This window comes from Anabrus simplex, chromosome 7 (assembly GCF_040414725.1).
Source record: "Anabrus simplex isolate iqAnaSimp1 chromosome 7, ASM4041472v1, whole genome shotgun sequence".
NCBI lineage: Eukaryota > Metazoa > Arthropoda > Insecta > Orthoptera > Tettigoniidae > Anabrus > Anabrus simplex.
Genome location: NC_090271.1, coordinates 72,890,026 through 73,443,265, shown reverse-complemented (window position 1 = coordinate 73,443,265; position 553,240 = coordinate 72,890,026). Strand labels below are relative to the sequence as shown.

Genomic DNA, 553,240 nt, shown 5'->3' with positions numbered 1-553,240 from the left:
TCAGTAGAATCCAAGCAACTGAAATGAGATTCATTAGAACCATGAACCAAACTACCAGAAAAGACAAGATCAGAAATGAAGTGAATAGGAAAGTAGCTGGTATTGAGGTTCCTATTACCAGTGTCATAAAGAAATGCAGACTTCAGTGGTATGGGCACAGAATGAGAATGAACAGGGAAAGACCTGTCAGAAAATATTTTGACCTAATCTCGTAGGAAGAAGACAACAGGGAAGACCAAGAAAACGTTGGATGAGACTGTAAGATAAGATGTGGAGGAGAGAGGATACAAATGGAAGGATGTACTGGAACAGAAGATGTATGAAGCCAGAAGGAGATGGCGAGCATTTGTGCACCACATCCGGGAAACTGAAGTTGGGAAATGATGATGATGATGACTACTTTTTTGCAAACTCATCGCTTCTATGTATCTTGCGCTACTCTCTTTGACCTCTAGTGTTTTCAATTCCTTCCAAGTTTTCTTCTTTTCCATTACTTCATCTTGTACTCTTGCATTCCACCATGTAGTTTCTCTCTTACCTATCGTGATCCTGGCTCAGACGGTTGAGGTGCTGGCCTTCTGGCCCCAGCTTGGCAGATTCGATCCTGAGTTTGAATTTAGACATTGCCCAATAGAAGTGGAAATGATACGTCAATTCGTCAGCAGTTGTCTCCTCAGACGCGGTACAGCGCTAGCCTTCGAAGCGGAAGCTGACGGATCCATCAGAATCAGTCTGATAGGGTCACATAACATAAGAGGCGTATGCACAAATGATGGTATGACATTAACACAAGTCTGGAATGAAATATCTGGCGTTGAGGAACGTATGAATTTGGAAAACACCGAAACGAAATAACAATAGTGAAGGGAGAGGGAAGGGAACTACTTACGTAAAACCTTAATGGCTGGCAACTAGGTATTACTTAATTGATAGCCAGTGTCCCTGTTGAAATAGTTAGGATTTCTATGTATATCCACAGCTCCCCGTATAATTCTGGACCTGTAGTGTCTTGTGTGAGTAAGAACTCGAGCATATTGAAAGATGACATCATGACCAGATGATAGAGTGTGCTCAGCTATTGCTGATTTGTCTGGATGCTTGAGACGAATATTACGTTCATGTTCCATGATACGAGTACCAATGGACTGGCGTTTTTTGGCAAATGAATACCTTACCACAAGTACAGGGAATTTCGTATAGTCCAGGATGTAAAAGTAGCTAAAATTTGTCCTTGGTTTTACCCAGATTGTGAGTAATTTTAGTGACGGTGCCAAACACAGTTTTCATATTGTGTTTGCGGAGGACCTTGGCAATTCGATCTGTGGTGTTATGAATGTAAGGCAGGCAGTTCCCTTCACTTCTTCCTTCTGTGAGCTTTGTTTGGTCGTTTCTCTGGGATGGAGGGCTCTATGAATCTGCAGATCGCTGTAACCATTACCCTTGAACGCGACTTTGAGTGTGTCCATCTCCACCTGGATGTTTGATGGTTCACAAATTCGTCTCGCCCTCTTGGTGAGTGTCGTGAGAATACCTTGTTTTTGTGCTGGATGCTGGTGAGAATCTGCATGAAGATAACGATTTGTGAGGGTAGGCTTACGATAGACGGCATGTCCCAAAGAGCCATCCAGTTTCTTTCCTTATTAGAACATCCAAAAAAGGAAGGCATCCGTCCGACTCTATCTCCATAGTGAATTTAATTGAAGGGTGTTGATGATTTAGGTGGTTTAGAAATAGAAGTTTCTCAGGACCTTCTTGCCATACCACAAATGTATCATCAACACACCTCCACCATATCATAGGTTTGACGGGCGCCGAAGCAATAGCCTCCTCCTCAAAATGCTCCATAAAGATATTAGTTACAACGGGCGAAAGTAGACTTCCCATAGTCACTCCGTCCGTCTGTTCGTAAAAATTCCCACCCGGCAAGAAATAGCTGGAAGTCGTGCAGTGGTAAAATAGCTTAGTAATATCCTCAGGGAACAGGTATTCAATGAGAGACATGACCGAGTCAATCGGCACTTTAGTGAACAAGGACTCCACATCGAAATTTACCAAAAATGCAAAAGGTTGAAGGGTTATGGTTGACAGATTGTTGATGAAATACTGAGAGTCACTGACGTATGATTCAGTGCGTTCTATGTGTGGCTGAAGCAATTTGCTTTGGTATTTAGCCAGACCATACGTAAGAGAACCTATCGCACTAACAATAGGTCTGAGGGGAACATCTTTTTTATAGATCTTAGGAAGTCCATATACTCTAGGTGGCACAGCGTCCCCCGGGGACAGATGTTTAGCCTCCTCTTTTGGAATTGAAGATTGCCTTAAGAGTTTCACGGTGGCGTTGAACACACGAGTGGTAGGGTCACGTGAGCTCAGTCTGTAAACAGACTCTGACACTATAGCTGAGATCTTATTCTTAAACTCGTCAGTGTCCATAATCACTATCACATTACCCTTATCAGCTGAGAGAATGGTCAGTTCAGAATCATCTTTAAGTTCCTTCAGAGCTCTCCTCTCTCCTCTTATTAAATTGGGCACGGGAACAACAGCAGAACTTATGAGTCTCGTACATTTCTATCTTAACTCCTCAGACTCATCCATAGGTAGTTCGTGGATGGCTGCCTTAACGGAAAGTAATTAACTCCTCAGTGGAAATTTTAGAGGGAGTGCCAGCAAAATTAAGACCCCTAGCTAGAATTGCTGTTTGGTTCTCATCCAAGGATTTCTTGGAAAGATTGACGACAGTTTTACTAGCATTCGGGTTCATGCGAGAGACCGCCTGTTTCTTAGCTAGTCGGAGGAACTTAGATAGGTCTTATGGCTACGATGGGATAGGAAAGGCCTAAGAGTGGGAAGGAAGCGGCCATAGCCTTAATTAAGGTACAGCCCCAGCATTCCAGGTGTCAAAATTGTGTATGTACTCTGCTCTTGTCATACTACCAGTATGTTTCCTGCAGTGTAGCGTAGCGGATGTGATTGGGCGTTCGCTTAGCAATAGACGGAATGTGCCAGCGGCGGTTGGAATATTGCATCGTTCAAATATTTTTGCATAGGTATAATGTTTGAATACGTAATCACAGGCCCGTGTTTGCCACATTCAGAGAGTATAATGACGCTGTTATTCATCTTGTGCCCTGCACATACTCCACTGGTTAGGGCCTGAATGTACTGCAGTCATTCAGCATGTTTTCCACAGAGGAATACATTGACATGTTCCTCATTTATGGGTAAGTAAAACAAAACGCGTGCACCGAGCACGATAGCTGCAGTCGCTTAAGTGCGGCCAGTATTCGGGAGATAGTGGGTTCGAATCCCACTGTCGGCACCCCTGAAGATGTTTTCCGTGGTTTCCCATTTTCAAACCAAGCGAATGCTGAGGTTGTACCTTAATTAAGGCCACGGCCGATTACTTCCCAGTCCTAGACCTTTCCTGTCCCATTGTCGCCATAAGACCTGTCTGTGTCGGAGCGACGTAAAACAACTTGTACAAAACGCGTGCGAGCCACTACGTCTGTACCAGGAACGGTATCCCGACAGGCGACACCCGGCTACTATGACACTCCGCCGTGTTGAAAGACGCCTAAGGATAACACGTGCAATTTCCAACCAGCCACCAATCCGCGATAGGCCCGTTACATCGGGTGAAACAGAAGAGACCGTTCTGGAGGCAGCTCGTAATAATCCACACATCAGTACAAGGACGAATGCACAGCAGATGAACAGGATCCAGCCGTCCGTCTGGCGAATACTGCATGAATATAAATTTCACCCATACCATCTTGAGCTACACCAAGAACTCCATGGGCGGGATTTCGAAGCTCGAATGGAATTCTCTCGGTGGCTATTAGGCGAGCTGGACAATGATACAGCATTCGTATCGCATGTCTTGTTCTCGAACGAATCGCGCTTCCACAATAATGGGAATGTCAATTGCCACAACATGCACTATTGGAGTCCGGACAATCCTCACTGGGTGCGACAGGCAGCCCATCAAGTACGATGGGGATTGAATGTTTGGTAAGGTATCTTGGGGGATCGCCTGATTGGACCTTATTTTTAAGGGCCATTGGGCAGGCCCACGCTACCTGCACGTTTTGCGTCATGAAATCCCACTGCTGCTGGAGGATATGTCCTTGCACGATCGTTTGACGATGTGTTTGCACCAGGATGGAGCTCCACCACATTCGACTTTGCCCGTTCCTAACCATCTGAACGAGGAATTGCCAGGGAAATGGATAGGACGAAGAGGCCTTATTTCTTGGCCCGCCAGTTCACCGGATTTAACGTCGTTAGACTTCTTCTTGTGGGGACATTGGAGAACGGTGTTTACACTCAAGCGCCGGAAAACCCCGACTGGCAACTCATCACGGACGCCAGCCGAGCAATTACACCTGGAATGCTTCAGCACGGAAGACGAATTTGTGGGACACCTGGCCCGAATGTGCATAAACAAAAACGGTCATCACATCGACCATTTGCTGCGATAAGAGATTATCAGGGCGGTTGTGTTCCTATTATTTACGGTGTGTATATATACGGCATGCTACCTAATCGGCACTTCTTAGAGCCACAAACACATTCATTCGCACAACATTTGCATGAAAGCGAGTATTGAACTTACAGTACATTGCGCTTGCATTGTCTTCGCTCCGGACTCGAACCTCCCATCTGTTATGCAAGCTCGCTCCGCCACGCCTTACCAACTGCACTGCGGTTCCATACGGCACACTTGGCAGCTTATAGTAAGTTATTTACTGCGGTCACAATACGAATTTGGTGTTTCGCCGGCGTGTCATGTTCATATTAACTACAGGGCCCACGAGAGTTGAAGTCTGACGTTTAGCGCCATCGGCGAGAAAAGTTGACTAACGCTGCTCGAAAATGGTCTGTTGCTATGGCAACGATAACATAGTTGCAACATTTAAGGACGCGATCACCACGTGGGTTGGCTTGCTCTCAGTCGCTTTTGTGATGTTATTCCGAATGGTACTGTTTTAGCTGTGCTAGTTGTTGCTGCCTAATGTGTTTGATTTCAGAATATTACAGTATGTTAGGTGTTAGTTTATTTCTTTAAGTTTATCAGTGGCTAGTTGTTCAGTTTTCCTAGTTTGTTTGTCTGTAGATGTTAGCGGTCTTGTAGTGTGACTATATGACTATAGTGTTAGTGTGAAGTAGGTACTCCATTATTCGTTAAGAATCCGTGCAGTTTTATTTGATCTGTTCTTTTGAGTGTTTTAACAATGACTTTCAAGTCAAAATAAACGCCAAAAAAAGTACAACTGGCCGAGATGTGACTGTTCGAAGCCAGGGAAGAGAAATGATTGTGTCAGTGCGGGATTTCTTTGAAAGGGAAGCAGACAGTATTAAGGAAACAGGACCTCCGCTAATACCTTTCAACAAAGTTCAGGAACGCAGAGCCATGGGAATGAGCAAAAGTACTGTTTGGAGGGTCTCGAAGGAGAAATTCACTTCCCCAGAAGAGAAATTAACAACTCCAGGTAAAAATAGGCCTAGGTGCGCAAATATTACGAGCATTGATTAATTCCAGGAGGATGCTATTCGTCGCCATATGTATGATTATTATATTAAGCGGCATCCCACTGTTAAGAAATTACTGTCCTCTCTGAAACAGAGTAAGTTATTTCGTGGAGAAAGGACGTCTCTGCAGATATTATTACACAAAATCAGTTTTGAGTACAGGCGAATTAATGGAAGGATTCTTTTACTCGAAAGACGTGACATTGTTTCCAAAAGATGTGATTTTTTTAAGAAAATTCGGGGAAAACTTTTTAGGGATATCGTATGGCTTGACGAAACTTGGGTGAATGCTGGGCACACGTAGTCAAAGGGATGGACTGACGGCACGTTGCAAGGGACAATGGCTGGTGCTACCGGGAAGGGAGGAAGATTTATAATCGTGCATGCTGGGACGTGTGACGGTTTTATAACCAACGCTCTCCAACTATTTAAATCGAAAATAACTGGAGATTAGCATGAAGAGATGGACCACGATATGTTTTTAAAGTGGTTCGAACAACAGTTACTGCCAAACATAAAGCCCAACAGTGTCATTATAATGGACAATGCACCATATCACTCTGTTCAGATAGACAAGGCACCTACAATGTCGTGCTGAAAGGATGAAATGATCGAGTGGATCGTTAGGCATGGCATTGAAGTAGACCGCACTATAACGAAGGGACTTCTTTTGAGTGTCATTGATAACGTTAAGCCCAGGATTCCTCGGTATTATGTAAGATGATCTTGCTAGGAAACATGGCCACGAAGTCATTAGGCTACCACCTTACCACTGCCACTTCAATCCCATAGAACTCATATGGGCTCAAGTAAAAGATTATGTTGCCACAACAACAAACCATTCACCATGGCAGAGGTCGCAAAACTTGTCTTTGAGTGCATTGGTCAGGTAACCCGGGAAAACTGGGAGGATGCCGTAGGACATGTGGAGGGGGCAATAGAAAAGGCGCAGAAACGGGAAGGATGTATTGACAGTGGAGTGGACGATTTAATTATTCACGTAGGCAGTTCTTCAAGCTCCAGTGAAAATGAAAGTGACAGTGACAGTGACAACGAACAGGATAGTATAGGAGAGGATATGGATGAGATAGAGCCCCTTCTAGATGACTGATTGCTGTCGGCAGAGCAGTGAGTACTTTTTTTTTTCCAAATATTTCCGTTCATTGCTTTGTGTACATTACATGTATGTACATTTTATTGCTACTTTCTGAGCAATTACGGGGAAAAGTCTAAATGTCTCCTTAATTCCATTAATGTCATTCATATTCTGACTGCTTTCTTTTCTCGATGAAGTATCGTCTTCCTATTTTGTTTATTATACCGTAGTTTATTCCCGAATTGTACAGGTACCGTTAACAATCGGCGTTAATTAATAAAAAACTATCAATGTGATATTGTTGTTCTATACTGTAATTAACATGTGCATTTTTTGAGGTTATTGTCAGAAACTGATGTTTTTGATAGTGATTATGACATTTTATATATATAATGTCGTGTTCTATCTTAAATGCTGGAATTATTAACACGAGCTTAGGAACCGGTCAAGGGTAAATGAATTGCATTAGGCCTAGGCCTACATGTTTTATTAAACACTCAGCCTGTCTGAAAGGGTGGTAGCCCGCAAATGGAGGTAACGATGACAACGCAGCGTACTTCGTATTTACAGCTTTCGCCGCTCACCTGTCAGACGTCAACTCTCGTGGCCCCTACTATAAAAGGCACACGCATGTCTTCCAGTTTTTAATACGAGTAAAACATTACGGCGTCCTATCATGGTGAAGCGGTAAATACCAAGATATCCGGTTGTGTTGTTTGAGCATACCGGCAAGGTGGATATATTCAGGACGGAATGAATATTGTGGGTTGGATAAAATTACATTGGATGAGGCGACTGAATCACGCTGTATGTCAGTTTAGAACTGACAAAGACTTCATCCAATATCAATGTCACAACTTTATCATTGTGTTGGAGAAGTTTAGCCTTCTCCTTCAAAAATGCTTTTTGAAAAGGCGTAACACCAATGATATCTGGACCTAATTTTATAAAAAAAAAAAAAAAAGGGTCTTGAATAGACAGAATGTGATAAAGTCATCATCACATGTGTATTCCTAAACATGCGATAGCCCTAGGAAAAGTATAGTGAAAAGTTGCTGCCCATATTAGCAACTCAGGAGAATATCTCACTTGCTTCAGTAAACAAAGTTCCAACTGCTCTACTTCAAAATTAATTTGATTGTGTTTCAGTTTTTCTTTTTCACAATCTAAAACAATGGCTTTTCTCATAAAGTTCACGAAAATAAGTACCCTTTCACTCAGTTCAATACTATTTTCTTCGTAATTACCGAGATGACTTAACAACCCAGTTTCGAATTTGCTCCATCTGTCACACTTCGGACCATCGTGTCCTTCACATCCTAATATAAACCATAATTTTTCTGCAGGCAAAGGGATGCTTTTAAAATGTACTTTCACTTCTAGGTCACTCATCACTTTAAAGGTACCACCATTGATGGAATTTCTTACTTCTGAAGTTTTAAAAATAGAACACTATCATCATTTACAATCACATTGAATGTGCTTACATTCCTTTTCTTCACTTCTGTCGTGAATGCCTGAAAATTATCTATCTTGCCCTTTACACAAACGTTTAAACGCCTCTTCATCTCTCTGTAGCAATTGCCGTTTACGCCCTTCAGGGCCCCTTCTTTCTTCAGGAAAACTTATGTATTATATGAAGGCTGATTGTCAAATATGGTTGGATAGACATCGGGTGCTAGTAGTGGAGCAAGGAGAGTTCCAGCACATTCTTATCTACGCTACTGCCACCTCTAATAGTGTAACTATGCGGTTTCTGACCCAAGGCCATTGACCCCTTGTATGGTAGAGTGACTGTGCCGTTTCGTGAATTTGCATGAGAGAGCGACCTTAACCTCACAGCCGCTATCCTGGAGGGCCTAACCTCAGTTTTTCGGCTAAATGCCTTTCCCGATGTGGATTTTGCCTAAGAGAGCAAGCCTAACCTTACAGCCGCTATCTTGGAGGGGCCTAACCGCAGTTTTACGGCTATTTGCCCTTCCCAACGTGGATTCTGCATAAGACAGCAAGCCTAATCTCACAGTCGTTATCTTGGAGGGGGTTAACCTCAATTTTACATAAGATGCCCTTCCCGGCGTGGAAAGTCGCTACCTTGTAGGGGCCTAACCTCAGTTTTACGACAGATGCCCTTCCCGACGTTAACAACCGCTGTTTTGGAGGGGCTTAACCTCATCTTAACGGCTAGATGTCCTTCCTGACTCCATCTTGAGTAGTAGGACAAAGGGGATTCTCGCGACGCATTCTTAAGTAGTAGGGCAACGGGTATTCGCATAACACAGCAAACCTAACCACATGGAGGGGGCTAACTACATAGGACGCTAGTTTTACGGCCAGATGCCCTTCCCGACGTGAATTGCACAAGATGGCTGCTATACAAGGCTCTTATGAGACTAACTCCTGGAACCTGTGTAAGGGGTTACTGTGCAAGATGACGGCTATACATAGACCCTTAGGAGGCAGTCTAGAGGCGATTCCGCAAGATGGTGGCTACACAGGGGTCTTATGAAGAAAGCTGGCCCAGGGGCTACTGCGCAAGGTGGAGGCTATACATAGGAACTTATGGAGAAAGATGGCTCAGGGCAGACATAGGACTTAATGATACGGCTGAGGGGTGCTTGCTCAAGATAGCGGCTATACACAGGCTCTTATGGCGAAAGCTAGCCCCAGGAGCTACTGCGCAAGATGGCGGCTATACATAGGCTCTTATGGAGAAAGATGACTCAGGGGAGACATAGGACTTAAGAAGACGGCTTAGGGGCACTTGAGCATGATGGCGGCTATCCACAGGCTCTTATGGAGAAAGCAGTCCCAGGGACTACTGAGCAAGATGATGTTACACATGAAGAAAGCTGGTGTAGAGGAGACATAGGATTTAAGGAGACGGCCTAAGGGTGCTTGCGCAAGATAGCGGCTATACACAGGCGCTAATGGAGAAAGAAAGCCTAGAGGCTAATGCGCAATATGGCGGCTATACTTTACATAGGCTCTTTTAGAGAAAGGTGGCTCAGAGGAGACGTAGGACTTAAGGAGACTGCCTAGGGCGCTTGCGCAAGATGGCGGCTATACATAGGCTCTTTTGCCCTATCATGCTCCTCTGACGGGGCACAGCCGCGTTCCTCCTTCAACCGGGCGTAAGAATTCAGCTCATGGCTTTATGTCTCTATCCGACAAGTCTAAACATGCATGTCTATGACGACGCGATCTTATGCTTAAGGCATAGGAGTGAGCACGTGCTATTATTCTGTTTTAACGTTCGGCGATGACGTTATCATGGTTATGCATGTTTAGATGCCTTTGCTGGCAGGATCTAGGGTTTACAGTGCACAATGTTTCTGGTATGGGCTAGAGCAATTTTGTTACTTTCATCGATCTGTCTCTGTCTTGTCCTTGGTTTTGACAATATGAAAGTGACTGAGGTATGAGCGATGCTAGTATTGCCATTCCTTGTACAGCCAGTTCCTGCTATGAATGGTATGAAAATGTTGCTCATAGGGTCGGTCGGTGCATGCAATTCAGTGAGATTGGCAAACTGATATGTAATAGCAACTTCTGGCTTGGTGAGGAAAGCAATGGGAAACTGCTTCACTCCTCATTCCCCTAGTACGCCTCTTCAGTGATGCCTAGGCTGTCTATGACAGCTGATGGCAGAGATGTTGGGGATCCAACCAACCTTAGGTATGAAGACTGAGCATGCATACATGCATGTTTCGACATGTTCGTTATCAAGGTTACTCTCTGAGCTCCTGTACTAAATCCTCGATACGCTTTACAACCTTGTAGTAGATGTGATCTCTCAACAAAGTCTCACCGTACGGCAAAAGTGCAAAAGGGCTCCTCGTCCTCATCCGTTTCGCAGAAGGGCAAAACGGTTCCTCCTCCTCATCCGTTTGGCAAAAGGGCTCCTCCTCCTCATCCGCACAGCAAAAGGGCTTCTCCTCCTCATCCGTTTGGCAAGAGGGCAAAAGGGCTCCTCCTCATCCGTATAGCGAAAGGGCAACTCCTCCTCCTCTTCCTTACAATTACTGAGGTTAGCTCAATTCCTCCTCTTACGGACAGATACCTTCCTGCGCAAATAGAATTGAACGTAACATCACAAAAATATAGTACAGATATACTTACGTTAATAAACTGGTGTAGCGTTGTCCTCTTGTTCTCGTCGCATACGTTTTTACCCTTTTCGATTGTAGAGGAAGCGACAGGAAGAGGAGGAGGATGCTCTAAGGAGGTTATATTTTCTTTTTTGCACGCACGCAAAAATATAGAATTGAATGTAGGAGAAGCGAATGCTGTATGTCTCTATCCGACAAGACAAAACATGTTCAATTCAGTTACAGTATGCAATTAGCAAAAATATAGAATTGACCAACTAATGCTGTATGTCTCCGTCGGACAAAACAAAACATGTTGACTATTAGACATTTCCTATCATGTTCTAAACAGAAACACTTATAACGCAAACACACAATGGTTACTGTGCTGTATGTCTCCATCGGACAAGACAAAACATGTTCAATCCTGTTACAAAGAGCACAGACACAAAAATATCGAATTGACAAGCTAATGCTGTATGTTTTCATCCGACAAGGCAAAACATGTTGACTCTTAGTGTTCAGAACAGAAAACTTATAATGCAAAAAAAAGGAGTTACTGTGCTGTATGTCTCCATTCGAGAAGACAAGTTCAATCCTGTTACATTTGGCACATACAAAAAATAGATTCGACAAACTGATGCTGTATGTCTTCATTCAACAAGCCCAAATATGTTGACTATTAGTGTTCAGAACAGAAAAACTTATAACGCAAAACATTATGAGATTCGAACTCTGTTCCCTTCCTCTAATAAGTGCACTATAGGATTTACCTCTTGCGCTTCTATGCAATCAGCGCGCACACATGGAATAGGGAACATGCATGATCCGGGGTTTTAATTAAAAATGTGCTAGTCTGATTCAAAATTTCATGCAGAATTCAAAAATGTGATCAGAATGTACAAATAATAACTCCAAACACGATAAAAATCCAAATTAAAGTACGAAAATGTGACGTAACGCAAGCACGCGATCTCATTGGTCTGACGTCATCGTACAGGTTGACGGTATTAGCAGACGAAATAACACATAGTGAGCTGTAAGAAACAGGATACTCTAACGCTTTTCTACTTTATGTTAGTGTCTGCTATAATAAAATTCAATATATGTACATTGTGAAATAATCTAAGTGTTATTTTCTGGACTTGAAATGAATCCTGCCCAGACAGTTAAGCAGAAAACTTACAAATGGTGCATAGTTCCGATGTGCACTAATACGTCGCATACCACGCCAAACAAATTGTTTGTAAATGTGCCAAAGGACCCTAAAACTAGGAAAAAATGGATTTTGGCGAGCCATAGAAATGCCAGTGATATATCGGACAAGTCTACTGTTTATTGCTGTGAAGATCATTTTAACGTAAGTTGAATTTCTTTGAAGTTTCAATCACTTTTCCATGTCAGCTGTTCTGGTGGAATAATGTAAATTTTAATGTATGATGCCTTAATTAAATGCTTCAATCACGTCTTAAAATATGAAAGTAATAAACAGTGCATCAATTTAATGCTGATTATCAAAGTATTCTCTAAACCTAACCCAAGTTTTTGGTAGGCCGTGTCAAAGTAATAAATCAAAGGTTTTATGAACCAAATTGACAACCCTAATTATACCAATATATTTTGGCATGCAACATTTATTTATATACAGTATTTATCAAATATCTTACATTTGCAAACAAATTTAGGCTACAAGTAAATTTTCTATAATATAACATAAAGTAGGCATGTAGGCCTACATTATGAAAGAAAAATGTATAGGCTTATCTCTACAAAACCAATGCTTGTCGGTTGGGGTGCTCTCAGTCTTTGAAATTAACTATGCTCAGTTTTAATAATTAACATAATATTAATGAAATAAGTAGCACAATTGCACACTGCAGTGAAAATGCATTACTGGTACTACTTACCGGTGTTTAAAATATTGTTTTAGGTTATACATGCCAGATCAATGCCGGTAAACCAAAGGGTAAAAATCACAGCACTCAAATACATTCCTATACTGAGTGACAAAAATGTCACTAGAATGTTCTTGCTTGATATGCTCAGCTTGTGAAAAACTAGATGAAGTCATATTTATCTTCAGAAAAGTAGCAAATGGTCAGCAAAGCTCATAAGTTATCATTTATTAATTAAAATGTTCTTAATATTCTTAAATTTTGCTTAATCTGTAATTTTTCAGCTGGAAAATGATATGGAGAACTGGGTTAAATTCAGAATAATGGGAGGTCCAATTAAAATGAAGTCTGGAGTCATCCCCCACATATTTGAATGCCAGTCAGACAGGAAGAGGACAATGATTCATTCACCGAGGCCTGCTGCTGCCAAACGTTTGCGAGCTGAGTTGATTGAACAAGTGCTTAGGCCAAAAGAAATACAAGATACCCTACCACAGGAAGTAGCTAAAGATAGTGACGTTGAGGGGGCAGAAGTAAACACCTTGTCCTCACAAGAAATTGAAAGGTCTGCACCTAATACCAGCACATCAGATGTTGGAATTCAAGTAGTTCCTCATTTTCGAAGTAAGGCCATTCAAACTAAACTCCCTGTGACAAATACTGCCTCATCTCCAATTAAATTCAACCATCTGGTTCCATCCCCAATAAAAACAGAGAGTGCCAGACAGAGCTGTAGTTCTGAATGTGAGAGTAGCGACTCTAATTATGAAGTTGAAGATGGTGTCAGTGACGAAGAACTAGACGAGGTACTTGCAAGTGAAATTGAATTGTTAAACAAAAATAAAATAGTTAAGAGTAGGCTAGAACTAATAATTAAATGTAAGCCTAAGCTGTATCTTGGATTGCCAGAGCAATGTTTACATGTACTGGACTTGCTTGTTAAGCAAACTAACCTTGAAATGAACCACATTTTACTAACACTAAAAAAAATTAGGCTCGCTGAACCATTTAATATTCTAGCAGATGACTTTGGAATTTCGGCCAGTTGTGCTAGTCGCATTTTTTGTAAAACTGTCCCTTTATTAGCTCAGTGTCTGAAGGAATTAATATTTTGGCCTGAAAGAAGCAAAATTGTACAGTTTTTGCCCATGCCATTCAGGGCAAGATACAGTAATGTTCAGTCTATTATTGACTGTCTAGAAATAGAAATTGAGAAACCATCCAATTCAGTGCACCAAGCACTTACTTGGTCAGAATATAAACACTGCAATACTGTCAAGTATCTTATATCTTCCACACCAGATGGTTTCATCAATTTCATTTCTGAAGGGTATGGTGGTCGCATAAGTGACTCCCTGTTGTTTGAAAAATGTGACTTCCTCAAAAAGTTACCTTCTGACTGTGCAGTTATGGCTGACAGAAGGTTCAAACATGTGGAACCACTTCTGATAAAAAAGGGATGCACACTGGTTCGACCACTTAGTGTACCTACTGGAGGAAAAATATCAAAGGAAGATGTAATGCAGACCAAGAGAATAGCCAGCTTAAGAATTCATATAGAGCGTTTAATCAGAAGACTCAGAGAATTCAGTATGTTGAAACCTCATGCATGTGTTGACCATAATTTAATAGCTGTGTGTGATGAAGTTATATTAATAGCTAGTGCACTGATTAATTTACAAGCACCACTGGTAAGGTATTAAGGCTATTAATAGAGTCAGCAATTAACAATAAATATATATATACTGTATATATGTAATCAACAAATGAAACCATTTGCATAGAAGCAGTCTGTTCACACACATATATATGTAGGCCTACATATATATATGTGTGTACTGGTATATATATTTACATTTTGAAATGAATTAGGCCTACCTACTTTACTTTGCATATTGCTGATAATCACACAATTGTATTTTATTTTTATGATATATATATATATATATAAGGTGCCTTTTACACCCCCATCCCACACTCAACCCCATCCACCATCATCACCACACACATTCATACCTGTCACACATGAAGAGCAGCTTTTTATTACTATTGTTATATCAGTCCATGTTAGCATTTCGGGTTATTTTTTGGAGTACATATGGGTAAATATAGTAGGCCTATTTTTCCTGCAAAAGAATCTTAAAAATACAAATCAAACTCTATAAACAAAGGCCAGCCTACTTAATACTTATGGGACTAACACTTCTCATAAGTACTGGAAATATGCAGTCTTTCCAGAATTTCTCTCCTTCAGTAATGGCTTTAATAGCCAATTCCCTATCATAGTCCACCCAATAAACTGAAATACTGTTTGTAACTTCATAATTTGGATCTGCAACACAAAAAACACCCTTTTTCATTTTAGAAAAATGCATCTGTATTTGAATCTGCAGTAGGAACTTGTCCTTAATTTTGCCATTGTTGACATAATTTCCTACTGTAGCTTCTCGAGCTGGACACTTCACTTTAACAACAAAGTCCTTTCCAACACCATCTGGTGAAGCTCCCGTCACAGGATGTGATGCAGAAAGCAGGAGACCACATTTTTGTATTTTGATGCCAAGTTGTGTTTGTAATGTGGCTATGACATCCGTTTCGAGTGTACATCCCCTTTTCATTGTCTTAGTCTGCTTTGTTTTCACAGCACCGATCACTCGTTCCACAAATGTCCCATTTGTTGTTTTGCACCTAGTTGCTTCATAGAGCTTGGATGCTGTGATTCTCATATATCTGAGTTCATGCCAAGCTGGATCATCATTTTGTTTCAAAGTTTGCCTTTCTGCTAACTTAATAGAATCAAATGGCATGTTCTCTTGAGCAAACTTGAAAAAAGAATCACTATCTCCACCTCTTCCTGCAAATTTAATTGCAAGATAGTGCAATGACAGCTTTTTGATGCAGCTGCTTTCTGTGAAATACCTGCACAGTTGATTTTTGATTTTGAGCTCTTTGCCCATAACAACTACAGCATTTAAGAAGCTGCCATTAGAGACACTGCTGTTAGTTGTTACCCCAGTACCTTGCTTTTTTTTGCCCAAGTCTTTTGCAGTGATAATTTTTTTTGATGTCCCAAGGGCAGATAGCTCTGATTTTTTCCAGTAGCTCTTCACAGATGTCGTAGCTTTCTCCTCACTTCGACGGTGCATCCACATCAGAAATGCTACTGCATGTTTGCAACCACCTGTATTGAAAGAAATCAAAATTATGTCACCTGTGGGTTTTCTGATACGGTAGCCTAAGGGGGAAAGGAAGGGAAAAATCATAGGCTGTGGTTGTATAGGCCTGTTAAAAATGTATAAAATAAACAAATGAATGAACAAATAATAAATTATAATAATAGTATGACAGAATGTTATACTTTCCCCTCTGCTGGCTTTAAGTAGGCCTATATACTGTACTTTATTAAATTTGTTTTTACTGTTTATATTATAAAATTGTCTAGTTTTATTGTTATGTATATACCCTACTTTGTAAGTTGTTGTGTTTCTGTCTCCACCATACACATTTAAGACTTCACAGTACATATCTGTCTTTATATGAATGGAAATTTTTTCCCTCTAAAAAAGGTGTAATCATTAGCAAAAGACTTTAAAAATTTTTAGGCCTAAGTTTATTTACTCACCAGATGATGCAGCACAGTCATGACATTCTACACTGTCTATGCAGCACTGTTCCTCATCCACAATTAGTGTGACTGTATAGTTTTTAGATCTGACCTTGTGCTCAGGACATATTTTGCATTTTACTATGCATTTACCACTTTGTCTCTTTACTTGAACACAACCTACAGCACTGTCACCATAATTTTCTCTGCCAGCACTGTAACATGAATATAGTTTCTTGTTCAGTACAGGTGTAGAAAAATGAACTAAAGATATTTAATATTTCTCTTTCCTGGGTGTAGGAAGTGGAAGGCCAGTTGCCCCAACCATAAATATATACATATTTCAGGAATAACAGGTTAGAGAACTACAGTACTATAATGCTACCTGTATTTTAAATGTTAGTGCTTAAGTCCAATTTGTTACTTTAGTTATGGCGAAAGCCCGAAAATGTAAAGTTATTCTCTAATATGGGAATCAATCTAGAAATAAATGGCAAAGGTGATTTAAGCGATTTCTATCCACGTTCATTGTTACCTCAATACTATGAGTTACAGTACATTGTACGTATATAAAAGATATCACTTACCAATTTGCTTTCGAGCCGCGAATTTCTGCAGCCACAAAACAGTCGCTATTTTTCAAGAATGATGCCACCATTATGGCATCCACACATGGTAGATTGTCTGACTGTGCTTTCTTGAAACCTTCCTCAGTCATTTTCAATTTATTCACGATCACAAATATAGAATATTCAGCTTGTAGTAACAGCTGATGGACAATGGCTGGGAGAGCTGCATGCGCTACTGGATCGTGACGTCACAGCCCGTCGCTTACGTCAGAGGCCGTTTTACTCGCCTTCCAGAAAGAGACTTTTAAATATTTTTTAATGGTAGAAAACAAGGCAACTTATCACAATGTAATATGTTTATGTACTATTTCATTGATGAACTTTTCAAAAAAAATATTTTTGAAAATTACGCATGTTCCCAATTGATTGTAGAACATACAAATGCTGTATGTCGCCATCCGACGTACAGTTGTACTTCACCTTAATCACTACCACTGTGCAGATAAAATGATTTTACTACATAGCAGGGGATCCGATGAAAAATCTTTGTCTTAAGGAGATGGATTTTGCGAGATTCGAACACATGCAACAGAGAAAAATCTGTATAGAGTTCGATCTCTGATTTACTTACCGTAACATAATAAAAAAGCCATACCAGTGTGCAGATGAAATGATATTTCTACTTAGCAGGGGATACCATGAAAAATATTTTTCTACATCATATTGTGTTAAGGAGAAAAATCTTGGATTCAAACCCTGTTCTAAAACAATAGTTAGAATTAAAAATCATGGGATTTAAACTTTTTTTACGAGGGAGAGGAATATAAGTGCTTTAATCTAGTCTGTCATACTGGGTTTTAAAGACGTTGGTTACGAGGCTGATCCTCTGTTGTTTTGTACAATCAAAATTGTTGGGCAGATTTGGCAGTCAATACTATTTCGCCCTTATAGAATTTAATTTGTATATGGCCAAACGCTTCTAAAATTGTTAATATTCGAGAATTCTGATACTCGAGTGACAACGTATTCGAGAAACCCCCACTCATGTTATGAAGATAATAGTGGAGATTTTGAATAGTGTCGGGGTAGGGCCCCGTTTGTAAGGAATGTTTGTTCTTGTTGGAACCCATTACATTAATAAATATCTAGCATAACGGATGGCCTCAGTTTGCGCTAACTGTTCTATCGAACTTATTGCATGACTAGTAAATGGCTCCGAGCTTAAAGCCCGCACCTTCATTACTTCCGCTTCCTATTCTTGGTGCAGCATTCTGGTAGCAGAGCGTTTATTTGAGCTCCTACCAGTGTTTTCGGGCAATTTTGAGCGTGGAAGGTCTCTGTCGGTTACGGTGTTCCTCATTCTGCTCGGTGGCCGGAGAAATTTGCACTATGGCTACTCGAGACGTGGCCTACCCTGTATCTCTTCGAAAAGAGGAGCTCTTATACGAATTATTAATTCGTAACTTAAAGTAAAGGGACAGTAAAAGTGAATGAGCTATTATTACGAACAAATTTAGACAAAGTCATCGTAGTGCCCAACCTCTCCTACAGTGAGGTTGCGAGTTCGGCGTTCCATATCCAAGCCAATTTAACTGACATATCATCAGTTGTGTATTTTATAGAAAACGATGTAGCGTCCTTTCTTCAGTTAAAACGAGTACAATGGCGTCTAACCCATTACGTTCATCGGACGGAAGATTTACTTTCCTTAGAATTAAAGGAGGAATTATTAAGTCAAGTTGGAGCTTTAAAGGATAAGGCTGTCCAACTTTTAGGAAAGGTTGAGGCTTGGTTGGCCGCACTCTCCATTAAATCGAAGCCTGTTATTCCTTCTGTCAATCGGGTCGAAGAGGAATCGAATAAGGGTATTTGTAATCTTGAGTCTGATGAGCAGCAAGGCTTGCTGGAATCGCAGCAATGTTCCTTAAGTAGGGTTGTCCCCCAGGTTAAATCCTCAATTCCACAATCAATCTTACCCTCTTTGAACCTGCCCTTTTCTAGTATCCCTCACCCATTAAATAGTGTGTTGAAAACCGTTCCTCGTTATTCGGTAAATTCCGTGGATGATATAGTACCCGTCTTGCGATTTTTTAGTTTCAAGATCATGCCCTAGTATTCGGTCTAACTCATGTTCAAATATTGCAAATTCTTTATTCATATACCGTACTACAGGAGTGGTTTCAAACAAAATAGTCAATGCTATTTCTGATCAGTTGTCACATCAGAAATTTCATGCCCATTTGCTCACCCAATGTATTAGGGCTAGGGCTATCAACTCTTTAGTGCTGAAATTCTATTTCAGGGTTCAACGCTCGAACGAATTTATTTCTGCTGTAAAATTTTGCGCCAGAGTGTTTGCGCTATATTATACTGAGGAGGAGATCGTTCTTACGATCGTAGAGGGCATTACCCCGTCATACCCCTCCTGTCTCTGCTTTGCTACTCAACCTCATAATTTCGCGGAGTTGGAAGCAATGGTGGTATCTGCCGAAGGTGTTCGCCATGCGGACTCGCTTCGTATTACAAGGTTCAGTCACAAGCGAGACATCGGGAAGTGCGGACGTGTGAGTGAGCTGAGGTGTGCAATATGGGAATAAGCGACAGCAGTACAGGTTAAGAATTGAAAGATGGCATGGTGCAAGGTGGTGTAGGAAGGAAGATGGAGCTGAGAGGGAGAGAAATGAGTGGTCATAGAGGACTGTTGGAGATTATGTTGTGTGCGACGGTTATTGCGACGCTGCTGGTGGTAGGAGGTATAGAAATGAACGCGGGTCCAAACCAGGGACCGTTCGGTTGGGAGGAGCTTGAAGAGATCAAGAGAGTGGTGAAGGAAGCGAGCAAAGTAGAATAAATAAAGGAAATGATGCAGGAACACCGGGCAACCCAAATGAAGGATATGAAGGACTTAAACATTTTTATAAAAGAAGAAATTGGAGGGGTAAATGACAAGTTAGCGGAGACAGAAGATGAGGTAGAGAGCTTGAAAACGAAGGTTTTGATACTGGAAGAGGAATTGACAACAATGAAGAGAGAAGTGAGGTTAGCGAGGAACGAATCAGCAAGAAAAAATGTGTTTGTGTATGGTGTACCTGAGGAAGGAACAGAATCAAAAGTGGAGTTAGTATTGGAAGTGGAGGACATAGTGTCGAGTAAAATGAAGATAAACTTCTTTGGAGTGAATATAGATATATAGAGTAGGAAGGTACAAAGGACATAGGCCGGTGAAGTTGAGATTAATTTCAACCCTGATGACCGATATAATTCTGAGGAATGCTGGAAATTTGAAAGGATGGACCATTTATTTGAAGGCGGAGACGGAGAAAGAAGAGAGGATGCGGATGGATGCCTATAAGCGGCATATGTGGCGGGCTAGAGCTCAGAGCCAAGATAGTGGGGAGGTGTCTGGTGACTTCAGGCAGAAATTGGTCGCGATCGTGGGCACAGCAGGAACTGCTGAGAATGGAAAAATGTGAGGAGGAAATGAGTTGCAGAAATCGAGAGTAGGGAGATATCAGCGCGGAGAAGAAAGAGAGAAGACGGGACTGCGGTGTCAGCAGTCAGGTGGCGGAGACAGCAGAGATCTTGGTGAGTCAGAACAACCCAGGAAGGAGTGAATCAACAAGTAGGACACTAGACCGAAATGAAGTGAGTGTAGGTAGTGAAGAGGCGATGGGAGGGGAAAGGAGTCAGGGTAGTGACTCAGCCTCCCCGAATGGGAGAAATTAATAAAGAAACCTGGAGAGAAATCAGGCGTTAAATAAGGGGAGATCGTTACGTTAAAAAGATCTATGGGGAGGGAATAAAAGGCTCTGGCACGAAAAAGGGGAGGATGGTGGGTGAAGAAAGGAAGGGATGGGGAGGAGCCAAAAGGAAGAATTACGAGAAGTAAGGGGGAAGTGGTGAAACTCAGAAGAATAGAGAGGGAATGGGGAAGAAATAAATAACTAGAGATGGTGATAGGGGTGCTGAATATTGAGGGGTTGATGGGGAAGCTAGGGAATATGGAAACTGTGGATTTAGTGAAAGATTTTGAGATAATTGCTCTAGTGGAGACGTGGTTAGGTAAAAGGGTTGAAATTACATGGGACGGTTAATGAGTAGTAAACATGTTAAAAAAATAGGGAAGAGGGGCCGAAACCCAGGGGGCATAGTAGTTTTAATAAGAAATGAGGTAGCTGAATAGGTGGAGACGTTACAGACTAGGGTAGAAGGGGGTAGTGTGGCTGAGTAAATGGGAAGGGAGCAGCGGAAGCAATTTGTCTGGCCCTGCTTTATAACCATCTAAGCGATTCAGTTTATGCAAATAAACATTTTTTGACGAACTGATTGAAGAAATAAACACAATTAAATGAATGTATATAGAAGATGGGATGATTTTATTGGGGGAATGGAATGCGAGAGTGAGCAATAGGGCACCAGTGTACGGGAAAGAAATGAAAGTAGACGGGAAACTGCAAAGAAAGAGTGAGGATAATTGTTTAAATAGTTATGAAGAAAGGTTACTAGAGTTATGTGCTATAGAACTTTTTAAATGGGTGGATAAAGGGGGATAGTGTGGGAGATATGACGTATATTACAACAAATGGAGGGAGTGTAGTGGATATAGGAATAAGCTCAGAGATAGCGTTAAGGAGAATAATAAGCTTTGAGGTGTTAGAATGTGGGTTAACGGAACATATGCCTATGAAAATAAAATTGAGATTTTTGGCTGTTGATGAGAAGGGAAAGATGGAGGAAAGTAGGGAGAGATATAGGAATGTAGGATGGAAGTATGTATGGGATGATAATACTAAAGAGAAATTGAGAAGGCATTTGAAATAGGAGGAAGATATATTAGGGATAGGAATTTAAAGGGCGGCAGAAGGGATTGATATAGATAGCGTGCTGAAATTAATAGAAGACCCTGTATTGAGTGTGGGGAAGAAAGTGAGGAGAAGGGTAGAGGGAAAAAAGAACAAAATGAATGGATGGTTTGATGAAGACTGCAGGAGAAAACGTGAGGTTGTAATGAGAGTCTTACCGGAGTTTAGGAAAGAGTTGGAGCAAGAAAAAAGGAAGGAATATCGTAAATTGAGAAGGGAATATAAGGAGGTATTGAATTAGAAGAAAAGAGGATGGAAGGAGGCGGATGGTGAAAAAATAAATATATATTGTAGAGAGAAGATATTTGAGAGGATATGGGAGTCAATAAAGAAGATTAGAAGAACGAAACCGGTGGGGAAGGGGGATAAAACAGGAGAAAACGAGTGGTTTAGGCATTTTAAACGGCTTTTAAAAGGGGAGGGGAAATTGGGTAGAGAAATAGACAATTCATATATAGGAAGGGAATTGGAAGTAGTAATTCCAATTTTGGATGGAGAGATAACAAGGCAGGAGGTAATTAGAGTATTAAAAATGCTACACCTAAGGCTGCAGGAGATGTGAACGGTATTTCCAATAATGTATGGAAGGAGGTGGGGGCAAATGAAGCTATCTTGAGGGTTATTGTGAAATTCTTTAATAGGTTGCTGGAAACGGGGAAATTCCCGAGGGAATGGAGCAATGAGGTATTATGCCCTATTTATAAAAATAAAGGAGCTCGTAGCGATCCTAACAACTATAGAGGAATTATACTCCTAGACGCGTTGTCGAAGGTATACAAAGGGGTTTTGGCGAATAGTATAACAAATTGGGCGGAACAGTACGGTAGGATATCTGAGATCCATAATGTATTTAGGAAAGGAAAGAACACAGTCGATAATGTTTGAATTCTGGACAGTGATTACAAAGTATGTGAGGAAAGCAGGGCGTAAATTATATGTTGCAGCGATCGATTTAGAATAAGCCTTCAATACGGTCAGCAGAGATGCGCTATTTTTAGATTAAGGGAGGTTGGAATGTCGAATAAAATGAGGGTGGAAATAGAAACAATTTATGAGGAAGTGTTTGTGATGATTAAATTGCAAGATGGAAGGATGAGTAAGTGTTCTGAATCGAAGAGCTGGGTGAGAAAGGGGTGTAAGCTATCCCCGATATTATTTATATTATTTATAAATGATATTTTATAGGGTCGTGGAGGAGAGGCATGGCAATGCACTTGGATAGGGAAAATGGAGGTTCCGGGGTTGCTATTTGCCGATGACCTATTTATATTGGCTTTGACGGCAATGGGTTGCAAAAAGGGCTGGACAAGGTACTTGAGTATACTAGGAAGTGGTCTCTCAGAGTAAATGTAAGAAAGACTCAGATAATGGTGTGTAGGAAAAGAGGTGGGAGAAAGAATAAGGAAGTCTGGAGGCTAGATCAGGAAGAAATTAAACCAGGGGAAAAATTGAGTATCTAGGGGTAATAATTAGTAAGAATGATTCTTGGAAAAATCAGTGTAAGAGGGAACAATTTAAAGGAAGAAGAGCGCCTGCTGCAGTGGGGGTATTGGAAAAGAAATTTCCAGATGTTAAATATAGAATCCAGAAAACGGTGTTTAAATAACTGATAATGGACAAATTGCTATTTGGGGTGGAAGTATGGGGAATGGAGGAGGGAAAGGGTGAACTAAATCAGATGGTGGCTAAATTTAGTAAGATTATGATGGGCCTCCCAAACTTTACAGCCAATGCCGGTGTCAGATTAGTCTGTAAAGAATCGATGGAGGTTGAAATAGCTAAGAGGGTGCTCAAGTATTCGAATAGACTGGAGGAAGGGAAGGGTGGGGGCATTAGTACAAGAAACATTTAGTTTTCAGAAAGGTATGTCGAATGAAGGTTACTGGGTGAATAAGTGCAAAAAATGGTTACAGCAGATTGGATTGGGGGTATATGGAGCGGTCTGGGGGGGGGGGAGTTAGGAATAAATGGGTATGAGAAAGTAAAAAGGGAAGACTGCCAGATATTGAAAGACAGTGCTTAATATGGGAATGTAGAGAGAGAGTCTCTTTATCAGTATTAAATAAATTGGTGGAAGTAATAAACCCGGAAACGGAGTTTGAGGGTAGAAGGGATAAAAGAGGTTTGTATTGGTGGGTATTGGGAGTTCCGGGGAACAGGAGATGGGTAGGTAGTGAGAATAGTGAGAGATGTGTGCTATGTGGTGGGAAGTGGGAGGACCTACATATTTTCAATCAATACCGAGCTTTGGAGGAGATATAGATTAAACTACTAAGTAAGAAGGAACTGGATATGGTAGGGGAAAGCTATAAGATGACTTCTTGGTTATGTAGAGAGTGGGAGAAAGGAACGAATATAGCGAAATTCTTAAATGTTGCCAGAGCTAGATTTATAAAGAAACTGAGGGAATAACAGGGGTTGTGCAGATAATGTGGTTCATGCCGAAGGAGGAAAGCATTTTGCTCAGAGGAATGGATATCCACCCTCAGCAGATACGAGAAGGGTATCAGGGTGACCATGAAATCAGAAGAGGGGGCTGTAGTGTTACGGGAAGTGGTGAGAGCACCTTGCCTTGTGGAATGGTGATCCGCCCGGGGCAAGTTGTGGGGAAGTAGATCCAGGTTTTGTAGGATGGGAGGATTGTTGATGAGAGGAGTTGGTAATAAGGGAAATCATAAAAAATAGGTTGGAGTTGAGAAAAGGGGAGGTTGAGTAGGCTCTGAGGGTAGTGTAAATTTAGGAAGCTGGTATATTGTTTAAGTTTATTGTGGATGGTTGAAATGACGCTTAGGTGGAAGCAAAAATAGACGTGAGAAGACTGAGGGAACTAATGGACTTGGAATGGAGAACTGTCTGTTTGTGTGTAAGTGAGCTGTGAAAAAAAATTGATTGTTCAAGTGTATTTGTGTGAGGAGGAAGGATAAAGAAGGTGTATGTAATAGTAATTTAGGTACATTAAGTGGGACTGTAGTTAAGGAGAAAATGTTGGCAGTATAGAAATTATGAAGTAAATCATATTTTAAAAAAATTGAATTGTTGTAGATGCCTTGATGAGGGTTGTAAAATGTTGTATTCTCGATGTTTATGTCCTAAGTTCAATAAGATGGAAGAAGTGGGATAAGTCTAACGGATTGATGTGTGTAAGTGTGGTGCTGTAGATTGAGAAGACTGAGTGAACTATCGGACTTGGAATGGAAACTGTTTGTCTGTGTGTAAGTGAGGTGTGGAAAAAAATGTGTTAAATTGTTTTAGGTGCTCTATTGAGGGATACTAAATGGTTGTTAGTTGATGTTTAAGTCTTAAGTTTAATAAGGTGAGATGTAGTGAGTGGGAGTAGTGCGAAGGAGGAGAGGATGGCGTATCAAGGGAAGAGGGAGGGACTTGAGGACTTGACCCATCCCAAAGAAGTTAGGATTGAGCATGTCTGCACGGGAAGAAAAAGGAGAGAGAAGGTAGTGAGCTGACAATGGATCAGTGTTTGTGTGACGTACATAGCGGGAGTGTGTGGCAGGCCATGTGTTGGGTCTGGTTTCCGCCAAGCTATCTTGTCATACATGGTAGAGAAGGAATACAGTGTCAGCAAGTATAGGTGAGATATGAGATCAGTTCTCACGTGGCGAGGCTGGTGGCTGTTGTCAACGGGATGGTGTGCATGGATTCCATACCAGGGCTGACGCAGCGAGCAATCTACTAATTTTTTTAGGTGGTAGGTAGGAGTAGGGGATTAGTGTAGTTTGTAGTGCAGTGGCTTCCTGCACGTATGCAGGCTATCAGCGTACGTGTGGGAGGACACTGAGTAGATGTAGAGGTAGATAACTTAGTTAAGTAGTTTTAGTAGAGATGTAGTGCCTATTGCTGGTTTTTTTGTTTCGCTCTGTCTGTCTTTATTACCGATGGTGTACACTAGGGTGAGTAATAAAGGTATGTATGTATGTTACAAGGTTGCCCCCTGTTGATTCTAATGTGCGGGAGTCTTCGGTTGTTCGTAAGCCTATTTTATTAAGAAAGTGTTATAGCTGCGTTGCCTCCGATAATTTGAGCAATAAATACCCCTCTCGATCTCGTTACAGTCAGGGTGTTAGCGCGGGTTCTAGGGTAGAGGTAATGTCTAGAACTAGTAATATTATATGTTTTCGGTGTGGAGTCGCCGGTGATCTCGCGCGGCATTATGTGACCACTCCAAATAGTTCCTGACTACAGCGGGAGGTGGTTCAGCACAATGATATCGAATTACCTTCCCCTGTTGACCATCATCAATCTTTATCGTTAGGTGAACCTTCTTCCATTTGCCCTGCGTGCTGTTTAGGGATATCCACGGAAGTTAAAAGCTTGACTCCCTTGGTTGAGGTGGAAGAAAATAATGAGCCAGTCTCGGCCCTTCTTGTTTCTGGCAGTGTAGCGTCATTTATTAGTGAACTATGGTTTGCCTTGCATAAATATGTCTGTAAACTTTCCGATTTGTCTCCGATTTCGCTTTCATTTTTGTCAGCTAATTCTTCCAGAATTGAGGTTCTGGGAGTGGTAAATTCTAAAATGCGTGTTTCCCAGTTCACTTGGAAATTTCCTTTGTTCGTTGCGAGTAAGTTAGCGTATTCTGTCATCCTTGGTTCGAATTTTTTCGATTATTCTGGTTTGATGTTAGATATACAGGAATGATCATGTTGGTTCAAGTTTTCTTAAATGACTATACTTCCTTTACATATTGGTATTTCGGCTTCAGTGTTGTCAGCATCGCCACCTCAGGACGAAGTGTTGTCGGATCTTAGCCATTTGAATGAGGGTCGGGCGCAGCAAACTAAGGAGTTGTGCGAGGCATACCCAGATTTGTTTACTGATAAACTGGGGATGAAGAATATCTCAAAGTATAAGATAGAGGTTACGAATTTGTTTCCCGTAAGGTTTCCGCCTTATCTCTAATCTCCTCCTAAAATGCAGGCGTTAAAGAAGATTGTTAACAAAATGCTTGAGGAAGGGATAATCCGGCCCTCCACCGTGGCTTACTCTTCCCCATTTTCCTCGTGCCCAAGCCCAAGGGAGGTTACTGACCCGTGCTTGATTACAGGGTTCTCAATCGGCAGGTGGTCTTGCAGTCGGTCCCGCTTCTGGATATACATACGTGTTTCTCGTGGTTTAGGAGATCTAGCTACTTGACCGTGTTAGATCTCAATCAAGCTTATTACCAGATTCCGCTCGCGGAAGAGTCTCGTCATCTAACGGTATTCGCGACGGCCTGGAAACTTTATGAGTTTTTTCGTCTCCCTTTCGGCATATCGACGGGCACTGCCTTCATCACTAGGCTCCTTGATCAGTTGTTTTTTGATATAAAATTTTACTATCCTTATCACTATCTTGATGACGTGGTCGTCTATTCTGAGACGTTCGAGGATCATCTCCAGCACCTGAATTAAGTATTGTCGCGCCTGAGGAGAGCTGGCTAGACAGTCGAACCATTCAAGGTGTCGTTTGCCAAACCCCAGATGTCCTTTTTAGGGCATAGTGTATCTTTGAGTGGTGTCTCGGTCAATCAGTCCCGGAATCAGGTCATTCAGGATTTTCCTCCTCCACAGGACGTGAAAGGCGTTGCCCACTTTTGTCGGAATGGTTAACTTCTTCCGAAAATTCGTGCTAAATTTTGCCAGTCGCGCGGAGCCTCTTAACGCACTCTGGCGTAAGGGAGTAATTTCTCAGTGGGGAGCTTCTCAGCAGGATGCTTTCGACGACCTCAAGCTACCCATTTCCAACGCCCCGATTTTGGCTATGCCGAATTTTACAAAGATCTTCATTTTTCAAACCAACTCTTCTTCGTCAGGTGTTGCTGCCTCCGTGTTCCAGGATTCTGAGTTAGGGAGACGCCCTATTGATTATGCTTCGCGCGCTCTTACTGCTCTCGATGGTAAATACTCCGTGTTCGAGCTTGAGGGCTTGGCTGTCCTTTTTGCTCTAGAACGATTTCGTATGTACCTAGAGCACGTTAAGTTAGAGCTTGAGACCGACCACCTGTCGTTAAGTTGGGTGCTTTGGAAACCACGGAAACGTGGTCGTTTGACCCGTTGGTCTATAAGGATTTCCGCCTTTCAATTTAAAGTACGTCTTATTCAAGATTCCGTAGCTGATTCCCTCAGCCGTATGTTTTCTAATCAACCCACTCTTGAGGAGGACCCTGTCTCTCTGAGTCCCCACCCTCATTACGTTTGGTGGGAGCTATCTTATCTGATACCCCTCCCTTTTATCATGACATAGGTAAATTTCATTTAGAAGATCCGGTCCTGGCATCTTTCATACGAGACTTGAAAGATGGGAAAATCGTTTATCCATATGTATTGTGGAACGGAGTTCCTTGTTGTCCCTACCGTCATCATCGTAAGATGAACGTGGTAATTCCATCAGTGTTGGTACCTAAGATCTTTAAGTACTTCCATGAAACTCCCCTCGCATGTCATCAGGGGGTATATAAAACCAGAGAAAATATCAGAGAAAATTTTATTTGGAAGGGATTGGACGGAGAAGTTCGAGAACTTGTCAAGGCGTGTAATATTTGCAGGATTAGTAAGCCATCTATTAATTCCCAAGTTGTGTTGTTATTTTCCACGCAAGCTACCCGTCCGATTGAACGTCTGTATATCGATTTTGTAGGAGCCCTCCCGAGATCGAAGGCTGGATCGAATAGGTTTATTTTGGTATGCGTTGATGGTTTCACTCATTTTCGTGGTTATTTCCAACGAGGATGGCCAACGCTGAGACAACTATTAGGTGTTTGAAGACTATATTTTCATCATTTGTTCCTTGTCAGTATTTGGTTTCGGACAAGCTTTCACGTCTAATCTGTTCAAGAAGTTCTGTTTTAGCCTTTCGATTTCTCACGTCACGACATCCCCTTATTATCCTCAGCCTTCGTAAGCTGAGAGAACAGACATTTACGCTCTGTCTTCATGGCCTTCCATCATCACCATGTTCGGAGGTGGGACATTTCCTTGCCGTGGATCGCTTATGCATTCAACTCTGCTGTGCATGATGCGCAACAGTTTTGCATTTTCCCTCGCGTTTTCGTTCGTTCCGAAATCTCCGCTTTGTAATTTGTGCCATAAAGTGACTTGTTGCCCAAAAGGGTGGATCCCCTTAACATCCGGGCTCATTGGAAGAAAGCTAAGGAGGACCTTAAGGCTTCTTATCAAAGGAAAAGAAGAGCGCTATTATAAGGGACGTCGACCTACCAGCCTGGCTGTCGGAAGTAATGTATTCATTAAGAATTTCGTTCCCTCTGGGAAGCTGGCTCCTCGGTTTCGTAGTCATTTCCAGGTTCTTGGCTTCCTTACTCCACTCACCCTGCGGGTGGGGGACCCCGCGACGGAGGGGGTTTTTCGCGTTCACCATTCGCAGGTTCAATCTGCTCAGTGAGTTTCCTCTACCTTTTATTCCTAGGCGAGGACCTGTGCTGTCTGTTATGTTAGTTTCTGCTGGGGTGTGTTTTCCATATTGGTATACTCACTCGTGTATTTAGGGGTATTTAGTTTGTAAGTTTTTTATTTGTAATGTGAGCCCTCCTGGAGCCCTACTTTGCCATCCTCCTCCACACTCGATGCGCTGGCCTGGGTCGTTCTTTTACCATCTCGACCTGTTGACCTTATCAGCTTGTGAGACAAAACTGCTGGCGTTAAATGTTTGTGTTCAGGCATTACAGAATTTCCACCTCCGCCCGTCGCTCCGAGCTATGGGCCCCTCAAGTGGTCGTGCCTTGTCGTGCGCTGACTCCGTCAGCCGTCCTGCTTGGCCATTCTTCTTCATGCACAGGAGTTCGTCCGTGTGTGTCGTACGGTGCGGATCGTTCTTTGGTCGCAGTCTGGTGTTTGCCTGCGGTGACAAGTAGTGTGTGAACGTTTGGCGAGTGTGTGTCTGTGTAAGCTTTGGCGATGGATACTGATAGTGGAGGAGATGCGGCACCGCATCCCTCATCCAATGCCAATGTTGGTCGTGAAGAAACTGTGCCGATGCAAACCGATTTGATTAATCTCACTTCAAATATGAATTCATTACAGCAGTCTTTACAATCTCAACAGTCTCATGACGCTCAGCCACCTCCCCACCTCCTGAAGAGTTGGAGGTTTATCAACAGGCTCATTTTGGTCCATTTATTGTCTTTGTTGAATCAACTAAGTCGCAAAATTTGGTGGGCTACATCCCATGGCGCTTAGGTGATTGTTTTACGATAATGATATTTTTGTGAAAGGTATAACGCCCAAAGGACGAAATAGATTATTGGTGGAATTTAGTTCAGCGATCCAAGCTAATTCCTTTCTACGTCATTCAATACTTGCAACTCACTCTTTGAAAGCATATATTCCCAGTTCCAATATCTTTCGTGTTGGACTTATACGCGGTGTGGAAAAGAATGTTTCTGATTCTGACATTTTTAAATACCTCAAATCTGATGTTCGGGTCAAATCGGTCAAGCGGCTTAACCGTAAGGTTGTGGAGCCCAGTGGAGTGACCTACGTTCCTACTGGAACAGTTAAGATTGTTTTTCGCTCTCAGACTCTTCCTCAATACGTCTCTTTCTTTCAAGTGCATTTAGAGGTTCACCCTTTCATATTCTCTCCGATTATATGTTCAAAATGTCAGCGATATGGACACACGATCAAAAACTGTCAGGCTAAGTCACCCCGATGTGGGTATTGTGCGTTACATCACCTCACATCTGAGTGTCAGGAAAATATTCGCCGATGTGTTCATGGTCATCAGGAACATTATACTGGCTCATCAAACTGCCCTACTCATCAAGAGCAAACTGCGCTTAAAAAGCTTATTTGTACAGAAAAATCTATCCTTTTCCGAGGCGTCTGCTAGAATACCCTCGACCCAATTTGACATGTCCAATAATACCCATCATTTTCCACCTCTTCCTTCTACTAGTTCCTCTTCACCTGTGGAAACCCCCAGGAAAAGTAAATTTACTCAGGTAGTTATGAAAGAGTCCCGTCCCATTCCAACACCTGCTTTTGATAAGTCTGGGTATCTTAATCTCATCAGACCCACTCCAGTGTCTTCACATACCTCGGTCTTTCCGTCCACTTCATCTTCATCCTCCCCGTCCCCGATTCCGTCTACGTCCCGTACTTCTCAGTGTTTACCTTCAGCTCCTTCTCGGTCATCTAGTTCCCCTGTGCTGCACCAAAAGACGTATCTCCAAAGTGGTATTCATCAACTATTTCTACAACTTATTCAATTATTAGTGGACCAGCCACATGTTGCACATACATTTTATAAGCTTCGTGACTGTATGCACACTATGTTCTCTGTAGATGCTACGTATCCTGCAGTGGAATGCTAAGAGTATTCCTTCAAAACGGTATGAGTTACAATTTTGATCAACGAAATTTCCCCTTTCATTATAGCATTACAGGAGACTTGGTTTTCCCCACCCTCTGTGTTTTATTTAAATGGCTTTAATGTTGAGCGTTGTGATGGTGTTGGTTACAGTGGTGTTGCTTTATTTATTCACCATAGTTTATCCTATCAACGTCTTCATATCTCGTATTGTCTACCCCATACGTTTGTTATCGGTATCTCATATAATCGCCTTTCCATTATTAACCTTTACTGCTCTCCAGATATTTCTATTTCTCATATTCAATGGTGTCGATTCTTGCAGCAATTTTCTTCTCATAACGAGCTTCTCCTCTTAGGAGACTTCAGTCTTCATGATTCTATGTGGGGAATTGGTAGTGATACTTCCCTGGGTTCTTATTTTCTCACTGCTTCCCAATCGCACGACTTTGTCATTTTAAACGATGGTTCTCCCACGCGCCTCACTGCCCCCGGCTTTCCCCCAGTGCTGTAGATTTATCATTATGTCGTCCTACAATGGCTTCGTTTGTAACATGGCATCGTCTTTCTGATACACATTCTAGCGACCATTTCCCTATTCTTAGGTATGGTCTTGGTAGGTTTCCTAGTTCTTCTTCCACTCCTACATGTATCAGTAATGTTCGCTCCCTCCGTCACTTTGATAGAGTATCTTTTATTTCTTATGTTACCCATCGTATTGAGCTTATCTCGGATACTATTTTGTCCTTTTCTACTCTCTTTCAAATTTATACAAGATTATCTCGATCGTTACCATCCCTATATACCTATTTCTTCTCACTCTGCTCGTCCCTCTTCCTTTTTACGATGGTGGGACTCAGAGTGCCATAATCTGTTTCTTAAACGACGCCGTTTCTTCCGGATATATAGGAAAACATTAGCCCCTCATCATTATTTCCGTCTTAAACAACATATTGCTTACGCTAGACGAGTTTTTCTTTCTAAACGCCGTGCTGCATGGCGATACTTTATTTCCTCCCTAAACGCTCGTACTTCGTCTTCTCTATAATGGAGTGCAATTCGCTCACTTACCCGAGCTTCTCAATACATTCCACCCTCTGTCACCCCTCCACAGATTCTATCTGTCTTTCTCAACTCACTCACTCCTGATTATGTCGTGCCCGACTTTACTATCCCCCTGTCTCCATGCTCTTCCCGCTTTTCTGTATTACTCCAACCTATACGCCTTTCTGAACTTGAGGCCACCTTGTGTAACGCAAAGAGTTCGTCTCCAGGCCCTGATTATATATCATATGATATGCTCCGGATCCTCCCTCTACGTGCTAAACAAGCTTTATTAGCTCTCTATAATAATATACTTCTCACTACTTCTGTTCCTACCTCTTGGAATTTTTTTTTTTGGTGCCTATCCCCAAACCTGGTCAACTTCACACTGACGTTAACAGCTTTTGAGGGATTGTCCTTGGTTCGTGTATCCGCAAAACGTTTTTAAAAATTCTCCTTCAACGAATCCTGTGGTCTCTTGAATATTATAATTTGGTTCCCAAATATCAATTCGCCTACTTTAAAGGTCGTTGTGCTCAAGATGCTATTAACATTTTAAGTATAGATATCTTATTAGCACAAATTCGTAAGGATTGTCTTATTGCTACTTTTTGGACATTCGAGGAGCTTTTGACTCCATGCCACTTCATCTTCTCTGGACTAATCTCGCACAGAAAGGTTTTCCTGCTCATTTTCTCCACATCTTGCGTAATTTGTTTACATATCGGAAACTTTCACTTAAATCCGCTTATTCTTCTCTTCCTTGTCGTCTGTCATCTGTCGATGTTCCTCAGGGAGACATTTTAAGTGGTCTGCTGTTCGCCCTGTATATGAGTAATCTTGAACAATTGGTTACACAAAAAGCTCGCATTCTTTTTTATGCTGATGATATAGTTCTTTATTATTCTCATAGAAATGTCGATGTGTGTCGTCACCATATATATCACCTAATGGAGCAAGTTATTACATGGCTTACTTTCCATGGTCTTCAACTTTCCACCTCCAAATGCTGTGCAATGTTTTTCACCTCTAAGCGTAGGTTTAACACTGAGCCACTTGTTTTCGATTCTCATGCCATTCCTTTTCGTTCCTCCCATAAATACCTTGGTGTCACGCTAGACCACTCGTTATCTTGGACATATCATATTACTCAGTTACGTAATTCTTCTGATACGCATATTAAAATTATCCAAGCGGTTACTAGACGATCATAGGGCGCTGACCCTGGCACAGCTCAGTTGTTATATTCCGCTACTATTCGCTCTAGACTTGACTACTGTGCGCATGTTATAGATACTGTGCCGGATTCTTTTCTTAACCACTTAAATACTTTACAGTTTAAAGCCCTGAGAACTTGTGTTTGAGCATTGTTGTCTACCCCTACTAATGATCTCCTTGTCGAGACCGGTGAGCTCCCTCTTCCAATTTGCCGTAAAATGATAACATCTAAATATTTACTTAGAAGATTTGCCCTGACTCAACAACCATTGCTTCCTAAATTGCAGTTATTAGATGAATACTCTCTTCTTTCACAGGCCCGCCGTCGTAAGATGCCTGCTTTGTTGTATGCATATCAATTTCTTCTCTCCTATAAAAATACGCACTGCTTCTCCTCCCTTTTATTCAGTACATTTTGACTGTTTAATTTTTGTCCTTTCTATCTTTATCTCCCCTACATCTTCTTTTTCCTCTTCTATTCCTGGTTCTTCGTTGAATGGCCCTCCTTTTAAAAAGCTACGTTTTGCTCTAAGTGATTCTGGCGTCAACATATATACAGACGGCTCAAGAAAACTCTTCTGGCGTTGGAGCAGCGTTCTATATTGTCAATACCAATGTTGCTGAACTCTATCGTTTACCCAGTGACTTTTCTATCTACACTGCGGAAATTTTTGCTATTCGTCAAGCTCTCATGTACATTAAACATCATTCTATAACTAAAGCAGCTATTTATACGGATTCTCTCAGTGCCGTTCAGTCGCTCATGTCCTCTCATCTTTCATTTAACTGGTATTTGTATCATGTTAAAAGTCTCATTTATACCTTGTATCAATCTGGGGTGGTTCTCACTTTTGTCTGGATCCCCAGTCGTATAGGTATCTATGGGAATGAACAGGCGGATTTATTCGCTAAGCGAGCTGCTCGTGATGGAATATCCCTACTTAAACTTGCAGTTCCTCTACCCGATTTTTACCCTGTTCTTAAACATTCCGCTTATCGTCAGTGGCAAAAAGATTGGACTCGATCAGCTTCTTATAAAGGTCGCTATTATTACAATATCCAGCCTTGTATTCCTCCCTATCCTTGGTATTTGAAGGGTAACTATTCTCGCCGTCACATCACCAACATTATTCGTCTTCGCTTTAATCATGCCCTCACTCCTCTGTATGAACATCGTTTTAACCTCTCCCCCCACTCCTCTTGTCTATGTGGTACTGCGAGTGCTGATGTAAATCATTTATTATTCCAATGCCCTGTGTATGATTCTTTTCGTCCGTCTTTTATTTCTCGTCTCTTCAGTCTTCAGAAAGCTCTCCCCACCAATGTCTCCTGTTTGCTTACCGATATGTCTCCTGCTATAATACATGCTATCAATAAATATTTGGATGACTCTCATATTCATTTGTAAATTACTGTCTTTTTATTGTTCGCACTGTTACACACTCCTGCTTCCACTGTTTTTTGCTTCTACACACTTCCATTGTTATGTTACGCGCTACTTAAGATGTGTACATAGACATGCTGCTCAACTCTGTTCATGTGATCTTCGTAGTGAAACTTATTGCGTGTGATTTCGCATTATAAGTGAAATGTCACGATAATAAATGTAGTGGCTGGGTGAAATAATACCGCCCATAACCTCTCCAACAACAACAACAACAACAACAACAACTTCTTCATGCACTGTGTGGGCCAGCATCCGCTGCCAGCTTTTGGACGCATTTTCTACCTGGCTTTCTGCGTGTTGGTATGGCAATTTGCCGCGCGCTCAGCATTATCACTGACTTTGAGCCATACTTTGTTCGGCCTTGGAAGCCGATAGCTCGCCCGGCGATAGTATTGGAACGCCTTCTAATCTTGCAAATTGAGACCATCTATCCCGGGATGTTGATTCTTATAGACCCTGTTTATTCGCTTATTCGCCAAGCAACAGTATATGTGTACTAACCTTATTCACTGTTAAGCAAGTTGATGTTTGTTTATTGCAAGGAAGGGCTCTTTCTGCAAGAGATTCCAACTGTGAAGCAAACCGATATTTATCTATAGCAAGAATGAACCTTTTCATCAAGAGCTTTCATGTGCGAGATAAATCTTCCAAGCCTGGTTAGTGATTTAGGGAGGGAGGGCTGTACCATGAATTACTCTCCCTCGCCGTTCATTTTCTTTTTTCAACTTGTCTATTAGGCCAGATCGATCTGAGTGTATTCTTATATTAGTCGTGCATGTGTTATTTTTCTCTGTTCTTTAATAAATTGTATTTTGCCACTTCCCTCTTATGACCCCAGGGAAAAGGAAGTAACATCCGCCCTGGTGGATTTCCCCATCTTTATTTATGTTGGCGAGCGTTCTTCTCGTCTTCACGCTCGTCTCGTCGCTCCCCGCCTCGCCCTGCATCTCCCGAGAGGGGGCGTGGCGCGTATAGACCGAAGTCAGTGCCTCTTATGAGGAGTTCCTCAGATCGCTCCATGCGAGCAACTTGTCTGGCCGAAAACAGCGGCTCACTCCGTTCGCTTCATCTACGGATGTGGAAGTAGGAAGAATGCTCTTCAACTTTCTATCGGGCTAAGTGTGTGAGTGTCTTTAATCTTGAAAATGTAATATTCTTGGTAATTGTTCTAGGAGAGGCTACGGGCCTCGTAGGCTGGAAAAAATAATGTTCTTGAAGGACATGTTTTTACGAGTGTTAGGGCAAAGGCATGGCAACTATTTTTTTCTTGAAGATACCAGTCCGGTTGGAAAATGTGACATATACAGACGAAAGGACAACGTGTTAACTACATGTGTGGACAATGAATACCAATGAAATATCGTAACACCCTAATTTATTACGGTAGTATACAGGGCAATATGGACTTCCCGGTGCAAAAGAATGACAACACAGTACACATAAAGTTGACATGACAAATCTGGGCATATAGACCCTCAAAGTAGTCCCCTGCTACTGGTACCACACGCTACCAACGATGTGGGAGGCGCTGATTACCATCAGCCTCAGCATTTGCCGCACCATGTGTGAATCGGGTCACCTGTTGGCGCACAGCATTATCAATGTCCTCTCGTGTTGCAAACCGCCTACCACGTAACAGTCCATAAACTTTCGAATGAGATCAAAGTCACGGGGCGAAATGTCGGGCGAGTACGTTGGGTGCTGAAATTCTTCCCATCCCCCACGGCGCAGTAGCTGCCCTACACACTGTGCTTTATGTGGGTTTTGCATTGTCGTGCAGGATTGTTGCACTGTCTACAAGAGGATCCGGACGTTTGTCCCGAACGCCATGTCGTACCTGTCGCACCAGGAAGTCCCTGTAGTACTGTTCGGTCACTTGACTGTCATGTGGAACAAAGTGGCATACAATGACACCCCTGACGTCATATGCGACGATCATCATCAATTTGACTGGGGAAGGATTCTGACGGACCTTCTGCCTCCTTGGTGATCCAGCATGTCGGCACTCCGCGGACTGACGTTTCTGTTCTGCTTCGTATACCCTGGCCAAAAATTCATCGATGGCGATTATTCATGAGAAGAATTGATCTCCCGCTGTTGCCAGCGTGCAAGGTGGTCGGAGCATATTTCATAGCGCACCCACCTTTGAACTTCTGTCAGTGCATGCGGTGCCTATCGCGATGCGATTTTGCGCAGTTGCAGCTCATTACACAATGTCTTGTGGACGGTGTGTTTCTCGATGCCAGTTGCCCTCTCTAAGTCGAATAGCGTCCATCGTCTGTCTACATCCAGGAGCTGCTCGATGACACGTGTCACGTCTGTCCGCACACTGACAGGTTGTCCCGAACGTTGCTCATCACTGGTTGACACATGTCCCTGCTGAAACTATCCTACCCACCGTGCTACTGTACGGTATGGTAGGGCATTACTCCCAATGGCTTCCACTAATTCACTGTGACATTCCACAGCATTTCTCCCTCGGAGAACGGCTATTTTGATGTAGGCACGCTGCTCAACACGGGTTATGTCCATCTCACACGACACTCACCTGCTGACTGATTTCACAACCCTCGCTGCGCTACTACCAGCTCTCACAGAGCCATCTGTTGTTCTGCATACACACTATGTCTGCAGAACTTCAACACGGCATATATACGTTTGTGATCCGTTCACATATCTACAAGAAGAAAATAGTTGCCATGACTTTTGCCTCAATCCTCATATATGAGATCTGTTTTTAATCTAGTCTGACATGCCGGGTTCTAATGACATTGGTTGCGAGGCTGAGCCTCTGTTGTTTTGTATAATCAAAATTGTTAGTTAGATTTGGCAGTCAGTACTCTTTCGCCCTTATAGAAGATAATTTGTATTTGGCCAAAAGCCTCTAAAATGGTTAAATATTCGGGAATTGTTTTGTGATACTCGAGTGAGAATGTATTCTAGAAACCCCTCACTCATGTTATGAAGGCAATAGTGGAGATTTTGAATAGTGTACGGGCAGGGCCCTGTTTGTAAGCAATGTTTGTTCTTGTTTGAATACATTATATTAAATACCCAGCATAACAGATGGCCTCGGTTTGCGCTAACTTTTCTATCGACCTTATTGCATGACTGGTAAATGGATCTGATCTTAAAGCCCACACCTTCTTTAATTCCACTTCCGTTGTCTATTCTTGGTGCAGAGCCGTTTTGCCTCTTTGCCAAAGGGATGAGGAGGAGGAGCCCTTTTGCAGTACGGTGAGACTTTGTTGAGATATCACATCTACTACAAGATTGTAAAGCGTATTGCGGATTTAGTACAGGATCTCAGAGAGTAAACTTGATAACGAACAAGTCTAAGCATGCATAAACATGATAACGATATCACTGTATGATAAAAACCGACTAATAGCATATGCTCACTCCTTTGATGCGTAAAGCCATAATCATAAGATCGCGTCGTCATAGTTATGCATGTTTAGACTTGTCGGATAGAGACATAAAGCCATAAGCTGATCTCTTACGCCCCGTCGGATGAGGAACGCGGCTGTACCCCGTCAGAGGAGCAGGATGGGGCAAAAGAGCCCATGTATAGCCACCATCTTGTGCAGTAGCCCCTAGGCTAGCTTTCTCCATAAGAGCCTGTGTATAAGCGCCATCTTGTGCAAGCGCCCTAGGCCGTCTCCTTAAGTCCTCTCTCTCCCCTGAGCCATCTTTCTCCATAAGAGACTATGTACTGTGTCAATTTTTACTTTTGCAACCATACTGGGCATCTATTGTTTCTTCCACTTAGCCTACGTTGCCGTTCAAGAAAATCCGCAGGTAACGTCGGAGAACATCTCAGGGATTATGTTATACACAACGTGACTTCGACTGAGAATTACCCGTCATCTCTCCTTCATTCGCGATATCTTAATTTAACGGACCATTGAGTTATAAAGAACCAACTGCAAATTAATTTACTTATTATCAATTACGAGTTTATCTTACATAAATTCTATAATCTATAAATAATAATAATAATAATAATAATAATAATAATGAATTAAAATCTTAATTATAAATTTGTATTCAAAATATTATAGTATCTCTCTTAAAACATTCTTTGTAATCCTAAAGAATTTTATTAACCTAAAGAATTGTATTTTATTCTTATTGTATAATTTCTATAATTTCAAGCATGTTAATTGAAATACTGTAAACATAATATTTCATTGACGTACGCATCTTTCCCTATACTTGGATGTGTTTAAATATTTCGGAAGACTACCTATAACCTGCCATAAAACATCACTATTAAAACAGTCGCGTTGAAACTACATATTTATTTAGAAGACTATTCGGATTGAAATTACTTAACGAAAATTATCATGACCTCTCATAAATTACAATTCATATCTCGTTTGCCTCTTATTGAAGGATTAAAATTCAAAAATTCTTATATGTTGACATTTTAAAAAAAGAATTCAATTAACATGCTTGAAATTATAGAAATTATACAATAAGAATAAAATACAGTTCTTTAGGTTAATAAAATTCTTTAGGATTACCAAGAATGTTTTAAGAGAGATTATTTTATTCGTCTTTTTTGACGTATACGATTGAATTATTTGATTAAGCATACGCAGAATAAGATCTGTTTCATTTCTGTAGCTTGCAAAGCCTACCTAAAATAATAAAAAATATTATAGAATATGACTGGATATACTCAAAATATTTCCTCAGAAATAGGTAAACTTTTCCTAGATAGCTTCAACAAGTTTTTTTAAGAGGTTGTATTTAAGTCATATCACTTAACAAAATTCAATCATATGATTGCAAGTCGACAAGGGATACCATGGACGAAACTTACTAATTCTTTAATAGTCATAGGCTAACATAATGAAAACATTAAGATCATATCTGCCATCACTGATCTGCTATTTCAGCTTAAATTAGTTTAAACCTTAAATAAAATATGAAATTCTCTTTGAAGTTGCCATCAGAGTCTGAATTATAGGTTACTTGAAATTGTTTTTGATGACTATATTCTAGTATTGACATGTAAGTCCATTATCAATTTGCCACAGACACATATTATAGGTTATTCCAAATTTCACATCATTGCTAGCATCTAGAAATAACCTTGATCCATATTTGCATAACTTAATCCTTCATTAATTAAACTTATATAAATTATTTCCTCATACGTCGTTATATTTACCATAATTCCTCAACTACATTATCCAAGAATATATATATTATTCATTGATCTCACATTCCTTACCTCATATTTTAAACATATCTTTCTATCGCCGCATGTGCAAATATTATTTAATCAATTCCATGTAACGCTCAACTCACATAACTTCTCACCGTTCAAAAATTAATATTTTATGGATCAAGCACTACCATATTCCTAGCAATATGCACTTTACTTGTCAAAACATAACCATATTTAACATATATTGACTTACATTGGCAATCAGTTTTCGATATTTATGACCTCCGTAACCTGCAACTTGACATGCACCAATATCGTACTTCATATTCATCAAAACACACTATCATTGGTATAGCTCCTTGAGAATAAACTGAAATACTGTTAGCATAACATTTCATTGACGTACGCATCTTTCCCTACACTTGGATGTGTTTAAATAAAATGCTCCTTTAGCATTTGCAAGGAAACAGTTCCAGGTTCTTATTCTTGTACCATACTAAACCCTTGGTGACCGTTTAAATATCCGTCCCCTGTCCTAGGACGGCGCCTTCATATATTTCCCCTTTGATCTGATTTAATATAATTTTGTGTGTGTGTTTTTTTGATGAGCCTTAAAGTTAATGATTAGAGTGTCCCGTTCAACACTGCAGTACTGATTGGATGGCACCCATACATGTATTTGGAGATGATGACGTAGGAGCCCCAAACCGAATATAAGGAGAGCTCACTTTACCCAGATCAGACAGTCATAGATGGGTGTTCAGCCTGACTCTCTACGCTGCAGTGTTCGTCGTAGTGCTGACAGAGTCTCTCTTCGAATATTTTAAGTCTTCATGTGGGACTTAAACTCTGACAGTCGTGTTGAACTTATAAATTGTGCGCGTGAGAACTCTAATGTATAACAAAGTCTTTATAATGGACATTGAGTCTATCAATCAAGTTGAACTTATAATCTATGCGCGTATTGGAACTCTGAATATGACAAGTCGTGTATTGGACTCAGGTGACAACAGTTAAGTCGGACTTATATTCTGTGCGCATGTAGAAACTTCTCGATGCAACTTACTTTTGTCCTTGTAGAACTGAGTTTATTACCACGTTGCCTGTGTGAAACTTAGCATCTGAACAAACATAATTAATTTCTATGTGTCTCTACTACGTTATACTATTAACTGTGACATTTTTTCTTCAAATCTCAGTCAGCATAATTTCCTTAATAGACACGAGTATTTATGAAAGTGTTCGAACTTTCCCATGAATGCTACTGCAAATGATTACCATGATAAAAGTATAATCGTGTACTGCGACACAAGTGTTTCACTGTGAATTCAATCTGTGTTTTTTAATCCAATTCAAACAGAACTGTGTATTATTTCTTCTGAACAGTGTGTAAATTATCTGTGTGTGACTGACAGCAGTGTCTTAGACAAAACCGTCGAACAGTCGCCTATTTTATTTAATGTCAAGCGCGCCTAACAACGAACTGTACTTTTCATTACAACCTTATTTCTTCGTCAAAGTGTTTAGTGTTGTTTCATGACTGACAGCAGTGTCTTTGATAAACTCTAGAGCAGTCATACACTTATTTCAATGTCAAGTGCTACATTATTTAGTGGAAAATCGCCACGAACTGTGCCAAGTGAGTGAACAATTTTCAGTTTCATTGTTTCTATTCATGAACTGTGCTTTATTTTCTTACAATCTCGATGCTACTCGCATCTACATCTTTAGTGAACTTTTAAATTCTATCTACAAGATTAAGAGTGAATTCGACGTCATATCCCAACCATATTAAATGAAACAGTGCTGTTAAACCAAAGTGTCGGGGGACTGTGTAAATTTGGACACTCGTGTAAAGTTATGTGACGAGTGATTACCCCGCAACATCTTCGGAGATCGTCGGAGACCGTCCACAACGTCGAAACTTCGAGACTGAAACCCATATGAAACCAACCTGGGTGTTCCGGCTTTATCTCAACGAAATATTGGTGACTTCCAGAACGTGTTCCTGCCCCGTTCAGCCCGGTGAACTTGTAGCACGGGTCATTAAAAGGCGATGTTGAAGACAGCGACTATCAACAGTAAGGTGACGTGCAATTTGAAATGCATTTTCTGAATAAAACTATTATTCAATCAATTTAAAAATGATCTTGTAGACAGGACCCTGCCTCCTGTACCAAACCCTAGCTAGAAACCACCCAGAATTGCCCTGAGACCTACTTCGTGCTAACTTTAATATTAATTCATAAAGTCGGGCTATTTTACTGGTACAATACGAAGTCTCAACGCTGTGCATCTCAAATATACGAGATCTCAAGTGAAATATACAGAAGGTGATAAAATATAATTGAGTACATACTAGGATTGCAATGAAGATTAACGAGAGTTTCTTAGGAAAGGCTTAAAGGAAATGCAAAGATTTAAAGCGTGTTGACGTTAAATAAGACGGTTTAAGCTACCATTAATATTATTGAAACTACCGTAGCAGATCTTTTGACGTCATATTCTATGTTTCAAAAAGTAGTAATAGTACAAGAAGGCTTAGTAATTAAGAAGATGATGAAATTAACAATGTCTTTGGATATGTTTTATACATATGTCTGAAAACGTCATGATGGCCTACTAAACTGGGGATGGGGTTGACTTCTGACGGTTTCCGTCCAACTCATCCCGTCAATGCAAATCCAACTGCCGAGACTCGAAGATGACAGAGCCGCAGTCCAGAGATGAACGTTTCCGAGGAAGTACGAAGCAACAACTATCCCAGCCCATAAACACACGCAGAATAAGATAAACTTTACGGATTATATTTAAAATTAATTATGTTATTACTGTCTTGTAGTTAGTTGTCGATTGTGATGTTTATAAGTAATAGGTCGTTATATCTTCGAGAATTGCTTTAAATATGTAGTTTCAACGCAAGTGTATTAATTGTGATATTTTATGGCAGGTTATAGGTAGTCTTCCAAAATATGTAAGTTGAAAAATTTTACACAAAACAAAATTCGTTGACCCTTAATTTGCCAGTTATTTGGCAAATCCTTCCTGAAAATTTCACATGATATTTTACACTTTTGACTACCCATCCACTTGGGTGGTGGAACCGTTGATTTCTGAGGGTTTCAATTCGACCCTCGTGAACAAAATGACCATTTATGGTCATGGATCAATTACCTGTTGGCCACTTGGGCGCGATCACATGAATCATGTCATCGCCTCCACTTTTATTGAGATGAGACCAACCCGGGATACTATAAACACTCCCCGGGTTCCTAACCAAGATATGCTAATCAAATGCAATTGAGACAATACGCGACACTGAGCGAGATATCGAGGGACAGCTATTGGAGCTCTCTCTAGCGAGTAGACCTGAAAACTACTAATTCTGTCATAAGAGCACGTGTATATGTGTGTGAAGTTTTTGGTGTTATTTATACGTTTTCAGTGAGTTGACATAATTAAATAGTAGCGTGTGTCATTCTTTGATATCTCCTCTCAACATGCGGGGAAAGGTATGTGCTGTGTTTGGCTGCAGTAACTATGAAGTAGAGAAGAATGCGCTGTCTTACTTTCGCTACCCTCGTGACAAGAAAATGTAAGTAATATTGTGTTTGCATATATATTCTTCCAGTGGCAAAGAGATTTTTATAGTACTTCATAATCTTCTGGCCTTCTCGACACATATTTTAACTGGCTTAAAATATAATACGCATATTTTATTGTATAGTGCAGCAGTTAACCTTCAATACCGATGTGTTGTTGTAGGTGTGATCCGTAGGTTTTAAAAAATGTCACAGAAGTGATTTGGATAAGGTGTACGAGAAAGAAGGGACGTTACACTTATATAAGAATTGTAAGATCTGTTCAGATCATATCCAGGCTAGGGACTTTAAAATTCCTCGATTATACAGCCAAGGGTATGTTACATTTTTACTCTAATTGTCCGGAAATATTCCTCAAAACATCACTATCGACAACATTTTCATACTTTTCTTCCTTTTATCCCTCTTCTCAGATTAAAGCCGGGATTTTATAGATTTTCTTTCTGTTAGTAGGCTTCATGTTAAGAGGAAAATTGTCCAGCTTTTAAATGTTAATTCATTGCATCATGTGTGTAAGGAAGGTGCCGATATTTTTATTGACAAGTGCCTTAATGTGATGATACAATGTTTCTTAAATTAGAAAAAAGACAAATCTAGCCGTAAAAGTTCAGGCATGAATGCTAAAGCAAAAAAAAGTAATGCACAAATGAAAGATCAACCAATTTCACAGCAGTCCATTTCACATCTTGTTTATATGTCTAATTTCAGTCTTTAAATAAAAACCTTTTGAATAATTCTTCATTCATTTATCCAGAATTGCTTTCTTTCTAGACGTAATTTATTTATCCATTTTCGTATATGCATTTCCATTGATATTTGAATTTAGCGCAACTTTTCAGGTCAAGTCACTAGGAGCGCCACCGTCGAATTATCTCCCATTTTATCAAGGCTAAATCGGTAAGTGTCGCGTATTGTCTCTACTGTATTTGTGTTAATCGTCAACTGAAGGAAGCGACAAAGAGACTCTAACCTGATGGTCCAGATGTAGGGATTTACCATCACTTTACATATAACAAACGTAACTTGTTATTTACAACAACTTGACATTATTATGTTATTTTCCAGCTGACTTCCCTAGTATCAATCAACATCATCATCCGGAGAAAATATTTTAATTTTTTAATTATTATTATTATTATTATTATTATTATTATTATTATTATTATTATTATTATTATTATTATTATTGGAGGTCATGATTATCGTAACACGTAGTCATCATTGCTGTAATATTTCAATTTCAATTGTTCACTATGAGTATTATTCTCAGAAATAATACTAAATTATTCTTCTCATTCTCCTTCAAATAAAAATAATAATTATTATTAGTTCGAAAGTTTTAAATTTTAATTTCAATTCCCACCATTATTATTATTATTATTATTATTATTATTATTATTATTATTATTATCAGAAGTAATATAATAAATTATTATTCTTCTTCTTCAAATTATTTTATTATTAGAAATTAATTCCACTTGTTACACGGCAGTTAACTCTTATTATGTATCACAGATATTTTCATTTAAGAAATATTTTCATTTTATATTTAAGAAATTGTGTTACGAGAAACTTCTATTACGCTCTCTCACAAGACTCTAACAGACACTTGAAGTACGCCTGCGCTGTGAGTGAGTTTCTACATTGGTTGTTCCCCCTCCTGTCCCTACCCTTCCCTTCTCAAACGTAGTCGTGGTGGCTGGTTGCATCCAGCATTAGACTCTCACTAATTATTTGTCGCTCTCTTGAGCAACTACTGGGAGGTTCCTTTCGAACCCAAGGCTTCTGGGCTGCGAACATCGGAGCGTAATTCGTGAGTGAATGTTGTATGTGTGTGTATTGAGTGAGAGGTTAATGCTTGTGGCCGCGAATGTGTGTGTAAGTGGATTTGAGTTGTGCTTCTGTGTGTGCTGTGCTGTTTGGATGGGCCGGGTTCGTAGTCCAGGGGCCTATGGCCAGCTGAAGGCCGTTTCTTTTTCTTTAATGTTAACGTTTAATATTACTTTCTAGTACTACTTGTTTCCATTATATTTTCTGGAGATAATAGATCTCCTGTTCTTTCTTGTACGTAAGAGGCCAATAGGAGTTTATTGGTTTACTTTTGAAAGAGTGCTTCAGTTATAATGTTGTACATATGTTGTTGTCAGTGAATAAAAGACAGATGGATTTACAGATGGAAAGCTCCCTCACCTCGGTCCACCTAGCTTCCTCTCTGGGAATGTTCCTATTTTCCTAGGCCCTTATGTTAGCACCTTCTCATATGTTTAATGTATAACCCTTTACAGTCATGGTCTAGTTTGGCACTTAATCAATTAGGATATGATTTATTTGTATTATTATTATTATTATTGTTATTATTATTATTATTAGAGAATGAGCCCATTAGGACTACGCAAAGTACTTAGAGACAGGCATTTGCCTTTCTTTGTGCCCACACTTCCTTCATTCGTTTGCTGTGTGCTTCTTTTCTCTCTTGAGACCATGTTGTTCTGGTCTTCTATCTTGGTTCCTCCTCTTGGTCAACTTGCCACTTATGAACTTTGGCTCTGAAGATAACCCGGCTTTGGATGTCTTCAGGTGTAATTCCTGCCAGTTTGAGATCTGTTTTAATTTCGGCAATCCATTTTATTGTGTCCGTTTTGGCTTTACTTCGGTTTTCATAAAATTCAACTATTTGCTTGGTAAGTTTATCTGGGTTCATCCATTTTATATGTCCAAAGAATCTTAATCTGCGTTTTCTGATGTCGCTGTGAATGAGAAAATTGTTTGATTTCCTGTTTCCCTCTAAGGCGGTACTGTTCATCTACGAGTTTTGGGCCTAAAATTTTTCTAATGATCTTGCGTTCCTTTTTCTGAATATTTTCTAGATCAGTTTTCCTGTACAAAATTAGTGTCTCTGATCCATAGAGGCATTTTGGTTTTATTACTGTATTATAGTGTCTTAGTTTTGCATGCTTGGAGAGACACTTTTTGTTACAGATATTTTGGGTGAATCTATATGCAGTTTCCATTTTTTGGCATCTAACTTCGTTGGCTTTTGTTTGTATTCCATTCTCCTGAATTATTTCACCGAGATATTTGAATTGCTGGACCCGATTTATTTTGCCATATTTTGTCTCCATGAATTTAGGGGCTTCTTTGCTGCAGGTCATGTATTCAGTTATTTCAAACGATATTTGGAGGCCGACTTTTTCCGCTGTTTCTTTCAGGAGTTCGATCTGGTTTATGGCTGTTGAAACGTCACGAGTTAAGATTGCCAGATCGTCCGCAAATGCCAAGCAGTCTACTGCTAATTTGCCCCTACCAAGAGTGATTGGTTGGTCAATCTTGAGGACAGACTTCTGTTTGCGCCATTCCTGTATTACCTTTTCAAGGACGCAGTTGAAGTGTAGTGGAGAGAGCCCATCTCCCTGTCTTACTCCTGTTTTGATCGGAAAAGGGTCTGAGATTTCCCCCATGAATTTAACCTTAGATTTTGTATCTGTCAATGTCTCTTTTACAATTGCGAGTGTTTTCCGGTCTAGACCCTGTTCTTTTAATATCTGAAACAGTGATTGACCATCAACTGAATCATAGGCCGTTTTGAAATCAACAAAAGTACAAACTACATTTTTGCTACAAATTCTCTGATGCCTTAGGATTAACTTTAGGTTCAAAATTTGCTCTGGACATGAACGGCCTGGTCTGAAACCTGCTTGATATTCTCCAATTTTTGGTTCTAATTGCTGTTGGGCTCTATCTAGAAGACACTGAGATAAAATTTTGTAGACAACAGATACCAATGAGATTCCTCTGTAGTTATTTATGTCTGTTCTGTCTCCTTTCTTATGTAAAGGATGAATTAGTGAACTTTTCCAATCTTCTGGAATTTGTTCTGTTTCCCAAATCTCTTGGATGATTCCGGGGAATTCTTTTATAGTGTTTGGGCCTGCTGATTTGAGAATTTCTGCTATGATCTCATCCTCACCTGCAGGTTTATTAATTTTAAGTCGTTTTATCTGTCTGGTAATTTCTTCTTCATCCGGTGGTACTGAATTTGGGTTTGTGAAGTCAGGTTCCTGCGGTGGAAATATTAGTGTTGGCTCTGGGCAGTTAAGCAGTTCTTCAAAATACCTTGCAAGTTCGGTGCAGTTTTCTTGATTGTTCAGTGCAAATTGCCCATATACTTTCTTAAAGCAAATGTTTTGTGGCTGATACCCTGTTAGCTTTGTTTTGAAGTTAATGTAGAAATTTCGTGTGTGTTTTTTTCGAAGTCCTTTTCAATTTCTAGTAGTTGATCTTTCTCGAATTTCCTTTTGGTCTGTCGGATTAATTTCGCTGCCTCTTTCCTGATTGCCAAAAACATTTTGTGATTCTTATCGGTCTTTTTGCTGTTCCACTTATTGTATGCATTCTGCCGGGATTGGATGGCTTGTTCACAGTCTGCGTTCCACCAAGTGTGTTTTTTCTTTTCTGCAGAGAAATCAGTGTTTGTGCTGTTTCAATTAGTTTGGTCTTGAGTTGCTGCCAATTGTTGGACTGTTTTTTCTCTAATTCTTCGGTGAGAGATGGCTGTATCCGACTAGTATCAAATTTCGGAATTATTTGCTTCCTTCTTCTGAACCTTTGGGGTATCAACTGTAGTTTGACTCTTGTCAGATAGTGGTCTGAGTCTATGCTTGCACCCTTCCTTACTTGGACATTCATAATTTTTATGTGGTTTGGGTATGAAATTGCCACGTGGTCAATTTGAAACTCACCCAAGAGGGAGTTGGGTGATCTCCATGTCATTTGTTTAGAAGGTTTCTTCCTGAAGTGAGTCGACATCACTTTAAGGTTGAATTCCTGCAGAATTCGACTAATCTCCGTCCATTTTGGTTTGTCCATTTATGTGCTGGGAATTTTCCAACAGTTTTCCTGTATTTCCTTTCCTTGCTTAGCTGAGCGTTGAAATCTCCTAACAGAATTTTGACGTGGTTTTGAGGAATTTTTGATGCCGATTCTTCTATTATTTCCCAGGATTTGTCTACCTTCTCGCGATCTGTTTTATTGTCTTCATTGACCGGCATATGTGCATTGATCAGTGTGCATGATTTGTTTGCACACTTTAGGGTGATTGTCATTAGCTTATTGTTTACACATTTCACACCTGTTACTGAGTTAAGTATGCTCTTCTTGACTGCAAAAGCAACTCCTAAATGGGGTGTGTTTTTGAGAATCTGTTTGTCTGTTTTACGTTTGAAGAGTCTGTATTTCCCGAAATCCATTGCGTGTTCGTCAGTCAGCCTCGTTTCTTGGAGTGCCAGTATTTCCATTTTTGATCATTTAGGGTTTGCTGTAGTTTGTACAACTTCCCTGCCCGCAAGAGAGAATTTATGTTCAGTGTTCCGAAAATTGTTTTGCTGTTTGGGTGAAGTTGGCCAGAGGTCTCCGACTCCCTCTGTTTGCGTGTCCAGCCAGACTACCCAGAATCCGATAGTCTGGATGTGCTGCTAATGTCAGCAGTGGATTGGTTACCACCTGGGGTACAAAAATTTGTTTCCTACCACGCCTCATGGTACTTGATTATCCAAATATTGGACCGTAGTCCAGTTTCATAAGACTGGAGTGGATAGTTCCAGAACATACATTTCCAGCCGCACCTCTGGTGAACAGACGCTGACCACTTTGCCGCTTGCTGCAAGTCAGACGCGAAGTGGATTTCAGTCAGTTCTTCCGCCCTCTCCGCCATCGGAATGAATCCTCTTCTGCCGTCGAGGCCGTTGACCATTTTCCTTGTTCCCTCAGCTGATCCGCGGGTGCTTATTTGTCTACGCCTTATTCGCACCTGTCCTGCATATCTACAGGAACTTTCCCTATCAGCCATTGGGACGCACCGTGTCGGGGTTGAAGGCCCCATCCCAGTGTCTTACATAGAGTTATGCCTAACTCCTACTCAGTTCAGAGCTACACCCCACGCAAGCTAACCGGGCACGGATTATTATTATTATTATTATTATTATTATTATTATTATTATTATTATTATTATTATTATTATTATTATTGTACCGGGGGTACACCTCCACGTCGCTAATTCAAACTTCGCGCCAGTTGAAACTCCCCTACTGGAGGAAGTCTGAACTGTATCTAATGTGTTAATTTTCAAGTTTCTCAGAAGATGTCACTACTTGGAAATTTTGAAGTTTCTGAACTGGGTCGTTTTCGATGTATTTTTGTTTTGTCTGTAGTAAGAAGTGTGAACATTCTCTTCTAGAGGACACTACTGCACCACTCCCGCGTCCAGGTGGGAATACACGAGTTCCAGACTAGCTCTTAATAACAATTTCATCTGCCAAATATAGCTGGGTTGTGAGTTCCGCGTGAGAAAGAACACCGATGGCCTACGGTAAACCCCAACCTACGTAGATGAACGTCTTCAACACGCTATCAGTCGGTTACCGTATTTGTATGATTCCGCATTTTATCGTAAAAATCAGATTATCATGGCTTGTCAAGGATTTCGTACAAGTCATCATCATAATCGCAATCAGAAATATTCATTGTAAGCTTATATCTAATACTTATTCTAAAGAGACATTGAAAGAATTATAATGTTTCCACTACTCAGCTTTTATTAATAAATTGGTCTAAGTATGAGTTGAAATTAGGATAGAATGTCTTGAAAAATTATTTATACACTGTGGCTGATTCCCTACGCAATCAGCATCTCTAAATGACGTAATTATGTTGCCTTGAAGAAAATAGGTTTAGAAAAACCTCTAATAAATAAATGAAATTAGGCCTCATTCATCTGTATCCTAGTCCTGGCCTGTCAAAGAATTGTATCATAACTAAGTAGTATCCAAGGGAATTAAATGAAAGGAAAATAAATAAATTATATAATCAAGTAAAATTATTCAACATAATTGTAAAAGTTGGATGCATCCAAAAGATTTAAGTAAAATAAGCTATATTCCCTACTATATACAATGTTCAAATTGGGTTTCAATTGAAAATGTGAAAACGCAAAGAAGGTGGCCAATAATTAATCAATTAATTAATTGATTAATTAAGATCTGGAATCTTTCCATATTAAGCTAGGTTGCTTCTCAAAATTACCAAAATTCAATCGTCTGAACCTAAATTCACATGCAATAAAAGAAATGCATATCTCTCGGCTGAACACTTCACATCAAGGTCCACGCACAGTAGAAAAAATCGTGTGAGAAGATTAATGTCTGTCCATTAGGGATTTTCTCTATTTGAAGTTCCAAATTATTTTATGTTTCATATTTCATCCTAGTTGACCTCCATATAAGCAAATCTAAGTCCACTTTAAGTCGTAAGTAATCTCAAATTAATTCCTTCGTAAGGCTTATGTGGCTAAATCATTCAATTATTATTTTAATTTATGGTAAAAATTCAGTTAAAGTGCGTATATGACTTAATATAACATTACCAAGTGTATTTAATTAATCTCCCAACGAATAATACCGTAGGTGGAAAAATTGACACATAGGAAGACTCTATCTTCATCTAAAATCCACATATGAAAGACTAAGTTACCAGTGATGTATTAAACTGCTCCCATAAAATCATAAGTTAAATTGCCGTAAGTGAGAATACATGAAAACAATCGTAGATATGTCAGTGAAGGCCTAAATATTGACGTAAGTGACCTCTCGGCTCTTCTGATGATCCTACTTACTCAATTAATTCTATAGTGATGGCATTGAGATCGTATCCTAATCTGTATTATATATATATTAGGGAATAAAATAGCGATCGGAAACAGTACGTTTCAATACATATACCTTAGCATGTGCAACCTACACATACTACCATCTCTCGAAGAAATACTATGACCAACTTCCTAAATAACAATAACTATCACCATCAAAATATACCATCAACTCATATGCTAATTACATTCACCATTTAACACTTCAATTATCGCGTAGCATTTATATTCAAAGCACTCGTTTCATCAAAATACGTAACATATGTGCCATAACCTACACACATATAAATCATTATCATTACTGTCATAGTATCAAAGAACAGCACATCGTAACCTTAAAATTGTGCCACTATATTTTATTGTAACATTCCCTAAATACGATCTTTACGCATGTTATTTTGTTAAAGCCATCACGCATATAAATATTAGCTTCCTCTTAATACTCTAACACTTCACTGACAACGAATTAAGAAAAATATCACTCACTTCTCCAATACCATATTGACAAACTTACGAACGGCATTCACTGGTATTTTACACCTATGTCTGGGATTTACAGTAACTTCAGATGAATACCTATTTCCTTGTAAGTACACTCGTATATTAACTACGCACACACAATGTCATAATGCACATTATATATTAACCAAAAGAATAAGGTTTTCTACTTACGACACGACTCAAATGGGGACTTAACTTTGCTTATTGGGTATTGACTTCCATCTCGCTGTTGATCGTCATGGGATGGTAGGCCTCGCTCCATGGTTCGGCTTAGGTAATCGGGTCCATCTCGTCATCACAGCTGATTACTGCCCTCCTGGATCATCCATCTCGTGAAGCGTCACCATAGCCAGAGTAGTCTTTGCCTCAGCTTCTTAGAACATCATGGTGGTCTTCATTGCGTCAAGGGCAGAATAACACAAGGCATTAGTTGATTTATATATGCTGTAATCTGCTTAGTAATGCTAATGCGAAAAATATATTTGTTTTCTGGTCCGTCTAATTTGCTTATAAGACTCTAAATATCGTCTTATTTCAACTGCCTTACTCGCCGAAACGGAGTGAATTTTACGTGCTTTTAGAATTGCACTCTGTTTTCCCTTTAATTCAGCTCTCTTAACGTTATGCAGTATCTGGCAAATACAATGTTCCGAGCCCAATCGTGACGTAGTACAGATCCAACTTGACGTTTCTTAACAGCTGGTCTCTAATCTCACGTATATGTGTCAACCACAGCTGAAGTTAAGCGTGTTATCGCAGATTTGATCTTATCTCCAATAATTGATTAAAGAATCCAATAAGTAGCTGGTTTCTTTACTCGATTCCGTCTTTTCTTCGATGCAGTGCTGAATTGAGATTTGTTCTAAAAGAAGATTTTTTTTTCAATAATCGGTTGAAATAATCCGCTCTCGTCATTCTTTCGCACCGCCTTCTAAAAGAGGTTCTTTTCGTGATTGCCGGTTGAATTTATTGTCTCTTCAGCTCGTACCGCTGCTAATTGCTTTTATACTGATCCGTTAATAGCCGGAGCGCCATTTTTGTTCCTAATACAACAACTATAGAACGGTGAAATGGCACACTACTGAAGAACTACAATGGTGCACCCTAGTGCGAAGTGAAAGAACTGTTTTTTGGAGAAATTTTTATTTCAAAAGTTTGTTCCTTGTTAAATTTCTTTCTGTTATTGTTTAAGTTGGCTGTATAACCCTTTCTTTCCCCTTGTTTTGAATTTAGCCAATCCCGAATTTCTTTAATTAATTTATGACCAATCAGGTGTATCTTCCTCAAAGGGGATATGTTGCTTAACCCTAGCCAATAAAATTCTTGTGGGAGGGTGTTCTCATTCCTGAAACGCCTCGAACTTTCCGCGAGAGTATATAAACTGCTGATTTTCGGGTCTCCGCGCCACTTCAGTAACATCTTTCAGTGTGTAAAGTACGTAGCAGGGGGCGGGAAGCGCCTCTTTCTTCGGGCAGCAGTTCAACCACAAGGTAATGGCCTTTTAATAACTTCTTTTCTCGCTAGCTCAGCAGTTTAACTCTCGGGGCAAGTTCGAAGCCTTTTACCATGTAACTTTCCCTTAAAATGTAAAGACACTCGGTGTCAATTCTTTCTGTTTTAACTACATATTGGGATAGAGAGTGCTTAACCCTCTCGAGCTCCCACTCATATTGCATTGAGGTGAACTTATTTTTCACAACCGTTTCTTCCTTAACGTAATGTAAATTGTTTCCTTCTAAAAGTCACCTTTTTAGTATGGGATTAGCCCTTGCAGTAACGGCCTAGTGCCGAGTAGGTTTTATATAAAATTTATTAGGAGTGCGGATCGCCTCCTCTCAAGTTGGTATTTTAGAGGCCATGTAATTAACCTTTCCTCACTTAATAGGTATTTTTACCCCTGTGTTTATGTCCTTAGAGGACAACTTGAAGGTGGAGTTTGGTGTGGCCTTTTATAGGCTTGAACGTTGAGAGCGGTTTGCTCTTTTTGAAATTTGGTTCTGCGTGCCTCGAGGAGGTTTTACTGTGTAATTTGGAGCAAGTGCTCCTGGGCATGAATGGGTTTTATGCCCCTCTGTTGAAACTTGTTTTGGGGTAAAACTGGGCTAATTGCTCAAGAATTGTGAGTTCGGAGCTCGAAGCCCAAATCCTGTAAATACTGTAATTGTACTTTTGTTGCCTTGCTACTCTGTACCTGCCATGCTTGTTATTTCTTGATTTTGAAAAGAAAATATAACCTTGTTAAATTTTATCTTAACTTTTATTTCGTATTTTGAGGCCCGTTTTCCCCCGCATCTTCTTTCACCTCTGCTGTTCCACAGATACCTCGGAACAAGTGGTAGCAGAGCGTGGTTGAATGGGTCTCAATTTAGCCCCTTTTGGCGGCTAAACATTGTTTTGATCCGAACTCTAACAATTTTCTCTGTTGCTAGAAATTTTTTATTTTTCTTTTTTCAAAATTGTTCTGTCATCATGCCCGGCCCTCGCGATGTTCTCCATCTCAACTATTTGCGCAAGGAGGAGTTGATCTATGAAGTAACTATTAGAAATGTGCAATCTGGAGGCACGGTTGCGATAGACATAAATAAGCTTAGAGAGTCCCTTGATTTGCCCATTTCCATCCCCACTTTGGGAGAGAAAGAAATTGACGACTCTCTTTCCACGATCACTGACAATACTACTGAGCTAGCATCTGTAGTTAGTTTTTTGAAGAAAATGATCCTTCTCCTAATCAAATTAAACGTGTGCAAGCCAGGTTATTTCATTTTTCTAATAGAGTTAACGATCTGTTGTCTCTGAAGTTGAATGACGTTCAGAGGAAGGAATCTAGTATGGTTCTTGAAAATCTTTCTGAATTGTCCAGTAAGGTTACCCAATTGTTAACTGGGAAAGTTCCTCCCAAAACTGATCAACCCACCACGGTGAATGTAGGTAGCGAGGAAGAGCCTCTTAAGGGAGAAGTCAATAGGAAAACCGTTGGAGCTCAAACAACCTCTGCCCCATTGGACAACGAGTCTGAACGCCGTACCTCGTTGAATAATGTACGTTCTGAATTAACATCTTTGCCACTTAAACCTTTACCTACTATGTCACCTGGGTTCAGCAGCTTGCCTCATCCATTAGCAATGTTGCTCAGAGGTATCTCTAAGTTTTCTGTTAACACTACCAGTGAAGTTATTTCTTTCTTAAGGTTTTTAGTTGAATTTCAGGATCATGCCCTTGTTTTTTCTCTTTCTCCATGTCAGATTTTGCAAATCATCTATCCCTATGCAATTGGTATTCTCTCAGACAAAATAGTAAGAGCCATTGCCGAGCAATCATCTATTGAGGACTTCCACGCCCACTTGCTAGCTAACTTCATCCCGGCTAGGGCAAGGTCCTCCCTTATTCAGAAGTACTATTATCGTGTACAGCGCTTGGATGAAAACTTGGCAGATTTCATCCAAGATATTAAGTTCTATACTAGGGTGTTTGCTCTTCACTTCCCTGAGGATCAGATTGTACAAGCTATTGTGGAAGGTATCTCACCATCCTATAGGTCATATTTGTGTTTCGCGGCGTGCCCGCAAACCTTCTCTGAACTTGAAGCATTGGCCGTCTCCGCGGAAGGAGTTAGATACGCCGATTCTTTGCGTGACGCGAAAGAACCCCTCCTTCTTTTGGTAAGCACGAATAACGAGAAGCAAGGCCCTGGTAGCATCAGATATACCTATGAACAAATAACTAGACTGGGTAGTGGGATTAATCAACATAGAGGGTATATTAAGTAAACTGGGAAATGATGAATTTATAGATTTAATGAGAGAGAGTGAGATTATTGGGATAGTAGAGACATGGTTGCCGCCTAGCAAAAATGTGAAAATACCGGGATTTAAGGTCTGGAGTAAAACAAAATACAAAAGGAGTCCGAAAAGGCGTCACCCAGGAGGGATAACAGTTATCGTAAAAGACGAAATTTGCAAGCAAGTGGAGATATGGGAATCAGGATGTGAGGAAATGATTTGGGGCAAAACTAAAAAAGGAAATCAAAAGGGGAGAGATATGTTTATTGGCTTTGGTTACAATCACCCATCAGGGTCCCCGTTTGAGAAGAAAAACTAATTTGAAGAGCTCGTTGATGCAGTAAATCAGATAAAATTAGTAAATGAAGAAGCAGGAATAATTATAATGGGTGATTTCAACGCAAGTGTTGGCTTAAATAATCCATTATATGATAAAGAAATCGGGGAAATATTAATAGAAAGAAGGAGAAGCAAAGACAAAGTGTGTAATAAAAACGGAGAGAAATTATTAGAAATATGTGCGATAGAGGAATTGTACATCTTAAATGGGGGATGGCCGGGAGATGAATCAGGCAACCTAACATATATAGTGGAGTCAGGAGGGAGTGTTATAGACCTAGTGTTGGCATCTAGAGAGGCTTTAACTCTTATTAAAGAAATCCAGGTAAAAAATTGGACAGCGTCCCATCATTTCCCAGTTGTTATTCGGCTACTGAGAGAGGAAGATAGTAAAGTAGACAAACAATTCTTTACCTATGAACAGAGAAAATTAGTAAGATACAGGTGGAGTGAGGAAAAGAGAGAACAATTTAGAGATTACTATAGGGGTAAAACCTTTGAAATTCTGAGAATAGGCATTGAGTATATGATAGAGGAAAACAACTTAGATGAAGCAATAAGAATGCTTGAAAGATCAATAGAAGTAGCTGGTAAAAAATGATTGTGAGTAAGAGTAGACAATATAAAAGAAATGTATGGTATACAGAGGAGTGTAAGGAGAAGAATAATCAAGTGATCAAGGCTTTAAAAATGTATAGAAATGAGGTATCTCAGGTTTTACGAGAAGATTTTTGTAAACAGAGGAAGGAATACAAAGATTTAATAAGCGACAGGAAAAGGAAATGGCAGGACAAAGAGTCAAAAATATTACTTAAGTACTGTAAAAAAATGAAACAAAGAAAGTATGGAACAAAATTGGCACAATATGTAAAGGTTATAAATGCTGTGATCAAGTAAACATATCCAATGAGGAATGGTTAACGTATTTTAAGGGGTTATTAGGGGGTAATGACACATGGGAAGAGAACAAAAACGAAATTGGTATACTGAGACATGTAGAGTTTACGCTGCCTATACTAGACGACATAATAACCACAGACGAAGTACTAGATGTAATGAAAAAAGGGAAGGGCGGAAAATCAGGTGCTGCTAATGGAATTACGTATGAATTCTGGAAAGAGATAGGTAATAACGGTCATATGCTTGAAATAATAACTAAAATATTCAACAAAATATTTGAGGGAAGAAAAATTCCAAGAACTTGGCAGGAAGGAGTAATTTGCCCGATCTACAAAAGAAAGGGAGAAAGATCGAATACAAACAACTATAGGGGGATTACATTGTTGGACTCACTAAGTAAGATCTACACTGGGATTTTAGCTAAAAGAATTATGAAATGGGCAGAAGATTACTCTATTCTCTCGGTATACCAATCAGAATTCATGAAAAGAATGAGAACTACAGACAATATATTTATAATCAAAACATTAATGGACAAGTACATAAGAAAGAAAGGTGGTAGATTATACATTGCAGCAATAGACCTACAAAAAGCTTTTGATTCAGTTAGCAGACGGGCGGTCGTTGTGAAGCTGGCTGGAATAGGAATGTCAATTAAAATGATTTAAGCCATAGAAGAATTATATGCCGAAGTGATATGTTCAATTAAAGTTAAGGGGACTTGCGACACATTTTTTTCGGTAAATGGATGAAATTGTCGGAATTTAAATTCTGGCATAAATAAATTATATTAACCTTGCTCTACATAACTAAAGTGGTTTTGTGCCGCTGTGACTATTTTTGACGTAGTTACGGCCGTTTTTAAGTGGCTCTGCACGGTCATTTGATTCTCCACTACGCCTCCTTTTCTCTGTATGCTCGGCTATCCGTGTCCCTTTTGTTACCATTAATTCCCTCTTTTCAGTAGCATTGAGATGACACATTTTTTGAATATTGGAATATATACTGCCATCTGTTGGCTATGTTATGAACTACTTTAACCTATAATTTAGTCAACATAAAACTTTATATTTTAGAACATGTTTATAATTATATCCATTCTAGTGACATGTTTGACTTGAAAAATTCTATGTGTTTATAGAAGTAGTATTTTAATATGTTTGAGAGTTGTAACCAAATGCATATATTTAATAAATTAGTGGACAGCCGGACATCAGCCTATACACTTCCTTGTTTACTATTGGGTTTGTTTTGGTCAGTTTCGTGAATTGCAAGCCAGGTTGCGGGAAATTGTTAGTGAATATTATATCAAATCATGAGGAAGTAGATCCATCCAATGTAGGTAAACAAGTGCTTGACATTGCTGTATCATTTGATGGAACATGGCACAAGCGTGGCCATACATCTCTCTATGGCATTGGCATAGTGATTGACATTCTGAGTGGATTAGTTACAGATTACCATGTGTTATCTAAATATTGTCACATGTGTGTTGTAACTGCTCATGAACTGGGTGATGATTCTCCAGAATATAATGTATGGCTGGAAGGTCATAAAGCATGTGGGGAAATGCTCCAGGAATTATGAGGGATCATCTGTAGCAGTGAAAGTATTTGCAGCTGATATTTTATGGAAAAGATCAGTGGAAGAATGTGGCATGCGCTACACAACTGTGCTTTTTGATGGGGATGCCAAAACATTTCTCCACCTTTCAAATGAAGCAGTATATTGACCAGATGTACAATTGAAGAAAGAAGAGTGCATTAACCTTGTTGCAAAAAGGATGGGGACTGGTTTGAGGAATTTGGTGAAAGAGTAGAAAGTAAAAGGAACTACACTTGGTGGAAGGGGTCCTGGAAGTTTGAAAGAAGCAACTATTGTGAAGCTCACAAATTATTATAGGCAGGCAATATGTCCAAATATTCCCTCAGTAGATAATATGAAATCTGCAATATATGCCTCACTATACCATTACTCCTCCACAGATGAAGATCCTAAGCATAAGAAATGCCTCTTAGGACCTGAATCATGGTGCTTCTATAACAAGAGTATTGCAACAGGACAAACCCCTCAAAACCCACAAAAAATGTCAGTTTAAATCACAACTGCAATGCTGCTGAAAATTGTGCCTGTATACCAAAGGCTGGCATCAACAGAACTTCTGTCTAGATGTTGTAGAGGGGCTACTCAAAATTCCAATGAAAGTCTTCATGCATGTATATGGAAAAAGTGCCCAAAAGAGACCTTTGTGTCCTCAAAAAGACTTGGAATAGCTGTTTCTAATGCAGTTTCAGAATACAACATGTGATGCAGTGCAACACAAGAAATGAAAATGGCTGTAAGGAATTATAAACTTTCACCAGTATCCACCAAACTTGCCACACAGAGATGAAAGAAGAAAATTTGACAGTCAGCGGTCAGTCACCCAACAAAAGAAAACAGCCAAGAAAAGACTGAAAATCCTTAAGGTGCACAGGGAGGAAGCCAAGAAGAAACAGGAGGGTAGGAGGTATAGTGCTAGTGAAGTTTAAGAGATTTGGAAAGGCCATTATGAAAATTTTTAATGGTTTTAGAAGTAAAATTCATTTAACTCAAAACACCATTTTTTGTAACCTGCAGTGTTCCATGCGGGTCAAATCTAAACCTATATTTACCAAAGTTTGTGTGTAGCTTCTATGTGACCTAACAAAGAAACTGTAGGATGGATTTTGCATTCTTCTTCAATATACTCATTTTATGAGGCAAAATGTACAGAAAATTAGTGGAAAATTACATGAAATAAAATTAAAAATTTGAAACAGGAGTTAATTGATCAACATAGGGTGAATCAAAAATTCCATCCTAGAGTTTTTTTATGTTATAAGGAAGAATCATTTCACAAGTTTTCAAACTCTCAGGTAAAAATCCATCCCGCAGGGAACTTTTTGAAAGTTGCCTGTTTTGCGAGTGTCATAAACACAAAGTACACCATATCTCATAAACTAATATGGATATTCAGCTGAAATTAAGATATATTCTTTCCATTGTAGTCCTACATATTCCATAAAAATTTCATTGTGATTGCTCAAAAATTGTGGAAAATAAGAAAATGTGTCCGAAGTTCCTTTAAAGAAGATTTAAAGATAGGCAAGATCCACTCGAACATTGGACTTAAGCAGGGATGTAAACTATCACCAATACTGTTTTTGCTTTTTATTAATGATGTAATAGAATGCCTAGGGAAGGAGGATAGGACTAGCCCTTGCTTATATAATAAAGAGATCCCCGGCCTAGTCTTTGCAGACGACATCCTGCTGCTCTCATTAACAACAGTCGGTATGCAAAGTAACCTTTAAAAAAATGGTAGAATACTGTAGTACATGGAATTTGAAAATTAATACCAAGAAAACAAAAGTAATGGTTTGTAAAAGAGGAAATAAATTAAAAAGAAATGAAAGGCGATGGTGGTTAGAGTGTGTTGAATTAGAAGTTGTAAATAAATTAGAATATCTAGGAATGATACTAACAGCGAATGGGTTGTGGAAGGAACAGATACACCTTGCAAAAATAAAAGGTTTGCCCGCCCTATCAAGTATAAAGGCTTTAGAAAAGAAGATGCATAATTTAGAATACAAGCTACATAAAAATGTTTTTAATGCTCTTGTGGTATCAAAAGCACTGTATGGTTTTGAAATATGGGGTATAGAAGTTGACAAAAAAGAACTAGATGTCATAAGTAACAAATTCTGTAAAATAATAATGGGTCTACCAGAATGTTCAGCAAATAGTGGAGTGAGAACTATATGTGTAGATATCAGCATCCAAGCAGACATAAGTAAGAAAATAGTAAAATATTTGTTAAGATTAAAAAGGGGAGAGGGGAGGGAAATATTAAACCTTGCTTACCAGCACCAGATGAGACACTTGGATGAAGATTAATGGTTATCGAAAGTAAAAAGTATGCTAGACAAAATAGGAATGGGGCTATATTGGGATATGGAGATGAACGTTAAAGAAAACAGCTTCGTTAAAAAATTAACGATAGACATAGAGAGACAGATGATTAGGGCAGAATGTGAATCTAAAAGAACACTAGTAGAATTTTGTGGAATTATCCAAAACATGTCAATAAGAAAAAAAGAATCTCAAATAGGGAACTAAGAGGTGTGTTGTGGTGGCTTTTGGGTTTACACAAAAATAAGGGACTAAGAGAGAACCATAACGTAAATCATTGTTTATTTTGTGACGACATAACGGGAGAAGCCCATTTACTGTGAACATGTAAGGGAACGGATGCACTGAGAACCAAATACCTTGGAGATGAATATAAATTAAAAGTAGAAAGAGAGAAAGAATTTTATACAATAACCAAATTGTTAAATAAAGAATGGATCACCCCAGGAAAACTAGGTAAATTTTTCTGTATTCTAAGAAACATGTGGAAGAAAGAAATTAAAATGAGATTAGCAATAACTGAAAGTAATACCAGTGTTAGTAAATGATAGTAAATGTAATGTAGATGAGCATGAGGATTGACAAGTAATTTGTAACTATAAGTATTATTAGAGGAATGAGAGGTAGCATGGAAATGGAAAAATGTAATAAGCAAAACATGATGACAATGTAAGTTACAAGCGCAGCAGAGAGGTAATATGATGAGTGTACAACAAGAGATCTCAGAAATAGCAGATATGTATGAGTTAATAAGAACGATATTTTGTAACCATATAAGTATATAATACAACTTTATAGAACATTATACCGGGCGAGTTAGCCGTGCGCGTAGAGGCGCGCGGCTGTGAGCTTGCATCCGGGAGATAGTAGGTTCGAATCCCACTATCGGCAGCCCTGAAAATGGTTTTCCGTGGTTTCCCATTTTCACACCAAGCAAATGCTGGGGCTGTATCTTAATTAAGGCCACGGCCGCTTCCTTCCAACTCCTAGGCCTTTAGTATCCCATCGTCGCCATAAGACCTATCTGTGTCGGTGCGACGTAAAGCCCCTAGCAAAAAAATAGAACATTATAGAGTTTAAGTCGCTAAGAAGTAAGGGTGACAATAGTTATAAGCTTAGCATTATGTTTCTCTTATAGTTGTTCAGTGATCCTTCATACATTAGGTATTGTATATTTCTAATTAGTAGATTTAGTTCATTAATATGTTAGCAGTAATGTGTTCCTTACAATGAGGTTGTTTGCTGTTTGTTAGCCTGTTTTATTTTGCTTTGGGATTGTTAGTTAGTTTGTTTTCGCTGCTGTAGTACAGTAGAGTTGGGAGAGGGGGAGGTAGGGCTAACCTATCTCAAAGCCTAGTGTTGACTCAGTACTTCTGCACGTGTAGATTAGAGTAAGGTGTGAACAGTATTAAACCAGAGGAAACAAATTGTCAAACAGTCAGCGAAATATGAGCCGGGTTATGGATTCCGTCTCGGCAGTGGAATACAGGCGAGACAGCCTACATGTTGAGCTAGGTCATCCGCACACATATGGGCTGTCACACGAAGGAGTGGTGAGGAAACAATATTGACAACTTAAGGGGTCTTTGAGGTTTCGATTTCGGAGCTCCATGAGACGGGTCTGGTCGTGACATCCCTGGGAAAGGTGGTAGGAGTTCCTCACCAGGGGGGATGTCGCGACCAGACAGATTTAGGTTAGATGTAGTATATATTTAATGTAAATTTGTCATTTTGATTCTAACATTTCTTTTAATGTTATAACGTAATAAATAAAAATGCGTTCAATTAGTAAGATAAGGTAGGGAAGATACATGTTGTCCTAGACTATATAATATTGTTAATGTCTAGGACAAAATAATTCATATTCAGTATAGTAACAGCCAATAATTGTAAGAGGGTATTGTAAGCCACGTATCATTATTCAAGGAATTGCAATAAACGAATGCTCTCTCCCCAGCTCCAGGCTATCCGGAATTGGGGGAGAGTATTCTATTCTATTCTATTCTATTCTATTCTATTCTATTCTATTCTATTCTATTCTATTCTATTCTATTCTATTCTGTACCCAGAAATCTTATCCATTCCAGCCGCTTTTCTAATTTTCAACTTTTGTATCTTATTGTAAATGCCATTGTTATTATATGTACATTTTAATACTTCTTCCATTTTTGACTGAAATTTGTATGACTGCCAATTATGCTTGCCATCATGTTATCCTTAGCTGCCTTCTTTGCTAGATTCAATTTCCTAGTTAGTTCCTTCAATTTCTCCTTACTTCCACAGTTATTTCTAACTCTATTTCTTTTCAATCTGCACCTCCTTCTTAGTCTCTTTATTTCTCTATTATAATAACGTGGGTCTTTACCATTCCTTACCACCTTTAAAGGTACAAACCTGTTTTCACATTCCTAAACAATTTCCTTAAACCCATCCCAAAGTCTGTTTACATTCTTATTTACCGTTTCCCACCGATCATAATTACTTTTTTAAACTGCCTCATGCCTCCTCTGCGAACCATGTGACCTTGCCGCGGTGGGGAGGCTTGCGTGTCCCAATGATGCAGATAGCCGAACCGCAGGTGCAACCATATCGGATGGGTGTCTGTTGAGAAACCAGACTAACGAATGGTTCATCGAAAGGGGGGTAGCAGCCCTTCGGTAGTTGCAAGGGCGGCAGTCTAGATGATTGACTGATACAGTCTTGTAATAATACTCAACATGCGTTAGCTGTGTTGATACTGCTACACGGCTGAAAGCAACGGGAAACTACAGCCGTAACTAACTCCTGAGGACATGCAAACCTCTGTATGAATGATGTACTGATGATGGCTTCCTCCCGGGTAAAATATTCCGGAGGTAAACTAGCCCCCCATTTGGATTTCCGGGTGCGGACTACACGAGAGGGGGCGATCATCAGGAAGATGGATACTGACATTCTGCGAGTCGGAGCGTGGAATGTTAGAAGTTTGAATCGCTGTGGTAGGTTAGAAAATCTGAAAAGGGAGATGGATAGGCTAAAGTTAGATGTAGTTGGTATAAGTGAAGTACGTTGGCAGGAAGAACAAGATTTTTGGTCAGGCGACTACCGAATTATCAACACAAAATCAAACAGGGGAAGTGCAGGAGTTGGTTTAATAATGAATAAGAAAATAGGGCAGCGGGTAAGCTTCTACGACCAGCTTAGTGAAAGAATTATTGTCGTCAAGATAGACACTAAACCAATGCCCACCACAATAGTGCAGGTCTATATGCCTACTAGTTCAGCGGATGACGAAGAAATCGAAAGAATATATGAGGAGATAGAAGATTTATTACAATATGTAAAAGGTGACGAGATTCTAATTGTGATGGGAGACTGGAATGCAGTGGTAGGCCAAGGAAGAGAAGGTAGTACAGTAGGAGAATTTGGATTGGGACAAAGGAACGAAAGAGGAAGTCGGCTGGTTGAATTCTGCACTGATCATAATTTAGTCCTTGCCAATATTTGGTTCAAACACCACAAACGATGGCTGTATACGTGGACGAGACCTGGAGACACTGGAAGGTATCAAATAGACTTCATTATGATTAGGCAGAGATTCAGAAACCAGGTGTTGGATTGCAAAACTTTCCCAGGAGCAGATGTGGACTCTGACCACAACTTGTTGATCATGAAATGCCATCTGAAGTTGAAGAAATTGAAGAAAGGAAAGAATGCAAAAGGATGGGATCTAGACAAGTTGAAAGAAAAGAGTGTGAGGGATTGTTTCAAGGAACATGTTGCACAAGGACTAAATGAAAAGGCTGAAGGAAACACTATAGAGGAAGAGTGGAGAGTCATGAAAAATGAAGTCAGTACAGCTGCTGAAGAAATGTTAGGAAGGAAGAAAAGATCAACTAAGAATCAGTGGATAACTCAGGAGATACTAGACCTGATTAATGAACGACGAAAATACAAGAATGCTAGAAATGAAGAGGGCAGAAAAGAATACGGGCGATTAAGGAATGAAGTGGACAGGAAGTGCAAGGTAGCTAAGGAAGAATGGCTGAAGGAGAAGTGCAAGGATGTCGAAGGTTGTATGGTCCTGGGAAATGTAGGTGCTGCATACAGGAAAATCAAGGAAACCTTTGGAGAAAGGAAATCTAGGTGTATGAATATTAAGAGCTCAGATGGAAAGCCACTTCTAGGGAAAGAAGACAAAGCAGAAAGATGGCAGGAGCATATCCAACAGTTGTAAGAAGGTAAAGACGTAGATAATTTGGTTCTGGAACATGAAGAGGCTGTTAATGCTGATGAAAAGGGGGACCCAATTTTATGGTCAGAGTTTGACAGAGCTGTGAGTGACCTCAATAGGAACAAGGCACCTGGAATTGATGACATTCCCTCTGAATTACTGACTGCCTTAGGAGAAACGAGCATGGCAAAGTTATTCCATTTAGTGTGGAAGATGTATGAGACAGTAGAAGTCCCATCCGATTTTCGGCAGAATGTGGTTATACCTATTCCCAAGAAAGCCGGTGCGGACAGGTGTGAAAACTACCGCACCATTAGTTTAGTATCTCATGCCTGCAAAATTTTAACACGTATTATTTACAGAAGAATGGAAAAACAAGTTGAAGCTGAGCTGGGAGAAGATCAATTTGGCTTCAGAAGAAATGTAGGAACACGTGAAGCAATCCTGACTTTACGTCTGATCTTAGAGGATCGAATCAAGAAGGACAAGCCCACGTACATGGCATTTGTAGATCTAGAAAAGGCATTCGATAATGTTGATTGGACCAAGCTATTTATGATTCTGAAGATGTTAGGGATCAGATACCGAGAACGAAGAATTATCTACAATCTGTATAAAAATCAGTCTGCAGTGATAAGAATCGAGGGCTTTGAAAAAGAAGCAGCAATCCAGAAAGGAGTGAGGCAAGGCTCCAGTTTGTCCCCTCTCCTTTTCAATGTTTACATAGAACAGGCAGTAAAGGAAATCAAAGAGAAATTTGGAAAGGGAATCACAGTCCAAGGAGAGGAAATCAAAACCTTGAGATTTGCCGATGATATTGTTATTTTATCTGAGACTGCAGAAGATCTCGAGAAGTTGCTGAGTGGTATGGATGAAGTCTTGGGTAAGGAGTATAAGATGAAAATAAATAAGTCCAAAACAAAAGTAATGGAGTGCAGTCGAACGAAGGCAGGTGATGCAGGAAATATTAGATTAGGAAATGAAGTCTTAAAGGAAGTAGATGAATATTGTTACTTGGGTAGTAAAATAACTAACGATGGCAGAAGTAAGGAGGACATAAAGTGCAGACTAGCGCAAGCAAGGAAGAGCTTTCTTAAGAAAAGAAATTTGCTCACTTCAAACATTGATATCGGAATTAGAAAGATGTTTTTGAAGACTTATGTGTGGAGCGTGGCATTGTACGGAAGTGAAACATGGACGATAACTAGCTCAGAAAGAAAGATAATAGAAGGTTTTGAAATGTGGTGTTACAGAAGAATGCTGAAGGTGAGATGGATAGATCGAATTACGAATGAAGGGATACAGAATCGAATTGGTGAGAGGAGATCGATTTGGCTAAATTTGACAAGAAGAAATAGAATGATATCACACATCTTAAGACACCCAGGACTTGTTCAGTTGTTTTTGAAGGACGTTTAGGTGGTAAGAACGGTAGGGGTAGACCAAGGTATGAATATGACAAGCAGATTAGAGCAGATGTAGGATGCAATAGTTACGTAGAAATGAAAAGTTTAGCACAGGATAGGGTGGCATGGAGAGCTGCATCAAACCAGTCTATGGACTGATGACTCAAACAACAATGGTACTGCCTTATAGTGCTACTTTTAAAACCTTCCTTTCTATCACTTTTATTTTGAAATACGACGAAAACAGCTTCGTGATCACAAATACTATTTATTACTACAGTTTCTCAATAGAGCTCATCTGGTTTTATTAGCACCACATCCAGTATATTTTTCCCTCAAGTTGGTTCCGTCACTTTCTGATTCAGCTGTCCTTCCCATATTAAATTATTTGCCATTTGTTGGTCATGCTTCCTATCGTTCGCATTACCTTCCCAATTGACATTTGGTAAATTCAGATCCCCGGCTACAATCACATTCCTTTCCATGTCGTTTCCCACATAGCTGATTATCTTATCAAATAATTCTGAATCCATGTCAGCGCTACCCTTTCCCGGTCTGTACACTCCAAAGACATCAAGTTGCCTATTATCTTTAGAAATGAGTCTTACACCTAGAATTGCATGTTTCTCATCTTTAACTTTTTCGTAACTTACAAATTCTTCTTTCACCAGAATTAATTCTCCCTCTTCCTATCTTACATCTACGATACGCACTCCAGTTCCGTGAGAAAATTTCTGCATCCATTATATTATTTCTCAGCCATGATTAAACTCCTACTATAATACATGGTGAAATATATATCTATTAAATTACTTAATTCTATTCCTTTCTTTACAATACTTCTACAGTTCAAGACTAACCTGTTTATGTCATCCCTATTTGACTTCCAGATCTGTGTACCCTTATCACCGCTCCCTAGACAACCCCGTTTCCCTGAATGTATCTCCATATTACCTTTCTAAACAAATTTCCTAAATTATACGTACCACTCCGTTTTAAGCGAAGGCCATCCATCTCCTACCCACCCATTAGGATCTAGAAATTTCACTCCCAGTTTCCCACATACCCACTCCATAGTCTCATTTAAATCCCCAATCACCCTCCAGTCAGTATCCCTCCTACACAGTATTCCACTGATTAAAATCTCCGTTTCCTTAAACCTCACCCGTGCTTCATTTACCAGATCCCACACATCCCCACCTATGTTGGTACTTACACCAGCTTGCCTTGCGTTATTGGTACCAAAATGAAACACTGCCACCTTCTCCTGTTCCTCTTCCTTCTTTTCTACTTTCCTCAACATCTGTCTCAACCTGATTCCTGGATTACACTCTACCCTGATTCCCTTTCCTCCACACGCTTTCCCCACTTATCTGACGATGGAACCCCCCATACCAGAACTTCAACCCTACCTACCTCCTCATATCCCCTCCCCTTCTGGCCAGCCCTATCTTTCCTGATAGCAGCATAAGCTACTTCCTCCCCCTTTTTCTCCCTCCCGTGACCCTGTTCCACACGACTTTTCCTATCCTCTACTCTACATTTCCCTTTCCTACCTTTTCCCTTCCTCCAACTTCCACACATATCAGCAACAGTTCCCTGTTCCTCATCTTCCCTCCGTTGCTCTACCTGGAGTGGCTCGTACCGATTTCTCACAGACACCTGTCCTGAATTTTGATCCTGTATAGAGCCCGTAGCCTGCAATCTCCTTCCCCTTAGAACATTAGACCACCTGTCTTCTACAGTTCCCCTATTTCCTTTCCATTCCTCTTATACGCCTGTTGTAACCTGTACATTGTTTGAGGGAGGCCTACCTTCCTTCCTGTCTTCTGTAAGAAATCTAATTATCTCCCTCAAACTCTCCAACTCCTCTCTCATACCCCTCATTGCCTCGCCACACCCATAGTTCCTACACTTGCACTCTGTAGCCATTCTTTACGTAAAAATGGAAAGAAAATATAAAATAACTTTTTGTGTACAAAAAATGAACAGAAAGATATATTGTCTAGGATAGTACCTACTCAAGGATCACACGACAAAAGGTAATTAATATACTACTACACTAAAATACTACTTAGTCGTGTTCTATTTTTATCCTACAGCACCCTAACAAATAAAAACTGCTGTTAATTACTGAATGCCGAAAGGAATACACACGAATTACACAATTCTATGCTGCAGTCGAACCTATCCTAATTACAACAACAAAATTTTGTAAGAGATTTTCTACAGATAACTACTAATATACCACACAAATATTTTACAATAATAAAATAAACGCGCTAAATTATAATAAGATACTACTCGTATACTACTGTACAGTACACTACAATAATTTTTAAACTACGTTCAAACGTATCCTAATTACAATACCGTTGTACAGCGAAAGTCCAAGAATGCTCTTGTAGTGCGCACTAGACTCTGTGTTCTCATTGGTGTTTATTTTCAACCTTACGCCAGTTCAACGGATATTATTGATGAAATTAGCCGCTGTTTGCAAGTGACAAAAAGAGAGGATACAGTAGTCCTGGCGGGAGATCTTAACTGCCGTATAGACATTCCACTTCAGAAAACAAAAGAGGTCAGTAGTTACTTAGAGGAGGAGGGTTTTCATCTACTCAATAATAAGGATCAGAGGACATATATTTGCTACAATGGCATGAGTACGATAGACCTTGTATTCATTAACTCAAAATTAACTCTAATCAGTCAAGTAGTCAGAGCAGAAACAGAGAAAAAACATTTACCAGTTGAGACGAGATTGAAACTAGTTAACTTTTACTCGTGCCCAGAAGTAGTACCAACTCAAGTGAGCAGGCGGATTGATTTGTCCTTAATTGGTGACTCAGAAAATAGGATAATTATTGAAAAACTACAAAGTGGCACTCTGTCAGAGGCAGCAACAAAACTAGAAAAGATCATTAAAAAGGCTGTCATCTCCAACGACATCCGCCAAAGAAAAGCGAAGCCTTGGTTTACTATGGCGTGTTTCAATGCAAGGAAAATTGCTTTACAAGCCTTACAGGATGCAAAAGTGCAACGGACAAAGGAACGGTTAGCAGTTTACGCTAGGTTAAGAAGAGATTATAAAGTCATTGTCGCAGAAGCTAAGAAACAGTTCAGAGAGAAGGAAGAGAGACTACTAATTGAGGAAGCGAAACAGAATCCATATAAAGCCCTTCGCCCAAGGCAACCATCATTCCCAAAGAATATACCAATGAGTGTATGGGAGACACATCTAACTGCAATCCTACAGGAGAGAGATACGCGGCCGGTTAACTTTCATTTAGCCCACACGGAGGCTAGCGTCCATTACGAGGAATTCACACTTGATGAAATATCAGATACCATCTATAACCTGAAAGACAAGAAAGCATGTGGCCCTGATCTCTTATTCAATGAACATTTGAAAGCTACTTTCCCAGTATTACAGAACTCGATATCACTACTACTAAACGAATGTATGCGTCAAGGTAGAGTACCAGAAAGTTGGAAACGATCGACAATTAAGATGTTATATAAAGGGAAAGGTGATACAGCAGATCCCAATTCTTATAGAGGTATCGCACTGGAGTGTATTCTCTTAAAGACCTTGACTGCTTTAGTTCATAAACGCATCACAGAGTTCATTGCGGACAAACTCCCAGATTCTCAATTTGGTTTCAGGAGTGGTAGGTCAACACTTCAGGCAGTTCAGTGCCTTCAACGGGACATAGAGGAAGCCTTGGATCAACCTAGAGGAAAACTTCATGCCATCTTCATTGATTATTCAAAGGCTTTTGACACGATTGACAGAACTATTCTATTAGAGAAGTTACAAAATATCACCGACCATAGTTTCTATCTTCTTCCACTAATCAAAGATCTGCTCACCAGCAATTGGATAGAAATCAGTGATGGCATTACCAAATCAGGTCCCATTTTACAAACTATTGGTGTACTCCAAGGTGACCCGTTGAGCCCTTTGCTCTTCATTATTGCAACGGCAGACATTACAAAATCGATAACGTCTAGTAATGTCAAATTACTCATGTATGCAGATGACATGGCCTTATCGTCCATCTCAGAGTCTGACCTGCAAAGTAATTTTAACAAAGTGAGTAAATGGGCAGAAGATACTAAGCTGAGACTGAATGAGGATAAGACCGTCTCGATGACTTTTAGGAGAGGAGGCAAGAATGGAACATTTTACTACGGAGACCGGCAGTTAAGATCAGTATCAAGTTTCCGGTACTTGGGATTAACATTTCAATCGGCTGGAAAACAATTTTCCCTTCATGTCAAAGAAAGACTAAACGCGGCCATTAAAGCAATGGGTGACATCAAACTTCTCAGCAGCTTGTCACTGACGACGGCCATAGAGTTGTTTCATCTCAAAGTCAGTCCAGTTGCGTCCTACGGAATAGAAAACATATGGGTGCATCTTACCAAGGCACAATTGCAAAGTTTAGAGAATGTAAAATCAGCATTTCTTAAAAGAGTACTTTGTCTATCCAAGTACACTCCTTCGCGCCTCGTTTACGTACTGACAAGAGAACTGTTCTATGTAGAAGAGCTGCGTCTGAAGTTCCTGCTTCCCACCACCGCGGCGTATAAGGCACTACTGCAGGAACTTCTTCAAAAGAGGAACAACATATCGGACGATTTTTACCTCAGTGACGCAATGATTAATTTAGAGTGGATGCAAGGAGGTTATAAATTAAGACATATATCAACAAGGCTCGCCGTGCATGGATTTCACCATAAACTGTGTGAATCCATGCAATTTCATGACCCCTGCCATGACTGTAAGTGCAGAAGATGTGGTGAACTCTGTGAGAGATACCATGTACTAAGGTGCAAATTGAGAACAGAATCTCTGAGACACTTTTGTGAATCAGTGTAATACTTGTATTCATGCACATTGTGCGCAATTAAATATTTATTAATACCGGTACTGTATGTCACTACTAAGCACAAACAGAAAATGAAATGGCATGTTTGAAATTTGCACGAACTACTGTACTCAAAGATTACCAACAAAGCTAAATGCTTTGACAGATTATTATTAGTACTATGCTCTAATAGATACACACACAAATATACACACGAATATAGCAGGTAAGATACTGTACTATCTGCACTGCAATTCAAAACTGAAATGTGGTTATATGAACTTTATTGCTGGTGGATTACTATTATTTTCCCTACTCTGCGGGATGGAGAATATATTTAATATGAATTTTAAACAGTAGAGACAATACGCGACACTTACGGATTTAGCCTTGTTAAAATGGGAGACAATTCGACCGTGGTGCTCCTAGTGACCCCTTTGGGCAAGTCCATTCTGTTGTAATAAATATCTCCATAATTATAGCATTGTTCATGCATAAAATAGGTTTGGAAACCTCAAAATAATGTGAACTAAAAATTGTAATTCACTAATTGCCCCAAAATTGACTGAAATATGTGCATTAGTTTTCTTGCTCTCCTGAAAAAAAATACGTTGATGGACTTGGCCATGTTTAAAAATAGGCACCTCAAATACGGTAGAGACAATACGCGACACTTATGGATTTACCCTTGTTAAAATGGGAGACAATTCGACCGTGGTGCTCCTAGTGACTTGACCTGAAAGTCGCGCTAAATTCAAATATCAATAGAAAAGCATATACGAAAATGGATAAATAAATTACGTTTAGAAAGAAAGTATTATTGAGATATTAATTTCGAAGTTGCTAAAGCAATTCTGGATAAATGAATGAAGAATGATTTAAAGACTGAAATTAGACACATAAACAATATGTGAAGTGAACAGCTGTGAAATGGGTTGATCTTTCATTTATGCATTACTTTTTTGCTTTAGCATTTCTGCCTAAACTTTTGCGGTTAGATTTTTCTTTTTTCTCGTTTAAAAACATTGTATCATCATATTAAGATTCTTGTCAATAAAAATATCGGCACATACCTTACACACATGATGCAATGAATTAACATTTAAAAGCTGGACAATTTTCCTCTTAACATGAAACCTACTAACAGAAAGAAAATCTACAAAATCCCGGCTTAATCTGAGAAGAGGGTTAAAAGAGAATAAGTATGAAAATGTTGTCGATAGTGATGTTTTGAGGAATATTTACGTGCAATTAGAGTAAAAATGTAATAGTCGAGGATTTTTATAGTCGCTGGCCTGGAAATGATCTGAACAGATCTTATTATTTTTATATGATCGTAACGTCCCTTCTTTCTTGTACATCTTATCCAATTCACTTCTGTGACATTTCAAAATCCACATATCACACCTACAACAACACATCGGTATTGAAGGTTAACTGCTGCACTGTACAATAAAATATGCGTATTGTATTTTATGCCAGTTAAAATATGGGTCGAGCAGGTCAGAAGTTATGAAGTACTATAAAAATCTCTTTTTTACTGGAAGGATATATATTCAAACACAATATTACTTACATTTTCTTGTCACGAGGGTAGCGAAAGAAAGACCGGGCATTCTTCTCTACTTCATAGTTACCTCAGCCAAATACAGCACATACCTTTCCCCTCATGTTGAGAGGAGATAGCAAGGAATGACACACGCTATTGTTTAATTATGTCAGCTCACTGAAAACGCACAAGTAACACAAAAAACTTCACACACAAATACACGTGCTCTTATGACAGAATCGAAAATCAACAGAAGTTTTGGACTTCTTACAAGAGGAAGGTCTTCGATTGGTGAATGCCTCTGACATGAATACCTACATGTCTCATAATTGTGCTAGCACAATAGATCTGGTGTTTATAAACTCCAAGTTTGTGCCGATCAAGCAGGAGGTTATTCTCGAGGCGCAACGGAAACACCTACCAGTTGCAACTTCCTTACTGCTGGAGAATAGGCCTAGGACGCTTGATACAGTTAAAGAACGTACAAAAATAAGTAGAAAAAGTATTCTGTCTCTTATCTGTGGTGAAGATAATCAAACAATACTTATCCTATTACGAGAGGGTAATCTTAATGAGGCTGCATTATATCTAGAAGTGCTGCTCCAGAATGCTACTCTAGCATCAATACCTGTGGTCAGGAAATCTCAACCCTGGTTCTCTAAGGAATGCTATAAATGTCGCAGAGATGTACTGGAAGCATTACATACAGCCAGACGAGAGAAAAGCTAAGAATTTCTTGAAATGTATGCCAGTAAAAGGAGAGCATACAAACTACTACTAAAAGAAGCCAAAAATCGTTATAGAGAGGAAGAAGAAAGAAGCTTATAGAACGTGTCAGTCTAGATTCTTACCTCGCCCTGAAGCCTAGACAACCGAAGTTCTCCAGGAACTTACCAATGGAAGTTTGGAAAAAGCACTTGAGTGCAGTGCTTCAAGAGAGAGACACACGACCTACTAATTTCGTGCCACTTTTTCAAATAATCCCTGAAATTGACGAATTTTCAATTAATGAGGTTGTATCAACTATTACAGCATCTAAAGATAACAAGGCATGTGGCCCAGATCACATTTTCAATGAACATCTTAAAGTTGCTCTCCCCAAATTGTGTGAATCCATCACTCACCTAATGAATGAATGCTTGCGGCAAGGTAGGACACCAGACAACTGGAGAAAATCTACTATTAAAATGATATATAAAGGAAAAGGTGACTCCGCATATCCCAACTCATATAGAGGAATAGCACTAGAATGTACTCTATTAAAGACTTTAACTTCACTAGTTGGTAAACGTCTCACTAAACTGGTGGAAAATGACCTACAGGAATCGCTTTTTGGAGTTAGAAAAGGAAAATCAACGACTTTAGCTATCCGCTGTCTCCAGATTGACATAGAAGAAGCCTTAAAGAAACCAGGCGGTAAACTGCATGCCATCTTTATAGATTATTCGAAAGCTTTTGACACCATAAGCAGAACTATACTGTTAGAAAAATTGGAGAGTATCATTGGTAGTACGAATTACCTTATACCGCTGATTAGGAACCTACTGCTCAACAATTCAATAGAAGTAGATGATGGTATTACCAAATCCATAATTTTGGAACAAACAACCGGGGTATTACAGGGAGACCCATTAAGTCCACTACTGTTCATCATTGCGACAGGAGACATAGTGATTTGGTAAACCAGGAAAGCGTCAAACTATTAATGTACGCTGATGATATGGTCTTAACATCAACGTCAGAGAAGGAACTCCAGGGATCATTCAACCAAATAGTAGGTTGGATAAATAAAAATGAGCTCAAACTGAATGTAGAAAAGCAGTGTCCATGACGTTTAGAAGAGGGGAGCCTCATGGAACCTCCTTTTAAATACTTGGGTGTAAATTTTCAAACCCAAGGTAATGTTTTCACCCTCCATCTCATGGACCGTCTAAATACATCTATGAAAGCAATATCTGACATTAAGCATCTGAGTAACTTGTCTTTAGAAACAGCCATAAAACTCTTTCATCTAAAAATCAGCCCTATAGCAACATATGGCTTGGACAACATTTGGGAATATTTGAGTATGAAACAGTTAGATAACATCGAGAAGTTGAAGGCAAAGTACTCGAAACGAGCTCTGTGCCTCTCCAAAAATCTCCTTCCCGACTCGTGTATGAGCTATGCAGAGAGGGATGTTATGTGGAAGGGCTAAGTCTACAGTTGTTGTTTCCAGCAGCAACACCCTATATACATCTGCTTCGAGACCTACGATCGAAGAAGGCTGCCACCTGGGAAGATTTCTACTCTACCGATGCCATGCTTAATCGCGAGTGTGTTCAAGGTGGATATGATCTGCGACACTTGCTGACAAGGTTCCCCGTTCATGGGTTCCATTATAAACTATGTAATATAAAGCATTATCATGAACCAGGTTTGAACTGTGTATGTTCAAAATGTGGTGCACACTGTACTAGGTACAATGTTTTAAGTTGTAAAAAGCGATCGAAATCACTGGTGAAATTTTGTAACGAAGATTACTATTTTGTATATCAATTCTTTGCACATTGTGCGCATTAAATACTTTATTATGACATAATCAGTAGTTCTCAGGTCTACCTGCTAGAGAGAACTCTAATGGTTGTCCCTCGATATCATGCTGAGTGTCGCGTATTGTCTCTACTGTATTTGATAAAAGAGTCCTTTCAGTCCATATTAACTTAGATTGTCAGTCACGCAGTGACCGTTGTACGGTACACTACCTCAGTTGTGCGAGTCAGTGGTGCGCGGTAGTGGTAATCACTTGTGTTTTGCTTAAGTGTGGTGAAAGAGTGAGAAGTCATGGAGACCGACAGTGGCGGAACGTTGAAAGTAGCCGGGCATAATCTACGAGTGGAGCGTGAGATTATCGTCCCCATGGATGAGGAATCCATAACTGATTCTCATAGTCATACGACACAACAGCAAGGTTCTCAGTCATCTGATACTACTGAACAGAGGCGTAGTACGGAAGTGGCAGACCGTTCTAATCCAGAACAACTTAACAATCTATCCGAGGTGTCCCCAGTAACTTCTCCCCCGGAATATTATAATCGCTTTCATCATGGACCCTTCATTGTATTCGTTGAATCCATTAACGATCAAAACATAGGCAGTTTACACCCTATGGCACTTGGTCGCCGATTCTATGAAACTAAGCTCAACGTCATATCTATCCAATGTAAGGGACGCAATAGATTACAAGTCACTTTCCATACGGCCTCTCAAGCCAATGCCTTTTTTGAGTAACCCTATGCTTGAAACCCTCAAAATTAAAGCTTATATTCCATCTTCACAAGTGTTACGAGTAGGAATTATTCGTGGATTTGAAAAAGGCCTATCGAATGATGAAATTTTACAGTATCTGGAATCTAAGGCACCGGTTAAAAGCGTGCAACGTCTTAATCGTCGTGCAATTCAAGATGGAGAAACCCAATACCTTCCTACAGGTTCTATAAAAATAGTTTTCAGGGCTCAAACGCTTCCAACCCATGTAGTCTTATATAAGGTGTATATGGCAGTTGAACCTTACATCTTTTCACCTATTCGCTGTCGTAAATGCCAGCGCTATGGACATACAATTCGGCAATGTCAAGCCAAAAACGCCCGTTGTGGGAAATGTTCGCAGCAACATGAAACCCAGGCTTGTACTGAGCAATTCACGCAATGCGCCTACTGTAAGAAAAATCATGTTACGGGTTCCTCAAATTGTCCTGAACACAAGTATCAAGTTAACATTAAAAGGTTAATGAGTACTGAATACCTGTCTTTTCCCGAGGCTAAAGCTCGAATTGCCCTTCCAATTTACCATTCCGAACAACAAGAACATCAGTTCCCTCCACTACCATCGAATCCCTCATCTCTTCCGACACCAAACCCCCGTAAACGTAAGTTTACTCAAGTCATCATGCAATCTCCCCCTCCTACACCCGAGCCAGGCTTTGATCGGCAAGGATACATGGCCATCCTGCGAAATGAACCTTCGGTTCCAGTAAATCCATTCCCGTCAAGGAGTGCCATGCAACAACCTCTGCACTTATCATACCCATCAAGTTCGTCACCATCTAATGGGCAGCAACCTTCCGCAGCCCCCCAAGACATAAGCTATCCTCCTACCAAGGAACGACTTCAACAAGAAAACCAGCAATTGCTGGTAATGTTAATACAAAGTATGAGCCACGAGCCTCAGATTCACCATGTATTATATAAACTACGAGATTCTATCATGAACATTCTTGCATGATTACAATACTCCAATGGAATTGTCGAAGTGCCACCTCTAAACGACATGAATTACAAATATTACTAAACGAAACGCAAGCTAATATTATTTGCTTACAAGAAACGTGGTTTCAACCACATTTCATTTTCAGATTAAGAGGTTATCAAGTATTCCGATACGATGGTAACGGTTTTGATGGAGTCGCCTCATGTGTACAAACTTCACTATCCTTTACACAATTCCCTTAGCAATATTTCATTCCACACACTTATGCAGTAGGGATAGAACACCTTAATACTTGTTTTATAAATATCTATTGCCCCCCCCCCCACATTTACATTACTCAGAATCAATGGACGCAATTTTTCCAACAATTTGCAACATTCCAACACCTTTTCATTCTCAGTGATTTCAATTGCCATCACACTGAATGGGGGTGTATCATAGATACAATAAAAGGCTCCAATTTACTTGCTACCTCAAATCATCAGAATCTGTTTATTTTAAACGATGGTTCCCCGACCCGTTTAACTCCGCCTGGATCTCCACCCAGTGCCGTTGACCTTACATTATGTCGTCCAACCATGGTCCCTGTCACCACCTGGCACACATTATCTGATACCTACACCAGTGACCACTTCCCCATCATCATAACATATGGTAATCGCCCAATAATTTCTCAGTTTAAGACACCTTCATGCATACGTAATGTCCGATCTTATAAAAATGTCAATATTTCAAACTATCAATCAATCTCAATCATATCTTGCAGCAGGAACACGAGTCACCTATTACCTTTCCAACCTTACTCCCTTATTTAACCCAATATTTAAATATGTTTCATCCGTGTCGACCGCTTAACGTGACGACCCACCCACAGAAATACGAAATAAAATGGTGGGATAAAGAATGTCACGATCTCATTCAACAGCGAAAAAATTTATTTAAACAATACCGCCAATCAATGACTCAGCAGCATTATTTCCAATTGCGAAATCATATTGCAAAAACAAAGCTTGTCTTTAATACAAAAAAACGAAAAGCTTGGCAGTCTTTTATTTCTACATTAACTCCTCAATTACCAGCAGCGAAATTTTGGAACGTGATCCGCATGATAACGCGAACATTCCAATACCAAACTTATTATTCCTATCCGCGACAAGTTTTAGAAGACTTTTTATATACCCTCACCCCAGTATCAGTAAACCCGCCATTTCTACCCACCTCACAGGACAATTCTCGATCTTTTACTTCGTTATTAAAGCCAATTACATATAACGAACTACAATCTGTATTATGTACCGTTAATAGCTCGTCCCCAGGACCTGATGCAATTACTTATCTCATGCTCAGGGCCCTACCCCCTCACGCCCAAATTTATTTACTACAACATTATAATAGTATTCTTGAGACATTACACGTACCAACAACATGGAACGATTTTTTCATAACTCCTCTATTGAAACCAACAAAACGACCTACCGAACCTGAACATTTTCGTGGCATAGTTTTGGGATCATGTATACGGAAAGTCTTCTGTAAAATCCTCATGAAACGAATGGCGTGGTTATTGGAATATCACTCGCTATTACCTAAGTATCAGTTCGCTTTTAGACGTGGTAATAGTACACAGGAACCTATCATTATTTTCCTACTCGACATCTTATTGGAAAAATGGCGGAAACAATCTACCGTGGCAGTCTTTTTGGATATTAAAGGTGTCTATGATGCTGTGTTATTGCATATTCTCTGGGAGAAATTATTTATTTCTGGATTTCTCATCAAATTCCTTTCTATTTTAAATCAACTATTTACCAATCGCCGGTTAACCATTAAATCAACTCAACACACAATTGAAAGCCGCTATACATCAAAAAGATTACCACAGGGTTCGATACTAAGTGGAATTTTGTTTGCCCTTTATATTAAAGATCTCGAATCTATTGTGACTCCACACGCTCGAATTCTAGCTTACGCGGATGATTATGTTATTTATTGTTCTCACTCCAACATTGATCATTGTAGAACCACAATATCTCGCGTTTTAAGTTTAGTCCTTCGGTGGCTAACAACCCATGGAGTTTCACTTTCAATCGCTCAATGTGCAGCGATTATCTTTACAAATAAACGAACCTTTGATAAAAGCCCTATTAACTTTGATACCTATAGCATCCCCTTTGTCCCACAACACTTATATTTAGGCATATATATCGACCAAAGATTTACATGGCAACCCCAAATACAGTATTTAATTCGGAAATCTGATCGTTATATTACTATCTTACGAACGGTAACGAAACGTGCATGCGGTGCTGACCCCTTGTCAGCATTACAACTATATCGTGCAACCATTCGGTCCATACTTGATTATAGCGCCCATATTATTGATTTAACCGCTAAACAGAGTTTACTAGCTTTGGATAGTCTTCAATTTTCAGCACTACGTATCGGTGTGGGTGCCGTCCGAACAACATTAACTAACGCTTTACTAGTAGAAACTACAGAAGAACCACTGTATATTCGCAGGATAAAAATTTCAAAAAAATTCCTACTTAAACATATTAGCAGATCGAACTCCCTTATCGTACCTAAATTAAAATTATTATATGAATATTATCAACAGCGTCCTCCACCTCATCATCAGTACCCCGCCATATATATGGCGTATGCTGAACTCCACCATCTTACTGAAACTATACTTCGCACACCACGCGTAAATTTGTATTCATATGACTATGATATTCAAACATTCTGTCCTTCTATTATCATTGCCCCTTCTGATTCATTAAAACAATCAATGTGTTCACCTCATCCCAAATTATACGCTTTTAACAAATTTAAAAGTTCAATAACCTCACCCGATTATCACCTTTTTACTGATGGGTCAAAATCGACTACTGGAGTCGGAGCAGCATTTTATGATCCACAAACACAAACTATCTTTAAATATCCGTTGCCTAATAATTTAACTATCTTTACCGCAGAATTATATGCCATATATCAAGCTCTTTTATATGTCCAACATTTACAATCCAAAAAAAGAAATATATTCAGCGATTCTCAAAGTGTATTACAAGATCTCCAATCCTTCGCCCATAGTCAAAATACATATGTCTACGAAGTTAAACACCTTATTTTACAACTCGAAACATCCGGTTTTGTTATAACGTTAATATGGGTTAAAGGGCATAACCGACACGCAGGCAACGATATGGCCGATATAGCAGCAAAAGAAGCCAGTGCAGATACCGCGAACTTATTACAAATCAAAATCCCGATTTCTGACTTCTTTCCATATATCAAAAATGAAGCCAAACACACATGGTGCACAAAATGGCGTTTATCAGCTAGTACGAAAGGCCATTATTACTATCAAATTCAACCGAATATTCCCACACTTCCGTGGTTTGCAAATGGTACGTATACACGACCTCACATTACTAACATCATCAGGCTACGTTTTAATCATGCCTTAACTCCGGTATATTTATCTCGATTTCAAATTACGAACGATCCAACTTGTTCCTGTGGAGAACCTCAGGGCGATAGTGACCATTTGTTTTTTCATTGCCCCCAATATGCACGCCAACAGGCCATTTTAATGCAGAAATTAATTAATGTCCACGTACCTTTCCCTACACGACTTTCAACTTTGTTGTATCAACCTTCGCCTAAGATCATTGCTATCTTAAACGAATACCTTTATAACACTCACATCAAACTGTAATTACGATCTAGATTTTCAGTTGTTTTTTCCGACATGTTGGTGAATTGGCATTTCTATATGTTCCGGGTGAGTGGATCTCGCACCAAGAATTTTATTACTCTCCCATCTTGTACAGTGCAACACGTTTCTATTGCTCAAGATTAATAGGTTATCTGTGTATTCGACCAGTGCAGATAGTTTAATACTTTTATGACCCTACATATACACGATATCATAGTGCTTCTTTCAGTGAATCTATCTAAGTGTAATCGTGATAAAACTGGTTATTAATGATGTAAACCTGTGCTGTTGTGATACAAGTGAAAAATTTCATTGGGCTCGTGACTGGGAAAGAATATATTGGTTCCCAAATAAATATCCGCAAGACAAGATAACTTAGATTGTGTTGTATTGTTTCCTTGAGTGATAAAGATTGGAAGTTTCCCGTATGAAAACAGTCTGCTCTAGCACACTAGGGTTGTTATGTGATATAGTGAAGTTCAGTGTTTTGTGTTTTTCTACTTGCAAGCTCCAGCATCAATTATTGAACTGAAGTTTTTCATTTATACTAGTGGTTTACATGATTAAGCGAGTATTGACTGGGTGAAATGTCGTAGACACAGCCCATAAGCATCAGCAATCTAGCCAAGTCCTTGAGTGATCTATCAAGACCGACTAAAATATATCAGACCTTAATGTTACTATCGATTAGGAGGAAAATGGCGACTTCGTGGGCGAACGTTTGAGACATGTGGTTGGTTCATATCTGTGTTTACATTCTGTTAAAGAGTGTTATTTTGATCGAGTTATTAAAGTATAACGTATATGTTTGGTAAAATAGTAATCTATAACGGTTTATCAGTATGGTGTTTTGTTAGAAATTTATATGATGGTATTTTTGATGTATAAGTGTTTATATTGTCGTGCTGTAACATAGCACAAAATGCGTTCCTGTTGCGTTCGTTGTTGTAGATCTAATTATACCGTTGCTGAAGCTTATACATTCTACAGGAGAAGTGGATAAGGAATATTCACCGGGAAAATTTGGAAGTCAAAGACCAAACTATCGTAGGCTATGTGTGTAACCAAAATTTGTGGTTAGGGAAGATCTCTTTCCAACCGATAACGGTGAGCCTATTCGTTTTAGTTTTCTCATTCAGTTGGAGTAATTTCATGTAAGTTGACGATAAGTATTAGTTTCTATGTAGAATATAAGCGTGTGAGTGTATTTATATGGGTCACTGGTCACTAGGATCTGGAATTATACGCAGTCATGTGAGAATATGTTAGTTTTTATCGTGTTGTGATCCGGATTTAAATCGAACTATTGCAATGTCTCTCATACATCTATTCTTAAGTTCTCTAAGGAATAAAACATTAAGAGAGAAGTGGATTAGGAACATATATCGTGAATATTTCTACAAAACAGTAGTGTGCATGTGTCATCTGTGAGTAAGTCTGAGATTATGGAAGACTATTTTTTCTAATTCTAAATGGTTGACCCATTCGTATTCCTCGAAAAAACAATTCATTTAGATAGTGATAATTGATATGGTGATGTTCCTTCAGTGTCTATGTGCTTCAAAGTGTCGTGTGATTTAGATGTAATTATATTTTGAAAGAATCTGTGCTTGCCTGCGGGAACATTTGGCTAGATCTTGGTGTATGACAAAACTTAGTGTGACAGATGGAGCAATCTGAACACTGTTACACAGAAGAAATAGTGACTTGCAGGGATGGTGGTGGTGGTGATTATTGTTTTAAGAGGAAATACAATTAGGCAACCATCCTCTATATAACACTAATCACAGATAAAGAATGGAAGGGGCCCGACAATTCGAGAAATGAAGGTATCGGCCGAAAGACTCCCTAGGCATCCATACGTAATACCATCGGAGTCTGAAAAGAACAAGTGTTGGCCAAGGGAGCTCGGATATGATAGATGAAAGTGAGGAGCATGGCACAAGTAAGTGGAAGCAATGCCAGGACTCAGCTGAGAGCCCCGTGGTCGCTCCAAAGTTCAGAGCCCCTGGGGCCCCTTTTAGTCGCCTCTTACGACAGGCAGGGGATACAGTGGGGGTTATTCTAACGCCCCCACCCACAAGGGGGATTTGCAGGGATTAGCTTTGTTTGTAACTCAGGGGTTTTATTGTACCAATACCTTCCGATTCACGCTGTGGGTATCTGTTATCAAGCAGTCTACACCAAATTGTAGCTCGTCCATGTAGGTTAAAGACATCATTGTTTAGAGTCAATAGGGTTGTTTTACTCATGTTCTTCAATGGGAAAATCTATTATTATATTTAGTGTCTGAACGCTTCATTGCTAAGTTTACCACCATGGTTGGAAGTGCTACTATATCATACGTCAACATATGATGTAAGAGTTTCCAGTAACGAAGGCTTAACATCACCGGTGCTGTTCATTGGGCTGGCATAATAATTTCGGGTGTACTTCATTGGCATCGAGTGCTGAACATTAGAAATTGTCCACCACTTCGAAACTAAGACAACACGTTATGTTTCATAGTTCTTATGAGAGTGAATAAATTGAGGAATTTCGCACCTTAAATTATTTTTAAACATTCAAAATGATGTTATAAATATCATTTTAACAGTTTTATAGTGTATTTCCACCTATCCAGCGAAGTGTAATCTAAGAGAAAACGTTATTTGACTATCAGTATTGATTGATTGATAAGTGAAATTTCGAAATAATCAGCTTGTTGTTCTCTTTTCCTGTGGGGCTGACCATCTATTCTAGCAGAATATGCGTGATTCTAGTTGATTATATGTGATGAGTAGTTGTTCGCGAAGCGTTTTCTTAGGTGCAACAGTAATTTTCCTTATGGTGTTACATTTATCATGTTAAATTACCTACCACCGTTTGCAAAATATGTTCGTGATCTTTCCTTAATTTCTGGCGGATTGAACCAGATATTGTGTAGCTCTTTCAGTGGTAACACAAGCAATTTAATGTGACGCCGGGCTAAGTGGCTCAGGCGGTTGAAGCTCTGGCCTTCTGACCCCAATTTGGCGGAATTGATTCCGGCTCAGTCCGGTAGTATTTGAAGGTGTTCAAATAAGTCAGCCTCGTGTCGGTAAATTTACTGGCAGGTAAAAGAACTCCTTTGGGACTAAATTCTGACATCTCCGAAAATCGTGAGTTGGTTTATCGTTGAAATGAAGTTATTGCGTGCTACCCTAACCTTCATCAGTCGGCAGCTACTGCGCCCACGACGTCCACCATCTTGGTTTTGATATTACGGTCTGATATATTGTAGTCGGTCTTGGATCTATCTGGTCAAGGAGTCCGGTCATGTTGGCTGCATTGCTACATGACAGCTCACGAATTCACGATTGAAAACAAAACACACGCCATTTTGTACTCGGTGTGTGTGTGTTTGGTGCTTAAGCTTGTCGTAGGGTGTTGTGTAAATCGATTGAAGTTTTTTAGGTACGGTGCAATCGGTGGTTTGAATTACTGGCCCAGTTCATTGTTTGACTTGTGACTGATATAATTATTGCTGTGAGACTGATTTTGATATAAATTGAGTGAATTTGATGTTGGACTAAGTTACTTCGCCGTCGGCGTCAGTTCAGCTTTTGTTCTCTGCTTGTTATAAGGGTGAGTATTTTTTATTTTCTGTTGGCTGTTTGTCTTAAGTTACCTTTGAAATGTTATGATTCTTACCACGTCCATAACGAATTATTTATTGGAACGATATGTTGATAAGTTTTTGTCCATAAGGAGGAGGTTTGCGATGACTTTTAGGTTGCGTATTGTGAAATGATTAGTGAACAATTATCTATGTGTAATAAAAAAGAAGTTCTGCCTATAGCAATGTTATAGATAACGATGGATGGCAAATGAACTCATTTATTATTATTATTATTATTTTAGACGGGTAGGATCGATCATGTGTTGTAGGACATACAAAACAGGTTGTTTTGTGTTGGTATGAGTATCGTTCCTAAAATACACTGAAAGAAGGCCAGTTTAGAATACATATTTCTACGTTGTAGAAGCAGTTTTTGTATCTCCTTTATGATAATACCCATGAGACTTAGTGCAGTCTGTTTGGGTTTTGTGTATATAGGTCTATTTGATTGTTCTAGTCCATAATACAAGTGAAGTGTGTTTATAAATTGTTATATTTTGTAATATCAAGGTTATTGTAATTATTTTCAGGTAGTCATCTTCAAAGGAAAATTCTGATTGCTATAGTATCTGGCTGCTGTCTTTTCTTGATGGATACAGTACTTTTGCATCCATCTCTTGGCACAGGCCAGAGTAAAGTGTAGCTTCCACATACTTGGCTGTGACACTATGGAAGTTGCTGGGGTATGGGTAGTGCTGAGTAATGACATTCAGAACATGACTAGTGCATCTGAGTGTTATGAAAGGCGCTGCTCATAGGGTCAGTCGTACTGCAATAGTACTTTCTGATCCAGTGAGGAAGGCAATGTCTAAATTCCTCACTCCTCATCTTGCCTAGTACGCCTCATTTTGGTGCTGCCTTTGGTTTTTTTGGGGTTTCCTTATAACCGCATAACCTTTGGTGGTGTTATTTGAGGATCCAACCAGCCTCTGGGCTGATGACCTAACAGACAGATAGTAGAATGCCAGAATATCCAAAGCGTATGAAACTGAAAAAAAATTGTTGTTGGTGCAACCTCCTGATGAACCATGATAATTATTATTAATTTAGCCCGGCGATCAAGATTTCCTGCACACCCGCGCAACGACTGTCGTTTGACTTTTACACCCGCGAAACGATTGTCGTTTGTTTACACGCTCTCGACCTTCTTGGGAAGGATGTCGATCGTTACTTCTCGTAGCCCAGTACTCGCTACATTCAGCTGCGCGTGGAACGACTGTGGTTTATTTACACGCTTGCGGCCTTCTTGGAAAGGATGTTGTGAAATGGTGCTCAGAGCTACCAACCTCTGTACTGAGGAACTAATGAGTAAAGTGCTTCAATAGCTGGTGGTGGTGTTTATTGTTACACATTGGCCTGGACTGTTTCTTGCCATGCGGACGGTTAGGATAGGATCTGGACAAGACCATTGGTTTGTGCGATTAGAAGCCGCGAAGCTGCCCTAGGCCCCTAGTTTCGTGAGGAAACACAATTGGTCTGGACGGTTAGGATTTTTGCCATGGACAAGACTATTGGTCTGGACGATTAGGATTCTTGCCGTGGACAAGACGATTGATCTGGACGGTTAGAATTCGTGTCGTGGACAAGACCATTGGTCTGGACGGTTAGAAGCCACGAAGCGGCCCTAGGCCCCTAGTTTTGTGTGGAAACACGATTGGTCTGGACTGGTTCTTGCCGTGCGGACGGTTAGGGTAGGATCTGGAGAAGACCCTTGGTCGTGGCGGTTACAAGCTGCATTGTTATTTTACATGGTATTTTTTGTTTGTGCTTTTATCCAGCCGTGGTTGGTAACGCAATGTATTTATCAGCATTGTTGGCAATGACGTCACGTTCCGTTCACGTTGACCAATGAGAATGCAAGAAGCTACTTTAGCCATGGACGATGGCAGCTGCTGCTCTTTATTAGGTTATAAAAGTAAATGCCCTTCTGGGGGCGGGACGGTGGGTTCCTAGACATCGCAATGAACACATCTCTCCTCTAAAAGGAATTCCAAGTAAGATTTGCATTATTTTCACTTCCGTATAATGTTATAAACGTTGGGCTGCGGGATGTAAAGTTATGATATACTAACAATTTGTTGGTTGTTTTGATCCACCTGTTCAATACGAATTACAGTTTGTGTTGCTAAGTTGTAATGTTACAACACTAATTTACCGGGACATGTTTCGCTTTTATTCACAAGCATCATCAGCCTATACCAATTGCCTCAAGGTTTGTCATATTTGGATTGTTGTTACAAATTTCATTACATTGAATGTAAATCTAATTTCATTGATAACAATATTTAAAACATAAGAATAATATACACATTAAAAATTATGACAATATGATTTGCAATGTTAAAATGGAGTAACTCTTAATTCTGAAACACATTGACGTCCAAAATACAGTTTTTACAATTTGAAAATTTGGCTAAAAATTGTTTGCAATGTTAAAATAAAATTGATTCAACTATAATTTGGCATTAAAATTTGAGTCATAAATATAAATATTGGATGTTAATATATAGGAGCCATAGTTTCTGAAGTGTGTTGGTTTCTAGAATACAGTGACATTTCAGTATTGAGAATTTTAGTTAAGAATTGTGCTCTCTAAATAATGTTATTTAAAAAGACTGTAATTTTGCATCATGCGTGATTAGAGTCATGATGATAATCTAGAATTGAAGTCTTGGGCTCGTTGGAAATTGGCTTCTAGATTTGATGAGGCTTGCTGCTGCAGTTTGGCAATTTGATCAGAGGAAGTATTGACATATTTAATTCTTGTTTGTAGCGACCAGACTCTCCGTTGGAAGTTGATTGTTTTGATGTACGTTATGGTTAGAAGGGGCTTCAATCCAAATTTTGAGTATCTGATTATGTTTCTTTCGATTTATAGAATGGAAGAAGCATCCTTTTGTCTGCTGCTACAGAATCTTGTGGACTTTATTGCGTTGCTGTGACTATTGTCTGTTGTGGTTCTACTCCTTCCAAATTGTAAAAATTGTGTTTTGGGCGTCAATGTGTTTTAGAATTAAGAGTTACTCCATTTTAATATTGCAAATCTTATTGTCATAATTTTTAATGTGTATATTATTCTTATGTTTTAAATATTGTTATCACTGAAATTAGATTTACATTTAATGTAATGAAATTTGTAACAACAATCCAAATATGACAAACCTTGAGGCAATTGTATAGGCTGATGATGCTTGTGAATAAAAGCGAAACATGTCCCGGTAAATTAGTGTTGTAACATTACAACTTAGCAACACAAACTGTGATTCGTATTGAAAAGGTGGATCAAAACAACCAACAAATTGTTAGTATATCATAGCATAGTTCAATACGGGTCTAATAATGAGATTAGTTACATGTAATGTAAAGTTATACCGGATGTTGTCAAACGGTGCTCATTGCTGACAACCTCTGTACTTAGGAACTAATGACTTGAGTGGTGCTTCAGTAGTTGGAGGGACAAGCAAAAGGGGGTCTGGGAGCGTAGCGAAGCGGCCAACAGCCTCTAGCATCCCTTACGAAAGCAATTGTGATTCACCGAAAACCACTTTTATTTGCTAGTTGCTTTATGTCGCACCGGTACAGATAAGTAGGACAGGAAAGGCCTAGGAATGGGAAGGAAGTGGCCGTGGCCTTAATTAAGGTACAGCCCCAGCATTTGCCTGGTGTGAAAACGGGAAACCATGAAAAAATATTTTCAGGACTGCCGACAGTGGGGTTCGAACCCACTATCTTCCGGATGCGAGCTCACAGCTGTACGCTCCTAACCACACAGCCAACTCCCCCGGTCCGAAAACCACTGATAGTGACAGGTTAGGTTGTGATCCACCGAAAACCACTGACAGTAACAGTTAGGTTGCGATCCACCGAAAACCCCTAATAGTGACAGGTTAGGTTGTGATCCACCAAAAACCACTGGTAGTGACACGTAGGTGCGATAGCATTACTAATTTAGCGGGGTGATCCACCGAAAACCACTGATGGTGTCAGGTTAGTTTGTGATCTCCGGAAAACCACTGATAGTGACAGGTTAGATTGTGATCCACCGAAAACCACTGATAGTGACACGTTAGGTTAGGTTTGGTTTGGTTAGGTGAAGTATAGGCGGGGGCTGAAAGAAAGTGAAGGGAGAGGAAATACAAGGTAAAAGTTCTTCAGTATCTTTTAAGTTCTCCCCACCCGAAACCTCTCCTACCCAGGAGGTCCCGTAAGTATGCCATCATAGCTGTGCCGGCGAATTCTGGCCTTCTTCCCACGATTGGTCTAGACCGGTTCTTGCTGTGCAGACAGTTAGGATAAGACCTGGACAAGACCATTGGTCTGGAGTGGTTCTTGCCGTGCGGATGGTTAGGGTAGGATCTGGACAAGACCTTTGATGTAGGGACAAGCAAAGGGGGTCTGGAGGCTTGAGCCCCCAGGTTAGAAACTGCGAAGCGGCCGTAGGTCTCTACTTTTGTGTGGAAAGACAATTTGTCTGCACTGCTTCTTGCTGTGCGGACGGTTAGGATAGGGCCTTGACAAGACCATTGGTCTGGGTTGGTAACGGATTATGATTAACATTATTGACAGGAACGAGATCACGTGCCACTTCACATTGGTCGATAGGAATGCAAGTAGCTTCTTCAGAATTGAAAATGGTGTGTAACAGTCTTCGTTGGGTTATAAAAGTAAATGTACTCCTCGGCTGGGATGGTTAGATCCTGGACACAGCTCTCCTCTGAAATGCTCTCCAAGTAAGATTTCATTAATTTCCACTTAATATAACATTACAAATAAGATGACAGCCGGGCTGAAAAATGCTGACAGTGAGAGGTTAGGCTTTGGTCCATAGGACACTAACCACTGTTGGTTAAGTTTCACTGCCACTTTAATATGCCTCACTGTTGGTTTTAAAAATAGAACTACCGTTTGCTTAGGTTCTGGTAGACTGCTTTAGAAAAGTCTGTATAGAGTATGTATCATATTTTTGTAGTTGTTATAGTGGAAGATATTTATTTTCAGTTTCCTAGCTTGTTTAGCATTTTTAGGAAAGAGAAAATCTTGCAGTAATAATGTGAAAATACCTTAAGTATATAAGAGGAGCGATGTTATTAAGCAAAAACTTTAAATGTATATTTTCAAATTATAAAATGAATAAAACCTATTAAGTTAGTCTTTCGCTTAATGACATAGTAAGTGCAAGTGAACAGTTTAGACAGTTCAGACACAAAAGAAATATTTTTTTTTTTTTTTTGCTAGGGGCTTTACGTCGCGCCGACACAGATAGGTCTTATGGCGACGATAAGAAATATTTTAACAATTTCAAGATTTATATATAATTTGTTTTGTTGATGACTGTATTGTACAAATGTATCAGGTCCAAGGATTTAGTTTGATGTTCTGGTACCACTGAAGAAGTGAGCAGTAGGTCTCGAAACATGTACGGTAGATAATTATAATAAAACGTATAGTTTTGACAATGCGGAAGAGTGTTTCACAGAAATTAAATATGTCAATACAGACAAGATTGAACCAACATGTTTGAAATAATCAGTTATGAAGTGAAATCCCGTGGTAACAATACACGTAAGTAAATATGTTACATGTACAGTGTTATTCAAAAAAGAAGGAACAGATTTCAAACATTTATTTCTTTGAAACTACAGAAGATACAAACACTATTCCAACGTTCCTGGAAAGAGAAAGAGTTCAGTTTTCATTTTTGTAAGGGTTCAGTATGAGCACCATGTGTAACATGACAAATATCAAAACGGTGGCTCATTTCTTGCCACACACAAATCAGATGGTCTCTTGTTATCGAATTCACAGTTTCAACAATTCGATGTCGCAAACTTTCAAGAGTGGCAGGCATAGGGTGATAAACACATGGTCTTTTACGTAACTCCACAGATAAAAATAACACGGAGTGAGGTCTGCAGACCTGGGAGGCCACAGGCGATGAAGGTTATCTTCTGCTCCTCCTCTTCCAATCCAACTGCCTGGAATGGTGTTATTTAGGTAACGTCCAATGTGCTGAGAATGTGGCGGGGCACCATCTTGCATGAAGATGAAGTCATCGGAATTGTCTTCCATTTGAGGAAGTAACCAGTTTTGAAGCATGTCTAGATAGGTTAGTCCTGTCACAGTTTCTCCACGAAGAAGAAACGTCCATAAACTTTCTTTACAGATATGGCACAGAAGACGTTCACCCTCGGTGAATCTCTTTCATGTTCAATAATTGCCATAGGATTTTCACGTGCACAAATTCGAACGTTATGCTGATTAATTTTACCGGAAAGATGAAAAGTGCATTCATCTTTAAAAAAATTATAGTTCAGAAAAAGTGTCTTCTGCCATATGATCTAGCATGCTAATGCAAAAGTCGTACCTTTTGTTGTAGTCGTCTGGATGAAATTTCTGCAATAACTGCAGCCTTCAGGTGCAGACTTTATTTCAGAACTCGCCATACTGTTGGTTGAGGAATGTTAAGTTCTTTGCTTCCTCGTGTTGTGGATTTCTTTGGACTCCTTTCGTATACTGCACGAATATGCTCGACATTTTCATTCGATGTGCGTGGACGTCCCGTGCCTTTTCCCTTTGCAGATGCAACCATCTACGAACTTTCAGTGCCACTGCTAAATCTGCTTATGCTGAGGCGGTTGTTTATTAAACTGACGACACAATAATGGATTCTAGTTTTGCTAATTGCAGCATACAGAATGCGAATGCTTTGCCATTTGCTTACACTTCTACTGACAAGCACCAATGCGCCGCGCGCATTGCGACGGGGCATGACAAGCACCAGCGGCAATGGGGCTGGGATTAGAACTTGCAACAGCTGCACTTCTACAGGGATTGTTGAAATTTTAAACCTTTGTCTGTCCAGGAACATTGGAATTGTGGTTCTACCTTGTGTAGTTTGGAAGAAATAAAGGTTTGAAATCTGGTGCTTCTTTTTGAATAACCCAGTATATGTGCTGTAAGTAAAAAAAAATACACAAAAGCTAAGTCTGTGAACCGTACCCAAGTTGTCACAAGACAAAGTTAGGTTAGGTTCGTTTGATAACATAATTTCCTTCCATTTCAACTGAATTGATCTTTATAGACGAGGTAACGTTCCTTTCTTTACTGGAGGTGTTCTTGCAGATTTTTATTGCTTCATATATATCTTCACTGAATTCTTTACACACAAATTGGATGAAATAAGACCACATTAATAAAATTCTGTATTCGTCATGTCACACCAACTACGTAATTAAATGTATTATTTGAACACGGCACAATTCTACATACCTGGTATTACCCATTTACAATCCTACAGAAAAGAAAATATCCTTTACGTATACTCGCAAATGTGACTAGTGATTTTCACTATAGGGCTACGGTAGTAAAGTATGTATAATCTCGAATGTCACAAAGAAATCATGACTAAAATGTGCCATCATGCAAGATTAACACTAACTGTAAGACATATCGGCAAGTAGGGTCCCTAAACTGTATGGTTAGGAACAACTGTATCAAACCCAACAGTTAGAAAATAACTATAAAACAGTAGCCTACCTTCAGTATTAATAGGGGAGAAAGAGTAAGCTTCCCTTAGTGTATGTGCTTACATGGCAGGGACTATAATATAGAAACATTAAAAACGATAATCTGTCTTATGCTGCCATTTCCTGTGTTGCTATTGGCTGGTCGGCAGTTCCTATTGCCTCTGATGGAGCTTGCATCGTGTCTTGTTCTTTGCTACCACCTTACTTGAAAATAATGAAGCTGTGCTGTTCAGAAGTGATGTGTCGCGGTGTATGACAGATGTAGTTACACTGTACATGAGGTAATTATTTTAACTGAAGCAGTTCAATTTATTACTGTTTAGTAGATCGTAAGGTAATTAACTGATTAACCTCTTAACTGGTTACTGAGTTCTCCACATGTGTAACCTGCCCTGTGTACATTTGCCCCCACTTTATGATATTTAAATATTTCCTGCAAAAATTCTTACACAATTAGTTTAATGTAATATGACAGTGATTATTATATATATTATATATACTATCGTTCCGTTTCTAGGAGTTTCGACTTGACAGTTAACCGGGAAGTCAGAATATGGTGCCAAATTTTTATGATTACAAACACCTTATTCACGACACACAACACGAACGGAAATGTATGTACTCGAATATAAGTCCAGAATCAATTATTCTTTGCAGCAACATGCAGAACTCACATACATAAGATTAACAATAACACAACATATTTAGGATAATGCTATAAGATAAAAATAGATTATTATTATTATTATTATTATTATTATTATTATTATTATTATTATTAAAGCGTCTTTATTGTGGCGAAGTTAGGGCTCCCGGCCCTTTCTTACACTAACCACTTCATGTATATACAATGTATATTTTACATAAAATTTAAACATGAAATCTTTACAACCTAAAGTATAACTAAAGCAACTAAAGTATCACTAACTAAACTAAGGTGAGTAAAGTATAACTAAATTATATACAGGAACACATTGCAATAAACAACCATATCCACTCTCATTCATGCATCCCATTCACACTCAAGAAAGACTGGAAGTGCTTAAAAGATGACGCTGGCAAAGGATTTTAAATTTTGTCTTAGATTTAGCTTCCCTGATGTCATTGGGGAGTTCATTCCACCAGCTCGTGGCAGTGATAGTGAACGATCTGTTGTAGGTTGCGGTTCGATGCACAGGAATTTCTAGCGTACATCCTGACCGGGTATTGAACAGGTGCAGGGAACTAAGGTAGCGAAATCTGGTGGATAGGTAAGGAGGAGTGTTTTCAGAAAGCACTTGATACACCAAAGTAGTTGCGTGGAGTCTACGTCTGTCATTCAGTCGTAACCAAGATAATTGTGTATAGAATGGGGATACATGGGTGTATGGTTGTGTGTCGAATGCATACCTGATGCATGCATTTTGGGCACGTTGCAGTCTCATGCTTTGCTCGTTATTGATATCAATAAAAACTGTATCACAGTATTCGAGAATTGGAAACAAGAGTGATTGAATGAGCTTTATTTTCAAGGACCGAGGAAATATATTTTTAAACCGCTTCAGAGGATGCAGGCTTTGATATACCTTTTGACACACTTTCATCACATGTTGCGACCAATTCAATGTTTCGCTTATAGCCACACCAAGATTCATAACTGTTTCACAAAATGGAATAATGGTATTGTTTAGTGCTACAGGAGGAATTTCGTACTGTTTTAAGACGTGTAAGTTTTTTGAAGTACCAATGATTATTGCTTGCGTTTTAAGAGGATTAATTTTGAGATTGTTACTCAATGCAAAATTACTTATGAGACTTAAATCATCATTAACTTTTTCTACAGCACTCTGAATTTTATCAGTTCTTGAGTGGTAGTAGATCTGCAGATCATCAGCATAAAGATGATACTTGCAGTGTGTAATCGATTTGGCAACATCGTGTAAGTAAATTGCAAACAGCAATGGTCCAAGTACAGACCCTTGGGGGACACCGAGGGGGTTTGTTAAGCCACTCAGATCTGCTATTATTTACTTTGACACACTGACGGCGATTTTTGAGGTACGAACTGAAAAGGTTTATTGCCGTCTTGCTGAAATTTAATGAATCCAATTTTGAAAGTAGCAGTTGAGGAACAACAGTATCAAAAGCACTAGAAAAATCAAGTAGAACCAGTACAGTCACTTGTCGATGTCCATTGCCTGTTGGATATCATCAGTTACTTTCAGTAGGGCAGTCGTGCTGTGTCCTTTCTTGAAACCAGATTGGTAAGGGTCAAGCAGTGAGAAGTTAGTCAAGTAAGTGAGGACTTGTTCGTGTACCAAGCGTTCTAGTACTTTGGAAAGGGGTGGGAGAATGGATATAGGGCGATAATCTGATGGTAAACTAGGAGAATACTTCTTAGGAATAGGAATAGATCAATGCTCGAACAGATAAAACGCGAGAGAATGAAATGAAATTTCCATTCACCATCTGGAAGAGCTCGCGTTGCTAATCGATTAAATTCTCGTAAGGAAGGAAAAATCGTACGAAGGGAATACACCACTCATTTCTGAGTCACTATCTCATTGTCATCGTTGCTTTCCGTAACGAGATAACGTCTTGAACATAATCATCTGTGATACTTTCCCTCCCCCAAGCTTCACTTATCTCAGATTGTCTCTTACAACCTTGCTCCAGTTTTTCGCACTTACACGGCCTACTGCTTCCCAAAGAAGTCTTTCTACTTCTGAAGCTGTGAAGAGTCGGTTATTCGCAGCTACATATTCCTTCACCAGGCGAGTTGGCTGTGCGGTTAGAGGTGCGCGGCTGTGAGCTTGCGCCCGGGAGTTATTGGGTTCAAATCCCACTGTCGGCAGCCGTGAAGATGGTTTTCCGTGATTTCCCATTTTCACACCAAGCAAATGCTGGGGCTGTACCTTATTTAACCCATTAGTGCATAAAAAAATAATTATGTGGTATTTATGCATGGTTTTAAGCCTATGATACTTTCTTGTGCTTCAGAAAGGCTGTAGCTAACAAGAACCAAGGATATATCATTCTTTATGTTTACCATACATTGTTGAATCACACATTAATAGCGAGCATGGCGGCAAGATAGTACAGAGTTTTGTGCAACAGTCGAGATTTTTATTTATGAATTAACAAATATTTCCAATAATTGTAAACTTTGGGGACCATATTGTTGACACTCCTATGAATGTACTGACACACAAAGGTGTCAGTTATGTCCTATTATTGATGCGACAGAGGCTTGTAAATATAGCTGTCCTGAAAATCGGATGGTATGCACAGGGAGTCCTATTGTCTCAGACATTTGCATTCCCTTACTAGTTTGATGGTGAGTGGAATATTGGACATTTTGGAGGGGAAAAAATGACATTTGAAGAGGAGTAGCACATTAAACCTGATGACGGATGTGAAACGGTTGATGATAATAACAGATGAGCACGAGAATGATCTGAATTACGTTGGTAGAAACCTACTTCTGAGTAAATATGAAGGGCAAATTGCTTGAAAAAAAATATGAAGAAGACTAGGTACAGTGGTAGTCAAAATATTACTGAAAATTTACAGATGAAACTGAAAAACCAGAAAACCGTGCAAAAGGAATCTGTCATACGAAAATAGTCTACGTAAGATCGTGCCAGTATCCCTGTTTCCGATATCCCTGGCAGAAAATTCAAAAGCGTAGGTCAAATTGTAACACAAAAGAAGCAACTCCAAAGTGGACAAGATCACAATCTACATCACATTTAGTAACTGACTGTTTTCCTGTCTCCCCCCACAATAAGATGATGTGAAAAATTGTGAAATTCTGTTAGACTTCTTTCTCTGCCAGTGGCCATAGGATAACTTTCCAACTTGCTGTATACAGCCATGTAAAATGAAAAGCTGAAATAATTTGGAGTTGGAGGAATTGAAGTCCAACCTCTCGTTGATGCAGGTGGAACTGAATCAAACATGGGGCATACAATGTTCTTTAATAATAATAATAATAATAATAATAATGTTATTTGCTTTACGTCCCACTAACTACTTTTACGGTCTTTGGAGACGCTGATGTGCCTGAATTTAGTCCTGCAGGAATTCTTTTACGTGCCAGTAAATTACCGACACGAGGCTGTCGTATTTGAGCACCTTCAAATACCACCGGATTGAGCCAGGATTGAACCTGCCAAGTTGGGGTCAGAAGGCCAGCGCCTCAACCGTCTGAGCCACTCAGCCCGGCACACACAACAACAATATTCTTTGACAACTTCTTTACATTTTTGAAATTGGTAAGACATCTGGCTTCAAAGGGAATAATTGGGAACATGCATCATTTTCAAAAATATTTTTTTTGAAAAGTACACCAATGAAATAGTATGTAAACGTATTGCATTGTGGTATGTTGCCTTGTTTTCTACCATTAAAAAAATATTTAATAGTGCCTTTCCGCAAGGCGAGTGAAACGGCCTCTGACGTAAGCGGCGCGCTGTGACGTCACGATCCAGTACCGCATGGAGCTCTACCAGCCGTTGTGCATCAGCCGTTGCTAAAAGCCGATTGTTTGTTATTCATGATCGCGAATAACTTCGAAATGACAGAAGAAAGGTTCAAAACAGCACAATCAGACAATCTACCATGTCTAGATGTCATCATTCTTGAAAAATGTGACTTTTGTGGCCACAGAAATTCGCGGATAACAAGCAAGTTTGTAAGTGGCGTCTTTTATATACGTGCAATGTATTGTAACTCATAGTATTAGGATAACAACAAACCTGGATAGAAATAACATCACTTTCAAAATTTCCTTCTAGACTGATTCCCATATTAAAGAATAACATTACATTTTCGGGCTTTCAGCATTAGTAAAGTAAGAAATCGGATTTCAGCACTAACATAAACATATAGGTAGCATTATAGTACTAGTCCGCTTCTGTGGTGTAGTGGTTAATGTGTGCCACTCCCGGAGGCCCGGTTTCGATTCCCGGCTCTGCCATGAAAGTTGAAAACAAATAGTACGAGGGCTGGAACGGGGTCTACTCAGCCTAGGGAGGTCAACTGATTAGAAGGGTTTCGAATCCCACCTCAGTCATCCTCGAAGTGGTTTTTCGTATTTTCCTACTTCTCCTCCAGGCACCTAAGGCCACGGTCGTTTCCTTCCCTCTTCCTTGTCTATCCCTTCCGATCCTCCCATCCTCCAACAAGGCCCCTGTTGAGCATAACAGGTGAGGCCGCCTGGGCGAGGTAATGGCCCCCCTCACCAGTTTCATCACCATACTCAAAGTCTCACGTTCCAGGACACTGCCCTTGAAGTGGTAGAGGTGAAATCCCTCGCTGAGTCCGAGAGAAAACCAACCCTGAAGGATAAACTGATTAAGAAAGAAGGAAAGAAAGAAAGATCATAGTACTATCATTCCCAAAAAAATATATATTTATGGTTGGGACAACTGGCCTACCCACTTCCGGGGCCCATGAAAGAGAATTAAATATCTTTGTGGAGGGAAAAAGTTAAACATGATAAAGATAAATATGACTTCATCTAGTTTTCACAAGTCGGGCTGAGTGGTTCAGACTGTTGAGGTGCTGGCCTTCTGACCCCAACTTGGCAGGTTCGATCCTGGTTCAGTCCGGTGGTAGTTGAAGGTGCTCAAATACGTCAGCCTCGTGTCGGTAGATTTACTGGCACGTAAAAGAACTCCTGCAGGACTAAATTCCTGCACATCGGCGTCTCCGAAAATCGTAGAAGTAGTTAGCGGGGCGTGAAGCCAATAACATTAATTACATTTGGCTTTTAACAAGCTGTGCATATCAGGAAAGAAAAGTGTCCTGGTGACATTTTAGTCGCTCAATACAGGAATGTCTTTGGGTGCAGTGACTTTTACATTTTTTTTTTGCTGTTTGCTTTACGTCACACCGTCACATATAGGTCTTACGGCGACGATGGGACAGGAAAGGCCTAGGAATGGGAACAAAGCGGCCGTGGCCTTAGGTACAGCCTCAGTATTTGTCTGGTGTGAAAATGGGAAACCACGGAAAACCATCTTCAGGGCTGCCGGCAGTGGGGTTCAAAACCCACTGTCTTCCGGATGCGAGCTCACAGCTGCGCGCTCCTAACCGCACGGCCAACTCGCGCGGTATTTTTACCCTTCGGTTTATTGACTTGGCTTGTATAACCTAAAACTTAGGCGAAGTTGGATAATATTTTAAACACCTACATCACTATTTTCACCTGTGTGCAATTATGTTATTTATTTCATTAATATTATGATAATTATTATAATTGAGCATAGTTAACTTATAAGACCCCAACAGACAAGCATTGGTTTTGTGTAGAGTTATACATTTGTTAAATTCACATTGTTTCCTTTCATGATGTACAGGCCTATTCTTTGTTACATTATAGAGTATTTAGATATAGCCTAAATTTCTTTACCAATTAAGCTCTTCAATAAAGACATACATAACTGTCCCATGCCAAGATATATTGGTAGAATTAGAGCTGTCAAAATGGTTCATAACCCCTTTGATTTATTATCTTGACATGGATCACCCAAAACATAGGTTAGGTTTGGAGAAAACTTTAATAATCAGCATTATTTAATGCACTGTTTATTACTTTCATATTCCAAGATGTAATTGAAGCATTTAAATAAAGCATCATACATTAAAATTTAAAGTTTTACCACTAGAACAGCTGACATGGAAAAGTGATTTGAAAATTCAAACAAATTCATCTTACGTTAAAATCTTCAAAAAAATAAACTGTAGACTTTTCCGATATATCACCAGCATTTCTCCGGCTCGCCAAAATCCATTTCTCCCTAGTTTTAGCGTCTTTGGAACATTTATAAACAATTTGTTTGGTACGGTATGCGATGTGCTATTGCACATCGGAACTCTACACCATTTATAAGTTTTCTGCCTCACTGTCTGCGCAGGATTCATTTTAAGTCTAAAATATACCACTCAGATTATTATCCAATGTATAGACCTCGAATTTAACCATACTAGACACTAACGTAAAGTAGAAATACGCAAAATGTATCCTGCTTCTCACGGCACACTATGTGTTATTTCGTCTGCTAATTCAGTCAACCTGTACGATGACGTCAGACCAATGAGATCGCGTACTTGCGTGACGTGACATTTTCGTAGATTTTTATCATGTTTGGAGTTATTATTTGTACATTCTGATCACATTTTTGAATTCTGCATGAAATTTTGAATCAGATTAGCATATTTTTAATTAAAACCCCGGATCATGCATGTTCCCTATTGCAACAGGGACATTTCAAGAAAACCAGACAGAGAATTGCCCCCTTCAAAGAAGGGCAGACTGGAAAAAGAAAGAGATCATACGACTGCAGGAGTTTTGGTGGTGTGTTGCTGGTGCACTGGAATGACAACAGTCTTGCCACTGCTGGCACGAACTACAAGGAGATGGAGATAAGCGGCGCATCAAGGTGGTCCAGCATTTAAAAAAAAATGCAAAGTGTCTATACCGCAATGAAAGCTGTTCAAGTCCTATAGTGGCATCCGAATTGTGGATCAGCGTGACCAGTTTGGTCTTCACCTTAAATGCTTCTGTGGATATCATAATTGGTAAATGGATAACCCTGAATAGCGTATACAGTATTGTGATAAGTCTTTAGTGAAAATAGTAGATCTACCTTACAGTGTAAATTGGATAAAATAATAATCCAACTCTCTAACACTACCTAGCTTGCAACATTATTGTACAATATAATGCTGAGTAACTTGTGTTGTTGTACTGACCTGAGTGCATAGCGACCGATGTATCGGATGGCCTGTGTAAATAAAACTATTACTTGTATGAGTTTTCTGATTGTTGGAACGTGTTTCTGCAATTATTAAGAGTGGAAATATGTAGATAAATTGAAAAAAAAATAAAAATAATAATTTATGCACTAATGGGTTACGGCCACGGCTGCTTCTTTCCAACTCTTAGGCCTTTCCTATCCCATTGTCACCATAAGACCTATCTGCGTCGGTGTGACGTAAAGCCAATAACAAAAAAAATAACATATTCCTTCACTTAGGCTCAAATCAGTTCTATGGCATTAAAATGGCAATGATATGGTGGAAGGCGAACAACTTTATGTCCTTGCCTCCTGTCTATTTCATCCACCATGTAAACTTGGTACTGAGGCTTGTTTTGTTTCACAAGATGCATGAGATTCCCCCTTGTTCATGTCATCGCAGACCGAAATATAGTGCTCCTTCAACCACTCAATCAACTCATTGGGCCGATTGCAGAAACGGTATTTAGACAATGTCTATGGTTAAACAGTGTATAAGTATGGCTGCCGCATTGCAGAGACGTTATTTATCACTTAGACAGTGTCTAAAACTGATGTTAAACCGCTCATGTTTGAGCACTGTGTAACCTCAAATAAGAGGAGTGAATCACAATCAGATGTTATGTACCATGAAACATGTAATTTGTATTATCATGTTGAGACTATTCAGGGAAGAATGGTTAGTCCGATGGCCTCTCTGTGGGTCGCCCGCTGCTAAATCACAGTTATACATTTGACATGTACGGGGAGATAGATCTTAAAATAAGGTTTCGCTTTTCAAGAGACTTGTTTCTTGAAAGTGACGAATGGTCCGGTAACTGTCAACTTGAATACAATTCTTGGCAACCGATATATTTTATTATATACATGGGGTAATTTCCATGGAATTTGTTGTGATCCTAAGGACTCGGCAGGCAGAGGATTATGGGTTCGGATTTTCGGGAGCTTGATCTTAAAATAACAAGATTACCTTTTCACACTCACACTCTTCCCTTCACCTGTATTGAATAGAAAGACGTACATACATATACACAATTAAGAAACATAAAACCCTTTTACAAATACACGTTTAACTCTTGGTTAGATAGTTCTTTTTAAGTCTTTGATTAACCAGTTACATTGCATTCCCTAATACAATAAGATCGTACCATACAAGCTTGGTAGTTACTTAGCTTTTGGATTGAAGATTTCTTCAATCTTCGGCGTTGTCTTTTCTCTTGAATTCTTCTCTGCACCCACGATTCCGTAGTCGCGTTGCACCATCCTGAGGGGGTTTCTTTCTTGCACCATATTGGGCGACCTATCAATTGCTCCGGCTATTTTCCCCTCAACAATCCATCACTTCTACAGATCATTAAATGGATCAATGCATTTAATAAAAATGATGCTAAGTGTCGGTAGCTATGCTCGCTTCTAATATTCATTGTATCAACAGTTACCGCATCATAAAATTTAAGCGATATCGTAATCTTCATTTTTCTTATCACATTTATTGATATGATAATCCTTAAATTGCCACGCGACACCTCTCAGGGATAATTAAATTGCATCTGTGAATCGTATAATTTTTTACGTGAGATCAACTGGGACACCACATTTCCTTTTTAATAAATTACCATCGATACCATTCGTCCTCCAGAATCAATATCAAGTTTTCCAAGTCCAATCATTCGAAGAAAAGAAAATAAAATATTTTTTTAAAAATGAATTAATTCAAAATCATTTTTATCATAATGATATTAGCCTATCTCCTAAAATAATAACATCTAAATTGGATAATCTATAATTTATTTCATGATTCTAGAATCATCAAAGAAAATCTGATATTTATCGACATCAATTATCTTCCTCCTCTCTATAAAAAAAATTTAAATTTTATTCTATCTTCGATCTGACTCAACTATTCCTCTTGCATCAATTATGCGCATCACAAAAAATAAAGGATAAATTCTCTTAATTATATAAATCGAAAGTACATATTCTATCTGTTGAAGACGTAGTATAACATTTTTGGGTTAAAAAATAAATCTAAGTCCCTAAGCCTTTGTAAACTTCATAATAAATATGCTTAATCTGAGTCCATCAGTTCTTGTTTCTTTCTTTAAAAAAAATGCTTATTTTCATCATTATCAAATTGATATTCTGTCATTATCACACGCGTTTCTTCCGATGTTATAACGTTAGCAATCGCAAGTAAGTTCCAAACATATATCAGCTCAAAATGGCTATTTCAAATATATATCGTTCATTAAATGAGAAATATTGGTCACCTTGACCATGTCATTTGGTTAAAATATTCACATAACATCTTAAAATTAAATGTAGGTATCGTGTAAAGATCAATTATTACCGTAGTTCAAATAGAAATTATACCTAACATGATTCATGGTTTCACCAATATCCAGTCAAATATTAAAAATTCCGTAGGAATGCATTTGGTAACCTATTTTATTTAATTGTGGTAGAGATTTAAATTATGAAATTGTTCTACGAATTAAATACATTCTCGACACCAAACTTCAGATAATATTCAGTACAACGTTGACATATTCTCTATGAAGACAACAAGTTTCCCTTCTTTTATTTCTTATTTGGATATTTAATATGAAGACAGTTTACGGTAACCCACATACGAAATCTACGATGTATTTCATTGTATTCGTGTACCACTAACCCAATATATCTCGCATTACCATATTAATATCTTGCCGCATATGTCAAACATCACCATTGGTCAGTAATACGCCGTATTTACCGCCAAAATTATCCGTAAGCATATCTATCTCTCCATTTACCAATATTAATTACCATAATATATCATTATTCATTCCCACAAATATATCTCAGCGAATAATTATTCGTAAATCCACATCAACATGCCACTCAAATCCTAACTTCCCTACGTAAACATTTATCATTTCCTACACGGCGGCAAATCATCTTAACATATCATTAAAGTACTGCAACGGTACACTTTTGGGTTAGATTTCATATATAATACACATAAACACGTAATCCTGAAAATGAAACACATATATAAACTAAACAAGTTAATATTTACTCACATGCCATCGCGTCGTAACAGCAACCAGATATTAGTTACTCAGAAATCAACTATCTTCTTAAAAAATATTAAATTTGGGATACGTCTCTTTGTATACATTGTTTCAATCCCATAATGGTTGAAAATCACACTCTAAATCTCTCCTTGTTCAATTATAAACATTCCTATATTATGACATTGATTGTAAACTCTGGAAGAAATACCTACTCCCATAATAATAAATCAACTAGGACAATCTCATTGCAAAGATGGCATCGACTGAGATTTCATCACGAAGAACTACGTAAAAACAACATACCAATGTTCACTACAAATATATGAATACATCTACGACACATTAATTTCAAGATAATAAAGTAATTCTTAGGAACTTAACTTGCGGCTTGCTGACGTTTGATGACTGGGCCAGGCTTCGATGTTGTCATCTTAGGACTGCGTAGATCGTCTCCAACATCCGTTACGTCACCATCAGGTTGTAGTTTTGGGACCCGGGATAGTAGAAATAGCTGGGCGGTCTACGTCGGAACGTCGGCTCCATCTCCGATTTAGCCTCTCATGTTGTAGCCGTTAGTCATATGTGAAAGAAACATTTCCAAAATGGCAATTAATATCACGTCCATACTCTTGAGAATAAGAATCTAGATTATATCTCTGATTCAGGTTATTAAGACAGTAATTCAATGTTAATTCCTTGTGACAGATTTTAACAGGTAAAAATGATCAAATTAGCTTTTAAAATTTTTTTATATCCAGCTAATCAACCTATAATGCGTTAAACTTGACTTAATATCTCGTAACGGCCTTCAGTCTATATTACGACTACTGTTCGGATACTATTCAACTTGCTCTGATTTTCCGTCACGATATTTGTTCAAATATAGGTGTAATTCAAATATTTCTTCACTGAGCAGGTTCTTCAGCTCTTAATAACTGAAATATCTCCCTTCTTCTTTCTGCGAGGATTTTTTTTCTCGTGGATAAATTTACGTAGTTTTGCGTACCAGATTTTTTTAATTGTTCACCTACTTCTTTTTTTTAACAATTTTAAAAACTTTCTATTTTTTTTATCACGGCCGCATGGATCCTTTATAACTTTCCGTCTCACTCCGTGACCTAAGCATACTTAATTCGCCAAATAAACATCTTTGCCGTCACGTGCATGGCCTCCTTGATTTTATACGTTCGTATTATATATATATTCTGAAATCACGGCCTATTTCACTTAATATATGCGTTCTTTTTAGATGTATGGCCCAATTCCGTAATCTTCGCGATCTCATTACTGTGCATGGCAAACTTTTAATGTCGTATGACAACCTTTATTCCGTTATCAGGACGATGAAAACAGTACAGCGTTGAATGATGTTTGGCTCACGCGGACGCGTAGCTCCAGGATTCGAATACAACACTCTCAAACTCCGTCGTTGACCAGGTTAGTCTTTCTCCCAAACAGTTCTGACCACTAGGTTAGGATTACTGATAGGTAAGGCTCGCCATGACACTCGTCCTTCCTGTCAAACAGTTCGATGTTTGTGTTATTGCAATTAATAAGCAACCTGCTAATTATACTGTACACAGTGTTCCCCTCACTGCTTCGCGTAACTCATTACAGTTTCTAGACTGTTTGCTAAGCCACATTTAACTGATCCTCCAGCTTACTGCTACGTACATAACCTACATGTTCTGAACTATTCTGTTGCTCAACCACACACAATACTTGTATGAAGCTAGGTGGTTTATCTCCCTTATGGCGCTCAGCCGCTCACACACGTTGCTTTCACGGCGGTCAAACAGATTCTCCTCCTTTGTCGAAATGTCCTTCCTTACATCTTACGTTCCGATGTTTCTCGAATCTTTTCTCTCTCTACTCCCGTAGAATAAGATGTCTTTAAGTCTAATTGGTTCACAAGCTTCTCCTACTAACCGAAGGGGAGTGTCATAGAATTCACTCGAACAATTTTGCTTGTTGCTGCGTAAACAATCTATGCGATATTTCCTTCGATTTGTTTCTAGAAACACTTACAGAACTTCTTTTGCGTTCTCTGATTTACACTGACGCCGTGTAGCTGACTATTGCACAATGTTACACACTTGTGTTACACCAGCTTGCCAAGTAAAACTTGTATGAAGTCTTATGCTTTGAATACCTGTAACTCTCTTCCACTTAATAAAATTATTATTTAATATTGAAAACACTATAACTCCTTGCCAGTGTTACATGATCATATTAACCTTATATCAGTACTCAATATCCTTAGTCTTGGAGGTCGCGGATTGGAGACTCGCTCGATTACATTCGTTCGGCACTGATACATGAAAGGGGCGCGTCGCGACACACGGTTGTAACGCCTCCCTCGCCAGGGAAGAAATGTTTGTGTCCACTTGATGCAAACATTTCTGTCCACTCTCCTCAACCATTTCTCTTATCATTTTATTACCCTGTGTGGTAACACTTGCTCACTGTGTGGAGTACCTTTTAATTTATAGTCTCATTTTCTCGTGTGGTTTCGTACAACGGGTTGTGTGCGCTGTATCACTAGTGACCATCCCTAAAGAATCATCTGAGATTTCTCTTTCATGAACAATAGCTTGACTCTCAGCTGGTAGAGGTCTCTCAAAATGTACTACCAAATCATCATCTGATGACTTTGCCTTTAAATGACTTTCATTTACTATCTTAACACAAATCTTCGTGCAACATCCAGTAGTATGATCCCAATATCTTTTATGATATGCCCCAGCTAAACATGGGCAACATTTGCAACAGATTAACATGATTAAAATGGCTACTATAGTTACTATTGTCCAAATAACTACCTTATACACACTGAGACTTGAATTGACATCATCTTTCATCTTTTGCTCTTTATCTCTGATTAAGGTCTCCACTTCCTCTACATTTCTACCAGGATGTTTTAAATCATCAACATGTATTAAGAGATTATGTAGCACATTTTCTTTTACATTTAAATCTTGTAATTTGATTTTAGAATTTGGATATTCACCACAGTCATAGTGAAGAGGTGTACTGGGAACTATATCCTTCCCGTAAGTAGTGTTAACATTATTAATAGTTTTAATCTTGTTGTTCAACCCATAAACTGTACAAGGCTCATATAATATCACTATACCTGTACCATTTAATAATATGTCACTATTGTCTTTACATATAGGTGTTACCTTTGCTGGTTTGGGAGCTAAATACAAATACTTATTTGTGTCTATAGGTAACCATATTAACTCTGGTATGTGCATTACATTCTTTTCACAACTTTTGGGTATTGAACTAACACCTTTTAACAACATAATTACATTCTTATGTTCCATGAACCATTAATATTATGAATTCTGATTTACACACCCTAGATATTTTAGTTACAAGTTTACACAATTGTTTATTTGGTTTCTGCTTGAATAAGCATAAAATTGTTGTTCAGAGTCTATGAGCACGAAGTCTTTTTCTATTTGCACACTTATAAATTGATCATTTTGATTTAGAACTGTAGTAGGAAAAGGAAATATTTCATATACCGGTAACTTAAAGGTTTTCTTATCACTGAGCGGCATTAACACAATGTACACCAGCATATCTTTGCTAACAAATGCTGTAAAATCCACAATCTTATAAATCAATTGTGCTTGAGTAGTACCCAGCTCAAATGGTAGGGTCATCCCTAATGGAAACTGTTCTTGTGACTTCTTATATGCCTTTATTATCTCAACAGGACTCAAAATTTGCATATGTATTATTCCTACTTGAGCATACATAATTCCTGTAGCAATCACTTGATACTGTTCATATAGTTGCAATACCAGATTCTCTATCTCTATGACTTTCATTTACTATCTTAACACAAATCTTCGTGCAACATCCAGTAGTATGATCCCAATATCTTTTATGATATGTGTCTGTTAATGGCTATCTCAATTTCTAACAGTGTAAGTGACTGTGTTAACTGCCTTGTTCCATTCTGAAGAAAATTTTGAATGTACTCTAAATTCTGTTCCAATTTTAATTTATTGGCTGTTACATCGTAAAAAGTACTATTTATAGATTGCAACGTAGTCCTGACCACTGTCATCTGTTCTTTAGCTGTCGTTAGCATGGACATCTGTTCTCTTTCTAACTCTGATATTTTCCCTAGATACAAATCTATGTCACCCTCATCTAAAATACTGAATATAGATTTTGATACAGTGCCAATGAAGTTAGATATCCCATGTTTCTTACGTTTCTCAGTACTCTGAGTGAACTGCTCAATTACATCTTTTAATTGATGTACCTTTTGTAAATGATTAACCTCTAACTGTATGTCGTGTTGACATGTGTGGTGTAATTTTTGTGGCAATTGATTACACAGCGTTTTTGTTTTCTGTATGTTCTGTTTAACAACTTGAAATGCATCGTTTAATTTACTTACATTCACATAAGTAACTACTCTCCAATCTACCGTGGATATAGCCACATCTCACTGATCTTTAAAATATATATCTGTGGTTTTCTCATATGGTAACACTTGAAAATCTAATGCTACTCCCATGATAATTCCGTACATCATTAGGTGAATAACTTTTGTGATTGAAACTACTTTCCATGCGAAAGTCTCCAACTCGCACCTTCAAGGAAGTGACCTGCAATTGAAAACAAAATTCCTGCTATACTTTGGGAATTTGTGTTCCCATTTCAATATTCTATTACAGAAGTTCTAATTTTAATATCAATCAGTTATTCAGCAGAACTATCTTCAAAGGGTCTAGGGTCTACTTAGGGTAATTAGGGTAAAAAGTGAAGCTCCCACCGAAGGGTAGTAGTGGAGCTCGTGCTCCTTTCGACTTGGGGCAAATAGGGTTTGCCAGCATTGTGGGTAATGCAGTCAGTGGTATTAGTATAGTATAGGTTCTTGCCAAAGGTTGGTAGTGAAGCACACACTCATTTGGACTGAGGGTGGATAAGGTTTGCCAACCTTGTGGCTACTGCAATCAACAGTTCTGCACCTTTCAACTAATCGACTGAGCCACACATGCTCTTTTGGAAACGGAAAGAGTAAGAAGAAGATATAGTATATCTAGAACAAGATGGAAAAGAAAGAATTCTTTTCTCGCCTGCTACGAGAGACAGGATTAGCCGTGGCACTATTCTGTATGTGTATTTGTCCTTCGCTCTACTTCTCCAAGTGTATGTGTTGTTTGTGCCTGCCCGATGCCACACAGGCAAGTAGAATTAGCTCCTGTCTACCATTAACATAAAGAATGGGCTCATTCATCGAAGCATCTAACCATAGGGGAATGGGTGTATTCCACTATCTGGACTGAACGTACTCGGGTGAACGGTATTCACTCCCAATTTCTCCAGTCTACTTCTTTGCCAACAAACATTCGTAAGCTTTCACTATTGCTTATTCATAACATGTGTTCATTCATAACCCTTTCAATTATTTAAAAATCTGGAAATAATGTACTGTAGTGACACGTTTCATATTTGAATTGTAGCTTTAACTATGTAAATGACAATTAATCTCTCTCCCAAACTTCTAGTTCTTTTCGTATATAGACAGGAAAATATTGGGGATCAACTGTGATCTCCTAGAATTTGCGAGGTTACATTTGGACTGCGGCCTCGCCTCACACAGTCCCTTATGGTGCGTACATACAGATACGCGCATTGTGCACTGCGTACTAAAATCCTTAGGCTCTAGTTGAAATAAGGTTAAAATTTATATTCTCCCCTAAATTTGGTTACGTGGTTTGGCTGGGCAAACTAACCCTACCAGCAACCATCGGTAGTTCCAAACAGTCATAGGAGTGGACAGGGGTGTGAAATCCATTGCGATTGAAATAAGAGCTAAATGTATAATTTCAATCTATTTTTATGTACTTTAATTACCTTCCCTTTTTTATTAATTCTCAAAAGACAGTTCACGCCTTCTACCTTTTCTACCACATATGGACCTCTATATGGCTGGGAAAATTTAGAACTACGTCCTCGCCGTAATGTCTCATCTCTAAGTAGTACCTGATTGCCTACTCGAAAAGTTACTTCATGCTGCATTTTGTCATACTGCTGTTTCTGTTTTTCTTTACTTTGGATTAAGGTTTTCTGTGCAACCTCACAATTTTCTTGTAACTTACGGGTTAAGTCTTCTACCACATTTTGGTACTCGTAGGTTACCTCGGGTCTTTTCTGCAATATTCCCAGTATATTCGCCTTCCACCCGAATATTAACTCATACGGAGTGAAACCTGTGTTAGTGTGATGTGATGTATTATACACAAAAGTGGCGATGGGTAAATATTCGTCCCAGTCATCCTGATCCTTACATATGTAATGTCTCAAATATTCAGTGAGCGTTCTATGCTTCCATTAAACTGTGGCCTAATAGCTGTCATATGAACTTTTTCTATCCTCAAAATTTTACACAATCTTTTAAAAGTTTGACTCATAAAGTTACTACCCATATCAGTCAGAATAACGCTCGGAATTCCAAATGTGCTGACCACGTTCATTACTAAAGTCCTTGCTATGGTATCGGCTTCTTGATTAACCATTGGACTTGCTATTATATATTTAGGCAACTGATCCTGACAGGTAAGTATATATCTGTGTCTCCTTTCAGTTACAGGAGGAGGTCCTGTCACGTCTAACGCTACCTTCTCAAATACTGTACTGGGTATATCAGTAACAACCATCGGCGCTGTAGTTTCTGGACCTACAATTTTATTCTTTTGACATGAAGGACATGAGCGTACAATAGCTTCTACGTCCTCCTTCATGTTTGGCCACTGGTAAACATCTTTGATTTGCGCTAATGGTGACCACCAACAAGAGAATTATGCGCTTCCTGCAAGATAGCTAACTTCTCTTCTTTAGTTAACTCTTTCAGTACAATCCTAGGTGAGCCCTTTTCCTGATCGGGCTCAACTTCCTCTGATTCCGCATCCTCGGAATTAGAGTCCTGGGCTAAATGCTCATTTCCTAACCTCTCTGCTCTTGTGTCCTCAAGATCATTCCGTCTATCAATCATTCCTTGCTTACCTATCTCTTGGTGGGATTCTATCCCTTACTGTCTTCTCAGGTGTGGTGGAGATCCTACTTAATGCATCTGTTCTTATTCGTTTTCCCCGTCTTGTATACTGTGATGAAATCATACTCAACTAGTTTGATTCTAAATTTCATTAACCTGGAAGAAGGGTACTGTACATTGAATACCCATTTTAAAGTTTTATGGTCTGTGACCACAGTGAAGTGCTTTCCAAACAAATACAGTCTATAATACTTCACGCTCCATACGATAGCAAGCAATTCCTTCTCGGTAACTGAATAATTTCACTCTGCTTTGTTTAAAGTTCTACTAGCATATGCTATTGGCAAGACCTTGCCCAATTTGCCCTTTGAAAGAACAGCTCCTAAGGCTTCCCCACTAGCATCGGTAGTTAAGATAAATGGTCTCTCAAAATCCGGATACTGTAGAATGGGTTTCTCTGTCAACTTCTGTTTCAGAGTACAGAAAGCTGTCTCCTGCTTATCTGTGCACACATATGGGGCATTATTTTTTAGAAGTTCATACAGAAGTTTTGCTATTTTACTATATTCTGGGATGAACTTATGATAATACCCACTCAAACCTAAGAAACCCTTCAACTCTTTAGTGGTTGTAGGCCTAGGAAATTTTCTCACTGCCTCAACCTTTCGCTCATCTGGCTGTACCCCGTTAGCAGTAATAATGTGACCTAGAAATGCTACTTCTGTTCTAAGGAATTCACATTTATCTGGCTGCAACTTGGGCCGACATTCCCTCAATCTCTGGAACACTTCTCTAAGTCTCTGATTATGTTCTTCAATAGAATTAGCATATAATAAAATGTCGTCAAGATGAATCACACATTTTTCACCAATTAACCCTGGCATGGCTACATTCATTAACCTCACGAAGGTACTAGGGGAATTTTTCAAACTCATCGGCATTCTTAAGTACTCGTAATGCTTACCTAAGGTGGAGAATGTCGTCTTCTCTCGGTCTTCAGGCCTCAGTAATACTTGATGGTAGCCTGATGCTAAATCCATTGTTGAAAAGTAACGGGCATTCCCTAGCGCATCTAACAACTCCGAAATTAACGGCATTGGGTAAACAGAACCTATGGAAACAGAGTTCAAAGCTCTATAGTCTATACACATACAATACTTCTGTTTCCCTGAAGCATCCCATTCGCTTTGGTACGAGCAGCACTGGGGTGCTCCAAGGTGAGGTACTAAGAGTAATTATCTCATCTTCCAGCATTTTATCTGAGATTCGAGTATCCTATAAGGTCTTACATTAATCGGAGGCTGATTTTCCCTAATTCGAATTTCATGCTGCACTAAATCTGTGTGCGTTAACTAATCGCCCTCTAAATGAAATATATCATTGTATGCAGCACATACAGCATTCAATTGTTCCTTGTCCTTGGGTACTAAATGATTTACTCTTAACTGTATCATTATATACCTACTCTTAACTGTTCTATCGCTCTGTTCTCAGGGTTTTTCACCTTTTCGCACCTGCATCACCCGATTTACTTCCTTTGAATGCATCCTTTCAGAGGATTTAATGGATTTGAATTCTTGAATACTAAACAACAGGCTGTCAAAGTTAACTTCAGTCTCTCTTGTATTTAGCATACTCGCTAAAGCCTTATGATTATATAAGCTTTACAACTCAATATGTACACCCCTGGCAGAATTTCTTGCTTTTCAATCACACCTTCTGCCTCTTCTTTGTCTGTTCTTGTACGATCGTTTCTGTCCTGGGTTTGAGACTGATCGTATGCACTCTAGCACTATTTTCCGTCATGTAGTATCGAGTTCCCTTTACAATGGCATAGTCTTCCTTAAAGTTCATTATACTATCCTTTAGTATATTCTTACCAATAATCCCATCAATGTTAAGATGTACATCCTCGCCAACTATATAAAAATCAGCATTTGATTCTCCCACTGGAAGTCTTACTCTCCCTTCGAGTCTGATTTCTTCTGAATGTACACCCGTTGACTGTGAGACAGTCTCCCTGACGACAATTGACTCACGTGGCACACACTGCCGTTTTATGAGGGATACTTCGCTTCTTGTATCCAATACAAATTAAAGTAAATTCTCCTGACTCGGTACACCAATTTCTATTCTGCTCTCTACAATGATTGAAATTTTACTATGGGGTACGGTTATCCTACATACTTCTCGAACACTCATGCCCAATGAGAATATTTTTCCAAAAATATCTACATAACCATCACAGTAATTTATAACACTTTCCTGTAACAGGTCTCTCCCTATCAGTCCATCGACAGACAATCAAAACTCGTCCCCTACAACATAAAATTCGGGAGAGGAGTCTCCTATTTTCAAAATATAACACTTACTGTAGTACAAGACGTTCGGCCAGTCACACCATGCAACTCTATCGTTTGGCTTATGGTATTTTATTTCTCGTATGAGACTCACATCAGCTCCTGTATCCACAAGAAAACGATAAGGCCTTTTTCGTCCCCTAATACAGATCTCAATGGAACCAGTCCGGTCGTGTTCCCTGCAGGAATGTTCTAAATTACTCGCTATCTGAGTGCTCTCGGTACAACTCTCACTTTTACCTCTATTACACCTTTCAAAGGCATTGCCCTGATTTTGGGGTGGGATACGCAACTTCCCTTTCACTGGAATAGCTGCACCCCTCCACGGGCCTCCTATTTCTTGGGACTCACTCTTCGGACCAACCTGGCGGTCCCTATTTCGTTTAACCCTTTGTCACTAGGCTTCTCCCTTTTTGCTCCCCCGTACTTTTATAAGTTTGGGAGGACGGCCTCTTCTCTTCCGAATGGTTACCCTGTCTACTTCGAAAGAAGCAGGAATTACGCTGCAAGTGGCCCGTGCGACCACAGGTAAAACATTTTCTTTCACCTGTCATCCTCTGCAATCCCCAGCATTCGGATTGTTTGTGACCCATTTTGTTGCAATTGTAGCAGCGAATTATAGCACAAACTTTAACTTCATGTAACCCGTCTTTTCCTTTTTCTCGGCACCTATTCCTATACTCTTTCTGTGTATGGCCTGCCCTGTTGCAGTTTCTGCACAAGGTAGGCTTCTTTTCTCAGACTTTCAAAGCCTTACAGTCTCGTGCTATATGCCCTTCCTTGTCACAATTATTACAGATACTCGCACTTTAGCCCTTCCGTGTGAAATTTCTGGTTACTAGACCTATGCGGTGGTTGCTGCACCTGAGGTCTCCGTTTCGGTAGAATTCCTAACGGTACAGCTGGTCTTCTGGCTTGGCCTATCATTTGCTGTTTAGCCCTACTAGATAATATGGCCGTTTCTTCTTCACGCGCAACGTCTATAGCCTGCTCAAGGGTTTGTGCATTTCGGCTTTTAATCAAGCTCTGAATTTGATCATCGCGCAAGACTTGCACAAAACTGGCTTTCGTGAGTTTTCGGATTAAACGTGCCTGGTGTTCTTTGGCTACGGGTATTTCCCCATGTACTGCGGTGTTTCTTAAATCTGTTCCCATCTGATCTATTCTATGCGCCCATTGGGCTACCGATTCACCTAGCCCTTGCCTAGCAGCGAACAACTGACAAGCATAAAGATCTACAGTCCGTCTCACGCTATAATATTCTTCCAAGTCTTCTTTTATATCTTGCCAAGTACGTACGTTAAGTCGCACTAATAACTTACTACAGGCTTCCTTAGTGATTTTAGTTAAAATCAATTTATAGAATAAATCGTAGTTATTTGGCCGAACCAGCTGCAAAGCAGTTTCCACATTCTCACAAAACTCGCATAATATTTCTGGTTGCGTACCATCAAACTCTGTGCCTATAAGTTTAAGAGCCTCGGTTACAGATAAATGAAGACCTTCACGCACTACTTCAGCATGCTCTTCTACATTGCTGGGGGCAGGGCTGTTTGATCTAGTAGACCCATCAATAATGAACTGTTCAAATCACCCTACAATTCCAAATGGATATTTTTCCACCAATAGAGCATATCAAAATCAGATCAAAATTAGATGTATGGCTTTTCAGGCGTTTGCTCTATTAACCGGCATTTCGTCTTAGGTCTGACACTAATTCCCTCCATGGGAACTTAGAATTTCCATTTGGAAATGCTAGGCGGGCATTAATTCCATTGTGGAGTCTTATCTCCCGTATGCAGTTATCAGACTGTGCCTCATAAAAGGCTTCTGATAAGTTCACCTGCATACACCCCAGCATCAGTGGGTAGGGTCTGACACATCCCACTCTGAAGAGTCTAGTGTCAGACCTAAGATGAAATGCTGGTTAATAGAGCAAACGCCTGAAAAGCCATACATCTAATTTTTGATCTGACTTCTCCCACTAACCAAAGTGGAGTGTCATTGAATTTACTCAAACAATTTTCCTTGTTGCTGCGTATACAATCTATGCGATATTTGCTTCGATTTGTTTCTAGAAACACTTACAGATCTTCTTTTGTGTTCTCTGATTTACACTGACGCTGTGTAGCTGACTATTGCACAATGTTACACACTTGTTACACCAGCTTACTAAGTAAAACTTGTATGAAGTCTTATGCTTTGAATACCTATAACTCTCTTCCACTTAATAAAATTATTATTTAATATTGAAAACACTATAACTCCTTGCCAGTGTTACATGATCATATTAACCTTATATCCGTACTCAATATCTTTAGTCTTGGAGGTCGCGGATTGGAGACTAACTCGATTCCGTTCACTCGGCAGTGAGACATGAAAGGGGCGGGTTGCGACACGCAGTCGTGACAAATTATAGGTCACTTCAACTACATGCATGTCAGAATTACTTGTCCCATACGTCAGAGGGGTGTCACATACATCAACCGGGAGGAATTCCCTTATATTTAGTGCCAAGTAAACACACATAATAGTGAAAACTAAAAAGTAGATTGAATGTGGTTTTTATGTATATAATCGTATAAGGTTTTGGCAGCTATCACATAGGAAAAGGCAAGTGATGGTGGTGATTATTGTTTAAAGAGGAGGGCTGGGGAAGAAGAGCCATGGTCATATTAACACCCCTAGTATTTGCCTGATGTAAAAATAGGGAAACTACGGAAAGCAATCTTCAGGACTGCTGATGATGCGTTTCGAACCTACGATCTCCAGAATGCAAGCTACATCTACATGGCCCGTTCAACACACTCGGTTACACATTACTATTGCTTCATCTTCCCTTCATCGAAGATTACACTTACTGTGACAAAGCTGTAATCAAAGCTACACTACCCCGTACGGTGGAGTGTCGCTTTAGTGTCGATAATAATATGAGATTTAATTTCCACTGAATGCGATACTCTTATCTGTTGGCAAGTCATGCTCATGTCTAGCCATATTTGAGTAATGAGTAGGAAGACAAACAGCTGGTTGGCGTTTGGCACACGAACCGATGAATTTCATTGGTTGCGACAAGCAAAGCGTTGCATGAAAGATACTTCTATCTTCATTTTCGAACTAATATTGAAACTTTAAACTATGTCTAGATAAACATCGGCTGAACATTGTTTATGCAATAGAAGATCATGCTCGTTTTAGACGTTGTTTAGGTAGACGTTGTCTAAGGCTTAAAACTAGTCATCGTTTCTACAATCGGCCCATTATTTCTAGCCGTCATTGTTGGTGCTTAGTCAAGAATGATTGAGTGAACTGTCAAATACCTCAGAAAGAATTGAGCACAATACAACACACAGCTGATGGTACGTTGTTATAGTAAACAACAGATCAACACTACTGGTATCCAGAACTAGAGTCTAATGCGTTCTGTCGAAGCGATCGGCTGCCTATGATCAGCTGTTTATTAATTCATGTAGTCTCCACCAATAGGCAGCACTCAAATGTCAAGTCGAAACTCATAAGAACTGAACAATAACATTATTATTAATAATCTTGACCACGATGGTCGGGATCGGATCCGTATTGACTTAGTAACAGTAAATATGTTGGAAGATGGTCCGCCTAGTCAATACTATTTATTTATTTATTTACCTTTCACCTTAACATCTAGTACATGTTTCGAGAATATTATGCATTCTCTTCCTCAGCTAGTGGATTAAAATTCAGTATACAATAAGACCTGACTAAAATAGGGGGGCCCACATTAAAAATTCAAAACAATGAGTATTACAATGAAACACTTAAAATTTGAATAGTACAAACGTAGAATTAAAATCCCATTTTGTCAAGTACAAATTAAAAACACAATATAGTAATGTCTAATTAAATACAACGTCTTGTGATGATATGCATTCACAGTGTCCTTGAAGTTGCCTTGCGTAGTTCAAAAAAGTTGAGTTAGGAATGAATGAAATTGCATTAAAATTTGAAGTCCTGCCCATATCCACCGTTAATGGGTGTTAAAATGATGTCTTTTTAAATTAAAATATTGGACACAGCGTCGTATAATGATGTGAATTTACGGTGTCCTAGGAATTGTAATACTATCTTGCGTAGTTCAATTGGATTTGTACAAGAATAAATGAAGTTGCGTTAAAACTTGGAGTCCTGCCATTATCTTCGGTTGATAGACGTATTATGCAGCCAGGTTGAAAATAGGTTAAAATGGTCTATAAAAAGGAAATGAAATTAACAAAAATGCTCCAACATGAACAAATGAGAATACAACCGAATCAACCGAAGATAATGGCAGGACTCCAAGTTTTAACGCAACTTCATTTATTCTTGTACAAATCCAATTGAACTACGCATGATAGTATTACAATTCCCAGGACACCGTAAATTCACATCATTATACGACGCTGTGTCCAATATTTTAATTTAAATAGACATCATTTTAACACCCATTAACGGAGGATATTGGCAGGACTTCAAATTTTAATGCAATTTCATTCATTCCTAACTCAACTTTTTTGAACTACGCAAGGCAACTTCAAGGACACTGTGAATGCATATCATCACAAGACGTTGTATTTAATTAGACATTACTATATTGTGTTTTTAATTTGTACTTGACAAAATGGGATTTTAATTCTACGTTTGTACTATTCAAATTTTTAAGTGTTTCATTGTAATACTCATTGTTTTGAATTTTTAATGGGGGCCCCCCCCTATTTTAGTCAGGTCTTATTGTATACTGAATTTTAATCCACTAGCTGAGGAAGAGAATGCATAATATTCTCGAAACATGTACTAGATGTTAAGGTGAAAGGTAAATAAATAAATAAATAGTATTGACTAGGCGGACCATCTTCCAACATATTTACTGTTACTAAGTCAATACGGATCCGATCCCGACCATCATGGTCAAGATTATTAATAATGATTATGCCAGCCAGGCTAGAAAAATGATAAACGAATTTTAGAACACCAAGGTTAAAATTCTTAGTATTTCAAAAGACCTGAACTTTCTTAAGAAATGTATTAAAAGTAACGTTATACCTAAACATTTGAATTCTGTACAAAAGAGAGGTAGATTGCTGCGTCATGAAATGCATGCTTTCTCTTTTGTGTATTAAGGAAGATGTGCTTTGCCTGTACAACATGTTGGTTCAAAGCACTAACTTCCACGGCCCACACACTGCCTACCAAATTCACTTTGAGCCCAGCACTGCATGTGTAGCAACCCTTCTGAAACTAGAACCCTAATTGTGTTTATACACTTGCCCATGTAACGTGCTAAATCTGAAAGTATAGAAACTACATTCTGGTACTGAATTTCAAGTTCGTGAATTACACTCATAATTGCTTGTGAACATTCTGTAGCATTAGCATTTGCAATAACTTTCACTCCCCCTACAAGTAACTTCAGAACTTTACTATTGCTACAATTAAGCACTTTTATCAGAACCATAAACACACATTGCCCTTTTTAATCAGTCGTTTCATCACAGAGAATTGAAACTCTCATCTTTCACAGTTTCTTTTAATCTTTCTTCCTCTTCTTTATGATTCGACGTACAGGACCTTCCCGCAGTCTTCCAGCTGTGGGCAAGTCTCCAGCACCTTAAGAAAATCATTAAGCCTAATATTAGAGGGCTATTTAACATCATTTGAATCAATTCAGTGATTTATAATTGTAATCAAATGAGGGATCCAGCGTGCATTATCTAGGCCTAAATGTCATTAAACGAAAAAACTGGCATAACTGCACAAAGTTATTAGAAAAACATAACCTCACATCTTTTCCTCGTAGGGCCGATGACCTTCGATGTTAGGCCCCTTTAAACAACAAGCAAGCTTTTCCTCGTAAAAATTGTATAGTAGTATTATACAAACCTGGTATATATTTCTCCATCCACTCTCTCAGCTTCGGATGATCAACTTTTTCCAATGGAATATTTGCCTCCTTAAAAGCTCGAGTTGTAGATAAAATGAATGCGTCTTTATATCGTATTTCGCTCATTTTGCCATTGAACTAGTGTCTGTCAGACTAGCTTGTCTTCAGGTGCCCATCGTCGTTAGCGCCTTTTCCTTGTTCTTCTTATGTGAAGCACTGTTATTAGTATGTTTCAGGCATGTGTCCTTTCTCTGCCACTCAATTCGCACATTGCAGTATTTGCACATAAGTACTGAAACGGTAACACCCTACGAGCATTCACGTTTCATTCTTTTATTAAGAGAAGCTCGCTAACACCCGGCCGTAAGCCTTTAAAACTTGCGCCGAGCGCACAGGCATAATGGGAACTGCGAGCAAGTTCGCGACGTTCCAGAACACCGGCCAAGGACAAGCGACGTCACGCAGAAGGTTCCTTCGTGTTCCATTGCTGCATGAACGAAATATAAGCGAGTCGCCAGCCTGGGGTAAGGCAGAATGTAAGCAGAGAGCCTGCAGTAAAGCAGAGAGAGTGTGCGGTATGCGACGGCAGTGTGCTGAAGGCAGAGAGTGGAGTGAGTCGGCAGTAAGCCGTGAGTCAGCGAGTGTGTGCAAGTAAGCACGTCGCGACATAATTCGTCTCTCGGTCCGGCTGTATATTTGAATTCGTTTAAAGACTGTGTTCTTGCATTAACTGTGCCAGCATTGATTTCGTTCAAAGACTGTGTGAAAGCAGCGGTAGTATTTCTAGCCAGCCTCAATTTCATTTAAAGACTATGTCTATCCGTAGAACTGTGTTGCATTATGATCTTAAGTGCCAGTGTTAATCTGAAAATCACGACGTACGGGAATTTGGACTGTCATTTATTTCAACAAATGTATTATGCTGGTGGAGTACAGTGCAGAGACTGTACTCGATAAATTTAATTTTCTTTATGAAGTGCTTGATCACCGTACCTCGGAAGGTTCTAGATTGTTTCATTTGCGTATTATTCCAAATACGAACTGTGACTCTAACTTTATCCTTGCTGCTGTGGGAACTATTTCGGCGTGCTTCACCATAGGGAAGTGTCACACCAGTACCCCATGACGTCAAATGTGGAAGCTCCACATTTCCCCGTTCCTGCCTCTGGTTCGAGTCATCAACACTAATACAAACACCAACGACGGAAGACAACGCCGACGCCGACCGCAAGACGACGCAGCCGCCGCGGGACAACGTCCTCTTCACGCCCTCAGGGACAAATCTACAATTCAGCTATAAAAGGTGACATAATTATTTGCCTATTTATTGAATAAACTGAAGGATCCACTTAATCATGAATTTTTCTTTCACTACCCTTCTCTCTTACTCTCTTAGCATGGGCCGTACACGCCTTGTCGTTCCTCATGCTCTCCGATAAACTGAAGTACGGGCGTTCCTGTTACAGTACCTTTCTAGTTTTGTCAAGGATGTAAATCCTTCCGTTGCAAATTCTTTTTCTCGATCAAAAACCGTCACAACCATTTTAGTATTCTGAGCATGAAATAAGAAATTAAAGGCACCGATCAGCAGTGATTTTCAACAGGCAAGAGGAAATACACTGTCACGTAATTAAGAATACAATAAATTTCTCGCTTCACAGGAAGTTAATTTAGCGATAATCGCTATAGGTCTACTATACACTAGCGTCAGAAAGTTTAGACTCACCCGTGAATTTTCACTTACCATGAAAGATAGGGGCTATTTGTTGAAAATCAACATGGAAATACCTATATTTTTAGAACTACCTAGTTTTATTACACATTTCACTAGATTTTCCTTTACACTGGTCATTCACAGGGAGCTAGAAACACAGTCATCATCTTAAGCAATCACACTGCCTGTTCATCAACGTGTCCACCCTTTGCTTTGAGTATTGCTTTACAGATGCGTGGCATTCTAGCTGTTAATTTTTCCAAAGTCTCGGTATTTATACATCCGCAGGTTTCTAACAGACATTGCCACAACCCATCCACTCTGCCTGGCACCTTTTGTTTCACTTTCCTGTCAAGTTCTTCCCACGAAAGTTGTTATTCACTGGTGACTTGAAATAAGCGAAGATTTCACTGTTGAAGTCTGTCGTTAGCAGATGCTGTGGTTAGATTGTGTAAGAGATCTAAAATGCTTAAGGTGATTGATAAGAGAATTATAAGGCATAAGAGAGTTTGTTGCTGCTATTATTGAGTTAGAGCAGCTAACGACACATTGAATAGGTATTGATATTGAATTGATATCGGTATTGAATAGGAGGACCTTTCTCTACCCTTTGATAGTGATCAATTGTCAGTATGGACCATAATGAAATTCATAACTTGTGATGCTATATTCAAATGGGGATTTCATTCATAACCAAGGTGTATTGACCATTCACACTTAACAGTCATGAAGTACATTTCATATTATGTGTTGCAAGAAAAAATGAAAAAATCTCCATACTTTGGTGCATACACCTCTGCTATTCTAAGTGCTTCATATATGCTCTTATAATGGCTACTAACAGAAAAGGTACTGGTATGGGAGAGGAAGAGTACTTACCAGAAGTCGCATAGTAACAAAACCAAAACCAAAGAGAACAGAGAAGAATATGTTTGAGGAAGATTTGCAGCAAAGAAAGCTGCTGCTGAGACTAAAAATATACATTATAAAGTTCTGTTTGCAGAGTTAGACACTAAGGGTAGTGAGAAATTTACAAAGGCGGGATATAATGCACAGGAGTCACTAAATACTTCATGACCAAGCGAGTTGACCGTGCGGTTAGGGGCGCATAGCTGTGAGCTGCATTCGGGAGTTCGTGGGTTTGAACCTCATTGGCAGCAGCCCTGAAAATAGTTTTCCATGGTTTCCCATTTTCACACCAGGTGATTGCTGGGACTGTGCCTTAATTAAGGCTACAGCCGCTTCCTTCCCACTCCTAGCCCTTTTCTATCCCATCATTGCCAAAAGACCTGTCTGTGTCAGTGCGACATAAAGCTACTTGTAAAAAAAAATGAACACTTCATGTACACTCGCTCAAAAGAAAAGAAGCACGTACAGCTTGTTATGCAATGAATGCAGTGCATAATAATTTGTGGGCAGAATAATTAGTACAGGTTTATGGCCAGCTCGCTCTCCCGATTTAATGACTTGTGATTTCTACAATGCTTGTCTTCAAGTTGAAGGAGAGCATATCCAACACTTACTGGGATAAGTTTTTTTGTTTTGCTGTTTGATTTTCAGTTTAATTATCCATTCATTGAAGTAGGGTTTTATATGGGCATACGGGAATGGCGTGACAGCGACTACACGCTCATTTACTGACATATGGCATGCAGGAAGGACTGCAACCCTCAGGGGACTTGCCTAGGTACAAATTAAACATCAGTTTGGAAGGACAGCAACTGGAGTTCACCCCTGCTGTCAAGTATCTTGGAGTTCAGCTTGATCGGTCTCTTACTTTTAAAGCACATTGTTGTTCTGAAGGCTAGAGCACATCCCACAAACTGCAGCCTGGGCACTTTCTTTCTCTACAGCCTAGTATTGCTGTCCTGAGTGGGTTAATCTGCCCATTGCAAGAAAGTGGATTCAGCTTTGACATTGTGTTGACATTTGACTGAGCTCTTCATAGTGCGCCAAGGCGCATGCTGGAACGGGGGGACGTGGGAGCTCCTGGATAACACAATATAACAAAACAGTTGCAAGATAATAGAGCAGTTACCACAATTTAAATTTAGTGAATAGTCATCCATGGTTTCCCATTTTCACACCAGGCAAATGCCGGGACTGTACCTTGATTAAGGCCACGGCCGCTTCCTTCCCACTCCTAGCCCTTTCCTGTCCGATCTGTGCCATAAGACCTATCTGTGTTGTTGCGACGTAAAGCAAATTGCAAGAAGATGTAAATTTGGTACAGCGTTCAACAAGATATTAAGACTGTAGTATCATACAAACTCAGATCAGAAACATTGTACCTAAAAATATTATTTTAATGGAATATTGCATTTTACATTTAATCACCAAACAAGTGGATTTTAATCGCCACACTTTTTATTATACATTCTCATTCCACATCATTCGCTTACATGTACATACAGTTTTCAGTTTTAGTATTTCTGGAATGTATGTTAGTCAATTTTTTATATATCTAACCAGCTGAAGATGATTCCAGTTAATTGAAACATGTTCTGATAAAATATAAATAAGTAATAGTAATGTTATTGGCTTTACGTCCCATTAACTACTTTTAGAGTTTTTGGAGAATCTGAGGTGCTGGAATTTAGTCCCACGTGAGTTCTTTTACGTGCCGGTAAATCTATTGACTTGAGGCTGACATATTTGAGTACCTTCAAATACCACCGGACACTGGTTCAGTGAGCAGTGCTGGCAGCCGCAGTCGCTGCGACAGTTGATATAAGTATCTGTTGTGTAGTAGTTAATTATTGACTTTGGGTGCGATGTCGAAGGAACGAAAAGTCGAGCGAATGTACAGTCACTGGCATGATATAGCTCTTTGCCACTTAGTTTCCAAACATAAATTTGTGTACGATTTAAAGCAATTGACTATTGCTCAACATCTCCTCCGCAAGCTTTCTCCTCTGTCAATCAAGGGCCGCTAAAAGCCGAGTCACGCAGAGATGTAAACAGTCATGATATCTTGTCAAGCTTATGGGTCGTAATTTATAGAAATGAATGTACAGTGTAATATTTACTTTTATATAAAATGTAAATCCCACACTGCATTATCATTTTTATGCAATTTTATTGATTCCTTCATTCCCTAGATTGAGTAGTAGTATGCTAGACAGTTTTGCAACTGCATAAATTAAATTATACTTGCTTCCACGAAATTACACCAATGGAATGGCATCTCTAAGTATGTAAATAATTGACATATTAGTGCAATTAAGGTTGTGCCAGTCAATTAAGTTGCAGGTGAGTTAAACTTGAAGTTTACTGGGCGAGTTGGGCCGTGCTGTTAAGGGTGCGCAGCTGTGAGCTTGCATCCGGGAGGTAGTGGGTTCGAATCCCATTGTCGGCAGCCCTGAAGATGGTTTTCCGTGGTTTCCCATGTTCACACCAGGCAAATGCTGGGGCTGTACCTTAGTTGAGGCCACGGCCGCTTCCTTCCAACTCCTAGGCCTTTCCTATGCCATCATCGCCATAAAACACCTATCTGTTTCGGTGCGACGTAAAGCCACTAGCAAAAAAAAACAACTTGAAGTTTCATGCCTATTGTGACCATAGATTTACTGATTGTTATGTCTTACTGTAAAAACATTTATTTAACACTCTTAAAATAAGATTTAAATGCCTGTACCTGAGAGTGAGTGCAAATTTCTCAGCTGGGCTGATGGGCTTCTAATACCGATTGCACAGGGTTTTGAAAATTTCACTTTTTATAAGTTCGAGAATATAACTAAACCGACTAACACTCAGTCTGAAATACTTCCTGAACTTTGTCTCATCGCTTAAAAGATGTCTGTCAATTAAAATGTTTTAGCCTCCTTCCTCATAGTGCGTTGCAAATATACTGTTGACTGTCCTTCTTTCCGTGCCGAGATACCACATTAACAATACTGTATTTCATCGTCTTCTTCCATTAAACTGTCAAGGAAAGCCCTGCCACTAACGAAATCCCCCGTGCTCTCGTCCATTTCTGACGGACTGAACGGCGCAACTGGCGGCTGGAATCGTGTCTAAGAAAACACCTCAGTGCCCATTGCTTGCGGTTGCTGTCGCCAACGTATGTGGCACCTTGGAAAATGCACATTTAGAGGTACATGTAAATCAATATAGAACTATGATGAACTTTATTGTGTGTAAAGCATGTTCCAGGAAAGTTTTATATTGCCACTCAAAAAAAAGGTGAGTCAAGAAACTGTGGAAACTACAGTCAGTAAACTCCTCATGCAATATACTCTAAAGATTTGGGAACAAGTGCTCACAAATCATGTGAGAAAGTTCGTTCAGCAAAGGTATTTGCTAACCAGTGTGAATTTGTACCAGGAAAGTCCACTGTAGATGCAATCCAAGCTATGTGATTTCTTGTTGAAAAAACAGAGAGATGCCAAGAAGTCCTGCACATGTAGTGCAGTAGAAATAGTGTTAGAGGTGGAACTAACTGCAAAAACAATGATTATTATTGTAAATGGTAGGCAACATGCTCCTAATCAACATACTAAAAATATACATCCGTACTATTGTGCAAAACACGTTTTTTGGCTGCCATATTGAAAAACATACAACATTTAAAAAAAATTATTTGTGGTATCAAATTACAGGAAATCTCATGCTGAAAAAGAATATGATATTAGTTTTTAAAAGTAAAATGTTTGCAAGGATAAAGTAGGGGCAAAAATGTTTTAAAAAGTATACCTACATGACCCTGAGCGATCAGGATTTTTTTTTGTTTTTTTTGCAAGTTCAGGTCATACTAATTATGCTAAATGTACAAGAATACACCTTCAACAAATGCTTAAAATAAAAACAACAAATCCAGAACTCTACAAAATGCTCAATGAAGAAAGGGCAGGACGTGGACTGGTACGTACATCGAGCAATTGCGTCGTTCTGGTATAACTCATGGAGGGGGATTGACTGAAAGTCATTCCGCAACTTGGAATTTGAACCATTCTAAAAACAGTGAGGTTACATGTGCAGAGAGTTTGCTGACTGGTGTTTCACTTATTGGTAGTGAACAACATACTGCAAGGCTGGCCAAAGATATGAGAAAGGTAATGCAATTTTTATAGATCACAATCCATTTACTGCTTCTTCAAGTGATTTATAAAATATTTTAAATGGAATTACAGATAGTGAAATCAAAGTTCCTGCAGCAAATGCTGGGCATTATTGGAAGAAACCTCCAAGATAAAATTACCGGCAAACATTTTGAAGATGAAACTTGATTTAAATCAGACTAAGCAGTAACCATGAAAGTATTGAGGAAAGGGATTGTTATTGCTGATGAGACTCGCCATGTAGATTCGTGTCTTTTTACACAGAGTATCCTTGCTTATATTTCCTTGGATAATCATGTTCAAGATAAAAGGGATTTTTTCAGTTACGTGTTATCCACTCTACCAACTTTATTATTTTATCATGGTATCCTGCATGTGAGAAAAACTGATAAAATCATCATTGGCAAACTCATTAAATAGCATGAATGTCTCATTCCCAGCTATGTGCTTCCTATGTTCTTGATGGAGGTTTGTTAATTCGTCGGTTACTATGTATTCTACGATCCCCACGAAAGAAACTCTAAATATAATTAAGAGGAAACTTAGTAACCATGAAATAGAAGAATTTATGTTACTCCTAGAATTTACACATATCAATAATTACTTTTTCTTCAGTAACACAGTATATCAACAAAGTGGTCTCCCTATGGGATCTCCAGGGTCAGGTATCCTTGCTGAAATATACATGGATCACTTAGAAAAACAAAAATTTTTAAATGACGGAAAAGGTATCATTATCTGGCTAAGATTTGTCAATGACATCTTTGCAATTATAGATGAACAAATCAATAGTAGCACTAATTTATTAGACCAAATCGGTTAGACCCTTTTATAAAATTTACGTTAGAAACCGAGAACAATGAAAAACTCAATTTCCTTGATTTAACAGTCGAAAGGAAAGAAGAAAATTTGTCCTTTACAATCTTTAAAAAACCGACTCAAACTATAAATACCATACAAAAAGATTCGTACCATCCCGAGGCACATAAAAGGAGAGCCTTTAACATTCCCTTGTCCACACACGATCTCCAAAAAGAAATTCATCTCATTTTCAAAATAGCGATAAGTAATGGATAACCAAAACACTACATAGATAGATAATGAATAAAATGAATAAACCTCAAACGCAGCTGGTAAAAGAACATAAAAAGAAAAACTTCGCCACTTTTACTTATAATAATGGGAATATTTACCAGATTACTAATATTTTTAAGAAACTCAATTTTAAAATAGCTTTTCGCACCAATAACAACAATCAACGTTTAATTTTCAATCATCAAAGCATTTCAAGTAATAACAAGTTTTTAAATTCGGGGATATATAGACTTAAATGCTCAAATTGTGCCAATTCTTATATCGGACAAACAGGCCGTAATTTCTTAGTAAGATATCAAGAACATATTAATGCTGAAAAACATAGGAACGAAATCCCAGCCAGAATATTAACAAAATCACGGAAAATATCAATATATTATTGGAAGAGGCTACCAAATTAGACTCATCTAGAAAAACCATCAAAAAGGATCCCAAAAAACAACCAACACACCTCCTTCCGATTAGCTCCACCCTACACAATATTGCCCCTACTTTTCCTTCCGTTTTCCCTAGCCTATCACAGCGCCACTCCTCAGTTAGCTCCACCCTACACAACATTTCACCCGCTTTCCTCACGTCACCTACCTCTCCTTCTGATATTCCCCGCCCACCACAAGTGCCTCGCATATGTACACAGGACTCAGTCAGTTAACAACATGTCGTAAAGGAGAACGTCAAATACGACACGATCGACTATAAGGTAATCAACGTCATTATCCTTTATTCTCGCGAACAAACATTTTTACAAGGTTTTCTCCTTAAAATATCCTCCTTTTTACTCATACTTTTCTCGTTTCACACTCATTTTAATAGTCCAACCGCAACTCAACTTCAACTAGGTTTGTTTTATCAAGAGTTCCCCCGATAAATATAAGTTAAGAAAATATTGTTTATCTCTAATTTTATCTTCAAGATTAACATATGTACACGTCTCCAACATAAAGATGAACCTTATCGCCGATTTTACTTCGTCACTTGGACACTGACTTGTTGAAATTTTTAACTAACATGAATGAACATTTTATTTTATCATCATAACTATCATATGTGTTTTAATTTTCATGCCATTTTGTCACATCTTTTAGCTATTGTATCATCATAACTATCAATGTGTTTTAATTGTCTTGCCATTTGTCAAATCTTTTAGCTGAAGATGTTCCATAATCAGAACGAAACATGTCCTAGAGATTAAGCTGGTTTATATTATATAATTATTAAAACTATTATATAGAAATTGATAAGTATTGGAAGGTGGGAACCTACTTATAACTTAACCTTAGTTAGTAAAGTTTAAACACACAAAAATGACCCTCATAATTAAAACTGTCTATAACAAGTTAAAATACAAAGCATAATAATACTAAATATCCAGGTTTGAATACACAATATGTACAAGTTTGACAACTTTTTAGTCACAAATAAAAAACTGAAGCTGAGGAGCCTCGCAGAAAAACAAGTTCAAAGTCTTTGACACTCTTAAAGATTTTTATACTCTAGTGTCCAAATGTTAAGCATATGTTACGAGTAAGCATGGCAACAGGAAATAGACTGCAAATCGCACGATGTATGCACCTACCAACGTTACGTGTTCACTCTGTATAGGAAAGGAGTGTTCCCTCCTTTGACTAGCGGCGTAACTGCAAGGTAAACACGGCCAGTGCCTGCGCCTCATATTCCCTCAGTACTTTTGCCCTGTTATTGTGTGTGGAGTGTAGCCTTGTGGTGAACGTGACAACATAATGACACAACGATGCCATTTGGATCCCGTTTTGCAGGGTATAATACTTGGCCTCCTGGAAGCTAGGTACTTAAGATGATTCCCAAATGGAACTTTCACGCCATCAAGGCAGTAATTAAAACTAAGAGGACTTTTCCTATTTGTAAAACTCACAACCTGACTTTTAACCCCGTTTATCGTCATACATTGCCTTCTGTCCATCTCACAACATTGTCAAGGTCATTTTGCAGTTGCTCACAATCTTGTAACTTATTTATTACTCTGTACAGAATAACATCATCTGCAAAAAGCCTTATTTCTGATTCCCCTTCTTTACACATATATCTGATATGTACAGTATAAGAAAACATAAAGGTCCAATAATATTGCCTTGAGGAATTCCCCTCTTAATTATTACAGAAACAGATAAAGATTCGCCTACTCTAATTCTCTAAGTTCTATTTTCTAGAAGTATAGCCACCCATTCAGTCACTCTTTGGTCTAGTCCAATTACACTAATTTTTGCCAGTAGTCTCCCATGATCTACCCTATCAAATGCCTTAGATAAGTCAATCGCGGTACAGTCCATTTGACCTCCTGAATCCAGAATGTCTGCTGTATTTTGCTGGAATCCTACAAGTGGGGCTTCAGTGGAATAACCTTTCCTAAACCCGAACTTCCTTCTATCGAACCAGTTATTAATTTACAAGTATTAAACTTCATTCTGGTTCCGTATTGACTTCGAATATCTGAGATGAAATTCTAAAAGAATTCAATTATGTTAGGTCCACCTATTCAACACATTTCTGCCATTTATTAAATGGTCTGTTTAACAGTTACATAGTTGTTTAAAATACCTTGGACATGTTTTGACCTGGGTTAGAGGTCATTGTCAGCAAAATAACAAAGAAGAAAGATATACGACAAAAACAGTGATACATAAATATCCAAGCCAAAACAGTCAACAAATGCAATGGGAGTTTACGTTAAAATGTACATAGCTTCAATATTAAAAATATATTCAACTATTACAATGGAAAACTGTTAAAAATATACATTAATTCAGCCTTGGACAACAAAATAATTTGATAGTGTGGGTTCAAGCGTATTTAGCGCAGTATTACTTGGCTGGAGGGAATACTTAAAAAACCTAGTGAAGATAATGTTGTTTTAATGTCATATTTCTGGAAAACAGAGCGAAGTTTATAAAGGATCCATTGTACTGCATCACAGAGAACACAAATATAGCCAGGATGTCCTCTTTCCTCCAGCCCTATGCTTGTGTAGATCAGGTGTTGAGGTCAACACCGACCCACTGAGGTGTGGAGTTCAACACTGACCCAACCTGATGTACACAAGCATAGAGCTGGTGGAAAGAGTACATCCTGGCTATACTTGTGTTCTCTGTAATGCAATACAATGGTTCTTTATAAACTTCACTCTGTTTTCCAGAAATATGACAGATTAGAGCAACGTCTATCTATCTTCACTAGTTAAAAAAAATTTTTTTTTAAGTATTTCCTCCAGCCAAGTAATATTGTACTAAATATGCTTGAACCCACACTATCAACTTATTCTGTCCAAGTTTACATTTTTAACAGTTTTTCATTATACTTGTTGAATATATTTTTAATATTGTAGCTATGTACATTTTATTATATACTCCCATTGCTTTTGTTAACTGTGTTTTATGTCGGATTTTTATGTATCGCTGTTTTTGTCGCATGTCTTTCTTCTTTGTTATTTTGCTGATAATGACCTCTAAGCCAGGTCAAAACATGTCCAAGGTATTTTAAACAACTATGTAGCATTTAAACAGACAGTTTAATAAATGACAGACATGTACTGAATAGGTGGACTCATATAATTGAATTCTTTTAGAATTTCATCTTAGTTATTAATTTTGCAAACACGTCTAATATACACATACCATGATATATAGGAATGCAGGATTGAAAACTGCACGGTCACAATGTACATGTCTTCTGCAATACTTCTGAGTGGACTTGCAGTGCAGCCATTTGTTTGCATTCTACATGGCAGGAAGATACCATCATTCATCTTCGATGCAGCAGAAGTATATTAGCATCCATTAGAAGTACTGTATATTAGCATCCATTAAAAAAGGTCATATTTTTACATATAAACTTGTAGACTGCTCTGGTTAGAACAAGTCTTTTTCATTACACACGTCAAGATATTGACTTTCAGACAACTCAAGCATATTCGTTGGGAGATTCCACAATTTCACTTGGGTGGATTCGCAGTCACCCAAGTCACGGGTACACATTGCTATACATTCGTGTCACTGAAATACAGCAGCACACTTCACCCTCTCAGTAGCACTACTGAAAATTTGGCAGACTTTTTATCCGGATTCCCAAAAGCAGATGACATTGTCACTACTGGCAAACAATGGCAAGGACCTACCTGTCTTTGTAGACGTCCAGATTGCTGGCCCACTGATGTGATCACCAAACTACCTGATACATGAAAAATAGATTTATAAGCTTTGATGGTCATCATTTGTGAGGTACTCATCCAAGTCGTGAGATACAGCTCATATTATAAATTTCCGAGTGTAATTATTATTTTTTTGATTTGTTATGCCCAACTAAGGAGCGCATTTGAATGTACTAGTACTTTTTGTTTTTTCTTCCTCTCTCACCAGTATCTCTTCATCCGCTCGCTGAGTTCCTTTGTACTGAACCCTTTGTGGCCTCCGATACGAAGCCACCATGAAAGCAAAGTTCAAGTATCCTAGGCAACAGATGTGGCAATGCCCAAGGCCTGTACAGAATTCAAACGCACACTTCTCCCCGCACCTGAGATCTTGACTACTGGATCTCCTGGGGTGGTGTTTGTCCGAATCTAGAAATTTATATCTAGCTTGCAGGCTTAAGGGTGTGGAGGAAAACTCAGAATGCTCTATACTGCGGCAAATGAAATTGGAAGAATTGACATTTAATGTCCTTGGCAAAAATGAAAATAAAAACTCTAAAATGAAATCATATACTTGTTTACATAGGTCTTTATACTGCGGAGTACATGAAACTCCGAAATACATAAAATTAACCCAAAAAAATTATAATTCAAGATGATATCTAGAAATATTCATTCAGATAGATGCATCACCATTGTAAGATCTAATAAACTACTGTAATTACGAATGCATCAGCGAATCCTAAATGACATTCCCTTCAACACTGGGAACCAAGTTACAACTAAACAAGAAAAACACTTGAAACTGGTTGAGTGGTCCATGACCCGCCTTTACCATTAATACACTAAAACAGTGAAATGAAATTACATACATAATAGAATGGTCCACTACTTGGGACAGAGAAATACAAACCTAGAATCATTATGTGAGAAAAGACAGAATTTACTCAGAACAATGAAATCACTTGCAGTAGCAGTCAAGAAACACAAAGAAAAACAATTAAATATACAAAATCCAATCACTGGCTGTATGTACATATCTGTTCAGGTAAAAAAAAACCCAGGCGAATTCACGTTGGTTGTGCCGGGATTTGAATCATGGATCTTCTGCTATCGTAGCGGGTTGCTGAAAGGAAATCTCTATCTGTCTTATTTGCAAAAATGGTTCCTATCACCTTCTTCTTCTTCTTCTTCTTCTTCACAGTACCATATCAGGTCCCCCTGACGTTGGCGATCACTGTGCCGAATGCAGTGGAAAAGTCTTTCAACACTGTGAATTCCAGTCCATCCTTTGATGTTTCTGAGCCATGATTGTTCGCCTCCTCCCGACACCTCTTCGACCCTGTATTTTGCCTTGTGCAATCCGCTGTAAGATGAGGTAATTGTCATTTCTAAGGATGTGGCCAAGGTAGGAGATCTTCCGGTGTTTTGGTGTTTGAACGAGTTCCTGATTTGCTCTTGCTCTTCTAGGCACTTCTTGGTTCGTTAGTCGTGCAACCCACAAAATCCTGAGCATCCTATGGTAGATCCACATTTCCAAGGCTTCGAAACGTTTCACTGATATGTTCTTGAGAGTCCATGTTTCCGCACCATATAGCAAGGCTGACCATATAAAGCATTTGACCATCCTCTGTCTAAGTTTTAAATTTAAGCAGTCTTTGCAAAAGAAAGATTTCATTTTTGTAAATATTCTTCGTGCTATTGTTATCCTCTCTTTCACTTCTTTCGCAGGATCAAGTTGTTCAGTGACAATGGCACCCAGATATTAAAAAGTGGTTACTCTCTCAATCTATCGGTTGTTTAATTGTAAGATTGCCTCAGCATTGGCATGTCTGCTGAAGATCATGAACTTGGTCTTGTTTACATTTATTTTTAGTCCCATTTCCTCACTTACTGCACTAATATTATTGAGCAGGAGTTGGAGACCTTCAAAATTGTCACACAAGATGACTGTATCATCCGCATCTCTTATGTTGTTAATTATGCCATCATTTACTTTTATTCCGTATTGGTGATTTTCTAAAGCTGTTTTGAAAATTTTATCTGAGTAAAGGTTGAATAACAATGGAGATAAAACACAACTAACTCCTCTTTGGATGGCTATCTCGTTTGTAGTTTGATTTCCTCCCATTATCTACATTCATTAATTACCTGCCCCTATGGCCAGACAAGCATAAAACTCTTACATCTCCCTTTTGACATTAAAATATGATCTTGGTCAAGAGGCTGTCTTTTACCGTAGCACTGTTCTCCCCTCAACCATACATTTCAAAGTGACAGCCAGAACAGATGGGAAGCAACGTCCCACCTGTCCTCTTTCGTTCACGAGTCCCTTTTTAAAATCTCAACTCTGCATGACCTCACACAGTACTCTAAACTTGTCATTGAAAACAAATCACATATGCTTTAAAACTTCTCCTGTTAATGACCGTAGCAATACCCTTTTGTAAGACAGCAAATCACAACTTTAAATAACTAGATCGTTAAAAAGGGACCTCTTCTGCTATAAAATTCATAATGACACAGACTCAAGAAATACAGACCAGGGTTTGTGACCTGAGCACGCCGAAGAATAACAAAGAAACAACACTCTTAAACTCAATGACCAGTCATATAGCGTCTGTACTCCAGAGGAGCGGCTACAAAAGGCGTCTCTTTCCATGTTAGGGGCGGCCTAATTTTGAACCTGGCAGTAGGTATAAAATGCCTTTGGGTGTGGCGAGCCCATCATAACAATAGCCTATATGAACAAAGCAGATATGGTGCCTTGGAAAAGGTGAAAAATGGGCAACCAGCACCAAACTACATCAAAATTGCAACAGTTAATGTACTGACACTGACGGGAAAGACAGAAGAACTGGTTGACTTCATGATAGAAAAAGATATAGCCATACTTGGACTGTGCGAGACCAAGAAGAGGGGTACAGGGGAGATCCCTCTGAGAGAAGGATACAAGCTGTATTACAGCGGAGGACCTGAAGCAAAAAATGGAGTGGCCATCATACTTAGAAGAGAAATCCAAGAATATCTGGAATATACAAAGTACGTCAGTGATAGAAATATATATACTTCTTTAAAATGCAGGGGAGTAGAGGAATTGGTATAAAATGCTTCCTTGCGGAAAACTATCAATTGGAGGTCGTGGATTTGAATCCTAGCGTCGTTCATAATAAACCTACAGTACAGCAAATCTTCAGCCGTGGACCTTACGCTACAAAACTAGTACTAATTTGACATTTAAAAGAATATGTATTGCATGCATTCCTACTTAAAAAATCCATGCAATAATTATGCTCTATTTACATGCAATGATTATAGGCCCAATGATGATGATGAGACTCCAGTTTGAAAATGGCGTGAAAGATCTATTTCAGTTGTATGCCCCACAAACTGGTTGCATAGATGAACATCTAGAGGACTTCTTAGAGGAAGTGGAGAGACAGATAGAAGATAAGGAAGTACTATTGATGAGAGATCTAAATGCACGAGGTGGAATGGAAAGACAAGGAAAGGAAGATGTAGGGCCCTTTGGATATGGAAATGTAAATCCAGAAGGCGAGTTTTTGGTGGATTTTTGCATGAGGAATCAAATGATTGTTGGAAACACCTGGTTTAGGAAGAAGAACAGTCAGAAGATTACAAGGTATGGCTGGGGAGACAGATGAACAAAGACCATGATTGATTATATAATCATAGAGAAAGAATACCGGAAGAACCTTGTAGATGTAACAGCCATGCCTGAAGAAGCCTTTGGTGGAGATCATAGAGTTGTGATAGGAAAATTGAAAGTTGGAAAGATTGAAAAACCCCAATTAAGAAGAGAGAAAAGAATTAAAGTATGGAAGTTGAAGGAGAAAAGCATACAAGAAGAATTTCAAAGGGAAATAATACCCTTGGTATCCAGGACAGAGGTGGGGAATGTTGAAGAGGAATGGAAAAGATTTAAGGAAGCACTGGTTGGATGTGCAGAAAAGGTGTGTGGTAGAACATCAGGAAATGTGAAAGACAAAGAAACACACTGGTGGAATGATAGGGTAAAGATTAAAGTGAAGGAAAAGAAAATGCCATGGAAAGCATGGAAAACATCTAAGACTGAAGAAAGTAGAAGAAAATATGTGGAGGCAAAGTATTTGGCCAAGAAAGTAGTGGAGGAAGAAAAGAGGAAAAGCTGGGCCTTATTCACACAGAAATTGAGGGATGATACGCAGGGCAGCAAGAAATTACTGTATGGTATCTTAAGAAACAAAAGAGAGATCAAGTAAACACCAGATTTGTGAAGGATGAAGGTGGCATAATTTTAACAAAGCCAGAAGAAATAAGAAATAGATGGAGAGAGTATTTTCAGAAGCTGCTGAACATAAGAACGGATGACAGTCATTCAATGGACAACCAGGAAAGGCAATTAGTTGACGAAGAAATGGATAAAGAAATTACAATGAATGAAATTGAAATGGCAGTAAGAAAGATGAAGAATGGAAACACTGCTGGAATAGATGAAATTTCAGTGGAGATGATAAAGGCAGCTGGAGCTGTAGGCCTGCAGTGGACATATCGGGTTCTCAGGAATGTCTGGGAGAATAAGGAGGTCCCTGAGGATTGGCAAAAAGGATTAATCATCCCAATTTTCAAGAAAGGTGATAAGAAAGTTTTGAAGAATTACAGGGGGATCACTTTTTTTTTTTTTTTTTTTTGCTAGTTGTTTTACGTCGCACCGACACAGATATGTCTTATGGCGACGGTGGGATTGGAAAGGCCTAGGAATGGGAAGGAAGCGGCCGTGGCCTTAATTAAGGTACAGCACCAGCATTTGCCTGGTAAACCACGGAAAACCAGCTTCAGGGCTGCCGACAGTGGGGTTCGAACCTACTATCTCCCGATTACTGGATACTGACCGCACTTAAGCGACTGCAGCTATCGAGCTCGGTGGGAATTACTCTAATATCCCATGTTGCTAAGAAAATGGAAAGGATACTGGAAAGTAGAATAAGGTTGAGAAGCAGATACAGGAAAATCAGTTTGGTTTCAGAAGTGGAAGGTCAATAATAGAGCCCATTTTCATTATGAGATAACAAATGGAAAAGCATTGGGAGTACGGAAATGATATGGTGATGACATTCATTGATATTGAAAAGGCATATGACAGTGTCCGTAGGACGAAAGTTTGGGACAGTCTGGTGCAAAAAGGAATTGAACAGGGATTAATAAAAATGATCATGGCATTGTATAAGGAATGTTGTAGTTGCGTGCAAACACAAGTTGGCAGGACAAGTTGGTTCAAAATAACTAGTGGGCTGAGACAGGGAAGTGTTCTGTCACCAATCCTGTTTACAATAGTAATGGATGACATCATGAGAACAGCAAAAGCAGCATATGGAGGAAGAGAAATGAACATGATGTTATTTGCAGATGATATTGTGATTTGGGGAGAAGACGACAGGAAGGTTCAAGAACAGTTGAATGTGGTGAATGGGAAGATTGAAGAATGTGGATTTAAAATAAGTGTAGAAAAGAGTAAAACTCTTGTTATGACTAGCGGAGAGAAAGAAGGGAAAGGTCAGATTAGACTTGCAGACAAGCCCCTGGAAGTAGTGGAAACGTTTGAATACCTGGGGAGTGAATTAATGGAGAATGCTCGACTGGACGCTGAGATTAGTAAAAGGATTCAAGCTGGAAGTTGTTTCTATCATAGTGTAAGGAATATGTTATGGGACAAAGATGTGCCAATGGAAGCAAAGGATACTATGTACAAGTTGTATTACGTACCCATAACAACTTACGGAGCAGAAACTTTGGACAATGACAAAGAAGGATGAGAGTCGAATACAGGAAGCCGAAATGAAATTCTTGAGGAGTATGATACAGAAGTGTAGACGAGACAAAATAAGGAATGAGAAAATCCGGGAAGAAATATGAGTGGAAAAAATGAATGATAGAATAGAGAAGAGCCGACTAATATGGTTTGGGCACATAAAGCGAATGAGCGACGAAAGAATGCCAAAAAAAGTGATGGAAATGCACATCCAAGGAAGGAGAGGCCGTAGACGACCACGATTGAGATGGAAGGATACCATCCAACGCAGCATTATAGAAAGAAACCTGAACAGGGACACTGTTGGAGGAGGAGTGGTGGAAAGACCGAAGAAAGTGGAGAGGAACCATATTTGCCTCTACCCGGCTACAGCTGGATAAAGGGAAATGATGATGATGATTATAGGCCCACTATTAAATTCCATCATCCCAATCTTTAACCTAATGCACTCACAAAATAAATTTAAAGATGCCTATTCTGAAACTGTACATCTGATCCGTCCCAAAAATGAATTATGCGATCAGTGTTAACCAATGATTTATGTGGATTAATTACAATGATCCCCTCATGGTTTCTTGCAAATTAACTATATTAACTCACTCAAACAGCTTCCTACGTTAAACCCTTAAATATGATAAAAACTACATCCTAATCTACTATTGAACTATTTACAAGCTGCACATTCATAATTACTAATAATGGGATTATGCACTTATCTGAAGACTTCCATGGTGCCTTCCGTTCGAGTCTCGGGCAGGCCCATATCATCGACGATCATCATTGGTATACCAGGGGTCCAGAACTGGGTAGCTGTTTCTTGGAACATGGTTGATATCTCGTTCTTCACTGAAGAAACTGTTACACCAACACAGAATATTAACCACTCGTTCACTTAATGTTACAATCACACTCTATGGTGATTTCAGGGCTACCGTCACGCACAGAAGTTACACCCTATTGTCTTTTAAATAATAATCACAAACCGTTTTAAATGTTACAGAAATTATTCTATATTTGTTCGCTCTAAAACACATACATTAGTGAATTGCTTTCTGAATACGAGCTTATATATCTCAAATCATCCCCGCATAATAAACTGTTTCTGGTGACGAGTGACGTGGAGCAAGTTCCGATACTATTTCCCGACTGACTTGGGGTGCGCGTTTGGATGGACTATTTGTTTAACTCTTTGGCACTCAGCCTATATGCAGGGGTTTGCTCAAAGACACTCAAACTAATTTCTGTGGTTTTCCAAACCAAATTTCTAAAACCACGTAAATAGTTTAACACACATTAAAATAAAATAAATCACACTAATATAGGTAACTATGAGTATTTCCGAAATGAATATACCTAGGACGTATTGTTATTGGTAAAGCCAAAATAAAAATTATTAAATTTTGAAAGTAAATTTAAAAAAAATAATTATGGTTTTCAATGACAGAAAAATCAGACATTATTTCATCTGCCTTCCTTACTCTTAGACGTTAAAGAAAGAACATTTAATTCTGAATAATTTGATATTAATATGATGTGTGTGCTGCAATTCACTCATGAAGCATGGCAAAAAAGTTATTCACTGTACATGTAACGGTAATCAATGACAGGTCCTCGCGGTCCGATATTCCTACGGTGAGCAGCTGTGACTGTCATTTCCCACATAATGGGAATCGATTTGGCAAAAGAAGGTCATTATTACTGTCTAAATCATCTGAAAATTCAAGGATATCAGCCTCATTCGGCCTTGAATATGGCCTAGCCATTACGATAAAAAGATGACGCAAGCACATGCAACAGCGGAGTTATCAAAAGGAGTAAAATTATAGTTTGCGAAATACAGCAAACACACGATATACCAAAGAAATGAAATAAACTCTTAACTGAACTCTCAGCAAGATCAAATTGCTGTATTCATAAACCAACCAAAACAGATCCATGCAATAACAACTTCCAATAACCACAACATAAACATTCACGGTTAACAGATTACATTTGTTGAAAATGAAAATATTTTGTATGGCTAGTGGATATATCTGTAGAGTAAAATGCAAATTCAACCATCAAATGTTACGATTTAACAGCCACGCAAATGACCAAAATCCGTAAATAGGACAGAGCGGATGTATCGGGGCCGTGAGCTTTCTCGCCATAACCTCTCGCGCTGAGTGCAGAAGGGTTAAGACTGGCACAAGATAGCTGACCCTAGACTCCTTCCAGAGAGAATATCAATCTATTCCATTGATATTAAGAATATCAGTGAAGCAGTGTGCTCGAGAGGTAGCTAAAATAATTCCATGAATCTTGATTCTATGCGGAAACGAATCCGACCGTAAACTTTCTTGCAGTTATCCAAAGCATTATCCCTGCCTTTGAAGCAATGGCGGGAATCCCCATGCAGGCCATGTGTTCTGTGTATCGCAGGTGCTTTCTTTATGTGATAGAGTCACAACTGTGTAATTTAAATTCCTCTGGATATTTAGCATGCCCCTTCCGGTCATCTTTCTTCATAATTACGAAGAGTCATGTGGTGTCATTTGTTCTCCTAATCATAGTGTAAATCGAGGTGCAAATTTAATCTCACTCCACCTTTTCGTCCTGTTAGGCTGGCTCCCCACATAAAATTTCTGTGCAGAATGTTGTCTATCCGCGATTTTCGTCCCCACTAGTGATGGGTCGAACTAGCTCTTTTGAGGGAGCTAGCTCATTCGCTCCCGCTCCTAACTGAGAGTCGTTCAAAAGAGTCGACTCTTGGGAGCGGAAAGGTAGGAGCGAGCCAGGAAGTCAGAGGCCGCTCTCCGCTCCAGGTTCGTTCGTTCATTCGTTCATCCGGTTTAGGGCAGACCAAATACAGTAGAGACAATACACGACACTTACGGATTTCGCCTTGTTAAAATGGGAGACAATTCGACGGTGGCGCTCCTAGTGACTTGACCTGAACAAATCGCGCTAAATTCAAATATCAATGGAAATGTATATACGGAAATGGATAAATAAATTACGTCTAGAAAGAAAGTGGTATTGAGATATTAACTTCGAAGTTGCTAAAGCAATTCTGGATAAATGAATGAAGAATTATTTAAAAGGTTATTATTCAAAGACTGAAATTAGACATATAAACAAGGTGTGAAATGGACTGCTGTGAAATGGCTTGATCTTCCATTTATGCATTACTTTTTTAGCTTTAGCATACCTGCCTGAAATCTTACGGTTGGATTTTTCTTTTTTCCTCATTAAGACATTTGTCAATAAAAATATCGGCACATTCCTTACACATATGATGCAATGAGTTAACATTTAATAGCTGGACAATTTTCCTCTTAACATGAAGCCTACTAACAGAAAGAAAATCTATAAAATCTCGGCTTTAATCTGAGAAGAGGGATAAAAGAAAGAAAAGTTTGAAAATGTTGTCGATAGTGATGCTTTGAGGAATATTTACGTACAATTAGAGTAAAAATGTAACATACCCTTGGCTGTATAGTCGAGGATTTCTTGTACACTTTATCCAAATCGCTTCTGTGACATTTCAAAACCCACAGATCACACCTACAACAACACATCGGTATTGAAGGTTCACTACACAATAAAATATGCGTATTATATTTTAAGCCCGTTAAAATATGGGTCGAGCAGGTCAGAAGATTATGAAGTACTATAAAAATCACTGTCACTGGAAGAATATATATGCAAACACAATATTACTTACATGTTCTTGTCACGAGGGAACCTGAAGAACGACCGCGCATTTTTCTCTACTTCGTAATTACTGCAGCCAAACACAGCACATACCTTTCCCCTCATGTTGAGAGGAGATATCAAGGAATGACACACGCTACTATTTAATTATGCCAACTCACTGAAAACGCATAAATAACACCAAAAACTTCACACAAAAATACACGTGCTCTTATGACAGAATCAGTACCGTTCAGGTCTATCCGCTAGAGTGAGCTACAATAGCTGTCCCTCGATATCTCGCTCAGTGTCGTGTATTGTCTCTACTGTATTTGGGCAGACGGCTCTTTATGACTTCCGGTCGCTCTTCATGACTTCCGGTCGCTCTGTATGACTTCCGGGAACGAACGATATAGCGCAAATAGTTTATATTTTCCACAACAGATGGCAGCACAACGTCTAGTTCAGAAAGCTTCTCTTGAAATAAAACAAATAAACAAATGCACTCCTGGCAACATTGGCAAATAATCTAACTATAAAGCTTCATATACAGTAACGAAGAAATGATTAACAAATATGCAGTATTAATGGATAACATCTAATATTACTTTGCCCATGTTCCTTTCTTCTTAAAATGATGCTTTTCAAGACTGAATGCACCGTGACGAGACGTATGTTCATGATATTGGCAATACTTACACGTTAATAAATAATTGTTTAAGAATGTAATGGGATGTAAGTTACTATAGTATACACTAAGCCATGAGTTTTTTATTCAGAAACGCCCAAAATAGCGTGATTTTACATCTTCTAGATTAATCATGACTCCCGTTTTTATTTGAAGGAGCGAGATGGTGCGAGATAGTTCATCTTTTACACAACAGATGGCAACACAATGTACAGTTTGGTACGCTACTCTTGGAATAAAACAAATGTACATCGCTGCCAACATTCGCAATTAATCCAATGATAAAGTTTTATACACAGTAACGGAGAAACGTGTCGCAAATATACAGTGTTGATTGATAACATCTAATATTACTTTGCCTAAGTTCCATTCTCCTTAAAATGATGTCTTTCAAGATTGAATGCACCGTACGGGACGTATGTTCGAGATATTGGCAATACTTCCGTTCGAACCCGGCAATCCAGATAAGCATAAGAAGAATATTCCTGTGCACGTAGTTTACATTTCACTCAAAAGATGTCATCAGAATATCCTCTTTCGACTGGAGCTGCAGAAAGTTTCTCACTTAAAACACTCCGCGTTGGGACAACAGATTCTTTCATTCATTAATGCAGCGTAGGAAACATAACTAATTAAACGCGATCTCTAACGAAAATAATGGAAACTACTATCAGCACAAATGTACATATAACCAAGTATACTACAGTACGCATAGCATTTTGCCTATTTTTCGTGTACAGTATGGTCACACTCTCTTCTATTTTTTTTTTTTTTTCAAGAACGATTAAACCGTATGACTCGTATATGTTCGATATATTGGCATTCCTTACACTATCTAAACTTACTTCTTCTTCTTCTTCTTCCGCTTCGACCACTTTTCCCACACTTGTGGGTTCGCGGGTGCGAACTGTTCCGCAAATGTGGATTTGGCCCTGTTTTTTAATAAGTAATAATGTTACTGGCTTTACGTCCCACCAACTACATTTACGGTTTTCGGAGACGCCGAGGTGCCAGAATTTAGCCCCGCAGGGGTTCTTTTACGTGACAGTAAATCTACCGACACAAGGCTGACGTATTGGAGCACCTTCAAATACCACCGGACTGAGCCAGGATCGAACCTGCCAAGTTGGTGTCAGTAGGCCAGCGCCTCAACCGTTTGAGTCACTCAGCCCGGCTGGCCCTGTTTTATGACCGGATGTCCTTCCTGACGCTAACCTTATGCGGGGGGATGTAATCAATATTGCGTGTTTCTATGGTGGTTGGTATTGTGGTGTGTTGTCTGAATATGAAGAGGAAAGTGTTGGGACAAACACAAACACCCAGTTCCCGAGCCAGAAGAATTACATTCCCGACTTGGCCGAGAATCGAATCCGGGACCCTCTGCAGCGAGGGTCTCAATGCTGACCATCCAGCTAAGGAGTCGGACTTCTTACATGTCAATAAATAATTATTTGAAAATGTACTGCGGTATACACGTTGGTATGAGTTATTTAGCCTATATTTTAAAGCCAAAACTAGTGTTATTTTCTATTTGCCTTAATTCGATTTAAAACTACGGTATATTATTTTATCCACTGTACCGTAAAACCGAAAGATTTTGGCAATATGTTAATTCATAACTACGAACTCATTTAAGAAACAGATGAGGATTTGTCAGCGTATTTCTTAATTATTTCAGACAGAATAAAACTACGCCGTTTCCACTTGCCGAGTGGTATATTCAGTATTCTGGATAGCGACTGTTTGTTCGTGCTTAGTTGAGGTTAGTTAACCCGAACTTCGTGTCGTTTATTTGCTCCTAACCTACTGGATCTAAACTAGGCCCTACATCCTTCATAGATTATGAGTGCATACAGGAAGTGAACAGGTAAGTATTGCTCAATAACATGTTGTTTATTTCATTTCATTGTTTCGTTACGTTGCAAGTTGCCAGAACTATGGCACAAAAACGTACCTAACAAACAGACCAGAACCACTGCACTCAGAGCACTGACTGAATGCGGGAAGAGGCTAGACTGGGCAGCCTTTAAAAAAGAAAGCGGCTTCAGTACGTCACGTGATTATCTGAGGCATGGCATTGGCTAGAAATGAACGAGAGTCGATGTGACGAGCTAGCTCTTTCTTGGAGTCGCTGCTGATAAAAGAGTCGGCTCGTGCTAGCTCTCAGGGAGCAAGGAGGGAGCTAGCTCATGCAAGAGCCGACTCGTAATTGAACGACTAGCTGTTGATAAAAGAGTCGGCTCGTGCTAGCTCTCAAGGAGCAAGGAGGGAGCTAGCTCTTACAAGAGTCGACTCTCATTGAGAGAGCTAGCTCTGAGCTAGCTCTCTCCAATGAGTCGTTCAAAAGAGTCAGTTCGTTCATGAACGACCCATCACTAGTCCCCACAGTATTATCACGTGGTACGCGATCGAGACCTGCCCTCTTCTTTTTCCGTTGCACAGTAGTGATGAGCGATACCGTGATTTGTGAGTCACAGAGTGATTTGATATCGTGATTTTCTGATATCAGTGATTTTTAGTCGTGACGTGATCACAATCACCGCATCGTCCGTGCTGCTTGGTGCTTGTTATTTGTAGCTTGTGATCAAGAGAATGCCTTGTTATTGTGACTAGGCTATCTCTGTGTAAACATTTATAAGAAAATCAGCAACCTAAGGGTTTGCATTTAATAAACAAGCCTACATTTTGGTTGCATTACAGACACGGTCGTTGCCAATTTACTTCTAGGCGTACAAACATAATCATTTTATTATTTACATTCGTTTTTTGTAGACATGCCGAAGTTCAACCAATATGTCAAGGAAAAAATAGGATCAACATTGGTAACAGTCGTGTTTTATACTGTAACCGATTATTTGGTATGTGCTAGGAAATGAAATTCTACACATTTATCTGGCATAAGTGAAAAATATAATGATGAATGACTATTCCCAGCCACCTAATGTAAGGTTAACGATACCAGTGCACCTTTCCCTAGATACCAGTACCGGCAGTAATTTAGAAAAATATATGGTATGGAAAGGCGTTGACCCAGCTGCGTGAGGGCAATTGGGAAGCTACAATGAGGAGCGGTCTAAAAGGCACGGCAATACACTTGAGGGATGTGACGTGCTGACCACACGGCTATCTAATATCTGCAAGCCTAGAGCTGCGCAGCAGCTGTAAATGAAAGCCAAGACCTTTCGAGGCCTGGAGTGTTCTTGTTCTTAATTAACTTTAGAGTAGTAGTGGTTTAAATGAAATAATTCAAAATTACAAATTTTAATCATTAGCTATTCCTTATCTTAGTCTAATTTTCATCACATTATTGTGTTTTAGATTTCACAAGAGCATGCTGATAGTGCTAGTCACAAAGCAAAATCAACCATGAAAAGTAACACTGGACAGACTCTGCTCACACAAAGTATACCTCCCACAATCCACAGTAGTTTCTATGCTCATATGTTTAGAGCCCTAGTTGCTGAAAATATCCCCTGGAATTCTGTGCATAGTCATGTTTTCAGAGATTTGTTTACAGAAATACACCAACAACACATACTTTCAACATCTACATTAAAGAAAAACTACTTGGATATAGGAGGTAATTTTGCCAGTCACAGAGGATATTTGGGAGTCCTGACATAGGGTTGTATGTGGACAAAACCAGCAACTCTGTGGGCAGGTACATTGCTAATCTTGTAGTAGGAAAACTGGAACCCAATTGGCATTTACTGCTCTCCTTTGTTCTCAGCAGCTTCAGAAAATAGAGCAAAGCATTGTGTACATCATCAACAAGGGGTTCCAGTTGTTGTATCCTGGGAGTGTTGATGATTATAAAGACCTTCTCCTTGTCTCCAATGCTGCTTCCTACATGATTGCTACTCTACCTCTCGTTAAAACTTTCTACCCTTCTTTAATGTCCATGTTACTTGCATGGCCCATGCCTTGCACAGACTCACAGAAATAGTTAGGGCCAAGTTGCCTGCAGTAAATAATCTGATTTCAACAACGAAGAGAGTGTTCTGTAAGCTTCCATCAAGAATAGCCATCTTCTGAGAGAAATTCCCCTCTATTCTTTTCCACCACAGCCAATCATCAGCTGTTGGGGTTCCTCAATGGAAGCTGCCCTGTATTATATCGAACATCTGTGATAGACAATATGCCTTTAACAGACAACTCTGCATGTGTGTCGTATGGGCAAAGATCTGCTAAAGGATTATTCCAGTGTTCAGAGAGACATTGCATATATTCAGGCAAATTTTTCATTTCTTCCAGTCAATTATTACAAAAATAGGAAAAAAAGTAGAGCCTCAAACAGATATATTTTGTAATTGAGGAAGCTGAGAATATTATACAAAGTACTAGGGGTAAAGTAAGGGATAAAATAAAAGACAGGTGGGCTAGTGTATTGCAGAAGAATCTAGGTAATTCAGTGCAGGAAAGGATATATCAGGTAATGGATGGGGAAAAGTAGACCTACCTAGTGAAATTGAACTGAAAAATGTAGGTAAATTTTGCTATGCCCCTCCAACATCTGTGAGTGTAGAGCACATTTTTTCTGTTTTAAAAATTGTTTTAACAGACAAAAGACGCAGCCTGACTGTGGAAAATTTGGAGAAGATTATTGTTATGTGCTGTAAAGCAAACTATGACTGAAAAGTACAGTAGGAATGTTCCTCACAAATAAATACGCATACCAGTACTACGCATTTAATTTAATTTTAGTACAGTACTGATGAAAATTTTTTGTTTCCTAATCCATAGCTGTTTGTAATAAACACCTGTTTAATTATGCCTTCATTTTGCAACTATTCCTATTTAGAAAGCGTAGCCTATACCACATTACTGTACTTAACGTAAAAAAAATATCACATTACAGTGTAGGTCTATATTGTCATATTTTAAAGTCGATTTTCTGCCTATTTTTAAAGCATATTTGAAGTGCCTATATTCTCTTTTAAAAACCTATTTACTTGTTTAAAAGGCCATTTTAGGTGCCTAAAACATTTTTTTAGAGTCTAAAATCCCAGGTCTGTATCATCAGATACATGCCGATTGTTGACTACTGCTTTCTGGCAAAGCAAGTGAGAGGTGCTTGTATTCCAAATGATTATTCAGATTTGAAGTACTTCTTTTTTAAGACAATTTCTGTTTGCTCATATTACATATTGTGAAATTTTCATCCACTTCTTTAAAGGACTGCTACAGGTCACTGTTCTTCCTTTTTCTAGAAAACGTCATTTCAGTCAACTTGCCTCCTAATACTTCAGTGACAATATGCCCCCGGGCATTCCAAAATACAGGAGAAATACATGTTTGTTATTATTCTAGGAGAGTCCCGTGTACCACGATTTTTTTGAACGCGCGCTTAAAAATAATACCACACTGCGAGTCAACTAACAAATTCCTGAAACTGATATTGCAAGCGATGCCGAGGATTATAAGTGTTTCAGTTGTTAATATATTCGGGAGGAATGTGCTCAATTCCTACAAATACATTACATACTGAACGATATGTTGACGTCCTTAAAAAATTAAATCAACAAATGTCCAGACTGTTGGTAATCATGGCGATGCTGCTTCCTTGAACGCATCGCTTCGCATGGATACCGTTGCGGCAGCACATGTCGTGATATCACGACTGATCACAACATCGATCACAGTCACAGTTTAGGTAGCAACATTCTAGTTCTGTATATGAAGTTAAGAGGGCGCACGATGATCACTTGAAGTGAAATCACGACTGATCACAGTGATAGCGTAGACAGTAACAGTCGTTACTTGTGATTTCTTGATATCAGTGAAAAAATCACAGTTCGTGAAATATCGCCCATCACTATTGCACAGTTATCTCTGTCACACTCGCTCCTTGGATGGAACTTTCCATGGGTTCATTGCTCACATGTTCCCCTCTCAGATCCGCGTGTGCCAAATACAGAACTTGTTTAATAAAATTTTGAATATATATGCCTGGATCATTGATTCCTGGCTCTGGTATGGCACAGTGCGTTGTTCAATCCATCCTGTATTTAGTCGGGTGGGATTTACAGAAAATTTGTGTTTGTTGTGAATTAAGGTTCTGATATTTATTCTGCCTTTTATGGTTTCTTCATTAATGCCGATTTCATTTAGGGCTGGTTTACACGGGTAGAGTAGCGAGGCGAGTAGAGTAGTTAGTAGAGTAGCCACGTTACTCTACTCTACCGCTGTCTGGTAGAGTTGACACTCGTATCGTTCATACGGGAGTAGAGTCATACAGTAGAGTAGAGTACAGTAGTAGCACCATGTCAAGATGTAAGCACATCGTAAGGAAGTGTTTAAAGACATTAACAAACATATTACTGCAAGAGGTTAGTGAAGCGTTAGAAGAAGAAGTAAATGAGGAAAAAAGGGAATGGGTAAGAGGCTGGCTTAGTAGGAGAGATACACTCGGGGCATCGGCATTAATTCTGAGAGAACTTGGCAATTTGGAGAAATATGGGGGGACCAACTCGACACAGTTGGCCAAGAACATGAGGGATCGTCTCAGGAATCATTTTGTTAATGAAGGAGCAGTTCCCTGGCAGTACAAGCATGTATTTTAACCCAGGAACACAAACGATTGAATTGTTATGACTTTATTCATTATTGTACAGAAAGTAACGACAGTGTAATCATCCCCTCAGGATTTTACTAGCCTTCGTCTGTAAATACTGTAGTGGTGATTTCTAAGATAAAACTATATGAACGAGCTCCAGTCTAATTATAGATCATAATTCTGGCGAAGGTTTTTGTTCCACGGTGAAGGGGTGAGTTACTCCTTTCCCCAGTTAGACTGTAGCGATGTTTCTTTTTTTTCCAGCCAACCTAAATCTTATGCGAATGAAATTTTACAGAATTCATTTCAAAAGTTATAGAAAGAATACCCATTGGCCATCAGTGTGTCGTCTCAGAACCCACGAGTCTCAAAACTCACGAGTATCAAAATTCACGAATTCTAAGAAGAGGATTAGCAAGAATAGGTTTCTCTATCTGGGCCAGTCTCAAACCTCACGAGCAGGACCAGTTCTTCTTTGAATGGATATGTGCCCACCCTAGTAGTGATGATATAATCGGATATTTTTTAAAAATCAAATAGCTTCCATCCGGTTATTTAAATAATGGAATAAACAATCAAATGAATTTCAAATATCATTCAGTTATATCGCGTAGAATAATCGGTTGCGTCATGAATACATTTTTCGGTGTAAGTGTGTCGGATGGATAATCGATTGAATTATGTGAATAGATGAAAAATAGAAATACGCCTCTTTTTTTGCAATCCATGAAGTCCAATGCTGAAGACGGCACAAACACTCCGTTCCGAGCCATAGGAATTAACCAATGAAAGTGAAAATCCCGGCCAGGAGTCGAACCTGGGACTCCCTGGACCCATTGGACCACAGACCAGCATGCTAACCATGTATCCATGCAGCCGGACGACATAAAATTAAAGTAGGTATATTGTCTGCTGCTAGTTAAAATAAATTTTCAGTTGGTAGTAATTACCGGGGCTTAGTTCTATTATGAGGCCAGAAGACGGCATTTACTTATATAAGAAACTTTATTTTACCGATATTAAATATTACGATTGTTAATTCACTCATTTAGTTTCATTAGAGATTAATTTGGTCATGAATCTCATCGCAGGGAAATTAAATTACTTATCTTCATTCCCTTCAGAAAGTGGGCGAGTATGATGAACGGTCTCTGATACGCTTTCCGAAAATAATATGAACTCATGCTCCACACGTATGACTGAGTCATGTACTCCCAGATGCCTTACTTAGCATAGATTAATATATTACATCACGCCCCCACGCGATTACACGATACGCAATGTTATATACTTGTAGTATTGACTATTTGGCTCACCAAATTTATAAAATCATAAATTAAAATGTGTCAGAATTTTATCTGAAATATAGCGAAGTAGCCAATCGCTATCTTTGACGTTCTGTTGCTATATGACTTAAAAAAGACTCCACAGCGCTGATGTTGATGATATTTTATGATGGTGGTTCTTTCCCCAGCCAAGAAAATGTGGAAAGGTTCATTAAAAATCAATAAGTGTTGAAAACAATGAAGGAAAAGGTGGTGGTGGTGATTACTGTTTTAAGAGGGAGTGCAACTTGGCAACCATCCTCTATTAATACTAATCAGAGGGAAAAAATGGAAGGTGGCCCATACTTCGAGAAAATGAAGGTTTCGGGCAAAGAAAGACAAGGGCCTTTTCTAAAAAATGTAAGTACCCCTGGGGCCCCTTTTAGTCAGCTCTTACGATAGGCAGAGGATACTGTGGATGTTACTCTGCCACCCCAACACACAGGGGAAAATAATGGTCGGTGAATGACACAGAGGTGTATTATTATTATTATTATTATTATTATTATCATCATCAAAACATTTTTCTGTGGTCTTAAAGGTAATATAACGTATTTTTCCTTTTGATATAAATTTAATGTTAATGGTATTGTGGCCTCAGGAGAGGCCTGTGGTCAGTGAGTCACCGCTCACCTCACCCCTCCTGCCGTCATCGCAGGCACCTGCTATCCGGAGTCGTGGATTTTGAGACTCATTGGAATATTAATTTAGCTATTAGTTTGCAGTCGTGAGTTTTGATACCATTTGCTACTAATTTTTGCACGTGAGTTTTGAGACGTAACCGGCCATACGTACACTGTAAATTACGCTGGCGTAGGCGTAATTTGCAGTAGCTTCTTCGCCATAAATATCCCGATTACTGATTTTTTTTTTTTTTTTTTTTGTACGGCCCAGGTGTAGAGCTTAAGCTTCTAGATCTGACACTGTACTGTAAACAATAATTATTTTGGATATTCCAAACAACATATGGAACTATTCAATTTGTTGGGGAAATTACTGTTATTGCTGAAAAGTAACGGCAGTGGCAAGTGATATGTAGAAGATCCCTATGTATGTTATTAATATGATTAATGTACACAGTCCTGCACCATTGTATTGCCTAACTTAAACATCAAGAAGTAAGTATAAATAACCACCTAATCGATACTTTATTAATGCCTCAGGCAAAATTGAATAAAATTAAAACTTACAGGACATGTTTCGACCACTTAATGGTCCTCTTCAGCTGTATAAATAAAGAACTGAAAAGAAAAACATTGACAATAAGCAATAAGTGTAAGAGAGCCTGGAGCCATAGATTCGCCATCTAACAATAATAAAGTCAGTATAATGTTATTTTAGATAGGGGTTTGAGAAATTGTAATCCTATTTCTCTTTCCTCCTGGTTTGGTGATATTAGGATATTCGAGTCCTAGGCTTTTTTGTTTTTTGCTAGTGGCATTACGTCGCACCGATACAGACAGGTCTTATGGCGACGAACCTAGGCTTTCAACCCCCACTCTTGAAGACAATAAAAATCCAAACTCGTGAATATCTCAATTATTATAGTTTGTATGGTAAAAATTTGAGACATAACTGATTCACAGTTGAAATAACTTTTTAGATACAAGTAATATTTCCAGAGATATCTGAAAGTTGGTGAAAATAGTGTTCACAAATATCTTTCTTGTCATTCTCGTTCAGTAAAAATACACAAACCATGAAATATCAGGAATTAAATATTGCACAAATTTTATTATATACAATATTTCAATACAATGAATATTATGGAAAAAATTGACATTTCCTGCTGTGTGCTAACGAATGAATACCTGTAATGTACACCTCAGTTATCCATGTACTAAGTTTCAAGAAATTCTATTCAGCCATTTTCCTGTGATATCACCAGGCAGAAATTGAACCAAGCATGTCTTTTACGTATACGTAACTCAAGCTGTAGATGAAGTGAGAGGCAAAAATTTGAAGTGTAGAAACAAAATTAAAATTTTATTTACATAGGTATGGATCATTGCTGCATTTTTTAACAGATGTGCAGATTCCAAATATCTCGGTCTGTTAAAATTCTAGTGATAATTTTCTTGTAAAATGTCCATGGAGAATAATGTTAACTGTTTTCTGGCATTCTTTCCAAAATACATTAGCCAAATATTTACAGAAAATTAGCTCTTTCTGGAGTTAATTATATCCTACTTGTGTTTCTTAGATCTGGAGGAAGCATGTGATACATGACCAAATGAAAAGATTATTACTGGAGGGATATGGGAAAGAAGTTTAAGTTCTTACAAGCCCAAACGACATTCATGTTAATAATCATGCTGCACTAAGAGTTAATGTTAGAAAGTGTTCTTTGTTTGGATTGGTTACACAAGTTCAGATTTCATCTTCATTGTCTGCCAAGTGTTTTGAAAGGGCCAATTCCAGCCGTCACATCTTTAGATTTTGTACATATGTTTTTGACATATATGTGAAACTTACCATCTAAACAAATTTGATTTGTGCATAAAAACGTCTAGATGATACTTAACAACCTCCACAAATTTCATTGTTGTAAACCTGATGCATGCGATTTTATAAAATTTTAAACATAGCGATCGGAACGTGCTTTTGACTTTATTACATACCTTTACGTTTTTTCTAAATTCTGCGAATTGTGGCAACTTTTATTGATAATTTCAAGGTATTGTTTACAACAAGGACAAAGGTACATTTTGCAAAAAGTAAACAAATGTGTAAGTTGCGTAATGTCTGCGTAATGTAGGTAGAGGTGATCGTCGCGTGTTTACTTGACAGCGTCGTGGGATTACACACGCGAATGTGCTATGGTGACCTGGCATGAGGGGCTAATAAATCTTAAACTCTGCATCAAATACGATCACTGAATGATAAATGTATATTTAATATTGCAGTACGCAATAATAAAGAATTGGTGTGATGGCGCAGCGGACTGGGTTTGACTCCCGATTAATGCACTTGTGATTTTTGTGGTGTAAGTTGCGTCTGGTGGTTCGAATTTTGCGTAAAAAATGAGATCCCGTGGCTTATGATTATAGGTCACATAAAACTAGCTTCATTCCTCATAATAATAATAATAATAATAATAATAATAATAATAATAATAATAATAATAATAATAATAAGGTATATAACTACTGGTACTGACATGTGGCCTACTTAATAAAGTGTTTTTTATGAATTGTCACACATTTATTTAACACTAATAACAGTGAATGTAAAATGAACTAAAATATTTTAAAATAACTGAACATTCAACGCTTAGGTAGCCTATAGTTTGAATGAAAGCTTGATCAGAAAAATATTACTAAAATGAAAAAAGAATTCTTGTTCATTCTGTTTCTGGTATAGGCTCGAAAAATACCATTTCCCACGAGTAAAATGAGTCACCGGTAATTCTCTTTCGATTTCACTTACATTTAAAAAGCACTCATCTTTCGTCGAAGGTTCACAAATAGGGAATTCTAATCCTGGGATTTCGGGATTACACTTGGTCAGTCTCGGGATGCCGGGATTATCCCAGGATTGAAGGTTACAAATAAAAAATAAGATAATCTTGCAGAAATCAGCTGTTTATTCATCAAATAAAAATGTAGACAAAATCAACATATTTTATGGTATACACCTAGTTAATCTAATCACTCTTAACTAATCAGACTTTGAGTCAGACTAACCAGATTTAAAATCTCTCAGTCTCTGTGTTAAAATTATTCTTTTCCATGAACCAATGAGATCTCTTTAAAGTTACATAAATTAAAAAAAAAAAACCTTTTGTAACAAACTATGCAAATAAAATTTGGAAATTAACAACAATCTCTCTGAACATAGACTAAATAGACGACTTTCATGTAACAACATAATAAATAGGTAGAAAATTTCTTAGCAAAAAGTATTTAAAAATAACATTAATCAGTCACATTTCTCATAAATATAAAGAAAACTAATTTAATAGGAACATTTTAATTTGAATTGTGAAAATATGATCTGAGAAATAACAACGCATCCAGTGTCTCGTCAGCAAGCCTGCTTCTCAGTTTGTTGCACATATATGCAGCTGCTGAGAAAGCGTGTTCAGGTTCGATAGAAGTTGGAGGAATCGTTACTAAATACTTATAAGCCTGCTCTAGTTTACAGCTCCAAGTAGAATTTGAAGACTCATATAGGTTTATTTCCTTTTTAACAATTCTGGAAAATTAATTTTCATTTGATGCTTCAGGAGACATAATTTTCATGCTGTTTTCTATTTCCAATTGAAGCTTTTCTTTGAGGCTCAAATCCCTTTTTTCTGTATTTGTAGGTTCGACTTGCATATTTTGTTCTTCCTCTTCGTCATTCTCTTTTTTTTTTTTACCATTTAATCTTTCAATTAAAGAAACTAATCTGGTTTGTTATCAGGACTTTGCTCGGACTTGAAAATGTACGCTTTATTTCATCATCGAAAGCCAGCTCCATATTGTTGCTATGAGGATTTTGTAGGTATCATAATACGCCACTCGACTCATTTCTTCGGTGATCTTTCATGCGCTTTTGCACATGTATCTTGAATTTAGAAGCCAACTCGGAACTATTGTCATTTAACTGCTTAAAAAGAAACTTAAGGCCAGTATCAGCTGTGCATAAATTCACATCATTGCGACAGAGTGCTTCTACAGTTAATTTGACTGGACCCAAGACTTAAATGATTTCATCGATGAGCTCGAAATCAGACTCTTCCAACTGCACTGGTTCAAACGTCCTGAGAGTTTCGCTTCACATAATCTGTTTTGGAAATTTTGTAAATGATGTCAATCCTGAAAATCCCAGGATCTGAAAAACTTAATCCCAAAAACTATGGGATTGAAAAGCGGCCGGGATCCCGGGATCAAATCCTCTATTCACAAAACAGTTCAGCTTCATTGTTGCACTTGCAAAAATTTGTTACAAAATAAATATCACCATTACTTTCAGTTGTGGTACAAACATAATATTTTGAATGTTTCTTTCCACTGTATTTTCCAAGTGCGAAGTCACCCACTATAAAACCCGTATCACGGGGGTGGATGTTTGTCATCTACTTCAATCTTATAGTCTGGATGTAGAGAGTGTGTGGTAGTAGTTTCAGAATAATATTTTCTTGCGTAAACTATATATTTTTGAATGGCTCCACATCATGAAAATCATCTGTTCCTGGTAGTGCACAGAAATGTACTTTGCTCGAAGTCTACAAAATGAAGACCGACCGATTGCGTGATGTGGGTATTCTTGTTTAAAAACTTAGAATGTGTCTTGCGTTGTGACGCACATGACTCGTTTGTTTTTTAAATTTTTCTCCAGAACTGTCCTTTACGGAGATGAAGTCTATTGCTCGAGGAGATGGCCAACTGATATCATCCGGATTGAGAAATACAAGAACTTCTTGATTTGGAAGTGAAGACTTCCTACGCTTGCCGGAGGTAGATGAACTTACACCAAATTTTACACTGAGCGGAGAAACAACTTGCTGTTTCTTCCACGGACTCACTGGTAAAGCCTGCGCCGAATGCTTTGCAACTTTCCCCGATGTTTGTTTGCATTTATAATCAGACGTTGGCGTACTCGGTTCTGGTGTTGTTGGACTTGTAGAACAGGAAGTAACTGTTGATAAGCCCTGAAGTTTTTTCTGAGTTTTGTGTTTCTTCCCCGATTCTCGTACCTTTTGGCGGCGTACGTGTAACTGGGCAGGTGTTATTTTTCTTCTCGCGATACCGTTTACAACGTTCCTTGTGAGTGAAAAATGAAAACCTACAACCTATTTTCCAGTCAGTGACCAGGTCAGGAATGGAATGAATGAAGCCCCCATCTTGCGGCGAGAATAGGAATTGTGCCAGCTGCCGAAGGCTGTCACACTCCTCTGGGGCTCTGATTAATAACTGACAGATGAAATGAAATGATAGTGGAGAGTGTTGCTGGAATGAAAGTTGACAGGGAAAACCGGAGTACCCGGAGATATCCCTGTCCCGCCTCCGCTTTGTCCAGCACAAATATCACATGGAGTGACCGGGATTTGAAACACGGAACGCAGCAGTAAGAGGCTGCCGCCTGAGCCACGGAGTCTCAACGTTCCTTGTGAGTAAGCGGCATTATTAAATATCACCTCAGTGTGAACACTGATTGCTATTCTAAAATACGCCCTTTATAAGTCAGTGTGACGCATTAACTGAATCCTGTCGTCAGCATGTTGCGGCAGCGGGGAACTTCCTGGTCGCCTGTTCACAAGAACGCCGTAAACACGCGGCGTATTTTACTACCAGCTTCGTACTAATCTATTGAAATTTTACACAAATTTTATAGCAGCTTGAAAGGGTGTGCAGTATTAGCTTTGCATACTAAGTTTTATTCAAATTGAGCCACGCACTTTTCATTTAGAGAAACTTTTATACATTTTTTGCCGCGTGTTTACATGGCCTGCAGCAATAAATTTGTTGCTTTATTACACCTTAAATAAACTGTTAATAACCTAAATAAGTACTTTACTGCGAAGAAAGAGCATTAGAATTAACATTTACTATAATTATTTTCATAACTTTTCATCATAACAAACAGGAATTATTAAAAGTATTGAGAAATATCAAATGAATTTAGCCTCTACATAAAGGTTCAATTAACCACACAATTAGAAACTGAAAGACATTAATAAATTAAAACATACCATAAAAGTAATAAAATGTCATGTTTTACCTATCATAAAAACAAATTGTTGAGTTTTATTTTAAAAGTTACTTTTCCCTACTTAGGTGGACTATTCTCTGAAAACAGACAAAGGTATAAAATGACAAAGTTGAATTCAGTGGGGTAAATAGGTGAGTATGTGTGCTGATGACTTGTTATTAATGCAGAAACTGTTGAAAACCTTCAGTCTACCTGGCGAATTGGTCGTGCAGTAGGGGCACGCAGCTGTGAGGTTGCATCCGGGAGATAATGAGTTTGAACCCCACTGTCGGGAGCCTTGACGATGTTTTTCCGTGGTGTTCCATTTTCACACCCGGCAAATGCCGGGGCTGTACCTTGACTAAGGTCACGGCCACTTTCTGTCCACCTCTAGCCCTTATCGTTGCCATAACACCTATCTGTGTTAGTGTGATGTACAATAAATTGAAAAAAAAAAAAAAAACTTTTCATTTTAATATCTTGGAACATGAAAAGAAATCAGTAAGTAGGCCTACATGTGCCAAATAAATGGTACCATACTGAAACTTGATGTAATAAGAAAGTCTTTGTCAAATTTAGTGAGCAAGGGCTACCAACTACTGTATACTCACCTGTGCAGCAATAAAAACAGTGGAAGGTTGTAACACATAACCTAAGCTGAAATAAACAGCAAGAGGAGTGGACCTAAAGCGAATTTAAAAAAAATCTAAACTTTGCTTTAAATAATTGTTGAAGTAATAAAACGGTTTAAAATCAAACAGGAAAAAAATTAATAACATGTAAGGTTTAACTCTGCTGTGGTATTAAGTGGATCATACAGCCATCAACTCAGTGCCAAGTGTTGGGCGGTGACAAATAACCTGTCACTACTGAGAGAGCCAATGCCTTCGGGCAGATGAGCTCTCTTAGGAAGGTGATGGACCCTCAGTGGAGGAATTGCCTTTGATTTCTATCAGGCAGTGCATGTTCTCCAGATTAGGATGGCTGCCAGAGGGGTCTGAGAGGTTGTCGGGATAAGCAAACAAATCAGTCCTAGATTGACGCAGGCCATTCTCTTGGCCTTAGGATAAGAAATCTTCCTTGAAGGCATAGGAACTTAATCAACCAGTCAACGGCATAGAATCAGACATAGAAAGGGAAACCACCTGATTATCTTGTTCCCATGTGTGCATGTCTGGAGAGGAAGCAATAATGGATTGATGTTGCCAAGCACCCGAGCTGGCAACCGGCGCTGTTCCACGTCTGAGTCGGACAGAGAGAAATGGGCTACCGAGTGGGTTAGTGTAGGCAACCAAGCCCAACATGCAAAATATGTAATTGGAGAGACATTTCAAGCCTGGAAAAAAAGAAAGTTAAAAAAAAGAAAAAAAGGGACTTGGAATGTAAGAGACCTACTACTCCACATCTTGGAGTGAGAACTGATTTGGGAGAACATCAACATATGTGGCATAGCTGAGACATACTGGAAGGACCAAGGACACTTCACTGCTGAGAACCACATGGTGTTATCTGAAGAGGGAAGAACACATACAATAACGGAATGGCGGTCTTAGTGAGCAACAGACTGGCAAAGTACGTTCTGACATATGAGCCCGTCAGTGACAGAATAGTAGATGGTGAAAGCGAAACCGGAAAACTTCATGTGCTGCAGATCTGCATGGCTGCTTTGGATGCTTCGGATGATGATGTAGAACAGGTGTATTTCAAGATTGGAGAGAAGGTTGAGAAATTTCTGATGAAGGAACCTGTGTACATTTAGGGAACTACAACGTGAAAGTAGGCTGCACAGAGGATGACCTTCAACTTCGACATGTTGTAGGTCAATTTAGACCTGGTCTACTGTCTACTACAGTTTGCCACAGACCATAATCTGGAGATTGCAAACACTCTGTTCCAACAGCACCCAAGCCGACTATTTATTTGGCCTAGTCCCAACAAAAAGCTTAAGAGCCAGATCAACTTTGTGTTGGTGAGAGGGATGTGGAGAATATCTTTCATGAATGTCAAGGCCAAACCAGGGGTGGACTGTGGCTCAGATCACCAACTTCTCATCACTACCTTCACGCTCAGACTCCACGCCACCAGGAGGATGAAACGTTTAGCAGTGATCTACATCTCCAAAGTGTGGCAGTACCTTACACAACTGAAGACAGCAAGGAGTCTTGAAAGTAGGTCAAAAGGTGGATCAAAGAGGTAGCTGAGAAAGTAAATCGATTACAGTTACGAAGAGAAAGCACTGGCGAATTATATACTGAAACTGGTTGAAGAAAGAAGGATGCTCAGGTTTGAATGGGAAGCCCATGAAGACAACGAAGCTAAGTTGAGGGAACTAAACAGAAGAATTGAGGTAGGGTCTGAGAAAGACAAGAATACCCAGAAACATCTGTCAAGACTTGGAGCACCATACTGACCAACATGAAATCAGGGAGCTCTACAGAAAAGTTAAATACTTGGTCCAGGTGGATCAAGGTGATAACCCAAGTCATCTTTGATGCAAATGGGGAGAAGGAAACAGATTCCAAAAGCATAGCCAAAGTGTGGAGATAATACTGCGAGAAACTATGTAACGATGATACAACGCGAGGCACAAGAAACCAAAATACCCCAGCGGAAGAGAGAGAAAGCCAGCAATCATGATATCAGAGGTGGAAATGAAGTAAGACATCTTTGGTGGAACAAGTCACCTGAAGTGGATGGCATCACGGCAGAAACCCCTAAAGCAGTGGAAGAATTTGTACCTGTGGTGGGAGGTCTGGGAGATGGGAAAGTGGCCATGCGAATGGTGCCAGTCATCTTCATCCCCATCTACAAGAAGGGAGCACCCATTGATTGCAGCAACATGCCTTGATACCACATACCAGCAGGGTCCTCCTCCACATCGTCAGTGAACTGCTCAAGAATTTCCTGCTGCCAGTGATTGCAGAGGAACAGCGAGGCTTCGTCCCTGGGAAGGACATGAAAACAGATCATGGATATTTATCAGGTTATTAAAAAGGCCAAGGAATTCAATGTCACAGTGTTTCTGGGCTTCTTTGACTTCATGAAAACCTTTGAAAAAGTGAGATGGGGTGTACTCTGGGATATACTGCACGATATGGGAAATCCAGAAAGTTCATAAATCTAGTAAAGGCACTTAACGGTAACAACAGGTCCCATTTTCATGTTAACAATATTCTCTCGGGACCATTCAAGACCCAGGCTGGCATCGGACAAGGGTGCATTCTGTCGCCTCTGCTGAATAATATTTGCTGAGAACACATTGTGAGGAAGGTGTTAGAAGTCTGGGAAGGAGGCATTCGAGTAGGAAGAAAGGCAATCTGCACCTTCAGATATGTAGATGATTCCCTCATCATAGCATTGAGCGCCAGGGAGATATAAGATTGTCATGGGCCGGTTCACAAGAGCCAGCGGGGAGTGTGGAATGGAGGTCATTTTTGGCAAGACAAGGGTCATGATCGTGAACTGGGCAAACAACAATGTGCCATACCTGAGATAAATTGGAGGCTTTTATTTGGTGAGCAGATTTGTTTATTTCATTGCCCTGATAACAAACAGGGGCTGCTCAGATGAGATCAGGAGACATTTGCAATGGCACACAATGTGACGACAAAGATGACCGTGATCTGGAAAGACAGAGTCATCAGTAACAACACCAAACTCGGGTGGTTTTCCCCATTGCCGCATATGCATTTGAAACTTGTTTAATTAACTCTTCTGAGCGGGAGCATTTAAAAATCTAGCCTTCGCTGGATGCGGGAGGAGCTTTCACTGGGCATTTTAAGACTAGCATGCTTGTGCACCAAACTGTTTTATGATACACCCGCCCCTTGCATTTAAAACTAGCGCCTTGTGGAAGGCCATCTTTAATGTAAACTTTGAAACTGCTAGTGGAAGAAGTTCCAACGTTTTTCGACAAATGTCTACTATCATCTTAGATACACCCTCTGGTGCGAGAATGAACAATTAATGTTTGAAGTAATTTTGTGTGTCAAGGTTTCCTAAACTGAATTATTTATTGATTATTTTTGGTGTTCAAAGTTATCAAAAATAAAAATCTAGCATTCACTGGATGCTGGAGGAGCTTTCACTGGGCATTTAAAAAGCTAGCATACTTTTGCACCAAACTGTTTTATGATACCATATCTGTTAATTTCCAACCAATTTTGATTATATTGGAAATAGCTTTTCGGTCCACCAAATATAATGTGTTTAGTCTCATTGTCATTCAAGTGAGGTAGTTTGCATATGGATTGAAGTTTGTCTAAAGATGTGAATCAAATAGGGGCATGACAATGGTATGATTTTTCGAGAAGTAAGACCTGAAATTTAGTTTTATGCTATTTCCATCAACATGAAGTGGGCGAAGGTAACATACATATGATTTTTCATTGACTGAAATGAATTCCCTTAACCTAGGTCGAAATGGAAATAACATTCCTCAGAACTTGTAAAACTAAGTGTAGAGATTTGTCTCTGTTACACTCAGCTGGACGAGTTCAAGTTGGAGACTTTACTTGCACGACATTTAGAGCTAAACCTTGGGGTGAAAAGATCTTACAAAATGTTTATTTCGTACATATTTACCTGTGTCATCCCAGTAAAAAGTATACTAACACATCTAGCACGAATAGTGTTGGAGACAACAGTCTCTTCTGTATCATTTCATTCTCATCACGTCTAATTCAGCAATATCAACATCACTGTATCAGAATCATCGCTAAAATTATAACTACTATCCCCATAAACACCAAAACACTTGTTTAACATGCCTTGTATAGCATCGCTAGAGAAATTATCCTTGTTTACCGACGCTATTGCGAGAAAAGTACACGAGCGTGTAATCAATGAATTTTACACATCATAACTTGGCAAAAAATCGTTAAAATAGATCGACAGATACATGACATGAAAGAATGTAGCTTTATCTAAATGGTTGTGAAGAGACCTCGAACATACTTCCAAGAAAATTTACGAGATGGAGCGACAATGCAGATGCAGTGCAATGCGTGTCAGACACATCACTCCACAGCAGCAGATGGCTACTGCACGACGTGCTACATGTCGCTCCGCGCTACACGTCGCTCCGCGCTGTTGGGTTAAAGCCGATAGGAGGAAGATTAAAGTGATGGAAATGTTGATGTATTGCTGTGGATGTGTTCTAAGAGTATCCTGGACCGAGCACCGGACAAATGCTTGTGTCCTAAAATAGCTTAACATGAAGGACAGGCTCATGAAGATGATTTGCCAGGCCTGTTTGAGATAATTTGGCCACATATAATTGAGGACTGGAGCTATGGAAAGCTAATCTTAGAGCGCAAAGTGCAGTTAACAAGAACCCGAGGAAGAGTTCCAGCACGATGGTTTGACCAGATAGTTTGGTTGGGAGGTCTCTACATCAGGCGACACCTTTAGCGCAGGATAGAAGAGCCCTGTGATAGCTCTTCAGCCACACGTGTCGTGCCACCACACCCTGTGAAGTGTACATGGATAGGATTGAGAGAGAATTACAATTAACAGGATGTCTTTCAAAGATAAAAACCTTCAGGTAAAGGTAGAGTGTCTTTAACACTATTAAACATTGTTGACAGACAATAAATTAATTCTGTATGGTTAAATTGAAATTAATTAAGGATTAACATTTATTCTAGGAAATAAATAAGTGATCAGTCACATTTAAAACTCAAAATAACATCACACTTAGATGGATAACGAAAATTGAAGTAGCAGTTGAACTTCTGTATAAGGGTATCCCAAGAAAATAGAAAATCTATCACATCGGAAAAAGAAAATACTTCTTATAGTAGGGGAATAAGTTCAGCAGATAGTACAACAAATTCCAGCTATTTCCCAAAATTAATCTTAATGAATCTGGCACATCAAACATCAATCTTTCAACGTGGCACATGGGTGTAGAGGGAAACGAGTTAGCAGATAAGGCTGCCAAGGAGGCAGTTACATTGCCCTTGTTGCCTTACAAGGTTCCAGCAAGTTGTATTCGCTCTCAGCTAAGATATTTGGTTATGTCCCATTGGGAGATGGAGTGGCAGGCCAATTCACTTCCAGATAAGCTAAGAGCGATAAAAGGTACAGCGAAGGTATGGAGGACTTCCCTTCGGGCTTCTCGGAGGGAAGCAGTGGTATTATGTTGTCTTCGGATCGGCCACGGTATAGTAACGCACTCCTATTTACTGAAAGGAGAACCCCCTCCGGTGTGTACCTGCAGCGATCATATTACCTTGGCACACATCCGTACCGAGTGTGTGGTCCTGGTCGATCTGCGCCGTAGTCTAAAACTCCCGAGTACCATCTCCCTCATCCTGCAAGATGACAAGCAATCAGCAGTCAGCAGACCTCACCATCCGTTTTATGAGGGATAGTGGTCTTTTCTATCGTGTAATATTGTCCTGTGTCTTAGTGTATTTGTGTTAACTGCGCTTTTATCCCATTGACTCTATTTTAGTTTGTGTTTGCGTATTTTAATGTTTTATTTTAACTCCTAACTTGAATTATCTCTGTACTCCCAGGCAATGTCTTATTCCATTGTCATCTGTATTTTTCTATAATTTTATTAGAAAATACGCCATTGCGAATTAGATCTACTGATTGTTTTAATTTCATAATCATTTTTCACCATTTATTTTAAACTCTAGTCAGTGGATGCATTTTAAAATTTTAATTATCATCTCATGTCTTCCATCTCGTACCATTAGGGGCCGATGACCTTAGGCCTCTTTAAACAACAAGCATCATCATCATAATCATCTTTCAAATAAGAACAGAGATGCCGTGCAATAATGGAAATGAACTAATCAGGAAGATTACATAATCAGCCTTAAACTGAAGGAAAGATATTTTTAAATTAAGGGAAATAACAGCATGATAAATAAATAATAAATTAATGCTGAATATTAAAAGGCATCTAGATATAGTAATACCTTAATCAAATAGGATAGTAAAATTTACACAATAGATTTCCAGAAATATCTTCAAATAGTTCAATTTGTTAGATAAATTGAAGTAGCATGAAAATAATCTAAAAATACACTTGCTTCTGATCACTCAGGAGTACATTACTGTGTCAGTACAAAAACATGAACATATTTATAAATAAAAACTTACTTGAGAATCTGAAGCAAAGTGTTGACTCATTGTTAACCCACTCAACTCTTTTGATGTGTCGTTCACGTGATCATTGGCCAAGCCTGTATTGGCCAAGGACGAGACATTCACGCACGGTGCCAAAATGTATGCTCCTAGCGTATATTTTGCCCAAGCCTGCAAGGGTTTTCCTTGTGTGAACTTCTATGAATAGAACATTAATGTGGTTTGTTGACAGCTCTCGTAAGAAATCCTACATTAATTTATTGCCCAATTGTAGCCAGTGGAAGCACGAAACATTTTCATCATTTGTCAGTTGGTCTCCTAGCTATGGCTCTGGGTGTAGTAAAGTCCATTGACAGCAATGCTGTTGCTGTGTTAATTGAAAGTGTTCTAGGCAGCGATTATGATTACACTGAAGAAGAGATTTTGAGTGAAAATGACAGTTCATCTCATATGCCTGCCTGTGAACTCGTATATAAAGCTAGACATGCGAAAGCAAAACATAGTGACTGGGTGTGGGTTAGTAATAGTGATAACCAACCAGTTATTCACCATTTTGCATGCTCTCCAGGGATGTCAGGAGAACTGAGAGACAAATATTTAGCTAATTCTATTTTGGAATTGCCTGTATTTTTGGAGTTTATGGACCCGTTGTTTCCCACATTGCACAGGAAAAAAATATTTATGCTACGGAATAATTATCGGAACCAAATAGAAAAGAATGAAGAGATAATTTCTGATAGAAGTAATGAATTCCCATTTTCTTTGAATGGATCAGACTAACACTTGTACCACCACTTTCTAGTCACTTATTTTGTGTTACAGTATCCTCATGTACCATATTGAATAGTGTTCAATTGGGATATTTCTTGCAGTTGCTGCTGGCCCTGCAGAAGTGTTGACACTAATGAGGATGAAATTAAAGCCTACATTTCCCTCTGCATTCTGATATCCCAGGTTCATAAGCCTCACATCCAATTATTTTGGACCAAAGTTATTGAGACCCCAGAAAATGTTAACTGCCTCTACATTTACCCGAATGTTTTGATGCATACCACACAAAAAGTAATCTGACATCATAATTGGAGAATACAATAATTTTAGATGCTTCACTGAAAACTGTGCCACTAGAAAATTCTGGTTGCTGTTCCGTTTATGGCATTTATTTCAGAGCGATGCTCAGTAGTATTGACCGGTTGGTTTACTTGTGTTGAGGGCAATTTAAATCTGATTTCTAAGCTAGTGCACGGAACCATTAAACTTGAAGCGATTGGGGTTAATCCCTTGCAGATTACTTACAATATAAATAATTTTCCTAGTACTTTCATACGCTGTCTAGGAACGGGGGACTGTCCCAGGTCAAAGACGGTGATCCTCCTTACTTTCTTTGTTGTAAAATTACTTTCGTAGCCTGGTATCACAACCTCCATTCCCTCTGGGAGCTAACTCATAACTGAAATGTGACTTGTAGCTTCACTTTCCATATGCTATGGGCAAGCTGTGAACTGCACAGATATTATCCAGCATGGCACATGCACCAGTAATTAGCTCACAGAGCATGTTTCAAATATTTAATAATGAAGACAATTCCACAAATACTTCAATCAAAGTTTGAAATTGAATCATGGGGAAGTAAGTTCTTTAATGTAACTCCTTGGAATTGGGTAAATGTACCCCAAAATACCAATTTCTCTATCATGAGTGATTCAGTCCAAAATATGAATTTAAAAGTCTGCTTTCTACCAGCACACTTTTATTACACGAGAAAAGAATAAACAGTACAGGCTTATGGAAGCCAGTCTTGATGTTTTCTAGGATACAGTACATTTTTTGTTTTTCAAATGATTCCTGTTGCTTTTCAGGCACTACTTGCAGTCCTCATGGAGATTCTCAAACCTGTCTCTAAAGAAGGGTTGCTCAATATCTCTTACAAACATCACATTGTTTTTCCACAGTTGTTGCAGAATAATGCTTCTTTCAGCAGATCAGACAAATGGGAAGGAAATTCAGTAGTCTGTATAATTTTAAATACCAAACAATTTGATTTTATTATACAAAATTAAGGAGAGGAATATTATGGGGTGAGAATGGATGATTTTTCAAGTTGATGATTCTTTCCCACATTATTTTTTCTTGAAGTTCACTATTATTTCTTGCTACATTTTCATGCAGTCTTTGAAAGGAGAGACAGTAACTTCTTAAGAATAGTGATAACATTTTATCTTAATTTCAGAAAGAAGATGGGAACCAGTCAGCAGTTCTCTCTTCGCTGGAACAATTATCTTAGTCACATTATTGGTGCATTTGACTCTTTAAGAAGTGATGAAGACTTGGTGGATGTAACTTTGAGTTGCGAGGGGAAGAGGATTCGTGCTCATAAAATGTTGCTCTCGGCCTGCAGCACCTACTTCAGAGACTTGTTTAAGGTAAGTTTAATCTATAGCAATGGAATATATTGATATTCAGGTAGGGGTATGATGCTCAAAGGTATCACCGAGATATCACTATAAAATTTGTCACAAATGGAACATAACAATTGCTTTTACACATATCAAGTGAAAAATTCCTGGCACATTAAGAAATACCGTCGTTATTTGAGAAATATGAAAACATACTTAAGGCTTGTAGACAGGACTGGTTTATGTCGTATTCCGCTGCTGATGCCGTCTTTTGTTCTTTTCTTGAGGTCCAGGGCTAGCACCGAGGAATGCGAGTGCTATGTCTGTGGATTCTCATTATCTTTGTCCATTATGAGTAGAGCGGCTAGTTCAAAAAGCAAAATGGAGGTGAACAGTATTCATTTTTCGATGAGGCAAATGAACAGGTTATTGTTAAATTACAAGACCTTAAGCTATTGCCGAAGTAGCATGATCCCTGGACCAATAAATAACTTAATGAATCAGTTAGGGCACAAGTCCACAACTCGTCGTGATCAAAGAACTTCAGCGAACAAAGACATTACACACGAAATTGTTCAACGTGTGAGACAAAAGACATACGTGTGTCACTGTGAGCGTAACACCAAATGTACTTGTAAAGTGGTAAAGTACGCATACATAATGTACTCCAAAAATGAAATATTTCTTAATTTGCCAGGAATTTTTCACTTGATATGTGTAAAAGCAATTGCTAGGTTCCATTTGTGACAAATTTTATAGTGATATCTTGGTGATACCTTTGCGCATCGTACCCTTCAGGTAGAAGTACTTCTACTAGACATGGTAAATAGTAAGTGAATAGCACTTGGCAATTTGACAATTCATTTTGTAAGGAAATATGATAACTTACCCCCCTCCCCCATTTTTATGTCTTCCTCCCTCATAGCATAAGATGTTGACCGAAAGCATAGGTGCGGTGAAAATGTGGTTGTGGAGAAGACGTACAAGTGCTGGCTGCATAGGAAGAAAAACCAATGAGAAAGTTTTAAAGGAATTGAAGGATTGAAGAAACATTATAGTTAATAATCAGAGGGAAACAAATAACTTTTTGACGACTTGTTCCAACACAAAACCTGCATGTTTGAAGGGAATGTTTTCAGTGCCATAGTTGACTCTAGCTCCGTTCCCAGTGATTGGGTTACAAGCATCACTGTGTTCATCTTTAACACTTTGAGGTCTTGCTCACTTTCATATATTTTAATCCTCCGGACTGGCCATTTTTCACTAATGTTGGATTTTAAAATTAAATTCTAGTTTTGAACGTAGGTAATTTTTTATTTCACTTATTTGAGATCATACTTTCTACTTCATATATGTATAAACTGTAATACAGTTGATAGACCCCTTACTATGGAAATATTGGATTGAAATTAACAGGTTTTTAATTTCCTTACTATGGAAATATTGGATTGAAATTAACAGGTTTTTAATTTTGTTTTAAGGTCAGCATATAACTTCAGGTAATAAAATATGGCTATGTCATGTTTATTTGGATTTTTAGGCCGTTCAGAATGTTTATATAAGAAATAAATCTACGAAGTAATTAGTACATAAATATTATTATTGGCTTGTTTGGTCTGTTCAGTTGGTATAAATCGCTATTGTTCAGTCTATGTTCGCAGGTGGCCAATATTACGTGCACACTGCTGTGGAGTCGGCACAGCTCTGACACTGTTTGAAAGAAAGAATATGATGCGAAGAACTCTAGTTTGCTGCCATCATTTTTTTTTATTTTTTCTTCATAATAACAACAATGAAAACCATAGAATGTATGTCATGCAGGCTTCATTCTCCACAATAAGTGACGCAGCCCATACAGCGTACAGACTTCGACCTCAATGTGTTCAGCAAAATGGTGATCCAGCAGAATGTGCATATTACTGCCCAATTTCTGTCGCACACAATGAAGATCTTTGAGAGAATTCTTGATCAAGTGTATGAAATCATCAGCATTTATACTAACCACTGTGGCTTCATCAATAATAATGCATCAATTCTACACAACACAAACTCAGTTAATAATAATAATAATAATAATAATAATAATAATAATAATAATAATAATAATAATAATAATAATGAATTCTATAGATTAGGTGTTTATATGCTTAAAGCTAGTAGTGTCCATCCACCAGTATGAGCCAAACAGGTAGAAACTTTGACACGAGGTACTTTGAACATGTAAATCTAAAAGATTTTCAGCTATGGAAGAACATGAATACGGATCAAGATCTAAAAATCTTAAAAATGCCTGATAAGGGCTTTCTGCTTAATATCTTTGAGAATTGTTTCATCCAGCTGGATCAATTCTTTAATCCCAGTTTCAACCTTAATGAAATAATCTGAAAAAACAAACCCTTTATTTGATCTATTAATTCCTATTTTCAATAAAAAGAAATTAAGTATTCTAAACCCCCTTCTACCGGGCGAGTTGGCCATGTGGTTAGGGGCGCGCAGCTGTGAGCTTGCATCCGAGAGATAGTGGGTTCGAACCCCACTGTTGGCAGCCCTGAAGATGGTTTTCCATTTTCACACCAGGCAAATGCTGGGAGTGTGCCTTAAGTAAGCCACAGCTACTTTCTTCCCATTCCTAGCCCTTTCCTGTCCCATCGTCGCCATAAGACCTATCTATGTCGGTGCGACGTTAAGAAAAAAAATCCTTCTTTCCCTCCAACAATCACCCACCATTCCACATCCCTCAGCCCCACCTTAGGCAGAGAAGAGAAAAAAACTTTTTTCCCCCACATGTTGGAAACAAATTAACATCTCAACACTTTCCCATCATCATCATCATCATCATCATCATCATCATCATTCTGTTCACACTTGTTTCAGCTGAGCTGAGTTCTAGAAGATTCCTCAAGTGCTGATATTTTAATTGTTTCACCTGGTCTTCTGTGAGGTGCATTGTTCAAATTGGAGGAAGGCTGAGAGCTTGCACAGGACGTATGATTGTTAGGAGTGTTTTTCAAATCTTTACTTATCCTGTATTGAATTTCATGCTTGCTTCATAAATTTGATCTTTATTTATGTCTTGCCTTAACTTTGATTTTGACTGATGATGGTCTCTAGTAAGACCGAAACTAGTTTCAACGAATATATGTAACTTCTTTTTAAAGGTTACAACAAATAGTATTGAATAAGTTGAAACCTTTGGCTTTTGTTTTACACTATATTGCTCTTCAATGTAGATTAATATGAAATTTATTACGTATGAGTCAGTGAAGATTTATGAGCTTCAGACTATCATCTACGGAACAGCATCTGCAACATTTCTAGCCACTAAATGTCTTCAACAGCTTGCCGAGGATGAAGGTTGTGGATATGCACATTCAGCAATGGTCCTCCGAAGGGATTTTTATGTCGACAATGTGCTTTGTGGATGCACTACAATTGAGGAGGTGCTAAGCTAAAGCTTCAATCCGAGTTGATCAAGTTGCTAAACTGTGGTGGATTTCCATTATGCAAATGGTGTGCGAATTACAGTGATTTACTAGAGACAGTTACTGCAGAACACAGAGAGACTCAGTTACCACTGCAAAATTGACAACGCTGGTGGTGGTAAAGCCTTAGGGCTTCTTTAGCATCCAACTACAGATACATTTTTTTTTATAACAACCCAGGTCGATGTAAAGGTGTCTCAGAAGCGAAGGGCAGCATATCTAAGCGCATTGTATCTTCCATTGTTGCATAAATTTTTTACCTACGGGCACTTATTAACCCTATTAAGATAGTATAAAAAATATTTTTGCAGCAAATCTGGCTTCATAAGTTGTCATGGGATGAGCAGACTTAACGAAGGAATGGCAAATCATATACAATTGCTTACCTATACTGACCTCCCCAGAGATTGATAGATAGGTATTATGCCAGGGTGAGCCAGTAGACATCCAGATGCATGGGTTTTATGATGCTTCGGAGAAGGCATACAGTGTATGTCTGTACATGATAACAATAAAGAAACAGGGAGAAACTATGGTGCGACTTTTGTGTCAAGAGTAGCTCCAGTGAAAACGGTAACCTTACCTCTATTAGAATTGTATGGAGCGATCCTGCTCGCACAATTTGTGCAGAAAACCTTACCGATGTTAGATCTGGATGTTAGAAATATCTATTTATGGACAGATTCATCAATAGTATTGTCTTGGATTGCATCACCTGCCACTAGATGGAAGACATTTGTTGCTAATAGTTTTGTAACAACAATTCAAGAGGCCAACACATAGTGCCAAATGGAACCATGTTTCTTCCAATCAGAATGCAGCACATCTCATATCAAGGGGAACCACTTCATTGGAACTACTAAGTTCACAACTTTGGTGGACTGGTCCAGAGTGGTTGCAAAGGGACACCGATTCATGGCCATCGACTACACCAACATTACAAGTGACCGAAGAACGGAGAAGGACTTAAGTAATGTTAGCAGTGCCGAACTTCACAGGAGAGTTCATGGAACAGTATTCTATGCTGTCACGCTTAGTGAGAATTAACAGCATCGGATTCATTTGCAATCCAAGGAACGCAAATTTTAAAACAGTAAGGGGCATTAACAAGTAATGACCTACATGCAGCATTAGACAGATGCATCAAGTTTGGACAACATGTGCTCTACGCCCAGGAAATACACGAAATGAAGGGAGGTAAACAATTGTCAAAGCAAAGGAAGTTGATCAGCCTGCACCCATTCCTGGATGGTCATGAAATGGTTCGGGTTGGTGGAGGATTTGACAATTCAAACTTAACATTTGATTCCAAGCATCACCTGATTCTTCCTTCAAATCATTGCCTGACAAAACTCATAGTATTGTCAGAACATCTACGGTTATTGCATGCTGGACCATACCTTTTACCTGCAACAACACTTTGAGAACATTATTGGATTCCTACAGCTGTGACTCGCCCCTTTTAGGAGAACAATAATTGAACGAGAAATGCTACTATGCAAGCTAAGGGGGCCAATCTTTAAGTTGATGACTTAAAGACAAAAATTTATAATAAAGCTTGGACGGACTCTCATCACAGGGATGGGGTGATAGTGCACTAATCATTAAGCAGGAGAATTAGAAATCAAAAGGCTAATTAAGGCAGATTGATTAAAGTGAACTAGGAAAATACTATTTATTATATTGAATATAAATGACGACGGTTTAACGAGAACTGAATTTAAAATAGGAAATGAATTTAACAAAAAAATTGAATGACTCTACTTCGCGAAAACTTGCAATATTTTTAACTCGCTTGCTCACCATGTAGTCTTGTTCTGCTGGTCCTTGGAAAGCTTCCATCCTTGTAGCTGGAACATCACCGGTCGTCTTTGAGATATCTTCATCTGCAGCTAAGTACCATTCCTGCCTTGCAAATTGCATCAACCACTAATTGGATGATGGCTTTGAAACTATCACACTAGTCCACTATGGTACAACAAACATAAGACAAGTTATCAGACCTAAAGCGAAATACAAGATAGAAGAAGAATCATGATGCCAAGAGCTCCAACACGCCCTTTTATAACCTTCTCTCGCTCTAATTACAGGTCGCTACACGTGGTCCAATCAGTTGACACGTCTCTCCCCACTCCAGATATTAAAGTTGATGGGTCCCAACCATGATATCAACTGTTCTTCTATTAGCCCTTTCACTCAGTATCCATGGCAACATGACGCTCCTTTGAAAATATAGGCGGTGATCAGTTTGAATTATTCTGGTCGAAATACAGTAGCTATCGTTACAACACTTGAACACGTGCTCGCTTTTCCCAGAATTTGATGTCTAAATTTGTCCTTCCTTCTTCCTCGGTGATGTGGCAAGATAGAGGAAAATCTACTGCAAGTTAAATTTAAACGAATGTCGCAAGAATCTAAGTTAATATTAGGATATTCAGCCCTCGTTTACAAGTCGTAGTTACAAAGTAATGAAATGATAGTGAGCAAATGATCAAACATGAATTATAATAAAATTACATACCAAGATAAATATCATGACGTTAAATTCCTGAATTAATTACACATAATAAAATTAACGTAATTACACTGTGACGTCTGGAACGTTACACAGCCAAATCAGTGATCAAGTCTGTCTTGCATAAATGCCTTAGATGTTTTAGGCTGAAGGCTAGAGTTTCTCAGCAACTAATCCGAAATTTGCATTACTTAAGGTCCAACCATCTCGACCATTTCTCAGTGCTGGTGTGGACTATGGAGGCCCAGCATAAATCAAGTGTGGAAATACGTGGAGCAAAACAACACTGAAATGCCATATTGCCATATTAATCTGCCTGTCAACAAAGGCATTCCATCTAGAAGTGGTTAGCAATCTGTATTCAGAAGCCCATATAGGTGGCCTCAAAAGTTTTACAGCAAGAAGAGTTTAGAGTTGGCATATACACAGTGACATTGGAACCAATTTTGTTGATGCAAACTGGGAACTACAGGATCTGAGAAAATAGTTCCTGTCAGAATCATTCATTCTACGACTTTATGAGCATGCAGCAGCAGGGCAGATAATCTGGCAGTTCATACCTCCAAGCTCACCTCACTTCGGCGGTCTATGGGAAGCAGTTGTGAAATCCATGCAATACCATTTTAAACGTGTAGTAGGCAATAATATATTCACATTTGAGGAATTAAGTACACTAACTGCTTTAACCCCCGTTCTTTTAGCAATTCCGTCATAAGATCCCATGGACCCAAGTTATTTATCTCGTGGTCATTTTCTAACCGTTGCACCTCTCACCTGCCTACGTGAGCCTTATTTAACTGACCTGCCCTTGTTTAAATTGACAGCGAGTGCATGCTATGCTATGCAACAGCAGTTGTGGAGAAGGTGGTCATCTGATGATGATGATGATGATAATAATAATAGTTATAATCGTATGGCCTCAGTACCTCATTTCATTGCAGCAGAGATGAAAGTAGGCAACTTCCAAGGACAATCTGCTGCCCGGAGCAGTGGTGCTTATTCTTGAGGACAATCTACTTCCTTTACAGTTGCATATGGGAGTCAGCATCAAAATTCACCCAGGCAAGGATGGGGTGGTGAGAGTGATAACATTGCAAACCAAGGCAGGCACACTCAGGCATCCTATTCACAAGTTGATCTTACTGCCTACACAATAGGAAGTCTAAGACAAAGGAACAGTGTATTAAAAAAAATAAAAAATACATAGGAGGACTTTAATCAGTCATATATATTAAAGTCTAATAGTATTAAATAGCTTCTTCATCCACTCCCAAAACTTCTTCATCCTGTTGGATTTGCTTGCCCTTTGGTTGTCAGTGATGGTGTAGTTCCTTCGTTCAAAAATTATGGGTTTGAATCATAAGTGTTTATTCCTTAGAATCATCTTCTCTTCTCTGCCTTCAGTTTGGAGCATTGATAAATTTAATTCTTCTAGATCATTCATGATCTCTGTGAACCAAGTGTTCTTTGTGCTTCACTAGCCTGGTTTCTGGCAGTCTGATTACATGACACAAAAAAAAGAAGCAATTTTCCTTTTCCGCATTGTATCTATTACTGATTCGCTTTTACGATGTACCACTTCATTAGGTAATAATCTCCATTGGCCATCAACTTGGTGTTTCTTATTGATGATTGTCCTGATGATTCTTCTATCTACTTTCTGCAGTTTATCGATTGTTGATTTAGTGTTCGACTTGAGGAGTGTTTCGCTAGCATAAGTCGCTTCGGATTTTACAACTGTATTGTAATGTCAAATTTTAGAATTCATTTTTGTTTATAAGTTGGCCAGGTGATTCGCTGTGTTGTTTTCAGTTTAGATGTTCTGCTGTCGATGGATGTTTCCTCTTTTGTGTTCCAGACATTTGAAATCATTCAGTCTTATATTGTTTGCCCTTATCGAGGTGAATGGCTGGTGTTTTCAATTCTGAAGTTCGGCATCATTTCAGTCATTTCAAACGAGTTTTGCAGTCCGATTTTTGCAGCAATTTTCTTGAGTTCTTCAATTTGAAATTTAGCTTCTTCCACACTACTTGCTAGTAATGCAAGATCGTCTCCAAATGCTAGGCAATTGAGTTTAATATTTCTGCCTATCTTGATGTTTGAATGACTGTGTATAATAATAAATTTACTGACAATGGAACAGTGTTCATAATACTGTAATATACTTGTATTATTGTTGAATCTGGTATATTCAAGGATGGTTGGGGAGGGGGGGGGGGTATGTTTGAGTCATGTTTGGTTTATTGTACAAGTTATATTTGGTTTAGTTTTAGGTTATGATTATTTTAAACTATTGTACTGTAGGTTTTGGTGTATTGGCAACAGTGTGTTGGTAGAGAGCTGGCACAACATGGCGACGGTATAGGTCCATTTTCCAATTACAGTAGTTTCAGTCGTGCTAAAGGAACAGTCAACAGGTCATGCAGTGTAAAATAATGTATAAATGTAGAATTGTGTTATAAATGTGCAAGTTATTAAGCCCAACTAAGAAGAAAAAGATTATGTTTGAAGGGAAAGTTCTTGGTTAGAGACAAAAAGGGAGACAGTATAAAAAAGATGATTGAGTGTACTGGAGGACACTAGATGCCAATTGCTAATACAGAAGACAGCAGGAAGAAGAGAGGACTGGTTATACCCCAAGGCAAAACCCAAAGAGAGGAATATGATAAGACACGAGACCATGCTCTCTGATATAGAATATGGATATCGTAGAATGATGCAAATGTTCATTCATTGTTAGTGTTTTTATGTGGCGATAGAATGTTTGTGTGTTTCAGTATAACAGTATAAAATTATAGACACGATACTGTGTAGGCTTTTGGGCTTATGCCGTGTCAAGAAAATAATGTGAAATTCTTTACGTTTCGCAGAGAACTCGGCATAAGCCCAAAAGCCTATACAGTATCATGTCTATAACTACGGACCATGAAAGCATAAATAGCAGTATAAAATTATATTATATTGGTTTGGTTTTCTAGTCCTTTGTGAAAGGAAAATATATTTTATGAAAGAGTATAATGTATATTGTCTATTGTTCTAGAATGTTCTAGATAATTTTTTCCCAACATTCAGACAATTTCATTTTGTCATTCTTACAGAAGTTCACATCCTTACTATCAAAAATCCTTTTAAAGATTAATTTCGGTATTGTCGAAAGATATTTTTTCATAGCAAATTTTGGAAGGTTAGATACAGATATTAGTCGCATGGTTCGTGGTCTGGGGTTTAAGAAGGACAGAGCTGAATATTTCCTGAAATGTCCACTACTGTACAGTGGTGTTAGATGTGTACGACCTTGGATTATCATTTTGGAAGGTCACTCACTATCCATTGATCAATGCAGGTGCTTCTGGGAAAGAGCTTCCCTCAAACTGTTGAGTTGTTCACAGTACTTGATCCAACTGGTTGTCTGCTATGCATCAGCTCATAATATATCACACCATGGCATTCTCTGCCAATGCATAACATCACACTCTTGCGATGGTTAGTGTTTGAGGATGATGGGAAGAACTTCCCTATTTACACCTTGGTCTCTGGTTCATATTGTTATTGTAAACAATCCACGTTTCATGTACAATAACCATGTTCTTGAGAAAGAATTGTTCTTCTTTTAGAGAGTGATCACACACAAGTATATGCAACACTCATTGCCACTTGTTGCGATTGTATGATCCCCACGCATAGGCACTATTGATATATCTCTTGATGTAGAAATGTCTTAGGACAGTTATGCCATACCAGTACTCCAGTACTAGAAATAAGTAATGGCCCTGGCTCTTCCCCAGAGTAGTCACAAAAGTTAAAGTTTACGGAAGTTTGTGGATTGAATCTGCTCTGATGCTAGGGGCAATTTTGGTATACACACTGTAAAATTACATGAAGAATTTGTATTACATGCTACACAAGGCGTTGGGGTTAATATTAACACATTGGAGACACCGCCCATAGTTTTTACAGGCGTGTTATTTCATTGCTGCTGATGGAGCTTGGGGAATCTACGGGTGCATGATTTCACTGGAGTTAAAAATAGTGGCTGCCCTTTCATTGAGATGTGACTTTACCGAAATACTGCTGGATATTTCTATAAGCATAAAATGTACTGGTTATGAGCATAAGTCGAGAGATCTTCTTTCAAGGTATTGATACAGCCATGTTCCTACATAACATGAAGCTGCGTCATCCTTCACTCGCAGCTGTGAAATGAGCAGGAAAGTATGTGTGCACAGACAGGAAGAGAGTGTGTTTGAGAGGCAGGCTTGTTTGTGTCATTTTTTGAATATTTTGCATGTCTAATTCAAGTGTACGATATTTAGACGATGAATCCATACTGGATGTTCTTATGGAAGACTCAGGTTTTGAAATTGAGGATAACAATTATGTAACCCGTTCTGTATTACATAATAATAAGTCACGGCATAAAGGAGAATAATAATAATTTTCAAACCAGATTAAATAACTTCGAACACATATGCATGATTAATGCATAAAACAGCAGAATGTAATTATCAGATTAGGCAACATGACAACTAAAGGAGCGGACCCGGCCGCGCTATCGGCTTCCATGCTTGTTCCCCTGACACAGAGCAAGCCAAAAAATGACCCTGTATATATTAAAGTCATTTCAAACAATAGTATTCTTGTATCGTTATGAAACTGAAAGAAAAAAGACAATCAGCGAACAGAATATAATTATTATTATTATTATTATTATTATTATTATTATTATTATTATTATTACAACAGTAACACAAAATACTGAGCAAGTTGGCTAAGTAGCATACTATAAGCAATATGTTTTTGTAATTTTATGGTAACTCATTGAGGATGACTATAGAATAGAAACATATATGGGGGAAGACTACATCTTATTAGATGGTACCTTGTATCGAATAGGAGGATTGCAATAAATTATCTTGTTGTAAGAGTTCTATTCTCAATATGGAATGAATTTCATAATCTGTAACAGGTCTGTTTCATCAGAAAGCTTAATGTACCATTCTGACATCACTACTGATTGAGCAAAAGATGTGACATGCCATACTATGTCCCTTATTTCCTTGCTTTCCACTGTATAATTTACTAGCAATTCTTGGCAAGCAAGTTTTGCTTCTGACAATACCATACACCAAGAAATAGGCAACCGGTTACAAGCTGCATCAAAATTCTACCACTTCATTTGTGAACTACTTTGGGATGGCACATTTCTTCAAGCTTTGAAGATTACACTCTACAAAACACATATTGTACCAATTGTAACGTATTGATTGGAAGCAGCATCTTTGACTGGACCTGCAAAACAATGTCTACACTGACAGACCATCCTATAGGGAGTCTTCTCACTGTCCCTCACAAAAACAGTACAGGGACCACCAGACTTAAGAAGGTTTCAGGCACACAGCCAGAAAATGAAAGCTTGCTGGGTACTTTGTAGGGAAATTCCTAAGCTGTGGACTTGTTAATTTATATAAAGGAATATCACAAGAAAGAAAAGTTTTGCATAAATCTTGAGTTAGAGGTAAAAAGTGGTGGTGGCCTCTGTTTATTTATTTGGTTGACAGTGTCATCGTAAAATTTTGGAAAATGCATAGACTAGTAAACGAGGAAAAAATCTGTCACCTGCAATTTAGATATTATATAGCTCTGGCGTGATGAAATCTGAAGGTGATGACACTAAAGATTATGTATATGGTGATGATGGGGAAGGCAATAAAGAAACTGGCATAGAAGGAAGAGAAAATTCTAATTACGGATGACCGTTAAAGGCAGCTTTACCCACGGAAGTGTGTTGTGATCAAATAGTACAGTTCATAATCCAAGAAGAAAACAAAACTAGAAGAAGATGCTGACTGTGCAAGAGCACAACAATTTACAAGTGTCAAAAATGCAATATTCATCTTCTTTCAAACCGTTTCCAACAATTTCGCTCTTGCTAATTGAAGATGCCTACTAGGCCCAAAGTTGTGTAAAGGCAACATTAGGCTGAACCTAAACTATTTATAAATAGTTTTGTTCCCACATTTTCTGGTCTTTATGATCTAATTTCAAGTGAAATATACAATAATATTCCAAAAAAAAAAAAAAAATGTTTTTTTCAGTGCTTGGTCCTTAATGGGTTAAACTACACAGGACTACACATAACTTTCGCTCATACAAACACTTACACAGTTTGCACGCTCTCTCTCTCTCTCTCTCTCTCTCTCTCTCTCTCTCTCTCTTAGTTTCTCACTTGTTCTCACACTACACAGTTTTACATTCACACACAAGGTACACAGTCACACGGTCACACATTCTCTCCTTCGCCACCAGTCCGCACTGTAGCACGCTAGTCCGACAATCACAGCAGCCACACACTACACAGTACTGGCAATCACTCGTTGACTGAGCTCAAGACTGAACTTAATTTCAGCAAGACATTGTCAGAAGGCGAAAGAAATAGGCAATCACCTTCTCCTGGCCATCCTGCGCTTGTGACAGCACCCCACCAGTTCCCGCATCGTTGGCGTTGGTTTCGATGATGAACTTCTCCCCAGGCTTGGGGTATCTAAGGATTTTTGCCGTACGCAGGGACTCCTTCACCTTATGGAATGCAGCTTCCACCTCACTTCACCATTGGAAAGGCCTCTTCTCCTCGGTGAGCCGTGTAAGAGGCTTTGAGATGTCTGTGTAGCCAGCTATACATCTGCGGTAGTACGTGCAAAAGCCAAGGAAACTCCTCAGTTCTCGCTTGTCCTTCAGCACCAGCCAGTTCCTGACAGCATCTAACTTCTCCGGATCCGTGGCTACTCCCTCCGATGACACGATGTGGCCCAGGTAGTGCACCTCCGTCTGGAACAGCTGGCATTATCTTGGATTTAACTTTAGGTGAGCTCAACATAGCCTCTGGAACACTCTCGACAGGTTTTCAATGTGCTCTCTGAAGGTACGTCCCACAATAATTATATCATCCAGATACACGAGGTAGGCGTCCTGAGTTAGCCCCCCTCAGTACAGCCTCCATCAGTCGCTCGAAAGTCGCCGGCGCGTTGCAGAGGCCGTTGGCATCACGGTGAACTGGTAGAGCCCTTCGCCGATTGAAAACGCCGTCTCCTCTTTGTCTTCCGGATGGAGTGCCACTTGCCAGTACCAAGTCTTCGGGCCCAAAGTAGAAAACCACTGGGCTCCAGATAACATGTCCAGGGTATCAAATCAATCAATACTGATCTGCATTTAGGGCAGTCGCCCAGGTGGCAGATTCCCTATTTGTTGTTTTCCTAGCCTTTTCCTAAATTATTTCAAAGAAATTGCAAATTTATTGAACATCTCTCTTGGTAAGTTATTCCAATCCCTAACTCCCCTTCCTATAAATGAATATTTGCCCCAGTTTGTCCTCTTGAATTCCAACTTTATCTTCATATTGTGATCTTTCCTACTTTTATAAACGCCATTCAGACTTATTCGTCTACTAATGTCATTCCACGCCATCTCTCCGCTGACAGCCCGGAACATACCATTTAGTCGAGCAGCTCTTCTTCTTTCTCTCAGTTCTTCCCAACCCAAACATTGCAACATTTTTGTAACGCTACTCTTTTGTCGGAAATCGCCCAGAACAAATCGAGCTGCTTTTCTTTGGATTTTTTCCAGTTCTTGAATCAGGTAATCCTGGTGAGGGTCCCATACACTGGAACCATACTCTAGTTGGGGTCTTACCAGAGACTTATATGCCCTCTCCTTTACATCCTTACTACAACCCCTAAACACCCTCATAACCATGTGCAGAGATCTGTACCCTTTATTTACAATCCCATTTATGTGATTACCCCAATGAAGATCTTTCCTTATATTAACACCTAGATACTTACAATGATCCCCAAAAGGAACTTTCACCCCATCAACACAGTAATTAAAACTGAGAGGACTTTTCCTACTTGTAAAACTCACAACCTGACTTTTAACCCCGTTTATCAACATACCATTGCCTGCTGTCCATCTCACAACATTTTCGAGGTCACGTTGCAGTTGCTCACAATCTTGTAACTTATTTATCACTCTATAGAGAATAACATCATCCGCAAAAAGCCTTACCTCCGATTCCACTCCTTTACTCATATCATTTATATATATATAAGAAAACATAAAGGTCCGATGATACTGCCTTGAGGAATTCCCCTCTTAATTATTACAGGGTCGGATAAAGCTTCACCTACTCTAATTCTCTGAGATCTATTTTCTAGAAATATAGCAACCCATTCAGTCACTCTTTTGTCTAGTCCAATTGCACTCATTTTTGCCAGTAGTCTCCCATGATCCACCCTATCAAATGCTTTAGACAGGTCAATCGCGATACAGTCCATTTGACCTCCTGAATCCAAGGTATCTGCTATATCTTGCTGGAATCCTACAAGTTGAGCTTCAGTGGAATAACCTTTCCTAAAACCAAATTGCCTTCTATCGAACCAGTTATTAATTTCACAAACATGTCTAATATAATCAGAAAGAATGCCTTCCCAAAGCTTACATACAATGCATGTCAAACTTACTGGCCTGTAATTTTCAGCTTTATGTCTATCACCCTTTCCTTTATACACAGGGGCAACTATAGCAACTCTCCATTCATCTGGTATAGCTCCTCCGACCAAACAATAATCAAATAAGTACTTCAGATATGGTACTATATCCCAACCCATTGTCTTTAGTATATCCCCAGAAATCTGATCAATTCCAGTCGCTTTTCTAGTTTTTAACTTTTGTATCTTATTGTAAATGTCATTGTTATCATATGTAAATTTTATTACTTCTTTGGCCTTAGTCTCCTCCTCTATCTCGACATTATCCTTGTAACCAACAATCTTTACATACTGCTGACTGAATACTTCTGCCTTTTGAAGATCCTCACATACACACTCCCCTTGTTCATTAATTATTCCTGGAATGTCCTTCTTGGAACCTGTTTCTGCCTTAAAATACCTATACATACCCTTCCATTTTTCACTAAAATTCGTATGACTGCCAAATATGCTTGCCATCATATTATCCTTAGCTGCCTTCTTTGCTAGATTCAATTTTCTAGTAAGTTCCTTCAATTTCTCCTTACTTCCACAGCCATTTCTAACTCTATTTCTTTCCAGTCTGCACCTCCTTCTTAGTCTCTTTATTTCTCTATTATAATAAGGTGGGTCTTTACCATTCCAGGATGCTAAAGGGTTTATTGTGTCACCTATTCAATACATTATAAATTTTTAAACACTTAGGAATTTATTATTAATTCCATTTGAGACATGTTTCACCCTTCATTCCATCTATTCCAGGTAACGGGAAACAGTCCTTCTTTGTGATGTTGTTCAACTTGCGGTAATCGATGCAGAAGCAGAGCTCACCGTTCTTTTTCTTCACCAGGACCACTGGTGATGACCACGGGCTGTTCTACTCCTTGATGACTCCCCGCTGCTTCATGTCATCTAGCATCTGGTCTATTTCCACCTTCTTTGTCAGGGGTACCCTACGAGAAGGCTGTCGGATTGGAGTGGTGTCTCCGGTGTTAATGCGATGGTACACTATCCGTCTTTCCGTAGTCGCCTCCAGTAGCAGTGAAGATGTCCCGAAACTCGTGGATTAGTTCCTTAAGCTCCCTGAGCTGTCTCGCCTCCAAATGTTTCCGGGCGTGGGATATTATCTTACGGAGCTTATCCAATCCTTCGTTTGATTCCAGGGCCTGTGCATCTTCGTCATCCAATGGCATGACGCACGTGACTGGTTCACAAGTCCCAAGCTTGGTCCCGCTGGGTATCCTCTGCCCTCGAGACGTTGAATTCAGTATTCGTACCGGCACGCACCTTTGTAGGATGCTAAAGGGTTTATTGTGTCACCTATTCAATACATTATAAATTTTTAAACACTTAGGAATTTATTATTAATTCCATTTGAGACATGTTTCACCCTTCATTGAGGGCATCATCAGTCATAGTACCTCCTCAAGTCATAAATCAGGTACCTGATTAGTAATTGAATTGTAAACATTAAGATACATGTCGACTGAATATAAAAACCGAGCTAAGTGCCAAAACAATCACATTCCATTCTATTGCTAAAACGTGGGCTATGTGCCTATACCTGTCCAGTAAAAACCGGGCTATATGATATTCAGTCTGCAAGTAGTTCAAACATTAGTCACAAGAATTCACCTTGGGCTAAGTGCCACCTACCATGTATCATAACCCGGGCTATGTGCCAAGCCCCATGTGACTGGTTTTGTACTGCAGTTCAGTACCAGTTTTACTTAGAAACAGTGAGAAAATACTTTCCAAACCCAAGATTTCAGAAACTGAGAAAAGACACGTGTATTACTTGTGATTTGTTGCACAGCAAAATACAAAATGACCAGAGGATCAACAGACTACACCAGACCTCACTGGAAATTCACCACAGGAAAGCAGAGAGAGAGCCAGAGAAATGATGAAACTAGTTCACAAAGAATCAGCTGTTCCCGTAAGTGATACCTGTACAATTTCAGTCGACTTCCAGCAAGTGTTTTCTTTACCAACACTAACCCACTGCCAAATGTATTACTTACGACAATTGTCTTGTTTTAATCAGGGTTTGCACTTGGCTGATAACAATCAGGGATTTATGTTTGTTTGGCGTGAGGTTTTAAGTGGCCGGGGAGGCAATGAAATTGCCATTTGCATATTCAGAGGCATTAATAGTAACATAACAAACAAGAAAAAAGTGATCGAATGGAGCGACAACTGTGGGGGCCAAAATAAGAATAAGATGCTATTGTTTCTTTGGATATATTAGGTTTCTGACAACTTTTTTTTGCTTTACGTCGCACCGACACAGATAGGTCTTATGGCGACGATGGGACAGGGAAGGGCTAGGAGTAGGAAGGAAGCGGCCGTGGCCTTAATTAAGGTACAGCCCCAGCACTTGCCTGGTGTGAAAATGGGAAACCACAGAAAACCATCTTCAGGGCTGCCGACAGTGGGGTTCGAACCTACTATCTCCCGAATACTGGATACTGGCCGCACTTAAACGACTTCAGCCATCTAGCTCGGTAACAACTATGTTGATGAGGTTCAACATAATTATATTGTCCCAGGCCACTCCTACTTAAGCTGCGACTGCAACGTTGGTCTCGTAGAAAAAAATAAAGAGTTGAGAAATGTGAGATTCCCTTGGATGTTGTCAGACTTCTCTGTACAGCCTGCACACACACACACAAAAAAAAAAAAAAAAAAAAAAAACACCCCACCAACCAACTTTGATGGATGAAGATTTTTATGACTTCAGCGCAGCAGCTAAAAGTTGCCTTAGTACGACAACTTTAGAAATTTCTAAGGTTGTTTGGGTCGAAAGGCGGGATTCCACTGAGGCAACATTTGGGCAACATGGAGCATGCGACAGTGAAGCAGTTGCAGTCGACTTTCAATTGAAGAAACATGGCATGACATGTAGCGTGTGGCTGTGTGGCATGAGACATATTGCCATCTGTCAAACACTCTCTGGTGCCGCATGCCTCAAAAATATGCTTGTCGAACAGTGTCGCCCGGGATCCAACAGTGTGTGGATCGGTGCTACAATTTCCGTGCGACAAGATGAAGTGGGCTATTGAAAACACTGCGAATTTAATTGGGGATTATCACAATGCTCTGGAATTGCGGAATGTAACATTGAGTGATTGTGAAAAAACAGTAGAAAAGGAAGCATACGTTAAAATGGCCCCCAGAAAAATATGACTGCAGTGTCCACAAACTGAAGAAAATTAAAATGCGTTCAGCTTTCCACCGAGAGCACAAAAAATTCAGAAAATGAAAACTGGTGTTGCTTCTCCATTGACAGGAAATCTGTGGTTTGCATATAATCTACTTACCTTTCTTCTTGAAATCGATGCTCCAAACATCAGGTGACAATGAGGAACGTGAGGTGAATTGATTTTATGCTACTGTTTTGCTCTAATAAATGAAATAATTTAACTGCTTATGAACTGTTGTAAATAAAATTGTGATTTATTCAATGCCCACCGGGCTGAGTGGCTCAGACGGTTGAGGCGCTGGTCTTTTGACCCCAACTTGGCAGGTTCGATCCTGGCTCAGTCCGGTGGTATTTGAAGGTGCTCAGATATGTCAGCCTCGTGTCGGTGGCACTTAAAGGAATTTTTGCAGGCCTAAATTGCGGCACCTCGGTGTCTTCGAAAACCGTAAAAGTAGATAGTGTGACGTAAAGCCATTATTATTATTGTTATTATTATTATTATTATTATTATTATTATTATTATTATTATTATTATTATTATTATTATTATTATTATTACTATTCAGTTCCTGGTTTCATCCTCATTAGTACTGGCAATAGTTTGCACTAGAAATAAATAAATTAGAGGTAACTATTAAAATAGAATTTAATGACATCATAGTACTAACTACAACAACAACAATAATAAACTTGGCAATAATAAACTCAGTCCGGTGGTATTTGAAGGTCTTCTAGTAGACCTACGTCAGCTTCGTGTCGGTAGATTTACTGGCACGTAAAATAACGCCTGCTGAAACTAAATTCCGGCACATCGGCAAATCAGAAAACTGTAAAAGTAGTTAGTGGGACTTGAAGCCAATAACATTATTGTATAGTAATAACAAAGAACAATAATAATAATAGCAATCATAAATTCTACATATCAGTATATTATGGCATTTTCATGCCTATGGATTTCTCGTAAATACGTCACTTAATAGCATAACAACAAATGGTTCTCTTTTCTACACTGTTAACAGACAACAATTAATCTACTTTTTATTCGGATATCCTTCGCCGCTACTCTAATTACGCAGTCTTCCAACACTGTTTCATCATAGTCTTTTTCTTCCTCACCATGTATACTTATTGCCGGGCCCGTGGTGTAGGGGTAGCGTGCCTGCCTCTTACCTGGAGGCCCCGGGCTCGATTCCCGGCCAGGTGAGGGATTTTTACTTGGGCCTGAGGGCTGGTTCGAGGTCCACTCAGCCTACGTGATTAGAATTGAGGAGCTATCTGACGGTGAGATAGCGGCCCCAGTCTAGAAATCCAAGAATAATGACCAAGAGGATTTGTCGTGCTGACCACACGACACCTCGTAATCTGCAGGGCTTCGGGCTGAGCAGCGGTCACTTGGTAGGCCAAGGCCCTTCAAGGGCTGTAGTCTACTTATTGTCATAGTTGCTGCCAGTTATCTTTCATTCTCCTAGTATAAGTATTAGAAATGTGAACTATATGGGGGTAAAATGATCAGAATAGGGTCAGGATATTCTGCTTAAAACTAATACATTTTAATTTTTAAAAATATCATTAAATTCCAGTGAACAAGAAGTTTCTAATCTTCCTGTACCTCTAGGCATACAGATTCTGTCATGGTACATGACCTTCATCTGACAAAGTACTCCAAAAAAATCATCACTAATGGCTTTCGCCTCTTGAAAATTCCGACGTGGTTTGTTTGCCAAATGCTCCATGCCTTATCGAGCTTGGATCACTCTGCGCCATGCACTTTTCTGGGATGATTCGTGAGATGATAGGTTGAGAAATTCGAAACAAGGAAGTATAGCTGTCACCAGCCGGTCAAAGTCGAGTGAGGAACTGTTGTCTTGGTTGCCTTGATGGAATAACGTTTGTAGTTGGCAACAAGTCTCCACAAGTAACGCATGCTACACCCGGCAACACATGTAGCATTCCACATATTTTGTGCCCGACTGACAACAAGCCGCATGCTACAAGGAGCAACATTTGTTGCCAGCCACATGCTCCATGCCGCCCGAATGTTGCCTGAGTGGAATCCTGCCTAAAGTCACCAAGAAATATCCAGGAACCGTATATATATATATATAGCACACACACACACACACTCTCTCTCTCTCTCTCTCTCTCTCTCTCTCTCTCTCTCTCTCTCTCTCTCTCTCTTTCAGTGATTTTGAACTCTGGGCAAAAACAAACATGTTTAAAAAAGGGGTAACGAATGAAACTATAAAAAACTTTGAATTGCCACGGTTGGGAATGATATCAAGATTGAAGCCTGCAAAGTAGGAAGATCTGAAAAAGATGATTCCGTACCTGATGGGAGAAAACAAACCTTTTTACACTGAACTAACACAGTAGCCATGGTTTCAAGAACATGGTTTACGTATTAAAACTTTTAATATTTGTATAACAATTATAATAGTCTAAAGGAAACTACTTGTACACTACATTGTTTTCAAAGTATCAATTTTTTTCTACAAAAAAGTTTTCAGGAATACTACTTTTTAGTTAGGGCCTACTATTATTATGACTTGAGTACTTAGTTTTTTGTTTTATGAATAAAATTCATTTAAAAAAGATTTTCTCCTTTCTTTATCGAAATGTTATCCATACCTGTCGTTTGCTCACTCTGCTCTTGTATATTTTGCCTTTCATTATTGTGATACTTTAACGGCACTTAGCCCGGTTTTAATGGAACAGGGGTTGGCACATATCTCATTTCGTAAAATGTTCAGACAAAACCGGTAATTACAGTAATATTCCTTAGTTAACATTAAGCTTTCATGAGTGTTTATATTATAAGTGCTTCTGACTTTTTTTTACGCTTTTTTGGAAGAAAAATAAAAAACTGTGAAAATGACTTATGTTTTTTCTGTTTATCTCAGAACTTAGATTTTGGCACTTAGCCCGGTTTTTATATTCGGTCGACACATTACAATGGGAAAGTTAATATATTTTAATGTTTACAATTTAATAACTAATCAGGTACCTCATTTATGCCTTGAGGAGGTACTATGACTGATGATGCCCTCAATGAAGTGCGAAACATGTCTCAAATGGAATTAATAATAAATTCCAAAGTGTTTAAAAATGTATAATGTATTGAATAGGTGACACAATAAACCCTTTAGCATCCTACATTCAGTATCTTCAATACGGATTAACAATGATATTTATCACCTGCAACGCAGCTTTGTGCCGGAACGAGTGTGCTGGCCAGGTAGAGTCCATGATCGGCGGTTGGCAGTCTGGGTTCCACGAGCACGCTGTCCCCTTGTATGGGTTTCTCTATCTGTGCTGTAACCATCATCTTGCTGTTGGCTGCTATCACTTCGTTGCTGGCCATCGTTAATCACGCTACTCGAGGTTGCGTCCCTGGGCATTGGAGCATTACCTCTTGTTTGCCGAGCCACAACACACGTCCCACATCGACAGTCGCCTCCTGTTCCTGTAGCGCGTCTACTCCCAGGATGACCTCATCCGTGATGGTGGCTACGAAGGGCCAGAACTCGTAGGCGTCGTCCCAGCGTCAGTTGATGTAGCGCCTCCTTCAGGACAGGGATGGTGTCTCCTGAGGCCGTTTCCAGCATGTAAGGGGGGTTGGGTTCCCTCCCTGTCCGGCCTGGTGATGGTCAATCCCGCCCCCGTGTCTATCATGACCCGGCACGACCTTTCTCCGAGCCACACGTCGGCGACTCGGTGACCACATTTAGCGTGAGACGAGGGGACGGTAGTGACGGTGCCGACGAGCCCTTCTCCTTGTCGGCCCGTACTTGTTTCCCTGATGAGGGGTTGCCTCCATATGGCAGTTCCTTTGCAGGTGGCCACGCTCGCCACAGTTCCAACAGGTGATCTTGTTGGTGCGTCGGCGTTTCAGCGGTGGCATGTGTCGTTCTGTAACGGCGCAGGTCTCCGGCGCGTCCTCGCTTCTCACGGCTCGTATTCTTGGTGATGGTGCTGCTGTTCCCTTTACTGCCTCCATCCTCAGGGCTGAAGTCAGGGCCTCCCTGAGGTTATGTTGCTCACTGAGCATCAGCTTTTGACATATCTCAGTGGCACGCAGCCCATCAATGAATGTATAGGCTGCCTCCCGCTGAATGTGGTACTGAGGCAGTCCATCCAGAGCCTTGTGGGATAGCTGCTCCACATCTAGCACGAATTCCTGCAGTGTCTCATTAGCACGCTGGGTCCTCTTCCTTCCTCAGCTGGACTCGGTAGGCGGCTGCCAGCTGGTGGTCACCGCATCGGCTGTTGAGTTCTCTATCTCGTCGTAGAAGGTACCCGGCTGGAGGCTGTGTAGTACTTCCGCTGCTGGTCCTTGCAGTCCAGTGATTAGGTGCATGGCCCTCATCTGCGATGTCCAACTGTGCCCGCATACGGTCTCGAATTGGACCCGGAAGGTTGGCCAAAATGTTTTCCCGCTGAAGCACGGGCGTTTTACCTTTCTGGCGCTGGAACCGCTGTCGCTGCAGGGGGTCCTTGCACGGGTCTTCATGGCTGTCACTCTCAAATGTGGGGCACTTCTTCTTTCAGGTCTCGAACCCCTGACTCCACAACCTGCGGTATTTCTTTCACTTGTTTTTCAACCAGTTCCTGTACGTCCTGCATAATGTCACTCTTTAATTTTCTTTGAAGAGAGCGCATTTCCTGTTCTAATTTACCTTGTCCACCCTTGACTTCACTTGACTTGATTCCTGTTGTTCCTTGTGGAACATAGGGCATCAACAAAGCATCTCCATCTTTCCTGTTGCCAGCCAACCTCTTCACCTCTCTCCAGGTCTCCCCTTCTTCCATTGCCTCCATGTGTACAGATCTTCGCCACGTTTGTTTGTGCCTTCCTCTCCTCCTGTGGGTGGGGGTGGTAGAATTAACACCCACGGTATCCCCTGCCTGTCGTAAGAGGTGACGGAAAGGGGCCCCAGGGGCTCTGAACTTTGGAGCGTGGGCTGGCGACCATGGGGCCCTCAGTTGAGTCCTGGCATTGCTTCCACTTACTTGTGCCAGGCTATTCATTTGCATCTATCCTATACGACCTCTCTTGGTCAACTCTTGTTCTTTTCCAACCCTGACACTATTAGGTTTGCGAGGGCTAGGGAGTCTTATCATTTTCACACCCTTCGTGGCCCTTGTCTTCCTTTGGCCAATATCTTCATTTTTCAAAGTGTCGGATCCCTTCCATTTTTTCCCTCTCATTAGTGTTATATAGAGGATGGTTGCCTAGTTGTACTTCCTCTTAAAACAATAACCACCACCTCCTCCTTTTACCCTGCGGGTTCCAATCCAGTGCCTCTCTCTCAATGGCTTCATTCCCATTCCTCAATGCATGCACTATCCATTTCCATTTCCGCTGCTTTATCTGTAGGGTCATCTTGGTTTCACCCGTCCATCTCCATAGTTCATGACTGGAGATTACTTCTGGCCAGTAGATGTTTAGAATCTTCCTTAAAGCAGTTGACAAAAGTCTGCAACTTGGAGGTAATCACTTTAGTCACTTTCCAGGTCTCGGACCCATATAGTAGAACAGCCTTGACATTACTTCGAAAATGCGAAGTTTGTTCCTGATAGATATTTTGTTGTTCTTCCATACCAGATAGAGCCAAACAAAGGCACCATTTGCTTTTTGTATACGTTGAGAGACATCCTGTACTGCTCCTCTATCTTTGGTAACTACACTGCCCAAATAGGTGAAACTATCCACATCCTCTATATGTTCACCACTGAAGACAAATGGGTCTAGTTTGTTGATGTTCATCCATAGGGTCGTGTTCTTCTTTGAGTTGATAGTTAGTCCCACCTTTTTTCCTTCTTTTACCAAGTCTTCAATCTTCGATTGCATTTCACTGTGTGCCTCAGACAGTAGACGTGCCATATCAGCAAAGTCTAGCTCTTTTAACCTATTTGCCAATCCCCACTGGATACCACGTTTCACATTTCGCGTTACATTCCATAATACCACATCAGTCACCACCAGGAACATGGTTGGCGAGAGGATACAACCTTGACTTACTCCTGAATGTACAGATATAGGCTCAGATACATGGCCCTCATTAATGACTCTGCATGTATAATCACGGTATGTTTCTTGAATGAGGTTGGTTATTTGCGATGGCACTCCATACCGCTTCACTTCCACATAGCTTCTCTGTTGATCGAATCACAAGCTTTTTCGAAGGCGAGATGACCGCTCAGTACACTGCTCCAGAATTATCCTTAAGGTGTTTATTTGGTCTACACACGAGCGATTCGATCAAAAGCCTGCCTGTTCCCGTCGGAGCCTCAGGTTGATATACTCCTTAATTATGTTCATCAAAACCCTGGTAATTGAAAGAAGCGTAATGCCCCTCCAGTTGTTACAGTTTGACGTATCGCCTTCCTTTGTCAACACCAGCATCTGTCGGCATTTCTCCATTAACCCATATCTTCTCAAATAGCGGCTGCAACATATTTTCTGTGGTATCCATATCAACCTTCATGAATTCTGCTGGAATATTGTCAACTCCTGCTGCCTTACCAATATGCAACTCTCTCAATGCCCGCTTGATTTCCTCCACTGTTGGAATGCAGACCACTTAGGGTGGGTTTCTTCTTCTTCTTCATCGCATTCTCTCACATCTATTTACTCCTCCAAGGAGTGGTTTAACACTGCAGAGGAATGTTCCTGCCATAGCTTCAGTGATCCTCAGAGTTTGTTAGGAGGACACCATCTTTGTTTCTGACTGGATGTTTTTTCGCATCTGCTTCCTTGCCAAAACTCTAGTGATGGTATAGAGTTCTGTAAGATTTCCCTTTCTGGCTGCCTCCTCTGCTTGTTCAGATAGGTCATCCATCCATTTCCTTTGATCTCTCCTCACACTTCTTTTTACTTCCTTATCCTTCGCAGCATATTTCGATTGCAGTTCTGCTTTCCTTGCTCGTATCCCACATTTGTTCATTACTTCCTTTATCTCTTTCCTTTGTCTAATAATTTCCCATGTCTGGTCAGTCATCCAGTCTTTTTTCCTCCTGTCCTTAAAACCCAGGATATTTTCACTTACTTCAGTAAATACAGATCTAGTCTTCATCCATTTTTCCTGAATAGTTTCATCCTCCACCTCATTGAGTGCTTGGAATCTATCCTGAAGGCTTCTTTCACATTTCTGTCATCCCTTAGATTTCCAACATCATATTGCTTCCTTGTCTGCTCTATCCTTCACTTTTGAGCCTGGATCTTCATTCTAAAGGTAGCCACAACAAGATGGTGATCACTACCAATGTCTGCACATCTCTTGTTCCTCACATCCAACAACGAACTCCTCCCCATTCGTCCAATAGCCACATGATCTATCTGGTTTTCTGTCCTATGATCTGGTGATGCCCATGTCACCTTATGGCAGTCTTTATGTGGAAATATAGTACCACCAATAACCAAATCGTGGCTTGCACAGAAGTCCACAAACAGCTGTCCATTCTCCTTTTGTTCTCCTAAACCATGCCTCCCAATAATATGTTCAAGTCCTTCGTTGTCCTGTCCCACTTTTGCATTGAAATCTCCTCCAACTAGGATGATCCTTCCTTTTCTGTTTCTTAACCATTCTATTAAGATGTCCATAGAACGCTTGTTTGTCTTCCTCCTCCGCCGACTCCGTAGGCGCATAGCATACTATCAACACAACGTTTCTAATATTGGTCTTAAAACGTGCCACTATTATCATTTCCGTCACTGGGTACCACTTTACAAGGCTCCTCTTGGCCTCCTTATCGATTAATATACCTGCACCTCCATATCTTGCTCCGTCGCCCTCAGGTCTTCCAGGTTATACAAATGTAGCTCCATCATGGGTTGCCAATTCCCCAAACTCACTCCATCTCACCTCACTCAAACCTAGGATGTTCAGGCCATAACTCCTCATACATGCCTCTGCCTGTCGTAGCCTTCCACTTTCCCGCAGAGTCCTCACATTCCATAGCCCAATTTTCGTTAGCCTTTTTAAGCCAAAGGTTGTCATCTTTGGATCAGTCCGGTTTCTCATTGTTGATGTTTCTGTAATAAGGTAATTTAAGGTTGTGCGAGTTATTGGCCCACAGCACCCGACCTTGGTGATGGGGCTGCCACCTGCGCCTCCAAGCCTGCTGTTTTCTGTTGGGGGTAGTCTCCCTTAGCCTTTGAAGATCCCTCTTCACCACAAGGCAGTGGTTTTCCTCTTTATTTTACCCCAAGAGGAAGGGTTGTCTCCTCTGCCAACTTTGCCGTACCAAAGGTCAGTTTTTCCGCCTCAGTTGCTGTTAAGGATTTCACCAGAGCCCCGTTAGCTATTACTTTTCAGGGTTCCTGTAAAGCCTTCACAGCTACCGTAGCAATCTTGGGGCACACAAGGTCCCCTGCTGTACTTCACCCTTACAGGCTATCCCCTGCTTCGTACCGTTGCCCGTTCCCCACGACGTGGATGAGGGGTTCGACTTATGGGGGACTTGTCCACCCTTAAGTTCAGTTAATTCCAGTTTCAGTTCACTCTTGATTTCATCCTGTTTGTATGAGAGTTCAGTGAACTTATTGAGGAGAGCCTACTATTCACTAGAAATTCCTAGTTACGAAATTACTGATACCAATCGATCCCGATTCTGACACCAGTTGTGACGAGTTGGCGGGGTAGTAGGATAAATTAACTCTATAGACTGGTAGCTTCTATACTAAGATTTATTAACTAAGCATTAAACTACACAGAACTACATAACTTTCGCTCATACACACGGTTCGCACGCTCTCTACCTCTTCGTTTCTCACTTGTTCTCACACTACACAGTTTTACATTTACACACAAGGTAAACAGTCGCACGGCCACACGTTTTCTCCTTCACCGTCCGTCCGCAGTGTAGTATGCTAGTCCGACAATCACTGCAGCCACTCTCTGACAACTGATCTACACCAACCCCAGGCCAGTCACTCCTCCCTTATATACCCGCACCAGTCCTTCCAGAACAGTCCAGATGCTAGATGTATCCAGGCACTTCGTGAGCTGGAAGACTCCAGATTAATCGTAGAGTAATTTCCATAGTACTCTGCTGCGCTACCACCGACGGAAGCGAGAGGGGGCCAGTCTAGCACTTAAGTCTTGTTCGAGATTGGCGCGGTCGAAGCGTAAGCAGGTCGGCCGATACGGTGAGGCTCCCAGCCCGTAGCAAGTTGGCAGATGCTATAACCATTACAATATTTTCCGTTTTACTGAGGTGTAACATGATACATGTTACAGTTCTCGAATTCTCTGGCTAACCATGATATAGTCTGTTGGATATTATCCTGATTCCTAGATCATGTTCACGTATACTATAGTTGTTTGTGTTTTTTCTACCAAGAATTAGCATGGGCTAAAATGATCAGTGCAGAATTCTGTCAGCAGATTTCCTCTTTTGTTCCTTTCTTAGTTCCTATTTTCCTGCTACCTTACCTTCTTATCATTGACCTCCCACTGCATTCCAAACTCCCATCACTATCAATTTTTCATCTTCTGAACACTTCTAAATAGAATGACAAGTAATTAGATAGCTGACACTCTACTGTATCTGCAAATTACCAGCTTGACTGTTTAAATACACAACCTGTGTCTGAAAAGTTTGGTGAATGGTCTCATGAAATAAAGACAACGTAAGTTACACACAAAACTCCTGTACTGGCCTCCAAACTAATCTCCGTTAGTTACAACACACTTTTGACATCGACTGTAAAGCTGTTGGAAGCTGGCAGCGAATGCTTCTTTTGGAATCTCTCAGAGAACCCTTGTCACGCGTTGTTGGATATACCTGCTACACTGTCGAACCGGTGCCCTTTCAGGGCTAATTTAAGACGGGGGGACGAAAAAATCTGCCGGGGCCAAATCCGGAGAATACAGAGGGTGTGGAAGAACAGTCACCTGGCGTTCAGCGAGAAACTGGGTCACGCGGATCACGGTGTGCAGACGGGCATTGTCGTGGAGGAGCTTCCACTGTCCACTCTGGTGCAATTCAGGTCAAACCCGTCTGATGCATTGTAGCCATTTCAAAACTCCCTTGTAGAATCCCGTGGTAACAGGTGTACCCAGTGGTACAAATTCATGATGAATGACACCATTGCTGTCGAAAAAGGCGATTAACAATGTCTTAATCTTGGACTTTGTGCACCGACTTTTGTTGGGAGGCGGAGAAGATGCTGAATATCACGCCATCGACTGTCTCTTGGTCTCCAGATAATACTGGTCGCACCACGACTCGTCTCCTGTAATGATGTTTTTCAACACCTCCGAATTTTGGTCACAAACGTCAATGAAATATTCCGACGTTTCCGTCCGAGTTTGCTTCTGCTCGCCTGCCAGGTTGTGCGGTACAAACCGGGCACAAATCTTCCACTTTTTCAAATGTTTGTGAACAGTGGTCCTTGCGCTGTCCTTGCCTACACCCACTTCATCTGCTATCATTTTTAAGGACAGTCGCCGATCATTCGCAAGCATCTGTCGCACTCGTTCGATGTTGTCTCGAGATGTGCTTGTGGTTGGTCGACCTGAACGCGCCTCGTCCTCAACACCTTCCTTTCCATATCGAAAGTGTTTAAACCAGTCAAAAATGCACTTTTTACTCACTGCTTAAGCGTGGTAAACTTGCACTAACATTGCGTGTGTTTCCGTTGCCGTTTTGCCTAGGTGGAAGCAAAACTTCATGTTAATGCATTGCTCCACTTTGCACTCCATTGTGCAATGACACGAGTCCTCACACTGACTCCGTGCGATGTGTTGCAGCGTTCAACTCAGTTTAACTGTGTTGAGTTGACTGACAGGGGGCACTTGGTGTCATGTCTTGCAAAGCGTATGCGCGAGCGCATCGTCCGAACTAGCATGGTGTACAAACTAGGCGACCATTCACCGAACTTTTCAGACACAGGTTGTACTTAACCTCGTAGAATCTCATTATCTATTGTATCCGTATCCATTATTGTTGTTAAGGTACTCTTTGTCCTTTGGCAACCTGTAGCTGTTGTAGGAAGATTGTATAATAATAATAATAATAATAATAATAATAATAATAATAATAATAATAATAATAATAATCTTGTATATACTCGTATATTCCTTGAATTTCATCATCTGCTGAGCTAGCAAGCATATGGTTTGGTGTCTGTCTTTAAAACAGCAGCAACCATTTCACTTTTTGGTCTTGGTACCTTTCCCATGTCCTATTTCCTTACATATTTTAAAACCAACTACATTTCCCCTGCTTAGTCTTATGTTAATAATTCTTTATCGCCTAACCAGTAATTCTGCTCTTCCTCCCAGCACACCGTACTATTACATACTACATCTAACTTTCAGACTTAACATTTCACCCTCAGACTAGCAGAATGCTACTTTTTCACCTTTTTAATGCCTCCCTCTCTACCTTTTGTGTTGTCCCTACCTCAAGATCTGAGTGGGGAGGAAACCATCACTGATACATCATACAAATCATAGACAGTGAGCTGCATATCTATCATCAGGGAACATGGCTCTATTTACTGTTGGATTACCTAAATGCAACATTATCAACTTCACTAAGCCATTTTGAGTAAAATTACAAGACCACTTCTGTCAATCATCTAGATTGGCACTTTTGTTACATCAAAAAGGCTGCTGTCTAATTTCCTTAGGCCAATCATTAGTCTGATCTCTCGATAGATAGCCATCTGATATTACACCCGTGACTTGTCTGCTTCCTTTGTAACAACACACAAAGCTGCCTCATCACTGCAAGGTTTATACTGTTCAAGGGTGGACGTGGGGGAATACTCCAATAGCATTTAAAATTAAATTGCACATTGGTATGAGTACTGAATGGTATACAAGTATTTGAAAATAAGTTTTAAATCGCCCCCAATTATACACTGAATTTGAAAGAAGTCACTAAATTGATTATGTCCCTGAAGAAATCATTACATACCATTTTATTCCTAACAAGACACATTTATATATTCCTTAAAGTAAGCCTCCAAGATCTCTGCAAGAGAATATGCTTGAAGGGTTTCACTTGAATTATAAAGGCAGATGCTGTATGGAATCAAAACAGGAGCACACAATTTGTGCTGAGTGATGGAACAATTCTCCTGGAAATATTAAGCCCAAAGCTCTGTGTATGTTCATTCCTCAGCCGTAAGGTTGAAAATAACTCCCAACTTCAGAACCAGAACTAGCTACCGGCTTATGGGAAACAAATGTATCAGGTCAACAACAGGGAAAGACTTCCATGTATTCAGTCAGTCACTGCTGATCTGCATTTAAGGCATTCGCCCAGGTGGCAGATTCCCTATCTGTTGTTTTCCTAGCCTTTTCTTAAATGATTTAAAATTAAATTTCACATTAGTATGAGTGCTGAATGGTATACATAATTTGAAAATAAGTTTTAAATCGTCCCCAATTATACACTGAATTTGAAAGAAGTCACTAAATAGATTATGTCCCAGAAGAAATCATTACATACCATTCCTTTGTAGCAACACACAAAGCTGCCCCATCACTGCAAGGTTTATGCTGCTCAAGGGTGGACGTGGGGGAGTACTCCAATAGCATTTAAAATTAAATTGCACATTAGTATGTGTACTGAATGGTAATTTATTGGAAATTTATTGAACATCTCCCTTGGTAAGTTATTCCAATCCCTAATTCCCCTTCCTATAAACGAATATTTGCCACAATTGGTCCTCTTCAATTCCAACTTTATCTTCATATTGTGATATTTCCTACTTTTAAAGACACCACTCAAACTTATTTGTTTACTCCATCTCTCCACCGACAGCTCGGAACATACCACTTAATACCAATATAAATGGTCTGTTATTGGACATTATAAATTTTCCAGCTAACTCATTCCTGGTTGCCAGCGTTCGCCCCCATGTGCTAGGTTGGGCTCATCAGTTGGTACCTGGCACACCTACCAAAATGCATGGCTAGTGCATACCGTGGAGGCCACTGCATAGGCTATTTGGAACCACCAGCAGTGCCAATGCAATATGAGAGCCTTTGTCCCATCACCAAAAATTGATGCCTGCTTGGCCATCAGATGGTATAGATGTTGATTCCCATCTCTCTCTCTCTCTCTTAGTCCAACCCTTCGTAAGGGTGTAGTGGCATCACGTGACAATCCTTTTGGTGATCTTCCCCCTTGTGCTAGGTTGGGCTCATCAGTTGTTACCTAGCACACCTACCAAGACGCATGGCTAGTGCATACCATAGAGGCCACTGCGTAGGCTATTTGGAGCCACTGGCAGTGCCAATGCGAAACGCTGGCAACCGGGAATGAGTTATCTGGAAAATTTATAATGTCCAATAATGGACCATTTATATTGGTATTATAAATTTACTCATTCGGGACAAATATTTCAGATTCCCCATGCGAATCAACATCTATATCATAACATACCACTTGGTCGAGCAGCTTGTCTCCTTTCTTCCAAGTCTTCCCAGCCCAAACTTTGCAACATTTTTGTAACGCTACTCTTTTTGTCGGAAATCTCCCAGAACAAATCGAGCTGCTTTTCTTTGGATTTTTTCCAGTTCCTGAATCAAGTAATCCTGGTGAGAGTCCCATACACTGGAACCATACTCTAGTTGGGGTCTCACCAAAGACAAATATGCTCTCTCCTTTACATCCTTACTACAACCCCTAAATACACTCATAACTATGTGTAGAGATTTGTACCCTTTATTTACAATCATATTTTTGTGATTACCTCAATGAAGATCTTTTCTTATATTAATACCTAGGTATTTACAATGATCCCCAAAGGGAACTTTCACCCCATCAACACAGTAATTAAAACCGAGAAGACTTTTCCTATTTGTGAAATTCACAACCTGACATTTATCCCCATTTATCATCATACCATTGCCTACTGTCCATCTCACAACATTATCGAGGTCATTTTGCAGTTGCTCACAATCTTGTAACTTATTTATTACTCTGTACAGAATAACATCATCTGCATAAAGCCTTATCTCTGATTACTTCTTTACACATATCATTGATATATATAAGAAAACATAAAGGTCCGGTAATACTGCCTTGAGGAATTCCCCTCTTAATTATTACAGGAACAGATAAAGCTTCACCAACTCTAATTCTCTGAGTTCTTTTTTCTAGAAACAGAGCCACCCATTCAGTCACTCTTTTGTCAAGTCCAATTGCACTCATTTTTGCCAGTAGTCTCCCATGATCTACCCTATCAAATGCCTTAGACAGGTCAGTCGCGATACAGTCCAATTGACCTCCTGAATCCAGGATATCTGCTATATCTTGCTGGAATCCTACAAGTTGGGCTTGAGTGGAATAACCTTTCCTAAACCCAAACTGCCTTCTATCATACCAGTTATTAATTTTGCAATCATGTCTTATATAATCAGAAATAATGCTTTCCCAAAGCTTATATGCAATGCATGTCAAACTGATTGGCCTGTCATTTTCAGCTTTATGCCTATCACTCTTTCCTTTATATACAGGGGCTACTATAGCAACTCTCCATTCATTTGGTAAAGTTCCTTCTTGCAAGCAGTAATCAAACAAGTACTTCAGATATGGTACTATATCCCAACCCCATTGTCTTTAGTATATCCCCCGAAACCTTATCAATTCCACCTGCTATTCTAGTTTTCAACTTTTGTATCTTACTGTAAATGTCATTGTTATTATATGCAAATTTTAATACTTCTTTAGTATTATTAGTCACCTCCTCTATCTGGATATTATCCTTGTAACCACCAATCTCTACATACTGCTGACTTGAATACTTCTGCCTTTTGAAGATCCTTGCATACACACTCCCCTTATTCATTAATGATTCCTAGAATGCCCTTCTTGGAACCTGTTTCTGCCCTAAAGTACCTATACATACTCTTCCATTTTTCACTAAAATTTGTATGGCCACCAATTATGCTTGCCATCATGTTATCCTTAGCTGACTTATTTGCTAGATTCAATTTCCTAGTAAGTTCCTTCAATTTCTCCTTACTTCCACAGCCATTTCTAACTCTATTTTTTTCCAACCTGCACCTCCTTAGTCTCTTTACTTCCCTGTTATAATATAGTGGATCTTTACCAGTACTTACCACCTCTAAAGGTACAAACCTATTTTTACATACCTCAACAATTGCTTTAAATCCATCCCAGAGTCTGTTTACATTTTTATTTACTGTTTTCCACCTATCATAGTTACTTATTACAAACTGCCTTATGCTGTTTTATCAGCCGTATGGTACTGGCTAATAGTCCTAATTTTAATATCTTCCTTTCTTTCACATTTATTTTTAATTACCACAAAAACAGCTTCATGATCACTAATACCATCTATTACTTTGGTTTCTCTATAGAGCTCACCTGGCTTTACCAGCACCACATCCAGAATATTCTTCCCTCTAGTTGGTTCCATCACTTTCTGAATTAGGTGCCCTTCCCATATTAACTTATTTGCCATTTGTTGGTCATGCTTCCTGTTGTTCGCATTACCTTCCTGATTGACATTTGGTAAATTGAGATCACCCACTACAATCACGTTCCCTTCTTTATCGTTTCCCACATAGCTGATTATCTTATAAAATAATTCTGAATCAGTATCTGCGCTACCCTTTCCTGGTCTGTACACCCCAAAAACATGAAGTTGCCTATTATCTTTAGAGATGAGCCTTACTCCTAGAATTTCGTGTTTGTCATCTTTAACTTTTTCATAGCTTACAAATTCTTTTTTTACCAGAATGAATACTCCTCCTCCTACCATTCCTATCATATCTCTACGATACACACTCCAGTTCTATGAGAATATTTCTGCATCCATTATGTATCGTTTCCCAGCCATGATTCTACTCCTAATACAATATCTGGTAAGTATATATTTATTAAATTACTTAATTCTATTCCTTTCTTTACAATACTTCTACAGTTGAGCACTAACATTTTTATGTCATCCCTACTTGATTTCCAGTTCCCTGTTCCCTTAAGACTGCTCCCTAGGCCACCCTGTTTCCCTTAATGTATCTCCCTATAACCCTTCTAAACAAATTTCCTAACTTACATGTACCACTGCGGTTTAAGTGAAGGCCACCTGAGCGCAGTTCCCTATCTCCTACACGTGTCAAATGAACAATAAAGGGTATAACTTAAGATCAAACACTGTAATGTCTATTTCAGGAATAACTCTAAATTGTGATTAAATAGAAAGCATCATGTTACAAAGTTCCAGTGGCATCACTTTTTCCCCACAATTTTCTTTCATTTGTAGTATGTTCTTTCTGATCCCGCATGGGGACCAGAGTGAGAAAAGTCACCTTGTTTTTGTTTCACATCTGCACATAATCTAGCACTGTACAGCTTGGAGAGCCATTAATAGAACAGTCAATAACTTAGGAATATAGGTGATAGTGAAATTGAGAATCAAAATGGACTGGAATAAAGCTGGGCATGAGTATCAAGGATTGCCAAATATGTTTGTGTGAATTTGTAAATTCATAGTTGATTGAAGAATTGAATAGACACATTTACAGGCAGTATATGCATAATTTTATGGTAAACATATTTGTATTTTTCACATTCTTTGTATTTCTTTTCTGTTACAGGAGAATCCCTGTCAGCACCCTGTTGTTATTTTCCGTAATGTAAAGTTTGAAGACTTAGTGGCTCTAGTAGACTTCATGTACCAGGGTGAGGTAAATGTTGTTCAGGAACAATTGGGCTCCTTTCTCACTACAGCTGAATTGTTGGCTGTACAGGGATTGTCAGAAGGCAGTGCCAAGGATTCACAAACTGATAACAATAAAGAGGTTAGTTCATTTCAAAGTCCAGTGTTACAAATATTAACTGCCTTTATTACAATTAATCCTAACACTGAACTCTTGGAAAGCATGCAATGTGTGTTCTTATCTTTGTCTTCAACTCTGTTAAAAATTTACTCATTTAGTTCCAGAAACTTTTTTATCATGTTCTACAAACCTTGTGTGAAACTACCATCATTAAAATACAAGGTCCTACTGCACTACTTGAAATGTTGTTAATCTTCTCTTATTGATCTTTGGGATTTATTCACTTTACCTATCCAGGTCATGAAATTACTAAAGTATGAACATGAATATATATTAAAATTAACTAGATAATAAAATTCATGAAGCTGAATGATAAGGGTAGACACAGTAACAATGTATAATTAACATACATTATATACATTATTATTATAGACTGTTACGCCTTTCAGCGTTCAGTCTGAAAGCCTCTATGAATTTACTAAACTTGGCCACAATCCTCTATTTGCCACTGGTGCTGTGGCCTCATTTAGTTCCATACCTCTCATCTTTAAATCGTTAGAAACTGAGCCTAACCATCGTCGTCTTGGTCTACCTCTGCTTCTCTTACCCTCTATAACAGAGTCCATTATTCTCCTAGGTAACCTATCTTCCTCCATTCGTCTCACATGACCCCACCACCGAAGCCGGTTTATGCATACAGCTTCATCCATCGAGTTCATTCCTAAATTAACCTTTATCTCCTCATTCCGAGTACCCTCCTGCCATTGTTCCCATCGGTCGGTACCAGCAATCATTCTCGCTACTTTCATGTCTGTTACTTCTAACTTATGAATAATATATCCTGAGTCCACCCAGCTTTCGCTCTTGTAAAGCAAAGTTGGTCTGAAAACAGACCGATGTAAAGATAGTTTTGTCTGGGAGCTGACTTCCTTCGTACAGAATACTGGTGATCGCAACTGCGATTTCACCGCATTAGCTTTACTACACCTTGATTCAATCTCACTATATTACTATCCTGGGAGAACACAGACCCTAAATACTTGAAATTATCGACCTGTTCCAGCTTTGTGTCACCTATCTGACATTCAGTTCTGTTGATTTCTTACCTACTGACATCAATTTAGTCTTCGAAAGGCTAATTTTCATACCGTACTCACTGCACCTTTTGTCAAGTTCCAAGATATTAGACTGCAGGCACCGGGCAAGTTGGCCGTGTGGTTAGGGGCACATGGCTGTGAGCATGCATCTGGGAGATAGTGGGTTCAAATCCCACTGTCGGCAGCCCTGAAGATGGTTTTCCGCTGTTTCCCATTTTCACACCAGGCAAATGCTGGGGCTGTACCTTAATTAAGGCCACTTCCAGTTCCTTCCAACTCCTAGGCTTTTTCAATCCCATCGTCGCCATGAGACCTATCTGTGTCGGTGCGACGTTAAAAAAAAAAAAAAAAAGACTGCAGGCTTTCGGCACAATCTTATATTAAGACCAAGTCGTCAGCATAGGCCAGACTGCTTACTACATTTCCACCTAACTAAATCCCTCCCTGCCATTTTATACCTTTCAGCAGATGATCCACGTAAACTACTAACAACAAAGGTGAAAGATTACAGTCTTGTCTAATCCCTGTAAGTATCCTGAACCAAGAACTCATTCTAACATCAGTTCTCACTGAAGCCCAATTGTCAACATGAATACCTTTCATTGATTTTGATAATCTTCCATAGTCCCCCAGTTTGGCGAACATTTTTTCCCTGCGGACCCGTGTCATATGTTTTATCTAGATCTACGAAACATAAACACAACTGCCCATTCCTCTCGTAGCATTTTTCAATTACCTGGCACATACTGAAAATCTGATCCTGACAGCCTCTCTGTGGTCTGAAACCACACTAGTTTTCATCCAACTTCCTCTCAACGACTGATCACACCTTACCTTCCAAGATGCCAGTGTAAACTTTGCCTGGTATACTAATCAATGAGATACCTCAATAGTTGGTGCAATCCTTCCTGTTTCCTTGCTTATAGATAGGTGCAATTACTGCTTTTGTCCAATCTGAAGGTACCTTACCAACACTCCACACTAATTTTACTACTCTATGAAGCCATTTCATACCTGCCTTCCCACTATACTTCACCATTTCAGGTCTAATTTCATCTATTCATGCTGCATTATGAAAATGGAATTTATTTACCATCCTTTCCATTTCCTCAAGTGTAATTTCACCAACATCATTTTCCTCCTCCCCATGCGCTTGGCTGTTCTCAACACCACCAGGAAGATTTCCTTTTACGTGGAGAAGATTTTCAAAATATTCCCTCCACCTCTCCAGTGATTCCCTGGGATCTATTATGAGTTCACCTGAATTACTCAAAACACTGTTCATTTCCTTTTTCCCTCCCTTCCTAAGATTCTTTATTACTGTCCAGGAAGGTTTCCCTGCTCTTGACTTAGCCTTTCCAGGTTATTACCAAAATCTTCCCATGACTTTCTTTTTGAATTGAACAACTATTTGTTTTGCTCTGTTTCTTTCATCTACATACAAATCCCTGTCTGCCTCGGCCCTTGTTTGGAGCCATTTCTTATAAGCCTCCTTTTTACGCTTACAAGCTGCTCTCAGTTCGTCATTCCACCAAGATGTTCACCTTGTCCCATCTTTACACACAGTTGTTCCTAGGGATTCCCTCGCTGTTTCTACTACAGCATTGCTGTATGCCACCCATTCTTTTTCTATGTCCCAAACCTGCTTAATGTCTACTGTTCGAAACTTCTCACTAGTCGTATCCATGAACTTCTGTCTAATTTCCTTGTCCTGGAGATTTTCTACCCTTATTTGTTTGCAGACAGATTTCACTTTCGCTACCCTAGGCCTAGAGATACTTAGTTCACTACAGATCAGATAGTGGTCTGTATCATCGGAAAATCCCAGGAAAACTCGTACATTCTTAACAGATTTCCTGAATTCGAAGTCGGTTAAGATAGAGTCTATTATGGATCTGGTACCCCTAGCCTTCTATGTGTAGCGGTGAATAGCCTTATGCTTGAAGAATTTATTCATAACTGGTAAACCCATACTAGCACAGAAGTCTAGCAAACGCTTCCCATTCCCATTAACTTCCATATCTTCCCCATAATTACCATCACCCTTTCGTATCCTTCAGTTCTGTTTCCAACTCTCACATTGAAATCGCCCATTAGCATTATTCTATCCTTGGTGTTGACCCTGACCATTATGTCACTCATTGCTTCATAAAACTTGTGAACTTCATCCTCGTCTGCACCCTCACATGGTGACTACACTGAGACAATTCTTGTCCTAATTCCTCCAACTGACAAATCTACCCACATCATTCGCTCATTTACATGCCTATTAGAAACAATGTTGTGTGCAGTGGTATTCCTGATAAACAGCCCATCCCCATACTCTGCCCTTTCCTTTCGAATACCCATCAAGTACACTTTATAATCTTGTATCTCTTCCTCATTATCTCCTCTTACCCAAATATCATTTACTCCTAGCACATCCAGATGCATCATCTTAGCTGACTCAGCCAGTTCTACTTACTTTCTTCGATAAGCCCCATTAATATTGATAGCAGCTCCCCATCGAATTCCATTTTGTTCGCCAAGTTGTTTCCAAGAACTCCCTCGCCTGTCAAATGGGAGTGGGACTCCCCCATTACTCCCATAGGTCTGAGGCTTGCTTAAAATGTTCTGAGCTCGGTAAATTCATGAAGCAGGATGCTACCCTACTTGCACATAGTCCAAGTGAGGATCTCGTCTCTAACGGGTTATGGACCACCGGTGGATTGTATAGTCCTAGTCGCCTGAGCACAAGGAGGGCCATGACTCAGAATATGTCCGAGACGCCCACTCCCATTCCATAGCAACTGGTATCCCGAGTCTTAGGACCATTTACTAGGCCACTCAGCCGTTGCCCATGGTTCACGAACTAGGACGTGACTACAGTAACCCACACCATGTACCATGTGTTACAAAACCCAGAATTCAGCAGTCTGGATAGCTTTGTCAGTTTCTGTTAATGGGTAATCTAGCTCTTCACAAATCAAAAATTGTTCTGTATCCTGCAGGTTTCCACAAACGTAGAGTTCATATGTAGTTATTTAGCCCCACCTTTTAAGTTTGATTTTACATTGAGAGGTACAAATTCTGAGTCTGCAGAACCTTCCACCTGGTAAATGGTAGGTTATAACCATCAGCATGTTCCTCTTTGACATTCCTCCCGTGACCTTGTGCGGAATTATGCCACAGGTCTACTGGGTGAATTCCAGGTGACGACCGAATTTGCTGTGTCGTCCGCAAAATGCTTTTGCTCAATCTTGGCCTCGAGGGTTGAGGTATCTGGATATGGGATGACAAGGGTAGTTTTTCTTCTTCTTCCTCTTCTTCTTCTTCTTCTTCTTCTTGTTCTTGTTCTTGTTCTGATGCTGCTGCCGCCGCCGCCGTTTTCTGTATAACGTTGGGAGTTGCTATGCCCATCATGTGGTAAAGTTTATTGACATGAGTTGGTCTGAAGCAGTCTGTTACAGTATGCCCTGTTTCTTTTAGAACAATATCAAATTGTCTTGCACGAGCAGAATTTCACCAGACTGGTGCAGAGTATTCAGCAGTGGAGAAACGTAAAGCAAGAGCAGATGTGCGGAGAACATTTGTAGTACCAGTAATTTTCTGTATGATGATGTTCCGGGCAGGGTCTTGTGTATTCGCAGTGGGTTTTGAATGAGAGGGTGCAATCCAGGTTTACTTCCAGGTATTTTGGAGTATTTCAGTGGGGTAGAAGTTTACCTCCCCAGGTTATGCTCGGCTTTCTCCAGGCACCTCTGTTTCTCAGGTAGAACGCACAGACTTGAGTTTTTCTTGGGTTAGGCTGTGGATAGTTTGTATCGTAATGCACAGTTAGATCTTCAAGCACTGCTGACAATTTTTGTTTCTACCTCCTCAAAGATTTCGGCTTGAACAGCAGTGACTGTATTGTCTGCATAAACAAACACCTTTGTATCAGACCTAATCAGCTAGTTGCTCGTACAACAATGGAACCAGTAGGCTGTCTTCAGGAAGGCCATTTTTCTGAGTTCTCTAATGTCTCGTCCTGTTGTCCAAAGTGACAAGGAACCATCAGTTCAGCAATAAATTCTGAGCGAGTTGCATAAAGCGGTAATTTTTTGTGTTGATGTATATATTTATAATCAGTTTCCTATTTATTGACAGTATCACAGGCCACAGTAAGGTTTTTAAATGCTAAACCTGTGATTTGCCGAGTTTCATAACCATCTTTGTTCTGTTAGGTTGAATATTTGGACGCAGCACATTCTTCCTGGACGGAAGCCTGACTCTTGGTTGACGAGTGTTTGGTTGATGGACTCTTGATATTTGATTGAAAACCATTCTCTCCAACACTTTGTAGAGATGTCAGAGTAGTGGCAGTGGGTGGAAGTTTTTGGGTATGTAAGTTCTTGTTGTGCCATATCTTTGGTATCTGCAGTCTTGGAACACAAGCGTTCATTAAATTTAAAATCCTCTCCATCGTGTGAGGCTCAAACATTTTTTGGGATCAAGATATTAGATACAACCAATTTCTTCAGAAACCGGGTCTAGGTTAACAACATTACTTAACGATGGCTAACGCTAATAATTCGGAATGTTTGGAATTCTAAAATTTTCTAGCCACTTACCTAGAGGGCATTATTAACAAATTGTTTAATAACTTATACATTATAGGTCACTCCAAGTTTATTCATTTATGATAGTGCTTATCTGTCTTAGGTAATAGAAACTCATCCATTACTTTAATGCATTAGCATCGTGATCACAATGATTGAGTATGGTTAGTGATAAGGATCATGCAACTTCGAAGTTTGCATTGGAGAGATGATGGGTTCAAAACCCTCCGTGAGTAGCTCTGATGATGGTTTTCCATAGTTTTTCATTTTCTTATCAGACAAATGTACCTTAATTGAGTTCACGGCTACTACTTTCTTAGACCTATCATAACTGTAAACCTACTTTTGTTAGTATGACATGAAATAGTGAAAAAAAAAAAAAAAAAAGTATTTTTTGACTACTTTATGTTCTATTTTTGTTCTAGCCGGAATGTCCAGATTCTCCTGTTGCTCCGCCTGAGCCTGAAGTTCAAATGAGTAATAATACTCATGGTCAGAAACAGAAATCAACTAGCTCTCCAGTATCTTTCTTCCCAGTAGATACCTCAGATTCTCCTAGTGTGAAACGCCGCAAGTGGAGCAGTTTGAGTGCGACAGTTCCAAAAAGTAGTGCAGTTAGTGTTAAAAAAGACAGTGACGGTGATAGACGATCCCAGCCTAGTCCTGATCCTGTGGAAATAATACCAGTTGTTCAGAACTTAAAGATGGAACTGCCTGACTACGGGGATCAAGAGCAAGATGCGTCCTCATGTAGTTACAGTGATTCTAATCAAGGTGGACCTCCCCTATCACAAATGTTGCCTCTCTCTAGTGCATCTACTTCGGCAGATGGAGGAAAGCAAGAACCACCAGACCTTTACAGTTCCAGTTCAAGAGATGCCACCATGCCTCCATCTGCAGAGAGTCTGGCTGCATCGGACCTCAGTGAGTAATTATCATTTGCCTCAGTGAAGATTCTAATTAACCCTGGAGAGGGCATGTCGTGGTTGTTTTTGTTTATAGTTTTTAACGTAGCGGGCCGCTAGCTTCAGTCTCCTCAGTACCTTAGATTGGACCCGTCCACTATCAGTATGGGTAAATAATTCACCCCTCATGCCCCTCAGTTTCAGCCTAAGTGCATTGCTTGAGGTACCCGGTCTAAAACTTCTGGCGTGCCCCATGACGTATGCATGTTTATGAATTAAGTTTTACTTTATTTTTTCAATTAATATAGGAATAATGTGTCAGTTTTGTTTTATTTTTGTGTAAAATAGTGCCTTCGTATATAGTGAAGTCCAACGCATCATCGATAGAAACAGGGAAAGGGAAATCAAAAGACTTATAAAAAACGTTATTCAGTTTCACGCACAAGCAACTGTTGGCCAATGACCACTTTTTATACTATCTTGAACTTTACTTGAATTAATTCGTATATTATGTACAAGCATGTGAAAGGTAACTTTAACATTCAAAGGCGTAATTATTTGAAAGAACTAAACCAACAGCTATGCGTAAGATATTTACAAGAACGGTATTCAAACTCTCTCAACGGGCTAAAAAAAGGAACATTTGCTAAATGTTAGGATTGTCTGAAGAAGAGCAGCCCTCTGCAGCTCTACTAGAACTAGAAGGGCCTGCAACAGGAAAAAAAACCCCACACAAACAGAGAAACCAAGACTAGGTGCCGTGTATGCCAGTGACATATCTACAAAGAACACTCGGCGTTGACATGTGTTTGGTGCAGTGCGGAAAATCAAGAATCTAATGATGAGGCAGAACGAATGTCAATTGTTTAACATCCGATTTTTGTATTGTCAAAATACCTTTGAACATTACAAGTTCGTGCAAAATTATTTACTAGTCCTGTAACATTAAAAATAGTTTTTGCTTAATTTGTGCTATTATTTCATGACCCGGTCTAAAACACTGTACGCGCCTCCTCACAGGATTATTTTTATGAGCCCTTTCCAGGGTTAAAATTATAAACATTGTTTTTTGTTGTCAGCAATTTTGTAAATTTGTGATATATTTTTGTTTGTTTGGAGGTTTGACTTCAGATTTGTTAAATGGCTGTGTATTCTCATTAGGTGGATAATAGCGTAGAATATTTATAGTTCTTCTATCTCATGTGCCATTCGTAGTCCACCAGATGCCGTCATTTATGCAAATATTCTTCATTCTTATGCCAGGTGAAAAAGCTGTTTTGGCTTTGTGGATGTCTATACATTCCTCAATATTATTTAACAAGACATCCTCTTGCATCCAACTCCATGACAACCCTTGATTTTCTCTTGTAATATAAGGTGTCAAATATGGTATTTATTCCTTCACATAATGTGACTAAATTATTCCAGTTTCTGATATTTTTTCCTATTTTTGTAACTCTTATCCCGTTACTCTTTGTAATAATTCAAAATCTGAGAGATAGGAGCCACATTTTGAAAGCTTCAAGCTACCTTCATCATCATTTTTTTATTTCTTTAGTTATTTAATTAATTATTAGATACAGCCTATGGAGGGCCATTGTGCACTAATTATTTATTTACAGAGTTTACGCCCACATTGGAGCACTTAAATCAGACTACAACAAATTTGTCTTCCTTTTCTTCTCCCAAAAAGTCTTGAGTCTGGTTGACCTGGTTGCCCTCTCCGCATCCGTTATAACATATTGTTTCCTCTGTACAGTGGTCAGAGGAAGCCTGATGCATTTATTCTTCAAAATACTTTTCTCGCCTCTGTTTTCTGTGGTTTGCATGTTAATATTCAACTCCTCCAAATCACTTTGAACTTCTTTAAACCAATTGTTTTTTGATTTACTATTCCAAAAGTAATTAAATAATTGTTTTAAAACTCTGTTATCATAATACCAATATAATGGTCCGTTATTGGACATTATAAATTTTCCAGCTAACTCATTGTTGGTTGCCTGCGTTTCGCCCTCGTGTGCTAAGTTAGGCTCGTCAGTTGGGACTTAGCACACTACCCAAGACGCAAGGCTAGTGCATACCTTGGAGGCCACCAAAGACTTTAATATTACTTATCTAGACTCACAGAGCGCGCTGATGCTATGCGGAATATTGAACACTTTCGCGCATCGCCATGTTGCGGGCGCTTCAGCTTCGAATGCATGGCTAGCACGTGGTAAAGTTACAGACCCTTGCATGTTTTCAATTTGAATCATGCCTGCCAGTGGATCTGTTTTAATATTATATGTGACGGAGTGATAATATATTGTCAAATATTTTCAAGGAATGTGGGAGCTGATACATTAAGTTACAGTACAGTAGTTTCGGCAATATTAGGCCTAAAGTTAGGCCTTACCTGTGGAATGGAAAGATATTCACGAAGGTGAATTCGTGTGCAGCCTTCATTTGTACAGGTTGCTATCGGGAGGGATCTGGTATTTCTTTTCACATGTGAGTAGAAATTGAACAGTCATAAAATAACTTTCATTTACCAACTAAACAGGTTATAGGGTGGTTGATTCAGAGAACGCATGGACATGAAATTTACAATATTTAGGCTTCTTTTTTGTTTGCCTTTTTCCAATTCATCGGAGATGATTGTTTAGAACTAAACAGCTGTTCTGAAAAAGGGTATATATTTTTCACACAAACTGTGAAATGAAATGTCGTATGGCTTTTAGTGCCGGGATATCAAAGGACGGGTTCGGCTCGCCAGGTGCAGGTCTTTCTAATTGACTCCTTTAGGCTACCTGCGCGTCGTGATGAGGATGAAATTATGATGAAGACAACACATACACCCAGCCCCCGAGCCATTGGAATCAACCAATTAAGGTTAAAATCCCCGACCTGGCGGGAATCGAACCCAGGACCCTCTGAACCGAAGGCCAGTACGCTGACCGTTCAGCCAACGAGTCGGACCACACAAACTGTGTTGCGGTATTGCAAATTTGATCAACCTGGGCCTAGAATCTGTAAGATATGATTGATACAACTTGATAAAACCTTTTAATATTAGGGTAAGGTACTGCATCAAATTATCAATTATCCTAAAAAAATGATTTATTAGTATCGTATGTCTTAATTTCTCCAATTTTTCACACTTGCTTTATAATAAAAGAATACAATTGTTAATATGCTATTTCAGAAAAATCTGACAATATAAAGTCTAAAAGCTCATTAAAATCTTGTCAATCCTAGTCTGCAGTAGAAAACGCTAATCGAAATAACTGTTCACTATGATATTAATCGTTTTGTTTGCAAGTACTTTACTTTCAGTTTAATCTATTTTCTTTCTGGTGTAATCATGGTGCTCATATTAGAGAAAAATTAGAACGCACTTTCACTTTTTATGTGCTCAGATAATGTTAGTTCAGAATGAGTTTGTAAAAGAAGTAATATTTAAGAAAATATTATGAGGAGGGTTTTACATCTTAAATGATAACGTTCTTACTTAAACCTAACCGGGCGAGTTGGACGTGCGGTTAGGACCACGAAGCTGTGAGCTTGCATCCGAGATATAGTGGGTTCGAACCCCACTGTCGGCAGTCCTGAAGATAGCTTTCCGTGGTTTCCCATTTTCACGCCAGGCAAATGCTGGGGCTGACTTTAATTGCTTGTTGTTTAAAGGGGCCTAACATCGAAGGTCATCGGCCACGGGCTCTTCCTTCTCATTCCTGGCCTTTCCTATCCCATCGTCACAATAAGACCTATCTGTGTCGGTACGACGTAAAGCAAATTGGTAAAAATAAAACTTAAGCCTAAACCATGCAGAGATATTCATTTCATTTTAAGAAATACGCAATAGAAGACCAGCACTAGTGTAACAAATGTCAGGCAGCATTTACCTATATCCAAATCACACAATAATGATAACTTAACTTCTGCTCATCCAGTTCTGTTATTTTATATCCAAATCAAACAAAATCCCATGGCACAACAGGCCCGAAAGGCCATGGCCTAACAAGGGACCGATGCTCAGCCTGAAGGCCTGCAGATTACGAGGTGTCATGTGGTCAGCACGGCAAATCCTTTCGGCCGTTATCTCACCGTCAGATAGCTCCGCAATTGTAATCACGTAGGCTGAGCGGACCTCGAACCAGCACTCAGATCCAGGTACAAATCTCTGAGCTGGCTGGGAATTGAACCCGGGGCCTCCGTGTAAGAAATAGACACGCTACCTCTACACTGCGGAGCCGGCATTTCATATTCAGAAAAATGATAAAAACATGTATCTGATTGTTTTAGAAGGATCTCTGCAATCATGTACTTTTTAAACAATGTATTCAGAGAATTGAGTAAAATTTGCTGTAGACCTAATGACTTATCAGAGAGGAATCGTAAGCTGTGTACCTTTCATAGAAAGATTTTATTTCACACCTTTACTTTTTTGTTGATATTGAAGATAATTGTTATCAGTACAGGAGTTTGTAAATATTTATGTGTTCTCCAGTCTGCTGAGAAGCAGGCAATTTTTATCTCACGATATGCAATCATACTTAAGTTGTAGACTGCTCTTTGAACATGTCTTCTTATTTTCTTTTCCTTTTCTTTTTTTTCCCTTTTTTTTTTGTTTTTTGTTTTTTTTGTTTTTGTTTTTGCTATTTGCTTTACGTCGCACCGACACAGATAGGTCTTATGGCGACGATGGGATAGGAAAGGCCTAGGAAGTGGAAGGAAGCGACCATGGCCTTAATTAAGGTACAGCCCCGACATTTGCCTGATGTGAAAATGAGAAACCACGGAAAACCATCTTCAGGGCTGCCGACAGTGGGGCTCGAACCCACTACCTCCCGATTACTGGATACTGGCCGCACTTAAGCCACTTCAGCTTTCGAGCTCGGTCTTCTTATTTTCAATAAAGCTAAATTGTAGAATCTAGGTTGCTCAAGAGACAGATCGTCACGTGATCCTCGTCCTTTGAGTTCAAACACATTAGTTACAAACTTGGCTCTTATATTAAAGTGGGCGACATGATAATTTTCGAGGTACCGGTAGTGTATTTTTGTAGTAGTGTATTTTTCAGTCTTCTTATTCAGTCTGCTAAAGGTTTCTTTTTTAGGTACGCCATCTATGGGCTATCCAAAGGATTTTTGTAGTTTGTTCAGTTTTTATACAGAAATATATTTTAATATTACCACAGTCTTCATATACGGTATGTATATTCTATATTTATTGCGTGTGTACACGGTAGTCTGTGTAGGCTATCATTAATTTTGTAGGGTGGATGTTTTCATGTGTGCGAAATTTAAGTTAAAGCACGAATTCCATACGATATCCGCGTCAAGCTGAGGAGCGCCCGCAACATGGCGGTACGCGCATGGACATGTCTTCCCCAGTCACACGCTACTGCGCAGCCAGCGGTGTGGGGCCTTGGAGGCCACTGCATAGGCTACTTGAAGCCACCAGCAGTGCCAATGCACTATGAGAGTTATGTCTCATTTTCAACATCTACATCATTTGATGGCCAGGCAGGCATCATTTTTTGAAAATGAGACATAGCTCTCATAGTGCATTGGCACTGCTGGTGGCTTCAAGTAGCCTATGCAGTGGCCTCCACGGTATGCACTGGCCTTGCGTCTTGGGTGGTGTGCTAAGTCCCAACTGACGAGCCTAACTTAGCACACGAGGGCGAAACGCAGGCAACCAAGTATGAGTTAGCAGGAAAATTTATAATGTCCAATAACGGACCATTATATTGGTATTATAAATTTACTCATTCGGGACAAATAATTTAGGTTCCTCATGGGAATCAACATCTACATCACTCTGTTATCACTTAGTCGAAATATATGACAAAAAAAAGGCAATTCTTCTTTTTCTCATCGTGTCTTTGATGGACTCACTTTCCCGATAGATAACCTTATTCGGCAACAATCTCCACTGTCCATCCACCTGATGTTTCTTGTTTATGATCGTCCATTGTGCACTAATAATAATAATAAGTTTAAATACGTATAAAAGATAACAAAGGTATAAACAACAATATTAAGTAACAACAATAAATTAACAATTTTAACAGTAACAATGTAACAACAATGACAACGGTAACTGGCAAGTGTCGGTTACTGAAATTAGGAAGAGGAAAGGTCGAGGGTTGGAGGGACGGAAGAAAGTGAAAACCTGGGGAGGACTTAGAGCAATCTTCTAATTTTTTTGTGTGTTTTAAATGTTTTTGTTTGAAGGATGCGAAAGGTGTGAATATGTCAATATCAGGTAGTGAGTTACCAAGAGTAGGGAGACGGTGGAAGATAGAGCATTGCTGTAAAGTTAGACGCGGATGGGACACATGATGAGTGCGCCGGTTGCGTGTAGGGCGGGGAGGAACGTGTATAGGGAAGTACGCCGGAAGAGTATTACATTTGGTGTAGCCATTGATTATTTTGTGAAGGTAACATAGATCAGAGAACTGTAAACGGCTTCTCAGGTCAAGTATACCCAGATAGTTCATAATGTAAGATTTAGTTTTGTTCTTAAAAACAGGATTGCGAGTCTTAACAATGAAAGTTAAAAAGTTAAAAATACTATTTAGTTGAGATATGTTTGTGATAGCAGATGAGGACCAAATAGGGGAACAAAAGTTGATAATGGGGAGAACATACAAGACAAAGTATAAATTTAAGGTGTTAATATCATTAATTTCAGTAAACCTGTAAAGAATGCCTAGAGTACGCATAGCACGGGATTTTATAGAGTGAATGTGAGCAGAGAAGGTTAGTTTACAGTCTATTATAACGCCTAGGTCTCTTACCTGAGAAGCCGATTGAAACGTATTTCCCTGGATGGTATATGCAGTGTTCATTCTTTGCTTTAGCAATGAAAAGGAGATTGTAGTGCACTTCTTAACATTGGGAGAAAGATTCCATTTCTTAAACCAGTCACCACACGAATTGAGAACAGTCTGTAATTCATCAGTCATCAAGCGTAGACACTTCTCATAGGATTTTCAGGTCATCAGCGTACAAGAGGAGGGAACACTGACTGTTTTGGGTGCAAAGAATTATGTCGTCGATATAGAGAACAAAGAGTAGGGGTCCCAGAATACTGCCCTGAGATACACCCTGATAGATAACACAGATAACCATGATGAGGCAGATTCAGGGAGTACCACTCTTTGTTTTCTGCCGGAGAGGAAACTTATCAATGACAAGACGGAGCCATGGATATTAAATCTGGTAGCGAGCTTATGAAGAAGAATTGCATGATCCACTGAGTCGAATGCCTTGGCCAGATCTATATAGATTACATCTAACTGAGATTTATTTTCCATTGCTGTATTGATGTGGTGATTGAGAACAGTGGGGTTAGTGAGGCATGATTTTCCGGGAGTGAATCCGTGTTGTTCTTCAGAGAGGTACAGCTGTGTGAAAAAGAGGAGTCGGCGGTGGATTATTCTTTCAAGGACAGAGGATAGTATTGGAACGATAGATATTGGGTGGTATGATGAGATGATATGTTTGTTGCCAGATTTGAAAATAGGTGTGATATCAGCTTGTTTCCAGCTGTCGGGGAATGTACCAGTAGCCATACATTTTGTAGATAACGGTGCACAGAGAGATGCAGAAGTATTTTTGAGGAATATAGGGCTAATATCATTGGGCCTGGTGGAGCGGTTTGTTGGGAGACTACCGAGAATATTTTGAACTTCGTTAGGGGTCGTTGATATTTGTGACAGAGAGTAACTGCAAACACTATTGATCTGTGGTAGTTCTGTGAGAGGTGCAGGAGGGGTAAAGGTGGAGTGAGTTTTTGAGACCTTAATTCAGTTGGGACATCATCACTAAGTATTTCAAGATTCAGTGGTATCCGGGGTGACTTTCTACGTGATGAAATGAGGGTCCAGAATTTTTTAGTGTCCCACTCCAGTCGCCCGGGTGTGGTTATCAAGCTTCCTTCACTCTTTTCTGTCCTTGCACTTTTCTTGCTCCTTTACTTCCGCCACATCCAATCCAGCTTCTCTAATGTCCTTCCAAATGTGATCCATCCACCTTCTTCCCGGTCTTCCTACTGGTCTCTTTCCCTTCTCTTTACAATTCCCTTCTTGCTATCCGTTCCTTTCCCATTCTTTTTACATGTCCGAACCATCTCAGTCTTGCTTTCTGTATTTTCTGTTCTAACGGTTCTATATTTAGCTCTTCTCTGATTTTAATATTTTGAATTCTATCTCTTCTTGTCTTTTTAACCGATGTTCTTAAAGATTTCATTTCTACTGCTTGGATCTTACTATCTTGTCTCTTATTAGTTACCAGCGTTTCTAGTCCGTATGTTACAGTTGGTATGAAATACTGTTTATATAATGTTAATTTCGTTCTCTTAATTTCTATTAATTTCAGGGTTGATATCATTACTTCCATGCTACCCAGATATGTAAACTGTTCTACGTTCTCTAACCGTTCTCCGTCTATGTTCTCTTTTTCTCTTTTCCACAGTGCATGACTACAGTATTCTTTATACCAATTACCATTCCAAACTCCTTCAGATTTTCCTTCCAAATGTCCAGTCTCATTTGTAATTCCTTTTCACCCTTTCCGCAAATCACCACATCATCTGCAAATACCAAAGCATTCACTTCATCACATTTTATGATTTTATCCATCAATGGTGACAATGCACTTCCTTGCTTGTGACTTTTTTTAAATAAAATGTTTCAGTCACCACTCCCCAGTTGTACACTGCTTTTACTCTCATGATACAAATTTTTATCTTGTTAATTAATGATTTTGGTACATTCCTTTTCAGTAGGCATTCCCATACATGTTTTCTCTTAACTGTATAATAAGCTTTTTCCAAATCCAAAAATACGAAGATGATTTCCTTGTTCCTTTTCAGATGTTTTTCCATTATCGTTCACACTGTAAATATCAACCGTCTTACTAATAAAAAGTCCTCATACAGTTGTTTGTAAGATTATAAGTATACATATTTCATTTTTGTTGTTGTTGTTGTTGTTGTTGGTCGTTTAGTCGCTTTCGACTCTCCGTGACCCCATAGACCAAAGTTTAGCCAAATTGTTGATGGTTCATTCGTTTCCGAATTCTCCGTTTTCCAGTGTTGTAAGTTTTTTTTTCCCGTGGTCCCTCCAGAAACGGAGGATCGTGATTCCACTGTAATAGTTTCTGATTTCCTCGACTATCTTGCTCAATTTTGTTGGTAAACTCTACCCAACATTTCTCCTTTTCTTCCGTGACACTCCTCTTTACTTCTAATTTCAATTTTTTTGCATTCCACATGCAACCTTTCTATCTTATTCTCATCCCTCTGATACATTTTTTGCTTTTCTGTATCCATTTCTTTCTTCACCTTGTTCTTTTCTTTTATTTCTTTCTTTCTTTTTATTTTGTCTGTCCACCACCGTGTCTCCTTTCCCTTAACCTTTGCTTTTGTTTTTCTGCATACCTCAATTGCTGCTTCCACAGATGTCTGTCTTAAATAGTCCCATTCTTCTTCTCCACTTCGTATTTCCATGTTAGGCGACTTCTTTTTTATTCAATCTTCGAATGCCATTCTTTTATCCTCCTCCTCCAATTCCCAAATCCTGATCATTGGTTTCTTCTTCAATACAATTTTAGGGATTTTTACTTGTTTTAATTCCACAATTAATAATCTATGATCACCCCATTCTCAGTCTGTTATTATAAAATCGATGAGTGTTCCATGCTGTCCATCCCAACTATATCGGCTGATCTTATGGCTATTCCTCTTCATGAACCATGTGTTCTTTTTTATCAGGTTATTTCTTATACTAAAGTCCAACAGTTTCTCTCCATCTTCATTTCTATTACCATACCCATGTGGGCCTAGAACATTCTCATATCCTATTCTATGAGTTCCCACATGAGCATTCAGATCTCCCATTATCATGATCCCATCTCAAACAATGCGTGTTTCCAGTTCATTGAGGAACTCTTCTTTTTCTTCCATGCTACATCCTGTCTGTGGAGCATACGCGTGTACTATCTTCAGTAGTTCCTTGTTTACATGTATGTGCATTATTATAATTCTTTCATTTACATACTTAACTTCAGCTATTGGTTCAACATTCTGATTCACTACAAATCCCACTTCATTTTTTTTTTCTCTTGACTGTTACCCATCCAGTACAAGGTGTACCCCTTTCTTAGTTTCTTCATTCCTTTCCCTTTCCATTTTACTTCAGTTAGTCCCAGGATGTCTAATTTTCGTCTCTCCATTAGGTTAATCAATTCATTTTCCTTCCCATTCATTGTTAAAATATTTATTCTTCCAAATCGGGTTTTGTTATTTGATCTAACACTTGCACTAACATCAGGATTACCATCATACTGTGCAACTGTAGCCAGAGACTTGTGAATTCTATTTCCATTTTTAAACTTCCATCTGAGGCTTGTATTATAGAGCTCGTGCGCATCATGTTATTTTAGTTGCTGGCGCTCGTAGAGGTGACTTGTGTAGTCTTTCAGGGGGACGATAGTAGCTTGTGCAACTACAAGCACAGGGAAGAACTGAATGTTCAAATGTCGTCTCTAGATATTTGTGTAGGATTTCGAGAAGTTCAGTGGGATGCATCGTATTTAAGAGCTTCTACTTTAAAGAAGGGTGCAAAACTCTGTGACAGTCATGACATACTACAAGTAAGAGATGTGCTGGGAGAAGAAATAACCTGCTTGTGTTTGAGGTAAACAAACATCCATCAGTCGCCTTATGCTGTTAAAATTAAAGTAAGCATATGCTTTTTCCTTCTGTATAATAACATAGCATAACATTTGTATCTATTGCAGTTTTAAGTGTTTTTACAATTAATGTACACGAGATTAATCTTTTTTACAGACTGATTGCGGTAGAAAGTGTGAGTGCGATTGCAAAGCCGTACTTTCACAATGCTGTAAACATATTGCTGCATTGTGTATTTATATCAATACTGAGAGAGATTCTTCCCAGACTTCCTCTCTGCAACAATGGGAGAAACCTTAGAACATTATTGCAGAGTATTGTAAAGGAGGAAATGTAGAAGAAATACTAAATGGACCATTAAATAAGCGACCAATTTATTACACGTCGGAAAGTGAAAATGTTGAATCGTTAAGTAAAAGACAATTATATGTACAAATTAAGGTCATAGACTGAGCTTTCTCAAAAATTTTGAAAGCAGAGTTTGAAGGTGAATCTTTCTTTATCTCCACTTGCATTGTTCAAAATATCGTTGAAAGCGCCGTAGAGCTAAGCGAAAGGGACCTCTTATTTCAGTGTCTTAACCAGTTGGACAAACGCAGGTAATAAACTATTTAGATGCTATGTTGTGAATAATTTGCCCGGTGGTAACATATCACTAGCTTCCACAAAGTATGAGTGCATGTTGTCAAATGATATATTGAAGTTTTATTGTGAAAATGTTAAAGTAACAAATTCACAGAAGCACGCAATTGCAGTTGAGACAAGGGAACAACAATATTTATGTCCTTCCTGGTTCCACCAAAGGAAGTTATCGCTGATATCAGCGTTTCTTTTACCTAAGAATTTAAACACTCCTGCAGTGAGATATTGCAGAGTTCATGAACGGAAGGCACCTGAGGAGTATTGCTTATTAAACGAATGCCGTGTGGTTCAACTCGGGTTGTTTGTAAAAGAACAACAACAATGGTTAAGTTGCAATCGAGATGGAATAGTTGAAAGTCAGGATTTTGTTAATCATCTCGAAATTAAGTGCCCTTATTTGCGTCAAGAAAAACCCATAGTTGAAGACAAAAGGTGTAATGTCCCGTATTCATATATAACTAATCATGGTAACGTAAAGATGAAGGAAGCTCACGTTTATTATACTCAGGTACAGGTATCAATGTACATTCTGAACCTTCACATCTGTGACTTGTTTATATATTCTCCAAAGGGAAGTGTTAAAGTCAACGTTTCCAGAAATGATGACATCCTTTCCAGTACTATTCCTTCAGTAGAGAAATTTTATTTTGAACATTACCTTCCAGTAATATTTAAAGATGTTACAGTGAATGCACTGTAACTATATTCAAGTGTGAATTATCACTAATCGGATAATGACTGATGTACGAATTGTGTTCCTCAATACTGAGAATTCAACTTGAAAATTTTAATTATGTTGATAGCATAATTCAAACACAAATTATTTTGCTGTTACAAATTCCATTATAGTATCGAATTTTATGACAATTATTTGCAAACATATTTAGTAAGCTTAACTAAAAATAGTTAGTTTAGTTGGTTTAATTATTTAATTTAATTATTGGAGGACTGAAGTTTACCAAGATACCTATGATGTAGACAATTTTATCTATATGAGGGAGTAAATCTATAGTGAGTTTGTTGCTTAATATTTTTTAAATCTTTATTCTCTGAATAGCTCTTTCAACATGAATTCTTACTGATGCAATATCGTATGTTGTTTCAACTTCTGCAGCTGAAAACTTGGGGTTGAACGCAAAAGGTGGCATTACCGTACCATTAAAGCGTTTCTGTTCTCAATACAAGTTTTTATCTGTGGGAATCCTTTGTCACACATAACTATATGCCCTGGCTGAATAAAGTTTAATATATCGGAATTAACTGTGATGTAGCTGTCGGTCGCTCTTCCACCATAGCATTTGGATATAAAGGAAATGTAACCTGATGGAGTAATGGAAACAAGAAATTTTACTGTAAATGAATTCTTATAATGAGAAAACATTAAAAAAATTTGACGAAACCTGTTAGGTCTTTCACAGGGCACTTCACTGCAACCTATAATGCACGTACAACTTTCATGTGTTTTTTAAAGCACTAGGCATTGTGCTTTTGATAGTGGATCGTTGTGGCCAGAAAATCCATTCCTTTGTTTCTCAAAAATATGATTGAGAGTGAATTTAAAAAGTAGCAGATGCTGTAGTCCTATGGCAGTTAAAAATTACGCCTAGAGCGGCGAAACTAATACAGAGTTTACATTTCATTAGCAGTAGAAGCAGCATATTTTCTTTAGTAAATGTACAGTTCTGATGAACGGAGGGTAACAAGGATAACAGGATATGAATCACTGCAAACTTAACAACCTGCTATTTCAAGAAGATGCTTTTCGTTGTCTTTACTGACCTGTATCCATGAAATGTATGTCTGGTGTCAAGGAAGTCCGCGTGAACACCACAATCTCTCTTAAAACAAGTGTCAGTCGTCGTCTGTTTATTCACTCGAGGCATTGACAAATTTGTTTGAATTTCCGTTTCACAATTATTTTTCAGAGCAGAAAATAATACGTTCACACTGGTTTTGTTACCATCAGTGGCCATTACTTAAGTCTGTGTGCTTGAATCATTGTATGATTTCGAAAAATCTTCCATAGTACTAGAATCAACGTTTTCATTTTCACGTCTCCGTTTTTGCCTCTTGTATCTAGTCGTCACTCGGTGCTCCTCTTCTTGCTGATGTTCGATCGAAACAAGCGGTTTTATAAACAATCTCGGTACATAACCAGGACTGTCAGGATCTCTCAGAGGCATTCCATTCACAAAATGCTGACTACAAACAAGCGAGTTATTCGTGGGCACCCATGGTTTACCATCGCTAGTCCCTCGTTTCAATGCCGCGATCCAGGCATTTCTTCTAATTTTTGCTGCTTTTTATTCGGAAACACAAAAAACTTAGTTCCAGGAGGACAGTTAATATACCGTACGTGAAGTTGCAGCCAACCACAGAACAATTTTTTCTACTGTTTCACGAACCTTTTTGCATATGTCCAATAACGGACCATTTATATTGGTATTATAATCTTTTTGCATGTCGAAGTTGAATTAAACATAAACAAGACCATTCAAGACAGACACAGGTACTCGACTGCAAACCCCCCCCCCCCTGATTGTTTACGTGACTTGCCGCCAGAGCGTAGCACCCGTCATGCGCACGAGGTCTATAGTTGAAGGCAAGTACAAATTTACTCATCTGCTGACCTGCTAAGCCTAACGCATCTGAGGATTTTCTTTCAGGGTTTAGTCCCTTAGCCTTTGAAGATCCCTTTTCTCCACAAGGCAGTGGTTTCCTCTTCTAATTTTCCCCAAAGGGGAGGGGTTGCCTCATCCACCATCTTCGCCATTCCGAAGGTCTCCTTCTCTGCCTAATATGCTGTTAAGGTCTTCTCTCGTAACCCTAGGCATGGGTTCCACGTTATACCCCGTGAGACTGGGTCCCTGCCTGAACTTAGCTTACCTTCACACTGGCTACTGATGTGGAGGATACCCACCCCTGCAACGTGGATGTGCCAGGAAGCTTTTTACAGTTATACCTCCATGCTATATAAGAGTACTGGACTACAATTACTCCCAATCATACTTTGACATATCTTGAGTCTGAGAACATCATTGCAAAACATTAATTTCATCTTATATGTTGCTCTAGCTGTTTTGATTCAGTAGCGTATTTCATGTTATGTTCCAAATTTTGTGAAATTTCACATCCCAGCTACGTAAGGGTGTTCTTGTAATGATACCTCTCAATGTGGTTGACGACTGACGATCATTGACTTTGTTTTTGATCTGTTGATGTTAAGTCTCCAATGAATACGTTGGAGACTGTTTGGAGATCATCAACATTGTTGCTAATGAGTTCCATTGTTTTGATATACGCAACAAGATGATATAAACTCCATTGACTTTTACATCCAGTTCTGAATCCTTTAAAACAGGCATTATTAACTGCCACTTTTCTTTACACCGGTGGTATAAGCATAAATGGGAAAATGTATGTTGACAGTCACAGCAGAAGACTTAATACAGGTAGAAGAGAGCAAGTCAGTTTTGTTCAACAAGCATCTCAGCAGATTACTATCTAGTCATCTATCATCATAACTTATGAATTTAACTTTTTATATAGGCACATGGCGGCTAACATTTGAATTTTGCAATAACAAAGTTTTTATGTAATCCACCTGCTCAGTACATTATAATGTTGTAAAATTTAAAATATCTTCATTAATAGAAAAGTTATTTGTGGGACATGTTTTGCTCCCTTACAGAGCATCATCAGCCAAATATGAATATCAAAGAATGGTTATGTTCGTAATCAATGACTCAAGAACTATTGAAATTTTTTTTTCACAAACTTAAACTTACTCTATTAAAATATCATAAAATACATAATCTTTGGTGACATGCCTTAATAACAGTGGGAGATATACATTAAAATTGTGGTAGAATGAATTATTCTAAAATACTTTCAAACAAGTAGCATGTTTAACATCTTTGAAAGAGGTGAAATTCATTCTTAAGAACTGAATTTGAAAATTTCTTTGCAATGAGATCTGGTAAAAAAGTTTTATACCCTTTAAGGATAAGAGTCTATAAAGATTCAAAGATCTTGTCGATTTGATAATTGGACTTGTGACAAGGTCAACTAAATCTGAATCTCAAAGAATGGTTACATTTGTAAACATTGACTCAAAAACTGTTAACCATTATTTCACAAATGCAAACTTACTCTACTAGAATATCATAAAATACAGAATCTTTGGTGACATGCCTTAATAACTTGGGTTTAGGAGGAGACGACAATCTTGACCATATTGGTCCTTAATTGGTCCGCATTGACTCGTAATAACAATAACGTACAACGGCTGTTTGTTTGGTCCGCCCTGTCAATATATTTCAATATATGAATATTTATACGTACATGTTTCGGGAGCCTTAACTCCCTTCGTCAGCATATTTACATCAAAATCTACCTTACCCAAGTCTCAAGATATAACATCTTATCACATTAACATTAAGCATTGTCCTTTCTAACCTCAACTCTAGATACTGTATGTACACTTTGCATTTTTATATAATAATGCCTGTTGTAACCCAACACATAAGGCATGGAACATTTTAATAACACTCTTGAATTGTCCACTCATTCTTCCTGTCCTTTGCACTCATACAAGGTGTATCGTCATCCTGGATGGATCCACTAGCTGTGTCGACCACTGATGAAATGTTAATATATATTACAACGATGACCATATTCAGTGCAACAAAGGGTTATAATTTCCAAGGATATCAAATTGGACATAAGATAATAGCTTGATAGTGACAACACAAGCAAGCAGTGACAAGTAACAAGTAACACTATTATTTTAATCTGATGTGCAATATGGTCTACAATGAGTTTTATTACTTGTAATTCAAGCTCACAGCTGCGCGCCCCTGACTGCACGGCCAACTCGCCCGGTAAATGCTGATCTTGGTAGGCTTGAAGTTCTCTGAATAAATGTTCTGCTGGATTATCAAGTCCTAGTCAGTGCATCCACTTTTATGGTGAAGTGTCCGTGGTTACAGACGAATGTCTGCCGGCGGTTTCACTGTGGGTCCAACAAAGTGTAACAGTGGAGTGGGTCCACATAGTTGCCTCTTTAGTAGCATAATTCACACCACCACAGAAGTACTGCAAGTCTCGCGCCCACTAAAGCTGCAAGCAATTCTAGATGAGCAGAGTGACCACCTTAATTGAGGCTAATCTATCCTGGCTGCTTACTGGTTGGACTGTTGTGTTGTTGTTGCTCAATTTTGAACACAGGTATTTGGCTGCAGTGTAGAACTCAAGTCGTGGATTCACAGCTCTTTTTAGTCATGGGACACAGATATCTGACAGATGCTGAAGATTGGAACACCATAACGACGACTTTGCAGGAGCATCGCAGGGAAATGTTTCTAGCCATTCAATGCCTCTGTACCAATTGTCCTGGAATAATAATTTGCCAAGTATTAAGATTAATGAAAACAATCCAAGTGGGTCATAGAATTTCGAAATTACTTGATGTACCAGGCGCTTGGTATTAGGTTGCTCTAAAAGATCAGTTAAAATATCACTAGAAGGCATCAGATTTGGTGTTCTGATCAATGCCACGAACTTGTGTTCTCAGCTGTGGTGCTACATTGAGAATCTTCCACATGTCTTGCAGAAGTTTGGAGTTACTAGCCTATTTCAATATACAGAGCTTGTAGACAATCATGAAAGCAGTAATCTCTGTATGTATCGTGCTGAGGACAGTTTTGACTGTCTGAGGTAACATGTGAGTGCAGTTGAAAATGAATCAGTGTGTAGTGTTACCAATTCTCGGAATATTCCCGACGAAGAAGGTGGGGGCAGGGGGGTACAAGAAAGTCTGATTGGTAGTCTGGTGAAGTGATAAGTGATAATGCCATTTGTAGTCTGATATCACATGATACCAAATGTCTCAACAACCTCAACTTTGCCCTATAAAATCCAGTATATTTGTAGCATGTTCTTCTCGAATGCTGTAGTCAAAGCCTGAAAGTGTTTTTGGCATTAAGGAATGAAAGATGTTTCTTGGGAATTGGAACTACTTGCTTGCCCTCATCTCCACAGAAAGAATCATGGAATTCATTCAGAATCTTGGTGTTTTTAGTGCTTGGAGATTGTGGTCTTCATTCATTATCCTTGATGTCCGTGCTTTTAACATAGTAGAATTGACGTATTTCGCTATCAAGTGTCTGAAATCTGTTGGGTAGTTCCACCTTGTTGATGGTTGATGATGATTTCTGATAAATTGCCACTAAGTATCCATCTAAAAATCGATGGATGTAAGACAAGAGAAGAAATATATATATCGGAGGTGTGGCTTTTCCCAGTTTCCCAATAGTGGTTTCCTCCTATTAGCATCTCAGTGGCCAAGTCTGGTGAATTGTCTATGGGGTCTACCAACAGTAGTTTACAATTGTGTGTGAGCAAAGTGTGTGTGGTGTGGTAGTTGGGCGAGTGGAATATATATTGTTTTGTTGTTGTGAATAGCAATGGTATGGGAACTGGAACATGTACTTCAGTCATGAAAGGAGGAAAGTGACGTAAACAACGACGAAAGTTAGTGGGGTTGTGATTCATTCAACAGTCTACATACTAGAGTGTGGTGTGTTGCTTATGTAGTGCATCGAATTTTAAGTGGCCTAATCTTTCAAAATAGGGTGTTACGTGAGCAGAGTAATTTAGTGAAAATGTGAATTTTATACATGAATTGAATGCTTTTTGTAGCTTACTGGTCTGTTCAATAGATGCATTAGCCTAAGTACAACATTGAAATAATAGGAGTGTAAGTGTGTGAACCAATCTAATTTTGAAATTTAGTGGGAGATAGGATTGAGTATATTTGGAGAGATGATATTTGCAAAATTTAAGTCGTTTTGATATGTCATTTAAATATAAACTAAAAAAATTGTAGCTAGGGCACTGCTTGAAAGATTCCAGTTGTTTTTACACTCCATTGAGATGTAGTCTTGTTAACGATAACACGTTGCCTGCAGTTTGTGAGATAAGAAGAAAAAAACTGGAGGACTTTCTGGCTAAAATGAATGGATTGTAATTTTGTCAAAATAATATCTAAGTTTGCAGTATCAAAAGCACTATGAACTTCAAGAGGGTAACGATCATTACTTGCCTTAGATACATGGTTTGTATATAATCTGTAATTTTCAGTATGGCTGTTACAGTACAGAATCCTTTTTTAAAGCCAGACTGAAGGGGATTGAGAAGGTTATGTTTGTTCAGGTATTCCACCAGCTGTTGGTGAAACAATTTTTCAAAAGTTTTAGACAACACTGCAATAATTGAAACGGGGCAATAATCAGATGGTAGGTTAGGACAGAGTTTCTTTGGCAGGGGGATTACTGGATCTTCTTTCCACTGTGTTGGAAAGGTCCCTGTGTGTAAGCTGTAATTAAATATGTGCATGATGATTGGGAGTATTGCATCCATAATATTTTTTTTAGAAGAGAAATATCATTGCTGCCTCTGGCATTTGAACTGATGGAAAATATACAGGATGGATGAGAAGTCCCCGTGCCCCTGTAACTGTTTAGTATCAAATGTTATTTAGGTTATGGTTACTTACGTATTAAGTGTCCTGTATATCTGTATGTTTCCCATCGTGCTGTAAACACAGTTCTTTACGCCTTCTTGACATATTTCTGAGCATGTCCAGTGTTATAGTGCAAAATGCATCCTCAACAGCAGTGTGCAGTTCTTCGTTTGTAGCATAACGACATGGAGATATCTGTGCCTTAATAACTCCCCGTAACGAGTTGTCAGGTGTGCTGAGGTCAGGGCATCTTGGTGGCCATTTCAAGGAAGCTGGTGTTGCTAGTGAACCATGACCTATCCACCGTCCTGGCAAATTTTCATTTAGGAACTCGCTCACTGCAAGAGCATTAGTGAACGATATGCAACCGTATGAATTCTGTGAGGCCCCTTTCCTCAAGCTGGGGTATTAGCTATTTTTGTAACGTGTGTAAACAATTTGCGCCATTCACAGTTCCTTAAAAAAAAGTGCGGTTCAAGCAGATGTTGTGATGTCATCACTGCCCATATCATTACATGAGGTGGGTTCCTTTCCGACTCATACTCTGTGATGAGGATTCTCTTTGGCTCACATGACAACATTTCTAGCACGTGAGCTGCAATAAATAGCACATTCATCTGAAAACTTAACCTTGGCACAGCTCACTGCATATGGGAATTTAGATAACAAAGCACGGCATGCTAAAATGCGCTCATTCAGGTCTCTATCCATTTACGGATGTTGGTCGAAAAGGTTTGATCTTAAGGTCCTTTTTAATGTAATCTCGCATTATTGTTCTCAGTATATCGAATTCACAGGAGATTGTTCAATCGAAGCACAGACTCCAAGACATATTTCTTCTTCATACCACTCCATGGCCTCTTTAAAATTGCTTGAGGCAAAAGCACATCTGTCCCAATCGATAAGTGTTCCTTTTCGTGGTGTAGCCTTATTAAACCTTTCCAGGAATGCTCCCATAATCTGTCTCATTATCTGCCCTGTGTGTTGTCATTCATGCACCCACACACTTGCCACTAACCGCTCCTCAGTAGTGTAACTCCTACCGCTCACATCTGCTATGGCTTCACACTAACACTTGACTGCGACAATATGTATTCCAACACTTGATTTTAACAATAAGAAGTAATATAGCTACCAACCTGCAGAAACAACATATGCAATACATCTACCAACTTGCATAAATAACATTTGATGATACTAAACAATTACAGGGGTACGGGGACTTCTCGTCCACCCTGCAGATTTCTTTACTTCGTGGGTATAGTGCGAAATGTTAAAGGCGGACAGTGTAGTATTTGTTGTTTTAGTATTTCAGTGATAGAGTTGTGTGTTATTATGGGATCTGGGTGTACTATTATCAGCAGAGAAAAACAAATTTAACTTATCTGGTGCAATATCTGGTTTGGTGGGTTTGTTTGGTTTTCTAATGCCCGTTGAACGCAGTAGATGCCAGGCGTTCCCTTTATGTGCCCAGGAAAGTCATTTGGCAGGCAGATTTTGAATACATGAGAGAAAGTCAAGTGCTGAATGTCCATTGGGAGTCTATTCCAAAGTCCCAGTGTAGTAACTAGAAGAAAATTATTGTTGGAATTCATTAGTTTTGTGGAATTTCAAATAGGGAACCAGAATGGGTACTAATTGTGTGGACTTAAGAAAGAAAATTAAACTTGAAGATAAATAAGCAGGAGTGTTCATCGAAAGTAGTTGGTAAACAAGTATAATTTGTTGAAAATTCCTTCGTTCATTTATGTGTAGCCATCTGAACCAACCTCAAAGGTAGACTGGTGGCCATAATTTAAGCATGTAAATAAGGCTGCAGAATTTTTTTTTGTTTAATCAAATTATTTCCTGTAATACTTATGACACTGCCTTTGCACCAGGTAGGATCCACTGTTAAAGTTATTTTCTACTTCTTTTTTTCATTATTCTCTTGGTTGCTTGTTTTGTTATTTTAGTTTTAATTGTAAACTTTGGATCTAAATTTTATTGTCCATCTAATGTAATTGGAGCTAGTCTGTGTAATTAATTAATAACAAGTAGACATGATATAGGCTTATTGGGCATGCTGTGTCAAGAAAATAAGGTGAAATTCGTTACGTTTCGCGGAGAACTTTGCTGTGCATCTTCAGAAGTAAATCTCGACTGTTCACTAGGAAGACTTCTCCAAGAATGAGGTTTGAATTTAGATGTTAGTAATGGAAGTGGAAGCGATACGCCCCATTTGTCACCAGATGGTTCACCGTATGCGGTATAGTGCGAAATGGAAGCTGACGGCACCATCAGAAGCTGTCTGAGGAAGAGTCGCATACCAGGTGTACACATTATGAAACTGTGACACTGACACAAGCCTGGAATGAAAAATCTGGCAAATAGGAATGTATGAATTTGGAAAACACCGAAACAAAATAACAGTAGTGAAGGGACAGGGAAGGGAACTACCTACTTAAATCCTTAATGGCTAGCAACCACGTATTACTTAATTGATAGCCAGTATCCCTGTTGAAATTGTTAGTATTTCTACGTATTTCCACAGCTTCCCGTATAATCCTGGACCTGTAGTGTCTAGTGTGGGTAAGAGCTCAAGCATCTTGGAATACAACATCATGACCCGACGATAGGGGATGCTCAGCTATTGCTGATTTATCTGGCTGGTTGAAATGAATATTTTGTACATGTTCCTTGATATGAGTACTAATGGACCAGCATGTTTGGCCAATGTATACCTTGCTGTAAGTACAGCGAATTTTGTATACCCCAGGATGTAAAAGTGGGGACAATTTGTCCTTAGTTTTACCTAGACTGTGAGGAATTTTAGTGACTGTGTCAAACACAGTTTTTATATTGTATTTGTGGAGAACCTTGGCAATTCGATCTGTGGTGTGAATGTAAGGCAGGTAGGCAGGTCCCTTCACTTCTTCCTTCTGTGAGCTTTGCTTGATCATCCCTCTGGGATGCAGGGCTCTATGAATCTGCACGTATCTGTAACCATTATCCTTGAATGTGACTTTGAATGTGTCCATCTCCTGGATATCTAATGGCTCACAAATTCGTATCGGCCTCTTGGCGAGTGTCATGTGAATGCCCTGTTTTTGTGCTGGATAGTGATGGGAATCTGAATGAAAATAGTGATTTGTGAGAGTAGGCGTTATATCCTAAGGGGTCTTCCAGTTTCTTACTAGAACATCTGACAAAGGAAGGCATCTGTTTTCATATTGAATTTAATTGAAGGATGTTGATGATTTAAGTGGTTTGGAAATAGATGAAGTTTCTCAGGACCTTTTGTTGTCCAGACCACAAATGTATCATTTAACATACCTCCACCATATCATAGGTTTGACGGGTGCTGAAGCAATAGCCTCCTCCTCAAAATGCTCCATAAAGAAATTATCTACTACAGGCGAAAGTGGACTTCCATAGCCCGTCTGTTCATAAAAAATTCCCACCCCCACAAGAAATACCTGGAAGTCATGCAGTGGTAAAATATCTTTGTTATGTCCTCAGGGAATGGATATTCAATGAGAGACATGACTCAATCAATTGGCACTTTAGTGCAGAAGGACATCACATCGAAACTCACCAAAAGAGCATTAGGTTGAAGGGTTATGATTGACAACTTGTTGACGAAATACAGTGTGTCCGTTACGTATGATTCAGTACGTCTGATGTGTGGCTGAAGCAGATTGCTTAGGTATTTAACCATAGCATACGTAGGACAACCTATCGCACTAACCATAGGTTTGAGGGTAATGTCCTCTTTAGGATCATTGGGAGTCCATATATTCCAGGTGGTACTGCGTCCCCCGGGGACAAATGTTTAGCCTCCTCTTTTGGAATTGAGGAATGCCTTAAGAGCTTCACAGTGGCATTGGACACAAGTGGTAGGGTTCCATCAGCTCAATCTGTAAAGAGGCTCTGACAATATAGCCAAGATCTATTCTTATATTCGCCAGTACCCATAACCACCATCGCACTACCCTTATCACCTGAGAGAATGATCAGTTCAGAATGGTAGGTTTCCTCTCACATGTTGTTAAATTCTCTCTTAACTCCTCAATCTCATCCATAGGTAGTTTGTGGATGGCTGCCTCCATGGAAGTAATTAACTCCTCAGTGGGAATTTTACAAGGTACGACAGTTTTACTAGCATCCAGGTTCGTGCATAAGACTGTCTATTTCTGAGTCAATCGGAGGAATTAAGATTTCTGTCTGAATTACACCTGGTTGAATTTGCATTTTAGATGTGGCCTAAACGGTGTGGACATTTGTGTCATACTAACTCTACCTTTCCTTGTATTATCTTCCATTCTGTTTCTTACTACTTCATGTTTTTTTTTTTTTAAACATGTATTTTGAGCATTGCGCTCATTATTCTTCATTGAAACCACGGGAAGTAATGGACCTTGTATGTGGTGACCTCTGTTGGAGTACTTGTACTACAACGCTCCGCCCCTTGACCAATGAGAGCTCCCTAGTTCTGGAGGCTATTCGTTGCTCCGGGAGATCACTGTGCCATTAAGCGATTGTTGATTGAAGAAGATGCATCGTGAGTGTACTTGGTGGCTCGTGCTAGAGCACTTTACAGCCGGCGAGATGGAAAATGGATAAATAACTTCGTAAGTGGGCTCTCTTTCTAGCCCTCACGATTTGTGTTGTATGTTTTCATCATGGGAACGTCCACAGACTGTATGGATTATTTATTTATGTCAATTTAATCTGCATTCATACGAGAGTACAAAATGGCGTTGCGGCGTCCCCTCAAGATTATTACCTACTTTCTGCAACCATGAAACAAAAAGAAAAACTATTTGGCTAGGTGTCGTGTGTCTAAAACCTTATTGCGTTGGACTGGTCATTCTCGGCTAAATTTTAATGATCTGTATTTCAAAAAAAAAACTTTTTGCGTAAGATGTTATAGATGTGCACATTGGTTTGATCACGTGGTGTTAATGCCGTTATAACCTTGTAATATTGTTCTGGGGTGAAAATAATACTGGTTTTCAGTTCACCCCAACTAGGTTGAGTATCGAACCACTTAGTTCTAACCAAGGAGAGTATAGTTTTATTTAATTTTCCCGGTCTTGTTTTAATTCTTTTCTTTTCTTTCTTGGTCCTTTAACCAAAATATGCTTTCCTCTTTCCTTTTTTTCGGATTCGGTTTCCGTAGTTACCTTTGGTTTTGCGTTGTTCATGGCGTTCGGGGGTTACTAAGACAACGGTTGATGATGGTGATTGTTGACTATAAATCTGATGGGGAATGATGGCTTTTTTTTTTCTCCCCTGATTTCCCCTGGGCTTACTGTCTTGTGTGACGTTTCTTTTTAATTGTATGATTTCTCCTTGCCATTATTTAATTTCTTGCTTGCGTTTGAGATTTTCAACATTTATTTTCTGTTTTATTTACTTCCTGTGTGAAGTGTTGTCGTGATTATTCTACCTGGACTCCTGGTTATCCCTGCCCTTGGATAGAACTCGGTGGTTAAAGTCATTTTTTACCTTAAAAAAAGGAGAATTGTTATGAACAAATATTATTATAATTATGCTATTTCCTCTAGTATCATGGGTCCCCCTATGCCATTAATTTAAGTTATGATTAGTTCTTTTTGTGTGGTGGTTGACCACAATTAATCACGCTAATTTTCTTTGGGTGTAATAACCTAATTTAAATTTAACTGTTTAATTTTCTATTTTCCTACATGGACGTTTTCTGTTACCATTTTCAATCATTTTATTTATTTAATAAATTCTATTTATACCTTTTCACGAAAGGATTGGTATTCTTCTTTTAGAAGGTTAGTAATTCGATACTAGGTTCCTGCTTTTCTTTCCACGGGTTTTAAGTGACACTCTCCCATCTATTAAGGTAAGTCTCCTTCTGGTTGGTTTTGGTGATGTTTGAGAGTGTCTGTTTACGCTTCCTGTTTATTATTTTCTTGACGAACTAGCTCTTTTGTACCTGCTAGTTTGTTTTGACTTTATGTTACTGCCATTATCGTAGTTGTTTTGGGTTGATCTACGTAACGGGACAGTAAAGTAGCAGGTCGAAAGGACCAAGAAAGTAAAGAAAAATAATTAAAACAAGACCGGGAAAATTAAATAAAACTATAGTCTCCTTGGTTAGAACTAAGTGGTTCGAAACTCAACCTAGTTGGGGTGAACTGAAAACCAGTATAAGAAAATAGTACTCTATCATATTCCTTTTTTGTTTAAACAATTTAGATCATAATTTATTTTCACCCCAGAACAATATTACAAGGTTATAACGGCATTAACACCACGTGATCAAACCAATTTGCACATCTGTAACATCTTACGCAAAAGTTTTTTTTTGAAAAACAGATCATTAAAATGTAGCCGAGAATGACCAGTCCAACGCAATAAGGTTTTAGACACACGACACCTAGCCAAATAGTTTTTCTTTTTGTTTCATGGTTGCAGAAAGTAGGTAATAATCTTGAGGGGACGCCGCAACGCCATTTTGTACTCACGTATGAATGCAGATTAAATTGACATAAATAAATAATCCATACAGTCTGTGGACGTTCCCATGATGAAAACACACAACACAAATCGTGAGGGCTAGAAAGAGAGCCCACTTACGATGTTATTTATCCATTTTCCATCTCGCCGGCTGTAAAGTGCTCTAGCACGAGCCACCAAGTACACTCACGATGCATCTTCTTCAATCAACAATCGCTTAATGGCACAGTGATCTCCCGGAGCAACGAATAGCCTCCAGAACTAGGGAGCTCTCATTGGTCAAGGGGCGGAGCGTCGTAGTACAAGTACTCCAACAGAGGTCACCACATACAGGGTCCGTTACATCCCTGGTTTCAATGAAGAATAATGAGCGTAATGCTCAAAATACATGTTTAAAAAAAAACTAAAACGTGAAGTAGTAAGAAACAGAATAGAAGATAGTACAAGGAAAGGTAGAGTTAGTATGACACAAATTTCCATGCCGTTTAGGCCACATCTAAATCATTGGGAGGAGGAGAAGTGAAATATGTCAAGAAAATAAGGTGGAATTCTTTACGTTTCACAGAGAACTTTGCTCTGTGTCTTTTTCTGACACGGCATAGCCCAAAAAGACTATATCATGTCTATAAGTACGGGCCATGAAAACATCAATGGTAACATTAAAAACCTCATGGGAATGATAGTTTTAAGAAGGCTTCAGAATTCAGCAAATTAAGGAGAAAGAAAACTATTCTTCTTTCTTGAGATTGATTGACTGATGTTTGTTGTTTAAAGGGGAATAACATCGAGGTCATCGGCCCGTAATGGTGCGAAATGAGACGAAATGAAATGACAACTTAAAATTCCAAAATCCTCCACTGACCAGAATTCGAAGCATGAGGACGAAGAATGAATGGATGGAGATGAATTTAAAACGACCAGTAGATCCAGCATCCCAGTAAGACCAGAACGGGCTGGGGAACGTCGAAGAGTCGTGATACTTCAGCGGATCGCCAACAAGAATCCGCCGACCCAGCACTGCAACTTCACATGGCAGCAGGCTCATCTGATCTCGCAGTCCTTCAAGCCCTTCAAGAGATCTCTCCATACAAAAACGGTGATGGAGCACACCAATCAGCTCCAGCCACCCAACAACGAGCAGCGACCTGCAACACCACTTCAACAACCCAACGTGTGGCGCCAACTCCGACCAAGAGAATTCACCGCCGGATGGACCGATTCCGACGCAACCAAGGTCATGCAGATTGCAAACTTTCTTCAGCAACAATATCTACTGACCCCGTCCGGCCGCGACAATCACAAGAGCCTTGCTAGCGTGCTGATATATTCTCCTGCCTGATGAGTATTTAACATGTGCTTCAACTTCTCACAGGCATTTCAGCAGAAAGCATAAAGAAGAAAGATTAGATTTCTTTCTTCATAATTTGTTGAATTTTGAAGCCTTCTTAAAAGATATCCTCCCCATAGAGATTTCTGATGTTACCATTGATGCTTTCACGGCCCGTACTTATACACACATCCGTCCGTCCATCCATCCATCCCCTCTTTTCGTACCATTAGGAACCGATGACCTAGATGTTAGGCCCCTCTAAACAAAAAGCATCATCATCATCATCATCATCAAAACTGTCATCAATCTTTCCAACAAATCCTTGGACGTAAACCAAATGGCAGTTCTAACTAGGGGTCTTAATTTCGCTGTCGCTCTCTCTAAAATTCCCACTGAAGAGTTAATTACTTCCATTGAGGCAGCAATCCATAAACTACCTACGGATGAGGCTGAGGAGTTCAGACAAAAATGTGTGAGACTCATAACGTCAGCTGTTGTACCTGCACCCAATTTAATAAGAGGCGAGAGGAGATCTCTAAAAGAACTGACTCTGAACTGACCATTCTCTCAGCTGATAAGGGTAATGCAACGATGGTTATGGACATTGGCGAGTATAACAATAAGATCTCGGCTATATTGTCTGAGCCTGTTTACAGACTGAGGCCACGTGACTCTTTCTACTCGTGTGTCCAATGCCACTGTGAAGTCTTAAGGCAATCCTCAGTTCCAAAAGATGAGGCTAAACATCCGTCCCCTGGGGACGCAATGCCAACCCAGATTATGTGGATTTCCAAAGATCGATAAAGAAGACGTTTCCCAAACCTTTTGTTAGTGCAATAGATTCTACTACGTATGCTCTGGTTAAATACCTAAGCAAATAGCTTCAGCCATACATAGGACATACTGAAGCATTCGTTAGGGACTCACTGTATTTCGTCAACAAGTTGTCAACCATAACCCTTCAACTAATGGACTTTTGGTGAGTGTCAATGTGCAATCCTTGTACACTAAAGTGACGATTGATTTGATCATGTCTCTCATTGAACATCCGTTCTCTGAGGACATTAATAAGATATTTTACCACTGTATAACTTCCAGCTATTTGTTGTGGGGTGCAAATTTTTACGAAGAGACGGACGATGTGGCTGTGGAAAGTCCACTCTTGCCTCTAGTGGCTAATTCCTTTATGGAGCATTTTGAGAAGGGGGTTACTGCTTCAGTGCCCGTCAAACCTTCAGTTTGGTGGAGGTATATTAATGATACATTTGTGGTCTGGACAAAAGGTCCTGAGAAACTTCATCTATTTCTAAGCCACCAAACATGAGCAACATCCTTCAATTAAATTCACTATGGAGATCTAGTCGGTTGGATGCCTCCCTTTCTTGAATATTCTAGTAAGAAACTGGAAGGCTCCTTAGGACATACCGTCTATCGTAAGCCTACCCACACAAATCACTATCTTCTTGCAGATTCTCACCACTATCCAGCACAAAAACAGGTCATTCTCATGACACTTGCCAAGAGGGCGATACAAATTTGTGAGCCATAAAATATCCAGGAGGAGATAGATACACTCAAAACCGTGTTCGGGGGTAATGGTTACAGCGATGTGCAGATTCATAGAGCCCTGCATCCCAGAGTGACGATCAAGCAAACCTCAGAGAAGAAAGAAGTGAAGGGAACTGCCTACCTGCCTCTAATCACAACGCCATAGATTAAATTGCCATGGTCGTCCGCAAACACAATATAAAAACCATGTTTGGCACCATCACTAAAATTGCTCACAGCCTGAAGAAAACCAAGGACAGATTGTCCCCACTTTTACATCCTGGGGTATTCAAAAATTCCCTATACTTACAGCAAGGTGTACAAAACATGCTGTTCCATTGATACTCATATCAAGGAACATGAATGAAATATTCATCTCGACCAGCCAGACAAATCAGTAATAGATGAGCACGCCCTGTCGTCAGGTCATGATGGCGTTTTCCAAGATGCTTGAGCTCTTAACCACACTAGATACTACAGGTTCAGGATTATATGGGAAGCTGTGGAAATACCAATATTGTTGGTCCGTTATTGGACATTATAAATTTTCCAGGTAGTACTTTAATGATGCTTCTGGAATGCTGACGTTCAGTTCAGTAATGGATTTTCAATTCCGACTACCTATGCACTATGAGAGACTTTGTCTCATTTTCAAAAAATTGATTCCTGCAAGTCTCATTTTCAAAAAATTGATTCCTGCCTGGCCATCAGATGATAAAGATGTTGATTCCCATCCCATAGGGTACCCGAAATATTTGTTCCAAATGAGTAAATTTATAATACCAGTATAGTTGGTCCGTTATTGTACTCCAAATAGTCTACGCAGTGGCCTCCACGGTATGCAGTGGCCTCCACGGTATGCGTTAGCCATGCGTGTGCCATTTGCCAACTGATGAGCACAGCTTGGCAGACTGGGGCGAAACGCTGGCAACCGTGAATGAGTTGGCTGGAAAATTTATAATGTCCAATAACGGACCAACTACACTCATGCTCAGAAATTAAGGATAATGCTGATATATGGTGAAAACGCTATGGTGGGCGGTTTGCGGTTTTAAATCACTTCGGGATATGATCGTGTGGTGCATTTGACCTGTGGTTGTCGCACGGTGGCGCTGGCAGCAGTCCAAATACGCATAGGTGTGTTAGTGCATGTCAGAGTGCGGTGTAGCGAGTAAGTGTGCAGGTGTTTTCAGACATGCTAATGGTGACTGTGTGGTGAAAATGGCTCAATGAACCCATACTGTTGACGTTATAAGGGGTAAAATTATGGGGCGACTGGAGGCTGGTCAAACACAGCAGGTCGTAGCACGGGCCCTCCGTGTTCCACAAGTGTGATCTCAAGATTATGGCAACGATTCCAGCAGACAGGAAACTTGTCCAGGTGCTACAGTACGGGACGTCCGCGGTGTACAACACCACAAGAAGAACGATATCTCACCATCAGTGCCCGCAGACGGCAACGGAGTACTGCAGGTAGCCTTGCTCGGGACCTTGCCACAGCCACTGGAACACTTGTCTCCAGACACACAGTCTACAGACGACTGAACAGACATGGTTTATTCACTCGGAGACCTGCAAGGTGCATTCCACTGACCCCTGTTCACAGGAGAGCCCGTAAAGCCTGGTGTCAAGAACACAGTATATGGTCATTGGAACAGTGGTCGCAGGTTATGTTCACAGACGAGTCCAGGTATAGTCTGAACAGTGATTCTTGCCGGGTTCTCATCTGGCGTGGACCAGAACCAGATACCAACCCCGTAATGTCCTTGAAAGGGACCTGTATGGAGGTAGTGGTTTGATGGTGTGGGGTGGGATTATGATTGGTGCACGTACACCCCTGCATGTCTTTGACAGAGGAACTGTAACAGGTCAGGTGTATCGGGACATCATTTTGGACCAGTATGTCCGCCTTTTCAGGCGTGGAGGGGGTCCCACCTTCCTCCTGATGGATGATAACGCATGGCCTCACCGAGCTGCCATCGTGGAGGAGTACCGAGAAACAGAAGATAACCAGCGAATGGAGTGGCCTGCCTGTTCTCCAGACCTAAACCCCATCGAGCACGTCTGGGATGCTCTCGATCGACATATCGCTGCACTACAAGTCTTCAAACCCCTAGGACACTTCAGGAGCTCCGACAGGCACTGGTGCAAGAATGGGAGGCTATACCCCAGCAGCTACTCGACCACCTGATCCAGAGTATGGTTGTGCGGCCTGTGTACGTGTGCATGGTGATCGTATCTCATATTGATGTCAGGGTACATGCGCAGGAAACAGTGGCGTTTTGTAGCACATGTGTTTTGGGACAGTTTTCTCAACTTATCACCAATACCGTGGACTTACAGCTATGTTTCGTTTGTGTTCACTATGTGCCTGTGCTATTATCGCCAGTTTTGTGTAGTGCCACGTTGTGTGGCGCCACAATATGCAATTATCCTTAATTTATGATCATGAGTGTATATTGGTATTATAAATTTACTCATTCAGAACAAATTTTTAGGTTTCCTATGGGAATCAACATCTTTATCATCTGATGGCCAGGCAGGCATCAATTTTTGAAAATGGGACAAAGTCTCTGGTAGTCCATTGGCACTGCTGGTGGCACCAAATAGCCTACGCAGTGACCTCCGCGGTATGCACCTGCCATGCATCTTGGTGGGTGTGCCATTTGCCAACTGATGAGCCCATCTTGGCACGCTGAGGCGAAACGCTGGCAGCCAGGAATGAGTTGGGTGGAAAATTTATAATGTCCAATAACGGACCAACTATGTTGGTATTATAAATTTACTCATTCAGAACAAATATTTCAGGTTCTTTATGGGAATCAGCATCTTTATCAAGCTGTGGAAATACGTAGAAATCCTAGCAATTTCAATAGGGACACTGGCTATCAATTAAGTACCGTATTTACGCGAATAGTACCCGCATATTTTTTTTTAAAATTGGGGCGCGGGTTTTATTTCCGTCAATGTTGGCATTTTATTTTCAAAAACAGCGTTCCTAAAGTTAGGGTGCTGGTGTTATTCGGTGGCGGGGATTATTTGCGTAAATACGGTAATACGTGGGTGCCAGCCATTAAGGTTTTACATAGGTAGTTCCCTTCCCTGTTCCTTCACTATTGTTATTGTGTTTCGGTGTTTTCCAAACATCACCAGATGTTTTATTCCAGGCTTTGTTAGTGTCATACTTTTATAATGTGTGTACACCTTGTAGTACGTGACACTCAGACTGATTCTGCTGGTGCCATCAGCTTCCGCTTCGAATGCTAGTGCTGTACCGCGTACGGTGAGCCATCTGGTGATGAACGTACTGCTTCCACTTCTATTACTAACGTCTAAATTCAAACTTTAATTCTTGGAGATGTCTTCCTCATGATCAGTCAAGATTTTTTTCTGAAGATGCGGAGCAAAGTTCTCTAGGAAACGTAAAGAATTCGACCTTATTTTCTTGCCACGGCTTAGACCAACAAGCTTATATCATGACTATAATGGGCCTTGAAAGTATCAATGGTAACATTAATAATAAATAAATAATACAAAGCAGTAAAATTAAGACATTAGCAGTCGCAGCCTTAAATAACTTACGCTAGTGAAACTATTTTAAAACTTACTAATACAGCTGAGAGAAAGACAAAATGAATTTCCATTGAAGCTAACTTATTTCAGCCTATTTTATTTTTTTTAATCCTGTTTTTTTTTTTGCTAGGGGCTTTACGTTGCACCAACACAGATAGGTCTTATGGCGACGATGGGATGGGAAAGGCCTAGGAGTTGGAAGGAAGTGGCCGTGGCCTTAATTAAGGTACAGCCCCAGCATTTGCCTGGTATGAAAATGGGAATCCACAGAAAACCATCTTCAGGGCTGCCAATAGTGGGATTCAAACCTACTATCTCCCGGATGCAATTTTTTAAATTATTCTTTATTTATTTATTTATTTATTTATTTATAGCAAATAAGCCAATTAGGGCTCAGCAAAGTATTTAAAGGCATATTTGTTGTTGTTGTTGTTGTTGTTGTTGTAATGATAGTGGTAGCTGTAGCCTGACAGCATCTAATCTAATAATACCATATACAGTGAAACCTCGTTAGTACGTTTTTGCAGGGGACAACGAAAAAATCGTGTTAAGCGGAAAATGCACTATCGAATATCCCATTAAAAAATATCCAACAGGGAGATGGTATCACTTTACTCATTAGTACATAGTACATAGTGTGTGTGGTATTTCAGAAGATACAGTGTGAAAAAGTCGTGGGAACAAATATCAATAATTCTCTAATGGAGCCTGTTAAAGTAACAAGAGACTACTAAAAGTTGTGAAAAACACGGAAGAACAGATATGACATTTTTTTGCTACAGTACATACATGTTATAGCAGATCACTTTCTTCCTAAAACAATGTATAATGAATTGTTAGTTGAAACCTTAGGTTTCTGACCAGTGGGTAATTAAATGCTGTTTTCTGGTCACTTTTTTTGAACATGAATTTCTCGCAAGGTTATAGACCTTGTGTGAATGGTGATATTTTACCTGCTGGTGCTCCTAGCGACAACTCGCTCTGAACATCCATGTGACCATTGTCTGGCTTGTGCAGGAGAATCAAGTGTGACAGTGAAGGATGCTATTTAAAGCTGAAATGTCATCCATAGAGATTTGTGTGGGCTTTCAGATTATTCGGTGGGATAAGTTGTATTTCAGAACTTCTACCCTAAAGAAAGGCAGACAGCTCAGTGAAAGTAATCACATATTCCAGGTGAAAGAACGATTGGGAGAAGAAATATCCAGCTTCTGTTTGAGAGAAACAGAGAAATGAGTATTACTTAACCACCTTATGCAGTTAAACTTAAGGTAATAGTTACCTTTCTTTTTGAATAATAAATCATATATTTATATATAGACTATTAATTTTAAACATAACTTTATTATATAGTACATATTTTCCGTGTCCTTTGCCGTTGTAAATTATTTTTTCAATTAACGCTAGTCTTGTTTTAATATTTAACAGCTCGATTGCGACTGGAATGTAAAGTCAGCCGAGTGGGAATGCAAAGCAGGCCTTTTCAAATGCTGTAAGCACATTGCTGCGCTTTGCATTTACATTAATACAGAATCAAAGACTTCCTTCCTGCAACAATGGGAAAAGCATAAGAATGTTGCCGCGGAATATTCTAAAGGTGAACTTTTAGGAGAAATGTTCAAGGACAGATTAAGTAAGCGGCCAGTTTGTAGCTTATTGGAAAGTGAAGGATTTGTAACATTCAGCAAAACTGAACTATATGAGAAAATTATAGACTGTGCTTTTTCAAGCATTTTGAAGGCCGAGTATGAAGGTGAATCCTTAATTGTCTCCAATTCCATTGTTGAAGGTATCGTTGGATGATGCTGTATAACAGAGCGAAACAAGACTTTTACTTCAGTATCTTCAGCAAGTAGACCTTCAAAACGTTAATAAACTGTTTAGATGCTATGGAATAAATTACTTGCCAAGTGGCAAGGTATCATTAGTGCCAAAAAATTATGAGTGCATGTTGCCAAGTGACGCCCTGAATTTTTATTATGACAACGTAAAAGTCACAAAATCGCAGACGTATGCTATTACAATTGAGACTAGGGCTCAGTCTAAAAATCCTGTATGGTTCCATCAAAGAAAATTACGCATATCTGCCAGCCAGAGTGTACACAAGATCATGACACTGCAGTGGAGATTTTAATAAACTGGCAACTCAGCTCCTTATTTCTAAAGACATAAATAGTCCTGCAGTGAGATACGGCAGAGATAATGAGCTGAGGGCACTTCAGGAGTTCTGTTTATCGTCCCAATGTTGTGTGTCACAGCTGGGTTTGTTATTAAAAGAAGAGCAACCCTCGCTCTGCTGTAGTCCGGATGGGGTAGTGCTTGGTCAGGACTGTCCCTCTCTTTGGAGATTAAGTGCCCTTACTCGTGTCGGGAAAAGCCCGTGATTGATGACAACCTGTGTAATGTTTTGTATTTGTATAATGGCATTGATGGTGATATCAAGTTAAAGGAAACTCACGTATATTACACCCGGGTACAGGCATAATTGTTTATTTTGAACCTCAACACCTGTGACTTTTTTTGTATATTCTCCAAAGAAAAGTGTGAAAGTGGGTGTCTCCAGAAATGAGGAATTCCTTTCAAATATTATTCCCACAGTTGAGAGGTTTTATTTCGAACATTACCTTCCGCAAATTTTCAAGCGTTTTACATAGTGTTGCATTGTTACCATTCTCATGCATAGATTTTACCCCTCTTCAGACATTTCAAACATGATCTAATTTCTACTCGAGTTAGAAGTACCTACAAACATTAACCCATTCCAGTCAGGGCCTTAATATCCCTAACAAACGTTTTGGACTGGGCATTTTTAAGGATATTTAAAACATTATATCTCTGTACCTGTAGGAGATATTTGCATGATTCTTTTTTCTTTGTGCTTTTTTGAGCATCTAACTTTGGAAAACGCTGTTTGTATCATCTAAACCAGGGATGGCGAACCTTTTCCAACAAGTGTGCCATTTTAAGTCTGGTTTATTATTCTCAACTGTTGACTGTGCCACTTGTTATTTTCCTTTAAGGAATGGCTACAACCCACAACCCCCCGCTACCACGACTTCCTTCCCAAATTCCCAATTAACTTTCATAATATGTTATTTATGTAATTTATTTACCAATTTATTTATTAGATATATATCTTGTAAGTTCATTTGATTGCATGTTCCGTGGTCGTATTTCGAAAATACTGCAAAAATACGTATTTAAATCTGTAAGTTTTGAGAGTACCTATTATTATTTGTAAATAAATAATAAGCTGCCATTGTAACGCACTTCGTCATTAAATGTTATTACTGGGTGAGTTGGCTACACGGTCTGGGGCGTGCAGCTGTCAGCTTGCAATCGGTAGATAGTGGGTTCGATTCCCACAGTCGGCAGCCCTGAAGATGGTATTCCGTGGTTTCCCATTTACACACCAGGCAAATTCTGGGACTGTATCTCAATTAAGGCAAGGCGGTTTCCTTCCAACTCGTAAGATTTCCCTATCCCATCGTCGCCATGAGACCTATATCTGTATCGGTGTGATGCAAAACAAATTGTTAAAGTATAAATATCATTAGATATAAAAATCAAAAGTACTAATATTGCCAATGGACTTCGCTTCCTCCATTACCTTGATTATCTTCACATGTTGTCGTAGTTCGTATGCTCAACAATTTAACTAATTCCTACCTCATCACATTTCCGCAAGGAAATAAAAAATGCAGCTATCACTGCTTGTAAGGTCACATTCATGCTTTCATCAATACGTACTGTATACATCTGGGAGTCATCCCAATTAGTTTTCAATTGCTCCGAAACTTCTTCACTCATTATTCTATCCTTGACAACAGTTCAGCTGGCTGGCATTCCTTTCATTCTTTTAATTATTTGTTGTTTGTTAGGGAAGTTTTTAAATAATGTGTCGGACATCAATAAAGGAGTTTATTTCAAGAACTCACCGTCAGAAAGCGGTTTCCTATGCATGCTGTACTATGCAGTAAGACAGATAGAAACAGTCGCACTGATATTATTCCTTGGCAGGAAAGATGATACAAAAATCTACTGTAGGTTGTTTTGTGCAATGTTCGATACTTTGTGACACGAACTCTCTTCTTTCTTCATTTGGCATGGAACAAACATTTCAATGAGTAGTCTCGAAATGGTGCTTTACATTAAATGTGACGGATACAACTGCTTTCAAACAGAGGCAACGCATCTTTCTATCAGACTGAATTCCCTTGTCCACTGTTCTTGATAAATCCCGTCACTACCTTTGTTAAGTTCCTGTTCTTTCCGGCTCTGAAAACATGTTTGCGAGGTCCGTATACAAAACCACCAGAAAAAGACGTTATCTCACTTGACGTTCGGACCTATCAGTGTAGCAGCGTTGCCATATTGCACGTTCGGATGAAACTAGTATTTAGATTTTCGATATTTATTTCTTACACGTGAAACACTATAAGATGTTTATTGTCTGCGGTACAAGACATATGTCAAAGCACTATTATGGTCATGTGGCGTGCCACCGAAATCGTGTTCGCGTGTCACCTAGTGACACGCGTGGCATAGGTTCGCCATCCCTGATCTAAACTATCACTTGAGATTTTAAATTTTTTTATATATTATACCATGTTTTGCGAATGGAGGAAAGGTCTGACGGATAACTTACGCAAGTACAGTTTTCTGAAATACTGTTGTATTTACCCTATTTTGCTAATGGAAAATGTGCATTGCAGTTACAAAATAACAACAATAATGAGTACGATATAAAAATAATAATTTTTCAATAATAATAATAATAATAATAATAATTACAAGAATGAAAATGGGAGCTCTTATGAAATGTTATTTTAATTGATAAATTTTGTCAAAAGTGTACTCAAATGTAAAATTATTGTTCTATTTACCACAAAAGACTTCTGAGAAAGAGAAAATACGGACAACTTTACTAATATGTAGACAATCTTTCGTATTCACGCAAATATGAAATACGCGGGAACATGCGCTAGGCCGTAAAACGAACTCCAGTCGTAATGAAATGTAAGAAGTTGTTTCCAATTCATATGTCAATAATATGTTCATTTGCGCATACACTTATAATATATCATAAAATATTGAAAATATCACTTTCATCAAGCACATGTTTGCCGCGAGAAGCCATGCCTTAGAGCTCACTGAGTGACAACATCTACTGATGCATGCTGATCGAAAAATCATAAATTCTCTGACTTAGACTTATAATACTGCCATCTTCTTAAATACTCTCGTAACTAATACATGAAGAAACATGATGTAACCACCAGAACGCGTGCATAGCTCGTTCTCGATTCTTAGTGAATTGTCAAACCTTACTACGGGCTATGCCCGCAGCGTGGCCTGAACGTAATTTCGGCCTCTGCGAGCTATGCTCGCATTTAGACTGGAAATAGTTAAAAGAACAGTGAACTAAATTGGTCTAATAATGTACAATTCAATAATTATATACTGTAATCATGTCTAAGTTTAGGTCCTGTCTAAAAGATACTGGTCATCTGCTTTAATGATTGGAGGACTGAAGTTCACTAAGACACCTATGAGATCAACAGTCTTGTCTAAATGAGGTACCAAATCCATGGCAACTCGGTTACTCAATATTTTATAAACCTTCATTCAATGTATGGCTCTTTCAACATGAATTCTGACAAATGCTATATCGTATGTTTTTTCTATTTCCTCAGCTGCTAATTGTGGATTAAATGCAAATGGTGGCATTTCTATTACTGCGTTCCTATTTTCAATGCATGTTTTTATCTGTGTGAACCCTTTATCACACACAACAAGATCTCCTGGTTGAATATGATCTAGTATTCCGGAATGTACGGTAATGTAGCTATCTGTCGCTCTTCCACCATAACATTTAGAAAGAAAAGAAATATAACCTGGCAGAGTAATGGCAACCAGAAATTTTACAGTGAATGCACGAGGTCTATACCGCTGCGTACGTTATACCTCATTCTTTTGCTAGGTGGCAGGTTTTAGTCCTGTCACCGCTGAGAATTAACATTGTGAAGATAGCTCTTCAAAGCATTAATGCGTCCTTCCTCTCTTCTAAAATGTGAATATCTAATATTAGTTAATTCCTTCAATTACCTTGAGGTCAATGTGTATGTTTGAATTCTACGCCACAGACGTTATGATAAAGCCGAAATGGGCTGAAACAAATTATGAAATACAACATTCAGTCACAAGGATGGCAGTTGATGGCTTTCTTCATAAATAATTATGTAAGATACAACGGTTTCACAAAGCGAATGGCAACTGTTTGTGTGCTCCCTATGTGAGGAAAAGTGTGATCGATAACACATTGTAAAAAAAAAAAAAAAAAAAATGCTTAGGCATGAGTACAGCCAACAGTTAAGGGCTCTATTCAGGATCAGAATTCAGGCTAGGTGTCTGTGAGAAATCGGTGTGAGTCATTGCAGGTAGAACAACAGATGGAAGATGAGGAACAGGAAACTGTTGTTGAGAAGTGTGGAAATAGGAGGAAGGGAAATGGTAGGAAAGGGAAATGTAGAGTAGAGGATAGAAAAAGTCAGATGGAACAGGGTCATGGGAGGGATAAAAGGGAGGAGGAAGTAGCTTCTGCAGCTGTCAGTAATGTTAGGGCTGACCAGGAGGGGAGGGGATCAGTTGAGGTGGGTAGGGTTGAGGCTCTGGGCATGGGGGATTCCATTGTAAGACATGTGGGGAAAATGTGTGGAGGAAAGGGAACCAGGGTAGAGTGTTATCCAGGAATTAGGTTGAGGCAGATGTTGAAGAAAGTAGAAGAGAAGGAGGGGTAGGAGAAGGTGGTAGTGTTTCATGTTGGTATCAGCAACGTAAAGCAAGCTGGTATAAGTACCAACATAGTTGGGGATGTGTGAGATCTGGTAGATGCAGCAAGGGTGAAGCTTAAGGAAGCGGAGATTTTTATCAGTGAAATACTGTTTAGGAGGGATACTATCTGAAAGATGATTGGGGATTTAAATGAGACTATATAGTGGGTATGTGGGAAACTGGGAGTGAAATTTCTAGATCCTAATGGGTGGGTAGGAGATAGGGATCTGCGCTCAGATGGTCTTCACTTAAACCACAGTGGTACATATAAGTTAGCAAATTTGTTTGGAAAGGTTATAGGGAGATATATTGAGGGAAACGGGGTGGTCTAGGAAGCGGTGATAAGGGTACAGGGATCTGGAAGTCAAGGGATGACATAAAAATGTTAAGTGTTGAACAGTAGAAGTATTGTAAAGAAAGGAATAGAACTAAGTAATTTAATACATACACTGACTGACAGAGCAAATGCAACACCAAGAAGGAGTGGTCAGAACTTTATGCCAATTGCAGGGTAGACTGACGTCACTGAGGTATGCTCATGATGTGAAATGCGCCTCTGTGCTGCGCACGTAGCGAACGATAAATGGGACACGGCGTTGGCGAATGACCCACTTCGTACCGTGATTTCTCAGCCGACAGTCATTGTAGAACGTGTTGTCGTGTGCCACAGGACACGTGTATAGCTAAGAATGCCAGGCCGCCGTCAACGGAGGCATTTCCAGCAGACAGACGACTTTACGAGGGGTATGGTGATCGGGCTGAGAAGGGCAGGTTGGTCGCTTCGTCAAATCGCAGCCAATACCCATAGGGATGTGTCCACGGTGCAGCGCCTGTGGCGAAGATGGTTGGCGCAGGGACATGTGGCACGTGCGAGGGGTCCAGGCGCAGCCCGAGTGACGTCAGCACGCGAGGATCGGCGCAACCGCCGCCAAGCGGTGGCAGCCCCGCACGCCACGTCAACCGCCATTCTTCAGCATGTGCAAGACACCCTGGCTGTTCCAATATCGACCAGAACAATTTCCCGTCGATTGGTTGAAGGAGGCCTGCACTCCCGGCGTCCGCTCAGAAGACTACCATTGACTCCACAGCATAGACATGCACGCCTGGCATGGTGCCGGGCTAGAGTGACTTGGATGAGGGAATGGCGGAACGTCGTGTTCTCCGATGAGTCACGCCTCTGTTCTGTCAGTGATATCTTCATAAAAGGAAAGAAAAATTCCACCTAATCAATACATTTATTTTCTTGTAAACTATTACAATCTAGGACCGGTTTCGACCCTTCATAGGTCATCCTCAGCTATATCAGAATCACATTTGCATTTCTATCTTATACCTCTGAAAGACCTTCATGATGTATTGTTTCATAATTTTTCAGTGAAAACTTATCTAAAAACTTACAAATTTCTAAGCGTTGTGTTAAAATTAAAATTACAAAACTTTGTCTATTATATACATGCCCTTGGGCTGACAGAATGCATCCTTGGGTTGATTAAGCACATATCTTAAGTATTGCTTATTCTGTTGAATCGAAACCCTTTTATACTTATGTACAATCGTGAATAGACTATCAGTAAAATTTGATAAATAAAGCTTGCGTGATGATTATAATAAAATATCATGTTAAATCTTTATACCTTATTGCTGGAGTGATATTATTTTAGGCAAAATATAAATGCGTGTTGACCTCTGTAAAATATTTTTACATAAACACACTAATGTACTTTAAAGTCTAATCATTGTACTTTAAAGTCTAAAATACTTATTGCTTGGATCTTGCGGTGTTATGTGGTAAAATATTATAACAATTTGTCTTGTATAACATCAGATATTGATAATGTTTGAATATGCCGTGTATGGTTGGCTTTTAAACCTAATGATTAAATGTCAGTTCCTTCTTGCATAAAACTACAAGTTTCATATTATGTTGATTATGTATTGTATAAAACACAAATGTCTATTAAATTGAATGCTTATCATTTATTACAGAAGTTTTAAAAACACTTGAATGTCTAGTAATATAGTCAGTGTGTTTAGTGACACTGAAACGTGTTGGCCTTGATTCTTGCGTTATATTTCCATAATTTGCCTTTTCTTATATATGTCGAATGTTGAACTTTATAGGTTCCATTTGTATAACTGTGAAATGGATCAATATAAGCTTGATACGTGTTAAATTATGGAATATATGTATGATTCAGTTCTGGCCTAACTTCTGGAGTTTTCTCCCATCAAATGCCGTAAGACTGTGGTGGTTCCTTTCCTTTTTTTAAGGCTGGTAAAGTCTGTAAGCCAAAATGAATGAAGTGAGTTAGATTTCAATAGAAGTGTAATATTGTGTGAATTTGTAAAGCCTGAATTAATTTACTTACTGCTGGATGTTTGAAATGCAAGTTTCTTGGCCGTTTGACGAGTAATGTACCTCGTACTGATGGTTCTAGTGTTGTCTGTTGTGAGAGGGGCGGAGGGATAAGCAGGGGAGGTTGTTACGTGTGTATGGGCGGAGTCACTGAGGTTCGCTGTCTGCGCCGTAGCTTGTGTATGACGTCGTCTGTTGACTATTTTGACGTAGTCGTTTTTTAAGATAGGAACTATTTTATTGAACAAAATATTAGTTTTTTCGTCAACAGACGACGTCATACACAAGCTACGGCGCAGACAGCGAACCTCAGTGACTCCGCCCATACACACGTAACAACCTCCCCTGCTTATCCCTCCGCCCCTCTCACAACAGACAACACTAGAACCATCAGTACGAGGTACATTACTCGTCAAACGGCCAAGAAACTTGCATTTCAAACATCCAGCAGTAAGTAAATTAATTCAGGCTTTACAAATTCACACAATATTACACTTCTATTGAAATCTAACTCACTTCATTCATTTTGGCTTACAGACTTTACCAGCCTTAAAAAAAAGGAAAGGAACCACCACAGTCTTACGGCATTTGATGGGAGAAAACTCCAGAAGTTAGGCCAGAACTGAATCATACATATATTCCATAATTTAACACGTATCAAGCTTATATTGATCCATTTCACAGTTATACAAATGGAACCTATAAAGTTCAACATTCGACATATATAAGAAAAGGCAAATTATGGAAATATAACGCAAGAATCAAGGCCAACACGTTTCAGTGTCACTAAACACACTGACTATATTACTAGACATTCAAGTGTTTTTAAAACTTCTGTAATAAATGATAAGCATTCAATTTAATAGACATTTGTGTTTTATACAATACATAATCAACATAATATGAAACTTGTAGTTTTATGCAAGAAGGAACTGACATTTAATCATTAGGTTTAAAAGCCAACCATACACGGCATATTCAAACATTATCAATATCTGATGTTATACAAGACAAATTGTTATAATATTTTACCACATAACAACGCAAGATCCAAGCAATAAGTATTTTAGACTTTAAAGTACAATGATTAGACTTTAAAGTACATTAGTGTGTTTATGTGAAAATATTTTATAGAGGTCAACACGCATTTATATTTTGCCTAAAATAATATCACTCCAGCAATAAGGTATAAAGATTTAACATGATATTTTATTATAATCATCACGCAAGCTTTATTTATCAAATTTTACTGATAGTCTATTCACGATTGTACATAAGTATAAAAGGGTTTCGATTCAACAGAATAAGCAATACTTAAGATATGTGCTTAATCAACCCAAGGATGCATTCTGTCAGCCCAAGGGCATGTATATAATAGACAAAGTTTTGTAATTTTAATTTTAACACAACGCTTAGAAATTTGTAAGTTTTTAGATAAGTTTTCACTGAAAAATTATGAAACAATACATCATGAAGGTCTTTCAGAGGTATAAGATAGAAATGCAAATGTGATTCTGATATAGCTGAGGATGACCTATGAAGGGTCGAAACCGGTCCTAGATTGTAATAGTTTACAAGAAAATAAATGTATTGATTAGGTGGAATTTTTCTTTCCTTTTATGAAGATTGGTAAATGTCAATACGGAAAATGAAATTCATAAATCAAGCTGTCAGTGATAGTCACCGCAGACGAGTGTGGCGTCGGCGTGGAGAAAGGTCAAATCCGGCAGTAACTGTGGAGCGCCCTACCGCTAGACAACGCGGCATCATGGTTTGGGGCGCTATTGCGTATGATTCCACGTCACCTCTAGTGCGTATTCAAGGCACGTTAAATGCCCACCGCTACGTGCAGCATGTGCTGCGGCCGGTGGCACTCCCGTACCTTCAGGGGCTGCCCAATGCTCTGTTTCAGCAGGATAATGCCCGCCCACACACTGCTCGCATCTCCCAACAGGCTCTACGAGGTGTACAGATGCTTCCGTGGCCAGCGTACTCTCCGGATCTCTCACCAATCGAACACGTGTGGGATCTCATTGGACGCCGTTTGCAAACTCTGCCCCAGCCTCGTACGGACGACCAACTGTGGCAAATGGTTGACAGAGAATGGAGAACCATCCCTCAGGACACCATCCGCACTCTTATTGACTCTGTACCTCGACGTGTTTTTGCGTGCATCGCCGCTCGCGGTGGTCCTACATCCTACTGAGTCGATGCCGTGCGCATTGTGTAACCTGCATATCGGTTTGAAATAAACATCAATTATTCGTCCGTGCCGTCTCTGTTTTTTCCCCAACTTGCATCCCTTTCGAACCACTCCTCCTTGGTGTTGCATTTGCTCAGTCAGTCAGTGTATATACGTGCCAGATAGTGTAATAGGAGTTGAATCATGGCTAAGAAGTTATATAATGGATGCAGAAATATTCTTACGGAACTGGAGTGTGTTTATTACATGTTACAAATCTCATGATGTACGTTAATTCAACAATGAGATCCACCTATTCAATACACATTGGATTCTTAAAGATTTACATCTTGTCATACTAATTTAATGGGACATGTTTCGCCCATTGTAAGGGCATCATCAGCCGTAATCTCATGCCTAAAAGATAAAGATCACGATCCTGATTACTCTAGTCAAAATGTTACATAGAGAAACATATGTGTTATGAAAATGAGAAAACTTGTTGCGAGTTCCTAAATGACATTTTACACAATTAAAACATGTTTAAAAATATGTACGAGAAAAATGATTAGTGTTGGTGCAATCTTACATTGAAATCTTTAAAACATTTTTTTAAATAGCCAAACTGTCCTTATTTACATGAATGATAAAGTCTATGGCTAAATTATGGCCTTGAGGTACAAGATCAAAATGTGAATGGAATCTGGTTAAAGACAACCCAATTTGAAGTCGTAGAATTGATTACAAAGAACCGTAAGTGGCTTAATCATTTACGGAAGACATTAAATATTCTTGTAGAAAGCTTATAGTATTATCATCAAGTATACAGCTGTGTGACTGATGGAGTTGTTGTTGTTAATTAACCCGTATTTGTGAGGTGAGTTCACAGTCTTCTTATATTTGTTGAAAAAATGTTGAAAGGTTCACGGCTGAGTGTTTCCGTGTGTCTTTACTAGCTGATGCGATTCTTTCCTTGTTGTGCTAATAGTCAAATGGGAACGCTCATGCTTGATGTTGGTTATAGCTTAAATGATGACAACGAGTGTTGAGGGATGTGTGGTGAGGAATCCTCTCAATTTTTGTGGTGTGAAAGACATGGAAAGGAATGTGATTGTAGCGGGAGATCTGAATTTATCAAATGTCGACTAGGAAGGTAATGCGAACGACAGGAAGCGTGGCCAACAAATGGCGAATAAGTTAATATGGCAAGGGCAGCTGATTCAGAAAATGATGGAACCAGCTACAGGGAAGAACATCCTGGATGTGGTGCTGGTAAAACCAGATGAGCTCTATAGAGAAACCGAAGTAATAGATGGTATTAGTGATCATGAAGCTGTTTTTGTCGTAGTCAAAAATAAATGTGATAGAAAGGAAGATCTTAAAGGTAGTGCTATTAGGCAGTACCATATGGCTGATAAATCAGTCATGAGGGAGTTTTTAAAAAGTAACTACAATTGGTGGAAAATGGTAAATAAAAATGTAAACAGACTCTGGGATGGGTTTAAAGCAGTTATTGAGGAATGTGAAAACAGGTTTGTACCTGCAAAGGTGGTAAGGAATGGTAAAGACCCATCGTACTATAATAGAGAAATAAAGAGACTAAGAAGGAGGTGCAGATTGGAAAGGAATAGAGTTAGAAATGGCTGTGGAAGTAAGGAGAAATTGAAAGAACTTACTAGGAAACTGAATCTAGCAAAGAAGTCAGCTAAGGATGACATGATGGCAAGCATAATAGGCAGTCATACAAATTTTAGTGAAAAATGGAAGGGTATGTATAGGTACTTTAAGGCAGAAACAGGTTCCAAGAAGGACATTCCAAGAATAATTAATGAACAAGGGGAGTGTGTATGCAAGGATCTTCAAAACTCAGAAGTATTCAGTCAGCAGCATGTAAAGATTGTTGGTTACAAGAATAATGTCCAGATAGATGAGGTGACTAATTCTAAAGAAGTATTAAAATTTGCATATAATAACAATGACATTTGCAATAAGATACAACAGTTAAAAACTAGAAAAGCAGCTGGAATTTATAAGATTTCTGGGTATATACTAAAGACAATATGTTGGGATTAGTACCATATCTGAAGTAGTTATTTGATTATTGTTTGCTTGAAGGAGTTATATCGAATGAATGGAGAGTTGCTATAGTAGCCCCTGTGTATAAAAGAAAGGGCGATAGACATAAAGCTGAAAATTACAGGCCAGTAAGTTGGACATGCGTTGCACGTATGCTTTGGGAATGCATTCTTTCTGATTATATTAGGCATGTTTGCAAAATTGATTTGATAGAAGGCAGTTCAGGTTTGGAAAAGTTTATTCCTCCGAAGCTCACCTTCTAGGATTCCAGCAAAATATAGCAGATATCTTGGATTCAGAAGGTCAAATGGACTGTATCGCGATTGACCTGTCTAAATAAAGCATTTGATAGGTTGGATCATGGGAGACTACTGGCAAAAATGAGTGCAATTGGACTAGACAAAAGAGTGACTGAATGGGTTGTCATATTTCTAGAAAATAGATTTCAGAGAATTAGAGTAGGCGAAACTTTATCTGACCCTGTAATGATTAAGAGGGGAATTCCTCAAGGCAGTATTATTGGACCTTTGTTTTCTTATGTATATAAATGATATGAGTAAAGAAGTGGAATCAGAGATAAGACTTTTCACAGATGATGTTATTCTGTATAGAGTAATAAATAAGCTACAAGATCCTGAACAACTGCAAAATGACCTGGATAATGTTGTAACATTGACAGCAGGCAATAGTATGATGATAAACAGGGTTAAAAGTCAGATCGTGAATTTCACAAATAGGAAAAGTCCTCTCCGTTTTAATTACTACGTTGATGGTGTGAAAGTTCGTGATGGGGATCGCGGTAAGTATCTAGGGCTTGGAAAGATCTTCATTGGGGTAGTCACATAAATATGATTGTAAATAAAGGGTACAGATTCCTGCACCAGGTTACGAGGGCGTTTAGGGGTTGTAGTAAATATGTAAATGAGAGGGCATATAAGTCTCTGGTAAGACCCCAACTAGAGTATGGTTCCAGTGTATGAGACCCTCACCAGGTTTACATGATTCAAGAACTGGAAAAAATCCAAAGATAAGCACCTTGATTTGTTCTGGATGATTTTCTACAAAAGAGTAGCGTTACAAAAATGTTGCAAAGTTTGGGCTGGGAAGACTTGGGAGAGAGAGGACAAGCTGCTTGTCTAAGTGGTATGTTAAAGTCAAAGAAACATGAATGTTTATTAAATTCCACCTATTCAATACATAAAGAGTAATTTTAATTAAGTATTAAAACTTAAGTAAATTTACTTTAATGTACAATTCAATACGGACCCAAATATGAGAATTATAGCGTGTAAGTGGTATGTTCTGAGCTGTCGGTGGAGAGATGGCGTGGAATGACATTAGTAGACGAATAAGTTTGAGTAGTGTCTTTAAAAGTAGGAAGATCAGAATATGAAGATAAAGTTGAAATTCAAGAGGACAAATTGGGGCAAATATTTGTTTATAGGAAGAGGAGTTAGGGATTGGAACAACTTACCAAGGGAGATGTTCAATAAATATGCAATTTCTTTGAAATCATTTAAGAAAAGTCTAGGAAAACAACAGATAGGGATTCTTCCACCTGAGCGACTGTCCTAAATGCAGATCAGTATTGATTGATTGATTGATTGATTGATTGATTGATTGATTGATTGATTGATTGATTGATTGATTGATTGATTGATTGATTGATGAAAGAAATGTGTAATGGAGTTCTCTTGCCTGAAATTCCACATCCAAGTAATGTAACCAGACCTCTTTTTTTGATTTTTCACTCTTGCCATATATTGAAAAACATTCAATCTCTGTTTCGTGAGAGGGAATTTCTGCACGAGGGGCAAAAAATGCAAGCTCCCATGTAAAGAAATTGTACCACCTTCAGAAAAAACTGATAGTAAAACCTGTTCGCGGCTTGACAAGAAAAGTTCTTTTTCCCTCTAAACTGGAAAAGATGAATGTACGGAGAGCAAAATATGTGTTTTCAACATCTGTCACTGCTGCACTGAAAACTTTACCTGTTGTTATTCCTGAGGTAATATGCAAACAAGAAAGTGTCCAGTAAACAATTACCCTTTTAGAAATAGTCCGAAAGTGGCATGGTATTCACAACGTTTGTAACATAAAACAGTCGTACATTTCGAGAAATTCTGACAAAGAAATATTCCAATAATAATTATTAAATTAATGTTGTATGGTCCACATTTTTCAATACTATATTTTATGCAATATTATTATATTACATTTCTAAACTATTGACTACGGGAACATTTCATTTTGTTTACGTTGGTTGATGTGGAAACACCATCTAGCAGTTCTGCGTCAGCTGGTGGTCATTTACAGTGGCATCCAGTGGCTAGCATACTGCTAACACCACTCAAGTAGATTTGGTGATTGATGATCTGACTACAGAATCAACATTTACCAGTTCCCATTTTGCAATTGAAATTGTAATGATTAACAGGGATGGAACTAACAATGCTATGAATATCAATACAAGAAAGAGTGTGGTTGATGAGCATACTCCAGATGCTAAGAATTTAGAGCCTAATTTATTTTTCAGATTTTACAATTAGTTCATCCCATATTTTAATGTTAATTGTGTGTTTGTACATTAGTTTTCATGTCAGTTGTGTGTTTTTATATTTGTTTAGTTATTAGATGCATTGCATTAAGGCTGAAGAAGGCCAGCCAAGACCGAAACTAGCCCCTAGTTTAGTAATGCAATTCAATAATATTGCATAATATAGTATTGAAAAAAGGTGGACCATACGACAATAATTATTATTCTGGTCACAATTCAATACGGATGAAAACCATGAAGTTTATATCCTATGAAAGAAAAATTGTCTGCAGTAGACAGTGACAGGCTAATGTTAACGGAGACCTTTCTGCCTTTATTGAAGAGATTCAAACTAATTCTGACCAAAGATGAAAATCAGCAAAGTAGCATACGAAGCTATCCAGCTATCAACAAATTTGACTGTAAAATGTATCTGGTATTTATTGTCAATAGGTTTTCATTAGATTTTAAGTCGCAACCTGAATAGCGACGACATTGAACTCTTCTTCAGTCATTTACGAAGGTGGATTTAATGACATGATGGATGTGAGATCATGCTTGTATACAATGGAAACAATGTTGAAAACTGGATGGATAAATACGTCGGATACAAGTAATGCAGAAAGGAAGATGTTCTAGACAATAGATGCCATCAAGCAGCAACGTACTGAGTAGAGATGCAATTTTCAACCTGAGGCTATTTTAGAATTTCTTGACTTACCACTAGGAGGTATGTTTTCCGCCATTGTCCGGTCCCAAGTCCGGAATGAGAAAGGAGGTGGGTTTGCTGGTCTGGCACCCAGCTGTAAAACTGCCAACGCCGAGTGTTGGGCGGTGGGAAACAACCTGACTCCCTAAGGGGGCCAACGGTGAATGAGCCCCTATGGGTGGGGTGATGGTCCCCACAGTGGAGGAAATGTCACTGGAATCCATTATGCATCATCTGCTCTCCAGGTTAGGGGCGGCTGCACAAGGCGCCTGTACTCCAGAGGAGCGGCCTCATTATCACCTCACTGGATCACATCCAGAGTTGTAACTAGGGACCTACCCCACACAGGTGACACCTTGACGGTCAACCATGGAAGGTATTTTAAGGAATATTCCACTGGCTGAACCAAGAGTTCAGAGAAGGCAGCATTCAGATACGGTAGGCTGCAACTTAGAAGATACCGTGAAGTCGCAGGCAGGGAAATACCCCAGTACCACATACATGAACGAGACAAAATCAAGAATCAAACCAAAGCAGATAACCTACTTCTCTACACACAATATAAACTCACTCATGCAAATCGGTAAACTAAAAGCGATCACTGACATAATGGACCAACACAAAATTCTTATCATGGGATTACAGAAAATAAGAAACAGTGACCAGGATGCCTTGGAATCTCAAGGGTACAGACTTTATAAAGGTATACCCGGGAAGAGAGTGATGAAGAATGTCCCACATTTTGGAACAGGATTCTTGGTCAGCCTTAAAATAATAAACTCAGTTCAAGAATTCAAATCACAGTCTCCACGACTCTCAATGCTCACCTTAAAGGCATCTAATAAAATCTGTACTATAATAAATGCCCATGCTCCCGCTAATGATAAAAACAACTCTTCAAAAGACCATGAGGAAACAGAAGAATTTTGGGACCCATTGGACCAGACCATATATAGCATCCCCAAACACCATGTAAAATTATTAATAGGTGACTTCAACGCTCAACTAGGCAGAGAAAGAAAATACCGTGACATCATTGGAAAATGGCCAGCACACAAGAAAACAAATAAAAATGGACAGAGACTAGTTGACCGGTGTAGAAACCAAAATTTAATCTCAAAATCTACATGTTTTAAGAGGAAACCTCAAAAACTCAAAACATGGAAACACCCTGACTAAATTAAAGGAGAATGGCAAATGGATCACATCTGCATGGACAAATACCACCACAAAGAGATCTATAACGTCAAAGTCCTCCGAGGAATAGACACAGGTTTAGATCACTACGTAGTTAAAATTAAACTCGCTCCCCAGAGGAGACAAAACAAAACCAAGCCCTTAAAACTGAAAGAAAAATAGATTCTACCCAGCTAATCAACAACAAAAATTACGAGAAAGCAACTGAAAAAATAAAAATCACAGATAAACTTGAAGACTTAATACACAACCTTAAACAAATTGCAAAAGACCTGGCTCCAATTAAATCACGTAAAAAAACACCAATGGTGAAACAGTGAATGTGATGAAACAGTGCAGAAAAGACATCAGGCATGGTTATTACATCAGTCCCAAAAGACAGAAATATCCTATGAAAATCTAGTAAAACAGAGAAAAGAAACTACCCAAGTCTTATGAAGAATAAAAAGACAACATCATAAGGACACACTGCAGTTAATTGAAGAACAATTCAATAAAACTCAACCAAGGGACTATTACAAAACCTTCAGAAAGCAGCTCCAAAAATATGAACCCCCGACCCTACTGATGAAGGATGAAAATGGTAAGCTGGGTCATAACAATAAAGACAATGCAGAAATTCTGGCTAAATATTTCAGCAAGCTTTTAAATTGTGAGGAACCTATAGAACTCCTTCATTTGGACACCAACACCCCGATAAAAATACCTCCATAGAACATCAATCCCCCCACAACAAAGGAAGTCTACCAAGCTCTGAATAAATTAAAAAAACTACAAACCACCAGGAGAAGATCAGATCTTTGCGGAAATCTGGAAATATGCAGGAACATAAGCAAAAATTGCCCTCCATCAACAACTTGTCTCTATCTGGATTAAAGAAGAACTACCAGAACAGTGGACAACAGCCCTCATTCACCCACTGCACAGAAAAGGAGATAAAACCGACCCTAATAACTACAGGGGAATCTCGCTCCTAGACATAACATACAAAATCTTTTCAATAATCATCCTCAATAGGATAAGTTTACAACTTGAGAAAGAATTAGGAGAATATCAAGGAGGTTTCAGACCCTGGAGGAGTTGTCCTGATCAAATCATGTGTCTTAAGTTGATAATGGACTATAACAGGAGAAGAAACAGAGATATGGTGATTACATTTATAGATTTCAAGAAAGCTTATGATTTCATTCATAGAGAATCTCTGTTTAAAATTTTAAGACACCTTGGACTACACCCCAAATTAATGATAAAACTGACTCCCATCAATACCAAATCAAAAGTGAAGTTTAGGGGTGAAACATCAGAGACATTTGAAATTAAAACTGGACTACGACAGGGAGATGGGCTCTCACCACTATTATTTAATTGTGCTCTAGAAAAGGTAATGAGGGAATGGTTTAGGAAATGTCCCCCTAAAATAAAGATTGGCCGAAAAATCAAAACAAATTGCCTGGTTTTCACTGACGATTTAGCATTACTAGCAGTGAACATAAAAGAAGCAAAAACCCAGATATCAGAACTTCAAAACATTGCAAATAAAATTGGCCACAAAATATCATTGGAAAAAACGGAAATAATGCCCCAAAAACCAACACAACTAAAAGAAGTTAAATGGTAATAAAATCAAAATAGTAACTCAATTTAAATATCTTGGAGAAGTAATAACACCTAACCTAAATGAAAAAATCTCATTCCAAACAAGAATAAATAGATTAGCTAAAGCACAAAAATTAACATGGGGTATCTACAAAAGGAAGTGTCTATCAATAAATACAAAAATTAAACACTACAACACAGTTATAAAACCGGAAGCTACATATGCAGCAGAAACACTTTTGTACCTGAATAAACAATCAAAGACTGGCAGACTTCAGAAAATTGAAAGGAGAACCTGCATCAACAAAAATACCAGAAAGATGGACAGTGGCGGTTAATACCTAACAAAGTCGTGTACAAAGAGCTAGAACCCATTACAGATTATGCATAAGAGGAGACTGGGATTCTTTGGACATATCATGAGAATGCAGGATTCGAGACTTCTGAAACAACTAGTACAACACAATCTCGTCTCAAAAAAATACTACAACAGGATGGAAATGGATCAGAGAAGTAAGAGAGGATCTGAAGGAAATAAGCCTTACAACATAAGACACCACGAATAAGATAAAATTGAATACAAAACTCAAGAATACAAACCTCCGCTTTACCCTTACACAAAACAAACCAACAAAACGCATATTTTCAACTGAGGAAAGGGCACGAAGATCGGAGCATCTAAAGAAGTACTGGGAGGACCGCAAAGCCCGAACAATCCCTTCAGAGAGACCTGAACGACGGACTGACTAAAGTGATCCTATGTGGTCATAAAAGAAGAAGGAGGTATGTTGTTCATTTATCAGCTAGAAATAATTTTATTTTTTTGTATAAGACATCGTATGTTGTTCATTTATCAACTAGAAATAATTTTATTTTCTTGTATAAGACATCTAAAGTGAGTAATCCATTACTTGTCTGTTCAGAATGCCCAGTCTCAATAGAACTGACATCATTGGCAATGATAGGTGGATACTTGGTTCGAATTGCCGAGGAGAATTCACAGTGTTCATTCTGTCTAGAGCAACTTTCCAGAATCAATACCAACAGTACTTTGATGTGCCTAATTAAGGCACAAGACCGAGGCGCATTGTGTTACCCATCGAGAAAGTTTGTTTTCTTTGTAAGAAATGTTCTTAAATTCACTTTGCATGCCATACAGTTCATACAAAATACAAGTGTACTTAAGATGAAGTTGTTCGTTGCTCCAAAATTCACAAAAACATTTATATGTGAGGAATGTGGTCAGGAGCCACTTCCTGATATTATTGTAACGAAGTTCCTCAAACCAATACTTGACAATCATGCAAGAAATGTTACAAATGACATTGATTTCATGAAGAATTTCATGACAAAACCTCTTGAGTTGGAAAGTGTTAAAATTATTATTCTCATTATGCAGCAGAGAATTTACAGGTATTTAATGTTTTATTATTAAAAGAGTTATTTACTAAAAGGTGAAGTTAATGTTTTCTTGTTCCCATAATTGTGCCATATCTATTAATGCAATTAGAGTGTAGTGAATTTTGTATCCCCGTCTAATAAAACCCTGCGGTTTAACAGGACTAAACAATACTATCTAGCAGTGTATTCTCAAACAACGCCGAGCCGCTTCTCAGAACAGCTCTCACGGCCTTGTGAGTGTATCATGTAATCAATGTCTACACTCGCCACATGCAATTATGCGCCTTCAGCCACCATTTTGAACACGAAACTTCGGCAGTACTCGGCATTGGTCTGGACACACTCGCCGGTGTATAATATAAACATGTCAACTGTCAAACTAGCAGTTCGTATTTTTGTGTGAATGGTACACCACTTTACTATTGCCTGCATCCTTACATAACTTTTAGATGGTATAGGCCTACAGTATATGGAAGTCTTATTACCTAACGGCACCCACAAATGACCTGTCAAAGATCTGCTTTTGCTGCACTATAGCATTGCCTTCGTGATATACAGGCCGTACTGTAGCGCTGATGACATAACAGTTTGGTTATGCGCTCCGCTTGAATAACACACTTGTTTAAATTAGTTAAGAAACTGTTAACACCTTATAAAACCAAAAACTATTCATAAATAATTGTTAGTTCTGACATACAATGCATATCCTTCCCCGTAAAGTTCTATTTCTCGCATATACAGTATCTCTTCATTTTCGTAAGCACAGGCGAACACTTTGAGACACATTCTTGTTATTTCTATTCATTTTCTAAGCAACTGGGATGTTCACATCATACACACTGATAGAAAACAAGCAACCAGTTACCAATACAATATACTGCAAATGTAAATTATTTCTGTACCACTAATTCAGTATGTACAAGAAAGATTATGAGTAAGCTAACCTCCAACAATAACAAATCATTTACTGTAACTGTCATGAAATTCAGTTATTATTTAAAAAGAATGTAGATTTTTAAACAGCAAATAATGCCTATTACAATTATTTTCATGGAATAACCCTGTTACATTGCCTATGATATGAAATTTGATAGGGAAAATCTCAGCAGTGTTATTTTACAATATATTTGTACCTAAAATGGTAAAATGCATATATTGGACTTGAATTTTCAAATACACCGAATTCAAATAAGCCGTAAGTCTTATTACATTAAAGTATATCTAATGTTACTCATGTTTTTGATATAATAAGAAATTTTAACACCATCTCGATGAGACAAGTCTTATTTCTCTCAGGATTTAGTCTTCAGAAAAGTGGTTGCTACACACAACTGTGTGGTGATTAACTATTAATTTCTCCCTAGGAATAGCTTTCTTCCATAACTCTTTCTTCGTCAGAAGAAAACACAAATACTGGAGTGTACTCTCCTCGTTTATAATGTACTTTGCAACCAGGCACACAGCAACTCTTAGCATGGTGATTTCTCTCACTGATAACCTTAATTCAAATATATACACATTGCGATTGATAATAAAACGCTGAATACACTAACTCAATTCAAATTAAAACACTGCAGAGCGATATTCTTAACCTATAGCCTCACATGAATACACGCTAACACTAAGTTTTCTTCAGTAATTGAAGACTTTTCATTTAATAATGCAGTCGATAATGACTTAGTCTGATACATATCTGAGTAAACATGCGGCCAACGTTAAGAATTTCAATAAAACAGCGAAGAATCCGGATGTAACTCAACTAACTCACATGCTAAACTTCCCCCCTAACGATCAGTTGATTGTTTTCCCACGCTAGCTACAGTACGGCACGTACTTCACGAAGGCAGTTACTTTAACTTATTTTAACTTCAGTCGTACCACACTGATTTATAACATCCTATCACAAGAAGAGTTATTGGCAATATATAACCTTCAATTTATTGTGTTGAGTGGTAAAAAGAAGTGAAGTGATTATTTGTCGTGCGACAGCCTACTTACGGACAAGTTCAGTTGCATGGTACATACGGTATCTGTCTTGTGATAGCCTAACTATGGATAAGAAAAGGGTCGTGAAACCACTCACTAATGAAGAAAAAATTAAAATCCTCCAAGAAGTAAGGAATCCACATCTTAAGCGCGTACAGTTGGCGCGAACGTTAAAACTAGCATCTTCTACTTTGAACACTATTGTGGGCTACCAAGACAAAATTGAAAATGTGTATAAGCAAAATAGAAACAGAAAAAGAAAACATGTGCACGAAGGAAAGTTTTTGAAGTTGGAAAGAATGATTTTGAATAAATAAATTTCTAACTCCTGATTCGAATGCGAAATAGGCTACAAGCACAATCAAGGACACTGGGTTATTCAACAATCTCACTGACAACAAAGACTTTTCCATAAAACAGAAAATAAACCACTTTACCCTTTGGGAAAATCAAGTGATCATAGATATGTCTTTTGGTCATGACCATACACCAACGGCTGCACAGTTGCTAGAGTTACACGTCCGTTACACATTTTGTGGCGATAACTTCTGTGGCGCATAATTTCAGATGACTCGCAGCCATAAAGCGTGAAAACTTAATTCAGCGCTCCTAACCGTAATGAAATCTATTACTCTGCTTTAACTTAGCACTGTCCTGTCTTGTTCTAGTGTAAAGTCTTTGCTGCCAATCAGTGACTCAAAACTCAACTTTACCTAAGCTAACAGCTTGCCCCTTGAAGGCGCAATATACTCTTTGTTTGAGAATTCAAGGTCATTTCCTCTTTTAGTGCAACTTTCTCCGACTGACCCACAGCGAGGGCTCTTTATCTCTGTTAGAAATCACATTTCGTACACAAGGGATGACAAAGAACATTTTCAGGTCTGGGGAATATATGATCGTACTAAGCGGTAAAGGCAAAAAATCGTGACTTGTTAAGTGAGGTATTTTTTATACAGATTTAATACGATTTACAGCGTGCTAACGAGAAAACGTGTTAATGAGGAACGTACTAACGAGGTTTCACTGTATCAGATATCATATCCAAGAACACTATCCATCCATATTATCTCAGTTGACATCATAAAACTGTGTGAATGCTGTTCCAAACCAATACAATTAGGAAAAATTCACTCCGTTCGCCTGATCAGCCATCCTGGAACCTAAGAAGTGATGATGATGATGATTGTCGTTTTCCATATCATCTCAGTTGACATCATACATATCTCAGTTGACATCATAAAACTGTATGAATGCTGCTCCAAACCAGTACAATTAGGAAAAATTCACTCCGTTCGCCTGATCAGTCATCCTGGGACCTAAGAATTGATGATGGTGATGATTGTCATATTAAGGGGCAAAGCAATAGGTTTGATACAGTTCAAAACCTGTTTTTTGAGAAAGAGTTGAACCCTTCGAAGAGTAAGGAAATCAAATAAAGGAAGGAAAGGGCTTAGACAGGCAGGAATATGAAAGATTCCCCAGGCCTCTCTCAGCAAATACTAGGGTTTAGGAGAATAGACATTGACCTAGTTAGGTCAAGCAAGAAAGAACAGAGATTGAGCCTGGCCCAAGTAATTGAAACCAGTGCTAAACTCAACTGCGGTCTCGTGGTTGCACATAGTGAATGGAGGATTAGAAAAGATTTCAAGGTAACAGGTGTAGAATCCATTAATACTATAATAGTAGCTATACATAATGACACTTAATTCATTTGGAGAAACTTGCAGACAATGCTGAAGGGTTTATTTGTGTAATTTTGATCCATTGTTTTCTTGAAAATATGTTGATTTTCAGACATTTTTGTTCTTGTAAGTTCTTCAAATAGGTTACTTAAACTTCTGTTTCTTATATGGTAGTATGATTTTTTTTTTTTTTTTTCTTCTAGGCCAGATTTTATCTAAACCGGGAACATCGGGAGAAACTCAAGCACAGGACTCGTTGCAGGGTGAGTACCCGACAATTTTTATTTTCTGGCTGATTTCAACCATGGGGCTTCAGCCTGTATTCGTTGTATGGCTCGGGTCTTGCAGTGAAACTTTTTTGCATCTGACTAATTCTTGTGGACTACATGCAGGGCAACTTTTCCCTGTAATGTAGAATTCATTTTTAGCTTTTGAAAATATTATTCTTGAGGTTGCTTATGCAGTATCTATGTTTAAAACTTGTTGCGATTGTCACGCTACAAACTGTGAAGACATTTTCCTTCTAGAAATGATAACTAAGCAGTGAATTTATGTTGTATTAATTTCATAAAGAATTGTGGGCCTTAAGCACATCTCTTCTCAGTTCGCTCAACATTGACATGAGATAATTCCTTCCTAAGTTTTATAATTGAGAAGTTGACAATTGAGAGTTGAATTGCTGCTGCAGGAGGACAGATGAGCGTGCACGTTTTGACTCACCTGCCTGGCCGTCGGGAAAGGACTTGTATCGTTTGTGGGCATACCAAGAAGAGAGGCCGCTCGTCTTACTGGTGCCCAGGATGTAATGTGGGTGTTCACCGCTATTGCTGGCCGTATTTACAACATTACTTCAGAATTGGTTACCCAAGAGGGTTGCGATCGTGAACCTCCTCCCTTCTCATAAATATGATGTAAGTAGGGAGGTTATTTTTGCTTTATTTCCTTGCAGGGTCCTGAAGTGATGATATAAACATGCTTTTTCAAGGTTTTATAATTAGGAAGTATTATGAGATTTGTAGAGAAAATACTGTACTTGCGACAGGATTCACTGAAGACTGTTCTTGGTTCCGTAAAATTAAATGCTTATCCATTTCTAATAAAAACATATTAACATAATTTTTTGCAATCAAGTTTCATTTATATAGTGAATACAGTTTCTTTTGCCCGAGCCATGTAGCCCTGATTTGCTACAGAAATGCAATGAATGCAGGACTTAAATATACTCACCGGCAAAAGTAAAATATATTTTTAAAACAAATTCTGGAATGGAATAGAACAGCTCTTTTTGTATTCCTCAAAAAAAATTCAAAGTGATGCATGCAAGGCTGAGCACAGCTGGGGTATCCATGAATCATCCTCTGTTGACAGAGGCTTCCTCCAACCTTTTTATATAATGGGTGTATTAATCTCAAAGGCTACATGTTCAAGGACCAGTTTGTTGTGTTTATAAGCTTGCTGCCGTTAAGTTTCACATTTTGATAACATTAATGGTTTGTCTGTGAGTGTACATTAGTTTATGGTAGTAGACTAGAGTGTGTTAACTATTTTGCGTAATTTGGAATACTTTAGTTGGTTAGAGAGTGTATGTTATCCTGCGCAGCATAGGCACCAAGGTAGGTCTGTATTATTTTCTTTTGGTTTGCTTTTCTTTTAATTTATGAATGAAGCTCCATGGTGGATGTCAGTTGTTGGCAGGTAAATTGTAGTAAAACACAGCAAGTTCAGATATGAGGCTAGTCATGTTATGTAGATTATTTTTTTGCTGAGCATAGTTAAAATATTAAAGGGTTTAGTTTATAGGGACTAACTCATGATATTGACAGTTTATTCCTCTTTTGTCAGTGATTTTAAAAAACAAGGAAAATAGGAGGATATATCTTAAGCCAGGTTATTCCAGCAATTGTTCAAGTATTTACGTAGTTCAGGATGTGATGTATTTTATTTTAATTTTATTTTAATATACAATTTCCATAACAAGTCTTACTGTAACATTAAAAGCAAATATAATGAACTAAATACTGTAATTGCCACTTGTATGTTTTAATAACTGGAGCTACCAAAGACATCCACTGCAGTTTTAGAAATACTTTAGCATTACTTTAGAATATCAAAAGTCTGATTCATTTGTTAGTCAGTTTTAAAAACAACTTGCATTAAAAATTAAACTTACGATGTTCAGCAGATTTTAGAAATGAAAGCTTGAGGTTTTAACACAAAGAGATTTTGTTTAACTAACTTGATTTTCTATTTTTATGTACGTACTTATACAGTGGTGAAATTTACGCAACCAAGCAAGTGGCATTTATGTATTATGTTCTGCAAAGGGCAGTCTTCATATTTTTTCTTGCTGTGTTTGAAATGTAATGTGTAGTATTGTTTGTTGATTGTATAATTTAATGAATTGAGTGAATTTATTTTTTGTGATATTCATGTGTTATTATTTCTGTTGTTGTCTTGTGGGGAAGTGTTTGTTTTCAAAGTGTTTTCTTTCATACTGTGAAACCATTCTTGTCGTTATGATGGATGCTTTATTTAAACTTTTGTTCAGCATTGATAGTCCTCCCTCCTTCTTGATGGTTGTTAATACATGCGTTGATTATTTATGTAATTAGCAGCTGAATTTTGTTCTTAATTATGTGCCTTAATTTACCTATAAATGTTACCCATGAATGAAACAGTTGTTATGCATTGAATTTCGATTAGAAGTGTGTGCTACAATATATTAGAACTCGCAGGTGAACTATGAATACACTATGTGAATAGCAGAGTTAGAAGCTTGTTATGAAGAAGCTGGAAGAATCTTGTTCCATGTGAATGAACTGAAGATCATTTTGGGAAATAAGGTGAGGTCTTTTGATTTCTCAGAATTATTTTCGTGTTAGATTATAAGCTTTGTAGTTTTTGTTAAAGAATTTGATCACCACATAATATGGTTTCTGTTAAAAACTATACTATCGCATTTGTGAAGTATTTCATAAGTTTAAAGTAAAATTGGAACAGTTTGTCATGTTCCTTTAAACCTTACTAGTCGAATGGATTGAAGATTTCAAAGGATTTCAGCTCCAAACCACCAAGTTTTGCTCTGTAGGGAATTCTGTGTGCTGCTTTTATCGAAAGAGGTTGTTTGTTTTTAATATTGAAGCTGCCCCTTGTTTGTCTGTTGGCAGCTCGGTGGAGCATTATGAACAGTGTAGATGTGGACAACATGGTAAGTCAGCAAGCCTTAAAATGTTTTCCATGCAACATATGTGGAAAACTGATGCGTCACTGGAAGTCATTAGACCTTCATATGAAGATACACAGCGGTGAAACTAAATGTCACGTGTGTAATAAAGTACTGAACCGTTCATATGCGCTCAAACTTCATTTGTCAAAAGTTCATGGCATCAGAAACTTCTGTTCAAATATATGAGAGTGAGCTACATACGTAACTGTACCATGACACAATATTACAATGGTGTATAGTCCTTCCTGTAAATATCGTGTGTATTTTTTATGTAGGCAGTGAGGTATAATTCTTCTTGATGAACAATTACAGAGATTTGAATCTTCATCAGTTTTTATTTCAGTGCTCCGTTTGGCCACTAGGGTGGGAAAAGAATTGCCTACGCTCATTATTATTATGATTATCATCATCATCATCATCATCATTACCGGGCGAGTTGGCCGTGCGCGTAGAGGCACGCGGCTGTGAGCTTGCATCCGAGAGATAGTAGGTTCGAATCCCACTATCGGCAGCCCTGAAAATGGTTTTCCGTGGTTTCCCATTTTCACACCAGGCAAATGCTGGGGCTGTACCATAATTAAGGCCACGGACGCTTCCTTCCAACTCCTAGGCCTTTCCTATCCCATCGTCGCCATAAGACCTATCTGTGTCGGTGCGACGTAAAGCCCCTAGCAAAAAAAAATCATCATCATCATCATCATCATCATCATCATGGTACCCTGTTATTCCTTGTGTGTGTGTGTGTGTGTGTGTGAGAGAGAGAGAGAGAGAGAGAGAGAAGTAGTGGATGTAGAAGTGAACATCAGAAAAACAGGGTAGGACGGAAACTGCCGAAAAGAGCAAAATTTTGAATTTCTTATCCACCTTTAAGTCTACAAAACTTCATTAGGAATACATTAATAGGTATTTTAAATGAAACTGGTAAAACTGTTGGGTCATATGTTAAATAATTATGCCTTGAAAGTTTTTAAAGCATCCTTTCCTATATTAGACCAAATTGTTCACGATAACAATGAAACATTTTTATTTCTTACTTCGACTGTCTTTACGTATACCATTAAGTGTTCTTACATGCAAGTTATTTATCTTGATTCTTAATATTGGTTGATTATGCTAATTTGCTTTTTACATGTTAAAACATATGGCTGAAGTACATGCGAATAGAAGACATTTGCGCTATAAAACATCATTTCTCACATTTTCAGTTTCAATCCTTATAGTTGAATACAGCAAATGGTAGAGATCCTGGGATCAAATTCAAGGTTTGGCAAGCTGAACATGACCTAAGCCCAAACTGAAAATGTGAAGTATTGAACCAGCCCTTATATCCAGTTAAAAATCCCTGACCGGGCCTGGAATCAAATCCGGAGGCTCTGGTAAGATGCAGGCTCTTTACCCCTAGAGCGCAGGGCCAACATCGTGCGTATTATACTCTACATAATAATTACTTGATGCACACCAGAAATCTGGTATTGACAACCCATGTAAAGTATGAATCCATCATTAATTTTATCCTATATGAATAATCACATTGTTTTTTCCACAGTACATGTAAGCAACTTACCTAGAAAACTTGCCAAAGAAATGCTGTGACCTTTCCTCTTTCCTTGTGTACTCCTACTCTAGCCCATTTAGAAGGTACGTTACTCATACCCATACTCATACTTTGTGATGGAAATCTCCATCTTACCAATTTACAGCTTCAGCTAATGATGATATACCGATATATGATTTGACAATTTATGGTAGCACACTACAGGTATATTTTGGGGTGCACCCAGCCGATTAAAAACAGAATTTGGGAGAATGTATAAGGGCTGGAGAATGGAATAGTCTACCGAGCTTGATAGCTGCAATTGTCTTAAATGCGACCGGTATCGAGTATTCGGGAGATAGTGGGGTTCGAACCCGCTGTTGGCAGCCCTGAAGATGGTTTTCCGTGGTTTCCCATTTTCACACCAGGCAAATGCTGGGGCTGTACCTTAATTAAGGTCATGGCTGTTTCCTTCCCATTCCCAGCCCTTTTCTGTCTCATCGTCGCCATAGGACCTGTCTGTGTCGGTGCGACGTAAAGCAACTTACTAAAAAAATTTAAAAATGGAATAGTATACTTTCTTTCTACTTTTGTTTTTAAATTCTTTCAGTTGCTGGGAGGGCGTTAGTCCTATTTAAGCTTCCCTCTATTCCTGAGACTCGTTTTTATTTCTTGTAATGTGGAAAACTAGAACCATTAAATTAATTATTGGAAAGGAGCAAATAAGTGTCAAATTAAATCGTACTAGTAAAGCCATATGAAGCTTTCTTACTTTAGCCCTTTTGTATTTCTGTATAATTACTGTTGGACATGGTACATTTTGTCTTTTCTTTGTTAGATGTTAATCAATTTTTGAGTATTTTACAATGTCTGAAAGGGCTTCAAGATAACACTAAGAATATTGAAATCAGATGAGTGTGGAAATTATGAGCCCCCAGGGTTTGGACTTGAAAATCCCACTTTTTTAAGGCTGATCGACAAAACTTGTGAATTCCGGGTATGTTTTAGAAAAGGAAATTTGAAGTTTATTCCCATGGAATCTAAAAACGGAAACAATTTTTTCATCAGACATCATTCAGCTGGTATAAAAGGGGAAAATCGGATAGAAATTACTATTTATTTTATTTTCTGCCTCACATTTAGGAGTATATCTCCCAAAAGGCTAAAGCAACAACCTCAAATTTGGGCTCAGAATATTCATCTCGGTAAGCTCTTTAACCATGCCCATTTTGGTTAAAGTCCGATTCGATTATGTACCCGAAAAGCAGTTTAGAACAAAAGGTATTTTCCTTTCCTTCTATTTTATTTTATTTTATTTTTATGTTTTTTTTTTTTTTTTTTTTTTTCAGAATGTTTATTAAACTACAACAGTATCTAAATTCACCAAACCATCATGAAAAATTGATGCTTCATTCCTACATATTGATTCTATTTTCATAGATTATGGGTTCTTCACTACAGAAATGCTATTTATATATAAAATAAGAGTTTTGTCTGTACATTGTGCAGAATTTAAAAAGAATGGTATATCTGTATTGATCATGTCCACAATAACAAGGAAATGTACTTTTTAATTTTCTGTGTGTGTGTGTGCGCGCGTGCGCGCGAAATGGATGAAGAGAATTTAATGAAAATTGAAATCTAAAGTAGGGTGGTGTGGTATTAATGTAGGCTATAAATAATTTTATTCATGCAATGGTTCATGGTCACATCCTAGTTCGTGAACCATGGGCAACAGCTGAGTAGCCTAGTAAGTAGTCCTGAGAGTCATGAAACGGGTTGCTATGGAATGGGAGTTGGCCTCTCGGGCATATTCTGCATCGTGGCCCTCTTTGTACTCAGGAGACTAGGACTATATAATCCATTGGTGGTCCTTGGGAGAGATTCTCACTTAGACTATGTGTAAGCAAGGTTAGCATCCTGCTTCGCAGAATTTTTGCCGAACATGTTCAGAACATTTTAAGCAAGCCTTGCACCTATGGGAGTAATGGAGTCCAACTCACATTTGAACGAAATGGAATTCAATGGGGGGCTATCATTATTAATGGGGCTTATGGAAGAACGTGGAACTGGCTGAGTTAGCAAAGAGGATGCATCTCAGTTTGTTAGGAGTTAACCATTTTCGATAAAGGAGAGATAACGAGGAGGAGATAGAATATTATAAAGTACACTTGATGGGTGTTAAAAAGGAAAGGGCAGAGTGTGGGGTAGGACTGTTCATCGGGAATACTATTGCATGCAACATAGTTTCTATTAGGCACATAAATGATTTGGATAGATTTGGCAGTTGGAGGAATTTGAATGAGAATTGTCTCAGTGTATCCACTATGTAAGGTTGAAGATGAGGATGTAATTGACAAGTTTTATGAAGCATTGAGTGACATTGTAGTCAGAGTCAACAGTCAGAATGGGATAGTGCTAATGGGCGATTTCAGTGTGACAGTTGGAAATAGAACTGCAAAGGACACAGAAGGATGATTGGTAAATGTGGGGAAGATATGGAAGCTAATAGGAATGGGAAGCATTTACTGGACTTGGGGTGCTAGTTTAGGATTAGCATTCTTGAAGCATTGGGCTATTCACTGCTACACATGGCAGGGTGGGGGCACCAGATCCATGATAGACTTTATCATAACCAATTTTGAATTCAGGAAATCTCTTAGGAATATAAGGGAATTCTGGGGAATTTTTTATGATACAGACCACAGTCTGTACTGAACTAGTATCTCTAGGCCTAGTATAGAGAAGGGTAGAAAATATCCAGGACGAGGAAATTAGACAGAAGTACATGGATATGATTAGTGAGAAGTTCCGAACAGTGGACAGTAAGCAGGTTCAGGATATACTGTAGAAAGAGGAATGGGTGGCATAATGGGATGCTGTAGTAGAAACAGCAAGGGAATGCCTAGGAACAACTGTATGTAAAGATGGGAAAAAGCTCGCATCGTGGTGGAATGGCAAAGTGAAAGCATCTTGTAAACATGAAAAGAAGGCTTATCAGAAATGGCTCCAAACAAGGACTGATGCAGACAGGGAATATGTATGTAGAGGAAAGAAACAGAGCAAAACAAATAGTTATTGAATTCAAGAAGAAGTCATGAGAAGATTTTGGTAATAATCTGGAAAGGCTAGGTCGAGCAGCAAGGAAACCTTTCTGGACAGTAAGAAAGGGAGGGAGAGAAAAAGAAAATGAATACTGGTTTGGGTAAATCAGGTGAACTCACAATAGATTGCAGGTAATCACCGGAGAGGTGGAAGGAATATTTTGAAAATCTTCTCAGCGTAAAAGGAATTCTCCCTGGTGATGTCACAAACAAATGAGCTCATGAGGAGGAGGACAATGTTGTTGGTCGAATTTTGCTTGAGGAAGTGGAAAGGATGGTCAATAAACTCCATTGTCACGAAGCAGTGGGAGTAGATGAAATTAGACCTGAAATGGTGAAGTATAATGGGAAGGCAGGGGTGAAAGGGCTTCATAGAGTAATAGGCCAGTGGCCAGGTCGTGAAATGGGCGGGTTACGTGACAAAAGGTCGTGTAGTTTTGGATTTTGGATATGTTGTTAGTACCTCGGCCCTTATTAAAAATCAAAGTTTCCTAATTTGGCACACCCGTGCCCACATCACTACGACCACTTTTGTGTCTCCTTTTTTAAGAGTTTTGCTTGATAACTCTTTACTAGTGCATCCTACAAGAAAAGTACTCTTATAATTGTTTATAGAGCATGAAATTTGCAGCAAAAATAAAAAAGTGACACTAAAGTGGTTGTACTGATGCGAACACAGTCACTCCAAATTAGAAGTTTTTTTTTTTAAGGACCCAAGTACCAACAACATATCCAGAATCCAAAACTACATGACCTTTTGTCTGGTAAAATGTTCTTGTTCACTTGGCTATAATATTAGCGTGGGATATTCGTAAGGTACCTTCTGATTGGACAAAGGCAATAATTGCATCTATCTGTAAGCAATGCCTTTGCTGGCAGAACCTAGTGTTTACAAGTGCACTATGTCTTCTGGTATAGGCTAGAGCAATTTTGTTACTTTCATAAATCTGTCTCTGTCTTATCCTTGGCTTTGACAATATGAAAGTGACTGAGGTATGAGCAATGCTAGTAATGCCAGTCCTTATACAGCCACTCCCTGTTATGAATGGTGTGAAAATGTTGCTCATAGGGTCGGTTGGTGTATGCATTTCTGTGGGCTTGGCAGACTGATATGTAATGGCAACTCTGGCTTGGCGAGGAAAGCAACGGGAAACTACCTCACTCCTCATTTCCCTAGTACGCCTCTTCAGTAATGCCATCTATGACAGCTGATAGCAGAGCTCTTGAGGATCCCACCAGCGGAATCGCTGACGGACTGAACATACATCTATAAGTAAGGAAACAGGAGGGATTTTAGCAACTATTGAGGTATCTCATTGATGAGTATACCAGGCAAGGTGTTCACTTACATCTTGGAAGGGAGGGTGTGATCAGTGGTTGAGAGGAAGTTGGATGAAAACCAGTGTAATTTCAGACTACAGAGGGACTGTTAGGATCAGATTTTCTGTATGTGCCAGGTAATTGAAAAATGCTACGAGAGGAATAGACAGTTATGTATATGTTTTGTAGATCTGGAGAAGGCATATGGCAGAAATTAAATGGTGTATGGTTTTTAGTGCCGGGAGTGTCCGAGGACAAGTTTGGCTCGCCAGATGCAGGTATTTTGATTTGGCTCCCGTAGGCAACCCACACGTCGTGATGAGGATGAAATTATGACGAAGACAACACATATACCCAGTCCCCGTGCCAGCATATTTAACCAGTTATATTTAAAATTCCTGACCCTGCCGGGAATTGAACCCGGGAGCCCTGTGACCAAAGGCCAGTCCACTAACCATTTAGCTGTGGAGCCAGACAAATGACACAGTACTGAGGGAAAAGATGTTTGTCGTACTAGGCGACTATGGGATTAAGGGTAGTTTATTAAAATCCATCAAAGGCATTTATGTTGACAATTGGCATGAGTTGATGGTTCAAGGTACATACAGGGATTAGACAAGGCTGTAATCTTTCACTGTTGTTCATCGTTTATATGGATCATCTACTGAAAGGTATTAAGTGACAGGGAGGAATTCAGTTAGGTGAAAATGTGGGCAGTCTGGCCTATGCTGATGATGTGGTTTTAAATTGTGCATAATATCTTGTAATTAATATTTCCAAGACTAAATTGATATCAGTAGGTAAAGAAATCCAAGAGAATTGAATGTCAGATTGGGGATTCAAAGCTGGAACAGGTAGATAATTTCAAGTATTTAGAATGTCTTCTCTCCAATGATGGCGGTATAGTAAGTCAGATTGAATCAAGGTGCTGTAAAGCTATTATTATTATTATTATTATTATTATTATTATTATTATTATTATTATTATTATTATTATTATTATTAATTTTTTTGATTCGTTGTGCCCAACTGTGGAGTGCGTTTGAACTTATGTTGCACAATGTTTCTTCTTCTTTTCTTCCCAATATCTCTTCATTTTTTCACTGTGTTCCTTTCTGCGTGTTTCTGCCCAGCCTGTATTAAATCATCATTATTATTATTATTATTATTATTATTATTATTATTATTATTATTATTATTGAATATCCAAAGCTGTTTGGAACCCTATTTTACATAGTATACCAGGGTTATAGTTAAAATACATATTCAGTTTTACAATGAAAATGAATTCATGTATCTAATCGACGGAAAATGAAGTGGATGAAATTAATAAAATATTTGTAACAGCATGGCTTCTTAAACAAATGATACAGGGGTTTTGATAATGCAATGTTGCAATAATTCAAATGAGAGTTCAAGTCAAGCCTCCTTTTTTCAAATGCAGCACATTCAAACAGTAGGTGCTCCACTCTTTGTGAGGATCCACAAACACACACGTAGCCATCAGGATTATTGATTCTGAATTGATGAAAATAATTACCAAATTTGCCGTGACCAGTCAAAAATTGAGTAATTTCAAAGCTTGGCACCAACACGTTACTTTGCAGGCGGTTGAAAACCTCAGGGAAGAATATTTCTCTGGTGACTTGGCCTGTTGTGAAGAAGTCCAAATGTTGTTCCATTGATTGATTACGTGCTTCTTTAAACCTAATGCAGTGAGCTCGCAGTTGCAGTCAACAGTATTCTCTAAGAAGTAAGTCAGCTCCCGTACAAAACTATCTTTAAATCAGTCAGTTTTCAGACCAACTTTGCTGTACGGGAGTGAAAGCTGGATGGACTCAGGATATCTAATTCATAAGTTAGACGTAACAGACATGAAAGTAGCATGAACGACTGCTGTTACCAACAGGTGGGAACAATGGCAGGAAGGTATCCTGAATGAGAAGATAAGGGCTAAGTTAGGAATGAACTCAATGGATGAAGCTGATGCATAAATCGGCTTCATTAGTGGAGTCACGTGAGGCAAATGGTGGTGGATAGGTTACCTAGGAGAATAATTCCTTAGCCTTTATATTTTCTTTTCATTTCTTTCCAGTGCTCCTTCATCCTTTCGCAGTGGTTTTTTCTCTCTCCTCAGACCACTTTGTAGTAGTTTAATTTTTCCTTTGCCATGGAATCCTATATTTAGTGCTTTATTTCTAAAAATACCTCTTTCTTTGATTTCTTCTTCTCCTGTATTACTTTGTTCCAAATCTTTATGTACTTGAATCCAGGTTGAACATTTTCTTCCAAAGGTATTTTGAATATCTTTGTCAAGCTGTTTTCATCCATCCTGAAGATATGGCCTTTTTCTTGTTGTTTCCATTATTATTTTTTTAATTTTCTAATAGATACCCTTATTACTTCTCACTGTTCACAATACTGTACTTTTCATTGGACCCAGGATTTTTCTAATGATTCCTCTTTCTAGTATTTCAAGCTTATCTAATCTATGATTTAGTACTAGGCATTCACTCGCACTTAGACATTCTGGTTACACGACTGTATTATAGTGCCGTGTTTTATGACTCATTGATAAGCACTTATTCTAAACATTCTTAGTAATGCCATATGTCGTCTTTCATATTCCTTTTTCTTTAGCAGGCTTTTTTTTTTTCGCTATTGGCTTTACGTTGCACCGACACAGATATGTCTTATGGCGACGATGGGACAGGAAAGGACTAGGAATCAAAAGGAATCGGTTGTGGCCTTAATTAATGTACAGCCTGGTGTGAAAATGGGAAACCACGGAAAACCATCTTCAGGGCTGCCGACAGTGGGGTTCGAACCTACTATCTCCCGAATACTGGATACTGGCCGCACTTAAGCGACTGCGGCTATCAAGCTCGGTAGCAGGCTTTTCTAAACCACTTTCATGAATTATCTCTCCCCCAGATATTTGAATTTCTTCACTTTCTTGGTTTGACCAATATCTGTCATTAAAAATTTTGGGACATTTTTTATGTTTGTGATCTAAGATTTCCCTATCAACAGAGGCAAAGACTTTTTGAAAATCTCTGAATGTTACAACTATGTCCTTTTAGCCTGTGACAGATGGACTTCAAATTAAGTATTTGTTCTGAGCCAGATTGCCTTTTTGAAATCCACCCTGATATTCACCCAACTGACTTTCTAGTCTGTTTAGCAAAATTTTTTAGAATATTTTGTAAGCAATTGGCAGAAGGGAGACACCTCCATTCTTTTGGGATTTTCTCTGTTTTCCAAATATCTTCAGAGATTAAGTGTAGGTCCTTAACTATTTTAGACAGAGGATTGTAAAAGCTCAGGCGTTATCAACTCTTCTCCACTGGCTTTATTATTTTTTGAGAGTTTCAATCACATCTTTAATTTCATCAACAGTGGGTCGTGCATCTTCTTGTAGATTTTCATTTATTTTTTGGAAATTCTAACTTTTGGTTTGCTCTGGGCAGTTTTAAAATTTGAACAAGTGTTTTGCAAGTATTTCACATCGTTGAAGCCAATTCAACCACTTTTATCTCTAAAGCAAATATTAGGGCCTTGAGAGCCTTTTGGTTTGCTCTTAAAAGTCTGATAGAAAAGTCTGGAGTTATTTTTTACAAAACTATCTTGTATTTCAATAAGCTGTGATGAACTTTTGAAATTTCTCTTAACCCCCAGAACTGGTAATGTTAAATCTTGTGGTGGCAGCCATATTTGGCATCTTTTAGTTATCTAAATATAATACAAAGTATCTGCAAGATATGAAATATGTCTGTGAAGTTTTAGATATCTACATAAAGCTAATACGTTGAGGGTTGTCCAATTGACACAAAATTGCATAAATGTTTTTTTTTTTTTTTTTTGAGAAGAAAAATGTACAGTCTGTTCAAAAAGTGTAATTCCTATATTCAAAATAAAAATAAAAATTTGATCATATGTACACAAAACTGAAACATGTCACAAACAAACTGTGATATACAGATTGTAAATGAAATGAAATGGCGTATGGCTTTTAGTCCTGGGAGTGTCTGAGGACATGTTCGGCTCGCCAGATGCAGGTTTTTTGATTCGACGGCCGTAGGTGACCTGTGCATCGTGATGAGGATGAAATGATGATGAAGACGGCACATACACCTAGTCCCCGTGCCAGCGAAATGAACCATTGATGGTTAAAATTCGCGACCCTGCCGGGAATCGAACCCGGGACCGCTGTGACCAAAGGCCAGCACGCTAACCATTTAGCCATGGAGCTGCGAATTGTCAATAATGTACCTGTAATGGACTACCAAAATGTTTATCACGCTGAGAGGTATGTTCTTGAAAATATTAGGGAATATGTACTGGCATGCCTTGCTTAGGAGGAGTGACCCTAGACCACGTTATGATAGGTTGCGATACGGCAGGCCCGTCATTACTTTTACTTTCCAGTATTTTGTGGGAATAAATATCTAATACACATTTCGAATCTGACTCTGACTGTTGGTTCATTCTCATTATCCTCAAAAGTCAGATCCATCCATTTCATCTTCTAACAAATTTCGCCATACTTCATCACTAGTTTTCCGTAATGAAGATGCCATATTTACTCACACTGTACCAAAAATGCATATAATCAAATAAGATTTATACAAAAGTAAATAACTTGCACCGGACGAAAATCTACGAAATAGAATAGCAAAGCAGAGCCTGTGATGGTTTGGTTTGCAAGCACTACAGCAGTGGCACTCAGACAGATGTTCGGAAAACTGCACTCATTTATTTCAATGAAATTGCACCCAAAGAGGTTGTAAATGTGATTTCTTTAGATAAACCTTGCCAGTTATCATGTTGAGTTACTTTTATTTCTTCTTGAAATTTCTCTATTGTTTCTTGCAGTGTTTAGTCTGTCTTTGTTATACTTTGTTACTTTCTTCATTCTTCCATGTTTTCTGTATGGTTCAAGCTGGAGTTTAATTTGAGAGAGTCATATTCTCTGCTTCTCATTACTTTGTCGTGATTTCTTTCATGTTTCTTTGAGATATAGCCACAGAAACTAATTGAAATTCACCTAATGTAAGGTTTGGAGATGTGTTTTAGCTTTTCTTGGAAGCTTTCTAAAGAAAGTCGACATTAACTTCAACTGAAAGGTGTGGTAGAGATTGATTAATCTCATTCCATTTTTGTTGGTTCTTTGGTGTGCCGATTATTCTCCTACTATTGCTCTACAGATCTTTTCTTTACCTATTTGGGCATTGAAGTCACGTAGTAATATCACAACATTTGATTTAGGGATTTTAGATGTTTCATCTTCCAGAAGGTCCCAGAATTTGTCTGTTTTTTGTTTTTTCCTCTACATTTGTTGGTGTTTGACAGTTAACAAAAGTGTACGTTTTATTTTTGCATTTATTTGTTAGAAGGAATACTGTTTCCAAGCTAGATGTGAATTCTGTTATCTTATATTCTATAATTTTTTCTCTCATTCAAAAATTTGGTCTCTTCTTCTAAGATTTGAATTTCATTTTTATTCAGAAGTACTTCTAATTCTGTTTGTTTACCAATCTTCAGTTATGAATTTATGTTTAGAGTACATTCTTAAAGTTAAATTTGGTAGGTTTCCAATGATGCTCCAGTTCATCCTTATTCCAGATGTTGGGACTCCTCAGAGCACTGGGTCCTGATGCATTTCATGCCACAATGGTGACTTCTGAGCTACCAACTGTTTTCTTTCAGTGGTTTTTCCATTCTGCAGTTGAAATTGTGTGTTTTAGGGGCTAGGAATTAAATTTTGAAATAAATCATGTTGTTAGTCTGAAATGATTATATTTCAGGGTTTACTCTATTAGGTTCTTCCGCTCTCCTTGCCATCGGGAAATGAAATTCTTTTTCCGCCTTTGAGACTGTTGACCAAGTTTCACTTGTAACCTTGGCAAGGGGCCCTCACAAGGTGCTAATTCTGTTCATCCTGATACCGGCATGGTATTCCTCAAATAATATCGGTCTATCTAAGCCAGCAGCCATGTTCCTGGACCTAGATTGTTATAACACTAACATATCTCAATTTTGTATTATTCGCCATGCTGTTGGAGATAAATCATTATACTGTAATTAGTTTACACACATTTATTAACATAATTTATCCTCGTAGGGGAAAAATTTCCGAAGGAATAGTTTCAGGGGTTATTATTATTATTATATTTAAGAAGCCTGTTTTTATATTTATTTAAAAAAATATTATATGTAACTGTTGTCATTGTTGTAGCTCCATTACTTCCTAGTTTTTTGTAAAATCTGATCCACAGGGATAGGGTGTATCAAAATTTGCATGCTTTGACAAAGATGCACACAGGAAGCACACAAATCTGTTGGCCACAAACAATCAGCATAATTTAAATTGCATTGTTAGATATACAAACTTTAACAGGAAGCATCTAAACGAGTATGGTATATTGGTCAAGAATACATCTCCATTATAGACTGTTCCAACTTCCAGAATTCAATCTAAAAGCATCAGTGAATGAAGCTGAGTGTGTGTGTGTCTGTGGCGCGCGCGCATTTTAAAATTTGTTCAGAGCCGCTGCAATGCTGCATTCAAAGTTTATAACTATGATGTTTTTCAGTCTGTTAGAACTAATGCAAGATAAATAAAATTAGAAAATGCCTGAAAAAGAAACATTTAATAACAGATTATACCAGAGATGTTTTAATGAAATGCATTCGGAAAAATCAGTCTGGAAATTAAATCTGTGAAAATTAGAGGGACTACAGAACAACCAAAACAATGTAATACCCTCTGGGTAGTGATCTTTGTAATATTATTAAACACTTTTCAAGTATCACAAATAAATATTATTAAATTAATAGTTTCTTATGTTGTAAACTTGATCATTAATATTGTATTTAAATTATTTTTTTTATTTTTTTTATTTTTTTATTTTTTGCTATGGGCTTTACGTCGCACCGACACAGATAGGTCTTATGGCGACGATGGGATAGGAAAGGCCTAGGAGTTGGAAGGAAGCGGCCGTGGCCTTAATTAAGGTACAGCCCCAGCATTTGCCTGGTGTGAAAATGGGAAACCACGGAAAACCATTTTCAGGGCTGCCGATAGTGGGATTCGAACCTACTATCTCCCGGATGCAAGCTCACAGCCGCGCGCCTCTACACGCACGGCCAACTCGCCCGGTTGTATTTAAATTACTTATCTCTGTGTTCATTTTAGTGCAATTAAATCTGTGGTTTGTACAAACACATTATCCTACATTAAGATAGGCACTAAACAAAAACAAAAAGTTTAAAACACAATTACTATTTTTTTTAAGGATGCCTCAACATTGGGAAACACTGTTCTAGACAACCTACAACCACACACGACCTCTCCACCAAAGTCAGCTCATACATGGAGCTTCATCCAAAGTGTTTCGTCTCTTTATGTCTTTAGACAAAGACCGTACTGTCATTTTTCCCCACTTTTAAGTTTTTCTTGAATTATACCAACTTGTTACCCTTGTAATATAACAATAACTTCAGCTAGCATTACATCAATAAGATTTGATTGAGTTATTTTGCTTACATATTTGACTGTCCAGAACTCCTTGGAAACAAATAGTTCATTGAAGTAGAATTAGATAATAAAACCATTTATATTGACTAATATGGCACACATACTTGGTCATGATAAATAGCAGGAAGGAACAAGAAAAGGATCCTTGTCTTATCTTTCTTGTTCTCTCTTCCACACTGACCTGCCATTGTGTTTATCCTATTGTGTATTCCTTTACTTGTTCCTGTCTATATAACACTTGGACATTAGTAACTTACACTGCTACAATTTTTTATGTTGATTTTGTGTGATCGTAATGTTACCTTCAATTAGGCATCATTAGAGTTCATTGCTGGATGTGGAATAAGATGGGAAAATGTCCGTATAGAATTTAATATTGTATGATTTTGGTGTGAAAAATATTTTTGGTGACGCATTTGGTGTTTACCCATCAGAATTAAAAATTAAACTGTAAGCTGCCCAACAGAATTACAATTTCTTTGTCGTGACACAGTAAATGGTACCTCAAAGTCTTCTTGTGTTTGTAATTGTGATTTTAACTCTTCTGTGGGTATTAGTAATGTGTATCATATACTGAAGACTCCAAGGAGGCAAATATTCCAAATGGATTTTGACAGGAGTTTGGTAATTTCTTGGCATTGTAAGATTGACTCCTATATGCATTTTTCGGTGTAAAAGATGCCTCGGTTATTATTAAGTTTTTTCCTACATTCTGCACGACCAATGTAAGACCATGATCTCTGAATCTAATTGTAAGATAATTATGATTTTTATCATTAAGCAGAGCAAGTAGCAGAAGAAGAAATTTGCTATTTATGATATTGTCTTCCTCTGGGAATGATAATTGTCCATATATTATCTGTGTTAAGTTGCTGCTTTTCTTGTTATACATGTTTACTTAGTCTGTCATCTTGAAACAAAAGCTGGGGTCTATTTGAATCTGTTTGTGCATAGAGAAATGAGGCAAACGGACTTGTACAGCTTCTTGATGTGCTGAGCATTTGTGAACATATTAGGTCATGCTTCAGCAGCAATGTGTTAACTCTATTAAATTTGTGGTCGTATTTATTTTGATCATGCAAGTATCTATGACGTGTATTTCATAAGACTAGTTTGGCATGAATGTGAATTCTGAAAACACACTCAACCAATGTTATTGAATACTTCATTTATGGACACGTGTGTTCAGTATTGACTCTCAACTGGATAGTTGTATGTTCGTTTTAAGTTTTGCTGTGTATTTTTCCCACAGTCACAGTGTGTTGAAGAATATTCGTGTAAATCCCCTTTTCAGGTTGGCTTCATCATTTGCCCACTAGTATATATCCTAGCTCATCAGTGAGGACATACGCTTGCGGGGTGTGTTCTAAAGTTTTCAAGCATCCTCAGTCGCTGCGACTCCACTACAAGGCTCACACTGGTGAGACCAAGTGTCCTATTTGTCCAGCAGTCATGTGTAGGAAGTACGAACTAAAAGTACATCTCAGAAAGCTACACAACATTGTATAGGTGTAAGCATCCGATTAATAAAATTATATTGATGATATTGTAATGGGGTGTGTCTGTGTACTTCAACCCTTGTGTACATTCAAGAAAACCCTAATGAAGAATACTTAAAAGTAGAAGGCATCTTTACACCATGATCCTGAAGGTATGTGAAATTATTGTTCATTGCCTATGTCTACATTTATTTTTATGTTGTATTCTTATTATTTCTATACTTAAGACTTTGAACAGTTTGTAAGGTATTCATTTTGGATCTTTTTGTATTAAATAAACTTCTGTGGTTTTTTTTAACCAACAAAATATTAACTCTTCTGTACATCGATGGATTTATGCAATCTGTTTTGTGATATCTGTCGAGATTGCAACAGAAGATGAAAGAAGACTTTGAGGTAAGAGAATATTGCTACCACTTAGTTTAGATCTAAATATGTTTGCAGAATATTGAATCAGTGACATTTTACAGTAAACTTTTGAGTTCTTTTACCATTACAGGCACTGGTATTGGCTCCCATTCCGATAGGTATTCAGTCAGAGAAGCCAATCTTATAGTCATATCTTGATTTCTCCTACAAGAAAGAAATAGCTGTATTGAAGGTACGTTCTGGGTCATCTTTAGCTATGTAGAAACATGTGGCATATTTAATGGAAAGAGAGTTGTCATTTGGATTGGAGTGGCCCAAAAATCTTCAGTTGTGTAAATATGTTGTACCTTTATGGTAAACCACATGCTTTAGTTGAAGGACAGGGGACTATGCTTTTTTTTTTTTTTTTAAATATAGAATGAATGATATGAGTAATTTGAACACTTTATTCAACATTTCCCCTGGAATACAACAACTTTAAATTGCTATCATTGACCTATATATAAGTTTATTAATAAACTTGGCCCACTAGACACATAGCCCTTCAAATTTATTACTCATCTTGTGCATGCTTGTTCAAGTGGGCACCATGAGATTGTAGCATGAACTTATCACATTTATATTTATCTATGGGCTGTTTTTTCATTTATTGTTACATCTAGTAGAACTGAAGACATGTGGAATAAGGTACAGTAATTGTAGTTGTATTTCTTAGTGATCTGTTTGAAAGGCAACAGGATATGGTGTATGATTTCCGTGTATGATGTTTTTCCTACTTCCACAGCTTCTTGTAGACACTCTGTTGTCTTTTGTGTGTTGTTAATACAAAGATTATTGATCCTTTTTAGGCAGTGGAGAAGATGGACAATTATGGAAGATGGATTACTACACTTCACCCCATGAGAAGAAGTTTGAGTTCCAAGATGGGCTCTATTCATGTAAAGTTTGTGGCAAGTCTTTTCGTCGCCAGAACTCATGTTACGACCATATGGCCTATCACCAAGGCACCTCTACATGTACAATTTGTAATTGTGTGCTCAGTCGAAGGGGCAATATGAAGCGACACATGCGTGTTGTTCATGGAAAGGAATAGTCTCATCTTTGGCAATCGTAGTTTGCCAGTCAAACTTCTTCACAAGTCAGCTCTAAAACGTGTATCTAGATTTATGTCCTATTATAATTAATATCCTGAGATTCTTGTTTTTTGAAGAGAGTTGTCTTCTAATTACATCACTTAGTATTACATAGGCTGATGATTCCTGGGAAGGCTTATTATATTGTAATCTGTATGCTGGTTCCTATATGGCTGTCGCTTGAGAGGCCAGTATGAGTGAAACCATTTTATGCGTAGGGGGCATAACATAATAATGTTCTCATTTTATACTTGCATGTTTAAGTAATTTTTGGTTGAACAGAGTATTAATGAAGAATATTACATTACAGTTTTCAGTGTGTGTGTCCTTGATAGACATTATGGGATTGTAATGAAGTGTTTGCTGGCGAACCTAGTGTTTACAGTGCAATATGTCTTCTTGTATGGGTTAGAGCAATTTTGTTACTTTCATTGATCTGTCTCAGCTTTATCCTTGGCTTTGACAAAATGAAAGTGACTGAGGTATGAGTGATGCTAGTAATGCCATTCCTTCTGCAGCCAGTCCCTGCTATGAATGGCGTGAAAATATTGCTCATAGAGTTGGTTGGTGCATGCATTTCAGTGGGCTTGGCAGACTGATATGTAATAGCAACTTCTGGCTCAGTGAGGAAAGCAACGGGAAACTACCTCAGTCATTTCCCTAGTACGCCTCTTCAGTGATGCCTAGGCCATCTATGACAGCTGATGGCAGAGCTGTTGAGGATCCAACCAGCCTTCAGGCTGAGGACTAAACATACATACAATGAAGTGTTAAAGATGACTTTTAGCTTTACTCATCAATGACTGTTCATACTACAACAAAAATGCAATAAGTACGGTTATATGTATTACTAATTTAGGACGTCCTTTCAGTAAGTGCCTGAAGTAAAGTCTTTCAAATAAACATTTATTTCTTAATTCAACAACCTCGTGAAAAATTAAGAAATGAATAATACTGCAATCTTTGTAGAGTAGTCACTTGTAATTAGATAAATTATTTATTATTTATTATTTACAAAACATGTCCTAGGTGGAAATAAAAGGCCTGAGAAAATTTTCCACTTGCTACAAAAAGACAAGGGTTTGAGGATGTATTAAAAACTTACCTGCTGATTCACAGATGTACGTGATGGAGAGATTAATAAATTATTAATATTATTTATTATTGGTATATTTCATCATGCTGCTACTTTCTTTGTCATGCTTATCCAGGGAGCTTCTGTGTCCAGTGTTCTCCCTAGAAATTTTTGTCAGCTGGTTGGCAGGAACGAGTAGCCGAGCGGGGAATACTTCATTAAAAATAAAGAATATGATAAAATTTCAGTTTATTCCCCTCAGAACATTAACAGTAATACCAGACAGGTAAACATTAACAGCTACATTGAACTATTTTAGTGGTGTTATCACTAACAAGACATAACAGACTATTATGAACTTCTAGTGGTCTACTGCTTGTTCATAATAATGTAACACCTGGGCTTACTGCTCAGTTGTTGTAGAGTGCCATATGGGTTTGTGTTGTCATGTGGAATAGAGTGCTCACATGCGATTCCATGCTAATCCAGACACCGATCATGCACGACAGTACATCGTAGTCAAGCTAAACATTTAAACTCCGATGACTCAATTATGTATTAATATTATGTAATTACTGCATATCTTGGGTATATCAGCTGGGCAATCTGTAAAAACAGCAGGACGGTGCACCCATTAAAAAGGTCCTAGGGAGAACACTGGCGTCAGGCTGTGGATCGTTGAGCTCCATCCACTTCATATGTAATAAATTTCATATTGATCCTTATTGACAAGTATTCATCATATAATAAGATTGGAAAGGGTCCACCTATTCTATACACTTGTGTTAAAATGATATAAACTATATTATCATGTAAACATCATACTAGTTAATTTCAACCTTACATTACGAGGTCATCCTCAGTCATTGCATTAACCATAAATTGGCATTGAATAAGTGGACCCTTTCCTATCTTATTATATGTTGGCTCCATCCACTTCACACACTTCCCTGGGGACACGAGATCTTTGTGCTGAGCCACTTTAATTCTTCATCTAGGCTGTTATTTTGATGGACTCACCACACCCAAAGGCATTTTATACCTAACTGCCAGGTTTCGATGAGGGAGTAACCCAGTGCAGACAGGCATTTCATCAAATTGTTTCAACAAAATAGACTAATTATTTTTATATGCTTGTGATATATCTTTAAGGCTTTTTCCAGAGATTGAACAGAATTTCTACATTTTTCTCATAGATACATATTGGAATAAATTTTGATCAGAATATCATTGTTTTCGTGCACTGAATGGCCTCTTCACATGTGGAAATTTTGCTTGAACACCCTCTCATTAGACTGCTTCATCTGCCACTTTCTCCTCCCTGTTTTTTTTTCCTCACACCTCTGCATTCGTTACTGCTAGAATGGCTCTAATGTGCAAAATAGATCATCTCTTCAAATTAGACCATTGTTTTATTTTGATTTATTCTATATGGACAGTCATTTTCCCTAAACCACCAGACCTCAGTGGCACATAGGTAGGCTAGACATTGGTCATCTGTTCTCACAATAGAAGGTTTGATCAGATATCATATTAATAACATTGTAGTCATTATTACTTTATCCCTAGTTTCTGTATTAATAAGGCGCTCAGTAATGGAATCTACCTTAAGTTGCTTTACAGAAAACTCGGAAGGAAACCCTTTCATCTGTAAGTGTCCAGTGTGACTGAGATTTGGTACAACGATTTTGGTAGGAATATTTTATTAGCCATGTTAATCATATATTTAGTACCGGTGTGGGTATGTCAAATTTTGCTTGTGTAAGCACCTCATAGACAGGAGTGAGCGGTGGGATGCAGGTAAAGGCGGTGTGGCTGGCCATTTCATGTGCTACGCTGTCGCGCTTTCTTTCTCGCACACACGTTACTCCCCTAAACTCGGCTTCCCGCAGCTCACTCCTGTCTATGTGATGTTCAGATGAGCAAATTTTGACACCCCAAAACAGGTGTTTATATATGCGGTTTTTTTTTTTTTTTTTGCTAGTTGCTTTATGTTGCACCGACACAGATAGGTCTTATGACGACGATGGGACAGGAAAGGGCTAGGAGTGGGAAGGAAGCGGCCGTGGCCTTAATTAAGGTACAGCCCTAGCACATGCCTGGTGTGAAAATGGGGAAACCACAAAAAACCATTTTCAGGGCTGCCGACAGTGGGGTTCGAACCTACTATCTCCCGAATACTAGATACTGGCTGCACTTAAGCGACTGCAGCTATCGAGCTCGGTGCTAAATATATGACTGGGCATCTGATTTTGATATGGCTGAATAAAACATTCCTACTGAAATTGTTGTACCAAATCTCACTCAGATTGGAAACTTACGGATGAAAGAGTTTCCTTGTCAGCCTCTTTCATAATATTTAAAACCGATACAGATCTTGACTGTGCATAAAAGCTACCAAAATTATTTCTGTATTCACTGTCATAGATTGCATTGAAAAGTGCATTAAATATGTAGATGACATTGACAAGTTCAGCATATTTGTAGTTTACCCACCAATGTCTAACTAATATTTATGGCTGGATAATATTTATTTTTCATTTATGGTTAAATAGTGTACTGGTACCAACCAAACACAAGCTCCACAATGTGATCACAAGCTAACTAGGACTCAAACTTTAAACATCCACTTTAAACTTGCACTACACAGGGTAATGCTCATACATCCATTATTTTTATTATGCTTATTATTATTATTATCATTATGTAAACTAAACTGCTGTAGCACCCAAGTAGCATCTAGAGCTTTCTGGACTTCCCAATGCATTTACACTTAATTCACTGTTCTGGAACACAACTATCAAAAGAAAACTGATTGGGCGCCAGTGTACTTCGTGATACACAATATGATACACACCTCAATATCGCATAACATAAATTTCAACATGGGACATACACTGTTTATCTCTTCTTATTCTCAACCCGCACAGAATTTACATGTCTTAATATCAAGCTTAATACATTAGCTGGTATGACGACCATTTCTACCAACACTATATTCGGACTTTCTCCGTCCTTTGTCATGCCAAACTCACTGTACATATATACACAAAACCTTAACTGGAATTTGTATGTAATCTGGCCAGTCTGAATAATGGGATCACTAGAGCCCGGATTTCCATGCACTATCAAATCTCAAAATATGCATGCATTCATGCACTATCATATGGCAAAACATGCACGATAAACTGAAAAATATGCACTATCAAAATTCAGTTCCTTTTGAAACATTGTACAAAAACTGCAGTAAATTCTCCAAATTGTCTTGATTTAAGCTCATCCGTTTATCTGTCAGCACATTCTTCAGCACAGAAAATGATCTTATTACATCACAAGAAGTGATGGATGCATACTTCAATGAATACATTTGGACAAAGTGAAGTCAAGTTGTGCGTCTTTTGCATTTTCACCACAATACGTCTTTTATAAGCTTGACGAATTCAAGATCAGAATTTGAACAAATTAATTTGTTCAACTTATCTGTAGCTGCCGCAGCTACTTCTCCATGCGATGATTGCAGACACATTCGAATGTCCTCAATAACTGGTAACGATTGCCTGCTGCGATAACAGAGACGTGTGACGAGTGAGAGTTCCGAGTAGGAAATTCCAGGATAACAATGGAAGAGAGTTCAATGCAAAACCAGAGTTTGTAAGTTGCTATCTCAGTAACGCAGGGTCACAGAAGTGCGATACAAGTTTCCTTTTCTTCGTCTAACATAGACAAAAAATGAGCCATCAATGATTAATGCACAATTTACGGTTCAATTTATTTATTCCTAAGAAATAGAGATCGACGTGAGGCCTTCTGACTTACGTCATTGTTTACTCAAGCTACAGATAAGAAAGTGTTTGGTTAATTGGATTATAGAACCTGTAACGTATGTAGGCTACTAACTTTGGTTGTCACATATGATGCCAGGAATACATTCTCTCCGTCTCTCAGTAATAGACATACTATAGCCTATAACGTGGAAAAATTGTCCCAAATTCTGCAAACTAACATTCAGAAAAGGCACTATCATGCAAGTTAATATATATACATCAAAGTCAGAATAAAAGCCATATTATGCAATATTAAACGTCCAAATATTCGCTCTTAAATTCAAAATTATCCAAATATGCATTATGCATGAATTTTCTCCTAAAAAGGCCAAAACATGCAAACATGCAGGGAAAAGGAACAGTTATTTGGAATTGTTAAGCCATAAAACGAATATTTGCGAAGTTTGAGAAGTGTACCTAGTGTATTTAAAAACATGCATTTGCATGGAAATCCGGGTTCTAGGGATCACATACCTATGCAGTATAACTCTTGATTGATGTTAAATACCACCATACATCGTCTATACTCTCCGATAACTTAGGTGACAAATTCTTGGTTTGTTGTTGTATGTTGAAATCGTACTCGCATTGTATTCCGCCAATTGTATTGGCGTAGCCCTTCATAGAATAAACATTTAGCGTAGATATCATATGTAGATCTCTAACCCTGCAGTGCGTCCCAACCAGACATCCATAGACGAGACAAATCTCCAAGAGATAGAAACCAGCATACAATGTGGCTAATGATTTTCTGAGTACTAGCTAATCACAATCTTCCGTATCTGTCACATGTGGCACGGCATTTTTGAAATTGTGAGGCTCAACTTTGGCGCACTGACACCTTGAAAACTGTTGCGAGACAAACCAACATCTTATCCAACACTCTGTTAGTTTCCTTGCTTAACAAAGATTTCCCGCTTTCATCTCTAGAATGCCACCAGTTTAATACAGAGTTCTTACACTGTCCAAACAATGACTCCCATACATCAATAAATACACACAATATTCCTACAATGAAATATGTGATACAATACAAAATGAATATCTAACCTATAACTAGGCATAAATATAGACATAAATACAAACTGACTTGACGTGAGGTTGAAATTTTGTACAATTACAGTAGTAAGTACCTTGTTTAAATCATGGAGACCCTGCCATCTTCAGAGCTAGCTGCACCCAACTTATGGCTGATGAACAAATCCAGTTCCATAGAAATAAGGTGACATCCAAGCAAGCTTGTCAGTGTGCCTTCCTTCTGTGCACTGTGCAGTAAAATGCCACATGATTTGCTATCTATGGCAGATTGCATCCAAATCATCACGTTGATGCAACAGAACATGAGACAAGTTGACGTTTCCAACATTGCTCACATGCATGAAAGTGTTGCCTCCATATTGTGAAAAGTTACAAGACACCCATTTAGTAGTAGATCGGCATTGTGCGGGCCATCCTCTTAAAACTGCAGCATATCCAGGTCGATATATACGCATATCTGCTCATAGAAATCCTACACCCGCAGCTACTACTTTACACCATGAGCTTCAAGACGCCTAAGGTGTTGCTTCAAGTACCCAAACTGTGCATGATAGACTCCATGATGGGGTGCTGTATTTAAAAAGGCCCCTCAGGACTCTTCCACTTTGACAAAATCACAGGCTGCCTCGCGTTCAATGAACTAGATCAGTTATTCTGGTTGGCTTTTTTCAGAATGTGCATCTTTATTGCCTCTTTTATATTTAATGATTTTCTGTAATTTTATTATGTGTGATAATTTTAAGACATGATATCAGTGGTCCAGAACATTGTTCACTGACGAAGTGCAAATTGGTTTTTATGCAGATGACCTTTGCACATATGAAGGGCAAGAGGGGAACAGTGCAATGAATCGTTCTCGGTAGAACATCACCAACTCATGTTCGACCGCTGTACACCACTGGTTCACATTCAAGGAAATGTGACTGCCGCAGTGTGCAAACGTAACATTCTCTGACCCATAGTAAAGTGGTTTCTCAGAGACTGTAGGAGATAGGTGTACTGTACAGGACAATAACACTTGTCCACATCATGCAGCAGCTGTTAATGGATAGCTGCAGGGACATGGGATCTGCAGAATGGATTGGCCAGCGTCTTCCCTGCTCATGAAGTGTTCAGACGAGGCATGAATAGAGGTGTTGATTCTGCCATCCTGGAGGTGGAGGTCGTTGTCAAGAAAAGTGAGAAATGTGGGGGGAGATCTGCTAAGGAAATGAACACTGTAATTAAAGTTGAAATTGTGTAGGAGTGAGTCAATTAAGCTTGCTTCATGGTGCCACAGGAGAAAGGTTTGTAACTCTCTTGAGTTCCCCCATAATTCCTGGCACCACTTAACCAATACTTTTATCTTTGTGTCTAAGCTGTCATACTTTTTTTTTTTTTCACTTAAACCCCATCATTATTTCCTGTACTGAAAGAATGTCTTTTTGTTTTTACCTTAGCTTCAGTGAATTGATGTTTTCATTTAATGTCAATGTCAAAAAGAATTTTGCCATGCTACTTATTCACTGTTAACCATACGACAATGATAATAATATAATAATAATAATAATGGCGTGTGGCCTCCGAAGAGGCCTGGTGCAGGTCTTTCGAGCTGACATCGTATAGGTGGCATGCACGTCTGTGAGAATGGGGCCCTACCTATAATGAATTCTAATGCTGAAGGTGGCACACACATCCAGCTCCCGAGCCATCGGAATTAACCAATGAAGGTTACAATCTCCAACCCAGCCAGAAATCTAACCTGGGACCTTCTGGACCAAAGGCCAGCGTGCTAACCATTTAGCCACGGAGCCGGACATAATAATTATAATACCAGAAAAATTAACCAATGAAGGTTAAAAAAATCCCCAACTCAGCCAACCTGGGTCCCTTGGGACCAAAGGCAGCATGCTAACCATTTGACCATGGAGCTGGACACCATACCAAAATGAATTGATTTGTTAAATTGAGTACTCTCCATTAATAGTTTGTACTAGCCAATTTGATTTCACTACCACCACCACCACCACCACCACCACCACCACCACCACCACCACCACCACCACCACCACCACTGCTGCCACCGCCACTCTCTTACTACACCGAACAGCAATTGGTGGCATATTTGCTTTTTTCTTAATCATGATTTCCTGAACTCACCTTTGTAATGTATTTTATGTATTTGTTAATATTGTTTAAAATTGTAGATACTCTTAACAACTGTAAAAGCATTTATGTTAAATTTTTGTTTACATGCTCCTGATAGTTGTAGAAATGTTTGAACATACTTTAATGAAGCACTCATCTGAAATGAAATGGCGTATAGCTTTTAGTGCCAGGGGTGTCAGAGGACAAGTTCGGCTCGCCAGATGCAGGTATTTTAATTTGACTCCCATAGGCGACCTGCGCGTCATGATGAGGATGAAATTATAATTAAGACGACACATACATAATCTATTTTGGATCAAATTCCCAACCCTGCCGGTAATCGAACATGGGACTCCTGTGACCAAAGACCACCACTGGACCGCACTATTCTTGTGCTTCTTCTCTCCACACTAGTCCAGCTAGGAGTGCAATGTGTCTTTAATTATGGCACACTATGGTGACTTGTTCACCAGTAACATTCCATTGCATCCTTCCCGGTTACACCACCAACTTTAGCACAACTCTACATGTAGTCTATAATTTTTATTATATTGTATTTTAAATATTTTGGAATTAATCTAGGAGATGTTTAATGAGCATTAGTGAATTAATAAATTATATAATTTAATGGAATATGAACTGTTGTGCTTTACTGATACGTGATTTAATTTAGTAGAGTGAATAGTGGGGAATCTTTCAGGTATATGTTATCATTGAGGTTATTCTTATTGGCTTTCTTTTCGTAATCTGTGTATTTCTGTTGCCTCCTTTATGTTTGATGATGATTTTTTTTTATTATTATTTTTTTTTATTTTTATTTTTTTTTAACGTTTGATGTGTGTACCTGGTGAGAAAATTGTTTTCTTTGGCCAATATACGAGGGGGGATGAAATATAAACAGGATTTTATTTTTTATTTAAATTCATTTATTGAAAAACACAAGGCAATTACAATTTATTTTTCCACATAGTTTCCTGCTTTAGAAATGCATTTGTCCCAGCATATGGGCAGCTTTTTGATGATATCATCTTAAAAAGAACAGGGTCATGTCACCAGCCAGTTGTGCACAAAATCTTCCACATTCTCGTCATCTTCAAATCGTTGCCCTCCTAGAGCTTTTTTAAGTGGTCCAAACAAATGGAAATCTCAGGGCGATAAGTCCGGGCTGTAAGGAGGATGATCCAAGTGTAGTCCAGTGCTTTTCCTGTAGCTTGGAGACAGTTAGAGCTGCAGTATGGGGCTGCGCGCATAGTTGTGGAGGAGGATGACCAGTCGAATCGGTTGGTCTTGTCTTTTGCGGCGATATACAACCCTCGCCTTGTTCAACAGCTCGCAGTAGTATATATATATATCGTATGGCTTTACAAGTACACAAAAAAAATATCAAATGGAAATGTCCAAATTTGACAACCAGTCCAGAGCACTCGGAGTCACTTGATGTAGAAGCCTGAGATCACCATTAAATGCTCGAAGTGGGCACTCCTTAACGATGTGTTCCATTGTCTGCTCCTCCGCTCCACAGTCGCAGTCAGCAGACGAACGGAAACCCCATTTCTTCAACATGTAGCCACACCTCCCTTGACCCGTCCTAATTCGGTTCAGCTTCGACCAGGTTTGACGCGGCAGTTGGAATCCTTCAACCTTCTTTGTTGGATCTTGAACCAAGTGAGCGTTGTTGGGTGGATGTTCATGCCAACGCTGTCGCCACTCAGAGGTCTTGTCGAAAGAGCTGATACTTTTAAAATCAGTCCAGGGTGGTTTGCGTGATTTCAGGTGAGTTGTTGGTGGGTGTTGTAGGGCATCGTACAGGGGAGAGTTCTTATGAGAAGAGATCTTCTTGAGCAAGTTTACCCTAGCTGCTTTCCTCCTTAGATCTGGCGGGGCAATATTAGCTAAGACAGGTAACCACTGAATGGGAGTAGATCTGACAGTACCAGTGATCACTCTCATGACTTCATTAAGCAGCATTGATTGTGCGTCGCTCATGCCCGTCAATAGTCGTCAGTAATGTCTAACTGCACGAATGTTTTAGTTTGTAATGCTAATCTGAGAACGGAGATCGTGTTGCTGATTTTTCACATGTTCTCGTCCTTCCTTGAGCTTTTATGCCAGGCAAACACACACGTCCTTGACAATGTTTAATCACCATTTGTGCAGTCAGTCTCTGGCAAATTTCTGCTACTGTAACTTCTTCACGAGCAAGAAAGTTTATGATTATGCGTTGTGCAGTGGAGGGGTGCACCTGTTGCTCTGATATCATGGACGTTATTGACAAAACAGCGGGAAATATCTAACAGCACGCTCTCCCCACTCCTAACGGTCCTGCCTAAGTATAGCAGAAGCTTGGGGCCAGTCCTACCAACTGTTGATGTTCACGAACAAAAATCCTGTTTATATTTGATCAACCTTCGTACATAGCATTATAATTTGGTTCTTGCAATTAGTTCATATATATCTGATTTGGAAAAATGTTCTTTTTTTTTTTTAAATATAGATTGCCTTTACTAATTTGTTTTTGTAATGTGGTGTTTGTTATGAATGCTATTTTAAAACCTTGCTTTTTTAAATACGTTGGCTATTTTGTACATACAGTATACTGTCTTGGGTGGATGGTTATTTTCCTCTGATTTCTTTTGTTATTTGTATTTTGTTGACCGAGCTCGATAGCTGCAGTCGCTTAAGTGCGGCCAGTATCCAGTATTCAGGAGATAGTGGGTTCGAACCCCACTGTCGACAGCCCTGAAGATGGTTTTCCGTGATTTCCCATTTTCACACCAGGCAAATGCTGGGGGTGTACCTTAATTAAGGCCACGCTGCTTCCTTCCCAGTCCTAGCCCTTTCCTGTCCCATCGTCGTCATAAGACCTATCTGTGTCGGTGCGACGTGAAGCCAATAGCAAAAAAAATGTATTTTTGTTGTTAAAATCTCTTTTGTATATTGCTTTGGTTATAGCAGTTCAGTCCTGGTAAATTGTTTGTGGTCGGCTCATTAGAATTGTAGTCCTGTGTGTGCTGTTTGAGTGGGTTTTCTGTATGGTTTGTGTTACAGTTTATCTTTATGCCTACTGATTGTGTTGTCTAAAAAACAGCAAAAGTACAAGGATTTTTTTTTTTTAAAGGAGCACAGGAAATAATACAGGCGGTTAAAGAATGAAGTAAATAGAAAGTGCACAGCCGATAGGGAAAAATGGCTAAAAGAGAAGTGCAAGGATGCTGAAGGTTGTATTGTTATAGGAAAAGCAAGTGCTGCAAATAGGAAAATCAAGGAACTCTTTGGAGAAAGGAAAACTAGGTGTATGAATATGAAGAGCTCAGATGTCTAACCACTTCTAGTGAAAGATGACAGCAACATATTCATCAATATTGTATCAAGGGAAAGAAGTAGATGATACGGTTCTATAACAAGAAGAAGCTGTTCATGCTGATGAAACAGAAGACCCGGTTCTCAGGTCAGGTGGAATTCAGCAGAGCTTTGAGAGACCTAAATAGGAACAAGGCACCTGGAATTGGTAACAGAATTACTTTCTACCATAGGAGAAACTAGCATGGTGAGGTTATTCCATTAAGTGTGCAAGAGGTATGACACAGGAGTAGTGCCATCCAATTTCAGGCATTGCTGTTATACCTATTCCTGGACGGGTTGAGGCGCTGGCCTTCCCCTTTTGGCAAGTTCAATCATGGCTCAATCTGGTGGTATTTGAAGGTGCTCAAATATGTCAGCCTCTTGTCGGTAGATTTACTGGCACGTAAAAGAACTCCTACGGGACAAAATTCCAGCACCTCAAAATCTCCAAAAACCATAAAAGTAGTCAGTGGGACATAGAGTAAATAACATTATTATTGATCTGTTCCTGAGAAAGCTAGTGCTGACAAGTATCAAAACTACCGCACCATTAGTTTAGGATCTCATGCTTGCAAAAACATTTATTATTTACAGACGAATGAAAAAGCAAGTTGAATTTGAGATGGGAGGAGATCTATTTGACTTTAGCATAAATGTAGGAACACATGTTGTAATCATCCTGATTTTTAAATTTATTTTTTAAGGTCTGATCTTAGAGGATTAAATTAAGAATGACAAAGCCCTGTACATGGCATTCATAGACCTAGAAAAGGCATTCACTAATGTTGATTAGACTTATTTGAGATTCTGAAGGTGATCAGGATTAGTTACTCAGAAAGGAGGATTATTTACAATTTGTATAAAAATTGGTGGCTATGAAAATGAAGCAGCAATCCATAAAGGAGTGAGTCAATGCTGCAGTTTGTCCCCTCTCTTTTTCATTGTTTATATAGAACAGGTGGTAAAGGAAATCAAAGAGGAATGTGGAAAGGGAATCACCATCCAAGGAGAGAAAATCAAAATTCAGAGTTTTGTTGATGATTTTATTTTATCTGAGACTGCAGAAGATGTGGAGAAATTGCTGAATGGGATGGACACAGTTTTGGAGAAACAGTACTAGATTACAGTAAATAAATCCAACACAAAGATAATGGAATGGAATTGAACAATATCAGGTGATGTAAGACACATTAGATTAGGAAAAAGTAGATGAATATTATTCTTTGGGTAGGAGAGTAACAAACATTGGCAGAAGTAAGGTAGTTGTAAAATGCACACTACCACAAACAAGGAAGAAGTTCCCTTAAAACATTTGTATAGGAATGAGAAACATGTTTTTGAAGACTTTTGTCTGGAGTGTGGCAATGTATGGAAGTGAAACAGGACAATAACTAGCTCAGGGGAAAAAAAAAAAGAAAAAAGAAAGGAGAATGGAAGCTTTTAAATAATGGTGTTATTGAAGAGTGGTGAAGGAGAAATGGGTAGATCAAATCACAAATGAAGCTATATTGAATCAAATTGGGGAGAGGAGAATGATTATGAAGAATTTGACCAGAAGAAGAGATAGAATGATAGGATACATCTAAGATACTCTGGAGTTGTTCAGTTGGTTTTTGAGGGAAGTGTAAGCGATAAGAACATTGAGGGTAGACAAATGCATGAATATGACAGGCAAATTAGAGTAGTTGTAGGCTGTAGTAGTTGCATAGAAACGAAAAATTTAGCAGATGATAGGGTGGCATGGAGTCTGCATCAAAGTAGTATATGAACTGATGACCAAAACATCATCATTCAGAAAGTAAGGTTTTGTAGTAGCATTCTAAACAAACCTCGTTGCAAAAACAAATTAGTAAACGCAATCTAAATTTTTTTTAAAACTATTTTTTCCAAATCAGGAATATGTAAACTCAAATGCCAAGAACCAAATTGTAATGTGCTTATATTGGCCAAATAAAATATAATTTCCTCACTGGGTTCAAAGAACACACAAATGCAATTAGTTGCAATAGGCACTCAGCTTTCTGTGAACACATACATGACAAAGTCCTCCTCTTCACAGACATCAGGACAGATCTTAAAATATTACACCTAGAAAAAAGAAATTCATTCAATATAACAATAAAGATACACACCGTGAATAAAGCCAATCAGAATAACCTCAACAATCAGACACGCCTGAAAGAATCCTTACTATTTACTAAATTAAATCACATATCAATAATGCATAACAGTTCTAACTATTAAATTATATAATTTATTAATCCACTAATGCTCATTAAACACCCCCTAGATGTCCGGCTCCATAGCTAAATAGTTAGCGTGCTGGCCTTTGGTCACAGGGATCCCGGGTTCGATTCCCGGCAGGGTCGGGAATTTTAACCACAATTAGTTAATTTCACTGGCTCGGGGGCTAGGTGTATGTGTCGTCTTCATCATCATTTCATCCTCATCACAACACGCAGGTCGCCTACAGGAGTCAAATCAAAAGACCTGCATCTGGCGAGCCGAACTTGTCCTCGGACACTCCCGGCATTAAAAGCCATACGCCATTTTTCATTTCATTTACCCCCTAGATTATTTCCAACAAAACAATTTAAAATATAATAATAAAAATAAGACTACAAGTACAGTTCTGCAAAAGCCTATGATGTCACTGGGGCATAACTTAATTGAAGTTACCAGTAAATAAGCCAGCTGGGATGTCGCCAAGGACGACGCATTGCACTCGTAGCTGGACTAGTGAGGAAAGAAGAAGCACTAGACGAGTACTTCATTAATATAAGTTCAAACATTTCTTCATTTATTAGGAGGATACACAACTTTAACATAAATGTAGTTACTTGTTAGTACTATTCATCAATTGGTAATAATGATAATGGCCCTAGGACAGAAATGAGCCCTGCAAGATCAACCAAGGAGCCTGGTTCATTGAGGTAGAAAATGATCTGTAAGAGGTGGGCATCACACATGATGATATCCTGGAGCACAACCGACTTGGGAAAAAACTTTTCAAGACCTCAAGTGTTTCCAAGAAAAGCTGAAGCTGTGGACCAGAGCAAGAAGGCAATGACATCAACAACAAATGCAGGAGTACTAGGCAAATGTTGAAGCCCAGGGAAGGAGAAAGTTGAAATGACATGGTCCTTAGTTGGCCGAAATGACATGAATAAAGAATAATAATAATACTAATAATAACAACAGAAAAGAATTTAGAGCCGAGTGGACAGCATCAAAACATTCCAGGAGAAACGACCAAAATGTAGACCCAAACTGGTCATATCTGAGGAAGAAAGGAAGATCAGAAGTGAAAGGATGAAGAGGTTCTGGGAGGAGAAGAAGAAAAAGAGAAAGCCTTAAGTTCAATGCGGTCCATAGGCGGCCAAATTCGGAAACAAGAAGAAGAATAATAATTAAAAGTGTGATTTGATAGAACCTGATGTTGTTTCAAGAATGAAACTTGTCAATCTCTTTTTAAATAAATGATACTAATTTCAGGTGTAATCTGATATTAATTTTTTTTCCTCACATATTTTCTTATTTTATTTATCCTGAATTAGTTTTGACAGATTGGAGCACCTCACAGTTATAGATTACAGCAATAAGTTGGTCTTATGTTCTCAGATTTGTAGTTATGATCCTGGCTGTAATTGGTGACCTTTATAAGGATGTGTAACCATGACAACTTCAGAGTTCTTGACTTTAGTCATGTTAAAGAATTTATGAAGGACAAAATTTTATTATATACCTATTACAGATTTGGTCAACTCTATTATTGTGACCTCTAAACAGAAGGGTATCTTTCTTGGTTCTGCCTGGCTAAGTGGTTCAGGCTGTAGAGTGCTGATGTTCTGACCCTAAGTTAGAGGTTTTGACTCTGGCTCGGTCCAGTGGTATTTGAAGGTGCTCAGTTATGCCAGCCTCATGTCATGTAGATTTACTGGCACATAAAAGAACTCCTGCAGTCAAAATAAAGGCATCTCAAGGTCTCCAAAATCTGTTAGTGTAGTTAGTGAAAGATGAAACCGGTAACTTTTTTGCAATGTTAAGTCCCTTGTTTAATTAATGATAGTATAGTAGAACATAAAGGTGAACAGAAATACATCATTCTCCTCTCTCCAATCTTCATTCTCTCTGCATTGTAAAAGTAGTTTTTAATAAATACTTTTTAAACCAGCCATCTAGACTAGAGAATTTGTCCAATTGTATAAATTTCTGCTTGTTCCACATTCTGCCTGGATAAGTTTTTCTATGTTAACGTTATATGAAAGTAGAATTCAATGAGAAAGATAATAAAGCTTAACATATCACAGCACAGCAAATAGTTTTCTTTTCAAGTTTTAATTCCCGTGTTGCACTGTGTTGTCAGATATTTTGAGGGATATGATTCAATGTAATATTGTTTATTTTTGAAAATATTTTTTTCATTTCTTCTGTGGAATTCTTGTATTTGAGATTTTAGAAAGTTGTTTTACTGCCAAATGCTATTTATTGTGTGAGAAAAATGATAAATTTCTGTTTGTAAATTATATATTACAACTATTATTAATATAGTAAATGTGTGTTATTTTAACTGCCAAATATTAATATTCATATTTAGTAGGAAATATTAATTCTCTAATGACCTGAACATGAATTGGTAGAGCCGTACTCTGGCTATTCTGTAGTTACATAAATAATTAATTTGGCATTGTATTTAACTGATTCATTTATTTAAAATGAAATTTATCAGAACTAATGCATGCAGCAGATTGTAGCTTCCTATCAAAAAGTGGTACTCTCATTATAAATACAGATCATAATTTGTAACTTGGATATTGTTATTATTGTACCTTTTTTTCCTATGTTACTGGTTGAAACCCTCTCTTACAACTTGTTGGACAACCTGGTTTTACTGCTAATTAAATTGAGACAGACAACAAGAATCATAAATTATTATTATTAACATTTCTATAGATAAGGTAAGAGCAAGATCTGGATTAAGGTAAGAAGTGATTAAATTGTTAAATACTGATCCGAAAAGTCTCACATCATAGGAGAAAGACCAGAATGTATTAAATATGACCCGCTCTAGGTTTGAAGTATGCTTGAATGCAGAACTTTGTATTGTTATGTGGCATTCTTCCTCAACCCACCTTCATAAATGTCTTGTGTCACGAATCTTCACCCTGTAGACTTGGGAATTTTAGGTTGATATATATATATATATACATATATCATCAACAGTTATTTTCCCAATTAAAGATGATCCAATAAAACATAATATACAACAAATACACCTTAAATAACACTAATTTCCTAAAATAATAACAAAGTTCAAACTAAATCTAGAGACCTTTATATATGCATATTTACAACACCTTAAATAAATAAATAAATGAATAACTAAATAAATAAAACTAAATCTCCTTAAATAATTGATATTATTAAACTACAGATAGGGCCTTACATTCATGAGGTCAGTAGGGCTCGTCTGATTTTAGACGGGGGTGAGTAAAAAAGGTCCACTGATTCACCCACCTCATTCAGTGATGTTAGTGCTCTCACCAGCCATGAGTTAGCCCGAGCCACAGTTCTCACTTTAGGCAGTATTGTGACAAGGAACATGTAATGGTATCAGTTCCAATAATGCTGAGTAATCCACTCTATTCGTCAGACACTTACCAAGAAAGAGAGCATTGGCACATCTGTGGCGTGAGTGCAATGTCCTTATGCTCGTAGTCTCACAAAAAGACTCGTAATCGGACGAAGAGTGAGAAATACCCAAACCCTTGTAGCTCTGATCCATTTCATGAACCTTATTTGGACTCTTTCCAAGTTTTGTATTAAATACTGCTGAAAGGGTAGCCACACCTCGCAACAGGTTTTTTTTTTCTCTTTCTCTAGTGGGTTTGCGTTGTACTGACACAGATAGGTCTTATGACGATGATGGGATAGGAAAGGCCTAGGAGTTGGAAGGAAGCGGCCGTGGCCTTAATTAAGATACAGCCCCAGCACTTGCCTGTGTGAAAAATGGGAAACCACGGAAAACCATCTTCAGGGCTGCCGACAGTGAGATTCGAACCCACTATCTCCCAGATGCAAGCTCACAGCCGCGTGCCTCTAACCGCACGGCCAGCTCGCCCGGTAACAGTATTCTAATGATGGCCTGATTAGAGTGCAAAACAAAGTTATTAGAGTTCTAGGAGAAACAAATTCGGCACAATTTCTTTTCAGAAGGCCAAGTAATTTAAACACTTTCCTAGAAATCTTGTCTAAATGTTTCTCGAAGGAAAGACCGTAACAGTTTGAAAGTGTCACACCAAGATCCTGTATTTCATTCAAACGAGCTGTTGGAAATTGCATAAATGGTACCGAGCTCGATAGCTGCAGTCCCTTAAGTGCGGCCAATATCCAGTATGATATAGATGTTGATTCCCATAGGGAATCTGAAATATTTGTCCTGAATGAGCAAATTTATAATACCAATATAAATGGTCCGTTATTGGACATTATAAATTTTCCAGCTAGCTCATTCTTGGTTGCCAGCGTTTCGCCCTCATGTGCTAGGGTGGGCTCATCAGTTGGTACCTAGCACACTTACCAATACGCTGGCTAGTGCATACCGTGGAGGCCACTGCGTAGGCTAACTGGAGCCACCGGCAGTGCCAATGCACTAAGAGACTTTGTCTCATCACTAAAAATTGATGCCTGCTTGGCCATCAGATGATATAGATGTTGATTCCCATAGGGAATCTGAAATATTTGTCCTGAATGAGCAAATTTATAATACCAATATAAATGGTCCGTTATTGGACATTATAAATTTTCCAGCTAGCTCATTCTTGGTTGCCAGCGTTTCGCCCTCATGTGCTAGGGTGGGCTCATCAGTTGGTACCTAGCACACTTACCAATACGCTGGCTAGTGCATACCGTGGAGGCCACTGCGTAGGCTAACTGGAGCCACCGGCAGTGCCAATGCACTAAGAGACTTTGTCTCATCACTAAAAATTGATGCCTGCTTGGCCATCAGATGATATAGATGTTGATTCCCATAGGGAATCTGAAATATTTGTCCTGAATGAGCAAATTTATAATACCAATATAAATGGTCCGTTATTGGACATTATGAGCTAGCTGGAATATTTATAATGTCCAATAACGGACCATTTATATTGGTATTATAAATTTGCTCATTCAGGACAAATATTTCAGATTCCCTATGGGAATCAACATCTATATCATCTGATGGCCAAGCAGGCATCAATTTTTAGTGATGAGACAAAGTCTCTTAGTGCATTGGCACTGCCGGTGGCTCCAGTTAGCCTACGCAGTGGCCTCCACGGTATGCACTAGCCAGCGTATTGGTAAGTGTGCTAGGTACCAACTGATGAGCCCACCCTAGCACATGAGGGCGAAACGCTGGCAACCAAGAATGAGCTAGCTGAAAATTTATAATGTCCAATAACGGACCATTTATATTGGTATTATAAATTTGCTCATTCAGGACAAATATTTCAGATTCCCTATGGGAATCAACATCTATATCATCTGATGGCCAAGCAGGCATCAATTTTTAGTGATGAGACAAAGTCTCTTAGTGCATTGGCACTGCCGGTGGCTCCAGTTAGCCTACGCAGTGGCCTCCACGGTATGCACTAGCCAGCGTATTGGTAAGTGTGCTAGGTACCAACTGATGAGCCCACCCTAGCACATGAGGGCGAAACGCTGGCAACCAAGAATGAGCTAGCTGGAAAATTTATAATGTCCAATAACGGACCATTTATATTGGTATTACAATATCCAGTATTCGGGAGATAGTAGGTTTGAACCCCACTGTCGGCAGCCCTGAAAATGGTTTTCCGTGGTTTCCCATTTTCCCACCAGGCAAATGTTGGGGCTGTACCTTAATTAAGGCCACGGCCTCTTTCTTCCCATTTCTAACCCTTTCCTGTCCCACCGTCGCCATAAGACGTATCTGTGTCGGTGCGACGTAAAGCAACTAGCAAAAAATAAAGAAATAAAAGAATAATAAAAAATAAATAAATGGTAAGGGAAATTTACTGGTTCCAACTTATGTGAAAATGTAATTGCATATCATTTTGAAGTATTCAAACCAAGCAGCCACTTTTTACACCAGTTACTTAAGTCATACTGTAGCAACTTACAGTCCAACTCACTAATGAACGCCTTAAAGATCTTTAGTTTGTCAGCATATAGAAGGCAATTACTGTGTTGTATAAATGGTGTTATATCATTTATGAATATGACAAAGAAAAGAGGACACAGTAAAGAGCCGTGGGGGACACCTGAAGTAGGGTACGGCTTTGACATAATACCATCAGCTTTTACTACACAAACCCTATTAGTGAGTTAACTTCTAATCCACTCCAAAGCACTTCCTCCTATTCCATATGCTGACAGTTTGATAAGTAGAGCATCATGTTGAACTGAATCAAAGGTTTAGGAGAAGTCCATGTAAACAACATCCACTTGTTGCCTCCTATCCAGAGATTCTGAAATGAAATTGATGTACACCGCCATATTGAAAATGGTAGGGCATTTCTGTACAAAACCGTGCTGCGCTGTGTTAACATAGTGTGAAACTGAACTGTACAATCTCTTATACACGATCTTCTCTGCTACCTTTGAAATCAGGAACAACAACACAACAGGCCTATAGTTATCAAACAATATTTTGCCTCCTTTCTTGAAGACTGGTATGGCATAACCTTTCTTCCACTGACACTGAAAATACCCTGATAAAAATGACATATTTATTATGATGCTAAGTGGCCTACCTAGTTCAGATGCACATTCTTTCAAAACTATTGCGGGTATGTCGTCTGGACCACATGATTTGGAGGTATCCAAAGATGCAAGAATTGAAGATACCTCTGCTAGAGAGGTCACGATTGAAGTTAGGCCTATATCACACACGGACGAAGTGGATAGATTACACTTCACGGCAGGTGAGTGATACTTTTCAAAGGTATCAGCAAAACTGTCCAAGATGCTCCTCTTGCCCTGTAATTCTTTCCTGTCATGAAGGTTAGTAGATGGCAGAGGAGATGACCTCCGTTTGTTGTTTACAAAATTCCCGAAACACTTTGGGTTGGCAACTAATTTAGATTCCATCGAAGTTGTATAGTTTTTGTATTTTTTGAGCAAAACTGTCCAAGATGCTCCTCTTGCCCTGTAATTCTTTCCTGTCATGAAGCTTAGTAGATGGCAGAGGAGATGACCTCCGTTTGTTGTTTACAAAATTCCCGAAACACTTTGGGTTGGCAACTAATTTAGATTCCATCGAAGTTGTATAATTTTTGTATTTTTTGAGCTGAAGATGCTTAAATTCACCGCGTATGGTCGAAAATTGCACATAATCACTACTTTGGCCCTTTTTTTAAAACTTTCTTCTTGCCTTCTCCTTTTCTTTTAATTTATCTATTACCTCAGTCGTACCAGCCTGGGTACTTCCACGTGCTAACTATCCGGGGCGGTATAGTTTCTTTTATTACAGCGCGAAGGAAGTCGTAGAAAAGGGTTAACGCCTCATCGATGGAGGGGGAGTCTTCTACTAAATTCCAGGGACACAACGAAAGGAGATCTCTCATTTGAGGAAAATCGGCCTTTGTCCATGCGAACATTAACTTCCTCTGCGGTACGGGGCGTATAACTCTCAGTAAAGATAGAGTGAATTCTACAGCTCGATGGTCGGATGTATTTACCTTTTCCGTCTCAAAGCAGTCAAAGTGTCCACAGTATTGTTCCGAGAATAGAACAAGGTCCAGGAAGTTCTTGTTTCTTGTTGGGAAGTGACGCATTTGCTAGAGTCTGAATTCACTGACGATTTCAAGAAGTAAGAAGGCTTCCGCACATCTTTGTTTTATAATGAGACCAGGATTCCAAGCCAAATTCTTGATGTTATTTAAAACAGCTGTGACGTTGGCCAGTCTTGCTCAAAGATTATTCATCCTAGCAGTCACTTCATCCGATGGCAAGTAGCAGCACACTACAAACAAGGACCTTCCTTGATGTTGGGGTGGCCTTGACTATGAGACACTCCCAGTCTCCCGCCAGCCCTGGCCATGAAACTGGCCTTAGAGCAGATTTCACAGCAATCATAATCCCTCCCCCTTTCACTTTGTTACTATGGACCTGATGTCTTTCTTGATGAAACACACAGTAATCAGTAAACAACATTTCATTATCACCAACAGAATCATTTAACCAACTTTCAACTATACAAATACAATCTTCGCTGGCGTCACTGAAAGTGAGGTTAAAGTCCGTCAAAGTATTACACGTGCTCCCTACATTTTGGTAGAAGAAATTCATACCGCTGTCATGTTGGGTTCTGGGTTAAGATGTATGTCGCCAGACAAAGCCGATAGAAGCACACAAATCGCTGAACCAGATATCTTCGGGCTAGAGTTCGTCTGTTGTTTTCTCGCCTGGTTGTGACGTCACCAGATACATCATTCCATTTAAAGCCAGCACGTGGGACGAACTACGAAGCTCCGAGTCATTCACAAAAGCGTTTTCCCAATGATTTTTCATGTTTCACGACAAAGTCTAGCATATTATCATCCCGGAGGCAAACTCTAACGGACATGATACTACATTTGAACACTTCTAATAGACAAAAGACACAGGGCGATACTGACACACAACTACTCCTGGACACCATTTTAGTGAACTTTGTGCTTACTAAGTGGGTCCTCTACAGCTGGTACATCTACTAGGGTATTTCTCTTCAAGTTAATGTTACACGGATACAGCATAATTGGTGGAAAACTATCTTGGTTGTTCAGCTGTGAGATTCAATTCTCATCTCAAAGTATATTTCACCTTTGGCTTTACTGTTAGTTTTATTATTTTTCCATTCCAAATTCCACTCCATACCATAATTTATTATGCGTTTTGCTCCTTGTCATCACTGAACCAATGTGGGTTCTCATTTGACTAGTAGGCTATGGCATCTGTTTAGTTTACTTCTCCATTAACATAAAAATTAGCCTCATCAGAGAACAGCTCATTCTTAAGGAAGATTTGTCATTGTCTGTTTGATCCAAAAACCAGTCACACAATTCCATCTGACAGTCGGGATCATTTTCGCTTACATGAAGTAAGACCTGCAGCATAAATGGATGAAATGTCTCTTCCTTCAAGATATAATGGCTAGCGCTTTTTGGCATGTTGAACTCCATACATGTTCACCATAAGTACCTATTTGGACTGGCATGGAATTTTGTTAGAATATTTTCACAGACCTCCATTGGTAATCTTAGGACATCCTGATTGTGGCAAATCAGCGACTGACACCTTGTCTTGAACTGACACAAAATCCAAGTCACTGTACTCAGCTGCACCTGTTTGTTGGGGTGGTGTGTGTTGATTTAATCCACCACCTGTCTTTGCAACCATCCCCCACTCGCAGACTAAAAGTTCCCCATATGCTCTTCTAGCATTAACATTGTTCATCTGAAACAAATAATTGCAATTACTCAGGGTATTATTTTCTCTTATTTCTCCTATGATGTGGGACTTTCAGACATCCTGTAGAATCATGACGTTGATCTCTAGCATATAGAGTCTTCATACCATTAAAATTATATGTTATAGACTTCTAAAACATTTGACTGGTGGAGACTTAATTTTGTGTTGTTGCAAAAAATTTGTGAAAATGACAGATATATCAAAACTAAATGGCTAGAAAAATTTCTGTGTTATGATAGACTCTGCTCTTTTGCATCATTTAAAAAATCTAGATTACTTCTGTATATAGTGGAACGTTTTCATAATGAAAGTTCATTCAGTCGCTCCTAATCTGCATTTAGGGCTGTCACCCAAGTGGCAGATTCTCTATCAGTTATTGACCTACCGAGCTCGATGGCTGCAGTTGCTTAAGTGTGGCCAGTATTCGGGAGATAGTGGGTTCGAACCCCGCTGTCGGCAGCCTTGGAAGATGGTTTTCCGTGGTTTCCCATTTTCACACCAGGCAAATGCTGGGGCTGTACCTTAATTAAGGCCACAGCCGCTTCTTTCCCACTCCTAGCCTCTTCCTGTCCCATTGTTGCCATAAGACCTATCTGTGTCGGTACGACGTAAAGCAACTTGTAAAAAGAAAAGGTTATTGACCTAGTCTTTTCTTAAATGATTTCGAGAAACTTGGAAATTTGTCAAACAACTCTCTTGTTAAATTATTCAAATCCCTAATTCCTTTTTGTCTAAATGAATATTTGTCCCAATTTGTCCTCTTGAATTCCAGCTTTATATTGTGGTCTATCGTACTTTAAAAAACCCAATTCAAGCTTATTCGTCTACTAATATCTTACCTCACCATCTCTCCACTGACGGTTCAGAATATACTACTTAGTCCAGCAGCTTGTTTCTTTAATCGCAAGTCTTCCCAGCCCAAAACGTTACAACATTTTCATAACGCTATTCTTTTATTGGAAATCACCCAGAACAAGCTGTACTATTTTCGTTTGGATCTTTCCAAGTTCTTGAATCAGGTAATCCTGGTGAGGGCCCATACACTGGAACTATACTCTAATTAGGGTCTTACCAGTGTCCGACTAGCTGGCTGAATGGTCAGTGTACTGGCCTTCGGTTCAGAGGGTCCCGGATTCGATTCCGGCCGGGTCGGGAACTTTAACCTTAATTGGTTAATTCCAGTGGCTCGGGGGCTGGGTGTTTGTGCTGTCCCCAACATCCCTGCAACTCACACACCACACATAACACTATCCTCCACCACACTAACACGCAGTTACCTACACATGGCAGATGTTGCCCACCCTCATCGGAGGGTCTGCCTTACAAGGGCTGCACCCGGCTAGAAATAGCCACACGAAATTATTATTATTATTAGGATTTTACCCGTGACTAATACACCTACACCTTTACATCCTTACTGCAACCCGTAAATACCCTGATAATCTTATGAAGAGATCTGTAAACTTTATGTACAACCTTGTTAATGTGTTACCCGCAATGAAGATTTTTCCTTGTATTAACATCTACTGAAAGGACTTCTCCTCTTGGGGAATCTTACAACCTTCACTCCCATTTACAACATTTCTCACCACATTGATGAGGTCTTTTTGCAATCGCTCACATTCCTGTAACATTTATTGCTATATAAATAAACGTCATTTGCAAAAGGCCTTGTCTGTGATTCCAGTTTTTTGCTCAAATCATTTATACAGGGTCTCTCTTATAAACCCAGACCGAGCGCACAGTGTTTATCCTCTGCGCTACAGCAGCTGCCTCAGCCCAACGTACATCACGTGTGGCCGCCCTGCTTTAAGTGTGTATACAATCTTATGTGAAGTCTTATCTTATAAAAGATGCTGGAAGTGTCATCCTTCATAATGAGGGATTTCATAAACACCATTAGGATTTTCTATGCCCCAATAGTGAGAGTTATGACTGTTCACACGACCATTAAGATGAAACCACGCCTCATCCAAAAAGAACACAAGCTGTGGGTCGAATAAACGATCATTCAGTGATGCATGATACCACTCACAATATCTAATTCATGTGGCTGGATCAGCAGGTTTTTAACAATGGCCCTGCGTAAACCTGTACTGTTTGATGTGTAACAGCTTTGTAGCTCTGTGTGCAGAAGACACCACAAACCCCTACTGGTTGTGCTAATTTTGTGAGTGATTTATATGGTGACCATTCATGATTCACACCCTTGTCATCTAGCTTTTCCTTTTTTGTTTAAACTGTTAGTGTGTGTGCATTTTTTTAATTGAGCACGGAGCCAGTAGTTTCAAATTTATTTACAATTACATGTATCTGTGCTCCTGAAGGTGCCACTTTACCAGGAGATCGTGTACCCGTCGAGCTGACTCATACTTAAAATAACTTTTACATACGAAAATATGGTGTTGCAATGATAACTGTCTCGCCAAGTTAACAGCTGAGATTCAGACGGGGTACTGATGCTAGTTCAAACACTCCTTACAAGGTCAAGAACTATGCACGTGCCTTCCATACAGCTCGTTAGGTCTCAGAGAGTAAAAACGCCGCAGGGCGGTCTGAATTTATAAGGGAAACTCGGTATATAAAAAGACATAAAGGTTGGAAACACTCCACCCCTTTCTTATTACTGTGTTGAGGCACTGGCCTTCTGATCCCATCTTGGCAGGTTCGATTCAAGTTCAGCCCGGTGGTATTTGAAGGTGGTCATATATGTCAGCCTCCTGTCGGTAGATTTACTGGCATGTAAAAGAACTCCTGTGAGACTAAATTCCAGCACCTCGGCATCTCCGAAAACCGTAAAAGTAATTACTTAGACAGAAGCCATTATTATTATTATTATTATTATTATTATTATTATTATTATTATTATTATTATTATTATTATTATTATTATATCTACTCTAATAATCTTAGTTCTATTTACTTGAATTTTTTTCAGTACATTCAATCCCTCTCTTGTTTAGTTGCATAGCCCTCACTTTTGTAAGTAGTCTCCCAGTCAGAAGTTTTGGAGAGGTCAATAGCATTACAGTCCATTTGACCCCCTGAATCTAAAATCTATATCTTGCTGGAATCTTACAAGTTGAGCCTCACTGGATTAACCTTAACTAAACCAAAACTGCTTTCTTTCAAACCAGTTATTAGTTTTGCAAACATGTCTAATATAATCAGAAACAGTGCTCACCCAGTACTTAACATGCAGCACGTCATGTTGACTGGCCTGTGATTATCTGCCTACACTCATCCCTGTGTATTCTGGAGCTACAGTTGCAACACCCCATTATTTTGATATAGCTGTTTTTTTTGGTCATAGATGAATTTTGAGTACTTCGCTAGTATTAGTCACCTCCTCTACCTGGATGTTACTGTATTTATTCAAATGATCCCCGCATACTTTTAAAAAAAAAATTTGAGGCACGAAATTAGGGTGCGGGTTTTATTTGTGTCAAGGTTAGCAACACGCTCCTGGTTCACGTAGTTTTCGGTGTTGGATGTACAGTTATTCTTTGTGTAACTGCAGATGGCAAGCAATTCAGACTTTTAATTCAAAACTGCCTTTACATTAAAAAAAAAAAAATAGTTTTTACAGAATAATTTAAATTCGAAAGTTCTCAGTATCACAATAGAATACGTCTTCCGGAATGTGCAGGGGTAGCTTTCCGCACTTTCGCTCACTTCAGTGTGCCTACGGTGTATTTCATAGTTGCTAAGGTTAAGAGAAATCGTAATTTGTTAGTGTTCAGTGTTGTAAGGATCGCCACAATATCGTAGCAGGCATTGTGTGGAGAAACAGAATCCGCGAACACTGGCGATGCCGACAGTTGGCAAAAAAACACTCCTCATAATTATAATCAATTCGTACACAATGAACAATATTATCAATGCCGATGAAATTGCATCTTTCTTTTTCTAATGCCGAGATGAAACGGACTTACAGTTTTAAAGGAGACGGGGTCACTGTACTGTGTTGCAATGCAGGCGGAAGCCAAAGACTTCCCCCTCCTCATAGGAAAGTTCGATAAGCCATGGTGTTTCCGTGCAAGTACAAGGCATCTAAAAATGCAAACAGTACAGTAATACAAAACAAAAAAGGCACTAGGACAGGGGAGCCAGCATGATCTTTGAATCTCTTTTTTTTTTTTTTTTTTCCTTGCATGAAATTATGTTTACCAGAGATTTATCCAAGTGCTTCATTTGAATAATGTAAATGCACCTTGTTGGATACATTTCAGAAATAGTTTTTTTCCATGGCATTTGAAAGATTTAAACTGGATCAAGGTGATTGCATGCATTAATGGGTCTTAGAATACTTTGTGGCACGGCAAGGGTTGGCATTTCTGAATTACGACAGAAGTGTCATGGCGGGAAATCGTACAATCATCCTGTTGCAATGCACATGGCAGCGACAGACTTCCTACTTCCTCCACTCATCATAGGAATGTTCGTTAAGCCACGGTATTTTAAGGGCATCGGTTACTTCCTTGTGAACAATAACCCTGGAGAAAATGTTTAAATTACAGCAGGTGTGATAGCTCCCACTCTCTTCTCAATATTTTTTTGGGACTATGCTTAATCTTGTTGATGGGAAACTACCCAAAAGGCATAGAAATTGAAGACAGGACTGATGGAAGTTTATTCAATCTCAGTAGACCACGAGTCAAGACCAAAAAATCCACTACATGACAATGTTGTTCTTGCAAACTCGGAACAAGATTTACAGGCAATCTTAAACGCATTTGATGAAGTGTGTACAAGTATTTGTCTAAGCCTTAACATCCAGAAGACGCAGATCCTTCATCAGCCTGCACCCAACTCCACCTTCGTATGTCCTACAATCACAGTTCAAGGCAAAGTTCTGAAAAACATAGCATTTCCCATACCTTTTCAGTCATCTCTCAGCAAATACATATATTGATGATGAGGTTCAACACCGCCTCAAATGTGCTAGTATGGCTTTTGTTGTCTTTGGGTAAGGGTCTTCGATAATCATAATATAAGCACTTGGACAAAGTTTTATGTGTACAAAGCTACCGTTATACCATCTCTTACTTCAGGATGTGAAATGTGGACTACATACAGAAAGCACATACGATGCCTGAAAAAATACCATTAACGTTGCCTGAGAAGGATCCTGAGGGTGAAATGGGATTGATGCACTAACATCAGTGTTCTGGAAGAAGCTAACTCCACTAGCATTGAGGCCATGTTTATCAAGCACCAACTTGCTGGACAGGCCACATCGTTCGCATGCCTGAATTCCGTCTTCCAAAACAAATTATGTACTCCCAGGTAAAGGATGGTCATAGGAAACTTGGAAGACCACAAAAGTGTTACAAAGATGTGCTAAAAACTAACATGAAAAAGGGTCAAATCAAAACTTAACAACTGGGAAGCTACTGCACTTAACCGCACAGTCTGGCGTCATAATGTCTGGGAAGGAACTCGGCGCTTCGAGCAACAAAGGCGGAGAACAGAAACTGATAAGTGCAATGCAAGAAAATAACAGGAGCTCTTGAAGAAAAACCAAACTACACAGCCAATGCCTAACAGAACAAATGTGTTTCAAAAATGCAGAAAAATCTGCGGTTCTAGGATTGGCCTCTACAGTCACTTATGATCCCACAAAAACTAAGTTTTTCAGGAAGACATTCATACTTGTCAACGAGGGATTATTAGTATATTTTAGATAGATACCAAATAACTCGCAGCAAGAACTGTGATAGAAGAGATGAGTGATGAAAGTAAGAATTGTTAAGTAGTTTGGGAGTGAAGTCCAATGGTACCTCAGCAAGCAGGAGAGAAAGGGAACCAACCTCATTAACATAGTTAGTTAGTTGTTGGTCTTCTATTCCAAAGATTCTGGCTTCAATCATGGCTGAGGTTGGTACCATTTGAGAGTCTTAATTCCATATTGTTGGTTTCCAGTGTATTAAAGAACTTCTGGACGTCAACATTTCAACGCTAGGCATTTGTTAAGACAATGAACAGAACACATGTTACTAAAATATCAAAGAAAATGAAAAGAGAGAGAGTAATAAGGAGAGAAAAAGAATGTACAGTGGATTTCTAAATATATGTATTATAGGGAAGATTTTAGCCAATAATATCAGTATATTAACATAAATGTATAGCTTAGCGACCATATCTATTGTAAAATTAAAGGGAAGTGCAAGAAAAATTATGATTATTCGATTCATTTCACTTTCTCTCTCTCTCTCTCTCTCTCTCTCTCTCTCTCTCTCATTCTGTAAAGCTCTCACAGCTATAATATTCATATTTGGAAATTTTATATTTTTTTGATCATATTTTATCACAACTATGTGATGTTAACAGTGACAAGATGTTGATCCCACAATACCATTTTTTACCGAGCTCGATAGCTGCAGTCGCTTAAATGCGGCCAGTATCCAGTATTCGGGAGATAGTAGGTTCGAACCCCACTGTCGGCAGCTCTGAAAATGGTTTTCCGTGGTTTCCCATTTTCACACCAGGCAAATGCTGGAGCTGTACCTTAATTAAGGCCACGGCCGCTTCCTTCCAACTCCTAGCCCTTCCCTGTCCCATCGTCGCCATAAGACCTATCTGTGTCGGTGCAACGTAAAGCAACTAGCAAAAAAAAAAAAAAAGAATTAGCAATACCATTTTTTTTTTTTTTAAATTGTAAAATACAAGTATGACTTGCACCATCAGAGTGACTGTCCTTCCTTGATTCGTAGGGTACCATCCCAAAAATGTTCATTGATTGGTAAGGACACTACAAACTGACAGGTAAATTGCAAGACAACATTGTACTCTGTATTATAAAGAACTCCATAGCTATATTGAGAATCATTTATGTTGCTTTCGAAAACTAAAAGCGACATCATCATTTCCTAATTCGTTCAAAATTTAAAATATTGTTTTTCTGTCTCAATGGCAAGCCCATCATTGGCCAGATTATTACATTAGTTATTAAAATTAGAAAAGTGCTGCACACATTTAAGCATAATTATCATCAACAATCCCTCCCATTTGGATATTTTTAACCCATAAATGCCGAACACCCTTTGTCCTACAGCCTAGCTATGCAGGATAAATTGATATCACTTCTTAGAAGAGGATGTATGATAAAATCATTCATAGGAACACATCAGGAATCCAGTAAACAGCTGAGTTTCGTTCATCAGGCATAATATTATGTGAAAATACAGTACTTAACATTAAGAGGGTAAGAAAAAAAAATTGTGCTGTTAATCTGTTCACTTTGCTGTAAGAGACCCAAATCACTTTCACTGCTCTCACCTCTTCTTAAAATTGTACAAAATGTGATTGGTGCTGTTACTAAGAGTGGCTGTCGCAAGTGGTATGCACATGTTAAAAGGTTTAGTGTGTTCAGGTAAAACAGTCATAGGAAAATAATTTGTTAAAAATTCGGTAAGCAAATCTGCTAAGATCAGATAAAAAAGAAAGTTAGGTGGAGGATTTAATTGGAGTTTCTGATCAATCTATTGGTGATTTGAGCTAAATGACCAATGATGATTGATGATAAGTGGCAAGAAGATAATGTAGAGTCCAAAACACTTAATTGGAAAACTGTGCCTGCGTATGTGTGTGGGTTGTTTCTTTTTTTTACAGAGGCACTTGGCTGTGGTGATTGGTGCTTTAAGATTTCCATATATTTGTGCACACTATCTTTGGTCAAAGGGTTACTTCTTACCTCAGAGGCGAAAATCATTACACAAGTTTCTGTTTCTGTGTCCAATGTAACGACTACATGGTATATGTTGTGTAGTATGTGATGATTATTATAATGAGGTAGTAAGAGGATGAAATCCCATGTCAAAAAACATCAAGGGATCTGCTCAAGGCGTACCGCCCCCATTCGATGGACAAATTACCATCAGTAGCAACGTGTATCGTCTCTCCATGTAAGCATTGCAGAGAGGTTCTGAAATTGAGCCCAGGCTTTTGACATACAGTTTGAGCTTAGTTATTTTATACCACAACCTCTCCTACCCTTCTGACCAACATTCTGATAGCAAAATTTTTTCCACCATTGGGACTCAAACTGGCTAACCATGGTGTCAGACCAAAAAACTTGACTCCTTAACGATCATGGCCACCAGGCAGGCTGAGTGGAAAAATCAGGAATGGGACAATGGATTGTAAGGAAAGCTAGCAACGTGTAAGAGTTTCATATCAGTGAAGCTTCAAAGAGAATGTTCTTGTTTTGCATTACTAAGGGATGAATTAAAATTGTTGTTCGAAATGATCATGATAGTTATATACTGTACTTGTCAGTCAAGATTGTCTTCATCTTCTAAAGGCACTGCCTTGTCGCTGCAACCATTCTTCTCTTTAGGCCGGGCTGAGTGGCTCAGACAGTTGCGGCGCTGGCCTTCTGACTCCAAGTTGGCAGGTTCGATGTGGTATTTGAAGGTGCTTAAGTACATCAGCCTTGTGTCGGTAGATTTACTGACATGTCAAAGAACTCCTGCAGAACAAAATTCCAGTACCTCAGCATCTTCGAAAACCATCAAAGTAGTTAGTGGGCCGTAACAACAATAACATTATTATTATTATTATTATTTATCTCCTCTTTGAGCTGTCCTCATTTCTTTGTAATTCCAGCATCCTGTGTACTACACCACATTTTCCATTATCTTCTTTCAAGGTTTTCCTTTGCCTTTCTAAATGTTTATTTGAAATTCGTTGTATCTTAGGATATGGTCCCAGAGTTTTGTTTTTCTTTTCTCTGTTGATGCTAAAAGGAGGCTTTTCTTTCATCTCCTTCTTTTAGAACTTTGTTTTATTTTCTGTGCAGCTAGTTTTTGTCACCTGTCTCCACACCCACATTTCAAAGGCTTCTAGTATTGGAGTTGGTCTTTCTCTCATGTACAAACAACTATTAAGAGATATCTTCTGAAGTGTAAATTTGTCTTAGAATTAAAAAGGTCCATTAAAATTTGGCACAAGATATCCTTTATGACCGTGCATAAGAAGAAATATCTCGATATGATAGGAGGCTGTGGAGGACAATGATAATGAATGGCTCTGGTTAACAGCAGTATGAGGCAATTCTTGGCCTGGTACATTGTAACAGATGAAGAATGTTGTTAAAAGAAAGCAAGATAGAGCGGAGCCTTATTTGGCGCATGTAGATAAGGGGCTGATAATGATGATAAAGTAGGCTTGTAATGTTTCTGGCATTCGTCCATAACCAAATTTTTGTGTACCGAGTATATTCTTTTTACATTCATATAGCTTTGATGCAGTAAATCACATTCCAGATTTCAACCAGTATTGATCTGTCAATCTTTCTGTTGTGAGTATATTTTGTTACATCCTTTTATTTTCCCTCAAGTGTGGCACAGTCACTTACAAAGGAAAGAAACAGCACAACACTGTGTCCTTAACTGCCTGACGACTGTGTTCACATGTCCATCTGGACTGACAAGGATGATCTTGACTTGTGAGAAGCCGATTTGGACTTAAATAAAACCTTGATATTTTATAACAACACTTGTTTGGTGGGTCCCACTTTAACATCTGTCTGGTCAGCATTTACCAAGATTTCTCTAAATATGGGTGTGAATATTAATTTAAGGCCAGAGATTTAAACAGTTTCAATTTTTGGAAGAATACAAGAATGTGAGAGCTTTAGAGCATTTTAAACTAACGTTATTAAAGATGATTGGAATGGAACATCCTAACATCTAATGACCAGCATTGAGGTCTATTTGATACTGAATCTACAGAACTAACTGCCACAGAAACAAACAATAGTGAAACATCCCTCCCCATGGGGTTGGCATAAGTGAAGGCTCCGTCCATAAAACTGGGTTTAATCCATATGTAGTGCTGATTTTTTTAAGTAATTAGTAAAAGGCTATGAAGGAGAATCGTTGAAAAGTTGCATGTAAGTTGAGTTTGGCCTTCAGTATCACCATCCTTATCGTATAATCCAATTTTATTTTTGCAGGTCTTAAAGACTTCGATTTTATTGGCAGTCTTTATTTCCTCCTCCACCTTCCCGTCCCCATCCCCCTGAAAACCTTTAATATGCTTTAGTTGGTTCTTGTCCTCTTCTCCCCAAGAAAGTAATTTTGTAATGGAAATTTACTGTTACTTGAAAAGACTATATGGGATATTAATTCACAAGCATCTGAAATATTGAGATTTTTATGGGGTAAACACACTCGTGTGACTTTGCATATGAAACTAGAGGTGAGAGGAAAGGAAGACCCTGGAAGGAGACTGCAAAATGGTTGGTAACCCATGTTATGCACACAGCTTACATTTCTTTATGAATTATTACAGACCTATATCCTATAATACTACATTAATTAACATACTAATTTAAGAAAGCAGTATGCAGGTTGTAATTGAAATATTTTTAGTTCATTGAACTGGTGGTGGCAGACACAGCAAATATCTTCCTATCTGTACTAGTGTAGGAGACAATGAACCACCAAATTTTACTCAACATGTTTCAAGGTCTGTAGTGAAGTGTGTAAACACCCCTTTACCTTGTTCTATGCCAGTCCTCGTGACACAAGCTCTCACCTTCCATGCAGGACGTGTGCACATTCTTTTCTGTTTACATCTGCATACATGGGAAAACAGCAGGCAGACCTAGCTGTAGAAGACTCGTAAAGGTATACTATGCACTTGCCAACCTATCTTTGTCTAGTTAAATTTTAAATGTAATATCATGCTTAGAATGTCCGCCTCTGTGATTTGCTTAACAAACAAAGAGTATTTCAATTACATCCTGAATAGAGTTTCGTATTTGTTAAATGGAGTTATAAGATTGTTATAACTGTACTGAATGTGTAGTTTACTTGGAAATCATACACATATCCTTTCAAACAAGGTGTGTTGTCAATGTAGTGTTTTAATTTGTTGCATGTTTGCTGTAGCATGATGTAAAATGCTAATCCTTTGAATTTTATTATGAGGGGCTAGTGATCTGGGTATTGGTGTCTTCAACAGAAACATCTGCCTTTGTGTTATTTCTTTCATGAAATGTATTGTAAACTGATAGTTGAAGATAAATTTAAGTAAGTTGATGAAACCTGCAAGTTATATGTATGTCCCATTATTTTAGATCAGATGTGTACAGTTTACAAGTTGAAAGTGTATTGGCTAAGATCAAGTGAAAACAGCTTCTGAGGCTAAATATTCCTTGATTTTGATTATCAGTTTTTTGTAGTGAACTTAGATAAATCCTCCCATTGCTTGCAATTGATTTTAATTTTGTTTGCTTAAACCATTGCGATAGCATGTTTATTTATGTCCATGGTGTAAAATTGTTATTGAGAGGTAAAATTATGGTAACACTTATTTAGCTTGCTTTTTTTTTTTTTTTTTTTTTTTTTTCTTCCATATGTATCCCTCTTAGCATGATGTACTGTATACCCAACAGTGAGGAAAGGGAAGTGTATGCATGTAAGTTTGTTGTTATATGATGTTTCAAGACAGGAAATGTGATAAACATGTTCAAATTGTTACTGCCTGATGCTCAAGGGGTGGTACTTCCTGTCGCAGGCTTGTTGATACACCACCTGATCAAGTCAGATGTGCACGGGAAGGTGTGTCGGCAGTGCAGACGCAAACGACGTACCACTGTAAAAGGTGCCTTCCGCCAGACGCGCTTCATGTGTTGGGAGTGTAACATTAGCCTGTGTAAGCAGCCATGTTTCGAGGAGTATCACACTGAGACGGGCATCCCCATAGTGTAACCTTTCACAAGCGCAGAGAGTTTTAAAACATATTATGTATATCCTGTTTGCCAAGAAGGGAATAGAGTTTTATACTAGTTCTTTTTTTTTAAAAGTTTATTAAATAGTATTTTATTAAAAAAAGACTCGCAGTTCTTATTTCTTTATTCGACCTGGATCCTGGTACTACCCATCCTCCTTTCTACAATAGGAATGGGATTCCAGAAATGTTGATATCTGTCGCATTGCTCTGCCAGTTGTACTTCAGTACAATATCTGGAAGTCATCTCAGTGGTTAAATTACCTACCACATCCATAATGATTCTTCATTCAGGAACAACTCGTACTATACCCAAAACACCAGCGAAGGAAGACAAATGGCATCGCATTACAGTAGTGTTCATTTGTTAATGGCGAGTGCTCTTGAGAGTCCATTGTATCAGTCAGCTACCAATTGTTGTTCTTAAGTATTAAAAAATTTTGCTTTGACTGAGCATTGTTAAATTCAGAATACTTCCAAAATTCTCCATGTTATTATATGCTCTAGAACTATTAAGTCGTATCAAGTAGTCGTCATGCTGGCCACTGTGTAAATTGTATGAAATGCTCTCCTAACATTTTATTATCCTTTAGGAAAGTGACTTATTCATAACTACATAGTGAGAAAACCTACAACCTGTTTTCTTGTTAGTGACCAGGTCAGGTATGGAATGAATGAAGGCCTGTCACACTCCTCTGAGGCAATGATTAATAACTACAGGTGAAATGAAATGATAGTGGAGAATGTTGCGGCGGGAATGAAGGATGACAGGGAAAACCGGAGTACCCAGAGAAAAACCTGTCCCACCTCCGCTTTGTCCAGCACAAATCTCGCATGGCGTGACCGGGATTAAGATGAAAAACACTGAATTGTCTTCTATTGATTTTGCTGAGTTTGGATAGGTTACAGGGCATCACAATATTAAGAGGATTGTCACATCCTCTCAGAAGTAGATCTAGCTGTTGTTGTCAGGCTCTATGGCTAAATGATCAGCATAGTGGCCTTCGGTTCAGAAAGCTCCAGCTTTGATTCCTGACCAGGCTGAGGATTTCAACTTTATATAGTTAATTTCTCTGGCTTGGGGTCTGGACGTGTGTGTGTTTTAATACACATCTCTTCATCTACATATAACACACTACACTGCCAACCATCACAGAAACACGCAATAGTCAATGCATTGTTCCATATAGGATTGGCATCTGGAAGGGCATCCGGTCGTAACTGTGGGTCAAATCCACATTAAGTGCCAACCCCAATAAATTGAGAAAAGGCCAGGAAGAAGAAGTCATATAAGCTGTTGTTACACTTTAATAAATAAAAGTGAAAATATTTTCCTTGATCAGTAATGAAAAATATGTTTTAGTCATGCTTCCCAATTGAATCACTAATTAATTTCATATACTTATCTCGATTGTGTAGTTACTAACAAACATCTTACTACCATCTATCCACACCTGTCTGCTGGCCATGATCATTAAGGCATCAAGTCTATATGGTTGACACCATGGTTAGTCCGAGTCCCATTGGTGGAAGAAATTTTCACCATCAAGAATGTTGGTCGGCAGGTAGGAGAGGTGGTGGTATACAGTTTCCAATCAATAGATTGCATGCTACAACCCTGGATTCAGTTCCAAACCTCTCTACAGTGTTTATATGGAGTGAGGACATAGTGTTAGTGATTCATCCATCGGATGGGGACATTAAACTTTGAGCACACCCCTTGGTGTTATTCAACAGGAGTAGACTATGTGACAACACTGGCTTTCACTCTATCATTATCATAAACATCCTGTACTCGAACACGTAGGTTGCCCTGGGTGTCGAATAGGGGCCACTGCACCAGGCGAGCTGAACATGTCCTCTGACATTTCCGGCACTAAAAGCCATAGGCTAAATAAATAACCATAGATCCACAATTATCAGTTTATGTTAAGTGGAACACAGTAGTAAATTATGAAAAATTGAAAAGGGGGACAATATGACTTGGATATCATTAGGTAAAAATTTAGAAAAATTCTGAGGGAATTACAAATATGAGCATATTGTTTAAACGAAGTTGAAATCTTTATTGGAAATGTGGACCAAATCATTCGGAATACAAAATTACAGTTGAAGATGGGTTTGTTATTCATGATATGAAGAGGTCATGGCCGTCTCAAAAGAAAGCATCAAAACATTTGTTGTGGAAGTTCTAACAAAGCATACTGAAATGTATCATACATACTATACCTACACCCTTCCACCTATTATCCTTTCACTCATCTACTTAAGAACGGGGGTTAACTGCATAAGTCATGTACGGTGGTTGGAAGTATATGTTCCAGCTAACTACTCAGGGTAAAAATATATCAATTTAGTCCTCAAAACATATTAATGTGATCGCAGGTTCCGTTGAAGAGTAAAGGTATCTGCGATTAATCATTCAAACCCCCAAAAAACCAAACAATTATCCATGAAATCACTCATATCTTATCATAAATACTATTAGTACTTATGCTACCTTATGACTACGTATTATAACATATTCTCAGAAATAAAATGCAGAAATAATCCTAAATCTAATTTATTAGCATGCTAATACAGTATCAAATAAAATAAAAGTCGAATTAAAGGCAGTAATGAAAAGAAAATGCAGTTACGTTACATATTAACCTTGAATTCATAAATTATCTCCATTAACATAATTGAAATTGGGTAGATTATAATCTTTCAATTCAGAACTTGTTGTTATTACTTTGTTGTATCATCACAGTCCATCATTTTATAAATATTTCATAGGGCAAGTGATAATTGAATCTTTATTTCAGGAGGGAGTGGTGTTTCTTCATATTTGGTTTGTTTGGATTTTCATAGTAACTTTTTCGTGACACGAGATAAACAATAAGTTTCCTAAGTATGGTTTCAAAATGTCATCACACTTTAAATAATTCTGTCTATACCAATACCATGTATATTATCATCATATTCTTTCGTACGTGCCAGAAGAAATAAAATATTTTTATCAGTAAGTACCATAACTAGAGTAACCAATCGGTTCAAACTATGAAAGTCGTGCTGTATGATTACATATTTACGTGCTACTGCAGTTAAAATAAACTCTTATATCATTTACTACTGTTCCAATATTACATTATAATTCGATTTACCAATCTACATTCACATTGTGAAACGTTTGTCCTGTTAGGCAATGTTCCTTCATATTCCTATATTTACTCCATAACGTATGTGAAATTCAATTAACCTAGCATAATCTCTGATGTAAATACTACCAATCGACCATTTATCACCTGGACTGTACCTTTATATTCATATGGGCATGACCTAACTTCACTTCTTGCGGTATTATTTACCATACCATAACCGTAACTAACACATAAATCTGTAATAACATCTTCCAACCATTGCTTATACAAGGAACAATTAATATTTCCCAGTACTATTATTATTACATAATTCTCATATATCTCTTCTTCCCGACTCACCCGCATAAAAAAAATTCTCATCTAATTTCTTCTTCTTAACAACCTCTTTGTTACGGTTTACTAGTCCATCATCTTCAAAAATCTCCTTATTAACAGCGAATTCCCAATATTTAATCAATTTCTTCTTATAACACAATCATAATGGCCATGTCTGCCGATCTGGTCTTTGCAATATCCAGGTTTTACTCTATAATTCACAGACTCTCTTCTTAACCTCACCTAGTTCAACGCTAAATGGTCTTTCCGAGTAGATTGGCACATTAACATTGATATTCACATTCCGTTTCTGTTTACAATAACCTAAAATTACCTTACGAGCACGGTATAACTATTACTCAAATTGGCACATGCTTGTGATTAATATCTTAAAATCTAGCACTGGTATTCACTTACTGGCACATATAATTTATTTGTAGGCACTTCTGCACTCCTACTATTATATTTCAACAACTACAAATAACTTTGAATTGGTACCTTGGGAAACTTGTTACTTATCTCGTGTCGACTGGTCAGCTGCTGGTTCCCGCTCGCTTCCTATGACATCTCTGAGCAGTCAGCCTTGGTCCTGGATTACGTCACAGCTGGGCATTGGTCTAGGCAGTCTGGCTTGAGCTAAAGCATCTTGAGTAGTCTTCCTCCATCAGTTTATTGATGGTTATGAATTTCATGTTTTTGGTCCGTATTGAACTATTACCATAACATCTCATTTCACTTGTTATTCTTTAAAATAACATTGTCTTAGGATTTCGCCACAAATGATCTTTGCTCCAATACGGCTGATGATGACCCCTAGATGGGTCGAAACTAGTACCGTATAATTTGTAATTTTGTGAATATATTGTAGTATTGAAAAGGTGGAAACGTTTACGTTATTATTATTATCACTTATATATCCATCAGTTTAAGCGTGCTTCATCATGACTCCAGTATCCATGCAATAAGAAGACAGCATTAATCGGGCGGAATACATATCAACTTCTCTCATTCTAAGCTTTCTAAGACGTATGATTATCTATTTGTATTTCTTAATACTGAAAGATAGTGCTCTAAAAATATATATATTTCCAATTAGGCTTGTTTTTCGTCAAATATATCGCCTAATGAATGTTGATTAGAGCTTCTGAATGTTATCTCTGCAATTTTGATAGTATATGGCCACTTATTGTAATGCTACTGGCCCTTTTCTCATCAGTGTTTCACTGGTCCATAGCCTTTCTGTACTTCAGTATTTGAAAACGAAGTATATACGTTTTCCTTTCGTCTTGAATTATTTCGCAGATGTAAATAGCTGAATCTTCGTTTGAACGTATATTATGTCACGGCTTTCTCTCACGCGTTGATTATATTCTTCTTAGCTCGCAGTGAAAATCGCTATCTTTTTTATTGCGGTTTTCTCTTTCAAAGTAGTTAATAGAATGAATTCAATTATTTTTTAAGGACCCTAGTTGTTCTATCTAAGAAACTCTTTTCTTTCTCGCCGGTCTATACAAGTCTCCGCCTTCTAATTACGATCAACATGCCACATGGACACACTTCATATGTATTTACGCTACCTGAAGCTGCTCCGCGCCATTTTTATCCGCTACATCCCCATGTTAATGACCATCTCAACTGTAACGTAATGGTACAATACATACATACATTATCATTATAGACTGTTATGCCTTTCAGCGTTCAGTCTGCAAGCCTCTGAAAATTTACTAAACGTCACCACAATCCTCGATTTGCAACTAGTATTGTGGCCTCATTTAGTACTATACCTCTTATCTTTAAATCGTTAGAAACCGAGTCTAACCATCGTCGTCTCGGTCTCCCTTTACTTCTCTTATCCTCCATAACAGAGTCCATTATTCTCCTAGGTAACCTATCCTCCTCGCCTCACATGACCCCAACCACCGAAGCCGGTTTATGCGTACAGTTTCATCCATCGAGTTCATTCCTAAATTAGCCTTTATCTCCTCATTCCGAGTACCCTCCTGCCATTGTTCCCACCTGTTTGTACCAGCAATCATTCTTGCTGCTTTCATGTCTATTACTTCTAACTTATGAATAAGATATCCTGAGTCCACCCAGCCTTCGCTCCCGTAAAGCAAAGTTGGTCTGAAAACAGACCAATGTACAGATAGTTTTGTCTGGGAGCGGACTTCCTTCTTACAGATACTGTTGATCACAACTGCGAGCTCACTGCATTAGCTTTACTACACCTTGACTCAATTTCACTTACTATATTACCATCCTGGGAGAACACACAACCTAAATACTTGAAATTATCGACCTGTTCTAGCTTTGTATCACCAATCTGACATTCAATTGTGTTGAATTTCTTGCCTACTGACATCAATTTAGTCTTCGAGAGGCTAATTTTCATACCATACTCATTGCACCTATTTTCAAGTTCCAAGATATTAGACTGCAGGCTTTCGGCACAATCTGTCATTAAGACCAAGTCGTCAGCATAGGCCAAACTGCTTACTACCATTTCCACCTAACTGAATCCCTCCCTGCCATTTTATACCTTTCAGCAGATGATCCATGTAAACTACAAACAGCAAAGGTGAAAGATTACAGCCTTGTCTAACCCCTGAAGGTACCCTGAACCAAGAACTCATTCTACCATCAATTCTCACTGAAGCCCAATTGTCAACATAAATGCCTTTGATTGATTTTAATAATCTACCTTTAATTCCGTAGTCCCCCAGTATAGTGAACATCTTTTCCCTTGGTACCGTGTCATATGCTTTCTCTAGATCTACGAAACATAAACACAACTGCCTATTCCTCTCATAGCATTTTTCAATTACCTGGCACATACTGAAAATCTGATCCTGACAGCCTCTCTGTGGTCTGAAACCACACTGGTTTTCATCCAACTTCCTCTCAACGACTGATCGCACCTTCCTTTCCAAAATGCCAGTGCATACTTTGCCTGGTATACTAATCAATGAGATACCTTGATAGTTGTTGCTCCTTCCTGTTCCCTTGCTTATAGATAGGTGCAATTACGGCTTTTGTCCAATCTGAAGGTACCTTACCAACACTCCACGCTAATTTTACTACTCTATGAAGCCATTTCATCCCTGCCTTCCCACTATACTTCACCATTTCTGGTCTAATTTCATCTATTCCTGCTGCCTTATGACAATGGAGTTTTTTTACTATCCTTTCCACTTCCTCAAGCATAATTTCACCAACATCATTTTCCTCCTTCCCATGAGCTTGGCTGTTCACAACACCCGGATGATTTCCTTTTACATTGAGAAGATGTTCAAAATATTCCCTCCACCTCTCCATTGATTCCCTGGGATCTGTTATGAGTTCACCTGAATTACTCAAAACACTGTTCATTTCCTTTTTCCCTCCCTTCCTAAGATTCTTTATTACTGTCCAGAAAGGTCTCCCTGCTGCTTGACTTAGCCTTTCCAGGTTATTACCAAAATCTTCCCATGACTTCTTTTTGGATTCAACAACTATTTGTTTCGCTCTGTTTCTTTCATCTACGTACAAATCCCTGTCTGCCTCGGCCCTTGTTTAGAGCCATTTCTGATAAGCCTTCTTTTTATGTTTACAGGCTGCTCTCACTTCATCATTCCACCAAAATGTTCACCTTTTCCCATCTTTACACACAGTTGTTCCCAGGCATTCCCTTGCTGTTTCTACTATAGCATCCCTGTATGCCCCCCCATTCACTTTCTATATCCTGAACCTGCTTACTGTCTACTGTTCGAAACTTCTCACTAATCATACCCATGTACTTCTGTCTAATTTCCTTGTCCTGGAGATTTTCTTCCCGTTTTCTATTCGTTTGCAGACAGATTTTACTTTCTCTACCCTAGGCCTAGAGATACTTAGTTCACTACAGATCAGATAGTGGTCTATATCATCGAAAAATCCGCGAAAAACTTGTACATTCCTGACAGATTTCCTGAATTCGAAGTCGGTTAAGATATAGTCTATTATGGATCTGGTAGCCCTAGCTTCCCATGTGTAGCGGTGAATAGCCTTATGCTTGAAGAATGTATTCGTAACAGCTAAACCCATACTAGCACAGAAGTCCAGCAAACGCTTCCCATTCCCATTAGCTTCCATATCTTCCCCACATTTACCAGTCACCCTTTCGTATCTCTTATGTTTCAAGAGAAAATAATATCTTGTTCATGGGACACTAGGCAATACTGATGATTTATGGACTTTCACCATTGTTTATTGTTTTAAAACAAACTGCAGGACAATTTGGTTCCACAGTTGAATAAAACCTTTTTAAACCATTGTATGTGTAAATCACAGCATTTAAATTTGGAAAACCCATTATTATCAAGGGTTATGAATTTCATGTTGTTGGTCCATATCGAACTGAGATTGCATAAAAATTATAATCAGAAATGTTTTCCACCTATTCAATACATAATTATATTTACAATGTATGTATTTACATTACATGGGACTAGTTTCAACCCTACTCGGGGTCATCATCAGCCATATTTAAACAATACACAATATTTGACAAAATCCTAAAACATGTTTCAAAGCAGTAAGAGCGTAATGAATATATAATTAACACTATGATGTGTGGTGGAATTAGGCGAAGTGCTATGATGCTCAAAATGTTGCAAATGAAAGTGAAATATTACGAGTGACATAGGTGAGCAATATATAATACAAGTACATCAAAGATATTAAAAGGTGTGGGTATAAAAGTATAAAAACCAAGAGTTTTTACTCAAGTTTGATCTACAGCACAGAGCATCTCATTTGTCCTTCTTCAAGGTGACATACTAAGGCATATGTGGTGGAGGGCTTGCATCACCAAGAGAAGACCTGGGCGAGACGGAAAGATGCAGACTCTCATCCTACAGACAGTTGATGGGACCACTATCTGCAGGCCCATACAACTGGTCATCCCCCTTGAGATCGACCAGGGTGGGGAGGATGTTGAAGCTTGTAAATAGACAGTGCCCTGCCATATACCAGGGAGTCTGAAAACTGTTCGTGTACTGATGTATCAGTTGTATGTTGCAAGTGATTAATATCATTGTAGATCCGTATTGAAAGTTATTATACTTACTAAAATAATTAATTGTTTATTGTTCATCCACTTATTCAATACATTAAGTTCTAAGAAATTTTAGTATTTAATCTTTATTATATTAAATGAAATGGGACATGTTTTGCCTCTCTTTGTAGGCATCATCAGCCATTGTATCTCCTCAAGATTAAATCAGACACCTGATTTAAAGTTAACTTATAAGTAGAGCCTGGATTTCCATGCACTGTCAAATCTCAAAATATGCATGCATTCATGCATTATCAAATGGCTAAACATTCACAATAAACGGTAAAATATGCACTATTAAAATTCAGTTTCTTTTGAAACATTGTACAACTACTACCGTAATTTCTCCCAATCATCTTAATTTAAGCTCATCCGTCTGTCAGCATATTCTTAAACACAGAAAATGATCTTTCTACTTCACAAGAAGTGACAGGTGCACACTTAAATGAAGACATTAGGGACAAATTGTACGTCTTTTGCATTTTTAGCACAATCCGTCTTGTATAAGCTTGATGAATTCAGAGTCAGATTTGTACGGATCACTTTGATCGACCTACAGTATCTCTAGCTGCCGCAGGTACTTCTCCGTGCGATGATTGCAAACACTTTTCAATGTCCTCAATAACTGGTAACGATTGCCTGCTGCGATAACAAAGATGTGTGACAAGTGAGAGTCCCGGGTAGGAAATTCCAGGATAATAACAGAAGAGGGTTCAGTGCAAAACCAAAATTTGTAAGCTGCTATCTTAGTAAAGCAGCGTCACAGAAGTGTTATACAAGAGATTCAACAAATGAGCCATCAATGAGTAATGCACAACTTAAGGTTCAATTTATAGCAGTGTATAAATGGGACACCTTATTCCTAAGAATTACAGAGATTGACGTGGGGACTTCCGACTTACGTCCTTGTTTACTCAAGTAGCAGATAAGACAGTGCTTGGTTAATTGGATTATGGAACCTCTGTCATATATACTTTGATTGTCAGATAGGATGCCAGGAATATATTCTCTCCGTCTTTCAGTAATAGACATAGTGTATAACGTGCAAAAAATTGGTCCCAAATTCTGCACACCAACATTTACTAAAGGCACTATCATGCAAGTTAACTTTATATATGCACCAAAGTCAGAAAAAAAAGTCATGTTATGCAATATATAAACATCCAAATATTCGCTATTAAATTCAAAATCCATAATATATGCATTATGCGCAAATTTTCTCTTAAAAAGGCCAAAACATACAAACATGCACGGAAAAAGAACGGTTATTTGGAATTGTTAAGCCATAAAACGAATATTTGCAAAGTTTGAGAAGTGTAACTAGCTTATTTAAAAACATGTATTTGCATGGAAATACGGCCCCTACTTATAAGTTACTAAGATTATACATCTATACACTTAAAATTGGATAAGCGGTCATTATAGAAGCATTGGAATGTAAAATTATGGCAATGTGTTCGATTAACAAAATGATAGCAATAGCTATGGATTAAAGATTGATTGTATCAAATGTACATGATATAATGACTAGAGCCCAGATTTCCATGCAAATGCATGTTCGTAAATAAGCTGGTTACACTTCTGAAATTGTGCAAATATTCGTTTTATGACAAATCAGTTCCAAACAACCGTACTTTTTCCATGCGTGTTTGCATGTTTTGGCCTTTTGGGGAGAAAATTCATGCATAATGCAATTTTGAAAATTTTGGATTCAATAGCAAATAATCGAACATTTATTTTGGATTATAAATGTCATTTTCTCTGACTTTGACGCATATAATTATATTAACTTGCATGATAATACCTTTTTTGGAACATGGGTTTGCAGAATTTGGGACCGTACATCCACGTTATTTCTCTATTATTGAGAGAGAAAGAAAATGTATTCCTGGTATACTACTTGACAACCAAAGTTAGATGCATAGAGGTCCTATAATCCAGTTAGCCAAACACTTTCTAATCTGTTGCTTGAGTAAACATTGACATAAGCAGGAAGATTCTCTGATCCTTAGAAATAAGGTGTCCCAGTAAAACTGAACCCTAAATTTTGCATTACTAAATGAAAATCGAATCACACTACCATGACGCAGCGTTAGTGATATAGCATCTTACAAACCTTGGTTTTGCACTGAATCCTGTTCGGTTTTTCTGGAATTTCTTACTCTGAATTCCAAACTCTCACTGTTCACACATCTGAGGCCAAACTAACTGAGAAAACAAGGGAGTTGGAAACCAGCACACTTACACACTTCAAATTGTAATTTAGTGTTGGTATCATGCCACCTGTTAAAAGTCTACGAAGAGACCTCGTGTCTAATTGGATTGAGGAAAGGAATTTCTAAGTTATTTTCTGAAAAGGGATAACTTAGATATACTTTGTCTTAAATGTCTTCATTTAAATATGAACCTGTCACTTCTTGTGACATAGAAAGATCATTTTCTGTGTTTGGGAATGTTATGTCAGATAAACTAATGAACTTACATGAAGAAAATTTGGAGAAATTAGTGTTATACAATGTTTCAAAATGAAGTGAATATAAAACAATGTTGAACTGAATTTTGATAGTGCATATTTTGAGATTTGATAGTGCATGGAAATCTGGGCTCTAATAATGGCATATGGTGGCAATATTACATAATGTTAAAAGCTGAGAAGAGAGATCAAAGCATCACTGAATGAGATGAAAAATAGAAAAGCAAGGGAATAGATTAGATTCCTTTTGAACTCTTAAAAGCGTTAAATAACAAAGGAAGAAAGAAGTTGATTGGATTATGTAATCAAATATATACATGACAGAAAAATGGCCAAAGGACTTTAGTGAAATCATCTTAATCCCTATGGAAAATAAGAACAGCAAAAAATATGAAGAACATAGGATAATGAGTCTAATTTCACACGCAGCCAAAGTCTTACTGCAGACGCTCAACAGAAGGATATATGGAAAGCTGGAAAAAGACACGCCAATGGACTTCTGAGTGTGATAGGAGAGAGGTACGCAGAGAAAAACAGGAACGTTTATGCTGTATTTATTGACCTTGAGAAGGCTTTTGACTGTGTCAGATGGGACAAATTAATGACAATCCTGAAGAAACATGGAGTTGATTGGATGGATAGAAGGCTAATAAAGAATTTGTACTTAAACCAGAAAGCAAGAGTGAGAATAGGAGATGAGTTGAGTGAAGAAATTGAATTAGGAAGAAGTGTAAAACAGGTCTGCTCTTTATCACCGACACTGTTCAACATCTATCTCTAAGAAATAATCAGTTGAAGTTTTAATGGAAAATGTGGAGTTTGTGTTGGAGGTAGGAGAGTAGAATGTATAAGATTTGTAGATGATATGGTTGTGATGGGAGAAAGCTAATGTGAAATGATACAAATGGTAGATAAACACAACATGAAACTAGAAGAATATGGAATGAGAATTAATAAGAAGACCAAAGTATGATAATTGGAGGAAAAGGTAGATGTTGCCATATTAGTATAGGGAGAGAAGAAACAGAGCAAGTCAGTAACTTTAAGTATTTGGGAAGTGTGATCAGAGATGATACATATCGCATGACAGAAATTGAGAAAAGAATTGCCATAGCAAAAGAAGGCTTTAAGAAAAAATCAAAATTACTTTGTGGACCACTAAACAAAGATTTGAGGAAAAGAATTGCTTAAGTGTTATATTTGGAGCATAGCACTGTATGGTGCAGAGACTTGGACATTCAGAAAGGAAGATGAGAGAAGATTGGAGGCACTAGAAATGTGGGTATGGAGGAGAATAGAACAAGTGAGATGGGGAGACCAGGTAAGGAATGAGGAGGTATTACGAAGAGTTGGAGAAGAACGAAGTATGTTGTGAATCATTAGAAGGAGAAAAATGAACTGGATCGGACATTGTTTGAGAAGGGACTGTTACTGAAAGAAGGAGTGGTGAAAGGCAAACGAGGAAGAGGAAGGAAAATATATCAAATGTTCGACAATATCATCCCATGACAAGACCTGCCATAAGGCAGAATACCTAGATGATGATGATGAAAAGCTGTTACACTTTTTCAGTGTGATTATAAGAAAACACATTCCAACTAAGATATCAGTTGGCAATATTATTAAAATATTATATAAATAATGACAAAAATATAAAATCATCTGGTTAGAGTCCTAGGTTCGAGAAATTAACAATTTGTTTGACCTGCTTGTATATGTATATAGTTGAAGTATTAGCATTTGATGTAGTCCTTGGAGAAGAGTTCAAGAATTAAATTTTAAACAACAACAACAACATAATTAAAGTTGTCTGAACTCAGTAGAGCCATCTTCCAGGTGAATTGGCCTTGCGGTTAGGAGCACGCAGCTGCGAGCTTGCATCCGGGAGATAGTGTGTTCAAATCCTACTGTCAGCAGCCCTGGAGATAGTTTTCCATGGTTTCCCATTTTCACACCAGGCAAATGCTGGGGCTGTACCTTAATTGAAGGCCACGGCCACTTCCTTCCCATTCCTAGGCCTTTCCTATCCCATCGTCACCATAAGACCTATCTGTGTTGGTGCGACGTAAAGAAAAAAAAAAGAAATAAAGGTACAATTTGCGTAGCTTGTTGATGTTGAAGTGAGCTGGTCATGAGTGAAATGCTGAGTGGGTGTTGAAAATCCCTTAGACTGCTGAGATGTTATCTGTTCATGTCAATACGAATGTGTTTTCTTATAATCATACTGAAAAAGTGTAACAGCTTTTGACATTACTTAATATTGCCACCATATGTCATTATATTATGTATATTTGATACAATCAATCTTTAATCATAGCTATTGCTATAATTTTGTTAATCCAACACAATACCATAATTTTGCATTCTAATTCTTCTATAATGACTGCTTATCCAATTTTAAGTGTATAGATGTATAATCTTAGTAACTTATAAGTAGACCTGGGATTTTAAGGCAAATGCCTATTTCGTCCCTTACGAAATAACGTGAATTTTTTTTAATATGTTGACGTTTCATGATAAATCCCTTACACTAATAGAGTTTTATAGTGCCCTAAAATGCCTATTTGGACCTTTCGAGCCTATTTTACTATTCTAGTGCCTAAAACTGCCTATTTTCTACATTTAAAATAAAATTCAATTTCTGTAATTTTTGCAATCACACAATGGACATCCCTGGAAGAGCAGAACAGCAGAGGGTGGGTTTTTCACAGAAATTTGCTCTTCGCCGACAACTGTCACCAAAGGAATGCTGAGTGAAGGGTGGAGGTGGAGGATTAGCTCAGAAGAACAACAAGCAGGTAGTAAAGGACGTACTGTGCCGAGTGACGGGGTGAGGGGGAGGATTATCTAGGAAGAACAAGTAGCAGGTAGTAAGAAGGGACATACTGTGTCAAGTCGCCAGTGAAAGAACATCTGTTTAAGTGAATTTAGTTAATCATGCCTAAAACGAAATCATCTAAGAGTGTGCTTATACAACAATGGCTTGTACAATTTCCAGGGATGACTTTTGATGTCGAGATTATTTTCTGCCAGTACTGCAATAAACAGGTATGTGCATATATCTTAAAATTCATATTAATCTAAAATTAAGGTTTTGATATTGGCTCCTCTAATTAATTTTAGAGACCTAGTCCAGGCGACCTGGGTTCGATTTCCAGTACCGGCAATAATTTAGAAATCTATGAGGTCTGGAACGGTGTTGACCCAGCATCATGAATGAGGACAATTGGGAAGCTACAGTGGGCAGGGGTCACGGAGGCAAGGCAATACGGCTGAGGGATGTATCGTGCTGACCACACGCCACCCAATATCTGCAGGCCATGAGCTGGGCAGCAACCGTTATTGAAAGCCAAGGCCTTTCGGGGACTGTAGTGTTCTTGTTCTTAATTAACTTTAGAGTAATAATGGCTTAATTTAAATAGTTCAAAATTACAAATTTTATTCAATAGATCACCTTTTCTATTCCTCATCTTAGTCTCTAATTGACATCACTTTATTGTGTTTTGGATTTCACATGAGAAAAAATGCCACCTTCAGCAGCATGCAGATATTGCCAGTCACAAATCGAAAGCAGCCATGAAAAGTAACATTAGACAGACTCTGCTCACACAAACTATATGTCCTACAAGCCATAATGGTTTCTGTGCTGATATGTGTAGAGCCCTAGTTGCAGCAATATCCCCTGGAATGCTGTGCATAATCCAGTTTTCAGAGATTTTTACAGAAATACACCAAGCAGCACATCCCATCAGCATCTGCATTAAAGAAAAACTACAGGTATTTGTTACAATGAGGTCATTTTGTCAATCAGGGAGGATATTGGGGAGTCTTGCATATGGTTGTGTGTGGACAAGACCACCGACTCTGTGGGCAGGTACATTGCTAACTTTATAGTAGGAAAACTGGAACCCAATCAGACATCTACTGCTCACCCTCTGTGCTCTAAACAACTTGAAAAGTCAATAGTTAAAGCATTGCATACTTCATCAACAAGGGGTTGCAGTTGTTGTATCCTGGGAGTGTTGATGACTCTAAAGTCCTTCTCCTTGTCTCCGATGCTGCTTCCTACATGATTGCCACTGCACCTCTCCTGAAAACTTTTTATCCTTCTTTAATTCATGTTACTTGAATGGCCCATGCCTTGCATAGACTCGCAGAAACAGTTAGGGCCGAGTTTCCTGCAGTAAATACTCTCATTTCAACAACGAAGAAAGTGTTCTGTAAGGCTCCATCAAGAATAGCCATATTTCGAGAGAAACTCTCCTCTATTCCCCTTCCACCATAGCCAATCATCACCCGTTGGGGTTCCTGGATGGAAAATGCCCTGTATTATGCAGAACATCTTGAGGAAATCATGACTGTGATAGACAATTTGCCTTTAACGGACAACTCTGCATGTGTGTCGTCTGTCAAAGAGCTGTTAAATGTATGTTCCAGTGTTCAGAGAGACATTGCGTATATTCAGGCAAATTTTCATTTCTTCCAGTCACCATTACAAAAATGGAGGAAAAAAGAAACAGTCTCAAACAGCAATTTTCTGTAAACAGTCTCAAACAGCAATTTTCTGTAATTGAGGAAGCTGAGAATAACATACAAAGTGCTAGGGACAAGGTAGGGGATAAAATAAGAGACAAGTGGTCTAGTTTACTGCAGAGAACCCAGGTTATTCAGTGCTGAAAAGGGTACATCAGGTAATGGATGGGGAAAAGGGAGACGTACCAAGTGAAATTGAATTGAAAAATGTAGATAAATGTTCCTATGCCCCTCTAACATCTGTGAGTGTGGAGCGCTCCTTTTCTGCTTTCGAAATGATTTTAATAGACAAAAGACACAGCCTGACTGTGGAAAATTTGGAGAAGATTATTGTTATGTACTGTAGAGCAAACTACGAATGAAAGTACTGTAGGAATGTTCCTCACAAATAATAAACACATACTCCATTCGTGTTTACACCGTTACTGGATGCCTACAGTGCTGTAATTGTGTACAGTGATTTTAGTATTAAGGTTTTAGATCAGTACTGATAATGATATATCATTTAATCCATAACTTTTTTTACACATGACTTTTTTATATTGTTTTTGATAAATATCTTTTTTATTCTGTCTTAATTTTGCAGTTATTTCGGTTAAGAATAGGGATACCATGTTTGTTAAAGTAAAAAAGTATCATGTTACAGTTTAGGTGTATATTGTAATATTTTAAAGTCTATTTCCTGCCTATCCACACATTTCTAAAACATATTTTAAGTGCCTATTTTCCCTTTTAAAAGCCTATTTTAGGCGCCTAAAACTAATTTTTTTAGAGCCTAAAATCCCAGGTCTACTTATAAGTTAACTTTAAATCAGGTGCCTGATTTAGTCTTGAGGAGATACAATGGCTGATGATGCCTACAAAGAGAGGCAAAACATGTCCCATTTTATCTAATATAATAAGGATTAAATCCTAAAATTTCTTAGAACTTAATGTGTTGAATATGTGGATGAACAATAAACAATTAGTTATTTCAGTAAGTATCAGTTGTGTCATTGAGTGTTGTAGATAACAAAATAAATATTGAAGGTGTGCTTGGTGTATCATGTTTTATCCTCCAATACAGAGTTCCTGAATATCTGGGTCAATATTAGCCTAATTTAGTTGAACGGCACATCATTAATTTGGTTTCTTTATTTTGTTTTCAGTTGATCGAGTAATAAAAATCCCATTTCAGAAACGTTGTTGAAAAGTGCATGATGATTTTCAATTCTACATCAAATAATTCTGGAAATTCACTTCTCGCTGAGGGTAGGATACAGAATCAAAACAAAGATTACAGAATTACATTTTAAGCCCACTGTCGCTTGAAAGGTCAGTCAACTGTTCCTTTCTTTGAGAAGGAGAGGTTATTCTAGTAACCTTAAGCCTCAAATGGATCAGAGATCCATATAATCCATACAAGGTATCTGGAAAATATGTTCCACAGTTTTGATGTGGTCAAGAAACTTAGAATCGACAAAAAATCATTTTCCACTAAATATGTTTCCAATGTTGGAAAAGGTACAAATTGACTGTTTTAATGGAGCTAATCCATACCACCATTCTTTTCTCGATGCCTTTATTTTGTCACAAGCATCAAGAACATTGGAAGATTTTCTTTGAAAGGAGAGAGTTTACTTTAGAAAAATGTCTCTAAAGAAAGGATAGCTAGTAACCATTCTTCACCAACAATGATTGATTTAAAATCAGAATTATATTCACTTATATAAGCAGTAAAACGTCTTGCCTTAGTCGAAATACTTTAGGAAGGTAAAAAATGAGAGTATCCTCCTAATTCAATACATCATATATTCCATCATTAGACGGAGTAAACAAATTCAAACATGTTTCAGCTCGTTTGAGCCATCTTCAGTGAAAAATGAGGGGGGTTGAAATAATTTACATAATATAAGTTAAAGAATGTCAAAAAAAATGAAGGAGCAAATGAAAAAACAAACAAAAGAGAGCCTAGACGGAAACAAATATATAGAATATTTACATCAATATGTGGAGCAAAAAAATTACTCACTGCGACAAAATTCAGTGAATCGGGTGTTAATTTAAAATAATAATTGAAACTAAAAACTGTGTTAACCTAAGAAACAAAGGAATGAAAAACAAATGATACAGAGAGAAATGAACAATAGTAGCATATGGTGAGTTTTTGGACCCCATAGTTTGCAAAATATTGGTTTTGTAACAAGAACAAAACTGGTTGAAATCACTGAAAATCATCCTTATAGAAACCCATCACATCAAATTGGTTAGGAGGGGAGCGGGAGCAAAAATTTTGAGAAACCAAGCCTGATATAACGTGCAGGCGAAAAGCCTGTGACAAGGAAAAACACCGATGAAATTTAAAGCTTTAGAAACAGCAGCATTCTCAATATCTTCTCTATCTAGCGGTCCCTTTCTTGATTATTGTTTCATAATGTTGGCTGGTTGGTTTGCCTTATTATAAAGGGTCGGAGGGGCCACGACATAAAATTGAGAAGCTGTATTAGGTAGACGACAGATAATTAATGGTTATGAATTTCATGTTTTTGGTCTGTATTGAACTGAGAATAATATATAAGTAAGAATAATAACAACGTAAACGTTTCCACCTTTTCAATACTAAAATATATTCACAAAATTATAAATTACACGGTACTAGTTTCGACCCATCTAGGGGTCATCATCAGCCGTATTGGAGCAAAGATCACTTTTGGCGAAATCCTAAGAAAATGTTATTTTAAAGAATAACAAGTGAAATGAGATGTTATTATGGTAATAGTTAATAATACAAGGAATATACATACTAAGAGGTTTTTAACAAAGAGTAAAGTATAAATGGGGTGTTGTAAAAATTATAATCATGGAAATCAGTAAGTTCTTGTATTGAAATGACATATATAAAATTATATATGGCTTAGGAAGAGGGCTTAAGGTGGGGCTGAAGGGTGCGGGAGAAAGTGTAATTGTCTTGGAAAAGTACCTTTGATTACATTTAGGATTGAGTTTAGGTTGGCTGCATTATTGTTTTTGAGGAAAGTGTTAAATAGATCGAAGAGTATGTTGGGTTTCTCTGAGATTTCATTGAGATTGTGACTGGCATTAAAGTATTGGTCTAGGTGTATGTAGTAATTTTCCATTATGTTGAGTAAAGGGCTCTTGTTTGCTAATACGAGGATGTCCATGTCTTGTTCAATATTGGTGAAATTATGGTTATAATCTTGCATGTGTTGGCCGATGGCTGAAAACCTGGACATCCTCGTATTAGCAAACAAGGGCCCTTTACTCAACATAATGGAAAATTACTACGTACACCTAGACCAATACTTTAATGCCAGTCACAATCTCAATGAAATCTCAGAGAAACCCAACATACTCTTCGATCTATTTATCACTTTCCTCAAAAACAATAATGCAGCCAACCTAAACTCAATCCTAAATGTAATCAAAGGTACTTTTCCAAGACAATTACACTTTCTCCCGCACCCTTCAGCCCCACCTTAAGCCCTCTTCCTAAGCCATATATAATTTTATATATGTCATTTCAATACAAGAACTTACTGATTTCCATGATTATAATTTTTACAACACCCCATTTATACTTTATTCTTTGTTAAAAACCTCTTAGTATGTATATTCCTTGTATTATTAACTATTACCATAATAACATCTCATTTCACTTGTTATTCTTTAAAATAACATTTTCTTAGGATTTCGCCAAAAGTGATCTTTGCTCCAATACGGCTAATGATGACCCCTAGATGGGTCGAAACTAGTACCGTGTAATGTATAATTTTGTGAATATATTTTAGTATTGAAAAGGTGGAAACGTTTACGTTGTTATTATTATTACTTATATATTACACGACAGATGCATGGTAAACTGTAAGTGACCTAGTGGAAACCGTCAATGAAGTTCTAATCTGTAATGGAAAAAATGAGGTGGTGTGAAAAATGTGGGCTGATAAGTAAAAAGTGTAGAATGGGTGTGTAGAAAGCTTAAACTTACGGTATTTAGCAGGTGGTTGTCCTCTCGAATAGCCTGACCACCTCAAAGTAACGGTCTCGTTCGCGTGATTGAGTCTATTGTTGGTTCGGCTGTGTTTGCGAGGATGGAAGGAGCGGAGGGGGAAGGGGTAGTGCTTGGCTGGTGTGAGGAAGGGGAAGTGGTGGTGAGTTGGAGAGATGGAGGTGGGGTTTGTTTGTATTATGGAAGTTCTGACAAATGAATGGAATGAATGTTTTAAGTAGAATGTTCTTTTTCTCGCTGACTTCATTTAAATTGTGAGAGGGGTTCATAAACTGATCTAAATCGATGTGGATGCTCTCGAGAATGTTGATCAAGGTGCCTTTTTGCTCATAATGCAAGATCTTAAGGTCTTATCTATTGAAGTGTATTCATGGCTGGATGCTTTATGATGTTTGCTCATAGCTGAAAAATGATTATATTTGAGAGCGTTGTGATGTTCAGCGTATCTTATGACAAAATTGCGGCCTGTTTGACCAATACAGTGGAATTACAGGATTTTCATTTTAATTTGTAAACTCCAGAGTTCAAATATTTGTTGTTAATGTTGTTATTGTTATTGTTGACAGTGTGTGGATTGAAAATGAATTTGGAGTTGGTGTGGAAGGTTCTATAAGCTTATTTTGATGTTGTGTTTCTAAAAAATATTAGAAATTTGGTAAATGGTACTATTATTGAAAGTGAATGTGGAAAACTTTTCTTTAGGAGCGGAATTTTTTCTAGGGTAGTCTGGCGTCTGCTTTTATATCTATTTATATTACATAAGACACAAGTTAAATAAGCCTCATTTAAGCGGATACCTGGAATTCCGGACAGCGGACATTGCCCTTAGGTCTCGTCCTCTTGTCTTAAGCATACACTTTACACCTTCCAGGACACTTTCATTACACAGGACTATATCATTCTTTTTCCTTAAAATCATTCTGCAGACATGCAGGAATTCCTTTTGAATGTTTGTACCATTACATGTTCAGGGAAAACAGAAAGAAATGTTCATTGGAATGCTGAAGTAGCTCTGAAATTAATTGTTCTGTACAGGGCTCTTTCCAAACCTTTCGTTAGGGTCATCTTATATTCTAATTAGTGTAAATTCTGAAAATTCTAGTTGCCCGGGAATGCTACAAGTGACTTGTTTACTCACTAGTTACCAAGGGATTTTCCAGCATATCTTGCATCATTCTATTCATAATTCAGATTGTCGCTCAAAAGGTCCCGACAAGGAAGAGACTTTCATGTGCTGATTGTTGAGGCAGAAATACCATAGCATTTCAATCGCCCAGTAAACTTGAATAGAAGGGAAGAGCATGTTCAGATCTCGAGAGAAGGAAAGATGTAGTGCAAAATAATTTTCATTGAGAATAGCTCCCTGAAAAATTAAATTGAGGGAAAATACAATTGTGAAAAATTAATGTGATATTTTAAGCAGGTGGGAGGAAAATAGGAATCGAGGAATGAAAAAGTGGGAGTCAATTTTTATAGAAGTGAACATTGCGGAATATGATGCTTCAAATGTATTCGAGCAAAGAAACTGTGAGTGAGTGGGCCAATGTTACAAGAAAAAGTGCAAGAAATCGCAAATAACCTGAAAGTTGAATAAAGAACTTGTGTGTCACATTGGGTTGTCATTCCCTTTTTGACAATATTTGTAATAAAGAAAAATGTGCTAAATTTGTACACCCATATGAATGATTACTTCCCAAAGCTGTAATAAATGGAAAGGCTGTAAAATCACTTGTAATATCTCCCAGGCAAATATTTACTAAGAATTTTTTTAGAATAATCAAAATAAAGATATCTGCTTGCATTTAAGGTGGATGTTCTTTGCCGTTAAAATGTTTGATTAAATTTTACAACCTTGTATTAGCGGACACCTGTCATAACGGACATTTTCCCACGGAACTGACGGTGTCCATGCTCTGTTGCTTCGATTCGGGCATGATATCTATTACAGAACTATTTAAAATAGTTTTACTTGAGTCCGCCTTATCAATACACCTTATTATGATAGAAAACTATTTACGAGGGTTGGAACTTAAATAGTGACAACACTGCTTTGAAGACGCTATGCAATGGAATTTAATATTGTCACTGATAGCACACATTGGTTACATACCTACCTTACCTCAGAGCAAATGGACTCGCCCCTCCCACATCACCTGCGTGCACACAAGCGAGAGAAGCACGGTTCCTTGTGAGCTAGCGGTCTAATGTAACATTGTCACTTTGTTTTCCAAACGGGAACAATGGAGTTGGATCAAGATTGATTGTGCCAGAGGTCATACAGCACGACAGTGTCATCAAGGTCTTCAAGAGGCTTGCAGGGACTCTGCATTGCCTTACAGAACAGTGGCACATTGGGTAAAAGCCTTCAACGATGGTTGGTAAACTGTGGCGGACATTCATTGGGCAGGTCGTCCTATGAGTGAAGAAGTGCATGCTCTTGCCTTGTTACTGGACAACGATCGAAACCAGACAATTCGTGAGCATTTGCTTCAGAACTGTTGCAGAGATTCGACAGGCAGTAGACCGCTTCATTCGCACCATCAACAGAACAGGCTCTGCTAAAGGCATACATCGCTGGCAACGGGTTATACACAACACTGATAACTACATTGAAGGACGTAAAGGTTGCTAACATGTAACTCTTTTGTATCTGTTGTAAATAAATAGTTGCCACTATTTAAGTTCCAACCTTCGTATTTTACCATACATGTTTCGGGAAAATTATCCATTCCCTTCATCAGTGATGTCAGCTCTGTAATATATTCAGACAAGTCAATACAGGGTCAAACAACCATATTAACCTATTATGGTTAAGTTTATCAACAGTCTGGCTTGATATGCAAAACCCATGTTTCGTCTCCCGTTACGGTGTGGCTCAACATGTCATCACCTTTGGCATAACGAGCCAAAAACGTCATCGAACACTCAAATCTGTACAAGAACGAAGGTGTAAAGGTGAAGGCCAAACAGTCTTTGTCCCAGCGCAAGATCAAGAACTCTTGGTTATCGGAGCAGGCGGCAAGTGTCTATGAAGAGAGTATTCAAAACTTAGTTGTAAGGTATGATAAGTGTTTAGACAAACTTAGCGGCAATGTTGAAAAATAGGGTAAAGTATGTAGAATCTGCAAATAAATGTGCTGTTTGAAAATTGTCTTTCGTTGTGTAGTTATTTTCAGACAGCCCTTACTTAAAAACACACCTTGTATTTTTTCTTTGAACTGCTTGCTTCAACTTTTATAATAGAGTCACATTTACTCATAACAATACTCGTTTCACAGTTAGAATTAGCATTGCTTTTCTTTTCAAAGTCCAAACAGTAAGGAAAAGTAGGAGCGATAAAATCCTTGTTTACTTCACCACCCTTATGTCTCCCTTTCTCAGTATTAGTTGTTATCAGCACCCACTGTGGTTTGCCCCCTTCAAGCTAGTGACAATGCAGTCGTATGGTCATTGAAATAAGTTCAAAATTTTAGAATTTGCGGAATGCCCAGACAGTCATATTGTAAAGTAGATGTACGAATAGTATACAGGAGTAATATACAGTGGACGCCGCTTATTATGATCATGCTGGGACGCAGGTAATTGATAACAGTATCCGAAAAATAAAAATTGATAGCCAATTGTATTTATTCATAACCTACATGCACTACAATGAAACAGATACCAATGCACAGTTAACTGTTTTCAGCTGTATAAAATAGTCTCTAATTGTTGTTAGCTTCTGGTTGTCTCTCAAAAGTCCATAAATGAATCTTTCATATTCATAATGTTTTTGGAAGTCCACTGACCTACACTGAACACCTCGTTGCAAGATATCTAGTGCCTGTCGCATTTCAGCATTCGTTGGTGTTCAGGAAGTTTTGGCAACCTCGCTATCTTCTGCTCCGGGTTCTTCACTTCTCGTATCTAATTCTGCGGATGTAACTGCCTCGCGTATGTCGTCCTCTGTATGTTTCGCATCAGTAATGATGCCCTCATCAGTGTTCATCCATTCCTAAATTTCACCTTCCGTTAAACCTGTAGGACAAAGCTCAACATTCTCCTTTACTTCTGATAACTCTCTTAAAAATCACCCATACCATAAACAGTTCCTTATTGTTTGTGCTGAAACATTATCCCATGACATGGCTAGAAGATGCAGGGCATCGAGAAGGCTAGTTGTTTTGGCAAGGGCATTGGCACTAGTTTTATGAGTGTCCTCTGTTTTCTAAGATTCTTGTGCGCATTTCATGGCGATAATATGCTTTCATGGTGCGAAAGATTCCTTGATCGCACGGTTGAATTAATGAATTAATGAAGCCGTATTTGCCGGTAAGAAAACCACATTGATGTTCTTGAGCTCACAGTTCACAATGTGTGCAGCACAGTTGTCAACCAGCAAAACTATTTTATGGTCCAGCGTATTATCCCACTTCAGTAGCCATTCTTTGAAAATCAGGGCAAGTCATCCATGCATTAGAGTTGGAATGATAGTCCACTGGAAACTTATTGATGCCTTTAAAGCAACAAGGATTCTTACTTTCCCCAATCACTGACAGCCTTTTCTTTTCACCAGACATACTCGCACAACATAAAACTGTTACTCGTTCCTTGGAGGCTTTACAGCCTGTAGCACTTTCATTTTTGAACAAGTAAGTGTGTTCAGGCAAGGTGCAATAATACAGTACAGTCTCATTAGCATTACACACACACTCGGAAGCCATTTTAGGCCACTCCTCTTCTATCCACCTCTCAGCAGCAACAGAATCAGCGTCCTTCTGCTCACCATGCATTCGTTTGTACACTATATTTTCTTGTTCCTTCCAAATGTGAAACCATTGTTCCGTTGCTACGAAATTATATTTTCCCCAATTTTTTTGCTAGTTCTTTGGACTTTTGCCGCATCAGAGGACCGTCAACACGAGCATCCTTCTCACGAACGTTTGAAAACCAAAGTTTTAGAGCTGATTAAACTTGACCGTCTTTTCTGCCACGATTTCACTTATAGTTGAAGTTTTTTTTTTCCCCCTTAAGAATACTGTCTCGATATTTCATTAGCTTGCACAGAAGCGGTTGCAAAATTCGTAACTCCACAGCAGCATTGCATTGACTCATTGTAGGCAATTTGCCATAACGTTCTATAATTGAAAGTTTCTCTTTAATGATGAAGTCTTTACGTTTGCTTTTCATCACTGCACTACAACGCTAAGAACTTCACAGTACAATAGCTTTAGTAAGACTTGAGTGAGTGGTCCTTGGCTAAACTACCGTAAGGGAAGAAACAAAAGAGAAAATGTATGCGGGAGAGTTCCCATCTGCGCTGACCGGTTTTCTACCGTACACCTACTACAGAAGATGAGACGTGAAAGTGGCCTTGAAGACAAGCACAGTGTAAAAACGGGTTTTTAGAGGTTGGGAGCGTTTTCTTTGTATGCTCTCTCATCGCATATGTGAGAACGAAGTCTTTGAAAACTAATGTGATAACGTAAACCAAATTCATGATCACAATAAATGGAAGATTTTCAATGTTTCAGTATTTGTCCATATGGGACTTCATAAAAGTGATGATATAATACGGTTGATAACATTATCCGTGATTACAATAAATGGCGTCCGCTGAATGGCGTATGGCTTTTAGTGCCGGGAGTGTCCAAGGACAAGTTCGGCTCGCCAGATGCAGGTCTTTTGATTTGACACCCATAGGTGACCTGCACGTCATGATAAGGATGAAATGATGATGAAGACAAAACATACACCCAGCCCACGTGTCAGTGAAATTAACCAATTATGGTTAAAATTCCTGAACCTGCCAGGAAATGAACCCGAGACCCCTGTAACCAAAGGCCAGCACACAAACCATTTACATGGAGCCGGACGGTGTCCACTGTATTTAAGATTTTAGAAAGTTTGGCTTTTATAGCATCCATCTTATGTGAAAATTTTTTTTTCATTTATTTTTAATTTGTTTTGTTATGATATCTTTAATTCTGCCTGTGGACTACCTACCTCATCTTTGCAGACTATGTGTTGAGAAATACTGCAATAGAGTATAACAAAACAATATAATACAGTATAACATAACACATCTGGGAGTAAAAAAAACCTGAATGTTAGGAAGTATGATAGACTTCACAATGTTCTCACAACAACTCTTGCAAATAATTTATAGGCAATCATAAAAAGAGGTAGGGCAACCCCTTGGTACTATTCAACAGGAGTAGGCTATGTGCCGGCACCGGATTTCCCTTCCTACTATCATATATTACATCATTCACTTCGTCTCATTGACTCCTCTGATGAGGTTGATGTCAGGAAGTGCATCCAGTCATAAAAACTTGTTATGAAGATTCATCTACTTCACACCCTACCCCATACAGAAACGAGGCAAGGACTGGACATACATAATGGAGAAAGGGAAAGGGTACTTGGCATAACTAGAGATAGACTGAGTCATGCATAGTGCAGTCACACAGTCTTTAACGATGTAATACAAGGTACACGATTAGGGCAAAAGAGAACTGCAGTCGCAGTTTACAGTTCAGTTCAGACTACTACAAGATATCATTTTCTAAACATACATCATTTATGGCCAGAAATGAACACATTATTAACCCTGGAGTGGTCATGTGGCATATGACAGATGCCACACTAGCTTATTTGTTATAGTAAGGAAACTCCCAAGGCCACTGCCTGGAAATACCCTCTACCTTTCAAGTAACTATTCACAACCAACAAAATAATGTATCAGCATGTCAGTGTTAGACTAACAGATGTGGTGGTGAGTCACTGTTACACAGGTGTCAATGGCATCTGATAGACGTCGTGCACTTCGCCGCTGCAAAGTAAGTTCCTGTTTCGAAGTATTATTTTCAAAATTATTTCAGCAGTTATTCTTCAGAATGTCTTGGATTGCATAGCTTCTTGCTAAAGCATTTTCTTGTATTTTTAGGGCTGAAAATTAGTGGAAAAGAGAGGCGATACAATCTTGATTGCCTTGATGACAGAAGGATTGTGCAGAGTTTGCTTAAGGAAGTTGATGACAAATGATCAAGAAGGTGAATTGTATAGTGATGAGGAGGAAGATGTTCCAGAAACCAGAAGTTCAGACACTGAACAAGACATAGACAGTAGTAACGAAGCAGGTGGAAATGACAGTGATTGTTTCTTAGGGTGAGATGGAGTTTGTAAGTTGTGTACAGCTAATACTCCCAGAAATGTATGAACCCAGTGACAAAATATTATCACGCATTGAGCTGGTGTGAGAGGTGTTGTAAAAAGCTTGCTAAAACTCCTAAAAAATGGTGCAAACTATTATTTGATGACACAATGGTATCTACTATAGTGGAGTGCACACCCTGAAAAATTGAAGAGGTTCAAATAAACTACAGTAGAGAAAGGGATACTCAATCTGCTACGCAGCAAACCTGGAAGTTTATGCAGGGAAACAGTCTGAGGGACCATCTGAAATGAGCAATAAGGACATTGATGTAGTGAAACACCTAATTTCACTTGTATGTGGTACTGGAAGAAACATCATCATAGATGATTGGTTCACTAGTATCGAGAAGATGGATCTGGATGGTATGGCTGCTCACATGTTGTTATTGTTGTCCAGCATTGAAATGACAAGTGAGCTGCTGCATTGTGGCCTTTATATCCGCTCTTGCAATCTGAGCTAGCCAACGGCCACCAGTCATCAACGTATGGTACACCAAGACAGTTGACCCTGACTGTGGTGGTTATGCATGAATCCATGTACTCTTGATGTGGTAGCCCTTGGAAAGCCCAGTGTCTGCATGAATTCAGCGATGGAATCACCCATATATGTGGCGCCGACAATCTGGTCACGATGAAATGCACTGAGGTCTAGTGTCTTACCTATTCTGTAGTCAACTACTACTCACGCAGCCAGTACAAGGCCTGACGTTCTCACTGTTGCATGCCATGCCCTCCTGGACTCTTGCAATTTGTTTTGTTATGATATCTTTAATTCTGCCTGTGGACTACCTACCTCATCTTTGCAAACTATGCGTTGAGAAATACTGCAATACTGCAGTTTCCTTTTAACTTGGATAGATGTTTTGTTGTCTTCACATATTTTCACGAACCGGAAGGCAAACTAACTTCAGGCCAATTCACTCTCGTGAAGATTCTTGTATTTGCATGTGAAATACAACCCAGTCATAAGTAACTTCTTCATTGTTTATAATATCTCTTGTATAAAAGAACAGAAGATTACCTTTTCCCCATGGTAATTACTATTTATACTCATAAAAAGTACTACAAATAAGACATTAAAGCCTTCGTAAATAACAGAAATAAGATTTGTAGTACTGGGACATGGAATAAGAAAATGTAAACCAATACGTAATCATTGCCATCTGTTTTTGTCATTCTTGTAGAGCCAGCATCTTTTAAATATTAAAACTTGGTCACCAGTGGTGGCCTGGCAACCAGAAACTTTGCACCCTGTCTTAGGGTGTATACATATAAGAAAAAAGTCAGTAGTAGTGCTGAGTTTAGGGTATTTGAAGCAATATTTCCTTTATTTTTTTTACATAAAATGACCCATTTAGTTTCCCTTGAAGATGGTAAAATGGTCAAGGATATTCAGTAATTGTTCGGCGTGTTGTTGTAGGGGTTCCAGCTACCTCTTCATCTCCACATTGCTGCAACCAGTGCGGCAGGCTGTTCCGTCACAAGAAATCCTGTCAGTTGCACATGGCCATCCACTTTGGTGAAACTACATGTCATATATGTTCCCAAGTTCTTAGTCGGGTAGGCAACATGCGCCGTCACTTGAGAAACATTCATGGCATTTCGTTGGAGCTGGAGACTCAATTCTGATGAGTGTCCTAGCCCTTGAAAATTACTATCTATTTCAAGAAAAAAATACTTCAGTAAAATGAGAGGTCTTCTTTCTTACTCTTTTGATATCCTCCTTTTGGTGCTCCCGTTAAAGTAGAATTTTAAGTGGAAAGTTTTGTTATGATGTAATGTTAACAGAACTTTGTAAGTAGAGAATGTGTTATAAATTTTTATTTTGAGTGTTACTGAAGATATGGAAATGACTAGGCCTATTGGTTTCTGCTAACAGAAAATTTCTCCCTTTTTAGTTTATAAGAACATACACTCTTCTCTAAAATAATAAAGCTGTTTTTCTGCTTAAAAATACTTTCAAAGCACTTTCAAGGATTCAAAAGCCATGCCACCTATCCTATGTAAGTTCAACAAGTTTTTTATTGCAACGTTGCATGGTGCCAGGTCTAGTTGAAAAATGAATTTTAATTTTGCTGAAACTTGTTGTTCACCACACTTTCAAGGGATCATTCTGTGTTAAAAAATGAAAAAAACAGTCAAAAGTGTTTGAATGAGCCATTCATTTCACTGACCTCAATGCTGTAAATTTACAAATGATTAACTGACCAGAAATGGTCCACTATCTTCTGTGTGATGTGGATAGCAAGTTGGATTTTAATAAATTCTTATAAGTTAAATTTGTATGTTTTTGCACGATATCACTGAATCATACAGCTCATATGCCATATATTTTTTTAATAAAACAGTAATATTTTGTTATTACCTTACTGGTTCCTTTTCTGAATGGGTTTCAGGGACATTCAGTTTTGGAGCTGGGCACACAGTCCCGAGAAGTATTTGGAAGGCTATTGGCTGCATCAGATATTTTTCCAACTTGGTCATCAGATGGGGACTACTGTTATATTCCCTACTACTGCCTACCCTAATTTATTAGAATCTGTAAAACCTACCTTTACCGAAACGTTTATGGACCGGAAATCTTTCCATATCAAAAAAAAAATCCCGGTCCTGTAAATTGTGGTTCAATATTCTTGTAAGTGTACCTGTATTTAGCGGAACCTGTCTGACGCGGAAACGGATGGAAATTTTGTGACTATAACAGAAAAATGTGTAAATTTCCTTCCTAACCCTTTTCAGTACATGATTGTGTATTCCAAATGGATCTAAGATGGCCAAGATAATGATTGTTACAACAAACTCTTGAACAGTGTAATTATGGTCTCACCGGGCAAGTTAGCCGTGCGGTTAGAGGCGCGCGGCTGTGAGCTTGCATCCGGGAGATTAGTGGGTTCGAATCCCACTGTCGGCAGGCCTGAAGATGGTTTTTCGTGGTTTCCCATTTTCACACCAGGCAAATGCTGGGGCTGTAACTTAATTAAGGCCACGGCTGCTTCCTTCCAACTCCTAGGCCTCTCCTATCCCATCGTTGCCATAAGACCTATCTGTGTCGGTGCAACGTAAAGCCAGTAGCAAAATAATAATATGGTCATGTCAGTGCAGAAGATTACATGATCATTGAACTAGAAGTTGAGACAGAAATGCCGTTAGAAAACATCAAAGAGTTAGTCACCATCACCTCCAAGAAAAGGAAGAGAAATTGATGGTGATGAAGACGAGAATGCAGACAATGAAGAAGTGGTTTATGTAAAGTGAAGTCTACCGACATGCTCTAGCAACTGTAGAGAACATTCAGTCTATTTCGCTAATGAAAAAATGACGCAGAATTGTTTGATATTGTTGGAATCCTGTACACAGTGGAAAATTTTTCCAGTCTCTCTGGTTTCCGCTGAGGAAAGGTTTTACTGTACTTAGATTTATTATGAAGGCAAAGTTTATTTAAAACTACTTAACCTATCTGGCATGCTCTATAAAACATATTCTGTCATAACATTACCTCCATATTCTGTCATAACATTACCTCCATATTTAAGTAAGCTTTCCTTTTTGGTTTTCTCTGCCCTCGTAAGTATGACAAAGATGAGGCATATCCATGTTTAGAAATCTGGTTACAAAGTTAATCTTAGTGTCTTTGTGTCTAGTTAATATTGTTGATTTAGTTGTGAAACAAACCGAAGTTACAAAATTTCTTAAAAGAGAGAAATTAAAAATCCACCTTAGTCAATACAACACAATATATATATTAAAAACACTTAAAAGGTCAGGATTAAAAATGTTCATACATGTTTGGTCAATATTGAGGCCTTCTTCAGCCACATATTAAAACAATGAATGGAATAAAATTAAAAAAATATAGGACTGAGTGAAACTAATTCATAAATTAACATTTTTTAAATTTTTTTTTATTTTTATAATAGTGTCCATCTTAATAAAAGGTGAAAAAAGGGAAAGGCAGTTCAGGTTTAGAAAAGGTTATTCTAGAAAGGCTCATTTTCGCGAAGTATAGCAAGATATAGCTGATATTTTAGATTCAGGCTTTCGATAGGGTAGATCATGAGAGACTACTGACGAAAATTAGGACTATAGGACTGCACAAATGAGTAATCAAATTGGTGGCTTAATTTCTAGAAAATAGGACTTGGATGAAGGTAAAGCATTGCCTGATCCAGGAATGATTAAGAGGTGGGTTTCTGCAAGGCAGTGTTATTGGGCCTTAATGTTTTTCTTTTATACGTAAATGATATGAGTAAAAAGTGGAATCACACTTAAGGTGCTTTTTAATCTTGAGATGATATTATACTGTATAGAGCAATAAATAAGTTAGAGGATTGTGAGCAACTGCAAAAGGACCTTGACCAGGTTGTGAGGAGGACAGCAGACTGTGGTATGATGGTAAATGAAAAAGAAAATCATGTTTAAACAATCACCATCTCAAATTTAAAATAATCTTTAACATGAATAGCAATAAGGCTGACCCCACAGTGCAGGAATAGCATGCCTACCTCTTACTCAGAAGCCCCAGGTTCGATTCCCGGCCAGGACAGGGATTTTTACCTGGATCTGAGGGCTGGTTTGAGGTCCATTCAGCCTTCGTGATTACGATTGAAGAGCTGTCTGACGATGAGATGGCAGAAGCCGAGAACGACCGAGAGGATTCGTTGTGCTGACCATATAACACCTCATAATCTGCAGGCCTTTGGGCTGAATGGCGGTCGCTTGGTAGGCTATGGCTCTTCGGGGTTGTTGTGCGATGGGGATTGGTTTTTATGAATTGCGATATATCCAAGGCCAACTTCAACTATGTTTCGATGGTCTCGCTACAAGCGAGTATACTATCGATCTATTGACCAACAACTGGCAGCTGCTGTGTAGTTATGTAACAAAACACAGATGTTATAGCTTAAAATTAGAAATTAATTACAGCAGAAATTATTGGTAAAAGTAAACATTACGAACTCGCTGTATTCTACTGTACTTTATTTCCAATTTTAATTTACAGCATTCCTTATACCATCTATGTTTCGTTATGTATTAGCTACATAGCTGAAGCTAGTTGTCGATAAATAGATCAATCATATACTTGTTAGTTGCGAGACCACAAATACATCATTGTAGTTGGTCTTGGCTATATTGCTATTAGTGTTAAAGATAATTTCACATTCGAGATGGTGTTTGTTTAAATATGTCTTATTTCTTCATTGGAACACGTGTTCAGTGATGGAGAGGTCCAGAGATATTGCTGGCCACAGGAGAACCTCAACATTCTCTAGGCAGTCCATAGATAAGTGCTGTATGTGGACGTGCATTATCTTGTTGGAACACTGTCCCAGGATACTGTACCATAAGGGGTAGGATATGCAGACGTAGAATGTCTGGGACGTATCGCTGTGCTGTCAAAGTCTGCCAAAGCACTATTAGAGTTGACCTGAACGCATATCCTATGACTCCCCACACCATGATGCCAGGGATTACGCCTGTTTGTCTTTCCACAATATGGGCAGGATCTGCCCTCGACGCTGCCAAACTCGCACACTATGGTCATCGGAGTTTATGGAGAAGTGGGACTCATCACTGAACATGATGTGACGCCGGTTATCCTCTGTCCACGTCTCCCGAGCAAGGCACCACTCCAAACGCAGGTGTTGGTGTTCTGGTGTCAATGCAACCGACGTATGAGGCAGTAGGACTCCATTCTGGCAGATGCAAGTCGTCGAGACACTGTGCGGGAACTCACAGGATGTTGTAGAGTCTCTAGTACGTGTTTACGGATGGCGGGTGCCGAAGTTATGGGATCCCACAATCTTGGCGCACCATACAACGGTCCTCCCTCGGGGTGGTGTTTCTTGATTGACCTGAACCTGCGTAATGTGATTGGGTGCCCTCATGCACTCATTGAGTCCAACATTGGGCCACTGTGACATCTGAATGGCCCACATGTCTGGCAATTGCACAATACAACCAACCAGCCTCATGCAGTCCTCCAATGCGACCTCTGTCATATTCTGTCAGTTGGTGGATAGGCTGTCAAATGCATCTGCGAGGCATCGTGGACGCTTCATACTGTACATAGTCCTCTCTGCGCGTCTTGCTCAACTGTGTGACTCACAGCAGTTGACTGGTAACAACTTATCAACAACAGGGTGGTACCATCACGAATGCATTCTGGTGAACCTTCTACAAGTTACAGATCCTTGTAAATCTAATAATTTACTCATACACCAGTGGTGTGCATGTGTACCGAAATGAGGTTGTATTGGACTACTCTTTCTGGGTGCTTAACTTTTTTTTTTGTTAGGCAGTGTATTAAATTCTTTGGCTCGTTGCTTCATACCTTGTTTTTCAGCAAAAGAGAGAGCTTTTAATTTGAACACGGATGGAAGTACTGTACACTTCTTGTTCTCCGTATTATTTAACTACATATTATTTAAAAGTAAAAATCTCACTTAGCAACAGGCAATTGCACATAACACAGGATACTGTCGAAAGAAAGTTGTTTCAGCATTGTTGTTGATTCATTATCATTCAAAAAATGAAAGACTCCCTTACAAATTGGAATTCTTGTTTGTTTTTTTTTTTTTAACAAGTTTTGCTTGGTGGGGGTCTTACGTGCAAGCTTTTATTTTATTTTATTTTTTTCCCTTGTCCTGTAAAGCCAGGGGGGTTTAATACAAGTAAATGTGGTACTGATGAAATAGTAGTGTTAGCAAAAATGTTCCAAATTTTGGGCTGGGAAGACTTGGGAGTAAGTACACAAGCTGCTCAACTAATCAGGTTGCTCCAAGCTGTCGGTGGAGAGACTACATGGAATGACATTAGTAGATAAATAAGCTTGAATGGAATTTTGAAAAGCACAAAGGATGAAATATGATGATAAAGTTGGAACTTGAGGACAAATTGGGACAAATACAGCATTTGTTAACAGAAAGAGGAATAGGGGATGGAATAATTTACCAAAGAAGTTTGATAAATTTCCAGCTTCTTTGAAATCATTTAAGATTAGGTAAACAGTTGATAGAGAATCTGCCACATAGATATATACAGTATATTTAAAAGGTTTTTTTTTTTTTTTTTTTCAGTTCTGAACCTTAGCCATCACAATTATGAACACAAAATGTTTACCACTGTGTCAGGGATTAGGTGGTCTACTGATTTCTGATATACATATACTGGTGGTGCAACAGCCCCATCACTTGGCACATTGATATTTCCAATGTTTATAATCATTTCTCAGCAAATTTTTGTACTAGTCTGCAAGTGTCCACCTGATAAATGGAATTCAAGCAAGAATTAACTCAGTACATCCTACAATAAAGATGTACCTAGCATATTGTTTGTCCTATACTTAATGATGCAGGAAAACTGAAGGTGAATGAAGGAGACTTAAAATGTTTCCTTGCCCCATTTTTTTCTGCTGTCAGCTGTACTTGAACTGAACTTGGGAAGTGGAATAATGCTATTTCAGTGTAAGTAGAAATTCATAACTTTTTGTTGTCTCAAGTTATACATCCATATGTTTAACTGTGACTATTCTCTACTGTAGATGTGTGTCCTGTGAAGACAACCGGAGACATGGCCCCAAGATATCACTGCATTGTTTGTGGCAAGGGGTTCCGGCACCAGATATCCGTGGCCCTGCATCGGAACTTGCACAGAGGCGACACAAGATGTCCTGTTTGTTCTGTTGTCTTCAGTCGCACTTATAACATGAAACGACACTTGCAGTTTGTTCATGGCCTGTAAACAGTATGATCTTTATTATAAAGAAATGGTATAGTTACTTAGACAAGTATTGTACTCTCATGGCACTTTACCTCCAGTGTTGAGAGTCTTCTTCCTGGCTCTTTTCCCAATTAATTGTTGACACTTGATATAAATTTGGTCCAGTGTTACAGCTGCATGCCCTTCTTGATGCTGACTCTATCTAGGAGGGTTGTATTCACTATTGCACGTTTCTGTGATGGTCGATATTGTGGTGTGTTGTATGTAGATGAAGAGACAACTAGTCCTCAACCTAGAAAAGTTAGCAGTTAAAATCCCCAGGTCAGTCAGGAATCGAATCCAGGGCCTTCAGAACCTATGGCTAGTACACTGACCCTTCAGCCAGCGAGTCAGTTTTGAGTGATGTGCTTTAAATCTGTATTTAAGCTAATGTATGTTACGTGAGGTTTACCACAAAATAAAGATTTATCTCTGTGGAAGAAGTTGAGATATTCTTGTACCAATCGGTTTATAACCTTGTAAAACTGCAGTTGGTCCCTTAAATCGTTGTTGCAAAGAACTTGCCACATTTCCAATGTGCAGTAAGGAATGTTACAGAAAACAAAAATCTGTAACAACAATAGCAGTTGTTGTTGTTGTTGTTGTTGTTGTTTTATCATAGTTAAATAGAGGTTTTTAGATTTACTTGTTGTCATATTGGTTATAATTTTTGTATGGAAACATACAATTAATTATACATGATTCCCCTGAAGGTCAGTCATGCCTTTCACCTGCTAATGCTTGTTTCCTGACATCTACTTCAGTTTATGTGGGTTAAATATGTTGATGTACACCATCTTACAAGGTATATATAGTAACATTTGTGAATGTATTCCAAGAATTATTGCAGTTCTGTAAAAGTGAATATTAAATTCATAAAATGCTCTTTCAAAAATCAATGAAATAACAGAGAATGAACAAAAATGTATAAACATAATATAATGACTGTTCTTAATCAAATATCATTAGATTTTGACAAAAACTTCAAAACAAATTTTAGTGGTGGAGTAGGTATTACTGACTTATGATCCTGTCCTTATTTGTACACGTGTTCATGTGAGTGGTGTTATGCTTTGTGTGAACAGGCTACAAGTCGATGAAACCCAGTGGCAAATACCAGTGTCCTGTTTGTGGAAAAACTTACAGTCATCAGTCATCGCTCTTACTGCATCAGAAGGTACACACTGGACTGACAACTTGTCATCTCTGCCATAAAGTGATGAACCGAATATTTGATTTGAGGCAGCATTTGGCTCTTGTACATAAAGCACCTCCATCCCAAGTGCCCTATCGATAAAGTTGTGTTGAGTGCTGTAGTGGGAATTCACTTAGGAGACTTAATTATTTTTGTATGAGACTCTGCATGATTATAGGCCTTCAGTGGATAGTATCTTTTTAAGAAAGTGCCTTTGCTTATCTGTGTAATCTTCACCTGGCTATCACATATTTGTAAGTGTAATTATCTCTTCTACAGCAGTTATTTCAAAAGATGTTCTAACATGGTTGACTGTGAAAATGATGAGAGTTCTTCATGGTAATTACTGCAGTCCTCTCTGTTCAGTAACTGTGATCTACCTTCCATGTATGCAATTATATTGTGCTCATTAAATAATTGAATACCCTTTTCTGTCTACAGTCAATTATAGTCACATGAAATGGCATATGTAGATAGATTTTTGTTCAATTTTGGGAACAAAATGGTGGCATCTCAGTATAAATAACAGCAAGCTTAGAACAGTCGCCTCCAAAACATGGCTGAATTAAGTGGGCTAGGCACACGTCTTCTGAAGCACAGTTTTGTGACTATGTATTTATTGATTTAGTGTCCAGTAGTTATTTATAGATTTTTCTTTATAGAAAAAGATTGTTTTGGCCTGAAGAGACTAGAAAGATATGCAACATAGGTGACTTCAAGAGTAGCGCAGAAAGAGAATTGATATAAAAGTAGGAATAATGTTAAATTTGAAAAACAGCCTATATTTTACTAAATAACTGTAGAATTTAATGAACATTAAGATTGTACAACAGTATGTAGAGAAATTAAATGGAATTAAACAAATAACTGTAGAGCTCAAAAAAGATATCGTTGGAGATTTTGTTAATAGCTGGAAAGGTTGGATCAGGCTACAGGAGAACTTTTCTGGACTGTAATAAACAATCTTAGAAAAAGACAGAAATGGGAAATGAATAGCATTTGGGTAAACGAGTGAACTTATGGTAGATCCTGGGAAATCGTTAAGATAGAACGCTCCCTTTGCGGATTGGTGGCAGAGTATGAGCTTCCAGATCCCAAGCTCATGGATCCAAACCTGGCAGAGGTAATTGGAGTTTTCTAATTTGGTTGATAACAATCTGTTTGTCTCTCTGTGTTATATAATGCTCATGTGTAAAAGATCTCTGATGATCCATTTGGTATTCCCTGGCAAAATTAATTAAAATTCAGCTATAGTCAGAGTTGTGAATTCTCTGTCTGATAATAGCAAGACAGACCATCAAAACTGAAATTCAGAGAGCCTAAGCCCTCAAACAATTACCACCACACAGATGAAAGTATATTCTGAACATTTTCTAAATGTGAAAGGCGATCACTCTCTACCGAATTTGAGTGCAACAGGTTTTGTTTGCAAGAGAATGATGTGTAAATTATGCTTAAAGAAGTAGAGAGTATGGTAACAGTCTTAAATTAAGTAGCATTCAACCAGTCAGTCAGTATTACCCTAACTCATTTAGTCTGAAACCAGCTTACAGAATTTATATTCCATTTTCAAAATTTTAAAAGCTTGAATTTTGTGTCCCTGCCTTCATCTTCTTCCTCGACTACAAGGAGGTCTCCTGATCAACACAACATACTTTATTCAGTACTAGTTTTGGCCCTTTTTTGGGGGATGACCTGCAGCTTAATAGATCAACATTAATAAAAACTCAAAATACAAGTCATTTATAAGTCATTGTAAATTCATCAACACAGAAATTAATAAATTATATAAAGGCCTTTGACTGTGTTGATTGGGAAAAGTTGTGGCATGTGTTAGATGAATTTAGTGTTCTGCCTCATTTTATATCTCTGATGAAGAGTGCATGACTGATGATGACTGCAACACTGCAACTATGAAGGTAGATAGTGAGATTCAGAATACTTAAATGTGTCCCATGGCATCAGACAAGGCTGCATCTTGTCCCCTCAACTTTACAACATCTACAGTGAGTATATCATAGGGAAGGCACTTGATGATTGGGTTGGAGGCATCTCAATTAGTGGGATTAAAATAAACAACTTGTGGTTTGCTGATGACACCACCCTGCTTGCCAGCAGTGAGTAGGAGCTCTCAGACATCCTAATAAGAGTGAAGAAAGTGAGTCTTGAGTATGGACTGGAGCTCAACCTTAGTAAGTCCAAACTCATGGTGATTGATAAAGCAGTACAGGTTGAGTTCACAGGTCGTTTGAAGGAGTTGGATGTAGTGCACGACTTTGTACACCTTGGGTCAACTGTTAGTGACACGAGAAGTTCCGAGAAAGAGATAAGGAGAAGGATTTTGCTAGGACGAATAGCTATGATGAAATTAAGATCTGGAAGAACAGGGGAATTGCGAACAATACAAAAATCTGTCTTGTTGAAACCCTTCTACTCTCTATTTTCTTATATGGTTGTGAGACGTGGACCATAAAGGCTTTGGATAGGAAATGCATTAATGCCTTTGAAATGTGGTGCTGGCGTAGAATGCTGTGTGTGCCTTGGACTGCAAGAAGAACCAATGAGTCCATTCTGCAAGAGCTGAAGATTTTAAAACGCCTTTCTTCTCGTATCAAGGAAAGAATACTGCAGTTCCTTGGACACATTGTGAGACGACCTGGAGAAAATCTAGATAAGTTAATCATAGAAGGGAAGGTTGAGGGCAGTAGACTACAGGGAAGGACTGCATCCAGATGGATAGTACAAGTGAGGACTATTACCGGTGTATCTTTACAGTGTGCCCTGAGGAAAACTGAAAATTGTCCGGGATGGCAAAGCTACAGTAGAGATGTAACCAGCAAAGCCAGTGGGGTCACGACACTCGGAAATGAGGTTATAAATGTCATTTTTTGTCCGTATTGAAGATCTACTTCTGATACAAATTCTTATAATTTGGTTAAATACCACCTATTTAATACAATAATAACATAATAAAAACTTACATATTTATTAAGTTGTTAATATGGTACATGTTTCGCTCCTTTTTCCTGAGCATCATCAGCCAATTATAATTTGCTTAAGGTTATATAAGATCGTGAATCTATTCTATTGGATTAAATTATGCTTGTAAACCTGATTGACAAATCTTATAATATTTTACAAGTCATATAACAATAAAATTATGTCTTTAAGTTAAAACATATTTGTCTAAAATCTATCTAAGTCTAATATTTTATTGACGAAACTCATCTAGTGAACATCCTTTAAAATTATTTTAAAAACCTTTTGAGATCTGGCTAATTGTGTTGATTCAATGTTGCTTGACTTGTACGATTGTCGTTGAAACTTCGTTAACTATATTAACAATTTTCTACAGTTGATAATTGCCTATGTTATGAACATTTAACTTGTTCTCGATGTTGCTGGAATAACATTTGTACCAAATGTATTGGCATTAATCTTATGTTGTCAATACGAGAGTATTGTTTATAAACAATCTTGTTGGTGAATAAAAACTTTAAAATGTGAGGTAGAATTTGACACTTACTTTTCTTTCTACTGCGTAATTGTCTAGTGTTACTCCTAGCCTCTTGAGAACTACTTGTTGTTCTGTTTGCACACCTTATGTTATATGAGTGAGTGTGGATGAGTTTACGTTTTGGAGGGGAGTTGGAAGGGGAAGTGCAGGTAGGCGGTGCATTGTTAGCTGCAGTAGATTGTGGAGGGGACTGTCTAAGAGAAGTAAGGGGAGGAGTTCAGTTTGTTTGCATCCATAAACCATTAACTTTTGTCGGATTAAAATCTTAATAAAATTTATTTATATCAGATTTAAGCACTTGTATTAATTCCGGTAATTGTACTAAGATAAGGTTCTTTATTTCAATTTTGTCATTTAAGTTTTTATTTTTGTTGTATTGCTGATCAAAATGAGTGTATATGTTTTCCAATTCTGTCATTTCTTTTCCTTTTTCTACTCTTCTTAAAATGTTTAAAACTCTTTCAATAGTTGTGAAACTGTGTCCAGTTTCTTGCATGTGTGCTCCCATTGCAGAATGTTTCCTGTGTTTCACTGCATTTACATGTTCGAGATATCTTATCATAAAGATCCGCCAGTTTGGCCAACATACGAAAAATTGCACTCTGCACACACAAGCCTATATGTTCCAGATCCTTGATATTGATTACTATTATTGTGATTGAAGAAAATATTTTGATTCGTGTTTTGGGTTTTGAAGGCAATGTTAATATCTTGTTTTTTGATGGTATTAGTGACTTGGTATATAGCCCGGTTAGTAAATGTAAAAGTTGCAAATTTGGATTTCTTATTTTTATCTGGTATGAGATTTGTGGCCAATTTTATTTTCACCTTATTAATGATCTTGTTAACCATCTTTATTTTATAACCGTTATTGAGTGCCAGGTCCTTTATGAAATTAAGTTCTTTCTTTAAACTCTTACTTGTTAGTGGAATTTTTAGAGCTCTGTAAACCAAACTCAAAAATGCCACCTGTTTGTGAGAATTGCGGTGGAGTGACTCGTTTTTAATCATTATTGGAGTAAACGTCGGTTTTCTGTAAATCTGGAAATCAAATTTATTTCCAGCTCTCTTTACATTTATATCTAGAAAACTTAGCGAATTGTTACTTTCATCTTCTTTAGTGAATTTTATGTTACTGTCTAATTTATTTAAAAAATCTAAAATATTATCACTATTATTCTGTTTACTGTCTATTATAACAAACGTGTCATCCATGTATCTCAACCAAAGGTTTAGTCCTATATTATTCAAAATTTTAACATGTTCTAAATGATCCATATAAATGTTAGCTAGTATACCTGATACAGGCTCACCCATTTCCAAGCACATTTGATGATATATCTTTTGATTAAATGTGAAGTAATTATTATTTAAAACGAATCTCAATACATTTATGAAATCTTCTATTTCACACCTACTTAATTTGCTGTGACTGAATAAATTGAGTTTGATTATATTAATGGTTTCATTAATCGGTATGCAAGGGTACATGTTAGTTATATCATATGAACACATTTTATGATGCGGTTGTAGTTCGAATTTATTAAGCTTATCACAGAATTCTATTGAGTTATTGATTGTAGAATTATTGTAAAATTTAGTGGTTTTTTTTAATGATTATAAATTTAGAAGTCTTATACGTTGGGCTATTCATGCAATTGATTATAGGTCGCATAGGTATATTAACTTTGTGGACTTTGGGCATGGCTCTGGCTGTTGGTATCTTGGGATTCATATTTATCAGCTTCTGACACTCTAGTTCATTAAAAATCTTGGGATTCATATTTATCAGCTTCTGACACTCTAGTTCATTAAAAAGGAAAGACAAATTTTTAAGCAATTTCTTTAGATTCCGTTGGATTTTGACTGTAGGATCTTTCTGTATTATCGAATAGGCTCCATTCGAAAAAAATTCTTCTGTTTTCTTAATGTAATCGTGCTTATTTAAAATAACTGTAGTTTCTCCTTTATCAGCTTTGGTTACTATTATATCACTTTCGTTGATTTTAGTCTTTAATTCTTTGATTTGTTTAGTGAGGTCAGGATTTAAGTTATTATTTATTTCTTTTACTAAGGTTGGAAGTTTCTTTTTAACCTCGAATCTTGTATCATTTTGTGATTCTAAAGGCAATTTCCCTATATTTAGACAAATATGTTTTAACTTAAAGACATAATTTTATTGTTATATGACTTGTAAAATATTATAAGATTTGTCAATCAGGTTTACAAGCATAATTTAATCCAATAGAATAGATTCACGATCTTATGTACCTTCAGTAAATGATAATTGGCTGATAATGCTCACGAAAAAGGAGCAAAACATGTACCATATTAACAACTTAATAAATATGTACGTTTTTATTACGTTATTATTGTATTGAATATGTGGTATTTCGTCGCCACAAGACCTATCTGTGTCGGTGCGACGTAAAGCCCCTAGCAAAAAAAAATATGTGGTATTTAATCAAATTATAAGAATTTGTATTAGAACTCGGAAATAAGTAAAGTGATTTGTGATGATAACTTCATCTTCAGTGGATCTATTTCAAAATTTATAATGCTTATAGAATATGCTAAAATTCCACATTGGTGCATTGTAAAGATTTAAAAATCTTGATGAGAACAATTATGCTACAAAACGAAACAGAGATATGAGTGAAGGAAGTTAAAATATCTACTTCAAAAAGATACTATTACAATTATAACATACCTTATTGTGACGGGACTGACTGGACATATTGCCTCAGCATAACTGTCAGCTTGCAATCGGGAGATGGTGGGTTCAAATCCCACCATCGACAGCCCTGAAGGTGGTTTTCCATAGTTCCCTATCATCACACCAGGCAAATTTTGGGGCTGGCCCTTAATTAAGGCCACAGCCACTACCTTCCCATTCCTAGCCTTTTCCCATGCTTCTATCACCAAAAACCTTCTATGGATTATTGCTATGTTAAACGACTAACAAAAGAAGAAAACATTGCCTCAGCTGTTGCTCAGGTACTGTGAAGTTAGTGAGTAAGCTGCATTTGACCTTACAACATTCCAAGGTTGTGAATAAGATATTATCTGCAGTGGTTTCATTTTAAGATTTTGCCTGGTTCCTTTTTCTGCACTAGAAATATTTTAATATTCTCACAGATGTTTAACTCTAATCCGTATTTACCTTGGAAGATTAGTTTCATATCCTTTTCAATATCCAAAAGCTGTGGTTATTGTTGTAAATATGTTTGCCTAAAGCTGAATATTTATTATAGTGTATTGTTTTAAACTGCTTTTGATATCGCCGAGCCAATGTCTGGCCAGTCTATCCTAACAAATATTTTTTTTACAATCATTACACGTTTGCCCTATATAATCCTGAATTAGTGTAGGGATCTTTTTGGTTGACAATATGTGAGTTATACATTTTTTGAGAATATTTTGAATTCTAAAAGCTATTTTAAAATTAAATTTCTGGAACATACTTGCAGTTCTGAAATTTCTTTCCAATGTGTAAATGTTATGCAGCGTTTTCTAATTGGTTCTTTATATATATATATATATATACACATGATTTTATCAACCATAACCAGAAAAAGGAATGACATAAAGTCGTGAGCAGCTTACTCATTAGCAGCACAGGTGTGAATCTCTCTTAGTACCCAAGCAACAGCTGAGGCAGTATGTCCATTCAGTCCTGTCACAACAAGGTATGTCATAATTGTAACAGTATATTTTGATGTGGACATTTTATTTTAACTTTCTTTGCTCATATCTCTGTTTTGTTTTGCAACGTAATTGTCCTTGGCAACATTTTAAAATCTTGATGACACTCCATTGTGGATCTTAGCATATTATAAACTTTAATTTTTAATTAAATCCACTGAAGATGGAATATAAATTCCGAAAGCCGATTTTGGACTAAATGAATAAGGCATATTGTGCTGATATAGACTGTATTTAATTCAGTAAATTGTATCATAGCCATCAGCACTATAGAAATTGGCTTTATTTCTTATCTATACTCACTATTACTTAATGATTATGCAACATACATGTTTTACCCTATTTTAAGTGCTTATTCAGTGCATTATTAAGGTTAACATTATTATTATAAATATTGTTCAATGATAACACAACATATACACTGATATAGCTCATTCATATATAAATGAAGCATGTTTTTTAAGTAAGTACAGTTTTTTAAATATGGCTTCTGCAGTGTTTCAGTCATCGTTCAGAGCATGCATGCTCAGTATGTACATCAGTAGGCTAGTCACAAACGCCATTATAGAAGCATTCACCCATTTTTACGTTTGTTTGTGTGTATTGAAAATGCTCTGACAATTAACGGTCCCGCCGAGTGTGATGCACATGCTGTGATTCGTTTCCTAAATGCAAAAGATGTGAAAGTTGTTGAAATTCATTGGCAGATTAGTGAAGTGTGTGGAGAACACGCTAGCATTGAAGCAATGGTAAGAAAATGGTTTAGAGCATTTGAAGAAGGCCATACTAATGTCCACAGCAAGAAGGGTAATGGGCGACCGGGCGTCTGTCATTACTGAAGAAGCCCAGTTGTCACTGGTGACGAAGCATGGGTGGCTTATGTTACACTGGAATCAAAACAACAATCCATGGAATGGAGACACTCAACATCACCCAAGAAAGTAAAGTGCATGCAAACAATTTCAGCTTGCAAACTCCTGTGCACTATGTTTTGGATAGGCAGGGTGTTCTAAAGATAATACATTTCAGAATTCATAAAAAATGCAAACTGGACATAGGTTCACAATTGTACGTTTGTAGATTATTGGAAGTTGTGCTCACGCTGTGCTGGGTACTGAGGATTCTGACAGAGGTGCACAAAACCAAGCACGTAGGCAGTACTTTGACTTTCCTTGAGCGATACAGTAATGAAGGTGATGCGTTCCTAAGCCCAATTGTTACCGGCGACGAAACATCAGTGGCTTATGTTACACCGGAAGTGACATAGGTGATGAACAATTCGGTTTCCATAAGGGCTTTGGGACACGCGAGTCCTAGTTCTGCCTGACGACACTTTTACAAAATTGTAGAGATCAGTCTGAAGATGTATAGATGTGCTTCATTTATTATGCCTGAGCATTCGATTGTGTCAAACATTCCAAACTCGTGCAAATTTTGAACACAATAGGAATAGACAGTGATGCTCGTACATCTGTCAAAAAGCTGTGTGAACATCAAAAAGCTTCCATAAGAATTGGAAACTCCGAGACTCGCACTACTAGGATTAAACCGGAAGTATGGCAAGGATGTGTATTATCTGCCCTTCTATTTAATCTGTATTTTGAGCAAATCTTCCGAGCTGCTCTTCAAGAAGCTGAAGATGGAGTAAAAGTTAACAGTAGGCTGATTAACAGTCTGAGGTGCACAGATGACGCTGTCATCTTGGCTGACAGTACTGAAGGTCTTCACGTGTGGTAGACAGAATCTTAGAAGAAGGGGATACACTTGGTCTCAGAATTAACACCGACAAGACCAAGGTGATGGCCAATTTCAGAAGTATCATGCACATTCTTATGACCATTTATGGGGAACCAGCTGAGCAAGTGCGGAAATTAAAGTATCTTGGCAGCTCTCCGTTTTAGAGAACCGTGTCATCATCATCATCGTTGACCAACTCTAGTTTCCCAGGTGTGGTATACGAGCCCCTTCCATTTTGCTCTGTCCATGAACCATTCTTCGTTCACAATCTGCTCCCAATCCTGACCCCTCTCCTCTACATCCTTCTTCACTAAGTCTGTCCATTTTTCTCTAGGTCTGCCCACTGGTCTCTTTCCCCTGATTTCTCTTTCATACTCCTTTCTTGCAGACCTGTTGGCACTCATTCTTTTCACATGACCAAACCACTTCAGTCTTGCCTTTTGGATCTTCTGGAGTAAAGAGTCTTCTAGTCCTACATCTTCTCTGACTTTTTCATTCCTGATTTTATCCCTCCTGGTCTTCTGGATCATTGTGCATAGGAACTTCATTTCTGCTGCTTGGAGTTTCGAGTTGTCCTTTCTTGTTAATGTAGCAGTTTCCAGGCTGTATGTGAGGATAGGGGTGTAGTATGATTTATACAGTGTCATCTTGGTTTGGAGTGGTACTTGTTTATCCCATAGTAGCCTTCTTACTTGGAGGTAAAAATGTATTGCTTTGCTGATTCGACTGTTTACATATTTAGCTAAGTTATCCTTGGACATTATACTACCCAAGTACTTAAATTCTGTGACACTGTCCAGCTTAGTACCATTTAGCATGATTTCTGGCCGATTGTCACCCTTGTGTACCTTCAACACCACTGTTTTACCCTTGCTGATGTTTAATCCATAATTCTTAAACTCATGACTCCACCCCTGCAGTCTGTCTTGTACATCTTTCTCTGAGTTATCCCAAATTACTACATCATCTGCAAATGCAAAAGTCTTGTTGCCCCTTTTCTTTTAGCGCCTTTAATATAGTATCCATTACAATGATAAATAATAGGTGCGACAAAGCACTGCCTTGTTGTACTCCCCTTTTTGTCTCAAACCAGTCTGACAGTCCAGAACCGACTTGTACACAGCTTCTGGTTTTCTCGTAAAGCACCTTAAATTTTGAAATTAGACTGTATTGAACGAGCTTTCTCAGGCACTCCCAAATAAGCTCCCTTGGTATGCTGTCATAGGCCTTTTCGATGTCAAGGAACAGTAGATATAAAGGCTTCTCTTTTTCCCAATGTTTTTCCATCAGCATCCTGACAGCAAATATAAGATCTGTTGTTGATCTTCCAGGCCTAAAGCCATATTGTTCCTCTTCTAAAAGTAGTTCTACAATTTCTCGTAGTCTATTCTCTATAATTTTTTCCAGAATTTTTATTCCATGAGAGAGTAGGGTGATGCCACGGTAGTTGGTACAATACCGTCTGCTGCCTTTCTTGAATATGGGTACAATTATACCTTTCTTCCAGTCTTCTGGGATGGTATTTTTCTGCCATCCTACATTTAGGAGTCTATATAGCCATTGGATTGCTGGGGTTCCTCCTGCTCTTAACATGTCCACACTTAACTCATTTATTCCTGCAGCTTTCCCTTTCTTCATACTTTTAAGGCTGTTCTCTATCTCCAGCCATGTGATTGGTGGCTCCATATTTTTACTGGGCTCTTCACTTTTTCCATATTCTTCTCTGTTTTGAATAGAAATGGTTTATACTAGCTTTCTGAAAATGAGGAATCTACTGTGTGACAGAAGCCTCAGCTTGGAGACTCGTCACAACTTCGTCAGATTCTATGTATATTCATTGCTTCTGTACAGCACTGAAACATGGACTCTGAAAGGTAACACCATTAAGAGAATAAGTTTCTTTGAGGCATGGGTGTTCCGAAGGATGTTACTGATCTCATGGACTGACCCCGTCACCAATGCTGTCGTACTCAAACACGTGATGACGGAAAGAATGTTGATGTGTACAATTTAGGGAAAAAGTCAGCTTACCTTGGGCATATTATAAGGAATGAAAAGTACAACATACTTAAATTAATCATGTAGGCTAAAATGGATGGATATAGGGGTCGCGTCAAAGGAAACACTCTTGGCTGAGGAACTTACAGGATTGGACAGAACTAGATTCTAGTAGACTGATGAGGACAGCTGAACATCGTGCAGACTTCTCTGGGATTGAGGCCAACCTCCAGTAATAGAGAAGGCACTACAAGAACAAGAAAGGTGTGTTGCTTGTGGATTTTTTTGCTCCAAGGTACACATTAAATGCTGACACTTGTTGTGAGACCTTATATAAACTCCATCGTGCAATCCAAAACAAACAGCATGGCATGCTCACAAGGGGGGATTCTTTTGCTTCATGACAGTGCGCGACCTCATGCGGCTAATCAAACCCAAGAACACATCGCTGCTGCGCTTTTTTTTTTTTTTTTGGAACAATTTTATCATCCTCCATATATAAATAACAGTGAAACATCACATGATATTGCGTGTAATGAACTTCATTTTTAACATACGGATTGGCATGGTAGTCAAATCAGATTGAGAAGAGTCCACCCTTTTCAGTACAGAATGTTGTAATTATCATAATCATCATGTATTCCTCCCAGCAAGCCTAGTGTTTTATCTTTTTAAGAAAAATACACTATTCTGAATTAAAAGAACATGTTTCATCCCTCATTCGGGCATCATCAGCATATTATAAGAGACAAAGGTATACCAAAACATATGGTAAATGGTTAACAAGTAAACACTCTCAAATTAATTTCAGAGTTTTCCAGGTTGTAAAAGATATTTTGACATTTAAATGGGATTAATTAAAACCTCTCCTTATAAGCTAATTAATTTGTATTTGGTGTTGTGAGATGATACATTGGGATTAGCCTAGCAAGGGAAACTCCTCTCAGTATTGTTTTATTGCTGTACGGATGTAAAAGACGCTGATGAAGCTTGAAGATTTTCCAAAATATTTGTTGAGGATACAGTATTCTTTAAGAAGGAAGTCAGCACTCGGTCAAAACTATTTTTACATTGGTCTGTTTTCAGATAAACTTTGCTTTATGGGATTGAAAGCTGGCTGGACTTTGTTAGAAGTAACAGACATGAAAGCGGTGAGAATGATTACTGGTACAAACAGGTTGGAACAATGGAAGGAGGGTACTCAGAATGAGTAGGTAAAGGATAAGTTGGGAGTGAACTCGATGGATGAAGCTGTACGCATAAGCTAGCTTCAATGGTGGGGTTGTGAGGTGAAATGAAGAGGATAGGTTATCTAGGAGAATAATGGACTCTGTAATTGAGGGTAAGAAAAGTAGAGGGACACCAAGACGACGATAGTTAAACTCTGTTTCTAACCATTTAAAGATAAGAGGTATTGAACTAAATGAGGCCACAGAACTAGTTACAGACAGAGGATTGTGCCAGTGGTTAGCAAATTCACAGAGGCTTGCAGACTGAATGCTGAAAGGCATAACAGTCTACAGTATAACGAAGATGTGTGTGTGTGTGAGTGCGTGCGTGTGTGTGGTTTTTTTTTTTAAGATTCTAGAAAAAAGAAGAGGAAAATTTCTAGTATTTTATTGTAGGAAGTATGGAGATTGTCACAGTTACTTTGAAGGATTAGAAAAGGAGTTGAGTACTCAGTTCCCTGCTGGTCCCTTTAGATCGTTGATCATGTCGTACATTCATGTTGCTGGTGACTGACTGTGTTGGGCAGCTGTTGAGGAGGAGACGTTGTAGGAGCAGGAGGGATAAGGCTACGGTAGGTGAAACATGTGGGGAGGGGGCAGTTTGTGTCATCATTAGTAGTTTTATTATGTTCATTTTTCTGCAAATATATTTTGGAGATTTCCTCTAGTAATTTAATTTCATACTGAAACTTCTTTTTCTACTCTCTAACACAAATATTTTAGAAAAACCTTCAAGCTTTACTGGCAAATTTTTACATCCGCACAGCAGTAAAACAATACTGATACGAGTTTCCCTTGGTAGGCTGATTGCAACAATTATCACCTCACAACATCAAGTACAAATTAATGAACTTATAAAGAGTTTTAAAAGTCGACATATCCTCTTTTGCGATCTGGACTATCATCCCCCCTAGATGCAATATGCAAGAACTGTACATTAAAAAAGAATAATATAATGTTATTAACACTCAGTGTTCAGAAAGAAAAAAAAAAGAAAATTTAGTGTGTTAACTTGTTAACCATTTGCTACAGTACCGGTCAAAAGTTTAGGACCACATTAAAAAATCATGAAGTTCCATCTAGGATCTACAATGTTGATACTAGACCTCTGTATTTTTTTCCTGAGCTCTTGCATCTAATATGATATACATCGCCTGATTTCAGTGATTTACGCCAAGTTTTGTATAAGTTATACAATTTTAACTGTTGGGAGATCACATCAGAAAGTCAACATTTTTGGAAATATTATGTACTGTACCCTCTAATTGGTTTCAGGTATCACCACCAAGATTCTTGTAGAGAGTTAGCAATAGTTAGGGGTCATTTTAGTATAAATATAAAAATTCTGAAAAAATGCGGCACCCATTTTTGTGCATTTATTTTCTTTTTTTGAAACCAGCGCTAAAATAGTCAGTTTTTCCTTGTTCTTGTCATAGGTCTCAGTGTGAGCTATTGGCATCAAAAATGTGTTCTTGGATGCCATACGCAGAGTGCAAATGTAACTATCAGGGCAGATAAGTTTGACACCGATAGCTCTTCCTGAGACCTTGGGCCAGACATGACAAAGGCAAAGAAAATCAACAATTTTGGCCCTGGTTAAAAAAAAAATAAAACGCAAAAATAACCGGTGCCGCATATTTTCGGAATTTTTATATTTATACTAAAATGGCCCCCACCTATTCCTAAGTCTACAGAAAAATCTTGTTGATGATACTTGCAACCATTTAGAGCATTCAGTACATTATATTACCAAAATTTTTTATTTTTTGGTGTGAGCTTCTAAGAGTTAAACATTAATAACTTCTACAGTATTTGGACTAACTCAATGAAATCAGGCGACATATATCCTATTAGATATGAGAGCTCAGAAAGAAAATTACAGAGGTCTAGAGGGACAATTTTAGGTCTAGATGACATTTCGTGATTTCTTTATGTGGTCCTAAACTTTTGACCAGTATTGTATGTATCTTCTATAGGTACATACTCATTTCAGGACCTCCAGAGTCAAAGAGAAAGATGTTGGAAGACTTAACTATGGAGGGTAGCTATGATGTACTCAATATATAGCATACCTGCCAACCCTTCCGATTTACCCGGAAAGTTTCCGTTTTGTAACTCTTCTTTCGATTTATCTATTTATATTTACTTCTTCCTATTTTTGAGCAATATAACCTCCAGTATGGTCAAAACTCTTCCCTTCTTATAAATTATTGTGTGCTTGTGTAATTTACGCAACCTCATTTTCAAGCATACTTACTTGATGCTTTATTGGCGAGTGTATCGTCCGTCGCCTTCGTGTATCGTATTTCCCACTCACTACTGCAACTGGAAATTTGGGACGGCAATCGTCCTGCAAGCAAGAGAGGCTAGCGCAAACTAGCGACTCTGCTAATCGGGATGATAGATTGAGTTTCTTATTGTGTGGTTCCCACGCTGTTAACATAGTTTCTGTGCATAGTTTCGTTGGAGTTGTAAGCCACGTGTGGTTTAATTTTTAATTTTTTGCAGTTCTGTGCTCTTCCCCCTGTCGAAGTTGCGTGTTAATGTATCAGACATATTAATCTGTTTTGTATGTGGTATTTTCACGTATTCAGTGCATTTATGTTAATTCTTAGTTCATAATTGTAATGAGTTGAATGTATTTCCGAGAATTGTGTCGGTGACAGTTTCTGGTATTTTCTCTTTACACTATGGCCACAAAACATAAAACACGTTATCTTTGTGTGTTCAGAAATACCTATAACATTGAATAACGAATTTTCAAATTACAAATAAAGGAAACTATTATGCATTTTGTTCTGCGTTTGTTACATTTTCTTGTAACCTTTTTTTTTCTTAGTATATGATTTTAAATTTAATTGTCAGATTGCCTTGTAACTGTAGATATGAATGCCTTTTATGTTGTGATTTTTTTCATCCAGACTGTGGCTCAACATATGCGATAAAATCCAAGAATTAAAAAGTCTTCCTATTTTTTTATTTCTAAAAGTTGGCAGGTATGATATAGCCATCCTCTTTGTTAAAATTATTGTGATGTTCAACAATTTCTTTCACTTCACAAATGATTCTTGGTGTAAAACGTTTCTCCTTACAAATAACAAACAACAAAATAATTTTATGATCATTATGTATGGCATGCTCCACACCCGACTTCTCTGGCTGGCAAAGACGTAAGTGCCTGCAATATTCCTTAACCCACATTGTTACTTGCCTACATGAGTAAGGGCCAACATAAACAGATCCACAGGAGTAAGGAATCTGGTATATTTCAGAACACTTTGGACAATTGGATCTTTTAACAGGCTTAAAGATGGTTTTATTTATTTATTTATTTATTTATTTATTTATTTATTTATTTATTTATTTATTTATTTATTTATTTATTTATTTATTTATTTATTTATTTATTTATTTATTTATTTATTTATTTATTTATTTATTTATTTATTTATTTATTTATTTATTTATTTATTTATTTATTTATTTATTTATTTATTTATTTATTTATTTATTTATTTATTTATTTATTTATTTATTTATTTATTTATTTATTTATTTATTTATTTATTTATTTATTTATTTATTTATTTATTTATTTATTTATTTATTTATTTATTTATTTATTTATTTATTTATTTATTTATTTATTTATTTATTTATTTATTTATTTATTTATTTATTTATTTATTTATTTATTTATTTATTTATTTATTTATTTATTTATTTATTTATTTATTTATTTATTTATTTATTTATTTATTTATTTATTTATTTATTTATTTATTTATTTATTTATTTATTTATTTATTTATTTATTTATTTATTTATTTATTTATTTATTTATTTATTTATTTATTTATTTATTTATTTATTTATTTATTTATTTATTTATTTATTTATTTGGGTGCATTTTGCCTTCTGAGATTATTGCTTATCTATCTGTGAAACTGTATGTACGGTGAGAAAGCTATGAATCACATGACGTTCTGTCTTTCAACTTAAGGATATAGCACCTCATTTATCTGGTTCATTGAATAGCCGTTGTTTACGAATGTTCTAGTTGGAAAGTTCACCAATTAATCCTCTTCACAAATCTTCCTTGCTTGGCTGAATGATGTTAAGCACAGCACATTTTCAGCAAGGATGGTGGTGAGAGGACCCATAAAAATATTTGGAATGGGTGGATTTATGGTAATCCAAATTACCTAAGCTTTCATCAGTTTCCTAGAAACCAAAACATGCAAGAACGGCAAACATTCTCCATGTTCAGTCTGCATGGTAAATTTAATGTTTGGATGTAAACTATTCAGCTGATCCAGAAATCTGGATACTTCATGTTCGCCATGGGGCCAGAAAATAAAAATGTCATTGACATAGATCAGCCAGATGGAAGGCTTGAATGTGTAAAAACTGAACACAGCACTCTTCAAAATTTTGCGTATAAAAATTAACAATGACTGGTGCCAATTGCGATCCCATGGTAATACTGTCCATTTGTTCATATATTTTACCATGAAAAATGAAATACTTGGTAGTGGGGACAAGATAAAACAGATTAACAATGTCACCAGAAAAGATCTTATCCAACAGTAACATGGTTTGAACCTTACCGAACAAAGATACAGTTATCAAAACTGCCTAGAATATCATCAGGTGAGATGAGCATATTAAATAAAATACCAATAAATTGTGATGAATTCCTAGTGGATCCCCCATTACCTACATACAGTCTAAGTATTTCTTCAAGGTACTTGACTGGGTGTTTGTAGGTCCAAGGGGAATGCCATCTTTATGGACCTTAGGAAGACCATTCAGATGGGGAACTGTGGAAGCCTGCTGTCACAAACCATAAGAAACATAATTCAGAATCGAGCTAGCTAGATGCAAGAAGAGACACGGTTTTCCTGTCAGTAGTGTTGGTAAAATCATTCTTGAGTACTTTATGGGTAAGATCACTGAGGATTTTGTTGTTGTAATCAGTGGTATCTATCACCACAGTAGCTTTCCCTTTATCAGCTTTCAGGACCACCAAGTCTAGCTGTTTTAGAGCATGTCACTCTCTTAACAAGTAAGGAGGTTTGAAATGTCTAATAATGGTAGCAGTTTTAAGTTAAACGACCTTAGCGGTGTGATCCATTAAAGGTTTAACAGAAGGAGAAACGCTTTATACAGAGAATTATTTGTGAGGCGATAGAAATTGCTAAATATCCCAATAATTTTAAGAAAGGGGATGGCTGTATACTGAGTAAATCATGGCTGACTTCTGACACGGTGCTTCTATCTTGAATCTGTTTATTATGGAATGACAAGTGCCAATGATAGTGTACTGGGAAAAAGCTATTGGGCAGGAGCATGGGAAGGATCTCAGGTTGTGTACAGTTGCTATTGGAGCAGGTACAGAGAAGGATGATTTTGCAGGGCGAATAATAGATGGTAATTAAAATTTTTGACAATATTTATTAATAATTTTTAAGAAAGCAATGGCAAACTACCTCACTCCTCATCTTGCCTAGTACGCCTCATGTTGGTGCTGACATTGGTTTTTGGGGTTTCTTTATAACTGCTTAACCTTTGGTGGTGCTATTTGAGGATCCAACCAGCCTCTGGGCTGATGACCTAACAGACACACAATCTCAAGCAAATCATCCTGCTTCTCATTCATCAAAAATTAAATCTTCAATTGATCTCTTCAGAATGCAATTAAATAACTGAAATATATACACTGTTATGATTGAAATAGAGTATTTGTCCATTACATCCACTCGATGTTAATAATGTTCAGAATAAATACCGACTTTCAAAGATCTCAATACACCCTACAGTTCATCTAAGATTCACACATAGACTCAAATTCAAAATAACACTTTGATCATAGACCTTCATTCAACTACTTTGTCAGTTGACCAAGATATTTAGACTGCAAAGAAAATTAAATCAATCACTTTTGGTGCAAACCTAAAGTCTGTCTAAAATTAATAAACATAATATTTACTTGCACTTGCTTTAGCAATCCTATAGTTCCAATTAAATATTTTCAATCACTTGCTGAACCGAGTGTGATAGCTGCAGTCACTTAAGTGCAGCCAGTATCCAGTATTCGAGAGATAGTAGGTTCGAATCCCACTGTTGGCAGCCCTGAAGATGGTTTTCTGTGGTTTCCCATTTTCACACCAGGCTTTACCTTAATTAAGGCCACGACCACTTCCTTTCCACTCCTAGCCCTTCTCAGTCCCATTGTCGCCATAAGACCTATCTATGTCGGTGCGACGTAAAGCAACTAGCAAAAAAAAAAAAAAAAATCACTTGCTGAAGAAATCCTACAGTTCATCTAAATAAATTATACAAAATTGTTAAATGGTGCACTTGTTATAGAACAAGCCCTACAGTTTAATTAGGTTGTTGTGAAATGACTTCAGTTTGCACAAACTACGAAAAGATCATCCTAAAGTTCATTTAAAAATGTATCTCCAGTTATGCTTACTTTGGAGAGAAAGTTCATTTAAATATGACCTGAAGTCTTATTGAATGACCTCCTACAATTTCTACAAGTAGTACGATTAGTATTCACACGATCCAAAAATTAGTTTGTTAGAGGAGGCACTTTTCGATCTTCTGGTCTTAATTTCATTCCTCTCGATGAGGCGCTACAAGTGTAAATCTTGTGCATCCTTACTGGGAAGTTGAAGAAATCATGGACATGCAAGCCTCTTCGTTAATAATCTCAAAGCACTTCTTTCTGCATCTAGAAGAATAACAGATTATTAATACTAAGTATAAATCTGTACCATACGTACTGTTATCTAAAACAAGAGTAGAAAGTTTGGTTGTATGTTAGAATATTATTTACTAAACAATCCCTAGTAATACTTCTCAAGCTCCTTACTTACCTGCAGTCAGAACCCGTTTCTTTGCCTTCCACAACTCTCCCACGTTTATTCACATATGCCAGTCCTCTGAGTCTTGCGTGTTTCAGAACACTATGTTTATGGCCATCAGGCTGTGCCTTCCTTTTTGGAGTCATATTCTCAAACGTAATACGAAGATCACTTTGTCATCCACAGAGATACAAACTGAAATACTGTACACTATAACCCACCATGTACCGTACGATTTCTGTTTCTCTCCAGTATGTGGTCCTTTGTGTTGTACCAACGCCGTAAATTGGAATATCCCTTGTTATACCTACATCACATGCAACGTGCGGCCAAGAATGGAACTAAGTCATGAATTGCAAGTGGTGAAGAAACGCACTAAGTCATCGACTTAGTGCGTTTCTTCAGAATATGCCTGATGTCCATCCACTGTTTCTCCTACAAGGAGAAGGCTGACTTATTTCTTTCATTTATCAAACGATAAGGCTTGGTTATGTTAGGTAAATGAGGCAATAAAATGTAAATGGCCAATTTTGACTTAGTTCCTTACTCGACTGCACGATTCAATTATAACATGACCTAATATCCCCAACATACCATTATATCATTTAGTAGTCATGAAAGTCTATGTTTTAAGAAGTTTCTCAAATTATAAAGTAAAACAAATTTTTAAAAAGGATATTGGGGGACTATTACATGCTTTCACATCCTTTCAATATCATGGACTGAAATTGCACACACTTACTTAAAAGTGCAGTTTAATATTTTAAGCTTGAAAAGAAATGTAGCAAGTATGGTATCAATAATAGCATTTCCAAGATTAAAGTGATGTCATTTGGGTAGAAAACTAGGTAGGATTAAATGTCTGATTTGGAATACAAAACATGAACAGGTGGATTATTTGAAATACTTAGTACGTGTTTTCTCCCAGGATGGTCGTGTAAGAAGTGAAATATGTCAAACAAGTTGCCTGTGCAGTTTGGGTCATGTAGCTGAGAGCTTGTATTTGGGACATGATGCGTTCAAACTCTACTGTTGGCAGCCCTGAAGATGTATTTCCATGGTTTCCCATTTTCACACCAGACAGATGCAGGGGCTGTACCTTTATTAAAGCCATAGATACTTCTTTCCCATCCTTGCATTACCAAAAAACTTCCATGTGTTTAGTTATATATTAAACAAATAGGAAAATATATATATATATATATATATATATATATATATATATATATATATATATATATAGTGAAATTGGCTCAGAGTGTAACAGGTCTTTGAGCTTACAAACTCTGCCATGATGGGTAAGAGAAACAGAGGGAAACCTAGACTACAGTGGTTAGTCTTGATTTTGCTGTAAAGGCATATCAGTCCATGAAGATGATAAAAGGGTTTTTGAGAAGATAAACAACAATTATTTTGACATCTTAAACTCCTAACTATTGTCAGCACTGATTTTCGCTGTATGTGAAATTTAGCTGTATGACAATTTCTTTGAAATTTCCAATAAAGTTTAATAGATCTTACTGTTACATGTTATTTCAAGGGTGAGTGTGCAACCACATGCAGTATGTAGACATACTTGTGCATTCTGCTCCAAAGGTTTTATTTTGCAACTTCTATTCAGTACAAGTGTTAAATTACTATGTATATTCTTTAGGCCTTGTAGAAGTTTTAGATTTCTCTGTTGAGAATAGATTTCCTCCCACACTAATCATAGCAAGTGGAATGGTTGAAGGTACTTCTGAGAAAATTCACTACTGACTTCATATGACACAAAGAAGAGTACAAAACATTTAAGAGCTGTGATAAGCTGTGGAATATTTTGGAGAAGAGGATATAACATGTTTTTAAGGCAAGTTATTTGAGTTATCATTCTACTTGTCATTATGCAGATGGGATAATAATGTTGAGACATTACAATTTGCAAGATCTAAGTTTACTATTATGTTGCACAATTATTTTCAGGCAAATGCAATTATAAGAGAAAGAAGAAAGAAATGTAATCAAATCATGTACAGTATTTTCTGTGCCATACTTGTTCCATCGAATAATAGGAACTGGCTCAGCTTGATTCTGACGATTTTTGATCGTGCATTCTTGTTGACTATAATAAAGATAGTGAATTATATTTTATTATGTACTAGCTGATGTACCCACTGTTGATGGGACAACTGCTTAATATGTGCATGATTATATTTGAGTAATAATAATAACAACTTAAATGTTTCCACCTTTTCAATACAATATATTCACAAATTTACAAAATTATACGGTACTAGTTTCGACCCATCTAGGGGTCATCATCAGCCGTATTGGAGCAAAGATCATTTGTGGCGAAATCCTAAGACAATATTATTTTAAAGAATAACAAGTGAAATGAGATGTTATGGTAATAGTTAATAATACAAGGAATATACATAATAAGAGGTTTTTAACAAAGAATAAAGTATAAATGGGGTGTTGTAAAAATTATAATCATGGAAATCAGTAAGTTCTTGTATTGAAATGAAATATGGCTTAGGAAGAGGGCTTAAGGTGGGGCTGAAGGGTGCGGGAGAAAGTGTAATTGTCTTGGAAAAGTACCTTTGATTAAATTTAGGATTGAGTTTAGGTTGGCTGCATTATTGTTTCTGAGGAAAGTGATAAATAGATCGAAGAGTATGTTGGGTTTCTCTGAGATTTCATTGAGATTGTGACTGGCATTAAAGTATTGGTCTAGGTGTATGTAGTAATTTTCCATTATGTTCAGTAAAGGGCCCTTGTTTGCTAATACGAGGATGTCCATGTCTTGTTCAATATTGGTGAAATTATGGTTATAATCTTGCATGTGTTGGCCGATGGCTGAAAACTTGTTGTATTTTATTGCGTTAGTGTGCTCGTGGTATCTGATAATGAAGTTTCTCCCGGTTTGCCCGATGTAGGTTTTTTTACAGGTGGTACATTTGATCCTATAAACTCCTGATTTTAAAAAACTGCTGGTCTTGTTGATGTGTGAAGTATTGTATAAAACATTCATGTTCTTATTGTTGGTTTTGAAGGCTATTTTAACGCCTTGTTTCTTAAAGATGTTGGTTAACTTGTAGATATCATTGTTGAACGTGAAGGTGGAAAATGTTAGAGGTTTGGTTATTTCTTTTTTGAGGGTAGTTTTTGGGCGATGTTTGTGTTTATTGATTATCCTTTCTATAAAATGATTGCTGAAGCCGTTGAATTTTGCGATTCCGCGGATTGTGTTGAGTTCGTTTTTTAGATCTTTATTGGACATAGGTATGCTGAAGGCTCGGTGAACTAGGCTGTTGTATGTGGCTCGTTTGTGGGACTGGGGGTGCACTGAATCTTGGCGAATGGTGGAGGCTGTTTGAGTGGGTTTTCTGAAAATTTTATAACTGAAAGAATCTGAGTTTCTAGTGATGGTTAAATCTAGAAAGTTGATTTTTTGATTTGATTCAGATTCTAGTGTGAATTTGATATGAGGATCAATATTGTTGAGTCTTAAGAGGGTGGTGGGTGCGTTAATTGATTTCTCATTCATGATTACAAAGACATCGTCGACATATCTGGCCCAAAAGAGAATGTTTTCGAATTCGTTGTCAATTTTATAGAAAGGATAATCAATAAACACAAACATCGCCCAAAAACTACCCTCAAAAAAGAAATAACCAAACCTCTAACATTTTCCACCTTCACGTTCAACAATGATATCTACAAGTTAACCAACATCTTTAAGAAACAAGGCGTTAAAATAGCCTTCAAAACCAACAATAAGAACATGAATGTTTTATACAATACTTCACACATCAACAAGACCAGCAGTTTTTTAAAATCAGGAGTTTATAGGATCAAATGTACCACCTGTAAAAAAACCTACATCGGGCAAACCGGGAGAAACTTCATTATCAGATACCACGAGCACACTAACACAATAAAATACAACAAGTTTTCAGCCATCGGCCAACACATGCAAGATTATAACCATAATTTCACCAATATTGAACAAGACATGGACATCCTCGTATTAGCAAACAAGGGCCCTTTACTGAACATAATGGAAAATTACTACATACACCTAGACCAATACTTTAATGCCAGTCACAATCTCAATGAAATCTCAGAGAAACCCAACATACTCTTCGATCTATTTATCACTTTCCTCAGAAACAATAATGCAGCCAACCTAAACTCAATCCTAAATTTAATCAAAGGTACTTTTCCAAGACAATTACACTTTCTCCCGCACCCTTCAGCCCCACCTTAAGCCCTCTTCCTAAGCCATATTTCATTTCAATACAAGAACTTACTGATTTCCATGATTATAATTTTTACAACACCCCATTTATACTTTATTCTTTGTTAAAAACCTCTTATTATGTATATTCCTTGTATTATTAACTATTACCATAACATCTCATTTCACTTGTTATTCTTTAAAATAATATTGTCTTAGGATTTCGCCACAAATGATCTTTGCTCCAATACGGCTGATGATGACCCCTAGATGGGTCGAAACTAGTACCGTATAATTTTGTAAATTTGTGAATATATTGTATTGAAAAGGTGGAAACATTTAAGTTATTATTATTATTACTTATATATTGTTCAATACGGACCAAAAACATGAAATTCATAACCATCAATGATTATATTTGTGTTTTTACCCTTTATTGAACATTCTACACAGAACAGACCCAAGTAGAAACTAAGTGAGTCCGGCCCCACGGTGTAGGTGGCAATGTGTCCGCATATCACCCGGCGTCCCCGGGTTCGATTCCTGGCTGGGTCAGGGGGTTTTAATTGTAAATGAATAATATCCCTGGCCTGGGGACTGGGGGTGTTTGTGTCGTCCTTAACGTTCTTTTCCTCACATTCAACACTCTTACTTCCTCCATTCCAATTACACACAGATTCATATCACACGGTGCAAGTAGGGGCAAAAGATCTCTATATATCGACGCCCCGAACAAATAGCATTAAAAAAAAAAGCTAAGTCATATTTTAATGTCATTTTTAAATTTTAAAGTTCTCTTAATCTAAGCATAGCATACCTTGAGTACGTATTTCTGAAAATCAACATCTAGACTTTCCAGAAAAGTGACCTCTCACAATTGTGAGGGTTAGGTCTCAACTGTTACAAAAATGAATATTCACTTCCATGAAGGTACACAAAATGTATTTCCCATTTATTGCAACCATCGAGTCATGGTAACAGGTAGGCCCATTTTTTTAGTTAAAATTTATACAGTTAAAATTACATCTCTCCCTTCACTTTTCACGGTCTTGAAGCCCAAGTCTTTGAATATTACCTCTCAACAACATTATTCACTGTCTATTGTTGTGAAATAATCAAACTTATAATGCCTCAAAGAACAACAGCTATGTTTTTGTATGAAACCTAATGAAATAGTTGTATCTTTGTTTAGACACTGATAGACATTACATTTCAGGCATCTTACTCTTCAACGCGATGAGCATCCTTACACTCAACAACACAGGGGAGCTTTCAGTTTGTCAACTATTGGCCAGTGGTTGTATCCTTCCAGTCATTTATCAACTGATGGTATTGGAGCTGGATGATTTGTTGTCCTTTTCCGAGTAGGCCCGTCATCAGAATCGGGTACTTCAAAATTCTCTGGTGACCTCTTCCTTTTGGGGCCACCCATGAGGCAGTTTGCAGTGGCGATGTGAAAATCAAGGAGGTCCGTTACATCTTTCTTCGTCATTTTCAGTTTAGCACAGTCCCTGCAGTATTCCATCCAGGAATTAACAATAGAACAAACAAGGAAATGAAGAATAACCTTCAGAGGCCATTTTCTTGTTTTACACCACGTATGGTACACCTCCATGAGCTGGTCAAAAGTGTCCACTCCAGTCATCCCTTATTGTAGGATTTGACAATGGCTGCACATGGAATATCAATGTATTGATTACGTTTATTGTACTAATGTTTCACTAATGAAACTGGTTGTGCACCTGTACACATTGAGACCATCAATACTCTTTTGTCTTTCCACTTTACAATGGTTACGAGCTTGTATGAACGGGTGATCTCTTAAATAATGTTATTGGCTTTACGTCCCACTAACTACTTTTACTCAATTGAACCTGCCATGATTGAGTGAGAGGACTAGAGTCTCAACCGTCTGAGCCATTCAGCCCGGCGGGGTTGATATCTCCATACTTCCCACACTCCATTTTTGTGTCTTTCTTGAAGGTGTAATCTTTGAACTGGTTATTTTACAGTCCCAGTTCCTTCATAATTCTGTTCTAATAACCTGTCCATGAGTGGTAAAGGTGAGAAATACCTGTCAAAGTACATGGAGCTTCCTTTAGGAATGATGTCACCAAGCGTAAAACTACTGAAGGACTGAGACCTACATCATTCCTGTCAGGTAAGTCTGTAGTTGCTCCTTGGTAAATCTCAAAATCTGCCATGAGACCAGAGGATGTTGTGCACATGAAGTTCTTCAGACCCACTGGCCTGGGTTTCACCTGGACATACTGCTTCATACTATATTTTCCTATAAAGGGATCGATACTGTAAGATCAATCTTCCCTTTCAATTTTCAGGCATCTGTTCCTAACATTATTAATTATCGGCTGAACTTTCCAAAGTTTGTTGTCTTCATTGACTGCCTCTGAAATCTCATATCTATCCATTATGTGTAAATTAACACACAGTAAAAAAAATCTGTTCCTTGCCATTGCACTGGCTATGGGATCATTCTTAAACTTTGAATTCCATTCCATCCTCAGACATGGAAATTTTATGCAACGAAGTAAACAGTGGATGCCAAAAAATACTTTCATTTCCACTGGTGTAGGCAGCGGTTGTAGTTGTTCTCTTGTAAGTAGTACTGGCTTGTAGCCTTCACAGTGCTGCTGTTCATAGAAGTCTTCTGGAAAGTACTCCTGGAAATACATTGTTGGAGTTCGAGGTTCATGGAACTGAATAAGATTGTTGTGGCCTCTAGGAAGATTTTTTGAGTGGAATGGTGTACTAGTCCATGCCAGCCCACTGTCACTGCTACTGTCCTCATCACTTCCTACATTTACATCTGATTGACTGCTTTTTGTGATCAACATTAATTTCTCTGGATTCAGCCCAGTCATCACCATTACTGTCACTGAAATCGAGGTATGTAGTGTCCCCTTCAATTATCTGCAATATGCAGTCTGGATCATTCGATAAATCTGACTTGTCCATCTCGCCGCCTTAACCTAAAATTAGAAATCATCAATTAAGACCCAGCATCACATTCATGAGGGTATATATTATTGTGTGAATAACAATCTCAAGTAAATAGGTTTCAAACCAAAACATTTAAAAATGCATTTCAAGGATTTAACCAGTGAAAATCACTTTTTATTACTCAGTTAAGAAATAAAAAGTGATTAGTTGTAGTCATGCTGCCATTTACAAAGTACAACATTCAAATTTTTCAGAATTGCCAACCCCAGTACAAGAATAAGAAAAGGCACTGCCTACTTGACCCTCAGAATCCTCACAATCATGTGAGTTGGGTCCAAACTCCACTACAGCTTAACTCTAGTGTTAATACAATGCAGAAACTACACTCACAAAAGTGAGTACCAAGTCTGTATGGGATAATAAAGATTGTGATTATGTACTAGCTGTTGTACCCACTGTTGATGGGACAGTCACTTAGTCACTTACACAGAACACAATGAAATCAGGGCTCTTATCCAGTATTTATGATGACTGCAGTAGTTAGCTTGTGATGTCTTCCAAGTGCCTAGTAATATTTCTGTCGATTACCATAGAATGCTTTTCAACATTAAATCCACTGTAAATGTTAAATGTCTTTCAGAAATGTGTATTTGTTCAATTTTTCAGAGACCGAGCATCATAATTATATAATATAGTGATATAAACAGTCCTGCATTTGGTTATCTCTGTATTCTGCACCCTTCTTCTCTTTTACATGGATAACAAAATTCCAATATTAAAACAAAGTATCTTATCAATATTCTAGTATAGACATAGTACCTGTTAAACAAGTTACAGAACCTCATTCTACTGAACGCAATGTTCCCCGCAAAATTGCGGCCCAATAATGCACCTTGATTCTATCTATTCAACAGTTGGACATAATGTTGGCATAATGCATAGATATTTGAACTTGACACCAAAACCTCAGTGACCCTTTGTTCTCTAAGAACTGTACTCTATTTTTAACCTCTCAACTATACATTTGTTGGAATATGTGGCATTCAAGGGACTCCAGCAAGTCAAGCCCTTTAATTGTACCATATGTATATATCTTGTTTGACATAATGTTGGCATACAGCACTGATATTTGAATGGGACTCCAACAAGTCAAAGCCCTTTAATTATACCATATGTATATTCTTAACATTAGTATTATATTAGAATAAAGCACTTTTGTTTAATGTTTTATTATTGCGGAAGTGTAGAGTGTTGAATGTGAGGAAAGGAGTGTTAAGGACAGCACAAACACCCAGTCCCCAGGCCAGGGATATTAATCAGTTACTTTTTTTTTTTTAACGTCGCACCGACACAGATAGGTCTTCGGCGACGATGGGACAGGAAAGGGCTAGGAGTGGGAAGGAAGCGGCCGTGGCCTTAATTAAGGTACAGCCCCAGCATTTGCCTGGTGTGAAAATGGGAAACCACGGAAAACCATTTTCAGGGCTGCGGACAGTGGGGTTCGAACCTACTATCTCCCGAATACTGGATACTGGCCGCACTTAAGCGACTGCAGCTATCGAGCTCGGTTCAGTTACAATTACAAACCCTTGGGAATCAAACGCCGGGTGATAGGCAGACGCGTTGCCCCCTACACCGCGGGGCTGGACAATCATTAACTTACATTTACTCCCTAATACACTTCAACAAATGACATTGACATAACTGGAAAAATTACCGACAAACTAGCCAGCCTATTAAATGCCTATATAATTTCCAAAGCAATTAAATATGATGATAATAATAATAGTAATACAACGACTAGAAGGAAAAGTGTGATCTCTCCCCTAGTTCGTTGGTTCCTCTGCAAGGTGGCTCTTCCATCAGTAAGTGAGCTTGAGCTTACAAACCAGCTTATGAATAATAGGCAGATATTGCTTGCAAAATATTATGCTTTTGCTTACCATTCCGCAAGTCAGTTGTCAGGTAGTTTAGATAGCTTTTGGGTAGACTTTATGATCTTTGAAGATTTCAGTTCCTTTCTCAACTGTCTCGTTACAAAATGAAATCGACACTTTGTATAATGTAACACAAGTTTAGGGATTATGTCCACAACATGGTCATCACAGTACCCTAATTCTTTTGAATTAATAGTGATTCTGTGTAAACTGTCCAAACACTCGTAAAATATATCACCCCATAGACTGTGTCCACAGGAGAGCTTTTGTTCCACTATACTTTCAACTTGCACGAACACATTACAAACTGCTCTTGAAGGATGGATGAGGAAAGCTCTAGTCCCTAATAAATGTGAGGGCTGTGGCAAGTATTTCTTTTGTAGGCTTTCTGTGTAGCAGGCTGACACATTTATGACATTTTGTGACCTTGGATCCGTTGCGTACTACATATCCTCCTAGATAATAAATCAAACACTCCTTAGCAAAACACTGGCTATCAATATTAAGAAGGCCTAAATTGTTCTTCAAGTCCGGTAAGAGATCATCCATGTTCTCAGTAAAGTATAGTGCTTGCCTTATTTTATTCTGTGCTTTTCTACTACATCCTTATTTGTCTCTTCTTTCGTCTTGGCCATTGTCCTCATTTGATTGGCGAATTATGTCAGTTCAAATTTGGGCTCACAATTACTACCTAATAACAGGGCAAGTTTTGTTAGGATATAAGTAGACTGCAACATGTGTACACTCAGAGAATCTATTGTTGAAGGGAGATTGTCATAACTTAATGAGTGTTATACCAAAGTGCCGTACTAGCGGATCTTGATTATGTTTGGCTGTGAGCACATATTGGAATCCATTATTCCAGAAATACTCGGACAGGTGTATGGTGTTCTCAATTGTTACTCTTAGGGATTCAAGATTTCTTTCTGAAGCAGAAGTATTATTGTTCCCATTGAGCTTTAGCTTTGATGCCCTATTGAATCTTTATAAAGAGCCCTTGTAGAAGTATTTAATACGTCTCTTAGGATCTATAATTCCCTAAGGAATGTTTCTGTCGGTTCACTGTCTTCAAATCCCTCTGAGTTTTTCTAAAAATACTTTATGCCATTTGCAACAGAATTATTAAATAACTTACACTTAACCACATACATATTATTACTTATTAATACTATTAAACTGACAAACTTAAAATACTAAGACCACCTGGATTAAAATTCATGACAAAATATCACCAGGCATGGAAGTTTGGCTTACATACATAGCAACTGGTTGAACCCAATTATGCATCAGGGGTACAAACATGAACACTAACACATGCTTTGACAGTTTATTTTTCCTTTGTTCTTGGGTGTCTTCTCCTAAATTTATAAATCCATAAACTTTCAATGAGTTGGTATTAAACAGAACCTCTTCTCGTAGTTTTCCTTTGTCAAATATGAGAATTCCCATGCGATTGTTTTCTTTCTTCTCTCTGTAGAAATAGTTCTCAGTAGCACTAATGGCATGGGTGTACACCGCATAAGGGCACTAAGACCTTCAACTAATTTTTACAGATGAACCTCCGAAGGTGGGGGAAGTATTTCTAGACAGTGTTTATAGCCCTTAGGTGATTTAATTTTAAATAAGAGACTATGTAAAAAGAATTCATTGTCATATCTCATCCCTCTCTTATTTCTTTGCAATAAAATCTTAACATAAGCTATTTTCAGTTTACTACAGATAGTCATTATATTCCTGACTTTTTCTTAAGTGCACTTATTGTCTTCTTAGCTGTGTCTGAACCTACTTCATTTCTTTTAGCACTCTCAGAAAAAGCATCAAAATTTAATTTGCAGTGACCTGTGTGATTTGCTTCTTGTGAACTTTCCTTGCATCTTCGGAGGCTGTCTTTTATGAGGTTATTTTTGGTGAGATGTTGTAACAAATTGGGGAATATATGAGGGGCAACACCAGTTTTCAATTTCCATCTATCTCTAGGAATTTTTATCTGTTCACTTTGTCTTACAAATGAGTCTGATTTAACTATAAATTCATCAGAAAAATGTGAATCAGGCATATAACACTTATCAGAAAAATTTGTCTTTTCTGGTAATCACCGTTTCCCATTTTGAAAACTCTACTTCATTTGTAGGTGGTTTGAAGAATGTTTACCTTTCAAAGTTTTGTACAGCCTGGAACAAAGCATGTACAAGTTTCTTCCCCTTTGGTATGTTTGTAAGTTTTGTAAGGTCAGCATTATATTTACACTAACTAAATGAATACTGTCACCAAATCATACACTCTTCACTTTCACTTAACGATAATGCACAACACTTAAGTTCTTGCCTTCACAGAAACAACACTACTGAACATAAACATATTATTATAACTAGTTACAAACCCTCACATGGTAACAGTGCTGCCCCTAGCTGATGGTTCATCACAGTTCCTATACTAGCCAACAGTGAAAAGTGAACAACTTAAGAGCTCACACTTTCTCTTCCATCCACTATGATAGCAATAATAATAGTAAAAGTAACAATATTAATAAAGCTAAGAGTACAATTCAAATTTGCCGTTGGCATCACCGGATTATGACATAGCGGAAAGTTACCGACAAACTAGGCAGCTGGCCTCACGCGAGAGACAGAACATTACACCACCTTGCACGCTTTGTTGGATTAGCAAGGAAAAAGGAAGTACTACTAGAGCACTTCCTTAAGATAAATTCTGAATATGTAAGGTTATAAAAAGAATTTGATCATAAATGTTTCTACATTTCTAATCAATTTTCAGCAACTTTTTAAAATAACATTTAAAAAAGTGTGATTTGATAGAATCTTTCAAGAACAAAACATGTCATTTTTTGTTTAATAGTGAGAGAGAGAGAGAGGTTTTTATATATATGTTGTAGTGTTAAAGGTGTAATAATTAGTATTTGACAGACTAAATGGGTTTCAAGATATATTAGAGTCAAATGTCACAGCTTAAGGGTTAAATAATATTATAGTGATGAGGATATAGGTAGGTGTCCATGTAATGTTGGCAGACAGGAGCAGAAAGTAACCAATCGTCCTACGAAATTAAAAAAAGGGTTGAAGTTCTTTCGAAGGCTTCGACCAATTCTTGGTTTGATGATGTCATTATTCACCACTGCCCATCCCCCTTAGTTTTCATCATCAACCACATCGTCATCATCACCACTCTGATAACATCTGCAGCATCCTCGTTATAAAATGATCATATACATAGTTTAGCCGTAAATACTGTCTCAAACTTTTGACTTGGACTGCAACCCTTGCACTTGAAGGTTAATCCTGACCAGTATGTGTTCAACAGTGAAAGAGTGGGTCTTCCTTCACTTAAGCATGGAGTGGGCTGAATATGAAAACAGAGTAGCTGTAATTCCCTTGCACAAGGTTGGAAAGTCACCAGCTGAGATTTTCCAAACCCCTAAACAGCTGAAAATCAGAAAGAGGTTTGCCTACCAGACAATCTAGCAATTTACTGAGACAGGCATTGTAAAAGATTGCACAAGGGTTCGTCGTCCTCGCAGTGAGAAAAGTGGCATCCTGTATCCGGCAAAATCCCATCCAGAATCATACAATAATTGCACACCAGTTCGACATTTCACCACAATCAATATCCAGGGTACTTTCTGAAGACCTTGGGATTAGAGTTTATGAGCGGAGCATTGGACATGCCTGACACCACAGAAGAAACTGAAATCAAGGCAGCTCCTGCAGCAGTATGCCAACAAAGGGCATCGTAGAATTTTCTTTACTGACAATAAAGCCTTTACTATCGAAGAGATTGTTAACTACCAGAACAACGAAGCATATGTGGCAGGTTCTTGGGAAACTCTTGAGATAGTTTCTAAGTTCCGGAGAAGTCACCACACCTCCTCAGTCATGGTTTAGGGTGGGGGGAATGGGGGGAGAACTATGAGGGCTCCACCAGACTTCATTTATGTGTAAAAGGCATGAAAAAGAGTGCCAGAGTGTGTGTGGAAACTGTTCTGGGCCTTCTCATGAAGGACTTGAGTAACACCATGTTCAGAAATGAGCCCTGGACCTTTCAGGCTGCACCAGCTCATAAGGTAAGGATGACTCGACAGTGGCTTCAGGCTAACGTACCAGACTTCATCTCCACTGCTGAGTGGTCTTCTGGTATCCCCGATCAAACCCCTGCATTTCAAACTGTGGGCATGACCGGGGGCGGGGGGGTCAGCATGGAAGTTTGAAGCATTTCTTGGTGATAGCAGTGGCGGTTTTCCTGATTGATACCATCCATTGTGTGACAGATGGCTAGCCAAGAGATTCCTAGCCTGTGTGCATGCTAACGGTGGTCAATTTGAAAACTGATTGGTGCAAACTGAGAATAGTGTATGTTTCTGTACCAAATTAAAAGGACATCACACATAATAAACCTCATGATAATTCCGTATTGACTTATAAATTATTACCGAGCTCGATAGCTGCAGTCGCTCAAGTGCGGCCAGTATCCAGTAATCTCACTTAGTTCTCACTTAGTTTACAAAAGGAGTATATTTATTGTCCCACCTATTCAATACAATTAGTACCATGTTATGTGGTTAAGTAAACATAGAAAATCTTAATTTTATGGGGACATGTTTTGCCCTTCTTTTGTTGGGCATCATCAGCCATATTAATTTAATCTTAAAACAAACATTGTTTAGAGGACGTTGACATTTATACATAGTTAAAATTGAACTGTGATTTCTTATGATATTAACATTATGGAATAGTAGTTATAAAATATGATGTTGGGTACTAATTGTATTGAATAGATGGGACAACAAATATACTCCTTTTTTAAACTAAGTGAGATCGCTGTATTCAATACGGAACAAAACTGAGAGTGATGGTTTGTAAAACAGTATCCAGTAATCGGGAGATAGTGGGTTCGATCTCCACTGTCGGCAGCCCTGAAGATGGTTTTCCATGGTTTCCCATTTTCACACCAGGCAAGTGCCGGGGCTGTACCTTAATTAAGGCCACGGCCGCTTCCTTCCAATAACTAGGCCTTTCCTATCCCATAGTCGCCATAAGACATATCTGTGTCGGTGTGACGTAAAGCAAAAACAAAAAAAATTTAATACCAATTCTTACGAGAAATTTGTAATACATCCACCTTTCAGTATAATTTGAAACACTTTACACTGTAATTGAATAATAAATTCAGTCATGTGAAAGCAATTTTATCTATCAGCTAGAATCAATGAATTAAAAGTAAATTCAAAAAATCTCAAACCATATTTCACTTTTTTACAAAATAGTTTGTGACGGAATTTATAGCTAGACTAGGTAGTCATATTCATTAGAACATGTCTTTGGGAGAATTTGAAAACTTTTGTAGTGCTCATGTAAAACCTACACTTGAGCATTCGCCCCGAATGAGCATGCATTGCCGATGCGGGAGCGCACAAGCACGAGCCGCATGCCAATCTGTTGGGCAAGTTTCCACTGTGTTCGGACCTCGTGCGGACCGAGAACACCGTCTGTGTTTAGGTGTAGTGTAGTGTTTTGCCTGACCTGAGGCTACAATGATGAATCGAAAATTGATCGTTGCCAGTAATTGTTATATGTATTTATTGCATTCTTTGTAAACAATAAGGAGAGAGTGGTGGTGGCAAAGAAAACTGTATAAAGAGAGATGCAATGCTCAATTGTTAAAAATGATCGAACATGAAACAGATGACAATTTTAAAAATTTTACAAGAACGTCATCCGAGGATTTTGAATTGATATTGCATAGTATGAGGGCTACAATTGAGAGAGAGGACACAACATTTAGGAAAGCCATATCTGCCGAGGAACGCCTAGCTGTGACACTGCGATTTCTGGCTACAGGAGACTCTTACACGAGTTTGCAGTACCTCTTCAGAATTTCAAAACAAGCCATTGGCAGAATCATACCTGAAGTGTGCCAAGCCATCGTAGCCTGCATAAAGGATTATGTGATATTTAGTTTTTTTTATTTATTTATTGTGTTAAACACAGCTGCAAGAACAAGGAAACGCTGCAGTACTTACCCAATCCTGTCATGTTGCTTCTTTTCATTCTTGCCTTTTTCCTCCGGTAGGAATCCTTGAGGCTTTCAATTTTCTTGCGGCACTCATCTTTTGGAAATTGCATGAGGGCAGCAATTTCACTCCAAACATTGTCCTTTTTTAAGGTATTGTAATAGAACTCGTCCTTGGGGTTCCACAGAACGGGATACTTGTGGTAGTGCCCCCAGAGGATAAGAGAATTATCCTGGGACAATTCCATTTCAACTTGAAATTATCTTTCACATTCTTCCTTCACTTCGCTTGCACGAGCGAGATCGTATATGCATAGCGGAAGCAGTCGGCTCATACTGCTCGGGCTACCCCACTCGTCATCAACCGTCCACACTGAGCACGAACAGAGCACGTGCTCACTTTGAGGTACCGACAACATTCGGATCGGGCTGAGGCATGCGGATCCATTTGGTTTGCCCTGTACTCATCTGAGCAAAACTGGGCAGACGCATGCTCATTCGGGGCGAATGCTCAAGAGTATACACGGCTTAAGTGATAGTGTGAGCTGGGTGCATGGCAAAATAAAATTAGTACTAGTCTTTAAAATCCATGATAGTAGAATCAAATCCCTGAACACTCCATTTGTAGATGGTTAAATGTACCAGGCTCATATCAGTGATGGACTTAAATGAGACAGAAATACTGCAATCACCGAGCAAGTTGGCTTGGCAGTTTGGGTCATGTAATTGTCAGCTTGCATTTAGGAGATAATAAGGATGAAATGATGATGAAAATGACATACACCCAGCCCCCATTCCAGGGGAATTAACCAGTTATGATTAAAATTCCTATCTGTGCCAGGAATCAAACCTGGGACCCCTGTGACCAGAGGCCAGCATGGAGCTGGACCCCATTTGCTATATCAATGAGCTACTTAACTTCAGTACTTCTACTTGATAATGAGCTGTGCTTATTGAGTTATTGTCATTCAAAATACAAGTATTTTCAAATAATACATACATACATACATACATACATACATACATACATACATACATACATACATACATACATACATACATATATACATACATACATACACCTTCGTTACAGACTGTTAGCATTCTGTCTGTAAGTCTCTGTGAATTAACTGTGCACCTCCACAATCCTCTGCTTGCAGCTAGGTCTGTGTTATGTTTTAGTTCCACACCTCTTATCTTTAAATCATTAAAAACTGCAGTAACCATCACATCTTGGTCTCCCTCTTGTACCCTCCCTGATTGAGTCCATTATTCTCCTAGGTAAGCTATCCTCCATTTGCTTCACATGACTCCACCACAGGAGCTGATTTACTTTATTTTTTAAATGGCAGTGTTTTGATGATTGACTGGAAGGTTACTATTTCAATATAGAAAAATCATTGTTTAAATATAATTTTGTGTGATAGTTTAATAAACACTGCTAGTAAAATTAGTGGACTGAGCAAGTGGTTGGCATGGTTTGGGTCAGCTAGGTCCTACGGTGGCAATGGGATGGGAAAGGACTGGGAGTGAGAAGGAAGCAACCATAGCCTTAATTAAGGTACAGATCCAGCATTTGCATGGTGTGTAAATGGGGGAAACCATAGAAAACCATCTTAAGGTCTTCCAACAGTGGGGTTCGAACCTGCTCTCTCCTGAATCCGAGCTCACAGTTGCCCCACCCTAACTACACGGCCAACTTGCTCGGTGATTGTAATCCTCTCCATGTGATGGAATAGTACAATAATGTCTCGGGTCATGGGAAAATTCAATTAATAACACCAGGACAGTTCCAGTTAAACCAAGCATTCTTAGGAATCTATACTGGCAGCAATAGTCCATACTGCCAGGCTGGAATCGGCCAACAGAAGGAACTCCATCTCGTACTTAACAACTTCGGCCTGTCTGGAAGACCCTTAATAGGATAAGAACTGCAATGCCGAGAACCAAGGCTACACTGAATTGATGGGGTTATGCACAGAATGCTAAATGTGACTGTAGTGCAATTCAAGATCTGAAGCAGATCTTATTTCACTGTCCAAACTGTATTGTTATGTTTACCGGCAAGTAACAAACTAACTACTGTATTACCTTAATTGCATTTCTTATTGTGTACCTACTACTTGGTGTTGTTTTAGTTTGATTTTTTTTCCAGAGAAGAATGATCAGAATACCTCTGGCTACCAAATGAAGCTGCAGCATCAGTTTCTCTTGTCTATCCATCTTATTTTTATAGTAAAGGGTGTGAGCTGGTAATACTTCTGAGTGCATATTGACTAAAGGCTCTGGTAACAGAACTTGGGAAGAAAGTATACAGGGTTACTTTCTCGAATCTGCCAAGTACACACCTTTGTAGATTGGGATCTAAATGTACACTGCTTCAAGGAGATCAGTTTCTGTGTCCTGAAATACACATTACAGTTTTATTTTTATAAGTTGCTTTACATCCCAATGACACATACAGGTCTTACGGTGATGATGGGATAGGAAAGGGCTAGGAGTGGGAAGGAAGCGGCCGTAGCCTTAACTAAGGTACAGCCCCAGCATTTGCCTGGTGTGAAAATGGAAAATCGTGGAAAACCATCTTCAGGGCTGCCGACAGTGGGGTTCAAACCCACTATCTTCCGTATACCATTACATATTAAAGGAATAACTAGTACTGCCGAGCTGGGTAGCTCGGACGGTAGAACGCTAGCCTTCTAAGCCCAACTTGGCAGGTTCGATCCTGGCTCAGTCTGTTGGTATTTGAAGGTGCTCAAATACATCAGCCTCATGTCGGTAGATTTACTGGCATGTTACAGAACTCCTGCAGAACAAAATTCCGGCACCTTGGCATCTCTGAAAACCGTAAAAGTAGTTAATGGGATATAAAAACAATAACTTTTGTTTTTCTCTTCATGCACAGCCCTTACAAATTAATTGGAACACGACGATAATATTACATTTTAATTATTTTTTTTTGGTACTTATTTATCTATTACATGCATTTCATCTTTCTTAATAGCAAAAATATGTCTTCCTTTCTATTTATTCAGTTGCATTACATAATTTGGTGTGGATTCCTGTAGCTACGAGCACATATTTTCAAGTTCATCGTGAAATAAAACCAAACTCCAGTATACTTTATAATGCGTGGTTATTTTGGAACTGTTGACTTTTGCAAATAGCCCATGTATATGCTATGAAATTAATGTTGGGTGGAGTTCCATGGCTTCTCTGTTACACATATTATTATCACAGAGTAATTTCTACACTTTCTTTGAAGTGTGGCAAAAAGCCAAGTCCTGCTGAAAAAATGTGTCGCCATCTGGAAGCCTTTTCTGCAGCTCACAAAGAACTCTCCTATGCAGTATTTGTATGTACTGGTCACTTTTCATTATACCATCAACTGGTAGTAAGGGTCCTGGATTTTCGTGCATGAAACACTACCAAAACATCATATTCATGCGGTGTTTTACAGTCTGGATTTGTTGACTCATTCTTCACTCTGTATGCATTTTGAATCCTCTGAATCTTCACCTTATAATGACTTCCGTAGTGCTCTTTTATCCAATCTTGATGAGTCATATACGTATTATGGGGTGATGGTTTTTTATTCATGTCAAAGGTACCTATATATACAATATTTACACAAGTTGTGACCAGTATTTGACTACATTGATGGCATTGTTTCCAGCCAGTGCCAGTTCCAACCCTGTACATGAATCTGGACCTAGAGGACAGTGCAAGAGATGCATAGAAGTCTGCTCCTCTCCACATTCGCACAATGAGTCCCCACTATGCACGACTGTCCTTAGATCTTGCAACGCCTGTCTGCAGTCTGTTTAACAACTTCCATATGCACCATACCTCTTCGTGACCAGGTGGCAACTTTTCTTCAGTTTCAACACGTTCCGGATGATCTGGGTACCTTTGTTTCCATACCTTAACCCTGGCCTTTTTTGGGTCAGAATCAAATGGAGCAGAAGACTGTAGAAAACTCTTACTGGAATTCAGTCAAGCTGGTGGTGTTTGATGTTCATGAAGGAGATGGGCTGAGATGCTGCAAACCTTTTGTTTCTCAATATTAGCGGCCACCTCACGTCTAATATCAGGTGGGTCTGTATCTGCAAGTGAATACAACTTCTGTGTGGCTGTTGGTTTTAAACAGCCTGTGATTAGCCTGCCGGTTTTATTCAAAGCAACATCAACTTTATTTGCATGAGCTTATTTCTACCACACGGTACTTGCATATTCAGTAGCAGAGTGCTAGGATACTGTCTGGGGATAGGCATCCAATCCAGAACCAGTTACCTTACGTAGTAGGCAGTTTCGTGATGAAACTTTTGCCTTAAGTTTGGTGCAGTGTGTGGTGAAGGGCAGCAAACAATCCAGGGTAACATCAAGGTAAACTGGAGTATTGCTATGTTCCAGCTCCATTCCTTTCCAATTCACATGCAGCTTCCACGGAGCTTCTTTGTTCTTTAAATGAAAGGCGCACACATTATTTTTTGATGGGTTTGGCCTGAGGTGATTTTCCTCATAATAATCTGAGAGCATTTTCAAAACAGCAGTAAGGTTTTGTTCCACTGACTCGAAGTTTTTACTCGTGAGTTGCCTGGGCCAGGTCATCTGCGTATAGGACGCTCCTTGTGTGAGGTGGAAGAGGTTAGTCGTTGGTATATATGTTAAATAGCATTGGTGCTAGGACACTGCCTTGTGGGAGACCGTTCTTCTGTATTCTCCATCTACTCCGCTGTCCTTTGAATTCAACAAAGAAACATTGGTTCTGCAACAGTGTGGCAATAATTGTTGAGAGTCTGAAATCCTTAGTAAGATGGTAAAACTTCCTTACAATTATCTGGTGTTGTACAGTGTCATATGCTGAAGAGAGATCAACAAAAGCCACTCCAGTAATATCTGTGTACAGCTGTTCCTTCCTGGTCTAAATTCAGCCTGCTCTGGGAGGTTCGACCACTGGTGTTATACGGTTCAGAAGCATTCTTTCGAAAATGTTATATAGATGGCGCAGGAGTGATATTGGTCTAAAATTATTTGGATCCGTAGGCTGCTTACTAGGTTTCAGGATTGCAACAACCTTAGTCTTCCTCCAGATTTTAGGGATTTGACATCGCTCCAAACAATTGAAGGTCCCCCCGGAATAAGGGTCTATGCCACAAAACTAAAATGTTCAGGAAACAGAAAAAACGTCTGAATAATGAGAAAATGAAAAATATATGTTTTGAAATAAATCAGAATGCTTCAAGACCACTTGAAAACCGAATGATCCCAAATTAACCTTATTAATGTAGTAAAAAACCCATTTCTCATTTTGAAATCATTTTGAAATGTCTAAACCACATTTTCACAGTTTAATACAGTGTTACTTATTTGGAGATGAATCACTTCAAATCACTATAGGGAGCGTGCACGGCTGCTCTTAGCGCCTCTAGCGGAAGTAATCGGTAACATTTAGGTGATCTTGTCTTGAGCGGTCAGTCCAGGCTGTGTAATTGTGCGTGTGAAATTGTGGTAGTAGTAGTGTGTCAAAATGCTTAAATCAAATAGAAACTGTTGTGCAGTGAACTGCTGCAACACACAAAGAAACATGCATGGAAAAGGAATTACATTTCACACATTTCCTGGTCGTCCATAGGAATCGGGCAGATGCAGGAAGTGGATTTCAGCTGTGGGAAGGATAAAGTACAGTAGGCTACCTTATTTCATTTGTGATGTAAATCACACATGTCATATCACACATTTCAAACATACCAGGTATGCCAAGTCAAGAACACAAGTTCACTTTGAAATAGTACATTTCAATTATGCATTGCAGCAGGTTCGTATGTTTACATTCATGTCCTTCCATGTGCACGTGTCTTGACTACGCCGAATAAGAATAAATGTTTTCTTGCATTTCGGTGCAGATGGAACTCCTTCGGAACCCACGAAATGCTCCGTCATTTGCAGTGAACATTTTGTTGGAGGGAAGTCAAGTAATATTGAAAATCATCCATCTTATATACCATCTGTGTTTCATGAGAGCTATAAGAAGAAACCAAAAAGAGAATGTGATATATCCAAGTTTTAAGAGCGAGTAAAGAATGAAATGTTCAAATATACATACGTCTTCTAATGAGGAAACTCATGATTTTATTGTGAAAAATGAATGTTACATAAGTCGGTGCAAGCAGCATTTGAGATTGAAGCAATGACTTTCGAATTCACTTGTGTTTTTAGTGGGAATGTAGGCACACAGTGCCACTCAAGCACAGTACCTTCAAGTATTTTGGAAAAGGTGGATAAAAGTTGCGGTCCCAACACCCCTATGGACGTATGCAGAGGATTTCATGGATACCACAGCATAAAAAGTGAGGCACATAAAAGATATCCTGCGGGACAAAATTCTGGCACCTCGGCGTCTCCGCAAACCGTAAAAGTAGTTAGTGGGACGTAAAGCAAGTAGCATTATTATTATTACAAGTGTTTCATTTGAAACATTCAGTTGTTTTACTTTCTTTGTTTCTAAAGTGTCTATAAATATAAGTAATCACGATGTTTGTTTACTCTTTTTTAATGAAAATGAAATTAGACCTTTGCTTCCTTGGCAGTCATATTTGGTGTACATCGGACTACTGCTGTGCGAATATTTTTGGATTTTTTAATATTTTTATTTTCTGGCCTAGCATACTATCCGCGCAAAATACTTTGCCTCGCGCTTTTAAAACATATTATCCTGACCCACGAGTTATAATTGATTGCACAGAAATGAAATCAGAAATGCCAGCAAGAATATATGATAGATGTTACATGTATTCTTCGTAAAAGTCATGTTATACATTTCAATTTTTATTAGCTCTGGCCCCAAACGGAACTATTGTTTTTCTTTCCCCTTGTTATGGTGGAAGAACTGGTGATACTTTTATTGTTAACAATTCAGGCTTCCTAAATCTTTTGGGTAGGGGCTGCCTGGCCGAGGCGGTAAAGGCGTGCTCGGTTCGCCCGGAAGGACGTGGGTTCGAATCTCCGTCAGGAAATCGTAAAATTTAAGAAACGAGATTTCCACATCCGGAGGTGTACATGGCCCTGAAGTTCACTCAGCCTACGCCAAAAATGAGTACCAGGTTAATTCCTGGGGCAAAGGCGGCCGGGCGTAGAGCTACCCCATCAAGTGCCGAGGTTACGGATAGTGGAAGCCTTTACCTTCCACCCCTCCAAGGGTCTTAATGGCCTGTACGGTGACGACTTTGCTTTTTGCTTTAAATCTTTTGGGTGAATGGAACGTTATATTAGCCGACGAGGGATTCGCAGGTTTTAAAACACAGTCACCTCATTCTTTACTTGTCATGCCGCCTTTTCTTCACAATGGGAGATTTACAGAAAATGAAGTGTTACAAACTCAGAGTGTAGCAAGTGTGCGAATTCATATTGACTGATGCATACAGAGGGTGACAATTTTCAAAATCTTGCAAAATATTCCTAATGATCTGTTTCCGTATATCAGCGACATTGTTTACGTAGCTTGTGTGCTAGCAAATTTCTTGCCACAATAATAAAGAACGTAGAACTGTAACCCCTGCATATAATCCACTCGTATAAATCTATCTTATCAGAACTGCACTTAGCAACATGACCTGCTATCTACATATTCCAACTGAATTCCTTTTTATTTGCTTACCGGATGCTCTGTCAATAGCTTGTCAAAAGCACAGTCAATTTCACCGGAAATCTCACTCGCGAAATTTGAGTTTTCACAGATTCATATATATATGAGGTAGTTACAATATTATTATTAATTTCGCCCTGTAACAACAATATCAGGTTTAAATGTATTTTTATATGTACAGCATTACAACTTCCATAGCATTACTTAATATTTATCTTGACGACAAGATGCAACGATATTTTTTACCGTAACTATGAAGCAAATCTTCCAGCGGAACGCATTCTCACCGTATTAATTCTCGGAACTCCGCCAGAGCGCTTTGTTACTAGTACCGTGCACGCTCCCTATAGAATCCTCTAAATTCTTGAGACATATAGTCACACATCTTCAGTAGATCATTCTTTTTTCTTTCTTAATGGGTAGCATTGAGCCGTAGAGTTATGGCAGGAATAGTGGCTGATTCCGTCTGTTCTTGACATCTTTAACTAAGGTATATCTTTCTCGAGGAACAATCAAACTGTGGCATCTTTCCATAAACACAGATGTGGGGTCATCTTCAGAAAACTTCAGTCACATTGCTTCAGTAACCTTGAATTTAGGGTCTTTGACCAACATTTCGCGTCTTTGAAGTCAGAACTCTGGACAGACAGACTGAACATGTCTGAAAAAGTTATTTTACAAACCTGCAGTGAACTACTGTCACTACCTTTTGCTGGAACGTGGTATTCAAAAGAATGTTTCCGACGTGAAGTGGCATCTGTTCTCTGATTACACCTCATTTTCTGTTCAGAGATTTTGAGGCACTTATTCACAAGAAACAAAGACTGCTCATTAAGGTCCATGGTATAGTATTCTGTACACTACTCCTCCTTTTCACAGTCAGTGAGCTGAATACACCCATTCTTATTACAGAACTCTGGATCATACACACAGCCCCGAAACAACGATGAAGCAGAAAATTGTAATGTTATACCCTATACCATTTTACCGTAATGATAATTAAATGAATGGTTTGTATAATACATTATGTATTAAACAATGACCAGATTTATTCTGTCCAATCCCTTCGCCATGAACGAGCTGGAAAACGCCATAAAAATGAGCAAAACTGGTAAGGCAGCCAGTCTAGCTGACATGCGCATGGAGCAGATTCAACACTTTGGAAATACTTAGCACATTTTCTTAGCACAACATAACCCATTTATTATAGACCCTTATTCCACTCGCCTGTTGTGGCCTCGTTTTTGCTTCTTTTATAACGCCTTTCATTGTTGTATAAGCCTCACCCCTATTTCGTTTCCTTTTACGTTCATTATCCTTCCAGTTATCCATATTTATCTTAGTTTTTCTGATTTTATTCAAGTTTTTTAGCTCGTTGGACGAAAGATTCAACACACTGGCAGCCATCTTGAGTGAGTGGCATAGACCCTTCTTCCAGGCAAAGAAGTTTTTTAACAGATGACCTATTTCTGTTAAAGGTATGACTATCATAGTTCACATGCAATAACCTGAGATGATATAGACCCTTATTCCGCAAAAAACTCAACTTGCTGAAAAATGTGGCTTAGACCCTTCTTCTGGAGGGGCCTTCAATTATTGAAAAGCTGAAGGATCCATTGTTTGGTAGTATTTCCAAAGTGTTGAATCTGCTCCATGCGCATGTCAGCTAGACTGGCTGCCTTACCAGTTTTGCTCATTTTTATGGCGTTTTCCAGCTCGTTCATGGCGAAGGGATTGGACAGACTGTATGGTTCTTGTTCGAAATTCTTTGAAGTTTTGGTGGTCTTTTTTGTTTGTCTGTTTTGCCATATATTAGGAGTTGATGAGCAATCTGGTTAAGAGTAATGTTGTTGTGTAGAGGACTCAAAAGACCTGCACCTGGCGAGCTGAATATGTCTTCGGACACTCCTGGCACTAAAAGCCATACGCCATTTCATTTCGTAGTTAGGATGCCATTGAGTATAGCTTCTCCTTCTGCTAAGATTATATAACCACATCTTACCTCTTTTCTCTGATCCCATATATAATTAATGTTCATAGGTGGTGTTGACTGAATGAAGAAATGAATGTTGAACAAATATCTCTCACCAGACTTAGGAAAGTCATAATCATATGTACTCCTTTATTTGTGGCAAATAGGTTGGACCTATTTTAATGCACAAGTTGTAGAGCATTAAAACTGATGTGATATCGATGCTGTTCTAATATATGTTACAGATTTCTACTTTAATGCCTGATATTACATTGTTCAGTGATAGTTCCAATTTATTGTTAGTTCATCTGCATCAGATAAACCTTTACTCCTTAAGTCCTTTAAAGCCTTGACCGACTGAAATATAATTACGTAATCCAGATCTGCTTGAAATAAGTAGTAAGCCTTTAGTACATACCTGTATTTCTTTCCTTTCTTGTGGACTATTGTCCAGGATATTGATTCTGTGTCTGCACTTCATTTATATAATATATTCATCTTACTATAGGACTGTAGGTGCTAAATATGCTCGTTGGGTAAGCTATAATTATCACATTATGAACTCAAATATTAGAGACAGTAAGAGAAGCTTACCAAAAGATAATTGCATTGAAACAAAACAGATCATCATTATTGAAATTTCTAATAAAGATTTATAGTCTATGTCAATGGAAAGCATTTTAATCTCGAGAGGGTACTCAGAATTATTCAACCAAGCAGCTGCTATGTTGCGTTGTCCCACCCACTCAGTGCGTTGCACTCTGTAAAAAATGTCACTGTATGAAAAATCACTTGTGCCAGGCCAAAGTATTTTTACTTCATAAAATCAATCCAACAGAAACAGCTTTCCATTTGACAGAGACTATAGTATCCTAACTCTCTCTCCTAAGTGTATATTTAATCCTCATATTAGCATTCTTCTCTATGCTGTTTGTGTATGTTCTTATTTTGATGAATTTACTTCGCCTGTACCAATATATCTGAGAGTATATAAAGATATTAGTGGTATAAGCATGCATTTTAATGGCTCACTAATATTGCCCAGTATTTCCAGACCTTTAAGTGAGTTTTTAATCTTGTTTTGAATCATTACAGTCAGTCTTATCATGTGGACTGCACCTGGTGAGAGGAATCTGACTTCAGTTTATCCATCATTGAATATAAGAGTGGTTATGTTGCTCAGGGTTGTATGGTCATCTAAAAGAGATCTGTGATAATGTATGTTCCTTCTCAGTGGAAAGCATCTATGACTTGTCTTTGAATGATGGTGTTGTTTTCTTGTAGACTTGCACTTGATGATCCCACATGGAGAAATCAGCTCACCATATCGTTGTAGAATCTGCCTGAAAGGCTTCAAGCATCCCACCTCTCTACAACTTCATCGAGATCTTCACTCTGGCAACACTGAGTGTCCTGTGTGTCACAGGGTGTTCAGTCGCAGTTACGACATGAAGGCTCATCTGTCTCGTATTCACATGAAATCAACTACATCATGGAGTTGAGATGATCTGTTAGGTCTCTACTGGTATTGTATGCTGCCTAACAACCACGTAATATAAAATTGTGGCTTAGTCTATACCGATCACTGGAAGAGAGTTTTGTGAAGAAAATCTGTTCTGGCTTGTGGAAAACATCACCAGTATGGAGAGTGAAAGGTTACCTCAGAAGATCTGAATTTTATTTGCCTCTGACCCAGTTTTATTTGCTGTTTAGGATTGAGTGCTACTTCTGTATTTCCTAGGAAATATGACTTGGTCCTGCCCCTGTCATCTTGAAATATGTCAGTGTGTACATATTTTATCCTCTATTTTGATATACCCTAAACAAAAGGGTTATTTTTAGAACACTGCAATACTTGTGGTGGCTCTGTCCTAACTTGTGGTGGCTCTGTCCTAACTTGCATATCATGTACATTGTACATAAATAGCTTGTAAAATTAACCATTGTTTTGCTACTAAATACTCGCCATACGTTAACTTCATATTCAGGGTAGTACTGATGAAGGTGTTTTAAAAATCATCTTCCTTTTCAAATAACTTGACTGAAACATCTGGAATCCCTGTCATCATTTTGAATTAGAACTTAATTTTTAAAATTTTGTTTGTTTAGTGTCATATTGAAATGAATGCCTGTTGTTAATGTGTTTTAAATGTAGTCCGACTACCAAAGAAATACTTTTGAAGTGAGAGTGCCTGTTCTACCAGCAGTTGCAAGATGTGTGATATAGCTGTATAGCTTCTCAGTCAGATATTAATATTTCTGATATCATAATATATGAAATGGAACAAAGTCTGCATTGCTTCTTATTCAGAGAAAAGAACTGTTCTAGGCACTGCCATATCATTCCACAGCATCTGTCAGTTAATACTCATTTTTTTCAGACTTAGGATATTTCTATGAAACCTGCTGTACTTTTATTAATACTCTTATGGATTATCTCCCTTGCTTGCGATCTCTTTGGGAGCATTCAGGTAGTGGTATTTATGAAGTGTGCCTTCAACTGATGACTGTCCTGTTTTCTTCCTCAGACATCAAGTATCGGTCTGTATACATCTGCGACGATTGTGGTAAAGTATTCCAGCATCGTGATTCACTGAAACATCATAGAAGTATCCATCGTGGGACAACCCAGTGCCCTATTTGCAGTGTAGTTTTCAGTCGTACTTCTAATTTGAGGCGGCATATGGCGGTTGTGCATGCAATGTTTAATAACAAGAGCAAATCATATAATATGTTTCCTGTTTAATCTAAAAATTCTATACATTGTGTTATATCACATCATGTACATTCTTGTAATAATTATAATATATTACGCCTTAAATATATCTGCTAATTAAACATATCAGATGTATTATTGTTATCTTTGTTATTTTGTTAGTTCTCTGAATTGTAAATGTCTGAATGGACTACATTAGCCTTAATAGTTCACTGTGTGTAGTTTTATATTTCTCACATAAGCCTGTATTACCTCTCAGGTCTCATTATTTTATATATTGTCATTCTTATGGAGTAAATGGCAAAAGATTACCGCAACTGCTGAATTTAGAGAAAATTTATACTTGTCTTTTGACAGCATAACAGACTTAGTAAAAATGTTCCCAGGTCTTTTGAAGAGCTAATAGTTGAAAACAGCAAGTAGGTCTATGTAAAGCACAGTGGGAGTTTTATGGTCAAATTTGCAATATGTGTCTCATAATTTGAAATTCATTATGATGACCCTTTGTTTTTTTACTCTAGAGGGCTATAGAAGGGTTATAACTATTATCTTCTACAGTTATAGCATTGAGATAACTTTTTCAAGTTGTCTAATGAATTTACATTGTTGTTGGAGATCGAGCACCTTGATTGGGATTACAGTATATATAAAGGAGTTGAAATTCCTTACTGTTACTGGGACTTACTCTCCAGAAGTGATGGCAATAATCACATTTGTAACAAGAATGATTAAGAATGTTTTTTGAGTTATCTAAAACTCTGGTGAGGCAAACAATATATTGCCTACTTTTGATAAATTAGACACCACAATATATACAGCTTACAGGAGAACATAAAATTTCATTACTCTAACACAAATTAGGTTGTCAGAATATATTATGTGTCGTACAGATCGTACAGATGCATATTATAAAAGGTGCTCTTCGTGTAACCGATTAGGTTTTTCAGCACTCCATTGTCAGCAGTTTTGCAAATTATCAGTGCAAAGTGAACCAAGAATCATCCTAAAACAAAATGAGATAAGGAATTTCTCCGTCATGCATTTTATTCAAAATCCATTCACAAAATGTAATCTTACATAAGGATCACCTGGTTTAAGTCTGTGAACCTCACTTATTTTATAGGGCTTTAACCAAGTAACTTCATATCCTTTGTACAGAACTGTGAGAAATTCTCGTTTGCTAAGAAAGACTACTTAAAGAGATTTTTTAAATGGGAATTTTCTGTGCAGAGTGCAATGTCATAAAGCTTTTCTTCTGTCAGCGCTGTAAACCATCATCTTTGCTTATTATCGTGAACACTTCCCATTGCTTAAAATATATTGACTACATTATGCATCGCATTACAACTTGGAACTCCACACGTGAGACTTTCTCTTCAAATAATCACCTATCAATGCAAGTAGTCTCCATATGGACATCATCATCATCATCATCATCATCATCATTGTCCCACTCCAGTCGCCCAGGTGTGGTTAACAATACTCCTCCACTCCTTTCTGTCCTTCCACTTTTCCTGCTCCGTTATTTCCACATATCCAATCCAGCTTCTCTAATGTCCTTCAAAATCTGATCCATCAACCTTCTTCTCGGTCTTCCAACTGGTCTCTTTCCCTTAACTTCTCTTTCCAACTCCCTTCTTGCTACCTGTTCCTTTCCCATTCTTTTTACATGTCGGAACCATTTCAGTCTTGCTTTCTGTATGTTCTGTACTAACGGTTCTATATTTAGCTCTTCTCTGGTTTTAATATTTTTAATTCTATCTCTTCTTGTCTTTTTAACCGATGTTCTTAAAGATTTCATTTCTACTGCTTGGATCTTACTATCTTGTCTCTTATTAGTTACCAGCTTTTCTAGTCCGTATGTTACAAGTGGTATGAAATACTGTTTGTGTAATGTTAATTTCGTTCTTTTGGGTACTTGGTCATCCCATAAAAGCTCTTTGACTTGATGATAAAATGCTCTACTTTTACTTAGTCTGTTATTAATTTCAGGGTTGATTTCATTACTTCCTTTAATAATGCTACCCAGATATGTATACTGTTCTACATTCTCTAACCGTTCTCCATTTATGTTCACTTGCCTTCTCTTTTTCTCTTTTCCACAGTGCATGACTACAGTTTTCTTTTTACTACTTACAATTCCAAACTCCTTCATATTTTCATTCTAAATGTCCAGTCTCCTTTGTACGTCCTTTTCTCCCTCTCTCCAGATCACCATATCATCTGCAAATACCAAAGCATTCACTTCATCACCACTGATACTCTGTTTTGCACTTATTATGATTTCATCCATCAATATAATAAACAATAATGGTGACAGTGCACTTCCTTGCTTGAGACATTTTTTTTTAATAAAATGTTTCCGAGTCACCACTCCCCACTTGTACACTCCTTTTACTCTCATAATACAACATTTTTATCTTGTTAATTAATTATTTTGGTACATTCCTTTTCAGTAGGCATTCCCATACATGTTTTCTCTTAACTGTATCATAGGCTTTTTCCAAATCCAAAAATACGAAGATGATTTCCTTGTTCCTTTCCAGATGTTTTTCCATTATCGTTTGCACTGTAAATATCAAGTCTATTGTTTATCTGTTCGGTCTAAAGCCATATTGTTCTTCCTCTAACTGTGTTTCTATTATATCCCTCCGTCTTTTGTCTATGACTTTCTGCATTATTTTCAGCCTGTGTGGTAATGGGGTTATACCTCTATAATTTTCACATTTCTTCCTATTTCCTTTCTTGAACAATGGTACAATGCTTCCTTGTTGCCAGTCTTCAGGTATCCTTTCATCCTTCCATATGGCATTGAGGGCTCGGTATAGCTCAGTATTGGACATGCTTCCTGCTGCCTTAGGGCCGGTTTCATCAACGTGGGTTAAACCTTAACCCCGAGTTACACAGTTTTAACTCTGAGTTTGACTGTTTATTCCGTTTCATCAAGGAGGGTTATTTTTAACTCTAGGTTAAGACCGGAGTTAAGTTAACCCATCCTTTCGCCTGGGTTAAACTGTTTATTCGAGGTTAAAAGCAACATGGCCACAGTAAATCATGCATTTGATGCAGAGTTGCTTTATTTAGATTTGTTAAACGGTGTTCCTAACAGAAATAGGCCTATAATAAGAAGGAAAGACTTTGAAAATCTATCTGAGGAACAATTTCTGAAGAGATAGACTTCAAAAACCGTCGTCAGTAAATTCGTCGATGAAGTTCGCGAGAGGTTAGAATACACAGCTGATCGAAACAAACTTGGGCTTGCGAACTAAACTAGAAATTACATTGACCGTAATAGTAGCAACAGCGGTATTACACAATATTGCTGTGGAGACCCGAGATTAACTTCCCCCACAGGACTTGACTCTGCATCAGTATCTCACAGGAAGTAGAAGGAACAGGAATGTTGGAATTGAGAATGGCAACATTCTTCACATTGATAACGACACCAGCACTTCAATAGTACAACACTTAAGAACATTATACTGTGTATTACGTAGTGGTTATACAAAAATGCATTACTTTCGTGTGTGTTATTGCTGTGAAGGTGTGCCAACTTTCAAAACAACTCTTGACACAGAGAAGCTAAAATTTTTATAGAACTGTTTTAGTTGTTTCGTAGATCGCACTGTAACGTGGGCAATATTACTAATTCCCCTGTTATTCTTTCCCATGTATCCTCCTTTTCTTTTAATTGTATACCGTCAATCTTCTTGCATTCTATAATACTTCGGTACTGGGTGACTAATTCAATAAGTAGTGATTTTTCTAAAGCAGAAAAATTCGTGCCACTATTTCTCTTCTGCACTTCTTCCATTTTTCGTTCAAGATCACGAAAGAATAATATCTACCACGGACCTGAGGAAGAAAACGAAATGCAGCGAAAGAAATAAACAAAAGAACCACGCAAGGAATGTGTTCATGATCTCTGATTTTTAGTCACTGCCTCCTTGATTATTAGGACAGCTGTTTCCTGCGAGGGTTAACGCGGTGTTAGTTAACCCTCTGCCGAAATAGCTTGGTGAAACGCGTGACTTGTAAGAAGTTAAAATATTAACCCTAAGTTAACAAACCCAGGGTTAGAGAATATTTAACCCACGTTGATGAAACCGGGCCTTAATCATATCAGCATTGAATTAGTCTTTTCCACTTGCTTTACCTTTGGTTATTGCTTTCACTGCCCTTTCAAGTTTCAACCATGTTATCGGGTTCTCTTCATTTTCTCCATCTATTATTCCCATTTTCTTATCTCCTTCTTCCTCCAAGCAGTCATCCTCATTATAAAGTTTCCAAATACTTTGCCATCACCTTCTGAAGACCCTTTTCGTCATGTACTATGGATCCATCTTCTCTCTCTAATGCCTTGATTTTTTCTTGATTTATTCTTTTGATTTATTACTCTGTATAATCGTTTCTGATTTCCTCAACTATCTTGCTCAATTTTGTTGGTAAACTCTCCCTAACCTTTCTTCTTTTCTTCCTTGATATTCCTCTTCACTTGTAGTTTCAATCTTACTATCGTATTCTCATCCCTCTGATACGTTTTTTGCTTTTCCTTATCCATTTCTTTCTTTACCTTGTTCCTTTTATTTCATTTTTTATTTTGTCTGTCCACCACCGTGTCTCCTTTCCCTTAACCTTTGCTTTTGTTTTTCCGCATACCTCAATTGCTGCTTCCACAAATGTTTGTCTTAAATTGTCCCACTCTTCTTCTCCACTTTGTATTTCCGTGTTAGGCACCTTCCTTTCTATACAATCTTGGAATGCCATTCTTTTATCCTCCTTCTCCAATTCCCAAAGCCTGATGTTTGGTTTCTTCTTCAATACAATTTTAGGGATTTTTACTTGTTTTAATTCCACAGTTCCACCCTCCATACTTTCACTGGGTATTATCTTCGTATTCGTGATGTATCTTCCCCATTCTTGGTCTGTTATTATAAAATCGATGAGTGTTCCATACTGTCCATATAATAATAATAATAATAATAATAATAATAATAATAATAATAATAATAATTTCGTGTGGCTGTTTCTAGCCGAGAGCAGCCCTTGTTAGGCAGACCCTCCGATGAGGGTGGGCGGCATCTGCCGTGTGTAGGTAACTGCGTGTTATTGTGGTGGAGGATAGTGTTATGTTTGGTGTGTGAAGTGCAGGGATGTTGGGGACAGCACAAACACCCAGCCCCTGGGCCATTGGAATTAACCAATGAAGGTTAAAATCCCCGACCCGGCCGGGAATCGAACCCGGGACCCTCTGAACTGAAGTACTGTCCATATGGACACATGAATCACAAATGAACACTCCATATGGAATAGGCTAATTAGGCTTATTATTTGTCATTTTGCATTTTTAGCATCTTTTACTCTAGCATTAGACACGTGTTGTTTCTTCCACCATTCAAACGACACCGAGTGAGACACACACTTGACACAGTTCCATGCGACTGTCTGGTCAGCAGATACGTGGATGACCTTGTACAAAATGAATGCTGGTTCTTCTTGACAGAAAGCTATTCCTACCACTAATGGCTTCTTAGTTCAGGGAAGTTTTATTAAAAGCCAGGCCAAACATATGACTTTTTATAGAGGCTATGACCCCTTTCCTTTTAATCTTTATCCCCATTTAATTACAGACACAGTCTTTACATACACTAGGTTTTTGTCAAAATTCTGGTCCATAACTTATTAGATATCTCTCTACATTCCTATATGGAGAACATAATTGACTTGTAAGGTCAACGGCAATGAAATCGATACCAGTGTGTTAATTATGAATCGAGTAGTGATATGATTTGTTTACAGCAAATATTTATTTTGTAAAAGTTATTGCATTTCTGTAAATTATTTACATTATAAGCCAGTATGAACCTTCTTAACCATCCTAACCCATATTCCTACTGACGTATTGAGAACTGTTTAAATTCAGGACATTATGTTAATGCGCATTGTATTTAATATGAGGGAAAATAGATAGAAAAGTTTGAAATGTGCCGTCAGATGGATAATATCGATCACTGTTTAAGGTTCTTGTCGTATTTCCTTTGTTATTGAAATTGTACTTATGAAACTTAACATTCAAGTATACAACCCTTTTTGACATAATAACAAAGTAAATCATTCAATTTTATTGCAGAAACCATGAACAGCATCGATGATACAGTGAGATAATTCCGATCGGTCATTTATTTTTTGGTTATGAGTATTTATCTATTATATGGATAATACCGATCACAGTTTGTTTTGTAATATATTTATTAATATATAAACCTAAAAAGGAATAAAAATCTTTTTGTCATTTAAATCATTAGATACCGGGCGAGTTGGCCGTGCGGTTAGGGGCACGCGGCTGTGATGAGCTTGCATCCGGGAGATAGTGGGTTTGAACCCCGCCGTCGGCAGCCATGAAAATGTTTTTCCGTGGTTTCCCATTTTCCACCAGGCGAATGCTGGGGCTGTACCTTAAGGCCACAGCCGCTTCCTTCCAACTCCTAGGCCTCTCCTCTCCCATCGTCGCCATAAGATCTAATTCGCTCTTTGATACTACCCATATTTGACTACTGTAACACTGTGTTGACTGAAATAACCTGCAACAGTTATAAGAAACTGGACCGGAGCCTGAACAGCTGCATAAGATATATCTTTAATCTGCGATGTGATGCTCATATATCACTTTACTATAAGTAGCTGTCATGGCTTCAAGTGCACCAGCGCCGTGAACTTCACATGCTATCACTTCTGCACAAAGTACTTTCCACTAATACTCCCGACTATCTGTCTTCATCTTTTTCTTACCTCTCGTCCTATCATGAACACAATACAAGATCTGGCTCCTCTCTTGCCATACCTGTAAACCGCCCTGCTGTGTACAACCGCTCCTTCATAATCTCTGTGTCTAGGTCATGGAATTCGCTACCTGCGAATATTAGAGACAATCCTTCTCATCGTAAGTTTAAAGTGGCTTGCCGCGAACATTTGCTGGGTAGATCCCGCTGACTTGCTGGATAATTGTTAAGTGAATGAAGGAATGAATGAGATGAATGAATGGATTACTGTAGTTACTTCATGTAAGTGTACTTTATTTTGTGAATTTTAAAATTTAGGATTCTTTCGTTATTATTATTATTATTATTATTATTATTATTATTATTATTATTATTATTATTATTATTATTATTTGTTTTATTTGTGTTTGTAAACTTGTCTAGTGGTTAAGTGTAAGAGAGGGCTTTGAGCCCCAACTTTGCCACCAATAAAGGCATTATCTATCTGTCGGTCCGACATAAAGCCACTAGCAAAAATATCATTAGATAAAATCAAAATGACAGAATTACAAACAAGATTAGAATCATGTAGCACAATGCATTTTCCTAGCTACTTAATAACACTGTTCTATTCAGGTGTAAGGAAATAATAGAACATTAATGTTCTTAATCAGTAAACATTTTACTTACTTCTGCACATCAGTATATTGAGTATCGGAGAAGAAACTTTCCTTGTTTGCAGGTTTGTTATAATGTTCAAACTATGTGGAAAAAGAAAGGATTCTCTTCTTCAGAAAGTTGACTTCATAGAGGCCTGAACTGATTTTCATTTTCTGACCAATGAAACGCCAAATTCTTTCCTTCAGTGGAGAAGCAACAGAAAAGTCATTCACCTAATACTCATATCCCCCCGTCCCCTATCTAAGCTAGAGTTTTCTTTGTTCTTAGTTGCTGGCTTTCTGCCCAGATGCCCAAGTTCGAAACCTGGTTGATCCTGGGTTGGAATTTCACCTGAAAAATCACATGGCATCAGGAAGGGTCTCTCGCCTTAATCTCCAACCAAAACCAAAATGAGCCTGGGTTGTTCCAGAAACCCTAGAAAAATCTGGGATATAAGCTGAATGAATATTTTAAAATGGAGTGACATGTTTCCCTCATCTCGAAACATGAATAATCTCTTCCAACTAAGTTGACTCTTCTGAGGTTCTGGCTCCCCACTCCCCTTATTAACCTCATCTGTATCATTGGTGATCAAATCTCTTACCACGATCCCTTTCACAGGAGAGACAATTAGGCACTTTGCATGGTGAACTGGTGTGCTTGTACTTGACTGACTGATATCTGGCCCGTTAACTGGGTAGCGCACGAAATAGTAACTCTGCTCTGGTGGGGACAAATTTTCGTAACTCGAAAAATAATCCAATAAATTCAGGAAACTTTCCAAATTTTGAAATAACTTAATTGATAATAAAATGCTAGATATATCCTAATTCTGATATAGAAAGTGATTTTTTGCCTATTTGTTAATATTTGTGGGCATTTTAGTTTTGGAGCAAAAACGACCTAAGTCTCATACTAATTTCTGTATATTACAAATATAAATTTCTTTTCGGAATATCTTTATTTTCATATTACCATCAGAACAGTTATAAAACATATACACTGGAAATACACTTTATCATTAACTAGTCTACAAATTTCTGAAATAAATACTGCAGTTGAGAAAAACATTCATGCAGGGTTTGCAGTCTCAGTAATAAGTTGAGAGTAAGTATGTGAGGAGCTTCAAAAGGCAGAAGTATTCAGTCAGCAGTATGTAAAGATTGTTGTTTACAAGGATAATGTCCAGATAGAGGAGGTGACTAATGCTAAAGAAGTATTAAAATTTACATATGATAATGATTTTTACAACAAGATACAAAAGTTGAAAACTAGGAAATCGGCTGGAATTGATTAGATTTCTGGGGATATACTAAAGACAGTGGGTTGGGATATATTACCGTATCTGAAGTACTTATTTGATTATTAATTGCATGAAGGAACTATTACCAAATGAATGGAGAGTTGCTATAGTAGCCCCTGTGTAGAAAGGAAAGGGTGATAGACATAAAGCTGAAAATTACAGGCCAGTAAGTTTGACATGCGTTGCATGTAATCTTTGGGGAGGCATTCTTTCTGATTATATTCGACATGTTTGCAAAATTAATAACTGGTTCGATAGAAGACAATTCGGGTTAAGGAAAGGTTATCCCACTGAAACTTTACTTGTAGGATTTTAGCAAGATACAGCAGATATATTGGATTCAAGAGGTCAAATGGACGGTATTGCTATTGACCTGTCTAAAGCATTTGATAGGGTGATCATGGGAGACTACTGGCAAAAATGAGTGCAGTTGGACTAGACAAAAGAGTGACTGAATGGGTTGCTATATTTCTAGAAAATAGATCTCAGAGAATTAGGGTAGTTGAGGCTTTATCTGACCCTGTAATAATTAAGAGGGGAATTCCTCAAGGCAGTATTATTGGACCTTTATGTTTTCTTATATATATCAGTGATATGTGTAAAGAAGTGGAATCAAAGATAAGGCTGTTTACAGATGATGTTATTCTGTACAGAGTAATAAATAAGTTACAAGATTGTGAGCGGCTATAGGGTGACCTCGATAGTGTTGTGAGTGTATATGTAGTGCTGATTTTGCTAAAAAGGAAGATACTTGGACCTGTGTGAGCTGTGGCAAGAGCAATTTGAATAGCGGTAACAAACCTAGGCCTATAACGGTCAACGAATCACTGGCGTCTCATTCCTTGGAGGATGGAATCTTATGAGACTGATGTGGTGATAGGAGTGGAATCGTACTTGTACTTGTAATTCTCTCTTTATTGCAACAGGATTTACAAGCATTAAAAGCGGAGAATGAGATTTTAAAGGAGAAGGTACGTTTACTGGAATCGAAACACTCAGAACACAGGTGGCTCCGTGAATTCTAGCGCGTGGTGTCAAGTTGCTTCAGATTCTAGGAGGAAAAGTGTACAGTTGAATAAGGACAACTTTGTAATTGACAAAAATAGATTTTCAACCCTGAGGGAAGTAAGGAATATGCAAGGACTTATCCGTATGGGAAGCAGTCAAACGTATAGCGCAAAATCCGTTACGAGAAGCGGCAAAGTTAGGCCTAAAATCCCACACAGTGCACCGGCGAAAGTGTCGAACATTCTTATATTTGGTGATAGCCAGGCGAAGGGAATTGCGGAGAAAATGAACAATGAAGATATTGCAGCATCAGCAGTCATCTATCCTGGAGCCCCAATCAAGAAGGTATTGGAAAACACCGAACAGGCAGCAAGAAATCTCGGAAGTCGTAATGCAGTAGTGATCATCGGCGGGATGAACGACGTAGCTCACGACAATTAAAAATAGGAGAGGATTTCCACCAATCAATACTTATTTATTGCATACATTAAACTACAGGACCGGTTTCGACCTCATATTCAAGGTCATCTTCAGCTGAACCATATATACATATTAATATAATGAAACTTTGATTAAGATTGTGGTGTTGAAGGAATGCCATATGATGATGATGTACATTTAGTTGCATACAAATGGGGCACGTCTTAGCGTGAGCTGGCGTATATGTCATTCTGTGCAATATTGCAACTGTATGTCTAAAATGTTGAAGGTCTTAAAACTAGTGTATAAAACATGTCTTATTCCTAAACTAACTTATATATATGTACAAGATAAAAACAATACATAAAAACACTTCATGTACATGAACATTCGTTCTTGCTTGGTGGTCAATACATCAACTAACTTCCGTATTTAAGTCTTATTCACAGTTGTACACTTCAGCTGCTATTCTTAGAGTTTGTAAAATTGCATGGATAAAAGTTTTGTCTTCCTGTGCATATGTGAGATAAAACACTTTCAATTTAAAAAGGGTGCCAAATGTATGGATGAAATTCAAGTAAAATATGTTCAGCTCTGCTGTGTGTGTTTTATCCATGCAATTTTACAAACTCTAAGAATAGCAGCTGAAGTGTACAACTGTGAATAAGACTTAAATACGGAAGTTAGTTGATGTATTGACCACCAAGCAAGAACGAATGTTCATGTACATGAAGTGTTTTTATGTATTGTTTTTATCTTGTACATATATATAAGTTAGTTTAGGAATAAGACGTGTTTTATACACTAGTTTTAAGACCTTCAACATTTTAGACATACAGTTGCAATATTGCACAGAATGACATATACGCCAGCTCACGCTAAGACGTGCCCCATTTGTATGTAACTAAATGTACATCATCATCATATGGCATTCCTTCAACACCACAATCTTAATCAAAGTTTCATTATATTAATATGTATATATGGTTCAGCTGAAGATGACCTTGAATATGAGGTCGAAACCGGTCCTGTAGTTTAATGTATGCAATAAATAAGTATTGATTGGTGGAAATCCTCTCCTATTTTTAATTGTGCAATTGTCAATACGGAAATGAAGATTATAGATTACGGTAGCTCACGACGACGCTAAGAATGTAATTTCTCAACTTAAATGTACACTAGGTAAGCTGACTCACACTAACATGATTTGATTAGAGACTCGTGTGTGAACATTGAAGTAGACAAAGTTAATACAGATATGGTTAAAATTTGTAAACATTTTCGTAATACAAAGGTAATTGATAGCAGCAGTTTTGAGAGACACTGTTACACAAAGCATGGCCTTCATCTAAACAAATCAGGTAAACGAAAGATAGCAAATATTGTTCTAGATTTTATTAATCTATATATATAAAATAAGAGTTTTGTCTGTACATTGCTCAGAATTTGAAAAGAATGGTATTTCTGTATCGGTCATGTCCACAGTGACAAGAAAATGTACTTTTTACTTTTCCGTAATTTCTGTCTGTCTGTCTGTCTGTCTGTATGTATGTATGTATGTATGTATGTATGTATGTATGTATACGCATCACGAGAAAAATGAAAATCGGTATGTAAAGTCGGGGGATGAGCCGCTACAATCTAGGCTATAAATAATTTTATTCACACCAAGTGAAATGGTAGTTTAGGGGAAGGCCTTAAATTTAATTCTCGAATATTTATATTATTAGCGGCCCTGTCGATAAATACTGTATAACTAAAGTTATATAGAATTAAATTTCCAATCAGTTATGTCTTATACATTTTTACCGTACCGGCTCTGATAACACAGATATTAATGAATTTGTTGTTTTGTTGCTAAGTCCATATCAACGCCTAGCCACGAGAAAATGGGTTAACAGAATTTAATGAAAACCGATATATAGAGTCGGGGAATAAGAAACTACAGTCTAGGCTGTAAATAATTTTATTCGTCCGAGATGAAGTGGTAGTTTAGGGGAAAGCAACTAAAATTTAATTTTTAAATTCCGGTAGCTATGTTATTGGTGCTATCGAAAAGTACTGCATAACAAAAGTTATAGACAATACAATTTCTGATCATTTATGTTTCATTAAGTTTTACTGTACCGACTATGATAAGAGTCGTATTTCAGAAGGCCTACAATATCGAAAGCGCATAACACTGATCAACAATAACTTTACATTGACCATTGTTTGTTGTGATGTTCTTCGTTTCTTATGGTCCCGCTCAACTCCGATAGATGGGATTACTACTGCGTACCGAGTATAACAGCCTGACTGAACATAGGCGGGAAATAGCTGGGGAGTTCGAAAACTTTCTTCTTTAACATGCCATTCCTCTGGTTCATGTAGCGTACGTGGCTCAGACGGCAGCACGTCGGCCTCTCACCGCTGGTAACTGTGGTTCAAATCCCGGTCACTCCATGTGAGATTTGTGCTGGACAAAGCGGAGGCGGGACATGATTTTCTCCGGGTACTCCGGTTTTCCCTGTCATCTTTCATTCCAGCAACACTCTCCATTCTCATTTCATAGCATCTATCAGTCATTAATATATCACTGGGAGTGGCGACCCCATCGTACTAACAGCCTATATATATGCTTCATTTATTACATCCTTGACCCGGTCAATGACTGGAAAACAGGTTGTAGGTTTTCATTTTCATTTTCCTCTGTTTCATACATTTTCTGATACTGCAGGTACGTAACACACTGGTTCATCATAGTATTCCAGTTATTCGATCCCTACTCTGACGCGCTGTTTTGAATGAGCTGTATGCACACTTACGGCAGAGGCTCACTTAGTAGTAGTAGTAGTAGTAGTAGTAGTATGACCTGGTCTAGAATTACTATTTAAGCCTATTTCAAATTATAGTACCACAATTCACTAAATAACTCAAAAGTCAAACCTGAAAAGAGCCGTTTCTTAAGAAAAGCTTCTCCCTCTTCACTTTAAATTCTACATTCATTTAATTCCAAATTAGCAGTGAAGAGGGGGCTTCTCTTCTGGCTTGGAGGAAAAAATTGCCTCCAAATCAGGTAGGTTTTTCCGTTGCCATTGTAGTAAATTGAGATTTTCCGACTCATCGGGTACTCCTCGGAAACAGATTAGTAAAAAGGCATAGTTTTTGCCCTGGGACTCTCCATTATTCGCCTCCCCCCCCCCTCACCACGTACCACAAAAAAATACGAAGAGTGTTCACGGATCAGAACTGTCTGCGACTTGGTCATTCCAGCATAGTACTGTTCGTTAAAAGTGAGAATGTATGGTCTTTCATTTGATGAAGTATTTCATATGAAAGTATTGCTTTTAATCGCGCCATTCCTACTGACGTCATTGCAATGACCTATGTTCATTTCAGTTGGAAAAACCACTAAGACAATCTTTCTGAGGCTGGTGGAGAGTGAGTGTCTGCCATTAAAATGAAAACTCCCCAACCTGGTGGTAACTGATGGTAGGCAATCGGGCCTATCATTACAATGAAAATTCCCTAACACAGTCTTCATATGAGAAAAGACGTTTGGTGACTTCCCCGTCGCGTTTCTAGGGTAACATTAAGAGCTATGCAATTTAATACAATCTTGCTCACAACATGTACACTACCTAGCCTATAATTCTGTATACAATGTCGAATTCCGTAGCGAAGCACGGGTACATCAGCTAGTCTTAAAATATGTACTGTAAAAAATAATAATAATAATAATAATAATAATGTTATTTGTTTTACGTCCCACTAACTACTTTTTAAGGTCTTCGGAGACGCCGAGGTGCCGGAATTTGGTCCTGCAGGAGTTCTTTTACGTGCCAGTAAATCTACCGACACGGGGCTGTCGTATTTGAGCACCTTCAAATACCACCGGACTGAGCCAGGATTACTGTAAAAAAGGCAACTCCCTTGAGTTATAATACTGACCAGGAAAACTAGTAAAAAGAGCCAGCGGTACTTCAAGCTGGCTCAGTCAACTAGAAAATGAAACTCAGAAAAGTAAGGAATTTCAAGTTTCCCAATTGCAATAGTCAAGTTTTAGGGAGGAAGGGGGTCTGTGATTGCTCTTGGTAAACTGTCAGAGTGTAGTAAATAAACAATTAAAATTCGGTACATTGATGGAATCGTATGAGACTGATGTGGTGATAGGAGTGGAATCGTGGTTGAGAGAAGGGGTGGGTAATAGAGAAGTATTTCCAGAAGGGTACACAGTCTATCGTAGAGACCGAGGAGATAAAAAGGGAGGGGGGGGGGGTGTTTATTCTGGTGAAGGAAACTTATTGTTCACATGAATGGTTTACCGATGAAAGGGGTGAAATATTAGGGATAAAATTAGTTTGTCATAATATGAAGGAGGTGGGAATTGTAGGAACATACAGGCCTGGAAGAGAGGAAAGAGACATGGAAATATTTGAGAAAATAATAGATTATACTCATAAAAACAATAATAATGATACGGTAATAATTGGGGGAGATCTAAACTTGCCTGAAGTAAAATGGAATGGAGCTGCAAGTAAAGCCCATGAACAGAAACTGGTAAATAAGTTAATTTGGGAGGGAGGATTTACACAAGTAGTACAAGAACCGACTCGTCTCAATAACTGACTAGATGTATTCTTGGTTAAACCATGGGAAATTGTTGATAAAACTGAGGTAATTGAAGGAATAGGTGACCATAAGGCTGTAATAATGGATGTAGGACTGGTACCAAAAAGGCTTAATAAGAGGGTCGCGCAAGACGAGAAATTGTACAGAAAAACTAAAGTTGATGAATTTGGGACTTTCCTTAAATCACAATTCAGTTGTTGGATAAGTGAAGGGAATAATGTGGATACACTTTGGGCTAAATTTAAAGGAATCATTTGGGAAGGAGAGAAGAGATTTGTACCTGTTAAGAAGGGTAAAATGACCTCAGACCAGGTTTATTATACAAGGGAAATAAGAAACTTAAAAAGAAAATGTAGAATAGTAAACAGGAAAATCAAAGAGGGTAGGGAGAGTAGAGAAACTAGAAAACATTTAATGAGGGAACTGAATAGAGTGAAAAAGGAAGCAAAAGAGAATTATATGAATGGCATACTTCAAGAGAGTAATGACCACAAAGGGAAATGAAAAAAGCTGTATTCATATATCAGGAATCAAAAAGGAAAAGGAATCCAAATTCCTACAATGGAGGGAGAAGAGGGTGAACACTATTTAACAGATACTGAGAAAGCAAACCTATTTAGTAGGGAATTCAGAGATTCAGTAGATGATTGTCAGGAGTTGGAAACTGAAACAGATGATAGAGAGGGAGAGACACAGAGGGAAACAAGAAGCTTCTCATTCACAAATGAAGATATTTTCAGGGGAAGCCAACTGCTTTAGCAAGGAAAAGCAGCAGGAAGTGATCAAATTACTGGGGAGGTGTTAAAGACAATGGGGTGGTACATAGTGCCTTATTTAAAATTTCTCTTTGACTATGTCATAAATAATAGTGTAATACCAAAGGAATGGAAGGAATCTATAATAATGCCAATTTATAAAGGAAAGGGTGATAAAAGGAAACCAGAGAACTACAGACCAATCAGCCTGACCAGTATAGTTTGTAAAATACTGGAGAGTTTAATATCAAAGTACATCAGAGGAATATGTGATGATAAAAATTGGTTCATGAGGAGCTAGTATGGATTTAGAAAGAAATTTTCTTGTGAGGCACAACTGGTGGGATTTCAGCAGGACATATCAGATCAATTGGATTCTGGAGGCCAGTTAGATTGCATAGCCATAGATCTTTCCAAAGCCTTTGATAGAGTGGAACATGGAATATTATTAAAGAAATTAGAGGGAATAGGATTGGACGTAAGGGTTACACGTTGGATAAAAACATTTCTAAATTCAAGGGTTCAGAAAGTCAAAGTAGGAAATAATGTATCGCAGGATGAGAAAGTTTGTAAGGGAATTGCACAGGGTAGTATAATCGGTCCGATACTTTTCTTAATATACGTAAATGATTTAGGGAATAATATAACATCAAAAATAAGATTGTATGCAGATGACATAATTGTTTATAGGGAAATAAATAACATTGAGGATTGTTCAGAATTACAAAGGGACCTTGATAGTATCCAACAATGGGTTGAAGAGAATAATATGAAGGTTAATGGAGGCAAATAAACTGTTACAACATTTACAAACAGGAGCTTTAAAACTGAATTTGAATATACTTTGAATGAGGTAGTTATCCCAAAAGTTGGCAAGTGCAAATACTTAGGTATGAGATTTGAAAGTAATTTGCACTGGAAGGGTCATGTGGATGACATTGTTGGGAAAGCATACAGATCGTTACATGTCATAATGAGGCTACTTAAAGGATGCAACAAAGAATTAAAAGAGAAAAGTTACTTAAGTATGGTTCGTCCATTATTGGAATATGCAAACAGTGTTTGGGATCCTCACCAAGAATACCTAATAAAAGAAATAGATAGTGTGCAGAGGAAAGCAGCAAGATTTGTAACAGGGGATTTCAGGAGAAAGAGTAGTGTATCAAAAATGTTAAAGGAACTTGGGTGGGAAACTTTAAGTAAGAGAAGGGAGAAAACTAGACTTATAGGATTATATAGAGCCTATACAGGAGAAGCAGCATGGGGAGATATCCATGAGAGGCTTCAGTTGGAAAATAATTATATCGGCAGGACTGACCACAAATATAAAATTAGAAGGAATTTTAGCAGAAGTAATTGGGGTAAATTTTCATTCATTGGGAAGGGTGTGAAGGAGTGGAACAGTTTATCAGGGGTAGTGTTTGATCCTTTTCCAAAATCTGTACAGATATTCAAGAAGAGAATAAACAGGAACAGAGAAAATAAATGAAATGTTAGAGGGCATTCGACCAGTGCAGGTTAATGTAAATAAAAAATGTGTGTGAATAAATTAATTCCATCCCCTGGTCTAAGGAGTTTGGACAGCCAAAGTAGGGGACTGCCTGTAGGGGTGAAGTACAGTGGGGACTTCAAGGGCCCTGGGACTGCTACGGTAGCTGTGAAGGCCCTTCAGGAACTCTGAAAAGTGGTGGCAAAAGGGGCTCTGGTTAAGACGCAACAGGTCTTTATGCTACTTAGGTTCCAGAATGGGTAAAAAAAAAAAAAAAAGTAAATAAATGCAATGTAAGTTTTAATCTTATACCAGTTGTATAGTATCATTTGAAGTAATTCTACATACTGTATAAAAGTTGACTATATTTGTAAGTAGTACAGGAGATATTATAAGTAGAATTTTGTAAACAATATAAATTTATTAAGGATGAGCTGTGTGTTTTATAGAAAAAATTGTTAGCGTAAATTGTATAATATTGTATTATAGGAAAATTTTCTTCTTGTTAATTTAATATTCAGTGCTTGACGATAATGTATTTTAGTGTACCATTTGCCACTGAGGTAGACACCTCATTTGCAAATAAAGAGATTTTGATTTGGAGATGGACGGTGGGCAATGGTATGATGATAAATGGGGTTAAAAGTCAGGTTGTGAGTTTCACAAATAGGAAAAGTTCTCTCAGTTTTAATTACTGGATTGATGGGGTGAAAGTTCCTTTTGGGCATCATTGTAAGTATCTAGGTGTTAATGTAAGGAAAGTTCTTCATTGGGTTAATAACATAAATGGGATTGTAAATGAAGGGTACAGATATCTGTGCATGGTTATGAGCGTGTTTAGGGGTTGTAGTAAGGATGCAAAGGAGAGGGCATATAAGTCTCTGGTTAGACCCCAACTAGAGTATGGTTCCAGTGTATGGGACCCTCACCAGGATTACTTGATTCATGAACTGGAAAATATCCATAGGAAAGCAGTTCGATTTGTTCTGGGTGAATTCCGACAAAAGAATAGCATTACAAAAATGTTGCAAAGTTTGCACCTGAAAGACTTGGGAGAAAGACGACGAGCTGCTCGACTAAGTGGTATGTAAAAGTTTCAAACAGATTTATTAAAAACCACCATTCCAATACTCTACAGTCCTTATATTTAGGATACAGTTGTTACATAGATGTTAAAGTGGTACATGTTTCGCTTAACTTAGTAGGCATCTTCAGCCGCATGTAATCCAAAGTTAGGTCAGGGCCCTGACCTACAGCTCTGTCTGCTCTGTTTCTGTCAAGCAGAAGTATTTACTAAAAATACCACTTGATGACAGGGGCATGCAGATAACAAGGACTGAATTTCATAACTCTGGGTAGGCTCAGAGTCAAGGAAAAAATTAAAACAGCAGCATACGACTGAAGTCGCTCTTCCCACCGGGCTGGGTTAATTTGTCATTAAGCAGTTGTATAAGAGACAGCAAACTGTTTGGATGCCTTCTGTATGTTCCCTGCCTGACAAATTTTTCCACATATGCACCTACACCATCCTTCAAGTTCCCTTTTCTTCACATACTTTCTCATCCTGTACAAGACGACTTTGTATGTAAAAAGCTGTTACTTTAGCACCGTATAACCTAGAAACTCTCATAAAATCATATGTAATATCAAATAAATCGGGAGACGATTGGAATATCCACTTATTATCTGTGCTGAGAATTTGGTGTTCTGTAATTGAAGTTTTTGATGATGTACACAATCACTGAAATTCTTCACTTCATTAAACCTCATTTGGTGAATTCTAAACAACAACTGGCTCAGCTAGCCTATACTAGAATGATCGATATTGCCCTGCATCAGTATTTTCCCTTGTTATGGTATGTGGCTGTGCATCATGTGAAGTATTAATGTGCCTCAAACATTTCATTCTTTTATATTTAAAATCAACATGAATAATGGATGATAAAAAGTCTTTTGCTTCAGTATTTGTGAGGCACCATAACAACTTGCTTAATATATCATGATCAAATTTTAGATAGCAGGCAAGCCCAGCATTATTATATTTCTCTATTCATACGACTTGATTGTGAACGGTGAACATTTCAAATATATTCAAAGTCATGGCCCTCCCTTTGCTCAAGCAACTAAGATAACACAATCCACCCTGAACCATTTAAGTGAAAAGGTCACCAAGATTATGTGTAGGTGTAGCAAGACCAGCACCCTACGTCACAGAAATTTACCTGAGCATGCTCACAATGTCTGTAGACCTGCGAGAGTGACATAAGCCACACTAACAGGCCATGAACACCTTAGGAACAACTCAACAAATTAAATGGAATTTGATGCATTGTTATCAATATCAATGGGGATTATAGAAAAAAATACTAGAAATGGCTGTATCAGAAAAGAGGTTGGGTCTGGATGTGTTAAGTATTAATGATATTCAGGTAAGATCCAATACAGAAGAAAAAGTAGGAGGTTATAAGGTTTTGTTAACAGGTTTTAAAAGAGGAAAGGCAGACAGTGAAGTGAGATTGTTCAACAGGTGAGCCATAGCATGCAACATAGTTTCTATTTGGCTTGTAGATGATGGGGATAAATTTGGTGGCTACAGGAATTACCGTAAGACTAGTATATTCATCATGTGTTGATGTAGATGAGGATGTAGACAGTTTTATTAAGCACTGGGTGATGTATTAGATTCAACATTAAGGATAGTAGTATGTAACTAATTGATGATTTCAGTGCAAGATATGGAAATTGGAAAGGTAAACATTGGCTGGACTTACATTCTAGTGTGAGATACGTAGTTGCTAATTTCTTCCTCAAACATTGCTACACATGAGAGGGTTTAAAGGTCCACAATAGACTATATCATAGCTGAACATGAATTCAGGAAATCAATAGGGAATGTACAGATGTTCCAAGAATTTTTTAATGATACAGAACACCATCAAAGATATGTAGTAAACTAAGTATTCTAGACCTGGGACACAGAAAGGGAACTCTGTCTACCAAAAGAAAAAAATGAAAAATTTCACAATAAGAAAATTTAACAAAAATGCATGCATATGAACAGCAAACTATTCCAGTTGAGGGTTTTCAAGTCCTAGATATTGAAAGAGAAAAATGGAAAAAAGTGAAAAAAGAAAAATGAATTGAATTTTATGTAAATTAAGCAAACTCCTCGTAAATCCAAAAGATTCTGACTTGTTGGCTGAATGGCAAGCATATTGGCCATCGATGGGCCTTGAGTTCAATTCCTGGTAGGACGGGGGATGTTAACAGCATCCAGTTAATTCATCTAGCTTGGGGCAGAGTGTTAGTCTTAATACACCTCTTAATTTACATAGTACACATCACACTATAAATCACCAAAGAAACATGCAATTTAGTAAATACACCCTTCTGAGGAAGGGCATTTGGCCATAAAACTGGGCTTAATTCACATTAGTGCTGATTCCAGATAATTGGAAAAAATAATAGGACACAGAGACAGACATTATAGATCCTATAGCATTTTGCTCAGATCAAAGGAATATTTTGAAAAATCTTCTTCTCATGGTGCCTATCCATTTCGGATGTTGGCGATCATGATGGCTATATTTGTCTTGTTTGTGGCAGCGTGGAACAGTTCAGCTGATGACATATTGCACCAGCCTCTAAGATTGCCAAGCCAAGATATTAGTCTTCTCCCAGGACCTCTTTTGCTGTTGATTTTTCCCCTGAACTATTTTTTGGAGTAGGTCGTATTTATCTGTGTTGTGCATGAAATGTCCCAGATATTGCAGCTTTCGGCATTTCACTATCTTGATCAACTGAGGTGTTGTGTTCATCCTTCTCATTACCTCCATGATTGTCATCTCTGGGTCCAAGATATTCTCAGGATCTGCCTATAAAGCCATGTTTCAAAGGCCTCCAGCTTCTTCTCTGTGCTTTTATTTTAAGGTCCATGTCTCTACACCATATAAAAGAACAGAAAATACATAGCAATGCAAAAGTCTGATTTTAGTTCCTGAAGTTAGATTGTGGCTTTTAAACACATTACTCATTTTCTGGAACACACTTCTACTACATATAAAAAGAAATATATTTAATGAAGTTGTGTCCAATATAATTCATTGGAAGGAGAGTGATGATAGTATTGAAATCCCATAAAAGGAATTGAAGAGAGTGATAAATAAACTCCTCTATCATAGAACTGCAGAACCAGAAGAAATTTGAGATGAAGTGATGAAATATAGTTTACAGGCAGGGATAAAATATCTTTATAAAGTAAGAAGAATAGCATGTACCTACTAACCAAACAAAAGAATTGCAACTGTTGACAAGCAAGGAAGAATTGCAAAACCTGTCAGGTATCTCTTTGCTTAGTGTACCTGACTGTGTTTTCCAGCATTTTAGAAAAGAATGGTGAACAATTTGATGAAAACCTGTGCAGTTTCAGACCAATGGAGGACTGTCAGGATCAGTTTTAAGTGTGTGTCTAGTAACTGAAAAATGCCACTAGATAAATAGACAGTAATGCCTATGTTCCATAGATCCATAGAAAATGCACTACAGAGTACCAAGGGAAAAGATGTGTCAACTGAGGGATTATGTGTAGGTTATTACAGGCAATCAAGCCCACTGAAAGTGACTAACATCTTTAAGAAATTGTCCAATTTATTGGATATTTGGCTTCAAATATAATACAGTGATTTATAGTGTTGTACAGTAGAAATCCAGTTATCCAGATCAATTGGAACCAGGCCCAATCCAGATAATTTATGAAAAAGAGCTTATTTCTTAAAGAAAGAAAAACCTATATTTGGTTTTAATGTATTAATTTAATAACTACAAGAGCAATGTTGTTTACATTTTGTACTGTACTTGCACACTGTATTAAATTACTGCATCACTAATTGAATGTATCTGTCAAAGTCTGTTTCGCTGCCTGAACCCCTTTTCATGCAGCCAAGCTATGCGAGGTCTGTTGATAGCTTCTTGTCACTGTCTTACTCACGGATGCTGTGCCTGGCCGTAACATTCTGAGGCCACACATTACTCACCCTAAAAGAAGATAAACCTTCTGTTTTCTCTGAAAAAAGTTTTGTCTTTTCACAGATGATCAGTCATGAACGATGGTTTCTCAGTGCTCACTGCTGCAGAAACCACTTCAATATAGCCTCTTCCAGTTTCTTGTTTTGGGCCATTTTCATAGCTTTTTTTCGACCGACTCCCATCTTCACTCTCGAGGGCAGGCACAAAGTTTAAAATTGAAGACATATCCAAAATGTTTATGTTCCCATGCTGTATATCTCAAGTTACTGCTTATTTTTCACTTCTTTGTTCAATGACTTTTACTTTGTCTGTCAACAATGAAATAACATGTTCCTTGTAGAACCCTTACTGCTCAGGAAAACAAAGCAATATACCTGCACAAAACAAAACACAGAAGACAGAACATCGCAACAAATCAGCTCGACACAACTGAAAAAGAAGGCTACCGTTAGAGGCGATACGAGACTGATGAGTCATCGTCTGCTTATGCTGTATTTTCCACAGTAGGAGGGCCAAATATGGCACGCGAATACTGAATGTTCATTATGACTGGAGTTCTACTGTAGTGGCATATTAGGTTTTCTGTTTGTTCAAGCCTTCCTCTGCCTTCCTTCCCTTCCACATAGATCACAAAATTCGGGTACTAAAACCAAGTATCAGTATGAGACAGATGTTCGTACAAAACATTCCAAATGTGAATGGGATGATCCACATATTAACTCTCCATAGAGTTAGCTGTCAATACTTGGAATACTTTCAGACAGCTACCACTGATATTTCCATTATTTTTCACTGTGTCAAAAAAACTACAAAACAAAGAAGTTTATGGATAATATTCAAAGTAAATATTGTCATGAACAATTTTTCCTGTAAAACCAACCTTAAGAGAGATGCATCGAGTTTTGTGTTTCAGGTTCCCTTTCAAACCCTCCCTTCATGGTAAATTATTTTGAACAACATACAGATGAGATCCTACTTGCCCTTATCCTAAACTTAAAATTCCAAGTTTCATGAAAATCCACCTATCCATTTTCCTGTTATGCTGTAATGAACAGGCAAACAGACAGAGCCCAGCTATCCATTTTTTGTGATGCTCAGTCAAAAATTAAACTGAACCCAACATAAGCCATTATTTGTCGTATCTGGTATAAAAACCAACTATCAGATTGTATTTTCCTACAATACTTGCAGGCTGCTACAAGGACAAAGAATACCTTAACAAATAGATATTATTTCACAAAATTATTTAATACTTGAATGAAAACAAGGTAGCTTCAAGGTGAGTCTGGTATCTGAAGATGGCTATCGACCTCTTTAATGTGACTGTCACAATTGAGTGGAGAAGATCAGCACTTAGTCCAGATCTTTTCATGAAGTCCATGAGTACCCAGGGAATAGCCCCTTGAGCACCAACTATGAGGCCAGTGATACTTATGGACTCAAGTTTTTATCAGTACAGACAGAAAGATGATGATATTTATATATATAGAACCAAGCATTTGTATTAAATACTTTAGTAATATTATTTATTAACCTTAGAGAATTGAAAAGATGTGATAGAAACTGAAGAATTAAGAATATTCTGTCGGTAAGTACATTATTGTTGCAACCCAGTGTGATTGTTTACTTTTGCATAATTGTTCAATACTGTGAAGAACTGCTGACAATCACACCCATAATTCTTAATCTACAGAAAAGAAATCTTTTGTTTCTTGTTTTAATTTTGGGCAGTACGAAAAAAATTTCTGTTCGTACTGGTATGTTGTAGAAAACTGAAGTAGTGTAGTATAGTTAGGACATGTGTAATCAACATTTTTCCTGAGTGTTCTAGTGGTTTATATATGTACTGCTTGGGTTTGTGATCTATCAGGACTACTCCGTAGAGTTTGAAACCCTTCTGTGATATTCCACAACGTGAAACAGGGTGGTGCAAATCAAAAAGGTTTCAAGAATCCCTGCTCTAGATTATGAAAGATTTCATTGAGTAATCTTTACCATTATAAACTTCACCAAAACAATAATTGAGCAGTTCGTCTGAAGCAGTAGTGTTCTCTTCGAGTGTTTAAAATGGAGTAAATTTTTGAGTTTATTTACTCTTTACTGTTCTATTCTGAGACAAATTATTGAAGCTTAACAGGTTTTTCTTGATTGTATTTTTTATGAATAATTAATTGTTGCTTGCTTGCAACAGAAAAGTAACTCTACTGACTGATCTCTCATAAGATTCTTTGGAGAATTCTAGTACCTGTTGTGTATTTCAGTACAATAAACTTGATTTCCCTCTTTCTATCTGTGTAGTTTAACTAGTATGGACTTCTTTCTTCTTTAGCCCTCCATTGGAAGAACGATGACAAGTTTTGGTCGGAGACACCAACCAAGTCTCCTCAGTTCTCATGCAAGATCTGCAACAAAGTGTTTTATCATCGCGACTCACTCACTCATCACAAGAGTAGCCATCAAGGGCAGACAGTGTGCCCAATCTGCCAGAAGGTCTTTAGTCGAATATACACAATGAAATGTCACATATCAACTGTTCACAGACTTTAAATATGTGTTTACCTGTCTCCAGCAAAGTGATGAAAGATGATGGTAAGATATTATTCTTATTCAGCTGTGACGTGATACATTGTCATTTATATTTGGATATTGAATGACAAGTAGGAATGAAAATAAAACCTGTTTCCAACGAGTTAATCATATGACTTGTCCTCCTGTTCAGTTTCTGTTTGCATGGGAAAGAGGTTGATTTTTCCTATGCAGACTTTGTCATCGGTGTCAACTTGTTGTTGAGAGGAGTTGAGGTATGTAGCTCTTTGTTCTTTTGAACTATATTCAGATGAAAGCACTTTGAAAGCAATGTTTATTAATGAAATAGGTCTTGATCATGTGATCAAGTCTGTTTCTTAAAATGATATACAGGCTAAAGTGAGGTCTTCTTTTCTATAGCTGGTCGTTGGCTGTCTGATGAAGATCCTTCAAGAACTTCAAGATATCCCTGCCCTGTGTGTGGCAAAGTGTTCCATCGGAGTGATTCATTAGCTCACCATAAAAATATTCACACAGGACAAACCATGTGCCCAGTTTGTAACAAACTCTTCTCACGTAAATACAATATGAAAAACCACCTTTCCTCTGTTCATGGCTTTGACAACTAAAATATGTATTAATGTCATTCAATAAAGTTTCTTGCTACCAATGTCATTCCTCAGTCCAAGTCTTTTCTTGTAAATTATCATATCCATTGAACAAAAAAAGTAATAGAACATAGAATAGTTTTCTAAACATAATAAATTATTTCATTACTGTATAACTGGCTAATTGCCATAATTTCTGTAGAATATGCAGCCAGGTTGCTCATTGGAGCAGAAATGACTTCTGGTGGTAAACAGTAGGCCTATACATAAAACTGACAGTAAATGTAGTTCCAGTTCGTGTATTTCGTGGTAGGTCCCAAGACCACTTATGGCATTACCACAGTGCGATTGAAACACTTGGTCATGTCTTGGGTTCCTGTCCATTTAATGACACACTACGGAATTCACATCATCATCGTATAACATCTATAATTGTAGACGCCCTAAGAGAAAAGCAATACACAGTCTATGAGGAGATACATGGATTGTCTCAAGTTCGGTCAAGCCACCGGATTGACACGATAACCATACCACTGGGCTCAAGTAGTCGGACCCCCACAATTAGAACCGAGGGATCATCTACTCAACCACATGATGTACACAAGGAGAAATGTGACATATATGAACCTACAATTCCGTAGTACTCTGAGAAATATCATCTGGACCCATAGAGGTATTAGGATTGATGATAGGAGCAAGAGGCACCATTACTAACATATTTTGTAACTTTTGGGTTTCAGAATATTGATTGATATGGTTTTACTGAGTAACAGGTATAATATTGTTTACTAATCCTTTATAGACAATATATTTTACACTACCTTTGTAGTTCTCATCAACTCTTTTCATGTAAGCTTTGTCTTTTTGGCAGCCTCCTAATGGAGAAAGCATAAATAAGTGCATTAAAATAACTTCTTGAATGTAGCCTTTATAGTGAAGAAAAAAAATAAAATTAACTGTGCATAAGTCAGTTCAGGAAACTACATAGCTGTTTAAAATGGGTAGTGTTTAAACTTCTTAGTATGATTCCCAACACAAGATAAAATCTGTTTGCCAAGTTCCTTCGTAGTTATATAGTAGAATTTGATTATAACGACTTAACACAGGACCTGATAATGGTATTGATTGTACGTCCCGCTAACTACTATTTTTTAATGATTTTTGGAGATGTGGGACTTGATCAATTCTGTCATCCTAACCAAGATTTATGCTGTCAGTTATGTGAGATGGAAAATAATATGGAACAAAACTTAGACTTATTTTCGATTTACATATCTGCTTTTAAGCCTGGCAGTAAGGTGCAAAATTGAAGTGTGTCCACCATAATATAGTATGTATTAAATTTCATAAAATGGTTTTAACTCATACAGTACCATACAGTATTCCCCAAGTTCCTTTGTTTAGAAATAACGAGTAATTTTTGTGTGTCCTCTGCTTTCCCAGTACACACTTGTTAAATTAGGTTCTAACTTCTTAAAAGAGGTTCTCAGCTCTGATGACTTTAACATTCACTGTTGGGATACACGTTAACCTTATTTTTCTTCACTATGGTCTTTATTCTTCACTTGACTTACCCTATCATTGTTTGTTTGTGCCTCTGTTATATCTAGGGCACTGTCTATTGTTTCAAACACTTATTATAGATCCTAAACTTTAAGGAATTTAACCACATATATCGCTCTTCTTCGACTGGAATGCCCATTGCAAAGCAGGATTATGTTCAACCCATTACAACTCATTTGCCACACTAACTCATTCCACTATCATATATCCACTAGACATGTGACATGGCTGTCATATAAACACATATCAAGATCAATTGGCAGCATCATTTAGTGATGAAGCCTTTCGAAAAACCTGTATGTAGTTTTGTTTGTTTAATTTTATCTTCCCAACCACTGGTTCCCAGCTGAGTCTGGCATCATTTCCACTGATGTTTGTCAGGACTTTCTCTGTAATCTGCACTGTATAAGCTTCCTTGGTTGAATCTTTGCTCTTTTACAACCTGATGGTATTTTATTTGCAAGACTAAGGGTGTCTTTCATTTGCTCGCATTTCTTGTCACTTATTTTTCTTAATATTTAATGTATCAGAATGCTGCATCTTTAAAGATAATGAGCATTGCTGAAGTTGAATGAAGCTGCAGATATTTTATCCTCCTAGTTGATCTCTAGCACTTGGTATGAATCTATATAAAGGGTGAAGCGTAATTCGCGCACTCGGGCGTCGCAGCGCGACTCCTCACATGCCAGCAATAAAAAAATGTCTCTTACAAAATTTCGTCTTGCGAGTATATCCGGCAGAAAAACGACGTTGAAGAGTAGCAATCTGGCAACACTGTAACCACATGAAGGGTAACTAGCTCTGTCAGCACACCTTACTTGTGCTGTAAAGTTGGTGCAGTGGATAGAGTTTTGGGTTAGCATGTAGGAGGTCGAGTGGTCGATCCTGGGTTGAGGCGTATGTTTTTTATTTCGTAAATGTAGTCCAGGTGGTATGGTATCTGGCATCTTAATCGTCAACAGCGATTGCAGTGGGTCCTCTAGAAACCATTTGCTCTTACATACTATGATCCTAAAAATGAACGAACAATCGTTTTCATTGGTCAGCTTTGAAAGGCGCCCTTTCCACGTCGTGGGCGTGAATTTATTCGCATCACTTCATCTACTAGATGTGAAACCTGTTTTCTTTGTACCCTTCCTTGTACCCTCCTCCAATGGTCCTATAGATTAGTACCAACTATTATTCTTGCCTCGTTCAGGTCCATTACATTTCGTTACATTACGTTGTTTCAGGGTTACAAAATGTTGTAAATGTAGGATACATGTGACCTCAGAAACAGTGTCTTACTGTATTACAATAGGTAATGTCAGATGGAAATTAGCAAATAAAAAATGCGCCTCAACCCAGGATCGAACCATCGACCTCCTGCATGCCTACCAAATACTCTACCCACTGCACCAACTGTACAGTACGACTAACTTGTGCTGACAGAGGTAGTTACCCTACATGTGCTTACAGTGTTGCCAGATTGCTACTCTTCAACGTCGTTTTTCTGCCGGATATACTCGCAAGACAAAATTTTGTAAGAGACATTTTTTTATTGCTGGCATGTGAGGAGTCGCGCTGCGACGCCCGAGTGCGCGAATTACGCTTCACCCTGTATATTGCCCTTTTGCATTACATGAAGTAGGAGAGGAAGTTATTCAAACTGTTCTCTTGGTCAGAATTTTGGAAAGCCTCTTTCTATATCCTTACTAAAGAAGTTTTCTACCTAATGTCATCTAGTTTTGAGTTGGCTATCATCTGAGCACAGAGTAAATACTATTGCAAAATCATGATACCTGATGTACCTTCATGCACTCTAGGAAATCCTTCAGTTATCTAGTCATGTCTTGCAACAAAGTTGGAAGAGACACATGTATGACAGAAATACCAACTTAGCCCATTAAGTAAGGAACCCTAAGGAAATAATTTTATATATTAAGCAGTATTTAAATATTTGTTTCATGTACTGGTTACTAAATCAACTGACCTAGTAGCAGTCCCTGAACTAAAGAACAAGGGTCTCCATGAGGGGCTGTGAAATATCTGCAAGGTATTATTGCAGGTTCAGAGTTTTCTATAATTGTGAACTCTTTCAGTCTGTCAAAACTAATGCAGGTTAGATAAAATTATAAAATACCTTTAAAAAAATGTTTAATAACATATTATATACAATAGAGTCTTGTTAATCCGAACTAATTGGGACCGGAGTCTGTCTGGATTACGAAATTTTCAGTTTAACCCGAACATATTTTCTGATAATAATGTTATTGTTTTTACATCCCAATACAATCCTCACCCAAAATTCCCTGGTGTGATAATTGATTGGATCAGGGTACTATTAAAGTGTACTTCTCAGTTTTGTGTTTACCAGTTGTTACTATGGTGAAAGCACGATAACTCTTGTCTTACTCATGCTTGGCTGTCATCGCCAGTTTCAAAAATAGGATGCAAGTTCTCATAGATCCGTGGACAATATTCTCTCTGCAACCTTGATGTTGAGTGGCAATTGTTAAATCATCAGCATATCCAAACTTCAGACTTGGAGATACAGCATAAATTTATAAATTAAACAGTGGGGCCAGAACTGATTCCTGAAGAAGTCCATTGTTGATATTTTGACATCAGCTAATGCAGTCATTCATAACCACTTGAAAGAATCTATTAATCAGAATACCGTTAATTAAATTTGCCAGAGTCTGACAAAGCATGACTTGCAACAGTTTACATGTAAGTCCCTGTGTCCAAATGCTGTCATAGTCTTCCTTCAGAGCTATAAATACTGTGTAGGTCTTTGTGTGTCTTTGAAAACCAACCTCATTATATGTAATCAATGCGGGCACTTGATTGCTAGAGCTGCAATTGCAAATGCTGGGGCTGTACTTTAATTAAGGCCACGGCCACTTCCTTCCAACTCCTAGGCCTTTCCTATCCCATCGTCGCCACAAGACCTATCTGTGTCAGTGCGACGTAAAGCCACTAGCAAGAAAAGAAAAAGAAAAAACAGAGATACAATTCGGTCTTAACCCAGCTTTGTTACTTGTTTTCTTACAAAGAAAGGAGTCTCTCCAGGACTTAATAATAAATGCTCTACATGGCAACTGGGTGGTAACTGTCAACTTGGTCAGTTGGTTTCCTGGGTTTCACTGTAGCAATTAACTTAGTTTCTTTGAATTCATTTGGTAGTATTCCAGTTGTCAAGATGATGGAATAGAATTCAGCCATCCATCATGGAGTGTTACGGCTACTGTTTATAAGGAACTCTGGGAATATTCCATTGAATCCAGCTGCATTGCCTTGATTTACAGCTGTAAGTGCAAAGTCTACTTTAAGCTTTGTAAATGGATTTAAGAAGGGTGAGGTCTTTGGAGATGAGATTTTCCATTGTTTTATCAACTTTTTAGCTGGGACCCTAGAGACTTTTTCAGTGTGATCAGCAACCTGTTAGGAGAGATGAGATAACAGCCCTTATTGCATTCAGCATTATTCCTACTAAACTTCCTGAGAAGACTCCAAGCCTGTCTGCTGGAGTGTGCGAAATTCATATTGCTCAATCTTGATGTTCCATTTCTGTCTCCTGAGGTCATCTAAGCTCTGTAATGTATCATCAGCTACTTCAGAGTCACTGCTGATTAGGAATCATGCGTATACCTCTTCGCTTTTTTCACTCCACCTAGGGATGTATTCCATACTGAAGCCATGTGGAATATGTTTCTTTGCTATAGAGATCACGGCACTAATAAAACAAGCCTAGTTTGATACAACTTATTGGAGGAAGTGCACACATTTGTCTAAATAGGTTGAGAAGTTTTTCCACTTGGCTTGGCAGGTCTGTGTTGGCTGTGTGGGAAAATCTATCATTTTTCTTAAAGCTCAAAGGGAATTACCTCCTTCATCCTCAATGACAAAGCAGACTTCTTGATTGTATTCACATTTCCAACAAGATGAATGCCAGGCTGAGTGGCTCAGATGGTTGAGGCGCTGGCCTTCTGACCCCAACTTGGCAGATTCAATCCTGGCTTAGTCCGGTGGTATTTGAAGGTGCTCAAATACATCAGTCTCTTGGTAGATTTGCTGGCACGTAAAAGAACTCCTGTGGGACGAAATTCCAGCACCTCAGCATCTCCGAAAACCGTAAAAATATAGTTAGTGGGACGTAAAGCAGATAACATTATTTTTTTACAATATTTAAATTTAAAATTATATTTTACCCCAGTAAACATGTTGCTCAATACATTCAAACAAACTCTTTAACGTTTTATAACCATTTTGATTTTAAGTTATAAACTCACAAAGAGTTACTGTTTCAGAGAGTTCATATAATCTGCTTAGGACCTGTTAATGGTAACAGAACTCTGCTTAAGACCTGTTAATGGTACCAGAACTACCAATAAATGTGTTTACTAGTTGTCCACTTTCTGTCACCAATGAAAACTGCAGTTCCTTGCCCACATTGCTCTTAGAGTAAGAGAAACTTGGAGAAAATAGTGGTGTTTGGCCAGATTACTTGGTAGAAGACCATGTGAGAGAGCGCTGGTGTAATGGTCTCATTGAAGGTAGTGTTGGTCCTACAGTTGTTAGCACATACAGAAAAGCTGAGGAGAGAACATGTTGAACCCTCAAGGTCGAGGAAGTTACAATCCTCAGTGGCGAGATGACTGAGAGAAGAAGAGTATGAATGTGAACATGTACTTATGCACAGCTGGACTGCTGCCTTTTAACACAGTACCATACTTTTCCTATATAGGTTTTGATAGTAGGCTTATAAATGCTGGTGATGTAATGGAAAGGGAATTACATTATTAAACAAAGAAAAGTTTGGAGAAGGATTGGAACATACACTCACAGAAAAGGTTTCAGGAAAGACCCACTTTAAGACTGTGGATGCCCATCTTGCTGTTGAAGCTGTGAACCAGAAACAAGCTCGGAGAAGAAGAAACAGAACTAAAACTCAACCAACTTTGAAGTGCCCTGGCAGAGATGAAATACTGCCATAACAGATTACATCAGCTGAATTGCAAAATACAGGAGAAATGTGCATGCATACCAATCACCCAATTGTATTTGAACGAGGAGGTGGTCTTTAAAATCATGTCTCTGCAATTCATATAATACTTTGTTTGATAATAGGCCTTCAGTTAGTTAGTGACTGGAAAAAAAAAAAAGGCTTGTCAGCATGTTACAGAGATTGAAGAAGGTTACTGGTGCAGGGGTGATTTCATGGAAGAAGTTTTTGGCAACATGATTATCAGTATCTTCAGTATTGTACTTGAAAGCAGTAGTGACAAGAATAATGATAGCCATAAGTGCATCTAAAGGCAGCAGCACTTCCAGCTAATGTCCTGTTGAGAAGTGCTAGAGTGACAGCTCCAATGACACAGCTAACGAAGGCACAGGGCGAGTATACATGCGTCCACGCCAAGACACATACCAATGTAAGTATTAAATCAGTTCATTGTCTGCCTGTGTGAATATGCATGTATGTATGTATGTTTATTCTAAAACAGTTAAATCGATACCTACTCTGCTCGAATGTGTTTTTAGTTGTGTGGTCTCCCCCCCCCCAAGTTGTACAGTTTGATCCTGCTCAACACCACATATTCCACAAGCACCAAGTCATATTTGTTCAGACAACATAAGTGCAGCCTGTTCCAGAGATTCTCCTAACTTGGTCAGGTTATATATCAACTGGAGTCGATGAAAAAGCCTATCCATGAAGATGCTGTTGTATTATTGTGAAATTTATCCTTTTGTACATCTGTGTTCCTCCACCCATACTGATCTGTCTATTTACCTTCCTAGCTTCCTGTCTTTGATGATTATTTAGAAGTTTGCTTCATATCTTGCTCTTCATGCCATTCTTATGCTGGAAGTGTTGGACTTTTGTTAATGCACTTCATTATTTATTATGAAGGCCTGCTGATCTGAGCCCACAATGTTCTGATGTTTCCTCATTCAAACAGTTGTATGAACAATGTATATTGTATGGTTTTAGGGAAAATTAATGAGAAAATATAGTTTGTTGACCTCTGGTTTTGAGACGGGTAATTGAGTACAGATTCTGAATACTAGAAGGCATAGTTATGTTATGGAAGCTTGGCTTGAAAATAAATATTTAGAAGATACTTTCTTCTTCTTCTTCTACCACTTTCCCCACACCTTGGTAGGGCTGTGGGTGTGAACTATTTTGCACATGTGGACTTGGCTCTGTTTTTTGGCCGGCTGTCCTTCCTGACACCAACCTTATCGGGAGAGATATACAGTATTCACTATTGCATGTCTATGGTGGTTGGTAGTGTGGTGTGTTATGTGAATATTAATGGGAGTGTGTTGGGACCAAAACAAACGCCCAGTCACTGAGTTAGTGGAATTAATCAGATGTGATTAAAATCTGTGAACCAGCCTGGAATTCAACCTGGGGCCCTGTGAACCAAGGCCTCAGTTCTGACCATTTAGCCAAGGAGTTGCACATTTAGAAGATAATAACACAGATTTTCAAATGGGGTGTGTTGGGTTCACAGGTGCATCTTTTTATGTTTTTATGTACCATATGATAGGTAATGTCAAAATAAAGTAGCTAGTAACTGTGGGTTTTAAATTTTATTCCTGACATTTTCTTTCTTAATTATTGTCCCATACAGAGGGTCAACACATGTACTAATTAAAGTGGTGGTCTAATTATGTGTTTGTTCTTGTTATGGACAAAACAGTAGGCCTAATAAATGTATTGAAAAGGTGGGAAATCTTTCAGTTACAATTAAGTATTGTAAACAAATGTACACATCTTCAAGACAATTAGTCAATCAGGCCAGGGTGATCAGTATACAGAACAAAACAAAACCCATTGCACTACAGCCCTAATGAACCTTTGCCTGGTTCAGCACCAGAGACCTCTTGGCCGTTATTCTTGGTTTTCTGTACCGAGAAGCCTTTTGACTCCTGGCATTGGAGATTTTGGACTTTTTTGTAATTCTGAAAAGTTGCTCTATCCTCTCAAATGCATTTTCAGTAATTTTGAAGCAATTTGTCCATATGTCACAATATTTTGCAAAATAAAGACTTTCTTTTGCACTTCTTATCAACACAGCTTTCTCAAATGTTCACTACTTAATGTTTGTTTTTTCACTGTACTCTTGTGGAACTCACTAAAATTAATCAAACGACACCTCACACGACATGCAACCACCAGGAGTTCACTGCTTCACTAATTGTTAGCCTGCGTCATGGTCATTTTAATCGTGAGATGTTGATCATCCAGTGACATCATACTAATATGGAGACTTATTGCTAGGTAAATTGGTCCGCCATCTTAACGGTGAGATATTGTACACAGCCATTGCACATGTTCATAGGATATAAACTTAATGGTTTTGATCCGTATTGAATTGTGATCACAGTAATCGTTATTAAATTAATGTTGTAACGGTCCACCTTTTCAATACTATAATATGCATTATTTTTTAATTACATTACTAAACTAGGGACTAGTTTTGGCCCTGGCTGGCCATCTTCAGCCTTAATGTAATACATCTAATAACAAATGTACAAACACACAATTGACATAAAAACAAATGTACAAAAATACAATTGACATTAAAATCTGGGATGAACTATGTGTAAAATTTGAAAAATAAATTAGGCTCTAAATTCTTAGCATGTGGAGTGTGCTCATCATCCAGACTCTTTCTTGCATTCATATTCATAGAATTGTTAGTTCCATGCAAGAAAGAGTCTGGACAATGAGTATACTCCAGATGCTAAGAATTTAGAGCCTAATTTATTTATTTTTCAAATTTTACACATAGTTCATCCCAGATTTTAATGTCAATTGTATTTTTGTACATTTGTTTTTATGTCAATTGTGTGTTTGTACATTTGTTTAGTTATTAGATGTATTACATTAAGGCTGAGGATGGCCAGCCAAGGGTAAAACTAGTCCCTAGTTTAGTAATGTAATTTAAAAATATTGCATATTATAGAATTGAAAAGGTGGACAATTACGACATTAACTTAATAATTATTATTGCACATGTTGTCTAGAAATTATTTTGATTTCAAAACTTCCATGTTTTTTAATACTCACTGGCCCAAGTACAGGTCCAAAACTATATACATATTCTACATAAAAGATACTTGGACTACGGCAGGGAGATGAGCTCTCACTACTATTATTTAATTGTGCTCTAGAAATGATAATCAGGCAATGGTTTAGGAAATGTCCCCCCAAAATAAAGATTAGCCGAAAAATCAAAACAAATTGCCTGGGTTTCGCCGATGATTTAGCATTACTAGCAGTGGACATAAAAGAAGCAAAAACGCCAGAACTTCAAAAAATTGCAAATAAAATTGGCCTCAAAATATCATCTGAAAAACAGAAATTATGCCCCAAAACCCAACACAACTAAAAGAATTTACCATAAATGGTAATAAAATCAAAATAGTAACTCATTTAAATATCTTGGAGAAGTAATAACACACAACCTAAATGAAAAAATCTCAATCCAAACAAGAACAAATAGATTAGCTAAAGCACAAAAATTAACAGGGGTCTACAAAAAGATATGTCTATTAATAAATGCAAAAATAAAACACTACAACACAGTTATCAAACTGGAAGCTACATATGCAGCAGAAACACTTTTTCACCTGAATAAACAATCAAAGACTGACAGACTTCAGAGAAGTGAAAGGAGGATTGGAAGAACCTGCATCATCAAAATATACCAGAAAGATGGACAGTGGCGGATAATAACTAACAAAGTTGTGTACAAAGAGCTAGAACCCATTACAGATACTATGCGTAAGAGGAGACTGGGATTCTTTGGACGTATCATGAGGATGCAGGATTCGAGACTTCTGAAACAACTAGTACAACACAATCTTGTCTCAAAAAAATACCATAACAGGATGTAAATGGATCAGAGAAGTAAGAGAGGATCTGAAGGAAATAGGCCTTACAACAGAAGACACCACAAATAAGATCAAATTGAACACAAAACTCAAGAATACAAACCTCCGCTTTACCCTTACATGAAACAAACTAACAACACACATATTCAACCGAGGAAAGGGCACGAAGATCGGAGCTTCTGAAGAAATACTGGGAGGACCGCAAAGCCCGAGCAATCCCTTCAAAGAGACCTGAACAATGGACGGACTAAAGTGATCCTATGCGGTATTAAAGAAGAAGAAAAGATATATGAAATATGTTAAAACGTTGTTGATATTTGATTGATGTATTGAGTTAAATGATAATGTGTGGATCATGTAGATTTCTTCAACAAAAAGGTTTTCTGGACTTCTTTCGTGGTTTACATTCGAACTTACTCCATTGCTCAATCACATCTTTCCCAGTCCTTGTTCCTACACACTCTGGTGAAGACATTATATGTTATTTACAGAGGGGCCTGTAATTCTTGAGTTTTCAAAAAGTGACTGTAACTGAACTTACACAATATGGAAACAGTCCTATGTAATATTTGACATGATTGAAAGATGTAATTAGTCCAGGTGTTGTACAGTGCTGTCAATTCTCTTGCACAGTAACAAGTCTTTTCATTTGAATCAAACAAATGAATCATTACAACCATGAGAATGTAAATGTATAGAATTTGGATATTCTAGAAATCAGAAGCAACATTTTTATTACTACAGGTGAAATCTAAGTACAGCTTCATTTGCTGAAGGGCTATTCAACACAAAGGACAACACTGTAATTCTTATATGTTAAATGTACTCTTATTTTATGCTGGTAACTTTCCTGTATGTAATATAGAAGCAGAGTTATTTATCCTCATGAAGAGGACGGTTTTCTGGTTTTACTTCCCCTTAAGAATGGTGGTGGTCCCACTGTCGGCAGCCCTGAAGATGGTTTTCCGTGGTTTCCCATTTTCAGACCAAGCAAATGCTGGGGCTGTACCTTAAGGCCACGGCCGCTTCCTTCCCAGTCCTAGCCCTTTCCTGTCCCATCGTCGCCATAAGACATATCTGTGTCGGTGTGACATAAAGCCAATAGCAAAAAAAAAAAGAATGTTGGTGGTGATTATTGTTTTAAGACAATAAAATTCGACCACATTTGTTCTCATAGCAGTTTATTTGTTACCTTGACTAGTCTAATGTCCATCAAAAGCTAAGGACTCTGCTAATATTCTTATTCAAAATCATGTTCTCCTTGGTGAAGTTTTGACGTACATACATACATATATACATTATCATTATAGACTGTTATGCCTTTCAGTGTTCAGTCTGCAAGCCTCTGTAAATTTACTACACGTCGCCACAATCCTCGATTTGCAACTAGTGTTGTGGCCTCATTTAGTTCTATACCTCTTATCCTTAAATCGTTAGAAACCGAGTCTAACCATCATCGTCTTGGTCTCCCTCTACTTCTCTTACCCTCCATAGCAGAGTCCATTATTCTCCTAGGTAACCTATCCTCCTCCATTCGCCTCACATGACCCCACCACCGAAGCTGGTTTTTGCGTACAGCTTCATCGATTTCATTCCTAAATTAGCCTTTATCTCCTCATTCCGAGTACCCTCCTGACATTGTTCCCACCTGTTTGTACCAGCAATCATTCTTGCTACTTTCGTGTCTTTTACTTCTAACTTATGAATAAGATATCCTGAGTCCACCCAGCTTTCGCTCCCGTAAAGCAAAGTTGGTCTGAAAACAGACTGATATAAAGATAGTTTCGTCTGGGAGCTGACTTCCTTCTTACAGAATACTACTGATTGCAACTGCGAGCTCACTGCATTAGCTTTACTACACCTTCATTCAATCTCACTTACTATATTACCATCCTGGGAGAACACACAACCTAAATACTTGAAATTATCGACCTGTTCTAGCTTTGTATCACCAATCTGACATTCAATTCTGTTTTGACAGATTCATATATTTTGTGGGGGGGGAAAAAGTATTTTTATTATATTGTAGTTATATTGGTAGTAGAATAAATCTTGATATCAATTACCTCCCGCCACCTGGCTTGAAATCTAGTTAATAACTGTCAGTAACTGAAAACACTTATTTCATTATTGTATAAAAAATAGGAACTAGAAATTATATTAAAACTTGTACTTGCATAACATAATGTTGCGTACAGTGATTCTTTACAAATATGTAGTGTTTCTCCATGACCTCTTATTCTAAATGAAATTATTTGAACGACCGAACGAGTGGCTGCGCAGTTTGAGTCAATTAGCTGGCCAGCTTGCTTTCGGGAGATAGTGGGTTCAAACCCCTATGTCGACAGCCGTAAAGATGGTTTCTATGGTTTCCCATTTTCACACCAGCCAAATCTTAATTAAGGCCACAGCCATTTCCTTTCGACTCCTAGCCCTTTCCTATCCCATCATCGCCATAAGACCTATCTGTGTCGGTGCTACTTAAAGCAAATAGTAACAAAAGAAATTAATTGGTGTGTGTTTATTAAATCACATTCTTGCAAGATCAGTTGTATATGCAGTAGATGTATAAGAAACAGATGGAGAGCAGTAACTTATCATGTAAACACATGTGTTTAGATTATACATAAAAGACAGACATGTGTAGAATAAGATGAAGGCTGCAGATGAAAATTTTGGATCCATATCTTTCTTTTATGTTTACTCTATCTATGCCTGTTTGCATGGTAAGTAGCTGCTCTCCATTTGTTTCCTGTACATACCATAATATGTTTTTCTCCTGTTAGCTTGCTTAAGCATGTATATGCAGGAAAAATATAGGTATTGGAAAAGAACAAACAAGTGTGAGATCAAGTGATATACAGAGAGACAGGAACATGAAAAGTACATACAGTGAAATTAATAGGAAGAATATAAGTCAAACTACTTTCATTGTAACCTTAGTTTCATTTTAAGAAGAATAATGACAATCATCTAGTGTTCTACTGAGGAAATTTTGCCAGGTGTCTGGGCTGAGTAAGCAAGAGGGTGAATGAGTAGAAGGAATGCTGTAAGAATGAATAACCAAACAGGTCTCTCAGAAGAGAGTGCTGTACTTTGTATAGAAAATCTTGTGGTTTATTAATGGGCTACTTTGATTCTCTGACTTACTTTGCTAATACTTTGTATCAGTATAATGCACAATACCTTACTGTGTGTAACAGAACATCATAAAATTCCCCCAATTATTTTAGTCATATATTAAGTTAAGTATAATGTAAAATGTTGTTTACTTGTAGGCTATCAAAGCATGTCGGGCCATCAGTGCAGCATCTGTCCGAAGATATTTCAGTATCCTGGTTCTCTCAAGAAGCACATGGATGTCCACAAGGGAAGAACACGCTGTCCCATCTGCCACATCCTTCTGAGTCGTCTTGATCATTTGAAGAGACATTTGCTCATGAAGCATGGCCTTGTAGCTAATAATTACACTTCTCTGTGATCTCTGAAATTAAAGGGCTCTCATCATCTTGACTGCGTTTATCATTTGTATCCTTCCTTCCATCTTTTTTCCTAAAAAAGGCACACAAAGAAGCTTCTCTCTTTTTTCTAGAGTCTCCATGGAAGTGGCAGGGATCCTCTTCTCAACCTGGCTATCAGTGCAACGAATGTGGCAAGACATTCCGCAATCCATGTTCACTCTATCAACATAGAGATGTACACAGAGGCAAGACACGTTGCCCAGTTTGTCTCGTGGTGCTAAGCCGCACTGATCATATGAAACGTCACATGCTTGCGAGACATGGTGTAGTTGTGTAAGGTCATTGGTGATTTACCCTGGGTAAGTGGCCACACGGTTGGGACCAGTAGTAGTGTTTTATTTTGTAAGGTATTATACATCACCTCATTTCCAATCACTTCTTGTCATTTATCTACCTCACTATTATACAAAAGCAGTGTTATGCCATAATATTCATCTCCATGGGGATCATTCTCAGTATTCAGAGCTAACTGTATTGAGGTATATTGTTTCTGTAGTCTTGTGTCATCCGTATGTCAACAAAACAAGACTTGGCCTCCCCTGAAAGAAGCATTCATTGCATAAATATGTTGCAACTTGAATGTCCTGTCAGTGATGATCGTTAGACTGATTTTAGAAATAAAATATTTGTGAACTCTACTCAGTGTTTTCTTTCATCCTTCCCTGCACAGAAATCCTCACAGATCCAGTTAAATGAACCTATTGTGACTTCCTAATACCAAGAGCAGTCTCTTCTGGTGGATGTAAAAACTATTCAAAACTATCCTTCATGCATCCTCTTGTCACGTACTGGAGAAAGATGGAAAATCTTTGAAAAACTAGAGACAATATTGTGATGGATGATGCAGAGAGGTAGGCTTCTTGTGTAATATGAGCACAAGGATTGTTATTGACTCTAGGATTATGTACTGATGTTTTTGTGTCTGCTTTGCAGGGAAGCCTTGGTTCTTATCAAGTCCAGAAGCTCTACCATTGTTCTGTTGTGAGATTTGTGGTTCGAGTTACAAGAGACGCTCTTCACTCAGCCAACATATGGACGTGCACAATAACAAAACTAAATGTCCCGTGTGCAATTTAATGTTGAGTCGCAGAGTGGACGTTCGACGACACATGAAAATAGTTCACAAGATGGCATGAACTCGAAGACCCTGTAAAGAACTTGTTTTAATTTTATAATAAGTCTTGGTGAGTGCTGTTTGTTTGACTATTGTTAGCAGAATGTTTTTCACTTTCCTCAGTTCAGCAGGATGTGAACTGTTTCCCCAATAGATTACAAGATTTGGAATTTTTTCTATATTTTTGCCATAGATGAACGATTCTGCTACTTGGCTTTTTGGTGGGAAAGGTCTTAGATTCAAGTCAAACCTACAACAAAATACTACTCCAGGTCACTCAACAACACAGCATATTAACAGGAAGAAATAACATCTACACAATATCTTATACCTATAATAGAAACCAAACTGGTATCTGTACAAATGTAGGAGCACAGTATACTCGAGGAAATTTCAAGCTACGCATCTGATGACAAGAAGTTTCCCTTCATATGTTAATATTGCCTCTGATAATTGATTACTTTCTGGAAACAAGAAACGAAACTGAACAGAATTTTGATGCAGAAAATTTCATTTCATTTGCATTATATAGAAAACTTTACCCCATGTCCTTACAACAGACAACGTATAAGGTATTGTTCAAGAGTATGATGAGGTGTGGTATTGATAGGCTAATGCCGGTGTTTTGTCCCTCGAAACAGTCACTAGCATCTACAGCAAGTTAAGTTTCAGTTTCTGCTATGTTCTTGGCTAAGGGCCGTAAATGAAGTCAGACTCCTCTGTAACTCATAAGCAGAGTGGGAAGTAATTGAGTAAAAGTAATCTAATTACTTGTTACAAATACTTTTTCAGTAATTTTTAGTTGCAAAATATAATTTTTACTCTTAATTTACTTCTTGAAATTAAGTTGTAATTGTTACATTCTAGTAATCAGTATACATCATATGGAAGCAGGAACAGGAATAAATTAAGTGGTGTAGAAGATAACTTTGTTACTTCCACTATAGCAAAACCAGTGCTGATTGAGGTACTTTCTTACCTCTCCAGTATTTCCGAAGATATTCAACTTATCCTACATTATACATTGTTGTTGAGGATGTTCTTAAAATTAAACACAGGTATTCCTTCAAGTAGCCCTGCAGAGCATTTTTGCAACTGAGGCTCAGTGATGAGAATTTTATGAATCAGTTATTTTGTAAAGTAAATCTTAAATTATTTGAAATGCAAAATTTAACTAAAATGAAAATCATGGGGGGGAAAAAAATTGAAACTTCCAACGTATCATATTAGTTTTACTTAATGATGGTAGCCACTTAATGTCTGTATGCTGCAAAAAAAAAAAAAAAAATGCTTTTCTGTAGTTTACCATTTTTACACTAGGAAAATGCTGGGGCTATACCTTAATTAAGACCTACCTGTGTTTAGTACACCATAAAGAAAATTGTAAAATAAAAAAGTTAAAAACTTGAAGGGGTTGGACAAAGAAAATTGTGAGGTGATATTGAAACTGGGGAAGTAGAATGGGGTGGGTGGGTGTGTGTGTTAATGAGATTGGATTCTTCAGGAATGTAATCAACTCCAAATATAAGATAAATTATAGGATATTCTCATTTGAAACTAGTATTAGACAGTCAATTTATCTTCTAAATGACATAATACACACATTGCAAAGTAGTACCACACCCAAAAAATAAATATCTTGACATTTTCTCTCCATCTGTCAGAAAGAATGAAGTCAAATGACTGTGTAGTATGACAGAGGAGTTACCAGATGGACAGAAAGATGAAAAGGAATTACCAAGGTGGGAACTACAAGATGCCTCATGTGTTAGACTATCCTCAGCCAGGATCCATATTTAAAGCAATAAATGGCTGCTATTCATGAACTGTAACCTTTTTTCCAAGTTGACTACATGGTTCAGGTCACGTAGCCATGAGCTTGCATTCGGGAGACGATGTGTTCAAACCACACTGTATAACTGAAGATAATTTGCCATAGTTTCCCATTTTCATGCCAGGCAAAATGCTGTACCTTAATTAAGGCTATGGTCGCTCCCTTCCCAGCCCTAGACCTGTTCTATCTCATTCATCACCATAAGACATGTCCAAACTGGTGCAACATAAGACCGATAGCTGTAAAAAATCTCCTTTTGTTAAGAAGATTCTTCCATCTCAACATATTTTAGTTATAGTTGAAACAAAAAGTGGCAATGAGATGATCCAGATTTTATATTTTACATATCTGGGTATTTTTATATTGACTGGTAAAGAAATCCTGCATATTAGAATAACCGAGAAGATAAAAACAAACATGACATTCAAAGTCGTCATTTTACTGTATTCGCAGTCAGTTGAACATCCTTGAAAGTAATCTTCCTGGTTGTCCACAGTTCAATGTCCAATAGAAATGACATAGAATACCATCATACTTCAGTCACGATATCTTGTATGTTAGCAAAGTATTTCCCATACAATGACTTCTTCTCTTTAAGAATGAGATTAAAGTCGTGCAGACTAAGATAAGGGAACTGGTAGAGTGGCAAGAACTGCCATCATACATATATTCTTTATGAGCGCTGTTCAAATTTGGTTGCTTCCGTTGCGCACCGCAGTCACCAAAGATAGACCCTGGGAATATGATCACCTCCATGCCAGTACACTCATACTCCATCTGGTAGCAGCATTACCTACTTTTAAATATATACCATATTAAATTACCAAATTTGACATTTTTTAGGGGGAAGGATAAAATGTGGTTGCCATGTCTTATGAATCAACATGCGTGTATTATATTACATACAGTATGTATGTATGTATGTATGTATGTATGTATGTATGTATGTATGTATGTATGTATGTATGTATGTCCTCACCCCGAAGGCCGGCTGGATCCTCAACAGATTGGCCATAAGCTGTCATAGGTAGCCTATAGTTCAGTTCTTATGAGTTTCGACTTGACATTCAAGCCCTGCCTTTTGGCGGAGGCTAAGTGAATTAATAAACAGCCGATCGCTCCGATAGAGCGTGTTAGACTCGAGTTCCGGTTACCAGTATTGTATTACATGTAATAAATATCATTTTTGGTCCGTATTGATGATGTAGATTGAAATAATAACATTAAGTTATTTATTAGACCACCTAATCAATACAAAATCGTCTTGGATGATTTACATAAATTTGTTAGCTAATAGTGGGACATGTTTCGCCTTCTCTGAAGGCATCATCAGCCATAGTCTTAACCTTAAATTAAAAATAAGCGTCTAAATAACATGCAGTGATGAAATGAATTTTAAAATCTTGAAGAGATTTGAAGTAAAACAACATTAAAAATAACAATGATGGTTTGAAAATACAATGCGATGAGACACAATAGTGGAAGTATTAACAAAATCAACCTTAGAAGGCTGCTAAAATAAGTACAATGGAATAAAACAACAGATTGTTACACAACAAGTAGCAAGATTGCATAAAAGTAAAGCCGATAGTAATGGCGGCTATAATTAGACGATGGCGAAAAATCTTATGTAATCAAAGTAAAGAGGAGAGAGTAAAAGTCAAAGTTAGTCGAGAGATCCGAAGTTCATTATGATCTTGAAGATAAAGGATGAAAGTCAGATGCATATGGTGAAGTTGTAGAACACGTTGAGGATATGAAGTTGGTGAATAGAAGTTGAAGAACAGTTTCAAATAGGATCACTATGGACCATCTCAAAATTTGAAGTGATGTTCAAATGTTGTAAATTGTGAGTTTGTAGATATTCTAGTTGAAAAAGCATATACAAGTGGAATCACTTGACGGTGACAAAGATAGCTTGTAATATTATGAGTAAGAAGTATTTGCAACAGTAGACTTCTTGCTACGTTATAACACACGTAGCAAGAAGTCTACTGTTGCAAATACTTCTTACTCATAATATTACAAGCTATCTTTGTCACCGTCAAGTGATTCCACTTGTATATGCTTTTTCAACTAGAATATCTACAAACTCACAATTTACAACATTTGAACATCACTTCAAATTTTGAGATGGTCCATAGTGATCCTATTTGAAACTGTTCTTCAACTTCTATTCACCAACTTCATATCCTCAACGTGTTCTACAACTTCACCATATGCATCTGACTTTCATCCTTTATCTTCAAGATCATAATGAACTTCGGATCTCTCGACTAACTTTGACTTTTACTCTCTCCTCTTTACTTTGATTACATAAGATTTTTCGCCATCGTCTAATTATAGCCGCCATTACTATCGGCTTTACTTTTATGCAATCTTGCTACTTGTTGTGTAACAATCTGTTGTTTTATTCCATTGTACTTATTTTAGCAGCCTTCTAAGGTTGATTTTGTTAATACTTCCACTATTGTGTCTCATCGCATTGTATTTTCAAACCATCATTGTTATTTTTAATGTTGTTTTACTTCAAATCTCTTCAAGATTTTAAAATTCATTTCATCACTGCATGTTATTTAGACGCTTATTTTTAATTTAAGGTTAAGACTATGGCTGATGATGCCTTCAGAGAAGGCGAAACATGTCCCACTATTAGCTAACAAATTTATGTAAATCATCCAAGACGATTTTGTATTGATTAGGTGGTCTAATAAATAACTTAATGTTATTATTTCAATACCAGTATTGTTGATCTGTTGTTTTCTATAACTGTGTATCAGATGTGTGTTGTATTGTGCTCGCTTCTTTTTGCGGTCTTTGTCAGTTTACTTGGTCATTCTTGACAAAACAACAACAATGACAGCTAGAAATAATCAATTGATTGAGAGGTTGAAGGAGCACAATATTTTGGTTCGCGATGACATGAGGAAGAGGAGAATCTCATGCATCTTGTGAAACAAAACAAGCCCTAGTACCCAGTTTACGTGGTGGATGAAATAGCCAGAAGGCATGGGCATAAAGCTCGCCTTCCACCATATTGTTGCCATTTTAACGTCATAGAACTGATTTGGCCCAAGTGAAGGATTTTGTAGCTGCGAATAACGGACTCTTCACAGCTTCAGAAGTTGAAAGACTTCTTTGGGAAGCCATAGGCTGTGTAAGTGCAGGTTATGAGACGCAATCTGAGATAAGTGAAGGTTGGGAGAGGGAAAATATCACAGACGATTATGTTGAAAACGTTCTATCTCGTTACGGTCAAGCGAGAGTGGAACCTCAAGAGACGATGACAATGCTGATAGTGACTCAAAAATGATTGGTGTATTCCCTTTGTAGGATTCTTCCTTCCTTAGAAATTGATAAGCAACGCGAGCTCTTCTAGATGGTGAGTAGAAATTTCATTTCATTTTCTTGCATTTTATCTGTTCACGCATTTTCTATTTTTGGTAACAATAATTGATTCTGGACTTATATTCGAGTATATACATTTCCGTTTGTGTTATGTGTCGTGAATTAGCTGTTTGTACTCATAACAATTTGGCACCAATGTCTGACTTCTCGTTAACTGTCAAGTCGAAACTCATAGAAACAGAACTATAGGTGTCACTAAAGAGGTATACTAGAGAAATGAAGAGTGAGGTAGATTTCCATTGCTTTCGTCGCTGGGTCAGAAGGTGCTTTTACATATCAGTCTGCCAACCCCACAGGAATGTATACACCAACTGACTGCGTAAGCAGCATTTCCACACAATTCATAACACGGACTAGCTGCATAACAAATGATGTTACTAGTAATACTAATACCTGTCACTTTTATATTATTAAAATCAAGAATGAGACTGAGACAGATCGGTGAACGTAACAAACTTGTTCTAGCCCATACCAGGTAACATAGAGTACTCTTCACACTAAATCTCACCAAAGATTGATCTGGGCAATATATATCTCATAATAATTGGTGTTAATTACTGTTGACTGCCAGTCCTTCAACTTTGCAAATCCCTTCTTACAATCTGATACTTTTCACAGCTTCCATACGACTCAGGTTGTTTTTTTACTGTGAACTAGTTGATTGAATAATGGCTGATGCATGATCTTCAAAATACCTATTGCAGAAGAAGGTAAATAAGTTACTATTTAAGATGGTGGTGGTGGTGGTGGTGGTGGTGATGACTGTTTTAAGAGGAAGTACAACTAGGCAGCCATCCTCTATATAACATTAATCAGATAGAAAAAATGGAAGGGATCCGACATTTCAAAAAGTGAAGGTATCAGTCAAAGAAAGACAAGGGCTACAAAGGGCATGAAAATGAAAGACTCCCTAGCCCTTGGAAACCTTATAGCGTCGGGGTCTGAAAAGAACAAGAGTTGACCAAGGGAGGTCGGATAGGATAGATGAAAATAAGGAGCCTGGCACAAGTAAGTGGAAGCAATGCCATGACTCAGCTGAGGGCCCCTTGGTCGCCAACCCACGTTCCAAAATTCAGAGCCCCTGGGGCCTCTTTTAGTCGCCTCTTACGACAGGCAGGGGATACCATGGGTGTTATTCTACCGCCCCCACCCACAGGTGTATACTGAAAATGAATGAAATCCTACAACCTGTTTTCCAGTCATTGACCGGGTCAGGATTGTAATAAATGAAACATATATAGGCTGTTATTACAATGGGGTCGCCACTCCCAAGGTGATTTATTAATGAATGATAAATGCTATGAAATGATAATGGAGAGTGTTGCTGGAATGAAAGATGACAGGGAAAACCGGAGTACCCGAAGAAAAACCTGTCCCGCCTCCGCTTTGTCCAGCACAAATCTCACATGGAGTCACCGGGATTTGAACCACGGTATCCAGCGGTGAGAGGCCGACGCGCTGCCGTCTGAGCCATGGAGGCACAGGTGTATACTATTCAAGAGAAATATTATACGGCAAAGTAGATCTGATTCATCTGGCTCTTTGGGTGAATGGTCAGCATCGAGGCCTTTGCTTCAGAAGGTCGCAGCTTTGAATTCTGGTCCGGTTGGGGCTTTTAATTGCATCTGGTTAAGTCCTCTGACTTAGGGACTGGGTGTTCGTGTTTGTCCGTACACACTTCTCTTTATATACACCACACCATACTGTCAACCACCACCGAAATACGAAATAGCAAATATATCCCTTCATATACGATTGGTGTCGGCAAGGGCGTTCTGCTGTAACACTGGACCAAGTCCTCGTGCTACGCGGTTTGCATCCACGACCCCAACAGCATGCGGGAGAAGTTGTGGAAGATAGTTGCTCTGAATCTTTCAGTGTCATTGATAATGGCTGCAAATGACCTATGGATATGATCAGAATACTACCATTTTTTTAAAAATACATTTTGTTTATTTTTGGATCTCTGTATGGATGACTTTTCATACTCATTCTTATAGTTGGACATATTAACTCGTGTTCCATGATAGAATTGTTAAGCTGCTCTTTTCAGAGCTCTGGTCATATTCCTTTGCTGAATGCAGCTGTAATGTGGATGGTCTCCAGAGATTTACCCTTCATTCATTCTGAAAATGCAGAAATATTGAACGTAGGTTTTCATGGCTCATAGTATTAACGTAAATAAATATATGAATACTGGATTAAAGCCATTATATTTACTTAAAGAAGCCGAGCCTTCAGCCAAATTGCATTGGCCTTTGTCTGGGCATGTTAAGTTCTGCTTATTGCAGTTACACTACTGCAAACCTCATGTTTACACAGGTTTTCAGATAGTTTCTTCTTACATAATTATACAGAGCTAATAACTTAAGGTGTTCCAAGCTCCTGGTGTGAAACAACCACAACTTCTTCTTTATACTATATGACTAGAGTTAGGATTGATGAGCACTAAAAAATTGAAAATAGTACTAAAAAGTACTCCATTAAACAGAAAATAGACACTTCAGTAATCTCTTAAACTAAAACAGACATTTATCAAGAAAGCAGTGTACACTTAACTCAAATATCACTTATTAATCGTCATCATTTCCCCTTTTCCAGTGATACTAGGTGAAGGCAAATTTGGTTCCTCTCCATTTTGGTCTTTGTATCTCTCCACCATTCCCCATCTAACACTGTGTTCCAGTCCATGTTCTGTTATCTTTTACTATTCTTCATCAAGTCCATCCATTACAATCTCGGTCTTCCTTTCCCTCTCTTCCCTGTCATCTGTCCTTCCTGCGTCTGATTTGACATTCATTCATCCGCTTCATATTTCCAAATCATTTCGGTCTGTTTTTCTCCAGATTTTCATTTGGCTTGTCCACTTTTATTTCTCAGGTGAGCACATAATATTATAAGTTTGTTAAGAAAGAAACTACATTTTCCACTCGACTTATTAAATGTCATAAAAACTTTCCAGTCTGTCAGACACACAACATTCCAAATGCAAATTAAAATACTATAAGCATTCCTGTAAAAATCACATATTATATACAAAGAATGGTATGTTTCGTTCTACAAGAACATCCTCAGATTCTATCAAATCACTAAAATTATGTGCATATATATGTACAGTATTGTTTACGTAGTGTAAAATTGTCAATGATATGGAGTTAGGTAATAATATGAACCATATGTGAGCAAAAAATGATCGTATAGGAAACGATCAACACCGTGTAATTAAATATTTTGTATTTATCTAAACTGCCAAAGAAACGTCTGTTGTCACCTCTCACTATAACAGATCTGTGATCCTGGGAGAGGAGCGGTTTTGAGCTTAGCTGACAGTTCCTCAGGTAGGAGAGAGGCGCATGTAACGATGTGAATCTTTCTTATTGGTTGGAGGAGAGCAGGTTGATGCCTTTCATCTAAAGCTAGCAACTGTAACATGGAGAGACAGGGGTGGGGATGGGATATTAGGGGCGGAGCTTTGTGAAATTTTCTACAGGTATCTTCTTCTAGTAATAATGTATTATGTATTATGAATAAATGCAAATGTTTGATGTGTGTTTAATAAGTTAGGTATTGAAATAGTGTGTGTTGTTCGTTCTAAAAGCAACTTTAAGACCTTGCATTTTGAAAATATTAGTTGCTTTGTATATGTCCACATCATTACACACGCCCCTCCCTGAGGAACTGTTAGCTAAACTCAAAACCTCTCCTCTCCCAGGATCACAGATCTGTTATAGTGAGAGGTGACAACAGGTGTTTCTTCGGCAGTGTAGATAAGATTCGACAAATTTGACCATTTTCGGCCCTGTAGTTGGTCCTTATTGACTAATAGATAAGTACAAAATATTTCATTATACAGTGTTGGTCGTTTCCTATACAATCATTTTTTGCTTACATATGGTTCATATTATCACCTAACTCCATATCATTGACAAGTTTACAGTACATAAACTATACTGTACATATATACACTGACTGACAGAGCAAATGCAACACCAAGGAGGAGTGGTTCGAAAGGGATGAAAATTGGGGAAAAAACAGAGTCGGCACGGAAGAATAATTGATGTTTATTTCAAACCGATATGCAGGTTACACAATGCGCACGGCATCGACTCAGTAGGATGTAGGACCCCCGCGAGCAGCGATGCACACAGAAACACGTCGAGGTACAGAGTCAATAAGAGTGCGGATGGTGTCCTGAGGGATGGTTCTCCATTTTCTGTCAACCATTTGCCACAGTTGGTCGTCCATACGAGGCTGGGGCAGAGTTTGCAAACGGCGTCCAATGAGATCCCACGCGTGTTCGATTGGTGAGAGATCCGGAGAGTACACTGGCCACGGAAGCATCTGTACACCTCGTAGAGCCTGTTGGGAGATGCGAGCAGTGTGTGGGCGGGCATTATCCTGCTGAAACAGAGCATTGGGCAGCCCCTGAAGGTACGGGAGTGCCACCGGCCGCAGCACATGCTGCACGTAGCGGTGGGCATTTAACGTGCCTTGAATACACACTAGAGGTGACGTGGAATCATACGCAATAGCGCCCCAAACCATGATGCCGCGTTGTCTAGCGGTAGGGCGCTCCACAGTTACTGCCGGATTTGACCTTTCTCCACGCCGATGCCACACTCGTCTGCGGTGACTATCACTGACAGAACAGAAGTGTGACTCATCGGAGAACACGACGTTCCGCCATTCCCTCATCCAAGTCGCTCTAGCCCGGCACCATGCCAGGCGTGCACGTCTATGCTGTGGAGTCAATGGTAGTCTTCTGAGCGGACGCCGAGAGTGCAGGCCTCCTTCAACCAATCGACGGGAAATTGTTCTGGTCGATATTGGAACAGCCAGGGTGTCTTGCACATGCTGAAGAATGGCGGTTGACGTGGCGTGCGGGACTGCCACCGCTTGGCGGCGGATGCGCCGATCCTCGCGTGCTGATGTCACTCGGGCTGCGCCTGGACCCCTCGCACGTGCCACATGTCCCTGCGCCAACCATCTTCGCCACAGGCGCTGCACCGTGGACACATCCCTATGGGTATCGGCTGCGATTTGACGAAGCGACCAACCTGCCCTTCTCAGCCCGATCACCATACCCCTCGTAAAGTCGTCTGTCTGCTGGAAATGCCTCCGTTGACGGCGGCCTGGCATTCTTAGCTATACACGTGTCCTGTGGCACACGACAACACGTTCTACAATGACTGTCGGCTGAGAAATCACGGTACGAAGCGGGCCATTCGCCAACGCCGTGTCCCGTTTATTGTTCGCTACGTGCGCAGCACAGCGGCGCATTTCACATCATGAGCATACCTCAGTGACGTCAGTCCACCCTGCAATTGGCATAAAGTTCTGACCACTCCTTCTTGGTGTTGCATTTGCTCTGTCAGTCAGTGTACATGTAATTTAAGTTATATGATAGAATCTGAGGATGTTCTTGTAGAATGAAATATGTCATTCTTTGTATATAATATGTGATTTTTACAGGTTTGCTTATAGTGTTTTAATTTGTATTTGAAATTGTTGTGTGTCTGGCAGACTGGAAAGTTTTCATTACATTTAATATTATAAGTTCAGAATTCTAAGCATTTTTCCCCTTTGAATATATTATTAAGTGTGGAATTAAATGGAAAGTTTAAATTGTAGAGTGAAATTCAAATTAAAGCCAAGTCAAATTATTACCAACATAGTCGTGAGTAAATGTGTAAAGAAGGAAAAGATTACTTTCCCTGGAATTTGAAGTGTGTATGAGATTATGAGTTGTTTAGGGTAGACTGTTATTGAGTTCCACTTCTTTACAAGTAAGGTATAGTTATTTTTATATGTGAAACTTCCAAGAATTGTTTCACTTAACGTAACCCCTCTGTAAATAAAAAGAATGTTCTTGCTTGTCTGTGGCACAGAAGAAAGCTCCCCAGAACCATGTTTATATTGTACAATTTGATCTCTTAAAGTCAACATTCGTCCATTGAAGAGAAGTGGATCATCTTCCTCTACAGCGAGATTCTTTTGGTTGGTAAGTTAGATGGACATAAGAAGGACTATTGTGTTGAAATAACCACATTAAGTTAATTATCACTGTATTCTGTTATGTTTGTATGCACTTGTACATAGCCCAGTTCTAACTGTGTAAATTGAACACAAAGATTTGAACTGTTTTGTATCCAGTATATGTTTATGGAGATAAACGGTGCTATTATGGAATGGTTGTTTCAATTTGATAACAAAGCTAAGGCTCGATACTGCCCCTTTTCTCTTAACAGACACTCAGTGGCTGCCAGATGCAGATGCCCAGTGGTTGGATCACGAGATTGGCAAGTGGGTTGCCAGTGAGAGTGTACCCCAGCTACCACGACAGTTGTACAGTTGCAAGCTTTGTGGGAAAGTGTTCAAATCTTGCAGTTCGCTCTCAAAGCACAAGGATGTACATCGGGGAACTACGAGATGCCCCGTGTGCCAGACGGTCCTCAGCCGGGCTGCATATTTAAAGCAACATATGGCTGCCGTTCATGGACTGCAGCCTCCTCTTACTGATAAGATTCTTCCGCATTAACATATTTTAGTTATAGTTGAAACAAGGAGAGGTCATTTATATGATCCACACTTTGTATTTTGTTTATCTGCATATATGCAAGTTGATTAGTAAAGGAATCCTTAATTCCCATTCATTGATTTTAAGGTCTAAATTATATCATGGAATTGTGTAATGTAATAAAATTGGTTATGTTAGTGTTTACTTTTGTGACTATATTTGTTTGGTATTAGTCTAAAAATTGCAATAAGATATTTTTCTTTTCCAATTACTTATAGAAGTGTGATGTTGAATTTTGCAATTATTTCATCTATAATCTAAAGAGTTCCTTTTGAAATATGAATTATGAAATAGTGCTTGCTATATATCATTGTAAAATGTAATTGTGATCTTTCAAAACATATTGAATCCATTTGGGGCTGAAATTCTATGCGCATCTTCATCCATTGAGTTTAGTTGTACTAAGAAGGGTACCATACAAATTGTAAGTGTTAAGTTAGTTACCACCTTTTGTATAATAATATGAAATATATATTTGTTCCTCATGCTGTACTGTTTGATTTCTAGAATGGTCCCATCCATCCAGGGCTGTAGCATTTCTAGAATTTGCTACTAAAATTATATCATTTGATTGTAGAAAAGTTAGAAAATTAAAATAAGAAGGTAACATAAACTATTAATAAAACTAAGTTGTAATGAGAAAAATCTGCTTTTTGCATCAATGGAAATTCTTTTTTCTTCACATGTAATATCAGGCCAGTCTCCAGGATGTTGACAGTCATTGTGGCAAAAGATCTATCTTGCAGCAGATTGGAAAGCTGTTGGGTTTTGTTGATTTCTGTCCATTCTTTGATGTTATACAGCCAGGATCTTCTCTTTGTGACTGACACCAAGCTTGCCCTCAATTTTTCCTTGTAGTAATAGCTGCAGGAGGTGGTAGTTGCTGCCTCCCATAATATGCCCAAAGTACTTACTCTACAGGGTGAACTTGAATGATTTGTACAGGCTTCAGGAATGCTCCTATCGTCATATGTTCGGAAGCAAATATGTCCCATGACAGATAGCACTACCGTTATACATATCATTCCTACATAACAGTACTCATAGAATACACAGTACACAACATTACAGTACTTCAGCATTGTTTGTCACCATTACAAAAGATGTTCGAAGTGCCCTCCATGGGATGCAGTGCAAGGGCCCTCACGTTGCATCATGGATTGTCTTGCTCGTTTGAATACTCTGGCCTGTCCCTGAATAACGTCGAAGGCTGCATTCACATGCTGTTCAAGTGTCTGGCAGATCAGGAACCGGCTCATTATACACGACACTTAAGTTGCTTCCACAACCATAAGTCAACGGGGTTCAAGTCTGGTGATCAAGTAGGCCAAGGAACAGGACCCCCACTTCTTATCCATCGTCCGGGGAGGATGGTATTCAGGTAACGGCGAACAATAATGCAGAAGTGGAGGTCCTGGCAGTCCATCATGCATGAATCACATGACCTGTCATACTGCCAGCTGGCACATCCACAAGCAAAGGAAGCAGAGTGTACTGAAGGAAGTCAAGTTACGTCTTTCCATTAAGGTGTTGTGGAAGTACAAATGGTCCAGTTAGGTGATCGCCAAGCATCCCTTCCTAAACATTGACGCTAAACCATTGCTGATGAGATTATTTAACCGTTCCATGAGGATTTGCTGTGGCCCACAGATGATGATTGTGTAGGTTGATTTGTCTTCTCTTGCAAAGATTGCTTTATCATTGAAGAGCACAGACGTTAAAAATGCCAGAATGGTGGTGGCCTGGTGCAAACACCCGTGAGAAAACCTTTCCCTTGGAAGAAAATCCCATGGCAATAATCACTGCACCCAGTGCAGGTTATAGGGGTAGTAGCGGTTGTGATATAAGATACTACTAAGTACTGCCATTTGGCTTACACCCTGCCGGCAGGCCACTTGCCTAATGCTTGCAGCAGAGTTGTGCTCAGCGTCAAGCAGAACCTGTTCATCTAGGTTTGGTGTATGAACATATCTCAGTCGTCCTCCATGTTTTCCACATCCACTAAATGCTCCTGTGCCACACATATGCTGAAAAATGTTGCAAATGTTTGGCTATTCAGGTGGTGCTTGTCTGTTGGGGTACCTTTCTTGGTAAATCCATGTGGCCTCTCAGCCATTTCCATTTGCTTGTCTGTAGACGAATACCATCTCGGATTGTTCCTGATTTGAATACCACCTCTTTGTACCTCCACTTTACTGCAAGCCCTGCAACATCAATCCTCAACACAACAAAGCATTGTGAGTGTTGTTATGGGGGAATGATGTGCATAACAGTAATGCTATCTGTCATGGGAAATAAGCATTTCCAGACATTGGATGATAGGAGATTTTTTTCCCTTTCCTGCCAGGAATTACCTCTTGAAGTTTAGTTTAAGTCCACTCTGTATTTTGCACTTATGCACCAAAGACAAAAGTTCATGGAATGCTTTGCTTGTTTAAGGACTTTGGTGTTTCTCATCCTTTATATCCATGTATACAAGGCATTCTTCGCTGGATCCACATTTGAAAAGCTTTCAGGCGCCTTATGGAGTTTGATTTTGAAGTCCACATCTCGGCACCAAATAGCAACACTGACCAACAGTTACTTTTAATCATTTGTTGACATACTTTCAGGCTGAGGTTATAATTTCAGAACAGAGTTCTTACTGCTCCTATTTGGCATCGAATTTCAATCACTCATCATTAATCTGCATTTTAGACTGTCACACAGGTGGCAGATTCCCTATCACTTGTTTACGTAGCCTTTTTCTTAAATGATTTCAAAGACCATGGAAATTTATCAAACATTTCCCTTGATAAATTATTCCAATCCTTAATTCCTCTTCCTATAAATAAATATTTGCCCCAATTTGTCCTCTTGTATTCCAGCTTTATTTTCATAGTATGATATTTCCTACCTTTGAAAGCTCTCGCTTAATGTATAATGTAACTATTTAAAATAGTTTATTTGAATCCACCTTGATCAATACACTCATTAAATGAAAGAAAAACTATTTATTAAACCAAACCTGTTTCGGGAAATCTCAAACCATTCCCTTCCTCAGTGGTCAGATCAAAGAACAAAACATTATCACACAATCTTTTGTTTTACAATTTAAAGAAGTAATGTCCTAATACACCATATCAAAGAGTAAAAAGAAATATTATAAAAATGATCAATACATAAAATTTTGGTTGAACTGAATGAGAATACTATATAAATTTAGGATCTTCAAGTTTTTCTTCTTTTCTTCTTCTTTTTGCTCCTTAAATGATCATATGCTAGTCTGTACAGTGGGTTATCTTCTGCACTTCTCCAATTTAAATTTTATTCAAAATTATTTTTTTGTGTAAGGTAAATTTCTAAATTTTCCAAAACATTCATTAATTTTCCCTTTTTGGCCGAATGTAATAATTTCAAAATGACATGAGATTAATGAATGTTTTGGAAAATTTAGAAATTTACCTTACACAAAAAAATAATTTTGAATCAAATTTAAATGAGAGAAGTACAGAAGATAACCCACTGTACAGACTAGCATATGATCATTTAAGGAGCAAAAAGAAGAAAAGAAGAAAAGCTTGTAGATCCTAAATTTATATAGTATTCTCATTCAGTTCAATCAAAATTTTATGTATTGATCATTTTTATAATATTTCTTTTTACTCTTTGATATGGTGTATTAGGACAATACTTATTTAAATTGTAAAACAAAAGATTGTGTGATAATGTTTTGTTCTTTGATCTGACCACTGAGGAAGGGAATGGTTGAGATTTCCCCGAAACATGTTTGGTTTAATAAATAGTTTTTCTTTCATTTAATGAGTGTATTGATCAAGGTGGATTCAAATAAACTGTTTTAAATAGTTACATTATACATTCAGACTAGTCAATACGGACCAAACACAATATTAACCTATCATGGTTTAAGTTTATTAACAGCTCTCGCTTAGTCGAGCAGCTTTGTCTCCTTACTCCCAAGTCTTCCCAGCCCGAAGTTTGCAACATTTTTGTAGCACTACTCTTTTGTTGGAAATCACCTAGAACAAATTTTTCTGCTTTCCTTTGGTTCTTTTCCAATTCTCGTGTCAAGTAATCCTGGTATCCCATTCATTGGAACCATACTCTAATTGGGGCCTTATGTCCTCTTTTGCTAAGGATCCAGATTTTCTGAAAAGGTATGTATAAAAGAACTCTTTTCTTTCAATATTCTGCCCATTAAACTGCAATGAAATCTCTTGGTGTACTGTAGTTGCTGATTAAATACCATGAATTTTGTCTTTGCAAATTAGATGTTAAGACCCCATTTCATTCCAGTTAGGTTAACCTTAATCCATGGGGATTTCATTGGAAACAGAATCTTGTAAATATATATACTAAGCAATATAATACAAGAGAAAGATTTGACTGACAGGTAGTATGGCGATAGATTGGAGAGAGTAACATTAAAATAATGGTATGTACTTTACCCTCCAGTACACATGTAGACACGATAATGATGCACTACTGGTGGCCTTGATGCTCTGTGTAGGCCTACCTTCCTGTCACATTCTCCTGATCTTTTTCAAGCCTATTCTACACTTTGCTTTGCAACACTGTGCTTTGTTAAACACTTCAAAAAGTATAGTGGAGTACTAGTGTGCTCCACACATGTATTGAGGTCTCAGTATTGTTCAATCATGCTAGTTATTTTTTCCAATAAAGACCACTTGTTTCTTGACATTCGTATTATGAGTTATTAGGAGTAGATATACAGTACTGTAGTGATAGAATCTGACTATGGCAAGTAATTCAGACATTATAAGGTGGTTATAAGATTACCTATTATTTATATAATCAGCTTGTGTGAATGTCATTATGAATGGAAGAATGAATGTGTTTAGGATTTTTTATTATTTAATTATTCTGTTTTCTGAAGTTTATATTTGTTATTATGTGGTTAGTGGTAAGAGAGGGCTATGAGCCCTAACTTCGCCGCAAATGAAGGCATAGAAAAAAAAAAATGAACAAAAACAATGAAGACTTGCTTGATCCCAAAGATGAAGGTGCATTCTGTGTTTTACTCGTATTATTTCTGTGTATATAGTAAAGAGACTTAACAAACACAAGATACATTGGTATGTTTCATTTAAACCAAGAAATGAAAAAGGAGGCTATTTTATGCTCAATGCATATACTTTTATTGACATTAGACATGCATGTACTGGAGTGTTGATGAAGATTTTTTGGTATGTTGTGCTTTGTCATAATGGCAACCCATAAATTGGACGGTAATTACATTGTATGTCTTTACAGTTTCATTCATGAAACTGAAAATATACATAAGTAAGAAATTCTATTGACTGAGGCAATGCCATTTTGCTAGAATTATCATCACTCAGGAGCCTCGTCTCTACAGTCGTTAATCTTTAGTTAATAAACATGGGATTTCTGGAAAATCATGAATTAATTCGTGGTTTTACTGGAATGCTATTTTTGCCTGGGACATTACAAACTTTGGTATGCATGCTTGCTTGCTTATTTTTTGATGAGTGAAAATGTGAATTATTCATAGTGTATTTAACTGTGGTTACCCATTCTCACACTGTTATTGTAGATATTGTGTTAAACTATTGTATCTATATCATTCCTGTTACGGCCTTAGGTGTTAATTAGTACCGTATACAATATCTTGAGTGAAATAATCCAAGTGTACAAAGAAACATGCAGCTTGTCTGTTTTGTTATTTGGCTTGGTGTATTTTAATTTTGGACTATACAAATGTAGCCACAAATATCTTTCAGTTGTCGTAAGGTTGAAAGTAGCTACCAGAGAGATGGAGGGAGGACAGATCTCTTTCAGCTGTCAGCTGTCATAATGACGGAGCTGGACTGAAAGATAAAATAGGCTTGAAATAGGACCACTGGAGAAAGTCTTGCATATCCTGCAGAAGTAATTCAATCATAAAAATGAAGAGTAGTAAAGGTGTAAATATGTAAGTAGGTTGATAAAAGCAGAATAAAGCCTTATGTATTTTGAAGACAGAAATTTTCCAAAACAGAATGTGGACAGCACAGAGATGCTGGAGAATGAAGCATAGACAATAAAGAGCTCATATTCAGGCAAGAAAGTGAAATAAATTTTCATTGTTGAGCTGGACAACAAAAGAAAATTATTCCTGCATTATTGCTTTACCTGTATGAAAGGAGAAATCCAGAGTGAAGTTTTTGCCTAGGTAAGATGTTTTCTTTTCCAGCTTGACTGTTTTGGCATTGATTACTTCATCACCGACAGTACACTGCTATTGCCATCTGTCTTCACTCAAACTGCCCCTAACATAAAAACAGATCAAAATATGTGACCGCTTCAGTAGAAAGTGGGCAATTGTTCATCACAGTGGAAGGAACAGAAGTTGCCCAAAATGTCTGTTAACAGTTAGCAAAGCTTCTTTTCTAAGATGTGCAGAATACATTTCAGTGGGTAAATGTTTGAATATTTTAAATATAATTTGCTGAAAACAAAACATGTATCACACATACATACGTGCATTGCTTTTTTTTTTTTTTTCCCCCTAAAATAAATTGAAGGGGTACTCTCAGTTTGAACTCAACAAAACATCTCCTCCTTACAGTTTACATATTAGAAATGCAATGAACAGATAAATTTAAACAAGCTCACTGCTGACCTGCTTAACCCGAGATTACTCGCTAGGTCTTTACGTGCACCGCTACTAGTGAGCACATCGCTCACCTTATGTTTAAAGGCCATATAAAGATGGAGGTATTTTTAGTACATCAATTTGAGACATTTTATTTATTTAGGAACATGGCCGAGCAGAGTGGCTATGGAGCCAAGCTCTGCATTCGTTAAACGTGCAAGTGCGATCCCCACCGTTAGGTGTCCTGAGAATGGTTTTCTGTTTACGCTTCAAGGCAAATACCAGAACAGTTTCTATTCATAGGCCACAGCCGATTCCTTCCACCTCTTTAGCCAACTTCATTCACCATGATTCGTTTCATCTTCATTAGCTCCTCAGCTGAGGTTGGCATCAGGAGCAGCATCTGGCCGTAAAACAAGCTAAAAAAAAATTCATCTGACAGAATTCAATAAACGAAAGTGCCTCTTCTTCCCCAGAACTTGCAGACACACTGTTTCAGAGTTATGATTACTTTTGTAAACATCCTCTGTTTCATTACCATCAGTTTCATTGTTCAAATCCAGTTCGTCCTCCATTTCACCCAACCACGAAAGTATCCGAGCAGTGGATACCATTATCTTGTATAAATTGACTAACAGCAGTCACAATATAAACATTTCACATTCAACACAAGCATAAAACAAACCGTGGTTATTACAATGCGCGAAATATGAATAGCATTGTTACTCCTACTGAGCACACTGCTCACCAAACATGCACTGTCACGCCTGATAATGTATTGAGGTACTTGGTTTTCAAAGATAATGGAAATGACTGACACAAGCTGTTAGAAAGGTACAGGGAGTAACCGCGGGTTAAAAGTTCTAAACTGGCAGTAGAACATGATTACCACCAACTTCACTCTTTCTCTCCTTGCTTTTGATGTCTGTCACCAGTTGTTTTAGAGAAACCTTGAATTCACATAATTTATAGGTTTATAAAGAAAAGGTATTTTATTTCCAAATCCCATCATTCAGGAATATCCTGGCTCACTGTTATTAACCCTTTGAGAGTCAGGTTTCGTAGCCCACTGCACACCCCAAAATTTAGGTTTTTGCACATGTTTGTAAAACAACCCTCAAGAGACATTATATTTTAATGAAATGAATGAATTTAACACAGAATGTTAACAAGACATCAGACACTAGTTTAAGCACAAAAATTGTGAAACATCATTTTTAGTAACTTTTTTGGTATCCCACAATGGTAGATAGTCCTCGTGTTTCTTTTCTCCCTTCTTGATGTGTGCACACACACATGGCACACTCTTAAAGGTGGTCTTCTTCCTGGTTCGTTTGGGGGAATAAGGTGCTTTATTTACCTTTCTTTTGCTTCATAGGTGACCTCATCCTCACTAAGACCTCATCCTCACTTTCATTTAACTCTTCACCATTTGAATTATTTCCAGATATACCTCCTACATCGTCTTCATCACTGTCTTCAAATACTGAACAATCACTTTCATCATTCATAAGAATTTCACGAACTGTATCGTCGCTTGTACGCAAGTCAGCTTGACTTGGCGCAACCATTTTCAACTGTTTGCAAGTGACTCGCTAAAGCTGACGACATCTGCTTAAAAACATTTCATTTCCAGCACTCCCCATGGTGATAACAATAACCTAACAACTTCAGAAAATAGCCAACAGATGTCGGGAGCTATCCGTTTTTCAATCTTTGTCCAAAGACATACAGTTACGAAAATATATCACTTCAAATTCCCACACGCAATATATTGTGCCGTGACCTTCGAGGGGTTAATATTATGGTGTCATTTACTACATTATTACTGCACAACATTGGCGCGCACGTGCACACACACACACACCCCATGTGTGTAAGGATCATATCACTTCTTTTGTTGAAATCTCCAAAATCTCAACTCAAATGAATACTTTTTTTTTTTTTAATAACAGCATGTAACTTCTTCTGGTCTTCATTTGTTTGGCAGATATTTCAATACTGTGAACTCCTGTACAATTATGATGTTCATGGGATAGTGACAATCTCACTACACTGAAAAACGGGAGATAATTTGATCCGCTTTGTTAATTGTAAGTAGTCAAGCCATTAATATGGTCAAGTGTCCGGCTCCATGGCTAAATGGTTAGCGTGCTGGCCTTTGGTCACAGGGGTCCCGGGTTCGATTCCCGGCAGGGTCGGGAATTTTAACCTTAATTGGTTAATTTCGTTGGCACGGGGGCTGGGTGTATGTGTCGTCTTCATCATCATTTCATCCTCATCACGACACGCAGGTCGCCTCTGGGTGTCAAATCAAAAGACCTGCATCTGGCGAGCTGAACTTGTCCTTGGACACTCCCGGCACTAAAGGCCATACACAATTTCATTTTTCAATATGGTCAAGTTTTTAGATTTGGTTTACAATGTACCCCGTCCCCCTGTATACACCCTGAAGAAAAGTGATTCATATCTTTCAGTAGTGTCTCCATAATCCTTTATACTCTATTATGATTTTTCACCTCCTATTCTCCTTCAGCTAAGTCTGCCTTAGATAATTTGCCCTCCACTGTTCTCACACGACCCCGCTACCTAGGTGAATATTGAAAATATTTCTTTGTAACGTGTTAATAACACTGTGATGTGTTGTATGTATATTTGTACACTCATATTCATAAACAACACAACACCTTGAAAGACTAGAGATAGGAAGTTCTTATTCACAGGACATGTTCATCAGTATGTTCCGAAAACACTGTCTGCTGCCATTCCTGTCCTCAGTGACGTCGTTCCATACACCATTGCAGTCTAGCATGTTTATGCACATTCACACTCATTGCACTTCCGACACACTTCGTCCCACACGAGCAGCAATTTCCCGGATGGATGCATCACGTTCTCTCGTGCCAATAATGCGCCCTCTTTCAAACTCACTTATTTGATGGTACAGTTCTCGCATACATCTGCTCAAGTCACATTGATCCATTACTTTTGGTTTATAGTGACGAGAGCCGCAGGCACATTTTACCAGTCAGTGGTGGTGCACCGAGATATCGATGTGGACCTTGAACCTTAGGGCCGACATGGTTCAGATGCTAATCATTTCTTCAGAACATACTAATGCACATGTCCTGTGAATATGAACTTCACCGGGTGAGTTGGCCGTGCGCGTAGAGGCGCGCGGCTGTGAGCTTGCATCCGGGAGATAGTAGGTTCGAATCCCACTATCGGCAGCCCTGAAAATGGTTTTCCGTGGTTTCCCATTTTCACACCAGGCAAATGCTGGGGCTGTACCTTAATTAAGGCCACGGCCGCTTCCTTCCAACTCCTAGGCCTTTCCTATCCCATCGTCGCCATAAGACCTATCTGTCTCGGTGCGACGTAAAGCCCCTAGCAAAAAATAAATAAATAAATAAATAAAAATATGAACTTCCTATCTCTAGTCTTTCAAGGTGTTCTAGTTTTTATGAACATGCACGTACAATATACACGCAACACATCACACTGCAAACCTCAAAATCATACACAATAGTCGATACATTCCTCCATATAGGGTTGGCGTCAGGAAAGGCATTTGGTCATAAAACTGGGCTAAAACCACAAAGTGCCAAACCCAGATAATTGTGAAAAAGCCAAAAAAAAGATAGGTAACCTTATGAAAGTGTTCTTATTTAATTTGCTTCTACCAGCAGTTATTCATACTACTCATCTACTAACCAGCTTTTGAATGGATTATATCATCCATCTGTAGCTGTCTTCCAGTTAAATTATCTTGAAAACTGAGTGGTGTAAGGCTAATTTTAGTTATGGACTTTAATCCTTGTTACAAAAATACTATTGCTCTCATATGGCAACTCACTACATTAACTTTCCCACATCTTGATTCAAGGTCTTTCATTTCAGTGGAAAAAACAGAGGCAGTTACCATGCTTGATGTAGTTCATTTACTTCCTTATCTGATATTTGATCTTCCCATATCTCTTTCTTACAACCATCACTTATTGTATACTACAGTAGCTGACTTGTATCATACCGCTGTATTTCTGTTCACATTCCAATATTTTGAACTGTTCAGATCGCATGTCTGTTGTAATGTACTCCACTTCATCTATTTCTTTTTAATATTTTGCTTGAGTTCACGAGTTGGATCTACTTTTGCTAGCCTAGTGCTGTCCTTGTTAAGTAGACTTCTTGGAAAGGGCGGATGGCATCTACCATGTATGGGAAACACTGTGTTACTTTGGTGGAGGATAGTGTTGTGTGTGGTGTATTAGTTTCAGGACAACACAAATACCCAGTCTCTGAGCCAAGGGAATTAACCATTTACGATTAAAATCTCCAACCCTGCTGGAAATTGAACACAGGTCCCTCAGCCAAGAAGGTGGACATTATGGTGATATAGTGATAATAATAATGACATGTGGCCTCCGAAGAGTCCTGGTACAGGTCTTTTGAGTTGATGCCGTATAGGTGACCTGCGCGTCTGTGAGAATGGCGCCCTACCTATGATGAATTCTAATGATGAAGACAGCACACACACCCAGTCCCCAAACCATTGGAATTAACCAATGAAGGTTAAAATCCCTGACCCAGACGGGAATCAAACCCAGGACACTCTGGACCAAAGGCCAGCACACTAACCATTTAAACATGGAGCCGGACATTATGGAGATAATTCCATTGAATAAATCTGTAACGTATAGGATTTTCTGAATTTCTTAATATTCATTCTGAAGTAATTTATATGTGTTTAACTTGTTGCTGTCATAAAAATTAAAGGCAGAGAATAAGATTTTTTTTAAAGTAGCTCACATACTTTATTCTATTAACAAGATAAATATATCTGTGTTGTAATCTGACGTGTACCAGTCTGTTTCTGTTAGCCAGTAAGTAAATTCCAGATATTATATGCATACAGGTATCAAAAATTTAGCTCATACATGAATACCTTGAGTGATAGTCCTTTAACTTATACAACAGCTATCATAATTTTCTTCTTCTTATTCTACTACTACTACTACTACTACTTTCATCACCCTTGTCCAGGGAGCTCCTGGGTTGGGCAGTGAATCCATTTCACCCTCTCGCACAGTGCGTAATTTCAGGAATCTAGCCGGCCAAAAATAGTATATCGGAAACTAATGGACCGATTTACATAAAAGTATGTAACTGCTATTATTGGAGATAATTAAGTGTGTGGTCAATCAAGTACAAAGAACAAATTACTACGCCAGGAATAGAATTTAGTCTTTGTAATTTTAATCATTTTTCGTTATAGCTTTAAGAAATTAAACATGTTGTTAGTGGGACATGCGGTTTAGAATGTTTAAAATAGATATAGGAATACGTGTACTTGCCAAACAATTTATTCATTAGATACAGTTACATCAGAATCGCTATCGTCACTGTCATTATCTCCTTCGGCAGAACCAGATACAGGAGGCACAGGCAGTAAGTTGAGCACTTCTCGTGAGAGCGGAATCAACTTCCTCCTCCTTGATTTCCCTAAGCTGGTAATGTAAGGGTCCGATGATATAAGCAGCCTACGGAAAAGGTCAGTATTTGTGCTTTTTGTGGAAGGTTTCCTATTATCTTTATTCCTGGTCTCCTGAGCTTCCTCAGAGAGTTGTCCAGTGCCTAATGACCTCCTCTCCATGACCCAAGAGTTTGCGCAAAGTTACAGGCATGTAGTACGATTTATATTTTTGTAAGTACAATTGTATAGTTTCCTTTGCGTACATGCCAAATGTCACTTTATTATTCGCATACCCACACGAAAGAGTTTCTACGATGGTACATAGATGGTTTATTAAAATTATATCTACTCCAGTAATATCCGCAGAAGTGGAAGCCTCTCTGAAGAGTCTACTAGTGGTTTCCATCACTGGTATTGCCAGCACTTTGCATCGGATATCAACCAATAGACGCATTTTCTTCCTGAACTTCTGTAGTGAAGTCATCTACAGTATTTAGTTATTGGTGTGTATTTTAGACTTTAAATCAGTGCGTAAATGTATTGTGTTGAATGAGAGTTATGTGATAAGCCTACGTGTGTGATTTATTTCTTTAACATTAATACGGTGATCTTTTGTAGTCATCTGCAGTATTTATTTACTGCATCTGTTTTCTAGCTTTTATTGTCTGGATAAATTTATTAAATGCAATTAAATACATCCCCTGCCTCTCGAGCCCATAATATAGTCTATTTTCTCCCGCAGTTTGCCTTATATTTCACTGCTGAAGTTTCTTATGTGCCGTAGTTTACCTCTGATTCTGTACAAGCCAAAAGTGGCCCGTGGCCCCTGCAAACCCCACGTCCCCTTCAGTTCATAAAAGTAATTTGTAGCTTAGTTTCTTCAGCCTTTTGTCTTGAACTTACATACTGAATTTCACAAATTTATGTGCCGCTGTTTTCCCGTGATGGCGCTGAGCGGAGCCGTTCGATATGGCAACATTGTTGTCATAAGAGCAATACTGTTTTCTTAACATGGAATGAGCTATAGAACTGGCAGGCTCATCCTGACATTGTTGTGATGCACGTCCTTCTGCAAGGCTCATTCTCTGCTCGAACCAACTTTTATTGTACTTCAGCAATTTGTCCCTTTTTCTACTATATTTTGTCCAGCGTGATCGAATTTCAGCACACAAAATACTGACAGATTTCCTTATTGACTTGGATATATCCTCGGAACAATCCTCAAAGCCTAAATGTTCAATTACAACATTCGCAATGTCATCGTTCCGCTTATATTCCCTGCTGTTCCTCAACAGCTCGAAAACCGACCTCCGGGTTACAGAGTACATGGCTTTTGAAAAAAATTAATTACTCTCATGGTCGTGCCTGGTCGCAGCAAAACGTCACAGTTTTCTATTCATTAAAGTATACATAACTCATCCAAAAACTTTCATTGCGGAAATCAAAGGCAATCCATTTTGAAAGTCAGCTCAAATTTGTGTAATTAGGTAGCGCTTGAACACCGTGTATCTGAATTTTAAGTGCATATTTCGGACAACAATATAGTAATTTTCAGAAAATGCTACATTCTATATAAAAATACATACCTTCATCTAATATAATCACATTGCAAGCTAAAGAAATATTTAGTTCTAACGTCTTTACTGAGCCCTCACATAATAATAACTGCGCGCTCGCCTCGCCAGAATATGATGCCCTGACGAAGGAGAGCCACTTTAGACCTTCGGTGAGATTAGATAATCAGACAGCGCCACTTTTCAGTACTTAATTACTGTATTCAAGAGTTTTATAGGCACTACTCACAGAAAATGCGCACCAAAGACAAGGGTTGAAAATATTATTTTTGGCCGGCTGGATGCTAGAAATTACCCACTGTGTCTCGTCCTGATCCACTTTGACACTTCATAGAGAGTGGGCTCACCACTAACCTGGAGAACAGATGCTGCACTGGATTTCTATGGCATTTCCTCCACACAGCTAAGGGAGTTCCTCCAGCTAAAGGGGTTAGCTCCTTTAGAGAGTCGTATTATTTACTACCACCCAGCACACAATGTTGATGGTCTACTCCATCCTGTAGTAGCAGGTGACCTCAGCCAAACAAAAGAGGATATCTCTGACTAATGATGTTTCTTCTGTTGTTATAAGGTGCACAAGTATAATGAAGCAAAACTATTTTAGACAATCTTTAGGTATACATTTATTGAGAGACCTGATTGACTCTGTACAGTTATACTTAGTGACACCTGCTGTTTGCCGCATGTATTTTATTTCAGCTGTAGTTATTCTTATCTCAGAAACATCTTATCAAAACCATTAATACGCTGTACAGCTCAAGCATCTTCATTTTTACAACTTATAGGATAGTCTAAATAAGTACTCTGGTTGCTGGTACATAGACTAATCAATAGGAAATATGTGGGTAATACAAATTTCCACCATCTGATCTGACAATTGGAATTGTCTTAAGAAGACTTTGTTTCTTTAATAGGGTCCACTTCAAAGACCTTTAGTTGGCTGGGACAGATTCATTCATAGCTTACCGGACTAATAAGTAATCAAAGCTCTACCTTTGTTTGCTGGCAAGACAGATAAAATTACTTTCACTTTCGACAAAAATATATTGACTGACCCTTTCTAGCTATTTCATTTCAAACAGCTGTGGGAATTCATATCGCAGATTTTTTGTTGTTGTTGTTGTTATTTGTTTTACGTCACACCGACACAGATAGGTCTTATGGCGATGAAGGGATAGGTAAGGCCTAGGAGTAGGAAGGAAGCAGCCATGGTCTTAATTAAGGTATAGCCCCAGCATTTGCCTGGTGTGAAAATGGGAAACCACGGAAAACCATTGTCAGGGCTGCCGACAGTGGGGTTCAAACCTACTATCTCCCGGATGCAAGCTCACAGCAGCGCGCCCCTAACCGCATGGCCAACTCGCCCGGTATATCGCACATTTTAAATATCAACATTGCCAATTTATATTCTCTCAAATTCATCATCATTTCATCATTGGTCTCGTTAGATTTATACTGCCGGTCTAAGTGGCTCAGACGGTTGAGGCGCTGGCCTTCTGACCCCAACTTGGCAGGTTCAATCCCGGCTCAGTCTGGTGGTATTTGAAGGTGCTCAAATACGTAAACCTCATGTCGGTAGATTTACTGGCACGTAAAAGAACTCCTGTGTGACTAAATTCCGGCACCTCGGCGTCTCCGAAAATCTTAAAAAGTAGTTAGTGGAACGTAAAGCAAATAACATTAATTAGATTAGATTCATACTCATTTATTCAGGCTATTTCTCTCTCCAGTCACTCACTTCTCAGTCTTGGGTTCACTATGAACGAGGCCTGCCTACCATTCCAAGATTCGTAATTGCCAAAAACTTTTCTTACCCCACGTTCCATCATACACTTAGTCCTTGCATTGATGTACCACCAGCATAGACTGTATATTCTCCCAAATGACCGGAGTGCCTTTCTATTCTCTATAAAAGTCCTAGGTCTGAGATCAAAGGGGTCCACAGTCCCACAATAATAATAATAATGATTGAGACATTCAAATCAGTAACAAGAAAACGATTGTTAACATTGATGCTTTCACAACCTGTACTTATAGACATGATATAGGCTTTTGGGCTTATGCCGTTGCAAGAAAACAAGGTGAAACTCTTTACATTTCGCAGAGAACTTTGCTCCGCGTCTTCATAAGAAAATCTCTACTGTTCATGAGGAAGTCTTCTACAATAATGAGGGTTTGAATTTACGAATGCTTTACCGTTGGTTACTGTAGTGGTAAGCTCATGCATCACCAGATAGCTCGCTGTATGCTGGCACAGCACTAGCAATCCAAGCATGAGCTGAAGACAACATTTGAGAAGTAACAGAGAGGTCACAGATGAATGGTGTGATAGAATATCTTAATTGGAGCTACACATAACAGTAGTAGTGAAGTCCTTCAATTCCCTGGATTGCTGGTATATAACTATAAAAATGTAACAATCACACATTGGATTAATATTTGCAATTACTGTTTCACACTACACACACTAACAAAAAATTACTCTGGTGACGTCCAGGATATCATGGGCTATTAATATCGCCCCGTGTTCTCCTGTAGTTAGTTTGACACCATTCTACAGATTACTAATGCTGTTCTTCCTTAATTGATAAAATGTCTAGTTATTTCCACCGTATATATTACACAACTGGCTGACAGAAATCTGTCAAACAAAGGTCTCTCACTTGAGCAAAATCTTAAGTCGACGGACATAGGTTTCACCCTCCAAGCTAGATTGCTCACTGAGCAATGGGTAAAGAACTGACCCTCCTTTATTTCAAATCTGCCAACATGGCCACTCGCATGAGATTCCTAGAAAGCCTTAAATTAGCTCTGCTGTTCTTGCACAGAACCTGTGGTCAGTCACACAGAGTAATCTTCTACCTCAATAACATTTTTGTATGCTCACGTGTTGCAGATTTGGTTGCACATTATCGAGATGTTGAGCTTGCTAAGTTCACGTGGGTGACACTACGGCAAACCGAAGGTGGTTATCCCCTGTGACCATGCAGTGTATTGCGCGAGGTTGACCCACTTCCCTTCACTGGTTTTCAACCATCCTCATGGTTTCAGAGACATACTATGGCTGATTGTTTTGTCCTCTTTCATCATTAATTTATCCTTCAAGGGTTTGTACTTTTATTTCTTGTCAATCTCTGTAGTTCTGCAAAAATCACAAAAGTTTAGCCTCTTCTCCACGCTGGTAGTCCTGGATGAGAGCCATCAAGCTGGCACTACAGCATTTACTACGTTCATTTTTCCCCTTGGGATAGATGGTTTGAAAATTCAAAGTTTCTCCTTCTTGCTCCCTCAAGCAATAGCTATCTCTTTTCTCTTGCCACGCCTAGCCTGGCCTTCTTTGTCCTGCATGCCAGGCGAGTTCCTCTCTCTGTGGTGGGTCTCCTGTTCGACAACCAGTCATGTCCTTCTGATGCATTATGAGTTATGTTTCTTGGGTCCTGGGATCCATCCCCATAGGGTACAGTATGTTGTAGGTGGGATAAGTCATCTGCTCATGTTGCTTCACAGGAATGGTTTTCCGTGGTTTCACATTTTCACACCAGGCAAATGCCAGGGCTGTACCTTAATTAAGGCCACGGCCGCTTCTTTCCAGTTTCCAGGTCTTTCCTATCCCATCGTCTCCGTAAGACATATCTGTGTCGGTGCAACGTAAAGCAAATAGCAAAAAAGAAGAAGCTTCACAGGATGATCTTTCCCCCTTTGCTCCCCCCCCCCTTCTCTCTCTCTCTCTCTGCAGGAGTATTGCCTGGAAGTGACTAATGTCATTAGTCCAAATGGTGCCTAATGAACACACAAAGTGACCTCATCAGCATTTCCCAAGGTGCGCTGCTGAACTGTTTACACAGTTGCAGAGGCAATCAAGCGGTGCACAAGTACTACAGGAACAGGTCACTGTTCTCAGCTGCCAAGCTGAGCATAATCATGGCTAAGCTCCTATATCAGCAATCTTATGTTATTTCTTTTAGAGTCCTGTGTTTTTCCTTAATAGCTGTATTGAATCATTCATAGGTAATTATGAAGACAAGAGGTTTTTTTTAATAATTTGATGGGGGGGTAATTTTCAGTGAAAGGAATTGACTATTTGTTTAAAAAATTGCACACACAAATGAGGGGTTTTGTTTTCAGCAGGTACTTTCATCACATCATCAGCTAAAATTCCATTACAATTCAATAGGAAGATATCTTACTGTTAACAAATTTAGCAACTGCCTTCCAGGACAGGAACTCTTGATGACCTATCTCCTATGTCGATTTTAACACATTCACTCAGCGTTTGTGTTTGTCCCAGTACTCTTCTTTTCATATTCACACAACACACACACCACACTACCAACCGCCACAGATACATGGAATAGAGAATATGTGCTTTCACGTGGGTTGGTATGAGGAAGGATGTCAGGCCATACAACAGAGCCAAAACCAATTGTTAGGAGTGCGCAGCTGTGAGCTTACATCCGGGAGATAGTGGGTTCCAACCCCACTGTCGGCAGCCCTGAAGATGGTTTTCCATGGTTTCCCATTTGCACACCAGGCAAATGCTGGGGATGTACCTTAATTGAAACCATGGCCACTTCCTTCCCACTCCTGGGCTATTCCTATCCCATTGTCGCCATAAGACCTATCTATGTCAGTGCGACGTAAAGCAAATTAAAAAAACAACAACACCACGTGTGGCACATTTCACACACAGAATGTGAGAAAAGCTGTACAGAAAGAAAAAGTTTAGGTTGACCTGAAAATTTTGATCCTTTCTGTTCATTTTAATGTGTTGTCTGCATAAACATTACTTTGTAAGGTCTTCGCATATACATATTTGGATGTCAATCTTAGAGTAAGATTTGTAAAATTTACATCTGGTCTATACTTCTGTATGATGTTGGCGATGGTCACTTAAAATGCCTACAATGAAAATCATGGACTTTGACATGTGGACTTACTGCAGAATGCTTATAGTACCTTGGACAGCAAGAGTAACTGATGAAGAAGTCCTTAAATGTATGAATAAAGATCGAGAACTGCTAATTACAATGAAAAAAAAATATATTGCATACCTGGGACATATCTTGCAGAATTCCAAATATACCTTCTACAGTTAAAAAGTGTAGATTGAAGGCACAGAGAATGTCTGGCTCTTTTTTATTTTTTAAATATTTTTTTAGGGCAAGTCCATGAGGGTCCCGGGAAAAGAAACTATGCCCCTCTACTCATCTGTTTCTGAGAGTGCCGAAGAGTTAGTGCCTACACAATATAAAACAATGGGTAGGGCTTATTACTGTCTGCTATACACAGCAACCAATAAAACAGAAATGCAACATGTGGTTGCCGACACCCATTAATGGATAAGAAGAAGACATAAAAATGGGCAGGCATGAAGGCAGAGGAGTGATTGCGCGGGAGTTATTTTCACAGTCTTGAAATCACCTACTTTGAAGACCAAAACAAGTAGGAACTCAGATGGCACAATGTTCGGTCAGAGTGGAGGGTGCGGTAAGACATTCTGGTTAAATTTATTCAATATTAAGTCACAGGAAGATCATGTTTCTGTGGTGGAACACAGTACCCATTCTGTTCCCTTTTGTTGAATATATTGGTGTTATTTCTTCATACAGCTGTAATACATATATCCAAATTAGTCATTTGATAATGTGGGAATAGCTCATAGTAATGAAAGCCTGTGTGATACAGATCATTCTTTGTATGAACTAGCTGATGTACCCATGCTTCGCTACAGAATTCTAGGTTAGGTAGTGTACACATTGTGAGCAAGATTGTATTAAATTGCATAGCTCTTAACGTTACCCTAGAAACGCGACTGGATAGTCACCAAACATCTCTTCTCATATTATGAAGACTGGGTTAGGGAATTTTAATTGTAATGGTAGGCCCACTTGCCTACCATCAGTCACAATCAAGATGCCTTTTTACGAGTACATCCTCAGAAAGTCTGTCTTAGTAGTTTTCCCAACTGAAATGAACATAGCTCATTACAATGACGTCAGTAGGAATGGCGCGATTAAAAACAATGCTTTCATATGAAATACTCGTTCAAATGAAAAACCACACATTTTCTCACTTTTAACGAACAGTACTATGCTTCCAATCTAACAATCCAAAGTTCCAGAGCTGGAATGACCAAGACGCAGACAACCTTGATCCGTTAACACTCTTCATCTTTTTTCGGCTGGGGGGGTCGAATAGTGGAGAGTCCCAGGGCAAAAACTATATCCTTGTACTAATCTGTTTCCTAAGAGTACCCGATGAAGCGGAAAATCTCAATTCACCACACTGGCAGCAGAAAAAACTATCTGACTTGGAGGCATATTCTTCCTCCAATCCAGAGGAGAAACCCCCTCTTCACTGGAACAAAATGAATGTAGAATTTAATAAAAGTGAGGAGGAAGAAACTTTTCTTAAGAAATGGCTCTTTTCAGGGTTGAATTTGTAGTTACTTAGTGAATTGTGGTGCTATAATTTGGAATAGGCCTAAATTGTAATTCTAGACAAGGTCGTCATACTACTACTACTACTATTACTACTAATTGAGCTTCTGCCTTAAATATGCACACTGCTCCTTCAAAACAGCGCATCGGAGTAGGGATCAAATAATTGGAATACTATGATGGACCAGAGTGTTACGTACCAGCAGTATCAGGAAAGGTATGAACCAGAGGAACAGCATGCTAAAGAAGAAAGTTTTCTAACTCTCCAGCTATTTCCTGCCAATATTCAGTCAGGCTGTTATTCTTGGTACGCAGCAGTTTTCCCATCTATCGGAGTTGAGTGGCAGCATAAGAGGCAACGGTAAAAGTGAATAAATAGGGGCCGATGACCTTCGATGTTAGGCCCCTCTAAACAACAATGGACAATGTAATTTTATTGTTGATCAATGTTATGCGCTTTTGATATTGTAGGCCTGCACATTTAGTTTACTTCTGACTCTGAAATACCACTCTTATCATACTTGGTACGGTAAAAGTGAATAAATAGGGGCCGATGATCTTCGATGTTAGGCCCCTCTAAACAACAAGCATCATCATCAAAATGGAATAAAACATAAATGATCTGAAATTGTATTCTCTCTAACTTTTATTATGTACTACTTTTTGATAGGACCAATAACATAGATATTTAAAAATTAAATTTTAGGTGCCTTCCCCTGAACTACAATTTCATCCAGGGTGAATAAAATTGTTTATAGCTTAGACTGTAGTTCCCTACTTCCCAGTTTCACATACCGATTTTCATTACATTCTGTGTACCCATTTTCTCTTGGTTTGGCGCTGATATGAACTTAGCAACAAAAATCCGAATTCATGAATATCTCTGTTATCATAGGTGGTAGTTATGTAGTATTTATCACTAGGACCATTAATAACATAAATATTTGAGAAATACATTTTAGGCCCTCCCCTGAACTACCATTTTACTCAGCGTGAATAAAGTTATTTATGGCCTAGATTGTAGCGACTTATTCCCCAACTTTATATACTGATTTTCATTCAATTTTCTTCAGCCGTTTTCTCATGATGCGCATACATACATACAGACAGAAATTATGGAAAATAAAAAATTGCATTTCTCTGTTACTTTGGTATTGACCGATACAGAAATATTATTCTTTATCATTCTTTTTAAATTCTGAGCAAGGTACCCGAAAAAACTCTTATTTTATATATATATACAACCTGTGACAATAAAGTTTGGTGAATGAAGTCAGAATGGTTGATCCAGCAACACTGGCGACATACAACGGTGCACCTGCATAGCAGCAGGTTTTGACCACCTGTTCCCAACGTTGTTCAGTTGAGCATCGTGTGTGTGTGTGTGTGTGCCATGAAAGACCTGTTTGACACAGCGTATCAGATGTAAGGCTTTTCAGGCGTTTGCTCTATTAACCAGCGTTTCGTCTTAGGTCTGACACTAGACTCGTCAGAGTGGGATGTGTCAGACCCTACCCACTGACGCTGGGTGTATGCACGTGAGCTTATCAGAAGCAAGAGGCACAGTCTGATAACTGCATACGAGAGATAAATCTCCACAATGGAATTCCCATGTAGGGAATTAGATCTTTTTCACCAATAGAGCATGTCAAAAACATATCAGATGTAAGGCTTTTCATCGTTTGCTCTATTAACCAGCATTTCGTCTGTTTGACACAGTGCATGTTTAGTGCATTGGTTGTGAACACCAAATTTCTTGAACTGTATCGTCACTGAGGATGAAACCTGGTATCTCAGGTACAACCCTGAAACAAAACGGCGAAGCATGGAATGGCGTTCTCCGGAATCCCCTCATCAGAAAAAGGTCAGAGCTGAAAAGTCTCGCATCAAAACGATGCTCATCACTTTTTTCAATACCATAGTCAAGGCATTATCCACAAGGAATTTCTACCTGAGGGTAAGACGTTGAATGCTGCACGGTACATTGAAATTTTGACCCGCTTCATGAAACGTCTACGTAGGGTAGACCCCAGTACGCACATCAAGGTTCATGATATTTTGTCCATGACAACGCACGCCCACACATAGCCAATATCGTCAAACAGTACATGGCAAAAAAAGTGGGGGGGTGCAACTTGAACATCCCCCATACTCGCCAGATCTCAATCCTCCAGACTTCTTCCTATTCCCACGACTCAAACTCACTTTGAAAGGAAAGAGATGTGACGATATTTCTGACATTCAACGAAACGTGACTAGGCTTTTGAACACCATCCCAAGGAAGCCTTCTTGCAAAGTTTCGAGGACATGTATTGCCGATCTCAGCAGTGCATAGTTATGGGAGGGGACTATTTCGAAAGACATTAAGGTCACTGTCGTGCATTGTTCATCTATGTTGATAGTATAGGACTATTCACCAAACTTTATTGTCACAGGTTGTAGTTTTTTTTTTTTTTTTGCTGCCTGACCAAGATTGTTTCTGCTCTAGATTTGTAACCTGTTTCACAAATCAACAGGAGGTCATAATTTGAGCATCCTAAATAGGTTAAGAAGGGAAATCTGTTGTTTTGTCCAGTGCAACTTCCAGAGAAGAAGGCAAAGATCTGTAACATCCTTCTAAAGTTATAAATAATGACTCAGTCTTTTCTTGCTTGTCATCACCAATTTTGTTGAACGAGTGAAGGTAATATTTTAGCCATAGCTTCTGGGGTCTAAATTGTTTTCATCTCTCCACATGCTATTACTAAGAATGTTAGTGGATTTATCACATCACAGTAGGTTCAGTTATTTTCCTCCTGTTTTCTTAAACACTTTCATTTTATTATGTACTGCAAAGTTCTGCAGAGCTCATTGTATTATTGACCTTTATTTTTAATGTGCAACTTCCTGAAAAGATTTCCATCGTTCAACAGTGCTAATAAAGAGTGAGGTAGCACTTCCCATTTATACAAATAAACAATCAAATGTGAACCCTTCAAGTTTTATTTTATTTTTTTCTGTAAAACAAAATAGGGCTAATTCTTGACTACCTCATTTGCTGAATGTGTTGCTTCTGTGGTTCAAGTAAAATAAAAAAGTACCCCTCAACAGAATGTTATTTTTAGACATGTTAGATATAAAATTGGGTGCTATTTTTGTAGTTTGCAAGATATTGCTGTTGGCTGTTATAACAAAATGCAAAATACCAATTGAATTAATAACTAAGATCATAGGGAAACTTGTGAAGGGTGCAGAAGTTAAAATCAATCATGTCAGTATACAAATAACCTTCTAACCTTTGTGAACCAAGAATTTTTACCCAAGAGCTATTCTATGTCAAAATGTTTTAAGAAAGAATGTTTTCGTAATGAATAAAACTGACATTGCAAGTTGTGATAATTTTTTTCTGTAATTATGTGATAAATGCTAAAAGATATTGTAGGGAAACCCTGTAAGAAAGATAATGAAGTACGTAAAATCTACTCGGACAAACCGGAGGTCAATCTCTAAGTACTGGAATAATATGTACTAATAAAATTGTGGAGACCATCTTGCTTTTTATTGTAATATTTAGTTTCCTGTTCATTTTCCCTTATAAATTTTATGCTAATCTTCCTGTATTTTCAAAAACAAAAAATACTATCACTTCTCAGGTGCTGACTTAGTCATTAGACTGATCACCTTCCTGTCGTTATGTACTTCTTAGTTTGACATTATAATAGATTTATAAATTTGTTTTATCTCAGTATCTTCTTGTGACTGATTGGCATGGAGCCAAAGAGCAAAAGATCAAGACTGTAGCCTCTACTGCTATCATGTTTAAATGAAATGTTGACTTTCCCTGAGCTCCCCCCTGAATTTCCTGAAGACCAATAAATCTCCTATATTTTAGGGTTTAGTTTCAGTGAATCTCACAAGAGCACTTCAGGTCACATTGAGAGGTTGATTCCTTTCTATGACAGCCTGCAGTGGTTTTTCTTTTGGATACAATAAGTGAACTGAATATTGAAAATACTGAATCTCTTAATTCCTTTTGTTTTTTACAAACATTTCCAGTGTAAGGAACAGAGTTTCATGTTCACTCTGATAACTGACAAAAGGTCACATGCCTAGGTATGTTAATTGAAGTTTCTTATTCAAAACTTATTCAGAGCTTCTCTTGTTAACTATTCTTCATTAGTTTAGAATGTGTTTCTGATATTATATTTCTCAAATATTTAAATGAACTGAGCCAGAATAACCTTTAAGAGAAAGATTGTTGTTCATCTCCAAATGTCTTCAAATATTCTCTGTATGTCAACAGTGACTGTGCTTTTAGCATTCATTCATATATTAGCCCTAGTGGCCTGTTGCAATCCTATGAAGCATTCCCTCAGCAACGTTTCACTGAACGACTTGAGAATTTCTCTGGGAAATCTTCCTGTAACTGTTCTTCGAACATGGTTTTTCCACTTTTTTTGATAACCATGTATATATTGTTCTGTAGATTCAATTTTGAATTTCTTCAATACTGTTTTATTTCTTTTATGATCTCATCAAGTACATCTCACTGTTCTTCTCATGTATTTTATGCCATTGGTTGTAATTCTTTGCTAGCTGCTTTACGTCGCACCGACACAGATAGGTCGTATGGCGACGATGGGATAGAAAAGGCCTAGGAGTAGGAAGGAAGCGGCCGTGGCCTTAATTAAGGTACAGCCCCAGCATTTGCCTGGTGTGAAAATGGGAAATCATGGAAAACCATCTTCAGGGCTGCCAGTAGTGGGGTTCGAACCTACTATCTCCCGAATACTGGATACTGACCGCACTTAAACGACTGCAGCTATCAAGCTCGGTGGTTGAAATTCTATTAGCATTAGTTTTCCTTATTGGCCATGCTTCACTTCCATAGCATAGGACTACTCTGGGATATTTGTAACATGTTAACTGCTATATACTGTATATTTTAGCTATATCTCGGGGCTTTATAACCTTTACAGTTTTTGAGCTAAATGTTTTGTATCCAAAAGTATAATTATGTCTCTGCACTTACTTACTTACTTACTTACTTACTTACTTACTTACTTACTTACTTAGTCGTTCCTCTTGTACCTTGCGATGACAAGGTTTGACTGAGAGACCACCAGGCTTTCTCATCTTGTGTCATCTGATAAGCTTCCCTCCACAGGATACCTCTGTTTTCTTGGCTGGACTTGATATTATTTTCATTCCAAGTTCATATGATCATGGTCCGTAATCCTCGCCAGTTCATCGACTTCTTTAGCAGTCTAGTTGTCTCTCTTTGTGTGCTTTCAGTAATGGAATTTCAGAATAGCAGAGAACTGGCCTGCTGCTTCTTAAGTGGTGGAAGGGCTGCTTCCTCATGGCCTCTAGACCTGCGAATTGGATAGTTCGCTGCTTCGTTGTAGTTCACAGTTACTTCCTGAGATAGCGCATTATTCTGTGGCACCCTCAGGTGTATCCAGAACCCTCCTCCTTTCTCAACACCGCTTGGGACCGACTGTGACGGAGTTATATCCCTCAACAATGGACTGATTTGTTTTCTTTTATTTCTCGCATAAGAATATGGAAAGGGGCCAATATATTTATCCTGTCTTTCAGCTTTCAATTTGTTTTAAATTGTTTCAAATCATGTATGTAATTAAATTTCTTTCAAATTCACATCTAACAATGTTACATTAGTATTTAGAGAATATCTCAAGGGAAAAAAATGTGATCAGTAAAAGTAATCCATTTTCTAGAGCCCCAGTTAAGAAAATTTAACTTCATGTGATGAAGTTCAATACGGTAAACAGAGCTTTGTAGCTTTGGCAGTGCCATCACGTCTCTTTCCTCAGTTATTTTCTAGTGTCTTTCAGTGACTTTATCATCCAATTCTGATCCTGATTTACAGTTCATAGAGTTTCTAGCACACTATCACTCATAGAAACAAGACACCATGATCCATTATAGGGGTGAATGAGAAAAGAAGTGTGTGAAACACGTGCTTGCTACTCTTCAAAACAAGCATTCAAATTTATTCGATAAGTGGTTAGGATCCCATCCGGCAGTAGTATAAGAAAAAGTAACACTGTTATTCATATTTACTAGAAGAGGGACTGAAGTATTTCTTGCGTATGACAATTCAACAAATTAAATTATCCTATTAGTGGAATAATATATTCTTCCACCTTTTAATACTTAACAAGTTTAAGATGGGATGAATTACAGATCATAGGGCAACCATTCATCATTTGTAATTATGACAGTTTATTCATTAAGAAATCTAAGCTCAAGTGCTGCTCTGTATATGGCAGTGAATAAGGCAGCCCAAGCAAGTGCTCACGGATTGTGTTCAGTGTTTTAAAATGTTAGTTTAGTTTACAGTATAACTTAATGCGTGAATAAATGAGTGGAAAGCAGCTTAGATATACAATAAACTGTGAGGGAATGGTTCATTAGAACAATTTATATATTTTTCTGGCAAAGGAAACTGTAATTTATGGAAACTATGCAATATTTAAAAGGTACCTTGTAACAGTATTGACGAGTCAGTTGAATTCCCAGACTCAAAGAATTATAGTTTGTTATTTTTTACAGATCTCTTGGTATTTATTGTTCAAATGAGTGCTGCCTTTCCAAAACTCAGTGCCTTGCATGAAAGTTGTATACAAATGGAATTTTGAGTAATTCACATTCTTTACTCATGTTCATACCTTTTCCACACTATATTCACTTATAAAACACGAATCCACTGCTGCACTACATGTACACAAACTGTAATATACACTGTTGTTCCATCACATGCAGATACTGAATATCATCACTGAGAACCCTGAAGCGATACTTACTTGTTGTGAAATTAAAAGAAAATGATATTGAAATGATAGGCTACTCAGTAATTTCAACAAATAATGACAAACATTTAAAATGTATATTTTACTTTATATAATAACTTGGATTGTATTATTTCAGCATTCAGTGTAATGAATCTTACATTTGAATATTCAAATCTGCTTGCATTAACTTCTTGCAGGATGGTAAAATTGCATTAAAATCTGGCACAGATACTTGCGTTTCATTCTGCCATTTATAATCATTATAAAATATCAGAGCCATTTCTTATTAACAGTACTGATGTATTTTATTATTATTATTATTATTATTATTATTATTATTATTATTAATCATATACAGTCGTATCAGCAGACACTTTTTTTTTTTTAAACATAACCGGTTTTCGGACACTAAGGTCCATCATCAGTGTTAGAATTTAAATTTAATTCTACATGAATGTGTCATCAAAATTAGTTTAAAATGTCAACAGGGCTACATTTTAAACTCATTTTAACTTTAATTTATTAATTTGTTCCCTTGGCACCCTTAACTTTAGTTTTAGTGTGGTAACTAATTTTAGTGTCTTGTATTCCTTAGGTGAAGATAATGTCAACAGGGCTACATTTTAAACTCATTTTAACTAATTTTGACGATACACTCATGTGGAATTAAATTTAAATTCTAACACTGATGATGGACCTTAGTGTCTGAAAACCGGTTATCTTTAAAAAAAAACAGTGTGAGCTGATACGCCTGTCTATGATTAATAATAATAATTACTGTACTCTAGCGGTTGGAATGTAGAATACTGAGACAGAACATTCTTGGCTCTACCTAGAAAAAGTATTGCCAGAGTGCATGCCTGTTAGCGCACCCGTTCAAATAAAAGAACAAGAATAGACATGTTGAAACAATCTGTTATGCATTATTCTTATGAATTTCTCTCTTTTTTCATTTTTTCCCTTTGTTGGTGGTGCCATAGCACCATAAGCTGCCCCTGCTGGGAAATAAGTGTTTTATTGAATACCATCAAAGATTTTCTTAACTCTGTTCCTACAAAATATACATACTTATGTGAATAATCTGAGACGAAGACTCTAAAATCAATATATTCTAATCCTGTTCTCTCTCTCTCTTGTTTTTCAGCCTTGTTATCTCTTCCACCTCATCCAGCAGGTACAGAAGTTTGTCCTCACTGCCCATCCATCCTCTCCATGGGTAATCTGCGTCGCCACATACGAACTCAACACATTGGCATCCCTACTGCCACCTGCCAATACTGCAATCGCATTTTCAAAAATAAATACAGCCTTAGAGAGCATACAAGAATGGTCCATGGCTTGTAAATTGTTCATAGAATAAAGAGACTCACTCTGTTGTATAAAGAATTTGTGTTAATTTGTTCCCTTGGCACCCTTAACTTTAGTTTTAGTGTGGTAACTAATTTTAGTGTCTTGTATTCCTTAGGTGAAGATAATGCAAGAACTCCAGGATACATATTGGTTGGAGATCGCTTCATGTGCAGCTTGTGTCAACACACCTTCAACACTTTGCCCATCCTAGCTCGTCATATTGCAGCCAAACATCAGAAACAGGAATCTGTCTTCTCGTGTACTAAATGCAACCGCTATTTCAAAACAAAATGGAGCCTTTCTACTCACAATAGTCGTTATCATAAAAATTTGTCCTTTTGTGGGAATGATTCCAGCAGTATACCTTAAATTGTGTCTCATTTGTCAATAGGATAGTGTTCTGATCATCAGCTTTAAAACTGAACAAAGAGGTTTCATTAATACTTCATATCTGATATTGAGTTTATGCAAGTCCCATTGACTGTCAGTTTTTATACCATGAATTTGCATAATAAAGCATTCTTTTTGATGCTTGATCTTTGATACCATTACTACCACCTGCCGTTGATTTAGTTGTTATGGTTTTCTTTCTTTTTTTCCCTCTTCTTTTAACATGTCAGTTTCAGTATTATTTTAAAAAGGAAACAGAGAGAAGATATGTAAGAATCAAATTACTTAATTACTTCTGTCATCACTCTTTGTTGCAGAGGTGAACATACTGTAGCATTAGGATCCCAAGTCTTTGTGCAGTATGAAAATTAAAGATAATTATAAATTTATTAATTAAGAATTTTTTTATTAGGTCTACTTCAGTTTGGTCCGCAGTATTAGGTTCACTAAAGAATGTTTAACTGTGAATGTTTAACGATTCGTAATGTCTATTAACAGTATGTCTGTGAAATTTTGGCTAAGCAGAGGGGGGTCTGCATATAAGTTTTAATTGAAGCAGTTTATACAACAATGTCTACAAGAATGGAATGTCTGATGAAATGTTACTAAATGTTTATTAAATATATTAGTATATTACAATTCAATGGAGTTTCACAACACAGCATTATTTACTTGCTTCATCATTCTCTGCATATAGTTTTAACCCATAGCTAAGCAGACATAAATTTCACTGCGTTTCTTGTGTGCTTGATAATGGTCCTTGATGCCCTGTCATTAGTTGTCACATAAGAATTTTGTTATCCTTCTGCTCTTTCTTTATATGTTCATGGTGTTTCCATATTGAAATATGTGTCACCAACATCCTCTGGAACTTATGGACAGTGTTAATAGTGCATTACATTCTATTTGTTACAAGATTAAATACATTCCGTACGTTAAGTGGGAAACATGGTGGAACAGCTAGTCGTCTACCTCTTTGCAATGTTCCTTTTACATTTATTCTCTCCATTTAACTCTCAACAGGCTCATCTTCAAGGATAGATTTCTCAGTACTTCATCAATGACTGAATGGGTTGCTATATTTCTAGAAAATAGATCTCAGAGAATTAGAGTAGGTCAAGCTTTATCTGACCCTGTAATAATTAAGAGGGGAATTCCTTAAGGCAGTATTATCGGACCTTTATGTTTTCTTATATATATAAATGATATGAGTAAAGGAGTGGAATCGGAGGTAAGGCTTTTTGCGGATGATGTTATTCTCTATAGAGTGATAAATAAGTTACAAGATTGTGAGCAACTGCAACGTGACCTCGAAAATGTTGTGAGATGGACAGCAGGCAATGGTATGTTGATAAACGGGGTTAAAAGTCAGGTTGTGAGTTTTACAAGTAGGAAAAGTCCTCTTAGTTTTAATTACTGCGTTAATGGGGTGAAAGTTCCTTTTGGGGATCATTGTAAGTATCTAGGTGTTAATATAAGGAAAGATCTTCATTGGGGTAATCACATAAATGGGATTGTAAATAAAGGGTACAGATCTCTGCACATGGTTATGAGGGTGTTTAGGGGTTGTAGTAAGGATGTAAAGGAGAGGGCATATCAGTCTATGGTAAGACCCCAACTAGAGTATGGTTCCAGTGTATGGGACCCTCACCAGGATTACCTGATTCAAGAACTGGAAAAAATCCAAAGAAAAGCAGCTCGATTTGTTCTGGACGATTTCCGACAAAAGAGTAGCGTTACAAATATGTTGCAATGTTTGGGTTGGGAAGAATTGAGAGAAAGAAGAAGAGCTGCTCGACTAAGTGGTATGTTCCGGGCTGTCAGCGGAGAGATGGCGTGGAATGACATTAGTAGACGAATAAGTTTGAATGGCGTTTATAAAAGTAGGAAAGATCACAATATGAAGATAAAGTTGGAATTCAAGAGGACAAACTGGGGCAAATATTCATTTATAGGAAGGGGAGTTAGGGATTGGAATAACTTACCAAAAGAGATGTTCAATAAATTTCCAATTTCTTTGAAATCATTTAGGAAAAGGCTAGGAAAACAACACATAGGGAATCTGCCACCTGGGCGACTGCCCTAAATGCAGATCAGTATTGATTGATTGATTGATTGATTGATTGATTGATTGATTGATTGATTGAATAACAAATATAACAACTTGATTAGAATCCTAACACTCAGAATCATATTTGAGGAATTCTGCTCCACGCTGAGTGTGAGTGTAAGATTGTACGATGTGTAACTCATCTAAGTTGCACAGCAAAAGAGATCTTGTTATATTTAGTAGTGATTTACTGCTATTAATAGAGCTTATCCCTTAAGCATTAGAACTAATGCCTCTTCATTTCTGACAGTGTTAACTTGGTCTTGAACAATAGCTGCCTTACTAGGTGAAATATAGCCTTTTTTTTTTTTTTTTTTTTTTTTTTTTTGAAGAGTTTTCCTTACTTCTACTGAGAATATTTTATTATAGGATATTTGACATAATTCCATGTAGACATTTTAATTATTAAGCATTACTTACATTTAGACATAATAATTATTGGCATTCTAATGATTAAACATTTTTGCCAATTAGACGTATTAGACTTTTGTTACACTTGACATTTTCGTCCCTAGACCATATTTATGATTAGACATGCTGTTTAATAGATGTACCATATTAGACTATAATCAACCTGGAAGTCATAAAGGGTACAAGTCATTTAATAATCTGGCTTTAGAACCCTTATTAGGTTAATTTAGCATTAGGTTTTTTGTTTGGCTTTTTTTATTTTTATTTTTTTAGCCTGAGAGTTTTTCTTGCTTCTGCTGAGGATATTTTTGTTATAGGATATTTGACATAATTTCCATGTAGACATTTTATTTATTAAGCATTACTTACATTTAGGCATTATAATTATTGGCATTTTAATTATTAAACTTTTTTGCCAGTTAGACATATTATCATAAGACACAATTTTTTATACTTTTGTTACACTTAGATTAATCAACCTGGAAGCCATAAAGATTACAAGTCTTTTAACAATCTGGCTTTAGAACCCTTTTGGTTTGGAATCAGTAGAACCACTTTCTTTCCTCCTGTATATGACTTTTATGTACTTAATAACTGACCCTTGCTAATTTGCTGCTAAAGCAGATGGAGGTTTTGGACAAATATTCTCCACAATATCAATGGAGAAATGATTCTCCAAAGGTGCAAATGATGGGTTTGGTACAGTGAGTTCACTAAACTTCTCTGCAATGTGTTTTTTTAAATATGTTGTATTGTCTTATATTTTCTGTTGATTTCTATAATGTGTAGCTTCTGTTCATTTTGTATATACATATCTTGGAAAAGGTGAATCATTGTTTCATTCACACTATGAAAAACAAATTAGTGATAGGGCCTTTAGTGAGTAAAATAATGAACAAGAAGTTCTACTGGGCTACCTTGGCAAGAGCGCTGTTGTTAAAAAGTTTTGCTTATTAAACCAAAAAGTAAGTAACACTCTCACTCAAAAAATTCTGTGATATTCTCTTGTGTTCATACCATGTAAGTAGTCCCACCATATCTTACCAGTTGTCAGACTGTAACATTTTAACAATGTGGTATAAAGTGCCTAAAATAGGCTTTTTTAATCTATCAGAAAGGCTTTCTAAATTAGAAAATATATCCAAAAGAAGTTCTTGTGAATGAAATGTAAAAAATGCAAATTATTATCCTCATTGATGATGGATACTTTTACTCTACCTCAGCGATGTCTTTTAAACTTTGGTGAGAGTACATTTTAATTTTTTATTACTTAAGTCAGAATTTCTGAGAAGAGAGTCCTCTATCTGCATAAGGTGGATGAATATGAGTGAAAATAATAACATAAACTTTAATTTTATATACTTAAACTTTCCACTCTGCATTTTTTTTCCCCCTTCAAAATATGGTATTGTTTGTTCAAGCTGGATTTCTTCATCTACTACTTTAAAGAAACCTGTAGTTAGTGATAGAAACATCAGTTAGAAAGGAACATTATTGCTAACAATTAGTTCTTCAAATCCAAAACCTTTCAGTGTAAGAACAAAGATTGAGTATCATAAAAAAATAAGTACCGTAAGAAATAGCATCAAAATGTAAATTAAACTGCTAAAGAAAAGTTAACTCATGTTCTTGTTTGATCGGTCACTAGCCCTGAAGACCATGTGTTGCCTGAAAATGTTACCTCCATCTGTGCCAATTTAGGGCTTCTCTCTCTTATTTCCCATGATGCCCAATTGGTTTAGGTCTTTTTCTAACTCATCCCACCACTGCAACCTTGGTCTGCCAAGGAGATAGGGAGATGTATTTTGTGGAGATTTCCTCTACAACAGCTCAGGACATTGGTTTTTCAGGCATCCTTGACACATGACCAGATCACTGGATCTGGCTGCTTCTCAAGATGTTTGTTATCTGGTATCTACCCATCACACCTTACATTTCTTTGTTTATCCTCTGCCTCCACTCTCCTCCACCTTTAATAGGCCCAAGGATTCATCACATCACTATCCTTTTAAAGATTTTTAACTTGTTTTTCAGTGTTCCTGACTAGATAATGTAGATGTTCAATGTGAAAGGGTTTGGCATCCCAATATATTTTGCAAACTGAAAAGGAATCACTAGTTTCCTGTCTGAATCCTCTTCCTAACATCAAAGATCACTTCTTTACATGGGGTCACCCATGCTGGTAGGTAATTAAGTTGTTCTTATATATTTCCAAATCTGTTTCTCTTTATTTTACTGCTAATCAAAAAAAAAATGCTGCTATTGTCCAGATTTAGCTTTTTAAAACTTTAATCTATACTGTAATATTATTCAAGAACACAAAATCAATTTTTTTTTTTAAATGGAGAATCCTCAATATGTGATTTGACTTCAGAATTGTGAGCACCATTGGGATTTGACTATTTCCCTGACTTGGCTATTTTGTTCAAGATTACTACATAATGTGATTGCTTAACTATGATGATGAATCAGTCTGTGGTAAGTATGCATTTTTATTACAGTAATAATGACTTAAGTCTTGTATCAGCTCATTGTAAGAAATCACAGGGAACAATCCACTCATGACTCAGGTTATATCATAGTAGGCCTACATTCATTGTAGAACTGTATCTGGTAGTGTTATAAAATGACTGAAAATTAACATTGAATTGAGTGTAGATCTCACATTGTATAGTATTAAATGACACAATTTGTTTTATGATTCCATAAAGAAATAATATAAAATATGCACAATTGTACTAATTTCTATCCTTTCCCTCCATGCCACATTGCTTTGGTTTATTTTTTCATTGTAACATGTTAAGTCTGCATCTTAGTAATTACAATTTAATTACTAATCAGGTACCTGATTTATACCTTGAGGTGGTACTATGACTGATGATGCCCTTAAAGAAGGGCAAAACGTCTCAAATGGAAATGGTACCGTAATAAATTCCTAAATGTTTAAAAATTATTGTATTGAATAGGTGACACAATAAACCCTTTAGCATCCTATATGGTATCTTCAATACGTATTAACAATGATTTTTATCACGTGCAACGCCAAAGCCAACCAGACTACAGTGAAAACCAACAAGTACCTAAACCTCAAGGTAAAAATCGGCAAAATTTCCAAAGATATGAATTTCCTTAAAGAATGTGTTAAAACTAAATTTATTACCTAAATTTTTGAAACCACTACAAAAGAAAAACTTTCCATCTCAAAATTCAACAATCGCCCAAAACAAAGTGAATAACATCTAGTTGAAAGACGAGATTAAACAACTATACAGGAAAAAATCATTCTTGAATTTACAGTTGTATCGAACACACTTAACCCTTGCACAACATTTATCCCCACTCAAATGGCAATCATTCCTAGAGATACCGATAATAAGGTAACTAATGTACTGGAAAAGAAACAAAACATTAAACCTCAAACTAGCCCATCTAAAGGGGATTAAACCAAGCACATCAAACCACAATAAGAACACTAAGTTAACATCCATTATTACAAACAACACCCCTACTACCGTTAATTTGTCTGATACCACCTTCTCTGACAATGAAATGAGCCTCCTAAACAGAGGCCTAAAACATAATTGGCCTAACCCCAATATGATCGATGACCTAACCACCACTATCACAGAAAGTGGAATCCAACATCAATAAACAAATCACCATAGAAAAACAAAATGATGTCAGATACGAAATAAAAAAGAAACTACCCTTCCTGGTTAAAGGGATAAAAACCAACAAAAACACTACCCTCTCAAAACAAATCCATGTTTTAAAGACCAAAATAAACACCAATAACCTTATAGTGACAAAAGCCGACAAAGGTAATACAACTGTACTCATGAACATCAAAAACACTGAAGAATTATTTATCGACACATCCTACACCATCATCAACAAAGACCTCATACCAAAAGTACAACGCAGTTTGAAAATCCTTCTCAAAAATTCAACTTTCCTCCTAAATGACCATGAAATCTGTAAACTAATCAATATGAATCCAACATAACCCACAGCCAAATCCTTACCCAAAACCCGCAAAAAAGACATCCCCATCCGACCAATTATTAACAGGTAGAGGCAGTCCAACATACAAAACTTCAAGATTCCTGCACTATTTTCTCAAAAACATTACAAATTCAACAACAAAAACCCCATTAAGAACTCAATTGACCTTTGTGAAACCTTAAATAAATTTACACTGCTACCAAACCACATTCTATGTTCCTTTGATATCACTAACATGTATCCGAACATCCCAGTTCTTGAAACCATCAGCATCATAAAAAACCACCTCTCCAAACACAGTGAACTAAGCAAAATTGAAATCGAAGAGGTTATTAAAATACTAGCGCTTTGCCCGCGGCTTCGCTCGCGTCATAGTTGAATTTTGTCCCATTATATTATTTTATTTTCTATTTTCTTTTGAAATCCACCGAACCAGCCTTATGCGTTCATCGACTTTTGTACGAAATGTAAGACATGAACGTAAATTATGTGTTTTCCCGTCCCGGCTTCGGCCGGAATTGAAAAGTTTCACGTGTATTCCGAGTTCGCTGTTAAATGAAATTCTCCTGGAGAACAGCCTGTAATAACAGTAGCTTCTATTATTTTTGTTTAACCCTCCGTTACACGCGCGCTCTGTTGTAACACCACTACACGCGCGCGCACTGACAGTCCGCGATTGTTTGTAAGCTCCCATTCCTTTCATTTCAATTCTTTTTCCAAGAATTCTTTATTTCCCTCTTTTGTCAACCCGTCTTACATCGTAATTACTTTATTTTGATTTTATTTATATTGATACATTTATATACCATAATCTACATTTCAGTCCTTTAGGATAAATCAGAAGTTATCAACTGCAAATCACAGCACTTAGCAAAATTAATTGTAAATTAACAATAATTGGTTATTAATTTACTTCTTGGAATAAAATTGCAATCGTTACATTCTGTTAATTGATGTATATCGCACGGAAGAAGTCACGACGTCGTGATGATCTTGCCATGGAGTAAGTGCATTTCATTTCATCCACCTTATCAACGCCCGACTTCGTGTCATTATAGAAGGTAACCATTGAGGGTTTTGACCCATCTAAATCGTCATCAACAGAATGGTCTTCATGGAAAGTAGATAGAACCGAAACAACTTTGTATTTTCTTGACTTGCATGACACAAGGGTATATATAGCGATTTGTGCATGTTACGATTTATGGTAGTATTTCGTCGGTAAAGAACAATTGCGCCTCAGTATTCCTGGCAACTCCTACTACTCCAGGCAAGTGTTTTATAATATTATGTTCAAGTTGTCTGACCCTTCCATTACGGTTCATTACAGGCCGATGATTCCACTTCGTCCCGTCCTTTCCTCCATACATTTCATGCTGCTCACTTTCAGCCACGTCCTCTTCACACGTGGACTGTTCGCTCTCATAATTATGATCACTATCGTTTACGACGTCCCGATCACTATCATCACTTGCACCAACTTCATCGTCGTCCAACGACTGCTCGATTTCATTCATAACTCTCGGAATAAATCGCACCAACTCCTTGGAAAGAGGACGCAAAATAATTATTCATACCTCATTTCGTAATGTCGTGTTTATCCCATTATAAATAATCACAAGAAGAAAATATATCAAAATGAGCCCACTACTACACTTGTAGGTAATAAAAGTATATAATTTTATAATAAATAGTAACGGAAGAATGGATGACTTTCCAAAAGAGTGAGTAAGATTAACAACTCACCAATACACGCCTGCGGACTCAGACTCCGCAAGTCTGCAGTTGACAATATGAACTTCTGTAATCAACAGCTCGGCGATTACTCATACATTCTCACGCCGTCACGGCCTTTGTATTGTTGAGGAAAGAAGCTACAAGAAGGCAGCCCGTTCTGCCTTGCATTTTCGGCCTATGATACCAAAGAATAATAAAGTGCGGACTCTCACTCCGCGGCGCGTGTAACGGAGGGTTAATGGTGGTGGTGGTGGTGATTATTGTTTTAAGAGGAAGTACAATTAGGCAACCATCCTCTATTAAACACTAATCAGAGGAAGGGGTCCGACACTTCGAGAAATGAAGATATCGGCCAAAGGAAGACAAGGGCGTGAAAATGAAAAAGTAAGACTCCCTAGTCCTCGCAAACCTAAAGCCGGCTTTACATTTACGAGTAACTCTTATACGAGTAGGCTACTCGGACTGACTCGGATAAGAAATCGTAAATGTAAACGATGACTCGTACGTACTCGTAGCTCGTATACGAATAGCAATCAAAGTAGAGAGGCTTCCGACTTGCATCCGAGTTAGACTGTTTTAAAAATGGCGGAGATTAAATACCGGTACTGCAGGATGTCTCGTGAAAATCTGGAGGAGTTCATTAATTTATACTACAGAGCGGAGTGCCTGTGGAATGTTAAGTGTTCTCAATATCGGGACATCAATGCGAGAAATAAGGCCTATGAAGTTAAACATAACTACGGATCTAGTTAAAAAGAAAATCAACAACTTTTGGAATGAACAAGGAAAAAGTTGAGGCTGATACACGCGTCAAGAATTCTAATGATTTGAAGCTATCTCCAGTAGCTAAAAATCTGAGTCACTGCCAGTTCAGCTAAGAATTGATACAACTTCTCATCTGAATGTTTTCTTTCGGGATATGAGGGGCAACCTAGAAAAAATTAATTACTAATAATATGCCAGTATTTAGCATATCGGTACCGGTATTATAAAAGTCATTTCGTCCACTTACAACATTTCAAATGTACTAAAATCCATCCTTAAGAAGTCTCTATAACCATCTCCTCCCTCGTTTAATAAATCAGCTAATAAATGCGCGCGGCTGTGAGCTTGCATCCGGGAGATAGTAGGTTCGAATCCCACTATCGGCAGCCCTGAAAATGGTTTTCCGTGGTTTCCCATTTTCACACCAGGCAAATGCTGGGGCTGTACCTTAATTAAGGCCACGGCCGCTTCCTTCCAACTCCTAAGCCTTTCCAATCCCATCGTCGCCATAAGACCTATCTGTGTCGGTGCGACGTAAAGCCCCTAGCAAAAAAAGAAATGTTCCTGTATTCCAAAAACGGGTCTTTTCTTCAAGGATTCTTTAACCCAAAAGCTCCTGACATTTTCGCTTCATTCTGTTGTCTTGTTTTAAAACACAACAGCAAGATACCAGCCATAGTAAGACGTTTTCATCTGCTTGGAGCCATATTGGAAACTGTACTCTTATACAAGTAAGCACCATAAATGTAAACGCGATTCCTACTCGTATACGAGTTACTCGTAAATGTAAAGCCGGCTTAATAGCGTCGGGGTCGGAAAAGAACAAGAGTTTGTGAGATGGGAATCCTGGAGGATTAAGAGAATTTAGGAATTCTACTGTGTAAGTGACTGCATCGTCCGTTTGTAATACCTTGTCGACCAATTTATACTCTATTTCTTCTGCATCAAAACATGTAAGCAATGCTTCATTTATTTCATTAGCCGTCTCATTAAAGTAAATCTGCAAAAGTCCAGGATCTTGATGAGCATTTGGCAATAGACTGCCTATGGAATGCTAAATTTGACCTTGTACTTTGAAAGTCGGCATAAAGCCGGATTGGATGACTTACTTAGCACCAAAAGATATCATTTAAAACAGCTGCTATATTTTCTAATTCGATCAATTCAACCATGATCTGGATGGGCACCCATTAGTAACTGTACAAATGGTTCAGCTGGAGATTAGAGTGGTGGCAGCTGAACCTTGCCAGAATCGCAACCAACGAGCTAGAATAACATAGAGAGGCGGAAGCGCTGCCTGGGTGAACCTAATAGAACGAACGTCCGCCATGTTTCCTGTTGTCACACAAGCAAGGGGGCATGGCCTTTAAATGACGAAAAGTGTAGAAAATGCGCATTTTAGAATCGCTGGGGGAGAATTAAAGTCCGTTGCCGAAAGCTTGAAGCATGAAAGCGAATACCGCCACTTCATCATATTGCGGCACGAGGCCAACATCACGATCAGTTGATTGTAGGGTAGTTCGAAATCATCGCACACTGGCATACGAATAGGCCTCGAAATCGGAACAAGAGCGTTACCCTGCTTGGCTGTTGTGGTTAAGCGTAAATTAGAATAAAAACGATGGACATAAATATTTATGACAGGAAACCTTAAAATCATAGGGACCTATAATAGGTTACAACCTCATTCTGTTAATATTTTTAAAATTATTGCATCCTCATGAGTACTGTGTTCCTTTCTTAATCTGTTTACCCTCCCGGGTTGGTTTTTCCCACGGACTCAGCGACGGATCCCACCTCTACCACCTCAAGGACAGTGTTCTGGAGCGTGATACATTGGGTCGGGGATACAACTGTGAGGGAGGGCTGCAGCTGCTATGCTGAACAGGGGCCTTGTGGGGGGGAGAAGGAAGCGGCTGTGGCCTTAAGTTAGGTATACCATCCCGGCATTTGCCTGGAGGAGAAGTGGGAAACCACGGAAAATCACTTCGAGGATGGCTGAGGTGGGAGTCGAACCCACTTCTACTCAGTTGACCTCCCCAGGCTGATAGAATCCCGTTACAGCCCTCGTGCCCCTTTTCAAATTTCGTGGCGGAGCTGGGAATCGAACCCGGGCTTCCAGGGGTGGCAGTTGCTCACGCTAACCAGTGCACCACAGAGGCGGCCCATGAATACTTTACCACAATAATCGTTTAGTGTAATTATTTATTATAATATAGGGGGGATATATGCCTTTGCTGGCAGGACCTAGTGTTTACAGTGCACCATGTCTTCTGGTATAGGCTAGAGCAATTTTGTTACTTTCATTGATCTGTCTCTGTCTTATCCTTGACTTTGACAATATGAAAGTGACTGAGGTATGAGCGATGCTAGTAATGCCATTCCATGTGCAGCCAGTCCCTGCTATGAATGGTGTGAACATGTTGCTCATAGGGTCGGTTAGTGCATGCATTTCAGTGGGCTTGGCAGACTGATATGTAATAGCAACTTCTGGCTCGGTGAGGAAAGCAACGGGAAACTACCTCACTCCTCATTTCCCTAGTACGCCTCTTCAGTGATGCCTAGGCCATCTATGACAGCTGATGGCAGAGCTGTTGAGGATCCAACCAGCCTTAGGGCTGAAGACTGAACATGCACAGGGGGGATATCATGTTTCTCCCATTACCATATCATACTCGGATTACTAGCTTGAAAGTTGTCCATTATGAAGTGTGGCATAGTTTTAAAAACCAAGGCAACAGACATCTACAATAAAGGCTGTATACATTTCAAAAAATAGCAGAAAAATGCTGTATTTATCATACTTGGTGTACGTTTGAACGAAATAAGTGATTTTTTGTGGTTACGTTTTCTTGGTGGTGGGCGTTCCATTTCCTTTATTTGTAAATGTGAATGAAAATTAAATAGGGCTGGAAATGTACAGAGGATAAGCAACTGAATTGAGTGGGATACCATTTATCTCTTTTCGCCCTTACAACGCATTGTTCAGTTAATTCCTTGGTCTTTAAACGAAATCTGAAACAAAATTCGACAAATAATTACCCTGGCTATCCGTACTTTCGCTAAGTAAACAATAAAATGGATTTAATTACAAACAGAAATTACAAAAAGGAATCTCGGCTGTAATTCAGTAATACTTACTTAAAGTACGATATATCCTTGGTTTTATTACTCCGATTAGTACAACCATACGCTGAGCTTACGCCTGGCATTCTTGAAAGCGAGAATCTATCTTTTCACTTCTTAAAACTTAGGGAATTAAATTGGCTTGCACGATCTCCCTGTCACCTCAACATATGCTCTCGCGCCAATTCGCTTTGTTTTGACAACCGTTAACATGTAGGATGCTAAAAGGTTTGTTTTTTCCACCTATTAAATACATATAAATTTTATAAATTAGGAATTTATTATTGATTCCACTTGAGACATGTTTCGCCCTTCATTGAGGGCATCATCAGTCAAAATATCACCTCAAGGTAAAAAATCAGGTAACTGGTTAGTAGTTGACATGTACAAATTAATGCATATTATTAATACAATTACAAAAATTAAGTATGGGAAATAGTTGTACAAAAGTGATGGTTGAACATATAGGTTTATAGATGAAAAGTCAGCATCAATGCTTAAAATTAACATAGTAGAGTTCGGCAGTGGTGCTCTGGAGAAACAGTTGACGCAATCATAGGAAACAAAGTTTTAAAATATTTACATTATAACAATTAAGGGAGAAAAGGTGTAGTGTTCGGCGTCAATGTTTGTAACCAAAAATTAATGTCAAAGGTTGGTAACTATACAGTATTTACATTGTTCAGTTGAACAGTTGAGATAAAGTTTTAAAATATTTACATTATAACATTCAGCGTAAATGCTTGTAATAAAAACTAATGTCAATAGTTGGTAACTATATAGTAATTACATTATCTAATTGAATAGTTGAGAATTACAATTATATACATAATTACACAAGAGCAGCTGGTGTGCAAGGATAAAAAAATTTCAGTACCAAGTGCGTCCTGATGTTTTAGAGGTTGGAAGAAGGATTTAGCATTGACATTTCAGAAATATGTAGAGCAGTTTATTTTAGTTAAAATCACCGGGGGTAGGGAAATATTTCATAGCCAAATGAGGTTTTATAGGCATCAAGCTGAAAGTTTTCCAGTTGCAGCGCCGAGATCAGTACGGAGACTGGTCAGTGTGGATGGAGATTCGTGGGTATTCGGTGCGTTTGAACGGCATCAATGGTGACAGTTATTAGTGGGTAATTGCTAATTGGGAAAATGTTGCGGGTTGAAACTTTCGCTTATTCTTTTAGTACCGGGCGAGTTGGCCGTGCGCATAGAGGCGCGCGGCTGTGAGCTTGCATCCGGGAGATAGTAGGTTCGAATCCCACTATCGGCAGCCCTGAAAATGGTTTTCCGTGGTTTCCCATTTTCACACCAGGCAAATGCTGGGGCTGTACCTTAATTAAGGCCACGGCCGCTTCCTTCCAACTCCTAGGCCTTTCCTATCCCATCGTCGCCATAAGACCTATCTGTGTCGGTGCGACGTAAAGCCCCTAGCAAAAAAAAAAATATTCTTTTAGTTGACTTCTGTAGCATCGAATGTGATGTGAAGACATCGGTGTGAAATGCCGGTGAGACAAATTGATATTGTTCCGTGGAATAAAGTATGGCGGACGTCGGGATGAAGTTATTGTTCTTTACTGGTCTGGTGAGATAGAATAGAGTAGCTTGATTTGTGAACTGCTGTGGAGAGATTAGGATGTATACGGCAACTGCAGAGTCAGAGCGTTAAAGCTGGGGTGAAGCATCTTCTCATTCTGACTGCGAAGAGGAGCGTAGTGGCACGCCATATTTGTGCCGATGTGCGCTGGGTTCCGGCGTGTTGTTGAAAGTTGTATTGTATGAAGTGGAAGTTATCTGTAATTGAGATGTTAATAGTATTAGTTAGTGTGTAAGAAAGGTTTATGGTAAGTAATGAAGAGTGAATGTTATGTTACATACCTGATGTGTCGCTGAGAGGTAATTGTTGATGAGTATTGGTGGACTATGAAGGAGGCTCAATCGGTAATACGCACATGCGGTTAGCAATGGCGGCGGGAGGGGTGGAGAGCTTTGGGGGGGGCATGGGCGGAGTCATGCGCAAAGGTGAGCTGTCAGAATAGAGGAAGGTAGAGTGGAGGGGCGAGCTTGTTGTGTATTGGGAGTGCAGGTTGATGTAGTGTTGGTTTATAAAAAGAGGGGGGGGGGGGGTATAAGGAACCGAAAGTTACGCGGATAATATTGATGCCTATTTTTTAATGTGATGAATGTTATTTGCTTGTGTTGGGTGTTGTATTGTTTTTGAAGGTCGAGTGGTTCTTATTTCTCGTGTTGTATCGGTGGGGTCGTGGTGGAGGGGGAGGTGCTTGGGTGGGAGGATGTGTGGGCTTGCTGTCGTTGTGTGTGGGGGAATTGGTCGGAAAGGGGGAGGTGGGGGTAGGGGGGTAATTGTCGACGTGCTGGGTGAGTTAGTTAATGTGGTATTGAAGATTTTGGACAAGTTGTTGCCTTGAAAATTTATTTTTTGTAGTAAAGTGGGAATTTGTTCATAAAGGGTTTTTTAAAATCTATTATCTCGTTGAGGTTTTTATCTTTGTTGAAGTGTTGGTCTAGATAGATGTATAGGTTCTCAAACTCAGTCATTAGTTTGCCTTTCTCGACCTTTTTTTAGGATTGTTAAGTCTTGTTCTATTGTGGTGAAGTGGTGGCCTGTGTCCCTCATGTGGGTGCTGATTGCGGAAAATTTATTATGTTTTTGGGCATTGTAGTGTTCTAAATAACGGGTTTGGAAGCTTCGGCCAGTTTGTCCGATGTACGAGGAGTTGCATTGTGAACAGATGAGTCTGTAAATACCTGAGCCCGCGTAGTGGTTTCTTCTTGGGTTGACAGAGTTCTGATTGAAAAATATGTTCTGGTTCGTGTTCTCCGTTTTGAAAGCAATGCTGACTTCGTGCTTTTTTAGGGGGTTGGCTATCTGGTGGATGATTGGATTAGTGTATGTGAAAGTTGCGTATTTGTGTTTATTGGGTGTTATTGGGGAAAGATTTGTTGTTAATTTTAGTTTTACTTTGTTGATGATCTTGTTGATCATGTTGGTGTTGAAGCCATTGAACTTGGCAATATCTGTTATGTAATCAAGTTCTTTTTTCAGATTGGTAGGTGAAAGGGGAATTTTTAAAGCTCTGTATATTAAACTGTAGTAAGGGGCTTGTTTATGGGAGTTTGGGTGTAAGGAATTATTGTTTATTGTTAGTGGCGTGAAGGAGGGTTTTCTGTGTATTCGAAACTCAAATGCGTTGTCCATTCGTGTGATGTTGATGTCTAAAAAATTGATGGAGCCGTTGTCATCGTCTTATTTTGTGAATTTTATGTTGTTGTCTAAAGTGTTTAGGAATGTGAGGATGTTGTCGCTGTTGTTGCACTATTTATCGATGATTACTAGTGTGTCGTCGACATAGCGGAGCCAAAGATGAATGCCATTGATGGAATTTATAATTTTATTGTGTTCTAAGTTGTCCATATAGATGTTCGCTAGAATGCCAAAAATAGGGTCTCCCATAGCTAAGCCCTTTTGATGGTAAATCTTATTGTTGAACGTGAAGTAATTATTGTTCAATATAAAGGTTAATATTTTAATGAACTCATCAATTTCTATTTTGCTTAGTCCACTGTGTTTGGAGAGGTTGTTTTTTATGATGTTGATGGTTTCGAGAACTGGGATGTTCGGATACATGTTGGTGATGTCAAAGGAACATAGAATGTGGTTTGGTTGCAGTGTAAATTTATTCAGGGTTTGACATAGGTCAATTGAGTTCTTAATGGGGTTTTTGTTGTTGAATTTGTAGTGTTTTGAGAAAGTAGTGTAGAAATCTTTAAGTTTTGTATGTTGGACTGCCTCTACTGTTGATAATTGGTCGGATGGGGATGTCTTTTTTGTGGGTTTTGGGTAAGGACTTGGCTGTGGGTAAAGTTGGATTCATGTTGACTAGTTTAAAGATTTCATGGTCATTTAAGAGGAAAGTTGAATTTTTGAGAAGGGTTTGAAAGTTGCGTTGTACTTTTGGTATAGGATCCTTGTTGATGGTGGTGTAGGTTGTGTCGGAAAAGAATTCTTCAGTTTTTTTGATGTAGTCCTGTTTGTTCATGAGTACAGTTGTGTTACCTTTGTCGGCTTTCGTTACTATAACGTTATTGGTGTTTATTTTGGTCTTTAAAGCATGGATTTGTTTTGAGAGGGTAGTGTTTTTGTTGGTTTTTAACTCATTAACTAGGGAGGGCAGTTTCTTTTTTATTTCGTGTCTGACGTCATTTTGTTTCTCTGTGGTGATCTGTTTACTAATGTTGGATTCTACTTCTGCAATAGTGGTGGTTAGGTCATCGATAGTATTGGGGTTAGGCCAATTGTGTTTTAGGCCTCTGTTTAGGAGGTTCATTTCTATTCAGAGAAGGTGGTGTCAGACAAATTGATGGTAGTAGGGGTGTTGTTTGAAATAATGGATGTAGTATTATTGTTCTTATTGTGGTTTTATGTGCTTGGTTTGGTTCCCTTCAGATGGGCTAGTTTGAGGTTTAATGTATCTTGTTTCTTTTCTAGTACGTTGGTTAATTTATTGTCAGTATGTCTTAGGAAAGATTGCCATTCAAGAGGGGATAAGTGTTGTGCAAGGGTTAAATGTGTTCGATAAAGCTGTAAATTTAAGAATGATTTTTTCCTGTATAGTTGTTTAATCTCGTCCTTCAACCAGATGTTGTTGACTTTGTTTTGGGTGATAGTCGAGTTTTGAAACGGAATGCTTTTCCTTTGCAGTGGTCTCAAGAATTTAGGTACTAAATTTAGCTTAATACATTCTTTAAGGAAATTAATGTCTTTTGAAATTTTGCCGATTTTTACCTTGAGGTTTAGGTATTTGTTGGTTTTCACTGTAGCCTGGTTGGCTTTGACGTTGCAAGTGATAAAAATCATTGTTATCCGTATTGAAGATACTGAATGTAGGATACTAAAAGGTTTGTTTTTTCCACCTATTCAATACATATAAATTTTATAAATTAGGAATTTATTATTGATTCCACTTGAGACATGTTTCGCCCTTCATTGAGGGCATCATCAGTTAAAATATCACCTCAAGGTAAAAAATCAGGTAACTGGTTAGTAGTTGACATGTACAAATTAATACATATTATTAATACAATTACAAAAATTAGGTATGGGAAATAGTTGTACAAAAGTGATGGTTGAACATATAGGTTTATAGATGAAAAGTCAGCATCAATGCCTAAAATTAACATAGTAGAGTTCGGCAGTGGTGCTCTGGAGAAACAGTTGACGCAATCATAGGAAAAAGAAGGTGCGGGGGTGAACAGGTCTCAGGCTACGAAATTAAAATTAATTTAAAATTTAACAAGGTTATATTTTCTTTTCAAAATCAAGAAATAACAAGCATGGCAGGTACAGAGTAGCAAGGCAACAAAAGTACAATTACAGTATTTACAGGATTTGGGCTTCGAGCCCCAAACTCACAATTCTTGGGCAATTAGCCCAAGTTTACTCCAAAATAAGTTTTAACAGAGGGGCAGAAAACCCCATTCATGCCCAGGAGCACTTGCTCCAAATTAGGCCTACACAGTAAAGCCTCCTCGAGGCATACAACAACTCAGTTTTCAAGAAAGAGCAACTCGCTCTCAAAATTTAAGCCTATCAAAGGCCACACCAAACTCCACATTCAAGTTGTCCTCCAAAGACATGAAAACAGGGGTAAAAATACCCAACCTACTGAGGCCTATCAAGTAGAGAAACAGAAATATTATATGGCCTCGACAATACCAATTTGAAAGGAGGCGAAGCTGCACTCCTAATACATTTTGTTTAAAACCTACTTGGCACTAGGCCGTTAATGCAAGGGCTAATCCCATACTAAAGAGGTGACTTATATGAGAAGACAATTTACATTACGCTAGACTGGAAGAAATGGTTGAGAAAATAAGTTCATCTCAAAGCAATATGAGTGGGAGCTCGAGAGGGTTAAGCACTCTCTATCCCAATATGTAGCTTTAAAAGAGAATAGATGCTAAGAGTCTTTACATTTTAGGGAAAAGTTACATGGTGGAAACGCTTCGGACCCGCCCCGAGAGTTAAACTGCTGAGCTAGCAAGAAAATAAGTTATTAAACGGCCATTACCTTGTTGTTGAACTGCTGCCCGAAGAAAGAGGCGCTTCCCGCCCCCTGCTATGTACTTTACACTTTGAAAGTTGGTACTGAAGTGGCGCAGAGACCCGAAAATCAGCAGTTTATATACTCTCGTGGAAAGTTCGAGGCGTTTCAGAAATGAGAACACCCGCCCACAAAAACTTTATTGGCTAGGGTTAAGCAAGATATTCAAGTTGGAGAAGATACACCTGATTGGTCAGAAATTAATTAAAGAAATTCGGGATTGGCTAAATTCAAAACCAGGGGAAAGAAAGGGTTATACAGCCAACTTAAACAATAACAGAAAGAAATTTAACAAGGAACAAACTTTTGAAATAAAAATTTCTCCAAAAAACAGTTCTTTCACTTCGCACTATGGTGCACCATTGTAGTTCTTCAGTAGAGTCCTCTTACTACAGGTAAAACAAAAATACACCGAAAACGACCCAGTTCAGAAACTCCAAAATTTCCAAGTAGTGACATCTTCTGAGAAACTTGAAAATTAACACCTTAGATAAAGTTTAGACTTCCTCCAGTAGGGGAGTTTCAACTGGCGCAAAGTTTGAATTAGCGGCGCGGAGGTGTACCGTCCGGTACAGGGAGTAAAGAATACAGGGAGCTGCCCGATACACTACTCTGTGGCTATCGCTTGAGGCCAACGGCCACGCCCCCCATGGTTACCAAAACATGGCAGTTCTTACGTTGTGGATATACACAAACTAAGCCATTTTCTCGGGAGTAGGGAAACTTCGAATCGCTCAATTAAGTAGAATCGTTTAAAAATAACACGGCGACTAGCTGTAACAACATTTTCTGGCGAACAGACCTATTAATGCTTTTTACTAAGCTCTAAGAAAGCGTTTCTCATGACGCGCAGCCTTAAATCTACCCTCTCGCTAGTTGACTATCGGTACTATAAACCCAGTATATTAAAAATAGTAGATGCAAATCTTCATCAGATATCAGTAAAGATAAGGAGTAGGCTATTAATAAGGGCATACCGCAATCTGAATTCTTTGGGGGAATGCGCGATGAATCACCAAACTGGGCTTAGCAACATTTCTTACTGCATATTTCGGAGTGTTGTTGTGATTATTGTTTTAATAGGAAGTAAAACCATCAAGTAAACCATCCTCTGACACAACTGGATACAATGCAGGACTCAGCTAAGGGCCCCTTGGACGCCAACCCACACTCCGAAGTTAGGATACCTTTAGGCCTTAATCGCCTTTTACGACACGTGGTGATGATTATTGTTTTAAGAGGGAATACAACTACTCAACCACCCTCTATTAACACTAATCAGAGAGAAATGAAGATATCGGCCAAAGAAAGACAAGGGCCATGTAGGCCGAGAAAATGAAAGACTCCCTAGCCCTCTAATCCTCTTACGGCCTCGGGGTCGGAAAAGAACAAGAGTTGACCATCGGAGGTCGGAAATGTTAGATTAAAATTAGCCTGGCAAAAGTAAGTGGAAGAAATGCCAGGACTCAGCTAAGGCCCTCGTGGTTGCCAACCCATGCTCCCAAATTGAGATTTCCTGGGGCCCCTTCCAGTCGCCTCTTACGAAAAGCAGGGGATACCGTGGGTTTTATCCTACTACCCCCACCTCTCCAGGAACTTTTACGACAGGCAAGAAGTACAACTGGGCAATCATCCTCTATTAACACTAATTAGGAGGGAAAATGGGAGGGATCCGACACTTCGACAAATGAAGGTATCGGCCAAATGAAGACAAGGGCCACGAAGGGCGTGAAAATGAAAAACTCCCTAGGCCTCGAGTGCTCTAATTCTGTAGGTAGATGGGAACGCTTCAACAATAGTAGCTACTGCATTCACCTTCAATACAACTTTCTTCATGGATCGATCAAATAATTACGGTTTGAAATGTGCTGAACATATTCTGGTGTAAGGAGAAGGTATCCAATTTTCCCTTCTAATGGCCTTAATCTACTCTGCTCTCCTTTCTTCATGAACAGGAAACTACAGGAATAATTGACGATAAACAAGTCTAACCTAAAACTTCTTATAAAAAGACTCCGAAATACAATGGAGGTAGTATAATATACTGTACTACATATTAAAAGCCATACTTTAGAACCTTACCTGTGAAATGTTATTCCAGGACTATTTTTGGATTTCCGATTCTTGCAACCGTATGCACAACACTACATTGTAAGAGCTACAACATCAACTAAATATTAGTATCTCTCTTACAGTTTAGCGTGTCGTACAGTGTTTGCATCTGAAAATTCCCACAATTACAATTTGCGTACAGCGTATTCACTTCGATGAGCTGTGATAGATTTGAATATCAAACAAGAGCATGCGTTGTCGCGCCTATTTACTACCACGCCCCCTATGTAGACCACTGTCATTGGGCTTCACTCTCAGAGCTCCAAGGCATCTCCCTGTATTCTTTACTCCCTGATTGGCTTATACTGATATCAACTTTCTTCAGCTTGCTTGTGTAATGAACGCCAAAAAATAAATGGAAAACTTAAGAAAAGATCAATAGCTCACCTAACTGGGATAGGACAGAAAACGTAGGCAAATGTAATTGAATCGGCGAGTTGAAAAGTGTACACATTCCAAAATCCTTACTTTTCATGAGAAAGGAAAACCTGTTTTGTAGTTAAAAGAAAGGTTTGATAAAAAAAGTTTCTATTAGGCATTTTTTTTTTTCTAGTTGCTTTACGTCGCACCGACACAGATAGGTCTTATGGCGACGATGGGACAAGGAAGGGCTAGGAATGGGAAGGAAGCGACCGTGGCCTTAATTAAGGTACAGTCCCAGCATTTGCCTGGTGTGAAAATGGGGAAACCACGGAAAACTATTTTCAGGGCTGCCGACAGTGGGGTTCGAACCTACTATCTCCCGATTTATACATCATATTTCTGCGTATTCAAGTACAAAGTATGGAAATCATATTACGTACGATTTTTAGTTATTCCATTTTTATGTCGAGGAATATGTCCGTTTTTATACTCAAATTTGAGAAAAATCTTCGTTGAAGCAGATAATGTATACCGTAATACAGTAAACTCGCAATTTCAAAAGTCTATTAAGCATTAACACATTATTACACAAAAATATGCCCAACCATCATTTTTTATCGTTATTCATTGTCATTCCGTGAGACAGCTGGAACTGGGCTTATATTAATAGCAACATTTCTTCAGCTTGCTTGTGTAATGAACGCCAAAAAAAGAAGTGGAAAAGCTTAAGAAAAGATCAATAGCTCCTATCTGGGATAGTACGGAAAACGTAAGCAATTGTTATTGAATCGGCGAGTTGTAAAGGGTACACATTCCAAAATCCTTACTTTTCAGGAGAAAGGAAAAACTGTTTTGTAGCTTAAAAGAAAGGTTTGATAAAAAAGGTTTCTATTAGGCATTTATACATCATATTTCTGCGTATTCAAGTACAAACTATGGAAATCATATTACGTACGGTTTTCAAGTTATACCATTTTTATGTCGAGGAATATGTCCCTTTTTAGGGTACTTAAATTTGATAAAGATCTTTGTAGAGGCAGATAATGTATAATAAACTCGCAATTTCAAAAGTCTATTAAGCAGTAACACATTATTACACAAAAATACGCCCGACTATTATTCCTTTTATAGCCATTCATTGTCATTCCGCCTCTTTAAAGTGTTTTACTTTACGAAGATGTCTAGCCTCCATAAGCTCTGAATGGTGTATGTCTTCTATGTTTAAAATACCGTGAAGATCATCAACATTATCGTCCATTCTTTCAATGTTATATGGATAAGTCGAATATTTCACCACGATTATATTATTGTAGACAATAAATACCACGAAAATAAACTGCTCACTCGTTTCTTTTCCCGCTATACAGCGCTTATACAAGGGTCCTGGTCTGTATAAGCAATTCAATGAATAACTATAACAGATGAATACACAGGAGGCTTGCTTATACGCGGTTCATTAGTAACGAATTTCACATAAACGGTGTATAAACCTTGTATAAATGTTATACACCGTTTATTAGTAAGACGGTAAGTCTCTGGTAAGACCCCTAATCATAGGATGGTTTCAGTGTGTGAGACACCCACCAGGATTACTTGATACAAAAACTGTAGAAGATCCAAAGGAAAGCAGCATAATTTCTTCTGGTGATTTCCGACAAAGGAGTAGTGTTTTGAATATGCTGCAAAGAAAAGATTTGGGAGTAAGGAGACAAGATGCTCGACTAAGCGGCATGCTCTGAGCTGTCAGCGAAGAGATTGGCATGTAACGGGCGTAGCCAAGAGGGGTGGGTTTACTGGGGGTTAGACACTCCATAAACTTTTATACATTTTATAAAAGAAAATAAACCGAAACTGACAATAAACAAGTGAAAGTTGACTCGATGTGTTGGCTCTTTTGAGCATCCACAGACATAATTGTAAAACCAACAGATACCTTGAATTTGTCTTCTAAGAAGCCTCAAAAGTTGGATTTTAGATTTTAAACTGAGCATACCATTTGCTGTAAAACTGCTGAGCTTGATCGTATTGTTTTTTCTGTATTTTAATGTAAGACTAGCTGATGTACCCGTGCTTCGCTACGGAATTCTACATTAGAATTCTAGGTTAGGTAGTGTACATGTTGTGAGCAAGATTGTATGAATTGCATAGCTCTTAACATTACCCTAGAAATGCGAAATATTTTCTCATATGAAGACTGAGTTAAAGAATTTTCACTATAATGGTAGACCCGCTTGCATACCATCAGTAACAATCAGGTTGGGGAGCTTTCATTATAATGGTAGACACTCTCCACCTGCATGTTTACATCCTCAGAAAGACTGTCTTAGTGGTTTTCTCAGCTGAAATGGCCATACAGTACAATGGCGTCAGTAGGAATGGCGCGGTTAAAAGCAAAGCTTTCATATGAAATACTCGATCAAATGAAAAACCACAATTTTTCTCACTTTTAAAGAACAGTACTACGCTGCCGATCTAACAGTCCAAAGTTCCAGAACTCCTCCTGACCATTTTGATGTGATGGGTTTCCACTAGGATTTTGACAGCGATTTCAAACTGTTTTGTCGTTTTTATAAACTAATAATTTGTAAACTATGAGGTCCACAACCTCACCATGTGCTACTATTATTCATTTCCATCTGCATCATTTGTTTTCTCATTCCCTTGTTTCTTAGGTTAACGCAGTTTTTTAGTATCAATTATTATTTCAAATTAACTCCTGTTTCACTGAATTTTGTTGCAATAAGTTGTTTTTTGCTCTGCATATTGATGTAAATATTGTATATTTGTGCTATTTTGTTTCCGTCTAGGCTCTCTTTTGTTTGTTTTTTCATTTGCGCTTTCATTATGTTTTTTAGCATTTTTTCAACTCATATTATGTAAACTATTCCAACCCCCCTAATTTTTTTCAATGAAGATGGCTCAAACGAGCCGAAACATGTCTGAACTTGTTTACTCCGTCTAATGACGGAATATATGATGTATTGAATAGGAGGGTACTTTCATTTTTCGCCATTGTAAAGTGAACACTACATTGGCTAGGAAATGGTGGCCAGTACCATAGTATTGCAGATATGCATGGGATGGCAAAATCTTCGGTCTGTAGGTCAATACATTCTGTGGTAGCTGCAATAAATGATATAAAATTTTCTCAATTTGTTCGTTGGCCTGAAAATACCGAACAAACATTCATTAATGAGCAGAATATCTCTGAAATATGTCCAACCTTTCTTCTCAAAAGTTCCACGAGCGTTTCCCAAGTCAAATATTTCCATCCAACCATTTATTTTGTCTTGTGTTTTCAGACTCTCGCTGAATGCACCGAAAAGAATATCTTTCCTTCTTTCTATTTCCTTGAAAATGAATAACTTCGTTTCTCTTGACACCATTTTAACAATTCATGCAGAGTTTGCAGTTTGGTAACAATTAAGTTTGGCGGCCGAATATCGTTACTAGCGGCATCTGATCCTAATGACAGACCAAAGTATGTCAGACTATCGTGAAACATATGCGAGGATCGCGGAAGAACAGAATGGGTAATAATAACGGAGTAATTTCCTATCACGAAAGAAATAAACTGAAAAATAACATTGTAGCTGCATAACTTACCTTAAAATACAAAATTACGATAAATGAGGCAAGCATAACCTAATTCAACGAATGGAATACGAAGATAAACAGCTGATTCATGCTATGACGTAGTATTTATTGATATGTCGTCACTTGTAAAACTTGTAACAATTCACTGGTATATTCAATCTTTTGTGGAACAGAAATGTACAACTCCATACATTACAAGAACCCACACTAGTAACTTGTAATGTATAAGACCATACTTTTGTGGAATAGGCCCCAGGCCATACTACAACTACTACTCCACTAAGTGAGCCTCTGCCTTAATTATCCCACTGTTCATCGAAACAGCGCGTCAAAGTAGGGATCGAATAGCTGGAATACTATGATGAACCAGTGTGTTACGTACCAGCAATATCAGAACATGTATGAACCAGAGGAATAGCATGCTAAAGAAAGTTTTCTAACTCCCCAGCTATTTTCCGCCAATATTCAGTCAGGCTATTATACTCGGTACGCAGCAGTAATCCCATCTATCGGAGTTGAGAGGCAGCTTAAGAGACAAACAATATCACAACAAACAATGGCCAATGTAATGTTACTGTTGATAATGTTATGCGTTTTCGATATTGTAGGCCTTCACATTTAGTTTTCTTCCGACTTTGAAATACTTCTCTTACCATAGTCGGTACGGTAAAACTAAATAAAACACAAATGACCGGAAATTGTATTCTCTATAACTTTTGTTATGCAGTATATTTCGATAGGACCAATGACATAGGTATTTAAAAATTACATCTTAGGCGCCTTCCCCTAAACTACAATTTTATCCGGGGTAAATAAAAATGTTTATAGTTTAGACTGTAGTTTCTTATTCCCTGACTCTATATACCGATTTTCATTAAATTCTGTTAACCCATTTTCTCGTGGCTCGGCGTTGATATGGACTTAGCAACAAAATCACAAATTCATGAATATCTGTGTTATCATGGCCGGTACGGTAAAAATGTATAAGACATAAATGGTCGGAAATATAATTCTATATAACTTTGGTTATATAGTATTTATCGATACGAACACTAATAATATAAATATTTAATTAAATTTTAGGCCTTTCACCATTTCACTCAGGGTGAATTAAATTATTTATAGCCTAGATTGTAGTGGCTCATTCTCCGACTTTGCATACCAATTTTCAATGAGATAGGACCACTAATAATTAAGAATTATGTTTTGCTTTGCTATTTGCTTTACGTCGGACCAACACAGATATGTCTTATGGCGACGATGGGATGGGAAAGGCCTAGGAAGTGGAAGGAAGCGGCCGTGGCCTTAATTAAGGTACAGCCCCGGCATTTGCCTGGTGTGAAAATGGGAAACCACGGAAAACCACCTTCAGGGCTGCCGATAGTGGGGCTCGAACCCACGATCTCCCGATTACTGGATACTGGCCGAACTTAAGCGACTGCAGCTATCGAGCTCGGTGAATTAAGTTTTAGGCCTTCCCCTAAACTACCATTTCACTCAGTGTGAATAACATTATTTATAGCGTAGATTGTAGGGACTTATTCCCCGACTTTGCATACCAATTTTTGTTAAGATAGGACCACTAATAACATAAATATTTGAAAATTAAATTTTAGGCCTTTCCCTAAACTACCATTTCATTCAGCGTGAATAAAATTATTTATGGCCTAGATTGTAGCGTCTTATTATCCGACCTTGCATACCGATTTTCATTAAATTCTCTCTAGCCATTTTGTAGTGATGCGTGTACATACATACATACATACATACATACATACATACATACATACATATAGACAGACAGACAGACAGACAGACAGACAGACAGACAGAAATTACGGAAAAGTAAAAAGTGCATTTCTTTGTTACAGTGGACATGGCCGATACAGAAATACAATTCTTTTCAAATTCTGAGCAATGTACAGACAAAACTCTTATTTTATATATATAGAAGATACTGTAGTGTACTGCAATCTGAATATCAACATAATTCATTTTTATTAATGTCTTTATGATGAGACTCAAGCATGCATGCGCCGCACAAGCACCTTCATTATGTTCCATCATAATTTTGTAACTTTCATCTCTCTCCCATAAGTTGATCCGGGCGTATAATGGCATTAGTAGACGAATAAGCTTGGAGTGGAGCTTTTAAAGGTCACAATATGAGGATAATGTTGGAATTCAAGAGGACAAATTAGGGTAAATATTTATTTATAAGTAGACGAGTTAGGGAGTGGATCAATTTATTGTGGGAAATGTTTGATAGATTTCAGAGTTCTTTGAAATCGTTGAAGAAAATACTAGGTAAAATGATAGGGAATCTGCCAACTGGGCTACAGCTCTAAATGCAGATCATTGATCACGGACTTGATAGAATCCTTCATTATTCATCAATGAAATTATAACACGTAAAAATATAATCCCGAATCCTTATTATTTCTGCTAACCAAGCTTGAAAAGTCTAATAAATTGTACAAAACGACAGGTTATGCAGTTGTAAATGTGAATAATGAAAAGCACCGCCACGAATTCCTCGAAGTATAGGCAGTCCTAAATGCAGATCAATGATTATTGATTTCATAGAATCCTTCATAATTCATCAGTTATATTATCGTGTATAAAGAACACTCCTAATCCTCGTTTTTCTGCTAACATAGCTTGAAATGTCGAATACCTTATGCAAAACAATCGGTTACGTAATTCTAAACGTGGGCAAATAAGAATATTGACTCGGATTTCTGTGTAACAACCTGAAATAATTCCATAATTATTAACGTGAACAATAAAAACACTTTCTCGGTTTTCTGAGCAACTTAACCTGAATTAATTCATAGTAAAACGAAAAAAAGAAACGTGTCCTTCCGTATTCGAGTTTTAATTATTAGTTTGATAAATTTCATTCTTCTGTTTCAGGTTTTCAGACAAACGTATATAGTGGCATGAATATGCTGGATTCGATCACTGATGCCGTCATCAGCTGATCAACGTAAACAAACTAGTCGCGAAGTCGCCATCACCCAAGCAAGGGAATTATGGGAATAAAAGTGGCCATGGCCACTGACACAGGGAATGCATTGTGATTGGCCAGGTCGTATTATCGCAGTGTTATACCGAGACGCTTGTGCGCGGACTATACTGTTCGTAGTGATAGGTCGTTCATGAACGAACTGACCCTTTTGAACGTCTCATTGGAGAGAGCTAGCTCTCTCATTGAGAGTCGACTCTTGTAAGAGCTCCTCGAGAGCTAGTCGTGTGTCGTTCAATTACGAGTCGACTCTTGTATGAGCTAGCTCCCTCCTTGCAAGAGGAATCGGTCTTGCTTAGGGATGGCAATTTTTTTAAATACCGATATATTGATATTGCGATATATTGAAAACTTATTTCCGATAATCGATATTTATTGCACAAAATATATCGGTATATTCAAACGACATTGATATATCGGTAATGATAACCCAAGAGTCCAAGACCAACTACAATACCATCAGACCTCAATGCATATATATCAATATTGGTATTCTGGCTGTGCACGCGACTGGTTGGTTGAGTTTATCTTGCTACTGGAATTCGCGGTTTAATTATCCATGGAATATATCCATCATCGGCTGCTAATTTCAGATGACCACCAGCCTGCACGGTTGCTAGGGTTATACTTCCGTAACACAAATTTTCATTGTCCTTCAGCCACAAGACATATTTATGTCAATAGGCGTCAGTAGTCGAGGCATAGGTCCTGAACAAGCAGCTTTTTGAAGGAAATAAATGCACCTCTAAAAGAGAGTGAAATAGTGTCAGTAATGCTTGGTGAAGTTCATATAAACATTGTAAATTAATAGGAATGGCTGAAAATAGTTAAGAATATGATGCAGCATCTACCGTGTAAGTATTTATGGCTTTATCATTGCATTTTGGGAGTAAAGTCATTGGTCTTTTTCTGCCGAGTAACATTAACTCACACACTTAACGTGTTAGAATTCATAGTTCAATTAGGTTTTGATATTTTCTACTTTACTGCTGATACCATTTTACACAAAATATGTTGGTCATTAATTTGCTTCTCTTAATTATCTCGTTTTTCTTGGAACTGCCGTGATCCCCGTTTTATAGAACTTCAATATAATTTCAAATCCTTGTATTTTGGAAAAATATATAATTTGATATCGAGATATATCGATATTTTGTTTTGATAATATGATATCGGCATGTCGATATCGAAAGAAATATCGATATTTTAGTATATTGGAACGACCCTAGGTGTTATCGTTGCCTACGAGATAAGTAAAAGCCACTGCATGCACGGACTCTTCAAGTAATAAATTGACAGAGTAGCAGCAGTTCAAATAGCGCCGCTGGATGTCAGGTTTTCCCTCCATTCCTCAGCATGATTCCAATTGGCATTACGAGAATAACTTGCACGTAAAAGCACATTACAAATATAAAACATTGCGTTTTGAGTAGGAAAGATATTTTGATGACGTTTAATGAAGAAAAATAAATGTATTACCCAGTAATTCAAGATGAGCTCATACGAATCAGGTAGTATAATTGCAACCGGAAAGTTTGCGTCCTAATAAAAGTGAAAATACTCCATAGTATATTTTAAAACACAGCAGTATTCACATAGCCTATGTCGATGAATGCAGAGTGGGTCTCGGCCCACAAGTGGCCACGGCTGGTCGGTGGTCCAACAGCTCTGCACTCCGACCGGCCAACCCAGCAGAGGAGGGGTGGCCACGGCTCTACCGCGACTCTTCGCCTCTATATGCGGGAGACGGGACAGGACTGGACCTCACAGCTGGTCCCCACTGTCGGCTGTCCTGAGGATGGGTGTCCTTGGTTTTCCATTCTCCTGCACTAAGGCGAATGCCGGGACAAATCCTAATATAGGCCACGGCCGCCAATCCCCTTACCTTCTCCAAGCATCTTCTTCAACTTAACGAATCTCCCGTACTGAGAGACGGCGTCACCGTCTAAGAGGCCCATCTCCTCCTTCAGTGGAGTACTGCCTTCGTGATGTACAGACCGTACTGTACCTCCGATGACGCCACACAAAGAGACGAACTGTTTCCTCCGTCCGACCCGTGTAATGCAAGGACATGATGTGTCTGTACCTTTTGTAATAATGAAATATTCACAAATGTTGTATTAATATTACAGGTGAGGTAACTAAAACCTATAATCGCATCATAACACGTAAGTCGGGTTTATGTAATTTTAGGAGAAGTAAGTTTGAAGTGTGATCTACGCGGTCAAAGTTTCGGTGTTTTACTCGTCGATGTACCCACCAAATAATTATTATGCATTAATACAAATACGGAGAAAACAGGCAATAAAGAACTTTATTTCCTTGCCTCTAGAAGGCCATAAATACAGCAGCTTTCTTGGTCTTGTTGTTGTTGTTGATGATGATGATGACACTTTTGGCACGGTCCTTCGAAGAATTTCTTGAGACTCTTTCTTCTATACAAACATTTGTATCACTTTTAGTTTAGGAATAGCCCATGTTTTCCCAAATATTAATGCATTGATCAGCCAGATCTATTAGTTACCTCCCAAGGTTAATAGGTTACCTACTATAATTGTTCTGTATCAACAAGAAAACGCTCTGCTGTAAATCTGTGTAACAAGAAAGTAAAAAGCAGAACTCATCATCAGCTCTGGAAAATGAGAGAAACATACACCTTTATTCTGCATAACAGGTATTTCTTCGATTGGGATTTTCGTTTTTCATAAAAGTAACCTGCCCCCATACGAAGAAAATGAAAATATTAATGTCTATTAACTTGTATAGTTGTATTTTCGGCGTGGTACATACAAGTTCTTAGCATTGTGGCAAATGCGAACTTCCGCACACTGTATTTAAATTTGTAGCACATTATATTTCCACAAAAACGTGTTATACGATAACAATTAAATGAATAAATTACACGAGAAGTATTACGTCCCTTGAGTTTACATTACTTACCACGTGAAGATACCATGCCTAACCTAAACTACGAGGTCTCATCTTAATAACAGCTGTTTACGTAAATCCTGATGTGATAAATTTAAATGACGAACATGCAATATACTTAAATATAAATTTTTGGCTCTCAACGGTCACAATTATCCTAAGAATGCCCCCAATCCTTATGAATTACATTCACAAGTACAATTTGTAACATTCGCTTAGCTCGCCTCAATTGATCAGCTGATTGGCTTGGCGCGCTTTCTACAGTACGGCCTGTATATTACGAAGGCAGTGATTGGAGGAATGAAAAATTTTTAGTAGTAGTACCGTTGCTTACGCTATTATACAAGGCTGGGAAATGAGTCACGAGAAGTGGGGTTACGGAATTTAGTTTTCAGTTCTCCCGCTAGGATCGCCTTTCTTAGACACAAGTTTTAAATGTCTTCCAGTGGCAGTTCGTGACATTTTACTCTGGCAGGGCTGTACCGTCATCTCCTCTCCCCTCCCCCCCCCTCCAACGGCCCAATTTTCACTAACCAGCAGCACGATAGTTGTAGATGAAATATAATAATAATAATAATCCGAAATAATAATAATCCGATGACACTGGCTAAATATTGTAGGTATCTTCTTCCGCGGCAGAACGATCACGTAGCGAAAATCAGATAATATCGCAAAGCGGAAAAAAGTAGAAACTTAAAGCATCGCATATCCGGAAGCATTACAATCTACATACCCTTAAAACATCGACAATAAACATATACTTATGTTCACAAAACCACTAAATTCATGACTCGATATACTTTTCAGGTTGAGGTTCAAAAAAACATAGGCTAATATATTACAACACATGTAGGGAAGTGAAGTGAAGTGTGAAGACAGCAGAGCGAACACCACTAACAAGAAAACTCAAAACTGAATTCCAAAAACAATTCTAGTAGATTGCGAAATTTCAGTCAAATGTTATTATAAGTATACAGTTCGTACTTTGATGATGATGATGATGATGACGATGATGATGATGATGATGATGACGGGATGAAGATACGCATGAAAATAATACAAGAAAGTAGGTAACGATACCTTAGCTGACTTGCTTGTATACAAAATCCATTCTCCTCTTCTGCTCTGTGAAGCGGTTGATGACACGTTCGTTGAAGTTAGGAAATGCCTACAGCTGTTTCTCGATGGAGCACATAGCAAGCGCGTTAAGTCGGTCTTCCTCCATGGTATTCCTAGTGAACGACTTAATCCTTTTCAGCGTAGAGAAGCAACTTTCATTTTCTGACGTTGTAATCGGAATTGTACAAACATTAGCCGGCTAACAGCTACTGCAATCACGGCTACCATGGCAGTCAGCAGTTTCACTGATCACAAATGTTAATGACATTCACGGGAACAAATAAACAATGCACGCCCGGGCTCCTTTCGACTTCCTCAAATCTCAAAGCAATGTGACCAACGTACAAATAGTACCGTCACCTTATGAATAGATTTTAAATCTTTATTTTAGCTTATTTTTTAGAACTGAATTGTTTAAATAGTCAGTCTAATGGAATCCATTGTTTTGTAAACAGTTTTGAAATTAACCTCTAACAACAGTTAACGTAAGACGTGTGGGAAAAGGCCTAGGTACATTGTAAAGTGGTTGGCGACGTTGCTACGGGCTCTGCCGGACAGACCATATACCCTTCAAGTATTAAATGCTCTAAGCATACACCCGCCTGCACTCTTCCTTCCCCTGACAAGCCCAGATCGTCTTCCAATGTTCCTCACGCACCCCTCGCTCTTGTTAAACTCTAGGAAGTTACTGGGGGCTCTCCTGCCAGCACCCGACCGCCTAATGACTAAAGAGAAAACATTGTGCTGGACTAAAGAGAAAACATCGTGCTTGCTGAACGGATGCCACGGTCAGACAGCCTTTGCCATGTCTTTGAAAATAAAAAAGCGAAACGTTTACAGCCAAAACAATAAAGATAACATTGAATAACTGAATAACACACTACCATAAGTTAGACTTTGCTACATTTGTCCATCTCTTTATATAATCAGCTAAGGAGTGAAATTATGTTACGTGTTTTAGTAAAGGCGGCGGGGCGGCGCCCAAAGGCCCATTATGCACGAACCACTACTGATGTCTTCCTATGTTCAGCATGGATTTTGTGACAAGTGCTCGTGGAAATTCGCTAATATACAGCCAATTATGATACTTACGGAGAACCACGTGTTTTGAATGTTGCTCGTGATCCATTTTTGTTGTAGTGCAAATAATCCCCCTCAATATGATATTAACGTGTCATGTTGGCAAATTATTTACATCAGTGTCCTAAAGTTATGAGTCATCGTATTATGGACCCACAGTCAACACGAATTAATACATATTTTAAAAGGTGTTTTAAAGTGCTTGGGAAATATATATATAGTCAATTTATACTCACGTAAAAGCTGTTACTTAAAATGTAGTATTTGTAATGGGTCTCCGGTTCAGAGTCACCATCACTGCCTAGCCTAACTTACCTTAAACACTTTCCTGTTCAAAGGTTTTCGGTCCAGATTCGGAATATTTTGGCACTTTGATGAAACATTCCTTGCAATATTGTCCAACAAAGGCTTGAGACATTTCTGCAGCAACAATAGTGACAATGTTTCGTTATTGCAGGTCCTGCACATGAATTCCCTTTAAAACCCTGTTTTTCAGGTGGTGGGTACAGATCGGTAGATAGTGTTTTTTTGGAGACAGTGTACTGCTCCAATAACGAAATCGTAACACATTTGTATCATAGCCCTAAAGAAAGCGTTAGGGTACCTTAACCCTTCCCTGTCTTGAAAACGGATTAAGCATACTGAAGGACTATCAGTTGCAGGTAAGGACAACTGTCACGGCTAGTTTCTTCTTCTGCTACATGTTGTGATAGTACATATATCACACCCCCGAATTATATGTAGAAGGTAGAGATATTATTGTCAGTATTCGATTTATTATTATTATTATTATTATTATTATTATCGGTATTTCATTTGTATGTTTTGTCATTTATATTTATAAGCTGGAAGATATCCACATATGTAGGTATGAGTAATTTGTTTTGCATGAGTGGGAAAACATTGCTTTAATAACTCTGGTAATTCGAATGAGTCATATGGCTACCCCAGCGTCTGTTGTGATGTACTTGTGTCGGGAAATTCATGAGTCATGTATATATTTATACTTATAGTTATGAATTTCATTGGTTCCGTATTGAAGTGGGATTACAACAAAATTAAATTCTTTTCAAGGTCCACCTATTCAATACAATGACGTTTTATTGTGATTTAATCACATGTCAAATAGTCAAATGGTACCAGTTTCGGCATCTATGTGCCATCATCAGCCTTGGGTACAAATTAAAACAAGATATACATTCCTAAAACATCTAAAACACATTTTAACACATTATAAAAGAACATACAATTAATGTGGTGATACATGAAATACGATAAAATTATGATACAATTGTATCCACCAGAGACATTGTATGGAACATTGTAAGGGTGATTGTAGAGGTGATTGTAAAGGAACGAGAAGGAAGATAACTACAACTACAACTGAGGCACTGTACGGGAAGGAAGTGGTGCTGATACACGGTACTGGAGTGACACGGCTGCAATGGACTGGACTTCAAACGTTCGTGGAGCGTAGTCTTGTTATGTTTGTGGAAAGTGGATGATTGTGGAGAGTGCTTGCGCATTAAGTATTGTAGCACTTGTGGCGGCCTAGCATTATATGTTGGTGAAAGCTATCTCAGACTTTCCATAAATTTATATGTTGAGGATCGACAGACGTGTGTATATATCTTTACAACAAGTGTTAAAATATGTGAACACAGTAGTACAAGGTACAGTATCTGTGTGATGTGATAACTGCCGATTATGAGAATCGGTAAGTCGAATTGATATAGAGACAGTGAAGGGTATTTATCTTCATACATGTACATTGTTCATCGGACTATTTACAAATGGTAACTTAGTTCTCGCTTTCGTTTTCCCACTGTTTTCATTATTATTGTTGTTGTTGTAAATATGGAGTCTTCCAGCAATATATTATGTGTGTATTATATGTATAATGTTGTATGTTGATGAGGTGCTCATGCACGGTATTTGTTCAGAATATAGTTAGCTATTTTAGAATCAGTGTTATTGATGAACCTAGGTGCAGTTCCTACCTAATTAGTCGTTTTCAGGAGGCCAGGTAAGGCCTGCAGCAGATGTACCAGTACGCAGCATTATGTACACGCCCTGGGATATACAGTTTATCATGCTCTTATCTAAATTCGAGGGATCCATTCTGGTGAACTCTGGCGCCCATACTACGGACATTTCGGATAATTATGCTTATTAATTTTATTAAGTTTTTGAGTAATTTTATTTATATATTTTATTCATGATTTTTTATTATCATCAAAAAATTACAATGTATCAAATATCCAGCTGTCATCGCCAGTGAAATTGATGACAGGGTAACTACAGATTCTGAAAACAGAAAAAGTAATTATCACTGCTGAGTTAAGGATCAAATCATTTGTAAGCACTTTTGAAAACGTTTGTTAAATTAGCCTGTAGATGACCCGTTGGACAGTAATATGCAGACCTTTATAGTGTTATCTCTGAATTTACACTTTTGTTTACAAAAAGCCTGAATCTGCTCAAGCAAGAAATTTGCTTTTAAATCACCTTGTTCAGCTAGCCATGTAAGTTTATTTAGTTGACTGTCGAGTCCATGTTAATTTTTTTAATTTTTGAGTTGATGCACCCTTTCTTTTAAACTTGTAATAATATGTTTCTGCTTTGCTATAAGTGCTCTTTTCTTCCTACATTTCCTGGCTATTCTTTGCAGTTTCAAACCTAATTTAATGCAGTATAGTTTAGGTTTAATAGAACACTGTGTGGCTGTGGTTTTATATAATGGTTCACTGATAAGTACAGGTGGAGGGGCATTCTCTTCACTGGCTGTAGATGTGCTTGGTTCCACATGAAGTTGGATTTTCTTGTAGGGTTTAGCTTCATTTCCCACTTCTAAAGCCTTCCTCTTAAGTGGTCTTCCTGTATGTGATTATGTTTGTTTGTGTCGGAAAAAGTCTTTAAATACGGATGGAATGACGTTCGGAAGTAGTATTTTTAGTGATGTGTTCACACTGTAATCTGATTCCTTAAAATGCCTACTGCAAACAGTGGAATGTACACTAGGTTTCTACTGAGATCCCAGTCTATTTCCCTGACGAGAAATTTCCAAACACTATTTAGTTTTAAGTTTCTCGTCTTTCTAAAATCTATGAAATGAAATACCACACCCTTTGGAGATCTTTGATTTGCAATAAGGAACACTACAGTACACCATGTTTTTTAAGTTTATCCGATGTTCATATTACGTAAACACGGTAATTAATTTCAATCACTCAATTATAATCACCTGCACTAGCACAAGAAAGCTCATAAAATACCAAAATACGCCTTGACACGCTCGTGAATATTTGAATGAGTACGGTACCTCGCCCGCGCAATTTTATGTCTAAGAAGAGCGCACCTAGCGTCAAAACGATGCATTTCGCAAGCCCGAGCGGGAACCAGTTTCACGACCAGCAAGGCCATGTATTTCCCAGCCTTGTATAATAGCGTAAGCAACGAGTAGTACATAGCCTAGTTTTGCCATCCAAATACGATGGATACCCTGAAAAAAGTGTTGGCATTGATTGCGGCTAGTTTTAGTAAAAATGCTAAAGCACGTGCTTTCAAAATGTTCACTTAATACTACAGACTTCGAGCAAGGTTGCCACATGCTATTTTTCTCGTCACCCCGACATGATATAATTTTAACCCATTTTTCTCGTAGTTCTACATTTGGTCGTGGAAAGAAATGCCACTATCTTTCTGAAGTTTACATTGGCAGAATGGTACACAGCAATAACCCATCGTTTATCACGCGCAATAAACATCATGTGAATAGAATGTTTACAATAAATACTCTCTCGGCTCTTGTATATTTATCAATATGCAAAATACACTTTCTTAATTTAAATCCACAGCTTGTTTAGTCATTTGACCGGGTCAGGAATGAAACGAATGAAGCCCCATGTAGCGGCGAGGATGGGAACTGTGCCGTCTGCTGAAGCTTGTCGCACTCCTCTGGGGCAATGATTAATGGCTGACTGATGAAATTAAATGATATTGGAGAGTGCTGCTGGAATGAAAGATGACAGGGAAAACCGGGGTACCCGAAGAAAATCCTGTCCTGCCTCCACTTTGTCCAGCACAAATCTCAAATGAAGTGACTGGGATTTGAACCACGAAACCCAGCGGCGAGAAGCTGGCGCGCTGTCACCTGAGTCACGGAGGCTTCTATTTTCTTAATCTTACGTTTAAATATAAACCATATACTCACCACAAGCTGAATACACAAATCAATGCCTCTTATAATTACTTTTAAGGCTTATCTCGCCTAAAAACTCACTAACTTACCTTTTTGCTTCACAGTTTCCATATACATCTGTGTTGTTAAACAGTGGAGGGCTACCATGAAGTCTATCGGCGACTCTGGAACTAGAACTATTTCGCGCTGTGTAAACTGCCATGCGAATGCCTTTATTACTAATCACGTAGGCATTGGTGTTCCGCCGTTTGTATTCGAATTATAGTCCAGCCTATCAGAGACTCAGACCAATGTATTGATTAGATTGGATATTTCCAGGTTGCAATTTCACCTTCACTAGCACCAGCTCTTACATAATTATCGGCGTTCTCTAGTGCGGATGTTGTTAATGAAAATAATAATTCAAGAAAAACGATACATTTATGGAAAAACCTATATATTATGCGATAAATTGAATCAAAATGTCGGTATCGATAAATCGAAAGGAAAATATCGGTATTTAGAAAAAACCGATATATCGTTGCCATCCCTAGTCTTGCTTTCGCCTAGCCTGTTTTACCAGTTGACCAGTTGTACGGATGAAACAATTCATTTAAACTCTAAGTGGCTGCATAACTCACTAATAAGATATAAAACTGTAATTAATCTCCTTTGTAAAACAATATTCCTGTGTTAAAAAAGGGCGTCAACAGGCAGATTCGAACCTGCATTCTTCCAGTCTATAGTCCGTTGACTTAACTGTTACGTTAACGATTTCGATGACTTTCGGGTAGTTCAATGCTTGAGATGACAGACGACAGTGTGGAACCAGTCCGCTCCATTTTAAAGGAAGATACAATTATGTTTTCAAAGTCACAGTTACCGGATAAGAAGCACAAGAAAACAAGTGCAATAAATGCAGTTCATTGTGAACTACTCGCTAAATTTAACTCAAACATTTCCTTCCAACAAACTCTCTGATTGGCTGAATGGTCAGCATTGAGGCCTTCGGTTCAGAGGGTCCCGGCTGGGTCGGGGATTTTAATCACATCTGATTAATTCTTCTGGCCCGGAGACTGGGTGTTTGTGTTTGTCCCAACACTTTACTCTTCATATTCGCACAACACACTATGCTACTAACCATTACAGAAACACGCAATAGTGATAATGTGAAATGTCGTATGGCTTTTAGTGTCGGGATATCCCAGGACGGGTTCGGCTCGCCAAGTGCAGGTCTTTCTATTTGACACCCGTAGGTGACCTGCGCGTCGTGATGAGGATGAAATGATGAAGACAACACATACACCCAGCTCCCGTGCCATTGGAATTAACCAATTAAGGTTAAAAGTCCCGACCCGGCCGGGAATCGAACCCGGGACCCTCTGAACCGAAGGCCAGTACGGCGACCGTTCGGCCAACGAGTCGGACCGCAATAGTGATTACATCCCTCGATGTAGGGTTGGCGTCAGGAAGAGCATCCGGCCGTAAAACAGGGTCAAATCTACATGTGTTGCACAATTCACACCAAGGACCCCACAGAGGTGAGATAAGCAGTACAAGGAGAAGAAGAATTTCCGTCCACCAACTGTTGGTAAAAAATTACAAAACATGAGAACAAGACTGAAATATAAACTAGAATTAAAGCGTAGGGAAACAAATGCATATCGTTAAAATAATGGGAGAAGCGGCTGATGAATCTGATACAGGGGAGAATAACCCTACCATCGGCCGTCTGAAAGGTAGGAAATCATAGCCTAATATTACGACATTAATAAATTGAGGAAAATGGTAGGCCTATAATGTAAATAACAAACATTAATTATGATGAAAATAATATATTGACAATTAAATGAAATTAAATGATGAGTTGGCCGTGCGGTTTAGGGCGCGCAGCTGTGAGCTTGCATCCGGGAGATAGTGGGTTCGATCCCCACTGTTAGCAGCCTCGAAGATTGTTTTCCGTGGTTTCCCATTTTCACACTAGACAAATGCTGGGGTTGTTTCTTAATTAAGGCCACGGCCGCTCCGTTCCTACTCCTACGCCATTCCTATCCCGTCGTCGCCATAAGACCTATATGTGTCGGCGTGATGTAAGCAAGTTGTAAGATCTGCAGAAGTTGTCATCCCTTCGACTTCCTACAGAGACGTCATAACTCTGTAAACATCGGAGTCTCTCCAAATTCGGGAGTCATAGACAGAGTCAGGCCGTGATGAATCTACACTGGTTGAATTCTTCCATTCCATTGAAAGTGGCCTGTACATTAATGCTTGGAACGCCTTTTCTGTAAATGTAGTAATTCCCATGAACGTGTGGCTTCCGAATTTGTACATGAGTACAGTCTACAGTTCCGACAGCATAAGGGAACCTCAAACGTTCTTGTCACTTAGCCCATGCTTCCTGCATCTAAGCAACATTTGTTGGTATTTTATCTACTTCCATTTGATAGGCGAGGGACTCCCTGGAAACAACTTGGCGATAAATGGAATTCAATGGGGAGCTATCAATATTATTTGGGGGTTATGGAAGAAAGAAAGTAGAACTGGCTGAGTCAGCAGAGAGGATGCATCTGGATGAGCTAGGAATAAGTGATATTGAGGTAAGGGGAGATAACGAGGAAGAGATAGGAGATTATAAAGTGTACTTGACGGGTGTTAGAAAGGGAAGGGCAGAGTCTGGGGTAGGGCCGTTTATCAAAGAGGCTGTCAGGATCAGATTTTCAGTATGCGCCAGGTAATTGAAAAATGCCATGAGAGGAATAGGCAGTTGTGTTTATGTTTCGTAGATCTAGAGAAAGCATATGACAGAGTACCGAGGGAAAAGATGTTTGCTGTACTGGGGGACTATGGAATTGAAGGTAGATTATTACAATCAATCAAAGGCATTTATGTTGACAATTGGGCTTCAGTGAGAATTGATGATAGAATGAGTTCTTAGTTTAGGGTACTTACAGGGGTTAGACAAGGCTGTAATCTTTCACCTTTGCTGTTCGTAGTTTACATGGATCATCTGCTGAAATGTATAAAATGGCAAGGAGTGATTCAGTTAGGTGGAAATGTAGTAAGCAGTCTAGCCTATGCTGACGACTTGGTCTTAATGGCAGATTGTGCCGAATGTCTGCAGTCTAATATCTTGGAACTTGAAAATAGGTGCAATGAGTATGGTATGAAAATTAGCCTCTCGAAAACTAAATTGATGTCAGTAGGTAAGAAATTCAACAGAATTGAATGTCAGATTGGTGATACAAAGCTAGAACAGGTCGATAATTTCAAGTATTTAGTTTGTGTGTTCTCCCAGGATGGTAATAAAGTAAGTGAGATTGAATCAAGGGGTCGTAAAGTTAATGCAGTGAGCTCGCAGTTGCGATCAATAGTATTCTGTAAGAAGGAAGTCAGCTCCCAGACGAAACTATCTTTACATCGGTCTGTTTTCAGACCAACTTTGCTTTACGGGAGCGAAAGCTGAGTGGACTCAGGATATCTTATTCATAAGTTAGAAGTAACAGACATGAAAGTAGCAAGAATAATTGCTGGTACAAACAGATGGGAACAATGGCAGGAGGGTACTCGGAATGAGGAGATAAGGGCTAATTTAGGAGTAAACTCAATTGATGAAGCTGTACGCATAAACCGGCTTCGGTGGTGGGGTCATGTGAGGCAAATGGAGGAGGATAGGTTACCTAGGAGAATAATGGACTCTGTTATGGAGGGTAAGAGAAGTAGAGGTAGACAAGACGACGATGGTTAGACTAAGTTTCTAACGATTTAAAGATAAGAGGTATAGAACTAAATGAGGCCACAACACTATGCAAATCGAGGATTGTGGCGACGTTGAGTAAATTCACAGAGGCTTGCAGACTGAGCGCTGAAAGGCATAACAGGCATGCGTATATTATCAGTCAGTCAGGACATCTTGCTTTATATATATATATATATATATATATATATATATATATATACATAGAAGGTAAATTAACTTTTGTATTGAACAATAATTATGTCACGTTCAACAGCAAGATATACCACCAAAAATGCTTAGCTATGGGAGACCCTATTTCTGGAATTCTAGCGAACATCTACATGGACAATTTAGAACACAATAAAATAAATTCCATTAATGTTATTCATCTTTGGCTCCGCTATGTTAACGACACTTTAGTCATCATCGACAAACAGTATGACCCCATGGATACAATACGAGAAGTAAAAACCACAAGACCATCAAAAACGCAACAACACCCAATACATATAAATAACATCTCAACTGCAATAGAAAAAAGACATCAACATTATCCACGTAATTTTCGTGTCCATAAACCCCCTCTTTTTTCAACTCAACACCATATCAACCAACACTCACAACACATTACAAGCTCACCCCTCCACTCTACCTCCCACCATTCCGTCAACTCTCCGCTGCTTATGATCTTCACCCATGCTCCCCCCCTCCCGAACCTCCCCACGCCCCATTGCCAAACGCACAAACACATGCGCGGAATACCGGCAGAGCCTCCTTCATAGTCAGTCAACACTCACTAACAGGTAGCTTCTCAACGACACATAGGGTATGTAACACTAACATTTACTCTTCCTTACTTACCTAGATCTTTTCTTTGCATACCAATTTAATAATGAGATCTTGATTACAGATAACTTCCACTCCATCCCAACACAACTTTCAACAACACACTAGAATCCAGCACGCACCGGCACCAACATGGCGGACCACTATGGCTCCACTTCACAAACAGTAAAGAAGATATCTTGTCCTAGCTATGACGCTCCAACTCTGTAGTATTGTATTTTTACATTTAATCCCTCCACCTTGGATTATACTATAAGCAGCTCCATTCTCTTTCACTAGGCCAGCATCACAAAACAAAAACTTCGTCCCTATGTCCCTCATGTTTTCATTTACGGCATAATATCATTTTAAAGTCTCACCAGCATTCTCACACTGATATTTTCACATAGTATTCAAAGTTATCATGAAGTTAACAGAACTCAAAAATGAAAGATTCTAACCCCGCAACATATTCCCTGAAAATACAATTATCAAAAAATAACTGCCGTCATTGTTGCCATTCACAATGCACCGTATACTCAATGACCTTTCGTTTTGACTACACTAAATTTATACCTAAGCGTCACGACACCCAAAGAGTTTCCTTCCATGCCAACCAAATTCACTGTGTATATGGAGCCATATTCATGAACCCGGGACTTCAACCTGACAACTTCCAGTATGACTACGCCTATGAACCTCATTTGACATTCTTGAAAAAAAAACGGTGGAATATAATTCCCAGCCCCAACAGTTATGAACTGTGGTTAGACCACTCTGCATATTACTGTATAGTGTTAATGCTGCAATCGTCAACCAACGGCTGAAACAACGAGACGCACTTGGTGCCAGATATTTTGTATCCTTTCTCCTCAAGCTGCTCTCTTGTAAATATGTATTATAAGCTTGTAATTTACCAACTGTTCAATGGAATCTTTTAAAATTACTGTATAATTATCCTGTCAAACTGTGATCGTTCAACCAGCGGCAGTAATTAGTGTTATGAACATTGACGCCAGACATTGTATACCCTTTCTCCCCAAACTGCTTCCATATGTATTAACTTTATAATTTCCAATGATTTTATAATAGAGTAGCATCAGTTTTTTTTTTAAAGCTAAATGATTTATTTTGAACTTTTCAATATTACAGTTGATTACATTTAGTTCAGAAGTACCATTATACCAATTTTTCTGAAAAGTTCATACAACTTTAGAGTTTTTGTATGATTGGATTTGATATGTATAAACATAAGTTCATCCAAATAGTTTGGCAACAAACACTTATAAACGTAACTAAATCACTAATAAGTAAGTATGCCATACAGTTGGGTGGAAAAGGACACTTTGTCTGAGGAAGTTGGCCACCTGATAGCTGGAATGTTCCCTCACTGATGTGACTTTCTAAGTCGCTAGCATCCTAGTTAGCCAACTGAAACGTGTACCAAATGAACCAAGACCGAAGGACATCCATTGTGTTGATCAAGGATCAAAAGTGATATAGATGGCGACCAAAGGCTGCATCAAGTTGTTGATGTCGGGAGACTCTCCATCGTTCCTTCCTCAGATGATCCAGAAAGCCGGTGAGTGTGAGGAACATTGGTTGCTTATAGCCAGAAAGGTTGTAATGAATGGCAGCGGCTAGAAACCATAAGACTGCGTTCTTCTTCTTGCTCGATCGTTGCGGAAAGTCAAATTGCAGAAGCGCTTGTTGGAGAGAATTATCAGACTCTGCACCCTGCATTTTTTTGATAACTTTCAACGTCCATTTCCATATGACAGTAGCATTTAGGCACGTAGTAATCCGGTGAACCAAGGTGTCTGTAGAATCACAGAGAGAGCATCTGTCATCCACCAGCTGCTCATGTCTTTTCAGTTTTTCACTTGTAGGGATGATTTCATTTAGATAACTGTATTCCGACACTCTCCATTCTAAGGGTAGCCACTGATTGCAGGTATTTTGCCAGATTAGTTGCCAGTTCCTAGTGGGTTGTTTTACTTGAATGTTCGGCTGGAAGTGTCTATTTTGAAGTAGGAAGTTGTAGAGCTGTTTCACGTGATCAAAGGAGCCGTCTAAGACTTGGTTATGCGGAAGCTGTTCAATAATTGCTAGCGCTCTCTTGTAACAATATTTGAATTCACGGGTTCTTCGGAAATTGGGATCTTCTCTTAACTGACTGAAGTGACAATCGAAGGATTCTCCCCTCATATGCATTGCCTTGATGATGTGTTTGACGAAGAGGGAACTACATTTCAGTTCCACTGCATACAGTCCTAATCCGCCAAGATGTTCCTTTAAGTTTAGCTGTTCTCGTCGCACTCTGTACCGAAAGCCTTTCCAAAGATAGTAGCCAATTGACATTTCTATGCGTTGACAGATAACATGCGGAGCAGGTAGTATTTGTGCGATGTACCAGATTTTAGATAAGGCGTAAGTGTTAATAAACCAAGTTTCTTGAAATAAATTTAGCCTTCGTGCGAGATTTTCTGCAAACTGGAAGCGAATCCCGTTCAAGAGAGCATTCCAATTTAGTTCTATTGTCTCGAGGATGTTCTTGCAGAAGGTGATACCCAAGATTTTGCACTTGTTGGTCGGAGGAATACCGGTCTCGTCTGCACAAATAGTACGTCGCTCCGATCCTAATAGGAGCAGGGAGGACTTTTCAAAGTTTACCTTTGCCCCTGATGCGGTTGAAAATTCCACCAGCACACGACGCACGTCTGATAGGTCATCGCCATCGGTAAGGAGTAACGTCAAATCGTCAGCATAAGCACGCAAAGTAAAGTGTTCATTGTTTAAACGAAGGCCATTCAGAGTGCTGTCCAGTCTTCGGATAAGTGGTTCCATGGTTAAGATAAAGAGCAACATTGACAGTGGACATCCTTGGCGTACAGACCGATTAATTGGAATTCGATGGGACAAATGGCCGTTGATCAGCAGCCGTGATGTAGCCGTAAGGTACATGCGCTTCAAGGCCGTTACAAGTTGTGCAGGAAACCGAAGATGACTTAGTATTCTCCAAAGATAATTATGCGAAATCCTGTCAAAGGCTTTGCTGAAATCTATGTTGGCAATTGCAGCAGGCTCTTCAGGAAAAGCAGAATAATAAAGAATTAAGTCTCGGACTGCCAACAAATTATGCATAATAGTCCTACCTGGAACCCCACACGTTTGCCCAGTACCAATCAGTGTAGGAATAATCTGTTTTATTCTATTAGCTACCACTTTAGCAAATAATTTATAATCAGTATTTAGGTTAGTTATTGGTCTATAATCCGACACATATCGGCAGCTTACTTTCTTCGGAATCATTATAATAATGCCTTCCGTAAATGCGGGCGGAAATCCTGCACGGAATGCGTAGTTAAGAACTTGGGTAAGGTCATCTCCAATCATAGACCAAAAGCGTTTGTACCATTCATAAGGGAAGCCATCTATTCCGGGCGTCTTGTTTGGAGCACCTTTCTTGAGAATTTGTTCTAATTCCTCTTTGGTGATAGCTCTCATGAGGAAGGAGCGATCTTCTTCATCGATGTACGTTTCGACAAGGGAAAGCATGTTGTCAACACCTATGCCAGACTCGTCATCGTCTGCAAACATTTCTTGGAAGTATCGTTCACCCTCGCGTAGCAACTCATTTTTGGAGGTAAGAAAGTTCCCCTGAGAGTCTATCCACTGGTGTATAAATTGGCGATTAGCAGATTTACGCATCTTTGCTACGTGGTGTAAAGATATCCTTTCCTTGTCCAAGAGGGAATGTCTTTTAACGTGTTGCTGAAGACGTTGTAAGTTTTGCTCTTTGAGCCGTAAGATGGTCTGTTTAATCGTTTTCATTTCATTGAACACATTTTCTCCACGTTTTTCTTTGGAATGTAAATCGCACATTACCCGCTCATAGAATTCTAGACTAAAATGAAGTTCCCGCCGGTGTTCATAATCTATGTTCCTTGCCACTGATTTCATAGCCGGTTTCAATTTCTGCATCCACCAGTCCATAATATTCCTATAACGCGAAAGACTGTTTTTGCACTGATGATACGTAACACTAAATCGCTGAACAACTTCCTCAGCCCTAAAAACATGTTTATTCATTTTCCAAATCCCCCTGCCTGGCTGAGAAATGGGTAATCTGGCAAAGTTTAACGTGAATATTACGCTATGATGATCGCTGAATGCAACTGGTACGACTCTGCAGTATTCTAGAATATTTGCCTTTGTTGCAGAGATATACGCTCTGTCTATCCTAGATTTGGTATCACCGCGGCAAAATGTATATTCAACACGAGGAGCATAAAGTGTCTCCCAAACATCAGCCAACTGCATTCTTTGTACTAGCATCTGCAGTCCTGGGCAGAAGTTAAAAACACCTGTCGAGTCACGTGGTTGTAAAATGCAATTGAAGTCGCCCATCAGAAGAACAGTATTCGGTGTCGCTATATGTGGTAGAATGTCCTGAGTGAAAAATGTATTCCGTTCCTGTTTAAACAGGAAACCAGATGGACTGTACACGTTAATGATCGTGATATTATTAAAGGAGGCTGATAATATTCTTCCCGTGTGGTCCATTGTAATGTCCGTGAGGTTAATTCCTTTCCTATACACAATAGCAGTTCCTCGAGCACTATCACCAATGTTTACTACATAATCATAATTAAATAAATAGACTAAATGACTGCTGTTCACTTCTTGTAACAAAAGAACATCAACATCATACTCCTTTAAGAAACGTCCCAACAGACCCAACGTTGTGTCACTTCTCACTCCGTTTATATTAAGAGTGGCGAAAGTCGTTAGAACTGAAGGCATAACAAGAAGACAGAGTAACGATAGAAACATGTGGTTGATAAACATTTTGGTCGACTGCAAAAATCACCTTCGCCCAAACTATTTTTTATGTAACTTAGGGTGGTCGTCCATCCGCTCTACACTTTTCCGAGGCGTACGCAAGCGAGGATCTCTAGTAGTAGTAGTACTTTTCACTGTCAACTCGGGTCGCTCCTCGTGGGAGACCGCCTCACGTTGCACCTGTGTGAAGTCAAGTTATGCTGGCTTTGGTGGGGCTGTGCTATATTACTGCCTCGCTGTTCTACTACTTGATCAGTGTCCATCAGGTCCGAAGGACGTATAGTATTCCCTTGAGCAGTAGGTACAGGAGGAGTGCATACAGGAAGGTTGGTGCTGTGAGTGATATCATCACCAGAGTGAAGAGGCTCAGAAGTTGATTCCGTATCTACAGGCAATTGAGACATTCCCATATCTCGATTAGAGGATGGGATAGAAATATCAGTAGCCTGGGAAGAAGGTACATGGTCGCCAGTGATTTCAGTTGTCGATGACAGAAAGGAATTATGGGAATGGGATACACTACTGTCGATTTTCATCCGTTTAGAGGTTGTTTCTTGAAGAGTAGGAAACTCTGTGGGGTCAGCCACACGAACTTGTGTGTTGTTTACGTTCCGCACTTCGCCGGGCTGAGTTGGGTTCGCTGTGTTGTCAGTCAAAGTTACGGGAGCAGAGTCCGGTTGACTAGTCGCTAACCCACTTGAGTCACCTGTATTAGCTGTAGTGTTGACAAGCCTCCTTTCGGCTAACCTAGTCTGACGTAAGGGGCATTCTGGTCGCAAATGAGTAGTGGAATTACAGGCTAGACATGTGCGCACTTGTCCATCATAAATAATTTGCGCACGGTACCCTTCAATATAAATGAAAGATGGAATAGATGTTTTAATTTCCATTCGAAAAGCACGTATACCATTATGCACTCTGAAGGCATATTGCTGAGACCATTCTTCTTTCCTGTGCTCGATAATTTTGCCGTATTTACTAAGCACCGAGTTAAAAGATTCTATCGGGACTTCTGGTGGTACATTTAACACTCGAACCGTTTTCTGTACTGTTTCCGCATCACTGATTTAACCTTCCCTATCCGACCATCCTGTAAGGCCATATTGTGTGTACCCTGATAGTTACAAACCAGTCTTTCAAAAAGAGTAGTGAATATTACCTTGATGAAAGCGGCATTTTCTAGGTTGTCCAGCTGAATCATTTCGATTTGGTCCTCATTGAGTTTCAAGAAGAGTTGGATCCATTCATGAGTTTCCCATGCCGAAGGTCGGTTGTCGCGTTCGAAGGTACATTTCAAGGTATTTTTAGGTGTGAATCTTGTTGCCATGTTTGTTTTCTGCGTAGTTACACAATGAACTCACTTGAATTGCAGCTAACTATCACAGTTATCAGACTCGTTTACAGTACTGTTATACTGTTCAATACAACACGCTGAGAACTCTACACACACACACACACACACACACACACACGGAGCGCAGGCACGTTACCTTCCTCTCACTGCGTGTAGCGGCCAACTGATTCTTCGGACCACCACTGATGGACATTGCTAAAATACCCTGTGATTTTACGGATTGGTGCCGACTACTGTGTCTATAAACATATATTGTTTATCTGTATCATCACCGAACATTACTTTGGTTTTTTCATTGTAATATGTTAAGTTTGTATCTTAATATTTACAATTTAATTACTAATCAGATACCTGATTTATACCTTGAGGTGGTACTATGACTGATGATGCCCTCAAATGGAAATGGTAATAAATTCCTAAATGTTTAAAAATTATAATGTATTGAATAGAAGACACAGTAAACCCTTTAGCATCCTACACCTTGCCATATCGGTAGCAGCACTATTGACTTTCTCGCTGATAAGCCGCAAGCTGTCCAGTATTGGTACAGTATTTGGTAACACCTTAAAAATGTAACAAACACACGAGTGACTGGAGAAGAGGGTTAAATTAACATTCTATATGCTGTTGCTGTAGATCCGTACGTTAGTTCCTATTAGGGTTGCCAGATTTCCGGATGGCAAATGAGGAACACTTCCATATCCTTGCCATATAGCGCTAAATTAAGGCACCGTAGCCATGATTAAGAGAAAAGACCAGGGTTATGTTAATAAGTAAATACCGGTAACAATATAACAGCGCCAGCATGAAATATGTAGGTGCTTAATTTATTACAAACTAATAATGCGTTAGCCTTTACATTGAAATGAACATTTAACAAGCACTTGTCATTTGAAGAAGCAATATGTAACAGTTTCTTATTCAACAAAACTTTCTTGAGAAATTCCTTACAATTCTCATCATAGTTGAAGCACCTAAAAAGTGCATTTTTTTATTATATCTACTGAACATCTGTTTCTGTCATCTCTCCATTTTATTGCCATTGCTGAAAATACTCTTTCAGTATAAGCATTCGATGGAAATAACTTAAGACAAACTTGAGTACCATTAATATGTTCTTCAGTTTTTCTGGGCCAATTAAACCACTGGTATATAAAATGGAGGAGACCCCACGCCCGCTAGTGCCGCTAGAATACTGCCAGAGGTGCTGTTCTCAACTATGATGGCTGATCATTAGTCGGGTCATAATACAGAATATTTTGATCTTAACCGCGCACTTTTTGGGTACAATACTATTGTCAAAACCATGATATTTAAAAAACGGAATATTGGGCGTACGGTTTAAATGGTGCACCGTACGCGGAACAAAATGAGAAAAAACCGTATTGTTCCGGGCAAAACCGTACATCTGGCAACCCTAGTTCCTATGCAGTCGCGCCAGAAATTGGCATGAGTCAGGCAAGTATCCACCGTCATAAGTTCTGTCCGTATCATGTCTCTCTCCATCAAGAACGGAATGAGAGTGATATTGAAAATCGTGTTGTCTTAATGCCTATGTACAGAAGTTAAGATACAACAGATTTATTATGTATCTTGTTTAGTGATGAAGCAGCATTCACAAATTATGACCAAGTAAACCTTCAGAACATTCACTATTGGTCCGTAAACAATCCCCATTGGCTTCATCGGGTGGAACATCAGTGTGTATGGACTTTAAAGGTATGGTGTGGAATAGTGAACCATCAGCATATAGGGCCATTTTTCATAGAAAGAACAAGTATCTCGACCTCCTAGGAAACCAACTTTCACAGATGTTAGAAGACACTGCAGACCACGAGGAGCATGTAGTATTAGCATGATGGCTGTTCAGCACATAGTGCATGATGTACTACAGCTTGTCTTCACCGATTATTTCCAAATTGTTGTATTGGACAAAGGGGACCTGTAGCTTGGCCAGCCCATTCACCAGATTAGATATCTTTCTCTGGGGAAAGCCTAAAGACACTGTTTACAAGGACATACTTACTACATATTAATGCTGCCTGTGCTGAAATTTCTAATGGAATGCTGGAACATGTGCATCAGTCTCTGCATGGCAGACTGGAAGCTTGTATTGAATCTAGTGATCATCATTTTGAACACAACCTTCAAAAACCAATTCTTTTTCTTCTTCAGAAGAGGTGAACAATACGAACTTCTCCAACTCATCATCGAGGAGAAAACCGGAGGACAATGGTCTGTCAGGAGAGGGAGAAATTCCTGGCTTAAAGACTTGCACCACTGGTATGGATGAACTTCTATTAAAATCCTTCGAGCTGCTGTTTCGTGTGTAATCACAATCAATTGCATCACCAACTTTTGTAGGGAGATGGCATACTAAGAAGAAGAATGTCAATAGGCATTATTTCATTTGTAAAATATGTCTTTCTAAAATAAATACACATTATCATAATTATTTAAATCTATATGTGGGCTACAATTATGAGCCCCTGGTTACACCTCATTTCTGTGTAAATAGCACATCAATGTCACCTTCCATTTCAGTAATATTTGGGGTGATTCAACCTGTATATCATACAGAGTAGTTTAGGAAGAATAGTAAATATTTCAGGGGGCAGTAGTATGGACTGTTTCAAGTACAAAAGGTCACATAAAGATGTGTCCAATGTGCAATTATACCAATTTGTTTGGTACACAAAAGAGCAGCCTTAAAAAAATTATGGTAACACAAATGCGTTTTTGATACTCAAACCCTACATAACGTGCATCAGTTCAACCCAAATGACTCACTGATGCAAAAATCTTACATAATGGGCAACAGTTGAACATAGATGACTGTTGATGCATAAACTTACAGACTTTAAAACAGTTTAGATTACATGTTAAGAAGTCCCACCACTGACTTTACTATACTTTCCAGCTGTGATGGCAGTAGTTCATGTAGCTTGTCAGAGGACGTCTTGGCATTCTTTCATGAGAGTAGAACCATGCATAAAGCAAGCGACCAGTTCATCTCTTTTATTTACTTTTTCTCTCTAAACTTATTTTTATCCATCCCCAAAGACAAATGTGGAGTTGAGTAAGTCATATGTTTGTCTTTGATAATTTTTGTAACATTCTTACGTGTACAGTACAAACAGCTATATTACACACACACATTTCAAATTGGGCGTGTGTTTCCATGACCGTGTCTACATAAAATAGTCCACACTAAAACCTCCTAACATATTTTTATTGACACTTAAAGAATAGCACGTATCTGACAAAACTTAATTTTACTGTCTTCTTCTTCTTCTTAATGTGCCATCTTCTAGTGAAGGTTGGCGGTCAACATGGCGATCTTGAATTTGGATGCAGTGACACGGAACAGAGACATCGTGTCCAACCCATACCAGTCTACGAGGTTCTTCTTCCATATAGTTAGTCATCTACCAGGACTCCTACGTCCTTCTATTCTTCCGTGTATAACAAGCTGCAGGATTCTGTACTTATCATTCCGCATTATATGGCCGAAGTATTCCAGCTTCCACCTTTTAATGGTCAGCATGACTTCAGTCTTCTTTCCAAGTCGATCCAACACCTCGGAATTCCGGATTCTGTCTGTCCACGAAATGCGAAGCATCCGTCTGTACACCCACAATTTGAATGCTTCCAGTCTTTTACAGAGGGCTTGAGTAAGTGTACAGCCTGCCATTCCATAAAGTAACGTGGGAAAGATGTAGGCACGGATCAGACGGAGCCTTAGATTTAGTTGTAGGTTGCGGTTGTTGAGCAGTTTCTTCATCTGCATGAAGATGCTTCTCGCATGTTCAATGCTGACCCGTATTTCTTGGCTGCAGTCCCATTTCTGATTGAGATAACATCCTAGATACTGGTATTGGTGAATCCTAGCGATGGGTTCATTGTCAAGAGTGAGCTGTACATGGACGTCTTGCGATTTACTGTGGAGAGTAAAAACTGATTTACTTGAATATCAACCATTTCACCTTGCTGATGACATAATTTTCAGAGTGTCTCCATTGTCATATGTCCCTGGCACCTACATCCATGCACTTCATTTTTGAAATTTGCTTACAGTACCAAAATTATTATATTCTACCATTAGTTTAAGAGAGAATAAGTTATGGAAGCCAAATTTGAATCATTTGTGACTAACTGTTGGGATATCAGAAGAATGCACATGCCCGGTGAAGCACAAAAATAAAGGGTTTTCATCAGCCATGCCTGTGTCATAGCAATCCCGCTACTACACAGGTGATTTATTTTTACCCTAAAGTAGCAGCCCTTGGCACTATCAGTTGCAATCCAGCTGCCCCTGCGTTCATTGCCATTGCATTATTGTGTGTGGTGGTGTTGGTTGGTGTTTTTTTCTCCGTTTACTGTTGCCCTTTATTCATCCTTTTAATTACTGTGTAACTGTTTTGTAGAGACTCTGTAATGTCTGCCGTTAGCAAGAAGGGAAAGAAAGACAACTCATAGTGAACATTGTAAACCATTCTGATGAGGAAGTTAAACAGGGAAAATTCACATATTTGGTAAAAGAGAGTAGCTTGAAGGCTGTGAATATTAACAGCGATCTATCACTTTGAATAATCTCAACCATCCGTAAGGAAGGACTTCCTGCTGATAAACCTTCACCGAGTAGCCTATTCCAGGTAAAAAGATCCCTAGATCTGAGGAATACAAATTGTATTGTTATGGCTTTGATAGAGCAGAGTCATATGAGACATTATAAATGACTTCTATCTAATGCAGAGAATTGTTCCTACAGCAACTGAGATACTGATGGCAGTTAAAAAAAGAAACCTTCCGATGGAATCTACACGCTTTAAGAAATATGAGGTTCAAGTGGAAGAGATATAGTAGTAACACGAAGATACTGAATGGTCCCCAAATATTGTGTACTGGTGAGATTATTATTTACAACGCATGAAAATTTACCATTCTCAGAACAGGAACATCATTTATATTAATGAATCCGGAGTAGACAATAATATTGCATTTGATAAATGTTGGACTGATCAAGTTAGCTACGCAGTTTGGGTCACGTACTATAAGCTCACAATTGGGAGGTACTGGGTTCGAACCCTACTGTTGGCAGTCCAGAAAATGGCTTTCTGTGGTTTCCCATCTTCACACTGAGCAAATACTGGAGCTGTACCTTAAGGTCAGGGTCGCTTCCTTCCCAGACTTACCGCTTTCCTATCCTGTCGTCGCCATAAGATTGTTCTGTACCCATGTGACATTAAAAAATGCTTTAAAAGGACAAAAGTATTCAAGGTGTTACAACCAACAGGGACTCTCCAAACAGGCTGATGCTCATTCATGCTGGTTCTATGTATAGGTTCATCCCTGGCACAAAACTGATGTTTAGAGCAGGGAAGGCTGCATGAGGTGGTCAAATGATTGGGATAATTTTTTCAAGTGGGTAAGTGAGAAACTCCTTAATCTCCCCATTCGAAGTGTTCCAGCAATTGACCATGCGGTTTACCGTATTACTGAAGAAAACAACTGGGCGAGTTGGCCTTGCAGTTAGGGGCACACAGCTGTGAACTTGCATCCGAGAGATAGTGGGTTCGAGCCCCATTTTTGGCAGCCCTGAAGATGGTTTTTCGTAGTTTCTCAGGCAAATGCTAGGGCTGGGCCTTAATTAAGGCCACGGCCGCTTCCTTCCTACTCCTAACCGTTTTCTGTCCCATCGTCGCCATTAGACCTATCACCTATCTCTGTCGGTGTGACATTAAGCCAATTGTAAAAACAAAAAAGAAAACAAAATGATGTTTTACTAAGAAATAAACATTTAAGCTTATTTTATTGATCAGGGAGTTCAAAAATCCAGATAAGAGAACCGGTTCAATGAATTACTAACATTATCGACACAATGTTCTATGCTTGCCTCCTTGCACGTGTCAACTCAATGCCATCGATCTGACCTGGGTAAAATCAAAAGAAAAACAAGCAAAACATTAACGGTAACAGTTCGTTAATGTAGATGTAGGAAGTTATGGCGAATGCCATCACATCTGTGACACCCATCAATTGGGAAGAATTTGATCAACATGCCATCAAACTGAAATATGTGTTCTACAAGAATGGGTTGTTGGGATATGTGGTATACACAGTTTTGTTGTATGCATAAGAGGTAGTTGTAACACAGCAATACTGTATGAATCATCTTAGAGAAAAAATCAGACAGATTTGTCCATAATTCACTCAAGTGTTCACATGTCTGATCAGGTCAATGTTCTTTTGTGACAGATAAAGAGTCGATCGGTCTGGGTAGAACAAGAAGTTTGTGCTTGCAACCACATTCCTTATCCTTTTATTGTTCTAATCTCCCAACAGTACATGGTATTTTCTCTCCTTTCATACTACATATTGTGACCGTCTCAAGGTCTCAGCTGACTTGTGTCAGGGAATTCGCTTTGTCGGCTCGGTGCGCGTGGCCTTGGGCAGGTGATAGCTAGAACCTGTTCCTGACTTGAAGAGGGAGGCTTGCCGGCTGGAAAAAAATAATAAAAAAAATAACAGAGAGCGAGAAATAAAATGAACCAGGATATGTTCGTCTGTAATCACAGCGACGCATAAATAATAAAATATTTAAAATACTCGTGGTGACGTGATACGCCTAATCAGGAAGTTACACATGAATCATTTAATTGAACCATGTTAATAATATCAAGTGTGAGTTACAAAAAATAATAACTGAATTTTCTTGAGGGATTTCAACGATTTCGGCTAGAAACAATGTGAAATTATTTAATCAAACCGCAGGAGAATTCAGTACTTGAGTCGACTTCACTTCCGAGAACGAACGCCATGCCCGATATTTAAGGCGTGTCATTAGGGGACCAGCTCTCTTACTCTTACCTACTCTTACTTACTTACTACTCTACGTCCGCAAGCTTTCACGCAGTTGCCTCATGCTCTCCTATGAGTGGACCTCATCGCAGAACTCCAAGAAAAGGCTATCGTCAGTGATAGGGGACTCACTCCTGTGTTCAACATTTTTCTACAATCCGAGTTGGTGCTAACACAGACGTCGAAACGCAGATAGATTTTAAAAGTACGTGTTCTTTTTAGTATAAATTATATGTGTGCTCAGGATTTCTTTTAATGCATTTGATGCAAGTTTCTGCAACTTCACGAGTGTGAACGTGGAAGGAGATCTCAACGTGAACATCGTAAGAAGATGGATGTTCGTATCCAGGACTCTACACATTGCATCATGGTGAACTAAATGCATTGACCAGCGTCGATGGGCCGGAATGCAGGAGCTTTCGCCTTAGAATGGGTGATTGGAGATCCCGGACTTCGAGATGTGATGACAACTAAATAAGTTAAGTCGACTACGTCTACTATATCTGTCCTATGTAGCTCTTTTCTTCGACTCTAATCTTTCCTTAGATATATTTTATATGACCTAAATGTTTTTATTTTCACAGTACTTTACTGCTTTCTTCTTTAACATTTGATAGAATTTGGAACTTAACTAGCATTTTTCCGATGGGTCAGGACCACGTGTTGTCGAGTTTGACGATAAGGGATCATTTGAAAGTATCCATGTGTTATCGAAACCTTCCTTTTTCATAGCACGAATTTCGGTATAATAGTGAGTTAATCTGTGTTTGGTGTATTCATTGATATTTTCGTAATATTTTCACATTTTCACGGTATTTGAACTTTTACTTGTGCCTCATAGTTGTGATCACGTGTTATCTGATTATTAATGCCGAGGCTAGTATATGAGTTTATTTAGAGTACATTCGTTATTGAATTGTGTGGCTAATGGATTTGTTGATCGTCGGAATATATTCAATGAAGATATGACTTGTTTTGGGGACGCTGATAGATCCTTATAATTTTTATGGCTACACATGCGTGATAATTAGTTACGATGAATTCTGGTCGTCGTTATTCTGTGGTATTGTACGTGTAATTTATGGAAATTTGTACGTACTATAATAGTCTTCGTGAAAGTGAATTTTCATATTTTAAGTGTAGTGATATTGCAATACATGAGGTGGATCATGTTAAAATGGAATTGCGGAATCTTCGAGATGTTACGAGGTGTAGCTAATTTAGTAATGTCTTCCAATAAGAAGGAAAAGTCCATGCGATTATTGTACTCTATATTTCCGGATAATATCCTAATTGTGCTCATGAGATTCAGTAATTACAAGTTCAAGGTGCGTGTGAATATTATTAGGAAGCTTCCGGTCTATAGAATGGATCCTCTATTAAATATTCTGATACGATCACAACTCAGAACCAGGCAGGCTCATTTTAAATGCCTTATTCCGTACTAACGCGGAGACTTTATTTTCTACATGATGGATGACTTAATACGAGTGGTAAGATTGGTTAATACACGTCGATAATGTGTAAATATTGTAGATATTGTAGTAATTTCCAGTAGTTAGTTGTAGATTTAGAGATTTTTCAAGTGTCATGATGTTTATTTTCTATGTATTGTGTTATGTTGATATGTGGCACTTTGCCGTGTGAATTCGTATGTGGACAGGATTTCCACGAGGAAGATATTTTCCCATATTTATTGAATTTCTGAAAGGTCATAATACTAGTTTTGTTCAGTTAATGATTATGTAACGATAGGTTTTGTTAATAGTTCTCACGAGGAGATATGTGGGAAAAATTACAGATATATTCGACGTCTTGAAATAACTTAAAATAAACAAAGGCAAATTCAAAATTTTCAATTAAATATTAACTTAATTTTTGACGAACAGAATTTCATCCACATTTTGACAAGGTTGTAAAACTAATTAATTTTGGAAATTTTTTTATTGTACCCTTATTAAAATTAGTTCATTTTTTCAGATTGTTCGAGGAAAATTCTCGATGACACACACACTTTGAAATACAAGCAGATGTCGCTCACTGGAGGGAAACACACCAACTGAAAGCTTGTCAAGGTCAAGGAGAAGTCACTGTGGTGGGAGCCCGTAAGGCTTGCCAACAGCGAACTATTACGGAGATAAACTCTGGTACAGACAGTGCACCGGTGTACGTTTCGAGGGTTAATTAGCTCTGTATATTCGTGACTGGGTGAGTTGGCCGTGTGGTTAGGGCATGCAGCTCTGAGCTTGCATATGGGAGATTGTGGGTTCAAGCCTCACTGTCGGCAGCCCTGAATATGGTTTTCCGCGGTTTCCCATTTTCACACCAGACAAATGTACCTTGATTAAGGCCACGGCTGCTTCCTTCCAACTCCTAGGTCTTTCCTATCCCATCGTCGCCATAAGACCTATCTGTGTAACTGCGACATAAAACAAATTGTAATATATATATATGGTAGATTTGTGCACATAGTGATAATTGTAACTTCAACACTCGGTTGCTCTCCAGAACCAGCGAAGAGGTTCAGCTTCAGGACTGAGGGCATGGGGCTGTATGACATAGCGAGGGTGCACAAGGTGAGGAACAAGGAGACCATAGCTCAGGTATCGCTGGTGAATGGACCAGTGATCGACATGGGCAGCCCCACAATTAGCTAAAATTAGTTAAAATTTGCCATATGTGGTAGGTTTTGAAGGAATTTTAATTTCACAGTTTTTGCATTCTGATGTAATTAACTGCAGCGAACCAGAATACTTTTGTAACTATGGTTTGTATAACATCAGGAGGCATATGTAGCCTAAGTTAATGCGATTATTTAAACTTTCAATTAGTAGGCCTAATATGTGTTTTATGAAAAATAAACAGCAAAATATGTCTCAAGACAAATAACAGTAATCTGCCTAACACATTCTTAAAGCGATTTTTCCTACACAAGCAAGGTCTTCAATATCAGAGGAAACTGGATCACCTAAAAGTAATTTCACCTCATATTCTCTCTCTTTCATCACCCATTGTTTTGGTAACTTCTTCGAGCTGCAGCCATGTGTCTTAAAAAAGGAAATTCGCGTTACTAATCAAGCAATGTCACCATTTTACGTCTGTGTAAACATCAAGTACCGGTAACAATAAATCTGAACATGTTATTTTCCAAAGCAGTGAACCCCCAGACGTTTTATCCACGCACTGCCACCGATTGTGTTTGTGTATTCCCTTAACATTAGAACAGCAGAAGTGGTTAAAATGACACCCACCTTCAATTTTCCTTTAATAATGTGCGCACTCTTATATCGTTTCTCTTCAAAATACTCGTATCTTTAGTTTTCTTAGTTTTTTGTCCTGTTTACGGTGTTTACGCCCAATAAAATATTTACATTTTCATATATTTTTCACATGGCATACCCTGGATAGCAGAAGGGGTCATTTTGACACCTGTACTATTCCTTATTACAGCGCAGGATTTTGTATTGTCAGACAAAAGTGGATTAGTAGTATTGTTAGACCCCCCTACTGTCAGGTGAGTGTCAGTTAGCCAGATTATTGTACTCATTTCATCATTTAGAAAGTGTTCTTCTTACAGACAAGTGTTACGTTTGATCGTCTTTCTATTGATGAAGTGTCTTGTATGCTAGAAAATTCAGATGTTGAATCTGAAAGGATACAGTGTCAAGAGATAGATTTTGAGAGCTTCTCAGATTCATCCATTTTGACGAGAAATCAACCCGAGGTAATCATCTGCCAGCGGACATGTTTGCTCTTGTCTCTGAAATCTGGGACAAATTTGTGGAAATTTGCCTTCGCTGTTGTCACCTAAGTGAATGCAGGAAGTTGCTAATGGCTTTTACAATATCCTAGACCTAACAGCTATCAGCAAATAATGGATAGGAAGATATTTTTGCTAGTTACTTTACTTCGCACCGACTCAGATAGGTCTTATGGCGACGACGGGACACGATAGGGCTAGGAGTGGGAAGGAATCGGCCGTGGCCTTAATTAAGGTACAGCTGTGGTCACAAAATATATCTGCAATGCCTTTCCATACCTTGGTAAGGTCGACGTAAGTATGGATAAGCAGCCACTGGGAGAGTATTTCGCGTTTCACCTCACGTAGCCATTTGCCTGGTGTGAAAATGGGAAACCACGAAAAACCATTTTCAGGGCTGCCGATAGTGGGGTTCGAACCTACTATCTCCCGAATACTGGATACTGGCCGCAATTAAGCGACTGCAGCTATCGAGGTCGGTGATAAGAAGATAAAGCGGACGAAGTTCATCCTGTGTCTGGCAGGTGCAGCTTTACCCAATATATGACAAATAAGCCCGACAAGTATGGACTCAAATTCTAAGCTGTGGTCACAAAATATATCTGCAATGCCTTTCCATACCTTGGTAAGGTCGACGTAAGTATGGATAAGCAGCCACTGGGAGAGTATTTCGCGTTTCACCTCACCTAGCCATTTCTAAACTGAGAGAAACGTGATGACAGACAGCTTCTTCACATCCCTCCAACTTGCTAAGAAGCTCAGAGTCCAAGACCAAAAATTTCATTGGTGGGAACAGTCAACCCCATTCATCGTGAAATCCCTTCTGAAGTGAAGAAGTCTAAGTCTGAATTATACTCTACAACTATCTTGCGAGAGACTGGGAGCACACAGTGCACCTTGACAGTGTACCAAGGAAGAACAAGAAAGTCCTTTTTTCTTATCAGACGGCACGCTCAAGTAACAATGAGCACAGAACGAAAGAAGCAGCCAGAAACTATAGCTTTCTCCAATGGCACGAAATACGGTGTAGATATTGTCGACCAAATGTCTCGTATATATACCACCACGGGTGCATGCAGGAGGTGGCCAATGGCCTTTTACAAAATCCTAGACCTAACAGCTATCAGTACTTGGGTCATTTACAGGCAAGTAACGGGTAGGAAGATAAAGCGGAAGAAGTTCATTCTCTATCTGGCAAGTGAACTAACAAGGTGGAACGAGCAACGGCAACAACAACAACAACAACAACAAGATGTTCTAGGACCATGTCCATATAAAAATGGAAGAAGTGCCAGGTTGGTCGGTGTAAAGGCCGATCTCCACTGATTAACATTAAACAACAACTTGTTAAATGTTAACTGGTGACACTATCAACATGTTAAATGTTAAATACTGTTTCCTTTAACAGTGTGCCCACACTTAGTAAACATGTTAAATTTGACTTCCTATGTTTATATACGTGCCTTTGCTGGCAGGACCTAGTGTTTACAGTGCACTATGTCTTCTGGTATAGGCTAGAGCAATTTTGTTACTTTCATAGATCTTTCTCAGTCTTATCCTTGGCTTTGACAATATGAAAGTGACTGAGGTATGAGCAATGCTAGTAATGCCAATCCTTCTACAGCCAGTCCCTGCTATGAATGGTGTGAAAATGTTGCTCATAGGGTTGGTTGGTGTAAGCATTTCAGTGGGCTTGGCAGACTGATATGTAATAGCAACTCTGGCTCGGTGAGGAAAGCAACGGGGAACTAACTCACTCCTCATTTCCCTAGTACGCCTCTTCAGTGATGCCTAGGCCATCTATGACAGCTGATGGCAGAGCTGTTGAGGATCCCACCAGCGGCATTGCTGACGGACTGAACGTACATACATGTTTATATACTGGTAGTTCATCTTATCAATTTGTGGTAATACATTTAGGTGGTGTCTAGTATTTTCAAACAAGGACATATTGGAATTAATAATTTTATCTTCTGTATTGAGTGTCATTTAAAATTTGACATGATGAGAAAAATAGTTCGTAGTGTGTGTAGTATTTTTCATATCTGGTAGTGTTTTTGATTATTCAATTGTTATATTCGGAGATTGTGTTGCCAACCTTCTCACATCGAAACCGTGCTAAATTTATATTTACTCTGTGACTAAAACTGTGCTTCTTTTGTTTTTTTGCTTGTGCTGAGTAATGGCGCGATGTGTTGTTGAGTGTCGAGTTGAGTTGAGAGAGAATGTTTTAATAAATTTTTCCTAATCAATTATATTATTGAGAGTTGTGCCCGAATTTATTTCTGATAGGTTATGGGCCCAGTGCGTCAGTAAGTTGCGAGTAAAAATGGCATCAGTTGCGGATACGCCGAAGATTGAGAGACTTGGGCCGAAAAACTATGTGGTGTAGTGCAAGCGAGTGAAGGCTTTCCTGATAAGAAAGAAATGCTGGACTGCCATCGATCCTGGTTATGATGATGATGAAGATTTAACTGCAGACGAAGAGGACCTAAATGCCACTGCACTTAGTTACTTGACGGAGTTAGTAGAGGACTGTTACTTGAATGATGTAACCAGACATGAACGAGCAAAGCATGCCTGGAACAGACTTAAAGCAATCCATTTCAAGATTTCTCCTTTTCAATTTGTGAGTACCATGGACGAACTGGCAAGCTGCATCAAGAAACATGATGAACCTGTTTTGGAATATCTGAATCGAGTTGAGCAATTAGTGGAAAAACTGAGAAATCATGGATCCAACATCAATGATCAAGAATTGGCGGCCTACATGCTGAGAGGTTTGAAGCAGGAAAATTACAAACACATTGCCCATGTGATGGAGTTAAATGAAGAAAAACTATCGTCAGAAAATGTGAAGAGTAAATTGCTGCTGGAAGAAGATAGACTAGAGAGAGAGAAGGATGAACGTGAGAAGAAAAATCAAGAATTGAGAAGCTATGTTATGAAGAACAAAGGAAAATTCCATGGTTTTGAGAAGAAACACAATTTTTCTGGTGAAAAATTCAGCTCTTCTGATAGATCCTGTCACTGTTGTGGTCAACTTGGGCATTTTGCAAGAGAGTGTCCAAAAGTAAGAGAAGCCAAGTCAAGAGGAAATGTGATTTGTTACTCTTGCGGCAAGGAGGGACATCCTTCGTTTAAGTGTAGAAACTCTGAAGCTAGTACAAGTGACAATAGGGGCTCAGACGGGAATGCCCATGACAACAATAAGCCACAGAGAGAATTTCAGAATAAAGTTGCCACTTATGAAGAGAAGAAAGAACCAGCGACAGAAGAAAAGAAGATTGGAAATAGCGCTGTGAAAGTGAAATATGCTGTGCATTTGATGAGAGGACCTGAGGACAAAGAATGTAAACAGGACGAAAAGTCAAGTGATGCAAACACTTGGATTGTGGACAATGGTTGCAACCATCACATTACACCTCACTGTGAGTTGTTGAACAACTTTACAAGAAATGTGTCAGGTTCAGTGCAGGTGGGAAAGAAAAGTGTCGTATGCGATGTGAAAGGCAGTGGGTCCATAGTACTGAAAATAAGTGATCAGTGTGGTGGATGGACTTTGAAACTAACCAAAGTGCTGTGGGTTCCAGATGCATCTGATAATATTTTGTCAGTGAGGCAACTTGAAAAAACTAATGTGCGTTTTGAGATCGACAATGGAAAGCTGACTGCTTATGACAAAGTGAATGGAGATGAAGAATTGTTCAGTGCCTATGCAAGAGAAGAAGATGACATGTATATCATCAAATGTGATTGGTATGAACTAGAGAAATCTGACTGTCAAGATAGTGATGGTGAACAGGAATCTGTGTGTGCAGTTGCTTGCAAGATGGTAACAAGAGAAATATGGCATGGCCGTTTTGGGCATGCTGAAAATTTGCCTGACAGTGATTTGATTAGCAAACAGAAAGGTAGTGAGAAGTGTGAAGTGTGCATGAAAGGCAAAGCTAAAAGGGCTCCTTTCCCAGATAGACTAGAAAAATAACCAGCTCCCTTAGAACTTGTTTACTCTGATGTTTGTTATGTAAAGCCTGAAACCTTGGGAGGGGGGAAATATTTCCTAACCTTGACAGATGACTATTCCAGATACAGTGAAGTGAGTGTGTTAAAGCACAAAAGTGAGGCTTCTGAAAAAATAATTACATTCAAGAAAAGAGCTGAGAATATTCAAGATAAAAAACTGAAAAGTGTTCAAACAGATGGGGGAGGAGAATATTGTAATAATGACTTGAAACAGTTCTTTGTTGACAATGGTATTGTTCACAGGCTGTCTTTACCAGGCGAACACCAGCAAATGGGAGTGGCAGAGAGGCTGAATCAACAGCTTCTGACTTTAGTTCGGTGCATGTTATTAAATGCAGGCATGCCTTTGAATTTTTGGGGTGAGGCGATATATACTGCCTGTTACATTAAGAATAGGTGTAAAGCATCTGCTGTTGAAAACAGTGTGCCCTATGAGTTGTGGTTTAACAAAAAATTGTCTGATGATGAAATTTGTAGAATGAGAGTATTTGGATGTCGTGCCTGGGCATATGAGGATCATAACAAAGCTGAGAAATTAGAGTCTAGAGCAAAGGAATGTGTCTTTTTGGGCTATCCTGACAATAGAAGAGGTTATAGGCTGTGGGACTTGGAAAACAAGTGTGTTGTTTTGTCCAGAAATGTACGGTAGTATTTGAGGAAAGAGTGTTTCCCATGAAAACTAAGGAAGGACCTGCTATTGTGTTACCTGTTAAGTCATGTGAGAAACCATTGGTTGTAGATTTAAGTTTGTTTGACTCTGATAATGAATCTGACTTGGTGCGCAGAACTGATGAGCAAGTAATAGATGAGCCAGAGATAGGTCCTGAAATCAGTGTGAATAACATCAATACTGAAGTGCAGGGAGAACCCATAATTCCTGAACTACGTAGGTCACAGAGAATCAGAAACAGACAAGAGTGTGTGGATTGCATGGGATGTAATTTGCATGTTGTGTCTGCTGTAACTGACAGTTTACCAAAGAGTGCCAAGGAAGCTTTGACTGGTCCTGAATGTGAAAAATGGAAATCAGCAATGGAGAAGGAACTAAGTAATTTTGAGAAAAATAAGTGTTGGGAATTGGTAGAGAGGCCAAAGGGAAAGAATATTATTGGGACAAAATGGGTGTTCAGAATCAAAGAAGGACTTGATTGTAATGAGAACATTTACAGGGCTAGGCTTGTAGCTTTAGGTTATAAGCAGGTAGAAGGTGTTGATTATAATGATACTTACAGTACTGTTTTGAGGCGTCAGACTGTCAGAATCTTGATTGCTCTTGCGGTTGTCAAAAGTTGGAATGGTTTCCCATTTTCACACCAGGCAAATGCTGGGGCTGTACCTTAATTAAGGCCACGGCCGCTTCCTTCCAACTCCTAGGCCTTTCCTATCCCATCGTCGCCATAAGACCTATCTGTGTCGGTGCGACGTAAAGCCCCTAGCAAAAAAAAAAAAAAAAAAAAAAGTTGGAATATTGAACATTATGATGTAGATGCGGCATTTCTAAAGAGTAACATTAAGAAGGAAGTGTTTGTGGAGCAACCAAGTGGTTTTGAAAGAAAACCCAACTGTGTCTACAAGTTAAGGAAAAGCATGTATGGTTTACACCAAAGTTCAAAGGACTGGAACATTTGTTTTGATGGTGTTTTGAAGTCAGTCGGTCTTAAAAGATCTGTTTGTGAACCATGTGTGTACTTCGGTAAAAATATACTAGTTGGAGTGTATGTTGATGATATGATAGCTATTGGTATTGTTGAAGTTTTGGAGTGGTTTAAGTCAGAGTTGTGTCGCTATCTAGACTTCAAGGATCTGGGGCAAATTAAGAGTTTTTATCAATGTCTATGACTGTAAACAAAGATGCGGTGTATGTTGATCAGTGCAAATACAGTGATAATCTGATACACGAGTATAACCTAGAGAATGCCAAAGGATGTGTTGCTCCGTTGGATGTAGGAGACAAGAGAATTTCAGGGGAGGCTGATAGTTGTAATCAGACTTTGTATCAAAAGGCTGTAGGCAATCTACTTTATATAGCCAACAATACAAGACCGGACATATCGTTTGCAGTCTGCAAGTTGAGCCAGTACTCTCAAAACCCTAGCGTAAAAGATTGGCAAGGAATAAAGAAGGTGTTTAGATATCTGAAGAAAACAAGAGGTGTGAAATTATGCTACAGAGCTAGTGATGATTCAATGAGTGTTTATTGTGATGCTGATTATGCTAGCTCTGAGGACAGGAAATCTATTTCTGGATATGTGTGCAAATTTGCTGGTTGTCCAGTTATATGGTCTAGTAAGAAACAACAGATTGTTGCTACTTCAACTGTGGAGGCTGAGTTTGTATCGATGGTGATGTGCACAAAGGAAATGTTGTGGTTGCATAATTTTTTCAATGAATTTGATGATTGTAATTACGTTAAAGTGCCAATTCTAATTCTTTGTGATAATCAAGGTACTATACATGTGTGCTCAACTCATGTTGTGTCTGAAAAAACTAAACATATGGATGTTCGCTATTTATTTGTAAAGGACATTGTGGCCAAGGGATTGGTTAAGTTTGTGTATGTACCATCAGATGAAAACGTGGCAGACATTTTTACAAAGGCATTGTCAGGGGAGGGAACTTCTAAATTTAGGAAGTTGTTAGGACTTGTTGATTAGTGTCCACATGTTTATCTATGTATGTTGCTTATTTTTTCCTATTTGTGTTTGTGGTCAAATTTTTATGACAAGGGGAGGTATTGGAATTAATAATTTTATCTTCTGTATTGAGTGTCATTTAAAATTTGACATGATGAGAAAAATAGTTCGTAGTGTGTGTAGTATTTTTCATATCTGGTAGTGTTTTTGATTATTCAATTGTTTTATTCGGAGATTGTGTTGCCAACCTTCTCACATTGAAACCGTGCTAAATTTATATTTACTCTGTGACTAAAACTGTGCTTCTTTTGTTTTTTTGCTTGTGCTGAGTAATGGCGCGATGTATTGTTGAGTGTAGAGTTGAGTTGAGACAGAATGTTTTAATAAATTTTTTCTAATCAATTATATTATTGAGAGTTGTGCCCGAATTTATTTCTGATAGGACAATGGACTCTGATGAAGAGGATTTGGCCTTTGTTATTGTCACTGTTGCTTCTTGTTATGATATAGAAATGCAGTTTTATTAGGCACATTTCCTCCCTTCATCCTGCTCATTGCTTCAAAAGCAAACCACTTTGAAGAATAAACTTCGTCCGCCCCCGACTTTTCTGAACTTTCTGCAATTTCGACTGTACTGGGAGCGGAGGGATGCCAGTTTTTTCCCGACGCACTCGCGGGAACAATTATAGATAATTTCAAGTTCCTGGAAACTTGGCTTTCTTCGCTTTGTCTCTGTATTCCTTTGATGAGACATTCCACAAACAGAGCCTTTCTATTATATCATTAAGTCCAGAGTAATCTCCTTGCTTCACTCCAATTCTGACTATAAATTTTAGTATACTGCAGAGAGAATGACACACCACGTGCATGCACTGTATTTGTAGCTCATAGAATAATAATGGCGCATGGCCTCCGGAGAGGCCTGGTGCGGGACTTTTTCTAGTAGACGGCCTATTAGGCGACCTGCATGTCTGTGAAGATGAGGGCCCTACCTATGATGATTTCTAATGCTGAATACGCCACACTCACCCAGCCCCGAGCCATTAAAATTAACCAATTAAAGTTAAAATCCCTGACCCGGCCGGGAATCAAACCCAGGACCCTCTGAACCGAAGGCCAGTACGCTGACCATTCAGCCAACGAATTGGACATAGCTTATAGAGATGGACGGTTGTAACCGCCACAGCTCTGTGTTCCATCAAATACAGTAGAGACAATACACGACACTCAGCGAGGTATCGAGGGACAGCTATTATAGCTGTCTCCAGCAGAGTGACCTGAGAGTTACTGATTCTGTCATAAGAGCATGTGTATTTGTTTGTGTTGTCTTTGGTGTTATTTATGCATTTGGATTAAGTTGACATAAGTAAATAGGAGCGTCTATAATTCCTTGATATCTCCTCTCAACATGAAGGGAAAGGTATGTGCTGTGTTTGGCTGCAGTAATTACGAAGTAGAGAAAAATGCGCGGTCGTTCTTCAGGTTCCCTCGTGACAAGAACATGTAAGTAATATTGTGTTTGCATATATATTCTTCCAGTGACAGAGATTTTTATAGTACTTCATAATTTTCTGACCTACTCGACCCATATTTTAACTGGCATAAAATGTAATACGCATATTTTATTCTATAAAGCAGCAGTTAACCTTCAATACCGATGTGTTGTTGTAGGTGTGATCTGTGGGTTTTGAAATATCACAGAAGCGATTTGGATAAGGTGTACAAGAAAGAAGGGACGTTACGCTTACATAAGAATTATAAGATCTGTTCAGATTATTTCCAGGCCAGCAACTTTAGAAATCCTCGACAATACAGCCAAGGGTATTTTACATTTCTGCATTAATTGTACGTAAATATTCCTTAAAGCATCACTATCGTCAACATTTTCATACTTTTCTTTCTTTATCCCTCTTCGCAGATTAAAGCCGGGATTCTATAGATTATCTTTCTGTTAGTAGGCTTCATGTTAGGAGGAAAATTGTCCAGCTATTAAATGTTAATTCGCCGGGCTGAGTGGCTCAGACGGTTAAGGCGCTGGCCTTCTGACCCCAACTTGGCAGGTTTGATCCTGGCTCAGTCCGGTGGTATTTGAAAGAGCTCAAATACGTCAGCCTCGTGTCGGTAGATTTATTGGCACGTAAAAGAATTCCTGCGGGACTAAATTCCGGCACCTCAGCGTCTCCGAAAACCGTAAAAGAGTAGTTAGTGGAACGTAAAACAAAAAGCATTATTATTATTATTATTATTATTATTATTATTATTATTATTATTATTATTATTATTATTATTATTATTATTATTATTATTATTATTATTAAATGTTAATTCATTGCATCAAATGTGTAAGGAATGTGCCGATATATTTATTGACAAGTGTCTTAATGTTTTTAAATGAGAAAAAATACAAATCCAACCGTAAGAGTTCAGGCAGGAATGCTAAAGCTAAAAAAGTAATGCATAAATGAAAGATCAAGCCATTTCACACCAGTCCATTTCACTTCTTGTTTATATGTCTAATTTCAGTCTTTGAATAATAACCTTTTGAATAATTCTTCATTCATTTATCCAGAATTGCTTTAGCAACTTCGAAGTTAATATCTCAATAACACTTTCTTTCTAGATGTAATTTATTTATCCATTTCCGTATATACATTTCCATTGATATTTGAATTTAGCGCGATTTGTTCAGGTCAAGTCACTAGGAGCGCCACCGTCGAATTGTCTCCCATTTTAGCAAGGCAAAATCCGTAAGTGTCGCGTATTATCTCTACTGTATTTGCTAATACGTTCCGGTGTGTTATTCTGTGGAACAGTGTTCCATCGCAATGAATGTTCTGTCCAGGTACAGCCTCAGCTCTGTGGCACAACTGAGTTATACGGCCAAGTAATATCCACAGGTTTGTAATTCCTGAAGTGTATCGTTATTCTGTGAAGTCGTAACGTTTCGAAAGACCTGAGCTCAGATTTATAATGAATAAAAGTTCGAACACAGGTTAGCCTACATAAACATATTTTTCAGTGAATAAATTCACTTAGTATGATATTTGTGATCAATGTCATCAAACATTCCAATCTAAATACGAGAGTTTCTAGCGGTACTCACAATATAACGAATAGTAGTGGCGATTTAGAATTAGAAGTGAAAGCGGGGGGGGGGGGTGCAAAAACAATTAGAGACAATAAAAAGTACCGGGGTTTGTTGATAATTAAACAAAATAAAGGAACGAATTAGGTGATAAGGAAACAAAGCTTGTACAAATTGCTTTTTTAAAATAATTCCTAGTTTCAAGCGGCTAAAATGGAATAAAATGTAATGTTTTCTTCACAAAGTGTGGGGCGGCTGCCCCCTCCCCCCACCAAAATCGCCGCCACTGTTTAAACAGAGGTCACTCTTTATCAATTACGGCCTACTATGCCATAAATTTGAAATGAAGTGCTGGAACAGACATTGGTATTATACCCAACACATCCACAGGCGAAACCCAGTCATCTCAATAATCACAACCTGCCACAGAGAAACAGATATCTGTTTATTTTTGTAAGATACTGTACCGGGAAATAGTTGTTGGGCAAGAGCATGGGAAGGATCTCAGGTTGTGTACGGTTGCTATTAGAGCAGGTACAGGGAAGGATGGTTTCACAGGGCGAATGATAGATGGTAATTAAATTTTTGACAATATTTATTAATAATCTCGAGCAAATCACCCTGCTTCTCATTCATCAAAAATTAAATCTTCAATTGATCTCTTCAGAATGCAATTAAATAACTGAATTATATACGCTGTTAAGACTGAAATAAATAGAGTCTTTGTACTATACATCCACTCGATGTTAATAATGTTAAGAATAAATACCAACTTTATAAGATCTCAATAAACCCTGCAGTTCATCTAGGATTTCACACATAGACTCAAATTCAAAATAACGCTTCGATCATAGAATTTCTTTCAACCACTTTTCAATTTACCAAGATTTTTAGATTGCGAAGAAAATTAAATCAATCACTTTTGGTGCAAACCTACATTCTGTCTAAAATTATGAAACATAATATTAACTTGCACTTGGTTTAGCAATCCTATAGTTCCAATTAAAGATTTTTAAATTGTGCACTTGTTATAGAACAAGCCATACAGTTCAATTAGGTTGTTGTGAAATGACTTCAGTTTACACAACCTTCGAAAAGAACATCCTAAAGTTCATTTAAAAATGGATCTCCAGTTATGCTTCCTTTGGAGAGAAACCTAAAATTCATCTAAATATGACCTGAAGTCTTGTCTAATGTCATCCTACAATTTCTACAAGTAGTAGGATTAGAATTTCCACGACCAAAAATTAGTTTGTTAGACGAGGCACTTTTCATTTGATAAACGTAGCACTGTTGGAAATTGAGATTGATTGAGTGCCTTATTAAAAAGATAGTTATTGTCTAAGTGTAATTACTCACTCAAGAAAATGTAAAATACACTTCACCTGTGTTCTGCTCATAAGAATGGATGAAGTACGGCTCTGCAGCTTGATGACTGGAACTTCTGCAGCGAACAGCCTCAACTCGAACTCAGCACCAGCGGCGTAACACGGACCATAACAAAATTCTACTTACAATATCTCCTGTACTACTTACAAATATAGTCAACTGATATACAGTATGTGGAATTACTTCAAATGATACTGTACAACTGGTATAAGATTAAAATTTACATTGCATTTATTTACTTTTTCTTTTCTTTACCCATTCCGGATCCTGCTGCGTCTTAACCAGAGCCCCTTTTACCACCACTTTTCAGAGTTACTGAAGGGCCTTCACAGCTACCGTAGCGGTCCCAGGGCCCTCGAACTCCCCACTGTACTTCACCCCTACAGGCAGTCCCCTACGTTGGCTGTCCAAACTCCTTAGACCAGGGGATGGAATTAATTTATTCACACACATTTTTATTTACATTAACTTGCACTTGTCGAATGCCCTCTAACATTTCATTTATTTTCTCTGTTGCTGTTTATTCTCTTTTTGAATATCTGTACAGATTTTGGAAAAGGACCAAACACTACCCCTGGTAAACTGTTCCACTCCTTCACACCCTTCCCAATGAATGGAAATTTACCCCAATCGCTTCTGCTAAAATTCCTTCTAATTTTATATTTGTGGTCAGTCCTGCCTATATAATTATTTTCCAACTGAAGCCTCTCACGGATATCTCCCCATGCTTCTTCTCCTGTATAGGCTCTATATAATCCTATAAGTCTAGTTTTCTCCCTTCTCTTACTTAAAGTTTCGCACCCTAGTTCCTTTAACATTTCTGATACACTACTCTTTCTCCTGAAATCCCCCGTTACAAATCTTGCTGCTTTCCTCTGCACACTATCTATTTCTTTTATTAGGTATTCTTGATGAGGATCCCAAACACTGTTTGCATATTCCAATAATGGACGAACCATACTTAAGTAACTTTTCTCCTTTAATTCTTTGTTGCATCCTTTAAGTAGCCTCATTATGACATGTAACGATCCGTATGCTTTCCCAACAATGTCATCCACATGACCCTTCCAGTGCAAATTACTTTCAAATCTTACACCTAAGTATTTGCACTTGCCATCTTTTGGGATAACTACCCCATCCAAAGTATATTCAAATTCAGTTTTAAAACTCCTGTTTGTAAATGTTGTAACAGTTTATTTGCCTCCATTAACCTTCATGTTATTCCCTTCCATTGTCGGATACTCTCAAGGTCCCTTTGTATTTCTGAACAATCCTCAATGGCATTTATTTCCCTTTAAACAATTATGTCATCTGCATACAACCTTATTTTTGATTTTATATTGTTCCCTAAATTATTTACGTATATTAAGAAAAGTAACGGACCGATTATACTACCCTGTGCAATTCCCTTACAAACTTTCTCTTCCTGCGATACGTTACTTCCTACTTTGACTTTCTGAACCCTTGAATTTATAAATGTTTTTACCCAACATGTAACCCTTACGTCCAATCCTATTCCCTCCAATGTCTTTAATAATATTCCATGTTCCACTCTATCAAAGGCTTTGGAAAGAACTATGGCTATGCAACCTAACTGACCTCCTGAATCCAATTGATCTGATATGTCCTGCTAAAATCCCACCAGTTGTGCCTCACAAGAAAATTTCTTTCTAAATCCATACTAGCTCCTCATGAACCAATTTTTATCATCACATATCCCTCTGATGTACTTTTATATTAAACTCTCCAGTATTTTACAAACTATACTGGTCAGGCTGATTGGTCTGTAGTTCTCTGGTTTCCTTTTATCACCCTTTCCTTTATAAATTGTTATTATTATAGATTCCTTCCATTCCTTTGGTATTACACTATTATTTATGACATAGTCAAAGAGAAATTTTAAATAAGGCACTATGTACCACCCCATTGTCTTTATCACCTCCCCAGTAATTTGATCACTTCCTGCTGCTTTTCCTTCCTGAATCAGTTGGATTTCTTTGAAAATATCTTCATTTGTGAATGAGAAGCTTCTTGTTTCCCTCTGTGTCTCTCCCTCTGTATCTTCTGTTTCGGTTTCCAACTCCTAACAATCATCTACTGAATCTCTGAATTCCCGACCAAAGAAGTTTGCTTTCTCTGTATCTGTTAAATAGTGTTCACCCCCTTCTCCCACCATTGTAGGTATTTGGATTCCTTTTCCTTTTTGATTCCTGATATATGAATACAGCTTTTCCATTTCCATTTGTGGTCATTACGCTCTTGAAGAATGTCATTCATATAATTCTCTTTTGCTTCCTTTTTCACTCTATTCAGTTCCCTCATTAGCTGTTTTCTACTTTCTCTACTCTCCCTACCTTCTTTGATTTTCCTGTTTACTATTCTACATTTTCTTTTTAATTTTCTTATTTCCCTTGTATAATAAACCCGGTCTGAGGTCATTTTACCCTTCTTAACAGGTACAAATCTCTTCTCTCCTTCCCAAGCAATTCCCTTGAATTTAACCCAAAGTGTATCCACATTACTCTTTTCACTTATCCAACAACTGAATTGTGATTTAAGGAAAGTCCCAAATTCATCAACTTTAGTTTTTCTGTACAATTTCTTGTCTTGTTGACCCTCTTATTAAGCCTTTTTGGTACCAGTCCTACATCCATTATTACAGCTTTATGGTCACGTATTCCTTCAATTACCTCAGTTTTATCAAAAAATTCCCATGGTTTAACCAAGAATACATCTAGTCAGTTATTGAGACGAGTCGGTTCTTGTACTACCTGTGTAAATCCTCCCTCCCAAATTAACTTATTTACCAGTTTCTGTTCATGGGCTTCACTTGCAGCTCCATTCCATTCAACCTCAGGCAAGTTTAGATCTCCCCCAATTATTACCACATCATTATTATTGTTTTTATGAGTATAATCTATTATTTTCTCAAATATTTCCATGTCCCTTTCCTCCCTTCCAGGCCTGTATGTTCCTATAATTCCCACCTCCTTCTTATTATCACAAATTAATTTTATCCCTAATATTTCATCCCTTTCATCGGTAAACCATTCATGTGAACAGTAAGTTTCCATCACCAGAATAAACACCCCCTCCCTTTTCATCTCCTCGGTCTCTACGATGGACTGTGTACCCTTCTGGAAATACTTCTCTATTACCCACCCCTTCTCTCAACCACGATTCCACTCCTATCACCACATCAGTCTCATAAGATTCCATCAATGTACCGACTTTTAATTGTTTATTTACTACACTCTGACAGTTTACCAAGAGCAATCTCAGACCCCCACCCTCCCTAAAACTTGACTGTTGCAATTGGGTAACTTGAAATTCCTTACTTTCCTGAGTTTCATTTTCTAGTTGGCTGAGCCAGCTTGAAGTACAGCTGGCTCTTTCTACTAGTTTTCCTGGTCAGTATTATAACTCAAGCGAGTTGCCTTTTTTACAGTACATATCTTATGATTAATAAAATCTAGAACAATATTTGCTATATTTCGTTTACCTGAATTGTTTAGATGAAGGCCATGCTTTGTGTAACAGTGTCTCTCGGAACTGCTGCTATCAATTACCTGTGTATTACGAAAATGTTTACAAATTTTAACCATATCTGATCTCGCACAAATTCAAAGTCTTAGAATATGACATACTCGTATCTCACGTCGAAGCAGCATGACCTTCAGTCATGATCGAGTTGTAGATTTCAACTGACTATCCCCTAGAGACGTTGACATATATATATTGTGCTGGAAGCGAGCTCACTGGGTCAAGCGACAGAGGAGTGTTTACGTATCCCAAAATTCTACTTGGCATATCTTCTAAACTAATAGATTGATTGATCTCGAATTTTTAACACTTTACATCTGAAATGTGTACTACGCGTTGGTGTAAGTCTCCTTTTTATCTGTCAAGCCGTTTAGAAGTTAAAAAATAATTTCTGGACGTTTCAATGGGGAGGTGAGATACATGTGGTGATGACGTCACTTGACCTTGTTCCCCTCCCTCGCTGTCTCCCTCACACTTACACAGAGCATTAGAGACGAGAACATTCCCTCGTACAGCTGTTTCCGCTATTACAACTCAGCCGTTCTTTCATGATTAAATATTTTATAACACAGATGTGCCAGGGCCTATGCCTTCCTGGTACAATACATATTAAAAATGTTTTCTTAAAATATACGATCTGGTTCAAGTGTGTGATATTTTGTGTTGCCTTTCCTCTTTCTTGATTAACGGATCACCAAATGTGACTTTAATGTACCTACGATAATCTAGTGAAATAGTAGAAGTTGGTTACGCATATTGTGCAGTAAGTTCGTTAATTTTGTCAATTTATTTGTTTGTGCATTATTTTGAGACCTTATTTTAACGATAAAGGGTATGGCATTTATAACAATTTGTAATCTATGTCATATGCATTTTATGTTCACTGATTTTATATTTATTCTCTTTTTTGCTTTATGTCGCACCGACACAGATAGATCTCTTTGCGACGATCGCATAAGAATGGTTTAGGAGTGGGAAGGAAACGGTCATGACCTTAATATGCTGTCCCGCCATTTTTCTGGTGTAGAAATGAGAAACCACGGAAGACCGTCTTCCGGGCTGTCGACAGTGGAGTTCGAATCCACGATATCTCGAATGTAATCACTCAGCTACGTTCGAAGCCTATCATTGTTTGTGTAGGCCTACGTCTTCATTTTGTCTTTTTGAATCTACTGCATATATTATTATTTATTTACTACAATTCAGTACAGATATATGGACAGTCTACTGAAAAGGGAGAACCCCGATTATATATAAAAATGTTTCCTAGTTTCAGTTTTTTCTTGTTTCTCTATGATACACTTTTATCAGTAGTAATGCATCGAAACCGTCACTTCACGGCTATCGGTGGAGGCGTTTTCGGTCTTTTTCACACCCAATCTATTCAGCTGTCTGCGTTGTATAGCCTATTACGCTACACGTGGCTGTGTTGTCAGAGGCGCATGGCGGTAGACTGCACATGAATAATTCTCAAGAAATCCCACCCCTTTGACAGACTGTGCTGATTGATTCACCCATTAAAATATCTGGTTATTTTTATAACATCTTACTGGAACATGTTATCTCAATGGAACTAGAATCTTGGAACATGATATTTGAAAATAACAG

General features: G+C 38.4%; 1 protein-coding gene across 33 annotated transcripts; it reads left to right on the top strand.

Moving 5' to 3' along the window:
• The first annotated feature begins 84,000 nt into the window (after window positions 1-84,000).
• On the top strand, window positions 84,001-479,003 carry LOC136877263 (protein bric-a-brac 2). Of its 33 annotated transcripts, none has more exons than XR_010860746.2 (7): window positions 84,001-84,236; window positions 164,016-164,208; window positions 198,495-198,698; window positions 204,780-205,278; window positions 261,799-261,858; window positions 422,537-423,008; window positions 423,154-423,277. XR_010860746.2 is itself a non-coding variant. In XM_067151167.2 (7 exons), the coding sequence occupies exons 2-6, from the start codon at window positions 164,023-164,025 to the stop codon at window positions 262,478-262,480; spliced, it is 1,146 nt and encodes a 381-aa protein (XP_067007268.1). In that variant the 5' UTR covers window positions 84,001-84,236; window positions 164,016-164,022; the 3' UTR covers window positions 262,481-262,506; window positions 478,616-478,636. The 33 variants fall into 33 exon arrangements, 30 of the variants coding, with proteins under 30 accessions (XP_067007268.1, XP_067007258.1, XP_068084684.1 ...); XR_011018587.1 differs by lacking the exons at window positions 422,537-423,008; window positions 423,154-423,277 and adding exons at window positions 396,744-397,114; window positions 397,988-398,055; XR_010860747.2 differs by lacking the exons at window positions 422,537-423,008; window positions 423,154-423,277 and adding exons at window positions 279,614-280,419; window positions 315,731-315,864.
• Window positions 479,004-553,240: the final 74,237 nt, after the last annotated feature.

What these genes read in the sequence shown, in the direction of transcription:
- LOC136877263 (XM_067151144.2), top strand. Translation starts at nt 164,023, where the DNA reads ATGGGAACCAGTCAGCAGTTCTCTCTTCGCTGGAACAATTATCTTAGT. An exon ending in TCTGGCTGCATCGGACCTCA is followed by an intron (nt 205,279 to 261,798) that starts GTGAGTAATTAT and finishes TTTTTCTTCTAG; the next exon opens with GCCAGATTTTATCTAAACCG. An exon ending in AGCACAGGACTCGTTGCAGG is followed by an intron (nt 261,859 to 449,921) that starts GTGAGTACCCGA and finishes TTCTCTTAACAG; the next exon opens with ACACTCAGTGGCTGCCAGAT.